Source organism: Tursiops truncatus, chromosome 6 (assembly GCF_011762595.2).
Source record: "Tursiops truncatus isolate mTurTru1 chromosome 6, mTurTru1.mat.Y, whole genome shotgun sequence".
In the NCBI taxonomy this organism is placed as follows: domain Eukaryota; kingdom Metazoa; phylum Chordata; class Mammalia; order Artiodactyla; family Delphinidae; genus Tursiops; species Tursiops truncatus.
In genome coordinates, this window is record NC_047039.1 from 109,072,689 (window position 1) to 109,631,938 (window position 559,250).

General features: G+C 48.6%; 11 protein-coding genes, 1 long non-coding RNA gene and 2 pseudogenes across 52 annotated transcripts; 8 read left to right on the forward strand and 6 right to left on the reverse strand.

The window, feature by feature from the left end:
* Window positions 1-227: 227 nt before the first annotated feature.
* On the forward strand, window positions 228-11,336 carry NTMT1 (N-terminal Xaa-Pro-Lys N-methyltransferase 1). Of its 5 annotated transcripts, XM_073806701.1 has the most exons (5): window positions 2,117-2,269; window positions 7,279-7,836; window positions 8,274-8,486; window positions 9,292-9,544; window positions 10,389-11,336. In XM_073806701.1, the coding sequence occupies exons 3-5, from the start codon at window positions 8,325-8,327 to the stop codon at window positions 10,643-10,645; spliced, it is 672 nt and encodes a 223-aa protein (XP_073662802.1). In that variant the 5' UTR covers window positions 2,117-2,269; window positions 7,279-7,836; window positions 8,274-8,324; the 3' UTR covers window positions 10,646-11,336. The 5 variants fall into 5 exon arrangements, with proteins under 5 accessions (XP_073662803.1, XP_033714706.1, XP_073662802.1 ...); XM_073806702.1 differs by lacking the exons at window positions 2,117-2,269; window positions 7,279-7,836 and adding an exon at window positions 228-360; XM_033858815.2 differs by lacking the exon at window positions 7,279-7,836 and having other exon boundaries at window positions 2,111-2,269.
* A 180-nt stretch (window positions 11,337-11,516) lies between these two features.
* On the reverse strand, window positions 11,517-16,789 carry ASB6 (ankyrin repeat and SOCS box containing 6). 2 transcript variants are annotated; one of them, XM_033858814.2, is made up of 6 exons: window positions 16,541-16,788; window positions 15,324-15,505; window positions 14,183-14,289; window positions 13,974-14,082; window positions 13,160-13,246; window positions 11,517-13,057 (listed from the first exon to the last, which is right to left on the reverse strand). In XM_033858814.2, the coding sequence occupies exons 1-6, from the start codon at window positions 16,651-16,653 to the stop codon at window positions 12,390-12,392; spliced, it is 1,266 nt and encodes a 421-aa protein (XP_033714705.1). In that variant the 5' UTR covers window positions 16,654-16,788; the 3' UTR covers window positions 11,517-12,389. The 2 variants fall into 2 exon arrangements, with proteins under 2 accessions (XP_033714705.1, XP_073662801.1); XM_073806700.1 differs by lacking the exon at window positions 13,974-14,082 and having other exon boundaries at window positions 12,812-13,057; window positions 16,541-16,789.
* A 17,214-nt stretch (window positions 16,790-34,003) lies between these two features.
* PRRX2 (paired related homeobox 2) lies at window positions 34,004-81,517 on the forward strand. The gene is made up of 4 exons (XM_033858821.2): window positions 34,004-34,485; window positions 78,060-78,247; window positions 79,098-79,276; window positions 80,269-81,517. The coding sequence occupies exons 1-4, from the start codon at window positions 34,212-34,214 to the stop codon at window positions 80,402-80,404; spliced, it is 777 nt and encodes a 258-aa protein (XP_033714712.1). The 5' UTR covers window positions 34,004-34,211; the 3' UTR covers window positions 80,405-81,517.
* Window positions 81,518-92,024: 10,507 nt separating this feature from the next.
* PTGES (prostaglandin E synthase) lies at window positions 92,025-104,119 on the reverse strand. The gene is made up of 3 exons (XM_033858822.2): window positions 103,835-104,119; window positions 100,378-100,460; window positions 92,025-92,600 (listed from the first exon to the last, which is right to left on the reverse strand). The coding sequence occupies exons 1-3, from the start codon at window positions 103,961-103,963 to the stop codon at window positions 92,351-92,353; spliced, it is 462 nt and encodes a 153-aa protein (XP_033714713.1). The 5' UTR covers window positions 103,964-104,119; the 3' UTR covers window positions 92,025-92,350.
* Window positions 104,120-118,729: 14,610 nt separating this feature from the next.
* On the forward strand, window positions 118,730-137,447 carry LOC141279015 (uncharacterized). 2 transcript variants are annotated; one of them, XR_012332738.1, is made up of 3 exons: window positions 118,730-118,891; window positions 122,913-123,053; window positions 137,197-137,447. It is a non-coding gene; the product is annotated as an uncharacterized lncRNA (long non-coding RNA). The 2 variants fall into 2 exon arrangements; XR_012332739.1 differs by lacking the exon at window positions 137,197-137,447 and adding an exon at window positions 125,332-125,780.
* Window positions 137,448-141,368: 3,921 nt separating this feature from the next.
* TOR1B (torsin family 1 member B) lies at window positions 141,369-148,017 on the forward strand. 2 transcript variants are annotated; one of them, XR_012332737.1, is made up of 5 exons: window positions 141,369-141,623; window positions 142,254-142,519; window positions 143,699-143,874; window positions 144,182-144,516; window positions 145,467-145,589. XR_012332737.1 is itself a non-coding variant. In XM_033858823.2 (5 exons), exons 1-5 carry the CDS (start codon window positions 141,428-141,430, stop codon window positions 146,141-146,143), a joined length of 1,008 nt encoding a protein of 335 aa, XP_033714714.1. In that variant the 5' UTR covers window positions 141,378-141,427; the 3' UTR covers window positions 146,144-148,017. The 2 variants fall into 2 exon arrangements, 1 of the variants encoding a protein (XP_033714714.1); XM_033858823.2 differs by lacking the exon at window positions 144,182-144,516 and adding an exon at window positions 145,902-148,017 and having other exon boundaries at window positions 141,378-141,623; window positions 145,467-145,594.
* Window positions 148,018-150,121: 2,104 nt separating this feature from the next.
* On the reverse strand, window positions 150,122-160,950 carry TOR1A (torsin family 1 member A). The gene is made up of 6 exons (XM_019920232.3): window positions 160,524-160,950; window positions 159,616-159,978; window positions 158,698-158,963; window positions 156,303-156,478; window positions 156,075-156,202; window positions 150,122-151,366 (listed from the first exon to the last, which is right to left on the reverse strand). Exons 1-6 carry the CDS (start codon window positions 160,588-160,590, stop codon window positions 151,116-151,118), a joined length of 1,251 nt encoding a protein of 416 aa, XP_019775791.1. The 5' UTR covers window positions 160,591-160,950; the 3' UTR covers window positions 150,122-151,115.
* Window positions 160,951-161,409: 459 nt separating this feature from the next.
* Window positions 161,410-168,167, reverse strand: C6H9orf78 (chromosome 6 C9orf78 homolog). Of its 2 annotated transcripts, none has more exons than XM_019920234.3 (9): window positions 168,011-168,167; window positions 167,595-167,654; window positions 166,256-166,307; window positions 166,043-166,113; window positions 165,067-165,144; window positions 164,290-164,487; window positions 163,419-163,555; window positions 163,216-163,314; window positions 161,410-161,759 (listed from the first exon to the last, which is right to left on the reverse strand). In XM_019920234.3, the coding sequence occupies exons 1-9, from the start codon at window positions 168,091-168,093 to the stop codon at window positions 161,668-161,670; spliced, it is 870 nt and encodes a 289-aa protein (XP_019775793.1). In that variant the 5' UTR covers window positions 168,094-168,167; the 3' UTR covers window positions 161,410-161,667. The 2 variants fall into 2 exon arrangements, with proteins under 2 accessions (XP_019775793.1, XP_019775794.1); XM_019920235.3 differs by having other exon boundaries at window positions 168,016-168,160.
* Window positions 168,168-168,288: 121 nt separating this feature from the next.
* USP20 (ubiquitin specific peptidase 20) lies at window positions 168,289-230,671 on the forward strand. 15 transcript variants are annotated; one of them, XM_073806710.1, is made up of 28 exons: window positions 168,291-168,412; window positions 183,148-183,259; window positions 183,393-183,509; window positions 185,661-185,757; window positions 190,408-190,461; window positions 192,149-192,211; window positions 192,536-192,667; window positions 194,023-194,119; window positions 194,483-194,552; window positions 195,980-196,093; window positions 197,453-197,531; window positions 200,076-200,265; window positions 200,400-200,523; window positions 200,946-201,040; window positions 201,376-201,491; window positions 201,751-201,923; window positions 202,583-202,677; window positions 208,774-208,807; window positions 208,998-209,043; window positions 210,075-210,255; window positions 210,334-210,460; window positions 210,795-210,964; window positions 211,059-211,140; window positions 212,162-212,270; window positions 213,182-213,284; window positions 214,516-214,587; window positions 215,064-215,240; window positions 215,366-216,678. In XM_073806710.1, exons 4-27 carry the CDS (start codon window positions 185,677-185,679, stop codon window positions 215,222-215,224), a joined length of 2,568 nt encoding a protein of 855 aa, XP_073662811.1. In that variant the 5' UTR covers window positions 168,291-168,412; window positions 183,148-183,259; window positions 183,393-183,509; window positions 185,661-185,676; the 3' UTR covers window positions 215,225-215,240; window positions 215,366-216,678. The 15 variants fall into 15 exon arrangements, 14 of the variants coding, with proteins under 14 accessions (XP_073662810.1, XP_073662811.1, XP_073662805.1 ...); XM_073806709.1 differs by lacking the exon at window positions 215,366-216,678 and adding an exon at window positions 228,154-230,671 and having other exon boundaries at window positions 168,290-168,412; window positions 200,076-200,523; window positions 200,900-201,040; XM_073806704.1 differs by having other exon boundaries at window positions 200,076-200,523; window positions 200,900-201,040.
* LOC101339872 (septin-7 pseudogene) lies at window positions 174,264-181,016 on the forward strand (annotated as a pseudogene).
* On the reverse strand, window positions 223,674-363,411 carry FNBP1 (formin binding protein 1). Of its 17 annotated transcripts, XM_019920177.3 has the most exons (17): window positions 363,148-363,409; window positions 320,314-320,429; window positions 300,162-300,218; window positions 299,317-299,464; window positions 284,318-284,380; window positions 283,784-283,888; window positions 257,643-257,771; window positions 256,198-256,344; window positions 254,055-254,252; window positions 252,923-253,105; window positions 247,352-247,366; window positions 243,387-243,496; window positions 235,317-235,449; window positions 233,064-233,185; window positions 232,610-232,749; window positions 230,673-230,831; window positions 223,674-226,696 (listed from the first exon to the last, which is right to left on the reverse strand). In XM_019920177.3, exons 1-17 carry the CDS (start codon window positions 363,169-363,171, stop codon window positions 226,689-226,691), a joined length of 1,857 nt encoding a protein of 618 aa, XP_019775736.1. In that variant the 5' UTR covers window positions 363,172-363,409; the 3' UTR covers window positions 223,674-226,688. The 17 variants fall into 17 exon arrangements, with proteins under 17 accessions (XP_019775736.1, XP_073662814.1, XP_033714732.1 ...); XM_073806713.1 differs by lacking the exon at window positions 223,674-226,696 and having other exon boundaries at window positions 227,389-230,831; window positions 363,148-363,410; XM_033858841.2 differs by lacking the exon at window positions 223,674-226,696 and having other exon boundaries at window positions 227,389-230,831; window positions 232,610-232,746; window positions 252,923-253,018.
* Window positions 363,412-369,157: 5,746 nt separating this feature from the next.
* Window positions 369,158-444,738, forward strand: GPR107 (G protein-coupled receptor 107). 3 transcript variants are annotated; one of them, XM_033858846.2, is made up of 19 exons: window positions 369,335-369,506; window positions 386,876-386,998; window positions 387,307-387,357; window positions 387,609-387,688; window positions 388,725-388,864; window positions 390,756-390,793; window positions 392,375-392,431; window positions 396,339-396,449; window positions 396,800-396,933; window positions 401,921-401,996; window positions 403,557-403,630; window positions 404,030-404,147; window positions 406,698-406,828; window positions 409,013-409,056; window positions 411,761-411,817; window positions 425,229-425,278; window positions 426,515-426,598; window positions 427,330-427,451; window positions 439,695-444,738. In XM_033858846.2, the coding sequence occupies exons 1-19, from the start codon at window positions 369,366-369,368 to the stop codon at window positions 439,789-439,791; spliced, it is 1,728 nt and encodes a 575-aa protein (XP_033714737.1). In that variant the 5' UTR covers window positions 369,335-369,365; the 3' UTR covers window positions 439,792-444,738. The 3 variants fall into 3 exon arrangements, 2 of the variants coding, with proteins under 2 accessions (XP_033714737.1, XP_033714736.1); XM_033858845.2 differs by lacking the exon at window positions 411,761-411,817 and having other exon boundaries at window positions 369,336-369,506; XR_012332740.1 differs by lacking the exons at window positions 411,761-411,817; window positions 425,229-425,278 and having other exon boundaries at window positions 369,158-369,506; window positions 439,695-439,721.
* Window positions 444,739-472,497: 27,759 nt separating this feature from the next.
* On the forward strand, window positions 472,498-533,645 carry NCS1 (neuronal calcium sensor 1). The gene is made up of 8 exons (XM_033858847.2): window positions 472,498-473,065; window positions 496,530-496,554; window positions 509,592-509,730; window positions 511,398-511,476; window positions 512,961-513,049; window positions 513,410-513,487; window positions 516,499-516,616; window positions 529,904-533,645. Exons 1-7 carry the CDS (start codon window positions 473,002-473,004, stop codon window positions 516,595-516,597), a joined length of 573 nt encoding a protein of 190 aa, XP_033714738.1. The 5' UTR covers window positions 472,498-473,001; the 3' UTR covers window positions 516,598-516,616; window positions 529,904-533,645.
* On the reverse strand, window positions 505,193-509,291 carry LOC117312748 (acireductone dioxygenase-like; annotated as a pseudogene).
* Window positions 533,646-559,250: the final 25,605 nt, after the last annotated feature.

Here is a 559,250-nt window from a genome sequence, read left to right on the forward strand (position 1 = left end):
GCTGGTTTCTAGTGTCACATTCACCCTAGTGGGGCTTTGGGGCGGGGCCGGAGACAGTCCCCTGAAGTTAGAGCCCCCTACCAGGTGGGCTGCTCCTTGGAAGAGCCCGTCTTCCCGGCTTGGTCCCTCTGCTGGCCCCTCCCTGCTGCCTCCATGGCCTCTTCAGGGTCATTATGATCCACCCCTCGCCCAAGGTGAAGTGGGCACTGAGGCTGGGGGGCAGAGGGCGGGGCTGTTGTGCTCAGGATGCCAAGGCTGCAGTCACAAGGGAGCGTGGGACTCCTGGCCAGGGCAGCCAGGCCCAAGCCAGGGATGGAGGGCCCTGGGTTCAGCTACCCTCTCTGGATCCGGGAGGCTCAGGTGGGTCATGTTTGGGCTGGGTGGGTTTGGAGGTGGAACTTCAACTAGAAGACTGGGTAGTAAGAATGCGGTGGGCCTGGAGACTATGAGGAACCAGTTGTGAGTCCATGCTCTGTTCCTGCTTGCTGTGTGGTGCTGGATAAATCTCTCCTTTCTCAGGGCTCCACGGTAAAATGGACTGTTGGCCTCCACCTGTGACTCTTGGCTGGGAGCGGGCAGGGAAAAAGCTCGTATTGTAAAACTTGAGTGGGGGACGAGTGTAGTTTGGACCAGTAATTTCACTGGCCTGGTAGGATTTTACAATTTGAAAATGAATAAAATGACTTTGGAATTCAAATGACAAGATGTCTGCCTGGAGGAGGCATCCCAGACAATGTAATACATTTCCGAAAATACTCCTCAACCAGGGATGGAAGGGCATACCTCCTTGGGAAGACGGAACATTGTGTGGGGAAGGTGAGAAATTTTTATATTTATTCTAAGTGTTTGTGAGTTTTTAAAAAATGGATGAGGAACACCAGACTACCTAGATGATTTCTAAGGAGGCCTCCAGCCCTTACATGCTGCAAACATTTATTGAGCATCTACTATGTGCGAGGCTTGGGAATTCAGAGATGCGAGAGGCTTTGAGGTTAGTGGACTGGCCAGACCTGGAAAGGCCTTGGAGTCCAGGTGTAGGGAAGGGAGTTTGTCTTCCATTGACAGGAAAAAAAGGTAGGGGTGGATTTTTAGGCACCCCTAAAAAAGCTAGGCTCAGAGCTGCCCCCCAAAGATTATAGAAACCTCCAGATTGAGATTGCCCAAGATTTACCCCCTTGCCATAGTGACATGGAAAATGAAGCTTGGGAGAGGAGCCCAGGCCAGGGGAACCAAGTCTGACCTGCAGTGCCCTAGCGAGGATGCTGCATAATACGGACAGATTTGGGGGACTCAAAAGCGGGTGGGGCTTTTCAGGGAACCCCCCCCCCCATAGCTTTCTCTTCATTAGAGCAAACACATTTTAAGCCCCTCCTTGGTGCGACGCCCAGAGGAAGGCACTGTAAATCTAAGCCAGGATGTCAGTTTAGGAAAAAAGAACTTATGACGAATATTGTGAATATGATGACATAGGTGAATATTATGACGAATATTATGAGTCAGCTTCTATTTACTGAGAGCCGGCTCCAAGCACAGGGCTGAAGTCTTGACGCATAATATCCCACAAATTTAACCCTCAGAGCATTCCATCTACCTGGCAGAAGTGGAGACTGAGGCTTGGAAAAGTTCACAAGGTCTACCTACCTGCAAACTCTCATTTCCATCAAGGCTGCTTCAGGGACCGCTCCAGAATTTCTGTGTATGGCAGGAGCCTAGGGGAGGGCAATCTTTTGGGAACAGAAATTTCATGGATTTGCTCTGCTTATTTGGAGTGGCAACCCCTTGGCACTGTCAAGGGTATTTTTCTTCCTTTTTTTTTCTTTTTGATCTGTATATTTTAAGATATTAATTGTTATGGGTGGGATTAAGGCTTGCATAAGGCTCCCCCTCCCCTTTTTACCCAGTGGAAACTCCACAGAACGCTCGTTTTTAAAAGTCCAGCCGTGCCGCCTCCTAATGAGCTGCAAGCTGGAGGCGGGACAGGGTCGGCGCTGCGGCTTTTTAGAGTTGGAAGCTCTTCCCGGGACAGTACTCGAGTTAGGTCCGAAGCCCACGGGGCGGAGCCCTATGCGGCCCCGCCCCCGGGAGCCCGGAAGTGACGTAAGCGGACAAAGGCGGCGCGCGCCGCGAGGTGTAGCGTCTGGTAGAGGTTACGTGGAGCTGCTTGGGGGCTGCTGGGGTCTTCGCCGCCGTCGCCGCCGTCGCCGCCGCCTCCTCCCTCCCTTCCTTTTCCCCGTCCTCTTCTCCCGGGTCCTAGGAGCCCCCGCGTGGGGTGAGTAGCGCGAGGCGGAGCGGGGGACGGCGGCCGCCGGGAGAGGGGAGGCCCCGGCCCCCAACGGCCTGGGCGCCCTGAGGCCCCGGCTCCTCACGTGACCCGGGCGCGAGCCGGCAGGGCCCCACGTGCGCACTCCGGGGAGGTCCGCCGGCAGGCCGGCCGGCCCTGGGCCCCAGGTGGGGTGGGAGGAGGAAGGCCGAGGCCCCCCAAGCCTGATCAGGGCACTCCCCCACGCCGGCCCCCGCCGCAGCAAGTTCTTTTCCCTCTCTGAGCCTCAGTTTCCCCTGTGAGAAACGGGTAAGGAGAGCACCCACTAGGAGGGTGGGTGTGAGGATTGAGTAAAATGCTCAGATCAGAGTCGGGCACAGGGTAGTGCCCGGTTACATAGGCGTTGCTATCATGTTTCACCTTGGACCCGACCCCAGTTAGGGGTCAACATAGGTGCCGCTCAAAAGACAGCCCGCCGCGAGGAGCCCTTGGAGCCAAGGTCAGCCTGTTGGCAGAGAGGCTGCCGTATCAGAAGGCCCAGGCTTTGCTGCCCGTCAACTGTGGGATCTCTCTCCGGACCGTGGTTTCTCTGTACAATAAGGGATAGAACCAGCTGGTGGCAGAGGCCTTACGGGTGGGGCTGGGCAGTACTGCACATGGTCTGGAGGTATGGAATCTGCCCAGTGAGATGGGATGCACCCCTGGGAGGACTAGGGCCTTGACCCAGTAAGAAGTCTGGATTCCGTCCTTGTTTTGTTCCTGGTTTTCTGTGTGTGTGCATTACTCCATGAGTGGAATGGTTTTTCTCTCTGTGAACTAGGGACTGTGGGAGGGTTGGAGTACACGCAGAATGCTTTGGTGGAGACTAGAAGCCCTAGAATCACAGACAGAGTCACCAAAACCAGCAGGGTTTCCGTGCTTCCGTGGATGGGAAGCTCACTCCCCTCTGCGGATTGGCAGAGCTGAGTCACTGGAACGACCACCCAGCAGTACCAGTCATGATCCCTTAGGTGTGGCCAGCACTCTGGTTTAGGGGGCCTTTCAGCACATTTTCTCATTAGGGCTTCACACTTGGCGGAGAGAATCGATGAGAATCTCATCTGACAGAGATTTTGGGGATTAATGCACACCCAGCAGTGCATGGACCACTTTACGCTTGTATATCCACGTTTAATCCTCACAGCCTTCCTAGAAAGTCAATGCTGCTGTTCCCATTTTATAGATAAAGACACGTAACTGAGGTTGTGTCTTATCTGCGCTTACACAGCCAGTGAGAAGTAGAGCCAGGATTCACACCTGGTTCATTCAACTCCTTCAGAGCCTTTGTTTTTAAATCCCGCTCCCCCCCCCCCTTTTTTTTTTTTTTTGGTCTTCTTTACTCCCTCCCTCCTTTCTTTTTCATAGAACACCCTGCCATTCTCAGAAGTCCAATGGCTGTCCACACAGAGCCAGGGAGAACAGGCCCTGTCCACGAGGGTGTGGGAAGGAAGAGGTAACATCAAGCAGGCTCGTGCCTCCCGATGCTTCCAGGCTTTTCCTTAGAGACTCGTAAATGAGGACGAGCCGAGCCTGCAGAGCCTGGTGGTGACAGTTCCAACCCCATTCTCTTCCATGGATCCTGGGAACAGAGTAATAGCTGGGGCGGCTGGCCGGGGTGGCCCTGAACACCTTGGAGGGGGGCATGGGTAGGTGGCCAGATGATCATGAAGTATTCACAGACACATTCCACTTGCTGAGGAGCAGAAGTTCCCTAGGAGCAAAGGGTCTCACTTCCCCTCCAAGCTAGCCCAGAGTGCAGGAAGCCAGACCGCCCAGGCCCCTCCCCTGTCCCTGCGGCCATGTGGCTCCTTCCTTGCTGTGATCCCAGCAGGGCAGAGTGCAGGAGGACCTCCTGCGGGTTGACTGACAGCCCCGCCGTTCCCTCTGACTCCTAGGGACCTCCTGCCCACCTCAGTCTGGACTCTGGGAGGCAAAGTGTAGACAGGGCCCCAGAAGTCATGTTTACTAATGAATCCAAGCTGTTAGGACAAATGTCAGAGTTACACTTGCCATTTCCCAGCCTAGATGTGCCTCCCCTGGCTTGTTCCTAGAATGTACCCATAAGTGGAATTCTTGTAAATTGGATTATTCGGGGGACCTTGACATTTAAAGGAATCATGTTGTAAGGCTTTTGGTAAAGCAAAAAATTGTATCGTCAGTAAAGGGCTTCAGTGATATCAGGTTTGAATGATTCGATTTTTGTCTGCAGGATTTTCTTAAAAGTGGAGAATGACTGGCCGCACAAAGGTCCTTCTGCGATTCATTCAGCAAAACCAGTTAGTAAACACCCACCTCGCAGCAGGTGTTAGGCTAATGGTGTAGACTTAGCGTCCCTGGGCCTCCTGGGAGGGAAGGCAGACAGACAGGCAGAGAGAGTACAGCCAGGGAAGCGTCTGGCCCTGGATTTATTCTGTTCATCTGATCGGAAGGGAACTTTGTTGAATACCTATGAGCTACATGAGACGCAGGAGAAATACAGTGATACATCTCAGGGTGTCGCCACTGCTTTCTAAGGAGTTCCCAGTCCAGTGGGGTGACAGACACAAATACAAAGCCAGCAGTTCGTGTGAGGGGGACAGGGCTGAACTCGCTCAGCTCGCCCGAGTGGGAGCACGGCTGCGTGGCCGGCTCTGGTGCTGTCCTTCCTGAGGGGGACGGGGCCGGACTCGCTCGGCTCGTCCGAGTGGGAGCACTGCTGCGTGGCCGGCTCTGGTGCTGTCCTTCCTGAGGGGGACGGGGCCGAACTCGCTCAGCTCGTCCGAGTGGGAGCACTGCTGCGTGGCCGGCTCTGGTGCTGTCCTTCCTGAGGGGGACGGGGCCGGACTCGCTGGGCTTGCCCGAGTGGGAGCACTGCTGCGTGGCCGGCTCTGGTGCTGTCCTTCCTGGTGACAGCGGAGGGGCTGGGAAAGTGTTGCTGTGGTGCCTGTCGGCGGGGGCTGGGGGGCCCACTTGGCCTTTCAGACCGCGTCCACATAAGCAGCCCCCAAACCCAGGAAGGTGGATGGTAACATTCAAGCTGCTGGCTCCCTCTCCTGTCAGTTCTCAGGGAGCTACAGTGACACTTGCTGTGCCACATCTGCGTTCTCGGGGACTGGCAGGTCTCCACGTGCTTTTGCTTGTCACGTTCCTCGAGGCTGGAACGAGAGGTCATTCTCACAAGCAGCGCGCCGCTTCCTCCTGTGGGCTGGGGCGCGGGTGTGGGACGCTGCCGTGAGCCAGGGCTGGGGGCAGTATTTAGAACTGAGGCCCCCCAGCCTGTCACCCCAAAGGGCTCTTGGGTTGGTGCCGTAACTGGAACCGTCCTCATTGGAGTCCCAAGCCCTGTACCTGAACAGAGAAGGGAGGGGATCCGTCTGAGAGCTGATTCGAGAACCTGAAGTGGGGGGGAGCCAGGGGTCTCTGGGGGCACAGTGGAAGGGGTCTACGGAGGGTGGAAACAGTGGCAAAGCCCAGGTCTAAGGGCAACCCTGGTGGGGCCTGTGGATGCTGTCGGCTCCCTCCTGTTCCGCAGAAGGCCCGCGTGTGACCCCTGTCCCCGGGGAACGCCCGGGTCCACAGAAGGAGCCGGGTCCGGGGACGAGGCGGCGGCCCCCTTCCCATCTGTTCCCAGCAGCCAGGCCAGGCCCTCCCCCGGTGCCCCCACTGGCTGGCTGGCGTCTCCGGAAAGGGCTGGCCGTGGCAGAAGTGGAATTGCGTCAGGGAGCAGCATTTCTGAGTTGTTTGGCTGGGGTGGTCCTGCTGCTTCTGGAAGGTTCCTTGTCTTCCAGGACAAGTTCAGAGTGCAGGTGTATGTCGGAGGCTAGCTACAGCCATGGCAGTGAAGATCCTCAGCGCTTCTTGTTTTGTTCCCCTGCGCTGCCTCTGGGCCCTAAGTTGTGTGTCGAAGGCCCGTGCTTGTCCTCAGGGCGCTTTTCTGTTACTTCTCTTGAAGCTCTTAAAGCACTTCTCGGTCTTACGGGGGTTTCAGCTGGTTTTGAGGACCATACCGGGAGGTCAGTGACTTAACTACAGCCCCGTGGAGTACTGTAAAGGGGGCGGAGTGAGCCCCCGGGAGCACAGACTTGCACAGCTTTCCTGGGGGACTGGGGGCTTTCACCCCTGCACTGAGGGACTCCTGTGGCTCAGTGCCGGGACGCAGTGGTGAAAAGGCAAGGTCCTACCTCGGGGCTTCCATTCTAGTGGAGGCCAGACGGTCAGTAAACTGTCATTTCAGCTAGAAATACGCACTCCGAAGGCAGGAACCACGGGCATCGGGTAAGCGTGTTGGAGGAAGGCACCTTAGACTGGTCAGGGAAGGCCTCTTTGAGGTGACACGTAAGTGAAACCCTGTGTTGAAAATCAGCTGCTCACGGGGGAAGGCCCAGGGCTCGGCAAACGCACGGGCCCCTTGACCTTGGGTAGGATGCCACCGTGTGCATCGCCTCCCTCCTCTACACGGGGCCCGTGGGGTGCCTGGGTCGCGGTGAGTCGTGAGGGTCCAGTGGCCAGCGAAGAGTGCGCAACGCGTGTGGGCAGAGGATGGGTGGCTGCTACCCCCGTTCTGTCTCCTGGCACGGCACCACCGTTCCTGCACCGTCGCCACTCAGCCCCCGCAGGCTGGGTCCCCGCACACCCCTGCCCTTCAGAAACTCAGCTGATCAGTTTCCTGTTGTTGACAGACTGGGCCCATGGCCCCAGGCTGCACTCAGGGTGCTGTACTCCAGGCCCCGTCTGCCAGGACGGGCTCACCTCCCACACTCTTCTCTGTCCACACTGCAGCCAGCCCGGCCGTCCGCAGCCCTCTGTGTGGCACGCGTGCCATGCCACCTCTGCTCTGTCCCTGTGCCCTTCCAGAGCATTCCTCGTCCTCCGGGCCCGCCATTCGGAAGGGACTCCTCTACCCCTCGAGTTCCCATAACACTTTGTGGCTCAACGAGAGTCCTCGTTTCTGCCTCGTGTTCTCATTGGCTCCATTTCTTCCCTGTCTCCCCTGCTGTAAGCCTCTGGGTGTTGAACCTTATCTGGACAAGCCTCACGGCGGCTGGAATGGCCCTGCGCACGGCGAGCATCTGTAGATGAGCGCGGTGCCTCGGGAGAGGTGTGACCCTCCACCCCCTACGTGGCGTGGCCCAGCTGGCTGAATGTGGCGCTGGCGGTGGGCCTCCGCTCTGCCATCAGGGCCCGGCCGTCTGCTTTCACTCTCCCCTGCAGCCCACGCGGCTGCCAACGCAGCCTTCCAGAAGCACACATCTCAGGCCACTCCCTGCTCAACCTAGAGTAGTTCCGGCTCGCTGTTCTTTGGTGTGAAGTCGAAACTAGTAAACATGACCCTTAGGACCCCGAGTTTCCCGTTGGAAGGGCAACGCACGCGCCTGTCTTCCTGGTTGCTGAGCGAACGCTTCCTCATCCTCGATGTTAGCTGGTGTGTCGCTTCTCCTGACACCTGTGCTCTGCCAGCACCTTGTACCTCTCCGCAGCCCTCACACATGCCTGATCGTGTATCCGCCTGGCCGTCTCCCTGTTCACAGACAGCACCTGGCACAGAGTCAGGCTCATGGGTAACCGTGGACTGGACCCCGCAGTGAGCTTATTTCTGCGCTCGCGACGGAGGAAGGGAGGCGTGGGGCCCCTCGGGCCCTGCTGGGATCACCCGGAATGTCTGCTATAGGAGGCTTGGGTTCCTTGCTTTGTTTTCATTTCTCTTAAGTGTAGATTGGGGTTCTCCGTACCTTGGGTTCAGAAGCCACTGAGTCAGGTGTCATGTAGGGTAAGGAAAGAACTAGAAGCCAGGACTCTGGGTGTCCTGCTCTGACATGAAGATAGCTTTGCAAAATGACTTGAATGCAAGAGACGGGGGGCAATGCCCTCTAATGGGTAGAAGCAGGTTGGGGGACACTGGCCACTCCTCTGCGTCAGGCAGGATCGTGTGACCAGCAGAAGCATGCGGGGAGCCCAGGGCCCTCAACCTGGCTGCTTCCCTCCTTTTTTTATTCAGGGACACCGCTGCTGAGTCTGGTGCCTGAGCAAAGACGTGGCTGGTGACAGCATGACGAGCGAGGTGATAGAGGACGAGAAACAATTCTATTCCAAGGCCAAGACATACTGGAAGGAGGTCCCGGCCACCGTGGACGGCATGCTCGGGGGGTATGGCCACATCTCCAGCATCGACATCACCAGCTCCCGGAAGTTCCTGCAGAGGTTTCTGAGGGTAGGCAGGGCTGCTGTGCTCTCCAGGAGGAGAGGCGGTGGCGCCGGTGGCACTGCCTGCTCTGCGTGGGGCGCCACCTTCCCACTCGCCGCCACAGGGTCACCTCATTGTGTCCACGACCCAGGCCTTGAAGAGCGGGTGGGGCGGGGTGACTCACAGGCTTTGCCCCAAGGTCACCCGACAGGAGGCAGCTGTTACGCTGGGGCCTCTCGGTGCCAGAACGGAGCAGGCTCCTCAAACTGTTCTATTTTTCCAGAGGCAAAACCTTTGCTCTCCTGCCGTGTTTGCAAGCATCTGGGCTGTGGGTGTTGGCCGTTCGGCCAGCACAGCTTCTCGTTCCTCGCCCCGCCACCCTCCTCTGTGCCAGGCTGGCATCGCCGTGGCCAGAGCCTCCCTGCCTGTCCCTCGGCAAACACCGAGGCTGCTGCCTGCCCCCTGCTCCACCCACGTTCCATCTTCCCAGATTTGTTCACTGAGTGCCCTCCTCCATCCTTTTACTGCTTGAATTCTTTATTCTCTCTCTGCTGCTGTCCTTTTAATGGGGTCTCAGGAGTGACAGGAGATGAACGCACCTACTTAACACCTTTAAGTGGAGGTTGGCTTTCACGTTAGAAACATGTGGCCCAGGAAAAGGCTGTGCTGTGCTTACGCCCACTGCTGGCCCCACCGGTGCCAGCTGCCGGTCTGTGCCCAGGCCTGATCTGAGTAGTTCCAGGGGCTCGTGAGGAAAGGCCCCTTCACAGTGACAGGGTCCCTGTGGCTTTCTAACCCTTCCTTATAGTCTGTGCCTTCTCTGCTCTTTCAGGAAGGCCCAAACAAGACGGGAACCTCGTACGCCCTGGACTGCGGAGCCGGCATCGGAAGGATCACCAAGAGGCTGCTCTTGCCTCTCTTCGGAGTGGTGGACATGGTGGACGTGACGGAGGACTTTCTGGTCAAGGCCAAGACCTACCTGGGTGAGGAAGGCAAGAGAGTGAGGAACTTCTTCTGCTGCGGCCTCCAGGACTTCAGCCCGGAGCCGCACTCTTACGACGTCATCTGGATCCAGTGGGTGATAGGTGAGCATCCCGCGCCCCTTCTCCGCCTGCCTGCACGTCTCTCACCGCAGAGGCTGGGCTTCCCGAGGCCGTGGGAGCTGAGGCTCTGGCGCTGCTGCAGAGGGCGGCCAGCGGGCATTCCTCGAATCCTCCCTGCACTCGCCAGGACTCCACCTACAAGGTTCACTTGCTTCCATGTTTTGTTTCAACTCAATACCTGCTGTGACCCATTTGGGGACAGATTTTGTTGTTGAAAAGTTTTAATTATCAGTAACTTACTACATTCAAAGAATGTGGAAATGAGTTTTCATAAGAAGGGCTTTCAGTAAGAGGAAGAGTTGGAGCCCTGGCCGCCCCTCTGGCGTTCGCGGTGACCGAGCCGTTTTACCACCCGGTCCTGCACCCACTTGGCCTGAAGGCGTACCCAGGGTGCTCTCCTCAGGCTGCCCACCTAGCAGCAGGCCACCTCCTCCAGGTGGGCGGCCCAGGCTGCTGGGAACACGCTGGATTTGCCCTGTGTTTTGTGGTCCTCAAAAGCCTGTTAGGAGTTGTGATGTAGGGAAGGAACTCTGTTTGGTACACTCCGCTGATCCAGGCCTAGGAGGGGCGGGTGGAGTGTAGGTGTTGGGCACGGCCTGGAAGTCACCCAGTCAGGGTGAAATCCCAGCAGCATACGTTGTGATTGCCCTTGGGTAGGTGACTTTTGAGCCCGTTTCCTCTTAAAATGGGCTTTGGCAAACCCCTCCGGGCTGTTGAAAGCCAGTGGCCCTGTGTGTTCAGCACTGAGTAAGTGCTCAGCAAGTGGACACGCAGTGGCATGGAGGGGCTGGCATCCTTCCCTCGTGACGGCCTCTGCCTCCCCCAGGCCACCTGACCGATCAGCACCTGGCCGAGTTCCTGCGGCGCTGCAAGCGGGGCCTCCGCCCCAACGGCATCATCGTCATCAAAGACAACATGGCCCAGGAGGGCGTGATCCTGGATGATGTGGACAGCAGCGTGTGCCGGGACCTCGACGTGGTCCACAGGATCGTCCGCAGCGCGGGCCTCAGCCTCCTGGCCCAGGAGCGGCAGGAGAACCTTCCGGACGAGATCTACCACGTGTACAGCTTAGCCCTGAGATGAGCGGGGCTGGCAGGAGAGAGGGACCAGTGTGGGTGGGGGAGGACTGGCAGCTGCACGCGGTCCACACGCTCAACCTCGATGGTTCGGGGGTGCTGAGCGGGGCCACGAAATATACCTGTCTGCCGTCCACTCACTATACGGACTCTTATTAAAAAGGCATAAGGGGGCCCAGTCGGGAGGGGCGCCACTGAATGGGGCAGCGAGGCCGGAGTGAGCGGCGGGGACTGGGCCCTGTGGGCCCATGCGACCCCTGGGCCTCCGATGCTCGCCTCGTGGGAATCCGGCGGTCCCATCAGAAGTGAGACTCCCTGCTCTCCAGTAACAGCACCTGGCCTTCCTGCCACAGGCCTGGCTGGCGTAAGAGGAAGAGAGTAACCCCTAAAGCGGTTGCCGAGGACCTTACACCTCCAGAGGGGAGGGGAGCGGAGCTGGGCCCGTGGAGCCTGCGGCCCTCAGCACCCTCCTGCCTGCGCTGAGCCTACGTGGTGCCTGCCGAGCGGTGCAGTTGATGGGATGTCCACGTTCCGGGTGCTATTTGGAGATGGGGCCCTGGGGCCCTTAACGTGATCGTCACCACAGCCTGCAGGGAGGGGAGAGGCCTGGAGCTTCCCTCTCGGCTGTGCCTTGTGGCTCCTCCTTAGGGGGCATTTTCAGTCAAAAATAAAAGGGTGAACCCCTGTACTGGAAAGGCCTTCGCCAGTGTGGAGTGGTGCTTTTCTTTACTGAGACAACAGTGCTGTGCTGCTTGAAAGCTGCTCTCCTGAGCGGGGCATCTCCTCGTGCCTCTGCCGCCTCTTCTTCGGCTGCCGTGGACCCTTTACCCTGAACTCGGGAAAGGGCGGGGCAGAAATGTTATACAAGGACCTTTAAGGCCAAGGGAAATTAGTTTAATTTTATAATATATCATTGGGTTGTCTCAGCTCATCTCCCAGGCATTTACACAATTCACAGTGACCCCCTGTGTGACTTGCAGACAGCCTGCTGAGGGCTCAGCCCAGGGCGGAGGCTAGCTTTCAGCCTCGGTGGCTTCCTCCATCAGATGATCCCGCACAAAGCGAGACACTTTGGAAGGACAGCCCCTGGCCATGCATGATTGCTTTGTAGAAGGCATGGTCCCCAGAACCCCAGGTTTGGCACAAACAGCTGCCACCAGAGCAGAGCCCTGCACCCTGGGGGGCGACCTGGGCCCAGAGCTGCAGACGCCGCAGGAGGCAGCTCAGCTTCCTCCCTGCCTGCCCAGAAGCACTTACTTTCTGACGGACTCTGGAGCGGAGGCGCATGTAAAGGGTCTCGGCTGGGCTGCACCCCGCAGGCCCCTCCCGCCTGCTCCGGCCTCAGCCGCGTCTCCACGCAGAACAGGCCAGCTTCCTGCAGCCCGCAGGAGGGCCCGGTCTCGGAGCTACCCTGCTTCTCTAAATGCCTGGCGCTTCCCTCAGACTGAGAGGGTACAAACGTGTCCCAAGTCTAAACCCTGTCCCTTGTTCCACTGTGGGGTGAGACTTGGGGGTGCTGCCAGAGGGAAGCGGGGGCGGTCTGCCTGGAAGACGGAAGCCTTTCCCCACTGGGGTGCTTGCAGCTGCCGGGTTCCACCTGGCTTTCTCTGTCCTCAGTAAGGATCCAGTCTCACCTCCAACATGCACCTTCTGACAGACGGGGCTGAAGGTTCTCCCCTAAGGCCGCCACAGGTACTTAAATCCACCAACAGGTTGAGCTGCCCAGACCCTGTTCCCTGCAGTCGCAGCTGTCAGATGTCGTCTTCGACGGTGCCACTGTGCTCACTGAGGAGGTACCACTTGAGCCTGTCGGGCAGAGGTAGGGCCTTGACCTTCGCGTCCACAGGCCACGGCTGAAGGTAGAGCCGGATGTAAACGCGACACAGGTGCTTGAGGGGTGGGGGGTAGCTCTCCAGCTGCCTCAAGGAGAAGTGAAGGGCCTGGATCTTGTCTGCCAGGCTGCCCACGGGATGGATATCGAAGTTTTCAGGCAGCTGGAGTTTGTGGGAATTAGTCACCATGAGATCCAGGACGGTCTCAGCTTTGCGCAGCAGGTCCACGTGACTCTCGTCCTCCGCGCAGCCTGGGTGGGAGCAGAGCCTCTCGAAGATGATGTGGAAGCCGGACCAGCAGGACGCGCCGTGGAGGGAACAGTTATAGGCGGCCCCGGACTCCAGCAGGAAGCGCAGGAGAGGGAAGTGCAGCTTAAAGCTCTTGAGGCAGATGTGCGTGAGGGACTCGTGGGCCGGGCACTCGCTGGGGTCGGCGCCGTGAGCCAGCAGCAGCTGCGTTACTTGGAAGCAGAAGCGGTTGATCAACTGGGCCTCCTCTTTGTCACCTCCCACCGTCTCGCCCAGCAGAAAGATGATGCAGGTGAACACCGTGTCCCCGTCTTTGGTGGTAGCCTTGACATCCGCCCCTAGAAGAACCAGGAGGGAGAAGAGACGGTGGGAGGAGGCCTTAAACCCTGGCAAAGCAATGCTTCGTGTTCCAGGGGGCAGCATGGAAGGACAAGGCTCACCTCCTTCCAGCAAGAGGCGGATGTTCTCAGTGTTGTGGATTTGCACCCCGTCACTGCTGGCCAGAGCATGGAGCAGAGCAGTCTTTCCTAGGGAGGGAGAGTGAGTGGGGGGCAGTGGGAGGCCGGGAAGCCGAGGTCAGACCAACCCCAGAGGTGGAAGGGAAACACAGACCCTCGGGACCAGAAAACGAACTTCAATAATGACTGACCTCTCTCACCTGGGGCTGAGGGTGACAGGTTTCTTTCTTTTGAATTTTTTGAATTTATTTGTTTTTTACATAGCAGGTTTCCACTAGCTATCTGTTTTACACATGGTAGTGTATACATGTCAATCCCAATCTCCCAATTCATCCCACCACCAGCCCCCCTGCCACTTTCCCCCCTTGGTGTCCATACGTTTGTTCTCTACATCTGTGTCTCTGTTTCTGCGCGGAGGATGACAGGTTTCTGGCCATTCTCACTCCACTCACACAAAAATGGGAACAGAAGGGCCAGGGAAAGCAGGACTTTTCTAGACCCTGAGATGCTACCTGAGACCCAGGCTGGGTCTCTCCCGACAGGGAGCCCTGTCCCTCAGAAGCTGAGCACACAGGTACCCCATTTCCTCCTACAGATGCCCTTACGGGACCGATGACGCACTGCCTCTCAAGCCTCGGCGAGTCAGCAAAATGCACCAGTGTGCGCCCGGCCGTGCTGTGCCATCAGAGGGGCCGCCTCCAGCCTGCCTGCCAAGCCATCGTCCCGGGTTACCCTGGGTAACCCCACAAGGCAATTCGGCCCAGGCCCACCCTGCTCCTCTACAGGAGGCACCCACCATGCTTGTCGGCCGCGTTGACATCTGCTCCAAGGTCCAGGAGGCGCTGCAGGCAGGGCAGGCGCTCCGGCTCCTCGCTGGCCAGGTCCAAGGGGCTGCTCTCGTGGATCTGAGTCAAGAAAGCACAGCCGCGTCGGCCCGGGGGCCTGTGAGCTGCTCAGGGCCCCGACCACATCCCCCCTTCAGAGCAGGCCGGACCTGGCTCTTACCCGGTCCCTGCGGTTAATGTCGGCCCCGTGGCGCACCAGCAGCTCCACCATGTCAGGCTGGTTTCGCAGGACGGCGATGTGCAGGGCCGTGTAGTAGGTGACCGGGTCTGAGGGCACAGACACAGCTTACGTCAGTCCTGCCTGTCGGCACATTCTCGCAGGGTCCCAGGACCAGCCTGGCAGCCCAGCCGCAGTGCTCCGACCTAAGGGCTCCCAGCACCACGAGGGGTCGGGACACAGCTGTCTTCGTCGGACAGTGCATGGAGTCAGGCCTAGGTTTGGATCCTGGGGCTGTTCTGATTAATGGACATCGTACTTAATCCGGGTCTTAGTTCCTTCTGTAAAATGGGACCTAAACAGGGCTGTTGGGAGGAATACGCAGAGTGACAGCTCCGTAAGTCTTGCAATAAAAGCCAAGTTCTCACAGCTGGGTCTCCCAGTGGCTGACTTCACAATGCCTCCCCCACCTCTCTCAGCTCTGTGACCCTCCAGGAGCCTAGAAGCCTCTGAGCCTGTCCTCAAATGGGGAGGGGAGACACGCCTGGCCACATCCTGTGTCAGCACAAAACCCCCAAGTCGGCCCCAAGTCAGCCCTGCATGTCTCCTGGCCGACTCTGCCTGCCCTCCCAGGGTGAAAGCGAAGAGGGAAGGAATAATGGCTCCATCACCACCCCCAGCACACAAGCTAGAAGCCAACAGCGTCCTGCTGTCATTTATGCCCAGTGAGTCTTATCTGTTTTCCCCTCTCCCTGTGGCAAGAACAAGAATGCAAGGTGGCTCAGAACGAGTGTCAGAAAATTACATTCCCTGAGCTCTGGGCACAGCGCCAGCAGCCACATTTTCACATTAATGGAGGCAGGGATTTAGCTGGGAGCTGGGGGAAAGTTTGCTAAAGCAATCACATGGTAGAAGCAGTGACAAACTCGCTCTTGATCAGAGGTGGTTAAGGGCCATTTGAAAGCCCGCAGGGGGATGGGAGGCCACCCAATGTGGGTGTCCTTAGTCATCACCCGTGACATAAATGAGGGAAGTATCTCCCAAGAGAACAGTAAAAGCAGACCCCGAAGGCTTGGCCGCCCACCCAAAGCAGGGCCAAACTTAAGCCACCTACCCACCCCGGCCCCTCTGGGCTCCAGCTGACCTTCGAAGTTGAGGTTGGCCCCATTCCGCAGGAGAACGTCAGCTGCGCGCGTCAGTCCCAGCTCAGCCATCTTCAGCAGGGCGTTGCTCACGCCTTCCTGGTAAAATGGAGAGTGGGCTTTTCTCTCCAGCAGCTCAGTGAGAACGAGGATCCGGCTCTCCTCACTGGCGACATAACTGGGCCTGGGGCAGGAGAGAGGCAGACCAGTTGAGGGTGGGAACAGCAGTGGGACCAGCTGGCTGGGTACCCTGTGGGCAGGTGGCCTTTAGTCTCCTGCTGTCACACAGAGGCAGGGCCCTGGCTCCGTGGGGCTGAAAGTCTCTTTAGAAAAGGTCGGTGGTAGAGAGGGCCAAGCTGGATCTGCTCACTGGAGCAGACTCCTCGGGTTTGCTGAGAAAGGACTGGGGCTGTCTTCAGCCTCCCTCCAAGCGGCCCAGAGAATCTAGCCCCTGGCTTGGGTACAAAGCCTCATACACCTGGGCTGTTGGCACTGAAGGGAACTCTTGTGGCCAAGATCAAGTACCAGACACTGACACCCTCCCACCGCAGACAGTGACTGTCCCTGAGCGGCAGAGGATGCCAGACCAGCCCAGGCAACCCCACAGCCAGGGCAGTCAGCAGACCTCCTCCCTCGCTCACACCCAGGGACGTCTGGTGTTCCGAAGGCTGAGCGCACACAAAGTCCCAACCCACCTACCTCCCTCGCCAATTCCAACGGGTCCCCAAAACGCACACCTGATCCCCCTTTCCTCTGCTCTTTTCTCTGTTCCACCTAATACACTATTTACTTAAGTTCACTTATGACTGTCGGTCTCTCTCCTCTGGAGCACAAGCATCATGAAGGCTGGGGGTTTAGCTCACTGACGTAGCCCTGAACGATGCGCTTTCTAACACCGTTCCCACCGGTTCACGGATAGACCCGCGCCTGTGCAAACTCGGCCATGGAAAGCGCATTTCGCACTGCTCACAGATTCCACCCTGCTCCTCTGCAACTCCAGGTGGAGGGCACAGGACAGGCAGGGCGCAGGGTGGGGCCCTGAGGCGGAGGCCCTACCGACACCCCACCCTCCGGCCCTGCCTGCGCTAGCTGGGAGTCCTCACCACCGCCGTCTGTCTTATCTGTCAGGTGGGGACACCGCCCGCCTCGCCCCGCCATGTTTGTAGTGACAATGAAAGGGATGCAGCTCCGGGTCGGAGGCGGGAAGGGAGCGAGTTACCCGTCCAGGGGCTCCTGCCGCTCGGGGTCCTGGATGCCCAAGGAGCCCAGAATCGCATCCACTAGCGGCTGGTACTCGAAGATAATCCTCCGGAAGCCGTGCAGGAACGGCATTGCGGCGGCCGCACCTTCCGCCGAGGCCGAGACGCCGATTGGGCACGTTCCGGGGGCCGCGGTCTCGGCCAAGCTTGGCCACTGCTGGTCCAGTCCCCTCGCCGGCCAACTGCACCGCCCAACCAACTGCTCCGCGCCGGAAGTAACACTGAAACTTCCGGCCCGCTCCGGCCCGGGAAAGAGAGCGGGGGACGACAGCGCCCTCTGCGGGCTGGGAGGACCGCGGCGCGACTGGGCGCGCCAACTGGGGGTGTCTGGGGGGCGGCCCTGGGGGACTGCAGGGCGCGGACCTGCAGCCCAGCCGGATCCCAGCCCTTGGAGGGCCCGTCCCTTGCCTGCCCGGCCCGGCTCCGCCCTGCGATCCCGCCCGCGGCCGCTGGGCGTCGTCCGAGCTCCGCCCATTGAGCGAGCACACCGGCTTGACCCCTGTCCAACTCCTTCCCGCGGTGGAGGTGACTCGAACCCCCGGCGCCCGCGAGCCGCCATGGACTCGGGTCGGACCACGGCTGGGCCTGGCTCTCGCCTCGCCCCACGCTGACTGGACCACACCCAACCCGACGGGCGATGGGGATGATTCCTGCGTCTCTGTCCCCTGGAGCTCCTGGCCCCGCAGGCTGCCGTCTCCTTCCACTTTCCGCCTTGATGGACTCAATGAACTTCAATTTCTTCATCTGTATAATGGGGATAATCAAACGCACGCGAGAACCTGGATCAAGAGCTCTGTCACTGTGGGTGGAAGTGAAGTCTAGCAGGAAGGAGCCCAAGCCTGGGGCCACTTTTCTGGGGTGTAGGCATCCGGCCTTGGGCCTCGCATTTGAACCTCCACAACCTTGAGGCCCACAGTGGAGCCCTGATGTCTTCGTGATTCTGGAAAGTCCGTTATGAAGAGGTGCGCCAGTCCCAGCTGTGCCCGTGGCAGCCCTGGTCTCCCATCTACCCCCACTTCCACCACATGGGCGTGGGAGCTCTCCCTCCTGGCACCTGTCAGAGGCAAGCGTTGTTGAGCGAAGTAGAAAACGTTTAGAGATGAATTTAAAGACAACCCCGTGTGTCTATGATTAAATGTAAAAAGATAGATAGAATAAGGCTCCCCTGCCAAGAGCAAAAACAGTCTTAGCAAGAAAACCCAGTCCAAGGTATTCCAGGTCCAGCTATGGGGACCCAGCAGCGTGGAGTACACAGCAGGGGCTGGAGAATTGCTCACTGTTATTATTGTTCAGTTTACAAGGTGGTTGTGCGTATCAAGTGATGAGCTATTAAAATCCCCATCAGGCCTCAGAAGGCCTCGTTTTGCCTGCCCCTCCGTTGCCTAAAGGAGCAAGAAAGAGGGGTGGGGTTTAAGCCCTGTTAGGACAGGCCAGCTTAGGGGGGCTCCAGACCAAAGGGTCCCTGGTTCCCAGCACACATCTGCCTTGGTTCTCACTCCAGGAAGAAGTATCTTCTCCTTAAGTGAAATTGGGACATTTTTTGCTCACGTCGCCGATTTCCAGCTTGTCTGGTAAAATCAGAACATCGGGCACCTGGGCCCAAATCCCTATCTGGCGACAAGGTGCATCCGGATGGGGGTTTGCTCTGAAGTGCCTCAGCCTCCCCAGACGTTACCCTGGGGGTTTGGGAATGTCTGCCCCTGTCTGAAGGATCCACACCCCACCCCTCAGTTGATCCCCAGGCCCTGAATGGTGCAGCAGCCCCCAGGTTTCACAGCCCTATTTGATCCCGGGTCACTTGCTCCACGGCGCAGGTGAGAGCCCCGAGGGGCCTGGAGAAGGCTAGAGCACGTGGAGGTAACTGGAGGAGGCCCACCTAGAATGGGGTCCAGGGCAGAACTGGGAGTGGTGGGCACAGCCCGGTCTGAGGCCAGCTTCTGCCCTGGCTTCATAAGGCCCTGGTAACAAAGCACCACAAACTGGATGGCTTCGAACAACAGAAGTGTATTCTCTCCCAGTTCTGGGGGCCGGAAATCTGACGTCAAAGTGTAGGCAGGGCCGTGCTCCCTCTGAAGACACTAGGGAAGGTTCTGGCAGCCCCGGGCATGGCTTGTGGCAGCGTCACCCCAATCCCTGCCTACCTTTGTGTTCACATGGCCTTCTTCCCTGTGTCTGTCTCTCTGTCCAAATCTCCCTGTCCTTCCTAAATGGCGCCAGTCACTGGATTTATGGCCCACCCTAATCCAGTGTGAATTCATTTTCACTTGATTACCTTTGCCAAAACCTTATTTCCTAATAGGATCACTGTCATAGTTTCCACAGGGTTAGGACTTGAAAATATCTCTTTGGAGGACACAACTAAAGGTGCTCCAATGGATGACCCCAGGCACGGCCCTTCTGGTCTCTGGGCCTCAGTTTCCCCACCTGTAACCTGAAGGCCCTTCAGCTCTGACAGTGTTGGAGCCAATGAAGAGGTCCTTGATGTCACCGATGGGCTCTACCACCAAGAAAACTATAACTGTCCTGTGATTAGGATGGTGACAATCATGAATTCACTTTTTTTTTTTTTTTTTTGGCTGCCTTGGGTCTTCGTTGCTGCGCGGTGGCTTTCTCTAGTTGCAGTGAGTGGAGTCTACTCTTCGTTGCGGTGCACGGGCTTCTCATTGCGGTGGCTTCTCTTGTTGCGGACCACGGACTATAGGCACGTGGGCTTCAGTAGTTGCAGCACATGGGCTCAGTAGTTGTGGCGCATGGGCTTAGTTGCTCCGCGGCATGTAGGATCTTCCCAGACCGGGGATCAAACCTGTGTCCCCTGCATTGGCAGGCGGATTCTTAACCACTGCGCCACCAGGGAAGTCCCAATCACAAGTTAACTTTTATTTACTGAGCGCTTTTGATGTGCCAAGCACTGAGCTAAACACTTGACATACTAATCTTAATACACACCCCCTAAGCAGGTGATGGTATTAAACCCGTTTTCAACAAGGAAACTGAGGCTCAGAGAGGTTTGGGTGCTTGCCCGATGTTAAACAGCTAGGTTGGGACTTTAACCCAAGGTTGGGGGAGCTCTTCCATATACCTGGCCTCAGGTGCCCTGCAGTTCCTCTGGTTCTGGGCCTGGGAGGGTCTGGATATGCTGGAGGGAGGGGCTGAGCCCTGCTCTGTCACAGTCCTTGGGCACCACACCATGGAGCAGGCCCTGTCGCCTGCCCGTCTCCCAGGCTCCTATCTTTAGAAAGCTCCATGACCCATGACCTCCTTCCTATCAGCAAGGGCAACCCTGTTTCCTCCATCTGCCTCCTATTAAGGCTCTGTCGCTCAGAGCCTCTCATTTCAGCTCTGAACCTTCTCTTTTTTCCCTGCCACTGCCTCTCACTGCCCTGTCAGCCCGGCTGCTTCCTGATGCCCAACTCCAGGGTTCTTAGCAGGCTGGGGTTGGGGGGCTGGGGCCAAGCACCCAGTGCTCAGACCCTGGCAGCGTCTGTCCCTGCCTCCTTCTCCTGGGGCAGTTTGGGAGTCACTCTGACTATCCAATGCACAGAGGGGGATAACCTTCATATATAAAGCACTGTTAAAATCAACAAGAAGAAGGCAAAAACACTAAGAGAAAAATGGGCAAAGGACATACACAGGCAAGTCAGAAAGGATGAAAAACTACTGTCAACAAACATAAGGAGAGAAGTTTGGCCTCTCTAGCCCAACACCAACAGTGATAATAGCTGACATATAAGACTTACCATGTGCTTGACTCTTCCCTATAGCAGCTCAGCAAAGCAAGTTACAGAACAGTAGGTACTCTCTGATCCCACTTAGGAAAAAGTGGTGTGTGTGTGTGTGTGCGCGCGCGTGTGTGTGTATGCATTTGCTCGTGGGCAGGAGTAATTCTTGACGACCCTGTGCTGAGATATGAGTGGTGGTTGTTTCTGGGTGCTGGGATCTGGAGAACTTTGATCTTCTTTGTGCTTCTCTGTGTCTTCTACCTTCTTACCAATGAATGTGTCTTACCTGAGACTGAATCAGCCAGAGGCAGGGGATCAGGCCCTGCACACTTTTACGCCTGGGGTTGAAGGTAAGGCCGTGAACACCAGGGCAAGGTCCGTCCACAAAACCTTTTCTCCTCCCAACTCCACCTAGTGACATCCTTCCCAGCACACAGGCCTTCCTGAATCCCCCGCCCCTGGGCACCCCCACCACTCCCCTCCCCAGTCCTTGGGTACCTCAGGGCCCAGCCTGATCGTATGAATGATACGTTGATGACAGCAGCAGCCTTTGGTGCAGTGAGTCCTGTGCCTTGGGAATCAGATTAGAAGCTCAGCACGGATGTCTCATCAGCTCGTCATAACGCTCCAGGAAGGAAGTGACAGCAGGATTCCCGTGTCGTAGTCTGGGCGACCGAGGCCCAGAGAGAGAACTGACCAGCTCCAGGGAAGCTGGCTAGTGAGGGGCCTCCGGGACTCGATCCTGAGCCTAGCCCTTAAGGGCTCCCTGGACCCCGGCTCAGGACACCTGGCCCTGCCCAGCCACGGTCCCCTGCACTCTCTCCTGCTTCCCTCCCTCACACACTCATGCTCACCGGTTCACACACTCACACAGATTCTCACACACAGGAGCCCTCACACACCCACATGTGCCTGTGACACCGCATTCACACTCAGAAGACATTCTCACACGCAAACACTCACTTGCTCAGACACACAATCATGCACACTCATTCACACACACACACACACACGCTCAGGGCAGGGGCTGCAGGAGGGGTGGTGTCACGGCCCCAGCCCGGCACTCCACCTTCCTGGTGCCCCCTGTCCAGGAGGGGCGGTCGGCAGCAAGGTCTGTCCCTTATAAGGCCCTGGAGAGAGAAATTGAGTAAAAGGCCCCCCTTTTATTTCTCTCTCTTTTTTTTTGATTTGGCAGAGATTCCATAAAGTGAGATATTTGGAAAACGCAGCAAATCTGCCACAAGGAATATGCTTCCCCCTCTCCTTGGTGGAACCTCCAGCTTCAGGCCTGGCAGCGGGAGCAGCAGGCGGCCTGGGTGGACTCCTCCAGTGCCGTCTTGGGGCCACCGCCCTGGGCTTCCTTCTGCCTGCGCCCCTCCTCCTCAGGCCGGCTTCCCTCCCTCTCCTTTCCCCTCCCCCACACCTGACCCCGCCCTGACCCCTGACCCTCAAGACCCCAGGAGGCCTGGCCTGCTTGGCCCTGTTTGGCCACCGTCCCCATGCTGAAGGGCCTGGTCCTCTGTGAGCTCAGGGAGGAGCTGAGGGACCAGGGGACCGGGATCCGGAGTGGGTGGCAGGGCCTCAGCTGGGCCAGGGAAAGACTTTCCTGTCCCCTCCCTCATTCCATTTGCTCTCCAGCACCCAGGAGCATTTTGGAGACCCCGACACCCAGGGACATCTCTGCTCCCAGTGGCCTCCCCTGCTCCTCCCCTGCCACCTGTGCCCTCCAGGAAATCCGGCCCTGCTGGCCAGAGTCCCCTGCTCTAAGGGCAGCCTCCTCCCTGACTTATCCCCCCACCCCATTCCACACCCAGACACTGCCAGGTGGTCCCGATGCCTGGCCAGGTGTGGGGCCTGTGAGAGCCAGTTATGGGCTGGGTCAGGCCCTGCTGAAGCCTCAGGTGGGTAGCCCAGAGCCTCAGAGGGGAAGATGAGGGATCCTCCCTTTCTCTGTCATCCTTGTGTGCCCACATCAGAGGCCCCACCTGACCCCCATCCTCTTCCAGATGAGGTGGGTCCTTAGGGATTCACCCAGGAGAACAGGGTGAGAAGGTGCTTACAGCCTGTCTTAGTCAGCTCGGGCTGCCGTACAAAGTACTGTAGGTTAGGTGGCTTCAACAACATATATTTATTTCTCACAGTTCTGGAGGCTGGGAAATTCAAGATCAAGATGCCAGTAAGGTAGGTTTCATTCCAAAACCTCTTCTCTGGGCTTGCAGGTGGCCACCATCTCCCCATGCACTCACATGACCACATCCTGGTCTTATAAGGGCACTAATCCCATCATGGGTGCTCCACCCTCATGACCTCATCTAACCTAACTCCTTTCAGTGGGCCCACCTCCTAATACCATCACATTGGCGGTTAGGGCTTCAACATATGAATTTGCAGGTTGGGGAATGCAAACATTCAATTCACACAGAGGCCCTCAGGCCCCTCGCCTCAAGACAGGAGGGAGTCTGGGGCCTGGGCTCTGGCCTGGCCCTCTCTCAGCCTCACTGCCTCACTGGCACAAGAAGATGGTGGTTGCAAGGCTCACCTAGATTCCTCCCCACTCCAGAAGTCAGGGAGGGGTCCTACTGAGAGTGACCCTTAGCTTCACGTGGGGGAACAATCCCAGGTCTCTCCCTGGCACAGCCTCTCCACCTAAATACTGATCAGCTTGCCTATGCCTTTCCTGTCCCTGGCAAGCAGGTATGTGTGATCTTGGACCTGGCCTTGCCCTCTCTGAGTCTTGGTCTATCTCCCTGCCAGATGGGTTCGGAAGGGTGCCCAGGAGATCCGAGCCTGCCCCATCTCTGGCTGGTCTGTGAGCCCAGAGTACTGATCCCAGACTCCCCATCTGACCCCTGCTGGCACCCACGTGGCATCAGTCCCCAGCAGGCCGGCCCAGAGGCGGAGCTCATGGGAGGGGACCACTGAGCCCCCTCCAGCCACTGCAGCTTGGCCCAGGCAGGCTCTGCTAAGGATAGGCTCGGGGGTGGGGGTCGGGGGGGCAAGGCTCAGAGCCCTTGGGGATGGAGGGGGGCAGAGGTGGGCGCAGGACGGGTCCTTTGTGCTCCGGGGAAGCCCCCTATTCCACCCCCCTGGCCCTGCTTGGCAAAGCTGACGGCAGGAAGAATCCCGTCGGCCATCCGTCAGGGAGACAGAGTGGGCCCGTTCAAGGAGGGGAGCCGGGAAATTTGATCATTAAGAAACCCTCCTGGCTGTCTGGGGGAATTTAATTAAATTGCTGGAGAGGGCTGTGAGAGAGAGCCACATCTGGAACCAATATGCAGGCTTTGATTTTTTTTCCCTCCTCTCTCTCTCTCTCTCTCTCTCTCTCTCATTCCCTCCCTCCCTCTTCCCATCTCACCGCTGTAAAAGGGAACACAGGAGAGCCCTAGAGTACTGGTTCCTCTGGGACACGATTCCTGGCAGACAGAGACAGAGGGAAACCAGAGGCAATGAAACCGTGGTGGAGGCCCAGACAGAGGCAGGAGAGGAGCTGGCTGAACGCTGAGACAGAGGCAGGGACGGGAGAGCCAGGAAAGAAGAGGTGGGGCGGGTGGCCGGGTGGTGCCCGGGGATGTGGCCTCAGAGGCGTCGGCAGTGACAGGAGGTAAAGGTCTACTTCACAGACCAAGACAGGAAGTCCCAGAAAATCCCAGAAAACAACAGGCCAGGCCAAGGGTCCCTCAGGTAGCCAGCATTTATCAAGCCCCTGCCCTGCTTGAAACGCATCGCGGCTGAAGCCTCCCGACACCCCTGAGGTGTAGCTACAGATGAGAGGGAAGTGACTTCCCCAAGGTCACAGAGCACTTGAGTGCCAGTGCCGTGGTTTGATCCCAGGCCTGTCTGATACTGTCTAGATGTGCTGCCTGGGTCACTGTGATGGTAATCGCTTCCCTGGGCAGTCAGTGCTGGGCCCAGGTATAGGCTCTGGGGAGAAACAGTCAGTCTCTCCGGGCCAGAGTTGGCTAAGAGAGGAGGTGTAGACAGAGGCCTGGGGGTCTCTCTCTTGCCCCTGTGGAACAGGACCCTCCAGGCCCCAGGCTGCAGCCCGGAGCTGGGTCAGAGCGGGTGCTCATGGGCACGGGGACGGGTGGGCAGCTTCCCAGCCTTGAGCCCCGTGGCTGAGCCATCTGACGCTGGCCTAGTCCCCTTTAAGCCAGACTCCTGCATGTTAGCAATCCTGCCCCTGGTCTCCAAGCTTACTGCCCCCCCCGCCGAGGTCCCAGAGTCCCCGGGCCCCAAAAGGCCCCCAAGGCTCCTGCCAGCCAGGGCTGTAGGGGAGGAAAAGGGTCTCCACTCTGGGGTGACCACTTCTGGGCTAATTCCCTTCCTCCCCTAAAACCCAACACCTGCCCTGCAGCCTGTGCAGCCTGGGGGCCCTTCTCTGATCCCTCTTCCCCCAGAGCCGCCCCCCACCCCAGGATGGCTGAAGTTTACCCCGAGTTCCGTATCCATCTTCACTCTTCCTCTGTAGGGCAGGAGCCAGCTCCAGCGTGGTCCGCAGCTTAACCCCGGGTCTAGCCCAGAGCAGGCAGAGGAAGGAGCATGGTGCCTATTTGTGGAATGGATATCTCATGACCTTGGTACCTGCGGAGCAGTTGAAAAATGTAATTCAAGCTCTTGGCTTGGAGAGGAAAGTGAGACACGGCAGGACCAAAGAGGATGCTTGGAACAGGTAAGGTTGGAGGCTCTGGGCATCCTTTGCTCATGCTGGGTCTCCTGCCTGGCTACCCCTAGACTCTGTCTCCTGTCACCTGCTAAATCCTGCTCAAGGCTGAAGAGTCAGCTTCCTTAGGGAAGCCCTCCCTGATGCCCCTCCCCCAGCCCTCTCCCCCGTGGAGCCCGGACCTGCTTACTTCTCTGTTGAGATTGGCTTATTGACTTCTCTGCAGGACTGGGCTGTCTGGGTCACCACTCTATCCCCAGTGCCCCAGCCGGCTCCCAGCACTGGAAGGCATTCAATTAAAAAACGTGTTGATAGAGGTACTAAGCCCTGCGTTTGGGTGAACCAGCCTGTGAGCTGGGGTGGGCTGGGGGAGGGGGGACAGGCCAGCTCCTGCTCTAGGTTTGGGGGAGCAGTAGTGGTGGTGACAGTGGCCGCTGCTCTAAGTGGATGTGCTCTGCGGACTGGACACCAGGCAGATGCTAGGGAGACCCAGCAGCACCTTCTTGCAGCCGCCAGGTGTGCAGGTAATTATCCTCCCAGTGAACAGATAAGTAAATGAAGCCTTAGGGAAACTGGGGAGATGGAGGAGGTTGGAAAGGGACCAAGTTGGGACCGGAACTCGGTTCTGTCTGGGGCGGTCATGTCATTTCTATCACTGACATAACCACAGAGCCATATTTCCTCATGGGCCAGGGAAAAAAGGACCCCGAGGGGCCAGCACTGAGCAGCAGAGGCAGCTGGGGTGGAGGCGGGACGGGAAAGCCGAGGACCGAGGACCAGAGGCCAAAGGGCTGTACTAAGATCTGGGTGATCAGACGGGGTGAGGGCGCGGGCACACAATGCAGCGATCGAGGCCCCGCTGGGGGGGGCAGCGGGAAGAGACGGTGGCCGCCAAAGCAGCCGGACTGCAGGGCCATCCACCAGCCCTGCTAATCCGAAACAAACCAAGAGGGAGACTCGGCGTCCCCCTTGGAGGCCCTGACAGGGTGATGATGTACAGAGTTTTAAATAAATGTATCTCATTAGGGACGTGTTGTCTGGCAAGAGAACAATGATGCTCTTCCCCCCTCCCTGCCTCCCGTCCCTCCCCCCATAAGAAAAAAAGGAGAAAAAGGAGAAAAAAAAAATCCAACACTATAGCTAAAAAGGAAATTGCATTAATACAGATTGTTTTATTTAAAAAACCTTGACCTCCACTTCAAAAAAAGTCATTAGACATTCTCCTTCTCAAAGGCCGCCGGAGCGATTACAGGGGGGCCTGTTCATTTCTCAATGACTTACTGTTCCTGGCTGCTTGGGGAAATGTGTGAGGAATGGGGAGTAATTTAAGGCTCCCTGCAGAAAGGTGTGTAAATCTTTGCATGTCTAAAGAAACTTTACCAGACCGCTAAGTCAGAGGAAAAGAAAACTGGAAGAGTCCCCCACCGCCCCTCCTTTTTTTCCGTTTCTTTCCTTTGGAACCCTGATCTCTTTGATCGTAAAAATGGTCATATTTCACCCCCAAAATATCAACAATCAACGAACTAAGGAAGTGGGGGCCCTTGGAGAGTTTCACCGCCGATTAGACCCTTGGTTTAATTATTTAACGCCTGCCCGGATAGTGCAGGCTGTGAACACACTCTCCTGGCGAGGGTTCAAGCGCGAGTTATAAATAATAACAACGATTAGATCCCCAATTAAGCTGGTGAGCGGAAAGCCTCAGGCCTGTCCTTCAGCCCCACCTTGTCCTCAGCCACCACGGGGGCCCCATCGTGCACAGGCCCTCACCCCCATGCTGAGTGCCGAGAAGAGCCTCGGGTAGTTCCACTCTGCTCTCTGCAGAATAATCACAGCAAGATGTTTCGGGGCCCGTGAGGGAGTGAGGGCAGGGCCCGAGGGCTCCGGAAGCCTTTGTGAAGGCTGGGGGCTGCCCTAGGCCTAGGCCTGTGCCCCTTGCCCTCGTATCCTTCCCTTGACTCTTGGGGAAGGCAGGGCGGGAGGGGGTAGGGGCAGTTCACCAAAAGAGAATTCTGGAGATCTGTGGGGTGGGGTGCGTCCCACGTTTGGTCCTTTCCCCTCTGAGCCTCAGTTTGTCCACCTGTAACAGAAAAGAATTCTCCAACAAGGGCCAGCCTGGGAGTCACGTTGGTCCCAAGAGCACAAAGCTCATGACTTGGAAGATGTCTTCGTTGGAACAGAGTGCCTGGCCCACCAGAGCTGAGCCTGTGGTGCTCCAGCTGCCGAGGTTGGACAGCAGCATGTCCTCGGAGAGTCCCACAAGGTCTATGGCCTGGTGCTCACTCAAAATGCCTCAGTATATAGTAGGTGCTCAATAAATCACTGTGGACAGTTCAGGACTGTTTCCCATTGGCCCATCTCCCTGTGAAGCCTACAGCAACCCCCCACCCAGGGCAGCAGAGGGGTTGTCATGGGTCCAGAGTGTAAGTCACATGGGCACCACACCGTACTGTACACTGGGAGCCCTGCACGCAGTAGGTCCTTAATAGGAGCTTGTCTTTGGCCCCAGACCCAGATCCAGGCCTGTCCCAGCCCTGGGGCACCCTCGGGCCCCCAAAACCATCTGAATGCCATTGTGGCACTGGCCCAGGCATAGTGCACCACGCCAGCCAGGTGTGTCCTGGGCTGTAGGGAATCTGACCACCAGCCATTCAACCAGCCGTTCACTTTTGAAATAACCATATGTGGAGCCCTACTGTGTGCTGGGTCAGGGCCTGCATCACTTCTCCTTTCTTCTCCTTTGCGGGCTCTGGGGACACAATGGTGAAAAAGATAAAGCAAGCAGTTTACAGACGGGAAGCTGAGGCTCAGAGAGGGAAGTACATGACCCAGAGTCACACAGCAAGTCCACAGCAGGCCGGCCTTGTATCCAGCCAAGTCTTCCCATTTAGGAGAGGTTCTCTCTGCTCTCTTGACTTTATCAAAGCCTTTTCTCACACTCATAGGTGCTGTTTATTGAATATTTTCCACATGCCGGGCTCGTGCTGGGATTTTTATTTACACAGATCATTTCATTTGATTCTCACAACAGCCCTGTGAGATAGGTGTCATTGTTACCTCCAATTTACAGATGAGGAAACTAAAACCCTGAGAGGTTAAGTGACCTAATCAATGTCACGCTGCTGGAAAATGTCCAACACAGGGCCACCGCATCAAAAAGATTTAAAATAAAACAGGAAAATGAAAAAGTCACGTGAAAGGAGAGGAAACGAGGAGTTAATACACTGACTTGCCACCTGGACAGATAGAGTTCTTGTGATTATGTCCTAACGTTAGCCCTGGGGTTCCTGGTGGCCAAGGCAGAAAGGGAAATGCAATGGGCTGTCCAAATCTCATTATTTGGTCTTTTTTTTTTTTTAGGAGAGACCATAATTCTTCAAGAGAAACAAACGAATTCCTAGCCCTAAATTCTCATGGGATAACTTGTTGTGATGGTTAGGAGCCTGACGAACTTACCAGGAGACAGCTTAAGCTCTCTGAGTCTCGGTTTCCCCCTCCTCTCACGGTAGTTGTAAGGATGCTACAAAACAATATGGTTCGGTACATCACCTGGTTTACAGTAAGCCTCATTGAATATTAGCCCCCGCTATTATGGAACACATCTTTATCTTCGGATTTGCAGGTAGAGCAGAAACATTTTTCTAAGGGGTATAATATTTCAACCCTTGCCAAGAGCTGAGACCCAGTCACTTCAGCAGGATATCCTGGCTAGGAGGTCCTCAGGAAGGAAACTGAGGCTGGGAAAAGTTTGGGCAGTGAGCTGAGGGAGAGAACCAGATGTTCTGCCCCGTTGGGCTTGACTCCACTTCCCACAGGGTGGACCGGGGTCTGGGGTGAGCAGGGAGCCCTGCTGTGATAGCAGCCTGACACAATATTTACAGAACCCTGTGATCTGTCACGGTCACGCCTGGTCACATCTGAGTCACATCGTCCTGCAGTGTTTATGATTCCGCAGACATGCAGCAGTGAACAGAATTTGGCCTGTGAGCCTCTGTGTGTTGTCCCTGCTAAACTATCTCTTTCAGAAGAGACTCTTGGGTTTGGGGCTAAGGCGGCTGATCAGGTGAAGAGAAAAGCTGCAGGATGCCATGTCATCCTTGGTCTTTGTTTTCCCATCCATGAAACGGGCTTGGTCCTTTAGTGACTGACAGTCAAGTGTCTTGCAGAGGTTGTTACAGCAAAAGAATGGCCTGATTATAACTCCATAAGAAACAGAACCATTCCACTAGAAAACTGGGTCGTGACTATAAACAGACATTTTGCAAATAAGAAATACTAGTAGCCATCAAAGTAATAACCTAGATGGGAAAAGAATCTGAAAAAGAATGGGTATGTATATGTATAACTGAATCACTTTGCTGTACACCTGAAACTAACATAACAGTGTAAATCAACTATGCTCCAATAGAAAATAAAAATTAAATTTTAAAAACTTAAAAATAAGTAAGCATTAAATATTCCCATTCAGTGATTAATTCAAGGTATGCAGATTAAAAGAAGGAAATTCCTTTAGAAATTTAAAGTAAGTTATTATTATTAACCCTCTTCCGCTGTCTGAGGGCAGTATGATGCTAAGGAGAAAATGGGCAGAAACCCAGAGACATTGACAACAGGATACAGAGAAGACTCAAGGGCCTGTTCTTCATGCCCAGCAGTGGTGATGGGAGCAGCAAGGAAATGAGTACATGCTACCCAGTGGCTTCCTGAAGTTCCTGGTCCAGGGCATCGAGGAGCTGGAAGTAACAGTGTTGCTGATGTGCAACAGATCTTACCGTGCTGAGAGTGTTCAGTGTTTCCTCCAACCACTACAAAGCTGTCCTGGAAGGGAAAGCCAGCTGGCCATCAGAGTCACCCATCCCAGCATGAGGCTGTGCAGCAAAGAAAGTGAAGAGACAGCTCACGTGCACATTTTATTCATGTTAAATAAAACCATAAAGACTGTGCCGTCAATAAAGAAAATTAATAAAATAGCTCATGCACTTCCGGGGTAGAAATTGATACAACTTTTTTGGAGGCTACATAGCAATATTATCAAAAGTCTTAAATCTTTTTCAGTATCTTTGACTCAGTCCATTAGTTGTCTATTTGCTGCTGTAACAAATGATCACAAACGTCGTGTTTATAACAGTACAAAGGCATTATCTTACCTTTGCGGAGAACAGAAGTCCTGGGCTAAAATCAAGATTCTGCAGGGCTGCATTTCTTTCTGGAGGCTCTAGGGAAGAATCTGTTTTCTTGCCTTTTCCAACGTCTAGAGGCTACACACATTCCTTAGTTCATGGCTGCTTTCCTCCACTTTCAAAGACAGCACTGCCCAGTCAAGTCTCTTATATTGCATTATTCCAGCACTGACTTTCCCATCTCTCTTCCAATTTGAAGAACCCTTGTGATTACATTGGGTCACTCAGATAATCTAAAATGTTCTCCCTGGGACTTCCCTGGTGGTCCAGTGGTAAAGAATCTGCCTCCCAATGCAGGGGACTCAGGTTGGATCTCTGGTCGGGGAACTAAGATCCCACATGCCGTGGGGCAACTAAGCCCATGCGCCACAACTACTGAGCTCACGCGCCTAAACCAGAGAGCCCTAGCGCTGCAAACTACAGAGCCCACACGCTCCGGAACCCTTGCGCCACAACTGGAGAAGAGAAAACCCGCACGCCACAACTAGAGAGAAGCCCATGGGCAGCAACGAAGTCCCGACGGAGCCAAAACTAGTAAATAAAATAAATATCTAAAAAAGTGTTCTCCCTATTTTAAGGTCACCTGATAGGTAACCTTAATTCCATCTGCTACCTTAATTCCACTTTGCCACATCCACAAGTTCCAGGGATTATAATATGAACATCTTTGGGAGGTTATCTGCCTACCACATCCAGATATCCTATTTCTAGGTATTTATTATCAAGAAAATAACTATGGGGAATTCCCTGGCAGGCCAGTGGTTAGGACTTGGTGCTTTCACTGCCGGTGCCCGGGTTCGATCCCCGGTTGGGGAACTAAGATCCCACAAGCTGTGTGGCATGGCTGAAAAAAAAAAAAAAAAGAAAGAAAGAAAAGAAAATGACTATGGATATATATTAATAGGGAATAATGTATCACTAGGCTTTCATTAAAAATAGTGGTGGACAAGGCTAATGACACAGTGTGCAAGTTATTAAAAAGTTAGTACAACATAGTTTGACTTTTATAACATATATAACTATCTCTCTCTATCTAGAATATAGATAAAAGCTAGAGAGATATACTCTAAATTTTTTTTAGCTCACTCTTTTTTCTTGTCTTATTGCTTCTTCTAGGTCTTCAATTCAATATTGAATAAATAGGATTATCATCAATCTCTTTCATTAAACCAACATATATGTATATAATACCTACTGTGTCTCAGAAATCTCTGGGAGTGGGATATATGTGTTTTTATTTTATTAATTTTATTTATGTTTCCTAAAATCTCCTAAGTATATTACTTCTGTAATAAGGGAAGTTAACTTTTTTTTTTTCTTTTAAGCATGCAAGTTTTTGAGACTGGGGCAAATGTGCAGTTGTACTCGTGGTCAGGCCCAGGATCCAACCTCCAACAGAGGCACCAATTAAGGATCAGCTACTTCCTCATGGACTCCTCTTTGCAGAGCAGGGGCCGTCTCGGTTCCCTTCCCCTCCTCCCCAGCCCCACTGCCTAGAGCAGGGCCTGGCTCAGTAACCACTCGTTGAACAGAGAAGTTCCAAGGGATCCTACACTCCCTTCATTCCTTGCTCTGGGTTAGCGTCGTAGGATTTATCTAAATCACCATGGAAGTTATTTATCGTTTAGCTGTATCCCTTTCAGGTAATGAGTTCCATCCTTCCCAGGTTAACTGGAGTTTCCTTGGGTGCGTTTCCAGGCTGCGTCAGTCCTGGAGCCCTTGCTCAAGGGCTGAGCTTTGGAACAGCCGTCTACGCCTCTTGCCCCACTCTGCCATCCCCGTACCACCCCGGCCACCAGCCCCAGGACTGGCAAGGGTAGTAACAACCTGACAACAACAGCATTGATAATGCCAAGTTCACAAGGATCCTTTTGAATTGGCCCTTTTATTATACAGATGATGGATCAGACTCAGAGAGGACCAGCACGTGACCTCCTCAGGGCCACACAGCTAGCAAATGGCAGTGAACAGATTCAAATTCATGTGTCCCCCGCCCACTCCCCCCAGCTCTAGAGTCTGAGTTTGCCATCACTGCCCTCCACTGCTTCTTGGAATAAATGTTTTAAAAATGGTAACTGTGAACACCAATTGAGTGCTCGCCAGGTATCAGGTGCCCCCCATATATCAACCTACGCAATCCTCCTTAGAGCCCATTTTACAGTTGAGGCAACTGAGAGGCAAGTGGATTGCTAAGGTCCACAGCTGGGAAGTGCAGGGTCTGCATCTGAACCCAGATGATGTCCAGGCCCTTCCCAGCTCTGCAAGCTGATGCTAACAGTGTTCTGTGTTCTAGGCCACAGGCCCAGGATTTCACCTGTGATGGAATCCCCACAGTGCCCAGGCGGTAGGTACTTCATTAGACCCCTTCTACAAGGAAGGAGCTGGGGCTCAGAAAGGGAAGGTGACAGGTTTGAGGTCACACAGCAGTGTATGGCAGACTGGACCTGGCACGTGGTCCTTGACACCAATGCTGTTCTGAACGCTGGGCTGTGTTTTTCCTGGGATAAGTACCCCCACCCTTGGCTGGCTGGGTGCTCCAGCAGGGGGGAGGCCCTTCTAGACAGTTCCAAGAGCCCAGTCACTGCCCCACCGTGCTCAGTCCCTTAGAAAGTCATTCAGCCACTTATATTGTGGGCAGTGCTGGGAACCCCCTGGTGCCACCACCTTTGCCAGTCTTTCTCACTGGACACTCGTTGGGGCAACATTCCAAAGAAGAAGGATCTCATCATCTTATCACCTCCAAATCCTCAACCTACCCACGCATGTGCCTCTCTGGATCGCTGTGGCTAATGCCACCTTGGGGGACATTCAGCCTCATCTTGGGGGTGATTCCTTTCTGGGAAGAACTCTCACTCATGCAGAACCTGGGCTGCTGGTCTGCAGGTTTTCAGGGGGTGCGTGCAGGGTGGGTTTGCTGTGCGTGAGTGGGGAACGGAGATTCTGAAGGCCTTCTCCCTGTGGGCTTATCTTTGTTGCTATAACATTACGGCTCTACAATGGTGGCAGGGACTTCAGAGGGCCAGGCCTCCAAGCAGCCTTCCTGGGGAAAGAACTGTAGCATCTGGAGGGCTTACAGTCTCAGCTTCACCACCGGGGGCATCTTTTCTGTGCTTTCCTTGCAAAACAAAAACAAGAGCAAAGACTCAGGCTGTCCTCTCTCTTTCCCTGTCACCCATCTGTCAGTCTGGCTGTCAGTCTGGCTGTCTATCTACCCTCTGGGTGTAAACTAGGAATTCTGGGGGGAAACTCTTTCCTCCCGGTTTGGTTTTCCTTGGGGAGGGCCTGGGGCATTCTGGAGCCGGGCTCCGAGGTGTATGTGTTGGTGGGGGGAATGCATACACCCCAGAAGCTTGAGGATGTGCTATCTGGGGGAGAGCACCTGGGGCCAGGCGGAGCGAACAAGGCGGACCCAGGACTCTCCTCCGTTAAATCAGGGACGGCGTTGGGGTGCATGGGGGGTGAGAATGGAGTCGGGAGTTCCAGACCTTCGCTGGCAACTGTCTCAGAGTCGCTCCCCCCTCCTCTGCGGAGGAATTTGTAAATGGAAGCGGGGCTGCTAATCCCTCCGCTATCACCTCCCCAGACACTTGTTGGGGGATTAAAAAAAAAAAAAAACAGACACACACACCCAAACACTGAACTTTCCCATTCCTCAAAATGTGGGTGGGGAGGGTGAAAGGAGGACACCCCTTGTTCTCCCCCTCCCCGCCGCCAGCCTCCAGCCTGGCTCAGGCGGGACCCCCTCCCTCCCCGCAGCCGGAGCGATGGGGGCGGGCGAGGCGAGGAGGAGGGAGGCAGGGGGCGAGGTCTGCTTCAAGAAGGGGCGTGTGGCCGGAGGAGCTCCCGTTTGAGCAACTTGGGAGCGAGCGAGGCGGCAGAGAAGGGGAGGGAAGAAAGTTGGTTTCCCCCGACGTCAGCGCCGGGCGGGCCGCGGCGGCCGCGGAGCCAGGAGGCGGCCGGGAGCGGGGCCGAGCGCGGGGCGGCCGGGGCGCGCTCGCTCCGACCCGCGCCTGCCACCCCCGCCTCGGACCCGCGCCCGCCACCGCCGCCGGCGACCCCGGGGCGGCCCGCGGGCATGGACAGCGCGGCCGGCGCCGCCTTCGCCCCGGACAAGCCGGCGCTGGGCCCGGGGCCGCCGCCGCCGCCGCCGCCGCCGCCGCCGGCGCTGGGGCCCGGCGACTGCGCCCAGGCGCGCAAGAACTTCACCGTCAGCCACCTCCTGGACCTGGAGGAGGTGGCGGCGGCCGGGCGGCTAGCGCCGCGCCCCGCGGCCAGGGCAGAGGCGCGGGAGGGCGCGGCGCGCGAGCCGTCCGGGGGCAGCAGCGGCAGCGAAGCGGCGCCGCAGGACGGTGAGTGCGCGGGGCCGGGCCGGGGCTTCGGGCGGGGCTGCCGAGGGCCGTGGGAACTGAAATACGGGGGTGCGGGGGCTGGAGGGGTGCGAGGCCAGAGGTTCGTGGGTCCAAAGGGATGAGCACGGGGCAGGCGACGGATGCGGGGCGCTGGCTCAGCCGCACCCCAGCCTGGGAAGGAGGCGCCGCGGCAGGACCTCCGGGGGTGCGGGCGCCGGGCACTGCAGCCCGAGTGATGGGTTGGCCCGGCGCCGCCGCCGCAGCCCTCGTTGAGGCTGTATGTCGCGATGGGGCGGGCTGCGGGACGGGAGCTCTCGACTGGCGGAGGGCACTGCCTTTTGGCCAGAGCCACCTCCAGTCGTTGGAAGCACGGGGAGCTGTGTGCCGTGTGTCCTACCCCGGAGGCAGCCCTGGAGGCCCCACTCCCAAAGAGCCTGAGACGCGGGTGCGATTACTGCTGGGGAAACCGAGGCTCCCGAGGGGCAAAGTGACCTGCTCGCACAGCTGAGTTTCAAGCTCTGTCCCCTTCTCTAGCTCCAGCATACCAATCCAGCGACTACTAGGCTTTTGTAAGATGGACTTCCTGGCTGGGGTACCGATGCCTGCCCCCCCTCTACCTCCAGTTTGCCCCACTAGCAGCTCCCTAGGGGGAATGGCCCAGCCCTGAAGAGCTAGCTAGGCCTCTCTTCCCCTGCCGAGGTTAAAGGTCATCAGGAAAGGGCTTTAAAAACAAACAACCCACCCAAGTGGCTTTTTTCAAAAAGTCACAGAGGATTGCTGGGCCCCAAGCCCTTGGTAGGAAGGGGGGTGTGGCTAGGGCAGGAGAAGATGGAGAGTTTCCTGGAGGGAGGGGAGGACGGGAGTCCCCATAGCTCACCCAAGCCCTGAAAAGGAGGTGGGGTCGTCGGAGACCACTGCCGGCTTGCTCCCCTAGCTCTGGGGAGCAGGCTGCCCTGCTGGAGGCTCTGGGCCCCTAAGAGTCACCCACCTGATTCCAGCAGCCTTCCCACCTGTCCCCAGGGGCCCCGCCCCCCACTGCCCGCACCAGCCCCTGGGTCTCAGGGGAGCTCTGGATGGCTGCGTGCCCCGCTTTTCAGATGAGAGGAGGTGCAGGGAAAACGGAGGTGACGGCATCCTCATCGGAAACCTTGTCCGGGAGCCTGTGCGGTCGTGAGGGACACCTGACACACACCTGCCTTTCACAGTGCACCTCAGAGAGCGCCCCGCTGGTGCCGTGTTTCCCAGTGGCATCCGCCTCCCGCCAGCCACAGGCTGGCATCTGTTCACCCGCCCAGGTGATCAGGAAGTGGGTAGACCCACTCCTGGGAGCTGGGGTTTCCCTAGTGGAAAAGTGGAAGGAAGGTGTCTGGTTTGGGCCAAGGGTAAAGTGGGGTGCCCTCTGGTGAGGGGGCGGGGCCGGCCACCCTGGGTCGTGTGAGCACCTCGGGTCTCTGCTGGCTCTGAGCTGGCCTCCCCACAGGGCAGAGGAGAGGTCTTTGGTTTTGCCCTGATGAATGGGGGGCCCTGAGGGTTGGGGAGAGAAGGAAGGAGGCAGGGCGTTTTGTACTCAAGTGCCGGCTGGGGTGGGTGCCCGCTCCGGTCCTAGCGCCTGGCTGTGGGGACGGACGGGGGAGGGGGGGGGGAGGTCTTGCTTCTCCTGGACACAGCATAAAAGGGGTCTGAATGGCGGGTTCTCCTGGGGAGCCCCAGAACAGCTGGGGTCACAAGTACCTGGACAGGGCCACTGGCAGCCCCCAGACAGCTGGGTGGGCAGCAGGCCTCTGCAGCAGCCCCCTGGGGTCAGGCCACCCTCACTGAGAGCCCAGGAGCCCTTTCTCTGAGGAGGGGCTTCTGCACACAGGGAATTCCCAGGTACCGGGGACAGAGGACACCCTGGGTGTGGCATCAGGTGGGATGGGGTTGGGGGCCGCTGATTCCCTCAGTTGGTCTGCTTCCAGAGGTGGGGAATCGCCTTTCTCATCTGTGAGGGGCAAGGGGCCGCAGGCAGAGTTGGGGCCGGGCTCAAGGGACGCCCCCACCCCCAAGCTTCTGGCCCTCAGCCCTTTGGGCGATTTGCTCCAGGCCTCTGCAAATGGAAAGCAACGTGGACAACATGGAGAGTTCCTGAAGCTCTAATATCCAGCTTAAAGGAGTCTCTTGTTTGGGATTATATCTTTCCTACTCATTTTTGGTGTTAAAACACCCTTTCTTTTATGAAATAGGGATAATAACTAGAGATTGTTTTATTTTAATGTCCTTACTTGGCAAAATTAAAAGGAGGTAACCCTATACTCATTCCTCAGACTGAAAACAAATCACTAGGCCATGAAATCCAAATGTTTTATGTCGAGTCAAGCAGCTCCCCAAGGCCAACTGGGCTCATTCCAGGGGTGCCCGCTGCCAGGCGGTGGGGGGCAGGGGTGGGGGCACTCTGAGGCAGCCCCCATGCCTGGGAGAATCCCTTGGCTTGCTCGCTGGGTCTCGGACTCTTCTTCCTTCCTTCCTTCCTTCCTCCCTCAAGCAGGTCCCCCCACCACTGCCGCTGGACTCCCAAGTCCTGAAGTCTCCAAAGCTGGGGGAGAGGGGACCTTTCATCCCCGCATCCTGGTGAGCCCAGCCTGCATCACTGGACCCCTTTACAAAGCAGGCAACCAAACCTCGGGATGCTAGGACTCTGGACCCCAGGCTGGCAGACTTGGGTCCTGGGCTGTGGCTTCGTCCTCCAGTCCTGGACCCACAGGGAACCCTGGCCCCTCAGTGAAGATTTGGACATACTCAGAAGTGGCTTTTCCTGTGGCTTCTGGAGCTGCTTCCAGGTCCAAAGAAAGCAACTGACACCAAACAGAGATGGGGTGCGCCTTATTAGAAAAATGAAGGTTAATGGGGAAACTGATGAGTTGGGAAATTGATATATTTTCAACGTGCCAGGTTAGCAGTCTCAAAGTTTTTTGAATATATTTTTCCATCTTTTGTTTTCACCAAGTCATCAGGAGATGTAGCCTATTTTTGCCAATGATTCCCCGGGACCAGGCTCCCCCTGGAACTGACCGGGAAGGCTGTGGCTTCGCCGGTGACTCAGAGCAAATCGGGGTCTCGGGTTCCTCCCAAATCAAACGCTGAGGTCTGGGCCGGGGCACTGAGCTATGCCAAGCACGTTAGGAAAATAAACTCTCATTTGCTGCCTCTGCACTGACTTACAACAAAAGAAACCGCATTAATAACTGAGATTTTCTTTAAAGCATTCCCTCCTGTGGGCAGGGCCGAAACAGGGATGTGGACACACTGAAAATAAACGAAACCCCTGGAGCCAGGCAGGGGTGAGGCCCCCAGCCTGGGGAGGCTGCCTGGCCTGGGTGGGGCTGGGACGTGTTACAGAAAATGCCAGGACCAAGTGGGTCCACTTCCCGGAGATTCAGGACAGTGGGGCGCCTGGAGACTGAGGGCACAGGCTGAGCCGGGGTGGGCTGTGACCCCGGCCAGGGGGTTTGCGCTCCCCTCGCGGAGCTGGTCCCTGAGCCACACCTGTTGATGGGTGACAGGAGGCCAAGGATGAGCCTGGTTTGGGTGGGGACCTCTACCTCCCCCTTGCCAGTGGTGGAAGGCAGGACTGAGTGTCTGAGTGGGGGGCCTGAAGGGACCACTGAATTTGAGAGACGGGCCGAACGGCCTTCAATTTTTGGATTTTTCTTGTGGTCAAATACCCCTAACATATGATTTACCATTTTAACCATTTTGTAAGTGTACAGTTCAGTGGTGTTAAGTACATTCACATCATTATATGACCATCCCCTCCATCCATCTCCAAAATTTTTTCATCTTCCCCAACTGAAACTTTGCCCGCATTAAACCCTAACTCCCTGTTTTCCCTCCCCCAGCCCTTGGCAATCACCATTCTATTGTCTGTCTCTATGAATTTGACTCCTCTAGGGACCTCATATATGTGGAATCACACAGTACTTATCCTTCTGTGTCTGGCTTACTTCACGTAGCATAATGTTCTCAAGATTCGTCCATGTCATAGAAGGTGTTAGAATTTCCTTCCTTTTTAAGGTTGAGTAATATTCTACTGTGTTGAGTCTATCCCACATTTTGTTTACCCGTTCATCTGTCGGTGGACCCTTGGGTTGCTTCTGCCATTTGGTGGTTGTGGGTAATACTGCTAGGGGCATGGGTGTGCAATATCTCTTCAAGTCCCTGCTTTCAGTTCTTTGGGGCCTATACACAGGAGTGGAATTGCTGGATCGCGTGGTAATTCTACGTTGAATTTTTTGAGAACTGCCATACTGTTTTCCGTATCTGACTTTAAAAAAAATATATATATATATTATTTATTTATTTGGCTGTGTCAGGTCTTACCTGCTGCACACGAGATCTTTGTTGCAGCACGCGGGGTCTTTCGTTGCAGCGTGCAGGCTTCTCTCTAGTTGTGGTACGCGGGCTCCAGAGCGCGCGGCTCAGTAGTTGCGGTGCACGGGCTTAGTTGCCCCGTGTCATGTAGGATCTTAGGCCCCCGACCAGGGATTGAACCTGTATCCCCTGCATTGGAAGGCAGCATCTCAAACACTGGACCACCAGGGAAGTCCCCCATATCTGACTTTTTAACTGGCCTCCTTCTAACTGGCTCTGAAAGGTGGCAGCCGCAGCCTCTGGGGCCTTGGAGGAAGGAGACGGAGGGGGCCGGCCTGTGAAACAGGAGCAGGGCTGGTGAGGGATGAAGACAAAAGGGTTTCTTCAGAACCAGGCCTTTTAAAGATAAGCCTGCTTTCCTTCCCTCCTCCCTTCTCCCCTCCCCTCCTTTCCCTACATCCATTTCCTTGGGGGAGGGGCGGCGAGGGGGGACAGAGCCATCTGCTGAGAATGAGCCTTGGATGGGGGGGTCAGGACACCCAGCATCGGGTCCTGGCTTTTGCTGCCATCTCCGTGTGTGACCTCGGGCCTGTCACATCCCTTCTCCGGGCCTCAGTTCCCCACCTGAACAATGGGAGGTGGCACACAGATGTCTGTGGGGCTGCTCCTGTCTCTCATCATGATGTCATTCGGGCTGAGAAATTGCCCCGTGATGGGCCCGTCTCCCCAGGAAGGTGGAGTCTCTGAGGACTGGGTCCTGGCTGGGCCTGGATCCCCAGACAGGTGAGGGCATCCCACAGCACATGCCCAGGAGCAGGGAGACAGGAGTGGTGAGAGCTGAGGAACCAGGCCTAGAAGCTGAGAGCCCAGGGGGTTCAGTCTGAGCATGGCTGGGTTTCCCAGGGTAGCTGGTGGGAGTGGGGGCAACGGTCTACATCTCTGGCTTTTTGTCTGAGGGAGCGCTCTTGCTATTTCGTTCATTGTCTGTGGTTGCAGGGTGGCCTTGCTCCTCTATAGATCATCTAGGTGGCGCTTGGGGGCCTGGCACAGGGGCCTCAGACCAGCTGGCGCCCCCATGAGCGCCCTTCCCTGTGAGCAGGAGCTCAGCAGGGCAGGAGCTGTCACTGTTCCCTTCCAGAAGACTCCAGAAAAGTGACTTTGGAGCAGAAGTGATAGTGCCTGCTGGCACGCCACCCTTGAGGCCTAGAAAGTACCCTGAGGCTCAGTGTTGCCATCTGTGAAATGGGAATGCTGGACAGCAATGTCCCTTACAGGGTGGACCCTCAGTGGCTGTGGGAGACCATGCCTGGCACATAGTAGGCGCTAAATAAAGGGCCTCCATTGCAGCTCATGGAGATGCTCACAGCAGCCCTGTGAGTCAGGCAGGGCTAGCGATTGCCTTTCCTGTTTTGGGGAGGCCCAGAGAGGCAAATCAACCTGCCTAAGGTCTCCCACCTGGGACCGGAGAGGTGGGATTTGTTTTTGGATTGCAAGTCCAAACTTCTGTCTCCTGCAGAGCTCAGCATCTGGGCTGGAGAAATGGGAGAGGGGCAGCCCCATCTAGTTGCTGGGGAGACGCAAGCTAAGGTTTGTTTGGGGATCTAACGGGGGCAGGGAGGCCTTGAGGGCTGGCACAGGGTGGAGCTATTGGGATGGACTCAGTGCTGTGTTAGGTTTCTAAGTGGATAGAGACAGGAAGGAAGGGTTTTCAGTGGCTTGTCCTGGGCAGGGATGCGAGGTCAACCTGGACAAGGCAAAGCTTGGGAGGCCTTCCTGGTTTGCCAGACCCAAAGGGCAGTGGCTAACCCCAAGTGGAAGAGAACCTTGGGAGTGATTTAAGGGGGAGCCAGTGCGCCCCTGAACACAGCCTCCAAATGGGGCATCAGTGTTGGAACCCGACCAGGGTACTGCCCTGGGGTTAGAGGCCACGGGAGTGGAGTTGAAGGGATGAGCCCTTGATGGGACGTGGTGAGAGTGACCAGTTGCTTCCTCTTTGCTGGTCGGGGCCCCATACCCCTTATACCACATTGTCTTCACACCAAACGTGGAAGTGGGTCCTTTTATTATCCCCATCTTTTTTTTTTTTTTTTGCGGTACGCGGGCCTCTCACTGTTGTGGCCTCTCCTGTTGCGGAGCACAGGCTCCGGATGCGCAGGCTCAGCGGCCATGGCTCACGGGCCCAGCCGCTCCGCGGCATGTGGGATCCTCCCGGACCGGGGCACGAACCCGTGTCCCCTGCATCGGCAGGCGGACTCTCAACTACTGCGCCACCAGAGAAGCCCTATTATCCCCATCCTATGGAGAGGGAAGGTGAGGCTCAGAGAAGCTGAGCAGTTACCAAGTTCACACGAATGAATATGGGCTTCCAGCCCAGGCCTGTCCCGAAGCCCCTGCTCTCTACTGCTGGCTGAAGCCATCCCTGGAGCCCCCAGAGTGCTGGGTGGTCTGGCCAGGGATGCCCACTCCCAGGCTGGTGTGGGCTGCATTCAGGGGGCCGTGAGGCAGCCAAGGCAGCCACGTCCTCAGCAGCCTGGCCTGGGTCACAGGTGTATGGGAGACAGGTCAGGCCTGGCAGCGTGGGGACTGTCTGGCTTGGGAGGTTTGGGAAGGAGTGAGAACAAGTGGAGGTCTTCTACCCGCTCCTGCCTAGAAACGTCCAGAATGGCCTCCTGGACACGGGAGAGCTGCGGAGGGTCCCTGACTCTGAGGAACAGCCACAGGACAGGCCCCCTTTCCCAGTCCACCCCTAGCTTCCATATTCATTCATTTATTCACTCACTCATTCAGCAGTCATTTTCTGAGCACCAACTATGTGTCAGGACTTGACCTGCAACCACCTGCCCAGACTTTCAGATTTCAAGCCCCAGTGAAAATTTCCAGGCACTTCGAAGAACTGGCCTAGAGTGGGCAGTTTTAAAAGGTGCCAAGAAAAGCCATTTACTCACGACAACTACCATCTTGTTGCCCCTATCCGTTTATCCAAGAAAGAACCTTTCAGCCTCTTTTTTTTCTTTCATCTTTTTTTAACAATACATTTGTTTATTTAATTTATGTATTATTTTTGGCTGCGTTGGATCTTCGTTCGTTGCTGTGCGCGGGCTTTCTCTAGTTGCAGCAAGCGGGGCTTCTCTAGTTGTGGAGCACGGGGTCTAGGCGTGCAGGCTTCAGTAGTTGTGGCACCCGTGCTCAGTAGTTGTGGTGCACGGGCTTACTTGCTGCAAGGCATGTGGGATCTTCCCGGACCAGGGCTCGAACCCGTGTCCCCTGCATTGGCATGCGGATTCTTAACCACTGTGCCACCAGGGAAGCCCAAAAGAACCTTTCAGCATCTTCATCTCGGAGTAAAGAATGTTCCTCAAAACGGACTTAACTTAGCTTAACAAAACTTGCGAATCACCCCTGTTTTTCTCATTTTGCGGTAGGTCGGTGAAAACGCTGTCATGGGCTGGCATTTGGGAACCACATGGTGGACTGGCTTTCCCAGGCTCACAGACACGGAGACATGCACAGCCCACCCCATCCCCCCATCCCCCCATCCTCCCCCCCCCCCACCAATACACACGATCCTGTGCTGCTCACTCACACACACACCTACCCTCACACCCCGGCCTGAGGGCTCCAGCCTGGCCCAGATGATCAGGTCCAGGCTGTTAATGGCCTCAGGTCGCTGGTGGATAGATGAGCAGCAGCCTGACCGCGCCGGGATGGGCCAAGGGTTAAGTGCCTTTTGCGAGGTGGTGAGTAGGAAAGCGCCGTGGGAGCTTCCTGTTTAGACAGAGTTGGGGAAAGTTATCTCGGCAAACGCCCATGCTGAGCCGACACAGGGAGACAGGGTGCCGGGCAGCCCCCAGGGGCCGGAGGCATGTGGCAGGGCACTCCCCGCCCTCCTCGCCCGGAGGGAGCAGAGCGGCTGCCAGAAAGAGGCCGTGCCTCCCTGGGATTCGGGGCGTCTCCAGATGTCCTGGGAATGAAGGTCGCTACCTCACTGACCCTGATGCTCGCGCTGCCCCCCAGTCAGGCCCCCTCGCCCTGTGTCCCTTCCACATCTGGGAAGCTGCTTGCTCCCAGCCCAGCTCCAAGGGGCCACCGTGATGACAGGATGCTGTCCACATGGGGCCCTTTACGGCTAATGATATCTTTTATTGCGTCCTAAAAATGAAGCAGGCTCTGGAAGACATTACTTTCGGTCGTTCTTTGTGATCCCTTCTGCTTTCCTGTGTGTGGGAGGGGCAGCCGGGACCTTCTGGTTTGGGGGCCAGTGGAGACCTTAGAAGGACGCTGGGGTGACGAGTTATAGAGAAGCCAAGAAGCTGGGACCTGGTGGCCCGAGAGGTGGACGGGGGCTGTTGGGGGGAGTGTGGTCTTTGGAGAAGGTCCTGGGGTGGGGGGCGGTGCGATCAGGAGGCCCAGGGGCTGCAAGACCTGGAAGCTTCTATAGAGGCTTTTCCTCCCAGAGCTGAGCAAACGCCTCTGTGCTTAAGAACTGACAAGGGAAGATGTGTCACCTCCTGTGACGCCGCTGCCCAGGAGGCACTAGGGCCCTGGACAAGGAGTTAGGACACTGGGGCTTGCCCAGCCCTACAGCTCGGGACACGCCCTGACCCTGGGCTGTGCCTTAGCGTCCCCATCTGAGGGGGTCGGACCATCTGTTTGTCAACAAACAGTGGTCCCAGGAATCACTGCATTCGAATCACCCTGGGAGCTGGTTAAATGCATGTTCCCAGGACCCAGCCCATGGAATGACACCCTCTGGAGCCTGGGTCTGGACCTCTGCATTTAGCAGGGCCCCAAGCGATTTTTATGTGCATTAAAAGGTGAGCACTGCCCTGCTCTCAGAGGCTCCTTCCAGGGCTAACGCTGCCCCTCGGTCGTCTTCCTCAGTTTGCCTGAGTGGAAAATGGTCCTCTTCTGGGAGGATGGAGAGGCCAGGTGGAGCTGCCAGGGAAGCCGGGCATCATTTGGAAGCACCTGAAAGGGTCCAGTATGTGGGGGGAGGGTGCTGTTCCCCAGAGCAGCGTCCCCAGAGACCTGACTACGCTGGAAGCCGCGCTGCTAGGTCTAGGAGAGCACAGTCACTGTTGACGGTCTGCCAGCACTCATGGGCACCTACTGGGTACCAGCCCAAGGCCACCCAAAGAGCTGGCATTGCCCCGGGGGAAGATCTGTCTCTCTCTCTCAAGCATCCTGACTCCTCTAGCTGCCAGGGTGACAGGGTGAGGTGGGGTGGTCGGAAGCCTCCCTGCTGAGCTGGGGGTCTCTGTCACTCATCACTGGAAAAGCCCCCTCCCATTGTCCTGCCCGCCTCCTACTCTTTCCTCCTCTCCGATCACCCTGCCTCTCACAACCCTGAAGGCTCCCCTAGCAGTGGTCCCCTGGGGTAGGACATCCACAGCCCCAGGAGGGCGGCCACCTTGCCCCAGGTTTTGTCCACAGTCCCCGATCCCGCCTCCCTGCCTGTCCTCCCCGACCAGTGGCCTCCCGCTCCTGGCTGCCCCCGTTGCCCCGGGCGCAGCCGTTTACACACCAGAGATGGCGTTATTAAAAATGACATTTAACCAGAGCTGGAATTACCACGCGGATGGCTGCAAACCTCGGAATCAAAGCCGGAGCCGCCAGGCGCGCCTGGCAGGGGCCTCGCGGCCTCCTTTCGCTGCCAGAGCTCTGCGCCGGCCTCCCGTATAAAGCCCCTGCAGAATGCCGAGGTCTTGAAAGCCGTGCACCTCCTTTCATTAGACTAACAAATAACACGTAACAGAAAACATCTGTGAACAGCAGCCCCTAATGCTCTCAAGATGGTGCCGCGGGCAGCTGGTCCAGCCAGTGGGCAGCCGGGCCGCCCGGGGTTCAGGTTCTGGCTGTCCCCACCCGAGACGGTGAGGACCCTCGGGAGAGCCTGGCACCCCTCCCCTTCTCTCCCGCACCTCCCCCTGGCACCCTGTGGACCTGGGGGCCTCCTTCTCCACCTCTCCATCTTCCTCCAGCTCAGTCTTCAGCCCTCTCTTCTTGCGGATGAGAACCAGTAATTCGAGGGTCTGTTTGCATGGAGACAGTGCCCTGGACAGGGCATCACAGCCGTCCACTCGACGGGGGGGGCCTTGACCAGTCGTGTGACCTTGGCAAATGTCTTCTTTTTTCTGAGCACCTCGTTTGTCATATGAGGAGAAGAATCGTGCCTCCTTGCAGGGTGGTTTTAAGAATTTAGGGGAGGGACTTCCCTGGTGGCGCAGTGGTTAGGAGTCCCCCTGCCAATGCAGGGGACACGGGTTTGATCCGTGGTCCGGGAGGATCCCACATGCCGTGGAGCAACTAGGCCCGTGCGCCACAACTACTGAGCCTGTGCTCTAGAGCCCACAAGCCACAGCTACTGAGCCCGCGAGCCACAACTCCTGAGCCCGCACACCTAGAGCCCGTGCTCCGCAACAAGAGAAGCCGCCGCAATGAGAAGCCCGCGCACCAGCAACTTAGAGTAGCCCTGGCTTGCCGCAACTAGAGAAAGCCAGCGCGCAGCAACGAAGACCCGATGCAGCCAAAAAACACTGAGGCCAGGCGCCCCCGCCCCAGCACTCCCGCCACGAACCCCGTGGGCTAGGAAGCCACAGGGGCCTCCAGATGTGACATCCTCCCTGTGTGGCAAGAGACTGGATGCCTCCCCAGGATCTAAAGCACCATCCCCACAGCTCAAACCGGGAGGAGGAAGGACTACATCCCAGACTAGGGAGGAAAATCCAGGAAAACATCCCAGAAGTGGGAGAAAAGACAAATTGGCCCTTTGTTCCCTGTTTCCCTCATGAAGAAGCTAGAGAAAACAGGCCTTTCCCCCTTCCCCCAAGAGACTGTATGTGAAACACCATGCCTCCCTGTCCCCCTCCAAGAGATGCCTTGCTACTTGGTTCCATTCATTCATTCACCCGTTCACTCGTCCATTCATTCATTCACCCATTCATTCATTCATTCATTTGGTGCACATGCGTGCTGTTTGAGGCATCAGTGGACAGGCAAGACGTGGTCCCTAACCAGGGAGCAGAGCACGGAGGCAGCTCCCCGACGCCCAGCTCTTCACCTCTGTCTGGCCCCGAGCTCAGTGTTTCACAAGCAGCCTCACGCTGAGTCCTCTCAGCAGCCTTTTGAGGCAGGTGCAGTATTATCCCCATCTTCCGGATGAGGAAACTGAGGCTCAGAAAGGCAAAGTGACTTGCCCAAGGTCACCCAGGAAATACGCTATGATCCCCAGAGCCCAGGTACAGCGCTGGGCTGCCAGATGGCCAAGCAGCCGCAGTGTCCTCTTGCTGGAAGCATCCCAGGCCCTGCCAAGGAGGGACTGTGCCACCCGTCTCCTTGGTTCTCACCCCAAACCTCCACAGTGCCTGAGCAAGGTGCCACTTTTCCAGGGATACCACTGTGCAGAGCCTGACCCATAGCTGACCCAGGCGGGAGGGCTCTGAGCTGTGCTGTGACTGGGGGGCTGGGGCTGGGGAGGGACCCCAGCCTTTGGGAATCTCGTATTTCCGAGAGACATCATGTTCTTATTGGAAGGCCAGCCTCTCCTGCAGAGCTGGCTGCCCTGCCACCTCACCCCGAGGCGAGGAGAGTGTCAGGGCTCGAAGTGGGAAATTGCTGGAGACAAGAAGTAAAAACGAACTACTCTGGTTTCACTGGGAAGGAAAAAAGAAAAGGCAAAGATCTAAAGCGGCTGAAAGTGGGATCGTTATTTGAGGAAAATTATTGCTGTTGCAGCGGATTCAAGGTGGGGGCAGATCAGAGCTCCAAGGGGGGGAAATGGGGAAGGCTTCCCTCCATCCTTCTTTCCACAAATATTAGTTGAGCATCTACTCCGTACCAGACCGAGGGCTGGATCCTGGGGTCCCGTCAGGAAATAAGGGGGTGTGGTCTCCCTACTATGAAGGAAGTAGGAACAGATAATGGGGCCCCCTACCTGGCCTGGAGGTTCAGGGGAGGCTTCCTGGAGGAAGTGGATTTTCAGAAGGGACCCAAAGGGATGAGTGAAGTTAGCCAGAAGAAGAGGTTGGGAAGGATGCTCCAGGTGGAGGGAACAGCAGATGCAGAGGTGAGGAGATTGGCTGTTCCAGGAGCAGAGGGGGTGGGAGGGAGCCCGGTGGAGAAGACCAACGAGCAAGGCCTACTTCAAGATTTGCAATTTTGGGGCTTCCCTGGTGGCGCAGTGGTTGAGAGTCCGCCTGCCGATGCAGGGGACACGGGTTCGTGCCCCGGTCCGGGAAGATCCCACATGCCGCGGAGCGGCTGGGCCCGTGAGCCATGGCCGCTGAGCCTGTGCGTCCGGAGCCTGTGCTCCGCAACGGGAGAGGCCACAACAGTGAGAGGCCCGTGTACCGCAAAAAAAAAAAAAAAAAGAAAGATTTGCAATTTTTGTGTTAGGCGGGGTGGGAATGCTTTCTGTGCGCCTGTGGGCGTTTGGAGTGTCCAGAGCACCCAGGCCCTCCCCGGTAGCGCTCTTGCTGAGTGGGTGTTCTGTGTCCCGTGGGAAGGGAATGGCTGACTTGGGAACAGCTCTTGTGTCCTGGCTGCTCAGAGCCTCCTGGGTGCCCCAACTCCAAAGGAGCAGATCAAAAGCCCGAACTGTCTGCTCCGGCCCAGCTGCTGTGAGATCTGACATCCCAAGTCAGAGAGGGTTGGGTCCAGGAGCCGCGCAGAGCCCGACGCAGGGCGGGTCCCCATGCCCAACACGGGGCTCACAGATCCGTCTGTGGGATGGCTCTACCCAAGACATGGACCCAACACTAGGGCTTTGCGCCGTAGGTGCACAAGGACTCTGACATGGCAGTTTCCTTAGCAGACCCATTAGCAAGATGAAGAAGGTCGCCCCGGCTGTCTGACGGCAAATCCTGCCTCCCAGGGGGAGTGGAGGGAGTTTGGGGTGCTTGTGGCTGAGTCGAGGGCTGGGTGACCGGGCTGTGCTGAGTGGCATCGGAGTGTGTTCATCTTCATCACTGTCACCATCCCCGAGATCCCAACAGTCAGGACCATTTATTGTGCACCTACTACGTGCTCAACCCTCTGTCTCATTAATTCTAATTAATCGTCTCATTAATTCCAGATACTCTAGGAGGTAGGCAGTCTTATGGCCCCATTTTCCAGATGAGGAAGCTGAGGCCCAGAAAAGTGGGCTATGTATGGAGGACACGGGGGCTCCAGGCCTTAGGCCCTTGTTTTTGGCATGTTCCCCACCCCTGCTGGCCCGGAGCCCCTGGCTGTGCTCACTCTGACCTCGCCCAGCCTCTCCGGATTTGTTTAGAAAGGGATGGGTGAGAGAGGTGATAACGCGGGGCACAGGGTTGCTGGACAGAAACCAGAGCTGCTCCTTGACCCAGGCAGGCAGGCCAGGACCCTGGGACAGGGACGGCCCCCATTTTTCCCATGCAGCTTGATGGTGACACAGGCATAGAAGTGGAGAGCTGGTTCCAGAGTCCCAGTGGGTCCCCCGCCTTCTCAGGGGCAGGATGTGCTGCCGGTGGGGACCCAGCTTAGCTGTGAGATTCCAGCTCCATCCACACCCCCACTTCCTGGATGATCTTGAGAAAGTGTCTTGTTTCTCTGAGCCTCGAATTTCTCATCTGCAAAATGGGCACATCGCTAGTACCTGAGGCCTGGGTTGTTCAGAAGAGTTGATAAAGTCAAGCAGGTAGGGCTCAGCTCTAGGCCCACCTGGCCTCAGGTAGGTGCACAGTAAACACCAATCTGTTTTCTCTTTCACTCTCCCTGACACTTGGGAGGAGGAGGCAGATGCACAGTTTAGGACTGTCAAGCCCCTTTCACAGATGGAAAAACCGAGGAGGGAAAGGTTTCCCATGGTCCCACAGGAAGAGGAGCTGAGATTAGGAACAGAGTTCTTGGCCCCAGAAGCTGACCCCAGTGGCCTTTGCTGGTTCCTAACTATGCTTTCCAGAAAGGAGACAAGTTATTCAACACACACACAGGACCAAGACCCCTCTGCCCCTGCCCAGCCCTGCCTGGTGACCGAGGGTGCCCTCTGTGGAAGGACGGTGAGTTTGCTGCAGCCCCAGCCTGGCTGGAACTGACCCCTGCTCCCGTGTGGCATGAGCATCTTGCTTTATTTTCCACATGTATAATTTCATGACAAATACCGTCTATAAAACACAACACAACTATTTTTATAATGTGGCGTTTGAGGTTAAAAATTCAAATTAGAGATTAATTGCAACTTCTAGAAGGTCTGTGGATAAGATGGCTTGGGGAAGAAGGCTGAGATATTCAGATACGCTCCCTCAGGCAGATGAGTTCTCATCACATGTCTAGAACATGCACACACACACACACACACACGCACGCACGCTTGCACTCAACTGATCTCTGGCTTGAGCAAAGCTGGTTTAGACACGGTGTTTGCACTCGTAGGAAAGCTGGTCTCGATGCTGGTTCCTTTCTCAGCCCAGGACTCTGATGTCCCAAGTGTCCATCAGAAGCAGGTTACAGGATAATCAAACAGCCCTGGGGTTTGTGGAGGCGGATGGCAGGGGGAAATTGACAGAACTTGGGGTGCCAAGAAAAGAAGCGAATGTATTGGGTTAACCTCCATTGGGTGCCAGCTCTCAGATTCTCCCTAAACCCTCCCCTTCCTCCACCCCGTAAAACCAAAACCAGATGGAAATCTCAGTGAATAGTGGGTCTGCGGACAGGGCAGACAGCGTGGGGTGGAGCCCTGATCAGAGAGGAGGGAGGCAAGCTGGGTGAGCCCCATTCCAAGGAGGCCAGGGGCAGGGTGTGTCCCCTTTGGCACCCACGGGCCAGATCTCAGCCTGCACAGAAGAACGTCGGGGCTCTGGAGAGCTCTGAGGCAGCTTCTTGGGCTCCGTGGGGATGGTGGCAAATGTTCGCTGCTTTCTTAAAACCAGAACAGCAGAGGTTGGGAGAGTGGGGCTGCCCTCTGCACTGCAGATTTTCCTCTCCCCACCTTCCCATGGGTCCTGGAAGAAGGGCAGCAGCTCCAGGGAGTCAGTAGCCAAGGGTGGGAGTCCAGTGGCCCACTAATGCTCCCAAGGGCCCCAGGGAGAGGGGGGCCAGAGTGAGGCCAGCAAGTCCGACCGACCCCAGCTGGCTCCCTGGGGCCAGGGGCTTCCCCCTTCTGAGCCTCAGTTTCTTCATCTGTAAAGTGGGGATAATGGCGAGTGAACTGTGAGGGTGCAGATAGGCAGCAGTACTTTCACATAGTGGTGGCACAGGGCCAGCCACTGCTGTTACCATTACTGCCATTGCTATTATTAGCAACTCACAGGTGGGTCCCTGCGAGAGGGCAGGCTGAGGACCCGGGCACACCTCTGGCAGCTGCTGGTCCCCAGGGTCCGTCATCTCCCCAGCATGAGGATGGGAACTGTCCCGACCCACACTAGCTCCATATTAAGGCAACAGCTCTCCTGCTGCCTCCACCCCCAGCCCCACCCTGGGGCGGGCAGTGTGAGTGGGGCTTGTTTATTCCCGTTGTCTGTTGGCACGTTCAGGGTGAGATGGAGGGGAGGGGTGCAGACAGTGTCTCCACCCCTCTCTCAGCAGCAGCTGTATCCATCCTGGAGGGCTGCTCGGGTGTCTTCAGCGCTACCCGGTCTTGGGCACAGCAGACAAAGAGAAGCCTCTGTCACTAGAGCAGGGTCAGGAACAGCCCAGGGGAGGGGCTTCCAGCTCTGTCGTGGAGACCTCAGACCATTGCCTCCCTCCCCCACCCCGCTCCCCCAGCTGTCCCAGTGCCTGCTGTGCCACCTTTATTGTCACTTCTTTGGTTGAAGTCACTGTCCACAGGGAGCCCTTGCCGGGACCCCCTTCATAGCAGTAACACATCATTTCACTGAAGAGGCCCCCACTAATCCCAGGGTGTACATGCTAGCCCCTCATCTTTACAAAAGGCTACCAAAATGTCCATTTTGGGGACTTCCCTGGCAGTCCAGTGATTAAGACTCCCCGCTTCCCCTGCAAGGGGCACAGGTTTGATCCCTGGTCGGGGAACTAAGATCCTGCATGCCACGTGGTGGGACCAAAAAAAAAAAAAATACATCTTACGGGTGAGAAACAGAGGCTCCTCCACTCCACATGTATTTCCTGAGCTCATACTATGTGGGGGCACTGGGCAGACATCCACCCATCACCCCTTAGGAGCTTCCAAGTAACAGGAGACAGGCAATTAACTGATAATTGCAGTACTGGTAAATTCCGAGTTGAGAAGCACAGGGCCTCTGGGGCTCAGAGACAGGAGTCACCCTCCCAAGGCTGCACAGCCGTCAGCACCTGGCAGAGGTGGGATCAGACCCCAGAGCCCTTCCATCCTAACTGTCCCCACGGCACAATGCTGTGGCTAATGGGAGCCCCTCTGAACAGGCTGCAAAGACCTTCATCCCAAATCATTTGGGAGAGGGACCCACGACCAGCCCAAGTGGCAGGGGCGAGGCTGGGAGCAGAGGAGAGATTATACACATCCCTCTGGTGCTGTATTCTCCGCAAACTTGGGCGTAGGGATTCCCCAGTGGGAGGCACAGTACTCTAGTTCTGCCAGGGTCCGTGTATACGTGGGGCTTGGGCAGTGTTCTAGTCGGGCTTGTTACCTACGACGCATAGAAAACCGGCCCCAAGTGGCTTAAGCAGAACTAAGATAATGTGTGCGAAACTGAAACATCCAGGGTGGGACTTCAGGCACCACTCGATCCAGGGCTTAAACAATCGAGCAGCCCTAGTCTCTCTACCGGAATCTTGCCGTACCACATCGGGTCCCTGCCCACCTCTGAACCAATTACAGCGGCCGCAGAGAAGCTCCGTGCTGATTGGCCAGAAGTGGACTGTGTGTTGGGGGGGGCGGTGCTTCACTCGAATCCGTTGGACCAGAAATAGAGGGAGGTTGCCTCCGAACGCTGCTTCTGGACACAGCAGAGCTCACATTTATAAGGAAGAGTTCCCTAAACAGGGCTAGCCCTGCTTTATTTGCTTCACATGTAGTATCCACTGAAAGTCTTGCTGCCCCCCATTAAGTAGCAGTGTCCCTCTCCCATTCCGTCAAGCACTCCATGGCTAATACTTTATCCACAGCCGAGAGCGTGGAGGACTTTCGGTGTCCAGTTGACGTGCCGTCATGTGCGGTCAACATGTCATTACCCTTCTGCTCGTAGTTTGGAGGCAATAAGAAATTGCACTTCAGGTGTCCCAAAGGTCAGCCTTTGAAAAGCTCCTGGGCCTTAGGCATTAGGGGCCTAAAGGCTAAACTGAGCTGGGCTGTGAGTCAGTCATTCATTCATCCAGTGCCGGGCACCACTGTCAACACAGAGAACCCTGGAGAGGGATGGAGGGAAACAGGCTGGTGCGGGCCAAGTGAGTTTAGTTCATGATAGTGCAGCAGCTGGGGAGGCAGATGAGCCCCTGAGCCTTGCTGGGGCTGTGAGGGGAGAGTTCCTACAGGGTGTGGTGCCTAAGGGGAGAGGTGAAGAGTAGGTTGGGCTTCGTGACAAGGTGGGAAAAGTATTCCAGCCAGAGGGAACAGCACGTGCAAAGACAGAAATGACAGAGTGCGGCTGGTGGGACATTTGTGGTGGGGTAGGGGACCCAGCTGAGCCCAGGGGAGGGGCGGTGGATCCTAAGTCTGGGATCTAGACTCCAGTCCAGCGTGTTGGCCCTTCTCTGGGTCAGGACTAGGGTGAAGGGGATGAGGCACTAACGGTGCGAACCGTAAGGAAGTGCTCACTGCTGGGGCCATGCAAGTGCTGGGGGGCGTCTGAGACAGCGCCTCCCTCCCTTTGGCTCCCTCGATGGCAGGGCCGGCTCAGAAAGCGGTCTCTGCTCATCAGGAGACTTGGAATTTGTCTTCACATCCAGCTGCCCCTCCTCCACCCTGGGCCCCCTCCCCTCCTCTCTGAAAAAACTCCACCATCCTGATTTTTTAAGTAGGGGGATTGGTGGGTCTGGTTGGGGGCCAGCGGTGGGGGGCCGGGGCAGAATGCTAATGAAATCAGAGGCACCCAGGTGGGGGCCAGGCCCCGGGTAGAGGAGAATTAAGCAAATACACCCAGCCTGCTGCAGGCTCTTTACCATATTTGATTGGTGCTGGCTGAGGGACAGCCCCCTGCGGTGCAGGCCCCGCCCCCCCGCAGAGGGGGATGGGGGGATATAATGGGGAGTGGGGGAGGGGTTGCTCCTTCAGTCCTCGGAGCCTGAGACATGGGCTACATTTGGCCTTCAGGGATGCTTCATGGAAGGGAAGGGGCAAAGATGGCCGGCAGGAGCTTGGCCTGTACAGCCTGTCCCCTCCCGCTAGGCGAGGTGTACAGAGGCCGAACGAGTGCATGTCAGCCGCAGCGACACTTGTGGGTTCTCTGTCTTGACCACTTTCCAGGTATCACCCCGTGGAATCCCCACACAATCCATGAGTGAAGTGCTATACAGACAGGGAAACTGAGGCACGAAGCAGCACAATGACTTGCCGGGGTCACAGAATCAGCAGCCTGACTCGCAGCCCCTTTTGGTCACTGTACCTGAGTCCACGCAGTCATGATAAGAACCCGGTGGGGATGGCTACTCTCATTATATGCACATGAGATTTGGGGAGCAGAAAGGTAGCATGGCCCAGGAAGTAAGAGCAGATAGACACGCTCTAGCTCAGATCCCAGCTGGGCAAAGCTTGGGCAAGGGCACCAAACCCTCTGCACCTGTTTCTCCTTCTGTAAAGCAGGTTAATGACAGAATCCCCTCTGCGTGGATGAGAAAGGCTTTGAGGACTGGAAGTGTCCCATGATGTGAAAGGGGGTTGTCTGAAGAGCCGCCCTGTACCCAGACTTTGTGGTATCGGCACTGACCATGAGCTGCCCACCTCAGTGTCTGCCCCTGTCTCTGGAGCTTCCTCCCCGCTCCCCAAACACGTTTAATAGCACGTCCATCTCACATTTTCTCCAAGAAGCACCATCAATGTCAGGACAAGGTCTATTTGATTCTGAAGGGGAAAGGCCAGGAGGATTCCCTGGGTCCACATTTCTGTCACTCTTTCTACCTCTGTTCAATTATACTACGTCCAGAGAGGCACCTGGGAGCTCACGGCCTAGTAGGGCTTGAGATAGAAGACCAAGCCCAGAAGCCAGTGTGAGGAGGTGGGATCAGACATGTGCACAAGGGGTTCTGGGCATCAGGGGAGGGCTTTTCAAGTGGGGTTTTGTAGGATGAGTACGGGTCCATTGTTTACCAGCTCATGCCACCCCACCCCACTGCCTGTGTGACTTTGGGCCTAGCATCCCTACCTTCTCATTCATAGGATGGAATGGAAAGTGTCTACTGTGCTAAGACTTCCCGTAAGTTACGGGTAAGTAGGGTTGCAGAGGAAAGAGGTGAAGTATGCATGAGGCCAGGAATGCTCCGTGTGTTGGTTTTTAAGATGCCCCTGGCTTAGGCGTGCTGGTCCCGTGGCACAAGGAGACACTCCTTTGCTCCTTAACACACTCCCATCTCCTTTCCAAAGCCCTCCTCTTTCCAGCTTTCCTGCCGTCTCCGCCCCCACCCCGCCACTCTTCTCTGAGCACCCAAGGCACTCACGTGCTGAGTGATGAGCCTGCCCCCCAGCTTGCTGGAGGAGCTCGGGCAAGTCCTCCTCCCTGACGCTTGGCTCCATCTGTAAAAGAGGTGTAAACAGTAGTGCTTATTGCCGGGGTGACGCATCCGGCTCCGTGCCCTGCGCACAGGCATCACTCAACACGTGCTTGCAGGATCCATCATTATTTCCCGTTCTCCCTCCTTGTACAGTTCACTGTGCTTGGTTACCTGAGTATCACCTGTGACAACTCTGGAGGTAGACCTCCATTTTGCAGATGAGGAAACTCCTTTTGGCTCATTTTGGCTAAGTGGCCTGTTGCCGGGACTTGACTCTAGGCCTGTCTAATAAACAAATATCACGCACTTGGCATTGTCAGTGGTTCTCAACCTTGACTACAGGGCAGCGTGACCTGGAGAGCGGTCAGTGAATGCGATGTCCAGGCCCCACCCAAAACCTGTTGAGTCAGACTCTGGAACATGGAAGGGTGGAGCTTGGCATTCTATTTTTAAAAGCTCCACCTACCCCCCCCACTCCCACCCAGTGATTGCACTGAGCAGCTAGGGCTGAGGACCCCGGTTCCACCTTGCCACCTCCATCCCTCCCACCTTACTCCCCATCTTTGGGGGGGTGGGAGGTGAGGCGGGGGGTGGGGAGGGGGACTGCTAATGGCCGTCACAATACTGGTTTCCAGATCCAAAACAGGCTGTACACCATGATGCCAGCTCTGACAAAAGACGCCTGCACATGGTTAAGGATGGGAGGAAATAGGCAAAACTGAGACCACTTCTAAGAATTTCCTGGTGGCCCAGTGGTTAGGACTCGGCACTTTCACGGAAGGGTCCTGGGTTCAACCCCTGGTTGGGGAACTAAGATCCCGCAAGCTGGGCTTTCCTGGTGTCGCAGTGGTTAAGAATCGGCCTGCCAATGCAGGGGACATGGGTTCGAGCCCTGGTCTGGGAAGATCCCACGTGCTGCGGAGCAACTAAGCCCGTGCGCCACAAGTACTGAGGCTGCGTGCCACAACTGCTGAAGCCCGCGCACCTAGAGCCCGCGCTCTGCAACGAGAGAAGGTGGAATGCTTCTCATTCCAACGCAATGAGAAGTCCACGCACCAATTAGAGAAAGCCCGCGTGCAGCAACGAAGACCCAACGCAGCCAAGAATAAATAAAATAAATAAATTTTTAAAAATAGAAGAAGAAGATCCTACAAGCTGTGTGGCACAGCCAAGAAAAACAAAACAAAAAACAGACCATTTCCCTTAGATGGGCTAGAAATCATAGTAGTGTTCTAGCACCGGCTGGTGCTGGCTCATGAGAACCGACTGTTAAATTTCCAGAATTTTTTTTGCGGTACGCAGGCCTCTCACTGTTGTGGCCTCTCCCGTTGCGGAGCACAGGCTCCGGACGCGCAGGCTCAGCGGCCATGGCTCACGGGCCCAGCCACTCCGCGGCATGTGGGATCTTCCCGGACCGGGGCACGAACCCGTGTCCCCTGCATCGGCAGGTGGACTCTCAACCACTGCGCCACCAGGGAAGCCCCCAGCAGTGTTTTTAAATGTTGAAGGAGGCTGGATAATTCTTCCTGCACCACCAAGTCCCTGGACAAGGGATTGCCTCTTGGCAACACCAGATTGCTACTCATTAATTTCCTTAAAGAGGCAGAACTAACTTAGCTCTCTTCAAATGTACTCTTGTGACCTATGTGGAACTTCCCGAAATGAACATGTTGGGGGCAAGGGGTGGTGAGATGGTGGCACATGTGACACTGTTTGCTGTGTCCCTTAAGGTGGAAAGAGCCCTGATCAGTGAGTGAAGCCCACGTCCCCTACCTGGCTCTAGCCAGAACTCTCTCTGTGCCCTTGAACAAGTCATGCCTCCTCTCTGGGCTCCATCTTCCAGATCTGTAGAATGAGCACATCAGAACCAGGGGCAGGATTGGCAAATAATTGCCTCCTTGTCAGAATCCCCTTCCTGAGCCCCTGGCAGACAATACTAATCAACCGGTGCCCCTCAGAATCCTCCTTAACACAGTGTTCCAAGCAGCTATTACCAGGCTATTATTCTGAGTGATGGGGGGGGCGGGGTGGAGCGGGGGTGGGGGTGGGGGGGATGACGCTGTGAGCCAGCTGTGGTCTAAGCACTCTCTAAAGTCCCTTGCGACTCTGACCCTGTACTGGGTGCTGCCTGGGAGGAGGTGAGCACAGACTTACCCATGCTTGGCAGAGAACTTCCCAACAGGAGGTAATATGTTTCAGTAGTTAGGAGCTCAGGTGCAGCAATCTGGTGCATCAGGGTGTGGGTGAGTCCCAGTTCTTCCGCCAGTAGGATGTGTGACCTTAGAGAAGTTACTAGACCTCTCAGACCCTGTGCCTTCCTCTGATGATACCTGCTTCCTAAGGTTGCAGGTGTGAGGATTCCACAAAGTCATGCGTGTAAAGTGCCTGGCCCATAGGGGGCTCCGTGGAGGGCAGCTGCGGGAGCCCCTTGCAGATTTTGATAACCCTTGTGGTGTCTGCACGTGGCTGTGTGGTCAAGCAAAGCCCTCCGGGCTGGGCCAGGCCTTTGGCCTGGAAGCTTCAGTGTCTCATGGGCCTCATGGAGATCAGGGCTGCTCTCGAAGTTCCAGGATTCCCTCCCCCACCGCCAGCCCTGGAGTGTGGACAGAGTGCCTGCCATCAGCACTCCCTGCAGAAGTTTCTGACTCGGGGGAGCGAGGGGGAAGGAAAGACAAGGAGACTGAGTTCTGTGACCAGAAATTGCCACAAGCCCTCTCTAGGAACAGAAGCAACTGCCTTTGTAGGGAGAAGGGATGCAGAAGGGACAGCTGCCTTGTAGAACCGGCTTCCCTCCAAATTCAGTCACTTGCTCCAGGCTCCACTTGAGCAGTGTGCTTCTTTGGTTTAGTTTTCACACATCAGAGCCAGTGTCAGTCCTGGCCAGTGGCCTGGCCTTCACCCCCTCCCGAGCCCCCCGGGGAAGGGGCCGGTCTCACCATGATCGGGGACTGAGAGCTGGGAGCTGAGTCAGGAGCCCCCAGTTGGCTTGAGCCGCCCCTTCCTGCACCGTGCTGCTCTTCCCCAGACCCCCACCTCCCAGTCGGCAACCTTTACTGTGCGACTCGGCTGGTAAGTAATAATACTCCTTTCCCCGTTGGTTTCCAGTGCCTGGGCATGTCCATAGAGGCCATTACAGAGCTTATTACCTTCGGCCTGGGAATTTTTAAAGTGTGGTTTTGTTCTAAAACCCAGGATTTCTGACAGCCCGAGTTAATAAGCCCCCCAAGTGAATTCAGAGGGTATGAATGGGAAAGTTCTGAACAGGACTCCTCCGCTGTAATATAAGCATCTCAGAAGAAGCCTCTTCTTCCGGTTTAAGGCTGAGTGTGGCACTTTTGATGTGGGCCCCTGTCCTTATAAAGTCCCCTCCGAGGAGGGGTAGGCTAAAACTTAACCTGGACCCAACACAGTACTTGCAATTTGCAAGTACACATGCTTAGCCCTTAGGGGCTAAAGGCTGTGGTTAAAATAAACAAAGAAAGTAACGAAAGAGAAAGAAAGAAAGAAAGGAAGGAAGGAAGGAAGGAAGGAAGGGAGGGAGGAAGAAAGGAAAGAAAGAAAGAAAGAAAGAAACAAGAAAGACAAAACCCACCTGGGCTCACCAACCCACTTTAGCTCCCTCAGACCAATAACCCTTTATTCTGGTATGCGGGCTGGTCCTAAAGATCATAGCCCCCTTCAGAAGTAGAGCACGTCCTATAGCCTTGAATAATAAAAAGGAGTTTCTACCACAGAGCAGCTCTCTCTGGATCAAGAGTAAACCTGGGGCTTCCCTGGTGGTGCAGTGGTTGAGAGTCCGCCTGCCGATGCAGGGGACACGGGTTCGTGCCCCGGTCCGGGAAGATCCCACATGCCTCGGAGCGGCTGGGCCCGTGAGCCATGGCCGCTGAGCCTGCGCGTCCGGAGCCTGTGCTCCGCAGCGGGAGAGGCCACAATACTGAGAGGCCCGCGTACCGCAAAAAAAAAAAAAAAAAAAAAAAAAGAGTAGGCCTGGAGTTTACCCTCTAGATTCAGGGTTTGATGTGGGGTGCGATTGGGAATAAGCAGCCATCTTGGAACCTTTTGAAGGGAAAGCATCCACCCAGATTCCTGGGAGTCCCTTGGAAGCCTCACTGCCCCCAAGTGCCTGGGTCGGAGGACCTCAGCTAAGGGGACCAGGGGTGCAGATGAGGAGAGGTTCTCCGAGAAAAGGAGGGGAGGGCGCCCCAGACGAAGGCGTGTGTTGCTGTCAGCTTTGGGAGGCCTTGGGTCCCAGGTGTGTGGAGCTGCCTGAGGGCTGAAGTCCAACAGTGCAGCTGAACGCCAGCTCTGCTGTTGCCTTTTCGCTGTGCGATCTTGGGCAAGGGACCTCTGCAGCCTCAGTTTCCCCGAGTGTGAAATGGGAACGGGAGATGGTAGCAGCCATCGCATAGGGTACCTGTCGCATAGGGTTATTATGCGGAGACGCGCCGGGCAGCGCCCAGCCCAACCCTGAGCCAGTGGTACGCGCCGGGTAAACAGGAACTGCCTCTGTTACTAACTGGCGTTGGATTTCCTAGAACTTGGCTTCCCAGTTTGGGAAAGGCCAGTGCTAGCTCCAGCCCGGGACCTAGCGGAGCCTGGGGGAGGGGTGGGCTGGGGAAGGAGGCAGCTGGAAGGGGGAATGGAGGGTGGGCACTGCGCCCCCGCCTCCACCCGCCGCGCGCCCACCCCTCCGACCGCGCCCACCCTCCCGCGCGGGCGGCCGCCTCTCACTCGCGCTGAGCGGCTTGGCGGCGGCGGGCGCGGGCCGCGCGGGGCTGGGCGCGCCGATCTATTAACGTCTGTGTGTCTGGGCCGCGGGTCTGCGGCGAGGCAGGCGCCAGAGGCTCGCCTGGAACCAGATGTGCCGCGGCGCCGCTCTGGCCGCCACCGGCGCGGCGCGCTCGCACGCACGGGCTGGAGCGCACATGGCCAGGCGGGGCGGGCGGCGGCTGGCGCGCCGCGCCGGGCACCCCCGGGGTTCCGGGGCCGACCCCAGACCCGCGGGTGTGGAAAAGCGCCCACCCCCGCCCACTAGCCAGCGCCGACAGTGCCCCGCCAGTATGGGAAAGTGGCCCCGGCATGCTGGGCTCCCGCGGGTGGGGTCCCCTAAGGGCAGGATCCCTCTCGGGAAGCCCAGCCCCTCCACGCCCCCTACAAGGGCCGGAGACTCTTCCAGCCTCGCCCCCAAGTTTGTTTTCTTAAGTTTGTGTGTAAGATTTTTTAAAGTTCTGAGTCAAAGCTTCCCCTAAGATGAGGAGCTCGGGCCATACCGAGAAATGCCAAAATGGGGGGAGGGGAGCAGGAAATAGGGCAAAGGAAATGTAGGGGTTGGCGGCTTCTTAACGCCTGGGTTCGGAAGGGGGCTTTTCACCCACGGCGGGTGAAATACAAGGATTTCATTGAGGCCTGTCCCAGCTTGGCCCCAGATCTGCGTCAACCACAGGACGGTCCCCAGCCGTGGTTGCGGGGCAGCCGCTCGCCCCACCTCACGCCGCGGCAGCCTTGGGGTGCTCTGCTTTCCCCTCTGGGCCTCCTCCGGGGTCCTGTAAAGGGAGCAACGGGAGCTGGGCCCCCAGAGCTCCCCGGTCTCAGTGCCTGGGCTCCCAGCAGGAGAGGTTAGGAAGAAGGGGGGTGGGGGCATGGAAAGGCGACGGTTTGGTACCACTAGATGGAGGCGGAATTGAGAGCAGAAAGCAGGCAGAGGGCAGGGCGGTGCTGTCAGGCTGGGCCAGCCCTTTCTGGCTGCAGCGGAGGGGGCCTCACGCAGGGCCTTTGCGTTGGGGGCGGTTCCCTCGGTTTGCAGCTCTGCCCCGTGTTTTCTAGAAGAGTGTCTCATAGAAAACCTCTGAAGATTTGTGGAAAGACTGGGTTTTCCCAGCCCTGCCAGCCTTCCTTGTTCTGGAAATGAGGAGCTGAGATGCAGAGTGGGGGCAGAGGAGGTCGGCCTCGTAAACATCAGACACTGAAAGGCTAGTCCCCCCTAGACGCCTGCGCCGTTCCCAGGGGCTCAGGATGGAGAGGGCTCAGCCCTGGCGGCCAGAGCTCTGGCCCTTTGTCAGTGCTGTGATGGACGCGCCCTCTGACATCGCTGGCATCCTGTGGGGACCATCACCCGCCCTCTTGAGGAGGAAACTGAGGCCCAGAGAGGAGCAGTGACAGGCTCGAGGTCACGGGGCTGGCAAGTGGAGGAGGTGGGATTCCAACCCAGGCTGTTGGGCTCTGGAGACAAAACTGGGCTTGGGATCAAATTGCCTCAGCGTTTGGGGGCTCAAGGAAGAGGGAGGGTGGTGGCCCCAGTTGGAGAGGGGATCAGGGTAGCCTGGCGCCTGCCCCTCCAGTCCAGTCCAGCCATCCCTTTCCTTCCAAGCAGTCTCAGCGGTTGTGACTCCAGCCCAGGCTCCCCCCACCCGCCTCTCCCCTCCCCGCCCCCCAGCGGTAGAATGATGCCCCCATTCCTCTGGCCTTGAGCACCAGGCTGAAGCCTTTCCCTTCCAGAGGAGATTTCTCTGGCTCGTGTTCTGACCCCTAAATTTAAAAAAAAAAAAAAAAAAGTAAATATATTTCTGCAGATAAGAGGGTCAGGGAAGTGGGAAAGCTTGTAACAGTTCACCCAGTCTATGGTGCATGGAAGTCTTCACATGTTTGGATGGACAGAGAATTGAAATTACCTCCCCATTGGGACCCAAGTTCCGTTCAGTCAACCATATATGTATTTGTTCAGTATTTATTGAACACCTACTATGTGCCAGGCACTGATACTAAAGAGGCGAGTTCAGTCTGTGACTGTGGCAGGGCTTCCTGCCTGATCCAGCCCAGCTTCAACAGAAGCACTCGTGAAGGACGGATTCCTCGGGCATATTTGGGACAGCTCTGGGGAAAGAGTGTCCTACAAGCTGTTGTTTAGGAGCAAGGCTTCAGTGCATCCCTGGTCCTCTTAACAGTCAGAGTGTCCGCTCAACAGATACAAACACGAGGTTTAGAGAGGTTAAGGAACTTGCCAGTAGACAGCACAGCCACTATATGGCAAGTCTGGGACTCAAACCTAGACCCATCTGACTCCAAGTAAATGTACCAATGGCTAAGGTGGTTCAGCACTTACCGTGTCCCAGGCACTGTTTTAAGAACCTTACCTATGGTAACTCATTTAATCCCCACAAAAACCCTATAAGGGAGATGTCATTAGCTCCATTTTCTAGATGGGAAAACAAGCACAGAAAAGGAGTAACTTTCTCAGGATCACACAGCAGTGACGCTGGGATATGAACCCGGGAAAGTTAACTCCGGAGTCTGGTTTGTAACACTGCTGGGTGAATCACCTTTTATGCTTTTGTTGGGGAGCCTGTTCTGACTGAGTTGGTGGCGAGAAAGAACCCAGAAAGTCCTGGCACAGGGGAGGGTGTGGCTGTAAGACCTTCCACTGAAGCAGCTGGGGTTTGGGTGGAGGTTAAGTGAGCATCCAACACACGCTCAGCCCTGGTCCATGCCACCCACAGCAAGAAACACTTTATCTGAACTGTCACATTGAATCTGCTCCGTGAAATGATGAGGGAATACCGGTCACCCACATAATAGCTCATGTTACTTGAGCACTTACTAGGTGCCAGACATTGTCTAAGCACTTTAGGTACTGCCAGCCCCATTTACAGTGAAGAAGCCCAGTCTCGGAAAGGTGAAGCCACTTGTCCAGAGAGCTCACGTAGCTGGTGTGTGGTGAAGCCAGGACTTGAATGCGGCTATTTCCAGGAGAGAGAGGCACAAATGAGCAGGTTATCCACTGCATAGCTATAGGGGGCACCAGTCACACTGTAGTCTATAGGGATGCTGCCATGGAATTGTGCAGTGCACAACCCGCTCAACCAAACATGCTGTCCCTGGGTGTGTCTGATCTTAATGGTGGCCTCTTAATGCCCCATCCAAAAAAGGAAATGATATTCATGCACACTGTAAGTGGACTCACGTGTGAACTGCATATGTGTGGACATGGGTCCAAAAGTCTGCCAAAAATTTAATAGATATGCTGGCATGGTGGGATTTGGGGATGATTTTTCTCCTTTCAAATGTCCTTCAGTAAGTCAGACAGAGAGAAACAAATATCGTATATTAACGCATATATGTGGAATCTAGAAAAATGGTACAGATGAACCGGTTTGCAAGGCAGAAATAGAGACGCAGTTGTAGAGGTCAAACGTATAGACACCAAGGGGGGAAAGTTGCGGGGGGGGGTGGGATGAATTGGGCGATTGGGATTGACATGTATACACTAATATGTATAAAATGGATGACTAATAAGAACCTGCTTCTTAAAAAAATAATAAATAAAAATTTTTAAAAGTCCTTCAGTGCTGGGCTTTGTTGTTCTTCCCTGTCCTTTAAAAGGAAAAAGAAGAAGAAAAATGAGAATATCTAGAGCAGCTCTATCTGATACAACTTTCTGTAATGAGGAAAATACTCCCTATCTGTGCTTTTCGGTCTGGCAGCCCCTGGCCACAGTGGCTGTTGAGTCCTTGAAGTGTGCCTGGTGTGACCAAGGAACAGGATTTATGTTTTTATTTCATTTTAATCAATGTAAATTTGACTTTAGATAGCTGCGTGGACCAGTGTAGAGCTAGCTGGTGGATCGGCACTTTTCATGTCGAGTCATGACATCCTCTGTTTGCTGCACTGAAACCCGTGGTTCATAACCTTGCAGGTGAGGGAGACTGGGCTGCAGACCCTCAGCTGACCCTGGGCCTGCTGGATCGGAATCCCTGGAGATGGGATGGGAACGTCCCTTTTTTTTTCTTTTTTTTTTTGGTGGCCGCGCTGCGTGGGATGTGGGATCTTAGCTCCTGACCAGGGATCGAACCCGTGCCCCCTGCAGTGGAAGTATGGAGTACTAACCACCGGACCGCCAGGAAAGTCCCACAATGTCCCTTTTTAATGAGCTTCCCAGGGAGTCTTGAAGCAAAGGGTCGGTGGTCACCCTTTGAGAAATCTGGAAGATCTGGTATCAGCCCCTCCCCTGGAGGCCACTGGAGTGGTGAGGGGGCAGGGCAGGGTCCCAGAATCACAGGAGAGGCATTGGAAAAGCTGCCTTCAAACGTTAGCAAGGTGGCCCTGGGGAAGAGTCCCCTGTGCTGTCCCTCGCTTGGAGCATAAACTGGGGGACCCACAGGGAAAGGGATTATGACTCACTGCAATAGAGAATTTTCTGGAGTCAGGGTTGACTGTCGTCTGAGGGTGTGACTGGAACCAGTTAGAGATGTCACAGATGGCTCTGTGCCCAAGCTCTGGGTGCACCCTGCCGGTGAGGCTGGTGGAGGCCGGGAACACAGACAGGCGCCCACCCGGCTGACACACAGCAGGGGATAGTCAGCCTTGAGGGCACCAGGGCCCATGAGCCTGTTGAGGGGGGGGAGTGTGGGCAGAACACCCAGATTTGCTCAAGTAGAACAGAGGGGCCAGCTAAGCCACAGGAAATTGGAGTGGTCTCTGCACCCAGCCACCAGCCCTCATCCTGACTCCCAGCAAGTGCTGGTTGTGGGCTGTGAGAGGTCCGGAGCTCTTAAGTGGAAGAAAGAAAACCCACAGTGGGTCCTTAGCAGCAACTTCATCCTGGTCTGGAAATGGTTAATGAGGGCAGCTTCCACTGCCAGATGCCAGCCACTTAGGGGACAGACAGACTGGACATAAGCTCCCGCTTCATCACTGCCTGGCTGTGTGACCTGAGTCAGCTACTTCACCTCTCTGAACCTCACTGGCCCCGACTGAGAACAAGGCTTAGTAACAGTGCCTTCTGCATTGGAGAAGGCAGGGCTTTGTAACCCAGTGCCAGGCACACAATAAAAGTTCAGTAAATGGAAGCCAAAAAAAAAGGGTGGGAAGTGGGGGTCCTGTCCTCACCACATGCCCACACTGTGGTGAGCAGGGCAGCAGAAACACTCAGGCAGCCTGGAGCTTCTCTGAGCTGAACCTCAAACTCACATCTTGCAGCGTGCCTGGAACTCAGATGGGTCATAAAAACCTGCGGTGACGCTTTAAAGGTCAGCCTCTCTGGGAGTTACAGCATCAGCCCAGAGCTGGGGTCAGGGGAGGTCCCGCCAACCTCGGAAGAGGAGCCGATGGGCACTGCCTTTATCTCAGCTGCTATCTGGGGGGAGCTGTGCAAGGGACCCCAAGGTGAAACAGGGGCAAAGGGACAGGTTCTCCTGGGGCACAAAGGCTGACTTTTTAGCGTGGCGGTCTGTGCGCACGATTCAGAAAGTCTGTGAACCACCCCCCGCTCCCCGCCAACAAAGTTACATGCAAACTTCTATGTGCACCTGTGTTTTTCTGGGGAAGGGTCCGTAGCATTCCTCAGATTCCTCAAGGGGTTCATGACTGAAATGGAGGGAGAACCAATGAGCCACGGCCTAGGTTTCATTTTGGAAAAGTAATAGTGAGGGGACTTCCCTGGCGGTCCAGTGGTTAAGACTCCACACTTCCACTGCAAGGGGCACGGGCTTGATCCCTGGTCGGGGAGCTAAGATCCCGCATGCCGTGCAGCGCGGCCACAAAAAAAAAAGAAAGAAAAGTAATAGGGTAGTGGGCATCTGTGTGGCCCACTGCGTTTAGCATGTTCTTGGGAAAGCCCTGGACTGTTCCATCCTCTGTGTCAGCTTGAGAAGGAGGCATGGATACTGTACTTGCCCCAGTGCACAGATGGTGAAACCGAGGGCCCAAGAAGGGAACTCTCTTGACCGAGGACACACAGGGTAACGTTTTCCTCAAGCTCAGGTGCTCAGGGGAGGCAACCATCGGCTCTCTTGCTGGGCTGCTGGTTTGCCCCGCCCCCTGCCAACCGTGCCCAATTGCTGGGTCAGGGAGGCGCTCCTGCACGCCCCTCCCCAGGGAACCCAGAAACAGAGAGAGAGCAGGAAGGAGAAAAATGTGTGTTCTCAAGGGGTTGGACGTCAGTGGACAGAACTTGGGGTCCCGCTGCCTTGCTGGGAGCCCTGGCTAAGCCGCTGCCCCTCCTCATGGCTCAGTTTCCCCATCGGCAAAAATGAGGGGCTTTGGGGACTTCCCTGGTGGTCCAGTGGTTAAGACTCTGCACTTCCACTGCAGGGGGCACGGCTCGATCCTTGGTTGGGGAAGTAAGATCCCCGCATGCCACGCAGCGTGGCCAAAAAAAAAAATAATAATAAAAAAAAATTTTTTTTTTAAGTGAGGGTCTTTGACAGATAATCTGTAAGGATCCTTCAGGACTGAGTCCTGGGAAGACAAGCGTAAGAGGCTTGAGATCCCCAGAGCCATCTGCAGCTTTGTTTCAGAACCAAGCCACACGAAATCGGACCTTCTCTGCGCCCGACCCCCAGCCCTCGCCCTGACTCCCAGCAGGTGCTGGCGGTGGGCTTGGAGAGGCCCAGGAGCTCAGAGCTGGGAGAGGAAACCCCACACTGAGCCCTGAGCAGCGACTTCCCCCTGGTCTGGAAATGGTTAATGAACTTTCCTCCAGATACCAGCCCCTTATTAAAATGTAGGTTTTACAATAAATCTGGCATTTGGCCACCAACCTTAGATTAAAACCAGACGGGACAGACGCTAGCCCCCTTCTTAGGCCAAATTTTAAGCAAAGGGCTGCTCTTCCTCCAGATTGGTTCCCGGGCTCCCAATCCCCTGTACCCCCATTCCAGCCCTGTGCCCCCACTTTCTGGAGCTCGGTTTGGGGGTGTCGGGAACAGAGAAGACAGGGCTGACCACAGATGTGAACTTCTGGGTCCTGGAATGCTGAGGTGGGAGGTGATCAGGCCCCGGACCCAGAGGTTTTGGGGGCAGCAGGGGAGGTTCCGGGGACCCCAGAGCCTTTGAGATGGTCAGGGGTATCTGGCTTTGGACCTCCCACCTTTCTCTGTGCCTAAGAATAGGACACACATGTTCTCTGCCTGGTAGCTTCATCCCTTTTTCCCTACTTGGGCCCAATGATCACATTTTTCAAAGGCTCCTGGGTCTCTGAAGAAGTTTTGGCCTCATGCATCCCCTGGTGGCAGCCCCCACGTGGAGATATTCTGTCCGGAGAACCGCCCCCGCCTTGTGGCAGCTGTCTTACTGAGCATTTTCCCAAAGACCCTGACCCAGAGTGGCTTTGGGGCTTTCCAGGCAGCACTGAGCCACTCTCTGGGCCTTAGAGACTCTGTCCTCCCCACTCCCGGTCACATCCCCACCAAGCATTCCCGGGATCTCCCTTCCTTGCTATTCTCAGCCAATCCCAGTATTTCTCTCTACCCCCTCCCTTTTTTTCTGTGTTCTTCTTGTATGACGACTTTGAGATTTAATTCACATCACATACAATTCACCCATTTAAAGCATACAATCCAGTGATTTCTGGTCTGTTCAGTCGTACGACCATCACCACAATCGATTTTAGAACATTTTCATCAGCCCAGAAGTAAACCCTGCACCCTTTAGTCCTCACCCCCTCACCCCACCCCCATCACCCTCCCCCGGTCCCTGGCAACCACTAATCTACTTTCTGTCTCTATAGATTTGCCTATTCCGGACAGTTCATATGAGTGGAATTGCACATCAGGTGCCCTTTTGTCAGTGGCACCGTCTTCTTACACTCGGCGTCATGTTTTCAGGGGTCATCCATGGTGTGGCATGGATTAGGACTTCGTTCCTGTTGACAGTCGAATAATATTCCATTGTACGGATATTTGGGGTACCCACTCATCAGCTGATGGGCATTTGGGTTGTTTCGACTTCTGGGCTCTTATGAGTATTGCTGCTATGAGCATTCATTCGTATCCAAGTGTTCGTGTGGACATATGTTTTCATTTCTCTTGAGGATACAACTGGGAGTGGAATTGCTGGGTCATATGCTAACTCTATTTTTAACATTTTGAGGAACTGCCAGGCTGTTTTCCAAAGTGGCTGCATCACTTTTCATTCCTATCAGCAGTGCCTGGGGGTTCTGATTTCTCCACATTCTTTCCACCACTTGTTATTATTTGCCTTTTGGTTCTAGACATCCTAGTAGGTGTGAAGTTGTATCTCACAGTGATTTTGCTTTGCATCTCCCTGATGGCTAATACTGTTGAGCATCTTTTCATGTGCTTATTGGTCATTTGTATATCTTCTTTGGAGAAATGTCTATTCAGATCATTTGCTCATTTTTAAATTGGACTATTTGTCTTTTTATTGTTGAGTTACAAGAGTTCTTGATATTTCCTAATACAAGTCTCTTATCAAATATATGATTTGTAAATAGGTTTCCCATTCTGTGGGCTGTCTTTTTACTTTCTTGATGGTGTTCACAAAAGTTTTAAATTTGAAGAAGTCCGATTTCTCTTTTTTTTGTTGTTTAATTGCTTGTGCTTTTTCTGTCATGTCTAAGAAACCATTGTCTGGCCCTTTTGAGGGTAAGGGGAACTGGATTTGGAAGTTGAGACTTTCATCCCTTTTTTGGAATGAGGGCTTCCTTCATCTATATAGTCATTCATTCAGAAATATTTCTGAAAACAAACTACTTGCCCAGTCCTGGGGATACAGCAGTGACAAGGCAAACCCAGCCCCCACCTTCCTAGAGCTTAGAATGGAATGGAAGAGACAAGCATGAAGCAGAAAACCAAAACAGAAGAATGACTTAATTACAGATGTACTGGGGAGGGAGGAGGGCCCGGGAGCCTGTAACAAGGAGATCTGTCCTGGTCTGAGGGCTGGGAAAGACCCCTCCAGGACAGGGCATTTAGTCTGAGATTAAAGGCCGGGAAACATTAACCAGGCAAAAGGGGTGCAGTGCTCTAGGCCAGGAACAGCATGTGCAAAGGCCCTGAGGTGGCAGGAACTCTTGCTCTCCGGTAAGGCAAGTCACCTTGGCACACTGGCCCCTCCACTGAGGTCTCTTGGGGGCGTCCAGTGGCCTGAGGGAAGTGTGTGCAGCATGCCACGTCCTTAGTGCGTGTACGGAAGAGGTTCTAGACCCCAGAGAGACCCAGATGCATTGCGGCTCCCTCCAGGACCCTGCTGAGGATTCGAGAGGACATGCAGGGGCCTCCCCCGGCCTCCTCCAGACTCCAGGGTTAGCCCAAGCCTGCAGAGGCCTCCTCATACCCATACTGGTTACTGGCCTTGGGCTGGGAGGGGGTGGGGGGCGCAGCAGTCCCAGGCTGAGGTGGCCCGTGACCCTGGGTTCTTACGTGCTGTCTGAGGCCTGTGAGATCATGGGGACATGGCTAGGGCCCCAGGGGACCCTCTCTGACTCCCTGGGCCCCGCTGTGTCTTCCTTCCTCACCTTCCTTCCTGAGATATTTTCTCCTTCTCTAGACTGGTAGCTATAAAAATGTATCAGCACCTTGGGTTTTTGTTCAAAATGAGTGAGATGAAACATCCTTGGAGGGGCAGCTGGACAGTGGGTGTTGGTGGCTGGCTCCCCTCCCCCACTGCCCCAAGCCCCTCCCTCCTGCCCTGTGACACATGCTGTCATGACTCAGCCCTGGCCAGGTCTCTATGGCTCCATAAGGAAGAACCTGGACCCTGGAGACAGGCCGGGACCGGGGCAGCCTCTGAAGTCTTCCCACGCTCTTTCAGGGCCTCCTCGTTTGTCTGTTCATCTCTTCATTCATTCACTCACTCAACACTCAGCAAATATTTGTGGAGAGTTTACCCTGGGCCAGGCCCTGTGACAGGTCCCAGAGAGACAGAAAACAGTAAGTTCCAGTCCCTGCCAGACAAATGACCCTACATATATGCTGCAACGTGACAGAGCTATGATGAGGGATCTGGGATGGCTTCCTGGAGGAAGCGGCATTCTGCTGAGACCTGAAGGTGAGCTAGGGAGGCAGAGAGAAGTCGCAAGCCCACGAAAGGAGCGGGCAGAGATCCTCAGGGGAGAGGATGTGCTTGTCCAATGTAAATCCTGACCTCAGGGAGGCTGCGAACCTGGGACAACAGCTCTGAGACCACCCCAGCCCCCCGACCTGCCACTGCCCACCCAGGGGGCCTGAGGGGCCCCATCCAGTGGACAGAGCCCCAAAACCCTCAAGACAAAGACCCCATCCTTCTGTCATGTTCACCATCAGTTTGTCCAGGGCTGGGCTGGAGGCTGGGGCTATCTCCTCCCTCCGTTCTCTCTGCCAAGTGGGGAGAGAAGAAAGGACCTGGGGTTGGCAGGGGGAGGATTCTCACTCGCTGTGTGACCCTGGGTAGGTCCTAGCCCCTCTCTGGGCCTCTCTCCCTCTTCTCCTCTGTGAGGCAGAGGCATCCCTGCCGCCCATCTTGAGGTTGCTGGGGGCCTCCAGGGAGGTGGTACTGGGAAGTCCACCTGCGTGATCTCACCCCGCTTTGTGCCTTAGCCCTGGTCCCTGAGTGTCCTGGACTGAGGCCAGCCTGTCCAAACATGAAAGCAGCTCTTAGCTCCTTGTTTGAGTTTCTGGCTGGGGCGGAGCTGGCCTCCTGGGGAAGCTCCCCGGAAGCCCAGGCGCCCTTCTCCAGATGGCTGCAGGCTCCATGCTGCTTCTCCTTCCTCCTGCCTTCTGTCCAGCCTTCCTTTCTTCCTTCCAATGTGGGTGACGCACTTGGGGCCAGGTGTGACCCTGGCTCTGCCCTCACAGGTCTCACATGCCCCACCCCCTCGACGCTACCCGACCCTGCATGCTGTTGACAGACCCCTGCCCTGTGTCCAGCACAGACCCCAGCTCTAGAGATGCTCCTGTTGCCTTAAGCCCCCCTCTTCTTGGCTGACCCATTCACCCTAAGCCCCTGGAGAGACCCCCAGAACCTCGCTGCATGAAGACCTGGGGGTACTCTTAGGGCCGGCCGCCCATGCCAAACTGGTTAAAAGCCTGGGCTCCATGCCAATCCGCAGGTTTAAGTCCCAGCTCCAGCCTTGACTGGCCACATGGATTTGGCAGGTTGCTTAAGCCCGTGCCTCAGTTTCCTCGTCTGTAAAATCAGGCTAGGAGCACGCAGGTCTGACGGTTGTGAGGGTTCGATGAGGTGGTTCCTGTTACTTCCATTTCTCAGCGCAATTCCCGAGGCTGGGACAGAATAAAGCCTTCATCCACCGCCACGCCGCTGGTGCGCCAGGGCCAACCTCAGGTCCTAAACCAGGACCCCGGCTCCTTTACCGCCTGTGCTGCCTCTCACTTCCTATCTGAGGAGGTGAGATTCTCCCCCAAGTCTCTCCTGGTGGCATTTGAGCCAGAGATGCTGCCTCGCAGAAGCTAGGGACACCGTTTCCAGAATCCCTGTCGGAGCCCTTCTCCCAGGGGTCTTTCAAAGGAACCCAAGTCTCTACCAAGAGACCCGGGTGTTTGGGGATGGGGGCAGCCTCTCTGTGCCCCCCACCTCCACCTCCTTCCTCAGACTTTTCTGGCTGTAAATATTTCTGCAGCTTCGAAGCTCCTTTGACCAAGGCCCAGTGTTAATTTGTTAAATCCACGTCAAGGTCCTGGGGACGCGTTGTTTATTTTTGTGAACGTGTTGGCAGAGATCACATTTGGGGTGGGGGGAGGCTGCTTATTCGGTCAGAATAAATGCTAATTAATAAAAGTTATTTATTTGGGTTGGAGCTTGCCGTGGCCCCAGGGTCAGGCACAAACTTGACTATTTGAAGCAAAAACAAACAGAGAGTGTCTCTCAACAGCTTGAGAAAGGCAGAAACGAAGAGGCCGGATTTATTTGTCTTAGGAAGAATTTGCAGTTAATTCCCTCCAGACTATTTAGACCCTTAAATTACACAGAATAAGAAAAACCATGGGTGCAGGAGAGGGAGCCAGGAACACTTGATCATTTGGCCGAGAGCAGAGTTTTTAAATGTCTTTGGCCTGAAGTCAGCCAAGTAAATTGTATGTGTGAAATAATTTAATGGCAGAAAACTGTGTGCCAGTCACTTCTTTTTCACTGTAATGTAATAAGGGAGAGAGCATGGCTGGCCTCCCCTACGTGAGGCTGTTTTGCTCTTCCCTGATCCCCGCCCCTCACAATAGCCCCTAAACAGCCCACGTAAGTGGAGGTGGTTTCAGGCTTTATTTTCAATCCCAGAGGAAAGCAGAATTTTTACGGAACAAAAGGAAATTTTGGGCACAGCCCTGACTTGGACGGAGCTGGCCCCAGTACTCGCCGGCCTGAGGCTTCAAGAGTATTTATTTTCCAAATGCTTTAAGCTCAAGCGTGGAACCCCCAGAGGACACACGCCTACCACCATCCACTTCTCAGGGGGTGATTCGGGAACTCATGGTAACGAGCATCCAGCACATCTGCTGGGAAGCAGAGTCCAGCCCGAGAGCCCTGGCTGAGTCCAAAGCTGTGGGTTCGAGTCCTGAGTCACCTCCAAGACGCTGCATGAACCTTCCTGAACCTCGGCTGCCTCTCCCCAGCCTCTGCCCACAGCAGGGACTGGAACCATCTTTCTACTGTGGGCGGGGCCGAGGGAGAAAGATCTTTGTCTTCAGGCGGGAAGAGGGTTGCACACAAGGAAGAATGCCAAGAGCAGCGAACATGTATCAAGCGATTACTATGCTCTTGGCACTGAGTTAAATTCAGCTCCTCCAGGAACTTTGTGTGACCTTGGGCAAGCCGCTGTCCCTCAGGGCTCCCAGAGGTGAGGTCTTCCTCCCAGGGGCTATAGGAAGGACACTCGGGGGCATTTCCGCACCAGTGAGATGACATGATCCATGGTGTCTCCCAGAGCTGGGGCGGAGAGTGTGACAGACCCCCGCATCACCTTCCCTGGGAACCGAGGGAGGCGGCCCCCTCGGAGACAGGCTCACAACCTGGGCCGCCTGAGCCTTCCCACAGACACGGACTCCAGTCCCCGCTGTGTGATCTTGGGTGAACCTCTCAGAGCCTCAGTTTCCCAGTGTGTGAAATGGGCCAGTGCCTCATAGGGCAGATGCCAGGATCCAGTGGATGGAAGCAGACAGAGCGCTTGGCATCCCTCCTGCCCAAACCAACTTTTTCTTTTTTTTTTTTGCGGTATGCGGGCCTCTCCCGCTGCGGAGCACAGGCTCCAGACGCGCAGGCTCGGCGGCCATGGCTCACGGGCCCAGTTGCTCCGTGGCATGTGGGATCTTCCCGGACCGGGGCACGAACCCGTGTCCCCTGCATCGGCAGGCGGACTCTCAACCACTGCGCCACCAGGGAAGCCCTTTTTTTTTTTTTTTTAAAGATTTAATTTTAATTTTTGGCTGCATTGGGTCTTCATTGCTGCGCATGGGCCTTCTCTAGTCGAGCGGGGGCTTCTCCTGTTGCGGAGCAACAGGCTCCAGGCGTGTGGGCTCAGTAGTTGTGGCACGCAGGCTCAGCAGTTGTGGCACGCAGCCTATAGAGCGCAGGCTCAGGAGTTGTGGCGCGCGGTTCCAGTTTCTCCGTGGCATGTGGGATCTTCCCGGACCAGGGATCAAACCCGTGTCCCCTGCGTTGGCAGGCAGACTCCTATCCACTGCGCCACCAGGGAAGCCCCCAAACCAACTTTTGTTGAGCGCATCCCATCATAGCTGCCTTGATGGGAACCCCCAGGGAGATGTGACTCCAGACCAGTGGAGACTAGCTGGTGTCAGGGGTGGAGAGAGTCTGGGGTTGTTGGGAGGGGTGGTAAGCGCCCTTGTGTGAGGGTTTCAGCTCCAAGGCACCACGCAGTTTGGCCAAAGAGCAGAGTTGTTTCTTCCGGCGCCCACTTGGAGGGGGCCGAGGCTGCAAAATGATTTTCATTTCAACACCCTCAGTTTTGAATTGCTAAATTTCCTGAAAAATTCTCCTTTTTTGGCTGAAATGCCTCCTGCGTTGGGTTTGTGCCCAAGAAGTGTTGCCTGAAGGGGGGCGGAAATCGGCTCGCGATGGCTGGTGTTCCAGAAGCTTCTGTCCGCTCTCAGGCTCTTGATCACACAGGTTTTCAGCGCTCAGCCCTTGTTATTTCAGTTTAAGGTTTCTTCCAGCTCGAGGGGGTGGGGAGCGGGGGGTGGAGAGACGTTCACTGGCACCAGACATTCTCATCCATCTTCACCTTTTCTTGGAGGAAAGGGGTGAGGAGTGAAGACTGAAGCGGGTCCAGGAGAAGAGGCCAGCTCGCCCGGGGCCGCTCCGTGTCCCCTGCCATTGCCTACCCCACCCCCAGATGTGTCCCACGTTTGCAGTACTTCTCAAAGGGGAAACGTACTGGCCCTCCCTCCAAACCAGGGCCTCTCTCTCTCTCAGCACTATGGACACGGTGAACCAGAGAATTCCCTGACGCGGGGCCTTCCTTGTGCATCGAAGTGTACTCAGCAGTATCCCCAGCTTCTGCCTCGATCCTAGGAGCACCCCCTCTCCCAGTCCATCAGAAACGTCTCCAGACATTGCCAGATGTCCCCTGGAGGCTCCATTGCCCTCTGTTGAGAACCACTGGTCCAAACCCAGTAAGGTCATCTTTTTCCGGGCATCCTGCCTGATTCCTGCCTGACAGCCCCCCACACTACCCCCGATGCAATTACTTACCAGGCTCATGGAACAAGTTAGCCTCCGATCAAATCAGCCGGTTGCTCAAGAGTCAGTAAACCCTGCTAACCTGGGAGCTCATTCAAAAGCCAGGATTGAGTGGTATCCGTGGCTGGGCCTGGAATGTTCCAGATGCTCAGCTGAACAACTTCTCAGCATCGTGTGAAGAACATAGCACGTATAAAGGGAATGTGTAACTGGGGAAGCAAAAATACAAGGTGTGGCCCCAAATCCAAAAGTTTCACAATGCATCCTGTTGGCCCAACTGTGGGCAAAACTGACCTTCCTGTCCACCGCTGCTGGGAAGCGTTATGGGGGATTTGGCCACATCTAGCATTTTACTCACTGGCCAAGCAATCCCACTTCTAGGAATGTGTCCCAAATATTCACTGGCAAAAATAGAAAATCATGTTTGCACGAGGTTATTAATTGTGGCATTCTTTAATTGCAAAAGATTGGAAACACACTACGTGCCCATCCACAGGGCTCTGGTTTTAGTTGACTAAACCACGGTACATTCGCACAACCGAGTGATACAGAGCTGTGAGAAGGTACATGCAGGACTTCTCTGCACTGGATGGAGGAATCCCTGGGATATATTGCTCAGTGGGAAAAAAGGGAGATACACAACAGTACATAGTCTGCTATCTTTCAATAGAAGAGGGGGAGAAAATATTATACTTGAAAAAAATATTTGCAAAAAGCAATGCTGGGGACTTCCCTCATGGTCCAGTGAGTAAGACTCCACGCTCCCAATGCTGGGGGCCTGGGTTCGATCCCTGCTCTGGGAACTAGACCCCGCATGCATGCCACAGCTAAGAGTCCACATGCTGCAACCTAGAAGTCCACATGCCATAACCAAAGATCCCGCATGCAGCAGCTAAGACCCGGCACAGCCAATGTGAATAATAAATAAATAAATAAATAATATATATATTTTTCTAAAAAGCAATGCTGGAAGGATAGAGCAAAGGCTAATTTAAAAATTGTTCTGATATGCGGAGGGAGAGAACAAGAGGGAAAATATAATATGGAAATTAATGCAAATAAAGAGGGCTGGGTTTGTTGGGCCAGGTGGAGTGATCTCTGGAGCAAATTAAATAGGAAGAGGCAAGCTTCAGTTTGGGGACTTCCCTGGTGGTCCAGCGGGTAAGAATGCAAGCTCCCAATGCAGGGGGCCTGGGTTCAATCCCTGGTCGGGGAACTAGATCCCGCATGCACGCAGCAACTAAGACCTGGTGCAGCCTAAATAAATAAATATTTAAAAAAGAGAGAGAGAGAGAGAGAGACAAGTTGCAGCACCAATGTGTTCAGCGTGATCTCATGCTTGTAAATTTTTTTAAATACACATTTGTAACTTTGTAAATCTTGGGGAGCAGAGTCGGGAGAAGGGAGTAGTTTGTTTTATTTTGTGCCTTTCTGTGTTGCTTGAATCTGTTACTGCGACAAGCAGTGACATTATTTGGTTATTAAAATATACTTTTTTTTTCCTTACATGAAATCTCCAGATTTTTAAAAAATTAAATTTAATATTTATTTATGTTCCTCTCTTACTTTTGAGGTAAAGTGTGCATACAATAGTGTAGAAATCTTAAGTGGACCCTTCACTGAGGGTTTTTTTCCTTCTTTTTTTTTGTTTTCTTTTTTTTTTATACAGCAGGTTCTTATTAGTTATCTATTTTATACATATTAGTGTATATATGTCAATCCCAATTTCCCAATTCATCCCGCCACCCCCCACCCCACTTTCCCCCCGTGGTGTCCATATGTTTGTTCTCTACATCTGTGTCTCTATTTCTGCCCTGCAAACCGGTTCATCTGTAACATTTTTCTAGGTTCCACATATATGCATTAATATACAATACTTGTTTTTCTCTTTCTGACTTACTTTACTCTGTATGACAGTCTCTAGGTCCATCCACATCTCTACAAGTGACCCAATTTAGTTCCTTTTTATGGCTGAGTAATATTCCATTGTATATATGTATCACATCTTCTTTATCCATTCGTCTGTCAGTGGACATTTAGGTTGCTTCCATCACCTGATATTGTAAATAGTCCTGCAGTGAACATTGGGGTGCGTGTGTCTTTCTGAATTACGGTTTTCTCTGGGTGTATGCCCAGAAGTGGGATTGCTGGGTCATATGGTAATTTTATTTTTAGTTTTTTAAGGAACCTCCATACTGTTCTCCATAGTGGCTGTATCAATTTACATTCCCACCAGCAGTGCAAGAGGGTTCCCTTTTCTCCACACCCTCTCCAGCCTTTGTTGTTTGTAGATTTTCTGATGATGCCCATTCTAACTGGTGTGAGGTGAGACCTCATTGTAGTTTTGATTTGCATTTCTCTAATCATTAATGATGTTGAGCATTCTTTCATGTGTTTGTTGGCAATCTGTATATCTTCTTTGGAGAGATGCCTATTTAGGTTTTCTGCCCATTTTTTGATTGTGTTGTTTGTTTTTTTAATATTGAGCTGCATGAGCTATTTATATATTTTGGAGATTAATCCTTTGTCCGTTGATTCATTTGCAAATATTTTCTCCCATTTGGAAACAACAAACAAGTCTTTTAGTCTTGTTTGTAGTTTCCTTTGCTTTGCAAAAGCTTTTAAATTTCATTAGGTCCCATTTGTTTATTTTTATTTTTATTTCCATTACTCTGGGAGGTGGATCAAAAAAGATCTTGCTGTGATTTATGTCAAACAGTGTTCTTCCTATGTTTTCCTCTAAGAGTTTTATAGTGTCTGGTCTTACATTTAGGTCTTTAATCCATTTTGAGTTTATTTTTGTGTATGGTGTTAGGGAGTGTTCTAATTTCATTCTTTTACACGTAGCTGTCCAGTTTTCCCATCACCACTTATTGAAGAGACTGTCGTTTCTCCATTGTATATCCTTGCCTCCTTTGTCATAGATTAGTTGACCATAGGTAAGTGGGTTTATCTCTGGGCTTTCTATCCTGTTCCATTGATCTATATTTCTGTTTTTGTGCCAGTACCATATTGTCTTGATTATTGTAGCTTTGTATTATAATCTGAAGCCAGGGAGTCTGATTCCTCCAGCTCCGTTTTTTTCACTCAAGACTGCTTTGGCTATTCGGGGTCTGTTGTGTCTCCGTACAAATTTTAAGGATCCAGATTTTTTAATGTTTGATTAAATATTCTTTTTTTTTTTGAAGTATAGTTGATTTACAATGTTGTGTTAATTTCTGGTGCACAGCAAAGTGATTCAGTTAAATATATATATTCTTTTTCATATTCTTTTCCATTATTGTTTATTACAAGATATTGAATATAGTTCCCTGTGCTATATAGTAAGACCTTGTTATTTATCCATAAAATATACATTTTTTTATTAAGGTACACCAGACCCTGAACCGGACAGGGTTGGTTCTAAGTGCTGGGTGAGTGCAGTGGAGGAGAGGGGATTCCGTGTGGACTCAGGTGGTCAGGGAGGGCTCCCTGGAGGAGTGAACAATGAGCTGGACCCTGCAGGAGGAAGGGTCAGCAGTTCAGCCCTTGGGTAAAATTGAAATGTGGAAATAAATAGTAGCTGAACATCCCCCCTCCCTTCTCCCTCTGTAAATGGGGCATGAAGAGCACCTGTCTATTCCTGTGAGCATCCGTTGACCTGTGGGTGCCTGCAGTGGACCCTTGGAACTGTGACTCTCACTGCTCTTTTTTAATATATTAATATAATTCAACAACAAATACCCGTGGAGGGTTTACCATGCCCCAGAGCCTGAGCTAGGAGCCGAGGACACGTAGATATCTCCAGCGGCCACGCCCCCCCCCCCACACACACACCAGGTCAGTTGTCCCTCATGGCGGTGGGTGCTTGTCCCCGGGCTCCACAGGATGGGGACCTGGCTGCTTCTGTTCACCATTATATCCCCAGGGTCCTAACCCTGTGCCTGCCACCCGGTAGGTGCTCAGTAAATGTGTTGCAGAATGGATGGATGGATGGATGGATGGGTGGGTGGATGAAGGATGGATGAAGGCGTGAATTAAAGGGAGCTGCTCCTGTTCTCGGGCTGCACCATCCATCAGCAGAGGGAGACACAGGGAAAGGGCTCAGAGCACATCGCTGAGCTGGTGCCTGAGTCGTGATCATCTCGGCAGCTCCGGGCTGGGGGCCCTGCGGGCACTCACTGCGCGCTGTCCGCCGCCCCGCTGACCCTCGGACCCCTCCGCAGGTGAGTGTCCCAGCCCCGGGCGCGGCGGCGCCGCCAAGCGGAAGAAGAAGCAGCGGCGGAACCGCACCACGTTCAACAGCAGCCAGCTGCAGGCGCTGGAGCGCGTGTTCGAGCGCACGCACTACCCCGACGCCTTCGTGCGGGAGGAGCTAGCCCGGCGCGTCAACCTCAGCGAGGCGCGTGTCCAGGTGAGTGCTGCCCATCCGTGGGCCCCCCGGGGGAGCGTGCAGCCACCACTCACCCAGGGTTAAGGAGTTGCCAAGGTGAGGTGTCTCAGAGCAGGACCATCTGAGGCCAGGAGGGCTGAGGTTCAAATCCAAGCCCTGCCACTGACCAGCTGTGTGACCTTGAGCAAGTTACTCAGCCTCTCTGTGCCTTAGGTACCTCCCTGTAAAATGAGGATCACGTGGGTCTGTTTTATAGGGTTCTTACGAGAATGAAAGAAGTTGATATCTTTGTAGCTTACAGCAGTGCCTGGCACATGGGGTTTGGATAAATAAAAGTCGTTTTAAAGTGTTCAGTGCTGGGCTTCCTTGGTGGCGCAGTGGTTGAGAGTCCGCCTGCCGATGCAGGGGACATGGGTTCGTGCCCCGGTCAGGGAAGATCCCACATGCCGCGGAGCAGCTGGGCCCGTGAGCCATGGCCACTGAGCCTGCGCATCCGGAGCCTGTGCTCCGCAACGGGAGAGGTCACAACACTGAGAGGCCCGCAAACCGAAAAAAAAAAAAAAAAAAAAGTGTTCAGTGCTTGTTCCGTGCCAGCCCTGAGCTGAGTGCCCAGCATGCACCTCTCTCATTACAACCTCACAGCAGCTAAATGCTCATCTATTCATTCTTTCATTCATCCACTTGCACATTCTCCAACACATACTTACCCAGCGGCAGGCACCGTTTATCACCCCCATTTTACAGATGAGAAAATTGAGGCTCAGAGAGGGGAAGCTGCCAGTGCAGGATGGGTGGCAGAGCAGGCACATGCTGGGTGCACAAGGACTTGGGTCCCCTCAGCAGCCTGCTCACCCCTCCTTCCTGCCCCCAGGTCTGGTTTCAGAACCGCCGGGCCAAGTTCCGCCGAAACGAGCGGGCCATGCTGGCCAACCGCTCAGCCTCGCTGCTCAAGTCCTACAGCCAGGAAGCCGCCATCGAGCAGCCCGTGGCTCCCCGGCCCACTGCCCTGAGCCCCGATTATCTCTCCTGGACGGCCTCGTCCCCCTACAGGTGAGAGCGGGAACCCTTTTGGGTCGGGAGGGCGCAAGCAACCAGGGGACCCCATGGGGTGTTTTAGGGCCCAGACTCCTTTGAGGATCTGAAGACAGCTAGGAAAGGTGCCCAGGTGCCCCGTGGACCTGGGGGGCACCAAGGGGTGTGTGGGCAAGCGTGTGAGCGTGTGGAGGGGCGAGAAAATGAGGCCTGTTGGGAAGGAGTGGAGAACCCACATCGTCCTGAGGAAGCTGAAAACCTGCAGATCCCTAGGCTGGCGCGAGCGCCCCAGCACCCTTCGGCCACCATCCCGGAGAGAGGCCGGGGGGCCGAGGGAGTGGTTCCCTGTCCCAGGGGCCTGGCTGGGCCCCAGAGTCAAAGTCTGGGGCAGTTTTGTCCCGGTCAAAGCTGGGGAAAGGTGGCAGGGCAGGAAGGGAGGGGAAGGAGGTGCTGGTGAGTTGGGTTTCTGCACCCCGCAACTCCAGGGAGTGCCATCCACCCCTGAGTCTGTGCGAGCAGCTCTGCTGGAGCCATGGTCTCGTGAGAGGCAAGAGCCGGTGGGTCGTGGGATCTGAGTCCTAGTGATGCCCACGCTAGCCTCACAGCTCTCACAGCTCCCCCCATGCCGTGCTCTTACCTGGGGCGGGAGAACCTCCAACAGGCCTCCTTCCATACAGGTGTGCGTTCATCCCAGCCCCATCCTGCTGTGTGCCAGGCCCAGGGCAGGCGCTAGGGGTGAACAGGAGCTTCCGCTCTCAGGAAGCTCCTGGTCCAGCGAGGAAGGACCACAAGCCTACGGGGGCGGCTCCATGTCCCAGGGCTGACTGTGGGCACTTCTGCCTCTTCCCCCCAGTCTTGTAGCCCCAGGGGAAGGCTTCCCAGCCGAGTGAGCTGGGGAGGGGAGGCAGGAAGACCAGAGGCTGGGATCCAAGACTGGCCGCCAGAGGTGGCCGGCCCCCGGCGGTCTTCCAGCCACCGCAATATGTCCTTGTGTCTTATGTCACCCCCAGCACGGTGCCGCCGTACAGCCCAGGAGGCTCAGGCCCTGCGACCCCGGGGGTCAACATGGCCAACAGCATCGCCAGCCTTCGTCTCAAGGCCAAGGAGTTCAGCCTGCATCATAGCCAGGTGCCCACGGTGAACTGACAGCCAGCCCCACCAGGCCCCCGCTGCCTCCCTGGCTGCCTCCCCGCTGCCTCCCTGGACAGGCTGGGTGGGCTCTCCTGGCCCCTCTCTTCAGCCCGGACTTCTGAGCCCAAGAGGCTGCTGAGATGCCCAGAGCCTGGCTCAGCCCTTCATCCACGGCCACTGGAGACTGCGGCCCCTGACCCTGGAGGTGCTGGGCTGGAAGGTTGGAGCAGCGGCTCACCAAGGACCTCACTTACTTTGTGTATTAAAGCCAAAAAGCTGTTGTCTTTAAGAAATAAAAAAAAAAATTTTTAAGCCCCAAAAGATTGCGGGAGGGCGGACAAGGGCAGCAAACCAATGAAGGGACGGCCTTTTGGGGCCAGCTGCCCTCGTCTGTGTGCCTCTTTCTGCAGGAAGTCCTCCATCACCCTGTAGAGCCCCAGGGGTGGGGAGCCGGGTAGGAAGACAGAGACCTGCCCTGGAACCCCGACACCCGGGTGTTTGGGAGAAACCCCGATGTGTGACCCTGGCCAGGACCCGAACCCTCTCTGTGCAGGGAGTGTCTCCCCTGCCCTATGGCAGGAGCAGAGGGTGTGTGGAAGCAGACGCTAAAATTAAATCCCTTGCTGCTGGGCATGCAGAAGCTGGGGGTCCCCTGGGCATTTGACTGTGGGGGACCCAGGCAGATGGCCCAGAATGTCGGGGTGCAGAGTGGAGGACCCAGGTGGGCTCACAGGACAGACAGGTGGTCCTAACAGACAGGGCCACCAGAGACCTTCCAAGTCCTCCAACCTACCATTTCAGAGATGGTCACTGGGGGTGACAGAAGACACATGTGCCACCAGGCACTGACATCACTTATGAGGAGTGTGCAGAAAACTGTGGGGTGAGGGGAATGGTCTGAAGCCAGCCCTCTCCACCTGGCCCCGTGCCACGCCTGCTGATGGGCGCACCCTCCAGGGAAGTTAAGAGATAATTTCTGGGAATTCCCTGGTGATCCATCCGGTGGTTAGGACTCGCTGCTTTCACTGCCAGGGCCCGGATTCCATCCCTGGTCGGGGAACTAAGATCCCAAAAGCCATGCGGCCGGAAAAAATAAAATAGAATAAAGTGATCATTTCTGCAACCAGCCCCCAGGAAGTAAGACAACACTTCCTGACCCCCAGAGGGCGCAAAGACGCTCGGCCCCTCCGGAGGGGCGGCCCTCACAGTGACACAGCCGTCACACCTCTGGACTCCATGGATGGACCCCCGTTTCTCTAGTCTGTCCCGCCCACACCACATCAAAGCCCCCCCAAAGGGCCAGTGTCCCCCCCCACCAGCCACAGGCTGCATCTTCTAGGTGACCTTGAATAGGTCAAAGCCACGTGACAATCCTAACACGAGGAATGGTCCCCATTTTTGTTTTAGAAGGTGTAACTAACCCCTGAGTGAGGTGAGGACCCTCCCCATCTCCCCCAATTTACCCCCAGAGATTCTTCCCCATCCTCCATCGGGAATTCCACCATGAAAACACAGTTCTGGGCTTCCCTGGTGGTGCAGTGGTTAAGAATCCGCCCGCCAATGCAGGGGACACGGGTTTGAGCCCTGGTCCAGGAAGATCCCACATGCCGCGGAGCAACTAAGCCCGTGTGCCACAACTACTGAGCATGTGCTCTAGAGTCCGCGAGCCACAACTACTGAGCCCGTGTGCTGCAACTTCTGAAGCCCGCGCCCCGCAACAAGAGAAGCCACTTCAATGAGAAGCCCGCGCACCGCAACGAAGAGTAGCCCCGGCTCGCCGCAACTAGAGAAAGCCCGCGTGCAGCAACGAAGACCCAATGCAGCCAATAAACAAATAAATAAGAAAACAAAACAAACAAAAAAGAAAACACGGTTCTTGTGGGGTGAGCTTTGTCCCCTTCAGATGGGCCAACAGGCCCTGGGGACCATCGCCGTGTGTCTTCCCTGTGGCTGGGCAGTTGGGACTCTGGTCCTTGGTGGGGGGGTGGGAAACGATGAGGTGAGGCACAGGCTCCAGCTGAAGGCGTGGGGAGGGGGCATTCTGCTGATATATGGAGCTGGCTCTGCCGGCCTGACTACGGCAGCCAGAGCAAAGGGTTGGCCTGTACCCTGTGCTGTGTGTGTGTATGGTGGGGGAAGGGGGAAGGTGGGTACAGCCAGAGCTGTGTTTTCTTGCTCAGTTTGGCCTCTGCCTTGGGTAAGTGATTTCTGGGCTTCTATTTGCCATTCATTCACTGAACAAATATTATGAAATACTATATGTGTGCAGGGCCCTACACTGGGCCCTGAGGAGAAAGCAGAGAATTGACACGGGGTCCCTGGCTTCAAAGGCCACACCAAGCCCAAGGAGCCCCAAACCTAGTCTAAGGCATCCAGGCAGGCTTCCTGGAGGAAGTGTCCTGGAAGGATGAAGAGTCCACCAGACAAAGAGGGGAGCGAGAACAGTGTTTCTGGCTAAGGGAACAGCATGTGTAAAGGCCCTGGGGTAGGCCAGAAGCTGCCTCTTTGGGCCAGTGGGGACAGTTCTGGGCCTGGATCTCCTGCAGGATGAAGATGGAGAGAAGCAGGGACAGCTCACGTGGGGCTTGTGTGGCCAGATCTAAAGTCTGGATGTCGGGACTTCCCTGGCGGTCCGGTGGTTGGGACTCTGTGCTTCCACTGCAGGGGACATGGGTTCTATCCCTGGTCGGGGAACATGATTCCACATGCTGCATGGCACAGTCAAAAAAATTGTTTTTTTAATTAAAAAATAAAGTTTGGATGTCACCCTGGCGGTGAGGAGCCATGGAGGGGATTTGCTGGGTGGAGGGACCCGCCCCTTGGACCCTGTTGGAAGCAGAGAGACCCCTGCAGAGGCTGGGCTGGATGTCCAGGCAGGAGAAGTGGCAGCCTGGACCAGATGGGGACAGAGTGGGCAATCTGGGAGGTGTCCCAGACACAGCAGGGACAGGGGTTGATGACTAGGTGTTGGGCTGGGGAACGAGGGGGTGCCCAGGGGGCCAGGAATTGGCTGAAGCATGTGGATGCCTGGGAGGAAGAGACCCTGGCAGTAGGACCCACCTGGTAGAGGGGTCGGGAAGATGCTGGCCTGCCCTTCCACCCAGGCAAGCACTGGGGCCGTCCTGGTCTGAGCAGGGTCCTCCCTCCCAAGGAGCTGACACCCACCCCAAGGATTTGCACCAGCGAAGGGCCGGCCCACAGGGCCCAGAGCTGTGCCCTCACGGGCAGCCAGGAAGAGCGGCCTTTTTGTGAGCACGTGGACGAGCCCAGCCAGGCCCTGGGCAGTGCCCCAGAACCCAGATGGAGGTGCATCTGGTCTTTCTATTTTCAGTCCAGAGGGAGGGCCATGAAGCATCGCCAGGTTGGGGCTGCCTGCAGCAGAGGTGGGGTCACACTGGCCGGGGGCTCCCACTAGGGCCTGGAAGGTGGGTCCCAAGAACACCAGCTTCAGAAAAAGCCATGGGCCCAGTTCCCATAGAGCCGCTGGCCCCGCCATGGGGCCACAAGGATGTCAATGTCACTTCCTCTCAAGCGCTCAAGGAAAAACAGACCGGCCTAATCGTTTACACATGCTGCTCTGGGGAGCTGAGGGAGGGGCCCCAGCGGCCCTCCTTGTGAAAGAAAATATATTCCAACATTGCTGTCACGATTGTAGCCCTAATTGCAGGGCTGTGTAGGCAGCTTCCTGGGCACCCGTCCCGGGATATAATTTTCCATGAGGATGAGGTACCCGAGGCCCCGTCCCGGGCTGGGAGAACTTGGAATCCTTCTCCCTCTGATTCCCTTTCCCCTTTTGGCCAAGCAAGCTTGGGACAGGGCACTGAATGTATCTGCTTCTGTTTTTTTGTTTGAAATAAAGAAACTTGAGTCAAGAGAAAGAGAGAGAAATTGAAGGAAAGGCAGTCTGGCTCTTGCAAAACCCAAAACCTGAGAAATTAAGACCAGAGTTTTACCTTGGGCAAGGCACTTCTCCGGGCCTCAGTTTCCTCCTCTGTAACATGGGGTGATAACAGAAGCCACCTCACAGGGTTGTTGGCAGAGTTACCCTCCACGAATGAGCGCTGTGGTGTATACGGTGGAAAAACACAGAGCAAGCAGTGGAGTTTAGGGAAGTCAAAATACTCCCTGTTTTGGGGTGAAATTGCACATTCTATCCTCAGAGAACCTGGCTCTTCCCTTTGTCCCTTCCAAGCCCACGCTCCTTGGGCACCAGCCGGGGACCAAAGCTCCTGCACCTCTGCTGCCTGCCACTGGAGGGCGCTGTGGGGTCCCCGCCAGGCACAGAGCCGGGAGAACAAGGGCCCTCTCCCACACAGATCGCCGGAGATGGCCGCAGGCTCCTGACCCAAAGACAAAGAAACAAGCAAATCCCAAATCACCAGCAGGGGTCACAGCATAAAAATCAGCACAAGCCTTTCGGGAAATGTACCAACAGCCACGAACACGTTGCATGCTTTCACCCAGTAATTCTACCTCTAAGCCGCACTTCAAAAAATAATCCACAGTGGGGTGGGGGGTGGAAGCAACGTGTGCCAAGATGGCTGTTTGTCGTATGTTTTCATAGATGCAGTGTAAAAATTCTGGGAAGACCCAAAGCAGGTTGTAAATACTTGAAATTTGATAAGGGCTCACAATCAGCTTGTCTCTCTGTTTTCTGTAATGAGACTAATAACCTCACAGGGAAGCAGAACAAGCAGGCCCATGTGATCGTCTCAACTACACGAGAAGCTCTTTGAAATGAAAAAAAGTGCTTTCTTCCCTTTTATGTCCCCCTGGGTGCCTCAGTCAGAGCTGGACTTGTCTTTTCCATACCTATTGGTAAGTGAGTGGCCCCCATCCAAAGCTCTCCTCTCTGCTCCTGTTATCCCACCATTAGTCCTTCAGGTCTTGAAGCTTTGTGGTCGTCAGGAATTCCCTTCTCTATTGCAAGTGCTGGAAAGAGCGTGTTTGAGAACTTCTTAAGCTCTTAGTTCACACCTTAGAAGAAGTGGGAATGGATCGAGCTTGGGATATGAGGAGTCAGGAGTGGGCACCTTGAAACTGGAAGGTGCACTTGATAAAGTGGTGTGGATGACGTAATTCTAAGATGGTCCCATGATTCCTTCCCCAGGGAGACACACACTTTGTAATCCCGTCTCCTTGGGTAGGGGTGGAACCTCTGACTTGCTTCTAACCAATAGAATATGGTGAAGATGAAGGGATTTAGCAGATGTGATTAAGGTCCCTAATCAGTCGACTTTGACTCATCCGAAGGGAGATTATCCTCGGTGGGCCTAACCTAACCAGGTGAAACCTTTGAAAGAGAGTCCAGGTCTTCCCTGAAAGAGATTCGGAGCAGAGAGATGCGTTCCCACCAGCCTTGAGAAACAAACAGATGTGCTGTGACCTGCCTGTGGAGGAGGTGGCCCCCAGCAGCCAAGGGCCTCATTCTTACCACCACAAGGAACCCAATCCTGCCTGCAATCTGAATGAGCTCAGAATAGGATACTGAGCTCCAGATGAGACCTCAGCTGAGGATTCCTTGACTGCAGCCTGTGAGACCCTGAGCAGAGAACCCAGTTAACCTGTGCCCAGACTCCTGACCTATAGGAACCGTAAGACCATAAATAGGTGTTGTTTTCTCTCTTCCTTTTTTTCTTTTTTGGCTGCACTGAGCAGCTTGCAGGATCTTAGTTCCCTGACCAGGAAACCAGGGATGGAACCCATGCCACCTGATGTGGAAGCACAGAGTCCTAACCACTGGACCACCAGGGAATTCCCTGGGTGTTGTTTTCCGCTGCTACGTTTGTGGCAACTTGTTATCCAGTGTAGAAAACCAATGCAGATGGAGATGGAGCTTGGAAGTCCTCCTGAGCTTGGCCTCCCTCTGCCCACAGCACACCCAAAGAACCCCGGGACCCATGACAGAGGAGACTTGACGCCGCTGCTCAAATTATCTGCCATCTTATCACTTTCCAGGCCATTCTGCATAAGCCGACAGATTAGTTGCCCTAAAACACAGCTTTGGGACTTCCATGGTGGCGCTGTGGTTAAGAATCTGCCTGTCAATGCAGGGGACACAGGTTCGAGCCCTGGTCTGGGAAGATCCCACAGGCTGCGGAGCAACTAAGCCAGTGTGCCACAACTACTGAGCCTGCGCTCTAGAGCCCGTGAGCCAAAACCACTGAGCCTGTGTGCCACAGCTACTGAAGCCCACGCACCTAGAGCCCGTGCTCTGCAACAAGAAAAGCCACTGCAATGAGAAGCCCGCGCACCGCAACGAAGAGCAGCCCCCTCTCGCCACAACTAGAGAAAGCCCGTGCGCAACAACGAAGGCCCAAGGCAGGCAAAAATAAAAATAAATTAAAAAACAAACAAAAAAACACAGCCCTGATCATGTCCCTCTCCTGCCTAAAGCCTTCTGGGGCTCCCCAAGGCCCTCCCCACAAAGTACCATCACCCAGGCCAGATGTTTGAGGTCCTAGCATCCACCCCTTAAACCCGACTTGTCCCCTACTCCAGGTTATTCAGACAGTCCTGACAACTCAGTCCCCTCCTCCTACTGTCCGCCTGCAGCAACATCCTGCCCACCCAGTCCCACTCTGCCAGTGAAAATGTATTCCCCAGAGGGTTACAAGGTAGTGTCAACTTTTTTAAAAAAGCAAGTTAAATTCTAGACAGAAGATGCATTGGCATGTCTGGGGAGATGTGTGTGGCTTGAAAAAGAATAAGTCAACGTTGTAATTTTATATTTGGAAAATGAAAAGAAAAACCCTATTATTTTCATAATTCAAACTCTAAAAAGTGAAGCTACTCAACATGTTCATGGCGGGCACAGATACCAAGAGGAGCAACCACCGTCTCATGAGTGGCCACACGGCAGGATCTCCAGGGAGGAGAGGTAATATATAAAATATAAATATTATATATTTAATATGCATAGATATATACATATTATGTATATTGCATATAATTTGTATGTGTATTTAATATGCATACTTTAAAAATCTGGAAAGTCATAAACCACAGCGTGAACAGTTGTTTTCTCAGGAACGTGGGATTGTGGGTGGTCTCTATTCTTTATATATACACTTGTAAATTTCCCTACTTGGGTTCTAAAAATTGACAAAACTTTTTAGAACTCTATCCAGATTGGAACCATCTTTTTGGAGAACAGTATATACCACAAGTCTTAAAAACAGGCATGCCTTTCGGACCAGTAATTTTACTTCTAGTAACGTACCTGAAAATAATAGATCTGCACTGAGATTTATGGACAAAGGTGCCCATGAAAGCATTGCTTATGCTGATGCAGCCTGGAAAATTAATTATCCAACAATAAGGGCAGATTAAATAAATGATGAGGGTATCCGGGATGATGGAGTGCCAGGGAGCTGTTAAAATTCATGGTATTGACCATCAAAAGCCCTGGGAGGAAGTGCAGATGTATTATTAGGGAAAATCTCAAGTGATGATGAAAAGGCCAGGCTGTGAGACCCTGAGCACAGATGCCACCCACATCTGTGACACACCGACGACATCTCCGCAAAGACTCGATCCATATTTTTTGTTGTGGAATTCCATCCTGGATAGAAACAGTTCAGAATCCCTATCTCTACCCTATGTGTACACACACACACACACACACACACACACACACACACATTTTACACATCATTCACTTAATAGAAACGCCTTAGAAGCCAGGTGCTCTTCCAAGACCTGGGGACACAGGCACGGCAAGAATAACACAGACCCAAATCCCTGTCCCCCTGGAGTGCACATTCTAGAGGGAGAGATGGAGAGTGAAGAAGGTGCAGGAAGATGGCGTGGGGCCTCGCCAGCCTCCTCTGGGTAGGGGGAAGCCACCGGAGGACTGGCACACAGAAGCCTCTGGCCCTGGGTGGGGAGTAGACGGTGGGGGCCAAGGGTGGATGGTGGATGCAGGTATCCAGTTGGGAGCTGTTGCAATGACCTGGAGCGTGACCATGACAACTGCGTGGTGAGAATACAGGAAGCTTTTATTTTCTTCTTTGAGCTTTTCTATAGTTTCTAAACCTCTGATAGTGACCATTACTTGTGGGTACCTGTAATTAACAGTTTAAAATCTCATCCACCTTTCAGCTTCCAACTCAAAGGATGCCTCTCAGGGAATCCTGCCTGGGTTCCCAGCCACCCGGACACACACCCCTCTTCTGTGACTGCCCAAGGCCCAGCACACCTGGAGTAAGAAGGAGTCCATCTTTCCGCCCTAGCCAGCCTGGAAGCCCATTCCTGAGGCCAATGGCCTCCCAGGGACACACACAGAAACCCCAGGAGCCCTTAATTCTGTGGGAATTAAGGGAGTCCCCAGGTTCTGTCCCCACCTCCAGGACTAAAACCAGGCCCCTTTGTCCTCTCATCTTTGCCTGTTCCTCCAAGTCTGTCACATACCAGGGAGGCTCTTGGAAGCCTGGAGACAAGGAATCCATTAAACGAGGGAGCCCCAGTGGTTCCCCAGAGGGGCCCTCACAGGAGACTGGGGAGCCCAGGTGGACAGGGCACACCAGCCATCACCTGTCTTGGCCTTCCTCCTTAGAAGGGTGTGTACTCAGGACTCCCTGATGGTGCAGTGGTTAAGAATCCACCTGCCAATGCAGTGGACAGGGGTTCGAGCTCTGGTCCGGGAAGATCCCACGTGCTGTGGAGCAACTAACCCCGTGCGCCACAGCTACTGAGCCTGTGCTCTAGAGCCCACGCGCCACAACTACTGAGCCCGCGTGCCACAACTACTGAAGCCCGCGCACCTAGAGCCCGTGCTCCGCAAAAAGAGAAGCCACCGCAATGAGAAGCCCGCGCACCACAACAAAGAATAGCTCCCACTCGCCGCAACTAGAGAAAGCCCGCGTGTAGCAAGGAAGACCCCACGCAGCCAAAAATAAATAAAGTTTATTAAAAAAAAAAAAAAAGAAGTGTGTGTACCCGGGTGGGGGTGAAAGGTTCTATAGCATTAGGACCAAACTGGCAACATTTTGAGGAGAGGGCCCCTAACTCACAGACCAGGGCCCTGACCCTGGGGTCTGTGTGATACCCCAGGCTGGCTCTGGGCTTTCCTGCTCACTCAGAGCCCAGAAGAAGTTGCCCCCAGCCACCAGGCTCCAGTCAGGGGCAGCTCCGGTTTCCCAAGCCTGGGCTGGGCCCCAAAGTCCTTGCCTGCCCCCAGGCTGCTGCTCAGCACTGCCCTGCCCCCAGCACTGCCCACACTTCGCACCACCCACAGTCCAGGGTCAGGAGGAGGCAGCCCAAGAGGGCGCCCCGCATCTGGATGGGGTGCGATGGAGGCGAAGTCAGAGGAATTCACCGCGCCCAGGATGGCCTGGGGCGGGGTGTGGGTGGGGCTTCTGGCCAGGCCAGCCCACCCGCATCGTCTCACCTGCAGTGCTCACTTTGCCGCTGCCCAAGAAAGGGGCGCTGTGGTTCAGCCCCAGGGGCAGCTGCTCCGGGAAGCCGCCCCCAGCCCTTCCCCATCCTGGAGGGTTCCGGGTCTACCCTGGAAACATCGCCCGGCTCCTGCCAGCTGCCCCTCCCTGCCGTCAGGCTGCGCCTGCCTCTTCCCGGCCCCTCCAGAAACTGGAGGGACAGCTGGGCACTGTCTGCGTCAGTTTGGGAACCAGAGCCAGTGCCCAGCTGTCAACCTCACCATGCTGCCTTCCATGTGGCTTCTCGGAAGTTCTCTTGGGACACAGAGCCACGTCACTAACCCCTCGCCCACTTCTCCTCACCCTGGCTCTGAACCCACCCCACAAGGCCCCAAGGCCTTGAATGAGCCCCTTTCCGCCCACCCCCGCTCCCACACGCCCCCCGCCACTTCCCAGGCACAAGACCCCGGGGGGCTGAGCTCTGCTCATCTTTCCTCAGCTGGATTGGACACGCCCCCAAAGCCGGTCTGACTTACGCCCATGGCAGGCGAGCTGTCATGTCCCCTAGGAAGCCCCTCCCCAGCAGGGGTTAGAGGCCCTCCCTGTGCTCCCACTGCCCACCCCCCCTTAGGGCACTGAGTACTTGGGTTGTCACTGTCTGATGTCCTGCCGTCCCCCCACCCTGTTTGCAGCTCAGCATCTGAGGGGTCCCGGGGGCCGGGGCAGGGAGCGAATGATGGGCCAGTGCACAAGGGGCTGCTGTCTCTGCAGTTCCGAGGAGCTGCCCCCTCCCTCGGTCCCAGGGTCACAGGGTCCCTGTGGGTATCGGATGCCCTCCTCACCCGGGTCTGAGCTGGGCACTTTGCCCTCTCAGTCCCTCTTTCCCTGGTCTGGGAAGGGAAAGTATTAAAACACAAGCACACATCCTGGGTCTACTCTTCTCTTATCACATCCCAGCTCAGGGATGTTGGGCAAGTTACAGCTCCTTCCTGAGCCTTACTTTCGTCATCAAAAAGCAGAAATACCTCCTTCCTGGGGTGGAGGATCAAGTGGAAAAAAAACTGTGAACACCGTGCTCAGCCGGTGCTTAGCAAACAGCAGACACTGAATACAGGGAGACGCGCTTTCTGCTTCCAGACGTGCGGCTGCAGCCCCAGAACAGAGACTCATCTCACCACCAGGAAGCAATGCTACCCATCCCACCTCCTAGCACGGCCGGGCAGCGGGGCCGACTCGGATTTCTAGTGAGGTCTGGGGAACCCCGGGTCCCCAGTGAGGCCCCCACTAGGCAGACCCATCAGTCCGCGGGGGCAGAAGCTCGGGGGCTGCAGCGCTGTGAGAGGAGGCCATGCCCAGGTGTGAGGGGGGCTTCCCTAGATCCTGGAGGAAAGGGGCAGCGCTGGGGAGGGGGGTCTGGGGAAAGGCAGGACCTCACAATGGTTAGAGCAGTTTGGGGGAGCCAGACAGGCGGGGTTCAGAGCTGATCCCACACTGCAGGGAGTCCACCTTGAGCCTTGGTTTCCTCATGTGTAAAAATGGGCTTGACTGACCATCTTACTGGCCCACGGCAGGAGGCGGGAGGGTGTCTCCCAGCAGCCTGCTCGCTTTCTGCATGATTCAGCACCCTCGTCTGGGTGGGTTTGTGTGTTTGCCAGAGACTGTGTCTTGTCAGTTTCGCCCCCAGACACAGACCCGCAAGAGTGTCGGGCGAGCCGGATCCCCAGCCAGCCTGGTTGGTGGTGGATGCCGGGAACCAGCCGCCAGGGGGCCAAGCTGGTCAGACACTTCATTAATGACTAAAGCCACATGCTCTTACTGCAAGAGTCCAGGAGAGACACACGATTCCCGGCAGGGGTGCACATTTGCGGCTTTCAAGCCTCGCAAATACCGAAGGAGTCAAAATTTCCTTTTAGCAGTTGGTCCTTCAAAGCCCGTTGTCCTTGAATGACAGCCTTTCGGAGCAACTAAAGCCTCGGGAAGAGAAAGCCGACCCTACTGTGGGCCCTTCCCATCGGCACCTGTGCCCAAGACAGAAGGATGCAGCAAAGGAATGTGGCACAGGGAAGTGTCAACAGGGCACAAAGGAGCACAACCCTTCTCCCACCGGGAAAGAAACTCCCACCTGCCGGTCCTGGGCCCTCCCCTAGAGGGGACTGGCAGTGGGCCCCAGGCCCGGCCATTGCTGGGACTCACAGGAACTTCCTAAAAATGCAGACGCCCAGGCTCCCCTCTAGACCAGCTAAATCAGCATCTCTGGGGTGGAGGTGAGAAGTCCTTATTTATTACAGCCCTGCATTCAGAGGGTCGTTAGGTTCAGAAACCTGAACTGAGTCTCTGCTCACCCTTCCCAGACTTGGGGAGGAAGAGGGAGGGATACTTTCCATGCTCTGTTCTTTAAGTGGAAGGATTTTCTATCAGTCGTGACAACCGGTCTCTAAACAGTTCTAATCGGTGGCTTCACCCAGGAATCCAGCTGGTTGCCAGGATACCAGGCGCCGGGGCCTATCACAATCTCAGAGGGGCACCTGGTCTCCCGGTGGCTCGTGGCCGGGGGTCCGGCGGCCGAGGAAGTGTCAGCGGCTGGTCACAGGTGGCGAGCTGCTTCCCAGACGATCTGCAGGGCCATGGAGGCGCAGGGGAGCTGGGCCAGGGTGTAGGCCAGAGAGCGGGTGGGCGCCCGCAGCTTCCCCAGGTAGGCCACGGTGTGCACCATGCGGCCCAGGAAGACGACCAGGAAGTGCACCCAGGCAACGAAGGGGTCAGGCCCCAAGAAGGAGTAGACGAAGCCCAGGAACAGGAAGGGGTAGATGGTCTCCATGTCATTCCGGTGGGCTCTGGGAAGGCAAGGGGGTGCAGTCAGCCAGGAGTCGGCTTTGAGAATGTCCTGGGAGCTGAGACCCTCTGCCCCGAAAGGCCCCACACCCCTGGGGACCACCTCGGGGGTGCCAGGCTCACGTCCGTCATGGCCAAGACAAGGAGATACCCCAGAGGCAGGGGCGACGGTGACTCCAAGCTCGTGCCGGTGAGCAGCTCAGAAAGTGAACCCTGTTAGCAGACCAGGAGCCACGAAGGGCTGCTGGTTGGTTTTCTTAGCAGCCCCTGCCATGGTCTCCCCTATCTTCCCCTCTGGCCTTGGACACCAGGCAGGAACAGTGGGGCTCAGTGGGGTTGAGTGAAAGCTGGGCTGGAGCCTCGGTCTGCCTCCAGCCGCTGCTCTTTTATTTATTTATTTTTTAATTTTGGCCACACCACGCAGCCTGCAGGATCTCAGTTCCCCGACCAGGAATTGAACCCGGGCCACAGTAGTGAAAGCGCCAAGTCCTAACCACTAGACCACCAGGAAGCTCCCCAGCCCGTGCTCTTTACCACCAAGGCAGGGCTTTTCTGAGGCCGTCCTCCTTCCAAATGCAGGTTCCTGGGCCCTCCCCAGAGGGATGGGCTAAGAACACGCATCTGAAATCCACGCCTGGCTCTGTCTTCTTCTGCCCCTAAATCTAAGCAAAGCCTTCCTCCTCTCAGGGATAATAAGGACAACTTGCACTCGCTGGAGCCAGCCAATCGCCGGACAGTGGCGAAGCTCTGTTTCATCCGCGCTATCCTGTTTCTTTCTTTGTTTAAAATATCAAGTGTGTGAGTATATGTGGTGGGGGGGGGAGGGGCGGCTGTGTGTAACGCTGCCATGAAAAAACGACCGACAAAGAAAACTCATCCACTTCTGCTCAAAGTTGGTTCACATTTTCCATGATTCCTACTAATGGGCAGCTTCCTCTGTGGAGGGTGGGGAGGTCAAGTCCCATAAATTAGACACTGAGCAAATGACCAAAGCCAGAGATGGCATGTTGGAAGCGCAAATAAACAGGAACGCGGTGCCTGGGCCGTGACCTCCCCCAAGGACAGGCCACGTGTGTGAGGCACGGGGACGCTTCTAGAACTGAAGCCCCTTCTCCAAGCCTTCCAGCTGGAGTGCATCTCACCAACACTGCACTAACGGGCCCAGCCCAGCCCAGCAGCCCCTGTGTGGGGACCTGCCGTGGAGTCCTCCGTTTCCCTGCCACTTGCAAGGACCTCAGGCAAGGGCCAGGGTGTGTGGACGCTAGGAATTGGGCAAGGCAGAGGGGAGAAGCACTCAGCAACCCAGGGCTGCAGGGGTCTCTGTGTCATGACTAGGGTGGGTGTAGTCAGGGAAGGAGACGTTGTACTGAAGCCTGAATGATGAGGGGCCATCTGTGCCGGGGAAGAACTCTCCAGGGAGAAGCATGGGCCTGTGCAAAGGCCCTGAGGTGGGAATGAGCATTGCGTGTTCAAGGCTCAGAAAAGTGACCCATGTGGCTGGAGTGTGGCACGTAAGAGGGAGGGAGACAGGGTAAGAGGGGGAGAGGGGCCTCATGAAGCAGGGTAAGGGGTCTGGAATTCAATCTGAGTGTACAAAAGCTCCCATAAACCCAGCAGGGCCTGGATCTTAGGTCAAACTCAGGACACCGCAGTTAGTGTCTCTGTCCCCATATCCTGGAGCCAACATGAGTCTTCCTTCTCCTTTATTCCCAAAGCTTGACCTTGGGACACAGCCCCAGGGAAAGCAAGTCTACAGCAGGGCAGGTCTCACCAGCTGAGGGAAATACTGCTGGATGCATGTGAGAGAAGCAGGCCGTGGCCAGATCTTGGCTACAGTGATGAAGAGGGGGAAGCTGAGGACTGGGGCCATTTCAATTCCTCAATCGAGCAAGTCCCTTACCTTACTGGGGAAGGGGCAGCAACTGTTGCTCTAAAATCACGCTATTTAACCCCATGCTATGGAGATCATCTGTGTACACCAACATCCCCTAACATGCTATGAGACAGACACCTTGGAAAACCTATTTTACGTTAAGTCAGGGTGTCCTAGAAGGTGGTCTTCCTCCCACAGGTTGACTCATGAGATGGTACCAGCTGGGAGTATTTTTGTCATGTTGTATATTTCTCGGAAAGTTTCAGGAAAAGCGTAACTAGCGCATGAAACCCATTCAATGAGACACTTCTCCTTAAAGCATGTATTTACATTCTGAGAGTGAGTCACTTTTTAGAGAGCTGTTGAGAGGATCGTCGGCCAAACCCCACAGCACAGGTGAGGGAAAGAAGTGGGGGGACACCAGGCACAGAAGAGGAATAAAGATGGGAGGGGCAGCCCTCCCTCCTGGCTCCAGCAACTGGGACTAGAGGATTCAGAGATCACCTTTGAGGGAGGAGAGGTGGCTGGGAGCTGAGAAAGGCCCTCAGCCCCTGGGGTGCCCAGTCCCCACGGAAACTGCCATGGGGCCCCCACGAAGCCACAAGTGGCGCCGAGGACAGGCGTGATGCCGAGAAAGCTCATTCCTCTCCTCCCCGCCGCCCCTACCCCGGGATCCGAATCGAGAGACATGGAGGGAGTCACGTACCAGAGAAATGCTTGGGCGAAATGTGTCATTCCACTAATGACCAGTTTTTTAAGGTAAAAACCACTCAGAGCAAATTCCCGCTAGACTGGACTTGCATGGCTCCCTGCAGCGTCAGGCCTGCCTCTCCCGTCAACAGACACTGCAACACCGGCTGCCTTTTATTGCATCCGGTGACAGGACTGCGGAGAGAGCCCTACAGTTCCCCCCAGGCTTCCTGGGCAGGGACAGCTGCTGGCAGCCCCGCTAGCTCTCTCCTCTTCCCTTCCCAGGCTCTCCATCTGCACGGGTGATTTCCTTGAATTCAGGTTTGATATGAGGTGACGCCTGCTTAGTTTTAAAGGCAGGTTATAAAATAGAGTTAAACCGCCTTCTTGAAAGGAGAGCAGAGCCCATATCAGATGGCCTGGGCTCACGAGCGATGCGGCCTTGGCAAACCTGCTTCTTCCTCTATTGATGCTAGTGCCGCCCTTGGAAGCCTACTGGGAGGCAGAGTGGGTTGGTTCCTATAAAGTGCTTAGAACACTGCCTGGCACGGAGTAGTTTTGCCCCAATTTAGCTGCCATCTTCTTTGGCACCGTCATCATCACCGCCAGCCCTGTCCCGGACATGATTGCTAAAGCTAATTTCAGCTCTTGGTTTTGCCAGAATCCCAGCGCCCTCAGACGCCCAGGCCAAATTCATAAACATTTTACGGTGCGAGGCTAGGAGCCTCGCACTTCCCCAAGGGTGCTCGTTAGACCCCTGGCCTCGGGCAGGTCTCTGTCTCTGGACCTCTGTTCACCATCCACAAAATAATGTGTTCGGATGGGGTCTTAAAGGACTTCTAGCGCTGAGATTCTGTGACCCAGTCTCCTGACAAACCAGTTCACTCAGATGAAGTCTCCGCACCACACTCCAAATAATCAGAAATATCTCAAAGTCTGGGTCAAGTGTTTGTCTTCCTTCCTCGGGACCGCGCAGAGACACACACCCCCGCCGGCCCCAATGAAGTTGCATATTCACATGAACTCAGAATCTGGCCCAAACCTACATGGCTGGGAGACTTCGATAGGAATCACTCAAAGGACGTGGCTGGGTTTCATCATTGTCCTTGAAACCTGGTTCCTGACCCCTCCCAGATCTGGTCTCACATTTGGGCTCCAGCCTGAGCTAATCTGCAAGGCAGATCTGTGCTCCAAGAACTGAGACCAAAGTGCTTTCCTGTTTGTGCAGAAGGCGGCCCTGGTTGCACTAAAACCTCTGGTCTAATATTTAACTCACTTCTGCTTCCAGGGCGTCTCCTGTCAGGTTCCAGCCAGTTCTCCGGTAGCGGATGGCAGGATGTGTGATCCCCTGCGCCCTCGAGGTTCCATGATGTTATGTAAAGTCAGCAGGAGCCCTGGGGCCCCAGGAACCCCCAGGTCCGGCATAGTAAGCCCCAGTAAATAACAGTACATGGAAGGTCACCAACAACACTCACCAAATGAATATGACATCATTAGCTAAGAGGTGCTCAAAGGGGGCTGCATTGGGCACTATTTACGAGAGCCGGGTTATAGAAGCAACCTAAATGCCCATCGACAGACGAATGGATAAAGAAGATGTGGCACATGTATACAATGGAATATTACTGAGCCATAAAAAGGAATGAAATTGGGTCATTTGTAGAGACGTGGATGGATAGAGACTGTCCTACAGAGTGAAGTAAGTCAGAAAGAGAAAAACAATATCGTATATTAACGCATATATGTGGAACCTAGAAAAATGGTACAGATGAACTGGTTGGCAAGGCAGAAATAGAGACACAGATGTAGAGAACAAACGTATGGATGCCAAGGGGGGAAAGCGGTGGGGGTGGCTGGTGGTGGTGGATGAATTGGGAGATAGAGATTGACATGTATACACTAATATGTATAAAATGGATAACTAATAAGAACCTGCTGTATAAAAAATAAATAAAATAGGGCTTCCCTGGTGGCGCAGTGGTTGAGAGTCCGCCTGCCGATGCAGGGGACACGGGTTCGTGCACCGGTCCGGGAGGATCCCACATGCCGCGGAGCGGCTGGGCCCGTGAGCCATGGCCGCTGAGCCTGCGCGTCTGGAGCCTGTGCTCCGCAATGGGAGAGGCCACAACAGTGAGAGGCCCGCATACCGCCAAAAAAATAAATAAATAATAAAGAAAGAAAATTCAGGGACTTCCCCGGTGGCACAGTGGTTAAGAATCTGCCTGCCAATGCAGGGGACACGGGTTTGAGCCCTGATCCGAGAAGATCCCACATGCTGTGGAGCAGCTAAGCCCGTGCGCCACAACTACTGAGCCCGCGCGCCTAGAGCCCATGCTCCGCAACAAGAGAAGCCACCGCAATGAGAAGCCCGCGCACCGCATCAAAGAGTAGCCCCCTCTCGCTGCAACTAGAGAAAGCCCGCGCGCAGCAATGAAGACCCAACGCGGCCATAAATAAATAAATAAATAGATGGATAGATAGATAGAATCCGCCTGCCAGTGCAGGGGACGCAGGTTCGAGCCCTGGTCCAGGAAGAGCCCACATGCTGCGGAGCAGCTAAGCCCATGCGCCACAACTACTGAGCCCGTGTGCCTACAGCCCGCGCTCCACAACAAGAGAAGCCACTGCAATGAGAAGCCCGCGCACCGCAACGAAAAGTAGCCCCTGCTCACCGCAACTAGAGAAAGCCCGCACGCAGCGAGGACCCAACACAGCCAAAAATAATAATAATAATTAATTAATTAAAAAAAGAAGAGAAAAGTGTTGAATTGGGGAATTCCCTGGTGGTCCAGTGGTTAAGACTGGGGTGTTTTCACTGCCGGGGGGCCCGGGTTTGATCCTTGGTTGGGGAACTAAGATCCCACAAGTTATGTGGTACAGCCAAAAAAAAAAAAAAGTGCTGAATTGAATTTCAGCTACTTGAGTATGAGCACTGTAGATGACGTGTCCTTTTGTTCAGAAATGAGAATCGTGTTGGGTGGGTGGAGACATCGTGGTGCCACACGGGTGTGTGGTCTCTCCCTGGCACGGTTGCAGCCAATATAAACAAAGTGTTCGTGACCCTGTGTAACCACCCCTGTGCCACAAGTAACGCAAGTTTTGCTGCACAGACCCCTCACCCCTTGGGAGAAGCCAAGCACTCTGGGTGGCTGCTCTGAGCTGGCCTGGCAACCGGCTGCCCCTGCTACTCATCACACGCTTCTCCACTGCCCCGGAGAGTCATGCCAACCAGGTGGCATGAGGGTCACCAGTATGGATTCATGTACGGGTGAGGCTTTTGTTCACCAAAGTACAACGAGTGCTTAGCACAGTAGCTAGCGCATGGTCAGTGCTCGTTGAATGTTGAATGAACGGATAGATGGATGGATGGATGGACCTCGTAGGAAGGACTATATACTGTAGTTACATTAGAAAGGATGAAATGGCAATGAATTTCACTTTCTACATTACACATTTCTGTAATTTTTAAAAACCACAAGTGCATGTTATTTTCAATGGCCAAGAAAAAGAAAAGAATCTCTATTATTTATACCACTTGGTCCCACCCATTTCTGCCGGTGATTCATGGGAATGTGACAAGAACTAGGTGAGGGCTTGTGTCTGTCTCACTCCTGTCCAGCTACCCATCCTCCCCACACCCATCCCACGCCTGCTGACAACCCCCATCCCCTGGGAGTGCTTCCTCCTGGCTCTCCAGCCCATTGGTGTAAAACTGCAGAGAGGAAACTGCTAAAATACCCACCACTGAGACTGGCTACGTGAAATTAACCTTTAGTCTCTGATGGAATTTTACGCAGCCTTTATTTATTTATTTATGTATTTATTTATTTATGGCCCCACATGTGGCTTGGGGATCTCAGTTCCCTGATGAGGGATTGAACCTGGGCCACGTCAGTGAAAGCACCGAGTCCCAGCCACTGCACTGCCAGGGAACTCCCTCTGCCTCCCTTTTTTAAGAATCACTTTTCCAGTAGTATTTACTGACATGGAAAGTGCTCATGAAATAATTAACTGAAAAAAAATCAGAACGCCCAGAAGGTGTACCATGTACACCTAGTGTTATGAAAAATATTTAGACGACAAAGAGGAGATCGATGAACACGTTAACAGTGACAAGAATTGTGAGTGGTTTTCCCCTTTTGGCTCTATGTATTTTCGATATTAACCAAATGGTCTGCAATGACTAGTTCTGAGTTTTATAATAAGAAAAATTGCTTTAGATTGACTGGGGGACGCTAAGCATATGAAAAAATGTTCAACTGCACTCAGAAATGCGAAGTAGGGAATTCCCCGGCAGTCCAGTGGTTTGGACTCCGTGCTCTCACTGCTGAGGGCCTGAGTTCGATCCCCGGTCAGGGAACTAAAATCCCATAAGCTGCACAGCACAGCCAAAAAAAAAAAAAAAAGAAAGAAATGCAAAGTAAAACTGAAATGTGACGTACATTTTCACCCATCATGTTGGCAAGAATCCACCCAAAAGTGGATACAGAGTTAGCAGGGTCGGAGACACGTCTCACACACCAGCTGTGGGACTAGACTTGTGTACCATTTGACAGTATTTCTTACCATTTGATCGCAGCCCGCAGTTTTGCTCACACTGACGCACAAAGGAAAATGAAAGAAGCTTTGATGCACTCTGTTCATAACACAGAGAGACTTAGAACAGCCTAAATGCCATCGGAGGGTAAGTGGTTGGACCAGCTACGGACCATCTATTTAATAGAGAAATGGCGTAAATGCTACAGTGCCGACGTAATGAACGAGGCCCCTCTATGGGCTGCTATGAAACCATTTCTGTTATGTGAAGAAAGGACAGTATGAATCAGTGGGTGAAGAGTGATCCTTTGGGGGTAAAAAGGAAAAAGCATAGCGCGTGTGTAGTAAATGCAGGAAAAGTGTCTCGGAGAAGATGCGTAAGACATTGGTAACAGCACTGGCCCCTGGGGAGCAGATCTGGGCAGGACCTGCAGGTCAGAGGTGGGAGAGAGACTGAAATTGCACTGAACATCCTATTCCAACTCTGTCATCCTGAGCCACGAGCACATATCACTTTTCCACGAGTCACTAGAACTTAAATTAATGAATAAATGAAAACAGTCTAAGAGGATCTGGAAGGCAGAAGACCTAGGCCCCCTGGGCATCCTCCAAGCCCCCGTGTTCAGAAGAGGGCCCGAAAGGACAGGCCATGATCAGGCTGAGGGGCCAGTGGTACTTGCCTGAGACAACGTTCCACATCTGGGTCGCTCCGGCAATACTGGAGGCCTCCGTGTCTCTGAGCATCCTCAGGGTTAGCAAAAGCCTGGAATACATCAGCAGAGAATTACCATTCATGAGATGGACGGCCCAGTCGACTAGGTCCGCGGCGATGCCGGCAGGCACATACGTGGCCATTCACCAGCACCCATGAACTCTTACTGCGTGCGAAGTGCTGGAGACTCACCGTGAACAAGGCTGCTACGGACTAAATGTTCGTGTCCCTGCAAATTTCCTATGTTGAAGCCTAACCCCGAGTGTGATGCCTTTAAGGAGGCAGTTAGGTCATAAGGGTGGGGCTCTCTTGAATGAGATTAGCACTCTTATAAGAGACCCCAGAGAGCTGCCTCACCCCTTTGCCAAGTGAGGACACAGCAAGAAGATAGCCATCTATGGACCAGAAAGTAGGCCCTCATCAGACACCACCTCTGCCGGTTCCTTGACCTCGGACTTCCCAGCTTCCAGAACTGTGAGAAATAAATTTTTGTGGCTGATAGGCCACCCAGTCTCTGGCATTTTGTTGTAGAGCAGCCGGAAAAGACTAAGGAAAAGGCCCTCCTATCTCTGCTCTCGTGAAGCCCACAGTGTAATGAGGGAATTGCCAATGAACCAGGGAAGACCAGGTGGTGAGTGTTGAGAAACAGAAGACTGGGTGTGCTTTGAGAATGTTCACAGGAGACCCAACCAAGGCTGGGGATCAGAGAAGGCTTCTCTGAGGCAGTGACAGTAAAGCTGAGGCTTGAAGGATGCATCAACCTTAACCAGAAGGAGGGAGGGGTATAGCAATAGCATACGGAACAGCCTGTGCAAAGGCCCTGGGGTCAGAAGAAGAGCATGTATGAAGAAGGAAAAACCAGCATGGCTGGAGCATAGACAGCAAGGGACAGAGTTCCAAGATAAAGTTGCAGGGGTCAGCAGGGGTCCTGGAGGCAGGAGCCTAAGAATTTAAACTTTGAACTAAGAGCAATGAGAGGGTCTTGACAGGTCCCGGTGAGAAACTCAGCTCCACACCGACTAACTGCAGGTTTCTGAACTTCTCTGGGTCTCAGCTTCCTCATCTGTGAATTCCAGATCAAATGAGGTTCATCTACTACATGAAGAGCAAAGGAGAGAAGTGGAGACGCCCCAGCACAGCGCCAGGAGGGCGCTCGCTCGGTGAATCGTCAGTGCAAAAGAGGGACTTGAGGTCACACTCAGGTCATTGGAGGTCACACCCGTCGCTCTTGCTGCACTGTTCCCTGCGGGCATCCAGCCAGCCAGCCCCACCAACCCCACAGCAAACCCGAATCTCTGTAGCACGTTTTCTAAATTGCATATCCTGCTGCTTCTGATTCATGAGCCCTTGAGATATCTGTTCCCAAGTGCTGGGGTTTTTTTTTTGTCCTGCCTGGTGGGTCTGCCCCTGCTCCAGCCCAGAGGTGAATGCAGGGCTTGTCACCATCAGGATTTCCCAACGCCCAGAATTCTTCTCTGCTGGCCCTTAAGTCATGGAATCACCAATTCTGATGGCCCTGCAGAGTCCGTGGGCCTGTGACACCTTTCTCAGGGTCTCGGCATTCAGTGGGCAGCTGTCTTGGGTGTTTGCTCACCCCTGAAGACAGCATGAATACAAGTTGGCCTGGCCAGGAGCCAGCGGCAGTGCAGACAGGGATAGAGCCCCAGCGTCAGAAGCATAAGCACTGCCTCTAGCTGGGGCCAGGGTCAGGCCTCGAGATACACTCCCACCAAGAGATCTCTGGCCTGTCGTGTCAATTCCAACTGTTAATAAGTAATGAAGACTTAGCGCTGGTGGGGCATTTGCTCCGTGCCAGGAGCTGTATTCTCCTGGCACTGCTGTGACCATCCTCAGTTTACAAATGAGGAAATCAAGCTCTCAGACTTGCCCCTGGTCCCGAGGCTAATGGGTGGAGGAGCCAGAGCCGGCATCCGTCACCTCCCCAGGCATCGTCACCTCCCCAGGCATCCGTCACCTCCCCACGGTGTGGCTTCCCCAGCTCCTCCCTGACTGACTGAATGAGAGGGAAATTTGTGGTGTAGGGAGAACCGGAGCCACCCCAAGGGGAGGTTTCCTTCTGCCACTCCCTACTGACCCGGTAGACAGGCACCCCAACAGGTTTGCCTCTTCCTTCCCTAATTCACATTAAAAGAAAAGCTCTGGGCCCCGCACGGCCCTGGTGAGAACCCCATCCCCGCCATGGCAGGGAGTGGGCTCCGGAGCTGGGCACCTGGGCTCCAACCCCGCTGTGTGGCCTTCACAAGAGATGTCTCCTCTCTGAGTTCAGGTTCCTCAACTGGATGAGAAGCTGAATATGCCCCCACGCCGACTCCCCCCGCCCCCCGGGCGGTGGTGGGGATTAAACGCTCCATGGAAGGACTCAATGGGTGAACGCGGCTGTCTCCGCTTGCTGCCTGTATCTTGCATCCCAGGATGGGCCGGGGCAGGGAGAAGTCAGCACGATGCGTGTGCCTCTGCTTTGGGAGTTCGTTCATCCGGGGAGCTGCCCTGCCTTCGGTCCTGCCCGTACCTGCTAAGCCCTGCTGCTGAGCAACCTTCCTCTCCCCAGTGTCCACCCCCGGCATGGCACGACGTGGGCGCCGGCCTTTCTCGCCTCGGAACTGGACGAAGGGGCACGGTCGGAAACAACGCCTCTCTGAAATACCTGGGGGGATGATCAGAGGTACCCCTGGGCTTCTCTTTGTCTAACAGGACGGCTGCTGCCACTTCCCTGGCCCTGGCTGCCCCGCGGGCTAGCGGCCGCCCTGGAACAGGTCCACCCGCCCCCTTGCTCCCCCCCCCCCCGCCCCGCCCGCCCCCACCGGCTCAGATCTTGGCGTCTTTATTGCTGTTTTGGCTCCAGGATTCGGATTGGCGGATCGGTGGGGGAAATTCCTCCCCGAGAACTTCAGCGCAGCCTGCCTGAGACCTGGCCTCTGGAGGGAGGCTGCGGTGGGTTTGGGAGCGACCTTGCCGGGAGAGCTGGGAATTTCCACTTAAAGGCTTCTCTGGCCTCCTGTTCTGCCGGTTCCCACCCCACCCAAACATCAGATCTCCGGTGCGGGAAGCCGCCAGGTCGGACGGAGGCTGAATGCTGCCTCACTCCACCCTCTGGGACCTGCTTCTCTCTGAGCCGCCGGCCTAGCTCAGCGGCACTCGTGGAGTCCTGCTGTGCCGAGAACTCACCTGGTGGCACGGCAAATGGCAAATGCTCTTAAAACAGAGGAAAAGGAGGTGCGGGCCCCGCTGAAACCAAGGGCCGCAGAGAAGCCATCCCAAAGGGCTGGGAGAGGCACCTGGTCCCGAGCCCGCCCGCTCAAACTCTGGCCCCGAAAACATCTGGGCCAAGGGTCCCGTCCCCAGCCTTCCCGGCGGTGAGAGAAGGGAGCGCACGCGGGGCTGGGGTCCCCGAGGGCGGCACGTACCTTCTTCCGAAGCCTCACTTGGCCCGTGATGATGGCCACCACGTACATCTTGATGACTAGCAGCGTGCTGCAGAGCAGGAAGGCCGGGAGCACCCGGCCGCTCATCAGCTCCAGGCCGGGGGGAGGCATCTCGGCGGTGGCAGCAGCGGCGGCAGCTCCGGGAGAGACAGCGAGCGGCTGCGAGCTCGGGCGCGTGGCTCTGTCTCCGAGAGCAGGGAGGGGCGGGGAGAGCACGCGGGAGGCTTGTCTGCACCCGCCCACCTCCCAGCAGCCGCAACTTCTGCCCCCAGATGCTGGGAGAAGCAGAGAGCCAGGGGGGCTCCCGATCGGGCCCCTGGCCCCTCCCCACCCCTCCCTGGCAAATCCTTAAACACTTTCTAATCAGTTTCCTCAATCTGTCAAGTGGTGGTGGTGGGGGGGGGGTGGATGGCAGTGCCTGTCTTCAGGGCGTGCAGCAAAGCCAGGAGCCTGGCAGGACTTCCACAGGTGGCAGAGTCACTGATCTGTGGCCACCGCCCTGAGGGTCAGGGTGTGAGAACCAAGCTATCTGTCCCCACGTTCAGCCTGGACACTTGAGCCACAGCCAGACCTACACTGATGTGACTTTGCTGAATTGTGCTCCTCCTACCCCTGCCCCCAAAGATGTCCACATCCCAGTCTCCAGAGCCTGTGACTATGTCACAGAACGTGGCAAAGGGCCTTTGCAAGGGCTGAGTAAATGTCTTCAAATGGAGAGATTATCCTGGATTCTCTGTGAATGCAGTTGAATCAGAAGGGTCCTCCTAAGAGAGAGGCAGTAGAATTAGGGGGAGAAAAGATGTGAAGACAGCAGAGGTCAGAGAGGAGAGAAGATGCTACACTGCTAGCCTTGAAGGTGAAAGGAAGGTGCACCATAAAACGCAGGTGGCCTCTAGGAGCTGGACAAGACAAGGAGACAAATTCTCCCCCGGAACCAGCCTTGTGGACACCTCGACTTTAGCCACCGAAATCGATTTTGGACTTCTGGCCTCCAGAGCTGTGAGATAGCAGATGTGTGTTGTTTTATGCCACTACATTTGTGTTCATTTGTTACAGCAACTGTAGGAAACTAGCACAGTGGTCTACTGTCTTTTTCAGTATCACTTTACTTTGCCAGGAGACTCCCGGGCAAATGGTTTCATTGTTCATCACAGGAACTTCCCAAAAGAGCCAGTTCTTCGGGAGAAAGCATCAACAGCTCGTGACCCCTTTGAATCCCCTGCTTCAAAATCCTCATCCTGTCGTGTCCTCCCCTCCCCTTGGCCCCCTTCCCCAGGTTTGGGGTGGGACCTCGGTAGAGGCAGGGATCTTATCCCTTTAGTTTTGCCAACACGGCTTGCTCCTGCTTGCAGGGGCACCCTGGGGAAGTGGGGAAGAGGGAAAACTCAGCTTCCGGTGCCCACTCCAAACTTGGACCTGCCCAGAGGGACAGCAGTGTCAGTCTTGTTACCTGAAAACTGGGTTCGCCCCTTGGTGGGTGTTGAGCCGAAAGACACACGAGCCAAAGATGGGGAGAAGGAAGGATTTATGACTTGCAGTAAGTAAGGCGGACACCGGGGAGCTTTCCCGAAGCCGTGTCTGTTAACAGCAAAAGCGGGGAAGTTTTAAGCTGAGGGTATATGCGTATGCATAGAGGGGCTCGAGTAGAGGAGAATTCAGCGCAGAATTGGGGCAGAGGTCAACCGCATCCAAGCTTTAGGTGATTGAAGTCAGGAGGGTCAGAAAATGTTAGAGTCACCGTCCCCTAGGTTTCAGTAGATCTGGTGGTCGGGCGCCTGAGGGGGGTGTTTAAATTCTGCAAAACATCTCGGGAAAGTGCTTCGGGCTATTGAAGCACCACTGAAACAGAACCAGGAGTTGTAACAACTGATAAATTATCTTTGTTATTGTTATTCCTCCTGCCTGATAACAGTTTGTTGTTTTGTTCCCTTAAGCTCCTTATTACTGAGATCTGTTCAAGGACTAGCACTGTGGCCACAGCTTAGATCACAAAATGGCTTAGGCCAAAACGGCTTCCCTTACGTCAAAAAACTATACCTGGTTCTTTTCCTGGTTCTGGTTCTGGCTTGTGCCCCAAAGCAGCAGAGACCAAGGAAAGACCTGGCCAGAGGGCAAAGACACTTGCTGTGAACTCTAGAGCCAGACTCCGCTGGCATCAAACCCCAGAGCCAGCCCTCAGTGGCAGCTGTGTGGCTTTGGGCAAGCAACGTTCCTCTCTGAACCCACTTCTTCAACTGTCAAATGCAGCCGACGGTCAGTCACTCCCCACAGCAGCTGTGGGAACTAGGAAGAATCATGTCTAATTATCAGGCACCTGGCACATAGTCGGCCCTCCATCTGCAGAAGCCTCTGAGCCTCAGTTTCCCCTTCCTCAAAACGGGAATAATGATGCCTACCTAGCAGGGTTGCCAGGAGGGAGACTCTTGGAAACCCCCCCGCCGCTGAGGCTGGGGGCAGTAGGTTGGGGGTGGGGGACGTGAGGTGAAGGATGGCTTCTTGTCCACTTACATGTGCCAAGCCTTCCTTTATCTGGACAAAAGATGAGCTTGTAAACCGACACCCATGTCTCTGCAGCATGGGGCTGCCGGGCTGGGTTGTCCCAGCCCCATGAGATAAATGGTAGGTCACGATCACGGACGAACATAGAAGGCATTGGATGTCCTGAAACGTGTTTTATCTCTGACACTAGATTGGGAGGGACTGTGCTGGCTTGCTCCTTGCCGATGTTTTTGTCTGAGAACAGAGGACTCCCGCTTCTCTTGCCCCCAACTCAGGGGAACCACTGCAGGGGGCTGTCTTCCTTGTCAAAAAGCTCAGTTGCGGGGCTGGGATCTCTGCACCACCCCCAGAATTGTGGACCAGAGACAACCGAGAGGGGACGCTTGTGTTCATCCCTCCTTGGACCAGGGGGCGTGCTCTGCTCTGTTTGGTCTTCTAAAACAGCAAGATAGAAACCTCACCAGCAGAGGCTGGGAAAACCAGTATGGGCAAGGAGCAGGTGATTACCTACTGTTACCCACAGCGGAAAATAAGAGGGACTTTGTCGGGAGGCCCTTCTGACCCGTGTGTGTGACTTTGTGATAGGAATCTTTTCTTCATCGTCTGCTGAAAATAACCAGCTAAGTCAGGGCCCAGTAAGGATAACAAGTCCTTCTCTGATCTTCCGCCAAGAATTTCCCTACAGCCTTCCTCAGTCAGCGGAGCTGCCCTTGTTGTTTTCGGTGGAGATGGTGACGGTGGTGTTACTTTTCTCTGAGCTCCAGTAACGTTCTTTGCATGTAAAATGGGATCGGTGCCCCCACCCCTGTGCCGCCTTGCAGGGTGGGGCGGGGACAGGGTCAGGGATGGGAGTGCTCACTGTGGGCCTGGCCCCAAGGCCCCCAGAAAATACACTGGCGCTTGCACAGAAATGACGGCAAGAGAGGGAATTCCCTGGTGGTCCAGTGGTTAGGACTCCGAGCTTTCACTACTTAGGGCTCTGGTTCAATCCCTGGTTAGGGAACTAAGGTCCAGCAAGCCAAGAGGTGTGGCCAAATTTAAAAAAAAATTTAAAAAAAGAAAGAGGACAAGAGAAGGCCCTGAGACCACCCCGGGAGGAGGCCTCCTGGACGTTGGAAATGTTTTATGTCTTGACCCGGGTGATAGTTACCCAGGTGGATATATACATAAAAATTCACCGAGCTGTATAATCAAAATGTGTTACTATACTGTATTAAAAAAACCCACAAATTTCTCCCGTCCCAGTTCTACCACCCTGAGCAGACAGCGGCAGCCATGCCTGAGCCTTCTTCCAGCTCACCCTCCTCGGCATTTCCTGAGGATCAGAGACCCGGCTCTGCACGCTGTTTAATTGTCTGTGACTTCAGAGGAGGCTTAGAGAGAGGAGGAAGTTGCTCCACCTCGCCACCGGTTCCTGACCTCAGTGAATACTGCTGGGGCTCTCTCCAGCCAGGGAGGAGGAAACGCGGTGATAAAAATCACTGTCACTGAAGTGACCTTTTAGGTCAGATTCGTGTTGTAGGCATCACCGCGGCATCAAGCCTCCTCAGAGAAGCAATGTTTGAGAAATGTGGTGTGTGGTCTATGGGAGAGGCAAATGGAGATGAGTGAGTGCTTTCTGATGGCTCTGCAGCCCGTCCTGGGTCAGAGGTCCACCAGGTGGGAACCCTGGGCTCCCCTTGGGATGAGCAATTCAAGGAAGGACTGTTGTTTTTGTCTGCCACCTCACCTCTCCTTTCTACCTTCCTGTGGGAAATCACAACATTCCTTTCCTTTCCTTGCACCCCGATTGCCTGTAACCCTGGTGGGGCAGCCAGACTACTGCATCTTCTTAGTGTGGGGCAGCCATGTGACACAGACCAGCCAATCACAATGTTCCTGGCATCTGGGCACTGCGATTGGTCCAAGCAGAGCCAATCAGAGACCTTCCCTGGGAGTTTATGTTCTGACACTGATGGAGAAATCCCTCTAGGCTCCGGGACAGGACCCTGGCCTGGTGTTGGCCTGAAGCAGTGTGCAGCCATTCCCTCTCCCCGCATAGAGGAGGTTGTATTCTCAAGGAAACAAAGAGGCCCCAATCTCTGACTCACCCAGGCCCAGGAGTCTAGGCATTTCCTTTTTAGCTTCAACAAAACATCAGTCAAATCACATTCCTCCTCTGCTCCAAACTCTGCAGTGGCTCCCATCTCACTCAGAGCAAAAGCCAAAGTTTGGCCCATGGCCCATGGCCCTATCCCATCTGGTCCCCATCTGGTTCTCTCGGAACTCCTCTTCTCCTTCCTCCCCTCATTCATTCAGCCCAGTCACACCGCCCTCCTTGCTGGTCCTCAAACATGCCAGACACTGTCCTTTCTCTGATCCCTCCGCCTGGAATTCTCTTCCCCCAGCCATCCACTGGGTTGACAACTCATCTTCAAGTCTTTACTCAAATCTCAGCTTCCTGATGCGGCCCAACCCTGAGCACCTTAAATCAGTTCTGCATCCTGTCCCCACCCCCAGCACTCCGGATGCCGCCTCCCCGCCTTCACTTTCTCTTTTCTTTCCATAGCACATATCACTCACTGACACATCATATAATTTATTTAGTATCCTTACTAATACCTGGCTTTCTGGGGCAGGGGTCTCTTTTGTTTACTGATGAACCACAAGCATTGGTCCCATGCCTGACATATAGACACAACTGTAATTTGTTGAATTGAACTGAATTAAGCTTATTTGACTTGGATTTCTTTTTTTGTAACCCAAAGAGTCTAGCCCAAGATGAGTAAAGAGCTCCAGAGTTTGGTTTTGTATTCTGACTGCCGCCTGCTTACTTCTTGGAATTCCCCTGGGGGAGCCTGGCTGTCTCTCCTGCCTGACGAGCGGAGAGCCAGGGAAGAGGACTCTGTGTCTCTGAGTGGCACTGGCTGCCAGGCAGGTTGGGACCAGAACAAGGTAATTGGGGCATTGTCCCAGGGTACCTGCCTTTGATAATCATTCAGTTAGGACTGGAAAAGAAGGCATGATTTTAAATTTGGTTAGTTTGCCCGTTAACAGCACAGACACTCACCCAACAGTGTAGCAACACAGAAGCTGACATTTATTGACAAGGATAAATGGGTAAGACTGGAAGCTGCCCACCAGTGAACCAGGCTGATGTGAGGCTTCTTGCCAAGCTGTCTGCCTGGGCTTCCGAGCCCAGCCTGACCCTGAAACCCATTCCTGAGGCAGCCAAGACTCCCTTCAGGGATGACGCCATCCCACTAAGGACAGCAGTCACGTGGGATGATGGCCCCAAGGTCGTTGGGGCATTGCCCTCACACCCAACACTGGCCTAATCACAGACGCCATGGTATTCAGTCCTGAGGAGAGATGACTGATAGACCCATTTTAGAGATGTGGAGCCTGGGGGGAACTCCCTGGCGGTCCAGTGGTTAGGTCTCCGCGCCTCCATTGCAGGGGCTGTGGGTTCGATCCCTGGTCGGGGAACTAAGATTCCACGTGCCGTGTGGCATGGGCAAAAAGAAAACAAACAAACAAACAAAAAGGAATGACATACTGATACCGGCTACATGTGGATGAACCTGAAAAACATCAAGCTAAGAGAGAGAAGTCACTCACAAAAATCCATCTATCGTCTGATTCTATTTATATGAAATGTCCGGGATAGGCAAATCCATAGAAACAGAAAGCAGACTGACGGTGGCCAGGGTGTAGGCGGAGGGGGGAATGGCAGCGATGGCTTGAGGCATACAGCGTTTCCTTTGGGGAAGATGAAAAGGTTTTAGAGAGGACTGGTGGTGACGTTTGCACAACAGTATGAATGTACTTGATGCCACTGAATTGTACATTTTAAGACGGCTAGTTTTACGTTAAAAAGAAAAAGAAAAGCCAGGGCAGCTGTCTCGTTCACGGCTATATTTACACACCTAACGTGGTATCTGCATAAAGCTGTGCTGGGTAAATATCTGTCAAAAGTTGGACCACCTGAATGTGCGCGTGAGATGCTGGTACATTCTGGGGCTAGCTGTGGTGCAGGAGAGAAACACCCTTCTGGCCATTCCAAGCTCTGACGCAGCGTGGCCCTTGATGGAACCCATCTGCTCGCTGCTCCTCGGCCTCTGGGTCTCAGATCCTGTTACTGATGAGCAGAGCTGCGGTCAGGCAGGAGTATTTCCTGGATACAGTTTGGGGACATGACACAAACAACAGGAGAGGCAGATGGGGGAGGAGGGAGAGGAGAAATGTCTGTCTCAGCACAAATCCTCGCCAAGGCATTTCCAGGGAAGCAGCTGTCACCCCAAGTGTGACTCTAGGCAGAGGCTCCGGGATCAGCGAGGGCAAGACCCTCACCTGCCCGGGCTGTCCGCGCATCAAGTGGCACAAGCGACCTCGCTCTCACACGCACGCCACCCACTGACGCTGTTTCCGGTGTCTGGCTCTCAGACACATCAGGAACCCATTTCCTAGGAGGCCCTTGGAGGGGAGCTCTTGCATTCCTGGGATCGTGTTCAGCGTGGGATGGCTCCGGGGACAGCTGGCTGAGGTTTTCAAAGTCAAGTACAACGGGAACCCCTCCCACTTCTTCAGCAGCCTCCAGGACCCAAACCTTCCTCTGCTCCACAAAAAAACACCACCCCCTTTCCCTTGCTGCCTTTGTCACCATGACAGTATTTTACGACTGCAGGTTTTTAAACTACTCATCCAAATACACCAGATGCCGAAAGGGGGCGAAGTGGGAACTTCTTCCTTTAGCTCTGATGCAAGGGTGGGCTCTGCAGCTCCCTGTCGATCCATCTCAGCTAGAACCCTGCCAGTCTGGGGAACTCACTACCTTCCAGTAATAATAACAATAGCAACAACAGCAATGGCAGCAGTTGTTATGCACTAGATAACCCCCTAGAAGCCGGGCTCCCTTTACATGCTGTACCTGTAAACTTGCCTTGTTTTATCTTTAGCATCTCACCCTGTTATCAGCCCATTTCCTAGGTGGGAAAATTGGCTCAGGGCTACAAATGACCTTCTCTATGGTCACAGATCTGGGCAGAGGTAGAGCTGCCCGAAGACAGAGCCCATGCCTTAGCCCCCAGGCAGAGCTGAGGTTTGAACTGAAGCCAGCCATTCCCTTCTTGCACAACTCTCCTTGTTTAACATTCCTACCTTATGCTAGATCTGCCCTCTGGGGCCACAGAGAATACTCGCGTTCCCTTCTTTTCCCCACTGCCTTTCAGAAATTGGAGGATACGCAGTGTCCACGCCAAATCCCCTCTTCCAGGTGAAACAACTGCTGTCCTGTCAGCTCATCCTTGGAGCCCATGTTTTCCAGCCGCCACGACCCAGTTCGGAAAGGTCCCTGTTAGAGGGGCCATCACCCCGTGTGTCGCTGAGCCAGCTCAGACCAGAGTGGGAAATTCACCCCTCACTGCTACAAACGCGGGAAGCGCTGTGACTCCAAGTAGGTCTGGCTGCACAGTTTGCGGGGGCCCAGTGCAAAATGACAACGCAAAGCCCCTTGATCAGAAGTTATTACAAATTTCAATACGGCCGTGAATGAGACAGCCACCCTTTTTAACGTACATGAGACGGCTTTTCTTTTTAACGTAAAACTAGCCATCTTAAAGTGTACAATTCAGTGGCATCAAGTACATTCATATTGTCGTGCAACCGTCACCACCAACCCTCTCTAAAACTTTTTCATCTTCCCCAAAGGAAACGCTGTATGCATCAGACTTTAAGAGCATTAAACTGAGCCTGTGTGACTGCATGAAGCTGGCCCTGGTTCTGAGCTCAGGGTGACTTAGCTGAGGGAAGAAGGCATGTCCTCATGAAAGCCAGAGAAAGGATAACATCAGAACTCGATAGGGCCTTTCAGGATGCAACATCTCATGATAAATAACGTGGACCATAATAGCAGCTAGCACTGTTTAGTACTTCCCCTGAGCCAGGCATCATGATTACTTTTTAATAATAGCATTATTAAATGCTATTATCTGACATTCACCGTGTGCCCGGGAAATATTAAACTTATTTAAAATTCATAACAACCAATTCATAACAACCCGTTGCGGTAGGTACTGTTATTCCCATTTTACAGATGAGAAAATTGAGGTATGGACCATCTGAGTAACTTACCCTAAGAGCTAATGAGAGGGACTTCTCTGGTGGTGCAGTGGATAAGACTCAGTGCTCCCAATGCAGGGGGCCCAGTTTCGATCCCTGGTCAGGGAACTAGATCCCACATGCATGCCGTAACTAAGAGTTCACAGGCCACAACTAAGGAGCCCTGGAGCCGCAACTAAGTAGCCCTCCTGTGGCAACTAAGACTCGGCACAACCAAAAATAAATAAATAAATAATGTAATTTTTTAAAAAGAGCTAATGAGAGGTCTCACAACAATCTTTTGGGGGTAATTACTCATAACACCATGACCTCCGATTATCATAGAAGATTCCTGAGGTTCAAGGGCCAAAAAACAACCATAGTAATGAGAACACAAGTGGAGGATTCAAATCCAGAACGACGCAGTTGCAGAGCTCCTGCTCTAATTCCCTTTGCAGTCCAGCCTCTATCAAAGACAGAGGTAACATGTCTGTCGTGTGTTGAATAGTGTCCCCACAAAAGATGTCCGAGTCCTAAACCACAGCACCTGTGAATGTGACCTTACTTGGAAATAGGGTCTGTATTAGCCAGGGTTTTCCAGAGAAAAACAAAATCAATCAAATCCTATTGATTTGATTGAGAGAGAGATTATATGACTATATAGATGTAGATATAACCTATCTATATATAATCTATATAGAGAGAGATTGTCTATCTATCTATCCATCTAGAGGGATTTTTCTTTATGAGAAATTAGTTCATATGATTATAGAGGCTGAGAAGTCCCACCACCTGCCATCTGCAAGCTTGAGACTTGGGAAAGCGGGTGGTGTAGTTCAGCCCAAGCCCAAAGGCCTGAGAACCAGGGAAGTCAATGGTGAAAATCTCAGTCCAAGGGCTGGGGGAGATTAGTGAGGCAGTGAGGCAGGAAACATGGGGTGAATTCCTCCTTCCTCTGTCTTTGATTCTATTCAAGCCCTGAGGATTGGATGAAGCCCACCTACGCTGGGGAGGGTGTCCTACGTTACTGAGTCCACTGATTCTAATGCTAATCTCATTCGGAAACAGTGTCACAGATCCACTCAGAAATAATGTTTAATCTGGGCACCCAGTGGCTAGCCATAAAATTAAGACATACAGCGTCTTTGCACATGTAATTAAGTCAATGGCTGGTGTCCTTGTAAGAAAACAGAGAGGGCGATTCAGACTCAGGGAAAGGCCAATCTCTGCGTCTCTGGTGGATGCAGAGATTGTAGTGGTGCGGCCACAAGCCAAGGAACGCCAAGGGCTGCCAGTGACACCAGAAGCTGGGAGAGAGGCCTGGAAGAGATTCCCCCAGAGGGAACCAACCCTGCCAACACCTGGATTTCAGACCTCTGGCTTCCAGAACTATGAGAGAATAGAATTCTGTTGTTTAAGCCACCCAGTTGGTGGTCATTTGTCACAGAAGCTCCAGGAAACTAATAAAATGCCTTTCTGTGTTTTTAAAAGTGTTTGCATGTCCACAGGACACGTGTAACTGCTGGTTGGATCTCATATAATCCAGCCCAAAACTAAAGATTTATTTAACTGGTACTGCCAACCTGAAAATACATCTACAGACACCTTCCTGGACCCCCAAAGACCCAAGGACTGTGGATGAGAAGTGCTGTCCCGGTTCAATGCCTTGTTTACAGACAAGGAGCCAGAGAGGGGAGGTGGCTTCCTCCCCTTATGGTTAAAGAAGAGTGAGAAAGGTCCAAGGTCACCACAAGTGCAAGCCACATACGTTAATTAAAATTTTTCTAGTAGCTGTGTTAAAAACCATAAAATGCAACAATGAAATTAATTTCAACAATTCTTTGAGTTCCCTGAGGACACTAGCAAATCACCAGAAACTTGGTGACTTAACAGAAATTTATTCTCTTACGGTCCTGGAGGCAAGAAATCTGAAACCAAGGTGTCAGCAGGGCTGCGCTCCCCACCACAGCCTCAAGGAGAGAATCTGCTCCTTGCGCCTTCCAGCTTCTGGTGGCTGCTGGCATTCCCTGGCTTGTGGCAGCATCGCTCCGGTCTCTGTCTTCATGACCACGACCGACCGCACTGCCTTCTCCTCCCCTTCTCTGTGTGTCTATGTCACACCTCCCTCTTTCTCCCACTTATGAGGATACATGTGATCACATTTAGGGTTTACCTGGATAATCCAGGATAATCTCGTCATCTCAAGATCTTTAACTGAATCACAATTGCAAAGAAAGACACCTTTTCCATTACGGTAACATTTACAGGTTCCAGGGGTTAGGACTTGATATCTTTGGGGGACATTGTTCAGTCTACTCTAATAATATATTTTACTTAACCCACTAGATCCAAAATATCATCATTTTAACGTCATTAATATTTTAAAATTATTAATTAGATATTTAACTTTTTTTCATATTAGGTCTTCAGAATTAGCTATGAATTCTACACCCATGGCACAACTAAGTTTGGAGCTCCACATTTCAGGAGCTCCAGGACCATATCTGGCTTGAGACGGCCATATGGACAGTGCATAAAGGAGATTCACTTTATCTCTACATAAAGTGTTCTAGAACTTGTCTTTCTGGTTTTTTATTTCTTTAAGGCACGTGGTACAAAGGTCACAGATGTGATTAGAATCTCGGGTGAAACTTGAGTCTTTCAGTTCAGACCCGAAGACCTGTGAATCAAGCTGTGAAAGCTGCCTGTGAGGTATGTGCCCAAATCTGGGGGTGATTTCAAGCAAGCTGGACTTAAAATTTAACTCTGCAAACCCCAATTTATTACCAAGAGAACAGCAAAAATCCCCTTCCTATCTGTGAAAATAATGCCAACCCACGGGTTGAGTTTTAGTTTGAAAAGCGCTGATTTTCTGGGACCACTTCGTATGTTAAATTCTCTTATCCTACTTTTGGAGAAAGTGAAACTGAGGCCTGGAGATGCCAAGTAACCTGCCACCAGGGCTCAGCGGCTGAGGATCAAGAAGGGGCACAGGTCTGAGCCAGTGCTGGTCACTGTTGGGCACCACTGCTTCCTCTCTGAGCAACATACTTCCCCTCTCCAAGCCTCGCTTTCCCCATCTCTAAAATGGGCGTGAGAACAGACCTTCCTCCGAGGATTACTGAGGTAATCCAGGTAGCATGTAGCATTGTGACTGGCATTAAATATAAACTGTCACTGCTGCTGGTGGTGTTCATATTGGTTTATTCAACGGAGCCAGTCTAATTCCAGAGGCAGAGCCCAGGGGCCAGGGATGTGTGTGTGAAGGGCCACCTGCTCTCCAGTTGTCAGTCCAGTGGGGGTCGAGACTGGTATTAAACGAATTACCTTACAACAGGATAAGAACCATGCATAATGATGTGTGTGTACCAGGTGAAGAAGAAAACAGGTGGTCGGGGTGGGGGAGCCTTGGGGGTTTGCTGGATTGCCCGGGAACCTGATTGACTGGTTGGAAGCCAGGGGGTGTACTTGACAAGCCCAGAATGCGGGCCTTCACTGAGCCCCTGAAAGGGGTCCTTCCCACCTCCCCTCCACACACACACAGGTAGAGACATCTCCCCCAGGGAGGCAGTTCCAGGCAATTCCTGAGGTAGGGCCACCATGGCCATAGCTGATTGGACGGCAGAGAGCACCTGACCACAGGCAGCCAATGGGAAGCTAGCCAACAGCCAATGAAATCCGCTGCTGGGGTAGCTCCGCTCAAACAGGTGCTTCACAGGTGTGAACAGAAGATACCGAGAGAGATGGAAAGGCGGGCATGGTGCAGGAGCCCAGACCACTGAGAGGAGTCTGAACTCAGCACCCGAGGAGTGGGATGCAAGCAGCAGGAACAGATCAAAGAACGTCGACAGCCAGGCCCCTCCATGAATCTGCTCCGGGTCCTATCCAGCCCTGGGATGCTGGGAAACCCGTGTTTCCCTGTCCCGCCTGAGAAGTTCCCCTTGTACCGCAGCATCCTCACCATAAGTCCCTCTATCCCAGAATCCTCAGTGCGGCTCTGCCCTAGCAACGAGAAAACAACCTACCACCAACCCAAGCTAGTTAGCACTGGTCGGCCACCTGCTCTACTGGGCGCCGGTGTCTACGGGAAGCCAAGGCCCCACAGAAGCCCATTTCAGATCCCGCTTGTCCTCTGGGTATAGTAGGGTAAGACGACACTTTCTATGTAAGCCTCTCACTGCTTCCCTGCCCACCACCCGACCCTAACTCCTCCACCGTGAAGGCCTCCCTGCTCTCACCTCATCCCAAGAGTCAGATCCTCCCTAACACGGAAGAGCACAGAATTGACCCAGACCAGCCTCTTGCAGCCGGCAGCCCCCTCCTCACTGCATTTTTCCTGCCAGGCCGTTCTCTGGGCAAGATTCTGGCCATGTGGACCCATCAAAGGCCACTAGGGCCACTAGGACTCAACAGTGTGTCACTGTTAAGCATGTTGGCGGCAGCAGCTGAGAGATGAGACCGACCAGCACTGTGGGAGGGGGTGAGACCCCGGGGATGAACAGACACGATTTGGCCCCGAGACAAGAGTAAGACCTGGCGAAGGGAACAGGCTCCTCCCTCCCGGGCAGGGCAGCTGAGAGAGACCTTCAGCTTGGGCTGGGAACACAAGCAGGGCAGTAAACTAAGTGACAAAATAATAATTATTATATAACAAGATGAACAATAATAAGAGCTAACTTTATTTTTATTTTTTTTTTAATTTTTAAATTTAATTTAATTAATTGTTTTATACAGCAGGTTCTTATTAGTCATCCATTTTATACACATCAGTGTATACATGTCAGTCCCAAGCGCCCAATTCAGCACACCACCATCCCCACCCCACGCGGCTTTCCCCCCTTGGTGTCCATACGTTTGTTCCCTACATCTGTGTCTCAGTTTCTGCCCTGCAAACCGGTTCATCTGGACCATTTTTCTAGGTTCCACATACATGCATTAATATACGATATTTGTTTTTCTCTTTCTGACTTACTTCACTCTGTAGGACAGTCTCTAGATCCATCCACGAATAAGAGCTAACTTTAGCTGCCAGATACGGTGCCCAATATTAGTCCACTGTCTTCCTTGTCCCCATTTTAGAGGTGAGGACGTTGAGGTTCAGAGGAGTGAAGTGACTTGATCAATTTCCATGCTAAACCACAGTGATATACACACATCACTGCACTGGTGTATGTGAAAAAGACTCTTCAGAGAGCCCGGGGGTGGGGAGGAAAGGACTTGGCCGAGAAGGGGCTGATACCCACACGAAGCTGATCTTCCACGGGCCCAGCTGGATCCTCTGACCTTCTCCCCCAATCTCCAGTTTCCAATCTGGACTGTGTGTCTCAGAACTGCGGGCACGTAGCACATGTGCTATTATCACTGAGGGGTGGTGTTCCAGAAGCTTCTGAGTTTGGAGCCAGGAAAGGACCAGAAATGTCCCTTGCTGCCTCCACTCCCATTGTCCCTGCACAACCTGCAGCCAGGGACCCAGGCTTCTCCGTTTTAACCACCTTGGGAGGCCCTGCCCCTCCTGTCTCATCATGAGCGATGCCCTCCAGCCCTGGGAATGACACAGTTTTGGCGCTAAGGGAAAAAGTGCAGCATCCTCCTGGCCAGAGGCCATTCTGCACCCGGTTGTCTGTCATTCCCCAGCTGTGTACGGAGCTGGTGAAAATGCTAGCCTGTGACCAGAATGCCAGACCAGCCATCATGGGAACCAGGGACACGTAAAGCCCAAGAACAGTCTTTTTTTTGGCTGTGCCATGTGGCTTGTGAGATCTTAGTTCCCCGACCCGGGATTGAACCTGGGCCCTCGGCAGTGAGAGCGTGGAGTCCTAACCACTGGAACCCCGGTGAATTCCCAAGAACAGTCATTTTTTTTTTTTTAATTTATATTTTTGGCTGTGCCACAAGGCTTGTGGGATCTAAGTTCCCTGAACAGGGATTGAACCCGTGTCCCCTGAATTGGAAGCACGGAGTCTTAACCACTGGGCCGCCAGGGAAGTCCGCCCAAGAACAGTCACTTCTGAAGTTTGCAGAATTAAAGTGGGAGACCAGGGTGCCCAGCAGAGGTTCCTTGCTCCCTCATTCATTCATTCATTCATTGATTTGTCCATTCAGCCCCTGAACCCTGAGTGCTTAAGTGTGCCAGGAACTGTGCTGGGTGCTGGGGACACAGGGGTCATGTCAGAGGCGCGCCAACATTGGGAGGGGTTTGGGGCTCTCTCCAAGGCCGACGCTCGACCCGGTGACCTCTCTCCAACCCAGGCCTGGAGTTCCTCTAAGCCAGCCTCAGCCTTTCGTCCTGCCTCTCACCCTGGCCCCAGACCCCTCTGCCTGAGCTCACAGGCGATGACTTGGGTGACGTCACACCGGAGGCCCTGGCCGGTCTGCAATCCCAGGGGCTTCCGGCTCCGGCTTTCTGGCTTTATCCTCCCCCTTCTCAAGCATGACTCAGGCGGGGACAGGACCTGGAATGTGGTAAGGCTCTCCATTTTTACGCAATTGTTTTCTTCACTCAAACCGCAGGCCTTGTAGGGGAGGCCCCCTCCCCTGCCTCACAACCCAGTGACTGTCAGGGTTCAGACACCGGGTAAATAGAGCCTCTCCTCTGCTGGGGGTCAAGGCCAGTCCTCAGGAAAGCACCACAGGGGAGGGAAGCCTCCACTCCAGAGACGCGCTCTGCCGGGCACTGCAGGGACCTCCTCCCTCCCTCCGTCCTCCTCCTCCTCTCTTCTCCCCCTCTCTTCTCCTCCTTTTCCTGTTCCGCAGCCAGCAAAGTGATCTCAAATCCAACCCGTTAACAGTGGGACATATGATTTTTCCTAAGGGTAGCTGTATTTGTGCAAAAGAAAACCTGAATAGATGAACAGATCATTCACTCATTCATTCTTCATTCATTCATGGAGTGGCAGTAGGACTGTTAACAGCGTGGGTTTGGGAGTCACCCTGCAGGTGTGTCCAGCTCCACCGCTTTCTGCCTTTGCAATCGCGGACCAGTGGCATCTCCATCGTGCCTCCATTCCCTTATCTGGGGTGTGGTGAGGACTCAGGGGATGGTGCAGGCAGGGTGCCGGTGCAAGGTGCTGATTAGTCTTGGTCACTTCCCTGAGGGCACTAGGAGCCTTTGGGAAGTCTCAGGCAGGTTGGCGACTGCTCAGGTCCCTGGCTGCTGGGGAGGAGGGGGTGCCAGAGGAGAGGGGACACGTGAGAAGGCAGGTGCTACTGCCCGGATGAGAGGTGACACGGCCTGAGAAAGATATGGCACAAGGACTGGCAGGCCTCAGCGATAGGCTGGCTGTTAGGTGTTAGAGACAGAATGTCAGCAGAAGTCAGAAGGGTGGTTACCTCTGTGTGCAGGGGGTGTATTGACTGTGATGGGACACAAGGGAATTCCCTGGGTGCTGAGAAATTTCCATGTCTCCATCTGGGTGGCAGTTAAAAATTTTTTTAACTTAGGGATGTCTACCTAGGTTAAATTTTTTTTTCTTTTTGAGCTGTTGCTTAAGATTTGTGTATTTTACTTAGGTAAATGGTACCTCAATAAAAAAAATAAAGGGAATCCCTTGGTGGTCCAGTGGTTAGGACTCAGCGCTTTCACTGCTGGGGCCCGGGTTCAATCCCTGGTTGGGGAACTAAGATCCCGCAAGCTGTATGGCGTGACCAAAAAAAAAAAAAATTTTTTTTTTTTAAATAAAAAAACAGAATAAAATCCCAATGCCCAGGTCTCTGACTTGAATAGCTGAGTAGATGGGGATGTCATTTACTGACATGGGAAGCCTGGAAGAAATGCTGACTTGAGAGAAAAGATCAAGAACCTGGTTTTGCATCTAAGTTGTTCTCAATGCTTTCCCTGGTATAAACAATGCCAAGATGAATGTCGGCGTCCATTCAGGTAAATTCCTACAAGTGGGATTTCTGGATCCAAGTGTACAAGCATGTCTTTAAGACTTGTGACTCACATTGTCAACAAGGCTTTATCAATCTGCGTTCCCTCCCACATTCATTCATTTGTACATTCATTCCATCGCTGAGCGCCATCTCTGTGCCAGGCCCTGTCCTGGGTACTAGGGACACAGTGGCAAACCAGACAGAGAGATTGCTGCCACCCGCTTCCTGGAGCGCCCAGTCTGGGGTGGGGGGCAATGTAGGAAGAGGGACCCTCTTGTTCAGAGAGGCCTATTCAACCCTAAAGGGGTGAAACACTTGCCCAGAATGCTGGCCCGAAACCAGCTATTTTTAGTGATATTCTTTTTCCTCTGTAGTCAGAGAAAGATATATTAGACAGCCAGAGCGACCAGAGCTCTAGAGGAAAAGCGCTCCAGAGGGGGAAAAGCATTCCAGAAAAGGGCACAGAATGTGCGACGGTCCTGCGCTGAGGAGTGCAGGACAGGGCTGCAGGGCCAGGCAGGAGGTTAGAGCTTCATCCCAAGAGCGATGGGAACCACAGGAGGATTGCTTTTTTTTTTGCGGTACACGGGCCTCTCACTGCTGTGGCCTTTCCTGTTGTGGAGCACAGGCTCCGGACACACAGGCTCAGCGGCCATGGCTCTCAGGCCCAGCTGCTCCGCGGCATGTGGGATCTTCCCTGACCAGGGCACGAACCCGTGTCCCCTGCATCGGCAGGCGGACTCTCAACCACTGTGCCACCAGGGATGCCCCGAGGATTGCTTTTCTTAATACATTTATTTATTTACTTTTAGCTACGTTGGGTCTTCGTTGCTGCGTGCGGGCTTTCTCTAGTTGCAGCGAGTGGGGGCTACTCTACGTTGCGGTGTGCGGGCTTCTTATTGCCGTGGCTTCTCTTGTTGCAGAGCACAGGCTCTAGGCATGCGGGCTTCAGTAGTTGTGGCACGTGGGCTCAGTAGTTGTGGCTCGCGGGCTCTAGAGCGCAGGCTCAGCAGTTGTGGCGCATGGGCTTAGTTGCTCCGCAGCATGTGGGATCTTCCCGGACCAGGGCTCGAACCCTTTTCCCCTGCATTGACAGAAGGATTCTTAACCACTGCACCACCAGGGAAGTCCCTGTGTTTATTTTTGATTGTTCGTGTTTTCTAATCTTCTTCATGCACATGTACTGTTTCTGTAATTTTAAAATATATTAATATATCTAAATAATATATACTTAGATATATAATATATTATATAATATATATTATATATTTTAAAATATATATTTAAATATACATGCACATATTACGGATGCTTTTTATTTTATTAAAAAAAAAACCCTCGGGCTTTCCTGGTGGCGCAGTGGTTAAGAATCCGCCTGGCAGTGCAGGGGACACGGGTTTGAGCCCTAGTCCGGGAAGATCCCACATGCTGCGGAGCAACTGTGCCCGTGCACCACAACTACTGAGCCTGAGCTCTAGAGCCCACGTGATACAACTACTGAAGCCCGCGTGCCTAGAGCCCGTGCTCTGCAACAAGAGAAGCCACTGCAATGAGAAGCCCGCGCTGCAACTAGAGAAAGCCTGCGTGCAGCAACGAAGACCCAAAGCAGCCAAAAATAAATAAATAAATTTATTAAAAAAAAAAAAACCTCTCCAGTCCAAAAAGTGCTGGGTGGCGGCCCTAGGCTCCCTACCCGCCTCGGTTAGACCCTTCACTCGGTTGCTCAGGGCCTTTCAAAGCCTATGCGAGGTCTGAGGTGGGGGAGAGGTGCCCACCAGAGAAATTAGAAACCCCGCAGGGAGGGCGCCCCGAGCCGTGCGTCCCCCTGGCCGTGAGCTCGGGTTTCGGCCCAGAGCCCCGTCTGGCCGGTTGTGCGTGTCCTTTTCTCTCCACTTTGGGGTCCCACCTGCGCTCCCCTTTCGATCTCCCCGACTGGGACCCCCTGGCGCGGCCAGATGCCGCCCATCGCATAGGTGTTGATGTGCGCTCACACCCGGAGCCTCTGGCGGCTGGGGTGAGTTCCCCACCCCGGGGGCCTCCCGCTGCAGCCGAGCCGGCTCAGCGGGAACTCGGAGCACGATTTGGAGCAAGGTGGGCGCCAGCACAGGGCCCGGGATGGGACGCGAGGGAGGCGCGGGGTCAGCAAAGCCAGCCGGAGAGCAGGTGCTTCAGCGTCTAGGCGCTCAGAGCCGGTCAGACGTGGGTTCAAATTCTGACTCCTCCAGGCTCAAGTAGGTGGACGCGGGCGAGGTGTGACATCACCTACCACCTCTCCTCTGGGAATGTGGGCAGTAGCCCCTGCCTGGCTGTTCTGAGGACCGGGTGTTTGCTGTTGGCATATACTTCCCTCAGGAGCCTGGCCCGTTCAACTGCTAAACATGGTTTAGCAATTTCCATTCATTTTGGTTCAATTCAAAGTCTGGCTTCCAATGACAACCAAAGGCAAGGCTTAATCCTTCATTAGCTCTTGAATTAAAAACAACAGATGGACAAACAAAAAACCCTGAAGGACATTATTGAGATAATTGGGGAAATTTGAATGTGGAAGAAATGACCCATAACGCTGTGTTGAAATTAAATTGAGTAAGAGGGTGGTATTGTGGTTTTACAGGCATCGTCCTTAACCTTAGGAGACACTTGGTGAAGAGTTTAGGGCTGGAGTTCAATGATGGCTGCAGAGTGCTTTCAGATGGGTCAGTAAAAGAAGAGAAAGAGGAGCCAATGGGAGAGCGTTCACACTTGCTGGATCCAGGTGAGAAACTTGGGCGTTCATCGTAGTATTCTTTCTACTTATCTGAAAGTTTAAAATAGTTTTTTTTTCCAAACTGAAATGCTATCCACTTTCTAAGAAAGAGGGTCTTGCTTTCTTGTTGCATTAGGAGAAGTGTTGGGAACTTTCTCCCTCTTCTCTCTCTTCCTCCGTGTCGCTCCAAGGGTCCCCGACTAAGGTGTGCTGTTGTGTGTCAAACAGATGTTTTGGGCCAGCCAGGGAGCCTCACCGCTCTTCTTCATGCTGTTCCCAGGGAGAAGCGCTACTAACACACTTTCAGAACCCCTGTCCCCATCCTTGCTGGGCTGGTACATCTTGGACATCAGTCCCGAATCATGTCAGTCTGGCCATTGCAGCCACACCCCCAAGCAAAGGCCCTTTGACCAGAACAATAAATAACTCCACCTAATTTGGACTTCACCAAACCAACTTCGTTTAGTCTAGAGTCACGCTTCTCAATATATGGGACAACGGTCACACACAACCTTTAAAAGAATGGCAGAGCCATAGGACATGACAAAAACTGGTTAGATCCCACATGCTGTGGAGCAACTAAGCCCGTGCGCCACAACTCCTGAGCCTGAGCTCTAGGCCCACGAGCCACAACTACTGAGCCCACGTGCCACAACTACTGAAGCCCGTGCACCTAAGAGCCTGTGCTCTGCAACAAGAGAAGCCATCGCAACGAAGAGTAGCCCCCGCTCAACGCAACTTAGAGAAAGCCCGTGCGCAGCAACGAAGACCCAATGCACCCAGAACAAAACAAAACAAAACAAAACTGGTTAGAACCAGCTAGATCCAAGATGGCGGAAGATTTGACTTCCAGTGGACCTTGAGCCGCGTTATATACTCATTGTAACACATCAGCATCTGCTAAGTGACACACCCACTAGCACCATGACAGTTCCAAGGCCAACCATCGATGATCAAAAGTGGGCGGTGGCCCATCCTGGAAATCTCCACCCCCTTCCCCAAAAGAATTGGAATAATCCTCCCATTCATTCGCCTATGAAATTACCCAGCCCATAAAAACTAACCACGCCATATTTCAGAGCCCCTCGCCTTCTGAGATGGCCCACACTCTGTCTGTGGAGAGCGCTTCTCTCTTAATAAGTCCACTTCTCACCTCTCACTTTGTCTCTCACTGAATTCTTTCTGTGAGGAGACATCAAGAACCTGAGCTTCATCAAGTCCTGAAACCAGGTGTGTGATCTCAATTTAGAGACTGTGGCTTCGAGTCCCAATCTGGGCTTAGACACTTGGCTTCAAGTCCCTATCTGAGGCACATGGTTTCACTTCGAGACTCTGAAAATGACAAAATTCCCCTAAAACACACACACATTTTAGATGTCATGTCAAGGAGCTGACAGAAGCTGGGATGTCCATCCACTGGCCCTAGAATTAAAATTTGAATGGGCTAGACAGAAACAGGAAACAACCTAAATGTCCATCAACTGGCAACTGGAGAGACAAGATGGGACATATCCTTATAATGGAACACTATTCAGCAATAAAAATGAGGTAGCAACAGATACATGCTATGACATGGGTGAACCTCCAAAGTATGCTCAGGAAAAGAACCCGGACACAAGAGACCACATATTGTATGGTCTATTTATATGAAATGTCCAGAAAAGGCAAAGCTACAGACAGAAAGGAGATTAGCGGTTTCCTGGGGCAACGACAGGCGCTAACATTCAACGTGCACAAGGGTTCCTAATGGGATGATGAAATGTTGGAAAACTGATTTATGGCGATGGTTGCATAACTTGGTAAATTTACTAAAAACCACTCAATTGCACACATGAAAAGTGTGAACAATCGGTATGCAAATATGCCTCAGTAATGCTGTTTTGGAATGTCACTGGGCTGGAACATACTGACAACGGTTTTGGGGTCCCAGACACACAGGGCCCCATCATTCTTACTTGTGTGATCTTATCCCTGCTTCCATCTCCTTTGCCCTCTAGTCCTTCCCACATATTGTTCTGCCCCAACTGGGCTGTGCACCCCCAGCGGAGGGAGGGGCAGCGTGTGTCTTGCGCACACTGCCTCCCAGGGCCTGCTCTAGGAAGCTGCTCTCTAAATATTTGTCTAATGAGTGAAAGAAGGAAGGGATGGTGTCATCCTCTCCTTGGGAAAGTGGCAGGGTTCCTAGAAGCTCCTTTTTTTTTTTTTTTAACTTTTAGGGTTTTTTAGTTTTTTTTTTTAAACAATTCAGTCTTGTTTCTTCTGCTGCTTCTTTTTTTTTAATTTTTAGTTTTTGACCACAGCATGCAACATGTGGGATCTTAGTTCCCTGACCAGGGATCGAACCTGCGCCCCCTGCATTGGAAGCAAGGAGTCTTAACCACTCGACCTCCAGGGAAGTCCCTCTAGCTGCTCCTTTTATAGGGTCATCAAATATCTCCCCATTATCCTTTCCCATGGCTGGGTACGTAGGAATATCTTTACCCCTCAGGAGAGCATTAAATTCTGTTCATCATGTTGCAGTTTTGTTTTTTTTTAAACTTAATTAATTTATTTATTTATGGCCGTGTTGGGTCTTTGTTTCTGTGCGAGGGCTTTCTCTAGTTGCGGCAAGTGGGGGCCACTCTTCATCGCGGTGCGTGGGCCTCTCACTATCACGGCCTCTCTTGCTGCGGAGCACAGGCTCCAGATGCGCAGGCTCACAGCTCCGCGGCATGTGGGATCTTCCCAGACCAGGGCTCGAACCCATGTCCCCTGCATCGGCAGGCAGATTCTCAACCACTGCGCCACCAGGAAAGCCCTCATGTTGCAGTTTGAAACCTTGTCCTTGTTCCCTGGAATTGCTTACTTTAGAGTGATTTGGGTGTTGCGGTCTAATGCTTCTAGCATTTACCAAAGGCTCACTATGTGCCCGGGGCTTCACGCGTGTAATCGCATCCAACCCTTGCAACAGTCCTGTGGGCCAGGTGTTATTATTTCCCCTAGTTTGCAGATCAGAAAACTGAGGCCCAGAAAGGTTAAGACAGTCACCCAAGGTTACACAGCTGGTCAGAAGCAGTGTCGGGATGTGAACTGAGGGCCTTCAAAGTCCAGGCACTTGAAACTAAACATACCTCTGGGTCGTTCAATGGAATGGTATCAGTCAGACCCGGGGGTGGGAACCGGAGTTTCCCTGAACCCCTTGTTGACATCTGTTTTAAGGCCTAAGAACTGCATCTCGGGTGATTTTAAGGACTAGAAAATAGATACTTTATCAACACCAGTGAATGGTTTGCTACTTCAAATAGGGGTCCTTTTGTTACTTGGATGCTGTTTTTTTTTTACCTCTACCCGTCTCTCATGTTCTCAAAGTCTCTGCCTCTGCTTCTCTCGCAAAATTTCTTCCTTGTTTCAAGTTGCTCTGGTGAGCCCGTTTCTCCCTTTCTAATCCTGCGTGCTCGCCCCATCTAGTGGTAAGACTTGGGAATTACACTATCCTTCTGAGAAGCCGCAGGGTGAGGCAAGGTTTGGGGGAATGAATGCCTTGAGCCCTTCTGTCCAGGACAAAAATAGCAACAGTCTTCAGGTTACCAGAGGCCAGGTTCTCCAGATGCGTTCTAGCTACCTCTCTGGAGGCCACCTTAACTCTTTTATTTAATTATAAACTATTTAATCAAAAGAAAGAATATAACATCCCAGATTTAATAGATGTTACATTTTGCTGTATTTCCTTCAGCTCTCTTTAATAAAAGTACCTTTAATAAAAGTAGAGCTCTAGGGCTTCCCTGGTGGCGCAGTGGTTGAGAGTCCGCCTGCCGATGCAGGGGACGCGGGTTCGTGCCCCGGTCCGGGAAGATCCCACGTGCCGCGGAGCGGCTGGGCCCGTGAGCCATGGCCGCTGAGCCTGTGCGTCCGGAGCCTGTGCTCCGCAACGGGAGAGGCCACAACAGCGAGAGGCCCGCGTACCGCAAAAAAAAAAAAATAGAGCTCTAATCCCATCCCTTTGGCCTTCCTCCCCAAAAGTCATCTCCATGCCAAAACTGAAGTGTATCAATTCCTTGTTATGTTTTGTTTTTATTTTAACTACACATGTTATGTATCCGCATAGAATGTGCATTTAAAAAAATATTTATTTATTTATTGTGGCTGCTCCAGGTCTTAGTTGTGGCACACGGGATCTTAGTTGTGGCATGCATGTGGGATCTAGTTCCCCGACCAGGGATCGAACCCAGGCCCCCTGCACTGGGAGCGAGGAGTCTTACCCACCGGACCACTAGGGAAGTCCCACAATGTGCATTTTAAATATGTGAACAGAAGGAATTCCCTGGCAGTCCAGTGGTTAGGACTCCGTGCTTTCACTGCCAGGGCTCAGGTCCAGGGAACCAAGATCCTGCAAGCTGTGTGGCATGGCCACAAAACAAAACAAAACAACAAAAAATATGTAAACACATAAATGGTATACTGTACATCTCCTTTGGCTACTTTTTCTTTTTCACTCAACTCTGGTTCATGAGACTTATTGACATTGATACACATAGTTCTAGTGAATCCATTTTTATCTTCTGTATAATATTCCACTTTAGGACTAAACAGTGGTTTGTTTATCCATTCCTCTGGTGATGGAAAATTAGCTTTGATTCCAATTTTTACTACTACAAATAGCACCTCAACAAACATCCTTGAATGTGTCTCCTTGTGTACATGGGTCCCTCTAGGAGTGGGCTTTGCCACGAGTGGGTTACAGGTGGGCAGACGGAAAGGGCCCAAGGCAGCCAGGGCCCTGGGCTCAGTCACCTTGTCCAGTAGCCCCTCCACTAACACCAGTGGGCTGTACCCATACTTTCATTTTCTTCATGCATCATAATGTGATAAAGGCTTGAAGATGGAATTTCTGGGTCACAGGGCATGTACATCTTCAACTTTGCCAGGTATTGCCAAATTGGTCTTGTCTTCAATGTCACTTTAAGTGACATCAGGGGGCCCTTGTTCACCCAAAAGATCTGGGTGATTGCCATTTCCTGGGTATGTAGCTTAGGACTGGAGCGCGTGCAACCATCTGCTTACGTCACAGATATGTATTGATATCTGTGCCACGAGTAATAACATCCCTGTCTCTGACCCAGGAAGCTCATGTCTTTGATAGCCTCTGTGAAACCGGCAGGCTAACTTGTGACTTGCAAGCCGGGCAAAACCTGAGACACTTCACCATTCTTCACGAGACGATCCCCTTTCCACCATGTACAAAGCACTATCACAAGCCTGAAGGGCTCAAAGAGAAGGGTCCCCTTGGCCTGTTTTGAAGGATATGATGGTTAATTGTATCCACCAGCTTGACTGGGTCATGGGGTGTCCATACATTTGGTTAAATGTTATATCTGGGTGTGTCTTCGAGGGTGTTTCTGGATGAGATCAACACTTTTTTTTTTTTTTTTTTTTTTGCGGTACACGGGCCTCTCACTGTTGTGGCCTCTCCCGTTGCGGAGCACAGGCTCCGGACGCGCAGGCTCAGCGGCCATGGCTCACGGGCCCAGCCGCTCCGCGGTATGTGGGATCCTCCCGGACCGGGGCACGAACCCGTGTCCCCTGCATCGGCAGGCGGACTTGCAACCACTGCGCCACCAGGGAAGCCCTTTTTTACATTTTTTATTTAGCCACACCGTGAAGCTTGAGGGGTCTTAGTCCCATGACCAGGGACCAAACTTGGGCCCTGGCAGTGAAAGAGCTGAGTCCTAACCACTGGACCGCCAGGGAATTCCCAAGATCAACATTTAAATTGGTAAACTGAGTAAAGCAGATTGCCCTTCCCAATATGAGTGGGTCTCATGCAATCCATTGAAGGTCTGAATAGAATAAAAGGCTGAGTAGGAAAGAAATCTCTCTGCCTCACTGATTTCAAGGTGTGACATTGGACTTCTCCTGTCCTAGAACTCAGACTCAGACTGGAGCTATACCTTTAGTTCTTCTGACTTCAGATGTCTCAGCCTCCATAATCATGGAAGCCAATTCCTTATAATAAATCTCTCTCTCTCTCTCTCTCTCTCTCTCTCTCTCTCTCTCTCTATATATATATATATATAAAATACATCCTATTGGTCCATTTCTCCGGAGAACCCTGACTACTACAAGGGGCTCACAGTTAAGAAAGGAACTTTGCAACACACCCTGTTTTTTTTTCTTAATAGCATTTATTACCATCTGGTGATCACAGCAGTGTTTTTTGTTTTTTGTGGGTTTTTTGGCTGTGTTGGGTCTTCCTTGTTGCGTGCAGGCTTTCTCTAGTTGCAATGAGCGGGGCTAACTCTTTGTTGTGGTATGTGGGCTTCTCATCGTGGTGGCTTTTCTTGTTGCGGAGCACAGGTTCTAGGCTCGCGGGCTTCAGTAGTTGTGGCATGCGGGCTCAGTAGTTGTGGCATGTGGACTCAGTAGTTGTGGCGCACGGGCTTAGTTGCTCCACGGCATGTGGGATCTTCCCAGACCAGGGATCGAACCTGTGTCCCCTGCATTGGCAGGCGGATTCTTAACCACTGCGCCACCCGGGAAGTCTTCACAGCAGAGCAGTGGTTTTGTTTCTTTGCTTATTATCCATCCACCACAGCCCCATGAGAGGAGGTCCCTGGTCTGTCTTGTTCACCCTTACACAGAGCCTGGCATATGGGTGATGCTCAAAGAATCCTGGTTGAGTGAATGAACAAATTTAGTTATTGGAACCAGGGCTGAGCAGGGTTGTTGGGCAGCGAGAATGGCGTAGCAGGCATGGAGACTTTGTGCTTTTTTGTTTGTTTCTGTTATTTTTGTTGTTTTTTGTTTGTTTTGTTTTGGCTGCACTGCGTGGCATGTGGGGTCTTAGTTCCCCGACCAGGGATCGAACCTGTGCCCCTGCATTGGGAGCATGGAGTCTTAGCCACTGGACCACCAGGGAAGTCCGTGGTGTTTTCTTTAGCTTGAAAGCCACAGTCCCTATGGATGCAATGCGTTAACTGCCTTCTCCAACCTTGGGTGTATGATCCATCTGGGAGGCAGATTTCTTTCCCCTTTGTGTTTTGCCTATGAAGTGGGTTGGCAGCCCTGAGCCCACGCCCATTGGGAGGTCAAAGAGGGTGGCTAGGTCCCGGGGGGAAAAGAAGCCAGCTTTGGGTTAAACACGTTCCTCAGAGAAGCCAGTTCAGTCATTCCTGAGCCCAGCTCCTGGCCATCCATTTGTGATTGACTTGGGGGCTGGAGGTGACATTTGTTTAAGGAACAACAGTGAGAGACCTGAGTGGTGTGTGAAAGTGCATAGAACAGGAGACCTTTTCAGGAGGTTTTTCAACAGTAACAACACCTTGGGATGTTTTCCAACAATAATGCATTTACAAAGAATTCTCCATGGGGCAGCTGGTCAGTCTCAGGTGATGTTGGTAGAACTTGGAGGGATTGTAAAAGTGAAATGGAAGAATATTAACCCCCCCCCGCAACACAGCTCTGATGACATTGGATGGTAATTGCTGAGACCCCTCCCCAGGCGCCACCCCCGGCCAGATGGGCGCCCTGTTGGGCGGCACCAAGTCTCTCTTACTCACTGTAAATCCCCAGGTGGACAGATACAGTGCCTGACACAGAGGAAGCCTTGGGCTGCTAGAAGATGGATGAGTGCATTTCCAACACAAGTAGAACAGACAAAGGTCATCCAGGAGTTCAAGGAGAGAACTTTCCAGAAGTCTTGCATCCCATACCAACTGCCCCCCTCCTACCTCCTAGGTTCCCAACGTGTCCTGAATGTCCGTCTCAGTGCACTCACCTCCCACACCGTGACCACATGTCTACTCATCCGTCTTCCCTGAGCCCTCCGCTAAGGTGCCCCTACACTCATCTCGTCAAGTGACCCTCAGGGCAACCTTATAAGGCAGGGACTATCGTTAGGGCCAGTCTACAAATGAGGAACCAGGGCCTAGAGAGCGTGAGTAACCTGCCCAGGGTCATATGCATGGTCACAGCAGAGGCAGAATTTGAACCCACGCAGTTTGTTTCCTGCCTGTTGGAGGAGAGAGGCAGGTCAGTGGGGGAAGAGGTCAGGTGGGGCCTCCGAAGGGCCCGAGTGCCCATCCTGACTCCACCACTTTCTACTCGTGTGACAAGTTCCTTGGGCACATTATTTAACCTCTCTGGGTATTAATCTGTAAAATAAAGATTGGCCACTTCACAGGGTTGCCTTAGAATTAAATGAGATAATGACGCTAGTGCACCCAGAACCTGACCCTTAGCAAGCACTTAATAAATAAAACAATAGGGCTTCCCTGGTGGCGCAGTGGTTGAGAGTCCGCCTGCTGATGCAGGGGACACCGGTTCGTGCCCCGGTCGGGGAAGATCCCACGTGCCACGGAGCGGCTGGGCCTGTGAGCCAAGGCCGCTGAGCCTGCACGTCCGGAGCCTGTGCTCCGCAACGGGAGAGGCCACAACAGTGAGAGGCCCGCGTACCGCAAAAAATAAATAAAACAATACATAATAATGTTATTTTAAAAACATATGCTAGTCTATAAAAAGTGTCCGAATCTGCAGTGATAGAAAGCAAATCTGTGGTCGATGGACAGGGGAGGGGGCATCAGGGGAGAGGTGAGGATTACAAGATGGCAAGAGGAATCTTCTGGGGGTGATGGCTATGTTCACTACCCTGATTGTGAAGATACTTTCGTGAGTGCATAAATATGTCAAAACTTAACAAATTGTACACTTTTTTAATCAATTAATTAATTAATTAATTGATGGCTGGGTTGGGTCTTCGTTGCTGCACGCGGGCTTTCTCTAGTTGCGGTGAGCAGGGGCTACTCTTTGTTGCAGTGCACGGGCTTCTCATTGTAGTGGCTTCTCTTTTTGCGGAGCACGGGCTCTAGGTGCACGGGCTTCAGTAGTTGTGGCACGTGGGCTCAGTAATTGTGGCTCGTGGGCTCAGTAGTTGTGACACACGGGCTTAGTTGCTCCACGGTATGTGGGATCTCCCCAGACCAGGGCTCGAACCCGTGTGCCCTGCATTGGCAGGCAGATTCTTAACCACTGTGACACCAGGGAAGCCCTGTACACTTTAAATGTGTGCATTTTGTTGTATGTCAAACTTACCTCAATAAAGCTGTTTGAAGGCATATGTAATATTCTATAGCCATTAGGATTTCATAGAAATAAAGTGTGTATCCCTGTATAAACGATAACAAGAAGAACACCAAATACCATGTGCCCCAGCAGAGCCCCTCTGTATAAAATAGACACTGATAAGACTTCGATGAGAACAGGTCTTCGGGCTGACAGTTGGCTTTTTATTTTTATTTATTTATTTTTGACTGTGTTGGGTCTTCATTGCTGTGCACAGGCTTTCTCTAGTTGCAGCAAGCAGGGGTTACTCTTCGTTGCAGTGTGCAGGCTTCTCAGTGCAGTGGCTTCTCTTGTTGCGGAGCACAGGCTCTAGGCGCACGGGCTTCAGTAGTTGCAGCACGTGGGCTCAGTAGTTGTGGTGCATGGGCTTAGTTGCTTCACGGCATGTGGGATCTTCCCAGACCAGGGACTAAACCCCTGTCCCCTGCATTGGCAGGCGGATTCTTAACCACTGTGCCACCAGGGAAGTCTGACAGTTGGTTTTTTATATAATCTAGGGGTTTGAACTTCTGTTGTCATTTTTTTCTGGAGGTCACAGAGGTAGTGAGAGCAGGATATGAACCCATGTCTCTGAGTCCTCAGACCAGCAGCTCACCAGTACCCTCTAGTGCTTCGCTCGGTGCGAGTAGGTCTCTCCAGCCTTGAGCAGTTTCCCATTCTATCAGCGTGGTCACACCTCTGGTTCCAGTCAACTCCGAAACTTCCCTGGAAACAGGTGTGGACCAGGGGGTGCTGTCTCTGGTCCTGAAAATCTCTGCCCACCTCGCACCAAAGGGCAGAGCCCTATCTGCAGCTCCCTTCCAAGACCTTCCTGGTTGGTCTTTCAAGTTATGACGGCCTTAAGGAGTCAAGTTGGTGGTTTTGAATGTTTTTAATTAACAATTTAAACACTGTAGGTGATGTTCCAAGAGAGAAATGATAGAAAGAGTAAAGGGGAAGGGGATAATGTAGGGACAAGAGGATGGGTGGGAGGTGAGGTGACCAGCCTCCCAGAGACAGTGATGCAAGACGGCAGCTACCATGGGCTTTGGACAATTTTTTTTTTTTTTTTTTTTTTTTTGCGGTACGCGGGCCTCTCACCGTTGGGGCCTCTCCCGTTGCGGAGCACAGGCTCCGGACGCGCAGGCTCAGCGGCCATGGCTCACGGGCCCAGCCGCTCCGCGGCATGTGGGATCTTCCCGGACCGGGGCACGAACCCGTGTCCCCTGCATCAGCAGGCGGACTCCCAACCACTGCGCCACCAGGGAAGCCCGGGCTTTGGACAATTTTTGAAAACAAAATGTGGATATAAATACCCAGAAGCACTCCCTTTTGTAAGATTTATAACAAAAATTAATATGAATGGAGTTAATAGTACTAATGGAGTGGTCACCCAGTAGCCAAATCAGCAGAATTCACGTAGCGTCAAACTTGTCCAAAGACAGCTTCAGCTCCTAACGTTGCCTAAAGAAAATATGAAACTCCCTCAGCTGCCGCAAGGACAGTATTACAGCAATTAATAAACAAGATAAACCACAGGCTCTCCACCACCCGCCTCCCAATCCGATTTCTTCATTGTCCACAGCAGCAAATTTTCTAGGTACGTCTTGCAGGTCTCAGAGTACTGGAAGTTCCCATTCAAAGGCAATTTCTCTTAAGATATGCTAAATGAACTAGTTTTTATCTTAAGATACTCACTGATACTGGAAATAGATAAGTTGTTTTACACTCTTTAAAACTTTCTTAAAAGAGGGGAGGGCTTCCCTGGTGGCTCAGTGGTTGAGAGTCTGCCTGCCGATGCGGGGGACACGGGTTCGTGCCCTGGTCCGGGAGGATCCCACATGCTGCGGAGCGGTTGGGCCCGTGAGCCATGGCCGCTGAGCCTGCGCGTCCGGAGCCTGTTCTCCGCAGCGGGAGAGGCCGCAACAGTGAGAGGCCCGCATACCGCAAAAAAAAAAAAAAAAAAAAAGAGGGGAAATGGGGCACAATGCAATGTCAGGATCATTATGTAGTTGGGGGCACTTGCGGGGGCCCATTTATATCCATTCCTGGGGCTCAGATATGTTTGGGTTGTCCAGAGAGCTCTTTGTGAGTGGTTTTGAGGACCTCTACTCTTGTGGTCATCTTCCCACCCTCCATAAATTCCAGTGGCCAACTTTAAGATAAGTGACCAAATGACAAATCAGGAAACAGTCACATTTTCAAGGAAACAAAATGTCATTTGAGTATGTACAACAGCGCAAACTGGGGGGGTTACCCAGGCACAACACCCTTGCCCATGGCTGGTTGATACAAGGCCAAGATACCAGACCCAGGTTGGGCCCATCAGCTTCTCTCTCCGAGGGCAGTGCCGGAGCAACAGGGCCCCAGAGCTCCTGCCACCGAGGCCTCCACACCCCACCTCTGGGATCCTCTCTCCCAAGTCGGGGTCACTCAGCGTTTTTTACATTTCCACGGGCCACCCTGGGTTCTTCTAAGAAGCCCAAGCCAGTCAGTGTCAGTCGATTGTTTGGAAGCAAAGAACCTCATCTGTTACCAAAACTGTTACCTCAACTGTTACCAAAACAGTTGGTAACAGAGAGGGGGAGACAGGCCGCAGAAGCTCAGGACTTGATTACTGAACCCACATGAAGGACGCTGCAGGAGGCACCTCCTTCCCCGATCTCCATCTTCCAGGAGAGGGGAGCCCCAGAGCCCGCAGTGACAAAACAGAGGAGCAAGTGTCACCCAGACTCCCCTCGGGACCACGCCCACCGAGGGGAAGAGCTCCAGGACCCTGAGAAGCTGAGGCCAAGACCCCTTCCACCACCAGCACCAGGATAGGGCTGAGTCCTGACAAAACTGGCAAGTCGAAAGCAGTTACAAATGTCAACATCTTGCCTCAGAGACTCCCAGGCCTTTCTGTGAGAACATACAGTCCATAGCAGCATCGCTGGCCCCCAGATCAAAGCCCACCCTCCTGAGAATGTTCTACACTTGAACATTAAATGCATATTTATGGAGTGCCTGTGGTGTATGTGGCACAGTTCTAGGAATTAGAGATACTGAACACAGTAGACAAGGCCCCGGTCCTCCTGAAGCTCTCAGGCCGGCAGAAGAGATGGACAATAGACAGGGAAACAAACAGGGTGACAACAGAGTAGGTGACCGGGTGGGAGGAAGAAGGGCTACTTTAGATAGGTTGGGTGGGCTTCAAGCTGCGGTCTGAACATTCTTAGCAAGAGTTCAGGCAGAGATGGAAGCGATCTAAATGTTCATTGACAGATGAATGGATAAAGAAGATGTGGTACACACACACACACACACACACACACACACACACACAATGGAATACTACTCAGCCATAAAAAAGAATGGAATAATGCCATTTGCAGCAACGTGGTTGGACCTAGAGATGATCATACTAAGTGAAGTAAGTCAAACAGAGAAAGACAAATGCCAAATGATATCACATATGTGTGGAACCTAAAAAAAACGTTACAAAATGAACTTATTTACAAAACAGAAATAGATTCACAGACATAGAAAACAAACTTATGGTTACCAAAGGGGAAAGAAGGGGGAGGGAGGGGAACGTTAGGAGTTTGGGATTAACATATACACACTACTATATATAAAATAAACAACGAGGACCTACTGTATAGCACAGGGAACCGTATTCAGTATCTTGTAATAACCTATAATGGAAAAGAATATGAAAAATTATATGTGTATCTGAATCACTTTGCTGTACACCTAAAAACTAATGCAACATTGTAAATCAACTATACTTCAATTAAAAAAAAAAGGAGGGGGCTTCCCTGGTGGCGCAGTGGTTGGGAGTCCACCTGCCGATGCAGGGGACACGGGTTCGTGCCCCAGTCCGGGAGGATCCCACATGCCGCGGAGCGGCTGGGCACGTGAGCCATGGCCGCTGAGCCTGCGCGTCCGGAGCCTGTGCTCCGCAATGGGAGAGGCCGCAACGGTGAGAGGCCCAAGTACCGCAAAAAAAAAAAAAAAAAAAAAAAAAAGGAGTCGAGGCAGGAGAATAGGATGGGAAAAAGTCCAAGAGGAAGGTAGGAGCACAGCACATAGGGCTTTGAGGTCAGAGTGAAAAGGGCAGATTTTTTCCTAAGGGCTTTAGGAGCCATTGACAGGTTCAAAGCAAGACCAACACGATCCAGTCTGCTGTGAAAAGACCACCTGTCTCTGTTGTGGGGAGAACGGATCAGGGAGGACCAGGGTGGATGCAGAGGACTCCCTGGGGGCTGCTGTGGTCATCCGTGTGATAGGTGATGGTGGCTTGGATGAGGGCGTGGCCAAGGAGAGGAAGACAGCTGAAGAGTTCTTGAGTGTGTTTTGGAGATGGGGCCGGCAGCCTGTTGATGGGTCAGAAGTGGAGGCTGAGGGAAAAAGGAATACAGGACAAGCAGCTGGTGGAGGATGGTTCCACTTCCTGAGATAGGGACCTTGGGGGAGGAACACATTTGGAGAAAACAGTCCAGACTTCGGCTTTGACCGTGTAGGTGCTGAGACGTCTGGTCAACAGCCAAGTGGAGATGTCCAATGTGGAGCCAGATGCAGGGGCTGGAGAGAGAAAGTCATCCGGGGCCAGAGAAAGTCATCCAGGGCCCTCTCACTCAGGGAGAGAGGACAGAGAGCGAGGGGGTCTAGAACGGAGACTTGGGGTCGATCAGGATTGCGGAGGGCGTGACAGGGAAGACGTGGCAACCAAAGAGGCTAACACTGGAGAGGTAGGAGGCCATCTAGCCAGGGGACTGAGCTCCAGGTCAATACACGAGGCCTTCCCCGGCAGCTGAGAATCCAGAAGGGAGGCGTCAACTCCTTACAGTAAATTCAGAGTGTGGACACGAAGGCTGAAGAATAAATGCTTACTGGGCAGGCTCTGCTTTGGGGTAAGGGGGGCTCACACTTTTTTTTTTAATTTTTGCTCACACATCCCTTTGCACGTTTTTAGATGAACATATATTAACATAGAAACCTCTCATTATAAGTTTAAGTGGTTGCAAAAGACGCAATTTCCTGTCTATTGTAAGCATGGACATTTTAGGGTAACATTGTTACTCTGTTCTTCTAGGTCTGCTCAATGGAATCTGAACGCCATAGCAGCCTTACCTGCCATCACCCATTTATAGAATGCATGAACAAGTCAGAGGTTTACAATCAGTTTTCGGTACTTCAACTCACACTGCCCCCATCAGATGTCATCCTAATGAAGTGTACTTTCTGCCTAAAAGTCGTTTATCAATCATTCTACCTTATTTCTCTGCAACAAAGGTATGTATATACTACAAATTAAAACTTCATATAAAATTTTTTCTGGTGACCACAAAGCTCTAAGTGTTAAAATATTTCTCTTGGGGCTTCCCTGGTGGCACAGTGGTTGCGAGTCCACCTGCCGATGCAGGGGACGCGGGTTCGTGCCCCGGTCTGGGAGGATCCCACATGCCGCGGAGCAGCTGGGCCCGTGAGCCATGGCTGCTGAGCCTGCGCGTCCGGAGCCTGTGCTCCGCGGCGGGAGACGCCGCGGCGGTGAGAGGCCCGCGCACCACAAAAATAAAAAAAAAATTTTTTAAAATAAAAAAAAAATTTCTTTTGGATTGCTGTGTATTAGTACACGGTCAATCAAACCAACATAAATGGGTTACAATTTTTTTCATAAATAATTATTAAACCAAGAATTAAGATTTTGTGGAAAATCTATCTATTAATGAGATGGATGGGGTTCCCTCTCTTTTCTTTTTCCATTTACTTTGTGTATCCACTGGGGAAAATTACTGAGTGATTTTTCTTCTTTCCAGGGGGCCAGAGGTAAGACAGGGGAGGTGAGAAAGGAAACCTGCAGGAAGCTGGGCCACTGGGGTCTTGCTCAGGGAGGAAAGAGGAAAGAGGCTACGTTTCCACTGTATAGCACAGGGAACCATATTCAATATCTGGTAATAACCTATAAGGAAAAAAATCTGAAAAACGGAATCGCTTTGCTGTACACCTGAAACTAACAAAACCTTGTAAGTCAACAATACTTTAATTAAAAAGAAAGAAAGAATGTAAGGAAGGAAGAAAGAAAGAATGGATGTAATGAAGTAATCTAGAAGAAGAAAGGAAAGAAAGAAAGAAAGAAAGAAAGAAAGAAAGGAAGAAAGAAAGAAAGGAAGGAGGGAAGGAAGGAAGAAAGAAGAAAGAAAGAAAGAAAGAAAAAGAAAGAAAGAAAGAACGAAAGAAGAAAAGAAAGAAAGAAAAGAAAGAGGCTGCGTTTCTAGGATTGGCACCCTTACAGGGATCTATCCCACGTGTCCTTGGGAAGTCTTCATCTACCTCCAGGTGTTCACATGCCCCAGGGTGAAGGTGGCCGGCTTAAGACAGGGTAAGGCCCACCACAAGGGCTGCCACCCTACCTCCAGAAAGTTGGGGCTCAAAGCACCTCTCCAGGGATGCCTGACAAGCTTTCTCCACCAGGGCTGGCGTGAGCAGGTGGCCTGGCTGCCAGGCCCTCGTTATCTGTTGAACCTAATCGGGTTTCCTGCTGGCTCTGGGACAGAGGCCGCCTCGGGCATGCAGTTGGTCAAGTCCAGCGCGTCCCCTGGGGTGCAGCTGTGAGGGATGGAGGAGCACCTCTGTGGCTTCCAGGGGATTTGCAACACGGGCTGGGGCGGGTGTGCGGAGAGCAGGAGGTTGAGACCATCAAAGTTACAGAAACTGGTTCATTCCTTCTGTTCCTAGTGGAGTGGTTCTGGACATGTGACCTCACTTCTCTGGGTCTCAGTTTCCCTATCTGTAAAGTGGGGATCACAACAGTCTCTTCCTCTTGAAGTTGGGCATACCAATGGGCTGACGCATATAGAGCCCTTACCGCTGCAGACAATAAGAGGTCAGGAAGATCTCTTACTGTGACTGTCACCGCTTTTGATTCTCTCAGCAAATTGTGTGAGGCTCACAAGTCAGGAGAGACTGTTTATTTTTTTTAAGATTTTGTTGATGTGGACCATTTTTAAAGTCTTCATTGAATTTGTTACAATATTGCTTCTGTTTTGCGTTTCGGTTTTTTGGCCGCGAGGCATGTGGGATCTTAGCTCCCCGACCAGGGATCGAACCCGCACTCCCTGCATTGGAAGGCAAAGTCTTTAACCACTGGACCGCCAGGGAAGTACCAGGAGAGATTGTTTAGACCACTAGTGTTTGAAAGGAAACGTCTGTGTCTTTAAGGATTGTACATGGTGCTGGAAGGAATCGATGGCATTGGATCTGGAATTACAAAAGCTCAGTAGCTGGTATTTATGACTCTAAAGATAACACAAGGCTTCCCTGGCGGCGCAGTGGTTGAGAGTCCGCCTGCCGATGCAGGGGACACGGGTTCGTGCCCCGGTCCGGGAAGATCCCACATGCCGCGGAGCAGCTGGGCCCGTGAGCCATGGTCGCTGAGCCTGCGCGTCCGGAGCCTGTGCTCCGCAGCGGGAGAGGCCACAACAGTGAGAGGCCCACGTACCGCAGAAAAAAAAAAGGTACCACAAAATACAATGTCCTGCAAGAAATGAGAAGGTTGGCACTGAACAATGGAAGCTCATCAGAGTCCTCACCACCCCCCACGGCCGCCCTCCTGTTCCTTCCCCGTCGGGCCCCTCGCCTCCCCAGACACAGTGGCACATCCACTCCCCCCACCCCATTCTCAGATTCCTTTTCCTCCCTCCTGCTGCCCCTGCTCCAGTTCAGGACACTGTCTTCTCTCCTGGAATACTGCCCAGCCTTGGACCCAGTCTCCCTGCCACAGTGCTGGCCTCTCCAACCCCAATACAGGGCCAGAGAGGTCTGAACAATCACTGCCCAAAGCCCCCCTGGGGCCTTCTGGCCCCAGGGTAAAGCATGGCGCAAAAGGCCTTGATGATTCGGCCCCTGGTCCCAGGTGCGTACTACCCCCTGCCTGGAGCGTTCATGCAGACCGCCTTCACCTCTCCCCTCCTCACTTGCCCCAATCCCCTTGGGTAATTTTTACCCATGCTTCAGGTCAAAACTGACACGTGGAGGAGGAGAGCCTTCCCCGACCCGCCCATTGGGTGAGGTGCCTCCTCTGTGCATCCCACATCACAGCACTGACCGTGCTGGTCATAAACTGTCCGTTTGCCCATTTGCCTCCCTCACTAGACTGACAGCTCTGTGAGGGCAGAGACTGTGCCTGTCCTATGCCCTGCTTTATTTATTTATTTATTTAAAAAAATGTTTTTGGCTGTGCTGTGGCATGCCGGATCTTAGTTCCCTGACCAGGGACGGAACCCATGCTCCAGCAGGGCAAGCGAGGAGCCCTCACCCTGGACCGCCAGGGAATTCCCCTGTGCCCTGCTTTATCCCCAGCACGCGGCACTGGATCTGACACAGCCAGTGTTTGTTAAATATTTGTGGATACACGGGCTGATGAGTGAACTCAACCAACTTCGGCAAAGCCTGGGCCAGCGTTACCTGGACAAACCCAGCAGCCATCGTGATCTTTGATCTGACCCTGTCATTCCCTGTGTGAAACCTTCTGTGGCTCCCTATTGCCCCCCAGACAGAGGCCTTCCCCTTCCAGTCTCTGCCTAGCTCTCCATCCTCATTCTCACCAGCCTCCACCATGTGAAATACTTTCAGTTCCCCAAACTGCACATCCTGCATATTCTGTTCTCTGCATAGAACATCCTACTAATCAATTTTTGCTTGTCTAACTCCTTGAATTCTCAGTTCAGACTGACAGCGTTCCCTGCTCCATGGCCTCGGTGCTTCTCTGACGGCTCACTATTGGCCCTTGCCCACTGACTGCCTCCCCCAGAGCCTAGAAGCTCGAGGCGGGGGCGGGCAACCCCGTCTCCTTCCCTGCTGTCTCCCAGCATCCAGCAAGGGGCCTGCCTTGCAGCATGCTCAGTGAAAGAACGCGCTTCTGGGTTTGATGTGCACACCAGGGCGCGTCTGCCTTGGTGTAGCCCCAGGGTTCAGCCCGGGGCCAGGCGCCCAGGGCACCCTGCAACTGTTTCAGGAAGGCACGCAGGGTGGGGAGACTTGAGGAACGCTCCCGATAGCTCCAGGGGAAGTGAAGGGAGGGATGACAAAGCCAAGTGTGAAGGATCTGAGAAGCTCTTAAGAAAAAGAAACCGTAAAAGGTAGCCGCCCCTTTCCGTGGCTCTCACAAAGATGGTGGCGCAGAGCCACGCCCCTCGCCAACAAGGCCTTCCCACGGTGTGGGGTGGGGGGCTGCGGGCGGAGGTGACGCACGGAGCGGAAGTCCGTCCCCAAGCTCGGCCGCCCGGGAGCCCTAGCAGCGTCTGTGGCTGGCCGCGAGCTGGGCGATGCATCCGGCTGGGCAGTTCTGGGTCGCCGCGGCGCTGCGGCTGCTGCTGGCGGCCCACGTGGCGGCGGCGTTCGAGCCTATCAGCTTGGGCATCGCCGTCGGGGCCGCGTCGGCCCTCACCGGCTACCTGTCGTACAGGGACCTGTACTGCCGCTTCGCCGAGTGCTGCCGAGAGCAGCCGCTCAACGCGTCGGGTATGGCGGGTCTGCCCCGGAGGGGCTCGAGGGGCGCGGGGTCAGCCCCGCGCGGGCGTCAGCGCCCGGCACCCCGCGCTTACCCTGAGGTGGGGTGGGAAGGAGGAGGGGTGGGGTCTCGGCCCGGACTGCAGCCTCGGAAGCCGTGTCTTCGGAGACAGATTCTCCGGATCGTGGGGCTCTGCCCAAGTTCCTTTCTAAAAGCTTGGATGCCTTGGGATGACAGTAAGAAGAAACTGAAAGCAGCAGCCCTTCGGCGCCATGTCACCCCTGTTAAGTAGTTTTCAGATGTGCGGCGTCTGCCCAGAAAGCCCACATTTGGCCCTCGGTTTTCTTACAAGCCGGAAGGGGTGGCTGGGGAAATAGCAAGCAGCTGAGTGAAGAGAGGGCCAGTCCTTGGATGAACGAACACGTTTAGTTTCCTTTTCTAGTCCATTTCCTTGGAAGTGGCGTCGTGTGGCTGCAGCCCGTGTGGTTCTGCCTCAGCGCTAACCCTGGGGTTTGGCAGAGACCCTGCTGGACCGCTTGCTAACCTGTGCCTCTCACTTTGGCCAGCTGGGGAGAGCGCTGCTTTCCTGGTGCACGTTTAATGTGTATTTTTCTCTCTTGTTCCCGGGCTGGCTCCTGCAGCCCTCAAGCTGAATTTGGAGGAGAAGCTCTTTGGGCAGCATCTGGCCACAGAGGTGATTCTCAAGGCGCTGACTGGCTTCAAGAACAACAAAAATCCCAAGAAACCACTGACTCTTTCCTTACACGGCTGGGCCGGCACAGGCAAGAATTTTGTCAGCCAAATTGTGGCTGAAAATCTTCACCCAAAAGGTCTCAAGAGTAACTTTGTCCACCTGTTTGTGTCGACCCTGCACTTCCCTCACGAGCAGCACATAAAACTGTACCAGGCAAGGAATTCTGTTATCCCATCCCCTGGCCTCTCGCACCCATCCGGGCGACCTGCTCCCTGACTCCGGCCTCTGCTTCTTTCCTTTGCACTCCGGTAGCCCCAGGCCCCTGCACACTTCCCCCACCCTGGCAACCCTTTGCCATTTGCAGAACTCTCCTGCAACTTTTTTTTTCTCGCTGATTCCAAAATAATACAGCTGGGTAGGTGATGTTATTTCCATTAAAAGATGGAGGCAAGAGCAGCAAGGCGACTCGCTCCTTAGAATTTTCGTGCAAATCAGAAACTGGGACCCAAATCTCCTGACTCCCAGTCCGCAGGGTAGCTGTGTTGCGCAGCGAGTATGTTCAGTATCCCCATCACAGCCCTTGGTTAAGTGGAGCAGGTCACACGATTCGCTTGGACATGACTTCATTTACAGCTGCTTCTGTGATGCAGCGTCAGCTTGGCCCACATTCTGGGCGTTGCTATGTTAAGTCGTCCAGTAGGGCTCTCATTTAAATGGACGTCCTTGTGAAAGTTCGCATTCCTACTGTTAGGTGAGGACTGAAATAAGGAATAGAAACTGAAAGAGGAAGTGAAAGTGGATATTTGCCCCATAAACTGTAAGACAGGGAAGACTACCGAAAAGAGAGAATGATTTTCTTATTTACCAAATTCTGTCATAAATCCCTAGAAATACAGGAACAAACGCTTTTCGTGAAATGTCATCTAGGTCAGCACGTTTGTTCACTGCACCAGTAAAAGGCACTGGTCTCGGGATGCTGTGCCGGTCTTAGCCTAGTTTCTTATGCCTCAGTATGTCTGGTAAAATTAACGTGAGATTCCCAGCCACAGGGAGATGAAAATTACGGGTTGGTTAACAGTGAAATGATCAATATTCATGTATCTTAGACCCCGATACCTTTAAGAAGTCACATTTGGCACGTCACTTGAGTTAGGAAAACACTTATTTGCATTTTAGCACCTATCTCTCTGCCGGTTTCCACTTCTTATAGATGAAGTTTTGGAAAAGCTCTCAGACAGTGAGTGGAGGTTAGGGTGCGATTTTTCTTTGTTAAACCCCAGAGAGCTCTGATTTTTCACCTTCCTGAGTATGAGGCACAGTGGAGCGCTTCTGCTCCCCTGGACATATCTTTTGAGTCCCTGCATCCTATTTCTTCTCTTATGGTTGGTCTAGGACCAGTTACAGAGGTGGATTCGGGGTAACGTGAGTGCATGTGCGAGCTCCGTGTTCATATTTGACGAGATGGATAAGTTGCACCCGGGGGTCATTGACGCAATCAAGCCGTTCCTAGATTACTACGAGCAGATTGACGGTGTGTCTTACCGGAAGGCCATCTTCATCTTCCTCAGGTCAGTGGGAGGTGTTTCTCCGAGGGCACACAGCCCTTCATTCTGCCAGGGCTAGAAGGAGGTCCCGGCAACCTCAGCAGGTCCCAGGGACAAAAGTGCCAGCCTGGCAAAAGTGACTTACGGACTTCTTTTACTTTGGGGTTGCTAGTGTCAGCACGGCACAGGACAGGGGAAGGGGGAAACGAATGAAGGAAATAGTAGATAACAGGTAATTTCATTACTTGCACATGTTGCCTCTGAGGGTTATAAAAAGTGGTAGTGGGCTTCCCTGGTGGCGCAGTGGTTAAGAATCCGCCTGCCAATGCAGGAGACACGGGTTCGAGCCCTGGTCCGGGAAGATCCCACATGCCACGGAGCAACTAAGCCCGTGCGCCACAACTACTGAGCCTGTGCCCTAGAGCCTTCGAACCACAGCTACTGAAGCCACAACTACTGAGCCTGTGCTCTAGAGCCTTCGAACCACAGCTACTGAAGCCCGCACGCCTAGAGCCCATGCTTCACAACAAGAGAAGCCACTGCAATGAGAAGCCCACGCACAGCAACGAAGACCCAACGCAACCAAAAATATATATTAAAAAAAAAAAGAAAAGTTGTAGCATGACACACCGAGTTCTGAAAAAGATTTTCAGTTCCTGAGGGCAGGTGCTGTTTTTTTTTGTCTAGTAGCACTTAGTAAATATTCCTTGGTTGAGAATAAACCTTAGAGAAATATCACAATCTGATTCCATATTAGAAAACTCATAGTGTTTCCTGATATGTGACATTTGTAAGAAGTCATTACAACCCTTTAATACATACAGACTGTCTTATATAGTTGACTTTTTTTTTTTTTTTTTTTTTTTGCGGTACGCAGGCCTTTCACTGCTGTGGCCTCTCCCGTTGCAGAGCACAGGCTCCGGACGTGCAGGCTCCGCGGCCGCGGCTCACGGGCCCAGCCGCTCCGCGGCATGTGGGATCTTCCCAGACTGGGGCACGAACCCGCGTCCCCTGCATTGGCAGGCGGACTCTCAACCACTGTGCCACCAGGGAAGCCCTATATTTGACTTTGAAACAAGCTGTATAGGGACCTCCCTGGCGGTCCAGTGGTTAAGACTTCGCCTTCCAGTGCACGGGGTGCGGGTTCGATCCCTGATTGGAGAGCTAAGATCCCACATGCCTCGTGGCCAAAAAACCAAAACATAAGAAAACAGAAGCAGTATTGTAACAAATTCAATAAAGACTTTAAAAATGGTCCACATTAAAAAAAAAAAGCTGCATAGAAACTGAAAAAAAAAAAGAATAAACTTAGAGCAGGTACGTTTCCTGATTAGAGAGAGAAGTCTTTTTTTTAGCTAATTTTCATTGGAGTATAGTTGATTTACAATGTTGTGTTAGTTTCTGCTGTACAGCAAAGTGAACCAGTTACGTATACATATATCCCCTCTTTTTTAGATTCTTTTCCCATATAGGTCATTACAGAGTATTGAGTAGAGCTCCTGTACTATACAGTAGGTTCTTATTAGTTATCTATTTCATGTATAGTCGTGTCTATATGTCATAGACAGAGAAGTCTTAACGTGTGATTTTAATCTTCGTTTCTTTGGCAAACTCAGCAATGCAGGCGGGGACCTCATAACTAAGACGGCCCTTGACTTTTGGCGGGCAGGGAAAAGGAGGGAAGGCATCCAGCTGAAGGATCTGGAGCCCGCGCTGTCTGTCGGAGTCTTCAATAACAAACACAGTGAGTGCCCCCGGCGAGGAGCCCTCACCCTGCCCGCAGTCACCGTGTGTCTCTTTAAGCCTTTCGCGAAACCACAGCATCCACTCGCCTCCGTGCCTTGGTTGAAGTAGGGACTTTTTCGGAGGGCATTCTGTTCTACAAGCTAGTTAGCAGGGGTAGCCAACCGATCCTTACATGAGGCTTGACCGAAAGAGCATCTTCGGGGCTAGAGCCGTGAAGAATGTGCTGGGCCCTGTTAGAGCAGCGAGCTTGGCCGGGTGACAGGGACAGTAACAGGCGAGAGACCCAGCTGTGCCTTGTTTCCCAGGTGGCCTGTGGCACAGCGGACTGATAGACAGAAACCTCATCGACTACTTCATCCCCTTCCTGCCCCTGGAGTATAGGCACGTGAAGATGTGCGTGCGGGCAGAAATGAAGGCCCGCGGCTCTGCCATCGACGAAGATGTCGTCACCAGAGTGGCCGAGGAAATGACGTTTTTCCCTAAAGACGAGAAAATCTACTCAGACAAGGGCTGCAAGACTGTGCAGTCACGGCTGGATTTTCACTGAACGCTTATCCAGATGGGGTGAGACGCGGCTGGGAGCCCAGGGAACTCGGGGCCTGGCCTTTCCAAGCACTTTGAAGACCTCTTCAGGGTTTGCACATTTGCACCTGTGGACTTGCGGGATCTGGAAGGTTCTAAGGGTTGATTTTTGAAATACTCATCTGTTAAGGGTACTTGTCATTTTGCAACAGCACAGCAACCCAGCTGTTCATTGTGGTTGAAGATGAACTTTTGAAGTCCCTCCCCTCCCCTGCCACTACCACTTAACTGACCTTGACAGAATGACAGAAGTGCCTTGAAAACAGCTGTGTGAGACCAAGGACTCTTTCTGACCCAACGGTACCCACACCTCAGAAGCTGAACTGAAGGAGTTCGAGGGCCCTGCTGCAGTCCAGGGAGCACTGGGTTTTCACCTGCCAGAAACATTCTTCTCCTCTAGTTCTTTTTCTTCACAGAGCGCGTTCACCGACTTGAAGTATTTTCAGGTAAAAATCGGTGGCACCTTCAGGCACAGTGTCGTGTGGGAGGACCTGGGCCCACAGGCCGAGCACGCAGCTGGGGGAACCGCCTGTGTGTGGCATGGGGGCTCCACGCCAGGGCCCTGCAGCCAGGCGGGACGGGCAGGACCTCTCCGTCTGTCCGTGGCTTTGCTGCTGACAGCCCTGGTCATGGAATTCCTTCTCCCAACTCTCACTTGGACTTATCGCAGCCTTCCTTGTATCACCTCTACTCCTTAACTTCAGCCTCGGCTAGATGTAGCCCCAGCCATAACATCCCTAGAGTCGGATCAGAACGCGACTGTTGGCTTTGAGTCCTTGGTTCCCACGGTGAGATGTTTGTCTGTTACAGTTTACACGTGGGTCAGTCTCTCACGTGACTGCACAGAACCATTTGAAATCCGTAGGACAGAGTCATTCTCCACGGATGACACGTGCCGACTGAACGGTCAGCTTGCAGGTTCTCGTTGCCAAAGTGGAAGTATTGGACACTACAAGTGCTCGAGTTTTCAAGGATATGTATATTTTTTATAATGTTCTTACTTCTGAATCTTAGATAATAGAAATATGCGACACTGCTCATTTTAAAACATGGGAAGGAGTAATTGCCTGTTCCTTTATCAGATACTCGTAAGGTTGCGCCTCATCCTGGTGTCATCTGAGAAGGATACCCTGCATGGCAGTGTCGGGCTGGGCTGCCCTGGCCACTGGGAAATACGACTTCCACTCCAGCCAGTGTGAACCGTTTTATCTTGTAGTTGCAATGCAACTGCAGACATGTAATGAGAACATGCAGCTTTTTTCTATGTAAGACGTGGCAGAATGAATGTTCCTCCCATATGGCAATGCCTTATAGAGGATCACACTTAGTCTTTAAAAAATGCCAAGGTGGGGCTTCCCTGGTGGCACAGTGGTTGAGAGTCCGCCTGCCGATGCAGGGGACACGGGTTCGTGCCCTGGTCCGGGAGGATCCCACATGCCGCGGAGCGGCTGGGCCCGTGAGCCATGGCCGCTGAGACTGCGCGTCCGGAGCCTGTGCTCCGCAGCGGGAGAGGCCACAACGGTGAAGCCCGCGTACCGAAAAAAAAAAAAAAAAAAAGCCAAGGTGAGGCTTAAAATTTTTAGTACATGTTCTCAAGTTGGAGCTAAGTTATGTTTCTTTTGTCAGCTTTTGGGTGTCTGGTCAGGAGGAGATAAGATTTTTTGTTATGATGCAATAAACTCAACACATGTTGGTTACCTTTGGACTGCTGTTACTGATTTGTAACTTGAAAAGGCCACAGTTGCTCATGGCCCAGTCTCCCCACCCCACGTAAGATGTAGACGAACTTAAATTGACCTACTGAATGTCAAATAATAAAGCCTAAATTTTATCACGTGAGACGCCACTTGCAGATTTTTTTCCTGGTTTATTTGGTAGCTCTGAAAAGTCTGAGCTTAGAATAAAGGCTCTTTGATAACTCAGGTGTCTTTAGGCTCACCGTACCCTGGGCACGCTGGTTGGCATTCTTTACCTCATAAAGAATCAGTATTTACCTTAGGGACTTCCCTGGTGGTCCAGTGGTGGAGAATCTGCCTTCTAGTGCAGGGGACGTGGGTTTGATCCTTAGTTGGGGAACTAAGATCCCACATGCCGCAGGACAACTAAGCCCACGTGCCACAATCAGAGAGAAGCCCGCACGCTGGAACTAAAGACCCGACGCAGCCAAAAATAAATAAATAAAATAAAATAAAATAAAAAGTATTAGACCTTAAAAAAAATTTTACCTTAAAGGCTGTTATCCCCAAACAAATACAAAGTTAAATTGGATTAGATGATGGGTTCTACTCCATCGAATTTTCATGGATGAAAATATCATCAGAAAGAGCTGGTCGTCTTCCTAACAAATATATTCTCCTAAAATTAACATAGGAAGGAAGCTGAGGCACTCAAACGTGACCCACGGCTGCCATTCTGAACCTGAGCAAGGCCGAGCTCAGACCAGGAAACCTACTTGCCTGGTCTTGCCTGCCCTGAAGCAGTAAATAATGAAATCCTTGTTATGTTAACCAGATTTCAGCTTAATCCCTTAACCTGGGCTCTTATTTTTGACAGTGATTTGTTAACACCAACTCTTCTCAGGACTGAGGATGGAGCCCTTTCTAGAAAGCTGAGACCCTCTTCTAAATCACGTCACCCACTCCTATAATTTCCCAGTTGGAGGTGTTCATCCCGTGAGGCTGCCCTTCTCCGTCTGGGTCTCAGGCTAATGTCTCTTCTGCTTCACCCCATGCTGCCTCATCTCAAAGACTGAACTTTCCAAGGGGCGTCAGGGGACCCCTGTGTTCCCTACTTAGGGACTCCCAGGTGCTGGGGCTGCCATTTTCAGATGAATGGTTAGCCCTAATCCCGGGCCGTGACAACAGGCCAGCTTCAGGTCAACATCAAGCACCTTCCTACGTTCAGTGCTGCCTTAGGGGGCCTGGGCGGGTGGGTAGCCATGAGGCAGAGGGGTCCAACCCGTCTTCTGTGCCTGCTAATAACTGCCCCTGCAAGCACTGTGCAGACGCTCATATCCCACAGCAGCCCTCGTAGGCACATAGGTGTGTTGCACAAAACAAGGCGTGTTTACGTTCCGACACTGCTCTGTACTCCTGCCCGGCTTCTCAGCGGGAGGTATGTCTGTAGACTTGAATGAACTCCACAGGTGAGTGTCGGGAGCTCCAGGGCCCCCCTTGACGGAGTGTGACCCCATGGGCAGCTGAGCAAGGAGCCGGAGCTGCCAAGGTCCTCGGAGTCCGTGTCACACTCCCCTCCATTCCAGCCTGGGCTGCACAGTTAGGTCTAAATTCACAGCTTAGGGACTTCCGTGGTGGTGCAGTGGTTAAGACTCCACCTGCCAACGCAGGGGACACGGGTTTGAGCCCTGGTCCGGGAAGATCCCACATGCTGCGGAGCAACTAAGCCCATGCGCCACAGCTACTAAGCCTGTGCTCTAGAGCCTGCGAGCCACAACTACTGAGCCTGCGTGCCACAACTACTGAAGCCCACACGCCTAGAGTCTGTGTTCCACAAGAAAAGCCACCGCAATGAGAAGCCCATGCACTGCAATGAAGACCCAATGCAGCCAAAAGTATAAAATAAAAAAAAATTTTAATTAAAAACAAAAGCAAGTCACATGAATGTTTAAAAATAAATAAATGAATAAATAAATAAATTTTATTTAAAAAGAATCTGCCTACCAACGTAGGGGATGCAGGCTCGAGCCCTGGTCCGGGAAGATCCCACATGTTGCAAAGCAACTAAGCCCGTGTGCCACAACTACTGAGCCTGCGAGCCACAACTTCTGAGCCCGAGTGCCACAACTACTGAAGCCCACATACCTAGAGCCCGTGCTTCACAACAAAGAGAACCCACAATGAGAAGCCTGCACACCGCAACGATGAGTAGCCCCCGCTCGCTGCAACTAGAGAAAGCCTGCACACAGCAACGAAGACCCAATGTGGCCAAAAAAAAAAATTTTTTTAATTAAAAAAAAATGTATTCACAAATCATACACAATTTTATTGTAAAATGGTAGCTGTTTGTATTAATAAATAAAAACACTGTTCTCAGCATCCTGGGGGGCAGCTGAGCTTTCCTAGAGGTTTGGGGAGTTCTGATAAAACAATGAAAATTAGTAATCAGTGAGGAAGGTTTTAAGAAGATATGGCAAAACCTGGTACAGAGCGTGTGGCTCATTTAGGAATGGAAAGCAGAGAAGGGCCTTTGCAAAGCTGACTGACCGGCCAGTGACAAGCTGCAGATGCTTTTCTTTCGAGGAAATTCCGTTTCTAACAAATTGTTCACGACGTTACTAAGATCATTCCCACAGTTCACAATGCTACTGTGATGAAAATTCTTGGGGAGGACATTTAGGTCTTGTCTGTGATGGGCCTGAGTGTGTCCCCTTACACACTTGTCCTTCTATAAACACTTACTGCCCTTGCGATGGTCATCCTGGGACAGATCGGCTCGCTGCTAGAGCCTCCGTCCCCAGTACAGTGACACCATCCTACAGAAGACAGGCTGAGGACTCAGGCTTTTTAGAAGTAAAGACATCACAGTGTACGTTGTAATGACAGGAACTTAAAAACACACACAAAGCCAACAACTTAAGAGTCTGAAAAGTTTCTTCATAATGTTAAAAACCATTTTAAATAAAATTATCACATTTTCAGTAAAACTGATTCATCCCTCCTTGAAACAGAAACACCTGAAATTAAAACATGATTTTTACAAAACCATGAGGCCTGGCACAGGTGGGCTGGGGGCTGGCTGCTCCCGCTTCTGCAGGCTCTGGGGCTGTTTCCACCTGTCATGCGTCACCGACGGCCCGCAGGCCCTGCTCGATGAAAATAACGCCCAGGAAAACGCCTGTCCTGTCACACCGGAATAATTCATTTTACTCCTCTTCCGGGACCAGAGCGGGGATGCGGGAAGCGACATCTCTGGTGCCGTCAGTCATCGTAGTAATAATCTAACTTGGTGAACACAGTTTTGCAGCCTTTGTCAGAGAAAACTCTCTCCTCTTTGGGGAAAAATGTCATCTCCTCAGCCACTCTGCTTACAATGTCCTCGTCAACTTCGTAGCCTCGGGTCTGCATTTCGACCCGGATGCACATTTTTAGGTGTTTATATTCCAGGGGGAGGAAGGGAACAAAATAATCAATGAGGTTTCGGTCAATTAAGCTGCTGTGCCAGAAGCCACCTGGGGAAAAGAAAAAGGTGCTGTTCATCCACTGTCCACCCACCCGTCCACCTGTCCGCACACATCTGCTGGGTGTCAGCCATGAGGTGGAGCCCCGCACCTGCTCTCATGGGGCTCACGGCCTAACGAGCAGACTAGCCAGTGAGCTCACCCAGGGCAACCACGAGGGGTGATGCTCCTGTGAGAGCCAAGGGCAGGGTGATGCTGCAGTGGGCAGCCTCTGCCCACTGAGGCAGAGGGAGGAAGTGGGAGGCCTCTCGAGGTGTGACCGCTAAGATCTCAGGCGGGTACCCTTCCTATGCATTTATTAAAATTTTTAGATATGAAAAAAAAAAAGGATCTGAAGTGGGAAAGGGGCTCACCACCCACCCTGGAACAAGCAAGCAGGCAGGCTGAGTAGGAAAGGGAGCAGGTTCACAGAAAGTGAAAGGTGAGAAGAGTCCCCAGGAAAGGACCAGCACTCTGGAATCTTGGAAATTTGCGACTGGCTGGGGTTCCGGCAGCTGGGATTAGCAACAGGGTAGAGACCCACTGCGGCTGCCGGCATGTCCCAACCCTCCAGAGTGTTTGCGGGACCAAAAGCTAGAATCCTCAGTAATGTGTGAAGACAGCGCTCTGTTATGGCCACAGGGCTCGCACTTTCCCTGGATGAGGCCTGCCTCTGCCCAGTCTCAGGTCCTCTGAGATTCCCGGCCTCTTGACCCTCCCACTTCCCCTTCGGAGACGACGCAGCACCCATTGGACCACACTCAGCGTTTCTTCATGAGGACGGTTTCCCTTCCGCCTTGCCGCTTCACCTCTGTGCCTTAACCCTGGTCTGCCTCTGACACCAAGTCCATCCTGTATTTTTCCCCCACACCACCAAGCGGTTCTCTGAGCCCACCTGCTTTCAGCTCAATTCTGACACTCTCTACCTGGAGACTCCGTCAGATCCCACAGGTTAAGGACGCAGCCCCACAAGACCGTCCCCTCCTTCAGCCACCAACCAAAAGTTCGGGTTGTCACCTGTGCTTCTGAGGTTCCAATGACCCCCTCCTTGGGTTCAATTAATTTGCTAGAGCAGCTCACAGAAACTCAGAGAAACATTTTCTTACTAGATTACCGGTTGATTATAAAAGGATATAACTCAGAAACAGCCAGCTGGAAGAGATGCACAGGGCAAAGTATGTGGGAAGGGGCGTGACCCGTCCATGACCTCTGAGCGCATCACTCGCCCCAGCTCTCCACGTGCTCACCAACCTGGAAGCTCTCCAAACCCTGTCCTTTAGGGGTTTTATGGAAAATTCTTTACATAGGCACAGTTGATTAAATCACTGGCCATTGGCGACTGATTCAACCTTCAGCCCCTCTTCCCTCCTGGGAGGGCTACAAGGGCTGGAGACTGCAAGTTCCAACCCTCCAATCAAGGGCTGGTTCCCCTGGAAGCCACCCCCCACCCTGGTATTTTCCAAAAGTCACCTCATTAACACAAACTCTGATGTGGTTGAAAGGGGTTTGTTAGGAATAGCAAAGACACCATTATGGCTCTCATCACTTTGAAACTCCACGGGTGTTAGGAGCTCTGTGCCAGAAAACGCGGATGAAGACCAAATATACTTTTCTTACCATCAATCACATCTGGGGTTCATTCTTTTCTTGCCCAACGGTGCTTTGCACACAACTGGTGCTCAGTAAACATCTGACTGCCTGGAGGCGGTGGGGTCTGAGGCCGTGGGAAAGCCACACACGGAGCGCCAAGCAGCAGCGGAGCAGCGGCGAGCCGGACAGCCCTGGCCAGCTCGTTGCCGGCAGGCCTGCCCTGTGCCGGGTGCGCCGGAGGCCCGAGGCAGGGGAGGGAGCAGAGCCAGGCAGACGTGGACTGGCCACCCAGTAAACAGACGATCCCGGGTAGTGCCGGGGCCTGTGAGCACTGAGCTGGGGCCATCAGGCAAGGAGAGCAGAAAGCTAATTGGCCAGGGAGTCAGGACGACAAGGACCCGCCACACAGAGGCCCCGAAGGGTGCTCAGGTGGACCGAGTGACTTTACAAACCACCAACCGACCAGCGACCGACCACTCCGCAGTCTGCATCCTCAGCCTGAACCCCCGCCCCGGAACTGCACTGGAACGTCAGCCGCCTGCTCTGCATCTCTGCCTTCAGACGAGTCATCCCTCGCCGGACGCACCCCTCTTCATCTCCCACGCTCTCTGCAAACCTCCTCCTCCTGCAGGTCGTCCCCTAAATGGCAGTGCCACCCTGCCAAGTGCTCAGGCCAGATTCTCGATTCGTCTCTCTCATTCCCACACACGGTCCCTTAGGAAATCTTATTGTTTCCACCTTCAAAATACATCCCAGTCAGACCCTGTCCCACCTCCCCCACGGCTGCCACGCTGGGCTGAGCCGCCAGCATCTCCCCCCAGGTTGTTGCAGCCACTCCTTGCTGGCCTCCCCGTCCCTGCTGCCTTCAGTCTGTTCTCCACCCGGCAGCCAGGTGGTCCTGTTAAAATTAGGTCCAATCAGGGAACTGTCTGCTCAAAACCCTCCAGGGGCTCTGTCTTCCAGTTAGAGCCAAGCCCAAGGCCCTCCTGTGGTTCCCCAGGCCTTCCACAATCTGCACCCCACCCCAAGCTCCACCTCTCATCTGACCTCCTGTCCCCTGCGTTCATCCTGGCCCAGGCACACTCCTGCCTCAGGGCTCTCGCGTGTGCTGTTCCCTCCCATGGAATGCTTTTCCCTCCTGTGTCCACATGGCTCCCTCACTCCTCAGGTCAGCCCAGATGTCACCGTCACAGTAAGCCTTCCCTGACCACTGTATTTAAAACTGCAGGGACTTCCGTGGTGGCGCAGTGGTTAAGAATCTGCCTGTCAGTGCAGGGGACACAGGTTCGACCCCTGGTCTGGGAAGATCCCACACGCCACGGAGCCACTAAGCCCATGCACTACAACTACTGAGCCTGCGCTCTAGAGCCCGCGAGCCACAACTACTGAAGCCCACGTGCCACAACTACTGAAGCCCACGCGCCACAACTTACTGAAGCCCACGCGCCTAGAGCCCATGCTCTGCAACAAGAGAAGCCACCGCAGTGAGAAGCCCGTGCACCACAACGAAGAGTAGCCCCCGCTCACCGCAACTAGAGAAAGCCTGTGCATAGCAACGAAGACCCAACACAGTCAAAGATTAATTAATTTTAAAAATTTAAAAGTAAATAAAACTGCAGCTCACCCCGTCCCACACCCCCCAACCCCTATTTATTGGTCTACTTTTTCCCTATTGTGGGAAAAGGGGAAGATAAATCTCTACCTCTACGTAGACGTGGGTCCCAGCATCTGACACGCTTCCTTACTTGTTATCATTAGGATAGAGAGTAAGGATTTCTGTTTTGGCTCACTGCTGTGTCCCCAGTTCTTGGACCAGTGCCTGACACCTAGTAGGTGCTCAACAAATACGTTGAGTGAACGAATGAAAGAGTTCAGCCACCTGCCTAAGGCCGGAGTCAGGACGTGGCTGAGCCAGGCCTGCCCAGATCCGAAGCTCATCCTCTGGAACCCTCTGGAACCTGCAGCGTGGGTTCTAGGCCAGAACCACTTGCTGTGGTATTCCGGGGCTGGGACTTCTACTGTATGTGTTCATACTTCTGGCATGCCAAGAATCTACTCAACATACTACAAAATATTTTGTCTTTCACCGTTAACATTCCACTTGCATGAATTGACATAAAATACCCCATTACTGTTCACGTAACTCGGAAGTGCTATGAATTTCTCGGCATGTCTGTTTCAGAGGAGACCTTCTGATTTACAATTTCAGGAACGAACCTGAGCAAATGGTAGCAATCAACCCACAGGGCTCACGGATCGGACCCAGTGAGTGAGTCTCCAACATGCTGTCTTTCCACATCCAAGGGTTCAAGGCCAAAAGTGAATGTGTCAGGTCATTGGCAAAGCAATGAGCTTGGTAGTAAAACTCACGCTCTGGAATAGAGACACCTAATAGGCTGTGTGTCCTTGGGCAAGGGGCTCTCTCTCTCTGAGCCTCAGTTTCCTCATCTATAAAATGAGGACAATAATGGTTTCTACCCCAGGAGGGTATTATGGAGATTAAAGGAAACATGCAGGTAGAGAGTTTCACACAGTGCCCAGTACAGAACAGGGGCCCAACCACTGCTTGGCTGTCACTCTCGGGCACAGACCCTCAGGGTTCTAGGTTGATGTGCAGAAAGAAAGGGACCTAACGGGCCCATCTCCTCCATCAGAGGCTCCCCAGCAGCCTTCCTTGTTCCACCACCCGCTTTTACAAGGGCAAATGATTTGGCTGAAAAAACCAGGAAACGAATTTTCAAGATCTTGATGATCAACAATGTCCCTATTTCTTTAAAACAGCATCTCCCAAACTTGTGTATGTGTAAAAGTCACCTGGAGTTTGTTAACACAGATTCCCTCAGGAATTTGGACTCAGTAGGCCTGGGGAAGGGACTGAGAATTGGTATTTCTAACCAGCCCCCAGGTGATGGTGAGGTCGTCAATTTAAAACTTAGGGGCGCGGGATCATGAAGCAGGGGGATGTTGTGCTGGGAATGGATGGCCTCGCTTACTGTTGTTTTTTTTTTTTTTGGCCGCACTGCACTGCATGTGGGGTCTTGGTTCCCCAACCAGGGATCGAACCCACGGCCTCTGCATTGGAAGTATGGAGTCTTAACCACTGGACCCCCAGGGAAGTCCCCCCACTTACTGTTCTTGTTATTGAAGGCCGACACAGACAAGGCATGCTCCATATCTCTGAGCTTGATCTCTTCCCTCTGCTTTCCACTTCTCCAGAAATCTAAAGCCACATCTGTGATCCTTTCTGCTCCAGCATTGCTGCAAAAGAATTCTAGTGAATAAGAACTGGTGTTTTTCCCCCGAAGCCCCCAGGCTGGGGCTCAGAGCTCTTCAAACCATGTCCCAGCCCCGACTTTACCTGAGAAATATGAAGATGGCTTTCTGATAGGAGACCCCATCCAAGTTGTCATAATAGTCTAGGTAAGGCTTGATGGCATCTATGAGGCCAGCATGCATCTTGTCCATCTCATCAAATATGAAGACGGACCTCGCACAGGCACTCACGTTGCCGCGAATCCACGACTGTAACTGGTCCTGAGTGACAAGGGGGAAGAGCCAATACAGATGCTCAGAAGTGCGAGTGACACCACCAAAGTGAGCATTATTAACGCTACAAATGCCTCTACGAAGGCTGCATTTACGGACTGCTTCCTGTGTGCTCCCCACTGTGCTAAGAACTTTATAGAAGCTCTTTTGTTTCTCACCACAACGCCACACGGTGGGTCTTATCATACCCATTGTACAGATGAGGAAACTGAAGCACAGAGAGCATAGTCAACTGAGATTACAACATTTGCCCAAGATTACAAAATTAGTATGAGACAGAGCTAAGATCTGAATCCCACCCTGCCTGATTCCAAGGCCCCACACTCTGATTGTAATTCTTGTCCTGTAACATGTCACGTCGACGCTGTGTCACTGAGTTGCTGGGCCTTTGTCATCAAAATGGCAATGTTAATCCGTATCCTGTGTACACCAGCCTTCTTGGAAGAAGGCAGAGACCAAGTAACCTCTTTTCTCATTCAGTTCTTAGATCAGCCTGGAGAAGGGGCTCTAACTTTCCAATGGGGGAAGTGAGGAGAACTCCAGAGCACACACACTTGGGGATGACTATGGTGAGGCAACACTCTTGAGTTTCTGGAACAATGCCTGGAGGTTGCTGAAATAAATTTGCTTAAGTGGAACACTCCCTAAGAACATATTTAGGTACTTCTTATATTAAACAATCAAGATAAGAAAGAGAAAGGACTCTTTACATCAGAAATTTGAACTATGGTTCTATACAGTTCTTTCCCAGATGTAAGGAGAAAGAATTAGCTATCTGTTTCTGAGGAAAAATCTGTAAGTTACAATGACTTGACTTCTTATGATTTGGCGTTTTGCTTGGCTACTCGGACCATGGTTACAATGTTCCATGGGTACATATTTAACTTAAGCAGTAACTCTGCTCTGTAGGTATGGACTAACCTCTATTTACAGAACGAGAACCTTAGGGGAGCTGAAGTGACTTGCCCGAGTCCACAAAGCGAACCACCTTTTTTTTTTTTTCTTGCGGTACGCGGGCCTCTCACTGTTGTGGTCTCTCCCGTTGCGGAGCACAGGCTCTGGACGCGCAGGCTCAGCGGCCATGGCTCACGGGCCCAGCTGCTCCGCGGCATGTGGGATCCTCCCGGACCGGGGCACAAACCCACGTCCTCCGCATCAGCAGGCGGACTCCCAACCACTGCGCCACCAGGGAAGCCCCGCGAACCATCTTTTAAACAAGGATTCCTTCATGTCTGGCAGGCTCCAGCAACCAAGGTCTTCCCATTCTGCTTCTCCCACTTACAGACAACAACAGAGAACATGTATCGAGCACTCACTACAGGTAAGATGCTTTGCTAGGCACTGTTCATACAGTGTTTTATTGTGACCTTCCAAAACCCATCAGAGTAGTTGCTACTGTGTTCCCTATTCCACAGATGAGGAAACTGAGGTGTAGAGAGGTTAAGTAACTTGCTCAAAGTCACACAGCTATTAAACAGTGAAGACAGAATGCTAACTAGGATGACTAACTCATCTCTATTTGCCTGGAACTCTCTCAGTTGTAGCACTGAAAGTCCCACATCCCAGAAACTCCTGCACAGTCGGTGACCCTGATGCTCTCCCAAGCCAAAGGGAAAAATGTGTTCGCACAAGTGAGGATTAAAAAAGGCAACAGTTAACATTGATTTGAACGCTTATGTGCCAGGCATCCCGTTACATACTTGACACACAGAGCTCAAGAAATCCTCACAACTGCCATTTGACAGACGAAGAACCTGAGTCTCAGGGAGGTCTTGTGACCTTCCCACGATTACACAGCTGTAAGGAGCCTTGGGGCTCAAATCCAGGCGTGCCTGTCAGCAAAGCCAGACTGTTAGACAGGGAGTTAAGCCGTAAAAGCAAGCTCAGGCCTCCCTGGAAACATTTCCTCTTTTCTAAAACATGTCAGATTTGACCATCTTTAAACTGGATTTGATTATGTCCATCTCTCAAATCCTATGACCCCACTTACTATCACACTGAGCCTGTTTTCAGAAACCACCATGAGCTTTGATGGTATAATTGCTTCCTGCATCTCCAACCCTCTGTAAGTTCCACACTTTTCAAAGGGGAACTGATGCATTTTCAGGGCTCACTCATTTCAACACGGAATTTCCAAATCCCGTTCCCCAGCAAAGAAACCCCAAACCCAGCATCACCCAGGAAGGATCCCGAAATCTGGCCCTTGCCTTATACAGGGTGATGTCGGAGATGTGAGGGAAGTGCAGTGTGGCCACAAACAGGTGGACGTAGTCACTGTTCAGACCACCCTCGTAAATATTCTCTGCGATGATCTTGCTGACAAAATTTTTGCCGGTGCCCGTCCACCCGTGTAGGGAGAGGGTTAGAGGTTTCTTGGGCTTCGGGTTGCTTATGAAGCCAGACACAGCATTTAAGATGACTTTCTTTGCAAGATGCTGTCCAAAGAGCTTGCTGTCCAGATCCTTCTGCAGCGCTGGGAAAAACAAAGCCAGTCAGGCGGGAAGGAGGGGGACACACGTGGCAAAATGCAGCCCAGTTTACAGGCCCATGTGAACGCCAGCAAAGCCCGCTAAGCTCTTCAAGCGTCTAGTGAGACGCGGATGTACGTAAGCACTTGGCTCAGGTGACCGGCGGGTCCAGCAGGCCCTCTGTCTGCTAGTCCTGCCCGTTCCCGAGCCCTCCTTCCCGAAGAGACCCTTGGCTCCAGTGCCTCCGCCACCAGCGTGAGCCCCTCATCCCCGCTCGGTCCCGCCCACCCCACGCCCGGCAGGAAAAGGGCGGCGGTTCGGCCCCTACTGCTCCGCGCCGGAAGAGTCCCCACCAGCCTTCCCGTCCCCGGCGAGGAAGGAGTAAAAACTCTCTGGAGTTAGTTTCCAATCGTCCACACTCCCAGTTTCTGAGCGAAGGTGCGCAAACAGCGGCTGGCCTCCGCAGCTCTCCGACCAAAGTCCGGTCTGCCTGTGGCCGTGGCCCAGGAGCCAGGCCCCATCCCGCACTCCGGTTCCGGGTCCAGCCCCCGCCGGCCTCAGCGCTGCCCGGGCTTCCGGGCCTCCTGGACCCCAGCCTCTGACCCCCGCCCCAGCCCTAGCACCAGCCCCCAGCCCCCAGCCCCTTCCCCATCCTACCGTCCCGGCTGAGGCTCTGCTTCTGGCTGCAGCACTCGGCGAACAGGCAGTAGAGGCGCGGGTAGGAGATGTAGCCGGTGAGGACGCCGGCCAGGGCCAGTCCCAGGCTGATGGGCTCCACCGCCCGCACCGCCAACGGCGCCAGCAGCACCAGGCCCAGTGCGGCCCGGCCCAGCTTCATGCCCGGACCCGCGCCGTCCCGCGCGTTCTCACGCCTACCGCAGACCGGCGCTACCGCCAGACTGCACTTCCGGTCCCTCCCGCCGGGGTCGCTATCTTTGCAGCGGGCGGACCTCCTCCGACGCCGGCGGCCGCCATCTTTGTGAGGGGCACGGCCCTTGCCTGCTTTGGGCGCTGGGGCCGCTGGAGGGGCCAATTTTGTTTTTAATAAAACGTTTTTGGGAACAGTTTTACATTGATAGAAAAGTTGACAGGACAGTACAGGGAGGTTCCATATTACCACACCTCCGCCCGCACAGTTTCCCCTATTATTAACATCTTACATTAGTATGTTACATTTGTTAAAATTAATGAACTTATATTGCTAGATTGTAACAAACTAAAGTTTCTTCATATTTCCTTAGGTTTTACCTAACGTCCTATTTGTGATCCGGGATCCCATCCAAGATAGCACATTATATTTAGTTGTCATGTCTCCTTAGCTCCCCTGGGCCGTGGCTGTTTCTCAAACTTTCCTTGGTTTTGATGACCTTAGAGTTTGGGGGGAGTACTGGTCAAATCTTCTGTAGGATCCCCAACTACTGGAATCTGTCTGATGCTTTCCTTATGATTAGACTGGAGTTACGGGTTTTGGGGAGGAATATACTTTACAGAGATAAAGTGCTATTTTTATAACCTCATACCAAAGGAACATACAGTCAACATGATTTATGACTGTTGATGCTGACCTTCATCACCTGGATAAGGTAGTGCTGGTCGGGTCTCTCCCAGGTAACGATACTTCCACTCATTCATTCATAATTTGGAGGATCGCCTATGGACTCGATCCTGGGGATTCAAGAAGAAAACGAGGCACACGTGATTCCTGCCTTCAGTGACCTTGCATTCATTCGAGTGAAGGGGAAAAAAAGCGAGAAGAAAATCTAGTTTACAGATGAGAAAACAGGCTCCGAGGCAAACGGATTTGTCCAACGATTTAAGGAAGCTGTGAGCAGGGCTCAGATCTGACTCCAAAGCCACACTTCTCTAATCACACAATACCTGCTTTAAATCAGCCCAGGAGTCAACCGACCTGTTCTTTCCTCGTCACAACCTGTGTAACTACCTCAGGGAAAATGTCACAGGTGGGCCATACCTGACAGCTCAGCGACTGGAGCCTGCCCACCTCTCTTAAACTAAATGAGAAAACCCCTCTCAGTGATTGAATTTTGCTTTTGAGCTGCCCAACCCCAGACTCTGAACACATTACCTGGCGTTGGTATAAGAAGATGCAATACAAACAATAAGGCTGGGTCCATTTCATATTTAATACTTAAGTGCTAAAAGTGATAGAAACTGTTTTTTCTTTCATAATGAAAAGAAACAGATAACTTTGTAAAAGTCAGAAAATACCAGTGTTCCTTTGATCTCAAGCTAGATTTTTCTGCTGTCAGCTGGATCCACTGTAAACAGTGACGGATGCATTTCTGAACCCCACTCCAGATACTTGAAAACAGGAGACATGATTGCATATATAATGATAATAAAACCACAATCGAAAGGGTATTATCTCACCCTGAAACACACAACTGTTTCCTCCTGACCCAGGGCAAATATTAGGAGAAAGTCAACATATTTACAAACGAGATTTAATAATGCTCTCAAGAATAGAGTTTGTCCCCAAAGAGGAAAACTACACATTGTTCCAAAAGGTTACAAATTCAGTGCCTGAAAAATCCAGCAGGTAAGCAGCAGGACGGATAGAGTCTGTTTTGGGAACTGTCTGCTAGCCAATGAGCAGGCTTCTGTCCAGGAAGCCTTTTATCAGGGGGAATAAAGGGAGTGAACGACACTGTTTATACCCCACTTTGCACCTCTCCCCTTTAGCCTCCCTCAGTACCGCCTGTTCATCTTCTTGAACTTCTCGTAGTGATAGTCATCTGTGGCCTTCTCGTTGGCAGGACGCTTGCGGTTGGGAGGGGACCCTGAGAAGGAAAAGAGGAAAAGCTGTTTGCCATGCTGGAAGCCAACAACAGGCGTAGCTCTACGTAGGCAAGGACGACCATGCCTGTCTCACTCCCTACAGGAGCCCCAGTGCCTACTCTGGTGAACAGGAACATAGTAGGGCCTCAGTAAGTATCTGTTTTTGGGTGAATAGCAATAAACATGGTGGAGTCAGGTGCCAACCAAAATATGCTGACTTCAGTGTCAGACCAGGTGAGCAGCAGTAGCTACGCTTCATTGAGAGCTTGACAACGTACCAGGCACGGCACTAAATCTGTTTAGACAAGACTTCCTTTCACCCACCCAGCAATCCTAGCAGGGGCATGTTACCATCTCTGCTCAGAGAGGTTAGCTGATTTGCTCAAGGTCACTCAGGAAGTGAAGGTAGGCTGAGGTGAACCCTTTGGTGCCTCCAAAGTCCCTGCTTCCTAGGTATTAATAATAGGAAGCTCTTTGGGAATCAAAGACTACACAGCTAAGGTGTTACAGAAAATAATTTCTCAAGTAGGAAGGAAGAAACAGAGCAACAGGCTGGATTTTCAGAAGCCTCAGCAAATTTAGCATTTCCTTAGAATCATCCCATTGCTGATGAGAAAGATGACACCGCCTGGTGCTGGTGAGCACGTGGGAAAGGGGCACTGCTGGATGTTGCTGGCGGGAGAACAAATTAGGATCATTTGGTGAGTTCTCACAAGGCAGCTTAAGGACATGACATAGGCAAGAATGATCATCATTAAATAGGGAAAACTGGGAAACAACCTAAGTGTCCCGCCAGAGGGAAATGGTTAGACTATAGGACATCTATCTATACAGCAGAACGTGATACGGCCATTGAAGGGGAAAATGTATTTACTGTCATGGAGAGACAGGCAGAGCACACTAAAAAGCTGTGAGATCCTACTAAGTGTGTATACAGAGTATGTATATTTTTTAAAAGTGGGCAAGGTTATACACAGTCAGCCCTTGGTATCCCTGGGTCCCGCATCCGTGGATACGGAAGGCTGACGGTGGGACTCGAGCATCCACAGATTTTGGTGTCTGCAGCGGGTCCGGGAACCAGTCCCCCACGGATACCCAGGGATAACAATATATAAAAATGTTAACACGGGCTGTCTTTGGGTGGTGAAATTATGATTAACTTTTAATTTACTTTTGCTTATTGAAATTTTCCAATTTTTTGAGTCTCTATTATGTTTGACAGCCCGGTGAATCCTTAGAGCAACCCCAAGTGGTAAGTTTCATTACTATCCCCATCTTAGAGGTAAAGAAACTGAGGCTTGGAAAGGGGAAGGCACGTGACCATGGTACAGAAAATGGACTAGAACCCAGATGCCCTGACCCCAAAGCCCAAGCGCCGCCCCTGCCGAGTCCCTCCCCACCTCCACGGGCCCCGGGCAACGGTCACGCCAGGCAGCCCGCGGCCTCTGCTGTACTCACGCTCAGGCTCCGGCTTCTCTGTGTCGCCCACCCTCAACGGTCGGGCTTTGGGCTCTTCTTTGTTTCTCCGTATGGGAGCGTTGAGCTCCTCGTGATAAACTGGACCAAAAGAGACCAGGGGACGGGTCAGACAGACTTTGGGAACCCAGGGACCTCAAGCCAATGGCGTGGGCCGCAGCTGCTTCCCCAGACGCGACACTTACATCGGTTGTGCTGCACGTAATTCACGGCCATGTTGGTGGGCACAAAGGAGGTCTCGCTGTCCTTCTTCTTGTTCTGCTGCTCTGCCAGCAGACGGGCCTTGGCATCCTCCGTGGAAATGATGTTTTTTATTTTAGCACTATGGGGAGAAAGGAGCCACACCACAGTGAGATCCTCACACCTCTGGCCTCAGGTGGAACTGACTAAAGGGGCTGGCAGCCCCCCCACTGCATAAGGACGTCATCTTTCTTGGGGCACAGCTCCCTACAATTTACCAACTCCCCTATGGCCAGACTGTCACGGAGCTCTCCCAGCATCAGAGATGCAGGAGTTACTCTCTTCTGATCAAGAGGAAACTGAGCTGGAGGTCAGGTGAACTGACTAAGGCTCAAAGCTAGTAAGGCCATAAAGGAAGCGAGAACCCAGAAGTCTCCCAACTTTCTACCACACCCGAAGATGATTATGACCACTGTGTTTCCTCCATAAAAATCCCCTTTTGGAGCAGATGCTTTGTAGTAAAAATGAAAGAAGGATCATGGGGTGGGTGAGCCTTTATCATTGCTCCTGCTAGAATAAAGCAGCAGAATACACGGACCTGAAGAGAAGAGCTGAAGAGCTGTGAACTAAGGCTAAATAAAAACATTCTTGTTTTCGGCAGTCAGAGTCCCTTGTCTCTTTAACTACTTCTGACCAACCCTTCAGAGAAACTCCTGGCAACAACCATGTCAGCCTGCCACAGAAGATAGTTTGTATCTGTGGGTTTCCAAGGAGACAGGTTAAGAAACAGTCCCTTAACTTTTAACTGGAAAGCAGAGAGCTCGTCTTTTCTGCCTAGGGGCGGGAGAGAGGCACGACCGTGGGTCTGAAACGCACTCGATGCCGAGGTCCACCTCCGGGATGCCGCTCAGCATCTGGTTGGACAGCATCTCCTCAGTCTTCTTTGCTGAGGAAACCCGGATGTTTTCCGGCAGTTCGTAAAGGCAGTCCTCTGCATTCTTTGGCTTAACTTTCTGTTCCTCGTGTTCCACGATCCCTTTCCGCTTCTTCAGCTCCGTCTCAATGTACTTCATCCTGAAATGAGATACCCAAAGGCCTCAAAAAGGGGCAGGAAAGCTCACAACTGGTGTCTTTTAAGTGAGTGGGGTCCCCAACTCTGGCTCACGGAGCCGTGACGGTTGATGATGAAGTTGCCATCGTTCCATGGAGAAGGAGAAAAATAACTTGAGTTTTTAAATCAAGCTAAAATTTTTCAACTTAAAGCACCAACATGTATTATGAGATTCTGTCCTACCACACCATGTGTAAGGTTCTTTGAAGACAAAAAGATAATGGGAGATGGTAGTTTGTTTAACAGCCTTGTTGGCAAAATGAAAAATAAGCAAGTCCATTGTTTATCCCTGCAATTTTGGGGGGATGGAACATTACTAGTCAAGGAATCTAAAATTCCAAGAACCACACTTTTAAAGAATTTTTGAGTTTTTCAAAGTTCTCAAGCCTCAGGCGGTGGGGAAAGGGGAGGCAGGGGCACGAGAGGGGCCAACTTGCTGTCTTTGGATAAGTCTAGAAATGTCATCTGTGACAAAATATCTTGGACTCTGTCTGGCTGGAGCCCTCCCCCAATCTCTTACTGATGAACAGACTGACACCTACATGTCAGCGTCCTCGTCCCTTCGGTTGGTTTCTGCAGAAAATGACGTCCCCAGATGGAGGTCTTCCTCTTCACTGATCCTAAAAAAAGAGAACAGTGAAGCAGAGCCTTAGAGTCACAGCTAAATGAGGCTGAGTGTGATGTTACATGAATAAAACATGTATGCAACGAAATGCACAACATCCTGTTTATGGTCAAGAAATATATACATATATATGATATGTAAATAGAAGGAACTCTAGGAATATATGCAAGCACCCTGACGGCCTCTGGAGATATCTCGGGGGAATGAGTAGATTCGTTTATATTTCACTTTTGTATTGTTTGTATTATTTTTGTAATTGTTTCTATGTTTTCCTCAAAAAAGAAAAACAACCTCCACATGGGTTTGAAAGACAATATATAGCGGCTTCCAAGGTGGCGCAGTGGTTGGGAGTCCGCCTGCCAGTGCAGGGGACATGGGTTCGAGGCCTGGTCCAGGAGGGTCCCACGTACCGCAGAGCAACTAAGCCCGTGTGCCACAGCTCCCGAGCCTGTGCTCTAGAGCCCGTGAGCCACAACTACTGAGCCCGTGTGCCACAACTACTGAAGCCCACGCGCCTGGAGCCTGTGCTCCGCAACGGGAGAGGCCACTGCAATGAGAAGCTTGCGCACCGCAACGAGGAGTGGCCCCCGCTCGCCGCAACTACAGAAAGCCCACGCGCAGCAGCGAAGACCCAACGCAACCAAGGATTAAAAAAAAAAAAAAAAAAGTTAATATACAATGCACCTTTACAAGAGGTGCCTGCCTGCATCACTCTAAGTTAACTTTTGAAGAGTTTTTGTTTTCTTTGTTTTTAAACAACATACCGTTTACAAAGCACAAAGGGTACTCCAAGATGTCTCATTAAAGCTGCCGCAGGACCCAGCTCCCTGGGGGAACACAGACCCAGGCAGGGGCTGCAGGTGAATTTGCCTCTCAGCCAGTTTTGCACTTACTTATCTTTGCCCCTTTCCTTTAGTTTCTTCATGTCTACCATCCCACCTGTCTTCATCTGAAAGGGATCATCCTGCAGAGAGCAAACACAGCCGAGAAGAAGCATTTATATAACTTGCAGTGGAATTTTTTCTTGTTTTCTTTTAAGAAAACACAATCATCCACTGCAGAGCAGCCACATCTTCCCACTGCCCAGGGAGGACCCCGCAACTCACCACTAGAGTGGTCTCTTCTTGTACCTTCTCTCCCACCAGCAGGGCTACAGCACTGAGAAAAGCCAAAAAGTGGGGGAGAGAGAGAAAGGGCACAATTCAGAGATAAGGAGAAACATTTAGGAAGTCTTTAGGTTGCAACATTAGGGCAAGGGTGAGATTTGCGGGGTGACCACTGAAGCTGGCTGGAAAAGCCTACAAGAATAACAGGGTCCAAGAAACACTCTAGATGCTGGAGGTGGGGGTAGTGGTGACGTCAGTGGTACATTTTCCTGCAAAGTCATTTAGCATTATCTTGGCTTAGAAATCTCATTTCTAAGATTATGCCTTCAGGGAAAATGAAGCTAAAGACAAATGCAGGAAAATACTATTGCAGCCTTATTTGATGGTGAAATTTTAAAAAATGATCTACAGGTCCCAAAATAAGGGGTAAGTTAAATTATGATATGTACATCTGATAGAATGTTATGCAGATACTAAAAAGGTTTTTGGAAAAATTACCCACAATGTGGTTGAATGCCCACAATATCGTAAGTTGAAAGTACAGTAGTCCCCCTATATCTGTGGTTTCACTTTCCACAGTGTCAGTTATCTGCGGTCCAAAAATATTAAATGGAAAATTCCAGAAATAAAAAATTCCTAAGTTTTAAATTACCAGCTGTTCTGAATGGTGTGATGAATCTCTGCCATCCTGCCCCGTCCCACAGAGGAGGTGAATCATCCTTTTGCCCTGAGTGTCCACACTGTATACACTACCCACCCATCAGTATAGGAAAAAATAATCTACATAAGGTTCAGTACTACCCAGTCTTCAGGTATCCACTGGGGGTCTCAGAACATAGCCCCCGTGGATAAGAGGGGACTACCGAAGAACAACAGAATAAAAGTAAAGCTGCTCATCGTCTTTACAAAAAAGAGAGAAAACAGACAGGAAAAGAACATTAAATGTTAACACTGATCACCTCTGTATGGGAGAATTATGGGTACTGTTTATTTCCATGATTATACTTTTCTAAATTTTCCCAAACTCCTAACAATCAGTGTGCATTTCACAGTTAATCACAGTGTGCATTTGACAATAAAAACACTGATCAATGACCTGTTTCTGTACCTCTGGAGTAAACTTCAAGATCACAAGGCTCGGGGCATGTCCTGATTAAACATCTGCAAAAAACGCTTGGACCCCACCCCAGACAGTACAAGGTGTAAAATGTGTCAAGAGAAGGGGCTATGCCTGAGGAGATATTTGTGACAGCGACCGGGTGGGGATGCGGGAGTCGGGGTAGGTGGTGTCTCGGTCATGCCCTCCTCCTCCGGGTCCTCTCCCCCACGCAGTACCCACCTCACCCCGTTGGGCCTCTTCCTCAAGTTCTGCACCTCTCGGGTCTCTTCCAGTTTTAATCTAAAAAAAAAAAAAAAAGGCAATGCACAGGCTGAGAGACCCTCCACGGAACTCAGAGTCAAAAGGCAGCTTCGAGGGACATCCCTGCCTCGCTGCCTGCCCGCAGTGGTCCAGAGGGTGACTCTGCGTCTGGACCCACCAACGGGAGTCAGAACCGCTGCGCATGCCAGGGGCACCTCTCCCAACCATGAGACCTTGGGGCGGCGGTCTCATCCCTAGGGGCCTCAATTTCTTCACAGAAGGGGATAACAACCGGCTCATAATTAGCAATGTTGTCAACAAGGTACCTGGCCGGTGGTGAGTCCCCCTAGGCTGCCTCTCTCTTCCTGCCCCGTGGAAGCCCGCCCCAAACGCACCGAACCTCCTCTGAGTCCTGCTCATCTTCCTCCGACTCCGAGTCGGCCCGGCGCCGGCGGAAAGTCTTCCCGGTGACCGGCATCGTCGCGCCAGCCCCGCGGTCTAGCCGCCGAGCCCCTGCGCTGAGATCTAGGATACTTCCGGCGCTCAGCAGTGAGATCAGAGCGCCGGCCCCTACCCGGCCCGGCCCGGCTCGGTCCGGCCCCAAGCCCTCAGGCCCCGCCCTCGGCCCACACCCTTCATCTGACCACGCCCCTACCCCTGGCGTCGGCCTCTCCCGATTGGGCAGCCGAGGGGGAGGAGGCGGGGCGCGGCCGGCCGGGCCTCCTGACCCTGCGCTGCGCCGAGCCGCGGAAGGCGCGCTTGACTGACAGGCGGAGGTGGCGCGGTTGCTACGGCAGGTGAGTTCCGGGCGGCAGCCAGCTGCTTCAGGGGCCCGGGTCTCTCCGAGAAGGGGCGAGCCCAGTCCAGCTACGGGCCGGCGGGGCCTGGCCCTGCCTGGTACGCAGAACGCCGCGGCCAGGTGAGCTGAGCCGGGGACCCCCCCCCCCGGCCGCCACCGCCCTGTCCCCTCCTCCAGCCGGCGCCCAGGGGATCCTCTCGGGCCCCAGCAGCCCACTTCGAGCCCCCAGGGGCTCGTTGCTTCTCCGGAACAGGGGCCGCTATCTCTTTTATTTCTGCCTGGGCCTGACCCAGCGTTTAAAGCACGTGTGTGGCGTCTCGGAGCGCTGACTTGTATTTCCCCGGGGTCTGGGCCCTGACGGGCACTTTTTTCTTTAGGGACAAAAGATGACCACTTCTTAGCGATGATGAATTAAAGCCCCAACCCCGACTGCCCCGCTAATGATCACTTCCAGCCACTTCTCCCCGAGGAGAGTCGCGTCTGGTGTTTTGAACCCACCCGGGAGGGTTTGAGGGTTGAGGGTGCTTGCTGGCCGCTTCCCGGGACCTTCGGGGGCCTTGTTTTCGTCCTTTGTCACGAGGACTGTCTCTCCGGCCTCCGCCCCTTCTACCCGAGGATGCTGTGAGGATTAAGTTTGTTTGAAAAAACAGGCATCAACAAACGCTTAGGATATACCTAAATGCATAAATAATGGCTTACGGGACGTCTAGAAAGCCCTTATTAGTTTTTCTTTTCTCAATATACTGTCTGTCCTTTCCTTTACAAGAACTACCTCTTATTAAGCACTTCTTATGTGGCAGGCACTGGACTCAGCATTATTTCATTGAACTCATCCAACAATCCTAGGAAGTAGATTCAGTTACTGTTTTTCATTTTGCAAACGAAGACACCAAGGCTCAGAGAGGCAGTATGTGCCTCAGGTAGCGCAGCTGGAAGGTGGAGCAGGAATCAGTCACAGGCCTACCTCTGCTGCACCTTGCGCACATAAGAGTTCAGTAAATGTTTACTGCAGGTTCCCTGTTCCGGAAGACCGTTCTGAAGCAGGGCAGCATTTCTGGAATGCCTTACTTTTCTCTGGAACAGTCTCCTTGGAGGTTGTTGTTCTCTTCCTTGGACTGAGACGAATAGTAGACTCAGGACTTGTTGGAACGGCCTTTTGGCTTTGATGAAAAGCCATAGTTTAAAAGCCTCCAAGTCTTGCCCTCTGCAGCCTGGTTCAGCCAAACCCAGATGCACATGGAATCACTGGGCACCTTGTCCGTGGTGGCCGAGGGAGAGGCTCCTTGGGAATTGCTGCAGGAACCCAGGGAGTCGACGTCTGCAGCTCTCACGCTCTCAGAGTTGGCTCCAATTTTGCCCTCGCAGCAGCGCTCCCACCGGGGGTACTGGACAGCACTAGGGAGACGGCCACAAGGGCAAGGACATTTCTAGATCCCCCTCATCTGACATCCCAGGGAGGACCATCTGGTACAGATGCACGGTCCCCACTGGCCAAGACCAGAGTGCCCACCGATAACCTCCTGGGCTGTGGCAGATCTAATTGAGACTTGTTTAGCGAAAGTAATGCTGAAAAGTGGCAGCTGTAAATCTGGCAGCGTGTGGCTGGGCTGAGGGGCTGCAGATCCTCTGAGTTTTGCTGGGCCTTCTTGGGGATGGGATGAAACTGGTTCTCAGAGGGAGCCTGTGGGAAATCTGGGTTCTCTTCAGTTCAGAGATAGACCATGTCTGCGTTTGGTTTGAGAGCTTGGTTCCTGAGGAAATGTCCAGGTTTGGCTTGAGTTTGGGTTAGTGTGCCGGCTCCTTTGTGGAGCCAGGTGAAACGTGGGCTTGTGTCAGTGAGCATTCATGTCTTTGGGATCCAGCAAAATGATTGCAGTTCACAGCCTGGCCATAGCACGTATTCAGTGAATGTTTGTTAGACGGGTTTACTTATTCAGCATCTATTTACTGAGCTTTCAGTATATGGAGCAGCCACTGTTTTAGGTGCTTGAAGAATATTAGGGAGCAGAAGAGACTAAAGACCCCTCAACTAGTGGACTTTATCTTCTGATAACATAAGTATGTAAGTATGTTAGAAGGTGATGTCATGGAAATAGAAAAAAATAGAGCAAGACAAGGGAATCAGGGGTGGCAGGGAGGGTTGACTTGCTAATTTCAGTTGGTGTTCTGGTTTGCGGTTTGGTGGGTAACATGACAAAGCAGCGGACTGAATTCTAGGCCCTGGGTTCAAGTCCCAGTTCTGCCAGCTTTGCTGTGTGAGTCTGGCCAGGAAACTTCCCTTCTCTGAGCCGGTTTCCCCACCAGAGCCCCTGCTGTGCCGTTTACTGGCTGTGTGACCTTGGCATGAACCTCTCTGATCCTTTCCTGCTTGGTGGTTTTAGGGGTCCTAGTCTGAGTTTCTGCTTAGACCTACTCCAGGGTTTGCAGCTTCCCAGTGACCGTGGCCAGTCACTGCCTCCCGCCTGTTAAGCCCCAGGGACTGCCAGCGTGGGGCAGCCACAAACCCCATTAACAGACTCTTTTGGACCCCGGAACAAAGTGCAGTACCAGGTTTCGGGCCATGAAGAGATGTTATCCTAAACTTAAGGAAGTTAAGTTGAGCAGAAAAATGCTGTGTGAAGAATGACTCAGAAGAGGTACTCGTGAGGGAGGCCAGGGGAAGCTACTCTGGGGGTGTGGGGGTGTGGGTTCAAGGATGTAAAGGTCATCCCCACTCCAGTCTGACCAGGGCTATTTGGGAGCTGGTAGAGCCGACAGTTCAGAGCACTGACTTTGGGGCAGGCCGTCCTGGGTTTGAATCCTGGCTCAGCTGCTCAGTAGCTGTGTGGCCTCCTGCCAGTCACTTCGCCTCTCTGAGCCTCCGTCTTTCCTCCTTTAGTGATGGAGGTGGAGATGGATTTAGTTCTCAATGTTGCCCGACCTCCAGAGTGGTTGTGAGGATTTAGTGAGGTGTAGTAGTACCCGTTCCAGTACACCGGGCCACTCTGGGCGGCGGCAGGCAGGGCTTGGCAGGGAAGGAGGTTTGAGGGTCCTGCTTTGAGAGTCGGAAAGATGGTTGACTCAGTGAATTAAGACTGGTTAAAGGAAGGGATGTATCTGGAATTTGGGGAAAATGGGGTTGCTTGGAAGTAGAATGGAGAGAAGGCATGAGGGAGGGAAGAGACACGTGTGCTGTGGGGCAGAGGGCAGCATGGAGGGGTGTGGGCACAGGTGTGTGGGGTGTGGGGTGGCCAGTGTGGTGGGGATCAGGGCAGGTGGGGTCCTTGTGTTGGGGGCGGGCTTGGTAGCATCACCTTCCCATCCTGAGGAACTGGGCTCTTAGGTGGCAGGAGGATGTAGCCAGAACCCCTAGGAAAGTGATGAGTAATGGGCACCTGAGGCCTGGTCGCAGCAGCTCTGCCAGGCCCAGGTGTGCTGCCTCACTGCCTGCGCTCCTGCGCGGCGATGAGGTGGGTCACTTTCCCCGTCACTCCGTGCAGGCCCCGGGGAGGGGGAACGTGCCTGCCCTTATTCAGGATGAAGCATCTTGGAAGTCTCATCCGGGGCCTGCAACGGGTGGGCTCAGTGCCAGACCTACCGGCCTGCCTCCTTTCTTCCTGCTTTCTTGTCCCCGAGAGAGGAGGTGGGTCTGGTGGGTCAGGAGGGACAGGTGCCCCGGCATCGCTGTAGTGGAGGCGCAACCCCTCTGGCTGGCATCTCGGGCGCTGGCTGTGAGGCGGTGATTTCCAGCAGCACAGCGGAGCTGCGGCTCTCAAGAGGGCCCATTCCCGCATCCAGGCCTCTCAGCAGCACAAGTATCGTTCCCTTTCAGTCTTTATTAAACGCCTGCCGTGTGCACTCCGTTTATTTGCACAGAGGGAAGGGTGGGAAGGGCTGTGAAGGCGGACCCCACCTGGCTCACTTCCCACTGCACCGCTTCCTTGCTCTCTGGTCTCAGGCAAGTGGCTTTCCATCTCGGAGCCTCCGTTCTTCCTCCGTAAGATGAGAAACAGCGGTCCTTACCCAAGAGTGTGTAGTGAAGTGCCGGGCATCGTGCCTAGCGCAGAGTAGGCACTCGAGCTGCTTCTGCTGTTGAGTTAGGGTTACCTTTTCCGAAAGACCCCTCCCTGCTCCCACCTTAAGTGAATTAAAGGGACTCTTTCAAAAGTGTCTATTTTGAAAAACATCAAACTTATAGAAAAGCGAAAAGAATAATAAAATGAAGTCCCATTTGTACCCTTCGCCTGTATTCACCGATTATTAATCTGTTTACCCTGTTTACTGTCTGTATATTTACACACTCATTATCACCAGAATCATTATTGCCGATCTGTTTAAGAGTAAGTTGCAGATATCATGACCCTTTGCCCCTAACTATTTCAGGAGGAGTTATCTAAGAACAAGGACACTGTAATACATAACCTGAAAATGGTTTTCATCTGCAGAAACTTTAACATTGATATAATACTATATCAGTTTCCCAGGGCTGCCATAAAGTCCACAGACTGGGTGGCTTAAACAACAGAAATTTATTTTCTCACAGTTCTGGAGGCTGGAGGTCCAAGATAAAGATGTCAGCAGATTTGGTTTCTTCTGAGGCCTCTCCTTGACTTGTAGACAGTGACCTCCTTGCTGTGTCCTCACATGGTCTTTTCTCTGGGTGCATCCCTGGTGCCTCCTTGTGTATCCAAATTTCCTCCTCTTATAAGGACACCAGTCAGGTTGGATTAAGGCCCACCCTAAAGACCTCACTGAACTTAATTACCTCTTTAAAGACCTTATCTCCCAATAAGATTATATTCTAAGGTACTGGAGGTTAGGACTTCAACATATGAATTGGTGGGGGGACACAACTGGGTCCATAACAAATACTGTTATCTAATATGTAGTCCATATTCAAATGTGTCAGTTGTTCCACTAATGTCCTTTTCCCCGTTGATCCAGGATCCAATTTTGTCAAGTCTTTTTAGTGCCTTTTCTCTGGAACAGTTTCTCAGCCTGTGTTGAGAAAGGGAATTGATTTGCCTAGAAGCAGAGGTGCCGACTGCCTTGGGACAGGAGCCCTATTTAAGGATTTGCACCATTCCCTTGGGTCTCTTTTCAGGGCTTTACTTTGATGTCAGAAGCACTAGGAGGTGAGCTTGGATCTTTAAAAGTGTCACCGAGAGCCAGAACTGCGTTAGTCACCTGCTGTGTGTCATACTTGGTGGACATTATACATTTCTCGACTGGGCTGCTTGGCCTGCACTGTCCTGGGCAATGGAGCCCTGAGTGAAAAGCTGATGCAGGACATGCGACTTATGTTCCTACCAATCTCAGTTTCCAGGTCTATAAAGCGTGGCCAGTAACACAATTTATAGTACTAAGCATTTTTTGAACTTTGTTGCTGTGCAGATAAATACAAACTCTGAGCCGCCCTGCAAGTCCAAGTGATCAGAAGTCATTAAATCCTTCCCATGGGGCTTCCCTGGTGGTGCAGTGGTTGAGAGTCCGCCTGCCGATGCAGGGGACACGGGTTCTTGTCCTGGTCTGGGAGGATCCCACATGCCGCGGGGCGGCTGGGCCCGCGAGCCATGGCCGCTGAGCCTGCGTGTCCGGAGCCTGTGCTCCGCAACGGGAGAGGCCACAACAGTGAGAGGCCCGCATACCGCAAAAAAAAAAAAAAAAAATCCTTCCCATGCATTGCCCCACTTCATCCTCTCAGTTACCCTAGTTGCTGTCTTTGTCCCCATTTTCCTAGATGAGGAAACTGAGGGTTGGGTGATTTAGCTAAAGATACACAGCTTGCAAGTGACAAGAGCAAGGAGCCGAACTCAGGGCTAGCTGTCTCCATAATTGCCTTGTGTGATTACAGACCACTCCGGGGGACGATGGGTGTGGAGCAACTGACATGTAGTAAGAGCGCAGTGGAAGGTGACTCCCGTTAGTAATTATAGCATCCTTTGTGGCTGCACACAGGTGCCCTGGTGTTGAAACAGGGAACTCTGTGCCCCATGAGGGCAGGGCCCGGGCCTGGCTTCTTTCGCATCACCCTAAGGAGGTCAGCGTTGGTTGGGGACCAAGATAAAACAAAATGAAAAATTTTAGACGGCTGGGATCAGTAAAGTATGATCCTTGCAGACTCATGCACTTCAGATGTTTCGTGTCCTGCGTGGACTATTAAGCACCCAAAGTTTTCGGTACTACCACTTGACGTTTCCCTGTATGTAAACTGATTTTTTTAAAACTTGAAGTATAGTTGATTTACAATGTCGTGTTAGTTTCAGGTGTATAGCACAGTGATTCAGTTATACATACATACATATATAGGTGTGCATAGGTATATATATGTGTGTATGTAGGTATATATAGGTGTATATATATATATATAGGTGTGTTTATATATATATATATATGTATTTTTTCAGATTCTTTTCCTTTATAGGTTACTACAAAATATTGAGTATAGTTCCCTGTGCTATACAGTAGGTCCTTGTTGGTTATCTATTTTATATAGTAGGGTGTGTATGTTAATCCTAGCCTCCTAATTTCCCCTTGGGTAACCACAAGTTTGTTTTCTATGTTTGTGGGTCTATTTGTATAAAATGATGTTTAACCATTAACTTTTTAACTAATGTTAGTAAACCTTAAACTTTCTATGTTGCTCATACACTGTTGGGAGGCAGATAAATTTATATAATCTTTCTGGAGGAAAATTTGTCAATATATATCTAGTGCCTTCAAAACAAACATTTTGACCCAGTAATTTTTCCTGTGGTCAAAGATTTATATTCTAAAATATTCCTCACTGCCATATATCTAATAACAAAACACACACACACACACACACACAAATATCCTAAGTGTCCAACAGTAGGAGAATGGTTAAGTAAGGTATTGTAGAGCTTAAATTGTATGTGGTGTCATGTTATTCAGCCATTAGAAATGAAGTTGTTAAAAAGAAGTCTAGTGATGTGGGAAACGTATATAATATAAACCAAAAAAATCTGTATGCAAACTATATCTGTCATAGTCTGGTTTAGTTTTAAAATTTATATATTCATACATATGAGTAAGACTTACCAAAGCAGTAACCAAATTTTTTTCTGTATAGAAGGATTACAGGTGATTTTTATTTCATTTTATGTTTGTCTGTGTTTTCCAGCTTCTATGGAGGTGAATATTAATTTCATTAAAACCAAACAAAGACGCCATTTTCTCTTTGCAGGGTAGGTAGGAGAAGATGAAAATTTTTAATCCAGCGCAGAAGTTAATGAGGCAAAAACAAAGGTGTTAAGAGCAAATCTTCTTCCGAACGAGTCACAAGGTGAAGAGTTGTACTTTTCAAGCCATCCAGGTAGTGTCTGAGGCAGTTCCTCTGTTGGGGCTTCCGGGACCACTCAGGTGCTGCTGCCCCTCTCTGAAATGGCCCTCAAGTGTCCTGTTCACACTCTGTGGGCCTGGAGAGCTCCAAGGGATGAGGTTCTCCTCCCCAGGGTGCTCTCAGGAGTCTGCAGAGAAGCACGGACAGACGCAAGAGGGGCAACCCCACATACCGAAGAGGCCGGACACGTGCTCCTCTTATTTTCGAAACTTTTTTTTTTTTTTTTGCAGTACGCGGGCCTCTCACTGTTGTGGCCTCTCCCGTTGCGGAGCACAGGCTCCGGACGCGCAGGTTCAGCGGCCATGGCTCACGGGCCCAGCTGCTCCGCGGCATGTGGGATCTTCCCGGACCAGGGCACGAACCTGTGTCCCCTGCATCAGCAGGCGGACTCTCAACCACTGCGCCACCAGGGAAGCCCTTATTTTCGAAACTTTAAAAATTATACTTAAAAGTAACCAATTAGGGTCTATGTTACAAAAGCAACACAAATTTGTTGCAGAAAATGCAGACACGCAAAAAAGGAGGAAAAGAAATCACTTGACTCCATCCTCCCAGAGATGAGGAGGGCACCCTTTCTGTAGGTGCAAAAACAAAATTATTTTACCAAAATGGAATTTTACTATAACAGCGTTTTATAACTTTTTGACTTTTTTTCCTTTTCCATTATGGTTTATTACAGGATATTGAATATCGTTTCTGTGCTATACAGTAGGACCTTATTTATCCATTCTATGTATAATAGTTTGCATCTGTATGGCTTTTTGACTTCCGATTCATTCAGCAAATATTTACTGAGAAGTTACTGTGTTCCAGGTGCTGTTTTAGGTATTTGGGATACAACAGTGCATAAAACAGATCCCTGCCCTTAGGGGACTCACATTCTTGAGGAAAGATAAGAATTAGACAAACAAAAAATCCCGGCAGTCTAGTGGTTAGGACTCTGCGCTTCCACTGCAGGGGACCTGGGTTCAATCCCTGGTGGGGAACTAAGATCCTGCCTGCTGTACAGCATGGCCAAAAAAAAAAAAAAAGGATAAATGACCAAAGTGATTATAGAGCATGCCAAGTATGGGCCAGGATGGACAGAGGGCCTTTCTCGAAAGAGAGTAGTGGGGTAGGGTGGGACTGCCTTCAGCAGGGTGGCCAGGGGACCTGGTCAGGGGACAGTGAAGCTGAGAACTGAGGGATGAGAGAGGGAGAGCTACATTGAGCAGCACGGCCGGGCACCAGTGGGGACCAGTGTCTTTCCTGGTCATTGAGTAGTTTACTTCATTATACCCCATCCCAGCTTTTTCAGATTTGTTTTAATGGTGTCATATTATATGTATTCTTATGCAACTTATTTAAAAGTTATTGTATTTTATTGTAGTTTTAAAACGTCAGTAGAATACATATAACGTAAAATGTACCATCTTAATCACCTTTTAGTGTACAGCTCGCTGGCGTTAAGTATATTCACAATGTTAGGCAACCATCACCACCGTCCATCTCCAGAGCTTTTCCATCTCCCCAAGCGGAAACTCTGCACCCACAAATCAACTCCCCATTCCCCCTACCCCTGACAGCCATCATGCTACTGTCTGTCTCTATGGATCTGACTCCTCTAGGGACCTCGTATAGGTAGAGTCGTACAGTATTTGTCCTTTAGTGTCCGGCTTATCTCATTTCGCATAATGTCATCTAAAACATTCCAAGACCATAGAAAGTTCTCTCTTGCCTCTTTGCAGTGTAGCCTTACCTTCTGCCCCAGGCAACTACTGATCCAGTTTCTATCGCTGCAGATTAGTTTCGTCTGTTTTGAAATTTCATAAAAGAATCATATAATGTGTACTTTTTTGTTTCTTTGACTTCTTTTCCTCAGCTTAATGTTTCTGGAATTGATTCATGTTGCTGTGGGTATCAGTAGGTCTTTCTAATGCCATGTATTATTCTATGATATGAAAATAGCAAGAGTTTGCTTCAGTCCCCTGTTTGTTGGACATTTAGGGTCTTTCCAATTTCTGGCTATGATGTATAAAGCTATTATGCGTGTCTGTGTACAAGTCTTTGTGTAGATGCATGTTTTCATTTCTCCTGGGACGATATCTAAGAGAGGAACTGCAGGATCCTATGATAAGTATAAGCTTAACTTTGTAGGAAACTGCTAAACTATTTTCCAAAGGTTTTTATACCACTTAACACTCCTATCAGAATCTATGAGAATTCCTTTACAAATTCAGCAACAGCTGGTAACGTATGTTACTAGTTTTAGATATTCTTGGGTGTGTGAGATGTTATCTCATGGTTTTAACTTGCATGTCTCTGATGGCAGGTGATGTCGAGCGTGTTTTCATGGGCTCGTTGGCCATTCTTACTTGGTGAAGTATCTGTTCAATCATTTGTCCGTTTAACGAAATTAGACCATTTACCCTTTTGGGAGTTGTAAGAGTTCTTTATATATTTTGGGTATTTGTCAGATACAGGTTTCGTGAACATTTTCTCCCAGCCTGTAGTTTGTCTTTTCATTTTCTTAACAGCATCTTTTGAAAAGAAAAAGTTTTAATTTTGAAAAAGTCCGGTTCATCAATGTTTCCTTTTATGATTAATGCCTTTTGTGCCCTGAGACCTTCGCCAGCTTCAAAGTCGCCAAGATTTTCTCTGTTTTTTCCTCTAGAAGTTTCAAAGCTGTAATTTGTTTGCTTAAAGTCTGTGATTCGGAGAACTGGTGGGCTGTTCCGTGCCCAGGCTGGTCCTGGAGGGGCTGTTGGTCAACGGGAGGGTCAGGGTGAGGTCCGGGGCTGCGGTGGTGGCTCAGCAGACGGACCTTGAGGGCTCCGTGGGGTTTGCAGATCTCCCACATCAAGTACACAGCAATCAGTGAAGAGAGCGGTTGGATTCACACTTAGGGTTCCACATTAACCAACTCGTTATTCCTCACAGATTTGTATTCTGCAGAGCATCCAGGTCCTTCCATAGAATAAAAAAGACCGTATAGGTGGAACAATCCAAAGTTTTCTTCAAAGAAGGTGGTGCTCAGTTGCTGCTCACGATAGTTGATGCCCTGGGGTTTGGAGATGCAGTTGGGCATAGAAACTGCTGACAGCCTGTTACTGACTGCATTGATAGCACATGCGAGGACCACCTAAGTGCAGAATCTCGAGTGAACAGACGTTAGACGCTGGACAACAAGATGCGGTGTTGTTTACACTTCGTTGCTTCTTCAAGACATGGACTTCAACCGTTGGATATCGAGTTTATGAAGTGTTTGCATGAAAAAGTGAGTATTATCCCACTTATTGCCAAAGCTCACACCAGAGAAGTGTCAACAGTTTAGAAAACAGATGATGAAAGAAACCCAAAACTATAAAATTAAAATACGTGAATTTCCAGAAACAGATGATGACGAAAAATAAAAACTTGTTAAAAACATGGAGGACCGTTTCCCTCTTGTGGAAGGTAGCAGTACTGTCATCAAGGTTAATGGCAAAAGGGTCAGAGGAAGGCGGTATCTTTGGGGTATTGCTGAAGTTAAAAGTGGTGAACATTGGAATTTGACAATTCTAAGAAATATGTTGCTAAGAACACACATGCAGGACTTGAAAGGTGTCATTGGTAACGTGCGCAATGAGAACTACAGAAGCAGAAAACCTGCAGCTGTGACTTACGCTGGAGTTGATAACAAAAAGAACAAAAGGCAGCTTCCTAAGAGCCCCCGGCACAAATGGAAGAAGAAAGAAGGGAGCGTGTAGCTAAGATGACGTTGGAGATGGAGCAGGTGTTGGAGATGAAGGCCAAAGAAAAAGTTCAAAAGCTGAAGGACTCTGAAGCTGAGCTCCAGCAGCGCCATGAGCAAATGAAAAAGAATTTGGAAGCGCTGCCCAAAGAATTGGAGGAAAAATGTCATCAATTTGAAGATGAGAAATCAAACTGGAAAAACTCAACAGTGTACTTTCGAACAACCAAACTCTGAGAACCATGGAAAAAAATGAGAAGAAAGGGAAGGTCTTTTAAACCCTCTACTGACCACCAATTACATAAAGTCTGTGATTCATTTCTAAATAATTTTTGTATATGATATGTAGGGTAGGGGTTAAAGTTCATTTTTTTTTACCATACGGATATCATTGTTCCAGTACCATTTGTTGAAAAGACCATCTTTTGCCCATTGAATTATATCAGTACCTTGGGATTTCCCTGGTGGTCCAGTGGGTAAGACTCCACGCTCCCAATGCAGGGGGAGCAGGTTCTATCCCTGGTCAGGGAACTACATCCCTCATGCCACAACTAAGAGTCTGCATGCCGCAGCTAAGTCCGCACACCACAACTAAGAGTCTGCATGCCGCGGCTAGGAAGTCTGCACGCCACAACTAAGACTTGGCACGGCCAAAATTAAAAAAAATAATAATAATGAATTATATCAGTACCTTTGTTGGAAATCAATTGACAACAAATGTGTGGGTCTAGACTCTCTACTCTGTTCCCTTGAGCTGTATGTCCGTGTTTGAGCCCATGCCACACTGACTTGATTACTGTAGCTTTATAGAAAGTCTTAAGTCAAGTGGTATAAGTCTTCCAACTTTGTTCTTTTCAAAAATTGTTTTGGCTATTCTAGGTCTTTTGCTTTTCCCTATAAATTTTATTTTATTTTTTTTAATGAAAAAAATTTTATTTATTTATTTAGACTGTGTTGGGTCTTCATTGCTGTGCACGGGCTTTCTCTTGTTGCGGCGAGCAGGGGCTACTCTTCATTGCAACGTGTGGGCTTCTCATTGCTGTGGCTTCTCCTGTGGAGCACAGGCTCTAGGCGTATGGGCTTCAGTAGTTGCGGCACGCAGACCCTAGGGTGCGGGGGCTTCAGTAGTGGCGGCACACGGGCTCTAGGGCACACGGGCTTCAGTAGTTGTGGCATACGGACTCAGTAGCTGTGGCTTGCGGGCTCTAGAGCGCAGGCTCAGTAGTTGTGGCACACAGGCTTAGTTGCTTCGTGGCATGTGGGATCTTCCTGGACCAGGGATTGAACCTGTGTCCCCTGCATTGGCAGGAGGATTCTTAACCACTGCACCACCAGGGAAGTCCCCTTATAAATTTTAGAATCAGCTCGGCAATTTCTACACACAAGGCTGCTGGGATTTTGATTGAGATTACATTGAATCTGTAGATCAATTTGGGGAGAACAGACATCTTAACAGTATTAAGTGTGCTAGTCCGTGAACATGGTATATCTCTCCACTTATTTAGATCTAATTTAATTTCATGGATAGGAAGATTCAACATTCATCATCATTTTCAATGGCAACGTAGTACAACAGTGTATGGTTGTGTTACTATTTAACCAATCGCCTGTTGTTGTTCACTTAGATTATGTCCAGTTTCCCCCCATTATAAACAGCGCTACAGTGGATGTCTTTGTCATTCTGTCTTTGCACACACCCTTGATGACTTACTTAGAGAAAATCTGGAGCCAGGTCAACCCTCTTGACTGTTCTTTGCTCTCTGCCTTACTTAAACTGGTGGGCATTTGTATGCGGTGGAATGTGGAATGCCAGTGATCGGGCTTGCTTTTGGTGAGGGCCAGTGCACACTGACTTAGAACAGGGGTTGGCTAACTGTGACAGCAGGCTGGGATTGTTTTGTCAGGCCCTCGAGCTAAGAATTTTTTTTTTAATTAATTTATTTTTGGCTGCATTGGGTCTTAGTTGCTGCACGCAGGCTTTCTCTAGTTGCGGTGAGCGGGGTCCACTCTTCGTTGCGATGTGCGGGCTTCTCAATGCGGTGGCTTCTCTTGTTGCAGAGCACGGGCTCCAGGCGTGTGGGCTTAAGTAGTTGTGGCACGTGGGCTCAGTAGTTGTGGCTTGCGGGCTCTAGAGTGCAGTCTCAGTAGTTGTGGGGCACGGGCTTAGTTGCTCCGTGGCATGTGGGATCTTCCCGGACCAGGGCTCGAACCCGTGCCCCCTGCACCGGCAGGAGGATTCTTTTTTTGCAGTACGCGGGCCTCTCACTGTTGTGGCCTCTCCCGTCATGGAGCACAGGCTCCGGACGCGCAGGCTCAGCAGCCATGGCTCACAGGCGCAGCCGCTCCACAGCATGTGGGATCTTCCCAGACCGGGGCACGAACCCGTGTCCCCTGCATCGGAAGGCGGACTCTCAACCACTGCGCCACCAGGGAAGCCCCTGGCAGGAGGATTCTTAACCACTGCGCCACCAGGGAAGTCCCGAGCTAAGAAGTTTTTTAAAATATATTTTTAATGGATTATAAAACAAAACAGAAACAAAGAAGAATATGTGATGAAGATCACTGTGGGCAGCAAAGCCTAAATACTTACTACCTGGGCCCTTATAGAAAAATTTTGCTGACCCCTGACTTAGAGCAAGGCTCTGCACTGGACAGATCTGATCAGGTCCCCGCCCACCACGTACCAGCCCAGGATCGACCGTGGCCAAGTTCCTAGCTCATTAGCTCCAGTTCTGTTTCTTCATCTGTGAAATGGGCAGTGAGAGTACACACAGGGTTGTCAGCCACAGGGCTTTTTTTCTGTCTGAAGTTGCAGGAACGTAAGTGGTCTGATTGCACGTGAGTCAGGAGGGGGCCTGTCACTGTCATCCTCGTCTGGGGCAGTGTTCACGGCGCTGGGCGTCAAGCTCATAACCTGGCTCAGCCATCTGGCTAGAGAGATGGGGCACATACCAAAGATACGCAAAAAACCCACGTACTGCAGCTTAAAATAGCGTGGAGCTGCCACTGACCCAGCGCCCTTGGCCTCAGTGGAAACGAAAAACTAAAAATCTGGGTTCAAAGGAGGAGGACTGGAATTTAGAACCCTGAACCCCGTCATTGGCATGTGACCGTTTTAAATGATAGCTTCTAACTGCCTCTCCCTCTATGAACTGCCCACACCTGGGAAACTGTGGCCCACCAAGGAAGGGGGCGCATTGGTGACATGCGGACGAACCCGATTGTGTCTATCGCCTAGGGTCGGGGGTTCTGAGCAGTACAAAGTTCTTGGGAGGCTCAAAGGATGATCTGAGGGTCTCAGTGGCACTCCTGGAAGGGGCAGATCCTTCTGTCCATGGGGAGCAATAGTTGGAGAGGCCCCGTGGCCCTCTCCTGCAGATCCCTCTCTCGGGGATCACAAAGGTAACGCCCAGCAGTGACTAGTGAAGGGTCCAACACCCCCCAGGAGGCCCTGTTTGCCAGCTCTACCCAAGCCTTCTTCACTGTCCCTTCAGTGGTGTGTTTTTATTGTCCCTGTGGATGGACTAGGGAGTGTGTCTAGCCTGTGGATACCCCAAATGTCCAGAAATTCACTTTCCTCTCCCAGGAGGAATTCTGGGCTGTTTTTAGCCCCTGATTGGTGCTAAGAGTGATTTTAAGGTAACGGCGCTACATGAGGTGTGCTGGTTTGTCCCTCTAGGTTCCCTGCCAGAGGCCTGCACTCACCCCGGCCCACTGCAGCCCAGCAGTGTCGGCCGTCACCGGAGAATGCGGACGCTGGCAGCTTCCTGGGGCTGTCGCTTTGCACAAAGGTAGGCCCACAGCCTGCTCCACTCAGGTGTAGCCCTTATGCATGGATCAAGGAGGAAGTTTGGAGTTTTCTTTTTAGGTGAAATAATGGAATTGTGGTTATGTTTGTTTGTTTTTACTTTTTCTTTTTTCAAGTCTCGTAGAAAAACATACACGGATGAAATGACGTGATATCTGGGATTTGGTGCAAAACAAGAGGAAGTGGGAGGTTGAGATGAAGCAAGGTTGGCCATGGATTAATTGTGAAGCCAGGTGATGGGTACATGGGGGTGTGTTACACACTTGCGTCTGCATCTGCATATGTTGACATTTTCCGTAAGTTCCAAAGAGAGAGCCTTAGGAGTCTGACCAGCTTGGGTTTCGGCCTTAGCCCTGGTGCTCCTGTTTGCAAGACCTGAGACCAGAAGTGTCCCATTTCCTCATCTACAAAATGGGGCAAAACACAGCTGCCTCAAAGATTGCCGGAGGAAGTTTTCAATGAAAGAATACACAGAAAGCACTTAGTCTGGGTCCTGGCCCCTAATCAGTCCCAGTCACTCCTGTTCTGGCTGGGAGTCTGGGCCAGTTCACCCCCGGCTGACCATCTGGAGTGAGGAGGGGGCTTACAGGAGAGTGCCTGGGGGTGTCCACCTCCCTCTGGTGGATGCACAGCCTCTGCCTCTGATTAAAGCACTTTTGGCTCCACCTACATCTTTGATTGGTTGGACCTTTCTTGGTAATAGTTTGGAGCTAGAATCAAAAGCCAGGTTCCTGGGTACAATTTCTGCTAAAATATTGGGTTGTGGAAGCACTTACTTAGTTATTTCTTTTTAAACATTTTCTTTTGAAATAATTATAGATTCACAGTAAGTTGCCAGAAATGTGCTGGGAGGTCCCATGTACCTTTCACCCAGTGTCCCCCAGTGGTCACACATCTCTGGTGTATCTGTAACACAGTGTCACGACCAGCAAAGTGACTGGTACAACCCAGGGAGCTTACTCAGATTTCACCAGTTTTACCTGCACCCATTTGTGTGTATGAGGGGTGTGTGTGTGTGTGTGTGTGTGTGTGTGTGTGTGTGTGTTCAGTTCTGAGCAGTTTTACACACATGTAGAGCCATGTAACTACCACCACAGTCAAAATACAGAACTACCTATCACCACCAAGGAGTTCCCTCAAAGGAAGCATTTGTTTTTCAAAACGGAAATAGCTTTTTTCCTTCTGATTGAAAAAAAGAGAGAAATTATACACAGAAGAGTGTCAGGAAGGAAGTTTGCCACAGTATCATCAGCAATTTTACTTTATACTTTGTACTTTTTTTTTAACATCATCTGAGTTTTGTTTTTATAATAAGCATGTACCATTGTAAAAAAACAACAAAGCTATTGTGAACTCTGTCACCCAGATACCCCACCACGTGGTTCTTTAGTGAACATCTCTCAGGCCTCTTCCTGGGTTGGTTTGCCCGCCCTTCTCTCTGATTTGCTCCTTCTCAGGAAACATTTTCTGGAGGAGCTGCTGCTCTGATGGCCTCCTCTAGTATCATGGTGTTGAAGGATTCTTCTCTAAGTGGGGTTTCTCATAGGAAGTGAGATAAGTGGCCTGTGGGGCACCTGGCTTCTCAGAAGCTCTTGAGAAGAGTGGTCTTGCTTGCTTAGAGAAGACTGAGGTCAACATCTGCTTCTTGCCTTTCTCCTTGGTTTTGAGATCCAGCCTCTCCACCCAGCCCTCTGCTGCCGCCTTGGGTAGAGTAGTCTCCCAGTCATGGGTCTGGTCTCTTTTAATAAAAGTACCACGGTTTTAGATTCCTTGACATGCAGCTTCCCCAGTGTAGGCAGGACCCTTGCATCTTCCCTGTCGACACTTTTTTTTTTTTTTGTGGTACGCGGGCCTCTCACCGTTGTGGCCTCTCCCGCTGCGGAACACAGGCTCCAGACGCGCAGGCTCGGCGGCCATGGCTCACGGGCCCAGCCGCTCCGCGGCATGTGGGATCTTCCCGGACCGGGGCACGAACCCGCGTCCCCTGCATCGGCAGGCGGACTCTCAACCACTGCGCCACCAGGGAAGCCCCGGAAGACACTTTTAATCATCACACCCAGCACTTGAATCCTAATCATCATCCCAGCACCTGCTTTCCCTGTGTCAGCCCTGTGCCAGCCCTGTGCCAGCCCTGTGCCAGGCGTTTGACGTGTATTATCTTCATGAGTCCTCTGAGCAACCCATCAGGGTGGGTGTTATCTCCCTCCCCAGTTCTCAGGCAAGGAGGGTGAGGCTCAGAGAAGTTAAGTAGCTTCCCTGGGTCGCCAGCTGGTATGTGGCAGCGCTGGGACTGCAGACCAAAGTGTGCTCTTCACCGCGAGCCTCCCCTGCCTCTGGCCAGCAGCGGCTGCCATTAACCCCGGATTCCTTGTGTTCTCTTGTAGGTAAGCCCAGGCCAGCATGGGGGACTCCAGGGACCTTTGCCCTCATCTTGACTCTATAGGGGAGGTGACCAAAGAGGACTTGCTGCTCAAATCCAAGGTAAAGGGTCAGATCTTACGGGACTGAGGCCCACAGCCAGGGCCACCACATTCCTGGGGTACAAACATTTCTGAAGCAGCGGAAGAACTGGCCCCTGACAGTCTCTGTCTGGCCTTTTCTGTAAATGGAAAAGCTGGCGACTGTTTAGGAGGCCTTCTGGGGTCTGTGTCCTAACAGCCATTAGTTACCATGTAGACCAATCCACGTGGGAACACTGATGCTCTGTCCATTAGTGGTTGGAGCAGGTGCAAGGCAGGGAATGAGTCAGACTCTGAGAGTCCACGGGCATTTTTGCACACGTGACCTGTGAAGGGCCCAGGGAGCCTCAAAGAGAGAAGGTGGGCCACTTTGAATAGGGAAGATGTGCTGTCTGTTTGTTAAGTTAAATTTTTTTAAATAGGTAACATGTGGTTCAAAAATGAAACAATGTAAGAAGAAAAGTGTCAGGAAGTACCCTCCCCCACACCTGCCCTGTGCCCATCTTCTCCATTCCACCCTCATGTAACCAGGGACATTAGTTGCTTTTGTATCTTTTCAGAGTTCCTTTATGGGAATACTTCTTTTCCATTTTCCCCTTTATTACATAAAAGGTAGTGTACCGTAGCTATTTTTGTAACGTACCTTATTCACAGGGCAGTATATCTTGGAGCTCTTTGGCCTCGGCACATAGATCTCATGGTTTATCTTGAAGTTGCATCATATTCGTTGTGTGGACTCCATAGCTGATCCTCTGTGGGTGGACATCTGGGCCCTTTGCAGCCTTCTGCCAATACAGTGTCGTTGTGTTCAGGGGAAGAGCCATGTGTAGGGGTCATTCCCAGAAGTGGGAGTGGGTCAGATTCCTAGACATATTTCCTTGTCTTCTTTCCAGACACCTAATGCTGGTCGTTCAGCCTCCCTGCACCAGCAGGTTCTGGGTGGCTTTTGGCCTGAGCTGGTTTAGTCTGGGCCCACATGAGGGCGCGATTCTTCAAAGTACCCATGGCTTCTTTCGAAGTAGTTTCACTGGCTGTTACTGAACCAAGTTTGTTTGCCCAGCATGCATCAAGCCAAACACTGAGACACCGAGGTTTGCAGCAGAGAAAGGATTTTTTCACAAGGCAGCCAAGCGAGGAGACGAGAGAACAAGTCTCAGGTCCACCTCCCCAAAGGCGAGGGGCTTGGGGTATTTATGGGTTAAAGAAGCAGGGTGGTCTTAGGCGTGGGGAAAGGTGAGGTAATCGGTGTTCTGCGCAGGTGTATCTGAGTTACATCCTTCTTCCTGGGATGTGTGTTCAGAAATGGAGGCGCCTAGCATGATCTGAGGGTGGAGTTTTTGGCCCTCTGATGACAAAAGGTCATTCACCAGACACCTCTGTAGGCCCAGTTTTAGGGTCAGTGGTCCCAACCAGTCTAAGCCAGCTCAAACTGGACAAGAGCTGACACCAAGTTTCTGAAAAACAGCTTAAGCCCCTATTCCTATAGTGACCCATACATCAGAGCTGTTAGAGCTGTTATCTACAGGGGTTGTTAAGGAGTCTTATGATACATAGGCTACACGAAGCTTGGAGGGTATGCAGTTTGAGAATAATTAAGACAAGCTTGCTCGGTGAAGGCAGGCTCAAAGCAGAGGGGCTTTTTAAGGAGCTGTTTCCTTAGCTGCTATTCCTGTAAGACAAGTTCAATTTCTGTTAATCACCAATTTCTGTTAACCCTAAGGGGCACGGTTTCAGTGTGGTCAGGAGGAGGGGCAGAGCGAGGCTCTGGTGCATTCGCACGGTCTAATGCTGGGTCTCTTCCTGAGTCTGCACAAAGGAATAAGTGAGACAAACTGAGACGATTTCTCAGGGAATCTGAGAGCAGGGAGGAGATAAACGAGGTGGGAAGAAGGAGGCAGAACGTGGAAAGACTGGGCTGGGACGTGGCAGCCTTTTGGAAATCTACAAAATGAAACCAATATTGTTTTAAAATACGCAGAAGGGGCTTCCCTGGTGGCGCAGTGGTTAAGAATCCGCCCGCCAACGCAGGGGACACGGGTTCGAGCCCTGATCCGGGAAGATCCCACGTGCCGCAGAGCAACTAAGCCCATGTGCCACAACTACTGACCCTGTGCTCTAGAGCCCGCGAGCCACAACTGCTGAGCCCACATGCCACAACTACTGAAGCCCGCATGCCCAACGCAGCCATAAATAAATAAATAATAAACAAACAAATAAATAAAATTTATAAAATAAAACAAAATACCCAGGAGGGACAAGGATTGAACAGGTAGCTCAAAATGGAGGAAATGCAAATGGCTGAGAAACTCTTGAAAAAACATGCCTGACTTCCCTGATGGTTAAGGATTTTGCCAGAGAAAGCAACATGACACCATCTTCAGATGGGCAAAGCAGAAGCTGCTCTCACTCAGAGCTGACAAAGGGAGGGAGGTAGACCAGGCGTGGTAGTGGGGGTAGGCATTACTGTGACTTTAGGGGTGCAATGCCACCTCTGGGAGTTTATCTAGTAGAAGTGTAGTAACAGTTACAAATACAGCAGTATTTATTGAGCATTATTTGTAAAAGGAAAATACTGGTGGCAGTCTGCATATTCATCAAGAAGGGAATGGGGTTTCCCTGGTGGCGCAGTGGTTGGGAGTCTGCCTGCCGATGCAGGGGACACGGGTTCGTGCCCCGGTCTGGGAAGATCCCACATGCCGCGGAGCGGCTGGGCCTGTGAGCCATGGCCGCTGAGCCTGCGCGTCTGGAGCCTGTTGCTCCGCAACGGGACAGGCCACGACAGTGAGAGGCCCGTGTACCGCAAAAAAAAAAAAAAAAAAAAAAAAAAGAAGGGAATGAGTGAACAGATTGTGGTGTCTGTGCCCACAGTGTGTGCCACCATGCACTTACTGCAAAGAATGAGACGTGGTCTCTGTGTACAGACTAGAAGGATGACCACAAATAGGTGACAAAAGCCTGTTACCGAAAAATTTGTATAGAGTGTGATCTTATTTTTACTAGAAATCACCCCCCATCTATGCATATATGTTTATATAAGAAGAAGATATGGAGGGATATACTTCAAATTATTACAGCATATATGTATTGCATATAATATACTACACGTTATATACAGTGTATGTGTATCATTTAAATTGTTAAACATACAATACTTTTATCATTCAAATGACTGACATGAAAAAAAAAAACTTGGGAAGATGGGAGTGAACTGTGAAATCAGAAAATCACAAAAGAGATGACAGATTTGGAAAGGTCAAGAGCTGTGACTTTGAGTCCACTAAGCAGACTGATCTCTAGCCAGCCGTAGCATCCTTAGCAAGAGACCCTAAATCACAGGTTGCAAACCTCTGCCCTGTTGTATGGGATGAGCTGTGTCACCTCCACCCTAGTGAGAGTCCCACATTCAGGCTCTTTACAAACAGCCAAAATCTGGGCTTAGTGAGACGAAGAAGTTCCCATGGAGGCCTGGGGGTCGACGTGGTCACCCTTGGGAGGAAACTGGGAAGTTTGATGACCGCGGCTCCTCAGCTTCCGCTTCCGACTCTGCTCTGTAGGGTCATGACCTCTCTGAGCCTCAGTTTCTCATCTTATGAAGGGGATCTTGATGGGACCTGCTGCACAGACTGTGGTGGGGATTACATGAGCAAGGTGTAAAAAACTTAGCTGGTTGCTTGGACTGTTGTGATCCGTCACCAGAGGTCAGCTCTCACTCTGATGAAGTACTCTGTAACTGCTACCAGCGCTTAGAGTTCATCTCACAACTGGCAGAGACACGCTGAGTATTGTGGAGGCTCAGTTGGGAATTGCGGTTCTAGACAGGCACAGACAAAATTACTTAGGACAGTTTAAATTATAACAAAGAGACCCTGAGATACGGTGGCTTAAATGAGATAGAAGTTTACTTTTCTCTCACTGAACAGTCCAGACGTAGGTAGCACTGGTAGAGTGGCTCTGCCATTCTCAACACATGGCTTTCATCTCCAGGTCCAAAGTGGTTGCTTCACTTCCTGCCATCACATCTGCATTCCAGCCAATGGAAAAAGGAGAAAGAGCAAGGGTTATGCAAAACTCAGAAGTGGCACATGTCGCTTTTTGCTGTCCTACTGTTGACTAGAACAGAGCCCCATGATCCCGGCGGGGGCTGGGACACATAGTCTGCAGCTGGCTGGCCATGTGCTCAGCCTGAATTCATGGATTCTTTTATTAAAGCAGGGAGGAGAGAGATTGGTAGACAAGAAGCAGGCTTTGTCATCCAGACCACCAGAAACCTAGGTGTTTTCTGTGGTCAACAAATATATTATCTCCTGATTTGTACCAGGCTGTCTGTGAAGTCGCAGGGGTAGGTAAAACAGACCATCCTTTCGTGGAGCCCATAGCCGAGGTGGGGGGAAAGGCTTAAATAAATAAATGCGACGCAGGAAGAGTAGAAGGTGTGTGGAGGGAGCATATTATGGCGTCAGTTTACTTAGGCTTTAAATGATTGTATTGAAAATGTTTGCACAGGCACATGATAAAGCAAAATTCAAACATTAAAATGTAAAGGGCCCCTGTGGGCCAGCGAGGGCCTTTCTGAGGCAAAGCCTCTAAGCTGAGACCTTCAGGTGCGTCCGTCAGTGCACATCCAACAGGCCGCTCACACCCTTCTCCTCCTCTCTCTCCTCACCTCACACAGGGCACCTGTCAGTCATGCGGTGTTTCCGGACCCAACCTGTGGGCCTGTCTCCAGGTATAGTATCCTTGCAGATGTCTGGGGTGGGGAGCTGGGTCCAGACTCTGGGGTGGGAACATCCGTCCCCCATGGGCACGGCTGGGAACCTTGGGCAGGGACACAGGGCATGGATGTCTCGGGTGTGGTGCCCAAGCCCAAGCCAAGAGGGCCCCAGAGTGTGTGAGCCCCCGGCCTGGCTGCGCTGGCAGCCATTAAAGATGCCAAGAGGAGAAAGCAAGTTGGAGAAGACTCTGGACTGAATGATCCCATCAGCATTAAAGGCAAAGTTCTGTCCTTGTGTGCGTGTGTGCGCGCGCGCGCGCGCGCGTGTGTGTGTGTGTGTGTGTGTGTGAGAGAGAGAGAGAGAGAGAGAGAGAGAGATGCTGTAGCATCTTGGCTCTGAGCCCTGGCCCAGGCCTTTGTTTCCCCGTCTGTAAAGTAGAGGCCACAACACTGATAACTGCCCCCTCCTTGCAGACCCACCTTACGGTAGAATTTGAAGAGATGATGCCTGTGATGGTCTTAACAGGGTGTGTGGCCGGTAGACAGTGTCCAGGAAAATCTGGTCATGATTATTACTGCTTACCAAAAAGAGTAACGGTAGATGTATCAACACCTGACAGTTTTCTCTGGGGGGTAGAATTATGGGAAATTCATTTTTCTTTGTAACTTTGTAGTGTTTTCCAATTTTTCTACAAGTATGTATTGCATTTTATAGTCATACTGAAAATGGCTGTTCCTTAAAATTTCTTTGAAAACAAATACAAGGAGGAACAAAAAAGCCCACAGGGGTGGAAATACCATAGTTCAAGTCTGTCTTTTCAGAAGACTTAGGACCCCCCACGGGGCTTTGGCCTCCTCCTTTGGGACCTATTGCTCAGTGTAAAACACACTGCAAGACACCGTCTGGGCCCCCAGGGGACAGCAAGAAGTGCGAGGCGTGGTCTTACCTCCTGGGAGCCCACAGGCCCCCCAGAGAGATAGAGACGGACCTGATGCAGAAATTGGCACATCCTTTATGATGCAGCCCAAAGGTCGTTTCCTTGAAAGGTCCTCACCAGCCTGTGCAGTGTTGACCACAGCTGGAAATGACACCAAAGCACTCCTACGGAGAAGCAGGCCGATCGCTGGGGCAGAGGCCCGCAGAGGAGAGACACTTGAGCTGGACCTTGGGCGCTGGGTGGATTTGGGAGAGGAGAGCACAAGGCCAGAGGCAGGTCACCGGGGACACTGAGGGGCATGGGGTCCGCACCGGGCCCCATCCGCCTCTGCCCGATTCAGTGTTCCCCGTTAGAAAGTGGCCGTGAGGCCCAGTCTCCCCACCCAAAGTGTGAGTCCCGATAACTGGCCCCTCAGGAGGTGGGGTTTCGGTGAAAAAGGGACGAGTGGAGGGGGAGAGGGTCTGGGCGCCAAGCAGCCGGGCCTCAGCTTTGCCCAGATCTGGCTGCGAGCCTGCCTGCCTTCTTGCAGGAGAGCAGCAGCGGGGCACACTGCCCGTCTCGCTCAGAGGCGGGGGCGGCTGTGTGGTGGCCATCGCTGCCCAGCGCGGACCCTGGCTGTGCAAACCTGTGTTCCTGCAGGGCGGCAGGGCCTCAGTGCCTGCGGATCCTGCTGGGTGGAGACGGGCACTGGCTCGCTGTGCTGGCAGCATCCTCTTAGCCGCCCCATCCTTCCGCGCTCCTTTCCTCTCCTCCCCCCTCCCCAGGTCGCCTGCTCCTACGTCGGCTGCGGAGAATCCTTTGCTGACCACAGCACCATCCATGCGCAGGTGAGCGTGGTGGCCGGGAGCATGCGCGCTGCGGTCCGACAGCCCAGAGTTCAAAGCCCAGCTTCGCCGCCCCCAGCGCCATCTACCGCTCTGGGCGTCAGTGGTTATATGTGTAAAATGGGAAGAATCACGGCGAAGAAGCAAGAGAGAATGCCGCTGCAGCCCCTGGCGCTCCTGGCCTGCGGGGGGAGCGGATCCTGAGCTTCTAGGCCTCCGACCCGATGGGGCCTTTTCCTGAGGCCGGAGAGCTCACGCAGCCCTGAGGCAGGCCTGGGGCACCCATCAGGCCACTGTATCCTTCTGATTTTGCACCTTGCCCTCTAGGCCAAAAAGCACAACCTGACAGTGAACCTGACCACGTTCCGGGTGTGGTGCTACGCCTGTGAGAAGGAGGTGTTCCTGGAGCCTCGGCTGGCGGCCCAGCCGCCAGGCCCCTCACCCAAGTTCTCAGAGCAGGTGAGCGGGTGCGGGCGCCAGCCGAGGAGACGCCCAGGAGGGCAGGGCGGTGGGTCCCCGACGGCGTCTGTTCCTGCTCAGCATTGCCAGCTGGCTTTGAGGAGCTCGTGTCAGCGAACGCCCGCTGAGCCCCAGCCCTGTGTCAGGGCCCGGCAACACGGAGGTGCCTGGAACGAGGGCGGCCCTCCCGCAGGGAGTTTGTAGGCCTCGGGTGAGTCCAGGGCCGTGGGGCGGGGCACACCCTCCCTGGCCTGTGGAGAGCCCCTGGTGATGGTCCTGCACCCACCTCTCTGGGGGAAACGCCCGGAAACCTCCCGCCCCCCAACCAGGCAAGGCACACGCAGGGCGCCGAGCAGCCCTTAAAGGAGGCAGGCAGGTGAGCCCAGCCTGGAGCTGGCCTCAGGGAGCAGTCAGAGAGCTGGCCCTGGAGCCCCGGGAGGCCAGGCGCGTGTGCGTGTGTGCGTGTGCGTGTGTAGGCCAGGCGTGTGTGTGTGTGTGTGTGTAGGCCAGGCATGTCTGTGTGTGTGTGTATGTAGGCCAGGCGTGTCTGCGTGTGTGTGTAGGCCAGGCATGTCTGCATGCATGCGTGTGTGTGTGTGTGTGTAGGCCAGGCGTGTCTCTGTGTGTGCATGCATGTGTGTGTGTATGTAGGCCAGGCGTGTTTGTGTGTGTGTAGACCAGGCATGTCTCTGTGTGTGCATGCATGTGTGTGTGTGTGTGTGTGGGCTAGGCGTTGTCTGCGTGCGTGTGTATATAGGCCAGGCGTGTCTTTGTGTGTGCATGCATGTGTGTGTGTGTGTGGAGGCCAGGCGTGTCTGCGTGTGTGTGTGTGTGCGTGCAGTGCTGTCTTCTCCACGTTGGACAGCGACCATCACATAATGGGTGCTTGATGAGTGTATATAGAATACGTTTGTGGACATGGTAGATATTTATGATTTTTTACAAAAAAGGCTCTGAAGAAGTATATACAAATCCTGTTTTGAGGGTGTATGTGTATTAACAGTTAAAACGCTACATAAATAAGATAGACTATCAACAGTGGTTGTCTCAGGAAAGTTGGATTGCCTGTTGTTTTTTCTGTGTTTCTGTTTTTTCCCAAATTTATATAAATAAATTAAACTATTACTACTCATTATTGTAAGTAAAACACAAGTCACGGAGTTCCCAGGGCAAGGCCACCAATGCCCTCTCCTTCCACGGCGTCCTCTGCTCAGATGGGCTGGCTCAGTGCAGGCTGGGGGCCTGGGCTTCTCCCCCTACCCTGAACCCCAGCAGGGGAGGCACACGGGCCCCTGACCCCAACCCCTCTCCCTCCTCAGCCCCCTAGTTTTCCTCACTCTGGTTCTCGAACACAGGACTCTGCGCCGCCCTCCCACCCTCTGAAAGCTGTCCCCATTGCTGTGGCTGACGAAGGAGAGTCCGAGTCGGAGGACGATGACCTCAAACCGCGAGGTAACGGCCCCACGCGCTGCGCTGCCTGGGCAGGGCGGGGTGGCCTGTGGGGCATGAGGGCTTCCCTGGGGCGCCAGCCACCGCCCTCAGCCCTGTACAGCCATGTATCCCTGGACGGGCCGGCCCGTCTGCACCCAGGCCACTGCCCCTGCTCGGTGCTGACGGTGGGCTGGGCTGGGTGGACGGCGGAGGGGTCCGTAGGTTCCGTACACTGCGGTAACCAGAGCTGCTGGGAGTGGGACCACGTCAGCAGACTCAGCAGGTTTCCGGGGTGGGTCCTGGGGACTCAGAACCATCCTCTATGGGTTCCTGCCGTGTCGAGATGCTCACCTTCCCCTTCCTCTGTGTGCGCTGGTCTCCCAGGCCTCACGGGCATGAAGAACCTTGGCAACTCCTGCTACATGAACGCGGCCCTGCAGGCCCTGTCCAATTGGTAGGTTGCGCCTCATCTGGGAGTTGGGGCCCCCAGGCCGGGTTCTATGTTGCCCACAGAAGCCTGTGTGTGGATACACATGAAAGTGCCCCAAGCCACACATGCCCTCTGACCCAGCAATCCCTCCTGTTGGAATTGATCCTAAGGAGGTACCCTGAGATGTTGAGAAAGCTGTCTGTGCAGTGAGGTTCAGCATTCTGCCATTTACTGGAAACAACTTAAAGGTCGATAAAATCGTAAATTTATTGTAGGGCAGCCTTACAGTGAGTTCAGGAAAAAATGGTGCAGGACAATGTTTATTAAAAAGAGGAGGAGTTCAGAATATGCTAAGTAGGAAAAAGGAGGTTATAAACCTTTGTTTGGTGCAATCCCATTTTGGAGAGAAAATATTATTTTCCATCTAGGATAGGGTGTCCACTCCCTGAGGCTGGGACATCTCCTATTCCTGGCACTCAGGGTCTCCCACCTAGCAGGGGTTCAATGTGTGTGTGTGTGTGTGTGTGTGTGTGTGTGTGTGTGTGTGTGTGTGTGTACGTGTGAGAGAGAAGGAGGGAGGGATGGGGGATACGCATACATAGAAAAGTCTAGAAGGACATGCCCCCAGATCTACAGAGTAGCTATCCTCACGTAGTAGGATTAAGGTCAGTTATTATTGTTTGCTTAGTATTTTTAAGTTTTTCTACAGTAAATGAGTATTTCTTATGTAATAAGATAACAAAAACAAAGAAAAGGGGAGTGGGGGAGATGCTTTTGGGCTCAGGAAGGTTTCCAGGAAGGGGCTGACGGGAGGACAGGCAGTGGTTCCTCTCGTTCACACAACAGTCTTTAAAGAAAGACCCTATTTCCAAACACAATCACATTCTAAGGTACGGGGGTTAGGACTTCAGTGTATGAATTTCTTTTTGTTTTTAATTTTTTTTTTATTTATTTTTGGCTGCTTTGGGGTCTTCGTGGCTGCATGCGGGCTTTCTCTAGTTGCGGTGAGCGGGGGCCGCTCTTGGTTGTGGTGCGCGGGCTCCTCATTGCGGTGGCCTCTCGTTGTGGAGCACGGGCTCTAGGCGCGTGGGCTTCAGGAGTTGTGGCACGTGGGCTCTAGAGCGCAGGCTCGGTAGTTGTGGTGCACGGGCTTAGTTGCTCCACGGCATGTGGGATCTTCCCTCACCAGGGCTCGAACCCATCTCCCCTGCATTGGCAGGCGGATTCTCAACCACTGCGCCATCAGGAAGCCCTCAGTGTATGAATTTGGGGGGATACAATTCAGCCCACAATAGGTGGTGTCCTTCAATGCCTTCTGCGGGCATTTCTGGCTCCAGGGGCCACAGTGCATCCCACATAAGATGCTTTTGCTTCTCCACCCGGCTCTTTGTAAACAATGCCACGCTCCCCTTCTTTTCTCTTCTGACCTGGCTCCCTGCCCCGTCCCCCAGCCCCCCACTGACGCAGTTCTTCTTGGAGTGTGGAGGCCTGGTGCGTACAGACAAGAAGCCAGCCCTGTGCAAAAGTTACCAGAAGCTGGTCTCTGAGGTCTGGCACCGGAAACGGTGAGTTGACCAAGTCCCTAACCTGGGGCAGGGGTGTGGGGGTGGGTTTTCTGTCGGCCCCTTGAGAGAGCACTTCCTGTGCCTTCAGCCTCTCACCATCACTTGCTGTGTTTTACCCTGTGCAATGCTTACATCGGCCCTTCGAGCTGTAGGTCATAGCCAACTCTGTTTCACAAATTGGGGAACTGAGGTTCAGAAGATTTAAGGATCTCGCTCAAGATAGCACGTCTTGTGAAAGGTGGAGCTAGAATTTGAGCCTGGTGCGGATTGAAGATGGCAGCATTTTGCAGCGTGTGTGCTGAGGTCCAGAGTTGTGTGGTGACCACTCCTAGGTCTCAGCCACATCTGTACATGTAGGAAAGGATTTCAGAAGTGGCTGGCACTGACGTTCAGGGGCTTTAGCTCAGTGAAAAAGGACTTTAAAGACCAGAAGCCTGGGTTAGATCTGTTTCTCCAGGAAAAGTTAAAATTGGGACTAATTTCAAGTGAGTGCTGGGAATTCCCTGGCAGTCCAGTGGTTAGGACTTTCACTGCTGTGATCCGGGTTCAATCCCTGGTCGGGGAACTAAGATCCTGCAAGCTGCGTGGTGCGGCCAAAAAAACCCAAAACAAAACAAAACAACAACAAAACAAACTGTGAGTGCATAGAAACATGTTAAGTGTAAAAGCAGATTATTAAACAGTGTGATGCAGCATAATTCCAATTTTAAGAAGCCACATTTAAGTGTTTACCTGCATGTAATTTTGTATATGCATCTGTATTTTCATGGAAAAATCTGGAAATCTTAATGGTAGTTATCTCTGGGTGGGGCTGTTAGTGTTGATGATTCTTTGTTGTACTTTTCTGAGATTTTCTGTTTTTCAATCATGCACATGTATTTTTTTTTTAAAGCAGCTGTCATTTTTATTTATTTTTATTTATTTATTTAGCCACGCCACGCCACGTGCGGGATCTTAGTTCCCCGACCAGGGTTTAGACCCACGCGCCCTGCAGTGGAAGCGCACAGTCTTAACCACTGGACCACCAGGGAAGTCCCCATGTATTACTTTTGAAATTAGAAAACCACGATAAATATTTTATAATGAGAACAGTTTTAGGGTAGCTTGTCGTGGGCTGGTGGGACACGATGCCCTCCCAGTCAGGAGCCTTCTGCCTCACTGAACCATGACTTGACGTTTTCCTTCTTGACCTTAGAGATGTGCAAACCTGCTGGGGCTGCCGGCCGGGTTAGCACCTCCCAAAGTTGTAGTAAACGCATCCCTGAGTCTGATCTGGCTGTACTGGCTGCCTGGCTGCCCTCATGGGCTTGAGCAGCTCAGAGCAGGCCACCTGTACTAACGGGTCTGGTCTTCCTACAGCCCCAGCTACGTGGTTCCCACCAGCCTGTCCCATGGGATCAAGTTGGTCAACCCGATGTTCCGAGGCTATGCCCAGCAGGTAGGCCGTCCGGCCCCCCGGGGGACACACCCAGGGCTGTAACTTACCAGGCCTGGCTTTGAAGCCAAGACCAGTGTGGAAATCGGCAGCAGCAGCTCTGCTTTGCCAGGCAGGGCTCCTGGATCAGACCTGCTGCCTGAGCCCTTCACCTGTGTGGGGACGTGGGGGCCTCCCGGCAACCTGGTGTTCTCCCCACTCAACAGACGGGGAGGCTGAGGCTCAGCGGCCAAGTCCTCACCCACTTACCACGTGCCAGTTACACAGCTGGTACGTGGCAGAGGGGAAAGTTGACCTCGGACAGCCTTATCTCCAGGCGTGTGGCACCTCAGCACTCACCCAAATCGGCACGTGGCCTCTTGTTCCCCAAGTCGCAGGCAGAATTGCACTTTTATTAAAGTAAACATCTTGATGACAAGTTTTTGTAAATCTAGAGAACCCCTCTGAACCCAGTGATATCTTTCTATGCCGTAAAATCATGGGCCCAAGATGAAGCAGAATGCAGCCACACGCCTCCCCCTGCCCCAGGCGGACGGTCAAGTGGTCCAAGTCCTGCCCCAGAGTGGGGTTTCGCTGCTGGCCTGAACCTGTTTGCACTGCCGATGCTGTTGCCTGCGTGGGGGGCCCAGGAACAGAGCAGCGGTCACTGAGGGATGCCCTTGGCCCCCCTCCTTCGGCCCCCACTCTCCCCAGGGTGAGGGCTGCTGGGCCTTTCTCTGCTCACACCCTCAGTTGGTTGAACACTTGGCCTCTGCCTGAGAAGCCCAGCGTTGCCTCCACACCGCCCTTTCTGGGGGGTGATAATACCCACGGTGATCAGAATCCACCATGCACCATTTATTAAGTGGTCACTACCTGCCACATAAGGTCAGCCCTGTTTCTACTCACAGAGCTCTCATGAAGTGGGCCCCGTCATCACCTTCACCTTATAGGTAAGGAGCTGAGGCTCAGAGAGGTTCTACAAGTGGCTCAGGTCACACAGCGCACAGCGGCAGGGACGGGATTTAGGCTTACCTGAGCCGTCCCTCACCGCAGCGCTGCCCTCCCTGTACAAGGACCCCTGCTGGCCCTCAGGCTCTCGGTGAGGACACCAGGGAGGAGGGCTGCTCGGCTGCCCTCCCTGTACAAGGACCCCTGCTGGCCCTCAGGCTCTCGGTGAGGACACCGGAGAGCAGGGCTGCTCGGCTGCCCTCCCTGTACAAGGACCCCTGCTGGCCCTCAGGCTCTCGGTGAGGACACCGGGGAGCAGGGCTGCTCGGCTGCTGCCCAACATCCACTTGACCCCAAAGCATCCCTTTCTGTGGATCTTGGACGTAGCACAGGGGACGTGTCTGAGTCTGAAACATACAGGTAGCTGTAGGCCTCTCTTAATGGCCAGAGGATGCTGTCATGCTTCCACATGGCTTGAGATTTTAGCAATGAACACAGGGTACTTTTGTTAAAAGGAAGAAGCAGAAAGAAAAGTAGATGACGTATTGAGGGCCTGTTTCTTAAAAGGACCTTTCAGTGTCCCTGACACACAGGACGCACGTCTCCTGCCCCCTCCCTGATGCTCGATGGAATCCAACCAGAGCCCTCTCCTCCCTCTGCTAGAACTGAGAAAACGAGGCCCTTCTCTCCATATCGGTGACCTGAGGCTTTGGGTGCTTGGCTGGGTCTGGCCACTGTGTGGTCCCCACCTCGCTGGGCAGGAGTTGGGCTCGGGAGCTGCTTCTGACATCCAGGGCAGGTACCGTGAGGGACAGGACTGGACTTTGAACCCAGTGGCCCCACACAGCACCAAGTGTCCCAAGCTGTCAGAGGCCGGCCACCATCATCTTCTGACCTTTTAAAGCACCTCCTGTGTGCACTGCTCACGGCTGGGCCAGTGGGCAGGCTGGGCCAGAGGCCTTGCTGCCCTGGCCTCCTCCGGGTTATGACGTAGTCACAGTGTAGTCAGAATAACAGCGTCACTGCTGGGATTTGAGACCCGGCCAACCCGAAGATGCACCTTAGTCTGAGTCATGCCCAGGCCTGCGGGAAGCCTGTTCTCCTGCACCAGTCACAATGGCAGGGGAAGGCGTGGGCACGGGGGCTGGTGAAGGACTGGAAGGGCAGAGAGAACCAGAGGCAGGTCAAGGATGCAGGCAGCCTGGCCTGCTGGGTGGCATTGCTCCCTCCCTGTGGAACTCAGCGGAGCGCTCACCTGCAGACGCACTCACAGTGTCACCTTTGTCCTACTCGGGCTCCCTGCCCACCATCACTGTCCCCTCCTTTAGGGAGCAAGGCGACTTTAATGGCTGAACGCAATATGTCCACTCTCTCCCGTGCTGAGTTGGGAGCAGGGCTGCAGGTGATGGAGAGCAGGAGCTGGGTCAGGTGGACCTGGCTCACCACCTCTGCTCTGCCGCTTCACAGCGTGAGGCCTGGGAGGGGTCGGCCAGCCTCTCGAGGCTCAGCGTCCTCCTCAGTAGGAGGGGGCTTAGGACAGTCATGTTGAGGAGGCCACTGTGAAGGGTGCCCGTATGGGCCCCCCAGCATCCGTGTCGACGCCGCCCCTGGTTCCAGGACACCCAAGAGTTCCTGCGCTGCCTGATGGACCAGCTGCACGAGGAGCTCAAGGAGCCCGTGGTGGCCGCGGCGGCAGCGCTGACCGAGGCTCGGGACTCAGACTCGAGCGACACGGATGAGAAGCGGGAGGGCGACCGGAGCCCATCAGAGGACGAGTTCCTGTCCTGCGACTCCAGCAGCGACCGCGGTGAGGGCGACGGGCAGGGGCGCGGCGGGGGCGGCCCCCAGGCTGAGACGGAGCTGCTGGTCGCGGACGAGGCGGGCCGCGCCATCTCTGAGAAGGAGCGCATGAAGGACCGCAAGTTCTCGTGGGGCCAGCAGCGCACCAACTCGGAGCAGGTGGACGAGGACGCCGACGTGGACACTGCCATGGCCGCCCTGAACCAGCAGCCCACGGACACGCAGCCGCCGTCACCGCGGTCCACCAGCCCCTGCCGGACACCAGGTACCAGCCAAGCTCCTCGGGGCATCGCGGCCCCGTTTGTCCAGCTCCTGCTGGGGGGCAGAGCACCCACAGCCTGCTCAGCTCTGCCCCACCCTGGGGGGCTCTCCCATGAGACCCGACTTACCGGTGAGAAATCGTCTAAATGATGTGTCCAGACTCACTTGGACTCAGAGCCCGCCTGAGCCCTCCGCTGGGAACGGGAAGGGTGTGGACAGCACGTTCTGCGTGGGGCTGGGGGGCTGGGGTGGGCCCAGGACAGAGGAGGTGTGGTGGGTTCAGGCCTCAGTCCCCTTAGGAGGCGCTGGCAGGTCTTCCTGACCAGGCCCGGGGCTGGCTCGGCTGCCCTGCCCCAGCACGGTCCCCCCTTTGCCCCCAGAGCCGGACAACGAGGCCCACATGCGCAGCGCCTCTCGCCCCTGCAGCCCTGTCCACCTCCACGAGGGCCACGCCAAGCTGGCCAGCAGCCCTCCTCGTGCGAGCCCCGTGAGGATGGGGCCGTCCTACGTGCTCAAGAAAGGTTCGGGGGAGCGGGCGGGCAGGGAAGGTGGGCAGGGCATCCCCGCGTGGAGTCGGGGCTGGGGTGGAAGCCGCACCCCTGGCTACCGGTTTTGGGTTTGGAGCGCTCTTTACCAGGGGCTGGGCTGCCGCACTCCTCACGCAGTGTCTCTGAACCCTCTAACACGGCTGGGACACGAGTGGGGCCCCATCCCACAGACGCTGAGTGAGGCACCGGGAGGTGAAGAGACAGCCGGTCACATGACTCATACAGATTTGACTCCCAAGTCCTAGCACCCACCCCTTGCCCCAGACAGGCCCGTGGGGGCTGGGCCTAGCCCTGTGCTGTGCCCCCAGCCCAGGTACTGAGCTCCGGCAGCCGGCGGCGGAAGGAGCAGCGCTACCGCAGCGTCATCTCAGACATCTTCGACGGCTCCATCCTCAGCCTCGTGCAGTGTCTCACCTGTGACCGGGTGGGCGCCCTGGGGGAGGGGAGGGACGCACCGGGGCCCTCACGCAGCTTGGGGGTTGGGCGCTGGTTCTCTGCCTGCTGCCCCCTGCCTTTCTCTGGGGCTGGGCCCCGGCTGTGGGCCTCCCGTGTCCCGGGCTCGGGAGCAGGCTCTCTGCCCCACGCCTGCCCTCTGGTGGCTGGTGTTTGGGTGCAAACTCTGGTTGGTCTGGGCAGGGCGGAACCCTGGGAAGTGGAGACCCAGGCTGACCTTCGACCCACAGGTGTCCACCACGGTGGAGACATTCCAGGACCTGTCGCTGCCCATTCCTGGCAAGGAGGACCTGGCCAAGCTCCACTCGGCCATCTACCAGAATGTGCCAGCCAAGCCGGGTTCCTGTGGGGACAGCTCCACCGCCCAGGGCTGGCTGGCCTTTATCGTGGAGTATATCCGACGGTACGCCACCTTCCCGCCCGCTGGAGACACAAGACCACCCAGGCCTGGCCTTTCTGGAACTCGCAGGCTGACAGGCGACAGACCTTTAACAGCACAGTACAAGCTTTTGCAGGGCTGAGGCTGGAGTTCGGAAGGGAGCTTGAGGCTGAAGGGGGCTCAGGGGTTTGCCAAGTGGGGTGGGAGTGCTCCTCAGCCGTCCTGGGGTGGCCTGGTTCGGGTGGGCCTCTGGATCAGAAGGCAGGTGACGATGGAGAGTGTGACCAAGTGGCAGCCGGAAAGGGGGGCGGCGGCTGGAGTGCAGGCCTGGCCCTGTGGGGAGCGCCGTGGTGGCCTTCCGGAGTCCCCACTGTGTGCCCCAAGGCCGGCTTTACCTGCCTGATGTCAAGAACCTGTACTCTGCCCAGAAGACAGGCCAGCGTGGTTGGGGCCCCTTCACAGATAAGGAAGGCGAGACTCAGGGGGAAGTGATGTCGCCCTCCCAAGGACACGGAGCTGCTGGCTGGCGGTCCCAGGCTTCCGGCTCCAGACTTCCGCCCATTCCACCCACTGGGGCCAAGCTGCCCGTCTGGGCCCAAACGGACCCCAGCCCAAAGGCCCCCACGTCTTACTCTCGCCGAGGCCCCAGCAGCACCCCCGCCAACCCCTTTCTGTCTCTGTAGGTTCGTGGTATCCTGTACCCCCAGCTGGTTTTGGGGTCCGGTGGTCACCCTGGAAGACTGCCTCGCCGCCTTCTTCGCCGCTGATGAGCTGAAGGGTGAGTGGGCCCGGCTGGCTGGGTCAGCACACAGTGCAGGGTTTCTGGGGCTCACTGTCAGAGCCCCACCCCTGCCTGCCAGGCTGGGCCTGGGACTGCACACTCTCGCAGCCCCGCCGCCTGTAGCTCTTAGGGGTTCACCTGTTCTCCTTCCTTTACCTGCTCGGTGGACAAAAAGGAGAACAGTCTTTAACTTTGCATTTCCTTGATTATTGATGAGCTTGAACTTTTTTTTTTAAGTGTATTGGCTGTACTTCTTATTTTAAAATTTCCCATTCCTGTCCTTTTCCTGTTTTTCTGTTCAGTGATTGGCATCGCACTAACCTTTGGGAAAACTCTTTTTGTTTAATTTTTAATTGTGGTAAGATATACATAACATAAAATGAACCATCATAACCATTTTTAAGTGTTCATTTCAGTAGTATTAACTATATTCATATTGTTGTGCAACCAATCTCCAGAACGTTCTCATCTTGCAGAACTGAAACTATCCCTTAAATAGCAACTCCCTATTCCCCCTTCCACCCACCCCCGGGCACCCACCATCCTACTTTCTGTCGCTATGAATTTGACTATTCTAGGTTCCTCATCTAAGTCAAATCATACGGTGATTGTCCTTTTGTGACTAGTCTACGTCTATTAGCGTAATGTCCTCAAGGCTCATCCATGTTGTAGCAAGTGTAGGATTTCCTTACTTTTTTTTTTTTTTTAATAAATTTATTTATTTATTTTTGGCTGCGTTGGGGCTTGGTTGCTATGCACAGCCTTTCTCTAGTTGCGGCGAGCGGGGGCTACTCTTTGTTGCGGTGCGCGGGCTTCTCATTGCGGTGGCTTCTCTTGTGGCGGAGCACGGGCTTTAGGCACGTGGGCTTCAGTAGTTGTGGCGTGCGGGCTCAGTAGTTGTGGCACACAGGCTTAGTTGCTCCACGGCATGTGGGATCTTTCCGGACCAGTGATCGAACCCGTGTGGCCTGCATTGGCAGGCAGATTCCCAACCACTGCACCACCAGGGGAAGTCCCTCCTTCCTTTTTTAAGGCTGAATAATATTCCATTGTGTAAATGGGCCACATTTTGTTTATTCATCATCTGTCAATGGACACTTGGGTTGCTCCCACCTTTTGGTTCTTGTGAATAATGCTGTGATGAACCATGGATGCACAGATATCTCTGCAAGACAGTGATTTCATTTCCTTTGTTTATATACCCAGAAGTGGCATTGCTGGATTATATGATCGATCTATTTTTAATTTTTTGAGGAACCGCCATACTGTTTTCCTTGATAGCTGTACCAATTTACATTCCCACTAATAGTGCACAAGGGTTCCCTTTTCTCTACATCTTTACCAACTTGTACTCTCTTGTCTTTTAAAAATATCTCTTTCTGAAAAAAAAAAAAAAAATCTCTTTCTGGGAATTCCCTGGCGGTCCGGTGTTAGGACTCCGCGCTTTCACTGCCAAGGGCCCGGGTTCAGTGCCTGGTAGGGGAACTAAGATCCCACAAGCCACGTGGCACAGCCAAAAATAAATAAACAAACAAATAAATAATTTTTTAAAAATCTCTTTCTTTTTGACAATAGCTATTCTGACAGGTGTGAGGTGGTGTCTCACTGTGGTTTTGATTTGCATTTCCTTGATGATTAGCGATGTTGAGCATCTTTTCATGTACCTGTTGGCCATCTGTACATCTTCTTTGGAGAAATACCTATTTAGATTCTCGGCCCATTTTTAAATTGTACTATTTGTGTTTTGCTATTGGCTTGTATGAATTCTTTATATATTTTGGATGTTAACCCCTAATCTGATATATGGTTTCTAAACTATTTCCTACCATGCTGTAGGTTGCCTCCTCATTTTGTTGTTTCTTTTGCTGTGCAGAAGCTTTTTAGTTTGCTGTAGTCCCACTTGTTTAATTTTGCTTTTGTTGCTTGTGCTTTTGGTGTCATATCCAAAGAATCATTGCCAAGACCAATGTCAAGGAGTTTTTCCCTATGTTTTCTTCTAAGTGTTATGGTGTCAGGTCTTACATTTAAGTCTTTAACTGATTTCAAGTCGATATTTGTGAGTGATGTGCGATAGGGGTAAAATTTCATTCTTTTGCATGTGAACATCCAGTTTTCCCAACACTGTTTATTGAAAAGATTATCTTTTCCCTATTGAGGATTCTTGGCTCCCTTGCCAAATATTAGTGGACCATATATGCATGGGTTTATCTCTGGTCTCTCAATTCTGTTCATTTTTCTATGTGTCTGTTTTTATGCCAGTACCATACTGTTTTGTTTTGTTTTTAATTTGGTCATACCGCATGCAGGATCTTATTTCCCCGACCAGGAATCAAACCTGTGTCCCCTGCAGTGGGAGGGCAGAGTCTTAACTACTGGACCGCCAGGGAAGTCCCAGTACCATACTCTTCTGATAACTGTAGTTTTGTAGGAGAGTTTGAAATCAGGAAATGTGATGCCTCCAGCTTTGTTCTTCTTTCTCAAGATTGTTTTGGTTATTTGGGATCTTCTGTAGTTACATATGAATTTCAGGATTTTTTTTTTCTATATCTATGAAAACATCATTGGATTGCTTTGAATCTATAGATGACTTTGGGTAAGATGGACATTTTAACAATATTTCTTCTGCTCCATGACCACAGGCTATCTCTTTATTTGTGTCATTGTGTGGGAACAACTCAGTCTTCCTCCTGTGTGTCTCTCCTCTACTCTCACACTACTACCACACAGCGCTTTGGACACCAGGTGTCTGGTGGTTTTCCCACGCCAAGCAATTATGCAACACCAGCCAGGGATCCTACAGTTTCACTGGATTCCGACACTATCTACCTGGAGATAGCGTCAGATCCCACAGGTTAAGGACTCAGTCCTACAAGACCTCCCCCTCCCCAACTTCAGACACCAGTGCAGGTTGTCACCTGGGCTTCTGACTGGCTGGCTATAGACGGGAGGTTCCAGCGGCCCCCTCCTTGGCTTCCATTAGAGCAGCTAGAGCGGCTCGGCTCGCAGAACTCAGAGAAACATTTTGTTACTAGGTGACTGGTTTACGATAAAAGGATATAACTCAGGAAGAGCCAGATGGAAGGGGCGCATTGGGCAAGGCATGTGGGAAGGGGCCTGGAGCTTTCATTTGCTCTGGGCATGACCCTCTCCCCAACTTCCCCATGTTCACCAGCCCAGAAGCTTTCCAAAGCCCATACTGTTGGTATTTAATGGAGGCTTCTTCATGTAGGTATGATCAATTATTAGCTCCATCTCTAGCCCCTCTCCCCTCTCTGAAGAATGCCAGGTGGTGCTGAAAATTCCAAACTTCCAGTTATGCCTTGGTCTTCCGGGTGGCCAGCCCCAATCCAGAAGCCCACCCAGAGTCGCCTCGTCAGAACAAAAGACCCTGCCATCACTCAGGAAATTGTAAGGGATTTAGGAGCTCTGTATTAGAAACCCTGGTCAAAGACCAAATATTAGAACAAAAGATGCTCCCAGTGCTCTTATCACTTGGGAAATTGCAAGGACTTTAAGAGCTCTGCGCCAGGAGCCCCGGGGGGCCACTATGTATACTTTCTACTATCTCACATCCACCTGCAATTTCTTTCATCAACGTCTCGTAGTTTTCAGTGTACAAATCTTTCACTTCCTTGGTTAAGTTTACTCCTATATGTTCTATTGTTTCTGATGCTTTTGTAAATGGGATTGTTTATTTCTCCTTCAGACATTTGATCATGAGTGTATAGAAATGCAGCTGATTTTCGTATGCTGATTTTGTGTCTTGCAACTTTACCGAATTAGTTTGTCAGTTCTAACAGGTTTTGTGGCGTCTTAAGGTTTTTTATGTAAAAGATCGTGTCATCTACAAACAGACAGTTTTACTTCCTCTTTTCCTATTTGGATGCCTTTTACTTCTTTTTCTTGCCTTTCTCTGACTTCCAGTACTGTGTTCAATAGAAGTGGTGAGATTGGGCATCTTTGCCTCGTTCCTGATTTTAGAGGAAAAGCTTTTATCTTTTCACTGTTGAGTATGATATTAGCTATGGGTTTATCATATATGGCCTTGATGATGTTGACTGCATTCCTTCTGCACCCAGTTTGTTGAGACCTTTTATCATGAAAGGGTAATTGAAATTTGTCAGATGCTTTTTCTGTATCTATTGAGAGGATCATATGATTTTTATCCTTCATTCTATTAATGTAGTGTATCATGTTCATTGATTTGCATATGATAAACCATCCTTACAACCCAGAGATAAATTCCACTTGATCATGGTGTATGATCCTTTTAATATGCTGTTGAAGTCAGTTTGCTAGTATTTTTTTTTTTTTTTTTTTTTTTGGCGGTACGCGGGCCTCTCACTGTTGTGGTCTCTCCCGTTGCGGAGCACAGGCTCTGGACGCGCAGGCTCAGTGGCCATGGCTCGCGGGCCCAGCCGCTCCACGGCATGTGGGATCTTCCCGGACTGGGGCACGAACCTGCGTCCCCTGCATCGGCAGGTGGACTCCCAACCACTGCGCCACCAGGGAAGCCCAGTTTGCTAGTATTTGTTGAGAATTTTCCCGTCTATATTCATCAGGGATATTGGCCTGTAGTTTCCTTTTCTTGTAGTGTCCTTATCTGGCTTTGCCATCAGTATAAAATGAGTTTGGGAGTCCTCCTTCCTCTTCAATTTTTTGGAAGAGTTTGAGAAGAATTGTTAATTCTTCTTTAAATGTTTGGGAGAATTCACTGGTGAAACCATCTGGTCCTGGGCTTCTCTTTGTTAGGAGGTTTTTTTATTACTGCTTCAATCTCCTTAGTCATTGGTGTTTTCAGATTTTCCATTTCTTCATAATTCAGTCTGGGTAGGTTGTATGTTTCTAAGTATTTATCCGTTTCTTCTAGGTTATCCAATTTGTTGTGTTGGTGTATATTGGTCATGGGAGTGTCCTTTGATCCTTTATACTTATGTAGTGTCTGTTGTATGTCTCTTCTTTCACTTATAATTTTGTTTGAGTCCTCTTTTTTTCTTGGTTAATCTAGCTAAAGATTTGTTAATTTTTTTTCTCTTTCCAAAAAAACAACTCTTAGTTTCATTGATCTTTTTTCCCTGTGGTCTTTCTAGTCTGTTTTATTTCTGCTCTAATCTTTATTATCTCCTTCCTCCTGTTAACTTTGGATTTAGTTTGTTCTTCTTCTGATTCCTTGAGGTGTAAAATCAGATTGTTTGAGAGCTTTCTTTTTTCTAGATGTAGGCATTTATTGCTATAAAATTCCCTCTTAGAACTGCTTTTGCTGTATCCCATAGGTGCTAGTGTGTTGTATTTTCAGTTTTGTCTCAGGATACTTTGATTTCCTTTTGATTCCTTCTTTGACCCAACAGTTGTTCAGGAATGTGTTGTTTAACTTCCACATATTTGTGAATTTTTTAGGTTTCCTCGTGTTATTGGTTTCTAGTTTCATACCACTGTGTTTGGAAAAGATATGAGATATGATTTCAGTCTTCTTAAATTTGTTAAGGCTTGCTTGGTGGGCCAACATACCATCTGTTCTGGAGAATGTGTGTGTGCACTTCTGAAGAACGTGTATTTTGGTGCTGTTGGATGGAATGTTCTGTTCATGTCTGTTAGGTTCATTGGGGCCACGGTGTTATTCAGGTCTGCTGTTCCCTTGTTAATTTTCTGTCTGGATGATCTATCCAGTATTGAGGGTGGACTATTGAAGTTTCCCACTATTACTGTATTGCTGTTCATTTCTCCCTTCAGTTGCGCTTTAATTATTCAGGTGCTCCAATGTCGGCTGCCTGTATATTCACAATGGTTACATCCTCTTGATGAATTGATCCCTTTATCACTGTAGGGGACCCTCTTTGTCTCTTGTAACTGATCTTGGCTGACAGTGTACTTTATCTGATGTAAGTACAGCCACTCCTGCTCTCTTTTGGTCACCACTGCGTGGAATATATTTTTCCATCCCTTCACTTTCAGCCTCTGTGTGTCCTTGAAGCTAAAGTGAGTCTCTTGTAGTCAGCATGTTGTGGTTTTACTTCTAAAGCCTAAGTCACTATGTGCCGTTCTCCCCCATTTTCCATCCTTGCTAACCTTCGTCTCTGTATTTTACTGCCCTAGGTGACAACATGTATAGCTGTGAACGGTGTAAAAAGTAAGTGTGTGTGTTCTAGAGGCTTCTCCCCGACTTCCTGTTTCCATCTGTGGTCCATCTGTGTTCCACGTCCTTCCCCCGGGCTCCCCCAGATAGCCTGACCTCACAGAGTGAGCTGGGTGGGAGGGGTGCTCCCCAGCCTGCCGGCCCCCTCCCTGGGACGCTCACGTCCCCCACTCTCTGCTCCCAGGCTGCGCAATGGCGTGAAGTACTGTAAGGTCCTGCGGTTGCCAGAGGTGAGTGGGCAGCCTCCCGCCACCTCTGCCTGCCGGGCCTTCTCCACCCCGAGCGGTGCCGTGCAGGGCAGAGGCCGACCCCCTCCCGGACTCAGGAGGCCCATGGAGACTGCTGCTCTGGCTGGGCGCCCCCCCGGGAGGGTGTGGCCGGTGGGGAGGCTTGCTGCTCGGTGTCTAGCTTGGAGCCCGGCTCCTTCATCCCTCAGCACGTCTCGTGCGGGCGGGAGGCAGGTGTGGGGCGCCGAGGGCACCATCAGTGGGGCTGTTGGGAAGGCCTTTCCGAGGAAGTGGCATCTGAGTGGGGCCTGAGGACATAGGCGGGGGTCGGCCTGGCGGAAGGAGAGTGGGGAAAGGACAGGTGGGCAAAACCCCAAAGCAGAAGCGGGCTTGGCCGAGGCTTGCGGCTGCGACGAGAGGACCATGGCCCAACGCGGGTGCCAGGCCAGGCTGAGCAGGTCTGGGGAGCCAACGAGAGGAGCGTGGCCCGCCGCGGGTGCCAGGCCGGGCTGAGCAGGTCTGGGGAGCCAACGAGAGGAGCATGGCCCGCCGCGGGTGCCAGGCCGGGCTGAGCAGGTCTGGGGAGCCTGGGTGGAGAAGCCTTTTACAAGTCGGCACCCACAGAACTGGTGGCCAGAGTTCTTCGGGTGGTCAACTCGACGGGCCAGTGACAGCTTCCTGTGCAGACCAGCCCAGTGCTCGGGAACAGCCCATCCTGACCGCCAGTGCTGTTAGTGCAGCTCAGCTCTGCTGTCACATCTGCCTTTATCCCTGAAAGCTGGCCTGGCCCGGCTCCCACGCATGGTTCTTAAGTGTATTCGGAGTCAAGGGCGGGGCCATCAGTTCGCCTGGGTCTCTGGAAGGCTCTAGCCACTACGTTTCTTGTTTTCCCCTGGGTGACGGGGCCTGAGTGGATCAAACAGCGGACTAGTGGGTGCCCCAGAGCCCTGCTCCGAGGCCCCCGTCAGGTTGCCAGTGGTCCCAGGGCCCTGGCCAGCCCCGGGGTGACTGGCGCCTCCCCTCCTTCCCCCCAGATCCTGTGCATTCACCTGAAGCGCTTTCGACACGAGGTGATGTACTCGTTCAAAATCAGCAGCCACGTCTCCTTCCCCCTGGAGGGACTTGACTTGCGCCCCTTCCTCGCCAAGGAGTGCACGTCCCAGATCACCACCTATGACCTCCTCTCCGTCATCTGCCACCACGGCACGGCAGGCAGTGAGTCCAGCCACCTGGCCCCACCCTGGCCCCACCGCGGCCCTAGGGCGTTTGTCACCCCTGCCTCTCCCGCCGCAGGTGGCCACTACATCGCCTACTGCCAGAACGTGATCAACGGGCAGTGGTATGAGTTCGACGACCAGTACGTCACCGAGGTGCACGAGACAGTGGTGCAGAACGCCGAGGCCTACGTGCTCTTCTACAGGTGGGGCCCGGGCAGCGCGTGGGGGGCTGAGGGACTGCGCCTGCGCCCGAGGACTTCAGCCGGTGCATGTCGGGGTGGTGGCGCCTGCGAGGGCTTTAGGCCAGGGAGGAGTGAGGATTTGGGTTTTTAAGAAAGAGCCCGCTGGCTGCTGGTGGGAAAGCTGGAAACCCAAGTAGTCGAGTTGGGTTTTCTCCGGTGGTCCCGGTGGGAGGTGATGGCGGCCGCAACTCCGGCAGGGGCGGTGGAGAGATGCTGCGGGGTCCGGGAGGCGGGGCTTTCCTGCATGGGGCGTGGCTGCGGCTCCTGATCTGACCCCACCCCGCCGCCACCCCAGGAAGAGCAGCGAGGAGGCCGTGCGGGAGCGGCAGCAGGTGGTGTCCCTGGCCGCCATGCGGGAGCCCAGCCTGCTGCGGTTCTACGTGTCCCGGGAATGGCTCAACAAGTTCAACACCTTCGCCGAGCCGGGGCCCATCACCAACCATACCTTCCTCTGCTCCCACGGAGGTGAGGTCACCTTCTCTGCGATGGGCCGCGGGGCGGGTGGGCCGCGGGGCGGGTGGGCCGAGCCCTGCTCTCCATCCTGTGCCTTCCTCCGCAGGCATCCCGCCCAACAAATACCACTACATCGACGACCTGGTGGTGATCCTGCCCCAGAACGTCTGGGAGCACCTCTACAACAGGTACCGGTGGCCGCGGCCAGCCTCTGCCGTGCAGGCCGGGCACTCAGCTGGGCGGGAGCGGGGGCAGGCGCGGGCATGCCTCAGTGACCCCACGCCGCGCTCACTCAGGCAGCAGGAGAGCACGACAGCACGCAAGCAGTTGTGGGGCGCCCCTGGCAGCCTTGTCTGCATCGAAAAAGATGCCCGCCTTTGGGGGCATCCAGCCGGACCCTCCCAGTCACAGGGCACGGAAAACTGGTCAAGCCAAAGTGTGGTATTGGCCCCTCTCGCAGACAGTCGTGGGGCAGCCGGGCCGGTGTCTCCTCAACCCCGTGCCTGGCTCAGGGGCCCGGGGGCGTGTGCTGCCTGGGGCCTTCCAGGTTCAAGTCCGTCAAGACCCAGAGTGTGTGACTCTGTCGTTGAGGGGAGAGCCCCTGGCCGGGCTCGGGTCACTCTGGATCCGGGAGGCCAGCTGTGCCACGGCCGAGGGGGTGGTCAGACGGGCGGGGAAGGAGAGGCCGGGGAGACTCGCTGGACTGGCTTTGCTTCACCCACTCACAGCTCAGGCACGGCCCGTGCCCTGCGGTTGGTGGGTGGGTCAGAACCCCACAGGGAGCGGCATCCCCAGGTCCTGTGGGGGGATCCCCCCCGCAGAAGGATGTGCAGCCACCCTTTGATGTCGTCCTTAGAGTCAGGCCAGGCGGGCTTTGGCCGCCATGGCTCCTGCCCAGTGGCCAGGAGAGGAAGCGAAAGCATTCAGCTGTCCTTCGGCCGTTAGGCACGTATTTGTGAGGTGCCTGCCCTGTGGCGGGCGCTCTCCTGGGTGCTGTGGGCTCTCGGGTGCGCAGGTAGCCGTGCCAGTCGAGTGGGGAAGATGAGACAAGTAAACAGGCCGCGCACAGGGTGCCCAGGGGCCCAGTGGCTGGGCCAGGGCGGCATCAGGAAGCCTCGCTCTCCAGCAGGTTCTCTGCTGCCTTCCCCATAGGGCCTCCCCTCAGGGTTCATGACTCCCTCTCTCTCTGCACCTCCCGCCCTGGTGCAGGTTTGGGGGCGGCCCTGCCGTGAACCATCTGTACGTGTGCTCCATCTGCCAGGTGGAGATCGAGGCGCTGGCCAAGCGCAGGCGGATTGAGATCGACACCTTCATCAAGGTGCCTGGGGAAGGGGGTGGGGCGCGGGAGAGCCGGGCCCCTGAGCCGGGGGAGCTGAGTGCAGTCAGGCTCTGTTTGGAAGACCTGTTCTGTGGGAGACCAGGGTGGCCAGAGGCCTGGCCTGACATTGAAGATTTTCACCGGCGGAAGGGGGGTGGGTTTAGCGAGTTCAGGTCCCTCTGCCGGGAGGCTGCCAAGCAGCTGGTAGAGGAACAAGTGCTGCCGTTAGGGGCCGCACGGTTCTTTATTGTGCGGGTTGCAGGTGTTCAGCAGCATCCCTGACCTCTACCCACTCGATGCCCGTGACAACAAAAAGTACCTCCAGACACGGGCGGGTGCCCCCTGGGGGCAGAGTCCCCTCCCCTGCCTCCCTTTGGGAACCACTGGGCTCTACAAACTGACACGGAAAGGTGCATTAAGTGAAAAAAGCAAGTCGCAAGGCAGGACCCAGCATGATCCCATTTTAAGGAAGGGGACTTCTGCGGGGGACACGGAGGTGTGTGAGGACTGAGGCCCCTCGTGCTGCTCAAAGCAGGGGGACTCGGGGACCCTCCATCGTTCAACAGTCCAGGGTTGGGCTGTTAGATACCCTGCTTTGTGGTCATTATATGTGAGACATCAGACCGGTGAGGAGTGAGCAGGGGACACGTTCTATTAAGTGGTGGGGGAACAACATCTACCGTCTGATGTCAAGCGGCTTTTTGAAAAGTTATTAACAAGAGATTCACCCAAATGCTAGCAGCAGTCATCTGAGTGGTGGGATCGTGGGAGATGTTTCTTTTCTTTGAACTTGTCTGGGCGTTCGAAACTTTCTCTGCGTATCTAGTGTTTGGTAAGAGTCCGGGGTGGGGACTGACCAGTGGGGTGTTGGATATTCACGCCAACCTTCCCCTCGGCCCCGCCCCACCCAGCTGAACAAGGCGTTCCAGGCCGAGGAGTCGCCCAGTGTCATCTACTGCATCAGCATGCAGTGGTTCCGGGAGTGGGAGGCCTTCGTCAAGGGCAAGGACAACGGTGAGTGAGTCAGATGGCACGTGCCCGCCACGCCCCACACCAGGAGGGGCCTGGGGCTGCTGACCTGCTGGGAGCGTCCCAGGAGGCGGAGGGCGCCTGCCCAGAGGGCACGTGCCTGAAGGGGTAACACCAAAAACCTGCCGGGCAGGCACAGATCCTGGGCGCCCCCCTGCCCCGCCCCTCCCCACCGAGTGCCGGGATCGCCGTCCTCACCCTGGCCAGGCCTTCTCACTGCAGCAGGACAGAAGCCATCTGGCTCTGCCCCTTCCCTCCCTTACCCTCTGTCTGCAGGTGCCCGGGGGTGGCTGCTTTTCCCTCCTGCCAGGCCTTTTCCCTTGGGGACTCTGTTGGCCTAAATAATAGATTTTAGTTGACAGATGGCTTCAGACTCTTAGGAAAGGACTTGGACGCCATGTCCTCTGATCGCTCGATTTACAGAGGTGGAAACAGGCCCCAGCAGAGGGCCGCTCCCAGAGTCCCTCACGGTCCCCGGCAGGGAACAGCTGAGCCCGAGCTGCGGCCTGCACGCGGCCACCCTCACGGCCCCTGAGTCCCACACTCGGCTCCCAGGCCAGGCTTCGGAGCCTGGCGGGGTCAGCAGAGCCAGGAGCTTCCGTGCCCTGGACATCTGCCCTTTGCAGCATAAGCACCAGGACGCGGGAAGGGGGAGGGTCCTGCCTAGTGGCTGCGTCGGTCCAGAACCCGGCTCTGTCCAGAGTCGCAGCCCCACCTCGGGCCCTGGCTCTGCCTCCTGCCAGTGCTGAGCTGGGCGGTCACGTCGCTGCTCACCTCACCCAGTTGTTGAGGGTTGAGCTGGTGGGGTGCGTGGGAAGGGTGCTCAGCAAACACAGCTGCCATCGGATTAGGACAATGCCTACCCGGCACCGGACGTCTACCCTACCCCCCGCCCCCCCACTCCATGCTAAGGTCTGAAACTAGGGGCGAGTCCTCAAAACTCCCTCCGCTGGGTCCAGGGATGCCACAGTCTCTTCTGGCTCTCAGGCTCGTGGAGATGAGCATTTGGTGCCCTAAGCACCTCGGCCCGTAAGGGCTTCACGCTGACCCCCTGGGCCCGGGACAGCCTCTCCGGGATCGCAGGTGTCGGTGGCGCACTCTGAGAATGGCTCGTATCTGCTGAGGGGTGGAAGGCTGTGGCGGAGGAGGGGACCGGGCTTTCTTCCCATTGCTGCGGAGGACCAGAGGCACTGAGCCTGAGCCCTGTCTGTTCCAGAGCCCCCCGGGCCCATTGACAACAGCAGGATCGCACAGGTCAAAGGAAGCGGCCACATCCAACTGAAGCAGGGTGAGAGTCTCGCCAGCCCCAGCCCGGCTCCCCTCTGCCCCTCCTGGCTTGCAGGTCTCACCAGGCGCCCCCTTGCCACCTGTCTGAGTCGGGCTGTGACATCTGTCCGTGTCCAGGTCCAAGACTCGAGCGGATGGGCCAAGGTGCCTGGCCTCTGTGTGGTTCCCACGGCCCCTCTGCCCCTACCCACGCCCTCTCGCCACTCCGCCACCTCACCTGCCTGCCCTTTTGCGTGAACCCCACGCCCTGGGAAATGAGGGGCTGCAGCCATCGTAGTGCCCTCTCGGGTCCTCAGAGAATGGACATTCCCCTGGAAAATCCCAAGATTCCCATTTACAGCTGTGCACGGAAGCCCATGGTTGCCCTCCGTCCCCATTGGGGCCTGGCCCTCCCAGACCCCCCACTGCCAAGACGGTGGCTCCAGCGAGGGGGCGAGGGCGAGCCCAGCCTGACCGGTAGCCTCTCGGGCCCTGCAGGAGCTGACTACGGGCAGATCTCAGAGGAGACCTGGGTGTACCTGAATAACCTGTATGGCGGCGGCCCCGAGATCGCCCTCCGCCAGAGTGTGGCCCAGCTCCAGGACCCGGACAGCTTGCACGGGGAGCAGAAAATCGAAGCCGAGACCCGGGCCGTGTGACTCAGTGGTCCAGTCTGTAAGTCCTCTCCTCCCTCCGCGGAGACCCTCTCGTGTCCCTCACGTGTTGGAAGAGCGCCCTGAGGCTGCTTGGAAGGACCTTCACGAGGCCCCCACCGGCTGATGACCCGGGTGTCCCCACAGGCCCCGCCTTTGCCCTCCTCCCTGCGGAGGGGGCGTCTGTACCCGGAAGAGAGGCCGGCTGCTCTGGAAACTCAGATGTGTTAAGAGGCAGAAAAGTTGTTTTGGTTCACAGTGAGTAATGCTGCAACTAGGAAATATATCCACTTCAGGCTTGTTAAACGACCAAGGCTCTGCGACGTTAACTCGGGTCTTTGTCTCGGCAGTGCCCTCGTGTCACTGCTGTCGTTGTGTCCCCAAACCTGCCCTCTCGCTAGCTCGGGCCCAGCTTTTGTCCCTGGACCCTCAGTCAGGGGCCATGGCCTTGGCACAGAGGGTCGGGGAGCGGCTGCCGCTCCGCAGGCGTTTCCCACTGGCTGCTGGTCCAGCGCCTGAGTCATGGGTCGACGGTCAGAGCCGCGAGCAGGTGCCGAGCCCTCGGCAGTGAGGGCGCTGCCGCTGGTCCCTGGGCCAGGTCCTCCCGAGGCCCTGCTCCACCCCCGCACCTCCCGTCGTCACGGAAGTCTCCTGAATGCTGGGCGGCTCTCAATGTTTTTCATGCAGACTAATGACGCCCGACACGTTTGCGATTGGGACCCGAGGGCGGGGTTGGCTCTGTCAGTGGGGCTCGTTTCTGAAGGCAGCGGTGCTGCTGAGCTGGCCCTGTGGATTGGCTGTCATTTGCCCCTGCCGGGGACCCAGGTGATGAAACAGAAATACCTCGCGTTGCTATGTTCGCTGCTGCTGCAGCTTCCCCGGGGGGCTGACATCTCTCCCTGACACCGAGCTGCGCGGGTCCCGGAAGTGCGCCTTCTGGGTGCTGAGCGAGGCCACTGCTGGGGGGCTGGGACCTCCGAGCACAGCGAGGTGGCGCTGAAGCCCCTGGACGAAACGGCCGTGGCCAGTGCTCAGCCCGTCAGGGTCAAAGCGCATGGAGGGTGGGAAAGGGGTCCCGGGACCAAACCCCCCAGATCCCGTGGGCCTCAGCCTCCATAGAAGCAGATGTCAGTGGAACTTGCAGCAGGCGGTTCTGGCGGAGCCCCTGAAGCTCTCACGTGTCACTCACTTCTGTGATCTCATTTCACCCGGATCTGTTTCCTTCTCCACCGAGGCAGCATAAGATCAAAGAACAAGCCACTGTTGGAATTTCTGGACATTTGCCACAGTCCTTTGGAAGTTGCTGCTGCCGCCAGTGGCGACCCCCCTGCAGAGCCCGGCGGTTGCATGTTGCACTGTTCGTGACGTAGACTCCGCTGTGCAGGTTGTAATCTCGCCCCACGTCTGCGCCGTCTAGTTTGTGCTCAGAATGTCATAATAAATATGTAACGTTCCCCACAGCCCGTGCTCTCGTCTCTGCACCCGCCGCAGTTAATTCTGTTACTGGAGGGAGAGGGAAGCTGGCTGCCATGGGGGAGGGTCGTGGGGGAGGGCGGTGGAGCCACGGTGATTAATGTTTGACCTTTCGAAGAAAAAAGGATTCTTACTCTAAGCTGTTGCTTTTTCGTTTTGTAACATACAAAAAGAATCTGCCAGAAAAACTTAACGTGCATTAGATTTTTTAAAATGTAGATAGAAACCATATTGCTAATGCTCAAATGAGCACGCTCCCTTTTGGCTTTCAGAGTGATAGAGATCCTTGCAAGTGTGCAGGCCCTGGAGTTGAAGGTGATTGGCTTCCTTTACAGACCCCTTATTCCAGAAGGGCTTTTTACTTGAATAAAACAATGCAACTTAGCAAACCAGTTCATGGACTTAGAGAAACATGTTTGCATGAATTCTTACAAACTGCTTCTTACATTTTCTGGAATGAAAAGTGAGAATTTATTTTAAAAGATGTGCTTTTTTTTATATATATAAATTTATTTATTTATTTATCTTTGGCTGCATTGTGTCTTCGTTGCTGCACACGGACTCTCTAGTTGTGGCGAGTGGGGGCTACTCTTCGTTGCAGTGCACAGGCTTCTCATTGCAGTGGCTTCTCTTGTTGCAGAGCATGGGCTCTAGGAGCGAGGGCTCAGTAGTTGTGGCTTGCTGGCTCTAGAGCGCAGGCTCAGTAGTTGTGGCACATGGGCTTGGTTGTTCCGCGGCATGTGGGATCTTCCCGGACCAGGGCTCAAACCTGTGTCCCCTGCACTGGCAGGCAGATTCTGTTTTGTTTGTTTTTTTTATAAATGTATTTATGTATTTTTGGCTGTGTTGGGTCTTCGTTTCTGTGCGAGGGCTTTCTCCACTTGCCGCGAGCGGGGGCCCCTCTTCATCGCGGTGCGCGGGCCTTTCACTGTCGTGGCCTCTCTTGCTGCAGAGCACAGGCTCCAGATGTGCAGGCTCAGTAGTTGTGGCTCACGGGCTTAGTTGCTCCGCGGCATGTGGGATCTTCCCAGACCAGGGCTCGAACCCGTGTCCCCTGCATCGGCAGGCGGACTCTCAACCGCTGCGCCACCAGGGAAGCCCCAAAAGATGTGCTATTAAAAAAACCTGATAAAACAGCTTTTTGAGCCTATATATTTAAAAAACAAACAGGAGTGTGTGCTGTAACTCCTTTGAATTCCTGTGTGCAGCTCTCTCCACATGGAGCTTATCTACTCCGTGCCTACGTTTCCCAGTGATTCACTCTACTGTGAGATGGTTCACGTTTGGTTCAGAAACCAGTTTTTATTTCTCCCATTTCCTGTTTTATCAAGATTTTGTTGTTGTCGTTCAGCTTGAATTATAACGCCATCATTTGAATATACGTAATTCAGAAAAACGCCTTGACGTGTTCTAGCCTTAAAGGTCCTGCATACATTTTAAACACATCTTAACTATTAGCTAGGTTGCTGTACTGGAGACTGTTTAGTGCTTTGCTTTTAGGGAAACAGATGTTGAACCTCACATTTTTATAAGGTAACAGTATAATTAAAAGGTGTAAATGCCTTCATCTCTTAGGCTTGCTTTCTCCTAAGGTTGCCCAAGCAGTGGTTGGATTTTATTCACATTACTACAGAAATAATACTGAAGTTGGATAAGACCTCTCTATGTTCATGTCTTTCTTGGGGCTAGCAGCCCTGATACAGTATAAACCACTTGTGTTTAAGAGTAAAAACAGTATATTCAGTTTTCACTGAACTTAAAAATGAAAATCATGTCACCCTATTGTAACCTGTTGGTGCCTTTTTAGAATGTAGCTTAATCATGACAGACCTTGATGTTTATTTCTTATTTAAACCCTCCTCTTTACACGTAAGCATTTTTAGAAGGGTCAGATTTCTTGTTTAACTTACATGGAACTATGTAGAGTACAACCCAGTGATATCAGACAAGAATTAATATTTCACTCTATTTCAAATGCTTATAAAGCTTTTATTGAGTTAGATTTTGCTGATGCAAAGTTTACAGCCTTCTGGTACTGAAAACTAGATACACAAAACAATGTTACAGACGATGAAGATAAAGAGTATGTTTTCTTTCCAGGGCTTTGAAAAAAAATCACTTAAACTCTTACTACGGAATAGAGTAAGCCTAGAACCCTGTTTATATTCCAGGGGAAAGAAAGTCTGCATTTGTTTCATGGCTTAAAGCATCTGGTTTATGCATATTACATTGCAGTAGTGATACTGAAAAATTGTCTCTTGCCTAACGTTTTTACTGCCCTATGACCAGGAATTAAGTTTTAAAATGCTGCTTGAAGATGGCTGTGCTAACTAATGTCAGTGCAGGAGCAATATTCTTTTTTTTTTTTTTTTTTTTGCGGTACGCGGGCCCCTGCCTGCTGTGGCCTCTCCCGCTGCGGAGCACAGGCTCCGGACGCGCAGGCTCGGCGGCCATGGCTCACGGGCCCAGCCGCTCCGCGGCATGTGGGATCCTCCCGGACTGGGGCACGAACCCGCGTCCCCTGCATCGGCAGGCGGACTCTCAACCACTGCGCCACCAGGGAAGCCCAGGAGCAATATTTTTACCTGTTTCTAGATGACAGTGTTACTAAAATTTCTAAAATGAAGGCATTTGTTTAGTCTCAGTTACTTAAGAAAACTATAAATTTTAAAAAGGACTCAGATAAATCATGAACTCAGAGGAACTTTCAGATCGTCATTGTTCAGAAGCCAAATAAATAAAATGGACCAAAAAAAAAAATTAACGTGACAAATGACCAGACACCCCGGGGGCTTTGCATGGCTCCCCGAGAGCCAGCGCATCCAGAGGCTTCAGGAGGAAGTGGAGGCCGAGCTGCTTTAAACACCCATCGGCCTGTGTCTTTCCTTTCCTGGAACCAGCCCCGGCCCCAGAGAAGGGGGCCCGATGCGCTCGGGGGATGAGGCCAGCACAGCCCGCAGGCCGCTCCCCTCCTGGCATCACACCACGGACCTGGTGCCTCCCGGCTGCTCAGAGCAGCCTCGGGGCAGGGGTTCCCCTCCCTGGACCCTACGAGGGCTGCACTGGGGACACCCTTTCCCCTTCCTCCCCGACGGCTGGTGTTGGCACCTCCGCCACAGCATCGTGGTTGCTGGTGGCTGGCATCGGGCTGGTGGCTGGCATCTCTCACATTTAGTGATGCTATAGTGGTTTATAGTCTCTCTGGTTTTGGTTGGTTCTGTTTATGCTTTGGGGGTTTGGAGGGGAGAGGAGAACTTGAGATTTTATGTATGACTTTAAACATTCGCTTGTGAAATCCCATCAGACATGCATGTGCAGAAACAGGTTCAACACAGAGTGATAAAACAGGTGACAGACACCCGCCCCCAGGTAGGACTGCTAGCAGTTCCACTGAAGCCCCTTCGGGGCCTCCTGATCACTGACCCCCCGCCCACCCCAGAGGAAGCTCCTTCCCTGCGTTTCTTTCAGCCCTCACTTTTCTTTATAGTTTCACCACATACGTGTGTGTCTGAGCATCATTTTAGCTTTGCTCACATTCGAATGTTGGATTCCATGGTACACATTTTGTGATTGGCTTTTCCTGTTAAACCTGGAAGATGGGATTGGGAAAGTTTTGTCTGGAGGGTTGCTTGATCCGGAGGTTTGGAGACATTCATTTGTTGTATGTACTGCAGGAAGGTGAGAGAGAGAGGTAGGCACCAGTTGGCCTTAAGATGTTTCCTCTATACTTTCCCTTGAAATACCAGGCTTTTCAGTGGCTCGGCCGAGATGCTGGCACGTGAAGACAGGACAGGAGCGTGTGGTTGTTCACCTCCATTTACAGACGAGCGGAGACAGGCAGTGCTGGGCGGCAGGGGAGGCTGTCTCTGTGTCCTGTCTCCCACGTGCCATCCCGTGGTCGGGCTTCTCCTCCAGGCTGGCCCGGGCCTCGCTCCAGCGACACCTTTTAGAGTCACAAGCCAGCCGGCAGACTGGGGAGTTTGTAGGCCAACTGCCACCTGTGTCTGCAGGCCTTTCCACCTGTCTGTGCTTCTGCTGACAAAGCTGCATCAGAAAGTACATTCCCTGGTGGTCCAGTGGATAAGACTCCACGCTTCCAAGGCAGGGGGCACGGGTTCAATCCCTGGTGGGGGAACTAGGATCCCCCATGCTGCGTGGTGCGGCGGGGAGAAAACAAAACAAAAAACATTTGCAAGGTGCAGCCACCCCAGAAGTATAGCTTCCTACCTTTGTTCTAGTTGGAATTATGTGCAAACGTAAATTATCCTGCGAGTCCTTCACGACCTGAGTTTGAGCCCCAGAGAGCCTCTGGGGAAGCAAATGGTGTTTTGGAATCATACCTCCCTCTGGCTCTCTTCCCTACGACACCTTTACCTACAGCAGAGAGAGGCCCCGTTGGTCGTAGCAAAGGCACAGGGTGCAGAAGAAATTGATGCCCTTGGGAAGAGCTGTGAAAAAGAGCTGTCCTCATTTTGGACAAAGTGTGTCCTGGAAGGCTGCCCTAGGGACGTGCTGGGATACCGCCTCCAGGCGTTGCTTGGACCTGACACCAGCGAGCAGCCCAGCTGAGGGCTGTTTGGAGAGCCCGAACTGCGGGCAGGGCTCTTGGCCTGGCGTGTGGGAGGATGTGCACCCCGTGAGGGGCACGAGGCCCCCGGGGCAGAACGCCGCAGCACCCAGGGGAATCCTCCCCGCCCCTGCTGCTTCCGGGGACCAACAGAGGAAAATGAGGAAATCCCTGTTTCCTCCTGCGGCTTTTGGTCCCTTAGCTCTGAGGACAGAGCGACGTTGGGGGCCGTTCTCAGTTTATGCTGTACCTTCTGTGGCCCAGCGACGTCTCCAGCTAATGGGAGGTCATTTAAGTAAATGGCACTCACTGTACCGTCTGGACAGAGACAGCGTTTAAGTCAGGGCCTAATGCACGCAGCTCCGGAGAAACGGCCCCTGGCACTCAAAGAGGCTGCGAGGTGCCATTTGCAGCGTTTGCGCGTTAACCTCCGGTCTCAGAGGGCGCTGGCAACAAGGCTTATGCCTCCCCTTCTCAGAAAAGGCCGGCAGAGGCCAGGGAAGAGGAAGAGAGGCGCCCTCCAGGCCAGGTGGGCCCTCACTCAGCCCCGCACCATCCATCTCTTGCTGTCCCGTGGGTCGCACAATTCCAGAGATCTCTTTTGCTTTAGTTAAAAAAGTGACGGCATACTCGAATCCCCCCGCCTCTGCCCACTTCCATTTCCTACCTGGTCACCCTGCTGGGGACCCTCGTCCTTCCTTCCTCGCCCGCCGGCTTCTCTCCCACTAGGGGTCGCCAGCGCCTGTGCGCGGCGGCGGCGGCGGCGGGGGGCGTGGCCTGGGCGTGGCCGGCAGGTGGGGAGCGGGGAGAGGCGGGGAGAGGCGGGGCCGAGCAGGGCGGATGCTGAGATTCCCAGACCCACCGGAGGAGCCTGACCGACGGGTCTGAGTCAGGGGTTTCTGCGCTTGCAGAGCTACCTTCGGGAGCACACCGGGAAACCAACTAACTGCCCGCAGCACATACTGCGCTGCCGCCGCTGGTTTCCGTGTGCGATGGGGTGAGGCGTCACCTCCCCAAACGCTTGAACCAAGTAGGTGCGTAAAGACGGCCCAAGCTGGGAGGCGGTTCAGTGTTTCAGACCCGCGAGCGCAGTGTAAGGTCACAGAGCTGCCAGCCGTGAACTCTGTCGCCGAATCAGAATAACACAGGCTCCATCACGGAGCCGGGAGGGAGCTCGGAATCAGAGCTGACAGCTAAGAACGGCTGTGGAGGTGGCGTCCACCAAGTGTTTTCCCCACTACAGGGGAAACTGAGGCCCAGGGAGGTGGGGACACGCGCCCCATTCAGACCCGGCTCCCAGCCCCTCACGATGGTGGGGTCCTGCAGGGGAGAAGGTTCTACGTGAGACAGAGGGAGACATTCTGTCTCTTACCGACCGTTAGAGACTAGTCCCCAACTATGATAAAAGCCCAGAAAGAACATGCTGGAGACATTCTTCCCAGATTGACCTTTTGCTGACCTGGACAAGGGGGCCTCAGTAGGACAGTCGTGGAGCCACCCAGTTCCCTTGACCATCCCGTCTCTTGCTGAGAACCCCGACTTGATGGTTTGGAGGCCTTGGCTCCGGACACCATCCTCCCCAGGACCGACGGCAGCAGACTTGGCTGAGAACTTGGCGAAGCTCTTGCTTGAAAGGCCAGTCACACGCGTCTGTGGGAGGAGGCCGCGGCCGCAGCGAGGCCTGGCCTCGTACGGGTGGCCTCACCTCCCACCCCTCGGCAAGCGAGTGACACTTGGCATTAGGCCGCCCTGCTCACTTAATATTTCACTCCCTCAACAACTGTCTTCCTAAATCGGCTCTAAAGAGCCTTAGGAAACAGAGGTGTGGGCACGAGCCAGTCTTCCCCCCAAAGCCCGGGGTGAGATTTTCAACGCAGGGTATGGAAAGGGCCTCCCTCCGGCGGCACATGCAGCCGCTTGGCGCAGGCACGAGGCCCTCACCCTTAAACGCTGCACACTGTCCGCGGCGTCCCAGAAACCAGTGAGTATTCCAGCCAAGCTCCCAAGGAGAGGGTCGGCTTGAGCACTCGTGACGCCAGACCGCCAATGATACGCAAACCCGCTGCGATTTCCCGGCCCCTCGGTCCCCACAGTAGGGTCCCCGAAACCCCAGAGTAGCTGCCAGCTGAATTTGCATAAAATGGCCTGGACCTAAGGAGCCCCCCCAAATCCCTGCACTGAATCAACGGGACCCCACATCACTGAGGTCTCTGACGGCTTCCCCCAGTGGGCGGGGCTGGAATTTGGAGCTCCCTGGGTCTCAGGCCCCTCCCCAAGCAGATGGCACCTCGACTGGTGTTGGGTTGACACCAGTAAATCAGTGACATGCAGATCGGAGCCCAGCCTCCAGCCCAGGGGACTCTTGACTGCTTCTGTGACCAGGGTCTCCTCTTTGCGCAACAAACAGCCCCGCGATACCGTGCCAGAAGTTACACTTTTATTTAACATTTAGAGGATTAACATATAGTTACAAGGTCAATATAAGCCTTCCAGTGGAAGCACTTTATTTGGTTTAATTCCATCTCCAGAGACAAATGGGCAATTCCATAACCTTTACAATGGCAACGGGCCATTTACAACACTGAAATGCCTCCAAAGTTTAGAATTAGTGCAACACACAGATAAACCAAGAAGTTTAAAGGTGCTCGACACCAGGTTAAAATAAAAGTTTGGATCACTTTTTAAAGTTTTTTTGATATAAGCACAGGAGGCAGAGCCATTAGGAAGTATGAAATCGACATTTCTGCAAAAATACTTAGCATCAACATAACTTTTTCATGTTCAGTAAACTTTTCCCCAGTAATTACAGATGTTACCAAAAGGCATAAGAGGCCTCTGCGCTACTGCTGGAGAGACAGGCTGCTGGCGCCCAAAAGCTTCAGGAAGATCGTGATATAAACCCAAAGGGCAATCCCCTTACAGCTTTCCATGCCTTTTTATTCTTTCCTATCCTGCAAAGGAAAAACTGGGTAAACGACAGGTTCCTCTCTTCCATTTTAAGTTATTTTCAGGGTAGCTTCTTTAAAAATGAGTTATTCTTACGGCACAGCAATATCCTAGCATTGGTGGAGAAGTGACGGGCAGTGGATACGAGGGAAGGCTGAGAAAAGCACATGGGAAATTCCACGTTTCTACTCTATGTGAACTGCTCTATAGTAATATATAGACGATTTCACAGTAGGATTCCCAGAGTAAGTGATATATCTCAACTATCCTATAATAACTTACTTCCTTTACTAAGCCCAGCTGGTACAGCTCTTCCCTTTCCCCATAGCCACACAGACTGTCAGAGAAGCAAACACCAAGGTTAACATTGAAAAGCACTCATTTATCCATTCTCTTTTGGACACAGGTGGTACAGAGAAAAAAAAAAGGCACAGGGGCTACAAGAGGATACCAGCATATTCTCTTTTGGGTTTAACAGACACTAAAAGAACAAATTACTGCACTTTATGCCTTTTCCCCTAGGTTGTAAGAAATTAATCTATCCTAACCCCTAATATGAAAGATGCAATGCACATGCGTTCCCAAGGCTCTAAAATCAGATTTTAAAAACATGTGTAGCATCCTTGCAGAGTGAAGAGTGGGCAGCTTGACTTGGTGAGATTCAGAAGTTGCTGGAGACACCCGGCCACCCTGCCACTGGGACTGTCCACAGGAACCACGCACCTGCTGGTTTGCAGGGACACGGGTGAGGCCCTGACCCTTCTCGCCCTTTGGCATCCTGGCTTTACCGTCATCTGTCAAGACAGTCCTCTCATGAGACTGAGGAGTGTGTGACAGTGGGGCCGCCCCCTGGGTGTTAACGGAGCGGCCCCCAGATGCCCACAGCTGCAGAGGCTCCCTCTGGGGAAGAAAGGGCGAGGGGGTGACTCACGCTTGCTCAAACCTGAAGCCACTTCCTCTTCCCCTGCTTTTTGCCCTTGGTATTTGCTCCCTCTTGGTTTCTTGTCACCAAGGGTTGCCTGAGCCACTCTCAGAGGCTGGTGTGTGGTCAACCCTGGTTTGCCGAGAGGAACCGTTTTCCTACCACTGAACAAAGGCCCAACCCTCAGGACCTGTCCTTCCTGTCCTTGTCCCTTCGGCTCCTGTAAGATTTCCTTGTCTTGATTCATAAGGGTTGAGAAGCAATGAGGATGCTCAAGGTGACCTCCTGGTTACCAAAAGCAAAACAAGAGAGGAAAGATGCCTGGTGGCATCCTTGGGCTTCTGACGGCATCCTCGCTCACAGAAACTGACAGCCAATGATTTCTCTGGGCTTTTTCTGCACCGAATAAGTAGAGAAGCTATGCTGCTCTAAGGCATGAGTGACCACAGGGTACATGACCTCATGTCTTCCTCAAAGACCCATAAGAGGAAGGAAATTTAGCTCAAAAAACAAACTTGATTAATTCCACTTGGCCTGGAGAGCAGGTGGGGAAATGTGGAAGCTGTAGCCACGGGATCACTTGATGCACCACAAGAAGCACAGGGTCTTTGGTGATGAGAGCACTAGAATCCTAAGATGCGGGTCTCGGACTTCACGGAAAGGGGAGAGTCTTCCCTTGGCAATGAGCTAATGCAGAGGTGAGACCCTCGTTCACGATCTGCAGTTCTCATTAACAGGCGGCCAACGGGGAGAAGGTGGGCTGGGGCCTTCCTGGACCCCATGAAAGGTGGGCACGGGCAGGACAGCAGGGCTGGCCCCAGAGCTGGAATTTGACTTTTGCTGTGGACTTTTCCAGGCCACTGAAGACAGGGCCCCAAACAAAAATGTGTGTACGTGTGTGTATGTGAGTGTGCGTGTACATGCCCCAGTGCCCGCCACGGACACTCTGAGGCTGTGAAACGTTTCAAGGGCCAATTGTTTAGTATGAGGTGAGACGCACAGTCAGGAAAGGACCACCGAATACCCAATGGACTTGGGAAAAGATGAGTATTTGCTAACGTAAAGGACACAGGGACACATGAGTGACATTCGGGCGCCCAGTCCACCTGGTGCAGGCCTGACCCTCCTTGTTCAGATGCGGTTCGTCTCCCCAGGAGACCAGTGGCAAAGTTTTCACGAAAGGCACAGTGTGAATTGTGGACGGGCTGGGATGCGCCAGATGGACTGAGGGCCGAGGCCCGGGAAGGAGGGACCACGCGTCAAGCCGCCTTCTGTGGCCCCGAGTTGGACGGGGACCAAGACAGGGACAGACCTCCCCGCAAGAGGCAGCCAGGCTGGGCCAGGGGAGGAACCAGGCTACGAGGAACATGCTGTAAAAAGAAAAGAAAGAAAAAGGCAAGCCGCTGCACGTGGGGATGGATGTCGCTTCAGGCTTAGGTTCCGAGGGCCACACACCAGCAGAGCCCCAAGGCGCTGGCGGGCACCCAGGCCTGTGGAGACAAGCAGACCGAAGGGTTTCTCCTGGGAAGGCTCTCCCGAGGCTCTGGCTCCCGGAACCATCTTTAGGAATCTACAACACAAAAGACAGAGAAAGGAAAAGGCTGTTAGAGTGGCGGGCAGCAGGTCAGGGGCGGCGCTCTGCAGCTCAGTGCAAACTGCACCGCCCTGGGGAGGGGGGAGGGGAGGGAGCACATTTAGAGCGATGGGTTACCACAGGGCGAGTCTGAGATAAGGAACTTTCACGGTTTTATCTGCAATCAGAGCAGCTAGTCTTTCCTTCAGGGGTAAGAGAAGCCGCCCAGGAGATGATGCACCCATGCACCCGAACTCATCTTTCTCATAAATTGAGTTCTGAGACAGAGAAAGAACCAGCCTCCCAGAATGATGCCGGGAGCCCAAAGGCCTGGTTCCCTCTCCGACTGACACTCTCAGTTCCTTGGCAGTAAAAGGCAATATCTTTGGTGAAAAGGAAAACCTGTCACTCAGCGTTTACTCAGCAATAAACAGTGAAAGTTCTTCATCTTGAGGGGACAGAAGAGGAAACAGGAGACAGACTCCTCAAGCCCGGAGGTGAACACAGGGTGAGAAACAGAGAAGGTGTCATCATATAATAGGGGGAAAGGGCAGGAATTTTTTTTTTTTTTTTTTGAAAAGCATTTGGCTAGAAAATTCCCCATTATTGAAGACGAAAGAGTTAAATTACTCGGATTACACAGAATAATTTTCTCGGAGAGGGGAAAAATCATTTAAAATACACAACACTGAGAAAAATGTAACGTTTATTAGAGAGGCAGATACGAGGGTACAACTAAAAGGAGCCAGACAGATTCTTTTCTTGTAAGATAAGGAGAGAGAGAAACAGTCATGTTGGCCATATTCAAACAGAACTTACTCAGAACCCAAGTGTCTACAATAAACTCAAGTGTGGATCAGCTGGCAGGGGACCTAGCTACCACTGTAACCGTCCTTCCGGCTCCCCCAGCGGTTACAAAAACAAAAAGGTCATTAGGCATCAGAATCACCAATAAAACAAACACAAAGAAGAGTAAAACATTAAGACAACGAATTCAAGTAATCCTTTTAGTTTTTCTATTGCAGTATATACAAATCTATTGGGGCAGGGGGCGGTTATGGATATATTTCACAGAGAGCAATTTAAAAAAACAAAAACAAAACCATAAAAGAGGACAGTCACAATTCAGTTGACCAGTTGGAACTTACTCTAGTCTAACTACTTTGGCAATTATTAAATAGTCACATGGTAGACACCACACACACACAAAAGTGCTCTGGCATTACTGACAATAAAACAACTCCTTTTGAGTTACGGGCATCGGAAAGCAGCAGCCCCGCCCACCTGGGACGGGCTTAAGGAGAGGGCAGCGTTTATGGAGCAGGCGGAGTGGATTTATAAACAAGGCAGGGAAGGAAGGCTTCGACATACATTATTAACCTCTAAGTGTATCTCTAAACAAAAGGAGAAAACTTTATACACAAGCTGAGACTCTGCTACTTTTATTTTAACAGATAACTGTTGGAAGAACACAAAGTATACTTCGGGTGGAAATGGAAATTTGTGATTCTCTGGGAATCAAGACTTCTGCTAATCCTCTGCGCACTGACTAGATGGACCTGAAACTACAAGATATCTTTCACCGTTGAGTCGCTAGTACATAGATTCATCCGGTAAAGGTATTGAGGCATACAGCCTAAAATAATGATCATCATTTATGTGCCCAAATCGCCCCTCCCATCCCCGAAAGCCAGCTGAGCGCTTTCCTGAGTCAGATTTGCACAACTCTAAGGAGGAGGGGAAAACAAAAGAAACACCACCAGCCAACTTCGTGGAATGCCGTACTTTTCAAGTCAGGCTTTTAGAAGACTAATGTTATCCTGCCTCATTTTTCAGTGCTTGGTTTGCTGTCTCCAATAATTCACAGTCTGGAAATGAGTTCATCGCAGGATAGAAAGGTTAGGTTTTAATATCTTAGGGATTCACTTGGTTACCTGCCCAAAGCTGTGACCACCTACTGCCCGTTCAATCCCCACGGTCAGCTGATTTTCTTGCTGCGGTAGTTAAAAGGAAGAACTGAAATGACTCTCCTGAGAGGTCTGGGGTCAGGGTCAGTGGCTTTATCAATATTACGGCAGCAAAGGTATAATAAAGCAAAAGAAATCTGAATTACAAAATTATATTTAAAAAAAAAAATCAGGCTGGCCAGGGCCGGTTTCCCGCTTTTGATATTGGACCACAGTTGTGTCAGATGCAACCACTGGGGGAAGCTGGATGTAGGGGATCTCTCTGCTTTATCTTTGCAACTTCCTGAGAATCTATAATTATTTCAAAATAAAAAATGTTTTAAAAATCAGACAGTCACGGCTTCCCCGGTGGCGCAGTGGTTGGGAGTCCGCCTGCCGATGCAGGGGACACGGGTTCGTGCCCTGGTCCGGGAAGATCCCACATGCCGCGGAGCGGCTGGGCCCGTGAGCCACGGCCGCTGAGCCTGCGCGTCCGGAGCCTGTGCTCCGCAACGGGAGAGGCCACAGCAGTGAGAGGCCCGCGTACCTCAAAAAAACAAAACAAAACAAAAATCAGACAGTCATTAAGTAAAGGTTACTAAATTCCATCTTGGCGGCCGTCGGGAAATGTAAGAGAGCTCTCTGCTAGACTCTGCGGCAGTCGCCCATAGCTCCTGCCAGCTCCTAGACCCCTGATATGCTGCTGTCAGTTTTAAAATCAGCTTTAAATTGATCTGACATTCTAAAAGGAGCCCACAGTGTCGAAGCAAGGAGCTAATATCCTGTTTAAGAGTAGGAAGGACATGAAAAAATAATTTTCAAAGCCAAATAAAAAGAGAATCTCAACCCCATACCTTTATTCTGACTCACTTTTAGCTGGTTCTCTGTGATCTCAGGGAAGATTCTAGAAATGAGCACAGCCATTGGGCATGTCACCAATTTCACTACCTATCCTGCCAATTTAAAAATGCAAATCCCCAAGTGACCCAGATTCTTTGAAGATGGTGAACCATAAAACGAGCTAGAAATTCTAAAACAGTTTTCAGTGAATTCACACTTTGGGTCTTAAAGATGCCAGTGATTAAAAAACAAACCAAAAAACCCTTGAAAAGTGACGTGCTGGGGTCTGTGTGTAGACGCAGTTGCTTACAAGGGTCTATTCACAGCCCCACCTGGGCAAGTATGAACGGAATACAGCTCCACCTCCCACAAAACCTCCAAAAGAACAGAATGAAGTGAGCTGTTTTTATGTAAGTTTATCTAAACAGCACTAGCACATCTGATCAGCTCTGTCAACTGGCAGGAGGAAGGAAGATCAGTAGTCATATGTAAAAATCAACTGGTTGATCGACCAAAGTTTTCCATATTTCAGTTGGTTGCGTAGGATCATATAGACATAACCTGAAAACACGGTGATCTAACAATTATCTTAAACATGTTTAAGGAAATATACACACTTTTGGTACCAATCTTATTCTTTACTTATTCTATACTTCATTGATGACTTCCTTCGAAGTGAATGACTGTAAAATTGAACAAACTAGCGTAGTTCGGTTTATGAAGTTACAAAATGTAACATTCTAAGGTAGTTCAATTTCTGGCAGACACTACATATAAATAAGAGAACTGAAGTCTTCTGCACCCCTAGGATGTGCATGGACTTTTAGATTCAGAAATACGGATTAGAAGCTAGAAGGCAACTTTTTGGTTATCTACAGATGCTGCCCAAGAAGAAATGTTTATCAGATTTCAAAGGACACAGTTGTACATTGGCAGCTGGCAGCTTTCCAAGTAAAATGTCATTAGCAAGTGAAACTTGATTATCGTCAAAACCAGCCCAGGAAATTCAGGTGTAAGATGCCTGAAAGTCCACCTCGTCCCTAAAAGAAACTGCGACGCTCCCCATCCAGTCTTTTGAAGAACTGCCTGTTAACAGTCATGGTTGTGGGGAGAAACAACTCCAATGTTTTAAAGTTTTTTGTGTTTTTGGTTTTTTTTTAAGTTGTATTAAATATAAGTCTTAGCACCTTTGGCATTTTTGTCCAAATAGACTTCGACGTATGAAGTGGGGACATAACCCTCTTCATCTTCACTTCTCCGGATGCGGGTCCACCCGTCACCTTTGTCTTCCTCTATAACGTACAGTGTTTCTCCTTCAGCTACTGAAATGGTTCCTTCGTTCTGACCTGAAAAAGCAATATCAGAGTATTTTAGGTTTCTTGTCAAATCCGGGTTGAGAGCACAGCTTTGCAACGACGAAGCAAGTGTAGGGAAAGATGGACGCACTGACCCTTCTGCTCTCCTCCCACACAGAAGCTTCCAGGTCCTCACCTGGCGTCTCTCTAGGACCCTCTTCTAACTCCTCCTGGGAGCCCTCTCATTCCTCCCTCCCAGAACAGGAGGTATTTTCCGCAGAGGAAATCCTGGGTCCGCTTCTCTACTCTTCCCTGAAGGTACTCCTACGGCGTCAATTGGTTCTGGTTCTCGTCTGAGGCAAGGTTCCACTTCGCCTTCTGCCTGAAGCCCGTTTCCACCTTGATGGTACCCGGGCACCTGGAACGCGATAGGGGTGAACCCGGACTCCCTGTTTTTCCTCCCACTTTCCCATTTCAGTGGACATCTCCACCATCCCAGGGATGCAACTTCAGGGATCATCTGTGATTTCCTCCCCTCTTTGTATACTGGCTGCAGCATCTCTGCGTCCATTCCTTAATCAAGGCCCCGAACACCATTTGCTAAGATAATTTCAAAAGACTAGCCATCATCGCCCAAGCAGTGTCCTGAAAGGCAGACTGTTTAGGGGGCTGTTAATAGCGGTACTGTGGGCGCGGGGGGGAGAGGGATGGTGTGGCCGGGAAGTAAAACCGGGAACATTTAACCTGGTACTTCCCTTTCTTATTTTGTCATAATGAATATTTAGTTTATTAAAGGCTCTAAAAGTCCTAGAGTAAAGGGAATTCCCTGGTGGTCCAGTGGTTAGGACTCCGTACTTCCACTGCAGGGGCCCCAGGTTCAATCCCTGGTCAGAGAACTAAGATCCTGCAAGCTGTGAGGTGTGGCCAAAAGAAAAAAAAAACAAAAAGTCCTCCAGTAAAGAGATTCATTTATCCCAGGGCTTCTGAAGATGATCTGAGCTCTGATTGCTTCTTTCACAACATCCTTATCAGCATCCTGCAAGGTGCCGTTTCAAGGCTCACAGTTTAGGAAACACTAGGCTAGTCTTTCTAACCAATTTCCCTGTCTTCTAACCGATCCGACACATACAGTAAATGTCTCAAGGTACAGCTCTGCTCGTGTCAGCAACCTGCTCAAATACTTTCAGTAGCTTCTCGACGTTTGCCAAATAAAATCCAGATGTTTCTGTTACCCATACCCCCCACTGGCACCGCCTACCCCCTCATCTCACCACCTAAGACATCTGAGCGCCAGCCATATGAACCCCATACCTTCCTCGCTCCACGCTTGGCCGTGCCCGTGCCTCTGACATACTTCAGCACGGAGAGTTCTCCAATCCCCCTTAAGGAAGTGATCTCATCCTCGCGTGAATCCCCCGTCACTCTGTACCCCTCCTCTGGTGAATATTGCAGGCGGCCCTCTCTCTACGTGTGTCTGCTTTATTTCCTCCAAAGGTGGAAGCCAGAACATACCATCTGCCTGCCACCCTTTCAGGGGCCTTTACAAGACAGAAGTTCTGTAAGTATTGAATGAATGGATGAAATAATCATTATTCCATACTATCTGCTTCAGTTAAGCTCACTGAAAGTTGTTCGAATGTACAGACCCAAAGGTAAAACATACAGCCATCGACCAGATCATAATCATAAACACAGATACCACGAGCAGAGCAAAAGAGCAATGAGGGAAAGTTCTGGATGACTTCAAAAGAAAGCCTGATCACAGAAAGAGAAGAGTGACTCAGACAGTTCACGAGAAGTGGGGGGAATTAGGTGAGACGCGGTGTTACCTTCGAACGTGTAGAGAGCTTTACACGTCCCTATGGCGGGGAGGGATTCCTCATCATCAAACTCATCGTCGAAATCCGTGGCCAGCACCTTGACCTCACTCTCCTGACTCTGGTCCTCCGTGTAACTGCCATCCGGGCTGCTCAAGAAAGCAAAACACACAGCAACTATAGCCACTGACCCCAGCGAGGGCTTGAATTCAGCCCCCGCGAGAGCAAAGTGCTTGCAACCCGCCCCCGTCCCCATCCCCCGATTGTTGTAACTAGGACCATCTTCAGTCACCCCGCAGGCTCGGGCACCATCCACGGGGACTTAGACACCTGCACCGTGGGAAACATCACAGGCCAATCGTCACAGACGCTTGGGATCTAACAAGTACCTTGTGCTCGTCTCTGATTCCAGAATTGAGAAATAAATACAAAGTCAGAAAGAGCAGGCTCCGTACAGATACTGTACCTCTCCCGATCCTGTGCACAGTTGTTGACGGCTGGGGGGTTCTGCACATCGTACATGCCGCTGTGCCGACGGGCCTGTTCGCTGCGTGCTGGGAGTCTGCCTTCAACCTCGGCCAGCCAGGCCTGCAAACAGAAGGCAGGAAAGAATGGTCTGAGCTCAGCTGAGGGCCTGACCGTGCAGGCTTCAGGCCCCAGATCGGGGCTGCTCGTTGGTCATTGAAGCAGACTGGAGAAGGACCCCGTGGGGGCAGAGTCTCCAGTCTGTGTGCCCTGACTGTATAAATGTACTCAAAGGCAAAGTTGGAGAAGTACAGGCAAACATATTTAGCCACTGCTCATAATGTGGCAGAAAGACACTGGCCTCCGTTATACTCCTGGGCTTTTTAAGCAGCTGTGTGATTTTGGTTAAGTCATTTCTAGTTCCTTCTGGTTCCAGAAATTCTGTGACCATGAGGTCACACTGGGAAACATGAGGGTCCCTGCCACACACTTAAGCCATGACTCAGTTAGAAAGCCACACTTCCCATTTTTGTTAAGGAGTGTAACGTTTTTCTTTTTTTAAATAGTGAAGAAAACTCATACGTAGGAAATCAAAGTAGATCAAAGTATCTTCAGCAACATTGGAAATAGTGTAAAAGAGGCAAAAGAATCAAAATGATCAGAAAAGGACATTTCTAGGTTCTAAAACCTCAAATGCTAATACCTTATTGACAGATTCTAGAAAGAATGAAAAAAGCCATATTTGACCTTTTATTGCTAGAAATAATCTATTCTGGTTGGAACGCTCAGTTACTGATATATTTTTACAGGCTTTGTAGTCTTTACATTTCGAGGGGAAAAAGAAGCCTTCTGCCCACAGCTTTTTTTTTTTTTTTTTTTGCGGTACCTGGGCCTCTCACTGTTGTGGCCTCTCCCCTTGCGGAGCGCAGGCTCCAGTCGCGCAGGCTCAGCGGCCATGGCTCACGGGCCCAGCCACTGCGCGGCACGTGGGATCTTCCCGGACCGCGGCACGAACCCATGTCCCCTGCATCAGCAGGCGGACTCTCAACCACTGCGCCACCAGGGAAGCCCTGCCCACAGCTTTTGAGTGCCCCACTCCCTCCTTAAAAGATTTATTATTTGTGTTTCTTCCTCATTTCTTCTTTGTGTTTCCTATTGGTTTTCACATATATCATCTTTTGATAATGGATCCTTTGAAGGAACAGTAACATATTTCAATGGTTCCCCCCCCCCAGAAGTAAACCCTTGTATTTATGATCAATTGATTTGCGACAAAGGGGCCAAGACAATTCAAGGAGGAAAAGGCCTTTTCAACAAATGGTGCCGGGACAACATAAAAAAGAATGAAGGTGGACCTCTACCTTTAACCATATACAAAAATTAACTCAATAGACCTAATGTAAAAGCTAAAACTATAAAACTTAGAAGAAAACATAAGCATAAATGTTTGTGATCTTGGATTAGGCACTGGTAACTTAGCTATGACCCCAAAAGCACAAGTGACAGAAGAAAAAAAAAATTGATTCCATCAAAATTAAGACTTTTGGGGACTTCCCTGGCGGTCCAGTGGTTAGGGCTCGGTGCTTTAATTGCCGTGGCCCGGGTTCAATCCCTGGTCGGGGAACCGAGACCCTGCAAGCCACGTGGCATGGCCAAAAAAACAAAAGCATAAATAAAACTTCCGTGTTTCAAAGGACACCTTGAAGAGAGTAAAACAACAGTCCACAGAATGGGAGAAAATATTTGTAAATCCTAGATCTGAAAAGGAATTTGCATCCAGAGTATATTTTGAAAACTTTTACACCGATACCAAAGCCAGGCAAGGACATTACAAGAAAATTACAAATATCAATGGCTTTTTAAAAACTGTCTTTTGGATTCACTGAGATGATGGCCGACCGTATATTCCCAATTATACCCACTGTCAACAGGAGATGAAGTAGAACAACTTAAGTGAAACACTTAGATAAAAAAAAAACAACGAACACTGTATACAAATATAACCTTAAATAGCGTCCCTTTTAAGGGACACCATTAAAATAGGATATGCTGAAAAGCTGAACACCCAGTGGATGACAGTGTCTTTTTCCTTTTATCATAACTCGTGAGACACCTGATTTTTCCAGCTCCATCTCTCGCGGGGAAAGAAACAATGGCGATTTACAACCATATGCGTATGCGTCTCGTGACCCCCTACACCCACTTCTATTTCTTTTTTTTCCAACAAAGCTTTTCCACAACAGCTTCTTCCTACCTCAAATTTCTGGGCCTCCAGTCTCAGTTTTTCTATATTTTGGCTGACTTCTGCTAATTTGTGATCCAAACTGGCGGGGTCTCCCATTTGCGGATTCTTTAGGTAGACATCTTTCATTTTTGTGATGGCATCTCTGAAAAGAAGGGGCAGAACGTGGTAAAGGTTAATGCTGTCGTCAGCCAGTCATATTTTCCCACCGCCATGAAAACTACGGGAATGAGGGCGTGGCGAGACTGCACCGCGGTGTGGATTGGAGGGGGATACTGGGTCAGCCTCCCTTCTAAAACGTCTCTATAAGGATTCTGCTACCAAGGTCTGTATGATCCAGAGACCCATATTTAAATTCCAGTTGCCTTTTCGGAACGAAATCTCCCTCGTCTTTAGCGAGTGAGAAACGTAAATTAATCCTGCACATCACTTTGCCCTACGTAACAAGAGACAAAACCCCAATATTTCCATGTACGTGTTTTGCATGCAAACCATGGGTCTCGTGGGCTGCAATGTTTACCTCATGAAGAAGCGCAGGTCATTGCTTTGGGAATTCTAAGGATTAAGTTAAACAGTTCGATTTCAACGATTTCAACTATTTAAGAAACGGAACCCACAGTCGGGATCCGTGACAGGTGGGCAACAGAGCCTTAAAGCTACACACGGCAAGATTCCACACCCCTCCTGCAATCCTGTCCGGAAGGCCGCCCATAGCAGCCCTCTGAAGGTTGTTTCTAGGACCAGAGAGCTCTGCTAACTGGAACCCTGGCTTCAGGGCACTTCAGGAGCATTCGAGTTAAATTTAGAGCAAATGGCTTCCTGCCGAGGGTGAGGGGCTAACTTTAATGAGCTTCAGCAAAAGAAACTCTGCACCAATCACCCAGCATAAGACCAACAACACAAACTGTATTTTGAGTCACGGGAAATAGTTTAATCAAAAATACAGAAATAAGTGGAAGAGAATTTCCACAAGTCCTCACCACCCCTCCACCTGCCCCCTTGCCTCTGAGCCCGTATTGCCCCTTGGTGGGCACAATGAACCCTCTGTTCTTCCCTAAGACCAGGTGTCCACGGGAGCCCTCCACCCACTTGCCCTCCCAGCCCACCTACCTCGCTCTACTTTCTTTTATTTCCACTGCATGTATCTCTTCCCAACATTATATGACTTGTTATGATGCTTGTTTATCGTCTGTCTCTCCCGCCTAGAACAGCAGCTCTCCGAGGAGCTCTCTGGGTTCAAGCCCTTTATGACCATGATAAACCCCCAGTGACCGGACCACGCCTGGTGCACTAGAGATCTCACTACGTATTTGTTACATGAATAGATGTCCCTACAACAAACAAACTGCAAGGTCATCCACATGTACACAAGTCTTCTCTCGACTTCATGGCCTATACCTCCAGGACCCTATTTCTCAGCAAAACTTCTCAAAAGAGTTGTTTAAAATCACTATCTCCCATTCCTCTCATCCAGGTCTCTCCTCATCAATCTCTGCAGGTTTTTCAATTTTGTTGATCATTTCAAGGAACCAGCTTTTGGCTCTGTTCATCCTCTCTGTTGAATGTGTACTTCTGTTTCATTAATTGATAGTTTCCTTTATCGTTCTGTTTCTTCGGTTCAATTTGCTACTCTTTTTCTAACTTCTTAAGAGGGATGCTTAGCTCACTGATTTGCAGCCTTCTTTGTTTCTCATATGTATTGGAAGCGTTAAATTTCCTCGTATAAGCATGGCTTTAGTGACATCCCCAAAATGGAGATGGAGAATGTACGTGAAGGGTAAGGTTCAGCTCTGTTTCATATATTTTCTAGCGTCTATGAGGACTTCCTCCTCAATCTATGCGCTACTTAGAGCCACATTTCTTTCTTTTTTTTTTTAAGCAGTAAAAACAGATTTTATTTTAAAAAATCAAAAAACAATTGCAATCGGGGAAAAGACACCTCAGGTTAGAGCTGGGCTCGATTCCTAATACAGTGAAGACAGCTGGGGATTTTTAGCCAATAAGCAGAATGAGGGACTCAGTGGATGGAAAATCAAAGGTGAATGGAACGATTCCTGCTAAACCAACTTAACAGGATTCTTCCTGACTCCATGCCAGAATGATAAGAAGGGTGGGGAGCCTTTCTAACTTGACTGAGCAGGCTTCTTGCTGTAACTGAGCCCTGCGGAGAGCCACATTTTATTTTATTTTATTTTTTAAGGGGGTGTAGTTGTTTCACAATGTTGTTAGTTGAGAGCCACATTTCTTTCTTTTTTTTTTTTTCGGTATGCGGGCCTCTCACTGCTGTGGCCTCTCCGGTTGCGGAGCACAGGCTCCGGACACGCGCACTCAGCGGCCATGGCTCACGGGCCCAGCTGCTCCGCGGCATGTGGGATCTTCCCGGACCGGGGCACGAACCTGTGTCCCCTGCATTGGCAGGCAGACTCTCAACCACTGCGCCACCAGGGAAGCCCCACATTTCTTAACTTCTAAATTTTTGTTATTGATATCCAGCTTAATTGCAGCCTTCAGAGAACGTACTTTGAATGATGTCTATCCTTTGATGTTTGTTGAGATTCATTTTATAAAACCAGGATATGCCCAATTTTTGGAAATGTTCTATGTGTGCTTGAAAAGAATGTGTAGTATGCAGTTACTGAATATCTGTGTATTAGGTCAATTTTGTTAATTATTTTGTTCAAATCCTCTATCCTGACTCTCTGCTAATCTATTCTATCAATTACCGAGAAAAGTGCGTGAACAATATCCCACTGTAATGACGTGCTTGTATTTCTTGTACTTATGCCAGAAGGTCAACAGCATAACCTTTTCTATATTTTGAGGTGATGCTAGTATGGTTCTACAGACTTAAAATTGTATCTCTTCTTGGTGAATTGAGCCATTTGTTATTTGAATCATTTATTTTATGAAGTTGATCCTTTTGAGCTGAATAGTTTGGGGTGTTTTTTGGCCTGAAAGTCAGTGTTCTCACACCAGTTTTCCTTCTGGTTGGTACCTGCATGGTCTGTCTTTTTCCATTCTTTTTTTAAAAATAATTAATTAATTTTTGGCTGCATTGGGTCTTGGTCGTTGCGCGCAGGCTTCTCATTGCGGTGGCTCCTCTTGTTGCGGAGCACGGACTATAGGCATGCGGGCTTCAGTTGTTGTGGCACGCGGGCTCAGTAGTTGCGGCTCATGGGCTTAGTTGCTCTGCGGCATGTGGGACCTTCCCAGACCAGGGCTCGAACCCCTGACCCCTGCATTGGCAGGCGGATTCTTAACCACTGCGCCACCAGGGAAGCCCCATCTTTTTCCAGTCTTTGCTTTCAACCTTTCTGCACTTTATGAGTTGGACGTGTCTTTTGTAACTAGCATACATGTGGGTTTTAGTTTTTTGTCCAGTCTGAAAATCTCTTAGTTGGAACATGTAGTCTGTTCACATTTAACATACTGATTCATTTTATTTTACAAACACAATATGCCAGGCACTGTCCTCAGCACGTGACATACCCTGACACACTTAATCCTCATAGACAGGCATATTAACTCCCTTTTCAAGGTGAGGAAACCGAGGTGCTAAGAGGTTAAGAATCTTGTCCAAAGTTTGCAAAAGAAATAGGTGGAACCAGATTGGAATCTGGGGTGTCTAGTGTGCTTGGTATTTTATATCTTCCACTCTATTTTGTGCTTTTGATTTGTCCTGCCTATTCTATATATTAATATTTTTTTCTCTCCTTTCTTGCCTTTTTGGATTATTAAAAAAAAACAAAACTGAAAACAAACAAAAATCCAGCCTTTTCCAGATCATGCCATCTCTGCTCAAAACCTTTTATTTTCTGTTCCTCCTGCACAAAATGTAAGTTGCATGAGAACAGATGTTTTTGATGTTTTGTTCATCGCTTTATCCTCATTGCTATACCTAGAATATTTCCTTGTACACTGTAAATGCTCGATAAACAGAGGTGAAGTGAATGGTTGAACGTGATTGGCCTTATTACCAGCAAGCACTGCTCTGGGGTTTCAAACGTTAACCAAGTTCCACAGCCACAACCCAAGTGACAGAGAAACTTTTCTGAATGATATCAAACAATTAGAGAGAGTCTGTCAACAACCTATAAAATGTCATTTCAGATATTTGAGTCACAACTTGTTACTCCTGTGCAAAATATAAGTGCTCACTTAGTAAACAGCAGGAGGTTTATAATACATTTAGAAACCCTTTTATATTTGGTCCCAGATGTTATAAAACATACAAAGACTTCTATTTATAAAAAGTACAAAAAATTTTTATTTCATAAAGTCTATTTTTAATATAAAACTAGAACAAAGTTCATCATCTGTGTTCCTCTTTTTAACATACTGCAACAATATTTATAAAACGATCTAGTTTTCAGGAGTTGCTCTCCCAGAGATTAAAAAAAAATCAAAACCCACTTTTCTTTTGCATGTACTTAAACTGACTGCCTTACCAAGTTTGTTTATTTTTTGCACAACCAAGTTTTAACCCCAGCTTCAATATAACTATATTTATGTAGGACTACAATTTGGCCTACTTATATAGAGCACAAAATCTCAAGTTATCTTTTAAGTTCAAATCGCCATTAACGATGATTCACTTAATTCCGTCAGTGAGAATATAGAAGGTGAGAGAATAAAAAGTGGCTGTTCTTTTCCTTTTTCTTTTTTTTAACTGGAGTACAGTTGATTTACAATGTTGTGTTAGTTTCAGGTGTACAGCAAAGTGATTCAGTTATACATACACATATCTTTTTCTTTCCAGATTCTTTTCCCTTATAGGTTATTATAAAATATTGAGTATAGTTCCCTAAAGTGGCTTTTCAATTAGGATTATTAGCAAGTATCCTGTAAATGATGTGAAGGTATTATTCGTTATAAATGTGGGAAGGAAGTGCAAATGGGAAGAGATATTGAATCTTTTCCTAATTTTTTCTTTTCTTTTTTTGCATATGTACCAACCTACCATCCCTAGGATCAAACTTATAGAACAGCTCAGAAACCAGGGGACTCTCACAGTGGGAGCCGGGGCAGATGGGCAGGTGCTTGTCAAGAACAAGCAAATATTTACACCTCTAATGGCTGGTGATGTGTATAAGACATACTGTGACTTGTTTTCTAGATACCATCAACACACTCTATAAAAAGACAAGAAGACATGAGAATCTATAGGAAGGCTGATTTTTACTTACCCTCAAATAGAAAGACAAGTACATTTTGTATCCAAAGCTCCGACATGGGGCAAGGGATAGGGTGGGGGTCATGCCACTTTGCTCTTCCTCATTTGTACAAAAACTTCACCTCTACACTCATGATAGAGAGAAAACAGGAGTTCCCTGGTGGCCTAGTGGTTAGGATTCCGGGCTTTCACTGCCACAGCCCGGGTTCAATCCCTGGTCAGGGAACTAAGATCCTACAAGCCACGTGGTACGGCCAAACTAAACAAAAACAAACAAACAAAAACCACCAGAAAATCTTTTTGAAGCCAGTTGGAGCCTGAGATGTCTTGTCATTGTCTGAAGATTCTTCAATCACTACATGTGCCTCTCTATCCAGAAAGCTAGAGAGGCACCATTTGTCCCCACTGGAATGGCAGGTTTTTGCAGCAATCGTTGCATATGGATTATATAGATTGAAGAGCAGGGGAGATACTAAAATGTCTGTTTATTTGCCACGTGCGCGTGGCAGCCCAAGGCTTTGTTATGGGAGCAATGGCTCTTGGTGTGGGCTATTCCACGTACCGAGAATTCTGGGCGAAACCTAAACCTTGGAACAGGAGAAGCTGTCTTGGTCTTGTTGGCGGTGCTAGCTTTAGTTAGACATCTCGTATTGAGATTGTATGTTTATGTTGAAAATAAACTGGGTCAGATGATAACATGGTAATTTGAACACTGGCGTCCTTTCTTGCAGGCTTGGTTTGCCTGGTGACCAAGTTACCGTGACTAGTTCCCTAGCTAGGTCATTCAGGGGTGTCAAATTAGCACAGAGGAAACATGTCACTTTTAAATGCACTTGGTAGTGGTACAATGTCCACCTTATTTTTTTCTTAAGATTTATTTATCATTAATTTATTTATTTTATTTATTTTTGACTGTGTCAGGTCTTAGTTGCGGCCTGGGGGATCTTCGTTGTGACGTGCGGGCTTCTCTCTAGTTGTGGCGCGTGGGTTTTCTCTTCTCTAGTTGTGGAGTGCGTGGGCTCTGTAGTTTGTGGCATGCAGGCTCTCTCGCTGAGGCGCGCAAGCTCAGTAGTTGTGGTGCGTAGGCTTAGTTGCCCCGCGGCATGTGGGATCTTAGTTCCCCGGCCAGGGATCGAACCCGCGGTCCCCTGCATTGTAAGGTGGATTCTTTACCACTGGACCACCAGGGAAGTCCCCAATGTCCACCTTCTTAAACTCTTCTGATGAAATTAGTTCTAAAGAGGACAACACGCCAGTCAACCCTGAACTGCTCCCAGTTAGTTGCTGCAGAATATCATATGCTTTTGATGTAATGTAGGACTCTTATTTACCCCAGTTAATTTAACTCTTTCTGACTGCCTTGTGGACTGAGTACTGTTTTGAGGGCTGGTTGGCTTTTGAGGAACGCTTTCAGGAACGGAATACATTATAAGCCTCCTAGCAATTATGTGTATGGTTTTAAACCAAACCTAAAAAGCTGATAACAGAGCTGCTTAGGAATAGTATTTACTTCAGAATCATAGTTGTAAATATGAAAATAACTTAAGGGACTTCCCTGGTGGTGCAGTGGTTAAGAATCTGCCTGCCAATGCAGGGGACATGGGTTCGATCCCCGGTCTGGGAAGATCCCACATGCCGCAGAGCAACTAAGCCCGTGAGCCACAACTACTGAAGCCCGTGTGCCTAGAGCCCGTGCTCCACAACAAAGAGAAGCCACCGCAATGAGAAGCCCGCACACAGTGACGAAGAGTAGCCCCCGCTCGCCGCAACTAGAGAAAAACCACACGCAGCAATGAAGACCCAACGCAGCCATAAAGAAATTAATTAATTAATTTTAAAAAAGGAAAATAATTGTAGATCCCCGTTTAGCACTTTTGTAATTGCAGGGCTATATTTTGCTGCTGTTATATTAGAATATTTTTTTTATTGGAGTAAAATTGCTTTACAGTGTTGTGTTAGTTTCTACTGTACAATGAAGTGAATCAGCTATATGTGTACATATATCCCCTCCCTCGTGGACCTCCCCCCTGACCCCGCATCTAGGTCATCACAGAGCACCAAGCTGAGCTCCCTGTGCTACACAGCAGGTTCCCACTAGCTATCTAGTTTACACATGGTAGTGTATTTATGTCAAACCTAATCTTCCAATTCGTCCCATCCTCCCGTTCCCCCCCCGTGTCCACATGGCTGTTCTCTATATCTACGTCTCTATTCCTGCCCTACAGATGGGTTCATCTGTACCATTTTTCTAGATTCCATACATATGCGTTAATATACGATATTTGTTTTTCTCTTTCTGGCTTACTTCACTCTGTATGACAGTCTCTAGGTCCATCCACGTCTCTACAAATGAGATGTTGTTCCTGTTGTTCCTGTTGTTCCTTTTTATGGCTAATATGCATTTTGAAACAGAAATGTGTTTTTTAAGTGCTAATGCAAAGGTAAATGAAAAGCACTTTTTAAAATGTGTATAGTATGTTTATTTTCTCTATAAGAATCATAAATATTAAACTAAATAGATCACCTATAATGGAAGTGATTTATGAGCAAACTGGTTTGGTCAGACATTATACAAACTTCGGTATGCTACAGAATGCTCTGCTGTACTTGTGAAATTTTCTTGTCTAACCTGAATTTACATTCCATGGTGCTAGCATGGTGAATGTGGCATTACTAAAGTAAGTGAACACATACAAAAATGAAGAAGATAGTCATGTGTATTTTGTTGCCCAAACTCAGAATAATACCTATTTGTTAAAAGAACCCTCCCTGTCTTTACTAAAGCAATCCAGTAGACTACAACCAAACACACGGCTGAAATAATCACTTGGATTAAAATCTGATGTAGGGCCTCCCATCTTTCCAAACCGAACTCAAATGTCTTAATAAGTCATATTGAGCCACTCTACCTTTGATCCATCTCCTTTTGAATTTCTTTATTTAATTCATCGACTTTCTGTTGTAGCTTTTTCCTTCTCTGTTCAGGTGGGAGGTTGCTGAAATCTTCTGGAGTCGCACCCTGCAGATGCAAAAAGAAATAGAAACCTCACGGCACTCCTTGACAAAAAGACACCGAGGGAAGCCTGCGGGAAAGAGTCCCCAGACAACAGGGCAATGCAGACGTCTGCATGTGTTTTCATGAACTAAATTAAGCTCTTTCCCACGACACCCAGCTGAGATGCAAAAATCAGTGCATGCAAACTGCAAAAGGCCCGCACACCGTTTTCATGCCGGCCCAGACACCTCTGACAAGGCAGGGAGCACCGAGACAGGAAGATATACTTTTGACTCCAGAGAGGATCAATGAAAAACAAATTTGGAGACTGATTCTGCACTTTAGTGTCAGTGTCGGTGGCAACACTGAAGCTTTAGGTTTGTTTCTTCACATAAAACAGTGATAAGTGCCCCCGCCAACTGCTGCATTTCGATGGCATTGCTTCCCCCACCCCACCCAGCCTGAGTATTCCTTCCCGTCTCCTCACACAGGCTGAGGCCGAAAAGTGAAGTGACAGATGGGACGTCTAGTTCCTCAGAGAATGTGGGTAAAAGGGACATTAAAAAAAAACACCCCCCCCCCACCTCCCTCCCATGTACTCTTCTTGCCTCTGCTGCCTCTAAACATCTGGTCGGTTCTTTTTCATCATCTTTAGGATCATCTCAGAGAATTCATAGAGAACACCGCCCCCAGCCCCAAATTCAAACCCAACAACCCACAGTGTATGAAATCAGCCTCAGCTGTTTCTAATTCATCAGAAGTAGTGTACTTTGATATCTTGATTCCCTTTCAAAAAATTTGCTCTCTCTCCTCTGTGCATGTGATTTAAGTAGAAAATATCAACCGTGAGTTTCTAGACTCCTACCTACGCTTACATGTCAGAAGCTGTAGCTAAGTTGTGGCCATCAAGTGCTTTTCCTTAAATGAGGCTATTTTCATAAAGAAAGAGAAATTTATCAATAGCCAGGGATAAGCCAGGGAATTTAGAAAAGAGATTTTGCTTTAGAACCAATTAAACAAAGGCAAGACAGGCTTGCCTGGGAGTGGGTGGACAAGAAGGGACCCGGATAATGTAATTGCAAAATTAGCTTGAGTTTGCCAAGCAGCTTACACGGGGGCTTGTGACTGAAGTTCCTAGGCTGCTTATGAGAAAATGCCAGGCTGCTGGGCTGGAAGTTTGTGATTCAGCAAATAGTTCACCACTAAGGCCACCAAAGACCTTTCAGCTAATAGTCTCAAAGACTTGTGTGCGTGTGTGTGTGTGTGTGTGTGTGTGTGTGTGAGTGAAAAGCAAAACAGAAGTGATTATTCCCTAATGCCAAACCAAGGAAGTTCAACTTGCTTCTAAAACTAAGATGAAGCCAAGTAATCTTCAATATAAAAATAAAGCAGACTTGTTTTTCCTTTTCCATAAACTATTGTGCTGTAACACTTGAAACCTTAATTGAGTGCTTTTCAATTTTCTCAACTCAATCACTGAGCCTGAAAGCTTAGTACTTTGTTCTCATGCTGAATTGACTTAAAAGAGATCAGCATGTTTTCTAGAACAGAGATTTTGGTTTTGTTTTCATTTTTGTTTTAATGCTAGAATGCGACAAAACACAGCGTGAGATACACTGCTGCAGAGGTCAGCAAACCTAGTAAGCAGTCAGTGTTCACTCATACATATTTATTGAGCCTCGCTATGTGCTATGAGACCCAAAAGAACTTTCTCAGTGATGGAAATGTTCTCACATCTGCACCGTCCAATATAGTAGCCGCATATGGCTGTTGAGCCCTTGAAGTGTGCCCAGTACAACTGTGGAACCGAATTTTAAAATTTTAGTTACTTTTCATTTAAATTAAGTTAAATTTAATTAAGTTACCTGTGGTGAGTGGATACCACATTGTACCACATAGGTCTAGACTGTGAACAGGTGTAAGGTTTGCACTGGATAAACAGGTGCAAAGAAATCTGTAGTAAACGACACTCTAACTTATGACTTATAAATAGATGGCCCAAACAACAACAACAACAAACGCAACCCTGATCATCTACAGAAACGAAAGCAATTAAATAATAAATGATCCCTTTCACTTGATCAGGAGTTAGTCTAACTGACCAGTTAGGTCCCTTTCAATAGATAGTCTATATTTCTGTGTTGTTATTTAAAAACCAATCCCAGTAACTATGCCTCAAACAAACTTCATGTGACCATTGGCGATTCAGGTCAACAGCTTCTTCTAGATCCAAAGAAACTCGAGGTTTCTGGAAAGTACCTTCAAAGGTTCATTTTGTCCTATTCACCTTTTGAAGCTTGAATTCTTTCGAACAATACTCTCACCTATGATTCATTTTGCCACAGAGGAATTTTTATTTCTACCTTCGAGGCAGAATAGATTTTCTGAACTCTCTGCAGGGGCCCCTAGGATACTGGCTGTACCAGGGTTTGGAAAAGGGGCCAAAATACGTATATTTTCAATGGCTGTGGCTCTAAGAGGATCTCGTTTTACCTGCTACTGGAATCAAACACTTGCTCCTGGGCAATGGCACGAGCTGCTTCTTGAGTTTTATTATTTTTACACCCAAGCCATCTGTGTGTAACTTCTCTATTAGCTTCAAAGTAAGGGCATCGAGCAGCAGTTCAGTACAAGGTTGGTAAAATGATTTATCTCAAACAGAAAGACTGCCCGATAATGTTATCTTTAGCTGTTAGCACGTGAGCAAAAGAACAAATAAAGGGCAAAAAAGAAACCCTGGCATCCGAGAGACTCCCAGTTTATGGATCCGATTTCTCCCAAATTCATACTGCTGCTAATGACTGATGTTCATTTAAGATCTTTCCTTCTTGTAGAACTCTTCTCGGGATTTTATTTTGCCGTCTAAGAAATGTTTAATTTAATAAAATATTCCTTTTCCTTAGGGCTGGAACAGTCGCCAAATACTGAGTCAGGTTGAAAAATTATGTATATATATGTTTATGTATGTACTGAAACATGTATAAAAGTATGTATAAGGATAACCATAAAATATTGTCATACTTTCTCAACAGCAGCGCATAAAATGCTGGTCTTATCCCTGGTTGAAGTGTCACAGTTCATCACTGTCCGTAATTTTAGGATATTCTCAGCTGTGGTGTTGGAGACTATTACGTAACTTACACATATTTGAAGTACAGTAATGGGTTATGTGGTTAAGAGATTCTTTTAATAGATTTAATGATTAGTTTGACTATTTACTAGGGCTATGGAATTAAAAGTAGAAACAACACCGAACACTAAAGAAATCATTTTAGAAAGGCTTAGGAGGCTCTTTTCATTGTCCATAAAATCGTCTTTGATTTCTTAAATCAGCCATGCACAAGGCACCCATGTATTTATGTAGCAACTTAAAGATTTCGTGACCTCCAATTCTCGAAGGTGCCTGAGACCTGAGTTGGAGCCCGGCATCATTCCTGCATGTCTCCCTCAGGTCCCCAGCATTTTTCATCTGCTTCTGTGGCTCCGGGGGAGGAGCAATTTTCAACGATTATATTTGCATTTATTCCGAATGATCCAATACATAAACTCCCTCATAGCTAATATTCATGTTTATGTTCACATTTAAATAAAGTTTATCAACATCTGTCATCCTCTTAAGACTCCAGTGGTAAAGAAAACCAAATCATGAGTTAAGCGTTAATTTTCTTAGCAACTTGAAAAGATTACAGTCATCTCTGTTAGACTCTGGACCTTTGTATTCCAGAGGTCTAATAAAGAAACACCAACAAAAGCACACACAAGAGAAACACAAATCAACAGTTGACTCTGAAGATTTGTTGCACAATGGCACGGCACCCACAAAACATACACCAAAAAACCTGATTAGATTCAGGACATGCATGGAGGAATTGTGCTTACCAGCTTGAGAGAAAGCTTCGTGTAAAAATTGAAGGGGTAACAGGGAAAAAAAGAGAGCGCGAGAGAGAGAGAGAGAGAGAGAGAGAGAAACAACACATGAGAAGAAGAGGAACTTGTCCATTACACTGAATTAACATACATCAATTCACCTGGCGCTTCGTGAAAATGATTTGCAGCGGTTCTGTGCCAAAGTTCCCAAGAGGGGCTGATCGACCAAAACCTTTCTTTAGCTGCCACGTTGCCAGAGCAAAGTATAAAGATAGAAAAGGAGGGTTTCCGTTTACTGTTCTGGATTGGTCACATCAGCCTGAGTATAAACCAATATAAGTTTGCGGTCGGTGAAATAGCATGATTATAAAAGATGGAAATAATCACATAGCCTTTTGTTCACCAAATTTCCCATGGAAAGTTCCACACAGACTAAAAGCGTTGGGAAAGCAATTAGTTCCACAACGTCCCAGTAATATTTTTATCTTAAGGAGATCTAATAAATACGAACAGTGGCATTTCCTAAAGGTATTAAGGCAAAGTCTCAAACTGGTAAATGGGAACACAGGACTGGAAGATGCTCTAAGAACCAACCTCCAGGGAGCCTTTCAGCGCCTGGCTGGAGGTGGAAGCATGATGCTCTCTCCCACCTGTGGACTGCATGCACCTCTTGCTCTGCAGAAGGTGTCTTCTGGGGCTTTCTATCGAACTCAGAGCCCTACCCACAGGGGTTCTATAGCATCTGGGGAGTCAACAGAAGCTGCTGCTCTTACAAGTTACCTTTAGGAAATAGATAGCCAACTGTCTCAACTACTGAGGTGTACTTACTCCTTGCTATGGATTTCCTGTTCATTATCAGGACACAGCAGCTGCAATTCTGCTAGGCCCGGAGACTGGCAAAACTATACTAATTACTGGATCCAAAACCAGATTAAAAGGCATCTCAAAATTAGGAAAAGAAACATTGGTTCTTCAGAAACAGGTGAAACATGCTTTTTGGCTATAAAGCAGTATTTTGAGAGCTCGGTGCACACGTACTTAGCTGTTATCAACCCTAAAGTTTAGGCAATTGGTAGTAGGATCCAAAAATATGTCAGAGACAAAGTACCAAAGAAAGTGTCCTTTGATTTGAAATTGGGAGGGGAGAGGGTGTTAAAAATTCCTTAACTAGATTTAAAAAATCTTACTCTTCAGATTAACTCAAAGTTGATACTTCTTTGTGAACAAGCATTAATTAAGCTTTTAAAGAAATTGTCCCTACGGGGAAAAAGACTTTTAAGGAAAGAAGTAGCAAGACAAAACTCTGGGGGAAACAGGTACAGTCATATTCATGACCGCTCTCACGTAGGCAACCTACATGAATGCCTTGAGCCCCTCCTGTAAACTTTAGCACAGATCTGTTCATCACAATTTGAGTTCTTTACAGACAACACTTATGGTGCACAGCAGAAAACTTTGCAAATATCTTCCCTGCGAAGCATACGACCATATACAAATGTTTCTCAGACGTTACTGTGGAAATGTCGCTGATTTGAACACGGCACTCTATCTGCTTTCTATGTGCTACTTCCTTTGCTTAAAGTAATATATTCTTTCTTAAGCATTCCAAAAACAGAATTCTAACATCAAAACTAAGGGCATAGGAATATAACCACTTCATAATAAAAGCAAGTCATTAGGATTGAGAACAAATCCCAATAGAGAGAGGCAATATCGAATTCTCAGACAAATTCACTTTTCTGAAGTGGACAGTGATGGATAATCTACAAGAAGCACCATCCCAGTATATGGGATCCTTTTTAACAATTATAAACTGGTGTTTGGTCTTAAGCTGTAAGCCAGCCAGTTAGATCATTTCAAATTAGAAACTGAATCGTCTGCCAACAGAATACTTTCAAAGGTTGCATTAAGTGCATTGCAAGACACCTGAAGAACTAAAAAGCTGTCAGTTTCAGGCAACAATTACGGAGCCTGGGGAGCCACGAGTGTCAATAACACATGAGGGCACACAGAGCTGGCGGATCCATGTGTTATTGGGCCGTCACAGGTACTAACCTCAAGTACAAAGAAAGGGGACAGTGAACACGAATATATAAGTATCTGGTTTAAGGTCCACGGAAAGTCATTTCACTGCTCTATGACCTTGCTCAGGCTTCGCTGATTTTTTTGGTTGTCCCTTACGGATCCACGGATCCATCTGTTTCAGACGTGGGTGTGGGTAAGCGTGCTACACGCTGCCGTCTGCGAGAGTGTCATTCTCCCGTGACCAGCTGCCTTTTAGGGGTGAAATTCTGCCGTAAAATCATACCCAGTGACAACAGCTCAGACGGCAATCCCAATCAATGAAAAGGGGAAAAACACAAGATCAGCTCACTGACATTTTTAGGAAGTTTGATAGTTTGGTTCCTTTTTCCATGTAACTTTTCCGGAAGAAGAAGCCTGTGTGGTTGGATCGATACAGTGAGGCTTTTCCCAGTGTCCGGGTCAGAGAGCATCTGGGTCCCCAGTCTTGGTGCTGTCACAGGGGTTAGTGCCTGTGCCGTGACCGTATGACCTAGCCGTCACAGGTTAACTTACAACATAATCCCTAGCTTCAAAAGCATACGTGGGTTTCCCTATCGTCCTCTTCATGAGTTCTTTGTGAAAACAGAGAGACTGAGTCTGCCAATAATCAGCAAGAGAACAAGGTAAAATCAATAAAATGAAAGTAATCAGAAGATAGTTACATCTGACAAACAATTGGTAGGGATTTTCAAAATCTTTTGATCAACGATGATGGTATTTTTCCGTACAATTAACTCTAAAACGTGGGGAAAATATGTCCATATTGTAGATTCAGAAGCCCCTTGCTCACACCAGAAAAAGAAATGTTAAGACGATAAAGTTACTTTGTAGACTGCAAATTGAGAACACACAATCTAGCTTCATTTTTCTTTGACTTCAGTAAAGGTGAAATAATGGTTGATCATGGTGGCATGCCAGTCTTTAAAGATGTTCAATGAGACATTTGCTTACAAATGTGAATGACTTACAACAAAAAAGATTTATCCTACTTAGCTCTTCAGAAACGAAATTATTTATGCGAAGAAACGTTTGCATAGGATTTATACATTCCGATAATAGAAACAAAGGATTAAAATCGGGATCTGAAACAGATGTTATTCTCCGAGAATCCTTTTCCTATCTTCGGTGCAACAGTCTTAAAGTTAACAAGGAGAATAAATGAAATAGCAAGGACTGCAGCATTTTAGTCACGGCTCCTGTTAAACATGTACCTTCAGTTTTGAAATTGCTTTAAAATCACATTTATTTCCCCAAACTTCAGATTTTTAAAAATTTCCTCATTCACTTCTATGATGTATTTCCTTTCCTTTTTTTTTTTTTCTGCACTGCTACTTCCTGAAGAAAAGTACGTCAAATCTGATCCTAAAAACAGATCAACGAAAAAGGAGGGAAGCAAAAATATGTTTCTATTTATTTACTGATGCTTCTAGTGTGTGTGTGTGTGTGTGTGTGTGTGTGTTTATTCTTGAAAACACACTCACCGTTTAGGAAATTTTTTTTAAAAAATAGAAGTTTGCTGAGCACAGATTTGAGGTGTAAGAAATAAAATTTATTTTTGCTAATTATTTTTTTTAAAAATGGGATAGGGTTCCCTTAATTAATCAGAATAACCTGTTTCTCATTTCACTGTTTTTGTTTTCAAGTGTTAATTTTTTCCTAGCCATCTTTTCTTACACTTATTGATTACTGACATTCTTGGTCTCTTCCTAAACATTTAGAGAACGCCATGAAACATGATTCAGAAACCATTTGCAACCAACAGACTGTGATGTTGAGAGAAGAGTGGAACAGATACATACACAAATGGTAAACAGTCATGAATATTCAACATCCTTCATTATGAGATTCCAAGAGACAATGCAGAGATATTTTTATAAATATAATAAGTGAGTGCTGTGTGAAGGTTTTGGAAGCAGCAGAGATGGGGTAACTGATTTACAGTTAATGTCAAATTTTATAGTCTATAGTCTAGTATAGCGACACACAGTCATATGTTGAAAATTCTTCGATGAGCAAGGAGCAGAGATGGATGGAGAATTCTAAAAGCCAGCATAATGGAGACCTAATTATAGAACTCAACACCATTCATCATCCACTTTTGAAGCTATATTCTGCCTTCCAACAAGGCCTCTCTTGAAATCTTTAGGAAATTAAATTCGAATTCTTAACCTGGATGTGCTGGGTAACCTTAAAACAGGATAATTCCACCAACTGCATTCTTTGCAAAAAACGTTGAGATTCCATTATTAAAGGAACTCTGCATATAAAGAAATGAGGTTTTTGTCCCTTATTTTAAAAGGTAACAATGTAGCTATCTACTATATTTACAACTTTTTTACACAGAGGAAGGGAAAAGTAAAAATTATATTTGTACAAGAACACATCCCACTACAACTATATTTCAACTCCCACAGGACAGGACAAAAGAAAACCTTACTGGATATGTTAATGCACTTAATGTTTGTTTACTCATGATTCATTATAAAGAATATCTGGGGATGGCTTAGACTAGACTGACCATTTAGGTTTATTCAGGAGGCTAGGAATGACCTTGTTCCAATCTTTTTCTAAAAAACTGAACTGGTGTCTACTTTGGATTGCTGATCAATTCCATAAGACCTTGTGACTTAAGCACATGCGATCTTAGTTAGGATGGCAAACCTGAGTCTGAGTAACAACCACTTATGAGTCAATCATGGTATAATAGATTCTCCCTGAGTATGGACTCACAGAATCTCAGATCATAACAGGCTCCCTGGCTTTAAATCCTGGCTCTGTATCTTCCTAACTCCATCTTTGTATGCACCAGTTTTCTTATCAGTAAAATAAAGAACTCTTAGTACCTAGGTTCATAGGGTGGTTGAAAAAAGTAAATGAGCGCATAGAACAGAGTCTGGCAAACGACAAGCACTCAGTGAATGTGAGCCGCTAGCATTTCCCCCTTAAGATAAATACTGCATTAGGCCTTTTTGCAGTCAGTCTGTTACCAGATATTTAATCAACACCTTGTACATCACCAAAATAGCTAAAGAAACCGCTGTAACCCATATACCATTTCACCTCAAACCCTGAGGCATAGCTCAGAGAAAAGTACCCTCACTACACATTGTTTCAGTAATTATTAAGCAAATATTTTCTGACTATACAGTGATTTCCAACGCCTCAAATGTTGCTAGCTTTAGAAACGAAATCTAAGTTTCCTTTTTTGGTAAAATCAAGGTAAAATGTTAATGACTTAGATGTTTCAAAAGGGAAACGGAGAAAGGTCCATCCAAAATGTGCTACAGACAAAAAGAACTCTGGGGTGGCTGGCTCCCCACCCCTCCCCCACCCATCCTGCTTCCTTCCTTCTTTCCTCTCTGTGGCGCTTCTTCTTTCCGGCTATAATGAATCATAGGTTCTTATTGTTTTACGTTATGGGAAAACACAATGGAGTCATTCACAAACAAAATAAGTTATGCAGAACAAAACATGCAACCAAAGCGCACAAGAGAGACAGGATTCCAGAGCAGAACTTACCCCACGCTTTAGACTCCTGAAGCAGTGGATTTTGGGTTTGGAGGTCATGAACTCGTTGAAGCGATGGGAGAGGGGTTCCTTTTGCTGCTTGGGAGACTGGGGGCCGTTGGGAACAGCAGAGGGTGAGGCAGAGGCAGGGGGAGGTGGGGGAGGCTGATGGGGGGATGTTAAAAGGGACATAAGCTACATGTAAGAGACGGAGCAGTGACAGAGTAAAAAATCAGAAACAAGAAGATAAGACACAAAACAAAAATAAGCATCAAATAATATTTGAAAACCCAAAGCAAGTCAAACACAAACAATTAAATATTTAGGCCATGGTCCAAAAGAAAATATGTAAGGATATGTTAAATGGAAATATGATGAAAGTGGGAGTTTTAGTAAGTAAAGCAACAGAAGAATAGCAAGAAATGTCTGACAAGAAGCTCATGCAGACTTTCACATGCAAACTACCGTTCTAATTAGTTACTCTAAACCAGTGTAAGCCAGAAGGGTAAATATTTCTAAACCACCTAAACTAACACAGCTTGATGGGAGAAAATGAAAGTCCTTCAATGCTAAGGTTGTGAAAACAGCAAAGACAGTCTTGAAATATTAAATTATTCTAAGGTTACAGCAGTCACATCGCCTTGATCATACTTTATGCCTATGTTAATGCTGTCATGCACTTACGTATCACACTATAAAAAGAAAACGAAAAATGTTCATGGATACATATGTTAACATGAGTTGGAAACCAAGTTATTAACCCATGGAAACAATTTCAGTTAGATATGCTGATACATGGTTATAGAAATGTTGTACAATCTCCCTTCTCCCAGCCCAGGTAACCAGCAATCTAGGAGACTTAGGAGTGAAAGGCATGATGCAAAAGCCAGAGGTCAGTAATCTGTTAGTGTGGGTGACACGGTGCAGGTGATAACGCATCTGAAATAAGACACATGGCCATGGCCAAGGTACCATCACCAAAGAGAGATACTGTCTTAAAATAAAATAGCACATTAGCTTTTTTTTTTCTTTTTTTTGCATTCTGAAACAAGCTTAAAATCTTCCTTCCTTTAAGACTAAAAGATAAAGTGAACGTCTCCACACTTTGTAACACTCATTTCACACTGGGTCCAGCCATCAGTACCTTATTTTTTTTGATGAACGGCCATAACTTTCCTTTGGATTTGCCACCAAATTTGAGCTCTGATTTGCCTTCTCCTCTGGAATTCGAAAGGCTGTTATCTGACACAGTGCGCTTCATCGGCTGGGTGTAATCCTCAAATTCAATGTCTCCAGGCGGCTCAAAACCGGACTTATAAGCTTCTATGGCCAGCTGTGAATCCTGAAATTACACCCATCACACACAAATACGTTCAAATGCATGCAAATACCTTCTACACAATGAACTATGATGACCTCATACAGGTGATATTCTAAATAAGTTATATTGATTAATAATAGATTTTCTAGTAATATTTTTTTTCTAGTAATATTTTTATCATTAGAAAGAATAATTTGTAAAGCTACATGTCTAGCTGAGATTTGAAGATGCTTTTAATAATTAACCATTTTTCTACATTTACAGAAACAAATATTAATTAAGAATGACTTTGCTAAAAGCAGAAAAATTGGGCTATTTATTATGTGATTCCCTTGAAAAATACAGTAGTACAAAAACCGGTTCTCATCAGAAGGTCTTAAAGCAATTTGGCATACACAAAGTCAAAGCAAAGAGTAGATAATCTCTCTGATTTCTTTGGTTAATTGTGGTTCAAAGATATGAATTTACTGAATAATTTTTCTTTATGTATATATTTGTTCACAGTCTCTCCTCTACTAGAATGTAGGCTCCCTTCTGTTCTTCCTCCACTGTGTCCCTAGTACCTAGATGGTGTCCGGTGATAATGGTGCAATAAATGTTTGCTGAATAAATCAGTGAACTGATTGCCTACTCTGTGGTGTGCACCCTGCTAGGAACTTTGAGTTCAGAATCTTCTTGGGGTCAGGTGGTGAAGACCAATGTGTAAAGAAATGGCAACTATCGTGCCAAAGATAGATAGATAGATGTATAGTTAAACTGTTACAAAAGCACATGTGATTTGTAATAACTTTCTAACTCAATGATCATCTGATTTAAAAAATCTACTAGATGGGACTTCCCTTGTGGCGCAGTGGCTAAGAATCCGCCTGCCAAGGCAGGGGACATGGGTTCGAGCCTTGGTCCAGGAAGATCCCACATGCCGTGAAACAACTAAGCCCATGCACCACAACTACTGAGCCTGTGCTCTAGAGCCTGCGAGCCACAACTACCGAGCCCACGTGCCTAGAGCCCGTGTTCTGCAACAAGAAAAGCCGCCGCAATGAGAAGCCCACGCACTGCAATAAAGAGCAGCCCCCGCTTGCCGCAACTAGAGAAAGCCCACGTGCAGCAACAAAGACCCAATGCAGCCAAAAATAAATACAAAATAAATAAATCTTAAAAAAATAAAAAACTACTAGAGAAGACAATTTGGAAAAATCTCAGCTTCCTACAGTGAGCCCACATTTTAATTTGCCGTAGCTATTTCAGTTGACACCGATTTTGTAGGTGTGCCATAGGCGTCAATTGTCTTGCAATAGCCAATCACCCTTCCTTCTTAGTAACAAGAACCCTGATTTTAAGTCAGGCACATGGCCACCCAGCAAAAAGGCTTCACTCCCCAGTCTTCTGTACAGCAGGAGGTGGCCCCTAAGTTTTGACCTCTGAGATCTCTTGAGATGTAGACAGAAGTACAGGGAGCAATTTTTGGAAGCCTCTTTAAAGAGATGGCATGGGCCCTTCTCTATATAACGTTTTCTGGAATTTGGATGTGATGGTTGGAGCTACAGAAGCCACATTGAGTTTGAAAGCCATATCATCAAAAGCTGTGAACCAGGAGAAGCCTGGGTCACTGAGAACTTGTGGACCATCTGCCCATACCATGGTTGGACCCTCTTGCCTCTAGACATCTTTACATGGAAGGAAAAATAAACCACCTTAAGACATTATTGCCATTGTTATATGAACCTAAACCTATACTAGCAGATTCAGCTCTACAATCCTAAGTGTGCCAGTGACTATACTAATCCAAAACACAGAAGGCTGAATTAAAAAACTCTAAAATGGTGCTGCTACTGTGGAAAAGTATTTGTGACCACTGAAAGCAACTACTTTCAGGTGATTAAATATGGTCACTGTGGAAAGGGGCAGGGAAATAATGAGACCACAAACTCTTAGTTATAAATTAAGTCCAAACTACAGTACTTACATTTTTCGGATCAATTGACTCGGCTGCCTTTACTATTCCATCCAAGCACTTCCCGATGATTGGAATCACCTGCCGATCCAGCTCTGCATACGTCTTCACTGATTCTCCGATTCTCACTATCCTCCTCTCCTCCATCTCTTGTATTTTCTGAAACATTAGAATTTGCATAAAATTAATTTGGTCCACTGTTTTCTGGGTTTTTAAAAAATTAATTAATTTAATTTTGGCTGCGTTGGGTCTTTGTTGCTGCGCGCGGGCTTTCTCTAGTTGTGGCGAGTGGGGGCTACTCTTCGTTGTGATGCGCGGGCTTCTCATTGCGGTGGCTTCTTTTGTTGTGGAGCACGGGCTCTAGGCACACAGGCTTCAGGAGTTGTGGCTTGTGGGCTCTAGAGTGCAGGCTCAGTAGTTGTAGCACTCGGGCTTAGTTACTCTGCGACATGTGGGATCTTCCGAGAGCAGGGCTCGAACCCGTGTCCCCTGCATCGGCAGGCAGATTCTTAACCACTACACCACCACGGAAGCCCCAGTTTGGTCCACTGTTACTTACGGAAGTTGTTTTTTGGCAGCACTGTTACCTCTAAAAAATTCTCTAGGCGGGAAATAGGCCTATAAAAAGGTTAGAGTTACAGCAACCGTAAATTTCTTGTGCCTCTACCTTAGCCAGCTGGACACCTATTTTACGAATTGCCGGGCTGCCTAAATGTACACTTTACCCAATTCCATTCCACTTTCAGTAAGAACCCGAAACTCAAGTAGCTTTACAATTAGCACCATTTGGTATTAGAGTTTAAACATCTCCTCCATCTTTGAGGCACTGCTTTGTCCTTTACCAAAAGTATGGTATTTGGTTAACTGCCTTGACCCAACACAGACTTACATTAACTAGTATACCTGCCTTCTACAAGCTGGAGGTTCTTATCTGCTATGTAGACGCTATGACACAAACATTTATTATTTTTTCTACAGTTGGACTTTAAGTTGTAAAAAATTCCCAGAGTGGGAATGTATGTATCTTTTCTCATACGATTTTTGACAACCTAAAGTAGCCAAAAGAAAAACAATCCAAAGGAAAGAACTGTCATCTATTCAAATCCTACACCTGTCTCAATGCTGCTTAGATTCCTAAAGGTTAAGTTGGAATTTTTGTAACCAGAATGGTCCTTTTAGCGAGAAGAGTGTTCATCTGAGAATCACAGTTCTAAGACTGACCAAGAATGGCTGCAGGGGCAAGCCAAGGAAGTTTGCAAAGGCTATCGATTAATCTTGAGATTCATGTTATATTTCATCTTAATGTCAGTCAGTGCTTGATCTGAATGTTTTAAAAAATGATTTGAATTAGAGGAAATTTAGAATTATAGAAATACTTAGAATATAAGCCCAGAAATCATGATTCCAAGGCAACATTTTTCTAAGCAAAGCAAATCTGAGAGATCTGAACTCCTTACCTGAAAGATATTGGGAATATGAGTATGGTAATATTCATGCTGCTCGTGGTTGAATTTCTGAAGAATTGATGAGTAATCTGCTTTGCTGTCCTCTGCCATTTGGTGACGCATTTGAGCTTGTTGTCGTGCCTTAGGGCAAAAAATGAGAATACCCCCATGTTTACACATAATAAGTAAAAACCTAGGATTGCAAACTGGAGGAACTGGGGGATCAAATTTACCTCCCATTTGTTGTATTTAGCAGATGCTGTTTTAAAAAGAAATTGTTTAAACAATCCAATCCAAAAATGGGCAGAAGACCTGAAAAGACATTACTCCAAAGAAGACACATAGATGGCCAACAGGCACATGAAAAGATGCTCGACATCACTAATTATTACAGAAGTGTAAGTCAAAACAACAGTGAAATATCACCTCGCACCTGTCAAAATGGCTGTCAGGAAAATGTCTACAAATAACAAATGTTGGTTAGAATGTAGAGAAAAGTGAACGCTTGTACACTATTGGTGGAAATTGGTGCAGCCCCTATGGAAAACAATATAGAGGTTCCTCAAAAAACTAAAAATAAAACTACCATATGATCCAGCAATTCCACTCTTGGGTATATATCCAGAAAAAAAATGAAAACATTAATTCGAAAAGATACATGCACCCCAATGTTCATAGCAGCACTATTTACAATAGCCAAGACATGGAAGCAACCCAGGTGTCTATCAACAGATGACTGGATTAGGAAGATGTGACACACACACACACACACACACACACACACACACACACACATATACACACACAATGGAATATTACTAAGATATAAAAAAGAATGAAATATTGACATTTGTGGCAACACGGATGACCCTAGAAAATAGTATGCTTAGTGAAATAAGCCAGACGGAGAAAGACAAATACTGTATGAGATCACTTACACGTGGAATCTAAAAAAAATAGTACAAATGAATATCAGACTCACAGCTGGAAAACAAACTTGTGGTTACCAAAGGGGAAAGGGACAAATTAGGGGTATGGGATTAACGATACCAGCTACTATATTTATAATAGATAAGCAACAAGGATATACTGTATAGCACAGGGAATTATGGCCATTATCTTGTAATAACCTATAGTGGAGTACAGTCTGCAAAAATACTGAATCACTATGCTGTACACCTGAAACTAACATAATATTATAAATCAACTGCAATTCAATTTAAAAAAAAAGAAAAAGGAGAAAGAGATTATTTAGAATTTGAATTTACTTTAGGCAAGGATGTGCACCCTAATTTTTCACAAACACCAACATTCTCTATTTTCTTAAATTGGTATTACTTTCTAGTTTGACACATGTGCCAACATTCTTTATTGTCTGCACTTGGCCCAATTCGCACATTTATGTTACCTAGATTTAGGTTCCCTTATGGGAACCGCTGATCATATTTTTTATATCCTGAGGAGGGGACAGGCGATCTATAAATTTTTTAATCCAATTCTCAACGGAGTTCATGAATTAAAAAGGCATATCGGGGGCTTCCCTGGTGATGCAGTGGTTAAGAATCCGCCTGCCAATGCAGGGGACACGAGTGTGATCCCTGGTCCAGGAAGATCCCACATATTGCGCAGCAACTAAGCCCATGAGCCACAACTACTGAAGCCCGCGTGCCTAGAGCCCGTGCTCTGCAACAAGAGAAGCCCGCCGCAATGAGAAGCCCACGCACCGCAATGAAGAGTAGCCCCCGCTCGCCACAACTAGAGAAAGCCTGTGCACAGCAGTGAAGACCCAAAGCAGCTAAAAATAAATAAATAAATATTTTTAAAAAAGGTACGTGAACCACTGATCTAAAGGGACCTTTCTAAAACTCTCCACTATGTTTATTTTCAGAATATACTTTAAAGAAGCAGTAAGTACGGTGCTCTCTTTGTGCTTTTTATATGTGTGTGTGTGTGTGTGTGTGTGTGTGTGTGTGCGCGCGCGCGCACGTGCTATTTTGTGTTTTACTTCATTGCTTTTCTCCTAAATAATAATAGAATTCATACATTTGTTTCTCTCTTCTCATTCACTTTTTGGCTAATTACACACAGGCAAGAAAGGGGCTCTTAGTGACAAGTTGCAGAATCGATTTGAAAGTTCAAACAAGAATGTCTGTAAAGTCGAAAGTCCTCCACAAATAGCAGAGATTGTTATGCTGGTAACAGCTCCTCAGATTCCTCCAGCACCTTGGAGGCGCCTTGATAAATACAATCTCATGAATCTTTAAGACAATCTGAGGTCCGTGCAGGGCAACAACTACCCCCTGCCAGATGAAGAGATGGCTGGGCCTGTATACTGGGCAAACTTACCACACTGAACCAAGAACACAACAGGAAAAGGGCCTTGTTCCAACATACCCAAGGCAACTTTTGTTTGTTGTTTTGTCTTGTTTTACTGAACCTAACTGCTTAAAAAAAGAAAAAGAAAAAACAAAGAACCGTTCAAATGCCAACACGAAGAAGAAAGGCTGGAGTCGTTTGTCCCACTCTCTGTCTGATCACTGGTACCAGATCGGTTTCTTCACACCTCCATGTCCTTCGTTGGTTTCCTGCCTCTGTGACTTGAAGGCTTAACCTGATTTCACTTCCTTGATATGCTTCGCTCATCTGTGTATCCGTGAAAGCCCGAGGTAGTCATTCAGAGCTGCTTCCTTTATTTTCTTCTCTGTTCATACGTAAACACTTCCCAAATGCAGGGAACAATATTAATATTTCCAAACTGATTTCCTTATTACCTGAGGCTTCTTAGTTTCTTAAGACCTTTAGGTACCTCAAAACCAATTTACCAACTTCTCACCTCCCCTCAGTTAGTTCAGCTGCCTCATTCTTCCTCTTTGTCAGCGGACTGTTAACTAACTCCCTTCCTGACCATACGCTTTGGCTTCCGCTTTACTGTGTTCACTAGCAGATACATAAGCTAGTCCCCAGCATGTTGAGTCCCCAGCTACCCCGCAAAATCCATGCCTTTCCAACACACGGTAACCCTCCTCCACTTTAATAGTAGCCTCCCCACCTACGTGCACTCCATCTGTTCCCCTGATGCAACCAACTCAAAAATCCTTTTAACTCTTTCAATTACCTAGAATTTTATCATTTCTCATTCTATTATGACGATGGGGACAAAAAAAATAACATACAAGGAAATTCCCAGGTAACCTCCCACTTCTAAAAAATTCTCTCTTTCATTTACAAAACCTCCTCAGAAAACAAGTCTCAGAAAAATCCCAGGGGAGGGAGGTTCTGTCATCTCTCTTGTAAGGAGAGTAGCAAGATGGACAGTCTCCTTATTTATTTTGCAGAAATGATTCTAATTTGGTGAAAACTTAAAATAGCTTAGTTCTGAAACAGAGATCAGAATGTCATCATTAAATATGCACTTATGTGTGTACACACACACACACACACACACACAGCCCACATAAGCAGATTAATGTTTCCTGACAGTCAAGCCATCATAACGACCATGGAATATTTTACTCATGAGAACTGGAGGTGAGCCTGCCAGAGGTACCCCAGCACCGTCTGACTGGAAGTGGTCGTCATCCTCTAACCTCTGAACTCCCCAGAATCTCTAATCATGTTCTTGCTTTGGCTATATAATTGCTTTTATTAATATAAATTCATAATAGTTTAATATTAATTAAACTATTAATATTAATTCATAATAATTAAACTATTAATAATTAATTCATAATTAATATTAATTCATAATAGTGTCACAGTGCCCTGCACAATGCATTCCTGAAATGTAACTAGGTGACCAGTAAACTATGGAAGAAACTGAGATAAGGAAGAACATGGATAAAATCCAGCCTGGAAAGTGAGCTGAGTAGAAGAAAACAAACAGACTCCAGAGGGAATGGGTCTACCTTTTGTAAAGGAAGCATGATCTCTCTGGGAGTTTTCTTGAAAGGAAAAGTTTGGACCTGAGGTTGCAAAAGCCTCTGTACCTCTGCAGATTCTCTCTGACTCACTAAAAGGATAAAGCAACATTTAAAAGCAGCAAAATATTGTCGCACATCAGATTCTGCAAGGCCACCGCAGGAAGACGGGACTATCTTACTCTCAATCCCAGCATCCAGCTGCTTTGAATTAATACCCACTGTTGAATCCAGGCCCAGGAATGTGCCATTGTTCTGACCAAGATTTACTGTGCAAATCTATTTTTGTTTCGTAAGCTGCTGTGTTTATTTTGCGATGGAACTTCAAGAGTCTCTCTCTAAAACTAGTGCTGAGTCAGTTACTCATTACTACGAATATGTTTTTAAAAATATCTTTAAAAGTATTTTCAAAAACTTATTTGGAGTAACCGCTAAGTAACTAGATATTTTCGAGAGTGTATCTCCTAATGACTAAGGCTACATGAAGATTAGAAGCATCACTTCTCCTCCCTTTTTAAGTCCATCTGAAAATAGCAACTATTATCTTAAAGAGGTATAGTATTTCTACTGTCAGCCAGACCATTAGCTATTTCTTTTCATTCATGTTCTCATTCTAAGAATAAAAGACACTGCATCTTATAGCAATATTACTGTAGGGCAGAGAGAAGGTCAGAGGCTTTTTTTTTTTTTAATGACTCAGAGTTACAGAATTTAGAGATAGCATTCTAAAAAAGTCCAGAATGACCACAACTGCCTGAGGCTGTAATTCACAGACATCTTTAAATAAGAACTACACCAGTTTCACTGTCAATCAGAAAGACTGAACTTAAATTTCAGAATTTCTTTGACAAATCCTTGGGACTCTCCCCAAATAAATCCAAATAGGCCTAAGTATGTATTGCTTAAGCGCTACTTCACTGCTTAGTAATTCTTAACACCTCTAACTCAACATCCTATGGAAATAAAGCTGTGCTGCCTAAAAGGTCAGAGTTACAGTTTCTAAATAAAGAAAACAAGATTTTAGAAACTGAGCTGCAGCCCAATGCTTCTAAATCCTCACAGGTTTAAAGACAAAAATACTAAAATCCATTTAGTTAGTTAAATTTAGATGATGAGCATGGCCAAACTGTGTAGCTATTTCCTGTTCAATTCGCTATTACTTTTTCCTTAATATTTCAAATATTAAGAAGAAAACACCGCTGGCTGAGTCTCAATTGTCATAAACGGAGAAAATGAGCTATACTAAGGAATGTTTACTTTCACACACGGAATAGGGTTATACCCTCACATCTTTTATGAGGGCTGCTTATAGCTTTTGACCTTTTAACAAAATGACCAAATATGGACTGGTTCTATTTATATATTTATTGTTAAATACATAATGAGATGTATTATTATTATTTTTTTTTTTTGCGGTACGCGGGCCTCTCACTGTTGTGGCCTCTCCCGTCGCGCGCGCAGGCTCAGTGGCCATGGCTCACGGGCCCAGCCACTCCGTGGTACGTGGGATCCTCCCGGACCGGGGCACGAACCCGCGTCCCCTGCATCGGCAGGCGGACTCTCAACCACTGCACCACCTGGGAAGCCCGAGATGTATTAATTTTTGAACACGACCTCAGACTTCTCAGGACTGTATACACTGCTGTTCCTTAAATGATAAACTATTTATTGCAGCAGCATTCCTAGCTTTTGGAAAGTCAAATTTTTTCTTGATTACAAGTATGTGAATATAACAACTTAGAAAGGCCCCACTTGATTACCAAAAATTTGGGGAGCACAGTGAAAAATGTTTCATCACTGGTAGTTCCAACAGCAGTAAATGTTCTCTGGAGTAGCTGGACTTTCAATATTTTATTTCATCACTATCATAAGAAGAGATCAATTGTCTTTTAGGCCAGAGGGGAAAGGAGGGCTAAATTGAGATTTTATTCTGAATTTACTATTCTGAACCACAGCTAGGCTGTCCATATTTATTATCCAATAGCCCGTGACCTGCAACAGCTCCACTTAGGGGGCAGATGGCCTGACCACCAGCCCCGAAATCCAGCCAAAAGGGCACAGAGCCTGGGCTGGAGACACAGCAAGAATCCAGCAGGGCACCTGGCTCTCGATTCACCCCTCTGCAACTACCTGAGCTGCTGACTTAATATTGTGCATAAAATCAAACTTACGAATTTAATAACCTGGGTTATCGGCCTCTCTCCATCTTAGTTCTTTTTTCACCCAATTACAAAAATATGCTTGCTGTAAATAATTCAAATTTACAGAATTGTAAGGTTTAGAAAGTAAAAGTCCCTGCACATTCCACCCTCTGGTAAACATTGGTAATAGTGAAAACCTAGTGTCCTTCCCTGGTGGAGTGGGATCTGAGATAACACTGAGAGGAGGTAGAGCAGCCTTGGGAAATTCACCGGAAAGTTCCAAGAACACAGCTGCAAGGACATCATTAAATGACACCACCACATTACAATGATCCCCAATCAACAGCTGGCAAAGATGGTGAGTCTCAGAGTCACCAGTAGCTCCAACGATTGGAGCACCTTTCCTTTTGGACGTGGCCAGGTTAAAGAGAAGAAATGCACACATCTTCACAGCATACAAGAGAGGTAGGGGCCACTGGATATTGTGACCTGTTCTCTAGGTGTGTCGTCCCCCCCACCCCCCATGCAGCAGCACACAGCATGTGGGATCTTAGTTCCCCGACCAGGGATCAAACCCACACCCCCTGCAGTAGAAGCATGAAATCTTAACCACTGGACCACCAGGGAAGTCCCTCTAGGTTTGTTTGTTTTTTTTTAAATAAAGGATGTACTTTTTTTTAAGTTATTTATTTATTTATGGCTGCGTTGGGTCTTCGTCGCTGCGCGCGGGCTTTCTCCAGTTGCAGTGAGCAGGGGCTACTCTTCATTGCCGTGCACAGGCTTCTCATTGTGGTGGCTTCTCTTGTTGCAGAGCACGGGCTCTAGGTGCGCAGGCTCAGTAGTTGTGGTGGAAGGGTTAAGGTGCTCTGCGGCACGTGGGATCTCCCCGGACCAGGGATCGAACCCGTGTCCCTGCATTGGCAGGCGGATTCTTAACCACTGCGCCACCAGGTCCTCCTCTACGTATTTTTGAGACCAGAAAAACAGCAATCTATTGAGAATCCCTGAACTTCTAACTGGTAAACTGAATTTCTCTATGATTTGTCAATGATTAGGAGTAAAACTGATTTCACCCTAGTCTTTGACCCAGCAATTCTACTTCTGGGAATTTATCCTAATGAAATAATTTTCAGTGTTCACAAAAGATATCCACACAGTATTGTTTATAATAGCTAATAATTTGAGACAATGTCCAGTAATGTGATTGGTTAATTATATGTCATACCCTTGATGGACTATTGTGTAGCCTGGAAGAAAAATAATGTGAAAGAGTATTTAATAAGGGAAAGTGAAAGCTATATATAATTTAATTTTTTTCAAGTTTCTAAAACAGTGTTTACAGTATAATCTCATTATTATAAAAATAAAACATTAATAATGATCACTTCTGAAAAGAGTGACAAAGTTAGTTTATTTTGCCAAAAAGCTTAGTGAAAGAGGCAAATTGTAACGCAGAATTCCAGAAACAACAGTGAAAGATTGAAGAGGTATGGCTTGCCTTTGAGGTACACACACACACACACACACACACACACACACACACACACACACAGCTCTGAAAGATATAGTAGGAGGGATAGTAACAAAGGAAGAGATGGAAAAGCTCTCTGTCTGGAGTAATGTTGTTGTATGATAAATGGCATCGTTTCAATTTCCCAGCAAACTGTTGCATCTAGAATACATTTTCAAGTTTAAGACTAAAATGCATCTAAAAATTCCTATTCAGACAGAGGAGCACCGTGAGTTTTTGTTGGCGACTTCCAGGCCGGGACTTGCCAAAACAATGAGTCTGTCTTTGATAAATTATAAGGGCAGCTAAAATACAGAACACAGAAAAACTTCAAAATAAGTTAACCAAAGAAATATGCTTGAAATATTCCAGCCATTTCCTGATTTCTTTTTTTTTTTTGAAACAGGCTTACAACTTCTAGCCCCAGCATTGTAGGTTACTTTAGTGCTGAAATAGAAGGAGAGAATATGGAAAGATAGCAAATGAGACCAGCATCTCAATCCCTCAGGGGCCATTCACTTGCTAAACAGTTTTAAGAAAAGGCCTTCTGTTTCCCTATACCCCAGTTGCCTTATTTAAAAAGTAGAATTAGAAGGTGAGTGACAATTTCTGCTGAAACAGAAGCCACTGCTGATATGGCTGCTCTTAAGGCTGGCATACCTCCAAGTTAAGCTGGTGAAAACGAACTTGGTATGAGCTCAGAGATCTTGATAAAATATAAATCGTGGTCTCCAAGACTTGCCCCCTCCTCCTCCCTGGCTTCTAACACATTACTCTTGGCGAGGGTCTTGAGTTTTCTGTTATAGTAGGTTGAGATTGATGATCTCTTTCTCTTCCCTTTCTCCCCTTAAAAAGTAACGTCACCCCAAAATATGACATGCACAAGGTTAATACCACAAGGTTCCATATATGCACAGTTGAAGAGAACAGCCTGGATTCTGGAAAGTTGATGCCCATATGATCACCATTCTCTATGGCTGTGGCATTATTGTGAAGAGCAAAAATACTGAAAGCACTCTGGAATGCAGTTCTACAAGACATATATATTCCTTAGAAGAGTAAAAAAATTAATCATGTTATATACCCCAGAGAAAGAAATGAAATACCATGAAATCTGAGGTATATATATGTACACACACACACACACACACACACACACACACACACACACAATGGAATATTACTCAGCCATTAAAAATAATGAAAGAATGCCGTTTGCAGCAACATGGAGGGACCTAGATATTATCACATTAAATGAAGTAAGTCAGAGAAAGACAAATACCATATGATATCACTTACATGTGGAATCTAAAAAAAAATGAGACATGTGAACTTATCTACAAAACAGAAATAGACTCACAAAACAAACTTATGGTTACAAAAGGGGAAAGGGGATGGGGATAAATTAGGAATTTGGGGTTAACAGATACACACTACTATATATAAAATAAACAACAAGTACCTACTAGATAGCACAGGGAACTATATTCAATATCTTGTAATAACCTATAATGGAAAAGAATCTGTAAAAGTATATATATATATATATTTTTATGGCTGAATCACTTTGCTGTACACATGAAACATTATTAAAAAAACTACACTTCAGTTTAAAAAAAAAAAGAGAAATCTGAGGTGTTTGGTGAGCAGCTGTTCATCCTTAGTACCCAAGTCACAATAGATGTTTAATCAGGAATGTTTAATACTAAAAATCTTACAGAAGTTATTTTCAGTAATATATTCTTAATAGGTCAAGATAAAAGATTACAGGCCCTTCCTGAATTTTGACCACAGTACTACTTTTCTCTGCATTCTTTCAGCTGGGCAACACCTAGCAAAACTTCTAGTGGTCAAAGAAGACAGCAAAGAAGTTTGATTAGGTATCAGGCTATGGGATGAAGTGGGGTAAGAGTGTCCTCTGAGAAACAAAACCTTAAGCCTGTGTATACCATAAAGGTGTTGCAAGAATCTCCACCACAAGAAATTAACACAAAAATCGGCCCCAGGTTGTCTGGCCAAAATAAATACAAAACCCTAATGGGAGTGGGGATACACCCACAATCCTGCTTTTAAGCGATTCCCAGAGGAAAAACCCATCCCTGTTGAAGGTATGCTCATACAAAAAATAATAATATAACAATCATAAATGCACAAGGAAATAAACTACTGTGAGAGCTGACACAGTAGAGAGAAAAACTATCACCATAAAAACTTGAGCTAGGGACTTCCCTGGTGGTGCAGTGGTTGAGAATCCGCCTGCCAATGCAGGCGACATGGGTTCGAGCCCTGGTCCGGGAAGATCCCACATGCCGCAGAGCAAGTAAGCCCGTGCACCACAGCTACTGAAGCCCACGTGCCTAGAGCCCGCGAGCCACAGCTACTGAAGCCCGCGTGCCTAGGGCCCGTGCTCCGCAACAAGAGAAACCACTGCAATGAGAAGGACGCACACCGCAATGAGGAGCAGCCCCCCTCGCCACAACTAAAGAAAGCCCGTGTGCAACAACGGAGACGCAACGCAGCCATAAACTAACTAACTAATTAATTAATTATTTAAAAACCTGAGCTAAAAGAAAAATTTAAAGAACATATAAAACAAGAACATTTAAAAGGGTTACAGAAATAAAAGAAGCAACAGAAATCACAAGAAAATGAAAGACATTATAAAGATGAAGTGTATCTGAGAAAGAAGCAAATGGAACTTCCAGAAATAAAAAATGCACTCATTGAAATTTAAAAACTTAATAAATCAGTTAAATAATAGAATAATTGAAGAGAACTCATGAAGTAGCTGAGAAGGTTACACAAAGTGTAATATATAGAGATAAAGAAACGAAATGAAGGAAAAAGAAGTTAAGAAGCGTGGGGAATAGAATGAGAAGTTTCAGACGTATCTGAGCCCCAGAACCAACAATTCAAGAGAATGAAAGAAAGGCATATTTGAAGAGTTAACACCTGAGAGTTTTCCTACATTTATGAAAGGAACAAATCCCCAGTGAACCCTAAGCAGAGTAAATAAGAAACAAAAAGTCTGTACTTGGAAATATCACAGTGATGCCACGGAACACCAAAGGCAATGATAAGGTCTTAAGAGCTAGGGAGGACAGTCAAATACCCACAAAAGGAACACAGTTAAGTAGTTAGCCAATTTCCCAAAGGAACAATCAATGATAAAAGACAATGGAATGAGGTTTTCAAAATGTTTAGAGAAAATCATTGTCAGCTTAGAATTCTATACCTAGCTAAACGATCACATTCGAGTGAGGACAAAATAAAAACATTTCAGACAAATAAAGAACTTACTACTCACAAACCCTTATGGAAGAAAATGAAAACAACCTATCATTCAGAAAGGAGGGAATTTAACCCAGAAAGGAGGAATATGCAAGAAGTAACAACACTTGGCCTGCCTTAGTACATACATGTCTCTGGCTGTGTGGATAGATGGTGAAGACATGGCTGCCCACTTTAGATGGTCCCTGGGCCCACCTCTCCTTATTGGGCCCCTAGTATATACTGAGGCTTCATGTCAATTGCTCTTTATCACCTTATCCCAACCCATTATCACCAGCCTAGCTCTGCAGGCAAGAGCAGTGGCTAACAATAAAGAGCTCATTTAACATAAACCAGGAGGGAAATCATTCGGTACACTGGCAAGGACACTGAATTCACAAAGAATTCATAGAAATGTGCTTCAGTCTTAGCTCTCCCACATCCAGCACGGCCATTTTAACTTAATGGTAATTTTTAAAATTTTTTTAAATTTTATTTTTTATGGCTGTGTCAAGCCTTAGTTGTGGCACGTGGGATCTTCTTTCAGGTGTGCAAGCTCTTCGTTGTGGCATGCAGGCTTCTTTCTAGTTGTGAAATGCAGGCTTTTCTCAAGTTGTGGTGTGCGGGTTTTCTCTTCTCTAGTTGTGGCACACAGGCTCCAGAGAGCGTGGGCTCCGCAGTTTGGGGCACGCGGGCTCTCTAGTTGCGGTGCGCGAGCTCAGTAGTTGCGGTGCGCGGGCTTAGTTGCCCCGCGGCATGTGGGACCTTAGTTCCCGGCCCAGGGGTGGAACCCGCATCCCCTGCAGTGGAAAGTGGATTCTTTACCACTGGACCACCAGGGAAGTCCCAGGTTAATGGAAATTTAACACTGTATAGCCTTACCTTTTTTTATCTATAAAGGGATAAAAGAATTATGGCAAGGACTGAAACCCTCTTCGAAAAAAATAAAACACGTTCCCAGTGTAAGTTTTTTGAGAAGTAGGTTCAATACCATTTCATGCAGATCACATTCATTTCACTCTTAATATCCTTCACAATCCGTTCTCATGTCACCTCTCTGGGAGATCCTGCTCAACTCCCCGTTCTGTCAACATCAGCAGCAGGCTTCCCGCAATGCCTGGGACGAAGTTCTCTCCATCTCAGATGCTCCCTCGCTGCTCTATCCACTCAATTTCTACCCATCCATCATACTCAAGTCCTGATTCTTCCTTCAGCCCTATCCCAACAACCTGTAATCCACATGGAGCTTTTTCAGCTGCAGAATCTATGAGCAACTCTTAAGCGCCTAGTATTTGCTGGTCATAAGACCAGGTGATTTCACATATGATGTACCTCATTAATCATTTTTAAACTACTGCTGCTCTGAATATCTTCACCCTGCAGCTTAGCATGTTATACACATTATCTGATTCTGCAATTGACTCGAGTTTTCCTTGTCTCTCTATCTCTTTGTTATCTGCTAACCAAGGCCCTCGAGAAAGGTATTCATTATAATCTTACTGATGCTCTGAACTATTTGTTCAATAAATACTCTAATAGAATGTCTAGGATGTTTAAAATATACTTAATTGGGGACTTCCCTGGCGGTCCAGTGGTTAAGACTCTGGGCTTCCACTGCAGGGGGCACGCGATTCTAGCCCGCACACCTAGAGCCCGTGCTCCACAACAAGAGAAGCCACCGCCATGAGAAGCCTGTGCACTGCAACAAAGAGTAGCCCCTGCTCGCTGCAACTAGAGAAAGCCCACGCGCAGCAACGAAGACCCACTGCAGCCAAAAAATAAAACGAATTAATTAAAAAAATATATTAAGAACCGGCTCCTGGCCGAGATAGACCATTTGCTATCAGTAAAAATTAAAATATTTTATTAAATGAGTTGCTGTACAAAAGCCTTTAGAACAATGAGGGGCACAAAGGAAATGCCAAGTATTGAAGCCACACACACACACAAACACAAACACACACACTCAAATAAGTAAATATCATTTATTTATTTTATTTTATATTCAAGTTCATATATTCATATAATATGAATATTTGTATTCATGTTTTATTCAGTTCACTTTTATTTTCAGATCTAGGGTATGGGAATGACCTATCATCTTATTTCATTCTGTTGCTATCTTGAACATTCACTTAGAGGCTTGTTGTAGGAGTATTAAAGCAAAGCTAAGATAGATTCTCGCGTTAGCATTTTCATGCAAGTAACATAATGCGTACTGGAACTAGTTCACTGAAGAGGCTTTTAAAAGTATTTGGTCTTTATATACATTCACTTTGGGGAGCACCCCACCCCCCAACATTTCTGATGCTCTGAGATTTTGACATTCCTGTTACTTTTTTTTTTTTTTTTTTTTTTTTTTGCGGTACGCGGGCCTCTCACCATTGCGGCTTCTCCCGTTGCGGAGCACAGGCTCTGGACGCGCAGGCTCAGCGGCCATGGCTCACGGGCCCAGCCGCTCCGCGGCATGTGGGATCTTCCCGGACCGGGGCACGAACCCGTGTCCCCTGCATCGGCAGACGGACTCTCAACCACTGCGCCACCAGGGAAGCCCCCTTGTTACTTTTTAAATGTTTGTTTACCCAAACTCCATTTGCTGTGTAAAAACCACTTATTTCCAAAGCAAAGAAGCGAAAATTAAGGTCAACAACATAGAGGCTGTAGTAATTGCTAGCAAATGAACTGAAACTGGGAGCTGAATGCAACGTTAAGAATACGTGTATGTGAAACATCTAACCAGAGTAAATAATTTTATGTTTCAACATTCCTATCACAAATTCATTTTTTAAATATCGAGGGTCACAGCCTTAAAAAAAAAAAAAGCATCCTACTAATATTCAAAGTTGTGTCCTGTTTCCAAATACAAATACATTTATCCCACATTTGATAATTGGGAAAAATTTCCATTAAATTCCATTTCCCATATGAAGCATCGAAAAAGAAGAAAACATCCGTATTACTCAGGACAAACATTAAGCATCAAAACGACTGAAACCATTCACGACGTTCACTTAATACAGGCACACTGAGGAGCAAAATAAACAAAACATAAAGTCTACAGATGTGACTGCTTACAGGACAGATATAAACAAGAGGATAACAAAGATGACTTTTCTAGAAGCTTTGATTTGAACACTGATCCACTTTTAAAGAACAGTCGCAGCAACGATATCCATTATTCTATACATTTTTCTCTTGTTGCAAACGAAAGCAATTTTAAACTAAAAGATCAAGCTGCCGTTGAGAAATTTACTTCCTGCATTCATACAAACCACTTCCTCTTTTGAAAAAAAATATTGTTTTCTAAATTGTTACAGTGAACAATTCCTTCAGATAACCAGTCAGACATTTGATATGAAACAAATTTGGGGAAAGCCCCAAAGATATTAACATGTTTAATAAAGATGTCAACCTCGTGGTTACAGCAAGGGCAGAGAAAAAAAACTTAATAGTACAATTCCTTATACGTACAATAACTAAAGTAGTCATCTTGCTAGAGAACGTTTCCCCAAATGGTAAAAAAATTTAACACTCTGCTATTCAGCTGGCTTCAGTTAGAACAGAACCAACTTTGTCCTGCCTGTGCTTCACAGAGCAGGCATCCCTGATTCCAACTGAGGACAACCTCCTAAACTAGTAAATTTCATTTGTTTTATCAAGATAATTATCAAACTGATAATCGTTCAAAGTAAATTCCTTCATTCTTGCTTAACGCTGACATAGATTCTTTACTAAAATTGTATTTTTCTCTTTAAAAGATTCTATTATGTAATATAGGACACATAAAAAGAGTGCATGCATATTTTATTGTCATTAGAAACGTGAAGTTTTATCACATACTTCTTAGAATTCTACCTTAATTCATAAATGACTCAGAATGTCCTAGTCTACTTCACGATAGGGGCATCTATGTAGAATTTAAAAGCTAATAATGCTCAAAGCCAAATATGTTTGGAAGCCGTAATATCACACAAAAATGGAATGCAAACTCCCTAAGAAATGGATACACTGTTCTAAGGGCTCATGGTCAGCATTTTACATTAATTTAACTTTTAAAACATTTCCTTAAATCGGGTTGTACAGTAAAACTCATGATTAGGCCAAATAGGGCAACTTCTCACATTGTACAGAGAATTCTTCTGGTTAGTCAACACTCAGAACTGCACTGAATTTGAATTAAGAATCCAAGTTAACTGTTTGATGGCAAACAACTGCCCAGAAAATGAAGACGTTAGCAGTCAAAGAATCACACAAGTTAAATGAAACTAGACCTGTAAGAAAAGGAGAAATGGATGCCAGAGTTTAAAAACCATAACTTGAGCTCACTAACAATTTCTGCAGCTACTTGTAACCAGGAACTGCAGTTTCTGTTAAACAATATCCTATTTTGCATTTAGAAATTATGTAAGAGCCAACAGTCACAAGGCAAGGGCGAATTAGAGAAAGGGAATTATTCATTGCCTGACATGGATGAACTCAGTTTAATGCATGCATTTAGAAAACACTGTTCTCTCTGTTCGGAAATATTAGTTCACATTCCATTCATTTTGATAACCTTTTCCTTTTTCATCCCAGCACCGCACTAGCCAGCTGCAGCGTTATCAGAAAAAGCAGAGATTAGGCACTGCCTCTCACCCATCTGTCTAGCATGTTATTATTCCAAAGCACAGCGACAGATAAAACCCCACTTTAAAGTGTTTGTCACCAAAATGGCATTCAAGAAGTATGTAGGGAGCACATGGGAAAATTCACCATACAGTCACTAAGTATTAGGAAGAAAATGAAAGGCAAATTCCTTGAAGTCAAGGATTGTGTGATTCCACGACGGTATCTATGCCACCACCACACCTCACCAGCACACAGGCAACAAATAATGGGCGAGGGAATGAATGGACGGGAACACTTCACAACTCAGGAATTCTGTCAACAAGTTAGATGCTTTTGAAAAATGATAATAAGGCCATGAAATCATGATTCCATTAGAATTCCCTTAAATTAAAAAATATATATATACGGTAACTCATTTGGGGGCCCATGTTTAAATAGAAAAAGACAAATTTGGAATTCAGTTGGATGAAAAGCTATATACCAAGCAGAAGCAAACTGCAAGAAAAAAATTACTAGAAACATTTTAATAAAATAAATTAATGGCTACTTAGCATTCTGATTCTTCACAAGTAATCTCCAAACTCTATAAAGCTTGAAATACCGACTCCATTAAAAAGTAGTCTCTGGCTCACCTCTTTACACACTATACTCCACCCCCGGCCCCCCGGATCGAGAATACATCAAGAGTTTAAATGGTCCTTTGGCACCATGTCCAATCTGATGGCACTGGTCTTCTGAGAGATGGGGCCACGGAGAGCTGGGTTCTCTGTATTTCTAAGCCTGATCCTTAAACATGTGTAACTTGGAAATGATAATATTCTGGTTGTCTAGGCTTTTCCCATCACACAACAATATTTTAATAGCAATGATGAAAATTTTTAAACAAAAGATGACCCACATATCGATTAAAGGCATAGAGAAGGCTTTATTGGGGGTAAGTAAAGATAACTGTATTAGTATATACATACATACACATGTATATATGTACACACTCACACACACACACACACACATATATACATACACACTCATATACCAAGTGTATCAAGAGCACCTGTATGCCAGAAAGAAGAAAATCTATTTTTAAAATGAGCTAAAGGGACTTTCCTGGCGGTCCAGCAGTTAAGACTCCACATTCCCAATGCAAGGGGCCCGGGTTCGATACCTGGGCAGGGAACTAGATCCCGCATGCCACAACTAAAGATCCCCCACGCCGCAACTAAAAATCACACATACCGCAACTAAGACCTGACACAGCCAAATAAATAAATGTTAATGTTGACCTTGAATGCAGTTAAATCAGTGCACTTTATTTTTTCTTTTCTTTTTTTTAAATGTTTTATTATTTTATTTTTATTTATTTATTTTTGGCTGCATTGCTGTACACGGGCTTTCTTCTAGTTGCCACGAGCGGGAGCTGCTATTCGATGTGGTGCGTGGGCTTCTCATTGCAGGGTCTTCTCGGGTAAAATAAAAGGACTGAGAATACCAACCGTCCATGAGGGCGAGGAGCAGCTGCCGCTCTGTGTCGGTTGGTACAGCCACTTTGTCAAAGCTCTGACAGTGCACTGCGCCAAATTCGCACCTGTGACCCAGGGTTCCACCTCACCTCAGGTACACGCCCATGGCGGAGAGACCATGGCCACCAACTGACATGTATAAAAATGTTCACAGGAGCTTTTATTCTTTTTTAGGAGCTTTATTCTTAATTTAGTCTCAATATGGAAACAGTCCAAACATCTACCAACCTGAGAATGGCTAAATTGTGGTACGTCCACACAATGGGCACCACACGGCAACACAAACCACCCCCGCACGACAAAAATATGCATCTCACAGACATCATATTGAGTTAGATGGCCACGTTATGGTATGTAAATTACACCTCAATAAAAACCTATTTTAAAAGGTCTATAAGGACACATACCAATGGCGAGAGTGACCCCCTCTGAGGAGGGTCTGGGAGGTGGAGGGCTGGACAGCAGAGAATACTTCCACCTTATCCTCAGTGCTTTAATTTTTTTACAAGAGACTCCTATATTTGAGTAAGACATAATATGGTTTGATTTTTCCATGTTCCCTTGCAGTCCTTCGACTGCTCAATATTACAAGACAGATAGTAAGGACTATCTTTTCCATCTCCTTAAAAAGGAGGAAAAAAGTCTGGTTTTACCTTCAACTTGAGCGTATGGGTCACGAGCCATGAGATGACCTATTCCAACCTCTACTGGTTCTTTGACATAGCCAGCTTCACCAATTTCAAATCACTACAACTCATTCCAAGTCTTCAAATCCAAAGCTTCCTGACAGTGGCATAAAAACCATTCCATTGAACTTATTTTCTTTCCCCATCGTTCTTCTAAGGCACACGGCATCCTCACAACATCCAAATACGTTCACTGGCCCAGAGGTAAAACTGTCAGGTTTTTTTCTTATGCCTACTTTCAACGTATAAATTTACATTTAGTTAAACTGGGTGCCTCAAGGCTAACAAATACCCTCTTGTAAGCAAATGACTAAACGTCTGGCCACACACTGATGCTGAACACAAAGCAAAAACGTGGACTCGAGCAGATTTAGGCAATTTGAACACAGAGCCAATCCCTCTGCGGAACATTTAACTTCCCAAAAGGAGAAGAAGAAAATCAGGCTCCTACCCAGATCCTACGCAGCTTAGAAGATGCATATGCACATATAGTTCCCATGAGCTGTGTCATCAAACACAAGCGTAGTTTAGGAAAGTCCATCCTACTCATGGTGGGAGCAGCTACAATGTCTTTGTAAACACAGGCATGGCATTCCAAGTGTCGTGGGGCTGACTGCTGGAAAAAGGAGGGGGAGTGATCTTGAATACAATTGGATAATTTAATCATGGGCAGAAACTGGAGGAAAAGACATTTATATTAGATCTGAAGGCTATTAGAAGTCAAAATGGGAAATTACATTAAGTATCCACAAGAACTGAAACACTGCATCCTTTCAGCTTGTTACTGACAAGAGGCTTCACGGCTGATAATGCAAAAACTGATACAACAGTCAAATCACAGTTTGTTTTGGGGAAATTACAGTGCTTCAAGTGATACTCATAAGCAAAATAACTTAAGAATTCCAATGTTTAGACATTGCTCTATGAGCTTCAACATTTGTGATGCTAAAATCCAGTAATTTATCACATCCTTAGGGAGGAGGTAAATAGTACTTCCATAAAAATAACAAAATGACTCTCTACGTATAAGAAATAATAATACATCCTTGGAAATATTAAAATAGTTGAGGAGAGCGGTTCAATTTGGTAGTACCTTCCAAAAGTCCTAAAGCTGCAACTGGACCCAGCAATTGCACGTTTGTTAAGTTAACTACCTTGGATCTGACCTGAGGGAGGAAAATTAAAAAGTCATCCTGGAAGTTTTTCAGTCACAAAGGACTAGAACTCACACAGCGTGTGTGGATCCCCAACCCCAAGCTGGAAATTCAGACTGATGCAGTCCTGGCCTGGTAGTGACCCCAGGTAATGCCAGCTCCCTGGAGAACCCACTTTAAATGTAGGCCAGAGAGGAAATTCCAAGAAACGCACATTTATAATCACACACACTCTGTTTTGAATCTCACATGTTTTTCTGCTGTGACATACTTTCTTCTGTGACTGAAATATAAGGCAATGATGTTGGTATAACATAGAAGCCTTGCCAGTCTGTATGCAATTTTTCACAGTAAATTAATGTTTGGAAGCAATCACAGGTAAGCCTTAGCAACGTCATGCAGATTTTAAGAAAAAGGCTAAAAACGTCTGAAACTAATATCATATTGTACATCAATTATACTTCAAATTAAAAAAAAAAAGAAAGAAAAAGGCTAAAAATCTACAGACTTGCAACTAGTGGCTGCTTCAGTGGCTTCAAGAACTGCTACAATACTCATTCTGTTGAACTACCTGGTAAAGCTACGTATGCAAAATCTGGAAAGATATTTCCACCTGTGGCAGAACAACAGATAAGTGCAGGAAGCATTTATCCAGGATCAGATTTTTCATTTTGCTGAAAGTGAATGCTTCCAAGGACCTACGTGTCTTAAGGCCCAAATACTCAGAAGGACCTACATCTTAAAGGACAAGGGCTGTGATACTCAATTCAAACGCTAGTTGTTTTACTAGGATTGTTGTTTTGTTGGTTCTCTGGTTACAAAGTTCTGTGAGTACTGAGTGATCAATTTCTAAGCCTATTTTCCCCTAAGTCCTGTTCATTATCTTTAGCAGCTTTCTTTTTTTTTTTGCAGAACATAAAGTTTTTCAGCAATGCATTTATGGCATTATCGAAGAAAGGACAAAAATATAGGAGGAAACAAGTCAGCCGATACAACAAACTGAAGAAACAGGCCCACATAAATTGTAGATACTGAAATTAATCAAATAGAGAATATAAAGTCAATGTGTTTAGTATGTTTAAAGAAGTAAAATATGGTACAAGGGTGTGACAAAGCAACAAGAAAATAACAAATGACTCTATAGATTTTAAAGAGAGCTATAAAGAACTTGTAGAAATGAAAATGTAACAACTGAAATTAGAAACTCAATGGATATGTTAAACCACAGATCAGACACAGCTTAAGAGAGAATTACTGAAATGGAAGTTATATCTAAAGGAATTACATGGAACACAGCAGAGAAAGAGAGAGACAAAGAGATGAAAAATACAAATATAGTTTAATAGGCATGGAGGATAGAGTAGATATTTTAACTAATGCCTTATAATCAGAGTTCCAATGGAAACAATAGAATGAGGAATAGGCAGGCATCAGAAAATTCCAATCTGGAGGCAATAAGCCCAATGAATCAAAAGGAAGATAAAGAAAGTCACCCCTATTTTAAAGACAAAAAGACAAGAAAATAGATCTTTATAGTTATTAAAAAGAAGAGACATTATCTTCAAAGGATTAACAATTATACTGGCTTCTCACACACTGTGACTTCTCACCTACAAACGGGAGTCAAAATATGGCAGCATAAGACCCTCCAGGTGCAATACACTCACCCTAGGGCCGTACACATGGAGAAATCATGTTTCAAGAATGATAGTGAAAAAAAGACAGTTCCAGTCAAACAAAAACTGAGATTTTACTGTAATAAATCTCTGCTAAGGGAAATTCTAAAGGTGTCCTTTGGGAAGAAGGAATAAGACCCCAGGTACAAAAAGAAATGGTGAACAAAGAAAATAGAAAGTATACTTACAGAACTATATAAAAAAAAATTAATGCAGTTGAACCAAAAATATTCACAAATACATTGCAATGTTAAGAGGGAGCTGGTTTTAGTTAAAGTTGTTTGGGTGGACATTAGTAAAGACCCTAATTTACTTTATAGTTAGGCTGAACATATATGTTAAAATGTCTAGGACTTCCCTGGTGGCGCAGTGGTTAAGAATCCGCCTGCCAATGCAGGAGACACGGGTTCGAGTCCTGCTCCAGGAAGATCCCACATGCCGCAGAGCAACTAAGCCCGTGCGCCACAACTACTGAGCCTGCGTTCTAGAGCCCATGAGACACAACTACTGAGCCCACTTGCCACAGCTACTGAAGCCCGCATGCCTAGAGCCCGTGCTCTGCAACAAGAGAAGCTACCACAATGAGAAGCCCACACACCGCAACAAAGAGTAGCCCCCACTTGCCACAACTAGAGAAAGCCCACGCACAGCAACAAAGACCCAATGCAGCCAAAAAAAAAAAAAAAAAAAAGTCTAGGTTTACCAAATAAAGCACAGAAATAGAATACATAATGTCCAAAGCAGTAGAGGAGAAAACGGAATGAGGAAAACAAAACACAATTTTCAAAAATCCAAGAAGGCAAGAAACAGAGAGTATCAGGGAAAGGGGGAAGGAAACAGAAAAAGTGAAACAAATAGAAATAAAATGAGATGGTATACATCCATCCAAACTCTCCAGGTGAAAGGTAAAGGCCATCAGACTGTATTAAAAAGAAATCCAGCTATATGCCATTTACTAATGACACATCTAAATATGGGAACAAAGAAACATGTAGACTAAAACTATGGGAAAGACTTGCCAGGCAAATGCTGACCCAAAGAAAAGGCTGGTTTATGTTGGGTAAAATAGACTTCAAGCCATAAAGCATGACTGTGGAAATCAGTGAAAAATTAAATCACATTGAAGACATTACAATTCTAAACTTTATTCTTTAATAAAACAGCTTTACAATGGAAGAGCAAAATGGACAGAAAATGACAAATCTTCCATCGTTATCATCGCAATAGTTAATGTAATGATCACTGGCCACTGCCATAAATGGCTTTGAGTATCTTGTACATATTATCTCAACCAACACTCGCACCAATCGTTTCCTTCTGTGTTCCCATTTTACAGACAAGGAAAGTGAGGCACAAAGAAGTGATATATCTCTATCAAAATACATTACAACAAGCAGACAAAAAATCCTTAATGATGGGAAGATGTGGGTAATCAGCAAGTTTGCTCTAATGAAAAAATGTAGAACTCTGCAACCAAGAAATGGAAAATACACATTCTTTTCAATTACTTAGAGAACACTTATAAAAACTGACCCTGTACTAGGCTATAAGACAAGTCTCAACAAACGTAAAAGTCTCAAACTCAGACTTTCTATAACCACAATGCAATTAAATTAGAAATCATTAACAAAAAGATAAGTTTAAAAACGTCATACAATTGGAAATTTAAAAATATGCTTCCAAATAAATTACTGGAGAGACTAAATAGTAAAAGAAATGAAAAATATCAGGAAATGAACAATAATAATACTACTGCATACCAAAATCCGTGGGTTGCAAATAAAACAGTAGTTAAATGGGAACTTTGTTCATTAAATGCTTATATTAGAAAAGAAGAAAAGTTGAAATGAGGAAAGCATCTGAAGAAAGAAATTTTTAAAAGGGCAATAAAATAAATCCAAAGATATTGACAGAAGAGGAAGAGGAAGAAGAAGAAGAAAAAGAAAATAAATAAAATAGAAAGTAAAAAGAAGTTCCATAAAGATAATTTTGGTTTTTGTAAAATACTAATAAAAAATGATTTTAAAAAACAGACCCTCGAGACTTCCCCGGCGGTCCAATGGTTAAGACTCTGCGCTTCCACTGAAGGGAGCACGGTTTGATACCTGGTCGGGGAAGTAAGATCCCACATGTTGCACGGCGTGGCCAAAAACAAACAAACAAATAAATAAAAGATGAAGACCATTAATGTCCTTTAACAAAAAACAAACAGACCCTCGGACTTCCCTGGTGGCACAGTGTTTGGGAGTCTGCCTGCTGGTGCAGAGGACACGGGTTCAAGCCCTGGTCGGGGAAGATCCCACATGCCATGGAGTGACTAGGCCCGTGCACCACAGCTACTGAGCCTGTGCTCTGGAGCCCGTGAGCCACAGTTGCTGAGCCCATGTGCCGCAACTACTGAAGCCCGTGCGCCTAGAGCCCGTGCTCTGCAACTAAGAGAAGCCACCGCACCACAGAGGAGTATCCCTCACTCACTGCAGCTAGAGAAGGACCGCGCGCAGCAGCAAATATCCAACACAGCCAAAAATAAATAAGTAAATAAAAATTAAAATATATATACATTATTAAAACAAAACAAAACAAAACAGACCCTTCCCAGTACTTCGCTGGTGGTTCAGTGGTTAAGAATCGCCTTCCAATTCAGGGGACGTGGGTTTGATCCCTGGTCAGGGAATTAAGATCCCACATGCCGTGGGGCAACTAATCCTGCACGCCACAACTACTGAGCCTGTGCACTCTGGAGCCCACGTGCCACAACTAGAGAGAAGCCCACGCCGCATTGAAAGATCCCGCATGCCACAACGATGATGCCAGATGCCACATTTAAGACCAAATGCAGCCAAGTAAATCAATCAATAAATAAGAATTGATTAAAAAAAAAAGGCCCTCCCCCAAAAGTATAAATAAATAATAATAGGAATAAATAAGGGGGACACACAATATATGCAGCAAAAAATTAAGGTGAGAGAATATTATGGGCAACTTTTGGCCACTAAATTTGAAAACCCGGGATGAGATGGATATATTTCTAGAAAAATATAACATACCAGGATCAACCAAAGAAAAAGACAATAAAGGAATTGGATCAGTAGTTAGAAACTCTCCCACAATAAAGGATTACAAAATATTTAAGGAACAGTTAATTTCGTCTCACATATATTATCCAGAGAATAAAGAGCAACACTCCACAACTAAAAAGATGTAAAGCAGGGCTTCCCTGGTGGCGCAGTGGTTGAGAGTCCGCCTGCCGAGGCAGGGGACGCGGGTTCGTGCCCCGGTCCGGGAAGATCCCACATGCCGTGGAGCAGCTGGGGCCGGTGGTCGTGAGCTGTGGCTGCTGAGCCTGCACGTCCGGAGCCTGTGCTCCGCAACGGGAGAGGCCACAACAGTGAGAGGCCCGCATACCGCAAAAAAAAAACCAAAAAACTTGTTGGCAAAATAGAAAAAGAAGGGAAATCCCTTAGCCTGATAAAGGGTATATTATAATCATGCTTAATGGGGAAACATCTGAAGCACCCTCTTTATAATCTAGAACGAGATAAGGAAGTCCACAATAACTGCTACTGCCAGCATAATAGAGGTCGTAACCAGAAGAGCAAGATAAGAGAAATAAATAAAAGACATAAAGATTGAAACAGAAGATATAAGACGGCCACTATTTGCTGGTGTTATGACTGTCCCTACGGAAAACCCCAAAAGAGAAATAAAAAGAGAGTTTAGCAAGCATCTGGCTCTAAAATTAATATATAAAAGTTAGGTGTTCTATAGTCCACATGAATTAAGTAAAAAACATAATATCAAATGAAAAACAGTCAAGTCACAAGAAAAGAAATGAAAGTATGATTTTCTTTCTATAAAGGTGAAAAGTGCACAAAATTATGAAATAAACTCTTTGGAGATACAGACACCTAAGGTAAAGCTATGAAGAAGCGAGGAGATGATTAACACCAAATTAAGGATAAAGTTTACCTCTAGAGTGAAGAGAAGGATGAAGTTAGGAAGGGAGACTTGAAAGGCAACAATAAGATTTTTATTTCTTAAGATAGGTTGTGGATTAGCAGCTGTTCCCTTTGTTACTATTCTTTACACTGTACATGTGTAGTATACATAATCTTTTTTAAAGAAAAGGCTCTGAGGGAATTCCCTGGCAGTCTAGTGGTTAGGACTCTGTGCTTCCACTTCAGGGGACACAGGTTCGATCCCTGGTCAGGGAACTAAGATCTCGCAAGCCACGCGGCACGGCCAAAAAAAAAAAAAAAAAAGTCAAGTACCTTTGTTTAGAGACCAGGAAGGAATGGTGGAGGCTCTGAAAGGTATTTTATTAACCATAGTTGGATGTTTTAATTTTTTTCTCCCACTTCATTTGGTTGTATTTTCAGGTATTTCTACAATGAGCAAGGATAGATAGCTTTTTTTCTAAGACAAGGTCATAATAGTAATGGTTTTTAAAAAGTCTTTCAATAAATAAAAATCATTCCAATTTTACATTTAGAGTAATAAAATATTTGCTACAGAATGCATACCTTTGTGCCAGGCATGTTTCTGGGACACATATACTGATTTTACCTCCTTTAACCCCAAATGTTTTTTTGATAAACTTTGGGTCAATCTACTTTAATGGAATAACATATTAAATACTTCAGGGAATTAATATTTTATGAGAACTTATAACAAATTTACGGTAATTTATGGGTAACTTTACCAGCAAATTAATATATCTTTTGGTAAAGTAAATGTCTCCACTCAAGATCAAATATAGACATTAAGAATGTGTTTTCTAATATATTAGATAATTTTAGAGGAAGGCATGCCTAGGCTTTAAGCAAGGAATCTGGCAGAATTGGGCAATGAATAACTAATTCACACTATTTTCTGAGCAAATTCAACTCCAAATAATCTGGCAAAAGTGAAAGAAATCTGCAAAAATCAGGGTTTCTCCCCACTTAAAGCATGAGTCTGTGAATGCCAAAGTAGCCCTGGGCAGTCACGAATGAATACTGTTATTTAATAGCCCAGTTTTGTTTACACTAACACTGATGACTTTTATAAAAAGAAACTTTAACTTCCAGGGAAAAAACACAGAGGGAACCACAGGAAGACACAGTACAAGCTTTATAATAATATTCCTAATTGCCAATACAAGTCCATTTCGGGAAAAGCTTTTGGGAGGACTTTCCAATGCAAGCCTTCAAGTACAACCTGTTATCAACCTGAATGAATCCATTAGAACACAGGCCACTCGTGTGAATCTCTTTACCTTTTTAACAGAAGCACTGTAAGCGGCCGAGCTCTTCCAGATGGCACTGGACAGTCTGCTCCAGCTTTTAAGAGGTTGACTTTTTCTTTGAAAAGCCATTAAGAGAGAACCACGGTCTGCGGAAACCACCCCCTAAGGTATGTTCATGGTCTAAGTCTCCGTGTTATCATCCTGATGACTAAATAAATCAACAAACTGCTCAAATCATAACACCGAAGACTCCCCAAATTTTAGATTCTCCCTCTGCCACCCCACCGCCAACATCCCTCCGTTGACACAAAACGAAAATGATCCCAAGTAAAGTGGCCTTTTGTGGTTGCAGCAGAAAGGAGAACTTGGGGACCAGCAGTCTGGGAGGATACGTGATGAACGTTAAAAAGGGAAATGAAAGAAAGACCCTCACTTTCACCTTACCTTTTCAACATCTGCTTTTGTAACATTTATGTCAGCATCCATTTTCTCAAAGTACTGCTGGGCTCGGTCAGCCTCTTTGCAATCCCGCTCAAAACGTCTTTTACTCTAAAAGCAGAGGAAGATGGTGGCGGGGAAAGTAATTTTTAATGAAACCATGAGATTCTTATGAGAAGATGTAATTTTATCGACATCCGCCTGCCCCCCCTCCACCGAAAGCTTTCTTCTCCAAACTGATTTGTTCCGTGTCATCATTTCAGGAAGTTATTTTAAAATCCACATTTATTTCCATCCAAACCGTCTAATCTTTGTTCTTTCCATATGATTTTTAGAAAAAGACTCTGCTTGGACTCTTTTGGGCTTAACATTTTACTTTCAGCAATGATTTCTAGAAACCAGTTAAATTCAAATTATAAAAATCTCTAAAGACAATAAATAGTGTCTCTGTTTTGTACCTGCTGGTTGATTCAAGCTTAAGTTAAATTCAAACGAGAAAATCTCTAAAGACATTTCTTGAGAGGTTGGGTTTTCACTTACTGATTCTAGTTGCTTCCAGCAAGTCTCTATGTGCTGCTGTGCCTTCCGTCCGTCATGAAAGTGCTGGAGGGGGGACACACCCATAATTAGTACCCCCTCTTTCTCATATTAACACTTGAGAAAAGAAAAAGTCATCCACTTCAATGATATTTATTTATTTATTTTTATTTTTATTATTTTTTTTGCGGTACGCGGGCCTCTCACTGCTGTGTCCTTTCCCGCTGCAGAGCACAGGCCCCAGACGCGCAGGCTCAGCGGCCATGGCTCACGGGCCCAGCCGCTCCGCGGCATGTGGGATCTTCCCGGACCGGGGCACGAACCCGTGTCCCCTGCATCGGCAGGCGGACTCTCAACCACTGCGCCACAAGGGAAGCCCAACTTCAATGATATTTAAATATTGACTATCTAGCATGTGCATGCCAGAGAAATTTAAGAGTTAAAAAATAAACGGGAAATGAAAACAGTAAGAGTCAAGAGTTGACTTTCAAACTTTAGCTATAATAATACTGAATGCTAAGACTTACATACACCACTTGTAAAAATGACACGAATGCTTTAAGACAGCAATCACTTTGATCTTTATTTTTAATTGCTTTGAGATGTAATTCATATACCAAAAGGTTCACCCATTGACATTGTTCAATTCAATGGATTTTCGTATAGTCACAAAATAGGCAACCCTCACCAATTTTAGAACATTTTTATCACCCCCCAAAAAAACGCCGTACCTCTTAGCTGTCACCCGCCATCCTCCCCAGCCCTAGGCAACCACACCACTTCCTGTCTATATAGATTTGCTTATTCTGGAAGTTTCATATGAATGTAATTGTACTATATGATGTCTTTTGTGACTGACATCATGCCTTCATTATTTCATGATGTTCACTTAGCCTAATGTTTTCAAGGTTTATCCACGTGATCACATGTATCAGTACTTTATTCTTTTTTATTGCGGCGTGATATCTCTTTGGGTGACTATACCACATTTTGTTGGTCCATTCACCAGCTAATGGGCATTTGGTTGTTCCCAGTTTGGGGCTATTATGAATAATGCAGCTGCAAACATCTGTATAAGTTTTGTGTGGATAGATGTTTCCATTACTTAGATTTTCTTAAAACTTAAAATTCATCTCCCTGCCATCTGCAAAGGCCCTGAGGCAGGTATGCGCTTGGTGTTGACCATCAAGGACACCAGAGGGCCAGACCAAAGTGAACCTCAAGAATATGAGGAGATGGGGTCAGAGAAGAAAGGGGCAGCCTGTGCAGGGTCTCGTAGGGTTTTTGTATGAATGAGCGGGGGATCTGTAAATGCCGTAAAGGAAGGTTCCAGGTGGGAGTCTCTCTCCAACCCTGGAAATGATGGAGATTTGGACCATGGCGTAGCAGTGCAGGTGGTGACAGAGGCTCAGATTCTGGCTGTCCTTTGATCAGGAGAACGACTAGGATTTGCTGGCGAATCAGATCAGAGGTGGGCTGTGAGATACGGAGGGGTCCGAGTGATTCCAAGGTTGTTCAGACTTGCACGGACTACGTGAACAGAAGCCCTTGCCCTCTGGTTCTGTTAGATTTGCCACGGAGAGGGTTCTGGCATATCAGAGGGCGTGAATTTCTATCTGCAGCTTTCCCTCGCTAGGATGCCAGGGGCTGGCCAGGTCCTTTGACCAAAGGCCACAGCTCCTGTCAGGCAGCAGCACCTCTGCAGCTGATCTCTGAAGTTCCTTCAAGGCTGCCTTGCCCTTTGAGACCCAGGGCCACGGCAGCTCCCCACCAATGATTAGCCTGGGGGTACCGCTCCATCCCTCACTGCTTTTCCTGAGCCCTTTCCACAAGTGGTAAATGCTCCTTTTAATAAATGGCCTTCCCTCAATGACTAGGCTTGAATGTGCTGTCTGTTTTCTGGCCGCCGAGGTAAGCGCGGCTGGGAAGGGTGTGCTGTAGAGAAGGCACGGTGACAGGGGGACAGGCACAGACAGGTCCCCTCGGTACAGCCTCAGAGCCTTCTCTCTCAGTCGTCAGCGCCTATGGCTTAGCCAAGTCACAAAAGGTAGCTGACTCCTGGGAAGCCAGGGAGGAGGAGACAAAATCAGATTTTTTTTTTTTTTAAGAACAGTGCTCCTTTATAAGGGAATGTTTTCTTGTCTCTCTTCTGAGGTCACGTTTCACCATGTTAAGCACCTCTTGACAGCAAGGTTTATCCATCTAGCAATTTTTTGGTCTAGAGTAGCCCCGTGGGGCTTCATTTTTCAAGTCTCATAATAGACACAGGGATAGGACCGAAAAGAAATGGAGTCGAAGGTAGGAATAAACAAGCAAGAAAGGATTGGGCTTCGGGAGGAGTAAGGTGAGCTGAGAGCAGAGTTAGGGAGCTTTGGAGGAAGTACAGGTTTTCTGAAAGCCACATGTATCATTTTAAAGAAGGATGGAAGGAAGGAGGGAGGGAGGGCCTGGGGAGGTAGGGGGGCAGGAGGCTCCGGAGGGAGACCAAGGCTCAGCTGTGCCCCTCGGCCCTGAGAGTCCCTCGTCATTGTCCCAAACAGTCCAGAGGACCAGCCCCATTTCCTAAGCAGGTCCCCTGTGTTCTGCAGTTTGCAGAAAAGATACCTCCATTCCCCCAAATCTTACTTCGAGATTCAAAGACAGACACAAAAAGAAAAAGGAAAGCTCGGCACCCAATTCAGAGCTGGGCTCTAAGCTTCCGCTCCAACTCGACAGCAACTCTGAAATGAATGTTTTCACAAAACGAAAGCTCCCTCACAGCCCAGGCCGTGCTGATGGAGAGGAAACGCACACAAAGAACGTGGAGAAGTGACGGACGCGGCACAGGAAAGGTGGACTGCGCTTTACTAGCAAAGGAATCTTCCCTGAAGACAATAGTGTTCCAAAAAAGGTCATGTTTTTGGAAGCATGAAGGATGATTTTTATTGAAAATCTACTGCATAGTAAACTCTCTTGTCACTTCTTCATTCCAAGGTTCAAAAATAAATATGAATTTATTTTTCAAGCACGGTGTGGACCTTGCTTGACGTTACTGGTGAGCTTTTTGGCCAGGACGGACTCCTGTCACAACACACCCCGTGACACCACAATTCGGTGGAACCGAAACAATTATCTGAGAACTACACCTGTGATTGCATTTCATGTAGCTTAAGAAAAAAAATCTATATGTCACTGATTTTCCTTCCAGTCTTTCTTGCCTAGTATGTGTTCCTCCAAAATGGATTTGCCTACAACACACAAAAACAACCTTGTGCTGCCTGATCCCTTAGGAAACTAATGGATGGAACAAAAGCCCTTCTGACAGTTCTGAGCATCCCATGACCTAAATAGCAGCGGCCCTTTGTAACCAGCTCCATCTTCCCTCCTTTAATCGGAGAAGCTATCTTAACAGTTACCAAGTTAAACAAACCAACCAGCTTGCCAGATGTGTTTGTTGTTTATTAACAAACAATGGTCAAACATTTCTTCGCTGGGCAGATAGCAAGTGTGGATCTAAAAAGTGCGTCTCCAAGCTCTAAATAAAGAGGAATTGTTCTCTAGAAAAAGATAATAAGCACTTCTTTTGGAGGCACGGAGTGAAGTCATCACAGCTCTTTTCTCCTATCAGAGGAGAGACAGGAAATGCCATCTCTAGAGACCCAGAAAAATGCTCTTTGCTTTCTCCTGTAATAAGATACTTTAGTTTCTCTTCAAACATAATAATAGACCTTTTAAAAATGCCTGATGGTATCTGGGGTGACAGTTAAACTTACTTTCATTTCAACTTTTTGGTTGAACCTTAAAAATATACAGGTAAAATCTATACAAATAAAATCAGCCTTGAAAAATTTTTTAGAAATTTCCCCTGGGGACCAGGGGTAGCTGAAATAAAAAATCACAGGGAACCTAAAATAGGCAAGCATTAACTTAAAGTAAAATGACAATGACAAAGCTTCCAAGGAGATTTTTCTGCACTGCAAGAAATCATATTTAGGCTGAATAGACAAACGGTGAGAATGTTTATTATTCACCTGTTACAATTAGGTACAACAGCTGCTCATTTTACTATATACATATAATCTATCATTAATTTTTAAAACTACATTTACAAAAGCAAAATATGGCATTGATGTTGAGAACAGCCACTTCAAAAAAGAAAGTGGAAAAAAAAAACAATAAACACTCAACTACGGACAGTCAGCCATCTGGAATTTTAAATAAAACTCAGATTCCACAGATGAAAACAAAGGAACACAAAAACTTGAAAAGGCCAAGAGAAAAGGAGCTACCAGAAAATATGTCTGTGACAAATATTAGAATTTCCTCAAAACCTACGATGTGGTGAGTTTGAGTACTAGCAGCTTCTAAGCCTGACTCAGGATTAATTAACGTAGCGATAAATCTGTGTGTGTAGATCTTTATGTGGACCGTGTAGGAAAGCTGTGAAGCATCTTCAGACCTCCTCAAGGGAGCATTCTGTCACCTCACTGAAGTCCCAAACCATAAACCCAGAAACGTTCCTGACGGGAGTTGCATTCTGCTTTTCTTCAGTAAGGCCTGTTTCCCCCAAATTCATTTATAATAAAAATATCTTCTCAATGAACTTGTTTAAAGTTCCTAAAACTGCCTGCCTCCCCATGCCATGTTTTCAGTTATTTAACTTCCCCCGTAACACTGACCATCCAGGCACTGGGCAACCCCCCCCAACGCCCCCCCCCAACGCCCCCCCCCCTGCCCCCGCCGAGTCCAGGTCCAGGTCCAGCAGCCCCGGCCAGGTTTCCTTCATCCCCTCTCCTGCTGTGCCCTTACCCCACCGACCCTCTTATTCTCATGCTGGCTTTTACTCCCCAGAACTCTCCCCACATCCACACTTTTTTTTTCTTCTTGGCTTTGCCGTGCAGCTTGTGGGATCTTAGTTCCCTGACCAGGGACAAAACCCCAGGCCTCGGCAGTGCGAGCACTGAGTCCTAACCACTGGACCGCCAGGGAATTCCCCACATCCACACTTTTTACCTAGACTCCAGTAGTCTTTTTTAAACTGTTCTTCAAAAGGATCCCTTCTTTCACATCCCTTAAAATTCTAATTCCTCTGAGGAATCCCGATTAACTCAGGATGAAAGGATCTTCAAATGATCAGTATTAAGCAGCAAATGACTCAGATTCCTCACTTGATCTCTTCCAAGGGTATGAAACTGTTCTTCCAAACCAAAACAAGGAAAATCGCCCTTAATAAGGATTTTAGGTAGAGTGCGAGGTTGATGGGTGAAACTTTCGGGACAGTAATCCTTCCTTGGGCTGAAAGATCTTAAAATCTAACTCAAATCGTTCACTCAACAGGTGTTAATTCCACACCCACATGTGCAGGGTGTTGCTTTACTTGTGAATAAAACAAAGCCCCTTTCCTAGTGAAATAGTGGACACAGCAGTAAGAGAAAGAGGGTAAGGAACTAAAGAGGACTGGGTGTGGGTGCAGGCAGCATTTAGATAGGGCGGTCTGGGAGGATGCTTGAGCAGAGACTTGAATAAAGTGTAGGAGTGAAATTGCAAAGTTCTCGGAAACACCCTTCCAAGCAGCAGGAACAGCTAATGCAGATGCTTTGAAGTGGGAAAGGGCTTGGTGTATCCAAGGAACAGCAAGAAGCCAGTGCAATTAGACTGAAAGGAAGGATAAGGCAGAAGAAGGCAAGGGCTAGACCGTGGACAGCTTCCCAAGCCACATGAGCACAATGGAAAGCTACTGGAAATTTTAAGAAGGGAAGGGACATGGTCTGATTTGCACGATCACAAGGTTGCGCTGGCTGCTGTATGGAGAATGGACTGAATGGGGGCAGGAGGTGCAGGGGGACCAGGCAGGAGGATGGGGACCACCTGCCTAAGGATGAGCTGGTGGTGGAGATGGAGATGGGGGGCTGGATCATGGACCATGGGGCAAGCCTGGAAGCAGAGATGAGTTAAAAATAAAAGGCTTAGGACAGTCCTCCAGATGAGAGATGATGAGAGACTAGATGTGGTGAGAAGTGTTTGGATTCAGAACAATTACTGAAGGGGGAGCCGACAGGACTTGACATTAGACAGAAGATGGGGCATAAGGGAAAAGTAAGTCCTGGGTGCCCCACGTTTTTGGCCAGACCAACTGGGTTAAAAAGGACTGCCATTCACAGATGGCAGGAATTGCAGTTTGGAATGGGGCATGATAAAGGATATACTTGGGGAATCCAAAGTTTGTTTTGGACAGGTTGACAGGGCCACCGCATTGCACTTTCACACTATTGCCGGGCTCCAGGGCCTCTGCTGACAGCAGTGTAGACATGGGTGATGGGTGATGCTATACCGGACATTTAAGGGGAGATGACTGGATATAGGAGAGTCAGGTGAGATACACCACAGTAGTCAAGAAATTCTCATACTTTTTAGAAGAAAAAGAAGGTCTCATTCTAACTTACAACGGGGAAATACAAAACCCAAAGTCACATTTCAAATCCAGGAAATCAAGGACAGAATTTAAGGATCCTGATAATTAAGTATGTTACCCCATAAATGAGAAAATAAAATTTCTTTGGTTCACCAGGCCAATGGTTTTGCAGTGACAGAACCACAGTGGGGACAGGGTGTTAATTAATTGATTGCCGCTATCACATGTTCTTTGAAAACAAAGAGAACAGAACAAAACAAATACACCTTCTAGACATACATTAAACCAGGGGATATTAGTGGGTGCTGTATAAGCGTGACACACAGAAGGCCAACAACTTTTATAGGGTTTCCCGCTTTTTGATTTATTTAAATAAATGCAGTAACACCAGTAAGGAAGAACAGCTCTTTAGACCCGCTGCTTCTTTTCCAGATCATGAAATCTAAGATCTGCCTTGCTTTTCTGTGTTTTCTTCCTACAGGTTCTGGCTTTGTAACAGAGTATCCACAGTTGAATCTCAATAGGACTGAATAAATCAAAAACAGATTTGCAATTAGCTTGGTCATATAGATAAGCTCCTTTTCCTTTTTGCTTTCCTTCATGCTAAGTTTTGTCTCTTCGCTATCATCTCTTATAAAAACATGTTCTAGGGAGTGCCCTGGCGGTCCAGTAGTTAGGATTCAACACTTTCACTGCCGTGGCCCAGGTCAGGAAACTGAGATCCCACAAGCTGCATGGCACAGTGCAGCCAAAAAACAAACCAACCAACAAAGACCAACCAAAAAACCAAAACATGTTCTAAACATATTAGAGTCAGTCTGGGCTGCAGAACTGCCTTGTAGGAAATTAAGCCCCTTCGTAAGTTTCATAAATAGGATATAGCCAATACCTAAACTTTTAAATGTGTGGCTTTTACTTTATTTATTTATTTTAAAATTTTATTTATTTATTTATTTGTGGCTGAGTTGGGTCTTTGTTGCTGCACATGGGCCTTCTCTAGTTGCAGCAAGCAGGGGCTACTCTTCGTTGCGATGCGCGGACTTCTCATTGCAGTGGCTTCTCTTGTTGTGGAGCACGGGCTCTAGGCACACGGGCTTCAGTAGTTGTGGCTCACGGGCTCAGTAGCTGTGGCGCACGGGCTTAGTTGCTCCGCGGCACGTGGGATCTTCCCGGACTAGGGCTTGAACTCGTGTCCCCTGCATTGGCAGGCAGATTCTTAACCACTGTGTAAATGTGTGGCTTTTAGTATCCACTTTTAAACATTTCCAAAACCTTGGGGGAAATTTTCATATTGTCAATTCTCAGTAATGTGGGGTCTTGCAAGCATTATCTGAGATTTATAAAAATTTTTAGTGAGTCACTGAAGGTATAATTATTTCCTCCAGAACTCTTCAGATAACCATTGCCAAAAAGTGATTCTGCTCCTGGCCAACATTTCGTAATCAAGCGTTCCTTCCACCTGCCAGGAGAAATGTAGTTGGAGGTTCCAGTAAATGTTGGCTGGAACCTCCGCATTCCCCTCCTGGAGCTATAAATCCCCATAAATCCCTCATATGTGGTTAGTGGTGACCACGGCAGATAACCCTACACAGACTCAAAGGTTGGAGCTGAACCTCTCTCTCTAAAATTCTTTAATAACTTGATTCAGAGTGTAAAAATTGCTCGTAAGAGCATATCTATAATAGTTCTTTCAGAGGCATCTATCTGATAGCAACTCTGAATTACCCACATCTCAGATAAGCCAATTCACACCCACGTTGATCCTTTCAGCAATTTGGGAATCTCATCTTTTCTTCTTTTAAAGACCATCAATCTCACAAATGGCCAAAGTTCAACCAAGAACCATGAATCTGGTCTGCTTTGACCTCATAGTCTCATTTCTGGGAATTTAGCTTGCAGAAATAGTCCCCACCCCACACACAAAGAAAACAGCTACAGAAGTAAAGAATTCATGGCAGTATGATTTATATAACCAGCTAAATAACTAAATAAATAATCAGAAACCACTAATAGGCTATGATCAAACAATAATTAGTTAAGTGAATAATGTGTTAGAATAATACATAGCCACTAAAATTCTAATTATGAAAACTATATATTTTCATGTAGAAACGTATAAAGTGTTTATGATATTGAATGGGGAATAAAGAAAAACAAATTATACCTATACTAGGACTAATACTCTTAAATATTATATGTGTATTATATCCATATATAGAGGATATCAGTACTTCTCTATATAAATAACTATCTATATATCTATAAATGACATCCGGAAGGAAACTTGGAAAAATGATGCTTTTGACTGATAAGGATTGTGAGTTTTTGTTCTTTAATTCAGAGTTTTAGTAACATTCTTTAAAAACTTTGGTAGCTAATCAATGAATCACAGCAACTCCCCTTAAAAAGGGAAAGTAAATAAAAGAAACAGACGTTCTTATTGTATGTGGTCAGCTTAAAGAGATGAGGAATCTTGTAATTCCTGTAAGAACGGTCACTGTGTACTTTGACTTATATTCACCCCAAGGACTGGCCACTGAGTCCATTACCTCTAAAGAGAAGGTGAGCATCTTGCCAAAAATACAGTTGCCTTAAGTGGAGCCCATGAGGTGAAGAAATTAAGAGCCCCCCTCCTCTCAGGCTTCCAGGAGTGTTGGTGTTTCCTAATGAGAACTGCTGCTGGCTTGAACACCAGGCTTTGGAAAGAACTTCAACGGCTGTGCTCTTGCAAATGGCAAGTCAGAGCTCTCTTTTAAAGAACTTCCTTTTACAAAATCAACATATTCTCATCAAAACGAGCAAACGGATTTTTGTGTGTCAGGACCAACACTGGTTATTTATAATATTATGTGAGTGAGCTGCATTGTAATAGGAGAACATAGCATATGTGGAAACTGCTGTATAAAACTCATATTTTCTCAAGTCTACAAATAACAAATGCTGGAGAGGGTGTGGAGAAAAGGGAACCCTCCTACTCTGCTGGTGGGAATGTAAGCTGGTGCAGCCATCATGGAAAACAGCATGGAAGTTCCTCAGAAAACGAAAAATAGAACTACCATATGATCCAGCAATTCCACTCCTGGGCATATACCGGGACAAAACTGTAATTCAAACAGATACACGCACCCCTATGTTCACAGCAACACTCTTCACAATAGCCAAAACATGGAAACAACCTAAATGTCCATCAACAGATGAATGGATAAAGAAGATGTGATACATATATACAATGGAATACTACTCAGCCATAAAAAAGAACGAAATAATGCCATCTGCAGCAGCATGGATGGACCTAGAGATTATCCTACTAAGTGAAGTAAGTCAGACAGAGAAAAACAAATACCATATGAAATCGCTTATATGAGGAATCTAAAATACGGCACAAATGAACCTATCTACAAAACAGAAACAGACTCACAGACATAGAGAATGAAGCCAGGGATGGGGGGGCAGGGGTGGTGTGGTGGGGAGGGAGAGGGATGGACTGGGAGTTTGGAGTTTAGTAGATGCAAACTATTACATTTAGAATGGATAAACAACAAGGTCCTACTGTATAGCACAGGGAACTGTATCCAATCTCCTGGGATAAACCATAATGGAAAAGAATTTTTTTTTTACGTTGACAAAGTCTTTTCACGCTGTTTTTTTTTGGCCTCACCACGCGGCATGTGGGATCTTAGTTCCCCGACCAGGGGTCAAACCTGTGCCCCCTGATGCGGAAGCGCAGAGTCTTAACCACTGGACCACCAGGGAAGTCCCAAAAGAAACGTATATATACGTGTGTGTAACTGAGTCACTTTGTTGTACAGCAGAGACTGGCATAACATTGTAAATCAACTATACTTCAATAAAAAATAAAATAAATTTAAAAAAATCATCCTTTCTCCCAAAAACATGAACAACAAGTACTATCCTATTTTACTTTTAAGACTTCAAGAGTTTTTAAAATTAATTTTTATTGGAGTATAGTTGATTTACAATGTTGTGTTAGCTTCTGCTGTACTGCAAAGTGAATCAGTTATACCTTTAAGACTTTAAGCTTTTGTTTACGATCAAACAGCTGGCCCAGGAGCATGATATGGCCTCAGAGGCAAGGAGAATATCCATCTCTCCCACTATGTTACTGTCTTCTACTTCCTTTCAAATCCATTCAAAAAAGGAAGGAAACCTCATCTTTTGCTTGGTGAGCTATTTCTCACCAGGCACTCTTGTTAGAGATTCATCTATCGAAATATCGCAAAATCTATATGAAAAATAATTTTCTACTAGTATTCTGAACTGAACTTGGAAATCCTCTCTATATGCAGTAACAAGATCCAGCAGTAATCCTGTAAATTCTAAATCGTCCCTTTGGGCAGGGAGGATTTCGCCACTGTATCAAATGGCCCAAAATGTATTAGGCTGATGGTTAAGAATGGTACTTAAGCAAGACACTATTTCTAGTCAGCCATGAGAAACAGTAACTCGACCTAAAATTTTAAAAGCGGCTTGTTTTCAATGCCGTCAGCCAATTCAACATTTTTTAGACTGGTCCTGTTATGGACAATATTGTTAGGACATATGGTCACAAGGAGACCTGTATCTGCTCCTGTTTTCTGTAATAAACCCTGATCAAACCCTTTCTGGAGTAGAAAGGAGATTCTGTATTAAGAAACAGAACGACCTGATGGAAGGTACCAGGTATGCAGTGCCTATACATCAATACGCAGAATGTGGTGCTAGGTGGTTTGTACCTGTCTTCTGCGATCCTCCCCTGAACTCGGGAAGGTGGTTTATAATAATCAGCTTCACTTACAGATGCAGAACTGGCTGCTCAGAGAGTTATATAACCTGCCTACGGTTTCCTAGCTGGTGGGGCTACCAGAGTCCTGAGTGGGTTTGTTGACTGCAGAGCCTGGGTCCTTTCCTCTCCTCCCTGACGGCCGGGAGCTGCGGCTCTCTGGACATACTGCTGATTGAGGCTCTCCTCTCCTCTGAAGAAGATCTGAAGTTCACTGTCAGCCCTTCATGGTCCCGCATCGAAGCAGCAACTGGATTTGACCCCAGAAGAGCTGGATTTGGGCTCTCGCTCTGTTGTGGCCCTTCTGCTGATAATTACCATCACCAGAAAGTGGAAACCATCACATTCTACTGTGGTTTTGACAGTCATCCTTATGAAAATTAGATCACTTACTAAGAAAAGTCAGGGTAGCCAAAGGTGAAAGGTTGCAAGGAGAAACACTGCATAGTATGAAATGATCTCAAGGAGCCCTTTCTACAGCTGACTGCTGATGGAGACCTTCACACCAGTCAGCCCAGCATCCTGGGGTGTAAGATCCAGAAAATAACTCAGTGGGAACCAGAGCATGTGTGTGAATGTGCGCTGCCCTGAGACGTGGGCTGCCTGGTAGCAAAATGTAAGATAATGAGCACAATGTATAAGATAACGGCCCTCCCCCTCCCCCAGGGATGCTGTAAGGATAGAAGTCAGTTATTATAACCTGTAAAAACAAGGGGCTTGAGGGGCTTCTCTGTGGCACAGTGGTTGAGAGGCCGCCTGCCGATGCAGGGGACACGGGTTCGTGCCCTGGTCCGGGAAGATCCCACATGCCGCGGAGCGGCTGGGCCCGTGAGCCACGGCCGCTGAGCCTGCGCGTCCGGAGCCTGTGCTCCGCAACGGGAGAGGCCACAACAGTGAGAGGCCCGCGTACCGCAAAAAAAAAAAAAAAAAAAAACAAAAACGAACACTTGAGGCCAAACAGTTAAATATCCAATATTATGAGAGTAATTTTAGAAATCAGAGAACATCAACACAATGCCACATCATGCAGTCATTCAAAATAACGGTAGCTATTACCCACATAATAAGCAAAGCAGAAATGCTCATGATGCGTGATATTAAAACACCACAAATGTACTTACTGATATTCTTTCTAGAATTTTAAAAGGTTTCACAATTTCTTAAACTTTCATCTCAACAGAATTACAAAAGGCTTTAAGACAGCATACTGTTTACAGTTCCTCTCAACAGAACATCTGACTCAGAGAAGTGTACGTGTAATTCCCCTTAAAATAAAAGGAACGCTATGTATCGCAAGATATTATTTAACCTGTGTCTGCACCACCTATAATTTACTCATTAAATTTCTATAATTTTTTATTAAAAAAGAAAAAGAATTCAAAGTACAGACATGACAGACTGTAAAAAAGACATGATTACCAGTGAGTAAATAAAACAGAAGGACACAATCATAACATAGCAAAGAAATACAAGGATCTGCAACTAGTAAAACAAAGTCTAACTGAGAACTAAGCTATGTCGAAGAAGGCTGCTTCTACTTCTCAATTCTTTCTTTCACTCCAAGAGTATTGATCGAGAGCCTGCTTTGTGCCACACTGGGCACCGTTCCAGGGACTGAGAATACAACAGTGGACAAGAAAATTCTTGCCCTAGTGGAGCTTACAGCGTGGGGTGAAAGAAAAACAAACAAGTAAATACATAAAATGTTAGATGCTGGTTAAGTACGAAAGAAAAATAAAGCAGGGGGACGTGGTAGAAATGGGGTGGAGAAGGTGGGGGGACTTCGTAATTTTAAATAAGGTAAACAAGATAGACCTCCATGAGATGATATTCCTGAGAAAGAAGTCAGGAAGTGAGTTCTGCAGATACCTGGGGGAAAAGCTTACCAAGGCGAGAAAGGCCAGTGCAAAGGCCCTGGGGCGGGATCGCACAGGGTAAGAAGGCCACGTGGTTGGAGGGGGAGAATTCAAAAAAAGTAGGAGGAGGCCAAGTTATGTGGGCTTCACATTTCATGATTCACTCCAGAAATACAATTAATGATTGCTACTAGGGTAAATACACAGAGTTTTTGTTTAGGGTGTTGGCTAAGATGCTAAACTGTATGAGGGAAGGAAGGCCAGCAAGAGACACAAGCCGCTGACCAAAGTAACAAATAAGAAGAAGGTATAAACTTGGCAAGGTCAAGGGAAAGTCAGGAACCAGGGAAGTAGTCCAGCATCGTGTTCAGATTTACTGTGTTTACTTTATGATTATATTAGGTATTTTGCTTAATTCCAAACCTTAATATTCTGTTTCACTTCTTCCTTTCCATCATATAAAAGAAAAGCTCTCCTTTTCTTATAAAAGACCAGTCTCCATGGTCTATAGATAGTGTCACCGAATTGGAGCTCTGGTGCAGGGTTTCTCAGCCCCTATGGACATTTTGGACCAGGTAATTCTTTGTCGTGGAGGCTGTTCTTTGTGTTATAGGATGTTTAGCAGCACCTTTGGGTTCTACCCACTAGATGCCAGTAGCAACCCCCCAGCTATAATGCCCCTCACAACCAAAAATGTCTCCAGACATTGACAAATGTTTGCTGGGGCGGGGAGCAAAATTGTGCCTGCTTGGTAATCACTGCTTTAATGTGAATAGATAAAAACATCGGCTCAGTGTATTAACTCTTTTTGTAATTCAATGGGTTGATCCTAAGGCATATATCTCTTCCTAACTTCTAAACATACCCAAAGCTATTTGCTACATATTTATAGTTCAGAAAGAACTAAACTCCTCAGATGTTCCAAACACCTTCCTGTCTCAGGGCCTTTGCACAGCTGCTCCCTCTATTGAATGTTTGTCCCATGCAACTCCTACTTGTCCCTCAAGTCCTGTTAAAGCCTTAACTGTCAAGCCCCCCAGGAAGCTTTCCCATGATCCAGGGCATAAGCATGTTAGCTGTTCCCATTTTTTATATGTTCTCACATATGTACTCATACTTTGTTGAAACTATCACAACTGCAATTAAATAATTATTTTGGTCATTATTATTTAATATCTCCACCATTTCAGCAAGAACCCTATCAATCTTGTTGTCTCATGTATCTCCAGAGCACTAAAAGAATTACTGTGGACTCAAATTTATATAGAAAAGCATATCACTGGCCAACTTTGGTACTTTATTACTAACAAATTATTATGCACCTCACAGGCGATCAAAGTACAATGATACAGACCACCATGGCTTAATGATAAATCTCTTAGGGCAAAATCTTGACTATGAATATATTTTACTTGCGGGTACATTTTTCCCTTTTGTTAACAACAAAAGCTATGAAAAGACTGTAATGATGACAAGAGGAACAAAAAGGCCCTCTTCATTAGATGACAATGAATGAGCCACGGAACGGAGTGGCTGTAACTGAGGTCATCCTTCTGGCTCTTTTGAACTCCTTATAACATTTGTTTTAACACAGTTTATTCCACACAGCATACATCATATTGTATTGCTTACTCTTGTATATCTGATAGCCGCAAATATATTTAAATTCCTCAAAGGGGTTAGTATTCTGGGATCCACAAATGAGTTTCAGAATGTCCGAGGGATGCTTGAAATCGGATGTAAAGACTAGTAATTTACTCATTAAATTACTATATAATTTACTCATTAAATTACTCCAGTGTTCGTAGAAACGCTTTCTACGAACAGGGTCAGGAATGTTTATACATGTCTCAAAGGTGGCAATTTAAGACCCACCATCTCATATGATTCCATTTATTGATAATTTTAAAACTTGTAGGGATATTCCCATCATCTTTGGTCCATCTCGTAGGAAGAAAACACAAATTTTAGTTACCGATTTCCTCTCCTGCTTCAATTCCTGGACGTAGCGTGCTAACTCCACGGTGATCTGGGAGGTCATATTCTCGGAGATGACTTCATGCTGTCCAGCATAATCGTTCGTCTCATTCAGGGTGGAAAGGAAGGCTTTACATGCTGTATACCTACAGAACAGAACGCACACCACTCCTTTTCAAACAAGGCACCTCCTCTCTCATGTTGCTTCTCACCAGCGAAATAGTAATTAAAATCAGGTTAATTTGCATACAGCTCCCGTAGGGTCTTGACAATTCATTACACGTAAGAGGGTTCTCATCAAAATGGTGCAGAATAAATTACAACTGAATCATTTTTCATTGTGTAAAGCCAAACTGCCCTACATAAGGCAATATTTGGCTTTGTTAATAGCCCACATATAACCCAAAATACATATACGTACTATAGGTGCTAATATCATGGATATTTAGATCTAAATTATAGATAATACTTTTGGACTTAAGATGTCTTAATTGCTGTCCGAAACAGACATATTTCTTGGATGAATGAGACGCCTGTATTACAAAACCAAATCAAGATGTAGAGTGTATAATCCACACTTCCTGTATTTGCTTAGATTATATTCTAAGCTTTTCCTAATTACCTTAACTGAAACGACCTGGAATAGGTCTAGTGACTCAGTGTAAGTTATTTGAGTAGGTTTTTATTGTCTTTCCCCCAATTTAAAAACTGGCACAGATATGAATGAGGAAGGCAACTTGTTTTTGTAGATATATTATATCTACAAAATATATGTAGATGTCCTTTATAATCATCACCAATGCCATATAGATATTACCACATAACAATCAATGATAAACACACCTGTATTCTTCTTCCTCCTTCGAGTTCTTTTTAGGTTGGTATTTCTTCGAAAGATTCCTAAAACAAAAAGGCAGACATGTCACCTTACACAGAAAGATAACTGAGAAATCAGGAATGAAAGAAGTCAGTGCTTTTGTTTACAAGTTAAAAAAAGAAAAGCCACAAAATGTCCACAGCTGAAATCCATGTTTCCTTCCATCTTCCAGCGTGAAAGACTTGCACAGCTTTGACTCTTTTACCTAAAGGTAGAGCAAATAAGAACAGAAATGGTCGCCAACCGGTCGTTTACCTGGATGTTAAGACTTGACATTATTTAACCGGAGAGGGCAGACCATGTGTTTCTATGCAACCATTATTGCTCTAAATCCAAGGCAAGCATATGGACTGAGTCCAGATGTTTAAATGAAAAATCAAAGTGTCAAGGGCAGGTTTTCAAGGCTGTGTGCCGCTCTCCCAAAACCTAATGAAAACTACTTGTGAATAAGTCTTCTTGAAGGAGGTAGAGACAATATTTGGGGGGATGCTTGTGCTAAGACATTTAGCAAGGAGAACTTTTAACCTGCCTAGCAGGCTTGCACTGAACACACTCAGATTAGTCAAAATTGCTCTAATCTATCTTCCTAATCCCATCTCCAGGTCAAGAATCCAGATACTCCCCTCTACATTCTGCATGCTTCAAATTACACAAAAACTAAGAGGTAATCTTGAAAAAAGAAAACTCATTAACATTTGTTCCACTGATTGATTTCTTTTGGGTCCTGATTTTGGCTTCTGTAGTTAGAAGAACAGCCATAAAGGGACTTCCCTGGTGGTCCAGTGGTTAAGAATCCATCTTGCAATGCAGGGGACACCAGTTCGAACCCTGGTCGGGGAACTAAGATCCCACATGCGGGAGGGCAACTAAGCCCATGCGCCACAACTAGACAGAAGCCTGTGCGATGCAACAAAAGATCCCATGTGCTGCAACTAAGACCTGATGCGGCCAATAAATAAATAAATAAATATTGAAAGAAAAAAAAGGAAGAAGAACAGCCATAGATAAAGAGGATGTGGTACATATATACAATGGAATACTACTCAGCCATTAAAAAGAATGAAATAATGCCATTTGCAGCAACATGGATGGACCTGGAGTAAGGATGGACCTTACTAAGTGAAGTAAGTCAGAAAGAGAAAGACAAATACCATATGATATCACTTATATGTAGAATCTAAAATATGGCACAAATAAACCTATCTACGAAACAGAAACAGACTCACAGACATAGAGAACAGACTTGTGGTTGCCAAGAGGGAGAGGGCTGGAGGAGGGGTGGACTGAGAGTTTGGGGTTAGTAGATGCAAACTATTACATATAGAATGGATGGACAACAAGGTCCTACTATATAGCATAGGGAACTATATTCAATGTCCTGGGATAAACCATAATCGAAAAGAATATGAAAAAGAATGTGTGTGTGTGTGTGTGTGTGTATATATATATATATATATATATATGTAGAGAGAGAGAGAGAGCGCTGAGTCACTTTGCAGTACAGCAGAAATTAACATCCACTATACTTCAGTTTTAAAAAAAAGAGGGCTTCCCTGGTGGCACAGTGGTTGAGAGTCCGCCTGCCGATGCAGGGGACACGGGTTCGTGCCCCGGTCCGGGAGGATCCCACATGCCACGGAGCGGCTGGGCCCGTGAGCCATGGCCGCTGAGCCTGCGCGTCCAGAGCCTGTGCTCCGCAGCGGGAAAGGCCACAACAGTGAGAGGCCCGCGTACCGGAAAAAAAAAAAAAAAAAGAAGCAGAACAACAGCCCTAGGAGTGGACTAGTGGTCCACAGTGGGACTCCATATGACAGCATTCAGTATTCACTTCCCTGTTTATTCCATGTTGCTATTCCTCTTTCATAGTAGCTACTTTCATTATTTCACATTCTATTTCTTTCATTTCCTCTGAATCTACAGATATACCTAGAAAAGTGTGCAATAATAAGTTTACAATTTTGATCACGGTACGTTTTACAGACAAAGCGAAATGTGAGTTCACCTCTAACAGGTGTTACTAGGTGACATGAGAGGCAGAGGACTTTAGTAAAAAGGACATTGCTCTGGGAACCCAGAGGCCACGTGACTAGATGGTGTAACCTCAGACAAAGCAATGGGCAAGCCTGTGCTTCCAGTTCCTCATCTGTAAGCCTGAGTCAGGTGGATGAAATGACCTCTATTGTCCCTTAAAGTTTGGAAATTCCCAGGGAATATATATCACCCAATAGAACAGTGATTGTTGCAATTACTTTAAAAAGAAGTCATGGGGTTTCCCTAGTGGCACAGTGGTTGAGAGTCTGCCTGCCGATGCAAGGGGACGCGGGTTCGTGTCCCAGTCTGGGAAGATCCCACATGCCGTGGAGCGGCTGGGCCTGTGAGCCATGGCCGCTGAGGCTGCGCGTCCAGAGCCTGTGCTCCACAACGGGAGAGGCCACAACAGAGAGAGGCCCGTGTACCACAAAAGCAAAAAAAAAAAGAAGTCATGGGTATACAACAATTTAAAAATTATAATTAGACAAACTGATGAAAGAAAAATCTACTGACTTGGAGGTTGCTATCACGTGAGCTATGCTTAAACAAACTACATTGTGTTTTCTCTACTGATACTCTGGATACACAGTAAAGATTATCTAATAGATCTAGATTTGAAAGAATGTGAAAAAGCAGTATTTCCTTGAAGCAGGTGCCTTAGAGAAAAATTAATGCAAAAGAGAGAAATTTTTGTTTTTAATTTAATTTTTTAACATCTTTATTGGAGTATAATTGCTTTACAATGGTGTGTTAGTTTCTGCTTTATAACAAAGTGAATCAGCTATACATAGCTGATTCACTTTGTTAAAAGAGATAAATCTTATATATTGAAAGCATGGTAGAATTCTTTGAGTTGCCTACCACATTTAGTCCTTAAAAAGGTAGATTTAATAAAAACAATAGCTCCGACTTACATGTACCAGGAATAAAAGGGGAGCCATGGAAAGCAGATGACTAATCAATAGGTTATTTTCCAAATATATTTAAAGCAGCATATATGGGACCTGCAGTATTGAAAAGCCTAGAGGTTGCATGTGAGATGTTTTTAGTGCATGGTTTTAAATACTGACCATTTCTTCTGCTAACTATAAATTACAAATGGAAAATGTCACTTCTAAATTCACATCTTATATAAAAACTCATTCAAAACTGTTATTTTAGAGGTTGATTTAAATCCACATTTTCTTTTTAGCTTTCAGTCATTAGCAGATGTAAAAATAACTTAAACTTTATATCTAGTTGAAGGGACCATAGCTTGAAGAGATCCAGGTGAAACCAGTACTTTTTATAGTTCCGTTTTACCAGTCAAATCCTAACCAGGATTAAAGACCTGCTGTGGGTGATCTCCAGTAAAGACGGTCCAGTACTGAAGAATGATTATCACTTTGACGATGTTAGCATATATAGCATTCAAAATGCTTCTTAAAAGCATCAGTGGGGCTTCCCTGGTGGCGCAGTGGTTGAGAGTCCGCCTGCCGATGCTGCCGATGCAGGGGACACGGGTTCGTGCCCCGGTCCGGGGCACAATCCCACATGCCGCGGAGCGGCTGGGCCCGTGGGCCGTGGCCGCTGGGTCTGCGCATCCGGAGCCTGTGCTCCGCAACGGGAGAGGCCACGGCAGTGAGAGGCCCGCGTACCGCAAAACAAACAAACAAAAAGCATCAATGAATAATTCACTCTATAGACACCAGCAGAAAACTAAAGGCTTAAGAGGTCTAGAAGGGATAAGGATATTTCTCTCAGGGACCACTACAAAAAAAAGAGCAACTTGCATTTCCATTCTCTGGAGGTGGGCTTTCTCGCCCTATGTGTATGAGGTTATTTTAAAAATAAGCAGGCAAATAAACACCAAAAGCACCTTTAAATTTATGGCGTCTTTCTGAGAAATTTAAATTGTTTTATACACTTGCTCTTCAGATAGGCTAATTAAAAGGTAAAAGGAAAATATACATCTTTTAATAAAGATACTGGATTTAAGCTTGGTTGGTCCTAAGAACTGCGGTGAGACTTCTAAAATGGAAAAACTTGGGCCTCATTCCAGACCCTCTGAAATGGAAGGTCCAAGGCTGGACACAGGAATGTTTTGTGTTGTTGGTTTTTTTTTTAATCTGTCTTTTATATTTTAAAAGCTCACCACAGATTGCCAGATAAAGATGGCACAATAAAATCTGATCAGAGAACTGCGCTTTTCCAACGAGAGGCGAAACAAAAGCCAGGAAATTTTCAACAGCAGAAAATAAACCCGTGAAGAAAGGCACGTCACCTCAGTCTACACACTCTGAGGAGTGGTGACCAGCGTGAGGGACAGAAAATTCTGGAACGGTGTAGAACAGATGCTTGACCCCACCCTCACAGTCACAGGGAGGGAAACAAGTCCACAGAACCCTGAAAACCGATTCAGACAGAAGTAAACTGAGGGGTGAGTAAGCACTCAGGGGACAGTGACAGAAAAGATCTGAGAGGAAGACATGCAGGCTGGCCACCCGGATGCCAGGACTTGGCAGGAGCTGGGGCTGGCCACCTGGGTCTCTACTTCCCAGGGCTGCAGGCTGAATGCCTGGGGAAGATTACCACAAAACCTAGGGATTCCCAAGGAATAGGGGTGAACGCCTTTGACCTAATGGAGTGAATGCTAAAACAGAACCTCTAACGAAGTTTCAGAAGAGACAACAAAACTCAGAGCCTCAAAGACAAGATGTACAGAAACAAGTGCTTTTGAGACCATGCCCCATGGGGTTAATAAAAACTGGTGACGAACAGAAATTCTTGAGCTTGCCTTCCAGTTTATTAAAAACCCCTTCACGTGTAACCTGCCTTCACCGATCGAGCTGATGCTGTAACTGTTGCTACAAAAGGCTTAGCTGTCCTCCAAGCATCACACAGCCGACACAGTAAGATGTTTGCCTGGGTTGTTTTCCAGGAACTCAGAGCTAGCTGTGTCTAGCTCAAGCTCAAGCCAGCTAAGACTGGTCGGGACTCCCTAAAACAGGGCCTGCACAGGTGTCTGGTAAATGACATTTTGACACCAGAGGGCCAAAAACCCCACCGTCAGATCATGCTAGGCGCCTCCATTTTTGAACATGCATCCCAAGAAGAAGCAAGTAACTCAGATACGCCTGCACAGAACACTAATTACCTCACCTTTTCCCTACCTGCAATCACCTTTCCCCACGCCTAAGACCACCCTGCTTCTTTATCCCATAAATATCCCAAGCCTCTCACCTTCAGGGAGGTGGATCTGAGACTTGTTCTCCTACCTCCTCGCTTGGCTGCCTTGTGAATAAACCCTTTCCCTCCTGCAAACCTCGGCGTCTCAGTGTTTGGCTTGTTGCATGTTGGCAAACGAACCTGGTTTGGTAACACTTTCCTCCACGCTTACCCTATAAGGGAGCTCAGAGGGAAAGACCAATGGCACCGGAAGCACAGCAGTGATTATTCACATTCTATCAGATCAAAGAGGGGCACTGGTGTTGTTTGTGTTAATAACAAAAACGTGCTTAGGCATCAACCTAAGACGTTTACATGCTTTATCTCATTAAGTCCCCTCAAGAGCCTTATAAGGTGAGAATTATCATCATTATTATTATTCACATATTACAGTTGAAAAAGACAAAGCACAGAGAGTAATTTGTCCCAAATCATATTACTATTAAGCGGAAGAACATCCCAGGCATTGGGACTCTTAGAGTCTGTTACTTGTAACCACTTCACTAAACTGCCTGTATTAAATATAAGCAAGGTGAAGGGATGTAGTATGTAATACAGAAGAAAAGGAAGGGACTTCCCCGGTGGCGCAGTGCTTAAGAATCCGCCTGTTAATGCAGGGGACACAGGTTCGATCCCTGGTCCGAGAAGATCCCACATGCCGCGGAGCAACAAAACCCGCGCGCCACAACTACCGAGCCCGCGCTCTGCAACAAGAGAAGCCACCGCAATGAGAAGCCCACGCACCGCAACGAAGAGTAGCCCCCACCCACTGCAACTAGAGAAAGCCTGCGCACAGCAACGAAGACCCAACGTGGCCAAAAATTAAAAAAAATAAAAACGAAAAGGAAGGAAGAAAATGACAGAGAAAAACCCAATCTGGAAGAAAACATACAAGGAAATGAAGCAAATCCTAACTCCTCCAGAATATTTGACACGATAAACAAATTTAATAAAACCACAAAGCCAATAAAGCAAGAATCCCCAGCCTACAGGACAAAACAGAATGGGATGAAACTGGGAGGCTGCAAAGCTAAGGAAATGAACTAGGAACGAAAACACACAACTCCAGAGCTAATAAATAAATTAGGCTGGATATCAAATTTAAGAGAGGAAAGTTTTAAGACAATCATAACGTGGAAAGTAACTCTCATAATCAGAAAAAGAAAAAAGATCTGAAGAACAAGATGCTGTAACATAAGGAAAATGGATCTCTGAAGCATATGACCCAATAAGTAGAATAGAAAAAAATTCAGATATAATTGAAGAAAGTTCCCCTGAAATAAATTATTGACTTTTTATATGAAAGGGAAATTGACAAAGAGTGATCAACCACAAGGCATTGCTTGGTAAGGTTATCAAACTGCTAAAGTGGAACAAAAAATTCTTCACATACAGAGTCAAAAAAGCAAGTCACCTACAAAGAATAAAAATTTGGCTGGCCCCAGACTTTTCAACCAGAAGACAACGCAGCAGCAAAGTTTGGAGAGAAAAGTATGACCAGAGAATAATCAAGTCAAATTGTTGTTAAGTGCAGTCGACCCTCCACATCTGTGGGGTCTACATCCACAGAGTCAACCAACTGTGATCAAAAATATTGGGGGAAAAATTCCAGAAAGTTCCAAAAAGCAACACGTGAATTACTTCATGATGGCAACTGTTTACACAGCATTTACATTGTATTAGGTATTATAAGTAATCAAGAGATGCTTTAAAGTATACAGAAGGATGTGTGTAGATTATACACAAATACTATGCCATGTTATATAAGGGACCTGAGCATCTTCAGATTTTGGTATCCGAGGCGGGCGGGGGCAGGGGGTGGTATTCCTGGAACCAATCCCCCACGGATTCTGAGGGATGACTGGATAGAGGCATTCTCAAACAAGAAAGAACTGAAGGATTATGCCACAGGCTCCTATAGGGGGAAGATAACCCTGTTTTTCTTGAGGCCAACAAACAAGTAGAGAGGCTGTGGTAGAAGGAATGGTGATGAGCATAAATCTATAATTAAGACAAATTAACTGTGAGACTCATGTTACAGACTAAATTATATAACTCAATTAGGAGAGGAAGTAAAACAGGTAGATACTATTTTCTTTATGTTTCCTAGCAGTGAGTCAGTTGAGCCTGTTTAAAATTACAACATGAGTTAAAGCAAAAACAAGAACAAACAAAAAACAGGAATGACACCCCACACATTTTTCATAATCTTTTTGCTAAATCTTATAAGAATTTGTTTAATATTTCAAGTTTGCTAAATCCTTCAGTTTCACTTTAATAAAATCTTTTTAATTGTTCAAGTAAATTTAAATTTAATACCTTGCATATACAATATGCAACATATTTTATAAAATGACTTTTACACAGTTACCTTTCATTTACAATGAGATCCAATTTAAAAAAAAAAAAAATTGACCAGGACAAGAATGGTTCATCAAGAAGAAAGTACAAACGGCTCAAATGTATAAAAACATACTCAACCTCATTCATGCTAAGAGACAAATTACCTTTCAGACGTAGCAATTTTTACTTATCAAATCGGCAAAGATAAAAAAGATGGGTAGCAAGAAGCATTGAGGGTCAAGGCGAGTAGCACCGCCACGAACTCTGAAGTGGTGATAAGGGTCACAGCCTCCGAGAAGGGCAACTTGGCAAATTCTACCAGAACCAAAGTGCTACTTTTAGGAACTTATTCTCTAGATATGCTTGCCCAAGTGTATCATGCAAGGTTATCCAGTGCAACTTTGTTCAGAGTTGCAAACAACTGGAAACAACATATCCACCAATTCAATGCAACACTGTATAGTTGTAAATAGTAAAAATGAACTCTCGGAATAATTTCCAGGATGCAGAAAGGCAAGGGCACACTGACCTGCTGGGGAAGCAAGGAAGAAAACACACTTCCTTGCCTGTGTATCCATAATATCTCTCCGGAAGGATACGTAAGAGACAGATAACATTTATTGTCCCTGGGAACAGGGGTAAGAGAAGGGACACTCCACTGTAAACCTTTTTGTACCTTTAGAAGTTTTAATCATATGAATTCATTACCTGGTCATAACAAATAATTTAGTTTGTTTTGGCTGCGTTGGGTCTTTGTTGCTGAGGGCAGGCTTTCTGTAGTTGCAGTGAGCGGGGGCTACTGTTCCTTGCAGTGTGCGGGCTTCTCATTGCGGTGGCTTCTCTTGTTGCAGAGCACAGGCTCTAGGGTGCATGGCCTTCAGCAGTTGTGGTGAGTGGGCTCAGTAGTTGTGGTGCACGGGCTTAGCTGCCCTGAGGCATGTGGGATCTTCCCGGACCAGGGATCGAACTCATGTCCCCTGCATTGGCAGGCATATTTTTAGCCACTGTGCCACCAGGGAAGTCCTTTTTGTTTATTTTTAAAGAAACAGTTGCTAAGGGGCAATCAATAGTTGGTTCTCTTATATAGGTCATGTAAGATGTTTTAAGATTCTATTAAGGGGACTTCCCTGGTGGCACAGTGGTTAAGAAGCCACCTGCCAATGTAGGGGACATGGGTTCAAGCCCTGGTCCGGGAAGATCCCACATGCCATGGAGCAATTAAGCCCGTGCGCCACAACTACTGAGCTTGCGCTCTAGAGCCCGTGAGCCACAACTACTGAAGCCCGCGAACCTAGAGCCCATGCTCCACAACAAGAGAAGCCACCGCAATGAGAAGCCCATGCACCGCAATGAAGAGTAGCCCCCACTCACCACAACTAGAGAAAGCCCGCACGCAGCAACGAAGACCCAATGCAGCCATAAATAGAAAATAAAAATTTTTTAAAAGATTATATTAAGAACTTGGGACTTTCCTGGTGGTCCAGTGGTAAAGAATCTGCCTTCCAATGCAGGGAACGTGGGTTCAATCCCTGGTCAGGGAACTAAGATCCCACAGGCCACGGGGCAACTAAGCTCCGGTGCCACAACTACTGAGCTCATGCACCTCAGCTAGAGCCCGTGAGCCCAAACTACAGAGCCCACGTGCTCTAGAACCTGCGCACCACAACTACAGATTACACGCGCCCTGGAGCCTGAGCGCCACAACTAGAGAAGAGAAAACCCACACGTCACAACTAGAGAGAAGCCCACACACCACAATGAAAGATCCCGCGTGCCTCAACGAAGATCCTGCGTGCTGCAACTAAGACCCAATGCAGCCAAAAATAAATAAAATAAATAAATGTTTTTATAAAAAAAAAAGATTATATTAAGAATTTGACCCTATGCTGCCTTGAACGGATAATAACTATAGCAGGGGTCAGCAAACTTATATATAAGCACGTATATATGTATATGCTTATACATAAAAGCAAATTTATAAAGGGCCAGACAGTAAATATATTAGACCTGCAGCCCCAGGGTCACGGGGCTGCAAAAGCAGCCACGGACAATACACAGATGAACGGACGCACCTGTATTCCAGTAAAGCTTTGTGTACAAAACCAGGCAGTGATGGGTTTGGCCATGGCTATGGCCAGTAGTTTGTTAACCACTGACCTACAGAAATCAAAGCCCTAATTATCATCTTCCATGTCTAAAATAAGTTAGAGTCTTTTTTCCTCTAATGCAGAAAAGAAATTATTTAACGACAGACAACTCCCCAAAGAGACCATGATGGTTTTTCAACATCATATTGATGTTTTAAGCAAGTCTTTGTTGAATATGCTCCAGTCACACTGGTCTTTCCATTCCTTGAACATGTCCCCACCTCAGGACCTTTGCACTCGCTGATTCCTTGGCCTGGAAGAACTGCTCTCAGATCTTTGCATGCCTGCTTTCTCCTTGTCTGTCAGTTCTCAAGCAATGGATTTCCCTGGCCAGTCAGGCTAAGTAAGCCTTGCCCCCCCCATCATCTTCTAATGCATCACTGGTTTTACTTATTCGCTATCTTTATTAAACTTTATTTATTACTTAAACGCTATCTTTAAATGATTTACTGCCTTGCTTATTTGCATGCAGTCTTTTTTCCATAGTGAGAAGGTGAGTCCCTCAGGCTCAGGCACTTCCTGTGTCTCATTCACTAGAGTCTCCCCCACCCCCAACTCTGTTGACACATTATTAGTTGTTCTGTTTGTTTTTAAACCTTCATCAGCTCCCATAGGCCTGTGCAGGCACATAATTCTCCTTGAAGCAGTGCTGACCAAATGTTGTAGACCTGTTCCCTGTTGATTCACTCTTTCTACAGCTATTTACTAAGCACCTATTTTATGCACTGTTCCATACTACAGGGATTCATTAGTGAACACAACGCAAAGAGCCCTCTGCCCTTGGGAGGCTTATATTCTAGCAGGGAGGGAGCAGAAGACAATGAACAACACAATATGTAAGAAAATTACATAATGTTAGAAAGTTATCAGCGCTTTGGAAAAACCAAAAAGTCCAGCAGGGAGGCAGGGAGGCCCTTACTGAGGAGGTGACATCTGAGCAAAGACTTGAAGGAGGTGAGGGAGTTGGCCACGTGGACCCTGGAGGATGGACCTCTAGGTGACAACATCTATATGAAAGGCCAATGCAGCATCCCTGGGGTGACAGCATGTCTGGCATGTACAAGATACAGCACGGAGGCCAATTCTGTTAGAGCAGAGATACGAAGGGAGAGAGAGAAAGAGGTAATGTCTGAGAGGTAGAGAGACCCGTTCACGAAGGGCTTTATAGGACATCCACTGTAAGGATATTCGATTTACTTCGAGGGAAATGGGGAGACGTTGGTGTTTTGAATGAGGAGTGCTGTGATCTGCCTGTCTTGTGGAAAAGACGGACAGTAGGAAATAAGGGAGGAATAAGAAACCAGTTAGAAGATTCATAGTAAGCCAGGTAAGAGGTGATGGGGGCTTGGACCACAGTGCCAGCAGTGGAGGTGCTGAGAAGGGCAGGGATCCTGGATCAATCTGGAAAGCAGAGGTACCAGGACTTCCCGATGGGGGCGGGGGAGTGTGGGAGAAAGACAAAAGCCAAAGATGACTCTGGAGTTTTTGACCCAAGCAAGGAAGGATGCAGCTGCCCTCGAGCCGAGCCGGGGAGCTGCGGGGAGCCGGGCTGCAGAGATGCAGATTTTGTTGGGATTTTTGTGTTTGTTTTTTGGCTGCGTGGGGTCTTCGTTGCTGCATGCAGGCTTTCTCTAGCTGCGGCGAGTGGGGGCTACTCTTCGTTGCCGTGCACGGGCTTCTTATTGCGGTGGCTTCTCTTGTTGTGGAGCACGGGCTCTAGGCACGCAGGCTTCAGTAATTGTAGCATGCAGGCTCAGTAGTCGTGGCGCACAGGCTCAACTGCTCCACGGCATGTGGGATCTTCCTGGACCAGGGCTTGAACCCATGTCCCCTGCATTGGCAGGTGGACTCACAACCACTGCGCCACCAGGAAAGCCCCGGAAATGCAGACTTTGAGTGGATATTCTGTTTCAGACATCCAAATGGAGATTCTGAGTAACCTGTTTCTGGAGTTCAGGACAGAGATCAAGCTTGGAGACATCTGTTGCCGTAGAGATCGTACTTAAAGCCATCACCAGGAGAGTATAAATAGAGAAGGGAAGATGACGGAGGACTGGGCGCCAGGGCACATCGGGGTGAAGTGGCAGAAGGAAAGGAGGAACTGCGAAGGGGGTTGAGCAGGGCTTCTGAAGAGCTTCTGGTGAGATAGGAATGAAGCCAAGAGACTGGGGTTTCAGAGGCCAAGCAAGAAAAGTGTTTCGAGGAGGGAGCACCCACCCCTTCAAAGACGCTGAGGGGTCAAGGGTGGTGAGGACTGAGGACAGGCGACTGGGTGGGACAGGATGAAGGTCACTGGTGCCCCGAGGAGCTGTTCTGGTGCACAGGTGCAGGTGAGCTAAATAGGGAGAGGAGGGGAACTGGAGAGACATTGTTGGGAAGGTTTGCTGCAAAGGAAGGCAAAGAAATGGTGGCAGCTGGTGGGGGAAGTGAGCTCAAGAGAAGTTTTGTTTTCTTGTTTGTTTTTTAATGATGGGAGACAGTGGTACATTTTTGTGACCATGGGAATAAGCCAGTAGAAAGTAAAGCCTTGATAACATAGGAGACAGAGGAAAACTAGTGGGGACAGAGCTCCAGAGTCGGAGAGATGGGGGAAGATCTAGTGTGCAAGAGGAGGGCTTGGATTCAGCCAGGAGCATCAGAGGGAGGGGGCATCCAGGTGTGGGAACAGATGCCAACAGATGGGTTACAGGGCCTGAGAGCCTGAGGGTGTTTTCCTCTATCTGCTTCAATTTTCTCAGTGAAGTAGGAAGCAAGTGGTGAGGATGGGAAGGGAGATGTTGGGGTTTGTGGAAAGAGAAGCTATGAAAGACGCAGGCAGGTGGGAAAGCAAACCAACAAAGGGCAGGTAGTATGATTACTCATCAGCCTCAAGGGACCGGCCCAGATCTCAGTCCAAAGGATTAGAAAACACCTCCAAAGGATTAGCAATTGTCTTGAATTGTCTTGAATTACTCATAATCTTTTTTTATCAACTTCTCCCAATAAGCACAAATTTAGATACTTTGCAGGGATGTGATGAAACAAATGTTAACATTTAAATCTCAGGAAAAGGACTTCCTAAGAGATTACCATCATAGCAGTAATACTCTATTTCAAGTCTATTTCTCTATAGACGCTACTCTATTTCAAGTCATGAAACATGATCCAGAACAGGGTGAAACGGTCGATGGAGAGCTATTAAATGTTATCCCAAACCTATTATTGGGATTTGGAGTCTTTTCCAATAGCCTCCAATTTTGTTACCTAAATCAGCACTTCCCTCACAGAGGGGGATGAGAAAGGGCAGGGAGCCAGGTGCTTCCCAGAGGGAAAAAGAAAGCACTTTCCCTTCATGACATAGAACTGATGGAGAAATTTGCTGAGAACTGACTTAATGACATCCCATGACAAACCTCCAAAGCAAAACAAGACAGTGGATAAGGCACCAGGAAAGAAGAGAATAGGCTAAGAGAAAAAGAATACAACAAATGTAGGGAAATCCATTAGATGAGACCTTACTTCGCCTAAAGCTGTTAGGTAACCCATTTCCACATGAGAGACAACATTTTATGACAGCGCAACAGTCTCAGTAATCAACACAAAGCAGCTCATTCTCCATTCACACTTTCAGTTTTAAAAGCCTTAAAGCGCTAATGAGGCTGATACACATACAGGGCGCCAGAAATTCATCTGGAATAAAATTTATTTATAAAAATAAATTTACTTATTAAATTCTTATTAAGTAAATTTAAGAATAATTTATTATTAAATTATTCTTAAATAAATTTATTTATTATTAAATACATTAAATAAATTATTTATAAAAATTATTTCATTGAGCAATCTGTTTTACATTTTATTTACTCAGTGGAAACAAAACTTATCCATAAAAGTATACCACATGTGCTACCACTTAGGTGCTTATTTACAAACAACAACAGCCCTCTGAGAAGTCACGTTCTTTCAAAGATACATGACATACACCTTATCCAGATACTCTTTGGATTAAAATGAAATATTTCTAAACCAAAAGTCATCTAGACCTTTCACAATCTGTGCAAACCAGCCAAACAAGAAATCATTAAAGGGACTTCCCTGGTGGTACAGTGGTTAAGAATCCACCTGCCAATGCAGGGGACACAGGTTCGAGCCCTGGTCCGGGCAGATCCCACATGCCTCAGAGCAACTGCACTCTAGAGCCCGTGTGCCTATAGCCTGTGTTCCTCAACAAGAGAAGACACTACAATGAGAAGCCCACGCACTGCAACGAAGACCCAATGCAGCCAAAAATGAATAAATACACAAATAAATTAAAAAAAAGGAAATCATTAAAGATTTTGCCACTTCAAGTTCAAGCTTACCAGCCACTTTTAAACATTTTACATAAAAACACAACTTTCTTGGATAATTTCATCATTGTTAAATTGTTATAAGAAGGGTCTCCACAGGACCTCTCACGTGCTGCTGGAGGGATCGTGAATCAGACAAAGTGTCTGGAAAATTGTTTGACTCCATCTACTAAAGCTAAACATACACAAAGCCTATGACCCAGGAAGTCCACTCCTGGGTATATACTTTATATCCCCAAATTGGAAACAAGCAATAGCCTAGTGACAGTAGACTGGACAAACGGTGATACACCCATATACCAAAATACTAAACACCAATCAAAAGAAAAGCACCACCACATGCAACAACACAAATGAATCTCATAGACATAATGAGGAACAAAGGAAGCCAAATACAAACAGTGTATAATAAATGATTACATCTACATAAGGTTCAAAAATAAGCATGACTAATCCAAGCTGTCAGAGATCAGGAAAGTGGTCAACCATGCGGGCGAGGGGGATGAACCAGAAAGGGCTGGGGCGATGGGGGGCCTCTGAGGCTGGGAATTCCCTGTTTCTTGACCTGGGTGCTGGTCACATAGTGGTATTCACTCTGAAAATTTCCGGGGCTTTACATTTATGATCTGTGCACTTTTCTGTATATATATTATATTTCAAAACAGTTTTCTGGGGAAAAAAAAAATGGTGCTCCAAAATTCAGCAGAATCCTTTTAAGAAACAGAGCCTAGAGGGCAGACAGCAGAAGCAAGAAGAACTACATCCTGCAGCCTGTGGAATAAAAACCACATTCACAGAAAGACAGACAAGATGAAAAGGCAGAGGGCTATGTACCAGATGAAGGAACAAGATAAAACCTCAGAAAAACAACTAAATGAAGTGGAGATAGGCAACCCTCCAGAAAAAGAATTCAGAATAATGATAGTGAAGATGATCCAGGACCTCGGAAAAAGAATGGAGGTAAAGATCGAGAAGATGCAAGAAATGTATAACAACAACAACAAAAAAAGAAATGTATAACAAAGACCTAGAAGAATTAAAGAACAAACAGAGATGAACAATACAATAACTGAAATGAAAACTACACTAGAAGGAATCAATAGCAGAATAACTGAGGCAGAAGAACGGAGAAGTGACCTGGAAGACAGAATGGTGGAATTCACTGCTGCAGAACAGAATAAAGAAAATAGAATGAAAAGAAATGAAGACAGCCTAAGAGACCTCTGGGACAACATTAAACGCAACAACATTCGCATTACAGGGGTCCCAGAAGAAGAGAGAGAGAAAGGACCAGAGAAAATATTTGAAGAGATTATAGTCTAAAACTTCCCTAACATGGGAAAGGAAATAGCCACCCAAGTCCAGGAAACACAGCGAGTCCCATACAGGATAAACCCAAGGAGAAACACGCCGAGACACAGAGTAATCAAATTGGAAAAAATTAAAGACAAAGAAAAATTATTGAAAGCAGCAAGGGAAAAACGACAAATAACATACAAGGGAACTCCCATAAGGTTAACAGCTGATTTCTCAGCAGAAACTCTACAAGCCAGAAGGGAGTGGCATGATATACTTCAAGTGATGAAAGGGAAGAACCTACAACCAAGATTACTCTACCCAGCAAGGATCTCATTCAGATTCAAAGGAGAAATCAAAAGCTTTACAGACAAGCAAAAGCTAAGAGAATTCAGCACCACCAAACCAGCTCTACAACAAATGCTAAAGGAACTTCTCTAAGTGGGAAACACAAGAGAAGAAAAGGACCTATAAAAACAAACCCAAAACAATTAAGAAAATGGTCATAGGAACATACATATCGATAATTACCTCAAATGTGAATGGATTAAATGCTCCAGCCAAAAGACACTGGCTTGCTGAATGGATACAAAAACAAGACCCATATATATGCTGTCTACAACAGACCCACTTCAGACCTAGGGACACATACAGACTGAAAGTGAGGGGATGGAAAAAGGTATTCCATGCAAATGGAAATCAAAAGAAAGCTGGAGTAGCAATACTCGTATCAGATAAAATAGACTTTAAAATAAAGAATATTACAAGAGACAAGGAAGGACACTACATAATGATCAAGGGATCAATCCAAGAAGAAGATATAACAATTATAAATATATATGCACCCAACATAGGAGCACCTCAATACATAAGGCAACTGCTAACAGCTATAAAAGAGGAAATCGACAGAAACACAATAATAGTGGGGGACTTTAACACCTCACTTACACCAATGGACAGATCATCCAAAATGAAAATAAATAGGGAAACAGAAGCTTTAAATGACACAACAGACCAGATAGATTTAATTGATATTTATAGGACATTCCATCCAAAACCAGCAGATTACACTTTCTTCTCAAGTGCACATGGAACATTCTCCAGGATAGATCACATCTTGGGTCACAAATCAAGCCTCGGTAAATTTAAGAAAATTGAAATCATATCAAGCATCTTTTCTGATCACAATGCTATGAGATTAGAAATGAATTGTAGGGAAAAAAACATAAAAAACACAAACACATGGAGGCTAAACAATACGTTACTAAATAACCAAGAGATCATTGAAGAAATCAAAGAGGATATCAAAAAATACCTAGAGACAAATGACAATGAAAACATGATGATCCAAAACCTGTGGGATGCAGCAAAAGCAGTTCTAAGAGGGAAGTTTATAGCTATACAAGCCTACCTCAAGAAACAAGAAAAATCTCAAATAAACAATCTAACCTTGCACTAAAGGAACTAGAGAAAGAAGAACAAACAAAACCCAAAGTTAGCAGAAGGAAAGAAATCATAAAGATCAGAGAAGAAATAAATGAAATAGAAACAAAGAAAACAACAGCAAAGATCAATAAAACTAAAAACTGGTTCTTTGAGAAGATAAACAAAATTGATAAACCATTAGCCAGACTCATCAAGAAAAAGAGGGAGAGGACTCAAATCAATACAATTAGAAATGAAAAAGGAGAAGTTACAACAGACACTGCAGAAATACAAAGGATTATAAGAGACTACTACAAGCAACTCTATGCCAACAAAACGGACAACCTGGAAGAAATGGACAAATTCTTAGAAATGCACAACCTTCCGAGACTGAACCAGGAAGAAATAGAAAATATAAACAGACCTATCACAAGCACTGAAATTGAGACTGTCATTAAAAATCTCCCAACAAACAAAAGTCCAGGACCAGATGGCTTCACAAGTGAATTCTATCAAACATTTAGAGAAGAGCTAACAGCTATCCTTCTCAAGCTCTTCCAAAAAATTGCAGAGGAAGAACACTCCCAAACTCATTCTATGAGGTCACCATCACCCTGATACCAAAACCAGACAAAGATACTACAAAACAAGAAAATTACAGACCAATATCACTTATGAATATAGATGCAAAAATCCTCAACAAAATACTAGCAAACAGAATCCAACAACACATTAAAAGGATCATACACCATGATCAAGTGGGACTTATCCCAAGGATGCAAGGATTCTTCAATATAGGCAAATCAATCAATGTGATAAACCATATTAACAAATTGAAGGAGAAAAACGATATAATCATCTCAATAGATGAAGAAAAAGCTTCTGACAAAACTCAACACCCATTTATGATAGAAACTCTCAAGAAAGTGGGCATAGAGGGAACCTACCTCAACATAATAAAGGCCATATACGACGAACCCACAGCAAACATCATTCTCAATGGTGAAAAACTGAAAGCATTTCCTCTAAGATCAGGAAGGAGACAAGAATGTCCACTCTTACCACTCTTACTCAACATAGCTTTGGAAGTCCTAGCCACGGCAATCAGAGAAGAAAAAGAAATAAAAGGAATACAAATTGGAAAATAAGAAGTAAAACTGTCACTGTTTGCAGATGACATGATACCATACATAGAGAATCCTAAAGATGCTACCAGAAAACTACTAGAGCTAATCAATGAATTTGGTAAAGTTGCAGGATACAAAATTAATGCACAGAAATCTCTTGCATTCCTATCCACTAATGATGAAAAATCTGCAAGAGAAATTAAGGAAACACTCCCGTTTACCACTGCAACAAAAAGAATAAAATACCTAGGAATAAACCTACTTAGGGAGACAAAAGACCTGTATGCAGAAAACTGTAAGACACTGATGAAAGAAATTAAAGATGATACTAACAGATGGAGAGATATACCATGTTCTTGGCTTGGAAGAATCAATATTGTGAAAATGACTATACTACCCAAAGCAATCTACAGATTCAATTCAATCCCTATCAAATTACCAATGGCATTTTTTATGGAACTAGAACAAAAAATCTTAAAACTTGTATGGAGACACAAAAGATTCCGAATAGCCAAAACAGTCTTGAGGGAAAAAAACAGAACTGGAGGAATCAGACTCCCTGACTTCAGACTATACTACAAAGCTACAGTAATCAAGACAATATGGTACTGGCACAAAAACAGAAATATAGATCAATGGAACAAGATAGAAAGCCCAGAGATAAACCCACGCACCTGTGGTCAACTAATCTATGACAAAGGAGGCAAGGATATACAATGGAGACAAGACAGTCTCTTCAATAAGTGGTGCTGGGAAAACTGGACAGCTACATGTAAAAGAATGAAATTAGAACACTCCCTAACACCATACACAAAGATAAACTCAAAATGGATTTGAGACCTAAATGTAAGACCAGACACTATAAAACTCTTACAGGAAAACATAGGAGGAACACTCTTTGACATAAATCACAGCAAGATCTTTTTTGATTCACCTCTTAGAATAATGGAAATAAAAACAAAAATAAACAATGAGACCTAATGAAACTTAAAAGCTTTTGCACAGCAAAGGAAACCATAAACAAGATGCAAAGACAACCCTCAGAATGGGAGAAAATATTTGCAAATGAATCAACGGACAAAGGATTAATCTCCGAAATATATAAGCAGCTCATGCAGCTCAATATTAAAAAAACAAACAACCCAATCCAAAAATGGGCAGAAGACCTAAACAGACATTTCTCCAAAGAAGACATAGAGATGGCCAAGAAGCACATGAAAAGCTGCTCAACATCACTAATTACTAGAGAAATGCAAATCAAAACTACAATGAGGTATCACCTCACACCAGTTAGAATGGGCATCATCAGAAAATCTACAAACAACAAATGCTGGAGAGGGTGTGGAGAAAAGGGAACCTTCTTGCACTGTTGGTGGGAATGTAAATTGATACAGCCACTATGGAGAATAGTACGGAGGTTCCTTAAAAAAATAAAAATAGAATTACCATATGATCCAGCAATCCCACTACTGGGCATATGCCCTGAGAAAACCATAATTCAAAAAGACACATGCACCCCAATGTTCATTGCAGCACTATTTACAATAGCCAGGTCATGGAAGCAACCTAAATGCCCATCGACAGACGAATGGATAAAGAAGTTGTGGTACATACATACAATGGAATATTACTCAGCCATAAAAAGGAATGAAATTGAGTCATTTGTTGAGACGTGGATGGATCTAGAGACTGTCATACAGAGTGAAGTAAGTCAGAAAGAGAAAAACAAATATCGTATATTAACGCATGTATGTGGAACCTAGAAAAGTGGTACAGATGAACCGGTCTGCAGGGTAGAAGTTGAGACACAGATGTAGAGAACAAATGTATGGACACCAAGGGGGGAAAGCCACGGGGGGGTGGGGATGGTGGTGTGCTGAATTGGGCGACTGGGATTGACATGTATACACTGATGTGTATAAAATTGATGACCAATAAGAACCTACTGTATAAAAAAATAAATAAAATTAAATTTAAAAATTAAAAAAAAAGAAACAGAGCCTAAAAGCAATAACTTGGTTTTTATGTTTACTGTCCTCTAAAAAATAATTTTCAATATTAAAAAAAACAACTGCTTCTACTGAAATATAAGCTTACATGAAAAGGGAAAATAAATATTTAAAGGATTATACATTTATAGTATAAAATGAGGATATAAATTATCTTTATATCCATTCTGCAGTTAACCAACAACCTTTCTCAATATCAACTTACCTGAGTTGCTTTGCATAGCTGAGTTCAATCTCTGTCCTTTCCTTTACAAATTTGATGTATTTCTCAAGAATATCAATTCCCCACTGTGTGTGTTTTTCTAAGTTGTCAAATTGATCCTGTTAATAAAAAACAAAGGGAGAGCTTGTAATCTTTCTCTGTGATTAACGTAACTTCAGTGAACAATTCTCTCAACAATAAATCAGTACGTAGAAAGCAGTTCTAACATTTTCCATGATTGTACTTGGGTGTTTTTTCGCTGAGCAAATTTTAAATCAACATTACCAAATTTGGTTTGAAAACTGCCTGAGATATTGAACTCTGACCCCTCTGTTCACGTCCCCTATTCCTGTTAGAAACATGGTGTTTGGATGTATTTAATGTCCTAGTGCAAAGCAAAGTGTCTTCTGCAGATACCAAAAGCTGAGAGATGAAACACACTCCCGTGTCAACTCAGTCACACTATTAGCACCTTAACTGTTATCTCTGAGTTAGCATTCAGGATAAGCTCACTGAAATTTGAGGCAAGGAAATGGCAGGGAGAAGAGTTACAAAATACTTGCTTTCTTCAAACAAATGACTCATGCGGACTTCATTCCAACATTCAACCATGCATCAAGCCTACACTATTTGCCAGGAATGGTGACTGGGGCTGGGGAACAAGAAAGAAGAGAATTATAGCCACGATGTACAGGCTGCCTCAAGATTCCTAGTCTGGAAGGGAGCGGGTAGGTATTCCAGCCACCCCTAATGCAAAGGCAGGGAGAGGCCCAGGAATCAGGGGGACCGGTCCTGCTGGAGCTCAAGGTGGGGGTAGGGCACAAGGGAATGAGTGGTGGTGGGTGACGGGACTAGAGGGTCCGGGCCTGATCACCCAGGGCCTTGAATGCCGAGTTAAGGTGTCTAGACTCTCTGGTGGGCACAAGTGAGCCACTGAAGGGTTCGCAAAGGGAGTGGCACACCTAAGACATGTTTAGCATCACCAGGAGCTGGATGTCAGGGGACTGTTCAATATCCTAAGCAGAGAAACTGGGAGCAGAGGGGAGGATTTTATAGACCATGAACAAAGAATCAGCTAGTCTTAGTGACTGGATGAGGAGGCTGGAAGGGATATGCAGGATAGGGGAGGATTCTAAGGCGACTCCTTGGTTCTGTTTCCTGTGAGTACACAGGCGGAGGGGCAGCAGTTTGGGGTGAAGTGACATGTGGAGTCAGGGACTGACATGTCCAGAAGAGAGTTGGAAACACAGATGTATTCAGGGCTCAAGGACGGAGGCCAGGGAGCTGGTAGATCTGAAACAATAACCAAGGATCAGAACCCCAGAGTCGGCTGCAGCTCTGCACTGAATTCATAAAGAGGGCCAAACCCAGGGAGGAGAGCCCAGAAGGACCTACGAAGGTGGGGTGTTAGCACAACATTGGGGAAGAGAGAAGTTGCAAAGGTGAAAGTCTGCTCATGAGAGGTAACAGTAACAGAGGATGAGGTTCTAGTCCCAGCTCTGGGACTTCGCAGAGAAAGGCCATGGAACATCTCAAGGTTTTAGTCATCCACCTACAAGATGAAGATAGAATCCCTGCCTAATTTGAGAAATCGGTCGTGAGGATCATGTAAGACGGAAAAATGCCAAGCCAAGTACAAAAACACAAAGCCACCATGTAACCCTATCCCAGGCGTGTGCAATCTTACAATATACATTTGGCATCGTCCTTCAGCTTATTTTTTAGACCCAGCATCTTCAATTTTAAATCTATCATTGTGCTTTGATTCTATTTTCCATTCAAAGCAGTGCAAACTGTAACATGAGAAAATGTTCCATATACTTGACTTAGAGCAGGAGGGTAGCAGAGTCAAGACACTTTTTTTCTCAAACTTGAGAAACCCTGGGAATTCCCTGGCAGTCCACTGCTTAGGATTCTGCACTTCCACTGCAGGGGGCATGGGTTCCATCCCTGGTCGGGGAACTAAGATCCTGCAAGCTACACAAGAGAAACCCTCTTCTGAAGAAAAATAATTTCCTCAACCTTACTCCCGCCCAGGCCCACAGAACAGTTTGAGAAACCTCAACTTAAGAAATTCAGGGGCTTCCCTGGTGGCGCAGTGGTTGAGAGTCTGCCTGCCGATGCAGGCGACACGGGTTCGTGCCCCCGTCCGAGAAGATCCCACATGCTGCAGAGCGGCTGGGTCCCTGAGCCATGACCGCTGAGCCTGCACGTCCGGAGCCTGTTGCTCCACGACGGGAGAGGCCACAACAGTGAGAGGCCCGCGTACCGCAAAAAAAAAAAAAAAAGAAAAAGAAAAAGAAAAGAAATTCAGGCTTTCTTTTACAAGAATATTTTCTAATTGAAAGTAATCACTGTACAATGTTTACCTTTATACCTAATAATTTCTAATATTATCATAAAAAATCAGAGACCATTTAAGATTTTCATTGATTCTTGGTCCTCAATAACATATTCCACAAACTCTGAGATTTCATTTCAAGAAACACTGCTGAAGAATGTTATTTATTTATGTTACCTATAAGGTCAAGGGTTGTCAGGCAAATTTATAGCGTAAACAAGACTGTAGATCTCTTTAAACTACTTGAGAGAGCAAATATACAAACAGTTCAAGTATGATTACAATCATTCCTAGTTAATTAGAGCAAGTCTTCTTTAAAGCTCTCTGCTAATCAGTAACCCTTTGTTAATATGGTTTCATATTGACCTTATTTATTTAAAATTCCTTTTCACACACTTCCCTCCATTTGAGAGCCCTCTCTCTGTATAATTTCCTATCTCCAGAGCCTTACTATTTTTAGCAGTTACAGATGTTTATAGATGTTATAAACATCTATAGATGTTTATAGGTGTTTCCTTGAAGACTTACTAAGATAGTCTGCTCTTAGATTTCACCCTTGTCCTGCTAATAACCTAAGTTCATATTTTTCCTTATTATATTACTTTGCAATTCTTTTTAGCCCTAATATGTATAATATAAAGCAACAGCTTTTGAGATCAAAACACTTTTTTAAAAAAATCTACATTTGAATTGAGTCCACCTTAAAAATTACAGGCCTCAAACCAACAATATGTTTCCAATAAAGTTATCTGTATTCAAGAACATTCTGCAAGCTATAATAAAGCACTTACTAAAATAACAGGGTCCAAGTGAGATAGAAGATATTAATAATAAAAAACCTGACTCAGTAACACATAAACTAGTACTTGCTTGTGAATATAGCATAGTTCTTTTTTATGCTACATTAAAACATCTCCAATGACGCCAGACTCTACTGCTGCTGTCACATGGATGGCCACAACATGGACTTTCTTGACAGCAGCTACAAGAAAATTCAAAACAGATGAAAAACTAATCATCAACCCACTTACATTCTTGACTAAAATGTGGAAAACTTAATGGAAAAAAACCTCCAAATCTTAAAAAGCCTCCTTTGTAAGCAAATATTTTAAGTGGTGTTTTTAAAAATAGCCTTTGCTACTTCGGGGATGGTACCATTATCAAAAATGAGTCCTATCCATTATCTGTGAATTATACCTCAATTAAAGACAGGGAGGGAGGGAGGAATGGAGAGGGAGAGAAAGAGAGAGAGAAATGCATCCCTTCCTGTTTAATGTCACATGATGACACTTTTGAAGACTCCTTTGCCCTCTTAAAAATCATTGAGGAGGGCTTCCCTGGTGGCGCAGTGGTTAAGAATTCACCTGCCAATGCAGGGGACACAGGTTCGAGCCCTGGTCCGGGAAGATCCCACATGCCGCGGAGCAACTAAGCCTGTGTGCCACAACTACTGAGCCTGTGCTCTAGAGCCCACGCGCTACAACTCCTGAGCCCACAAGCCACAACTACTGAAGCCCGCGTGCCTAGAGCCCGTGCTCCGCAACAAGAAAAGCCACCACAATGAGAAGCCCGCGCAACACAACAAAGAGTAGCCCTCACTCGCCGCAACTAGAGACCGCGCACAGCAACGAAGACTCAACGCAGCCATAAATAAATAAATAAATTTTAAAAGAATCGTTGAGGACCCCAAAGAGCTTTTGTTTACATGGTTTATAGCTATCAATATTTACTCTATCAGAAATTAAAAACTAAAAGATGTTTTAAATACCTATCAATTCATTTAAAAAGACAATAGTAAATCCATTATATATTAATGTAACTAGCATATATATATTTTTTTAATTTTTTGTTTATTTTTAGGAACTTTACTTTCCAAAACAAAACAAAAAGAAAATGAGAAGAATGGCACTGTTTTACATTTCTGTAAATCTCTTTAATGTCTGGTTTAATAGAAGACAGCTGGATTCTCATATTCTTTTACATTTAGTCTGTTATGAGTCTTTACTTTGGTGGAAGTACATCAAAAAAATACAACTTCACGCAGATATGTAGTTAGAAAACGGAGGAGTATTTCAATGCCTTTTCTAGGTAATTGCAGATGTTCTTATTTGACACCACACCCAAACTTAACAAATAGTAGTTTCTTAAAGGCTAGCTGCAATGTGAAATCTGAAACCATGGCAATGAATTTTTCATACTGGTTACAAGAAAATGCACTAGTCTGTCTTGCACTTTGAATGGATCTTTCACCTATGCGTGAATGCATTATGCATTGGTCATTTGGAAAATATTATTTCACTGATATATGCAGATCTTCCAAGTGTTGACACATTTCCGTATAAAATATTTTAAAATTCCATGTTTATTTCACTACCTATCTTATCTGATGAGTCTTTAAATATTTGGAAACTGTCAAGCTCACAATGCCATGTACACATTTTCCAAAATTCTAATTTCCACTTAACAGCTGGAATTTTATCGTTGGCAACAAACGTTGTCAGTTGTTTCCTTGAGGTGACAGGCTCACTTCATTTTTGAGAAAATGTTTGACAAATGCTCAAGTGTTTGTCTGTCGATCGTTCTTTGAAGTAAAAACGGTGTCCTATGATAAAAGCAGCTAGATCAGCTCAAAACAATCACTTAAGTATTTTGGTTTCAGCATACTTCCTGTCTGTCTTGTCACACACACTATTAAAAAGATGTATGATGTATATTCAAAGGTAGAGATTTAATAAAATTAATAATCTTTACTGTTTCATCAAGGACATTTCAAAATAAAACTGATTTTTTTTTTTAAACAACTAATGGTGAAGAATTCAGTAACTTCTACTGCAGGTTGGAGCCACCACCCTGATTCCTGCTAAGGCACCAGCCATCTTACCCACCACTGCTTTTGCACCATCAGTAAAAATGCCAACACAGTGAAAAAGACAATGTCTTAACTATCATTATGAAAATAGGTTTGACCTCATGGACTCCATGAGAGGGTTTCTGGAACCTCCAGAGGTCCAGGAACCACACTTTAGGAACCACTGTCATATGACACATACTCTAAAATTTCTACTTGAAAGCTTCATATTGCCAAAGATGAAGAAAGTCAGATAATGTATGAGCTAATGGAAAATGTTTAATTTATAAGAGCATACTATATATACACGCAACAAGTAACTCCAAAATTGCCAAAAGGACTGCAAATGGATGTGTCCAAGTAGCTGGTTACAACCTGACAGGTACCTTTCCAGAATCTCCCCCCTCCCCCACAGTCTCCTCTTGAATTCTCATTGCTCCCTGAATTCCAACCAACCAAAGGCTCCTGCCAGGAGCTTTCAGCTGTAAGGGGCTGAGTAAGCTGAAGAGACAAATGAGTTGCAATTGTATTAATCAGCATACAATTGCTGTATTATTTTTCAGGTGTGGTTTTCTGTCCTAGACTGTGACTAAGCTCCTTTATACACTGAAGATTGAACCGAAATAAGCATGAACTCTGGCATTTGTTTGGCTCATTATATCTTCATCAGGTTCTAAAAAATCATGAAGCTGGGACCTCCCTGGTGGCCCAGTGGTTAAGAATCCGCCTGCCAGTGCAGGGGACACTGGTTAGATCCCTGGTCCAGGAAGATCCCACATGCCACGGAGCAACTAAGCCCGTGCACCACAACTACTGAGCCCGCGTGCCACAACTACTGAAGCCCATGCGCCTAGAGTCCGTGCTCAGCAACAAGAGAAGCCACCGCAAAGAGAAGCCCTTGCACTACAATGAAGAGTAGCCCCTGCTCACTGCAACTAGAGAAAGCCCACACGCAGCAACAAAGACCCAATGAAGCCAAAATAAAATAATAAATAAATTTATTTTTTAAAAAAATCATGAAGCTGAATACAAACAAATTTTGCATTCCTATATATCTACAATATAAACCCATCAGTCAGGGTTGAGACTGGTCTCTGTAGGTCAGCATACAATGATTATTCTTGCTTATTTAGGAAGACTTCTGAAATCTGATTTTTTTTTTTCAAATGATGCAAAAGAACTAACACAGGAACTACATGCACAAAAGCTATTTACTTTAAGATGAGGAGACCAAATCAGCCACAAGGAAGTTTTCTCCAAAGTGTAGGTCAATTTTTAACACAATACTTCCTGTAATCAAAAAGTATTCTAGGGACTTCCCTGGTGGCACAGTGGTTAATACTCTGTGCTCCCAATGCAGGGGGCCTGGGTTCGATCCCTGGTCAGGGAACTAGATCCCACATGCATGCCACAACTGAGAGCCCGCCTGCCACAACTAAGGAGCCCGCCTGCTGCAACTAAGACCCAGCACAACCAAATAAATAAAGTATGCTAAACAGATACATTCAAAATCCCTGGAAAAAGCCAATCTAGTAAGAAACTAAGTTGCTAAAGTTACCTCTGTGTAAATGGCTCAGACTCAGAGGAAGGGTATACTGAGGGTAGCTCTCCATTTAAATCCGTCCCTCTGCAGCAAGTTACTCAGGGAAGGGAATTATCCCCACCATATCACTGGGGCACTTCCATCTGTGCTATCAAACCACCATGTTAGGATACTCTAATTCTGTAAAAATCCACCTCCCTAAGGACTTGGGCACTTTATAAAGTGGCAGACCTTAAATGGCTCCATTTCAACAGAATCGCTTGGAATGTAATTACCGGTGTTGGCTTCCTCTTTTCTTTGAGGGAAGAGTGTCAGAAGGAATTTGAAAAAGAATAGATACAGGTATGTGTATAACTGAATAACTTTACTGTACACCTGAAACTAACACAACATTGTTAATCAACTATACTTCAATATAAAATAAAAATTAAAAAATAAGAGTGTCAGAAGGCATAGATTTATCCTCAGTAAATGTAACAAAACCTCCATTTAAAGTGTTTTTAGGGACGTCCCTGGTGGTGCAGTCAGTGGGTAAGACTCCACACTCCCAATGCAGGGGCCTCAGGTTCAATCCCTGGTCAGGGAACGAGATCCCATATGCATGCCGCAACTAAGAGTTCGCATGCCACAACTAAGGAGCCCACGTGCTGCAACTAAGACCCGGTGCAACCAAATAAATTTTAAAAAAAATGTTTTAAGGGCTTCCCTCGTGGCGCAGTGGTAGAGAGTCCGCCTGCCGATGCAGGGGACACGGGTTCGTGCCCCAGGCCGGGAGGATCCCACATGCCGTGGAGCGGCTGGGCCCGTGAGCCATGGCCGCTGAGCCTGCGCGTCCGGAGCCTGTGATCCACAACGGGAGAGGCCGCAACAGTGAGGCCCGCGTACCGCCAAAAAAAAAAAAAAAAAAGTTTTAAAAAATCCATTTGAGTCTGAATAGTCAAGTGACTGCATCTACAGGAACAAAAAAAGTTTTATAAAACTTTATAAACAAGGGACCTCCCTGGTGGTCCAGTGGTTAAGAATCCACCTTCCGATGAAGGGGACACGGTCCGATCCCTGGTCAGGGAATGAAGATTCCCACATGCCGCAGGGCAACTAAGCCCTCACACCGCAACTACTGAGCCCGCGCACCACAACTAGCAAGACGCCCGTGCGCCGCAGTGAAGATCCCATGTGCTGCAACTAAGACCCGACGCAGCCAAATTAATTAATTTTTAAAAACTTAATAAACAAAAATGTGTCATCCCAAATAGCACCTGCAATTCTATTTCTTGAATGTTTAACAAAGACTTCAATTCATTTTCATGGACAAAAGAAGACTTGTCCTCATACATTACATTAAAAGCAGAAATACCCCCAAATATAGGTTCAACATAAAAGTTGTCAAACCTTAAAAGTGACGAAAAACCATTACCCAAAGTGACTTCAATGTTTGACCAAAGTAGATAAAATGTGAAAGGCCGCATTAGAGTGTTTCTTTCAAGCAGCCAGAAATCCTTGTGTTTTGGCAATACAAGTAGAGGCAGATTCTGTCAAACCATATACACAATACATCTACTGATTCTGAAACGGGTCCTGTGAATTAGTGTGGTGTGCGCCTTGGGTTGAAAATGCCTACTCAAGCAAGAGCCTGTGACATAATTGACAAAATAGGGGCTCTGATATCATAGGGTCATGGCTGGACAGTCAAGTTAGTACAATGGATTTTAATTAGGAAGGGAATGCACGCAAAATGAAAGGTTTTCCTGAACTCAGAATCTCTTTAAAAAGCAAGTCTACAACATGTCATAAAAATGGGTATACAAATTCAGGTATATTTGCTGTAACGAGTCACCATCGAACACTCTTTCTGTTGTGAAAATGAAAATACTAAAGAATTAGTCCATGTTCATGGTTCTTTCCAGCCATTGCATTGGAAACATGAGAGGTAAGGACATATACAAACACAAGATGAAAATACATGTATGAGTCAAAAAAAAAAACAACTTTCGCTGAAGTCTGAGGCAACAGCATATGGATGAAGTTAGCGACATGAAGAATGTGGAAAGGCGCACAGAACATGAAAAGCTGCATTTTGGAATTTTTCTAACGATAATTATATTGTGTAAAAAGGGCAGTAAAGAGGCTAATGTTGGATGTACAACAAATGAGAGGCCCCAGAAAGCAGAAGACTTGGGGCTAATGAATGTGGGGTGCGCTCAGCCAAACGTGATGCGATTTTACGTTGCATCCTGAAATGAAAAGAGAAGGTAACAACTATAACATGGAGAAAAAGCACCAGAATTTTGACTCTCCCAGAGTCCAAGCAGATGAGATTTGGAGGGGAAATTGCTATGGAACGTATTCCTTTAAGAAGCCACAATGGGGACTTCCCTGGTGGCGCAGTGGTTAAGAATCTGCCTGTCAATACAGGGGACACGGGTTTGAGCCCTGGTCCAGGAAGATCCCACATGCTGCGGAGCAACTAAGCCCGTGTGTCACAACTACTGAGCCTGCGCTCTAGAGTCCGTGAGCCACAACTACGGAGCCCGAGTGCCACAACTACTGAAGCCCGCGTGCCTAGAGCCCGTGCTCCACAACAAGAGAAGCCACCGCAATGAGAAGCCCACACACTGCAACAAAGAGTAGCCCCCGCTTGCTGCAACTAGAGAAAGCCTGCGCACAGCAACGAAGACCCAACGCAGCCAAAAATCGATAAAGTAAAATTAAAAAAAAAAAAAAAAGAAGCCACAATGAGCTTCTGGTCTATTTCAATGTTCTTAGAACACCTTAGTCACTTTCCACCCCCATCTCTGCTCCTTTGGATACAGTAAAAGCAACAAACAAACATCTGTAACTGCCCCAAACAGACTGAGTGAAAGAGACTGCAAAGGATAAGATTTTCAAGGAAAAAATATTTCAAAGAGCGCTTACTTTCTTTCATTAAAACAAACAAACAAACAAACCCACTAACTTTGTAAATGATATTTTTAACAGTATTTTTCCAGATAGGCATTATCAAATATCTTAAGCAGAGGAGGCAAAGAATTAAGGATGATGGGGTCAGGGGGGAGGGATAAAGTAGGGAGTTCTGGATTAACAGATACACACTACTGTATATAAAGTAGATAAACAACAAGGACCTACTGTATAGCACAGGGAACTCTACTCAGTACTCCATAATGATGTATATGGGAAAAGAATCTAAAAAAGAGTGGATATATGTACACGTACAACTGATTCACTTTGCTGTACACCTGAAACACAACATTGTAAATCAACTATACTTCAAAGAAAGAAAGAAAGGAAGGAAGAAAGAAAGAAAGAAAAAAGGATGATGAAGCTATAAAAACTAGTTTCAGAAAGCTGGGTCTAGCTTGTAAGTAGTGGGCTGAATCAATGCTAATTGAAGATAGAAACTAGTCAGAGAACAAGGTCTTGCTCTTTATAAGAAAAAACGCTCTGTCTCATTGTGACGGCACACAAGAGGGGCTTTGCTTAGTCAACTCACGACTGTAAGATGAACATCTGTAACACAAACACCCAGAATCGTTACTGTCTGGCTTCAACCTGGCACGGAATCTCCTCATTCATTTCCTGGTTTCTGTGCATCAGCTTGGAACATTGAAGTTTGTCTACATATGAACTGGTTCCTTTCCCGAGCCTGCTCCATCAGCAGGTGCAAGAGTTCAGTTCCCTTCCCCTCCTCCAGCTGTCCAGCATTCCTCTGAGCCCTGGAGAACTCACTGTACCTCTCAAACAGCCCACACTGGCCTCCATGGGTGATTCTCTCCTCCAGGAAGCATGTTCAAGACCAACCCAAGGGCAGAAGAAAAGAAGGAGAGGAAGAGGAGGAAACCACACTCTAAATACCAGGAAGAACTTTGAAGGCAGTCCAAAGACTAATGAAGGCAAATTAATTAATGAAGAGCAAGTAAATTTTTAATGAAAAGGAAAAGCCAGATTTTAGAAGTCTGACTTATTTCTAAACTCTATAAAAATATTTCCAGGTGTGTGTGGGGCATTGGGCAAAATATTATAGAAATATCACAGGGAAAAATTTTTTTAAGCCCTGGCACCTGAAACTTAGTTAACGTCGATGAAAAAGATTATCTAAACACTTAGCAATTTACTCACTTCCAATTTTAAGTGAAGAAGGTTAAGCAAATACAGGCTGTCCCTTTCCAAGACAGGGGATACCAAGTCTCAGTCCCGCTGCCACAACCCAGCATCTGACCCAAAGTACCCACATGACAGGCTAGCTTGGACCCATCAGAAAGTCTCTGGAAATAGGTGCTGGAGGTAAGAGGTGAAAATTGTTCCTGTGAGAAGTTAGAGAAAAAAACGTGAGTCTGCAGAGACGGAGAATAAAGCAGAGATGCCAGACAACATTACTCTGGGCATTCAAAATGGGTGTATGGCGAGCTTTCCACTGGCTGACTCAAGTCCTTTGGGAGACTGGCCTGGCCTGTTCTTCCAGCCCCTGGTTCTGTAAGATATCCCTTGGAACAGACCCTCTTGGCTGGCAACGAAGCAGTTGCCTGCTCCCCGTTCTGTGGGTCGAGCAGCTCTCCTGATACAAGATCACTTCTCCCATCTCCCTTGCAGCTAGGACATGAACATGTGACATCACCCTGGCTAGTGAGGCGTATGGGATATCTACAGGTGGCTTCTGAGAAAGACTATCCTCCCTATTAAACTCCTCCCCTTCTTAACTTGACTTGGTCATAGCTGCCTGTGGTGCTTGGAACTGCACCCTCCCCGATTTGCCCAGCTGCCTTTTACTGATCCTTCTTGTTTCAGTTTAAACATCACTTCCTCTGAAAGGCTTTCTCTAATCCCACATCTAGATGGAGTCCCATACTTCCAGGCTCCCACTGCCTTTTTATTTTAACCCCCACTACAACTCTAGTGTTTCCACCAGAATTCCAGTGCCTATGGTCAGCGCACAGTAAGAAATGGTTGAATGTTTGCAATTTTGGAAAAGAAACAAGGGGTGTGGGTTAGATTGAAAGTAACAAAAGACACAAAGCAAAGAGGCTTAGATGATAAGGACACGTACTATCTCACATTACAAAGAGTCCAGAGGCAGGGATGTTCCAGGATTGGTGTTGATGGTCAGTAATTTCATTAAAGAGCCAGACGCTTTTCATCTCTCGTTTCTGCCATTCCCAGCACATCAGGGATGCTTCCTCCTCCTAGTTACAGGAAGTCCCCTTTCTAAATTCTAAAAAAGCTGAAATTCCAAACACATCTGGCTCCAAAGGTTTTGGATAATATCAATAGATGTTGAAAGTAATTTGGGGAAATAAGTTGCTCAATAAGACAAGATAGGAAAAATAAAAGGTACAAGGATTGGAAAGGAAGAAATACGTCATTCACGGATTATATGACTAACTATGTAGCATAGACAAAAGAATCCAGTGATAATTTTTTAGAATTAAGAGTTTAACATGATTGCTGGATATAAAATCAACATACAGGACACAATTGCTTTTCTATAAACCAGCAACAAACGGAACATGAAATTTTAGAAACAATTTCATTTACAATAGCATGAAAAGTTGCAAGTAGATAGAAATGAACTTAATAGAAAATGTGTGAGATCGTCATGGAGAAAATGATAAAACTTTCTTAAGAGACATTAAAGAAAACCAGAATAAGTGGAGAGATACAAGCCATGTTCATGGATTGGAAGGTTCTATACTGTAAATGTATCAAATCTCCCCCAAATTATCTATAGATCCAACGCAGTTTCAATTAAAATCTCAACAAGTTTTTGGAGAATATAATTCAAAGATTAAAAGGAGTTGAGGGACTTCCCTGGGGGCGCAGTGGTTAAGAATCCTCCTGCCAATGCAGGGGACATGCGTTCGAGCCCTGGTCCGGGAAGATCCCACATGTCACGGAGCTACTAAGCCCGTGTGCCACAACTACTGAGCCTGCGCTCTAGAGCCCACAAGCCACAACTACGGAGCCCAAGTGCCACAACTACTGAAGCCTGCGCGCCTAGAGCCTGTGTTCCACAACAAAGAGAAGCTACTGCAGTGAGAAGCCCGCGCACCGCAACAAAAAGTAGACCCCGCTTGCCCGCAACTAGAGAAAGCCCACGTGCAGCAACGAAGACCCAATGCAGCCAAAGGTAAAAAATAAATAAATTTTAAAAAAAGGAGTTGAAAAGCTAAATCAATAGCCAAAAACACTCTTGAAGAACAAGGCAGGGGTGGGTACTAGCCACACCGGATATTGACTTATTATGAAGTTAATTAAGAGGCTGTGTGGTATTGGCCAGGGACAGAAAAATAGGTGAATGCAAAGAACAGAAAGGCCAGGAACAGACCCATGCCAAAAAAGACTTTGTATAGAAAACAGGTAGCCGTATAGAAAAGACAGAGAACCTGATGGCAGGACCTGGGGTCTGGAGCTAGAATGAATTGGTTTGAACTCTGGCTCTTTGACATATCAGCTATGTCACACAGAGCAAGTTACTTAACTTCTCTGTGTTTCTGCTTCTTGTCTAAAAAAAATGGGCATAATAGCAGGATCTATTTGTAGGGTTACTGTAAGGTTTCAATAAGTTATCTCATGCTTAGAACACTGCTTGGTACACGGTAAGCCTCAGTAAGTGTGAATACTGGCATCATCATCACCAACATCACCACCACCACCATCATCACCATCATCATCAAAGGCCAATGGGGAAAAAACAAGCTGTTCAATAAAAGGTGCTGGAAGCGGTGGGGGGTGGGGGTGGGGGTGGGATGAACTGGGAGATTGGAATTGACATATATACACTGATATATATAAAATGGATAACTAATAAGAACCTGCTGTATAAAAAAATAAAATTCAAAACTTCAAATAAAATAAAAGGTGCTGGGATAATTGTACATCTATTGAAAAAAATGAAATCAAAACTCTATCTCTTACAATACATACACAAACTAATTCCAGGTAGATTAAAGACCTAAATGGAAAGGGCAAGACTATAACATTCTCAGGAGACAATATAGGAGAATGCTTTTCTGACCTTGTAGGAAAGGATTTTTTAAAAAGATACAAAAAAGCATTCACTGTAAAGAAAAATAGATTGATAAACCTGACTGTACAGAAACTAAAAACTTCTAGGGGACTTCCCTGGTGGCGCAGTGGTTGAGAATCCGCCTGCCAATGCAGGGGACACGGGTTCGAGCCCTGGTCCGGGAAGATCCACGTGCCGCGGAGCAACTGAGCCCGTGCGCCACAACTACTGAGCCTGCGCTCTAGAGCCCGCGAGCCACGACTGCTGAAGCCCGCGTGCCTGGAGCCCGTGTTCCGCAACAAAGAGAGGCCACTGCAATGAAAAGCCCGCTCACCGCAGTGAAGACCCAACACTGCCAAAAATAAATAAATAAATAACGACACAAATAAATAAATAAATTAAAAAAAACAAAACTAAACTAAAAACTTCTGTTCATGAAAAGATACCACGAGGAAAGTGAAACGATACAGGACAAACTGGGAGAAGATATTTGTAACACATGATCAACAAAGGGTTAGTAAGTATCTAGAATATAGAAGGAACTCCTTCAAATCAATTTTCTTTTTTTAACTGAGGTATAACTGACATATAACATTATATTAGTTTCACGTGTACAAAATAATTATTTGATATTTATATTGTGAAATGGTTGCCACAGTAAGTCTATTTAACATCAGTCACCATACACAGTTACAAAAAGATGTTTTTCTTGTGATGAGAACTAAATCATTTCTCAAAAAGAGGAAATAACCCAATAGGAAAGGGGGCAAAAATCATAATAATTTTAAGAATGAAATGATATTTAGCTTTATAAGTAATCAAGAAAATGCATATTAAAATTATACCCACCCGCCTGGCAAAATTTTAACTCAGAAAACACCAAGCGTTAACAAGGATGTGTTGCTAGGTGAATGCTCATATACCGCTGGGGACCTTGGCACACAGATTGGTTTACCTAGTAAAGGTGAGCATTTGCCCCTGTATGACCCAGCAATTCTTCTGCTGGAGACGTATCTTAAGGTCTAGGACCAAAACAATAAACTCTTGCTCATGTGCACCAAGGGACATGCAAAGGAATGTTTATAGCAGCATAATTCACAGCAGCAAAATACAAACAACCCAACTGTCCATCTGATTCCATTTATATAAAGTCTATATAAAAAGAGACAAAACTAAACCATGTATTGTTTATCGATATATTCATAAGTGACGAAAAACTACAAAGAAAAACAAAATAATATGTTTCATACAAAATTTTGAATAGTACTCAATTAGGGCAGGAGAGTATGAAGGTGGAGATGTGATCAGGCTCATAGGGGGCTTCTGGAGTGGAGTAAAGTTCTATTTCTGTCCCTGGGTGAAATGCACATGGATGTTCATCTCACTGCTATTTCTGTACACGTCATTCTATCTATACAGTTTCATACATTCATTTGTAATATACCACAATTAATATTTAACTGCTAGTTTACAGTTGGATTGATAGGGAAATCTTCAGTATAAGAGGGACTTAAGATCACTTGAACCTCTGCCAACTGGAGATCAAAAATAAAGATACATTTATGAAAGAAAAGAAATGAAGTCAATAGAAACATTACATAAAGTATTGAACTATTACATTTCCCCTTGATTGATGTGCTTATTTTTTTCCCATAAAAAATATAAAACGTTCTTCAGAAGATGGGCACCATTTAATACCCAAGTATGGACTGATTATTGATTGCAAAAAAAGACTTCACACTTAGAAAGAAAAAGCTTTTAAAAAATCCAAGACTATTGAATATTACCATTTGTAAAACAAAGAACAAATGAACAGAAACAAAACCAAAAAACCCATTTTGCTTATTTGGTAAGGAAAGTGCTTTATTATGAATTTCTTTAATTATTCGTGGAATTAACCTTTTTTAGACATGTTCGTTAGCATTTGGAATTTCCTCTTATAATGGTTCTCTTCTTAATCCTTATTCACTTCTCTGTTAGAAATTTTGAAATTATCTTATTGTTCTGCATAAGCTCATCATATCTTAGAGTGTCATATTTGGTATAAATGTTGGATTTAAAATTTGATATGTATTTTTGACACAGAGAAATATAAATGTACGTTTATCTAGGGGGTTAGAACTGTGACTATTTTCCACTTCTCTGCGCGTTCCAAATTTTCTCCAATGAGCATTTTTCCTGATTATCAATATAGTACAATGCTAATTTAGTTAACAAGTTATTATTTTAAAGACACCCAAGGAAATAACATCAGGAAGTATCTATTCTGGAAGTAACTTTTACCTTCACTTTATTGTATTACCATTTCCTTCCAGGTAGTAATTCATGATAAAATAACATAAATGTTGCCATTTTACTCAAGTCTGATGCTTTTACTAAAAGGAAAAACATCTCTACTGACATATCATGTAACATTAAATAGAAATCCAGGGTTCACTTTCAAATGTCTTTTCCTCTAAATTTCTAAATCTACTGCCAAGTGCTGCCACCTTCATACTAATCAGTTTACCGAAGGTGCACCAGGCACTCTTACCTGTAATCCCAACACTAGTTACCTCTTTCACTGAGCACGACCTCATCTGAGCCTGACTCACTACATCTTGCACCATCAGTCAAGACTAACATGGCACATACCACCTGGGGGCCCTTGTTAAATATTTGTGGAATGAATGAATGAGTCAATGGAAACTCCTTCAGCCATCACTGTAATTCTTCTGCTATTTAATTCCTTCAAGCCCATTATCAGAGTCAGTTTAGTTCACATATGTCGTTTATTTTCCTGGATTTCAGGATAATGTGAGCCAGCCTCTCTGCCAAGAGCTAGGGATGCAACTGTGAACACAAAAGTACCCTGCTCTCATGAAGCTATTAAAAATGTTACTTTTGAAGAGCCTGCAGTAACCTGAGATTTTACATATATAGGGTTGCTTTCTTTTTTTTTGCCTTGTTTCTTAAACCTCCAATCATACCATTAGGAGCACTTAAGTCCCTGAGCTCGGGTGCAAAAAAAAAAGCTTAAAAAAAAAATTCTAGTACATGGCTGCTTTCCCTAAGCTGTTGCCAAAGAATGTGAGACAGCTAAATGTTTAGATACCTATAATCCTGGCACAAGTGTTTTCTTTTCATTAATTATACACGGATAGTCAGTTTTCTTAATAACTAAAAGCTATTCAAGTTTTAAAAATAAACATGAATAGATAGTTCAAAGAAAACCCGCATGTTTGGCTCTGTTTTTGAGTGGTTGTAAATTATTTCTAGCTGCATCTTATTTCATTCTTTTGAGCTATTTCTGTGTTACAGATTTCTTTTGGGCAAATGCTAATATAACGAATACACTATAGTAATGCTTTAAAAACAAACTAAAATGAGTAAACTAAAAACATACAGCGCTGTTGGTCAGGCTAAGTGTTTCCGTTTTTGTTTTGTTTTGTTTTTTTGAGGTACGCGGGCCTCTCACTGTTGTGGCCTCCCCCGCTGCGGAGCACAGGCTCCAAACGCGCAGGCTCAGCGGCCATGGCTCACGGGCCCAGCCGCTCCGCGGCACGTGGGATCTTCCCGGACCAGGGCACGAACCCGCGTCCCCTGCATCGGCAGGCGGACTCTCAACCACTGCGCCACCAGGGAAGCCCAGGCAAAGTTTTTTATTGCAGGACAGGGGGAAGGTTTGTGGACTATGCGGCATGAGACTCCAGTCTCGGCGCCTCACTGCACTAGCAGTGTGAAGTTGCATAACTTCTGTGTTACAGTTTCCTCATCTGTAAGTGAAAATAATAATACCACACTTAAAGCCATTGAACTGTATACTTAAAAGTGTCTAAAATGGCAAATTTTATATTATGTATATTTTACAATAAAAAAAGTTTATGAAAAAGACTATTAAGAGAAGTCAGAAAGATCACATTAGACTAGACAACATAGGGCCACATTGGCCATTCGAAGGAATTTTAGAGTAGGTTGGGGAGTCACTGAAATACTTTGAGAATAGTGAATTTCTTCTGATATTGCTTATTGACTTTCAGTATTCATTTTTCACCCCTTCGAAGTTTCTACTTTACCATAAAGACTAGAAGGCTAAAAACTACATTTCTCAGACTCTCTTGTACGTAGGGATCTGTGTTTAGGTTTCACAAGCGAGATAATGCTCGTGAGATCTGAAAAGCGAAAATGAGGCAGTGTGGAAAAAAAGTACCAACCTGGTAAAGTGGTTGGGACATAAAATGAGTGAATATGGAGTAAAGTGCTGAGAATTGGCACCAAGTAATTAAGTAGCTAAATAATAGCTTACTGACAAATTAAACATCATAGCGATATCATAACACAGGTCAAATGGTTAAATTCTGTGCCCTAAAAGACAGGTAAGGGACTTCCCTGGCCATCCAGTGGTTAAGAATCCATGCTTCCACTGCAGGGGGCACGGGTTCGATCCCCGGTCAGGGAACTAAGATACTGCATGCCAAGTAGTGTGGCCAAAAAATAAAAAATTAAAATAAAAAATTAAAAGACTAGGTAAAACTATCTTTAACACTAGATTCCATTCCCACTTTCTGCACATGGGTTACTCACAGTGTGAGCTAGTAAGGAATCCAACATTGCTAGTGGTTATGACCGTAATCCTGAATCTAAGAGCAGAAATCCCAGTGTTCCAGGGATTTGGGGTAGGACCATAGGAAGCCTCTAATTCAGTGGGAAGTGCCCATATTTCAGGAATTCTTCAAAGAATTATGCAAACACAAAGGTGCAGAAGATGTTAACAACTCAAGTTAATCTGCATGGTCATCCATCGACCGATGAATGGATAAAGAAGACGTGATACATATATACGATGGAATACCATTCAGCCATAAAAAAGAATGAAATAACGCCATTTGCAGCAACGCGGATGGACCTAGAGATTATCACACTAATTGAAGTCAGTCAGAAAGAGAAAGACAAATACCATATAATATCACTTATGTGTGGAATCTAAAATATGACACAACTGAACTTATCTACGAAATAGAAACACACTCACAGACACAGAGAACAGACTTGTGGTTGCCAAGGGGTAGGGAGGTGGGGGAGGGGTGGATTGGGAGTTTGGGACTAGCAGATGCAAACTACTATATGTAAGATGGATAAACAACAAGATCCTACTGCATAGCACAGGGAACTATATTCAGTATACTGTGATAAACCATAATGGAAAAGAGTATGAAAAAGAATATATATATGTATATATATGTACATATACATGTATGTATATATGTACGTATATACATATATGTACATACATATATAAAACTGAATCACTTTTCTGTACAGCAGAAATTAACACAACTTTGTAAATCAACTATACTTCAATAAAATAATTTTTTTAAAAAAATGGAATCTTCAGAAACATCTTATTCTATGAAATCATACATCAATAAAACATTAGGGGACTTCCCTGGTGGTGCAGTGGTTAAGAATCTGCCTGCCAATGCAGGGGACACAGGTTTGATCCGTGGTCTGGGAAGATCCCACATGCCGTGGAGCAACTAAGCCCATGAGCCACAACAACTAAACCCGTGTGCCACAACTACTGAGCCCGCATGCCACAACTACTGAAGCCCGTACTCCTAGAGCCTGTGCTCCACAACAAGAGAAGTCTCCACAATGAGAAGCCAGCGCACCACAACGAAGAGTAGCCCTCTCTCGCTGCAACTAGAGAGAAAGCCCGCGCGCAGCAACAAAGACCCAACATAGCCGAAAATAAATAAATAAATAAATTTTTTTTTTTTAATTAAAACATTAGCCTCTGGGGGTGGAAAATGTCTTTTTAAAAGAAAGGAACAACATTGTAAAGCAACCATACTCCAATAAAAATTAATTTAAAGAAAAGGAAAGGAAAGAACCAATGCAGATGCTTTTAAGTTTAAAATAAAAATCGACAATTTTTTTCCTTCACAAGAGCTAATAGGTTAATAGGTTATTTAATGATCTTGGTTTACTGCACTGATTTTTTTTTTACTTTTTAATTAATAGACTTTTTTTTCCCCAGCAGTTTCAGGTTTACAGGAAAATTGGGCAGAATGTACAGAGTTCCCATATACTGCTCTCCCCATCCCAGTTTCTGCTATTATTAATATCTTGCATCAGAGTGGTACACTTGCTATGAATCATTAGCCAATATTGATACATTATTATTAACTAAAGTCCATAGTTTACATTAGCGTTCACTCTTGGTATTGTACATTTTACGGGTTTTGCCAAATGAATAATGGCACGTATCCACCATTACAGTATCATACAGAATCGTTTCACTGTCCAAAGAACCCCCTATGCTCCACCTATTCATCCCTCCCTCCATCCTAAACCCTGGCAACCTGTGATTTTTTTACTATCTGCATAGTTTTGCCTTTTCCAGAATGTAATACAGTTGGAATCAGACAGTGGGTAGCTTTTTCAGACCGGCTCTTTCACTTAGCAATGTGCATTTAAAGTTTCTCCATGTCTTACAAGGACCTACTGTATAGCACAGGGAACTATACTCAATATTATATAATAACCTATAAGAGAAAAGAATCTGAAAAAGGATATATATATATATATGGGATATGTATAACTGAATCCCTGTGCTGTACACCTGAAACTTACACAATTTTGTAAATCAACTATACTTCAATTAAAAGATTTTTTTTAAAAAGTTCCTCCATGTCTTTCTGTGACTTGATAGTTCATTTCTCTTTATTGCTGAATAATATTCCATTGTCTGGATGTACCAGTTTGCTTCACCATTCACCTACTGAAAGACATCACAGTTGTTTCTGAGTTTTGGCAATTATGAAGAAAGCTATAAACATCAGTGTGCCGGTCTGACTGATATTTTCCCTTCCAAAAACATTCTTTTTTGTTCTGGAGTTGTTCTCTTTATTTCTTTATTTTAAAAAGCGACATGGATAACAAAAGAATGACAGTATTATTTAAAAAGCCCACTGCACAGAAAAGTCAGGATTTCCTCAAATTAAGAAAACTTTCTCTTGGATGGTTCTCTCAGCACTATTAGGCATTTATAAGAAATTCTAAAAAAAAATAATAAACAAAAATAAACTAAAATAAAAAAGAAATTCTAATGAACAAAAACGGACATGGCGCCTTTAAGAATTATGAATAATTTAAGGTGGGGCAAATTGTAAGAATGCTGTGCAATTTCTTTTTTCAGGCAGTATTTGTAAAGATAGCATAAACTAGCAAGACAATATTTACTTCTCCAGGGAAGCCTCTTGAAATTACCTGGACTTAGCTGGCTCCCCAGTCATAGTCTCATAATATTATGTACCTTTCTCTTGCGACATTGATCAGAGTATAAATCCACATCTACCTGGGAAGTTATTTAATTAGTAAGCTCTATGAGGGCAGACACCCTCTGGGTGCTCACCCCTGTATTCCCGCAGGACATAACAGAATGAATATCTTGGCAAAAGTACTTTTTTTTTTTTTTTGGCGGTACGCGGGCCTCTCCCGTTGCGGAGCACAGGCTCCGGACGCGCAGGCTCAGCGGCCATGGCTCACGGGCCCAGCCGCTCCGCCGCATGTGGGATCTTCCCGGGCCGGGGCACGAACCCGTGTCCCCTGCATCAGCAGGCGGACTCTCAACCACTGCGCCACCAGGGAAGCCCCAAAAGTACTATTTTAATAATATCAAAAGAACCAGTGTTAGTGAGAAATTTCTTAAACTTAGAAACATATTTCTGGTTTTGAGAAGATTTAAATGGCATCACATTCATGGCTAATTAAAAATTATTGTAGAAAGAAAAAACAAAAGAATTACTAAGGTTCACTGCAATTTTCACTATCTCAAAATTTTGTTTTTAGACCTGCCATATAGCATATAGAGAATACCTGGATTATTTCAAATGCAGTCAAAAGAGTCCACTTTTATATACAGTTACCACTTAGTAAAATAAGAATATATGAATAAAGAAATGTGGTCTACATAAACAATGGAATACTATTCATCAAGAGAAAGAAGGAAACACCACCATTTGTGACACATGGATAGACTTGGAGGGTATTATGCTAAGTGAAAGAAGTCAGACAGAGAAAGACAAATTCTGTATGGTATCACTTATATGTGGGATCTAAAAAAGCCAAACCCAGAGAAACAGAGAGTAGAATGGTGGTTAACAAGCACCAGGGGAGAATATGGAAATGGGAAGATGTTGGTGAAAGGGTACAACCTTCCAGTTAGAAGATGAACAAGTTCTAATGTACAGCATGGTGATTATAGTTAATAATGCTATATTATATACTTAAAAGTCGCTAAGAGAGTAGATCTTAAATGTTCTCACCACAAAAAAAGAGATGGTAATTATGCGACAGGATGGAGGTGTTAGGTAACACTAAGGTGGTAATCACTCTGTAATATATGTGTATCAAATCAACAAGTTGTACATCTTAAACATATACAATGTTATATATCAATTATATTTCAATAAAGCTCAGGTAAAGAAGAATATAATGTAGCTGAATTGTACCAGAAGAATTTCTACTAACTCTGAAAATTCTGCCCCCTGAAAATCTGAAGTACGGACTTTATTTCAAGCAAGTAAGAATCATCTTTTGCTAGCTAGAAATAGTAAAATAATACATTAAAAAAGACAATCAAATCATCATATTTTTCCCCAGACAAAAGCCAACATACACCAGCCAAGCTGATTTTTTGGATTGAACTAACAATCAGATTGCACTGGTTTCATAAAAAGTCTTTATGAGTTTAACAGTGATTTTGGATGAAAGATACACCCATGGAGTGATTTAAGAAAATATTTTGGAATACCAATTTTGTAATTTGCTCTGATGTTTACTAAAATCAATGAGTAAAGTTCCAAAAGAGATCATTATGACTGCGCCATCTGGAGCCCAAACTGCCACACAAATTCAAATCTGACAGTAATTAACTGGAAAGAAAGAAACAATACCATCCCTGCTTGTTTTGTTGTTTGTTTTGGTTTTCTGAATGATGGCTGGCCAGGAAGGAACCTCAAATTTTTCAAGTGGTCAAATGCACAATGCTGATTTTATCTCTATAAACACTGAACTATTTTAACAGGACCCCACTAGATTAAAAACAAAACAAAAAAGTCTACAGAACTTGAAAGTAACTACTACAAGTCCCTTATAAAGCTGTTCTGATGATTTGCCATTTAGGCAACAGAACTATGTTTTAATCATATTTCTCCATGTGGATACTAAAGGGGAAATCCCCGTTGGCTGTCAAAACCCTAGCATGACACACATGCCACGAACAGCAGTGATTCTGCCTAGGAGACAATGTCATATGTGCTTATTTTCACATCAGCAACATACATGAACACAGATTTTCTCATTTAATCGGGGGTACTTTAGAAATGCCCTCTAACTTTTCTTGTGTTAGGCATTTCTCCCCCTTTTTCGTTTACTAGGTGTTGTCTATTTGAGACTATTAGTGCAATAATAACTTTAAAACGACTGTTTCTGTAACACAAACTACCTCACGTCAACATAAAACCAAAGGGTACTAAGAATTTAGTAACAACACCAAACATTACCAATAGGAAGAGAGCATTACTATGCTATGCCAACTCAGCAGAGATAGAGTCCAATTCAAACCTTAAGTTTCTTGTACTCTGCTCTGAATGCCTTAACAGATTCAAGGGAGGTTAGCACTCCAGAACTTTGAAAAGCTGCCATTTTCTCAAGTGGCAGGCAGCCTTCAGCCCTTCATTCCCACTGCAGGAACAACAGAGAATATAAAACCCACTGGCCCCTGTAGATCGTGGGTGTCAGCATACAGCCAGAGTTAGTTCTAACATCCTCTATTACTGAGATGAATTAAAATCACTGTTAAATAGATTCCCATAGATTCCCACCTCTGTTTAAAAAAAAAAAAGACTTCTCCAAAATAATCTCAAATTGCCGGCTACTTTTCCAAAGTGCTTCTGACCTAGCATAAAACTGGTCATTCAGAACAGATGGGTTTTTAGGTGTTGAAAAATTATGATAGCAATTTCTAGATATCTCATACCTATTCAACTTAAGGACAGCTGTCAGGTCTTTTCATACCCACCCCCTCGGCACCTCGCTCGGTGCCTTGCACAATGCATGTTTGTGGAAGTGAGTTATAACACAGGTAAACTGAATGATGTTTACGGTCAATCTAGCTATAGTGGCTTTAGAAAAAGAGAGAACCAAATAGTTATTTTCGGTCCCATGATGCAATTACAGTAAGGTGTGAAAAAGTCAACCTTGACAGCTCACTCTCAGTTCTATTCTCTTCTACTTCAGAACACTATCATTAGCCAATTTAACTGAAAGCCACTAAATACTGGTTTGGGTAGATAGCTTAACAACTGATTTGGTGAAAAATTAATTTTGCAGAGAGAACAGTTACCAGTTAATTTTTTGAGTTCAGTCTGATGTTGTGGGTGTATTTTTAAATAGCACCTAATATACCCTTAGAACCTTTTTTGCAACAAGAGTTCTTAGTCACTAAGGAGACTTCAAACATGACACAGCAATCCTTTAATTATTTGGAAAACATTTCTAGAACCCTTCTGAGAAGCCTAACTCAATTGTTTTATACGGTGTTTACAATGGATTTTAAAGACCAAGGAGCTTCCCAGATGAGCTGTTTGCCATCTTAGAGATAACAAATATGCCCAGTACCAGTCTGTTTTTTTATCTTTTTTTCTTTTAAATTGAGGTGAAATTCACATAACATAAAATTAACAGCACTCGATTGTTGAGTGGATATCAAAACGTTTGATTACACACAGTTAGGGAAAACTCTTAATACGTGGCTGGTGAGAGCACAATTGTTAGACCCTCTTTGGAGGGTGGTTTGGTGATACTTATCTAAGTTCTTGGTATTTATCCTCCAAATATACTTACACGGATGTAAAATAACACATATAAGACTATTAATCTGTACTATGTTTAATAGGAAAATGTATTGAAGACAATTTAGTGACTATAGCAAATTTCAATATATCCATAGGATAGAATTTTATTTATTAAACAAGAATTAAGTTACATTAAGAAGAATGAGGAAAAAAAAAAAAAGAAGAATGAGGCATGTATAGCACGGGAAATTATACTCAATATTTTGTAATAACCTATAAGGGAAAAGAATCTGAAAAAATATATATTATATACATATATGTATAACTACATCACTTTGCTGTACCCCTGAAACTAACACAACATTGTAAATCAACTATACTTGAATTTTTTTAAAAAAAGGAAAAAAGGGGGAAAAAAGAAGAAGAATGAGGCAGCTAAGGAAAACAAAACAAAACAAAACACCAAGATATTATAAGCGATAAAAGTAAGGTTAAAAAAAAGTGCGAATAGTATACTAACATTTGTATGGGGGGAGGGGCATCTGTTTATAAATGCTTGATAGCTCTCTGGAAGAATTCACAAAAAATTGGTAGCAGTGGTTGCCCCCAGGGAGGAAAAGAGGTATATGGTCTATTCAAATACATAAATAAATTCAAGACGTAAATAAGAAAGAAATCGTGCTTTTGAAATCATGACTTCTCCCCAGTTTGGCTGCTTTAACAGAGTCTTCTCTCATGGCTGAGCTCTCAGAGTTCATTTAAGCGTGGAAATGCGTGAAGTATATTACGGGGACAAAACGACACACAAGTAGGGTTGGCGGGAGGAGGTGAAGGGGCACGAAGCTACCCCGCGCAAGGGTATTCCTTGTGGAGGGCAAAGCTGGAACAAAGCAGTACAGAGCCCTGGGGGAGAAGCAGGCTGGTGCGCAGGATGGACTGAAAAGGCAGATGTGGCTGGAAGAGAGTGTCTAGGGGCACCGGGTAGGCAGACAAGGTAAAGGACTGTCTAAATTCAGCTTTTACTCTAAGATGGTAAAGGCCTCCTTAGGTTTGGGCTCAGGTCCGCCCCTCACCCACTGCATAGGAGGTAACCCAGGTTCCTACATGTTCTCCCCACAGTACCCTTTGGAGTTGCCTACAGGATCCAAAGGATGGGTCATCTTTTTAAATCTGGGCATTTAGCATTTACTCAGTTTCTCTGAGCTCAACCTTCTATTGACATCAGCAAATCTTACATTCCCCCTAGCTAGTCTCTCTTTTCTCCCTTTCTTTCTTTATTTTCATCCCATATGAGATTGCCTGGTCCCTAGGACGGGCCCACAATTCAAAGATGACCAAGCAAATAGTGTAGAAAATCCTTTAATCTCCCTTTGAGATACTCTAGTCTCTGCCACATTGAAAAACCAAGTTAAGTATAATCTTCAGCTTGGCCTACATTTGCAATCATTTAACAGCCAGCCCCACACTCCAAGCAGGTGACCTGAGTGTGGTCTATACCTCAAACAAACACGATTTATTTGTAAACAAACAGATCTTTTTACAGACTACCAGACATGGGTAACACCTAACTGAGCACTGCTGATAGAAATTCTGCAACTGACTCTGCAATTGATTAAAGTTTTTAATCTTCTTCTTCTTTGGTCATAATCAAAGAATGTATAGATCTGCTTGAAATTATCAGAAACATTCTTTATCCCAGCCAACTCTTTCCAATGTCTTTCATCTAGCTGAGGGTTTCCTTCTCATCTAATTAGCTTTTCCTTCCACTTTCTCAATTACCAGCACTTCATAATCCAAAAATAATCCAGAAAGTAAAGAAAGAAGTCATCAACCTGCATTTCATTTCCATCAGGTGCCTGAATATTTTTATCTAGAAATGAAGCACGTGCCTAAAGTTTTTCTGGAATGGTCTTATTTATCTACCTTATTTACCTACTGATCTACCAAAGTGACAAAATAAATTAAACATCAAGCCTTTCAGGTTTCTCAGCCAAAAAGCTTTTGTTCAGCAAAACAGTCCCTGATATTTCTGCTTATAGTGTCATACCCAAGACATTCAATCCATGTACTGAGTGCCTGACAACTTAAGGAATGTGCCTAATGATTCTATTTCTGTGTCACTTTTTGAATTGTTGAAACTTCTACAAACCTCCTATTAACATTATTGGCATTTCTTTGGGCTACAGTGTGGGAACTATACATAAAATTTCTAAATAGAGTTTCTAGCCCTGGAAGTAGTTACTCTACCATAATTGACCTTGATGTAGTCTCCGTGTATTATGAATCAGTACTCCCGGGACAACCACTTCCAGTGTCAGTTGATCCTGGAACTCGGATTACCCTAGAACACTTGAGTTGAAGAGACTTGAGGTCATGCAGTCTAATTTACACCCAATTCACTGGTCATGTCTACAAAACCCCCAACAAAGAAGTATTCATTCAGTTTCTTCTCAACATGGAACCCAAGACGTGAACCCAAATATCACCACAACCAGCAACATACGAAGGTGAGTAACAATAGCCAATGCTCATAAAGCTTATTGGGTCGGACATTTAGTGCTCTAAGTATTCATTAACTCATTTAATGTTCTCAATAATCCCATAAAGCAGGCACTATTATTATCCCCATTTTACAGATGAAGGAACTGAGGTTAGATGACTTGTCCCAAATTACTCAGCTAGGTTCATCAGACTATGAACCAAGCAGTCGGCATCCAAACCCATGCTCTTGAACAATATGGCACTGACTAAACTGTAGAAATCTTCTAAGAATAAAACAAAAGAATTAAAAAATAAGCAGCCATTAGAGACTAGCAGCCCAAGTGTTCCACTCAGAGAGTGAAGACAGAGTTAGTAGCAGAGAGACAATGAGACCCGTATGCTTAGCTTTAGTCTGACAGATTCTCTGCCTCCAGAATATTGATTCTATTTCACAACTAAAGCTACAGAAATCATTGTGTTTTATTTGATATTTCTTAAAAAACACTTCTTTAGTGGATCAGCATGGCTTACATTTCAAAGGAGAGAAGATGAATTTTAGGGGGAAAAAACTAGAAAAACTATTTCTTACAAAAAGGATGGGCAATGAAATGTCCTCTTCTGTGGGTCAATGGCTATGACAATAATGTAGAAATTCTTGAGATTTTGTAAAGAATGACACAGCATCATCATAGTCAAAGTGTACAATCTTGTGACAAGAACCTTAGGACAAACTTAGTTTGAGGAGTTTACTTTCTCCTATAAGTCTTCATGTCAGAGCTTCTCACTTTCCTATTCCATCATCTTCAGAGAAAGTAAACATAGATACTTCTTGAATGTTCCCCAACTTTTCAATTTCTTATTTGAAGGGATTTCTTCAGAGAGAAAGTGATTTGATTTTATTTTTAAGAAAAGGACACATGGTAGCCCTATTCTTAAATAACTAAACAAGGATAGTAGTAGTATTACCTAATCTGACATCCAAAGATATTGTTCTGGTTGTTATTGTATAAGAAATCAGCCCCAAAACTCAGCTGGACAGAACCATTTAATTATAGGTCAGCGATTTGACAGGGACAATTTGTCTCTGCTCTCCGTGGCTGGGGCCCCAGCTGGAAAGGCTTGAAGGCTGTGGGGACTTGATTACGAGGGGGTACGATCATCTGGACACCCTTCACTCAGGCTGGCCGCTGATTACATCTGTTCGGCGAAACCTCAATTGGGTTGTCAGCTGGAACCCCTACAGTTGACTTCTCCACATGGATTCTCTATATGGGCTGCTTGGGCTTCCTAACAATATGGTGCTTGAGTTCTAAGCGGAAGCATCCCAAAAGAGCAAGGCAAAAGTGCATGGCATATTTATGATCCTGCTTCAGAAAGGATCACATGGCATCATATGGCACCATTTCACCATATTCTACCCGTCAAGGAAGTCACAGAGATTTGCCTAGGATCAAGGGGAAGGGATGTAAGCCCTCCCCTTCCCCTCAGTGGGAGGAGTCTCAACGTCACACTAGAAGAGCACGTGGAATTGGAGATACTGCTGTGGCCATCCTTGCAAAACAGAATCTGTCACACATATGAAGTAGAGCTCCCCCCCAAATCAGGTCAATTTGGTGATCTAGTATTGCCGATTTTAAACTATCTCCGAGAAATGTAAAGAGGAAAAGTAAGCAATATATCAGGTACGACAGAGATCTAAGTCAACGCAGTGTAAACTGAATAATTCTAAACATTTGCTAATCATCTCCAAAGCAAATAGGCAGCTTTCAAAGAAGTAAAATTGAAAATCTTAGACCGTCTGCAAAAACCTATTAAAATGATGCATGTGTGACATTAATTTCTAATTATTACCCAAAACTCACTACCCATCAGTGGCCATTTATTTTTATTTTTTCATTTACAAGTTGGTACATTAGTGTTATTTCTACACCTCTCGAAGCTTCAGGATCTGTTGATTATGCTCATATCACAATTTACAAAACCAATCAACTCTTAATAGTCTATGCCCCTCCTAACCTAAACCAAGTTTCCCATCATGATTCTCAGTAAGGCAAACAGTTCAGCAAACAGGGAGCACAGCCACTGTCCAAAAGGGCAACATATTATGACAGTTTTTCCAAGTGACAGAGTTCTAAAGTTAAATAAGAGTGCTTGCAGGAATATAACTATGGCAAGAGCTTAGAACTTTACCATTATAATTCTAGCTTTTCCTACTTACATTGGGTAATCAGATCCAAACAGACCCAAACAGCTTGGATCTGTTCCCGGAGCTCCAGATGCATACATTTAACCAGCTACTAGATACAAGATACTTAGATAGCTAATAGGCATCTTGCAAAATGTCCAGCACTAAAATTCTGTTCTTTTCCCCATCAACCCTAATCCTACTGTTTTCAGTCTCTCAAAGCCTTATTTTTCTCCATAGCATTTATCATTATTGGATACATTAGCTATACCCTTATACTTGCCTTTAGATCACATATATTAAGGCAAAATTTTTTTTTTCTGTGGTTTACTGCCATTTTCCCTTCGCCTAGAGCAAAGGGAAATATGCCTGGCATATAGCAGGTGGTCAATAATATTGTTGAATGAATTATGACTTATCTGGGTCCCTGAGTAAATCACAAGAAGAGAACCAAGGAATGAAGGGATAAAGGAATAAAGGGTACCTTAGAACGATTATGCTTGTAAGTGGTTGACAGGGTAAGAAAGTAGCTCCAAAATATTGCTAGATTTTAAATTTTTTGTAAAGAATAAAAATGAGCAAAAGCTGAGAATGTATGCATAGGAATCTCAGTGTTAAATCATGCTACCTAAGCCACATCAGAATTACCGAGGAGAGCTTTTAAATTTCTTGATGCTCATTCTTGCCAGTTTGGGAAATGTTGGATGGAATCTCAGGGATGCAAGATGGAATAGAGATTAGAATTTAGAAGGTCTAAACATAACCAAAGGGACCTCCCTGGTGGCGCAGTGGTTAAGAATCCGCCTGCAGGGGACACGGGTTTGATCCCTGGTCTGAGAAGATCCCACATGCCAGCAGAGCAACGAAGTCCGTGCACCACGACTACTGAGCCTGCACTCTAGAGCCTGCGAGCCACAACTACAGAGCCCGTGTGCCGCAACTACTGAAGCCTGTGCACCTAGAGCCCATGTTCCACAACAAGAGAAGCCACCACAGTGAGAAGCTCCGCACCGCAAGGAAAGTAGCCCCCACTCGCCTCAACTAGAGAAAGCCTGTCCGCAGCAACGAAGACCCAGTGCAGCCAAACTATCTGTCTGTCTGTCTATCTAGCTGTATAACCAAATACCCTGTAGTCTGTCTAAAGAAAGGATAGATTAAAAGGAAAGGGAGGGCTTCCCTGGTGGCACAGTGGTTGAGAGTCTGCCTGCCAATGCAGGGGACATGGGTTCGTGCCCCGGTCCCGGAGGATCCCACTATGCTGCGGAGCGGCTGGGCCCGTGAGCCACGTGGCCGCTGAGCCTGTGCGTCCGGAGCCTGTGCTCCGCAGCGGGAGAGGCCACAACAGTGAGAGGCCCGTGTACAGAAAAAAAAAAAAAAAAGGAAAGGGAATCACTACATAGCATCTGTAAAAACAGACTCTATTCTATCCTTAATGTAGATCTATCCCTCTAGAAGAGATAGATGCCTCAGGCTTCCATAGCTTGGTGTCACAAGCCATTAAATTCCTCCAACTCGATTTTCATTTTATGCTCTCCAAGTAACTGTGTATAGAATTTAGCCTTCCACATAGATTAGCCTTCAGGGAAAAAATGTGCACTTCAGCAAATATGAATAGCTAGTCTCCTTATGGATATACTTCTCATTATAAATTTGAAACTTGCATTCTGGTTTGTGCATCAGTCTTGGGAGTTCGGTTAATGTGAGTCACCTCCAAGGCATACTGAAAATACCAACTCTGTTAGCTTAAAAGAGCTGAGGAACAGACACTGGTAGCCCTATCAAGGTTGTACTGAGCAGAAACAAAGAGAGGGCAAGAAAGAAAGAAGTGACTGTAGGTTTTGGTTTTGCATCCAACTGGAGAAAAAAAACCAAAAAAACCCGAGGCTGATATACTTACTACTTAACCCACTAGCCAGAGCAGTGAATTGACCTCATCCTGCCGTTGCCCTGGCTCACCACTCACGATGTACACTGCCAGGTCTTCTCTCGGCATCCAAGACTCCTTAGCAATTCATTTTCATCAATTCTACCCTTATAAAAATGTGGAGGGGTACTCTCTGCTCTAACTCACAGGATTAATCCAATCAGCCAATTAGCCTAGTCTAGCCCGAAGCTATCTCCCTCCTTTCCAGTCCTGTCCACACGGCAGTAAGGAGACTGACAATCTAGCCCCATAGCAACTGCTTTCAGCAGTTCAAGCGTGGGTGCCTTGTATGCCCTCAAGGTAAAGCCACAGTCACCTGGTTTCAGCTACAGTCTACCTTTCCAGGCTCCTCTTCATGTGCTCGGCTCATTCTGGAGCTCTGTGTCCTGTTACACTTATAAGCCTTTGGACATGGCATCTACTCCCTCCTCCAGAAAGACTGTCTAGATCACCCTCCCAACCTGACTGCCTCCCTTCACCTGTGTAACTTATCAGTCCTTCAGGACACCATAGAGATGTCATTTCTTCCCCAACTGAGTTATACTCCTGTGTACAAGTTTCCACGTAGTTACCCTACCTTAGTCCTTGTCGCACTGTACTGCAACTTCCTATCTATGTTTCTGCCCCCCCGCCCAACTAGACTATAAGCTACTTGTAGGCAAGAACCATGTCTGGGCACTTAGTAGATGCTCAAAGAACAAATAGATACTTTGGACAAAAATATGGACATCTCAGTCATTCTCACCTCTCTTGTCTGATATAATTTTTATAATTTTGGTCTCTTCTTTTATGTACTAAAGTCACATTACTTGCCACCAACATCACCTATCCCTCTGCCAAAAACGGTAATGGCAACTAAGAATTACATGTATCCTGGGAATTCCCTGCAGTCCAGTGGTTAGGACTCTATGCTTTCACTGCCGTGGCTGGGGTTCAGTTCCTGGTCGGGGAACTAATAAGATCCCACAAGCTGAGCAGAGCAGCCAAAAAACAAAACAAAACAAAAAATTACATCTATCCTAAGATGATAGGGAGACTTTTCATGTACACTCTAGCATTGTTTGAAAATTGAACAATGCAAACAGATTGCTTTGCTAGTTTTAAAAATAAGTAAATTTTATTTTATTTTTAAAAATTTATTTATTTATTAATTTATTTTGGGTTGCACTGCGTCTTTGCTGCTGTGCCTGGGCTTTTCTCTAGTTGTGGCGAGCTAGGGCTACTCTTCGTTGTGGTGTGTGGGCTTCTCATTGTGGTGGCTTCTCTTTGTTGCGGAGCACGGGCTCTAGGCGCGTGGGCTCAGTAGTTGTGGCACACGGGCTTAGTTGCTCCGTGGCATGTGGGATCTTCCCGGACCAGGGCTCGAACCCGTGTCTCCTGCATTGGCAGGCGGATTCTTAACCACTGCACCACCAAAGATAAGTAAATTTTAAATTTAAAAATACAGTCATGCTGGGCTTCCCTGGTGGCGCAGTGGTTCGAGCCCTGGTCCGGGAGGATCCCACATGCCGCGGAGCAAATAGCCCCGTGAGCCACAACTACTGAGCCCGTGTGCCACAACTACTGAAGCCCACGTGCCTAGAGGCCGTGCTCCACAACAAGAGAAGCCACCGCAATGAGAAGCCTGCACACCTCAATGAAGAGTGAGGACTCACCGCAACTAGAGGAAGCCCGTGCGCAGCAATGAAGACCCAACGCAGCCAAAAATAAAATAAATAAAATAAAATTTTTTTAAAAATTCAGTCATGCTGAAAAATACAGTTTACATACATATACACACTCATGAAATACAAATGTCTTTGCCCAAACAACCATTGCCAGGCATTTCCATATATATCTGTCCTAACACAAATATTTTAAAACTTCTTAGTTCTCTTTGCTAAGAAGAAAACAATCTCAAACTAAGCTGATATGTAGAATAATTCATTAGCTGTCTCAAGCAGCAAATATCCAGCATTTGGGGGGAAATAATGTGACTTCGGTAGATTTTTTTTTTTTTTTAATGGTATTAATAGTCAAAGAGAACTATCTCCCTCTGAGGGATAACATTTAAATTATCCCTTAAGTAGACCCAAGTATATTGCTAAAAAATTAGTATGGTTAGAGTTTTGCAGTGCATTTTATATTTTTTAAAAAAGGAAAAAGAAAAGAGATAAACATGCATAGTCTCCTATAATCCAGATTTCCTTTCCAAAGCACTGATTTCCAGGCACTTTCCTACTATTAAGTTATTTTATTTTATGGTTAACATGAAAACAGAATTTTAAATCAAAGGACAGACTGCACTGTGCAAACTAGAATTGCTCATTTTTCACAAGTCCCAGTTCCAGCAGGAGAGCTCTGCAATTTGTTCTCAAGGAACAGGATTTTTTTTTTTCCTTTAACCCTCCCCTAGACTCTCCTAAGTACTTCCCCATCACCTCTCATCCAACAGTCTCAAAGCACTTCACAGACAAGCACTGATCTTTATGCTTTCTGTGGAGCCGAAGGCGAGCATCACCACACCACTTTATAGATCGGGAAAAAGGAGGAGCAGAGATGAAGACTTGCGGGACACTAATAAATGCTGGATGAGGCAAGCCACACGGCCCCGGCTTAGCCCTTCCAGGCTGTCTCGTCCACCTGCGTGGGCCCACGCCATTTCTCCCAAGGACCGGTCGGGTATTTTAATGCATTCCAGGAACCCACTCTCAGTTTGGGTTGTGCAAATAGAAATACGAGGGGAATAGCTTCCTGTAAAGGTGCCAAGTTTTCTTTTGCTATTGATATGAAAGGAAATATTTAGTTTCCTGTTTCTCAAGAACCAAAACTTTGAAGCCCTGCATGGGACAGCCAGAGCACCCCCAAAGTGGTCAATATCTAATTCTCTTTGTTTCGTCTCAATTTCATTAAAAATACTTTTCACCAAGACATAATTTTGTTAGACTCCCAAATCAGAAAATTGATATTACTCTTACTATTTAATACCTTTACAAATTAATTTATTTAAATTAAAAAGAAAAAAAAACTCCGGACTTAAAGGAATGGGGGGAAATCACTAGACATATATGAAACACCTGCTAGAACAGATGCTTCATTCATAATAGTTTCTGTTGCGTTTACAGCACGGTACTGTGAGTCATTGGCTCTTAATGATTCTCGGTGTGAGTAACATGAAATGTTTTAGAAAGCAAAACCTCCGTCAGTGGTAGGGGAAATATGAGTAATGGGGAAAAGAGGGGTTACGAGCTACTAACACAGAAGACGAATTTTTTTAAAACAACATTTGTTTAGTGTTGGGAAAAAAATATTTAAATTCTAGCACTAGCATTCACTGTTTGGGTGGGTCTGGTCTATAAAATGGAAATAAACTCACAGGGTCCTTGTTAGGTTATGAAAGGATGCATTTAAATACCCCAATCAAGGTGTGTCAAGCACTTAACAAGTTGGTTCTCTTCCGTTTTCATACTTTAAAAGATGGAGGGAGAATTTGGGTTCTATGCATGATTCCTCAGAAAGGGAGGGGGCAGAACAGTATTTATTACAGTGTGTGGCGGGGGAGACTGAGGGCTCTAAAAAACCATGTGGCGGCAAAAAGATGAAACAAGAATGCCAAAGATATTGATAATATTGAAGTTGGGTGATGAGTACGTAGGGGTTCATCATATTCTAAGTATGTGTGAATATTCCTATAATAAAAACTGCAAACAATAAAAATACATTCTGATGGTATTAACTGAAAAAAAAAGGACGAGAAGGAGAGCTCTAGAGTCCCAGACATGGGATTGAATCTCTGCTTTCTACTCTGTGAACTTGATAAGTTATTTTACCGTTCTGTGCTTCAATTTCCTCTCTTGTAAAAGGGGATAATGAGGATGTGGCCATTGCAGAGATGTGCCGCTCAGATCCTTCTTCCAGAAAGGACTCCCTGCCCAGCTGGTTAGCGGACAGCCTCCTTTAGGGTACGGTCTGCTATTTATCTTATTTATTTATTTTTGGCTGCATTGGGTTTTCATTGCTGCGCGCGGGCTTTCTCTAGTTGCGGCGAGCAGGGGCTACTCTTCATTGTGGTGCGTGGGCTTCTCACTGCAGTGGCTTCTCTTGTTGCGGAGCACGGGTTCTAGGGTGCGCGGGTTTCATAGTTGTGTCACGCAGACTCAGTAGTTGTGGTGCACGGGCTCAGTTGCTCCACAGCATGTGGGATCTTCCCAGACCAGGGATCGAACCCATGTCCCCTGCACTGGAGGGCAGATTCTTAATCACTGTGCCACCAGGGAAGTCCTAAGAAATAATTCTTATTAAAAACGTCATGCCAATGATTAGAATGGTGTGTTCAAAGTTTTAAAAAGAAATCACAATATAGCTAATGTGATATTATAGTTTAAATGTGAACAGGTTTTAATAACTTTTGCAGGAAGAAATTGGAAGTTTCATCTATTTTGCTGTTGGCAGTGGTGGTATGAATACAGTGCTAGTATTAAGCAATTGAAGTTGTTAAGATTTACATAGCCCATCGACAGACGAATGGATAAAGAAGATGTGGTACATATATACAATGGAATATTACTGAGCCATAAAAAGGAATGAAATTGGGTCATTGGTAGAGACATGGATGGACCTAGAGACTGTCATACAGAATGAAGTAAGTCAGAAAGAGAAAAACAAATATTGTATATTAACGCATATATGTGGAATCTAGAAAAATGGTACAGACGAACCGGTTTGCAAGGCAGAAATAGAGACACAGATGTAGAGAACAAATGTATAGACACCAAGCGGGGGAAGGCGGGGGGCTGGTGGTGGGATGAATTGGGAGATTGGGATTGACATATATACACTAATATGTATAAAATAGATAACTAATAAGAACCTGCTGCATAAAAATAAATAAATTTAAAAAATTAAAATTAAAAAAAGAATTACATAATTTTTTTTTTCTTTTTTTTTTGGCTGTGTTGGGTCTTCATTGCTGTGCATGGGTTTCCCATTGCGGTGGCTTCTCTTGTTGTGGAGCACGGGCTCTAGGCACAAGGGTTTCAGTAGTTGTGGCACACAGGCTCTAGAGCACAGGCTCAGTAGTTTTGGCACACAGGCTTAGCTGCTCCATGGCATGTGGGATCTTCCCGGACCAGGGCTCAAACCCGTGTCTCCTGCATTGATAAGCAGATTCTTAACCACTGCGCCACCATGGAAGTCCTGAGTTACATAAATTTAGCATAAACTTTACAGATGAGGCTTATGAGTTAAAAGAATCAATATTAAAAAAAAAAGAATCAATATTAAAATCTTTTATATTCCCAACTAACTCTTTAATACAATATACATATTTGGCCCTTTATGACTTTTTAATTTTTTTTACCTAGACACATCACCAGGCTCAAGCTAGTATGACTATGTATTACTAAATCAGGAAACAAATATTGCATTACAGACACTAATTCCAGAAGACTTCACACCCACATTCCAAAATCTAATTAATTTCCCAGGGCATACGTGTATGCTTGGTAGCTTGCAATTTTTAAGTGTCAAAATAAAGCCTTATTTTTAAATGTGGGTGGTGTTGATGAAACAAGTATGAGTAATACTTGCAGGAAACACAATATTAGCTTTAGCAAGGAAGTGGGTGATATTTGAATAGTCCTTCAAAGAGGCACTTTCCATGTCGCACCAATGTAAAGCAAGAGTTCTAATGTGGTCACATGGTAAGCACAGACAAAACCCCTTACCGTGCTTGACACACAGTTTTACCTACCAAAAATGCAATGTTCAGGATGATATCTAAGTATAAAGTGAAGGCAACAAGCTGATGGGTAAATTTCCAACCATAGAATCGCCTGACCACCCCTGTTTTGTTTAATATCTACTAACCAGAGAGACAAATATCATATCACTTACATGTGGAATCTAAAAAAATGATACAGATGAACTTATTTACAAAACAGAAATAGACTGGGGGTTCCCTGGTGGTCCAGTGGTTAGGACTTGGTACTTTCAATACTGTGGGCCCGGGTTCAATCCCTGGTCGGGGAACGAAGATCACGCATGTCCCGAGCTGCACGGCACAATAAATAAATAAAGACAAACAAAAACAGACTCACAGACATAGAAGACAAACTTCTGGTTACCAAAAGGGAAAGGGGGGGGCGGGGAGGGATAAATTAGGAGTTTGGGATTAGCAGATACAAACTACTATATATCAGCAAAAAAGATAAACAAGAAGGGCCTACTGTATAGCACAGAGAACTATATTCAATATCTTGTAATAACTTATAATGAAAAAAATGTGAAAAACAATATATATATATCACTGAATCACTTTGCTGTACACCTGAAACATTATTTTTTGTTTGTTTGTTTTTGGGTTTGTTTTTTTTTTTGGCGGTACGCGGGCCTCTCACTGTTGTGGCCTCTCCCGCTGCAGAGCACAGGCTCCGGACGCGCAGGCTCAGCTGCCATGGCTCACGGGGCCCAGCCGCTCCGCGGCATGTGGGATCTTCCCAGACCGGGGCACGAACCCGCGTCCCCTGCATCGGCAGGCGGACTCTCAACCACTGCGCCACCAGGGAAGCCCCTGAAACATTATAAATCAACTACACTTCGATTACAGAAAATAAAGATTAAAAAATAAACTAATTTTAAAAAATCTACTAACCAGAAAAGACTGTGCAAACCCTGTTTTAATAGAGAGGCAGGGACGACAGAATTAAACTTGATTTGGTCTATTTTTTGAGGCAGTTCTGCTCTGCTCACCGAAGTGCCAAGAGTGATGTCTCCCCTGTTGGTCTTGCCATGTTTATCCCAAACAGAAATCTCCAAAGGATTAAAGAAGAAGGAGCAGGAGAAGAGCTATGAACTGTTGTCAGTACTCTACTCCATTTAGTACTGGGCAGTAAGAAGAGGTACTAATTCTCCAAATCCTGCAACTATTAACAGTCCATTAGGGCTTCCCTGGTGGCGCACTGGTTAAGAATCCGCCTGCTAATGTAGGGGACACAGGCTCGAGCCCTGGTCCAGGAAGATCCCACATGCTGTGGAGCAACTAAGCCCGTGTGCCACAACTACTGAGCCTGTGCTCTAAAGCCCACGGGACACAACTACTGAAGCCTGAGAGCCACAACTAGTGAAGCCTGCACGCCTAGAGCCCGCGCTCCGCAACAAGAGAAGCCACCACAATGAGAAGCCCGCACACCGCAACTGGGCAATGAAGACCCAACACAGCCAAAAATAAATAGATTAATTAATTAATTTAAAAAATTATTTTAAAAAAAGGTCTTGAGGGACTTCCCTGGCGGTCCAGTGGTTACGACTCCTCACTTCTGAACTAAGATCCCACAGGCCGTGCAGTGTGCCCCCTGCCCCCCAAACAGAGATCTAGACTGTGTATTTGTGAGGAAGCAGCATAAATCTCTGGACCTTCTGCTCAATTTTGCTGTGAAACTATAACTGCTCTAAAAAATAGTCTATTTAAAAAAAAACGGTGCCTAGAATTATTTTTTAAAAAATGTTTACAACTGCCAAAGTGCAGAAAGGCATTAAAACTACGCTCCCATTACTTTAAAACAGCAAATGTTAAAACAAAATGAAAAAAAGGATTCATTCATTTATTCAATAAATATTTCTTTCTTTCCTTTTTTTTAATATATATTTTTATTTTTGGTTGCACTGGGTCTTCGTTGCTGCCCGTGGGCTTTCTCTAGCTGCAGTGAGCGGGGGCTACTCTTTGTTGTGGTGCACGGGCTTCTCATTGCGGTGGCTTTTCTTATTGCGGAGCATGGGCTCTAGGCGCATAGGCTTCAGTAGTTGTGGCAGGCGGGCTTCAGTAGTTGTGGCACACGGGCTCAGTAGTTGTGGCTTGCAGGCTCAGTAGTTGTGGCGCACGGGCTTAGTTGCTCCAGTCCCTCAATTGGTCCAGTCCCTTAGTTGCTCCAGTCCCTCAATAAATATTTCTTGAACTCCCGACTGTGAGGCAGGCATTGTTCCTGGTCCAGTTGGTAGACAACTCTTTCACTGCTGCCTCTTAAAGGTGCACACCACAATCAATGTCATTATATTCAACAAATTGTGGAATGCACATTATATGCCTGACACTGTCCTAAAAACATAGGTTTAAGAAAAACAATTCAGTACAATCAACACAGGTGGCTTAACATAGTAATATGTTAACCAATATGTATTATTCGGGTCTCTCTGTTTGCTTTCTTGCTGTTATTATTTTGAGCTACTCCATTTCTTATTAGCACCAAAAGAAAGATGGCAGAGAGGACACTAGGAGATAAAGGTAGATTCTATCACTGAGTAAATTTTTAGCCACAAAGAGTAGAACAGTTATAAGGAACGCTAAAATTTCCAATGGACTTTTTCTTACTTCACATTAATGATCAAGCTTACAAAAAGTTGAGCTGACACTTCAGTAACTTCTCACTTCTTTCTAACATGTAGGTACAAAACCAAAAAAAAAAAAAAATTCAAATGTAAGAAATTCTTGCTTTGCCATTTCTCCAATGACCAGTCACAATTTCAACAAGTCAGTGAAAACTATTCAGCCCATTAACATGACTTTTTAAACAAAGTCTTGAGTAAATGCATTTTGGTTAATTTTGGTACAGAAACAATTTTACCCTAATCACTTTAAACCAGCCGTTTATACTTCGTTATAACTTCTGATGTAAAATAGAAAGCCCCTATTTTAATACAATCTAATCCAATAAAGTTATTACAAATTATGGGTTTTGAGTCCATTTTTATGATTGCCTGATAACTTCCTGACATTTCATGATTTCTCAGAAATGTCCGATATCAAAGTTTATGCCTATGGAGAGGTTAAAAAAAAAAAAAAAGGAGAAAAGAGAACGGTTTTACTCTGTCTACAAAGCAGGATGTGGCTAAGAACAGGCCTTTAATGTAAAATGCATGTTAGAAACCTGTCGTTTTGAAAAGCCTGCATGCACATTGGCTGGCATCCTAAAATGTGTGCGAAACTTGATGGCATTTGTGAAGGTCTATGAAAGCTGCAAACACCTATTACAAAGAACTCGTGGCTACGGAACCAGAGCTCCTTCTCTCTCCATATGGAAGCATCATTCTGCCAAGTTAGGCCTGAGCGCCCCATCATTATCTCATTACCTATGTGTATGATCCCCACAGCCACCGTTCAAGGAAAACCCTCAATCACAGCCCTGCCAGGCTGCCCATTGCTGCCCAACACACCACACAACACTGAGTCTCTCACCACCAGAGAACTGGAGGTTTATTTTTCAGAATCCTTCATTATTCTAATTTTTTAAAAATCTCAAATATTAATAAAACAAGGCAACTGGAAACAGACATTTCGTTCCCCTTCTACTTCTTGGAATTTAAACTCAGATTTTGCACTTCACTTAGCACAAATTATGTGATCATTCTTTTCCCTCTATTAACCTCCAAGCCACTCAAGGGCAAAGGGCAATACTCTACTGGAATGCCTTTTTCTTTTTTTTAACTCTTCGCTGACATATACTTGTATAGAGACAACGGATGAGTCATTCTTCCTCATAAACTTAAACACAAGTGAAAAAAATTCTCAATTAGTTTACACACCTTCTCCCTTAAAAGTCTTTTCCAATTATTTTCACTGTAGAAAATTTCAAGCATAGACAGTAGAAAGCATGGTATCACAAGTCCTCCTGTACCCATCACCCAGCTTCAACAATGACCAACTCCCAAGCACGTTCCCTTCATTGACATCCCCATCCACTACCACCCCAAATTCTTTTGAAGCAAGTCCAAGATTTCCTTTCATTCATATATATTCCAGTTCCGACTGATTTTTAACAACTTCCTGTCTTTGCCTTCCTTCCCACCCTCTACCTCCAAAAAGAAGTGTACAGAATACAGGTGATTGTAGCTATTTAACTGGTTTTCTTCTCTTAGTTACCCCCCCCTTCTGGATCACCTTCTATAACGTTCACCAACATCACCGTGAAGTGCCCACCATTGTGTTCAGTTCCTTTAACTACAGCCTATTTCACTCAGAAATATATTGTATTCCCTCCACCCCAATAATTCCTTTCTCTAGTTTGAACAAGTGAAAAAAAAATCGTGCCAAATTTTCTATTCTCTTGATGAAAAATTACTTCTGATTTGTTCCCCTCATCCCAGAAAAGGTAAAAAGAGCCAAAGGAAGTGGAGAAGGAATAGAAGAAGACAGAAATTCAACACTTAAAATGGTAGATTCCGCCTAATTGGCCGTGTGTAAATACTTAAAACCATGTGTTACTTTATTTTTTAAATGAATATTTGTAAACATCAGTCGAAAATTGGAGTCCCTTTTGATAGAGGATGTTTATAAAATGAGTTATCTTCATGTAAGGGAGCTATTGCCTTCAGGATTTTGGTTTTAATACCAGTGGCTGTTTCTGAGCCTAAGAAATGGTTATGTAAAAACAATTAAAGCAAAAAAAAAAAAATTAAGGGAGGATGCGCTGTTTCTATAGCTGCTCTAACCTTGTTTTATTTTGACGTGAGATTTCCTCGCCTCAGCTCAGAGAGCAGCCACCACCCCACGCTTTCTCCTCCACGCCCTTTACAAATGGGATTCCGATGGGAGGCACTTTCGAGTTCATCATGGGAAACGTCTCATCTTGAGAATACTTCAGGGCGATAATTGAGATTTCATCTACTCCTCTCTCTGGACTCTGCTCTGCCCATCCCTTGCCTAGTGATTGCCTCAGGAATCCAGAGGAAGGCAGGGAAACAAGCTCCAGTCCACAAGCCTCTGCCTCTCCTCCCCGAGGACGGCCTGTGCACCGCCTTGGCATCCTCCTGTCGCCTTGGTCCGGGGAGAGGAGCTTCCAGACGGCACGCTACTTGTTTATCCATCCGCGCCCCAGGTTAAGAATCCCGGCGGGGCGCTCCCTACCCCAGTTTAGACTCTTTCCTCTGAGCAGTTAAAAAATATAAAATCTACCCCGCGAATGCCTCTTCCTGAAGGTGATAACACCAGATCTCCCTCTAACTCCGACTACTTTCCTCTCCAGGCCAAACGCCGCAGTCCCCACATCAAATCGAGGATCTGAGCTGCCCCTCAAAAAATCACAAGTGCACCCCTAGACCACCACAGTGCAAACGTCCTCGCCACTAGGAGGAAGACACCAGTTCTCGCCCCTGCGCCCCAAAACCCAAGACCCGGGACCGGCCCCGCCTGGGCCGCCCCGCCCCCCGGAGGAGCGCCCGACCCTCCCGCACCTCCACGAAGAGAAAGCAGTCGAGGACCTCGGGTCTGGGCGCCGAACACCGAACGCAGCCCTGAAAATCCCCGGGCCTCCACGCCCCCATTGGGTCGGCCCGCGACGCATCGGTTACTCGCTCCGGGGGATTAAGGTTCTTCCCAACACACACCGCTGGCCTCGGGGCGCCGAGGAGAGGGAGTCCCGCCCGCGCCTCCGGCTCAGGCCGCGGGGGGACCCTGATCCGAACCCCCTGCTCGGGCCGCCGGGGACCCACCCCAGCGCCCCTCACCTCCGAAGGGCGAATCTGGCTCGCACCTCCTGCTCAAGCCAAGGCCGACGAGAGGCTCCCGTACCAGCGCCTACCCCCAGGCCGCCGGGACCCCGACTAGCGCGCGGTCGCCTCCACCCGGGCAGCCCGGCCCGCGCCCCGCGCCCAGGCGCGCCAGGCACCTTCCCCAGCATCCCGGCGGGCCCAGCCCCTCACTCACCCAGAGCTCGGTGCCCCAGCTCATGGTGCAGGGGGCGGGAAGGGGCGCGCCGCGCGGCAGGCGCGGCTCTCCAGTCCCCCTCCCAGGCGATCCCTTCGCCCCTCGAGATCCCCGCGATCGAGGAAAGCCCGTGCCCGCGCGGTCGCCGCCTCCTCCGGCTCGCCGCTCCTCGCCTTGAGTCTCCTCGGCGGCTCCTCCTCCCCTTCGCTCCTCAGCAAAATGGCCCGAGGAAGCAGCAGCCGCGGTCGCCGCAGCGCCCGCCAGCCCGCCCGCCCCACAGCCGGAGAGCAAGGGGCGGGGGAGGGGCGGGAGGGGCGGGGGAGGGGCGGGAGGGGGCGGGACTGCACGCCGGGGGCGGGGTCGGCCTGACAGCTCGCGCACGCGCGCGCCCCGCCCCCGGCCCCACCTCCCCCTAGGGGCCCTCCGCCCCGCCCACGTGGCCCGGGGGTCCGGAAGGACCCGGAGGGAGGAGGGGGGACCGCCGGGACTTGGAGGCCCGGACCTTCCCCCCCAACCCCCCCGATTTTTTTTATTACTTATTAGCAACCACACTCTCTGCTCTTAGGACAACCACTCGCCTTTGAACATAGCCGGCCCCTGTTATTACGGGTGCTCTGCAGAGGCCTGAGGTTGCTCCCCTGCGCCGACCGCCGCTTTGAATTTCAGGACCATACTTTTCCCTGGCAGCCATTCACACCGACAGGAGTTCGCTCGCATGGTGTTTCCCCACCGCTCGGGAACCGTGGAGGCCCGAGGAGCCTTGCAGCCTTGCGCGGTGGGAGTGGGGCCTGGTACGGTGCTGTCTGTGTACTGCACACAGAGGGACGTCGAGGCAAAGAGCGGCCAAACAGCTTAGAGTTTGATTCCTGGGGAAGGAATCCAGGGGCGCACAACCAGTGATTTCTAATCTCTGAAACCAGTGATTTCCAACTTGTTCGGCCAAGAAACTCTCAGACGTGAAATCACGTTGCCGCTTAGTGGGTAAAAGGAAAGTCGCTGGGTCCACAGATAACGCGTTTGGTTCCAATCCAGCCTCCCGCACTTACTAGCTGGGTGGCCTCCGACAATGCCTCCACCTCTAGAAGCTCAGAGCCCTCGCCTGACAAATGGAGTTATTTAATAACGTAGCCATCTTGCCATGTGCTGGCGAGGATCAAGGAAATGAGCACCTGTTACCTGGCCTGTTGTTGGTAAACTGAGCTCATTTTTCAGTAGATACGGACTCCTTTTTCTCTGTATTTGGAGGGTCTACACAAATAACATTCCAGGAATGGAGAATTGCTTGAGTTCCAACTCCTTCCTCTGAATCAGTAGGCCTTTTCTCCCCAACTTTTCTTTCTTCCTCAGCTAATGCTACTGACTTTTCTGAATAACTGTGGACTCCTAAAATGGGCTCCATTTTAGAAATATTTCACAGTGGTGCATCTCTCCAGTCCCACTACACCCAGCCTCAACCAGCTTATTCTCCACGAGAGGGTGGAGCAAGGGTGGTGTTTTACTCTTGCAGATAAACCAAGTTCTACTTCCTTTGTTGGACAGAATTACAATAAATTTAAACTGTCAAAACTGTTTTGGTCTTTTTTCAGTTACAAGTTCCCTCCATCCCCTTGTTTTTAGTGTGTGTATTTAAATATTTTGTTCTCAGTTACCAGGTCTGGGAACTCTTTACCCAAGCCTGCTAGATGTGTAACAATCAGAACTGCCATCCACTTATCTCCCAAGGTAGATTAATAGCCAGAGTGAGTTGGAGGGGTTAGAAATGCAAACAATACTGCACAGTTTAGTTGGCTATTTGGAAATGGTAAGTGAAATGCAGATCATCTAACAAGACCCTGCCTCAGTATTCACCTCAATTTCCCTTCCTACCAAGGTTTAATATTTTTTCAAGTACACTTGACTGCCTTCTAGAAGACTTCTCAAAACCAGAGTGACCACTTGTGAAAAGATGCTAATCAGGAGGAAAAGCAACCTGCTGCTCTAAAGAAGTGAAAGAAGGGGGACAAAGAGGAAGGGACGGCAGAAAAAAAAAGAGAGAGACCATATTAAAAGGAAACCTTTGGGGCTTCCCTGGTGGCCCAGTGGTTGAGAGTCCGCCTGCCGATGCAGGGGACACGTGTTCATGCCCCGGTCCGGGAGGATCCCACATGCCGCGGAGCGGCTGGGCCAGTGAACCATGGCCGCTGAGCCTGCGCGTCCGGAGCCTGTGCTCCTTAACTGGAGGGGCCCCAGCAGTGAGAGGCCCGCGTACCGCAAAAAAAAAAAAAAAGAATACATGTAAAATGCTTAGCACGTGAGGGCACAAGTATTGGTTCCCTTTCCTTTCCTCTTGTTTTCTGGAGGATTTTTACTTCCTCTATCAAGTAAAGCAATCCTTTAAAGCACTTCTGATGCAGCAAGACAGACTGCCTGAACTACAATTGATTGGCGGTTGTCTATTGGTGAAGTACTCTTCCTAATGAAATTCTGAAGATTTTTTTTTTCCGTTAAAATAGCTTCCATCAGTTTCTAGCTTTAAATTCTCCATTTACTTATCATTCAAACTCTAGTGGAAAAAGCTAAAGTGGGATAAAAGTAGGAACTCTGTGGTGAGTAGAATCTTAAAACTGAAACCAATTTTTGTACCTGATAGTGGAATTCCCCTGAAGTTCTATAAAGATGTGCATAAAATCAGGAAAAACCAGCTGTATGTGGCTGAGCAAGTTACACACTGTGCCACCAAACTGAGGAGTAGTGAATTGGAAATTTTTCTGCAGCCTGCAGGATTCAAGATGGGTCAGGGCCTAGCTTTTCCAAGATCACTCTCTGCAAGGAGAGGCCGTGGGCTTCCCCCATGCCCCAAGAAATGACATTTCAAGCTGAAGAACAAAAGTGACATTTGACTTCTGAATGTGTTGCCAGACCCCAATTTGACTTTTGGTTCGCTATACTGTGTTTATAGAGGGTTTTGGTCTGAAATGTCATCTCTTTTGATAAGAAAGACAAATGGCAATCATAACTGGAGAATATTAACGCAATAATTACATTAAACATCTCTGGAAATTTCTAAACTGATGCTAAACATTATGAATCACACTAGGTTCAAACTACCAATTCTGCTACTAGTGGCAAACTTCAGTGGACCTTGCAAGGTTAGAGGAAATAGAAAAATAAAATCCACTTGACTAAGAGGATAAGGCTGAAAGTCAGATTTAGGAGACAGTATTTCCAGCCCCTCCAGGCCTTTTCAGTCAGTACCTCAAAGTTTAATGCCCCTTTGAAAATGTTGCCAGGGAGAGGCAGGCCTAACTTGTTCTGTTACTCAACAGGTCTGTTCCCAGTTACAGTACCATGATTATGCAAATAATCTGTTCTTGAAACTCTGAAATCATGTGTTTAAATATAAAAATATATAAATAAATATAAAATTGCCAAGATAGCAGTTTTCACAGAATTTGAGAAGTTACTGTCTAATCAATACTTCACTTAAGTCTTTGTAATTTGTGTTCCCTTTCTTACTTCTCTCAATTCCAAGCTAATGACTGGCACAATATAGTTCTCAAATACCTGAAGAAACTATTCCTCATAAACGTCTGGACAGATGCCATTGGTATGTGACCCTGTGAAGGTCACATAATAATTCCCAAGTGAAAAGAAGCAAGGAATAAGAACCCAGCTTTGAGCCCTCGTAAAACTGTTTTCCAGAGACTAAAAGACAAACGTCTTCTACTTTATAAACTAGTTATTATAATATTAAATAAAATTAATATTCTTCCTGATCAATCCGTTTTTAGAAGCCTATTATATTCAAATTTAAAACCAGAGATTCTCAAAAATGGTACCTCACTTTAAAAAGTAAACTATAATAATACTCCAACACTGTAAATTGCCCTTAAAAATGAAACTGCACTTGAAAATCCCCATTTCTTTTAACGATTAGTTTCATACTGAAGTGAGAATCAGCTAACTGCCTTTGGTATTTCCTCTAGATACCTAAAAGAAAGTATCAACTATTTTACATTTCTTCTATGTTCTTTCATACTGCTGATTGTTAAAATACTTTCTGAAAATTTCTCTTGCATTTCACTTGATAACACACTGGTTACTCAGATTCTGGGATTTTATTTTTTGAAAATTTAAAATTATAAGAATTAAAAATAATAATAATAAAATTATAAGAATTAGAAAGCCATGTACGGTATAGTGCAAGAAGCGCAGACCCTGTTCTGAAGCAGATGAGGCTCCAGTCCTGGTTCTAAAGATGCTTGTCAAAAATTACCCAACTCATTGTGTGATCTTGAGCAAATCACTTGAGTTCCTTGGATTTGTTTTCACATCTGTTAAATAAGGTGAAAGGATCTGTTGATTATCTAAGGACCCTTCCAGCCTCATATGAAATGAAATTTTTGAAACAATTGCAGGACAGGGATTAAGTGCTGGGCTTTATGGGAGAGGCCTGAATGAGAGTCATTTATAAATGATCAGACCATCCTGAATAAATTAATTTATCTAACCAAGTCTTATCTTTAAAAAAGGAAAAAAAATATAGATCTTATAAAGATTTTGGTCTTAAATTATAAAATGTACATATAAAGTACTTAGCAGAATATTTGGCAAACTTAATTGCTCAATAAATAGATTAACTATTATCTCCTTTGTGGATTTCTAAAACAATAAAGTTTCTTCTTCTCAGTTTCCTGTAAGATGGGGTAAGATCAGATGAGAATTCTGTTCAAAGAAGTAAGGTTGCATATTCACAATAGATGGCTAAGGATATGAGGTTGGAGAAAGAAGTAAACCACCAAACAGTAAACATTGCCTTTCTAGCTTCTCGGCTACACCTCAGTACCCTGTTTTTGTTCTTGCAGAGGGTGTGACAGAACCTGTACTGGTTTTTGACTCAAGGGAAGAATTCATAGATTCATGACTTTTACTACTATGATTGCACAGCTAAAAGATCTAGGACCCTCCCTCCTCTCTTCTGTACTTTCCCAACTGATTCTTTCTAACCTGAGTGCAGCACTTTAGCTCCATTTAAATATATCATGTTAATTTCAGTTTCTAGGTCCAGTTAAAAACAAAGAATCTGATTCTGTCATAAAACACATTAGTACACTGATAGTCACTCAGTATTGGGATTCCTGGTGGTTTTTATTTTCTCCTCTTTTGCTTAAATGATTGCACACAAGGAGCATGCATTATTTGTGTGGCAAGAAAAACAAAACAAAAACAATGAAAAAAAACTCAAAAAACTAAAAACTAAATAAACCTAGCTAGTCTATTGGCAATTTTAATAAGCACGTTCCTCTACAACTCCTTGATAAAAAATAGTGAGTTGAAGGATTCCTTCCCTTAAAGATCTCCTTACATAAATTTAAAAAATAATAATAAAAAAAGGTCTCCCTACAAATTCCAAAGATAAGAGGCAAAGGAAGTTTCCACACAGAATTAAAAGATTCATACTCTAGTGGTCGGATAAACTAGCATGAAGCAATATAACACAGTATTTAGTAGTTTCCACGTGATTCCCAGTTCAACCTGGAACAAATGACTTGATTTCTTAGAGCTTCAGTTTGCTTACCGGTAAAGGGGGATAATGCTTATACCTACCTCCTATCTCATCAGATTGTTCCAAGGATTAAATTTAAAAATGCACACAAAAGGTCTAACGAAGTGCCTGATAAGGGCTCAATAAATTCCTATCACTACAACCACTTCGTCAAAAATTTCAGTGTGAAGAGCCTCAAAAAAACCAAAGGACTAAAAGACAAGCCACGAACTTGGCATTTTCCACCGAGTCAACGCTGCTCGGGAAATCAGTCCCATCAACGGCCAGGCACCCTGGCGGTACCCCCACCCTTTGGAAAGCGGGGTGACTCGGTGGGCCGAGTCGCGCAGGCCCAAGGTCGCTTTCCAAGCTCCGCCGGGCTGAGGCGACGACCGGGCTGGTCCTGCCCAGCGACTGCTGCCATGGCAACCGCCACAGGGTCCCCACTGGAGGCGCCACCTCTTCTGGCTAAACCTAAAGTCCTCACAGCGGAAGCCAACTGAACGGCCTCGAAGTAGCCAGCTTAGGCCTCTCGGCGACTTCCCGGGCCCCACACTCCAAGAAAAAAGCCACAGTCCCCGCGCCGCTGGCCGCGGAGCCCCTGACCCCACCTTCCAGGCCCTTCCGGCGGCCGCCGCCCTTTAACCCCCGGAAGTGGGCGGGAGAGGAAGCGGCTGGTGATGCTGGAACAAATATGGCCGCCCCGGCGCCCGTCGGCTCTTCGGGCTCCCGCAGTCCTCGGCTGATCGCCGGCCTTCGGCTGTTCCCACTACTGGGGCTGCTGCAGCTGCTGGTCGAGCCTGGCCTGGGCCGCGTCCACCACCTGGCGCTCAAGGTAAGGCCGACCGGGGCCGGGTAGGAGCGGGCCGGGGGCCGGAGGCCGCGGCCGCTCCCGGGAGCTGGGGGCAACTTTGGCCCAGAGGAGGGGGGGATTGTCTGTGAGTGTTTGGGTTCCCGCCCTTTTTCCCGGGCGCAGCCTCTCTCCGAGAAGGGTCTGTTGGGAACTCTGGGGATGGCGGGAGTCCCCTGTCTGTCTGGAAAGGGCAGGAAGATTCGAGCTGAGAGAGGGGAAGGGGCTGAACTGCGGCGTAACCCCGAAGGACTCCGGAGGCCGCGCTTGCAGTCCCTGCTGGTTTCCCTAGCTTCCTTGCCGACAGCAACCTGCTTTTCCTCCTCCCTTCTCACCTCCAACTTTCATGCCCCACTTCGCTTGTCCGCGGTCTCCACTTGTCCATGCCCTTGTACTTGGCAGAACCTTTGCCTCAATTTCCCGGTTCGGCTTCGGGCGCACTCTGGACTGATCAAAGCGGGAATCTCCAGGAGGAATTTCAAATCTCGCTTGAAATACGTGACCGGAAATTTAGACCCAACATTTAAAATATGTTTCTAATTAGAGGGCCTGCCTTTTTATCTCTCGATCCTGTCATTGTCTGCCTAGGGAAGGGATTTATGATAGGCCTAGAATGATCCCTTGGATCTTGCTTTATAACTCAAAACATGCCTCCAGGCGATTCAGCAGGTTAATGTATCTGGAAAGTAGAAAACTAAATCGTTATGACTCAAAGCCTTGTGCATTGTTTTCATAATATACAATTTTCTTCGAAGTGTGGGATTGTAGAAAGTTTGCCTTGTTAAAACAGTACCTTAACAAAGCATTGTATTTTGTGAATGTACAGTTTAAAGAGTACAGAATCTGGATTAAAAAACCTGGCCAGACCCATACTCCATACCTTGGCTACCAGTTGTTCGTAAATAAAATGTATCCTGATTAAAATGGTTCTCAACCGCAGGAAGCCAAGTGAGTCTTGGCTCCTTTTGAGAATCTGCTGAAAGGTATTGAATCTCTCCCCAGAAAATGCAGGTAGAAATGTAGGCAAAACTTTCTTGGAATTTCTAGGGCTTTTATAATCCTGCGGAAACTTATCCATAGGCCCTAGTCCCCAGGTTTACGACTCCAAGAGATGAACTCCTAAAATTCTTTCACTTTATAGTTTGGGATCATGAGTCTTAGATGAAGTCATGCAACTGAGCTTATGTAGTTTATAAATTAGAGACAAAGCTAATACTAGGACACACTGGATCATGTCTCTTGGCTTTGGGCATTTCTAAAATTAAAGTGTCGGATGGCCAGCATCAGTAGGTAAATAAATACTGACCTTAATGGTATAGAGGAAAAAGTATACTATCCTCAGTGGTAGAAGCAACCCGAGTTGGTGTAATTCTGGTGATTGATTTCTCCATATTGTGCTAAATTAATGAATATTTTTCATCTTTGTAATTGTTTCTCAAGTACTGTGGTGCCCTTTCCATAGTCAGTACTGTAGTTGCTCCTTTTCTCTTAAACAGTATGGTGTTTTGCCCAAGGAAATGGAAATCACCTGAAGAGAGCCTGTCAGAGCAGCAACATTAGATTATCTTTTTTTGCTTGAGACTGAGAGAAATAGGAGAATTTCAACCATACACCAAATAGAATAGTATAGTGAACTCCCATGTAGCTGTCACCCAGCCTCAGTAACGATTAACCAGTGGCTAATTCTGCCCCTTCCCCACACAAATCACTTCTCACTTGCATTCTTTATTTTTTAATTAGAAACAAGTCTTTTCATTTTTTATTCAGTTTTCTCATCACATGCTACATTTTCCATCATTCTTCTGGTTTTCTCAGTCTTCTCAAATTTCTTCTCTTTTGTTCTTTCTTTAGATTCCTTAACTTTTTGAAACAACTTTATTGAGGCATAGTTTATATACATTAAAATTCACCCATTTTAAGTGTACAGTTCAGTGATTTGTTAGTAAATTTACTGAGTTGTGCATCTATCACCACTGTTCAGCCATGGAACATTTCCATCATCTCTGTGTGTTGGTTTACAGTTAACTCCTATTCCCACCTCCAGCCCCAGACAACCACTAATCTACTTTCTGTCTCCGTTGATTTGCCCTTTCTGGATATTTCATGTAAATGGAATCACACAGTATGTGATCTTTTGTGTGTGGCTTCTTTTATTTATGTCGTTGAGGTTCATACATGTTGTACTGTGTATTAGTAATTCATTCCTTTCAATGGCTGACTACTATTCCATTGTATGCATATACCACCTTATGCTCAGCCAGTCACCAGTGATGGACATTTGGGTTTCCTTTTTTGGCTATTGTGAATAATATTGCTGCAGACATTCACATGCAGGTCTTTGTGGGGACATATGTTTTCATTTTGCGGGGTGATAGCTAGGAGTGGAGTAGAATTGCTGGGTCATATGGAAGATATGTATTTAACTTCTAAAGAAACTGCCAAAGCACTTTCAAAGTGACTGTACCATTTTCCAGTCCCACCAGAAACTGTGAGGGCTCTCCTTTCCACATATTGTGCCAGCATTAGTACTTCTTATGTTATTTTAGAGTGAATCAAAGTCATCATGTTGTTTGATCCATAAATATTTCAGTATGTACCTATAAGAAACAGGGACTCTTTCAAAAACATAACTACAATGCCATTATAACAAAGAAAAAAGTTAATCTTTAATATCATGAAATACCAAATCAGGTTCAAATTTCCATTGGTCATAAATGGATTTAAACTTTTTAAAAATCAGAATCTAAATATTGTCCTTACATTATGATTGGTTAATATGTCTCTTCCTTTTTTTTTTTTTGCGGTACACGGGCCCCTCACTGTTGTGGCCTCCCCGTTGCGGAGCACAGGCTCCGGACGCGCAGGCTCAGCAACCATGGCTCCCCAGCCCAGCCGCTCCGTGGCATGTGGGATCTTCCCGGACCGGGGCACAAACCCGTGTCCCCTGCATCGGCAGGCGGACTCTCAACCACTGCGCCACCAGGGAAGCCCAATATGTCTCTTTAAGTCTCTCTTGATCTAGGGGATCTCATTCCTCCAAGCACCCCCGTACTGGATTTTGCTGATTATTTCCTTGTGGTGTAATTTAGTATGTTCATCTATCCTTCATCCTATGTGGCCTGGATATGCTGGATCGTGTGTGTGTGTGTGTGTGTGTGTGTGTGTGTGTGTGTGTGTGTGTGTGTGTGTGTGTGTGTTTAAGAAAAGCTAGAAATTCAGGCTTTTATGTGAAATTAGCTAGCAACTAACTCAAATTTAAAAACGAAAACAAAACACGGTGTTGGCCAAGTATAACACATTTGTGGGCCAGTCTAGTCAGCGGACTGCCAGTTGGAGAACTGTTTAAAACATAGAAGTGGCTAGGTAAGTGATCATCAGCTAGCTCAGTTAAATGTTACTGTATTTATTTTCTAAATTCAGTTTGTGAGAAAAACTAAATTGAAGTATCGTTACTCCACTTGCTTTATATTTGAAAACAGTTCAAAATATGAAGTTATTGAGGAATATAAAACACTTCTTGTGTTCTAATATTTAGTGAAAAGAGCAGAATTGTATTCTAGTATTTAGTGAAAAGTTTAAAACTTTTTAAAAAAAGGAGAAAGTACACCGAAATGGTAGCTGTCTTTAGGAATTATGGGAATTTTTTTTCTTATTTCATCTCCAGATCTGACCTTTCTTCTGAGCTCTGGACAAGTATATCGGATTTCTTAACCCCTGTTTCCACTCAGATGGCTCATAAGCACCTCTGTATGTTAGAAACCAACCTGTCCTCCCACTCCCTTCACCCTCAGCCTGTATGTACTCCTTCTCTAGTTTTTCTTTTCTTAGTATCTGGGACCACCAGCTGCTCATTTTCTCAAGTCAGAAATCTTTTATTCTTATCTTCTCATCATCAAGTTCCATAGATGTGTGTTCTAAATAAATAGATCTCCATTCCATTCACTGCTCTGTCATCACCACTGTGACTGTTGGGTCTAGGCCATCCTTATATCTCTTGGAACAGGGCGGTCTCCTCATACCTGGTGTCCTAGCATTACTCCAGTTTGTATTTTGTTTTGTAGCTGGAATGATCTTCCTAAAAGCCAAAGCCAGTCGTGTCACTCCCCTTTTAAGCCCATCAGTAGCACCCTGTTCCCCTTAGGGGGAACTCACAACTCTTAGACTGCCAGTCTTTCTGTTAGCCAGCCTCCTCTCTAGTCTCATTGCCCTTCCTTTCTTTAGTTTCTTAGTTCATGTGTGTGCAGCTTGGTGAATTTTTTTTCCCCCCCCGGTACATGGGCCTCTCACTGTTGTTATTTTAGAGTGAATCAGAGTCATCATGTTGTTTGATCCATAAATATTTCAGTATGTACCTATAAGAAACAGGGACTCTTTCAAAAACATAACTACAATGCTATTATAACAAAGAAAAAAGTTAACCTTTAATATCATGAAATACCAAATCAGGTTCAAATTTCCATTGGTCATAAATGGATTTAAACTTGTGAAAAATCAGAGTGGGGGCTACTCTTCATTGTGGTGCGCGGGCTTCTCATTGCGGTGGCTCCTCTTGTTGCAGAGCACAGGCTCTAGGCACGCGGGCTTCAGTAGTTGTGGCACGCGGGCTCAGTAGTTGTGGCTCGCGGGCTCTAGAGCGCAGGCTCAGTAGTTGTGGCACATGGGCTTAGTTGCATGTGGGATCTCCCCGGACCAGGGCTCAAACCCTTGTCCCCTGCATTAGCAGGCGGATTCTTAACCACTGTGCCACCAGGGAAGCCCGGACATATGATATTTTAAAAAAAGCATTTCACAGAGGAAAAACCCAAATGGCTGATAAACCTAGATGAGGTGCTCAAACTCATGAAGTACCAGGAAATGCAAATTCAGTCAACATCAGCCTTGATTTTCCCAAAAACTGGGAAAAATGAAATGTTTGATGACATCAAGTTTCAGTAAGGATGTAAGGAAACGTTCATATACTTTGGGGATCCATTTGGCAATTTCTAGTAAAACTGAAAATGTGCCATCTAGATATATATACCCTCAGTCCCCACACACATAATGCATAAGACATGTACAGGGAATGTTCATAACAGCACTGTCACAGCAGAAGGTTGGGAATTAACCTGAATGCACAAGTAATGCTTTAGGGAAATGGATATACTGTGATGTACATAATGATGGAACACAAGCAGACAAAGTGAGGAACTAGAGCATATTCAATGTATCAACACAGTTAGGTGCTCAAAGAATACAGTGTTGTCTGAAAATGCAAGTTGCCAGACATACACATACATCATGACACAGTTTATCCAAATTTTAAAAACATAGCAATGCTATATGATGTTTATGGTTATGGATACGTCCAGTGAAAAATAGAAGCGCACTTAACCAATTTATGAGCTTGGGAAGCGATGGTGGAGGGGAATAGGATTCAGTAGAGGTACAAAGGCGCTTAACTTTGTCAATGAAGTTTTGTTCTTTTCCTCCTTCCCGCCCTCCCTTCCTGTGGTTCTGAAGCAACTACAATACAGACATTTGGTAATTGTGGGGAGTGGGGATTTGGATATTTGTCGCTATTCCTTTTACTGTTCTACAGCGAGGGGTATTGTGAGTCTTCTGAGGGCAAGGGCTCACTTGTCTCGCTGACCATTGAATGCGCAGGGCCTGACACAGATAAGGATTCAGGAAGAGTATGTTGAATGAGGAAATGAATGTGTGTCTGTGTTCCAGATTTTCTAGGATGAGCGCTTACTACTGGAAAAAGTATGGTTGCCAATGTTTATAAAAATAGAAATTCTTTGCACCTGGGTGGTGGGCTTGTGAGTGCTTAGTACGTGGCTGATCTTGTTATAGATGCCACCAAACAGCAAGATTATAAATTATGGCTCTGTACCTTTCTGTTTTGTTTGGTTAGTACCACTGAAAAGCTACAATGACTGAAAAATGTGTTTTAAATATTCTTACATGTAAAAGGAAAACACCAACCTATTATTATTAGTTTATACCTGAGTGGTAAGGTTGCAGCTACTTTTCTGTACTTTTTCAATTACATTTTCTGTGAGCATGTGCAAGTTTTATAATTGAAAATAAATGATATTAAAATAAAACAGAGATTAGAGGGAAATCTCCAAATTCTGAATAGTTTTCGCAAGGTGGTGAAATAGTAGTGACTCGGGGGCAGGGGAGAGCTTTGATTCTTTTTTCCCTAATATAGTTGTCTTTTTTTTTTTTTTTTTGGCCACAGCATGTGGAATCTTAGTTCCCTGACCAGGGATCTAACCCGTGCCCCCTGTGGTGGAAGCACAGAGTCCTATCCACTGGACCGCCAGGAAATTCCCCATTTGTAATTTTTAAAAATTAAATTTGATTACAAAAACTATCCTATTCACTCTTAAAGTCAAATAAAAATGATGTTTTTGAATACAGTACTTCATTTTGAGAGGCATAGTTTACAGACAACCAAAAATGTTTTTGCTTGGATAAAGTGTAGATTAGAACAACAGAAGTTATAATTACCTTTCGTAAAACATTTGAAGGAGTCAAATAGTATTTGTTATATGACAAGTAAGTTTGCTTTTTGGTGACCTAAGAGCTTTTCTATTATGAGTCCGGTCCTTCCTGTTGCCCATCCCCTTAAGTTGGATTCTTCCGAGTTGACCACTGGTACCATTTGGTGTGTCCCTTCCACGTTTAAGGTCTTCGTATACACATTCCCCACACGTATGTTTCTTTCTTTCCTTTTTTTGGTGTAATCACTTTATAACATCTAAGTCAGGTCAGGGTGTGTGCAGAGCTCTTCGATGACTTCTAAGCCAATGTCCAGCCATCCTGGCCTCTTGCAGTCCTCCGTCCACAAAGCAGAGGTTCACCTGAGGGTGGCACTCCTGGATGCCGAGGCCCAAGTGCCCTTCCTCTTTACGCCTGCAGGCTGATGTCCAGCTCCTCTCAGTCCCTGCTCAAAGATGCCTTCCCAGTGAAGCTTTCTCTGACCAGCCTCGCGTGGCTGGCAGTGCTGCACGCCCTCCTCCTCTCCCTTCCCTGCTGTGTTTCTCTGTCGCGCGCGCTCATCACCGTTGAGCAGACGATGGCTCATACTGTTTATTTGTTCTTATCTGTCTGTCTCTACTAGAATGTAAGCTCAGTGAGAGAGGCCTTTTTGTTCATTTTTTCAGTGTTTTGTTCTCAAAACCTAGAGCAGTGCCCGTAGGTACGCAATAAATACTTGTCAAATGAATGAACTTTTTCATTTATTAGTTGTGGACATTTAAAAAATGTTAGTGTATATATGGGTCTACTTCCTTCTGTTTAACTACTGCAATAATACTTCATTGTAAGAGGGACTCACCATTTCTAAAAATCATTCTTTTGTTGATGGAAATTTATAGTGTATTTTTATTCCTTGATTTTAGCTATTATAAACAAAGCTGCTATGAATATTCTTGTCATATAGCTTTGTGTATTTCTGTGGAGTAGATTCCTAGGAAAGGTACCAAATAGCCCTCTATAAAGGTTTTATCGATTGACACTCCACCAGTAGAGTATGAGCATGTTCAGAGTGTTCATTTACCCACATACTCCCCAACACATTATGTCTTAGCTTATGCCAACCTGATAGGGAAAAGGTGACATCTTATTTTAAGTTAACTGTTGGTGAGGTTCAGGATCTCAGCATGTTTATTAACCCCCTGCTGGCCTTTAATTTCAGATCTTCTCTGTAGACCAGAAATTTTAGGAAAACTTATTTCAGTAAGGGTATACTTTTCGGTGTATATATGTTCTTAAATGCTGGTAAAGCATTTGTGGTGGGAAAAATAAAGTTGCATGCAAACAGAAAACATGAAAAAGAGAAAAAAAATTGCACCCATAATTAAGAACCAAAATTTCACTTTTTAAAAAATAAATTTATTAATTTAATTTATTTTTATTTTTGGCTGTGTTGTGTCTTCATTACTGTGCATGGGCTTTCTCTAGTTGCGGCGAGCGGGAGCTACTCTTAGTTGCAGTGCGCGGGCTTCTCGTTGCGGTGGCTTCTCTTGTTGCAGAGCACGGGCTCTAGGCGCATGGACTTCAATAGTTGTGGCACGCGGGCTCAGTAGTTGTGGCTTGCGGGCTCTAGAGCGCAGGCTCAGTAGTTGTGGCACACGGGCTTAGTTGCTCCGCAGCATGTGGGATCTTCCCGGACCAGGGCTCAAACCCATGTCCCCTGCATTGGCAGGTGGATTCTTAACCACTGCACCACTAGGGAAGCCCCAAAACTTCACATTTTAAATAAACTTTTTGGGTAAAATTTTGGCTTAGAATTTCAATAATATTAAAGTTTTAATTTTACAAAGTAGTTTATTGCAAATAAGAACAAACCTTTCAGGGGACTTCCTTGGTGGTCCAGTGGATAAGACTCTGCACTCCCAATGCAAGGGGCCCAGGTTGGATCCCTGGTCGGGGAACTAAATCCTGCATGCATGCTGCAACTAGGATCTGGCGTGTTGCAACTAAGACCCGGCACAGCATGCATGCATAAATGAATAAATAAATTTATTTATTTGTTTACCAGAAAACCTTTCAGAATAGTCTGAAATAATCCAGAATGATCTGATGCTGCCTTTTTTCTGAGATCCTCTATGATAAATTACGTGTACATTAATTCAGATGGCTTCATCATCATCGTCAAACTAATGCTTATGTCTTTGTTTGAACTAGTACTTTTGAGATTATAACTGTGGGCCAGTTATGTTTCCACCAACTTCAGATAATATAAATCTACTAAGGAAGGCCACGAAAAAATATAAGTTTTTACAATCAACCATATAAATATGTACCTGGGAACAGTCCTGTATTTTGTTTATGTTCTGGTAGCCTTGACTTCTCATGAGTGAACAAATTCATTTAATTAACTTGATAAGCAGTTTACTGTGATTAGGAATATAACTTGTTTTTATGGTTATTTTTTTATTCCTCCCCTATATGGGGAGGAATGTAAGGGAACAAAATTGATCACAAGTTGATGGCTTGAAATTTTCTATAATAAAAAAAAATTTAAAACAAGCAAAGCATATACCATTTATTTGGTTGTAAAAAGTATTAATTTTCTATTTTGGCTGCACCATGTGGCATGTGGGATCTTAGTTCCCCGACTAGGGATTGAACCCGCATCTCCTGCATTGGAAGACAGATTCTTTACCACTGGACCACCAGGGGAGTCCCTGTAAAAAGTATGAGATGGATAAGAGCACAGGTTTGGGTTTTAAACAAACCTGAGTTAGAATACTGGCTTTGCCACCTACTAACATTACGATTTTAAGCAAGTTTTACCACTCTGAGCCTCATCTGTAAAATGGGCATAACAACATCTGTCTCACAGTGTTGTAATAAGAGTGAATGGTGATAGAGTTCTTCCTAGCACAGTACTGGGTACAAGGTCAAATGTTTGCGATCTCTGTGATCCTTGGAGAAACAGGCAAACCTTACTGCTCATTCAGTGCTAATGGAAATGATTTGAGTGGGCTTTGAAAATGTAATTAAATCTTCATTGCTTGTGTCAGATATTGTCATCTTCACCCCACTTTGGCAACTCCTTGCCTTGCCTCCTTTTACTCTGTCACTCTGCCAAGACACTGACATTGCTGCCTCTTACCTGGGAGAGTATCTGGAGGGACAGATGTGAGTGCTAAGGCTTCTCTCTTCCCCTCTCACACCCCATCCCCAGATGTTGCCTGTAGCACTCTGGCTGTAGCACTTACAGTGGGCGGGATGTTCATCCCAGGGCCCCCAGATCTCTGGCTTCCTTGTGGTAGAAGGAGAGGTTTCCTTGTTCCTGGACAGTGAGGCCTGGCTGTTGGAGATTTTTTTTGAGACTGAGTGTTTATCACTTCTTGGGCCTCAGCCCTTAGGGGTGTTTTGTAAATATTGGTTTATTTACATTGAATTAAATCAAAGTTGAATGAGTGGTTAGAATGTTTGACCTTCCTGTTTACTTTCAATCTCAAAGTTTGTGTCTCTATGATTTGTATAGTGAAATACAGTTTACAGAGTCACTTCCATACGTATCTTATTTGATATGGTGACATAATAGCTTAAAATGGAGTGTCAGAGGTTAGGTTAGGCGAGGGTCCTGCAGTTATTACTGGCAAATGGTAATACTTAGAAATAACGATTGATTTTTTTTTTTTGTAATTACAGATTAACACACGGTCTTTGTTAGAAATTTAGAAAATATAGAGAAGTATAAAGAAAAAATTGCTACCCACCATCCCACTGGTACTAACCTTTTCATGGTTTGATGAATTTCTTTCAAATCCTTTATAAATAATTGTAAATATGTATACCTTTTAATTTTTAAAAACAAATTTAGCTCTTAACTGTATATAGTTTGTTTCTGTTCTTTGCATTTAATATTTTTTCTAGCTTTATTGAGATATAATTGACAAATAAAAATTGTATGTGTATGGGCTTCCCTGGTGGCGCAGTGGTTAAGAGTCCGCCTGCCGATGCAGGGGACATGGGTTCGTGCCCCAGTCCAGGAAGATCCCACATGGCGCGGAGCGGCTAGGCCCGTGAGCCATGGCCGCTGAGCCTGCGCGTCTGGAGCCTATGCTCCGCAACGGGAGAGGCCACAACAGTGAGAGGCCCGTGTAAGGCAAAAAAAAAAAAAATTGATTGTATGTTTGTGAATAGTTAAGATTTACTCTCTTAGCAGATTTCAAGTATACAGTATTGGTTTTTTTTAATAAATAAATTTATTTATTTTGGCTGCGTTGGGTCTTTGTTGCTGCGCGCGGGCTTTCTCTAGTTGCGGTGAGCGGGGGCTACTCTTCGTCGTGGTGCATGGGCCTCTCATTGCAGTGGCTTTTCTTGTTGTGGAGCACAGGCCCTAGAGTGTGTGGACTTCAGTAATTGTGGCACATGGGCTCAGTAGTTGTGGCTCGCGGGCTTAGTTCCTCCGTGGCACGTGGGATCTTCCCGGACCAGGGCTTGAACCCATGTCCTCTGCATTGGCAGGCGGATTCTTAACCACTGTGTCACCAGGGAAGCCCCAGGTATACAGTATTGTTAACTGTAGTCACCACGTTGTACATTAAATCTGCAGAATTTACTCATCCTGCGTATCTGAAACTTTGTACCCTTTGACCAACATCTTTCCATTTCCCTCTACCCCCAGCCTTGGTAACCACCATTCCGCTCTTTGCTTCTTAGAATTCAACTTTTTTAGGTTCCACGTATAAGTGAGACTGTGCAGTATTTGTCTTTGTGTGTCTGGCTTATTTAACTTAGCGTAATATCTTCCAGGTTCATCTGTGTTGTTGCAGATGACAAGGTTTCCTTCTTTTTTAAGGCTGAAAAATAGTCCATACATAAACACACATTTTCTTTATCCATTTATCTGCTGACAGCTACTCAGATTGTTTCCATATCTTGGCTATTGTGAATAATGTTACAGCTATCTCTTCAAGATAGTGATTTTACTTCCTTTGGATTTATTCCCAGAAGTGGGATTGCTGGATCATATAGAGGTTTTTTTTTTGGCCGCGCCCTCATCTTATGGGATCTTAGTTCCCTGACCAGGGATTGAACCCGGGCCACGGCATTGAAAGCAGTGAGTCCTAACCCCTGGACTGCCAGGGAATTCCCTAGAGTTCTAATTTTAATTTTTTGAGGAACCTTCATACTGTTTTCCATAATGACTCTTCTAATTTACATTCCCACCAACAGTGTACAAGAGTTCCCTTGTTTCCACTCCCTCATCAACACTTGTCCTTTGACTTTTTGATAATAGCCATTCTAACATGTGTGAGGTGATATTTCATTGTGGCTTTAATTTACATTTCCCTGATGATTAGTGATATTGAGCACCTTTTATGTCTTCTTTTGAGAAATGTCTATTCAGATCCTTTATCCTTTTTTAAAAAAATTATTTATTTATTTTTGGCTGTGTTGTGTCTTGTTACTGCGCGCGGACTTTCTCTGGTTGCAGTGAGCGGGCTTCTCATTGTCGTGGCTTCTCTTGTTGCGGAGCACAGGCTCTAGGCGCACAGGCTTCAGTGGTTGTGGCATGCAGGCTTCAGTGGTTGTGGCACGCGGGCTTCAGTAGTTGTGGCTCACGGGCTCTAGAGCTCAGGCTCAGTAGTTGTGGAGCATGGGCTTAGTTGCTCCACGGCATATGGGATCTTCCCGGGCCAGGGCTTGAACCCGTGTCCCCTGCCTTGACAGGCAGATTCTTAAGCACTGTGCCACCAGGGAAGCCCCTTTATCCATTTTTAAATCAGGATATTTGTTTTCTTGCTATTGAGTTGTTTTAGTTCCCTGTATATTTTGGATATTAACTAACCCCTTATCAGATACATGGTTTGCAAATATTTTTCTTAATTCTGTAGGTTGTCTCTTCACTCTGTTGATTGTTTTCTTTGCTGTGCAGAAGTTTTTTGTTTGATGCAGTCACATTTGTCTATTTTTCTTTTGTTGCCTGTGCTTTTGGTTACTATCCAAAAAGTTATTGCCCAGACCATTGTTAAGAAGCTGTTTTCCTATGTTTTCTTGTAGTAGTTTTACAGTTTCAGGTCTCACATTTAAGTCATTAATCCATTTTGAGCTGATTTTTGTATATGGTGTGAGAAAAGGATCCAGTTTCATTCTTCTGCATGTGGATATACAGTTTTCCCAACACCATTTATTGAAGAGACTATCCTTTCCCCACTGTGTGTTCTTGGCACCTTTGTCAAAGATCAGTTGAACATAAATCAGTGGATTTATTTCTGGGCTCTATATTCTGTTCCATTGGTCTATATGTCTTTATGCTAGTACCATACTATTTTGATTACTATAACTTTGTAATACATTTTGAAATCAGTCAGTGTGATGCCTTCAGCATTGTTCTTGTTACTCAAGATTGCTTTAAGGTCTTTGTGGTACCATGTGAATTTAGGATTGTTCTAGTTCTGTGAAAAATGCCACTGGAATTTTGATAGGGATTACACTGAATGATATGGATAGAATGGACATTTTAACAATGTTAATTCTTCTAATCCATGAATACAGCTTATCTCTCCATTTATTTGTGTCTTCTTTAATTTCTTTCATCAGTGTTTTTGTCGTTTTCATTGTATAGTTCTTCCTTCTCCTTGGTAAAATTTATTCCAAAGTTTTAAAAATATTTATTTATTTATTTTGGCTGCACTGGGTCTTAGTTGCAGCATGCGGGATCTTCGTTGTGGCATGCAGGATCTTTAGTTGTGGCGCGTGGACTTCTTAGTTGCAGCATGTGAACTTTTAGTTGCGGCATGCATGCGGGATCTAGTTCCCTGACCAGGGATCAGACCTGGGCCCCCTGCATTGGGAGTGCAGAGTCTTATCTGCTGGACCACCAGGGAGGTTCCTGTTGTTTTTTTTATGCTATTGAAAATAGAATTGTTTTCTTTATTTCTCTTTCAGATATTTTGTTATTGTATAAGAAATGCCACTAATTTTTGTATGTTGATTTTGTCTTGCAACTTTACTGAATTTGTTTATTAGGTTTTAAAAAATATTTTTTTAATTTATTTATTTGGTTGTACCAGGTCTTAGTTGCGGCTGGTGGGCTCCTTAGTTGTGGCATGGGAACTCTTAGTTGCGGCATGCTTGTGGGGTCTAGTTCCCTGACCACGGTTTGAACCCAGGCCTCCTGCATTGAAAGTGTGGAGTCTTAACCACTGCACCACCAGGGAAGTCCCATGAATTTATTAGTTTTAATAGTTTCTTGGAGGAGTCTTTAGTGTTTTCTATATATAACATCATGTCATCTCTGAACAGAGACAATTTTACTTTTCCCTTTCCAATTTGGATACCTGTTATTTCTCTTTCTTGTCTGATTGCTCGGGCTAGAACTTCTAGTACTGTGTTGAATAGTGAGAGTAGGCATCCTTGCCTTGTTCCTGATCTTAGGGGGAAAGTTTACACCTTTTCACTGTTGAGTATGATGTTAGCTGTGGACTTGTCATATTACAGCCTGTATCATGCTGAGGTACATTCCTTCCATACCTGATCTGTTGAGCGTCTTTATCATGAAAGGATGTTGTATTTGTCAAATGCCTTTTCTGCATTTACTGAGATAATCATAGGATTTTTTCCTTCACTTTGTTAATGTGGTGTATCACATTTATTGATTTACGTATGTTGAACCATCCTTGCATCCCAGGGATAAATTTTACTTGATCATGGTGTATGAGCCTTTTAATGTGCTGTTGAATTTGGTTTGCTAGTATTTTGTTGAGGATTTTTGCATCTTTGTTCATCAGGGATATTGGCTTGTAATTTTCTTTTCTTGTAGTGTCCTTATAGGCTTGGTATCAGGATGATTCTGGCCTTGTAGAATAAGTTTGGAAGTGTTCCCTCCTCTTCAATTTTTTGGAAGAGTTTGAGAAACACTGGTGTTAATTTTTCCTTAACTGTTTGAATACTGATTCAGTCTCCTTATTCAGATTTTCTGTTTCTTCAGATTGAGTCTTGGTAAGTTATATGTTTCTAGGAATTTGTCCATTTCTTCTAGGTACTCCAACCTGCATTTAATGTTATATTGTTATTACTTTGCAGTATTAGGGGATAGTGGTGTGAAAATGGCTTTCACCTCAGATCTGTGTTGAAATCCCAGCTTTACCACTTAGAGTGTCCATAGTCTTGGGTAGCGTTTCATCTCTGAACTTGTGTCTTCATCCCTGTCATGGGGATACTGCTTTTAACCACACTGGGCTGAGTAAGGATTAGACATCATAGGAAAGCCCTTGGCACATAACCCAGTTCTTGGTAAGTGCTGAAAACAGGGAGTTGTGATGCTGTTGTGATTGTTTAAAATATTCAAAAACATGTTTTTAATAGCATTGTATTATCAAGTGAAATGCTATACAAAAGTGAAAAAAAAAACAATAAAGGAATAGAGTTTGTATGGAAAAAAATCACTGTTATAAGGTTACAATTGAAACATTTTCCCCCCCAAACCTAGAAAATAGACATTGTGGTGGACTATGTGATATAAAAATCGATTACCAGGCTTCCATTTTTGCTACACAGCATCTAAATGCGTGATAAATTAGAACAAACATACTTTTCAAAATTTAAACTTATTGAAGTATAATATACATGCTAAAGAAAATTGTAAGCACACAACTCAATGAATTTCCACTGTGTAAGAATACTTGTGCAACCAGCAACAATGTTACCAAGCGTTTCCAGAAGCTCCTAAAGGCCGCATCCCCCAAGTGACTGGAAAGTCTCTCCCTACCAAGAATAACCAGCCACCATCCTGAGCTCTATTGCCTTTAGCGTGTTTCCCCCAACGTTTGAATTTGAATTCGTTATACCTATGGGGAATATGGCTTGTTTTGCTTAGTGTTATGTCTGTGAGATCCATCCACGTTGCGTGGGGCAGGAATTCTTTCATTTTCCTTCATTGTCCCTCTGTAGCCCTTCTCATCTATGGATTTTGCCGGAGTATTAAGCCCTAAAGTCCAAAGTGATCCATCATATGTAGCTGAATTAATTTCTGTCCTGTGAGTCTAGGATGGTAGTAGCCTTGTAATACCTTCGGGAGAACTGAGAAGATGCCCACTCAAATCATGTTCCGTGGAGGTTCATCTCTCGTAGAGTCCCAGGAAAGACTGGGAGCTTTAGCTTTTCTGGTTTTTTGTCCCCCCCACCCCCCCCGTACAGTGAGGTCAGGCCTCCCACTGTTGTGGCCTCTCCTGTTGCGGACGTGCAGGCTCAGCGGCCATGGCTCACGGGCCCAGCCGCTCCGTGGCATGTGGGATCTTCCCAGACCGGGGCATGAACCGGCAGAGTCTCAACCACTGCACCACCAGGGAAGCCCAGCTTTTCTGGTTTTTGTGGTCTAGCAGCTCTCCAGTGTCTTCTAGCAGATGACTTCTGGAAGATAACAGTTAAGTTATCTTATCTGGCTTTTTTTTTTTTCTCCCGGGGAGTGCTGGTTTGCTGCAAGCTCCTCCATCCCACCTGGAGGTGGAAGGAAGTCTAGCAAATGCATAGCTGGGCTCCTAGAAAGAGGAGGGAAAGTCCCAGGGCCAGATAAAGGGGAGAGGGAGAGAAGGAGCTGAAACCCCAGAGGCAAAATAACACAAGCCAGGGCTGCCCCAAGGCGTAGAAATCTGGACCCAGAGCCTTGGATTTTGAGCAGCCGGTGAGGGAGAGCAGGAGCCAAAGCCCCAGACCCAGGCCGGGAGGGCCGCCGGGACTGTGTCCCTCTGCTCGGCTCGTAACAGCAGCCTCTCCAGAGCTCTGTTCCTCGAGTGAAAGAGTGGGCTAGGAAATAGAGCCCTCCTAACGGCAGTAAAACGTGTCTTAGCTATGGGAGGAGTCAGTTTGATTTTTCTGCTGAAGATCTGATCCTTAGCCTCTCATCACAGGCGTTTGGTGTTTGCAATTAGACTACCTCTTGAAGTCCAGAAGCTCCACGTCTAGAAATAAAAAGTTACCCCTCACACAAAGAAACAAACTGCTAGGAAAGTCAGCAGAGATGACCAAGAACAGAATTAGGGGTTTCAGAGCTCCTCAGTATGTTGTAAGAGAGCTATATTTAAAATGAAAGAAACAGCGGATAGAGTTCTAAAACATGAGCAAGAAACAAACACTACCATTAATGGCTCTGCGGATTTGAGGAAGAACCAAATCCGAGTTTTAGAAAAGTGCTTAGCATAATGCCTTGCATTCAGGAGCTGCTTAATAACTGTGCACATTTGGGCAAATAATTCTCAATATAAAACTCATGACTTTGCACAATGTGAAGCGTCTTTGTGGAACCTCAACTTTAGAAGTACTCACTAATATCATTGTTCCATTGGCCCTAAAATTTGTTGACTGAGTTGACATTGGAATCACCATTTTGAGATAGGTTCAAGTAACGTTCAGATAGTCCTGTTGTCCTGCAGTGGGAGGAGCCGCTTACACTAAAGCGCCTCAGAAGGTTTATATAAATGAGCGCATTCTTGGAGCAGCTTTGGCCTCTTCCCCCCGCCTCCATGTTTTGAGTGCCTACTGGATGCCAGGCCTTGTACTTGAAGGAAGCATGGGAGGATGACTAAAACACTGTTCCTCCTTTCCTGGAATCCACATTCCGCAGGCCATCGAGTCTGCCCCCGGGACCCTTACAAATACACTGGAATGAATCGAATCTATTGTGTGTTTCCTTCTGCAAAATTGTTGCTATATTATGAGTATCTGTTGAGTCTTCTTCAGCTTTTGGAGCAAGAACACAGCTGTCTGTATTACTGAATATATAGAAACGTTGGTTAGGTAGCAGGGAACTAGGTAACCATAGTTTTCCAAGCAAATGAATATGTTAACTAATCAAGTTAACTTCTCCATGTTACTAATTCCACCACTGCAAATCCTTTTAGGATGATGTGAGACATAAGGTTCATCTGAACACCTTTGGATTCTTCAAGAATGGGTACATGATGGTGAATGTCAGTAGCCTTTCAGTGAGTGAGCCTCAAGGAGCCACAGACAAGGACGCAACTGTAAGTGCCTTTCCAGGAGCTCTTTTCTGTTGCTTAGGTGAAAGCTTCACCCCATACTTAAATATGAAGTATCAGAATGTAGAGAAAATTAAACTTGTGAGCGGGCGTCAGATAGTTTTATTCTTAGCAGTTAAGTTGTAATTCTTGAATAATTTTAGTAACAACTGATCCTTCTTACAAAATGAATGCTAAGGAAACTAAGAGGTGGCCAGACCAAAAGAGTCACCTTTCTGCTCTTGGAGTAATGAAGGTAAGGGCGCCCGGGCATCATGTGGTTATTTACTTCCATTGTTTTTACCTCCTCTTAGATTGGATTCAGCCTAGACCGCACAAAGAATGATGGATTTTCTTCTTATCTGGTGAGCGTCAAATGCGTGACCTGATCACTCCCTTCACTCGAACCCAAGACACTGGGTGGAAACACCCTGCTTCCGTCAGTGCTGTTTTCTTGAGGTGGTAGCAGCTTTGACTTGCAAGCATCTCTGAGCACCCACAGTTGTGTTATTTGAATGGAGTCTGGGCCACTTATTTGCTTAGTTCCTGAAAACGTTTTGTTCTTACTCTAGTGTGAATGAATAAGGTGGTGTGTAATTGGGTCTTCCTTTCTCAGGATGAAGATGTGAATTACTGTATTTTAAAGAAACAGTCTGCCTCTGTCACCCTTCTAATCCTAGACATCTCCAGAAGTGAGTAAGTAATTCTACTAATCCTTCAGTTCAATCCTGGAGTAAAGTTAGGGGGAATTTGGTAGTTAAGTTACCATTTATTGTCTGCCACATGCCAAATATTTTGCTGAGTGCTGGAGATTAAAAACAAGATGAGGAAGACAGAGGTCCAGTCCTGGAGGAGCTTCTTGATGGATGAGGGAGACAGAAGAGCAATACAAACGATCACAGCAAACTAGAGAAGTAGTAGAGCAGAGAGACTGAGGATTGCAGAAGAGAAGGGAAAGCTTCAGAGAAGTGTTGGTGCGACCACGCTTCTCATGAATAGCCTTTACAGATGAGTAAGAAAGGGAAGAGCATTTTAGGCAAAGGGAACGTGATATACAAAGGCAGAGTGGTGTGAAATAGCATGGTGTGTTCAGTGAAGTGAGTGCGTTGTCTGCATCCAGCTGAGGGGAAGAGAGGAAGGCTCCTCCCCGTTCAGTGCTAGACACGTGCCCCTTGGTACGAGTGATGGTGCCAGCTGAGGTTGCGTGTCCACTCAGGCATGGAAACTTGCTGGTTCCTCCTCAGGCGGGATGGGGCAAACAAAATTGCGGTCTGGTAAGCAGGGAGAAGGGAGGAAATGCATATTAGGCGGGCTACTAATAATGCTCACTGCCCCTCGCGTGCTCCCCACGGCTTCACTTTAACATCTTACTGGGGTTTTTACCGCTTGTTCCTTTTCCCTTGTACACCAATTTGTTGAACACATTGCACATACTTAGGGGGGAATGTGTACCTCAGAATTGTATGGTTGCTACGAACTTAAGCTTTAGAGTGAGACTGCCCAGGTCCTCGCCCAGCTGCTCACTGGCTTACTACTCTTGGGCAGGTTCTTTAACCTTTCTGAGCTTTCATTTCAACATCTGTAAAATGCGGATAATAGAATCTGCATCATAGGACATCATGGGACTGCATGAGATGATGGATTTAGAGCTGGAAACAACACCTAACTTAGAACACTTACTGGCCATAAGCATTACTTTGAACTCTTTTTCTTCTGTCTTGTTTGAATATAGAGTGCGAATAAGATCTCCACCAGAAGCTGGTACCCAGTTACCAAAGATCATCTTCAGCAAGGATGAGAAAGTCCTTGGTCAGAGCCAGGAGCCTGGTGTTAACGCTGTTTCAGCAGGGAGCCAGACTCAGAAAAAACAAGGTAAACTGTGAGGCAGAAGCGAGCATTTTCTTCACTACCCTGATCTGAAGATTCTGTTTTGTTCCTGAGTAAAAACACATACAATCTTAGCATTATTTTATTTTTGAGGTGATATAAAAATATGTAACAAAGAAAAATGTGGAAAATATGGGAGAAGAAATGTCATTTCTCCTTACTCCCTGTGTTAGAATTTTAGTAATTTATATTTCCTTCTAAACTTGTTTCCTAAGTCTAGAATATTTGATTTTTAAAACTCATACACGTTTATAATTTTATAAGCATCCCTGTTCACTCAACTTTAAGTTATTTCATACTTATCAGATATCCCATTAAATGGATACTGTAATTTGCTCAGCCTTTCCCCTTAAAGAGACATATTTCAACCTTGATGCTATTATATTAAAACATTGCTACATCAGACATTGTTATTTGTAGATTTTTTTTCATATGTAGAACTTTCTTTAGGCTGGGTTCCCAGAATTGGAATTTCTGGTTCAAAGGATATGAATACTTTTGAGAATATTGATACATATTTTCATTCCTCTCCACATGAGTGGTGTGAATTTATACTCCTATTGGGAAATATATAAGAATAGTGCCCACGTCACCATGTCCTAGACAATACTGGGTTTTTGGCTTTGTTTTGTTTTTTAAATTCTAAAGTGAAAGGCAAAAAGGTAGTCTTGATTTTGAAGTCACTTTTTTTTTTTAAATTAATTAATTTATTTTTGGCTGTGTTGGGTCTTCGTTTCTGTGCGAGGGCTTTCTCTAGTTGTGGCAAGCGGGGGCCATTCTTCATCGCGGTGCACAGGCCTCTCACTGTTGCGGCCTCTCTTGTTGCAGAGCACAGGCCCCAGACGCGCAGGCTCAGTAGTTGTGGCTCACGGGCCTAGTTGCTCCGCGGCATGTGGGATCCTCCCAGACCAGGGCTCGACCCCGTGGCCCCTGCATTGGCAGGCAGATTCTCAACCACTGCGCTCCCAGGGAAGCCCTGAAGTCACTCTTATTACTGAGGCTGCTCTTTTCCTCCGTATGTTGATTAACCAATTTATATTTGTCACCTCTTTCATTAACCGTTAGGTTTATCTAATAATTTATATGAGTGCTTTAAAGATAACTATTTATTGTATTATTTATGTGTCTTTTTCTCGGTTTGTCAAAATTCTAACCCAGATTAAAAGATGTGCAGAAATGTTACATTTGTGTGATGATGCAGTTTCACGTATGTGCACCATCTCCTCCTCGTCTAGGTTCCTCAGGCTCACATAACCATTCCCTGGGCAGAAAATCTTCTTTTCCTTATTTTTTTTCTGAAACTCTCTCCCTTCCTGCAGGGAATTTGAGATGCTGTCTTCCTCACGAAGAGGGTCTTAAGTAAAAATAAGACACAGCTGCCCTCTCTGTTCATTGAAAGAAGTCATTAGCAATTTCTACACTCCTTGCTGTGGAAATAAAAATAGTATGCTTTATGCTAATATTATTTCCTATTTTTCCATGTATATAAATAAATCTCATATATTAGATATATATGTATTTTAAACAATGATCTGTTTTCAAATGTAATTACTTAGAAGATAAGGAAGTCATTCCACGTGGTATCTCTGACAGTAACATGCACTAGGTTATTTAGAGATGATTTCCCTCGTCTGTACTGAATATTATCATTTATTAGATTGCATTTATAATAGAACAGGTTGCCATTTGCGGCTTCTACAGCTCAGGAGTGTTTGGGCTTCTAAGCAGATGGCATTCACAAGATGGCACGTGGCCTCACCGTTTTGATTGTTTCAATTATTTGATATTAGACGAGCTAGAGTCTCATAAAATGATACTGTAATATACATATGAGCTGAGTCATGCAATAATAACTCTTAAATGGTTCTGCTTCTAGACAGTGGAAAGTCTGAAAGAAGTACAGTGGATTCAAAGGTAAGAAATAACCTGACTTAAGCTCTCAGCTTTCCTGGGTGTAATATGTTTGTCTGTGTATGTGTGTGCGTATAGGAGTGTATATACATGTGTATATATGTGCGCACACATACATCTGCATGCCTGATCTACAGGGGGTTGCCTTCTGTTTGGGGAGATAACTTAGGCACTCGGAAACAATTTCAAAGTGAGACTGAGTGCTGAGCTATACAGCACTTACATGATAGAGGCTCAGATAGTGAGAGGAGAGGGAAGTGGGCTCTCGGAGAGCCCTCTGGAGAGAGGCGTCACCAGGGCTTGAAGTTTGGTAGATTGGGGAAGAAGAGAGCGAAGGAGGTGAAGGCCATCATGAGCAAAGACCGGAAGTGGAGATGAGCATGGCAGGTGCTGGGCACTGGCCTATTGGAAGTAAAAGCTACCTATTTGGGAGCAGAGAGAGGTGTCTTAGTTAACAGAGGGCTGGAAAGTTGAAGGCATCGATGCACAGAAAACAGGAAGTCATCGTGTGTTCTTGACAAGGATGGAATGTGATGCAGAAGGTGTTAAGGGAAGGTCATAGTTCTGAAGGAACGTGCAGGGTAGCTAGCCTTGGAGAGGGAGACAGTGAAACTAGAGGGACCAGGAGGAATGCTGTTGTGATAATACAGGTTTAGGGTGATGAGGATCTGAACTAGAGCAGAGCTTTGCAATCAGTCTGGGAGGTCATTTGGGGCTGGTGGGAGGGTAGGAGAAGAGGTAGATTCCCCCGCCCCCCCCCCCCCCAGAGGTGTAGGAAGTAGAAATAGCAGAAGGAAAAACGGGAGAGTTTTGGTTTGGGATATATTGATTTTTCAGTGATGGGACATCCAAATGGCGGTATTTTATTTTGTTTTAACAGCTTTATTGAAGCATAATTGATATATAATAAACTGCACATATTTAAAGTGACAATTGGATAAGTTTTGGCTTGTGTGTATACCTATGAAACCACCACCACAACAAGAGAGTGAACATGTCCATCACCCCAAAGGTTTCTCCTGTCCCTTTGTCACCTTCCTGTCCCTAAGTAACAACTGATCTGTAACTATAGATTAGTTTTACAGGAGCTGCTATAAATGAATTATGCAATACCTACTCTTTTTTGTCTTCTCTCATTTAGCGTAATTATTTTAGGTTCGCCCATGTTGTTCCATGGGTCAGTAGTTCCTTCTTTTTGTTACTTACCTTCAGTCTGTCGTACTGGTGGCAGTTTGTAGATCATTTGAAGTCGGGGATAGAGCCCAGGTGCTGTGTCAGGGTGTGACCTGAGTTGGCATCCGTTGTCTAGCGGAAGCTTTAAGACTAGAGAGGTGTTCAGTAGTGAATATGGGGTATTGAAGAGACAAGAGGTAGGTGAGAAAAGGAAATGGGTAAAGAATTACCATTCTCTGTGAAAGGTGATTTCATACATCTTGAAAAAATGGTGAATTTCTTTTTCAGTGAGCTTTTGAAGAAAGCTTGGGTTTAAGAAAAGCATGTTCTGGAGTTTTAAAATTTTTATTTTTATTAGCATGCTTTTTCCACCAGTCTCATTCTAAAATAGGTCGTTAATGTCTTTTTTAGGCAACAGGAGAGAAATCCTTTTCTGTTCGTAATAATGATGGGGCAGTTTCATTTCAGGTATGTATTCTCTTTCAGTCAAGCTTCGTAGAATTTCTCTCTACCATGTAAAAGGGTGAATTTTAATAGAAATTTTGAATTGAAGAGTAGAAATGTAGGTATGCTATGTGTCAGTCACTTGAATACAGTAGCTCTCTCCATAACAAACCTACAAGGTGGGTATTGTTACCCACCACTTAGCAAATCATAAATCTCTGAGAGAGAATAACTCAGAGTGTTATGTTCAGTGTGAGTGAGAAGGCCCATATTCCAACCCAGTTCTCCCTGGCTGTCCCCACACCTCTGCCTCTCCAATCCCATGCTGCCTCCCACTCAGAGTGTGTCAGAAACACAAACTTCTGTACCTGAAAGGACCATTGTGATCTTCTAGGGTGATGTTGTCATTTCAGAGATGAGGTCACTGAGCCTCAGAGGCCTGACTGACCTGCTCAGCTGCCACCATTGTTAACTGCACGTGAGTGTCTGTGGCAGCATCACGGCCCATGTGTGGGGTCTGGGGGAGGACACTGGACTGGATCTCAGAGCACATGTGCTAGCTGGTGACCTTGGACAGCTCACTCAGCTTCTGAACCTCGCTCTTGAATGATCTGAAAATGGAAAATGAGGGCACGTGTCTCACAGGGTTGTTAGGTGTATCATTCTTCAAAAATAAAAGTGCTTTGTAAAGCACTATACAAATAATCTTTTATCATTAATTTGTAAGGATCACTGTCTCTTTCCTAACCAGTTTTCATTAATTGAGGTATAATTTGCTTAGAGGGAAATGCCCAGGTCTTACGTGTATGGTTCAGTCAATTCTGACAACTGCATGCACCCACATAACCCACTCTCAAGATTCTCTGTATTTTTACCATCTCCGAAAGTCCCCCACCCCTGCCTCTGCTATTCTGATTTCTTTCACCATAGATTCTTTTGCCTATCTAACAATTTTTATATGTTCTTTTAAGTTTAGTGACCATCGGTATTAACAGCTAACTGAGAGCTTTTGGGGTGCTCATCTGCTCTGAATCCTCAACAGCTTCCCTTCTGTCTCCGAGTAAAAGCCCAAGTCCTTCCACGTGGTCTGCAAACCTGCATGGTCCAGCTGCTGTCAGCTTTTTCACCTCAGCTCCTGTTTCCTCCCCACCCCCTGCTTATTACTCTCTTCCAGCTACACAGGCCACCTTGCTGCTGCTAGAAAAGATCAGGCCTTGGGCTCTGCTCTAGCTGTACCTGCTGGAGGGACATTCATCCCTCAGAATCTGTGTGATCAATTTCTTCCTCCTTCAAGTCTCTGATCAAATGTCACCTTTTCAACAAAGCTTCCTCCAATCGCCCTGTTTTAAATGCAGCACCCCCCGCCCCACCCCTGGCTCTGTTTTTTCCCTTAGTGCTTCTTTCCAACATACGGTATACTTGTACTTATTTATTGTATTTATTATCTGTCTCTCCCTTTAGAAGGTAGCCATAAGGGCAAGGATTTCTATCTGCTTTTTTTTTTTTTTTTTTTTTTGCATTATGCGGGCCTCTCACTGTTGTGGCCTCTCCCATTGCGGAGCACAGGCCCCAGACGCGCAGGCTCAGCGGCCATGGCTCACGGGCCCAGCCGCTCCGCGGCATGTGGGATCTTCCCGGACCGGGGCACAAACCCACGTCCCCTGCATCGGCAGGCGGACTCTCAACCACTGCGCCACCAGGGAAGCCCTCTATCTGCTTTATTGCTGCTGTATATGAAATTCCTCATCTTGGGCCTGGCCCATAACAGGCTGCCCATCAGTCATTATGGAGATGAATGAGTGAGTCAGACATCGTGCTAAGTACTTACATGTCATCATTATCTCAGTTCATCCTCCCAACAGTCTGTGAATTAGGTACTATTATTATTCTCCTTTTACAGATGAGGAAACTGAGACTCAGAGAGGTTAAGTAACTTGCCCAAGGGGAGGGTTCAAACCCAGGTTTGTCTGACTCCAAGGCCCATGTGTTTAATCACTTTGCTTTACTACCTTCTTAAGAAAATACAAAAGGTACTTTTCTGTCTTCTTTCCCTCACTTTAAAATGTTTGTTAATAAAATAAGTATTTTGAATGTTTCTTTTTTAAGTCACAAAAGGAAAGCATTTATAGGATACACATTTGTCAGTTACTAGTGCTTTGTGTCAAGGTGAGTACTGAGGGGAAAGCAGCATTTGTGGTGATTCAGAACAATTGCTTCAAACAGCCAGTTCATAGGGTTCTTGGGATGCATAGAACAGGCAGCACACAGAATGGGCAGCTCGCTTTCTCCCTGGCTTCCCCTCTCCTTGTAAAGAAGCCGGCAGGTGGCTCCTTAGTGTTCTGCTACCCAGTGTCCTCCCAGTTTTGGACAGTACGGTCATTCTGAGCTTTTCTGCTCCATCCACAGAGGAGGTCTGATAGTTTATCTACCTAGAGCTGGAAAGGGACTGTCAGGGCTTACCCCAACCCTAAAATTTTCATTTTTGCTTTATTTTGTTTTGTTTTTTTTCCTTCAAGTGTCAGGTGTCTACTCTGATCCACCATGATGGTTCTATTGATTTTTTTTTTTTTTTTTTTTTTTTGCGGTTCGCGGGCCTCTCTCTGTTGTGGCCTCTCCCGTTGCGGAGCACAGGCTCTGGACGTGCAGGTTCAGCGGCCATGGCTCACGGGCCCAGCCGCTCTGCGGCCTGTGGGATCTTCCCGGACCGGGGCACGAACTCGTGTCCCCTGCATCGGCAGGTGGACTCTCAACCACTGTGCCACCAGGGAAGCCCCCTATTGATTTTTTAAAAAAATATTTTTTAGAAATTTCATGAGAGTCTTACTTTTGTAATTAAAATTACATGTTTAGAAAAGTTTTCTTTTTGTGGCTACCTTGGGTGGACGGGAATACATGCTCTCACTTTACAGTGAAGAGTTTGGGACATGGTTTAATGCTAATAATTTCAGCTTGAATAATTCTTGGTCTTTTCTTTTCGTCTTCTTGTCAGATGTCTCTTTTTTCCCCCCATTCTTTTAAATTTTGAGATATAGTACCTATAGAAGAGTGTATAGTACTTACGTTGAGTACACGTAATTATAAATAATCACCTTTGTAACCATCACTTGGGACGAGAACTAGAACAGTGCCAACACCCCAGAGCCCCCTTGTGGCCCTCATGCTCCTCTCAACTCTAGAGTAGCCCCTATCGTGAAAGATGTTATCATAACCATTTCCTCCCTTTTCTTCATAGTTTACCACCTATATATGTAACCCTAATCAGTATATTTTAGGCTTTTAGTAAAATGTTCTCTGGAATTGATTAAAGTGTCACATTCTGTGATCTTTTTATATATATACATTTTTAAATTTGCATTAAACTTCATTTGAATACGTGAAATACTGTTGAAAACAAAGAAAAATATCTAAATGTAGAAAATGTAGCCTCTGTTACTGTTGTTTAAAATCATAGGGGTAAATTTTGATGAGGGAATACTGGTCCTTTACCTTTTCAAGTATCAGATGAACCTCCTTTCTTTCTCAGACGTATTTTTTACCAAAGAGCAAAACAACAATATGTGGGCTTGAAAACTAGAAAACTGGATCTTAGGTTAGCTCTGCAGACTTCTGCAAAAACCCATCACTGATGGATAGATATGTGGTAAAGCAAGTGTAGTAAACTGTTAATTGTAGAATCTAGGTAGTGGGTACATAGGTATTCACTGTATAATTCTGGTAACCTTTCTGTTAGCTTGAAAATTGTTATAACAGAATATTAGGAGGGTATCACAGAATAAGAAGCCGTCTGCTTAGACTCTGCTCTGGGAGAGTTTGATTATCTGAGTAAGCAGTCTGCTTTCTTCTGTTCATGGTATTCACGATTTATTTCTAAGATTTAAAATTTTAGCCGAGGATTTGGGTACCCTTAAATTTTTTCCTTCTTCACTTTCAGTTTTTCTTTAACATCAGCACTGAAGACCAAGAAGGCCTCTACAGTCTTTATTTTCATAAATGCCCTGGAAGTGAAGTACGGTCTAACGACAAGTTTTCATTCAGCCTCGATGTGAGTACCATACAGAAACTCACATGTGGGTGTTGTCAGCCGTGTAAAATGGGAGACAGTTATTTCTTTAGGAGAGTAGTTTTAAGAACACTTAAGCCAGAGTAAGAGAAACATGTGGCCAAAATAACATTTATGCCAGTGGGCAGGATACTTCAGCAGAGGGTTCATAAATAAGAAAATATAAAGCAATTTAGGGTGTGTTTACGCTCTCAGCCTATGCATTAAGAATGTGGTTGTTATCTGCTGGTACTCACTTTCTTGAACTTCCATGAAACAGCTAAGATTCCAGATTGCTGAATATGGGATGATCTGTTTCTGAAAAGTAAAAATTAATGTCATGTTGGTTTCAGATCGAGATCACAGAGAAGAATCCTGACAGCTACCTCTCAGCGGGAGAAATTCCTCTCCCCAAATTATACATTTCTATGGCCTTTTTCTTTTTGCTCTCTGGGACAATCTGGATTCACATCCTTCGAAAACGACGGTAAATTATCACCTCCTTGAGCCCTTCATCCAAGAGCGTTCGGGGATTTATATAATTTCACCTTTTGCTGTCTTCTGAACCTGGAGGACTTGGCACTAGCGATCCTGTTCTCTCCAAAGGGCATGTTCCCCGAAACAAAGGGAGACCGTGCAGGAGCCTTGCCGCGTGGGAGGCCTTTGCATGCCTTGGTGTTTGTTCACTTCCCATTGCTTTGTTTAAAAAGCAAATCCAAATATTTCAGTAATACACAAGCAAAATAAAATGTATAAGCAAAACATTTCCATAGCGAGGACACTGGAGTCCAGGACTCAGAGTGAACACATTGGTCCCATTCAGGGGCTCTTTGTTCTTAAGAGATGAGTGACGACAGCCCAGTGCCTGGTGGGAGCATGGAGTTGCTGCTGAGCGCTGAAGGCCCCAGCACAGAGCCTGGACAGGGTAGAAACTGACCTCCAGGGGATCATCACTCGAGAAAAGCTCTTCAGAGCCCACCTGCCTGACTCTTGGCCTTTCTTCTGAAATCCCTGAGGCTTTAACTTCTTGTTCTTGGTACTTGAGGGGAGCAACAGTGTGTGTGTGCAGGGAGTGTTTGTGTCCCTCCCCCTAAATGGAAAACAATACTAATTTTCAGTTAAAAAATAGTGTGAAGTGTTTGTTATAGTATAAGGCCCATGAACTGTGTAAATGATGGTATGTGAATATGGTATTATAATATGGATTTAAATTCAGACAATAATTAAGCACCCCCAAGTACCAGATACCTCTTTCTCTGGAGCGGTGGGACAGAGTGAGATCTCTAACCTCTGGTGGCCAGATTGCCTTCTAGTGGACATGTTCAGCTCGGGTACTGGGCTCTGCTGGGTGTGGTTGCTGGTTCCTGTCTGTTATAAATCTTTTACATCCGCTGGATGGAACTGTGTCTTGTTTACTTGTGAAGAACCCTACATAATCATGTTTGGACTGGAGATCAGGCAGCCATTAATAAGAAAAAAAGAATCCTACAAATTCAGGCCATAAAAGGTGGTTGGGGGGCGGCGTTTGGTTTTTTGTTTGTTTTGTTTGTTTGTTTTTGCGGTACGCGGGCCTCTCGCTGTTGTGGCCTCTCCCGTTGCGGAGCACAGGCTCCGGAGGCGCAGGCTCAGCAGCCATGGCTCACGGGCCCAGCCACTCCGCGGCATGTGGGATCTTCCCGGACCAGGGCAGGAACCCGCGTCCCCTGCATCGGCAGGCAGACTCTCAACCACTGCGCCACCAGGGAAGCCCTGGTTTGTTTTTTTTTTAAGAAAGTTTTGCTTTTGCCGTTATTAGAAAAGTAAGAACTAGGAGTCGGAGACCTGATTTCAGGTGTAAATGCTGTGACTCTTACTGCCTGTGTGCCTTCCTTCGCTCTAAGCCTCTTTCTCCTCGGCTACAGAACCGGGACAGTCATAACTGCCCTGCCTTCCCCTCAAAGTCTTAGATCCTTAGTTTTCTTATGTGATTCCCCCTGAAATGATGTGTACGAGAGTGTTTTGCAGATCAGGGTGCTATGCAAAGATGAGGGACATACAAAATAGTTTAGCCAGATGTTCAGTGGTATTTTAATTTCCTTTTAGTTAGCGATGCAACAGTCATTGTCGTTGGTTCACTTATATAAAATCATGGCAGCAGTTTAAAACCTGTGATTAAACGAGGCTGACCTACTTTGTACAACGTATTTTAAACTTCTTGTTGAAGTATAGCTTATATACAGAAACGTATCATTTCAGCCCTCTGCCCCATCCCCGTGTTTTTTTTTTTCTTTTTGCGGTATGCAGGCCTCCCACTGCCATGGCCTCTTCCTTTGCGGAGCACAGGCTCCGGACGCACAGGCCCAGCGGCCATGGCCCATGGGCCCAGCCGGTCCGCGGCACGTGGGATCCTCCCAGACTGGGGCACGAACTTGTGTCCCCTGCGTCAGGAGGCGGACTCCTAACCGCTGCGCCACCAGGGAAGCCCCCATCCCCGTGTTTTTCCAGGAGTCTCACAGCCAGCCATGTGAGTCACGTCACAGATGTGACTCCAGGGCTGCCAGCGCATTTCAGAGACTTGTAGCCCCTTAGTGCTGGAGGGAACTGAGAGATTTTTTGCCTTGTCTTATTGAGGCCTTGAGCGGGGAAGTGAGAGACATGGCTAGCATCCCCCGACAGAGCTGGCCCTGGGACCCAGAGTGGCTTGCTGTGCCTTTGTGGTTCTGTTGTGGGCCCCAGAGCACGGGGAAGTGGGAAGGGAACGCGGGCAGCTGATCGGTTTGGTACCTGCTCTCTGCCCAGCCAGGCACTGGATGTCATGGCTCCTTGAGGCCATTGTTGGCCCATTTTCAGCAGAGGTTTCTGAGGCCTAGAGAAATGAAGGTCGTCAGGGTGGAACCCGCATGTGAGCCAGGTCGATGTGGCTCCCGAGATCTTTCCTTCATTCACATAACGGCCCAGCCATCAATGCTGTAACTTGGACTAAGAGTCTTGGTGGCCAGGGTGTGTGGTGAGCACAGCCCTTGACGGTTCTGCTCTCTGGGTAAATCTCATTACTATTCAGGAGGGACAGACTACTCTGGCCTTGACTTCCCTTTCGACCTTCAAGTAGGTAGGCACTGGAGCAGGAAAGTACCAGGGAGGAAACCAGTCCGGAAACTGGGTGTGCGTCAGCTCACGACACGCCCTCCTTATCGTTCTGTGCAAGGCCCTCTCCTGTTTTATTTCCTGTCCCCTCTCCTGTTCCTTCCCCGCACGGCCAGCCACTCAGATGCGTTTAGTATGTGTTTTGGGGATATTTGTGTATTCTTGTAAACAAATAATGTTTATTGGTATTGCATGTATTTTTTTATATAAATTTATTTATTTAATTTATTTATTATTTTTGGCTGTGTTGGGTCTTCGTTGCAGCACATGGGCTTTCTCTAGTTGCACCGAGCAGGGGCTACTCTTTGTTGCAGTGTGCGGGCTTCTCATTGCGGTAGCTTCTCTCGTTGCAGAGCATAGGCTCTAGGCGCGCGGGCTTCAGTAGTTGTGGTGCACGGGCTTCAGTAGTTATGGCGCGCAGGCTCTAGAGCGCAGGCTCAGTAGTTGTGGCACACGGGCTTAGTTGCTCCGTGGTATGTGGGATCTTCCTGGACCAGGGCTCGAACTTGCGTCCCCTGCATTGGCAGGCGGATTCTTAACCACTGTCCCACCAGGGAAGCCCTGCATGTATTTTTAATTTATATAAACTGTTCCATCTGTAGGTATTGTTTTTGTACATTTTTCACTCAGAATATCCTCTTTAAGATCTAGTCACATGGCTGCGTGCACATCCAGTTCATTACTGTCCAGCTACTCCATGTCATCCACAGTGAGCGTCCCCATTGCACTCACCCACCCCCTTAATGGTGGACCCCTAGGTTGTCTTCATTTCCCTGCTTCCCCATACTGTCATGATCCACCCTTCCTCCCTGTCCCCGGAGGGGTCTGCAGCCTCTGAAGTACATTCTCGGAAGGAGGTGCCCTGGGTGTCGGGGAGCTCTCCTTTAATTTCGCTAAGTGCCACCGGTTGCCCGCCAGGATGCGTGCCTGTGCCGGCTTATGCTCCTACGACACGTGTGCCAACACTGACACCTTATGTTTTGCCAGTGTGACGGGTATAAACTGGTACCTCATTTTCTTCTGCATTTCTCTGAATATCAGTGATATGAATTATCTTAGCAGAGACATGTTAACCTTCTGGGTTTTCCCTCTGTGACTGCCTGTACTTGCATATTTTTCTGTGGGATTTTCTGTGTTTTTCTTGTTGCTTTGCATAAGTTCCTCACACATTCGGATCTCAATCCCTTGCATGTCTTAGACATTGCAAATTTCTTCTCCCAGTTGAATTGTTGAGTAAAAATCTTTCATACTAATGGAGTCACAGCTCTCTAATTTTAGTCTTCTGGGCAGTGCTCCTTGGATCTTAAGAGGCCCGTTCCTACTCCAAGGTTACAAAATGTGTATTTTATGCTTAGCGGCAGACTCCACCTGGGTTGTAAGTAAGTGTGAAGCAGAGATCCAGCTTTCCTTATTTCTTATATAGGTTTGAGCTGATTTTTTCCCAATGTCAGTCATTAAGCAGGCTGTTCTTTTCCCACTGACTTGGTATCACCTTAACTATCAAGCTTCTGTACACACACGAATCTATTTATAAGCCTTCTGGTCTGTTGTGTTGGTTTACTTGTCTGATGCGACACCCATTTCCCATTTTTTACTGCTGTGGCTTTGCAGAATGTCTTGATATCCGAGAGTGGGAGTCCCCACTGTAGCTCTTACTCAAGCCTTTGTTTGCTTTCTTTAATAGAGTTTAAGACTTTTCTCCATCATGGTTTTGTTTGTCTTATTAGGTTAATTCCTAGGATGAGGCGAGAAGGGGTAGAGAGGAGTTGAATGCCTGGCAGACTGAAGGTGGACTCGTGCCCGTAGGGGGAGGTGGGGCAGTGGGTGCTTTGCGCCACTGTCCTGGTGTGTATGGCAGGTTCCAGCTGTGAGGGGGAAGAGGGGGCACAACCCCAGCGCTTTCTCTTTGACCAACCCTGCTGCCTGGCTCCAAATCCTCCTCTCCTGGCTACAGATTTCCCCTGTAGCTGTACCTAATCACCTCTGCCTTCTTGGGGATTTCACGCCATTTTCATAGATCCGTCTGCCTCATTCTTGCCTCTGCGGGCTTTCCGAGGTGGTTTCTGGAGAAGAAGCTGGCAGCCTGTTTAGATTTCCATTTTATCAGGCCTGGAAACCCATTGTGCATAACTCGGCTCCATTCACAGCATTGAATTATATAGTAGAGGTGACTTGGGCTCCATTCCAGGCCTTTTCTGCTGGCAGCAACCACTTGTTTAAAAAGCTTTGTGTTTGTGGTTTGCTTAGATTATATTTACTGCCTCCTTATAAGTATATGATGCCTGGAGCTTCACCTGTTCTTTGGGAGTATGAAATATTCCTTTAATTCTTTTCTCTCTGTTTTTACATAGGAATGATGTATTTAAAATTCACTGGTTGATGGCCGCCCTTCCTTTCACCAAGTCTCTTTCCTTGGTGTTCCACGCAGTACGTATTAGTATTTTGGGGTCATTTACGAAATGATGTACAATGCCTATACTGTCTGGAAAAATAAAGTAGAAGACAGGATACATCAAATAAGAGATGAAAGAATACCTTTGTCATGAAGCCTCCTTTGGTCTGGGAGGGACTGGTCACGGAGATAAATCATCACAATCTCCCTAATACTAGACTTGAGATCTTCAGACGTTACCTTCAGACTCAGTTTTCTCAGAACACTTGTTGGTGGTTTTTTTTTGTTTTTTGTTTTCCCAGTCATTTCCTGAGATTAGTGTGCCACCTGCTGAATTGTTTCCATGACTTCCTTTATTTTTCCAAATATTCCCTCCGGTTCCCGTTTGATATGAAGTTCAGTGTTAGGATACTTATTTGAGAGAAAACTGATGCTCTAAAGATTGAGGCATAAGAATTGAGCTTAAGCTTTGAATATTTAGTACTGATGCAGATTGCAATGAGCCTGCCCATGGGAGTCAGATCACAGCTTCCCTGATTTGTAGGCCTACGAGGTATCCATGGGTTATGCGTGAGGGTGACAGTCTCCAGACACGTGCACAAGATCCTACTGCTCTTAAAAATATTGTCACGGAAAAAGTAATAATATAGCCAGTTACAATCTCAAGAAATGACCATTATTTGGATAATTTCCCATTTGGGTGTAAGGTAAGAGATTCTTTCTGGAACCATGTAGATAACGAATGATAAGATTCTCAAGTCACTTTCATATCTAGACAGCCACGTGTGGGAGAATGAAAGATGTATAAAGAAACTGATGTCAGCTTTGGGAGTCCTGCCTGGAAGCATATGGGCCACTACTGAAACTGGTCACTTTAGTTAAAATGCACTGGTGATTTCAGGTAGCTCTAAATTTACAGATTTTTTTCCAAAGATAACATAGTTGAAGCTAGGTGATCCCACGTAGATTTTTTTACTGACTTTACTGACTGATTTATTATGTAAGCAGCAAGGCTATGAAAGGTAAAGCTCTTGACTGGGGCATTGAAAAGACCTGTGGCATTTGGAGGTCTTTTTTTTTATTTGTTTTTTGGTGGTTTTATACGTCATTTTATTTTATTTTATTTTACCTGGGCTACGGCAGCGAAAACCTGGAATCCTAACCACCAGGGAACTCCCTTGGAGATATTAAAGAATAGGCATCCATTTGCCAGAGTGAATCACCTGCCTCAAGAGAGGGGCCCTGGGACTTCCCTGGTGGCCCAGTGCTTAAGACTCTGAGCTTCAAGTGCTGGGGGTGCAGGTTCGATCTCTGGTCGGGGACTAAGATCCCACATGCCGCGTGGCGCGGCCAGAAAGAGAGGGACCCAGACTAGGTGTTAGTGACATGGAACCCTTGCGTCAAGTTCCTTGTCAGGACGCAGGTTTCCTGACATTTGTAGTGCGCTTACAGGCTTCACTGTGCATCAGCAAGCTCAGTATTACGGATTGGGAGCGGGTGTCCCCCGTCATGAGGGCGCTGGTGGCATTTCCTGTTCTGCTGTGTGTAAGGCTTGTCGTAGATGATCTTCCTGAAATGCACTTGTTTGATTGCAGATCGACTACCACTATATCTCCTCCCAGGGCTTCCCGATCGAAGGGTGGGCTGTGGTGTACTACATCACTCACCTGTAAGTATGCAGAGTGACCAGGAAGCACCCATCCTGCCAGGTGGCTTGCCAGACAAGATGGGGCAGCCGTGGTAGGACGAGACCTGCCCCACGTTGACTGGCCCTGCCCTCGCAGGGCAGCCTGCCGGATTCCTGCCAGGCCTGAGGCGTGTGGCGTGCAGTGGCTGTCCCGACCTGAGAGCTCGGGGCTGTCGATGTGCTCCTGCCGATCAGATAGTGGGGCGCATAGCTAGCTAGCGTGTGCCTGAAAGTGCTCCTCACTTACGGTGAATTGCCTGAGTCTGGCCACCTGTCTGTTGCCGGCAGTGCGTGAAATCATAGAACGAGCTGTACACTCCAACTCCCAGAGTGAGATGCTAAAGAGACCCATTGGTGTCTGTTCATTTTTTTCCCTTGCAGCTTGAAAGGGGCCCTGCTGTTCATCACCATCGCACTCATTGGCACCGGCTGGGCTTTCATTAAGCACATCCTTTCTGATAAAGACAAAAAGATCTTCATGATTGTCATCCCGCTTCAGGTAAAGGAACCCTAGTCCTGCTTGTCCTCGTTCTCTCTTGACACTTAGCTGGGCTCAGCTCCAGGCCTGCCTGGGAAGAGGGAGTCACTTCTGGAAACCCCCGCTTCTGCCTCTGGGGTTGGAGACTGGGCCTCTCTTTCTGAATTCTGACAGACCTGGACCTCAGGTCATTGCACTGGGGGTTGCTCCACCATCTACCGTCTTTAAGCCAGCATGTGAATAGGGAGCTGCTGAGAAATTAGGGAATCTGTTTGCCTTGTAACAAGATGGTCCTGTTAGCAAAGAAGCTTGGGTACACGGTGGCTCGACCAACAAATTTTTTTTCCCCCCGGCATGCCACATGACTTGCAGGATCTTAGTTCCCCACCCATGGCAGTGAAAGTGCAAAGTCCTAACCACTGGACCGCCAGGGAATTCCCAACAAATTATTTTAAAACTGAATGACATCAGTGAGTTTCCACACGGTAGAATATGAGACATTGGGGCAAACATTTATTAAATGCTTTATATGTTTGGGGCCCCGGACTGAGGCCAACTTTATAAAATTGTGAGCCCCTCAGGAGAGGAACCTTGTCTTATGTATAACAGTCTTATTGGATATAGAACCTGGACATAAGGGACGCATAATAAACAGAGAGGTCCTAGCAGAGATGCACAGCTCCTCAGCTCTGCTTGACCAGGGAGCTTCTATCTGATAAAGTTGTTCTCGTCAGCCAATCATTTTGGAGCACAGTGTAAGTGTGGCAGGTGAGGGTGGGAGAGGGACAACTTTCTGGGCACCCAGGTCGGCCTGCTCCACTCTGGTGATTAGCGGTTTGGCAATGCTTGTGGCAAAACCATCTTCACGGTCAATAATAAGGGGCACACACTAGTGCCAAGTGAATGGTACAGACCATTTGCTGTAGGTTTCCAACGAGAGAGTATTCACCCCAGTTCGAATGATCTGGAAGAGCTCTGTGGTGGAGATGAGCCTTGCCTAGGTTTTAAGGTAAGACACATGACGGAGGCAAACATGACACGACTGTCTGGTGTACAGGAGGTGCTGAGGCGCTGGGCAGGTCTTGGCTGTTGAGCCACTGGGGCCACTTCTCTGCCGGGCTGAGTTCTCCAGCCTGCCAAGGTCTCAGAGCTCGGAGGCGGTGGGCCGGGGTGCTCCTCCCCTGCCGTCCTGCCCCGCCTCGCCTTCCCTCTAGGAGCCGCTGCCTTCCCCTCCAGTTTGACTCTTCCTCACATAGCCTAAACTGTGATATAAGGGACACATCTTCCCAGCTTCCCCCCTTTTGTTCCCCACAAGGTTACGTTGCAGGTCACTCGGAGGAAAGAAGGCCATTTAAAAAACTAAATGTAAGGAAGTTACGAGTCCTTTAAATGTAAGGACTCGTCTGGGAAGTCCTTGAGCATCAGCCTTGAATAGTTGAAACTGTTTCCTTTTGGTCACGGGGAGCCACTGTGCATTTCTGAGTAGGGAGTGATGATGTAAAAATGGAGTTTCGAGAACATTATTGGCGCTTGGTTCCACACCAGCACCTCTGGGAACATTTCGTGTCTGGTGTCAAGAGTGTGAACTAAGGACAAAATGGGATTAAGCATTTAAGCTGTTAGTTTCCCACTTTGTCTTCATGGACAGAGCCACAAATGCAGATGTTTAGGATGGACTGGGCTGCAGGAGGAACCCAGAGGCTGGGTGTCGGTGGGAGACTGAAATTTCAAGCTAATTTTTGCATTTGTATTAAGTGAATTATGGCTTCAGTAATGATTTAACTGATAAGTCCTAGATGGAAAGAGAAACTACCCTTCCCAAGTCATTGCACGACAGGTTTCACATTTTTGTAGAAGTGTGGAGAATTCCCTTTAGAGTAGTGAAGCAGAGTATTTGGGACCATGGACTTCGCGTGGAGTACAGAGGTGGGATTCTGATCTTTGCTTTCATACCTAGTGATAATCTTCGAAAGAATATCTCATAAATTATGTCTCCCTTATGCTCAGTAGTGTCACAGTTTGTAAAATATTGCTCTCTCTGTTTAGCCAGCTGAGGGACTTTTCATAACAGGCTAAGAGCTTAATGACAGGACCGAATGTACAAGGCACGTCCTTCACTTTGGAGATTGAAGCAGGCCGTGGACGCAGACGCACCTCAGTGTGGAGAACCAAGCCGTGTCCACTGTGGGGACTCCTCGGGCATCTTCTCTCTCTCTGCCTGGGTTCTCCGGCAGGGCCGCTTCAGGGTAGCCAGACTTCGTATAAGACCGGAGCTCCAAAGGTGTGTGAGAGCCAGGCAGGGGCAGTGTCCTTTGTGTGACCTGCCTTGGAAGTGACATGTGTCAGTCATGGCCACCCTCTCTTGGTCAGAGCAGTCGCAAGCTCGAGGAGGCACGGAGACTACTTCTTGATTGGAGGGAAGCAATGTTCTGCAAGAGCACATGGACCTGGAAACCGTGCTGTGGTCCTAGGTTGGGGCCTCTAGGTCCTGGTGCCCCCCCCCCGCATCGGGGCTGCTCTTGTAAAGATCTGTCCATGCTTTGGGGCCTCAGCAACTTCTGTGTCCTGCAGGTCCTGGCAAACGTGGCCTATATCATCATAGAGTCCACCGAGGAGGGGACGACTGAGTATGGCTTGTGGAAGGATTCTCTGTTTCTGGTGGACCTGCTGTGCTGTGGAGCCATCCTCTTCCCGGTGGTATGGTGAGTGCCTGCGGGGAGGGAGGCCGCGTGTGCACCGTGGGCTTGTCTGTCCAGCCCGATGGCTGAACCCGCCGTTCCCAAACTGGTCAGAATCACACGGGGCATCTGTTTAAAAATGACAACTTCCTGGGCCCCAGACTCACCTGAATTAGTCTCCAGGGGCAGGACCTTGGAATTTGTATCTCTTTCAGGTTCCCGGGTAGATTGTGATAGCGCTCATCTGGCACAGGCTTTTAGCAGTTCAGACACTAGAGAAGATTCTTGAGATGAGAACTTAGTAGCAACATAAAATAGCAGAATGAATTTAAAGGGAAGGGAGTTGAAGAAAGCCCATGCACAGCCTCATCTTGCCGGATTGGGTAGAAAGTGCGGAAGTTTACTAACATAAAACCAGAGATAGTTCTCAGCTCATAAACATTGCAGGTACCTTCAGGATGGTTTGCTTCACTCCTGGAAGTGGCAGGCTTTAGATGCGTGTATGTGTCGTGCTTTGGTTGTGTGTGAAGACACGTTAGTGCCAAGTCAGTGGTTGATGAGAAAGAATGTCCTCCTGAGATCTCATCAAAGGGAAGGAAATTCTTGCTTCAATAGGAAGCACTGAGAGGAAGAAGGGCTAACAAAAGTCAGACACTCGCCTTCATAATGACCTAGTTCTGTGGCCACTTGAAAGCAATCAGTTCTTTTAGAATAAAGTTTAAAAATACAGATTTACCTGCCTTTTATTAGAAGTGAGGTGTTCCACTCTGCAGTGCCCCATGCAGTGAATTAATATTTTTAGACTCCTGGGGTCGATCAGGTCATTCAGTTATTCTGATTATTTAGAACATGGTGCCAGTGGAGTGTAATCCTCATTCGGGCCAGTTATTTAGATTCACTCTTAACCCTAACTCTGTCATGCATCGCATGTGTACATGCAGCAGTTCAGTAGATTGAGCAGACAGCTGCCCGCATAGGAGAGAGAGCACGAGTGAGTTTCTTAATCTCCACAACCTCCCCGCATCCTGCCCAGGCTTCTGTAACAGGATGGCCAGCATTGTCTTCAGGTAGAAAGAGCATCTTATTAGGGAATAGAGCCTCAGTCCCCACTGCCACATTTGCACAGTAACATAGGAAGGACCTGGGGGATTGGGGAAGCCCCAGATACACTCTGGAGCTACAAGCGGCCATCTCCTGCCCTTTGTTAATTACAGCACTAAGGAGCAGATGCCAGATGGCAAGATTCTTCAAGGTAACCACTCTGAAAATTGCTGTAAAATGAAAAAGTCAAGTACTAGAGAGGTAATTTAAGAAACAGTATCAAAGTTTTTTTTAAACATTCAGCTTCAGCCAGCTTTGGTTCAGTGTCAGCTTTGTGCCACTTAATTTCACACGTTGCGCCATTCAGTTCTCACAGGCGGGCAAACTGCAGAGGTTTTAGGAGAAATGACTGACTTACAGCTGAGGAGAGAGTGGGCAGCTGTGCCAGGACTGCAGCCTGGGTCTGTGAGATCCCAACCCTCCTCCCCCTGTGCCATGTCTGCTTGTGCTGTGCCCTTCCTCCCACACAGTCCTTCCCTCGGTGCCTGTGAACTCTGCCTAGAACGCTGGTCTACAGCTTCTTTAAGAACGTTCACGTTCCCCTGTCTGACTGGTAATTAGTTACCAGCACCTCACAGCCAGAAAAGATTCCCTGGAGGTTGGCATTTTTTCAGCAAAGTTAGAAATCTCAGGTCGATGAAGTATCGCGTTTGCATGAAGCCTTGTGCTCGCAGCTCCTAGACCTAGACTTCAGAAGTCGGCCTGTGACCTTCTTATGGGGTCCATTCTCTCCAGGTAGCAGGTGAACTCATTGAGGCTCCGTTGTCCTAGCTGTGTTGCGGCGGGGGCGTGGCTGTGGGACTGAGAGATTAGGTAGAAGAAGATGAGGAGTGTTATTGTGTTTTGATCTTTCCCCTCACACCCAGGTCTCTGCCAGGCTTTTTTGAGCCAGCAGAGGGCATCTTTAACCCTCAGGCTCGGGCACCATACGTGCTGAAGGGTTGATTATCGACAGTCATGTTGTCTAGGGAGGGTGCTCTAAAATCATCTAGTCCAGCCTTTGAAGTTTATAATCGAGAAATTCAAGGCCTCAAGTTACTAGTGCTGAAAATAGAGGAATGCAAATTTGTTAGCTAACTTTTTTGTTCTCCGAATGTTTATTTTTAGGTCAATCAGACATTTACAAGAAGCATCAGCAACAGATGGAAAAGGCAAGTTCCTTTTGGTGCTGGACAGCGTTCCCTAAAGCCACATGCCTGGGCACTGCTGAGGGTGGAGCAGGAAGGCCGGTGCTCAAGGGAGAGCCCTAGGGGCTTTGTAAGAGTAGCCCCGGGTTGTTTGCCGGTGAGGCAGGTGGGGAGCATTACTGAGAGCAGTTGTGTAAGGCCTGGAGGTGACTGCTTGTCACCACTCGCGAGTGTGATCTTCACCTTCTCAGAACTGAGTCAGGAGGAGAAAATGTTGTCTTGGAAGGACCAGATAACACTTCACTGTGAGAACAGGGGCTGTGATGGATTGGGAATGGCTATGTGTAAAGCATCCCTTCCTGCTGATTTAACACGCTTTCAAAATAGTTGTGTCAGTATTAATTCAAAAAGAGACTCATGCCAGAAAGAACCTCTGAAACTCTCTGATTTTTAAGTGGTTGTGCCATTATAACCCTTTCGCATCTTCTTGATTTTCGAACCATGCCTCCTGAGTCTGAAAAGAAACCACAGAGAAAATGTTCTGCATTTCTGGGCTTATTTGAATAATGTCCATGACGACAGGCTGCCGTGGGCCACGCGGGGATTTCAGGCCACAGCTGGTTGAGGAGGCACGCTCTCTCAAAGGTCCCGTCTGCCTCTGGCTCCATGAAATCCCACACCCAGTGCTGGTAGTAATGTTCTTTAAGCCAGATTATTCATTTGTTCTTGTTAAATAAAATTTTGTTGCTGACCTGTTTTCTGACTGTAAAAGTAATGTAGGTTCATTTTGGAAATTTTGGAAAATGGATAGTAGGCACAAAGCTTCCTTCACATTTGCTATACAGTTAATATCACATGATTTTCTTTAAATTGAATTAACCTGACTTCAAGGCTTCATACCAGTGTCAGGCACGATCCCAGCGTTCTTATTGAGAGCACAGTACTCGCTGGGGTATCTCCAGTTTGGGGTCCACAGTAGTTGCTGTCGGGATTCCTGCTGTCTGGGTCCGTGAAGTGCTCTTGCTGTGAGAAGCCTGGTGTGTGAGGGTCATGCCAGGCTGGGAGCCCTGGTACTCAGATTCCAGGCTCCCAAGGTGCCCCCAGCTTCCCAGGTGGCCATAAGGCCCCACTTGCAGAATGTGCCAACTCTCTTTCTAGTCCCAGGAAATAGCTTTTTTTTTCTCTCTCTCTCTCTTCCTTCAAAGGCCCTGGATTCCCTTCTCCCTCTGGAATGCCCTCTGGGATAGATTCTTTTTTACTTTTTTTTAAAATTTATTTATTATTTATTTTTGGCTGCGTTGGGTCTTCATTGCTGCACGCAGGCTTTCTCTAGTTGCGGCGAGCCGGGGCTGCTCTTCGTTGCGGTGTGCGGGCTCTATTGCTGTGGCTTCTCTTATTGCGGAGCACAGGCTCTAGGCGCTGCGCCTTCAGTAGTTGTGGCTCATGGGCCCTAGAGCACAGGTTCAGTAGTTGTGGTGCACGAGCTTAGTTTCTCCACGGCATATGGGATCTTCCCGGACCAGGGCTCGAACCCATGTCCCCTGCATTGGCAGGCGGATTCTTAACCACTGTGCCACCAGGGAACTCCTGGGATAGATTCTTTTCAGTGAGTTTAAGCTGGAACGTGGTCTGCAGAAATCTTTTGCTTTTAGCCTGGCTTTCTGAGTCACGGATCTCAGAGAGCCGTTCTGCCTTCTTGGAGCGTGGGGTAAAGGAAAGCTGCAAAAAATAAACCATGAATTCGAATCTTGATAAAGCACGCTGCCACGAACAGAAAGTAAAAACCCACCTTCTGGGAACTTATCGTTTGGGCATGTTCTTGCCTTTTTTTTTTTCCTTCTTCTATGCATGTTATATAAAAAGTTGGTTTTATTATTTCTGTAACTTAATGAATAGGTCTTTCTCTTACTTTAATATATTGAAATGAGACATTTTAACTTTTTCATCTTTTTACACTTCAGTAGTTCTGGGTTCATTTTACTGACTGTTTGACTGAAAATGTTCAAAAATCCCAAGGGTAACGTTTTCCAGTTGATAAGTTTTATCTGTACTTTTCTTTTTTTTATTAATTAGTTTATTTGGCTGCGTCAGGTCTTTGTTGCGGCGCATGGGTTTCTCTCTAGCTGTGGTGCGTGGGCTCCAGAGCACGCAGGCTCAGTAGTAGTGGTGTGCAGGCTTAGTTGTCCCACGGTAGTTGCGGCACATGGGCTCTCTAGTTGTGTCGTGCGGGCTCAGTAGTTGCGGTGTGAGGGCTTAGTTGCCCTGCAGCATATGAGATCTTAGTTCCCTGACCAGGGGTCGAACCCGCGTACGCTGCATTGGAAGGTGGATTCTTAACCACTGGACTGCCAGAGAAGTCCTATCTGTACTTTTCTTCTTGGCTTCATCCTTACCCCTTTGTGAATTCCTCTATTCCTTCCTCACCACTCCCTTCTCCTCTTCTCCATTGTTCTGATCCTCTGAGACCTCTCTGCCTTCTCCACTTTGCTTTTAGAGGGCTTGGGGGTGACTGCGATAATTAACTGTCTCTGTGACCATTTATTCCATGAGACATTGATTGTTGTTTAGTAAAGTGTCCTGCCTGCGGTGGACAGCACAGCAAGTGAAGCCCAAGATGGGGGGGTCACAGTTGTCCCCCAGCATCTGTAGTAAAGAGAAACTTTATGGAACAGGAACGCTTTTGTCATCCCCTGGGGCATACAAGGCAGTTTCTTGTTTTTTCCACCAGGTGACAGCATGGGACCTCTTCAGCAGAGAGCGAATATGAAAACCGGAAGTCCTGCAGGCACACCAGGACTTTCGTTCCACCGTTCTCGGGGACATACCATTAAGAAAGCACCCATGTCTCGTCAGCAGATATCACAAGCCTCTGAAAGAGGGACAGAGTTGATTAGAATAGGGTGTCTTCTCGATTCGTCCTCCTTCACTGACCTGGTTTAGGCTGTGGGGTGCTTGGGAGCCAATCCACAACGCGTATTTCACTCTGAACTTGGAAGAGTGGTTATGCTTGTGACCCTTCCAGAAACAGGGCAGCCACGTCCCCACGTTTGAAGTCTCCCCTGCGGAGAACGCAGGGGCAGCACGCTGTGCTGGCACAGCATCCTCGGGCACCTGCTCGGCTACCCCAGGACAGAGGTGAGGCGGCACGGGAGAGCTTGAGTGAGCGCACTGCCCACCGCCTGCTGGTCCTGGAATGCTGCGGGTGACCCTCTCTGCTCCTCAGTTCGCCCGGCCTGAGATCTAGGTCCTGGAGGCAGCTGACAGAGCAGAGGCCGTGGGCAGCAAAGTCTCCTGCGGGATTTGGAAGCTTTTGGCCGGATGGAGCCTGACACTTTGGTTCTTCTTCTTAGTCTCATGATTCCACTGACTCATTACATGACCTTGACCGCGACTTGGGCTTAAGAATGTCAGTTTAAGTGCAGTCTAGGCTGACTGATTGCAGGTGGGGGAAAGGCTGTTTGTAGTTGTTCTCCCTGCACTTGGGATTCCTATTGCTTTCTTTTCTTTTCTTTTTTTCTTTTTTCTTTTTTGATAGGTAAGAAGTGGATTTATTTAGAGAGAAACACACTCCACAGAGTGTGGGCCATCTCAGAAGGCGAGAGTGGCACCAGGGTACGGGGTTGTCAGTTTTTATAGGAGCGGATAATTTCATAGGTAATGAGTGGGAGGTGTGTTCCAGCTATCTGGGGGCAGGTAGCTTTCAAAGAATGTGGGTGTGGATTTGTTTACTTCTTTGTGTCTAGATTCCTTTCGACAGAAGCTGAGAAAGTATAAAGGAAAACATTAAGGGCGAAGCTGCCCACTGTCCTTAAGTCGTGTCTTTGTCTCTCCTGTCACACGTGGTGGCTTCTCTCAGGTGCTCTGTCATTTAGTGTCACTGCCGTGCCACATCCTCTGAGAGGAGGCTTCGTTGAGTCTTCACAGGCACGCCCAGCTCTGCTGCGCTGTGTTTTGCCTTCCAGGAGTCACTGGCTGTTTCTGCCTTTGAGCCTGCACCCTTGTTCCCTTCTCTTCCTCCAGTGTCATTACCTCAGAGGACTGGATTGGGGAGACACACCATACACCTAATTAACAATCTCTGCTTCTGAGCATCTTCTTTTTTCCCCTTTTGTTTCTGAGGAAATTTCAGCGGAAGCCTTCCTCGAAATTTTAGCTTTCACGTGAGCGTCAAAAGCACTTAAACAAATGGTGATTGGCTGGTTGAAGAGGGTATGGAGGAAAGGCTTCATTCCCAGCTGCCGCTGTGTTCTGAAAGTAGCTGTGGCCTTGAGAGGGCAGCCGTGCTCAGGAGGGTCCTCAGGATCAGAACTTTTTTCATAATAAGACTTTCGCAGCCTTCTTTGCTGTTGATGTTCGCACTGATGGTGCAGAAGCAGAGGTGGGTAAAACAGCTGGCGCCTTGGCATGATTCAGGACGGTGGCACCGAACTGTCAGTGGCCGCTGCATCCTTCATTACCATCTACTTCCTGGGGGTGAAAAAGGCTCACTTCACTTAAGAATGCCTTGATGAGTTAGGAGAAAGTACTAATGTTATTCAGTCTGGACCCTTGGATATTTGTCTTTACCATCCTGTGTGGAATGGGACATACCCAGGAAGCACTTGTGCATTGTCCCGGGCTGTGGTGGTCATCTTGAGGAAAAGCGTGTGTGCAGTTGTTTGAGTTGTGAGCCAAACTGGCTGCTTTCTCTCGGGACACTGTTCTTATTTGAAAGAATGATGACAGTCCAACTGTGTTTACTCAGACCTGGGCTTTTGACAAACATTTTCCTGAAAATGAACGAAGTGAATGTGTCACTTCATGAAAACAATTTAAAATATTTGCTGTCAGTGATCTAATTTTCACTTGAAAGCACAGATTTTAGTTTAGGAAAACTTATAATCTACCACTGTAAGCTTGACGGCTTCCCAGTTCTTAACAGACATCTGGTGTGAGCAGGGGTGATATTAAACAAATGTGACTTTAAAAATATTTTATGATACAAGTTTCAGTATTTCAGAGATCTGCTTAACTCAGTGAAACAATATTTCCTACCTGATCACTGCATGTTACGCAGTCATGCGTGAATAAAAGATCCATTCAGAGTCTAAGATGGACCGGTGGATTTTACTGTGACAGAGTGCGAAAGTTCATTGCTACAGGGACTTACCAGGTGGTGGAGTGGTTAAGAATCTGCCTGCCAATGCAGGGGACATGGGTCCGATCCCTGGTCCACGAAGATCCCACGTGCCACGGAGCAACTAAGCCCGTGTGCAACAACTACCAAGCCTGCGCTCTGGAGCCGGCAAGCCACAACTGCTGAAGCCCACATGCCACAACTACTGAGCCCACGTGCCGCAACTACTGAGCCCGTGTGCTGCAGCTGCTGAAGCCTGTGCACCTAGAGCCCATGCTCCACAGCAGGAGAGGCCACCGCAATGAGAAGCCCACGACCCTGCTCACCACAGCTAGAGAAAGCCCGTGTGCAGCAACGAAGACCCAACACAGCCAAAAATTAAAAAACAAATTTTTTTAAATTAAAAAAACCCAGTAATCTAAAAAAGAAAAGAAAGTTCATTGCTACAGTTTCAGATTCCCTACCTCACCTATCTTTAAGAAGCTACCATTTGTCAAGCTTTAATGCAGAATCAAAGACGACTGTTCACAGTTCTCTGAGAAGGCCGACGTCTGATTAGGCCCTATTTTCTTTATAGACTTCAACCAAAACACTCCCTCACTCCAGATTTGAAGGCAGAAGCAGATACAAGAATCCAGTTGTGTTCTATTAAGCCAGACGTTACAGGAATTTACAAAAATGGAAAACAGTTTCACTCTTCTCATGAAATTTTTTTGAAAGTTAGTTTTTAATAAGGAAAACATTGTTTATATTAACGTGTAATGGATTATTTATTTTTGTTACTTTTAAATGAATTATTAAATGTTTCTGAAATTTGTTTCAATTTCTAACATGGTAAGTATTGGTAGACTCTACCCACATCAACACAAGCTCTTTGTGGTCCTCAGTAATGTTTTAAAAGTGTGAAGGGGTCCTGGGCTTCCCTGGTGGCGCAGTGGTTGAGAGTCCGCCTGCCGATGCAGGGCACACGGGTTTGTACCCCGCTCCGGGAAGATCCCACATGCCGCGGAACGGCTGGGCCCGTGAGCCATGGCCGCATCCGGAGCCTGTGCTCCGCAACGGGAGAGGCCACAACAGTGAGAGGCCCGCGTACCGCCAAAAAAAAAAAAAAAAAAAGTGTGAAGGGGTCCTGACACTGAAAGTTTGAGAAACGTGTGTTAGGGACAAGGCTTCTTGAGTCTGGTGGTCAGGATGACCATGAAGGGGAGTGAAAAGCCTGCCTGGTTCTCTTCTCCTGTGCCTACTGAGCCCGTTTCAGACTTACTTGGCCAAATTCTATGACTATTTAAGATGTCTCTTCATTCTGGGCAACTCATGGGGGGGAAAATGTTTCACTTGGATGTATTCATATAAACAGGCCTAATGAAAAACCCACTGATGAGAAAGGAAGAGAAATAGCCCTGTCTGTTTTTATAGATAAAGCCTTATTGGAACACAGCTGTGCGGTGTGTATGCCTGTGGCTTGTGGCTGCTTTTGCGCTGAGGTGGCAGAGATCCCCGGCCCGCAAGGCCAGACGCCTACTCTCCAGGCCTGTATAGAAACAGTTTGCCGGCTCCTGGCTGTTGTGCTGTTGTAGACATTTAAGAGATACCATTTTAAAAACCGTACCTACAGTGTAGTGCTGTTGACTGACTTCATTCTATACTGAGCACTGTGAAAGCTATTAAGCTCACATAGATGTAAGAAATCACTGCTTCTAAGTATTTGCCAAACTCCACCTTTTGTATCCAGAACTGTGTTCTTTGTTGTTTGATTGGAACAATAGCTTTTGCATCTTCATCTGCTCTGGTGTTTTACCTGACCTGTTTACTCTCATGGGAATTGGTACTTTTCTTTAACTAGCAAGATGGCTTTTCGCATGGATCTCCTCTGTTTACCAGCAGGGCTTTGGGTTGTACCCTTCCGCCTGGCCCATGTGAATAAGCACCTCTTCCTCAGTTCCTGGTTATAATTCCAGGTTTGTCCAAGTGGAAACTAAGGTAGCCCCAGATGCACTGATGCTCTAGGCACTGGGGACTGTGATTAGGTTAAACTTGGAGACTCAGGGTCAAAAGCCTGGAGGGGAAGAAGGAGGGCAGGAGAAGGGGGAGCCTCCCGGCTGCACATCTGGCGTGATTCCATCTCCTCGGCATGGGGCTGGGGCTGGAGGTGAGGGTTGAGGGCGGTGCTCTAGGACGGGGTGCGGCCTGGGCAAGGCTGATTTCCTCCAGAACTGCCTGCCGTCTGCTAGTGTCTGCCCCGCCGTGGAGTGTAGTCTGTTGGGCTCCTGGCTCTGGAGCGCTGTTTCCTGATGATAGGAGAGAAGAGGCAGAAGAAATGAGATTCCCTTTATCCGGTCCCTCAGAAGATGTTCATGCTTCCTTTTGTCCGTGGGTAGCTGGAGCATGTACTTGTAAATCCACCTCTGTGCCAGCAGTCTGACGCATACCACGGGAGCACTGTAACAGTCCTCGGCTCCAGAAGGGTGGAGTGTTAGGCAGACCACTTTCTCTCCGGCAGTGTGATAGAAGTACTCATAAAACCTCCTACCTCTCTTAAGGCACGAGGTGAGGGGGCATATGTCGAGCTCTCAGAAGGATTCTGTCCTGTGCTCAGGGCCACTTCACTGAAGTGTGTGGCGACCCTCTGACTCTGATGTTCTTCCCATGGCATCCGGGAGTGCCTTACCCTGGCGTGTGCCACCAGGCACTTCAGGCGCGGGTAGGGGATGCATGGCCTTCAGCAAATTTTCAAACAAGTCTGTGACCCTAGGAAGGGTGAAAACCATAGCTAAGTAGACTGTCATGAAGAGAGAATGAGAGAAAAAAGTGTATTTTATAAGACTGGCTTAATACAGTAATTTTTAATTTTTAAAAAAATTTTATTTATTTTTGGCTGCGTTGGGTCTTCATTGCTGAGCGGGGGCTACTCTTCGCTGCAGTGCGCAGGCTTCTCACCACGGTGTCTTCTCTTGTTGCAGAGCATGGGCTCTAGGCGCGTGGGCTTCAGTAGTTGTGGCACGTGGGCTCAGTAGTTGTGGCGGCTTGCGGGCTTAGTTGCTCTGCGGCATGTGGGATCTTCCTGGACCAGGGCTTGGACCCATGTCCCCTGCATTGGCAGGCGGATTCTTAAGCACTGAGCCACCAGGGAAGCCCAGTGATTTTTAATTTCTTTAAACACCAAAACCTTCTCATTACTTGCCCTCCGCAGATCACACAAAATTCCCTCAGTGTCGTGAACCTAATCACAGCTTCTAATCAACATTTTGAAGTAATCATTTAGCCAGTGATACCGCCCTGAGTTCATATAATCTACAACCAAAAGCAAAGGGGCCCGTCATGTCCTCAGACTGAGAACCAGCCTCATCATGGTCACATTACCAGTTTTTTATTAGGCCTTTAAAACATTGGGAACCTAACTGCCTGAGGGGTCCCTCCCTCGGCCACCCAGCGGGCCTGGTCAGTAATCTGGGTTGGCGGCCCACCTTGGCTCCGGGCGTGGTTCTCTGTCTAGGGGTGTCAGCACGCATTTGACTCTGAGAGTCTCGAGACAGACACAGTTGAAACCAGCTCTTCTCCATCACTGCAGTACTCAGGGAGGTCCGGTTCTCTTATTGAGAAGGTGCTGTCCGCTGTTAACCAGCTGTGTCTTTAAGCAGTGGGATGTCTGACTTGAATCTGTGCAGTGGGCGGCCCTGGGGCTGGGGGAGTCCCAGACACTCTATTCAGCTCAGCTCATTGTGGACTTCCAGAGACGGGACGTGATGGGAGGGGCTGACAGGAGCCGAGTCTGAGATCAGCTTGGCCCTGAGGACCCCTCCTCTAGCGGGGCCTTTGGTGTGGTTCTGGAGTATAAGGGAAGCGAAAGGCAGAAATTTGCTTGACTTGACAGTGCAAGTCTTCATAGAATTACTTTCCTTGTGTGGGATGGCCATCAGCCGCTCTCTTGGGCCATTCTTGTTTCTTTCTTTTTATTAGTAATTTAAGATAAAATTTTGCTTACAGTAAGATGCACAGTCATGAACTGTTCAGTTCATGACTTTTGACCACTCCTGGGTCATTGATTTAAGTATATATTGGAAATGTATTTTGAACCACTTTTCACACAACCCTCAACAGTTTGAAGGTCAAAGAGTTTCCTTCTCTAAGTAGTTCTTCTTGTATTAGCACACCCTTCCCCGTACTTGCTGATACCTTCTCTGTGAGATGCGTTAGTGGAATCTCTTCTTAATGGAGGCCAGAGGGCACCCCATGGGCTGATCACTCCCCAGAAAGGACCCTTTCAGAACAGTGGGGTCCCAGGTCAGTGTGTGGCCTGGCTTTCAGGTCTGTGCTTGACCATGAACAGGGGAAGCAGCCCTGTCACCCGTACAGAGTGGGCCTGAGCCCGATGCTGAAGCAGGTTGTGGAAATGGTACTACTGAGAGTGAGTCAGAGTGAGTCTCCTGCCGTCCAGGCTTTGCCGTCACACTCATTTCTTTAATTTTTGTGCTTGACTCAAAATTCCCTCTGAAGCGTGGCAGGGAGGAAGCAGGAGAAAAAGGTGATGGGTAGGTGAGGGTGTTTTTAAGCCCCGAGGCTTTCCTTACTCCCGGGGAAGGATTTTCACCCTTTAAGTGGCTGTCGTGGGCCTTTGCCTCTGTGTGTCCCATGGACCATCCAGTATTGACTCCTCAGTACTGGATTGCTGGCAGCTCCTGGGCATTGCCCACACTCTGAGCCGCCACCACATCCCTGAGCTGCCAGTGGATTACAAAGCTATGAATTGCTTTTCTCTTAGCACAAAGTGTAGGTGTTAAAAGCTTGGTCCTTGGAGGGAGGGACTTGGGTTTGAGCGCTGGCCTCCCCACTTACAAGCTATGTGACCTTGGTAATTTACAAAACTTCTTCAGGCCTGAGTCCTTCATCTGTGAGGCAGTGGTAACAATGCCTCTTCCCTCATAGAGGATGTTGTGAGGATTACATGAGATGAAGCATGAGGGGTGCCCAGGCAGATGCCTGGTGCGTGGTTACCACTCAATAGATGTGACCACCAGCACTATTGTTCTTTTCATTGTCACAGTTCCGAGACCACCCAGGGAAGACCACTGGGGAGGAAGGGGACGACCTGCCTTCTTGCCAGCCTGTTTAGTTACCCATTGGTGTAAAGAGGAAAGGTGAAAGTCTAGGGAAGGTGTGGTGTTTCCTCTAGGCCGGGCGCGTTCGCTCTTTTGCTACTGCGTCAGAGAACTGACTTGTTAAGTATATGAGAACCTGGGTTCTTCCTGCCTCGTGGGCACTTGTTCTGTGCTCATCAGTAAAAAGCACTTGCCAAAACCCAGAGTCATGGCTGTTTTCCTGAGAGTGAGTGGGAGGAAGAGGAATCCACCAGAGGCCAGCCTTGTAGGAGCTCCTGAAGCAGGTGGACCTGCTCCCTCCCTGCCCCGAATCCCTGCCCTTCCCCATTCCCTGGGAGGCTTTTCAGAATCCTTATAGCCAGGCCCAATTGCAGAAGAATCAGGGGCAACCTGGGCATCTGTCCTGAACTAAAGCTCTCCAGATGATTCTGGTGCTCACCGGTTAAGAGCCATTGCCATAAAGAAATTCTAACCCACCACTAAGACATTCTCCTCTAAAGGAGACCAATGCCCAGAGAAGGAAGTGGCAGGCCAGGCTAGGGCACACTGAGTTACGATGGTGCGGTGACTAGAATTCGGGTCTCCTGGCTCCTCCCGAGGTATTTTTCCTCTCATCTTGCTCATTCTTTTACCATATTTGCTGTTCCTCGTGGTGGGATCAAAAATAGCCAGCCCAGACGTGGTGAGCCTCACTCCCATGGGAGGCCAGCCCTGCCGCGGCCCAGTAAGCCGCACGCCTTCGGCGCTCTTAGCTGCAGGGAAGAAAAAGCAAGGGGAGGCTTGGGATTCCAGGCTTGGGATTCCAGGCTGCGACGTGCTGCATCACTGCCCATTGCAGCACACCGGTGAGGTTGCGCCCTCGGAGCTGGTCCTCCTCTGCTCAGCGTGCTGACTCAGCATGTGCACATGGCAGCCCTGCTTCCAGGAGAGCCCAGGGCCACCACTTGTTCCCGTTTCACTTACTAGAGCCTGGACTCCTGCCAGATGTGGCAGCCACCACAACGCATTTGGTATTGGAAAACTATAAACAGTTGACCCTTGAACAGCGCGGGGCTTGGGGCAGTCGAACCCTCTGCGCAGTCGAAAATCGGTGAGTATAACAGTCACCGCTGTTCTTCCGTATCTGCGTTCCACAAAGCACGGGTCCCCTAGTACTGTAGTATTTACAGTTGGGGAAAAAAATCCACGTAAGGGTGGACCTGAGCAGTTCAAATCCGTGTTGTTCAAGGATCAGCTGTAATCCTAATACAGTCCTGATGCTGTAACCTCAGACGTTCGTCTAGTGCTTACTGTGTGCTGTTTGTCTTCCACGTACCGTGTCAGTCAATTCCTCCAACCAACCCTAGTGGTAGGTGGTGTTATTCTTGTTTTACAGATGAAGGAACTGAGGCTCAGAGAAGTTAGGTGAATTATCTGAGGTCACACAGCTAGTAAACAGCACAGTTGGAATTAGAACCCAAGATGTTCAGATGTGCAGGGCCTACGCTGTTACTCACAACAATAAGTGAGCTTGCTTCCTGCCTTCACAGCCATGGCTGTGACTGGAACACCCATGTGGGACCCGGGAGCCTGATCCCACGAGCAGCAGACTTGCAAACGGATGTCTTTCTTGTGACTGGAAATGATGTCTGTCGTGACTGGTGGGTTTCGGGATCAACCCTGAGCCCTGCGTATTGTGGCTGCATTTCTTAAGAGTCAACACCGGTTGTTCCCGAGGTCCGTTTATCTGTTCCAGCACGTGTCCTGGGATGGCGTGGCATCGGTGCCCGTGCTGACGTTTCCTCGTGTTGCCTGGACGTCATGTGCAGGCTCATTTTTTGACTGCTTCCTGGCCTGCCTGACTTCTCGGAGTGTCTGACAGGCAGCCGTGTGGTGCAGATCGCAGGGGGATGGGAGAGGCAGTGCCTCCCCGCCTTCCTCTGATCCCATGGAGACCTGCGGTGGCCTGACCCCTCTGCTTCCTCTCAGTCAGCCCTCCCTCTGCCCCTGATTTGCTTTCCTGTGATGGCGGGGGGCTCAGACTTCACCTGAAGAATTCTCTCTGGTACTCTCAACTTCATCCCACCCCTCCCTCAGCCACTAAGACAGGATCCACCTTGTTCCCTGGCCCGCCACTGCTCTGCCCTGTCAGACAGATCCCTTGTCACTTCGAGGAACCTCTACAAATTCAAGGTTTTTTTTTTTTTTACATCTTTATTGGAGTATAATTGCTTTACAATGGTGTGTTAGTTTCTGCTTTATAACAAATTATACATATGTTCCCATATCTCTTCCCTCTTGTGTCTCCCTCCCTCCCACCCTCCCTATCCCACCCCTCCAGGCGGTCACAAAGCACCAAGCTGATCTCCCTGTGCTATGCGGCTGCTTCCCACTAGCTATCCACCTTACGTTTGGTAGTGTATATATGTCCATGCCTCTCTCTCGCTTTGTCACAACTTACCCTTCCCCCTCCCCATATCCTCAAGTCCATTCTCTAGTAGGTCTGTGTCTTTATTCCTGTCTTACCCCTAGGTTCTTCATGACATTTTTTTCCCTTAAATTCCATATATATGTGTTAGCATACGGTATTTGTCTTTCTCTTTCTGACTTACTTTACTCTGTATGACAGACTCTAGGTCTATCCACCTCATTACAAATAGCTCAGTTTCGTTTCTTTTTGTGGCTGAGTAATATTCCATTGTATATATGTGCCACATCTTCTTTATCCATTCATCTGATGCTGGACACGTAGGTTTTTTCCATCTCCGGGCTATTGTAAATAGAGCTGCAATGAACATTTTGGTTCATGACTCTTTTTGAATTATGGTTTTCTCAGGGTATATGCCCAGTAGTGGGATTGCTGGGTCATGTGGTAGTTCTATTTGTAGTTTTTTAAGGAACCTCCATACTGTTCTCCATAGTGGCTGTACCAATTCACATTCCCACCAGCAGTGCAAGAGTGTTCCCTTTTCTCCACACCCTCTCCAGCGTTTATTGTTTCTAGATTTTTTGATGATGGCCATTCAGGCAGGAATGTACAGTGGAGAAAGGACAGCCTCTTCAGTAAGTGGTGCTGGGAAAACTGGACAGGTACATGTAAAAGTATGAGATTAGATCACTCCCTAACACCATACACAAAAATAAGCTCAAGATGGATTAAAGACCTAAATGTAAGGCCAGACACTATCAAACTCTTAGAGGAAAACATAGGCAGAACACTCTATGACATACATCACAGCAAGATCCTTTTTGACCCACCTCCTAGAGAAATGGAAATAAAAACAAAAATAAACAAATGGGACCTAATGAAACTTCAAAGCTTTTGCACAGCAAAGGAAACCATAAACAAGACCGAAAGACAACCCTCAGAATGGGAGAAAATATTTGCAGATGAAGCAACTGACAAAGGATTAATCTCCAAAATTTACAAGCAGCTCATGCAGCTCAATAACAAAGAAACAAACAACCCGATCCAAAAATGGGCAGAAGACCTAAATAGACATTTCTCCAAAGAAGATACACAGACTGGCAACAAATACATGAAAGGATGCTCAACATGACTAATCATTAGAGAAATGCAAATCAAAACTACAATGAGGTGTCAAATTCAGGGTTTTTGACCTTAGTGGGGCTCTCATTCTTCTTTTTTTTTTTTTGTGGCCACACTGCACAGCTTGTGGGATCTTAGTTCCGCGACCAGGGATTGGGCCCTGGCCCTCGGCAGTGGAAGTGCCGAGTCCTAACCACTGGACCGCCAGGGAAGCCCCTGGGCTCTTATTCTTGACTCTTCCATCTTTTCCCCAGAGAGATTATTCCAAAATGTAGATGTGATTCAGGCTTTGCCCTGCTTGAGATGCTTCAGAGGCTCCCTGGGGCCTTGGCATCAACGAGGAGAGCAGCTCGTGGTCTGCGTCTGACTGAGTTTGGGGCTTTGTCCTCAGCCCAGCCGTGTCCCTAGCCTCTCCGCAGTCCAGCTGCGCTGAGCTGCTTTCTCTGCACCGAGACGTGATACCAGCATCTCCAAACCTTGGTATCTGCTCTTCCCCAACGTTCTCTCTGCTCGGCCTCTCCACTCTCGCTCCCTCCTGAGCCCCCGTCAGGCCTCTGCTTGGACACCACTTCCTTTGGGAATCCTGTCTTTCCTCCCTATCCCCTTAGTCTGAGTTGGGAGCCCTTCAGTTGGGCGTGGCCATGGCAACCATGCATATCCCAGCACAGCACCATGAAATCCAGGAATAGAAACATGCTGCTTCTCTCTGTTGGGCTGATGTTCCTTGTTGAAGCAAAGGCAGGAGATTCATTTGCCAGGATTTATTTCAGCAAGCAAAATTCAGAAGAGACTTGGAAAGCATTTTTATTGTCTAAATGGTCTGGTTGTTGGTGCTGTTTTTTGTCAGTTATTCACAAAGAAGAGGATTGAACGTCCAAATTCAAGACCGATTTGCTTGTTTGGAAGGGGCCCAGTTCTCGTAGGCCACCTGGTTTTATGGGGCAGAGTGCAGGAGCAGCTGGCCATGTCGCTGACTGCCGCCAGTGTGGGCAGAGACTCGCACGCAGAGAGGAACACAGAAGGAACGCTGGTTCATGCAAACGTGCAGAGTTTGAAATCTGGTGACGTAGTTATCCGACACTTCTGTTTTAACATCTTGACCTCGTGAAGCCTCTCCTGTCCCCCAGGCGGGGAGGAGAACCTGACCCCACACCCGCACCGCCCAGTACTCTGTGCGCTTAGCATTGTGAGTGGATGGCCAGTGATCCAGTGCCTCTCCTTCCCTAAGGGATGGCAGCCACCCCTGGGGCAGGCGCCGTGGTCACTGCTGCATCCAGGGGCCTGGCCCAGAGTCAGAGTAGATGAAGAAGGACGGAGAACCAGAGAGATTTAATTTAAAAAATAGCAAGACTGCCAGAGGGGTTGCTAGATAAGAAAGCTGTTGCCGATCTGCCTGCTTCATTTAGCTTCTTCAGGTGTTACCTGAGTGCACGAGTCCATCACAGCTCTGTATGTGGGTATTATAGCCTCTCGATTTGGGGAGTTAGAATTTCTCAGATTTTCTGAACCTCCTCTCATTGACACACTCGGTTTCTCAGAGCGGATTCTTGCAGATACTGTTAGTTGATAATCACCTTGAAGATTAATTCAGGATTCCAGGAATCCTAAGCTTGACTGCCCCCCGACTAATCATGAGCCAGAGGAGGGAGACAGAAGGAAGTCGCTCCTTCACCACCCACAATTCCATTCCTAAAGGGAACCACTAATTAAATGTTACTGAGCAAAATTAATTTGCCTCCTGCAGGGAGGTTTATGATGAATGAAAGGATTGCCAGTCGGGGAGGGAGCCAGGCTACCCTCTGTGGTCATCAATATTTCATGGCCATTGGCGGTGGCAGGAAGCTAGCTGTCCTGGCTCCCTGACCTTGAGCAATCTTGAAGGTAGGGCAAAGCTGGGGAGGTTGTATTTCAAGGGCTCTGTTACAAGACACTTAGTGAAAACCTAAGTGAAATTTGCAAGACGCACCCATGGGTTAATTGAATTTATACCCTCAGTTAGCTGGAGGCTCCCCTGGATGGGGCTCAGGGACCCACCTGGGACTGGTCCTATTGGGGGGTGCAGCCCTGTAGCCACAGTGGCAGAGCTGAAATGTTTAATGATGGCTTTGGGGGTGGCGGGGGAAGAGTCCTGATTGGTAGTGTCTGCTGATTTCTGTGGTGTCACTGTATTCTCAGCGTGGCTGTTTAAAGCTTCGGAACGTGGAGTGGGGAGGTGCACTGGTTTACTGGAGCTGGGAGTCCCAGCATGTTGCCGCCACAGCTCCCAAATTCTTCCTGGTGACTGGGGGAGACCCTGCCAAACTGCATTTCCAGAAATACAGATGTGCCCCCGACCCCTTGGGCGGTACCCATGTGCATTAGACTTGGCCTCTTGACTGAGAGGGTACCTGAATATGATGGGCTTTAAGAATGAGAAAAGAAGTAGCCTCTCATTTTGTTCCTTTCTTCTCCCCAGCTGCCATTAACTTGGCAAAGCTGAAACTTTTCAGACATTACTACGTCTTGGTGAGTAAAAAATTCCTAAATTTGTAGGTAAGGTCAATTCATGGAGTAGAGCTAGTGAACTTCCAAAACACTGGTAAAAGCACAGGAAGTGCTGCCTGGAGCTGCGTGTGGGCTTCGTTTACAAAGCCAGATGGGGGCCGTGGACGTGGGAAATTAAATATCTGAGTTACTTCTTAAATTTTAGTTTTAAATTTGGCTTCAAATACTCAGAAAATTAATACATGCTTGATATTTTTAAAATGCAGGATTATAGGAACACAGCAAAAGCCCCTTATGACCCCGACCTTCTATACCCCTTCCCCTTTTCTTCCTCCTCCCCCAGGTATTATGGTTAACAGTTCAGTGGTTATTTTGCTAGATTCCTTTCTAGGCATATGCCACGCATAGCTGTTCCTTTGACTTGCTTTTTAAAAAATTCATTTACAAAAATGGGATCATATCTACAAACAGGACTGGAATGAACATGAAAAGTCCATATAAACGTAGCACCAAAGGCAGGACTTACTATAAGTTATTAGAGTCATAATTTCCTGGACTATATAAGGTATAGATTTCTTCTAGAATTTGCTTCCGTACTACTAAACGAAAGCTTCTGAGTCATCTTCATCTGTGGTTTTGGCATTGACTGTCACTTTGCACAGTCCCCTGCAAGCCTGTCTGCCCTGGGTGCGGTCCCAGTGAGCCGTCCACTCTCGAGGGGTCAGCATGTTGAATCCTTTTCACGTCCTCTCTTACTAGAATGCTTAGGATTATTGGTACTTCCTCTGAGCGTGGACCTCAAACATTTGCAGCATCTGCTGAAGAGACTAAAAATCAGTATTTTCCCTGTGTGGCTTTATTTCGCTATTACTGCTGGAAAATATTTCTCAAATCCTGGGAATAAAAAACTATTACCCTTTGGGGCTTGAAATCAGTGGGTTATGTATGAGAATTAGGCGACGAAGGGGTTACTCAGGAATTAAGAGCAACTACAGCAAAGTGTCCTCCCAGTGGGTGTGACTGTGATCAGTCAATATCTTGGTCACCTAGAGAAAAAGAAGAAATCCTTTCTAGTGTAACTAGCAGAGCATCTGTCTCTCTGCCATGTTTATTAATTAGCACTGTAAGTGTCAAATGATCTTCAGGTAATTCTGTTTTCTCTTTTATAGTTAATTTGTGAAAGCAGGTCATTGGAAGAAAGGGGTGCCATAATTTCTATGTTGATTTTATTTCTTGTTTTCTTTGCTCCTCATATAGATCGTATGTTACATATACTTCACCAGGATTATTGCATTTCTCCTCAAACTTGCTGTTCCGTTCCAGTGGAAGTGGCTCTACCAGGTATGCTGCTCACAGGGGACAGTGCCAGAGAATTTGTGTCTGAGGATGAAGTCTTAGGGTGTAACTTAGGATCGTTACTAATTTATTTGGCAGTGGCCACTAAGACCTTTTGTCTCTTCCGGTCTGCAATTAAGACGATATGTTTGTCCAGGAAAGCTGCTGGATTACATGAGAAACCTGGAAGTAATTGCATTATTGATTTTAGTTTTCAATTTTAAAAGTTTTTGCAGAGAAAAGCCTCAGGCCGAGAAAGACTTGCCCTGTATAATTAAAATCTAGATGAAGCCAGTTATAGGGCTTAGAATAGCTTGGAATCCAGACCTCCCTTTTTCTTGCCCATTATTACTATTTCAATAATGAAGTATCTTTGCAATATACTAGAACTAGTTTAACTACTAGGGTAGCCACCATATGATTTCGAGACTTTTTTCTGGAGGCTCTCACTTGGTGCTTTAGACACTGTAGGAAAATGTATGTATGTAATGAGCTCTTAAAAGATGCCAATGAAGACACTTAAAGCAAGGAGTCTCAAATATCATCTCTGGGCAGAATGCTCCTAGCTAAGGCTTCAGCAAATCCTCTAAGGAAAATGCTCCCCAGCGGTCAGCTCTGGCATTTGAGTGACTGATCGGCGAGTGGTCGGGGGGAGGGGGTCAGTTTGTTTAGTTCCACTGCTTTCTGAAGAACAATATTCTAATCCCTTTATTTGGGGGTGGTTTTAAAATTTGCAGCTCCTGGATGAAATGGCCACGCTGGTGTTCTTTGTTCTAACGGGGTATAAGTTCCGTCCAGCTTCAGATAACCCCTACCTACAACTTTCTCAGGAAGAAGATGACTTGGAAATGGAATCTGTGTAAGAATCTCCTTTTTTCCCTTCCCTCCCTCGCCCCTCACGTAACTAAGAGCAGCGTGGTATGAACTGGAGCAGCTACTCTCCGCAGTTTGTTGCTCCAGAGGTTGTCCCTCTATTTTTTTTTTTTTTTTTTTTTCGGTACGCGGGCCTCTCACTGTTGCAGCCTCTCCCATTGCGGAGCACATGCTCCGGACGCGCAGGCTCAGCGGCCATGGCTCACAGGCCCAGCCGCTCCACGGCATGTGGGATCTTCCCAGACCGGGGCACGAACCCGTTGTTCCCTTCATTGGCATGCAGACTTTCAACCACTGCGCCCGCCAGGGAAGCCCCTCATTGTAGTTTTGATTTGCATTTCTCTAATGATTAGTCATGTTGAGCATCCTTTCATGTGTTTCTTGGCAATCTGTATATCTTCTTTGGAGAAATGTCTATTTAGGTCTTCTGCCCAGTTTTGGATTGGGCTGTTTGTTTTATTGATATTGAGCTGCATGAGCTGCTTGTAAATTTTGGAGATTAATCCTTTGTCAGTTGCTTCATTTGCAAATATTTTCTCCCATTCTGAGGGTTGTCTTTTGGTCTTGTTTATGGTTTCCTTTGCGCTGCAAAAGCTTTTAAGTTTCATTAGGTCCCATTTGTTTATTTTTGTTTTTATTTCCATTTCTCTAGGAGGTGGGTCAAAAAGGATCTTGCTGTGATTTATGTCATGGAGTGTTCTCCCTATATTTCCCTCTAAGAGTTTGATAGTTTCTGGCATTACATTTGGGTCTTTAATCCATTTTGAGTTTATTTTTGTGTATGGTGTTAGAGAGTGCTCCAATTTCATTCTTTTACATGTAGCTGTCCAGTTTTCCCAGCACCACTTATTGAAGAGGCTGTCTTTTCTCCATTGTATATTTTTGCCTCCTTTATCAAAAATAAGATGACCATATGTGCATGGGTTTATCTCTGGGCTTTCTATCCTGTTTGATTGATCTATGTTTCTGTTTTTGTGCCAGTACCATACTGTCTTGATTACTGTAGCTTTGTAGTATAGTCTGAAGTCAGGGAGCCTGATTCCTCCTGCTCCGTTTTTCTTTCTCAAGATTGCTTTGGCTCTTTGGGCTCTTTTGTGTTTCCATACAAATTGTGAAACTTTTTGTTCTATTTCTGTGAAAAATGCCGTTGGTAGTTTGATAGGAATTGCATTGAATCTGTAGATTGCTTTGGGTAATATAGTCATTTTCACAATGTAGATTCTTCCGGTCCAAGAACATGGTATATCTCTCCATCTGTTTGTATAATCTTTCATTTCTTTTTTTTTTTTTACATATGGTGTTTTTTTTGAATTTTATTTATTTTTTTATACAGCAGGTTCTTATTAGTTATCCATTTTATACATATTAGTGTATATATATCAATCCCAATCTCCCAATTTAATTTCTTTCATCGGTGTATTACAGTTTTCTGCATACAGGTCTTTTGTCTCCTTAGGTAGGCTTATTCCTAGGTATTTTATTCTTTTTGTTGCAGTGGTAAATGGGAGTGTTTTCTTAATTTCTCTTTCAGATTTTTCATCATTAGTGGATAGGAATGCAAGAGATTTTCTGTGCATTAATTTTGTATCCTGCTACTTTACCAAATTCATTGATTAGCTCTAGTAGTTTTCTGGTAGCATCTTTAGGATGCTCTATGTATAGTATCATGTCATCTACAAACAGTGACAGTTTTACTTCTTTTCCGATTGGGATTCCTTTTACTTCTTTTTATTTTCTGATTGCTGTGACTAAAACTTCCAAAACTATGTTGAGTAATAGTGGTGAGAGTGGACAACCTTGTCTTGTTCCTGATCTTAGTGGAAATGGTTTCAGTTTTTCACCATTGAGACCAATGTTGGCTGTGGGTTTGTCATATATGGCCTTTATTATGTTGAGGTAAGTTCCCTCTATGCCTGCTTTCTGGAGGGTTTTTATCATAAATGGGGTTGAATTTTGTTGAAAGCTTTCTCTGCATCTATTGAGATGATCATATGGTTTTTCTCCTTCAGTTTGTTAATATAGTGTATCACGTTGATTTGCCTATATTGAAGAATCCCTGCATTCCTGGGATAAACCCCACTTGATCATGAGGATCGAGTGTATGATCCTTTTAATGTGCTGTTGGATTCTGTTTCCTAGTATTTTGTTGAGTATTTCTGCATCTATGTTCATCAGTGATATTGGCCTGTAGTTTTCTTTCTTTGTGACATCTTTGTCTGGTTTTGGTGTCAGGGTGATGGTGGCCTCATAGAATGAGTTTGGGAGTGTTCCTCCCTCTGCTATATTTTGGAAGAGTTTGAGAAGGATAGGTGTTAGCTCTTGTCTAAATGTTTGATAGAATTCGCCTGTGAAGCCTTCTGGTCCTGGACTTTTGTTTGTTGGAAGATTTTTAATGACAGTCCCAATTTCATTGCTAGTGATAGGTCTGTTTATATTTTCTATTTCTTCCTGGTTCAGTCTCGGAAGGTTGTGCATTTCTAAGAATTTGTCCATTTCTTCCAGGTTGTCCATTTTATTGACATATAGTTGCTTGCAGTAATCTCTCATGATCATTTGTATTTCTGCAGTGTCAGTTGTTACTTCTTTTTCATTTCTATTTCTTTTGATTTGAGTCTTCTCTCTTTTTTTCTTGATGAGTCTGGCTAATGGTTTATCAATTTTGTTTATCTTCTCAAAGAACCAGCTTTTAGTTTTATTGATCTTTGCTATTGTTTCCTTCATTTCTTTTTCATTTATTTCTGATCTGATCTTTATGATTTCTCTCCTTCTGCTTACTTTGGGGTTTTTTGGTTCTTCTTTCTGTAATTGCTTTAGGTGTAAGGTTTGGTTGTGTATTTGAGATGTTTCTTGTTTCTTGAGGTAGGATTGTATTGCTAACTTCCCTCTTAGAACTGCTTTTGCTGCATCCCATAGGTTTTGGGTTGTCGTGTTTTCATTGTCATTTGTTTCTAGGTATTTTTTCATTTCCTCTTTGATTTCTTCAGTGATCTCTTGGTTATTTAACCTCCATGTGTTTCTGATTTTTACAGATCTTTTCCTGTAATTGATATCTTGTCTCATAGCAGTGTGGTTGGAAAAGCTGCTTGATAAGATTTCAGTTTTCTTAAATTTACCAAGGCTTGATTTGTGACCCAAGATATGATCTGTCCTGGAGAGTGTCCCATGAGCACTTGGGAAGAAAGTGTATTCTGTTGTTTTTCGTTGGAATGTCCTATTAATATCAATTAAGTCTATCTTGTTTAATGTATCTTTTAAAGCTTGTGTTTCCTTATTTTCATTTTGGATAATCTGTCCCTTGGTGAAAGTGGGGTGTTAAAGTCCCCTACTATTGTATTACTGTCAATTTCCCCTTTTATGGCTGTTAGCATTTGCCTTATGTGTTGCGGTGCTCCATTGTTAGGTGCATAAATATTTACAGTTGTTACATCTTCTTCTTGGTTTGATCCCTTGATCATTATGTAGTGTCCTTCTTTGTCTCTTGTAATAGTCTTTATTTTATTTTTATTTTTTTGCGGTACGCGGACCTCTCAATGTTGTGGCCTCTCCCGTTGCGGAGCACAGGCTCTGGATGCGCAGGCTCAGCGGCCATGGCTCACGGGCCCAGCCGCTCCGCGGCATGTGGGATCTTCCCGGACCAGGGCACAAACCTGTGTCCCCTGCATCAGCAGGCAGACTCTCAACCACTGCGCCACCAGGAAGCCCATAGTCTATTTTAAAGTCTATTCTGTCTGATATAAGAATTGCTACTCTAGCTTTCTTTTGATTTCCATTTGCATGGATTATCTTTTTCCATCTCCTCACTTTCAGTCTGTATGTGTCCCTAGGTCTGAAGTGGGTCTCTTGTAGACAGCACATATACGGGTCTTGTTTTTGTCTCCATTCAGCCAGTCTGTGTCTTTTGGTTGGAGCAATTAATCCATTTACATTTCAGGTAGTTATCGATATGTATGTTCCTATTACCATTTTCTTAATTGTTTTGGGTTTGTTATTGTAGGTCTTTTCCTTCTCTTGTGTTTCCTGCCTAGAGAAGTTCCTTTAGCATTCATTGTAAAGCTTGTTTGGTGGTGCTGAATTCTCTTAGCTTTTGCTTGTCTGTATAGGTTTTAATTTCTCTATTGAATCTGAATGAGATCCTTGCTTGGTAGAGTAATATTGGTTGTAGGTTTTTCCCTTTCATCACTTTAGATATGTCCTGCCACTCCCTTCTGGCTTGCAGAGTTTCTGCTGAAAGATCAGCTGTTAACCTTATGGGGATTCCCTTGTATATTATTTGTTGTTTTTCCCTTGCTGCTTTTAATATTTTTTCTTTGTATTTAATTTTTGATAGTGTGATTAAAATGTGTCTTGGCCTGTTTCTCCTTGGATTTATCCTGTATGGGACTCTCTGTGCTTCCTGGACTTGATTGACCATTTCCTTTCCCATATTAGGGAAGTTTTCAACTATAATCTCTTCAAATATTTTCTCAGTCCCTTTTTTTTTCTCTTCTTCTGCAACCCCTGTAATTCGAATGTTGGTGCGTTTAGTGTTGTCCCAGAGGTCTCTGAGATTGTTCTCAATTCTCTTCATTCCTTTTTCTTTATTCTACTCTGCAGTAGTTATTTCCACTATTTTATCTTCCAGGTCACTTATCCGTTCTTCTGTCTCAGTTATTCTGCTATTGATTCCTTCTAGAGAATTTTTAATTTCATTTATTGTGTTGTTCATCATTGTTTGTTTGCTCTTTAGTTCTTCTAGGTCATTGTTAAACGTTTCTTGTATTTTCTCCATTCTGTTTCCAAGATTTTGGATCATCTTTACTATCATTACTCTGAATTCTTTTTCAGGTAGACTGCCTACTTCTTGTTCATTTGTTAGGTCTGGTGGGTTTTTGCCTTGCTCCTTCATCTGCTGTGTGTTTCTCTGTCTTCTCATTTTCCTTAACTTACTGTGTTTGGGGTCTCTTTTTCGCAGGCTGCAGGTTCATAGTTCCTGTTGTTTTTGGTGTCTCCTCCCAATGGCTAAGGGGTTGGTTCAGGGGTTTGTGTAGGCTTCATGGTAGAGGGGACTGGTGCCTGTGTTCTGGTGGATGAGGCTGGATCTTGTCTTTCTGGTGTGCAGGTCTGCGTCCAGTGGTGTGTTTTGGGGTGTCTGACCTTATTATGATTTTAGGCAGCCTCTCTGCTAATGGGTGGGGTTGTGTTCCTGTCTTGCTAGTTGTTTGGCATAGGGTGTCCAGCACTGTAGCTTGCTGGTCGTTGAGTGGAGCTGGGTCTTAGCATTGAGATGGAGATCTCTGGGAGAGCTTTTCCTGTTTGATATTACATGGAGCCAGGAGGTCTCTGGTGGACCAATGTCTTGAACTCGGCTCTCCCACCTCAGAGGCACAGGCCTGACACCCAGCTGGAGCACCAAGACCCTGTCAGCCACGTGGCCTCTTAATAAATGTTTAAGTGTATAATACAATGTTGCTAATTATAGCCACAGTGTTTTACAGCATATATATGGAACTTAATCATCTTGCATAACTGCTTTTTAAGACATGCTCCCAGGCTGCCTTAAATCAAGGTAGCCATTCCTTCCTTTAGGGCTCTCATTTGTGTAAATTTGTTTTCATGCTTCACGTTCATATACAAGTTGTTTAAACTAGTCATTTTAGTTTTCAGAAAAGCTTTCTAGTCAATTCTCCATTTCATTAGGGGCTTTTTCTGAGGTTCTGTCTTTTCTTTTGTTTGGAACATAGTCTTCGATTTCTTCATTTTGCTCGACTCTGTGTTGGTGTCTATGCATTAGATAAACAGCCCCCTCTCCCAATCTTGAAGGAGGGGCCTCATGGAGGAGATGAGCCTCCTCCTTCAACCCTGCCCTGACTCTTGGTTGTCTCTCAAACCTTTGTGATCATCCAAGTGGCCTATTTTATTTTTAGTGGCTCCTGGTAGTTGAGGGTTTTCCTAGAACTATCAGTGTCCCGAAGGGAAGGATCTCAGGCAGCACTGAGATTCAGGCAGATTGGAAGCCAGACGCTCAGGCCAGAATAGTTTTTTTAAATTAAGGTTTATTTTGAAGAAGTCTGAGTTCAATTTAAATGTCCGCCAATACCTTCCAAAGTAAGGTAATATTCAGAGACAATTTCCTCATCAGATGGCTTAGAGAAATTTCTGGAATATTCACATCCGAAGATTCCTTATTGATGAATGCCTTTGACTTAACTCTAACCAAAAAGTGCAACGTTATTCTTTGTACATTTTTATTATATATTTATAATGAACAAGCTTAGTTGGAAACAATTAAAATACTTAAGCTGTTGGTAAAAAAATTAAAAAATAGAGTCCATCTGGTAAGCAGCAGCTTTGGGAAGTAACCTGAGACGTGGTGTATTTTTCCTTTCCCCTGCGGGGAGCCCTGTAGCTCAGCATTCTGTAACCGTTTGAAGCAGGGTTGCTCTGGGGTCATAGCGAGAAGCTGAATGGCTGGGTCCTAGCATCTTCCGCTTGACTGAAGTGTGGTCAGTTGACGTTCTCCCCAGCAAGGCAGGCATTCCTGTTCCCCACATCCTTTCCATCAGCCATTGCATCTAGAAGTGCAGATGCTTTGTTAAGGTATGTTTGTCTCATTGGCAAAATTTTAAAAATTTGTTTTGGTTTTTATTTCTCTCTGACAGTATTTGGTGGTAGTGGTAACGAAAACGCAAGAGGGCCTGTGTGTGTGTTAAAATCAGGGGAGGAAAAGGGAAGAAGACAGACCAGCAGTCCGCTGGAGACTAGGGGGAGTGTGTTTCTTTCTTCTGGCAAGATTTGGGGAGGGTGGGCAGTTTGAGCCAAGGTTGACCCTTGGGTTGCCTCAGCTTCTTCTCCTGTTACCGGGGAAGAGCGCTCTGTGCTCTGTTCTCCAGGGTTGGCTGAGTGTGGGCCCTCCCGTAATGGTGAAGTGAGCATCTCTTCCGTGACGGGAGGGCTGCACATGTACCAGCCTAGAGAGGGAGTCGGCCCAAATGAAGGTTTGCTTACAGGAGTGGTGGTGGTGTTTCCCGGGAGCACCAGCCCCGATGAGCCTGTGAAAGACAAGTTGAGGAGCCAGCTGAGGCCAGGTGCCTTTCAGTCAGCAAGGCAGTTGTACTGGGGTTTCTCTTTAGCTGAGAACTCGACTGTTGGGAAAGTTCTGTGAAGTTATAAGATGTGACAGCAGAAGAGGCCTGAGGGGGAGGCTTCAGCCGCAGGTGAGGGTCAAGGCTCAGCAGCTTCTGGGACCGCCGAGCCCGGACTGTCACCTCCCTCTTCTGCTCGGAAGTTCTGTTCCTGGAGGGCCCTTCTTAAATCCTCCAGAAATAACCCAAACCAGAGACCAGCACAGCCTTGCCTGTATTTTCTAGAAGGTCTTGAGTGCTCTGTCATGCACACTGGAGGGTGTTTCCTGAAGGAGGGCACTAGGTCTGATCCCCACCCAGGACATTAAGCACCTCTTTGTGCAAAGTATCAGTAATAATGTTTATGCCTCGCACACCTAAGACAAATTCACACCCTTCCTAATATGCCCTCTGCACCAGAACTCTGACCTGGGCCGCGCAGTGACCTTGCTGACTGAGGTTCTGGGTAGCTTCTCATTCACCTCTTCTTACCTCCTCTGTCTGAAGCTGAGCTGCGGGAGGGCGGTGCCTTGGGAAGTGAGTCTGGCCCAGGGTAGTGCGTCCTCCCCGCCTCCAGCCTAGGCCTGCATGCAGTCCGGGCAGCTGCGCCCCCTGGGCCTGGGGGAATGAGGGCGCCTTCGGAAGTAATGCTGACTTTCCATCTTTTTCTCTTTCTGTTCCTTTTGACATCTCTCTTTGGACTCAAGCTCAAAGTGGCTTACTGATTTTGGTAACAGAATTTATCATAACAAAATCAGCAAGTTAAGTATTGGATGTAATTTCAGTTATCAGACTTTTAGCCACCGCACGTGCTATGCGTATCCTTGATGGTCTGAATTATTTCTGCCATCTTGAGAAGCGGGAGTGAGAAGAGATCTGGTTTGGGTTCCAGAAGCTGTGTCTCTGGAGCTCCCCTTCCCGAGTGCCGGTAACCTTTTACTACTTCCTGCACTCGTGCAAGTGGGTAACCAGCAAATGTAGAAACAGAGCTTGGAGACTAATAGAATTGTCTCTTAACCAAGCCTCTCCACATTTCAAGTCCAGAGATGGTTAGCATTTAGATTTAGTTTGGTTACAGAAACAGATGCATCCGTGTGCCACTTCGGCCACAGTTGACGGCAGTCTCGTGTGGCAGAAGGAGCAGTGGGGACCTGAAGCCCCCTTTCTCGTCTTTCCCCGTATTCATTAGGGCCCTGTTGGTTGCAAACACGAGACTCAGGCCTCTACAAGGAAAAGAGAGGTCACCACATAGGGGTAGAAGGAAAGCGGGAGGCAGCTGGGTCCGTCCGCTCCCCCCGTCTCCGCTGGAGCCCCCCTCCTCTGGGCACCTCTCTGCTCCACTGTCTTCTCTATCCTCCATGCTCCCCTGGACCCATCCCCCTGGGAGCCCCTCTGTCGGCTTAGCACTGTGGCGCCTTGCCTCAGACCGGCTCAGGAGCTGCTGACCCTTGGGCCAGTGTCCTCTTGAAGTCAAGAGTGGCCACCTCGGCTCAGAAAAGTTGAGCAGGCCCTGAGGGCAGGACAGCTTCTGCTGGAAGCAGCGTGGGACTTGGCAGCCAGAGAGGCTGGCTTGGCCCGGGCACCGAGTCTACTCGCGCTGGTATGAGCGCTCTGTCAGCCCTACAGGTGGTTCCGGACAGCAGCCGGTGCCGAATCCCCCAGTCTCCTGCGGGACCAGCATGACAGAGTGTAGACGGCGCTGCGATAGAGGTGTGTGTCTGGAGCCACAGAAAGGCATCTCAGCAGAGGGCGAGAGGTCAGGCAGGGCTGGGATGGGCAGAGGCAGGAAGGGCAGGCCTTGCCCTCTGGGGACCGGGCTCTCCCCGCCTGGGCGGCTCCAGGGGCTGCGCCTGCATTCGCATCCCTGGGGTTTGAGTTTAGACTGAACGTCACCGCTGCTCGGTGCTCGACCTGAGCTTTGTCCGGTGTCTTTCTGCGCCACACGGAGGGCCTCTGCGCAGGTTGTGTGTAGTGCGGGGCGCTGCTCCGAGGACGGCTCTGCGGCTCTTTGTCCCCATTCAGTGTTTGTACTGAAACCAGGGCGTGCAGGGGGGTGTGCGTGGAGCTGTGAAGTTGCCAAAGCGCCGCCTCCTGCCCGGGAGGCTCCTGGGCGTCAGTCTGACCACGGTCTCCTCCTCCGTCTCCTCCAGCTGGCACCCCTCTCACTTCCCAGAGGCTTCACTGGGGAGCCAGGGCACAGCGCCCGTCCAGCCTCACACCACATCCCATCATCGCTGGCTCCGCCCGTGCCGCCCTTCTGTGCCCACGCACCCCTCACCCCGCAGCCGGGGCGCCTCCACTCCGCTCACTCACTGCTCCGCAGTCTCCAGCCCCCTTGCCTGTCCTGAGCTTCGGGCCCCTCTGTCCACCTGTCACCCCAAGCTTGCCTCTCCCCTGCATACCCTGTGGGCTTCGGCATCCACCCAGTCGCTGTCAGGAGAATATGGGTCTTGGCCTAAATGCCTCCCTCTCCCTCGGCCTGTGTGGGGTGAGTGACCGCTTCTTGGAGGCTTAACGTCGTGTCTCCCGCCCTCTCCCCACTTTATCCTGGTGCCCTGCCCTCGCGTGGCCGATGTCCTCACCTCCCATCTTCTTCCCTTCCCGTCCATTCTCCTCAGCTACCTGAATCACCTGTAGACTGTTTTTTAAGAAGATACCCTGGCTCCTCCCCGGAGACTAGATTCTGAATGTTGGGGGTTCAGGTGTCTCTGTGCTTTTTTGACTCCCCTGGATCCTGCTGGAGCCAGGCCCGAGAACCCAGGTATAAGTGTCACGCCCACCCCGGTGACACGGCACGGAAGGCCGTCCACAGCCCCCCACGTGCCCATCCTCGACTCTCCTGCCACGTGCCTTCACCAGCAGCTTCTTAGCACTCCCTGACTGTCGGGGAGCTTTCTTGTGTTTCCTCCAAGCCTTTTCTTGTTAGATTTCTTTTCAGAAACTCCCCTGCCCTCCCCCCTCTCCTCCATCTCGCTGCTGCTCCTGTCTTTTCAACACAGGACGTGACTCTTCTCACCCCAAGCCGTCGTCACACCTGCACCCTGGCACCCCCATCCTGTCTGTGTGAAGTGGCTCTGCGTGTCCGTCTGGAAGACCGTCCCTTCTGCTGGGCAGTGGGCTCCCTGGGAGCACCAGTTCCAGCTCTCTGTCCTTGCCCCAGGCCCGGCCTGACAGAGTGAATGTTGTTTTCTCAGTTGGGCCACCATCTGGCAAGGAGTGTTTCCTTAGGGAAGGAAAGGGAGCAGAGGTTTTCCCAGGCCCGCTCTCCGAGCCGCCCTTGGGTCGCGGCGCCTGTGCTCTGCCCTCCGCGTCCGCGCGGGTTGGCCGCCTCCTTGTCCTTTTCAACCTGGGGCAGTAGCCACACGATCCGCCGGCTGTTGCCAGGAGTGTTTCTGGAAGACTCGAGGTTGTACTTCTTCCCTTACATCAACAGGTTTGGAGGCGCATAGGGGTTGCTCTGCTGGGGCTGGAAAGGCTTGTGGTGCCCGTGTCCTAGTCTGGAGAAGGTCCCTTTAAAAGCTGCCCTGGGTGCATGGATTTCTCCTGGGAGAAGTGTGAGCGCTTCCCGGTGAGGTCAGGCCCGAGACGGGCACCGGCTGGCAGGAAGTGATGCTAGGTTCTCTCAGTTGGTGTTCCCTTTGTCTGGGGGCTGCGTTTATACTCAGCCACAGCCTCTGCAGGGATCCCTCAGTTCCCACAAGAACCACCTACCTGCAGCATACTTTGTCCTGGCTTTACCAGAAGTACAGATAACGCATGAGTCCAGAGGACTCTTGTTTGAGAAAAGCCCCAACTCTGGGGAGGACTGGATGGCTTTGGGGCTTGGTCACAGCAGCAGCTGGTGGCAGGAAAGAAGGGAGAAGAAATTTTCTTTCCTTACTCAAATAAAATAATTTATCTACTGTTAGGTCCAGCTGGACAAACTCTAGATGTCACATGTAGGGCCACTGAGTCGCCATTTGTAAGTAGCAGGATTTGGGAATTGGTGCGGGGGATAGTTACGGTCCTTGGAGAGAGTCTGTTGGAATGATTGATTGAATTTATTTTACTGATTAGGAAATTCCTGTTGGTCCGCGATGGAGGAACATAGGTGCCTCCTTGCTTCCTAGAGTCCTTAGGGAGATGCTGGGCCAGGGGTGTTTGTTTCTAACACTTTATTTTGTAGAACAGTTTTAGGTTCATAACATTGAACAAAATTGAACAGAGGGTACAGATACTTCGCATATGCCCCCGCCCCACACACGCATAGCTGCCTCCATTATCAGCATCCCCTGTCCACAGTAGTACGTTCCTTACAACTGATGAGCCTGTATGGACGTATTATCATCCAGAGCCCGTAGTTTACAGTCGGCTCACTCCTGGTGCTGTACACTGTGTGGGTTTGGACAGATGTGTGCCCACCATTATATAATAGAATCATACAGAGTCGTTTTGCTGCCCTGAAAATCCCCTGTGCTCCGCCTAGCAGGTGGAGTTCAGTATTGGCTTGGTGTTTCCTGCTACGGAGCCGCTCAGTTGTGTCATGGATACCCAGATCCTTAGAATCTGTCTAGCTCACATTTTGTGAGGCAAGAGGCTGTCTTCTCATAGACCCCCACCTTCTCAGGAGATGTCGTGAGTCACTCTCTGTCTCTAACGGTCAAAGAATCTTTGGGCCCAGAAAGTTCTTCTAAACCTGTGGTTCTGTCCCAGGACTCAGAAATGATCCACTGTGGCTGGTTAGTGTAAACATCTACAGCTGATTAGCTTTTTTTCAGAATGTTAATTATGATACAGATACTGGTGTCATAATTGTGACTAGTGTATATACGTAACAAAAATTTGTGACAAAAAGAAAGAGATGAATGCTGGTTGTGATAACAGCTGGTATGTAGTGACTGGGCAGGACAGAGAATCTCGTTTCTCCCTCACGACAGTTCTGGAAAGTGGGGACTGTGTTTCTCCTGCAGCACAGGGAGGTCACGTGACTTGGGCAAGCTTACACAGCTAGTAAAGGGCGGGTCAGGATTTGAACCCACGTGTGTCTGATTCCAGAGCCAACACCCTTTACCCCTGGCTGCTACTGTGCTGTGGTGAAGACGGCCTTTTACTTTAAGACTGAGGTTTTCCTCGTTTTTTCCCTCATTCAGAGTGACCACGTCAGGGGTGATGGAGAATATGAAGAAAGTCAAGAAGGTGACCAACGGCTCGGTGGAGCCGCAGGGTGAGTGGGAAGGCAGCGCGTGATGGAGGAGCTCCGAGGCGGCACTGTCAAAGGAAACGGTTTATTCGTAGTCCTGTTGGTCGGCGAGAGAGGTCGGCCCTCCCGACGGTGACACCGCAGAGCACGTGGCTGGGAGCAGTTGCCACGGAAGCCTAACTTTTCACTCTTTTCTGGAGCCGGATCTGTGGCTGGTGATAGGCAGCTAGAATTCTCCTTCAGGTGGGAGTGCTGGGTAGGGGGTGTGAGAGGAGGAGGGTAAAAGGATGACCTTGTTTTTAATCTCTATATTTTAAATTGGGAACTCTTCAGGTAGGTGCAGTGTGACCCAGTGTGTAGCAGCGGAGTGTTGGTGGATGGGGCATGGTAGGTGGTGGTGTGTCTGCAGCCGTTCAGGGCACGGGAAGGGGCTTTAGGAAACGAGCAGATGTCGAGTGGGGCACGGGGGCTCACAAAGAAGGGAGAGGTGAGCATCACTGCGTCTTGGGGACAAAAAACGAGTGAGATCAGGTTATTTTAGAAAGCAAAGTCAAAACCCAATTTAGTATTAAGAGAGTGCCCCAGGATTTCAGACCCTGAATGTCGCCCCAGACCTTCATCCCGGATTCTGAAAGTGACCAGGAGCGACAGTCGTCCGAGGGCTACGGTGTCAGAGTCAAGGCCCTGGTGGTGGCAAATGGTTCTCTTGACTGAAGTGTGTTCTGTGTTACCTAATGGATGGACGGAAGTGTGTTTTTAAGCTCGAAAAGCCGCCTCCTGTAGGATTTCCCTGAACGTCTGGTCCCCCCGACGACGCAGAGCAGCACCGTCTCTGGCGGCCCTCTCTTCCCTCTCTTCTCGCAGCTGCATCTATTTTGTGTGATCAGAATACGGGGAAATGGGAAGGACTTGTCCTTAAGGAGCAGCTGGGGGCAGAAAGGATCATGTCGAAGCAGATCCTTAAGGCACGTCGTCATCATGACAAAGCTTTCCCTGTAGCCAGGTAGGACTTCTAAAGGGAGGAATGCAGCAGACCTTGTCCCTGTATTCCAAGAGTAAGTATGTGAAGAACGTGAGGGTGATTAGCAGGTTTACTCTGGGGTGTGGGGATGATGAGATCTTTCACAGAAGCTCAGTGAGGTTCCCTTCCAAACTTTCAGAGCTTGGAGAGGAACACGGATAGATTGCCTGAGGTGAGCAGTACTGCAGCTCGTAGCCAAGTCATCCGAGTATTGGGACAAGCTCAGAAGGTTCCCTGTGACGGAGGGCATAGCAGGGCTTTCCGCTCATTTCCTACTAAGGCTTTGGCTGCCGGAGCCTGAGATGGGGACTGAAACACTGCATCAGGCAAGCTCCCTGGAGCGTGGGGTCCCAGCCGGGCGGGGTAGCTCCCAGTGCCCACGCGCGTCAGGAGCCCGAGCCCCCCCCCCCCCCGACCTCCTGGCCTGCCTCCTGGGTGCTGGATGGTGACGGTGGCCGGTGGTTATTCTCTTACCTCTGGCTTGGAAGGGTCGATCAGAAGCCACAAGATTTAGGGGTGCCGCTCAGTATGCCCGGTTTGGGAACCTGAAGTGTCTTTACTCAGAAAACAGTTATTTTCCCTCTCCTGTACCATTGTCACTTCCTAAATGACCAGTGAGGAAGCAAGTGTCCTTTCTATGCGCTTCGATGAGCCCTCTGTGCTCTGCCCAGTGCCACCTCCACAGGGGCTCGGTCCTGGCTGAGTGAGGAGGAAGACCAGCGTCTTCCAAGGCTGCTGCTGCCCACCTCTCCGCAGATATTTTAGGGAAGGGTTCGTGTGTCTTCCCATCTTCAGGAGCGAGGAAATAGGCCCCAAGTATTCATCTAAGGGCCTTTTTTTGTCTTTTAAGTAATCTGGGAGCTGTGTGACAGGAGAAGGAAGTGGCAGGGAGGACGGGAGTATTTTTCAGACTTTGTTTTCCTGACGTGAACACCATCCCAGTGATTAAGAGATGTGTCGCATACTGTGGCCAAAACTTCCTTTGGTGCTTCCCTCCGAGGGACGTGTTTGCTGTTTGTCCTGCAAGCAGATGTTCTCGACTAGGCCGTAGACCTCTTGGCAAGAACCAAAGGTTTGAGGAAACACACACACACACAGACACACACAGACACACACACACACACACACACACACAGACACACACACACACACGAAAGGGTCTCCACGGAGGTGTCCTCACTTCATGTGCTGGAAGCGGGGAAGCGAGTAAATGAAGATGAGGGTGTGCATGTGGGCTGGCACCGGCCCCTGCTCAGCCTTCCTGCTCTGAGGTCCCCGGGCCCCAGCGGTCACAGGAGGGCATGAGCCAGAGGGCTGGGCTTCTCTGTGGTACCGGGTGGTCTTCAAATCCCACGCGGCACCTCTAGGCTCGCAGAATGGCTGAGGGGCTGCAGTTTTACAGTGCTGACCCTTCTGGAACCGGAAGGTACAGATGAGATAAGGTAGTGGATTAGAAATAAAGGCAGGCCGCAGGCTTCCTAGCAAACGGGTCGTCTGCCCACGTCCTGTATTTTAACTGGCAGAAGGTTTAAAGGCAGGCCGCTGATCAAGAGAAATCAAACCCCCAGCCCAAGATTGGGAAAATAGGTGGTGGTTCAAGTTTTTCCAAAATTATTTAAGCTCTTCATCCTGTTCTCTTTCTCTATGACTTGATGGCAGTAAGCAGCATTCAGCTCTACTCTTGCGTAAAGATGACTGACTGGGGGCTAAAGCCAAGGTGCTTCCCCAGCTGACAGCCCGCTTCCTGCAGCCTGATTTTCACAGTCCCCTTGGGCTCACGGTGATGCAGTGTTTGAATGGTTAAGCCCTCTCAGTATTTCAGGGATTGGGCAGAAAGGATCGGTGGTATTTATAGGTTCGCTTTGTGCTGCTCCCCGTTTCTGCCTACGCGAAATATACGTACTTCCTCTGAGAATCCGGCCGTGGACTGGAGGTGCCGCTGGCTGTGAAACTTTAGCAAGTAAAGGATCTGTTTTCCTTTGATAGAGTGTGTGTGTTTTGCTAGAAAATTACTTCTCGGACCACAAGAACAATCGCTGATCTCTTAATCCTGGCTCTTAACAGTGGCCAAAGACTCCATCAGCCTGTTTCTTGGTCCCGCAATACTTTAACTTTTTAGCAGCAGTGCCTCCGCTGAATACTCCTGCTGGCTCCTCTTGTAAAGAGAAGCTTGCTCTGGTGTAAAAGATGGTTTCTCAGATCATAGCCTGAGTCTGTTCAGTTTTCTTTCAAGAAACCACTTTAGAGTAAAATTTCCAGTTTTTTTTTCCCCTGGACATGTCCAGCCAGCCAAGGCAGCACCAGTCTCTTCATAAGTGCACTCCACGGGGCTGCCTCGGCCAGGCGTCCAGTCCCTCATTGTGATCTCGCCACAGGATGCTCTCCTCCCCCCTCCCTCTTCCCCCCTTCCTCCCCCTCCTCCCCCCCTCCTTCCCCTTCCCCCCCCATCTCCTTCTCTTTCCTTGCCTTGGCCCTCGCCCATCAGTTCCACATGGGCTCAGTCTGGGAATACGGGCTGAAGCCTGTGGTGCATTGCAGCATTTTCTCCCAGCAGCTGTGTGAAGGATGTATTTTCCAAGCTAAGAATTTTATCCCAAGAGCACATATTACTGCTTTGGACCGTATATGATCTTCTGCCCCTGCACGGAGATGTATGTCTTATTTTAGTCTGTACCGACCAAGGAACAGTGTCAAAGATGCCAGTTTTAATTGTGAGTGGCTCTGGCCATCTCTGCCATCCTGGAGCATTTCCTTCGAGGGAGGCTTCTAGGACCGAGACAGTCTGGTGGGTTATTGGCCCTGCTCTGTACACCCCGTAGAGCAGTGGGACTGTTGGTGCTTCCTGCTGCCGAGCAGCTCGTTCAGAGGACACGGGTCCTCGCCCCCTCCTCCTCCTGCTCTGCACTCCACACCTCACCCTCGCTTCCCTGACCCACGCCTGACCTTCAGCAGATTCCCAACACGCTGAGCCCAGGACGCCTGTGGCCTGCTGCTTTCTTTTCTCTTCAGAATTCCCCGCGGAAGAAGTTAAGTTAGACTTTAACTTGATACCTCTTGGTGTATCAAAAACCATACCAGACGTTCTAGGAGATCTGCCCTTTACTCCAGTTTTCTCTAGGGTGTTTCTGGCAGGAGGTCGTACAAGAGCTCCACCTGAGTTGATGCTAATACTTGTCACTACGACCTGGAATGTAGTTACTGATTGGCAAGCCGGACATTCCCCCCAGGGCCCTTCTGTCGCCTGGCGATGCATCTGCCCTCTCTGCACGGCTTATGCTTGAAATATAATGTTTTTCAGTGGCTCGTTGCTAGGACATGGACACGCACATCCTCCGAGAGACTGTGTGCAGAAAGCACTCGGTGGGGCGGGGCGGGGAGGTGCAGGAGCAAGGATTTGGTTGTGTTGTGTCAAGGACCTTTGGGACCTACTGGCAGGAAGTCTGCAGGCGGGCCGTTTGGGAAGGAGTGCGGATAAAGTCAGTAAAGGTCAAGGTGAGACAGAAGAGATAGCTCGCCCCCAGACAGCAAGCTTATCTTGGGGCGGGGTTTGAGACTTCGGGGTGGGCAGCCAAACCAGTCAGGGGGCCAGGCAGTCAGCCTTCTTAGTGTTTAAGACACTTATTACAAAAGGGTCCAAAAATCCTGTCCACACAAGGGGGCTTCTTGACGCCTTAAGCAGCCTTTGCGGATGGTAAATTGGATTTGCCTAGTCATGTGACCTCAGAAGAACTCAGACACATCCAATCCAGAAATAAGTTTCATTTGGGGGAGAAAATGTCTGTAAATATTCTTTGCTTTCCAGGTTAGATTGGGATGCAGCAGGAGTTTTCAGTACTTTTTTTTTAAACACTGATGGTCACTGAAGAGTGTTTATATGAACATCTGCCGGGTGGAGGTTCCGATCCGGGTGATGTAGGGGACGGGTTCTCCTGCTGTGATGCAAACATGTAAAATAAAGATTCTGTGACAGGAACGTATGTTTGTAATCCGAGGGCGTTGCCAACTGCTGCCTGCTGTCTCTCCGCCCCCCTCCCCCCTTATAATTCTTTCCTTTGTGATTTTTGTTCATTAAATTAGTTAATTGCCTCCCACTCGCTCCCACTGGCAAGAGTGACACCTACTAGAGAAGCTCCCTGTGTCTCAGCTGCCATTGAAACTCAGACGTGACTTCAACTCCAGAGGCTTTGTTTTGGAACAAACTGAAGATCAGTTGTAGTTGACTGGTGTCCTGCCTCCACTGGGGACAGGGGTTGCTCTCTGAGTCAGGGCCTGGGCACTGCTGCCATTTGAGGGGAGATGACGGCAGAGACTTGGGGTAAAGCCTACCCTGTGACAGGCTCGGGTTCACCCTCTTACGATGTTGGTCATCAGATAACCCTGCTGGTGTTCCCACATCAGAATCAGAGAAATCCAAGATTTCAGACTCAAAGCATTTTTGGAAGTCCTCCAATCCCAAACCCCTTATTTTACTAGGAATGTTTTAAATTGAGGTGTAACTCACATACAGTAGAATTTACCCTTTAAGCGTATAGTTGGATGAGTTTTGACAAGTGTATATACAGTTCTGAAGCCTCTGCAATAAGTGAGATGGAACATTTCCATCACCCCATAAAGTCCCCTGTGCCCCTTCTCAGTCAAAACCACCCCCTGTCCAGAACTACCACAGCCGCTGCTCTGATTTCTACGCTGTAGGTTAGTTTATTCTAGAACTTCACGTGAGTGGAATCACACTTCCTTGTATGGCTTCTTCCACTCAGGAGACTGTCTGTGATTTGTCCATCCAAAGCCCTGGCTTTAAAGCTGCAAAAAATGGGGGCGTAGAGAGGGTTGTGCCCCCCCCTCCCCCAGCCAGTAGGTATCAGAGCTGAGGTGAGAACCCAGGTCTCCTGACTCCAGCCTTGGTGTGGTGATGAGGATTAAGTTAGGGGCCTGGCCTGGAGCTCTATCGGGTACTGTTGCTGTGTTTACAGTAACGTTAGAATGATCCTCAGTTCACAGCATCCCAGAAGCTCGGAATGAAGGGCCTCAGAGTCCATGTCGTTTCCCCTGGGCTTTCCAGTTACCGGCCATGCCTCACCCGCAGCTCCTTCCTGACTCTGCAGAGGCCTTGGGTTACCCAGGGTGTCCATGGAGAGAAGCCTCAGGAGCGGGGACAGGGCATTCCAAGAGTAGAGCCCAGGAATCGGGTGAGACTCTCAAGGGTGAGAGATGCTGAGGCCACCCAGGAAGGGGACAGCTGAGGAAAGGTGTGGGAAGGACCTGGGGACCGTCTAATCCAGTACTTCACAAACTGGAGCAAGCATCAGAGTCCCCGGAGGGCCCAGGGCTTCTGATTCAATAGGTCTCTTGCGGGGCCTGAGACGTTGCATTGCTAACAAGCTCCCAGGTGATGCCACCTCGGCTGGTCCCAGGTCACACCTTGAGAACCGCTGGTGTAACCCAGCTCCCTTCTTGAGACTTGCCCCAGTCATTCAGGGGGTGCGTCGAGCACCCACCCGTGCAGACTCCTGCTGGTCACACAGCAGCGAGACGGCGTCCTGACTCCGGGCCTGCCTGGCAGGGTTGCAGTGGTAATCCGGTGAGGGGTGCCAGCGGGCCAGCTGAGCTGCTCCCCTCCATCAGCCTTGGCTTCCTCCTCCCCCGTTAGAAATGCAGCCATCCGGGCTGACAACCTGTGAACTTCGCGGGCCGAGGACCCTGCACCTCCAGTGCCGCTCAGGGTCAGGAAGGCCTGTGCCAGTGGGTCCGACCACAGCTCACTCGCCTTCTGGTTTCTCTAATGAGCCGGAAGAGCAGACCAAGTGGGCAGCAGACAGCTGACCCAGATCTACCTGCTGAGAGCGGCCGACGGCCCTTGGGACCCTGTGGAGTCCTCCCGACGCCCACGTGGGCTCCTTCCCTGTGGCAGCCGCCTTCGGGCGCCCTGCCCTTCCCCAGGGATCTGTCAGGTCGGCAGGTTGAGAGCTGCGCGGTCCCTCAGGCTACTCGACAGTGAGGCTGGTAAGTGGGGTGAGAAAGTGCTGGACTTTCTTCCCGCAGACCTGCGCCCGAGCTGCGTGCACAACAGGCGTTTCCGAGCATCCATCCAGCCCTAGAGCTGGCCTGGCCCCACCACGTGGGGAGAAGCTGCCTCAGCGGTTTGGGGGCTGGATTTTAGGGGGTCAGTGTGCCCCTTGCAGGAGCTGCACCCTGCACTGCTCCTTCCCAGTTTGCCAGGGTTGCTGACTTTCATAAAAAACAAGGAATCTGGGCTTCCCTGGTGGCGCAGTGGTTGAGAGTCCGCCTGCCGATGCAGGGCACACGGGTTCGTGCCCCGGTCCGGGAAGATCCCACATGCTGCGGAGCGGCTGGGCCCGTGAGCCACGGCCGCTGAGCCTGCGCGTCCGGAGCCTGTGCTCTGCAGTGGGAGAGGCCACGACAGTGAGAGGCCCGCGTACCGCAGGAAAAAAAAAACAAAAAAAAAAAAACAAGGAATCTGCTCATGGAAACATCTGCAGAACCAACCGAGCTTAAGTCTTGTTTATGCACTCAGCACGCGTCTCATTCAGGGCCCGGGCTCTAGGCTGCAAGCCTCACCGAGGGCTGCACTCTTCAACGCACTAGTGTTTGCAGGACCACAGCGCAAAATGATGCGAGCCTGGTTTCCACCGCGTGATGGGAGAGCAATGAGGGGGGGTGCGTGGGGGAGGGTTGAGCGCATGACTGCTGCCCCTGCTTCCTCCCACACTTTCCATTTTAACTGGCCCCTTCGCATCAGCAGTACTGCTTGGCCAAGTTTTCTTCCCATTAAAAAAAAAAATCTCCCCAGGCCAAGCTGCAGCCCCCGCCCCCCACTTACAGGGCGAACTTCTCTGGTCTGCCTCTTTCCCCTCCAGTACCCCCAACTCACTGCGGTCGGGTTCCACCGGCCAAAGTCTCCTGCAGCCTCTGGGGCTTGGTTATTACCTGCCGTGACTGTAGCAGCCTGTGGCACAGTGGGACCCCTCCCCTTTCACCCTTGGCCACATCACCTTGCACCCACTGCCTCCCTCCTCGGAATTCCACGCCAGCCAGGTTAGACTTCCGGTAGTTTTCCTTCTCTCTCCAGCTGCTTGGCCACAGTCGGCTTCCTGCGCCCAGCCCTTCGGTGTTGGGCTCCTCGGCACTGCCCCAGCTCTCTTCTGCTCTCTGACACGCAGGATCGTATTCCCAGCCTAGAACTGTCCTGAGCTACTTACGGTTTATCCAGCTGCCTCCTGGACTGTTTGGTTTTTGTTTTTTTGGCTGCGCCGCGTGGCACGCGGGATCTTAATTCCCTGACCAGGGATCGAACCCGTGCCCCCTGCAGTGGAAGCATGGAGTCTTAACCACTGGCCCGCCAGGGAAGTCCCTGGACTGTTTTAAAGGCACTTCAAAGCTACACTCTCAGAATGAAATGACCACGTTCCCTCCCCAATCCTAGTAAATGTGATCCAGGCCAAAAACTTGGGCCTTATCCTTGACAGTCCCTTTCCCTCACCCCATCCCAGTCCTGTGGCTCAAGCCTACCCACTTCTCTCTCCCCACTGCCACTAGCCAGGCCAGCCATACTCACCCGTAACCCGGATTACAGCATCAGCTGCTGCCTTGCAGCTGGTGGCCTGACCTCCAGTCTTGCCCCACTCCCAGCCTTTGCCATGCCTTGGCCGAGTGCCTGCCTGCTGTGTTAAGCATAGAGGTGCAAAAGCAAGCAAGGAGGATGCATGGTCAATATACAGAAATCAACTATTTCTATGTACTTGCAACGAACAGTCCAAAAAATGAAATTAAAGCATTTCCATTTACAATAGCATCAAAAAGAATAAAACATTTAACAGTAGAAGTGTAAAATTAATATTCTGAAAACAAAAACACTGAAAGAAAGACGATCTAAATAAATAGCCATCTCATATTCATGGATCAGGAAACAATATTGTTAAAGATGACAATACTCCCCAAATCGATCTCCAAATTCAGTGTGATCCCTACCCAAATCCCAGCTGGTTTCTTTGCAGAAATTCACAAGCTGATCTTAAAATTCATATGCAAATGCAAGGGATCCGGAGTAGCCAGAACAGTCTTGAAAAAGAGGGACAAAGCTGATGGATTCCCCTTCTCAGTTTCAGAACTTATTAAAAAACTGTAGTGATCGAGAGAATGTGGTAGTGATAGAAGTATAAATGTAGAGCTCAATGAGATAAAATAGAAAGTCCTGAAATAAACCCATATATCTGTGGTCAGTTGATTTTCGGCAAGTGTTCCAAAACCATTCAATCTGGAAAGAATTTTTTTTCCCAACCAATGCTGCTAAGGACAACTGGACATCCACATGCAAAAAGTAAATTTGTAGCCCTACCTCACACCATATACCAAAACTACCTCAAAATGAACCATACACTTAAAGCTATAAAACTCTTAGAAGAAAACACAGGAGTAAATCTTTGTGACCTTGTATTATTAGGCAGTGGTTTCTTAGATAAGACACCAAAGACAAGCAATAAAGAAAAAAGATAAACTGGAGTTGATGAAAATTAAAACTTTCGTGCTTCAAAGGACATCATCAGGAAAGTGAAAAGACAACCCAAATACTTGCAAACTGTATATCCGAGAATATCTCCAGGATATATGAAGAATTCTTACAACTCAATAAAAAGATAACCCATTTTTTAAATGGGCAAAGGATCTGAATAGGTGTTTCACTTAGCATAATAATTTCAAGGTTCATCTGTGATATGTATCAGAATTTCATTCCTTTTTAAGGCTGAACAATATTCCATTTCATGTATATATACATGAATATATAGACATACCATATTTTGTTTATCCATTCATCCATTGATGAATACTTGGATTGCTTCCACTTTTTGGTTATTGTGAGTAGTGCTGCTGTGAACGTGGGTGTACAAATATCTATTCAAGTCTCTGTTTTCAACTCTTTTGAGTACATACCCAGAAGTGGATTGCTGGATCATATGGTAGTTTTGTATTTAAATTTTGGAGGAACTGCCGTACCATTTTCCACAGCAGGTGTACCATTGTACATTCCCACTAGCAGTGCACAAGGATTCTAGTTTCTCCACAGGTGTTCTTTGCCAACACTTGTTATTTTGTAGGTTATTTTGGTTTTATCATAGCCATCATAGTGGCTGTGATTTGGTATCTCATTGTGGTCTTGATTTCCATGTCCCTCATGAATAGTGATGTTGAGCATCTTTTCTGTGCTTCTTGGCCATTTGTTTATCTTCTTCAGAGAAATGTCCATTCAAGTCCTTAGCTCATTTTAGTTTTAGTTTTAATTATGGTAAAATATACATAAATTTATCATCTTAACCATTTTTAAGTGTACGGTTCAGTCGCGTTAAATACATTCACATTGTTCTGCAACCAATCTCCAGAACTCTCTCCATCTTGCAAAACTGAAACTCTACACCCACTAAACCACAACTCCTTATTCTCCCCTACCCCACACATCCCTGGCACCGCCCCCATTCTACTTTGTCTATGAATCTGACTACTCTAGACACCTCGTATAAATGGAATCACACAGTACTTGTCTATTGTGACTGGCCTATTTCACTTAGCGTTGTGTCCTCAAAGTTCTCTTTGCCCATTTTTGGATTGGGTTTTTTTGTTGTTGAGTTGTAGGCATTCTTTATATACCCTGGATACTAATCTTTTATCAGATATATGGTTTGCAGTATTTTCTCCCATTCTGTGGGTTGAATTTTCACTCTTTTTTTTTTTATTCAGCAAACATTTATTAAATACCTAGTAAATATTAGCCACTATGTCAGGCACAGGAATAATAATGATAATAAAGTGTGGTCCCTGCTCTGAAGTTGCTGACAATCTAGGAGACTGACAAGTAAACTGGTGATTACATACACAGTAACAAAGGTTATGATACTAGAACACACATGGGACTATGTGATGGGAGTATGGCTTTCACCAGTTCCTCTTGGATTTATCTCTTCTTCTTTGGCTCCAGAACCAAGGAATTAGCCCTATTTTTGTCTCTTTTTTTTTTAACATCTTTATTGGGGTATAATTGCTTTACAATGGTGTGTTAGTTTCTGCTTTATAACAAATGAATTTTCACTCTTGTTAGTGTCCTTTGCTGCACAAAATTTAAAAATTTTGATTAAGTCCAATTTATTTATTTTGTTGTTGCCAAGAAATCACTGCCAAATCCAATGCCATGAAGCTTTTATTTTTTTTTCTAAGAGTTTTTAGGTCTTAGGTTTAGTTTGATCCATTTTGAGTTCATTTTTGTGTATAGCGTAAGGATGAGGGTCCAGCTTCATTCTCTTGCGTGTGGATACCCAGTTTTCCCAGTACCGTTAGTTGATAAGACTGTCCTTACCCCATTGAAATGGTCTTGGCATCTGAGTAGCCATTTCTATAAAGAAGATAGACAGATGGCCAGCAAGCACCTGAAAAGACTCTCAACATCCAGAGAAAAGTGAATCAAAATTAGTGAGATACTACTTCGCACTACTAGGGTGGCTATAATAAAAAATATATAACAACAAGTGTTGCTGAAGATGTGGAGAAATTGAAATCCTTACACACTTGCTGATGGGAATGTATAAAATGCTGCAGCTGCTTTAGAAAAGTTTGGCGGTTCCTCCAAAGACGACGTGTAGAGTTACCATGTGACTCAGCAATTCCGCTCTTAGGTACACAGCCAAGAGAAATGAAGACACAGGTCCACATAAAAACTTGGATACAAATACCCATAGAAACATTACTCCTGATAGCCTAAAGTTGGAAATAACCCAAATGTCCATCACTGATGAATGGATAAATAAAAGGGGTCTATCTGTATACAAAGGAATATTATTCAGCAATAAAAAAAGCATGAAGTACTGGTACATGTTACGACATGGATGAAACTTGACAACATTTTGCTAAATGAAAGAAAACACAAAGGCCGCATATTGTACGATTCCATGTATATAATATGTCCAGAATAGGTAAGTCTGTAGAGACTGAAAGTAGATTAGTGGTTGCCAGGGGCCGGGGGAGGGGGCTCACAAGGGGTGACTGCTAAAGGGTGAGTTTTGCTGCTGCCGTTTTTAATTCTTATTGGAGTCTAGTTGATTTGCAGTGTTGTGTTAGTTTCAGGTGTACAGCAAAGTGAATCAGTTATACATATATCCACTTTTTTTTTTTAGAAGAGGTGTTTTTTGTTTGAACTGATGAAAATGTTCTAAAATGTTGATGATGGTTGTACAACACTACGAATATACTAAAAACCATTAAATGTACAGTTTCCATGTGTGAATTGTATGGTATGTGAATCATAGCTGACAAAAGCTGTTAAAAAAATAGTGATCCAAACTGAGAGGTGTCTGTGGGAACACAGAGCCTGTGCACCCAACCCTGGGTAGGTCAAGGAGGGCTTCATGGAGGAAGTACCATTTTGTATGGATTAGCTCAATGAAGCAGGCAGCGATGGAAAGGTGTTTGGGTGGGGGGAATGGCATGTGCTAAGGCCAGTGATGAGATCCTGGCACGTTGGGACGGATCCAGTAGAGCTGGAATCATGAGTGGGAAGTTGGGAGCAGAGAGGGATGAGACTAGAAAAGCAGATGTGGGCTGTGTCAGGAGGCCCTCTGCTAAGGAGGCTGGCCTTTACCATGAAGGCAGTGGGAAGGCACTGGCAAGTTTTAACAGGGAAGTGATGTGGTCAGACTGCACCCTGATCATCCAGCACGCTGGTAATTACAGCACAAAGGAGTGATGTGGGGGACATGGCCTGGCTGCCTCTCGCACTTTTATCTCTTCTTCTCCATCCCAAACTGGACCTCAGATTTCTCAGGCTTGTGTTTTGGAGGAGACTGACCCCATACTCCTAGCTCTAGGCTTGAACCTCAAGAGATTGAAACTGATCAGCACATCCCTTGTCTCCCCACCCCACTACATTGATGGTTGGCAGGATGAGGGTGGGGAGGAAGTGGGTCACTTTCAGCAAGATGTGTACACCAGGTGGGACGCCTAAACTGCCGCCTGCAGCAAGTTGGAGAGCCTTCCTGAGAATGGCCCTAACACTAAGGATGCAGAGCCAGAAATGGAGAGAGGAAACCCAGATCCTCTCATAACCTATAAGCCGGGATCAAGCCCTGCCTGAAGATACTGCTGGACTCCTGATTTACATGCGTCAAATTGCCCTTTATGCTCTAGCCAGTTTAGGTCAGGTTTTCTGTTACTCTGAAGTGTTCCAGCAGGTAGACACTCTGACAGAAGGGATGCACAAGGGATCAGGAAGCCCTGAGGAACCTTTGCAGTCTCCTTGGAGGGTTCTGGAAGGCTCCCTGGAAAATGTTGGGGCAGAATTCTGAGACGAGAAGGGGTTAGTTAGCAGAGGTGGAAGGGCTGTCATGGGAAGGGAGGGGATGGTTTATACAGTGTCCTTCCTGAAAATCTGCTAATGACATTCATTCATCACCGATGCCCTGAGGGCAGGCAGCCAGGTGGGATTTCAGGAACCCTGACCCCAGACCCAACACTGAGCACGAAAGGGGGCCCGCCCAGTTCCATAGACCAGGCAGCCAAGGTGAGGTCCCAGGGGGCAACTGACCTGCGCACGGCCACACAGCAAGTGCAGGACTTGGAGCCCAGCTGTGCTGTATCCTGGGGCGAGTCCTTCCTACCCACCACTCTGTGTTTTGACTGGAAGCAACAAGCCTTCCCGAGCTGAGCCTGGGATAAAAGCTGATTTTGTTGGTTTTGAGAGAAAACTTGTTTAACCCTTCTGAAATTCGCATGCGGGCTCCTTTGCCCGCCCTGCATATTGGTGGCCCCGACTATTGTGGCGTCTGCCTTTTCCTGGTTCCGGCCTCATAAAACCCATTAGAGGGTGGCCTCATTGATTTTCAGTCGTGTTTAACCTCCCCGTTACGAGTCTCTCCAGGCCCCTATGAACCACTCTTAGCACAGAGCAGCCAGAGGGCGGGTGATTCAGACAGAATTATTAACAAGGCTGTATTTACTTCTCCGGAGGGAACTGCCGGGAAACCTGGCCATGCAGCAGAACAGGGGAGAACCTAGGGTCACACGGGCAATAAGGGGCCAAGTCATCACAGGGCCTCCCCCACCCCACAGCCTGCACTGGCTCCCACGGCCTTCCAGGCTCAGGGCCCATCCTCACCCCTGGAGACAAGCTGGCCCTTAAATCACCCCTGAGCCACCAGCCTGTTTGGAAGGAGCCAAAAGCTATGCCTGTCTCTCCCTCTGGTTTGTTGTTTTCAGTCTGGCCCCAGGCCCCGAGGGGCACTCTGTCACCTGCAGGGCCCTGTTGTCAGCTTGCTGTTGGCAGATGTCCTTCAGATGGAGTGGGGCAGAGAGCCACGAGGAGCAGGAACTGGTGGGCTGGGCAGGAAGGTGAGAGAGGCCAAGTTCCACGGACCCGTCAGGTCTTATCTGCCCTTCCCTCCCCCAGCCTGGGAGCGACCTGGGACTTGGGTCAGGTGTGCTGCTGGATGGGCTCTCAGAGTGGGAGCGAGGGGGGGAAGGACGTCCCCTCTCCAGCCCCCAGCCCATACTTAACCTGTTGTGGGGCGAGAGGGGGCCTGTGGCCGTGCTAGCATTTCACAGTCAGGAGGAGCAGAGGCCATTCTTTTATAGATGAAGGGGCAGAGAGATGGGGGCTGGGGAGTCCAGGAAAGACACTTCTAGAACTCCTCCTCCGAACTCTCAGCCCTGTGCCCTCCCCTACCAGAGGAGCTTTTCCTACATCCTGCTTTGCGGCATTCTGCCTCTTTATTCCCAGAATCTACACGAAGACCCCGTCTGAGTCCCCTGCAGGGGGTTGGGCTTTGTAGGGCGGGCAGGGATCCCACACTGGGCATGGAGCCCTGGGTCAGGCATCCTTGGCCAGCAGTCAGTGAGGGAGCGTGAATTTCCCTGGGCTGGGGGAGTGGGTGTGAGGTCTGCACATCAGTAGGTTAGTGATGGCCCAGCGGCCGTTGAGAATGAGGGCTTTATTTTATTTTTTAATATTTATCTATTTATTTGGCTGCACCGGGTCTTCATTGCGGCATGTGGGATCTAGTTCCCTGACCGGGGGTCGAACCCGGGCCCCCTGCATTGGGAGTTCGGAGTCTTAACCACTGGACCACCAGGGAAGTCCCGACAGTGAGGGCTTTAAAGATGCACAGTTGATGGCTGTCCACTGTTTGCTGGACCCAGGGGGTGCTGTCAGGCTCCCTCCGCAAAACTTCAGGGGCTGAGCAGGTACAGCCCTTCAGGCTCTCCAGAGCTGTTAGGAGGAAGGGGCTTTGCAGACTTATCCATGCAGCAGTAAGTAGCCCCAGATCATGTGGATACCCTGCCTTCTGCCAGCGTTGGTGAGCTGTGAAACCAAGCGATTACATGAAGATGGGTCTTAGCAGACCACACATCTCTTTGTGCTCAGATATCAGGATGCTTTTGCGCCATATAGTGAACTCACGGGCTGGGGATCAGGCAAGCCTGACTTGAATCCCTATGGCTGGTCAGCAGCTGTGTGACCCAGGCCCAGCTCCTCAACCTCTCTGGGCCTGGCTGCCTAATTCATAGCATCCTGCAAAGACTCAGTGAGCTGGTGCTCAGGAAGCACTTGGCGCACTGCCTGGCACACAGCAAGGGCGCAGAGAGTGGTAGCTGCTGCTCTTACTGTGGACTTGCTCTTTACTAAGTTCAAGTCTGAAAGCAAGAGAAGCTGAAGGACTCCAAGAGAAGGCAAGGCGTCCTACCTGAATGCTGGTCAGCTCTGACTGCTTCAAGACTGAACCCCAGCTTGGAACTGTTACAGCACACAATGTCCCAACTGGAAGGAACCTTGAAGCCCCTCATTGTACAGACGGGGAAACTGAGGTCCAGAGGGTGAGAGCAGTTGTCCAGGTCTGTACCAGAGGGAGGTTAGTGGGCCTGGAGCCCAGGACAGTGGCCTGGACATTATTGTATTCATTGCATGGCTGACCTCAAGGAGACAGACAGACTTAATGTCATGGTCAGAGAGGAGTCAAGGGGCTGAAGGGTCACCACCAATATTCATCGGTGTTGTCTGAGCTGCCACTCTGGGTTGGGCCCTGGCCAGGCGGCAGTGACAAGACACATGGAGTCCTGCCCTCATGAGGCTGCTGGGTTGGCTCAGAGGTAACAGACATATGGGGCCCGGGAGCCTGGGAGAGCTGGACTGGGCCCCAGCAGCCGTCAGGGACCAACCTAGGAACCAACCCTTGCATCTGCCCAGAAGAGACTGTATTCTGGCCCCTAACTCTGGTTCTGGCACTCCCTGGGATGAGGAGGGGCTGGGCCTGGCTTGGAAACCAACAGACATCTCTGTGAGGAGCTGGGGGGCAGGTGGTGTGCGGCTTCCCAGCACCCAGGGTGGTCATGGGCTCCAGGGCTTGGGCCTCCAAGAAAGCTGCTCGTTTTCCCCACCCCTGAGCATGTCTGAGCTTGACCCTGGGAGAGCCCACTGGCCCCTAGGGAGGGGGTCCAGCACTCGCCCCTCAGAGAGAAGCAATCCTCTGTCTTCCTTTCTCCTGTCTGCAAGTTGGGCACGTTGGACTTGGGGCCTTCAAATACTGGCTACCAGCTTTGAGGATTCTCAAATTGTGTGGTCATCGGTATTCGGGGTGTCTGTCCAGCTCCCGTTTCCAGAGGGTGGACCTCTGAAGCTGGCATTGTGTGACCTAACCTCGTTGGCCAGGGCTGATTGGACCAGGCAAACACCTGACTCATGTGAGCCAATCAGATCCTCTTCCCCAGGATTGGGCTTTGTGACTCGCCGGCCGGTCTGGTGGGCAGGTGACCTGGAGGGACTGTAAGGCCAAGCTGGGGCAGGAGGCACAGGGGAAGCTGTCTGCAAAGGCAGAAACTGCCCCCAAGAAGCAGGGTCCTGGGATCATGTACTAGATTTTGCCCCGCTGCACCCCATTCCTCCCCAGCATTCATTCCCCATTCTTCTGGAAAAAAACACCCAGTTAACTTTGGAGGGAGACTCCCCCGACTCCTCCACTGGGATCAACCTTGGGGAAGCTGTCCACCGAGCTGCCCTGTCCGCCCCCATCCAGTGTAGTCCCCAGACCCCAGTGTGGCGTGGCCCATCACACAGTCTCTCTCGGGACTGGATTTTGGACAAAGGGCTGCAGAGAAGGAGGAAGAGGCCAGAGCCCATCTCATCCTGAAGACACTGTCTCCTTGCCTCTGCCAGTAGATTCCACATTCCAGAGATTCCTGGGTCCTGCCCCTCCTCAGCCCGTCCTCCGCCGTTCCATCAGTCCCCTGAGCAGTTCTGTGCGTACAAACATTGCCAGTTCTGCTGCTGTTAGCCGGCTGTGGTCTCTCTTTTGCGGGCCACCGGGAGCCGGGATGTCAGGGAGGAACCGGCACTGTCCCAGGGCTGCCCCCTGGCTCCTCCTGACCTTCTAATAAATCCCCCTTTCGCTTCAGCTGGGCCAGGGGCAAGCATGGGTTCCCTGACCCTTCCCCAGACCCAGAGAATAAGCCTTAGTGGGGTTGGCAAGGACAGGGGAACACTAGCCGACAGCCCGTTCCCCTTTGCTTCTGTGCGGGGCTTGGGGCAGCAGGAGTGTGTGTGTGTGTGTGTGTGTGTGGCCAGCTCCAGCTCACTCAGGACCCTCGCGAAAGGCTTTTTGGGAAGGTGAGGTTCAGAGAAGGTACATCTCGCAAGCGCGCCGGGCAGAGAGACTTTGAGGACCAGAACACTGCCTGTTAATGGTGGGTGGGCGTGATGGTCATGGACTCAGGAGCAAAGAGATCCCTTCTCACTTCCCCAGGCGCCCGAGAGAACGGAGGAGGGAAGCGTGTGTCCCCAGGCCAATGGGTTTTGCACCTGCTTCTCGTTCACAGACCCACTCGCTCAGCTGCTCCCTGGGATATCCGCTCCTTCTGCGATGGAGAAGCCCCACTGTCAAGGCCCATAAGCAGCCCTGTGAGGCAGCAGGCTCCCCAGGGCACCACAATCCCAACTTACAAGTGAGGAATCCGAGGCTCAGGAGGCCCCATGCCTGACCCTAGGACCAGCCCTCACAATATTGGTTCAGGATCCTTTCCACAGATGATGTCATTTTTTTTTTTTTTTAGAGTATAATTGTTTTACAATGGTGTGTTAGTTTCTGCTGTATAAAAAAATGAATCAGGGCTTCCCTGGTGGCGCAGTGATTGAGAGTCCGCCTGCCGATGCAGGGGACATGGATTTGTGACCCGGTCCGGAAAGATCCCACATGCCGCGGAGTGGCTGGGCCCGTGAGCCATGGCCACTGAGCCTGCGCTCTGCAACGGGAAAGGCCACAACAGTGAGAGGCCTGCGTACCGCAAAAAAAAAAAAAAAAAAAAAAAGAATCAGCTATACATGTACATATATCCCCAGATCTCCTCCCTCTTGCATCTCCTTCCCACCCTCCCTATCCCACCCCTCTAGGTGGTCACAAAGCACCGAGCTGATCTCCCTGTGCTATGCGGCTGCTTCCCACTAGCTAGCTTCCCACTATCTATATATGTCCATGCCACTCTCTCGCTTAGTCCCAGCTTACCCTTCCCCCTCTCTGTGTCTTCAAGTCCATTCTCTATGTCTGAATCTTTATTCCCGTCCTGCCCCTATGTTCTTCCATGTATATGTGTTAGCGTACGGTATTTGTTTTTCTCCTTCTGACTTACGTCACTCTGTATGACAGAGTCTAGGTCCATGCACCTCACTACAAATAACTCAATTTCGTTTCTTTTTATGGCTGAGTAATATTCCATTGTATATATGTGCCACATCTTCTTTGTCCATTCATCTGTTGATGGACACTTAGGTTGCTTCCATGTCCTGGTTATTGTAAATAGAGCTGCAGTGAACATTGTGGTACATGACTCTTTTTGAATTATGGTTTTCTCAGGGTATATGCCCAGTAGTGGGGTTGCTGGGTCGTATGGTAGATCTATTTTTAGTTTTTTAAGGAACCTCTATACTGTTCTCCATAGTGGCTGTATCAATTTACATTCCCACCAGCAGTGCAAGGGGGTTCTTTTCTCCACACCCTCTCCAGCATTTATTGTTCGTAGATTTTTTGATGATGGCCATTCTGACTGGTGTGAGGTGAAACCTCACTGTAGTTTTGATTTGCATTTCTCTAGTGATTAGTGATGTTGAGCATCCTTTCATGTGTTTGTTGGCAGTCTGTGTATCTTCTTTGGAGAAATGTCTATTTAGGTCTTCTGCCCAGTTTTGGATCCGGTTGTTTGTTTGTTTTTTTGATATTGAGCTGCATGAGCTGCTTGTATATTTTGGAGATTAATCCTTTGTCAGTTGCTTCGTTTGCAAATATCTTTTCCCATTCTGAGGGTTATCTTTTCATCTTGTTTATGGTTTCCTTTGCGCTGCAAAAGCTTTTAAGTTTCATTAGGTCCCATTTGTTTATTTTTGTTTTTATTTCCATTTCTCTAAGAGGTGGGTCAAAAAGGATCTTGCTGTGATTTATGTCATGGAGTGTTCTGCCTATGTTTCCCTCTAAGAGTTTTATAGTGTCTGGCCTTACATTTAGGTCTTTAATCCATTTTGAGTTTATTTTTGTGTATGGTGTTGAGTTTATTATGTGTATTCTTTTACATGTAGCTGTCCAGTTTTCCCATCACCATTTATTGAAGAGGCTGTCTTTTCTCCATTGTATATTCTTGCCTCCTTTATCAAAGATAAGTTGACCATATGTGCGTGGATTTATCTCTGGGCTTTCTATCCTGTTCCATTGATCTGTATTTCTGTTTTTGTACCAGTACCATACTGTCTTGATGATGGTAGCTTTGTAGTATAGTCTGAAGTCAGGGAGCCTGATTCCTCCGGCTCTGTTTTTCTTTCTCAAGATTGAAGATTGCTTTGGCTATTTGGGATCTTTTGTGTTTCCATACAGATTGTGAAACTTTTGTTCTAGTTCTGTGAAAAATGCCATTGGTAGTTTGATAGGGATTGCATTGAATCTGTAGATTGCTTTGGGTAGTATAGTCATTTTCACAATGTTGATTATTCCAAGCCAGGAACATGGTATATCTCTCCATCTGTTTGTATCATCTTTAATTTCTTTCATCAGAGTCTTATAGTTTTCGGTATACAGGTCTTTTGTCTCCTTAGGTAGGTTTATTCCTAGGTATTTTATTCTTTTTGTTGCAGTGGTAAATGTGAATGTTTCCTTAATTTCTCTTTCAGGTTTTTCATCATTAGTGGATAGGAATGCAAGAGATTTTCTGTGCATTAATTTTGTATCCTGCTACTTTACCAAATTCATTGATTAGCTCTAGTAGTTTTCTGGTAGCATCTTTAGGATTCTCTATGTATAGTATCATGTCATCTGCAAACAGTGACAGTTTTACTTCTTCTTTTCCGATTTGGATTCCTTTTATTTCTTTTCCTTTTCTGATTGCTGTGACTAAAATTTCCAAAACTATGTTGAATAATAGTGGTGAGAGTGGTGAGAGTCTTGTTCCTGATCTTAGAGGAAATGGTTTCAGTTTTTCACCATTGAGAATGATGTTGGCTGTGGGTTTGTCATATATGACCTTTATTATGTTGAGGTAAGTTCCCTCTATTCCTACTTTCTGGAGGGTTTTTATCATAAATGGGTGTTGAATTTTGTCGAAAACTTTTTCTGCATTTATTGAGATGATCATCTGGTTTTTCTCCTCCAGTTTGTTAATATGGTTTATCACATTGATTGATTTGCATATATTGAAGAATCCTTGCATTCCTGGGATAAACCCCACTTGATCATGGTGTATGATGCTTTTAATGTGCTGTTGGATTCTGTTTGCTAGTATTCTTCCCTCTTAGAACTGCTTTTGCTGCATCCCATAGGTTTTGGGTTGTCATGTTTACATTGTCATTTGTTTCTAGGTATTTTTTGATTTCCTCTTTGATTTCTTCAGTGATATCTTAGTTATTTAGTAGTGTTTCGTTTAGCCTCCGTGTGTTTGTAGTTTTTACAGATTTTGTTCTGTAATTGATATCTAGTCTCATAGCATTGTGGTCGGAAAAGATACTTGATACGATTTCAATTTTCTTAAATTTACCAAGGCTTGACTTATGACCCAAGATATGATCTATCCTGGAGAATGTTCCATGAGCACTTGAGAAGAAAGTGTATTCTGTAGTTTTTTGTTGGAATGTCCTATAAATATCAATTAAGTCTATCTTGTTTAATGTATCATTTAAAGTTTGTGTTTCCTTATTTATTTTCATTTTGGATGATCTGTCCATTGGTGAAAGTGGGGTGTTAAAGTCCCCCACTATGATGTGTTACTGTCGATTTCCCCTTTTATGGCTGTTAGCATTTGCCTTATGTACTGAGGTGCTCCTATGTTGGGTGCATAAATATTCACAATTGTTATATCTTCTTGGATTGATCCCTTGATCATTATGCAGTGTCCTTCTTTGTCTCTTGTAATAGTCTTTATTTTAATCGTCTGATATAAGAATTGCTACTCCAGCTTTCTTTTGGTTTCCATTGCATGGAATATCTTTTTCCATCCCCTCACTTTTGGCCTGTATGTGTCCCTAGGTCTGAAGTGGGTCTCTTGTAGACAGCATATATACAGGTCTTGTTTTGGTATCCATTCAGCCAGTGTTTGTGCTTTGGTTGGAGCATTTAATCCATTTACATTTAAGGTTGTTATCGATATGTATGTTCCTATTACCATTTTCTTAATTGCTTGGGATTTGTTATTGTAAGTCTTTTCCTTCTCTTGTGTTTCCTGCCTACAGAAGTTCCTTTAGCATTTGTTGTAAAGCTGGTTTGGTGGTATTGAATTCTCTTAGCTTTTGCTTGTCTGTAAAGGTTTTAATTTCTCCCTCGAATCTGAATGAGATCCTTGCTGGGTAGAGTAATCTTGGTTGTCAGTTTTTTCCCTTTCATCACTTTAAATATGTCCTGCCACTCCCTTCTGGCTTGCAGAGTTTCTGCTGAAAGATCAGCTGTTAACCTTATGGGGATTCCCTTGTATGTTAATTGTTGCTTTTCCCTTGCTGCTTTTAATATTTTTTCTTTGTATTTAATTTTTGATAGTTTGATTAATATGTGTCTTGGCATGTTTATCCTTCAATTTATCCTGTATGGGACTCTCTGCGCTTCCTGGACTTGAATGACCATTTCCTTTCCCATATTAGGGAAGTTTTCAACTATAATCTCTTCAAATATTTTCTCAGTCCCTTTTTTTTCTCTTCTTCTTCTGGGACCCCTATAATTCGAATGCTGGTGCATTTAGTGTTGTCCCAGAGGTCTCTGAGACTGTCCTCAATTCTTTTCATTCTTTTTTCTTTATTCTACTCTGTGGTAGTTATTTCCACTATTGTATCTTCCAGGTCACTTATCCATTCTTCTGCCTCAGTTATTCTGCTATTGATTCCTTCTAGAGAATTTTTAATTTCATTTATTGTGTTGTTCATCATTGTTTGTTTGCTCTTTAGTTCTTCTAGTTCGTTGTTAAACATTTCTTGTATTTTCTTCATTCTGTTTCCAAGATTTTGGATCATCTTTACTATCATTACTCTGAATTCTTTTTCAGGTAAACTGCCTATTTCCTCTGCATTTGTTTGGTCTGGTGGGTTTTTACCTCCTTCATCTGCTGTGTATTTCTCTGTCTTCTCATTTTGCTTAACTTACTGTGTTTGGGGTCCCCTTTTCACAAGCTACAGGTTCGTAGTTCCCATTTTTTTTGGTGTCTGCTCCCAATGGGTAAGTTTGGTTCAGTGGGTTATGTAGGATTCCTGGTGGAGGTTCTGGTGGATGAGGCTGGATCTTGTCTTTCTGGTTTGCAGGACCACGTCCGGTGGTGTGCTTTGGGGTGTCTGACCTTATTATGATTTTAGGCAGCCTCTCTGCTAATGGGTGGGGTTGTGTTCCTGTCTTGCTAGTTGTTTGGCATAGGGTGTCCTTCACTGTAGCTTGCTGGTCGTTGAGTGGAGCTGGGTCTTAGCGTTGAGATGGAGATCTCTGGGAGAGCTTTTGCCGTTTGATATTACGTGGGGCCGGGAGGTCTCTGGTGGACCAATGTCCTGAACTTGGCTCTCCCACCTCAGAGGCTCAGGCCTGACACCCAGCTGGAGCACCAAGACCCTGTCTTCCACACAGCTCAGAAGAAAAGGGAAGGAAAGAAAGAGAGAGAGAGAGAGAGAGAGAGAGAGAGGGAGAGAAGGAGAGAGAGAGGGGGAGGGAGGGGGGGGGGAGAGAGAGAGAGAAAGAAAGAAAGAAAAAAATAAAGTTATTAAAATAGGCAAAAATTATGAAAAATAAAAAAATTTAAAGGTAATAAAGAAAAAAGAAAGAGAGAAAGAAAGAAGAGAGCAACGAAACCAAACAACAAATCCACTAATGATAACCAGCACTAAAAACTATACTAAAAAAAACCAGAAAAAACAGAAACGGACAGTCAGAACCCTAGAACAAATGGCAAAAGCAAAGCTATACGGACAAAATCACACAAAAAAGCATACGCATACACACTCCCAAAAAGAGAAGAAGGAAAAATAAACACCACATACACACACACACACACACACACACACACACACACACATATATATATAAAAGGAAGAGAGCAACCAAATCGATAAATGAATCTACCAATGATAATAAGCTCTAAATACTAAACTAAGATAAACATTGAACCAGAAACAAATTCGATGCAGAAAGCAAACCCGAAGTCTCGAGTTGCTCCCAAAGTCCACCGCCTCAATTTTGCGATGATTTGTCGTCTAATCAGGTATTCCACAGATGCAGGTACATCAGGTTGATCGTGGAGATTTAATCCGCTGCTCCTGAGGCTGCTGGGAGAGGTTTCCCTTTCCCTTCTTTGTTCGCACAGCTCCCGGGGCTCAGCTTCGGATTTGGCCCCGCCTCTGCCTGTAGGTCACCTGAAGGCATCTTTTGGGAAGTCTGAGGTCTGCCAGTGTTCAGTAGGTGTTCTGTAGGAGTTGTTCCACATGTAGCTGTAGTTTGGATGTATTTGTGGGGAGGAAGGTGATCTCCACGTCTTACTCCTCCGCCGTCTTGAAGACCTGCCCAGCTGTTTTTCTTTTCGTTCTTCTTTTCTCCCATGAGGATCTCGGCGCTGACCACATCACGTGCTCGGGTCGTCACATGCCTGGGCGCCCCCCCAGATGATGTCATTAAATGATCTCTTTTCCTTTGTCAATAACAATAATATTATTAAAACCTATGTTATTATTCATCAATAATAATAACAGCCAGCCTTTACTAAGGAGTGCTGCGTATTTCCATATATCACTTAATTCTCATAACGATTCTGTGGGGAGGTAGTATTTTTATTATGCCCACTTTCCAGATATGGAAACTGAGGCTTAAGGAGTTTAAGTAACTTACCTAAGGCCACACAACCACTAAGCACAGTCTGGCTCCAGGGCCTGTGCTAACCACTGTCCCACTGGCCACTTCCACAGGCCCCTATAACACAAGGCTGCTGGCCAGAGGGCCTAGTGAGGATGTGACTGTGGTGGGCAGTTCTGACATCACGGATGGAGGACCAGCCCCTGGTCCTCTCTGACCCCAGAGCCCCTGGTCCTCTCCAATCGCCATTTGCCCTGACTGGGTGGTAATTCACTCGGGGTGAATGATGTAGCCTGCCCCGCAGGAAAGAAGGATGGGAAAGACCACAGAATTCTTCCCAAGGGAACACGGAGATACACAGTGCTGCCTCTTCCTCCGTGATGACCACGACCCACAGCGCAGTGGTTCATGCCGCTCTCGCCAGCCAAGCCCCTGCCCAACACAACGCTACGGCAGCCACTGCCCACGGGCTGGAGTCGGCAGCCCACTGCAGCATGTTTTGGGGACAGGGTGAATCAGCTCAACTGGACCCAACCTATGGTCATGCAGCTCCCACTTTGGGCCAGGTACCTGCGGGACATCTGAGATGGGGAGGCAGCTGGCTGCTGGGTGGGCTCTCTCTAGCAGTGCCGACCCTGTGAATATGACAACTAAAGACTCAGTGCTTCACCTCCATCCATTTCACCTCTTCATTACATCATTTCTGCCACGGGAGAACCCATAAAACAGTGGGTTCCTCATGTCTGTGTATTCCACAGGACATCAGTTCTTCAAATGCTATCTGGAGCTAAGGAAAAAGTAAGAGTAGAAATACTGAAATAAAACCAATTTCTTTCCCGCAGGATTTCTCAGAGCCTTTAGTATGGGAATGTGCCTGACTCTTAGATGGGATATCCCCCCAAAGCATTTGCCCAGGGAACCCTTTTCCCCACAGGACATGTGTACCACTGAGACTGGTTTTTCTTCAGGAGATACTGGGTTATATACTTTTGATAATCTTTTTATAACTTGGAGAAAAAATATGATTAAAAACTACTTAATTAAAAACCACAGGGACTTCCCTGGCGGTCCAGTGGTTAAGACTCTGCGCCTCCACCGCAGGGGGCATGGGTTCTATCCCTGGTCTGGGAACTAAGATCCTGCATGCCGCCTGGTGTGGCCAAAAAAACCCCCCACACACTCACAATGAAGAGCACAGATTTCTTTTTCATCCCACAGTTGGCATCGTCCTAGGATTTTTGAAACTTTTTTGTGCTGTTAACGGATCTGTGTCATGTAAGTAGATTTCTGTCCATGCTGTAATTTAATACTGTTGGATAGGATTCCATGGTATGGATAATGGAATCCCTCGGTTTTGGATACGTAGGTTGTTTCCACTTTTGTTGTTGTTGTTATAAGTGCCGCTACAGTAACATCCTTGAAGCTAAACACTTGTATAGAGCCCCAGTGGTTGGCTTCGGAGAATTTCCTAGAAGTGGAATTGCTGAGTCAGAGAATATGGGTACTTACTGCCAAAATGTTCTTCAGAAAGGTTGTACCAACTCAACCTGCCTGGCAGTGGCTGGTTGCCCATTTTCTCACTTCTTTGCCAACCCTGGGTTATGGTCACTGACTCTTTCTCTTTCCAGTTTGTTTTGTGCTCCTCTGATGAGTTGTCAGGGACAGCTTTTGTGCTGACGGGAGGCTTGCATTTGCTCCAGTATCACCTCCTTGAGTCCTTTCCCCATTTTCTATTGAGGGCTCACCGTTTGCTTCTTAGCTTAGAAAGTTCTTAATAGGTTAAAGATGTTAACTGTTTGGCGTGCGTTTGTGCCCAGCCTCTTTGATGCTTATAAACCTTCCCCTCATGAGAAGATCAGCTTCGTCCGTGAGATGGGAAATGATTTGCCCAAAGCCACACAGGGCATGAGGAACAGAGCCAGGTCTGAACCTGGGCCTCAGGATGCATGCTCCACGCTGGGGATTCAGTGGGTCCCCTCCTCCCCCTCCCCGACTGGGCCAAATTCCAGCACACCCCTCCCCCCACTCCTAGCAGCTGGCTGTACCTGGGCAGCCCCCATTCGCACCCACCTGACCGATGGAACGACGGAATGGAAAGGTCTTCCTCGGGACACACCTCCTTAAATCACATAAAGTGCTGCAAACCCCAGGACCAGGTGCCGTTGGGCGTAGGTGCACACTACGGGGGCATGAGGTCACCTGTGGGACCCCGGGAAGGCTCTGTGGAGATGATGCTTAAATGGTGACTAGAAGGGACGTCCAAGACAGCACTGTCTGTTAGGAATAGAATGTGGCCACCGGTGGAAGTTTATATTTTCTAGTAGGTTCATTTAAAAAAAACTAAAAGAAACAGATGGAATTAATTTTAATAATATATTTCACCCATTATAGCCAAAATATTATCGGTTCAATGTGTAATCAAATTTTTAAAATATATGAATGAGATAGTTTTCATTCTTTTTATTTTGTATGACCCTGCGAAATCCAGTGTGTACTTTGTGCAGAGAGCACGTCTCCATTGGATGGGCCACATCTCAGGTGCTCAGTGGCTGTAGGTGTGGGAGGGGTTTCCTGTTGGAGCTTGAAGGTCTAGGCAGTCACTGCAATATGGGAGGGGGCGGAAGGGCAGCCCCCGCGGGGTAACAACTTGTTAGGGGGACCAAGAGATAAGGCAGGAGACGGTGGCTTTGAGAAAGGGCAGTGGCTGGCTTAGACCTGTTGTGGGCTGGGGAGGAGTGGAGAAAAGCCTTATGCCTTGAGGGCTATTTAGGCAGGGAAATCCCATGGACCAGGTTGATGGATCTAGAGAGGGGGTTCCTGGGGAGAGGGAGGAGCCTAAGATGTTTCAGATTTCTGGCTGGAGCCACTGAGTATGGGGGGGCGCCATGTGCCCAAGGGGAGAAGATTCTTTTGGGGAGGGAGGGGATAAGTTACGTTTCTGTCGTGATGGGTCTGAGATGCTAGCGAGACGTCCAAATGGACACACCCTATAAGGCACTGGATATGTGGACTGAGACCTGGAAGAGATCGGAATGGAGCTGTTGATCAGGCAGAAGAGGTAACCGACACCCAGGATGCAGTGACCTGGGGGAATCTTTAATCCTGACTCTGCCCACCACATGTGTGTCATTTCTCCCTCCCCCCCCCGCAAAGCTTTCTGAAAGAACTACAGAGCAAGCATCTGGGGTCACTCTCCCAGGTGAGCTTATAACACAAGGGATGGGACTCTCAGCTGAAAGGCGAGAGAGGGAGACCAGATGCTGGGTTAAAATGCAGATTCCCAGGCCTGATGCCACCTCCTTCAGATTCACCACGTCTGGAAGGGGGCTGGGCATCCAGGTCATCCACCAGCCCTAGCAGCTGACTCAGGAAGGCGTGTTCCTGGGGCTACCGGCAGCTGAGCAAAATGATCTGTCAAATACTTTTCTTATTCAAAAGCAAAGCATTTAGTTGTAGAAAACAGTCTATATAAGACACAGAGGAGATTCTCAAGTTAGGTAGTGATAATGGCTGCAGAACCTAGTGAATATACTAAAACTACTGAATTATATACTTTAAAATGGTCAATTTATATTATGTGAATTACATCCCCTTTTTTTTTTTTTTTTTCCCCGCTGAGTGGCTTGACCAGGGATTGAACCCGGGGCCATGGCAGTGAAAGCACTGAGTCCTAACCATAGGACCACCAAGGAAGTCCCATCCCAATTTTTTAAAACACAAGGAAAAATACAGATGAGAGAAGAAAATAAAATGACCTATAATCCCACATATACTGGTAGCAATTGCTGTAACACCCTGGAGGTGTACCCTTCGGACTGCTTTCTACATAGGTATATGGAGCTAATTCGATTATTCTGTGCGCACTGGTTTATGACCTGCTCCTTGCCGGGCTCTCCCTCCCCCTCCACCCCCTCCACCAGGGATCCATTCCGTCCCTTCCTCTCTCTCATCCCCCCAACCCCCATCTAATCAGTTGCCACTCAAACTCCCTGGCTCTTCACCGGCCTCTGGGCTTTGACTCTGTCCCCTCCAATCCACAGCAGCCAGAAGGGGCCTCTGAAAGTGGGAATCTGGTCGTGAAACCCTGGCTTGAAGCCTGGCTGCACATTTTTCTTCACCTTAAAACACCAAATTCTTGTGGCAGAAAGACCCAGAACCAGTGCTCTCAGAACGACCCCGGGCATCAGAGAGTGGATCTGAGCGCTTAGTCTGGGGTGGCACGGGATAAGGTATTTGGATGTTGGCAGGGACCCTTTGGGCTGAAATCCAGGTCAGGAAAGAGGGTAAGGCTGGCCCCAAGGCCCAGCACCTTCCCACATGCTCTCCCCACGTCATGGGGGCCCGGAACACTCTGCCCAGCCTTGCCCGACCAGCTCCTATATATCTATACGCTCCCTTAGTGACCTTATCCCGTCGCAGGGCTTTAAATTCCATCTCTGCCAGGATGACGCACCAGCTGATCCCTGCAGCCTGGACCTGTCCACAAACTCCAGGCGCCTGTGTCACCTGCCTCTTCGGCATCTCCACTTGGATGTCTAATAAGCCTCCCATACCTCACACGTCCAGAACCGGACTCCTGCTCTTTCCATCTGCAAACCTGGCCGCTCCCCACAGTAGCAAATGGAAACCATTCTCCCAGTGGCTCAGGTCAAAATCCTTGGCCTTGATTCCCTTCTTTCTTTGTCTCACACCCTTACCCAATCCATTCAGGTATCCTGCCGTCTCTGCCTTCAAAATATAATCGAGTCTAACCAGTTCTCTCTACGTCCTCGCTGCCACGCTGGACCCGGCCACCACCGCCCCAGCTGATGATGCTGTGACCTCCCAAGGGTCCCTGTTTCCACCGCACCTGCCTGGAGTCAGTGTGCAGCAGCCCAGGGATCCGGCTAAGTACCAACAGATCCCTGAGTCTGACCTCATCTCCCATCTCTGCCTCACTCTCTAAGCCCCACCTTGCTGCGCCCCTGCCAGGCCACACACAGGCCACCAGGCTCTACTGCAGGGCATCCCCCTCCTTCAGGTCCTTGTTCAGATAGCACCTCTTCATTGAGGGCTCCCTGCCAGTAAACATCTCACAGCTCCCACCCCAGCACTTGCCATCCGCCTTCCCTGCCTTATTATATTTCACCTCTGACATTATATATTTTACTCATGAATTTTGTTTATGTTTATATCACTGTGCCCTCATTAACTGCACACTCCACAACAGTAGGAGTTTTGTCTCTATCCTGCAGGCCCGGCACATAGTAGGTGCTCAGTAAATACTTGCTGAATGACAGAGGAATCTGTGAAGCCCGCAGGAAGCTCCCTGCCCCCACAGGAGTTTCTGTGTATGGTTCACATCTTTTCGTGGAGTTTGTCACCAGTGTGATTTGGGGACCCATGTGGGGCAGACAGGGGAGGGGGAGGTCCCTGAGCTCCCTGAGGAAATGGACCACGTTGGTCACGGTGGTGTCCCCAGTGCTCAGCACAGTGCCTGGCATGTAGACGGTGGGCAAGAAATACAGGAGGAGCACGTGGCTTTAGGGCTTTAATTGCTACTGCTGTCACTGCCGTCCCAACTAGGCCTTGGTCCCCTTGCTGGCTCCCCCTCCTCCCAGGCAGGATGCTCAGGCTGGGCTGGCCAGCGCTAAACCCCTCACCGCGGGTCCCTCCCTACTGTCCATTCCTAGCCAGTCCTCATGGTTGGGACATCCTGTTCCCAAGTTTAAACCGGGTCCCTCCAACTGTGGGCCCAGCTCTTGGGGTCCGTACCCTCCTCACTTCCTTGACAGAATGAGCTCTAGCAGGCCAGCAAGTGTACCCCTCTCTGAAGGCTTCCTGGGGCCAGGGCCTCGACCAGGCAAGGCCTTCAGGAGAAAGGCTGGAATGGGGCGTGTCTGGAGGAGGAGGCATCTGGGGTTGAGAGGCAGGGTTTCTGTCTCCCCCGTTCCTTCGGGCTTCCCGGATCCCCTGAGGTCTGAACACTGTGCCAAAGTGGGGATAAAAAGACACCCTGCCCACCACCTCATCCCTGCGGCCCTGAGGAGGGCGGCCTCTTCCTGCCATGCTCTGTCCACCCCCAGGCCCCCAGCACCGGTGTCCTTCCGCCCTCAGCCCTTCACTCATTTACAGAGGTTTGCTGAGTGGCCACTGCAGAGTCAGGTGCCTTCTAGGTGCTGGAAATAAAACTACAAATAAGAAAGAATTCCTGCCCTCGGGAGGCTCATACTCTAGCTGAGGAGACAGCAAAACACAATGAAAAAAATCTGCTAATGAAATCTGTGATATTGTTTGTTCCTCTTTCTCTAGTTCATTTAGGTGTAAGGTTAGATTGTTTATTTGAGATTTTTCTTGTTTCTTGAGGTAGGCTTGTATAGCTATAAACTTCCCTCTTAGAACTGCTTTTGCTGCATCCCATGGGTTTTGGATGTAGTGTTTTCACTGTCATTTGTCTCTAGGTATTTTTTGATTTCCTCTTTGATTTCTTCAGTGACCTCTTGGTTATTTAGTAGTGTTTTGTTTAGCCTCCATGTGTTTGTGTTTTTTACGGTTTTTTCCCTGCAATTCATTTCTAATCTCATAGCGCTGTGGTCTGAAAAGATGCTTGATATGATTTCAATTTTCTTAAATTTACTGAGGCTTGATTTGTGACCCAAGATGTGATCTATCCTGGAGAATGTTCAGTGCGCACTTGAGAAGAAAGTGTAATCTGCTGTTTTTGGATGGAATGTCCTGTAAATATCAATTAAATCTATCTGGTCTCTTGTGTCACTTAATGCTTCTGTTTCCTTATTTGTTTTCACTTTGGATGATCTGTCCATTGGCGTAAGTGAGGTGTTAAAGTCCCCCACTATTATTGTGTTACTGTCGATTTCCTCTTTTATAGCTGTTAGCAGTTGCCTTATGTATTGAGGTGCTCCTATGTTGGGTGTATATATATTTATAATTGTTATATCTTCTTCTTGGATTGATCCCTTGATCATTATGTAGTGTCCTTCCTTGTCTCTTGTAACATTCTTTATTTTAAAGTCTATTTTATCTGATATGAGTATTGCTACTCCAGCTTCCTTTTGATTTCCATTTGCATGGAATACCTTTTTCCATCCCCTCACTTTCAGTCTGTATGTGTCCCTAGGTCTGAAGTGGGTGGAAACCATAATTCAAAAAGACACATGCACCCCAGTGTTCATTGCAGCACTATTTACAGTAGCCAGGTCATGGAAGCAACTTAAATGCCCATCGACAGATGAATGGATAAAGAAGTTGTGGTACATATATACAATGGAATATTACTCAGCCATAAAAAGGAACGAAATTGGGTCATTTGTTGAGACGTGGTTGGATCTAGAGACTGTCATACAGAGTGAAGTAAGTCAGAAAGAGAAAAACAAATATCGTTTATTAACGCATGTATGTGGAACCTAGAAAAATGGTACAGATGAACCGGTTTGCAGGGCACAAGTTGAGACACAGATGTAGAGAACAAACGTATGGACACCAAGGGGGGGAAGCCGCAGGGGGGTGGGGATGGTGCTGTGATGAATTGGGCGATTGGGATTGACATGTATACACTGATGTGTATAAAATGGATGACTAATAAGAACCTGCTGTATAAAAAAATAAATAAAATTAAATTAAAAAAAAAGAGATCTGTGATAGTTGCTAAAGAGAAAACAGATAAAGCTGGGGAAGGGGACAGAAGAGGTCCCAACATGTTCACATTGTAGATGGGGTGGCCCTGGAAGCCCACGTAGACTCTCTCCCTCACCATAAACTTACCCCACCCCCCATCCCTTGCCTCTGTCCATCCAGGTGGAGCCCTGGCCACTGGTCTGGGCCACAGCTCCTGACCAGAGCGCCCCTCCACACTGAGGCCAGAGAAGCAGAGAAAGCGTATCTGACCCTGTTACCTCCTTGCTTAAATCGCAGAGGCCCAGCTCCTTGGGGCGAGCGCAGGCCTGTCCCCACTGGTCCTTGCCCTTCTCTCTGGCCTCACATCATACCCCGGACTGTGCGTGGAGTCCCGTGCACGGAGAGGAGCTCTCCCTGGCGTTCAGGCCTCCTTCCCTCCTCCAGGTTTTCTGGGCCTTGAACACGTTCCCAACCACCCTCCCTCCCTCCCCCGGGCTTGGAGGTCACCTTCCCCAGGCCGCGGTAGGTGCCCCCCCCACCCGCCACCACATGTGACATCCTGCAGAGACGTGTCCTCCCCTCCCGCCCCCGCCCCGTCAGGGCTGGGACCGCGCCTGGCCTGCTCCCAGGCTTCCCCAGCGCCCAACAAATCAGTGTCGAATGAATGAATTTCGCCAAGCCGAGCCTCAGCCTCATTCACGTCAGATCTTCCGGGCCCTCCCCCGCCCGGCTCCGCCCTACGGGGGGGCCGGATCGCCGCGAGGGAGGTGGCGGGGGTGACCTCGCCCTCCCGCCCGGGGACCGATGAGGCCGGGGGCGCCCCTCTGCGAGCTTGGCTTGGCGCTCGCGGGGTCGTCGTTCCGCGGGCGCAGGCCCGGCCGGGCGGGTGCGGGGCGGGAGGTGGCGCCGGGCGCTGAGTGGCGGCTCCGGGTCCACCCCTGGCGCGCCGGTGCGGGCGGGAGGCGGGAGGCGGGGAGCGCAGGGGCGGCGGCGAGAGGGAGCGCAGCAGCGAGCATGTGCCGCGGAGCTCAGTAACCAGGGACGACCGCGGCAACACCGCGGCCGCGTCGGCGCCCAGCCCAGCGCAGCTCCGCGCCGCGGCGCCCGGAGAGGGCGGCGGCCGGACGGCCCGGGCCTGCCAAGCGGCTGCCCCGCGCCCCGGGCACCGCGCCGCGAGCCGCAAACAAAGGCGCGGCCCCGGCCCGCCGGCCCCCCGCGCACCCCGCCCCGGCCCAGCCACTCCCGCTGGGCGCCCCGACGGGGTCCGGCCCGGGGCGCGGGGGCCGCGGCCGCCGAGGATGGGGAAATCCAACAGCAAGTTGAAGCCTGAAGTCGTGGAGGAGCTGACCAGGAAAACCTACTGTGAGTGCGCGCGCCGGGACCCCCGCCCTGCGCTGCCGGGCGCTGCCTCCGCCCCCTCGCGCCCCTCCCCCCACGCGCGGTCACCACCCCCACCCCCCGCCCAGCGTCCGCTCCGGGCCTGCTCTCCGCTCCCCACGACGCCGCCACCCTGCCTTGGCCATCCCCTGCCCTGCACCCGCCCCGGGCCCCTCGGGAGCTCCCGGCCGCGCCCCCAGCCCCACACCTGGCCCTATTGTTCTAGGACACCCCCCAACCACGCGCTCCCGGGACGTGTGCCGCCTGTCCGCGAGCGCGGGGCCACCCCCGGGCTCGGAGGGAAGCCCCCAGCCCCCCCGCGGTCCCCCCCAGCAGAACTGTCCAAAAGGACAGGGGTGTGCAAGGGCGAGGGGCGGAGAGGGGGCGCCTGCTTGCGAGGTGGCTCCGGCTGCGCGGAGCCGACTGGCACGAGCGCAGCGGGGCGGGTGATTCATGCATCACGGTGCCGCCGCTACTGCCGCTGCCGCTGCCGCCGCCGCTGCTGCCGCCGCTACTGCGAGGTTGGCCTGTCGCCCCCTCCCTGGCCCTGATCGTGTGTGGTGCGGTGGTGAGACTTGTCAGAGAGCTCATGGCAGCGGCAGCGGTGAAGGGTCCTGGGCATCCTCTTGGCTGCAGGGTTTATAGGCTGAATTCTCCTCTGGCCCAGATTGCACCTTCCCAGCTTCTATCTGTATCTGCCAGGCTGGGAAATGGGTTTCTACAGCCCTGGGTGATCTGGTCCATCTCATCTTTTAACCGTCTGGGGCACCCCTGAGAGGAGGGTCTGTCAATTTCGGATTTCTCTAGATCTGTCCCAGTGGGTCTCTCTCCACGTGCCCAACTTCGCAACTCTCCGGTCGCCTCACCTCTCCAGTTTCTCTGTACCAGACTTCTCCCTTCCCTGCAAGCCTCTTGGAGATGTCCCAGCGTGCCAAGGGTTAATGGCACTGGGTCCTGACCACACGGTCTTTCTTTTAGGGTCTTTCTTTTGGGGGATCGGAGGAGGACTGCTGAGTGGTCTGGAAGGGCTTCTGCCTGGGGATCTGACTTGGAACGGGGCAGGGGCTCTGGCTTGGGTTGGGATTCTGAGCCCGTACCTGGGCGGCTGCGTGGGTCCAGTCGCTCTGTGCCCTCCCTAGACGGAGGCAGATTGACCGCCACCTCCACGCGTTGATGGAGGCTTGGGAGGCAGCTTGTGATGGTGCATTGCACAACCTCTGCTCGCCCCTCCCCCCACTCCATTGGTCTTCTGGGCACGTTTGCAGGTCTGTCCAAGCCCACACTTCAGCTCCATGCCCCTCACCCCCATGTGCTTGGATTGAAGGGGTCTTTCCTGAGTGGGTGCTAGGCCACTGGGAGGTACTGGCCCCTCTCCAGTGGAATTCTGCAGCAAGGCGCTCACATCCCAGTAGCTGCTCCTTGAAGGGCTGAGGCTCTGAGGACCAGGGACTCCGTCCTTGCTGCTCTTACCTTCTTTCCAAGGTGGGTAGGTGGCCCTTCCCAGTTTGGCTGCTGTCTTGTGACATTTGCTGGGCCTTCCTTCAGGCTCTGTCCAGCTGCGGCCTGTAGCTGTCAGCAGGCAGGCTGCACACGGGGCTTCCCAGGCCCCTGGGCTTGGGGAGGCAGAGGGTCCAGTGGGTTTCAAAGGAGGAGTGAGCTTGGGCTGCGCCAGGGTGTCTCCATCACCTGCGAGCTGAGTGGAGCCAGGTTTCCTGCTTCTGGAGCACATCGCGCACCAAGCTCCTTGCCTCCCTAACGCGTTCAATCCTCACCGTAGTTCCGGGACCCAAGATCCCAGGGCCCGTCAGCAGGCAGTGTCAGGACTCGAACTCAGGCCTGTCTGGCCCCCAAGTTAATCCCCTTGAGAGACCTCAGAGCTCACGCTGAGAAATCTGGAGGGGCTTTTTTTTCTGTGTGTCCCTTTCTGATTTCTAAGCCCGTGATGGCGGCCTCTGGGTTGGGAAGGCACCTGGGGCGGTCATTTTGTCCATCGCCCTCTCTCTGGGCAGATCTGTCAACTTTGGGAGAAGATGAGTCAACAAGGCCTTGTTAGGAATCAGGCCCATGGTGCTGGGCTGGGCCGGGCTATTTTAAAAGGCCTTTGGAGAGCTGGAACAGTTTCGATGAGGGAGAGAGTGAGCCGGGTACTTTTCCTCTAGGGCTCTTATTGGGTTTGGGCTGAGGGAGGTCGTGGTGGGCTCGTGGGACTTCTGTCTATCTCCCTTGCTGATGTCGGCTCCCTCAGGGCAGGCCCTTCCCTGTCGGGTTGCATTGGCAGTTAGTAGGGCCACAGGTATCTGTTGAATGAAAAGTCTCCCGGCAGGAACAGCAGGAAAAGCCTCCAGCCTGTTCTAAGGCCCCAGATGGGCCTCCTTTGGCCGGGGCGTGAAGCCGTCTGCTCTTTTTGTTCAAGGGGTTCTGTGTGTTATACGGGGTCAAGAGAGGAGCGCTTAGGAAGGACTCTCAAATGTCAGAATCTCCTGGAGGGTCCGTCAAACACCAAGGTGCCTGGGTCTGGTCGCCCTCCCAGATTTCCGATTCTTAGAGCCTGGGCCAGGCCCAGGAATTTGTACCCTTAACGAGTGTTTGTCATGCAGACCTTGGTTCTGAGGAGTCCCAGTTGAAGACCCGCAACTGGTTCTAGGAGTCCTGGCATGTGTAAGCATCACCTGGTGTCTTAGGCCACCTCGGCATCCCACAGCCAGCCACAACGCCAAGGGGGGCCCAGAGGGGAGCCCCAGATGTTCATGCCCAAGTCAGTGCTGGCTGCCATCCTTGGTGGTGAGTCTCCTGCTCTCTGGAAAAGACTGTCTTGGTGATCTGTGTGTGTGAGGACGCAGGAGGAGTTCTGAGAGCTCCAACCGTGTGGCCCTCCCTCGGCACATCTGGAGTCAGCCTAGCTAAACCTCTCTGTCATTCAGCTTTAACACTGCAGAGCAGATTTTTTTCCCTCCGCTGCGGAAGAGATTTTGTAAGTCATCAGCGCCCCGTAACCCAATCCTCACCCTCCCCGGCACAGTTCACATCCAGGGGCAGCAGGAGGTTTGCGAGAGACGGAGGCCCCACCCAGCCGGGACTCATCAAACAGTGCTCGGTGTGGCCAGCAGCCCGGTTTCTGTGAGGTCTGGCCCACTTTTGTGCAGTTTGTTGGTAAGGATATTGTCATCCCTGTGTGCCCAGGCTGTGGGACAGGCCAGTCCTTCACCTAACTGAGCCTCAGTTTTCTCATCTGCAAAATGGGTGTGCTCATGGTCCCTGACTCCAAGGGCATGTAAGGAGGCAACAAGATGATTCACATACAGCAGAGCATAAGGCGTATGGTAAGAGGTCCCTGATGCGTGACGCACACTTGTCAAGGATGCGAGGATGCATGTTAGTGATCGTTACTAACACGTTGTTTTGACTACACAATTGGGCTTCATCCTGAACCGGTCGTAAATACATCTTGTGAGCAAAGTTCATCTCTCCATGAAGGAACCTCCCTACGGCCCTGGTCTTTGTGCCTGGCACTCAGGAGGCGTGGAAAGATGGGACTTTGGGTTTGCCCGAACCTTAGCAGGTTCTTGTTTTACCTGCTGCAGTGTCTCCCCCACCCCCATCCCACTTGTTAATTTTGAGGCTGCCCTGACCTGCCCTTCACTGAGTGCTCACTCTGTCCTGGGCACAGAGATGGAGATGTGAACGAGAAAGATGTAATTCCTGCCCTCGGGTGGAAACTAGCCAGGTCGTCCGGTAAACCGAGCTTGTGGGGCTCAAGCCGTCTGTCGTGGTCTGAGCTGCATCCGTTTAAAGACTTCTGGGCCAAGCCAGCCAGCTTGGACTTCTGGGCCAAGCCAGCCAGCCTCCTGGGGAAGGCAGAACCCTCCACCCTCTCTCCCCCTTATTCTCTCCCTGTGGTGCTCGCGGCTCTCCCCACACCTCCTTCCAAAACTCAGAGGAGGTCCCCTCCTCCCTCTGCTCTTGTTGCCAATCTTGGGTCTCTTCGGCCTTTCCCCTGATGCCAGAATGGTGGGAGGGGCATCTGGATGCGGGGGTGGTCAGGGTAAGCCAGCAGCTGAAGTGTCTGCAGCCCAGAGCAGAGAAGGGGACCCCCAGGAGTCTGGTGGGGAGATGCTGGATGTCACCAGCCTCTCTGGCTTTGGGAAGGGCCGCATGAGGGTCCCTTCCTGTAGAATAAGGAATACTCTTTGATTGGTGCTTCTCCCACCCAACTCTGCTCGACCAGGGAGGGCAAGACATTGCCTTGCGGGGAGGCAGTATCTGGCACCCATCTTAAGATAACTGAGCGAGTTGGGGCGTGGAGGGCCCCACAGCCGAGAAAGGGATAAGTCACCCAGAACAGGGAAGGCCCTGAGGGAGGGAGGCGGCTTCTGCGATCCCTCTGCCTCCTGTGTGCATGCGGGTAAGACCAAGGAGGCCGCTCCCCGACTCCACTGAAGGCTAAACAGCAGCAGCAGGAGGAATCGAGGTTAGACTCTTACAGCCGGGCTGGGCAAGAAATATCAAGCCTGTTGTAAACTCAGTAACCTGGAGAATGGGCTGGGTCCTCACTCGGGCTCTGTGACCTTGGGCAAGTTGCTTACCCTCTCTGAGCACCAGTTTGCTCATCTGCAGTACCTGGTTGACTCTGTGGATCTAAAGGGGCGAGGGCTTGGAGGTCCGAGCGTGAGCCAGAAGGGGAGGGGGCGCCGTTTAGCCACAGAGTCTCAGGGAGGGAAGTCGACCCCGGGGACCAGATGCGCCGGGGTTCCGGCCCTTTCCTTGGGCAAGCCCCGTCTCACGGAGCTTCACTTTCCTCCTCTGGAAAACAGGCATCAGGGGGGCCCCAGAGGTGGGAGGAATCTGCGCACTTGAAGGGTTCAGCATGGTGCCTGGTTCTGGGGGGACCCTTTAAACCTCTCCTGGTGGCAACTGATCCTCAGAGGCAAGTCCTCTGTCCTCCAGCGCAGGACGGGCCCACTGGCTTACAGCCACCCCTTGCCGAGAGAAGCAGAGGTCAGAGAGGGGCAGGGACTCCCCCGGGGCCCAGAGCCCAGGCCTCCCCCAAACACCTCTTCCGGCTCTTTCTGCATCCCCCAGCTCCATCCACCCCCATCCCCACCCTAGAGAGTTCTGGCGTGTCATATCTCACAGTGTCAGGTGAGAGCCCTTCCTCCTGGCCGCGGCCTTGGGATTGGGCCCAGATTCCTCTGCTCCCAAGGCCAGGCCTGAGCCCCTCTGGGGCAGATGCAGCCGGCCAGTGCACTGGGCTCACGCCATCCCTCACCAAGGGCCCCAAAGGCCGTAGGAAGGGTTTTGGACACTTTCCCAGATGGGCGGGGCCGGGGGTGGCCGTCTATGGATGGAGGTGGTGGAGACGTTAGATTTGGGTTTGGATATCCTTTTAGCATGTAGTCCCTAGTATGGAGGGGGTTGGAATCAAGGCCGGGTGATCATGGTGATAAATTGGGGGTATCACTGGGGGTGACGTCAAGGACACATCCTACATATATTTAGGAGGAAGACTCCAATAGGACTTGGTACATAGGTTTCATTACCTTGTAAATTCGGGATTATATACTTTTTAACTTCTCAAAATCTGACAACTCTGAATGTTTGCCCATGATTTTTTAACAGTACCTCATATGAATGTAACATATTTTATTTAATCCCTGGCCATTGGACATTTAGGTTTTTTTTTTTCTCTCTAATATAAACAGTGCTTGAGAATCATCTCTGTACTAAATCTCGGCATGAACATCTTTGTAGTAAATCTTTGCACATGTCTCTTCTTGAAGATAAATTTCCCCAGATGAAGTTGTCGTATTAAAGGCTGGGAACATCTTAAAAGACTTTTGATTGAAAAATTGTTCAATTGCTCTCCACAAAGTACGTTCCCATTTATATTTTCAGCAAAAGGGGATGGGAGAGTGCCTGTTTCCCCGCATCCTTGCCAGCACTGAGTGTTATTGTTTTTCTTAATAATTGCCAACTTGATGAGGAAGAAAAGAGTAGCTCACTGTTTCAATATTCATTTCTTTGATTAGTATAAAATAAAATCCTGGAATCTTTGAGCTAGAGGAGACTTTGGGGTCATGTAGTCCAAAGTCCTTGTTTTACTAATGGACCAGTCGAGTGCCAGAGAGGTGAAATATCTCTTGCAGGGTCACATGGCAAATACCCGGGGCAGGTTGACTCCTGTCGGGTGCCTCCCATGGTGCCGTGATGGGTTGCCTGCTGGGGTGGAGATGAAGATGTCTTGCTTTCTTCATTGAAGCTGGTGGGGTTCATCTTGTCCTAAATCTCTCTTGCTCTCCAGTAAGGAAAAGAAAAACCAGTATAAATTAAAAAGAGGTTCCTCCTTACTGTCATCATGAGACGAAACACTTTGCACAAGTGGTCTGTCTACCACGGCAGAGATCGTCATAAATTAACACGCCAGGTTTCCAGGTAATGTGAAATTGGGGCCAGGTTCCCGGCCGGGGTGGGACAGCAGAGTGGTGAGGGCTTGCCGGCCATGTGACCCTGGGGAGCCCCTCACCCTGCCGAGCTCTGGGTGCCAGGTGTGTGCCGTTGGCAGGCACAGGGACCGACACCTAGTAAGTGCTCAGTAAATGTCCTCGCAGGAATGGGGCTGCTTGGCCATCAGAGGCAGGGGACGGTTCGCGGGCACCCCCCTGGGAGGTAACAGCGTGAGCTGTCACAGGCCCTTGGCTGGATTGGGAGTGAATGGTAAATTCACACGGCTTCTGTGTTTGGCCTGGCTGGTAGCTGGATCGTTCTGGGAGCTGGGGAGGGCGGGCCGGCTCCAGAGTGCTGGGTTTTAGGATCCTGCGTGGACGCGGGCCTGGAGGACTGGAGACACACCTGCTTGGGGTTCTGTCCCAGAAGCCCTGCAGCCTGGACAGTGACTTTCGAATCACTAGCCCCCCCCGGGCCTCGGTTTCCCGCTCTGTGCAATATTCAGATTGCCAGATGGTGAGACTTCCGTGGGGCGGCTCCTCCGGGGCCCCAGGGACGGAACGTGCTCGGGCTCCGGTGTCTGATGACGTGGACTCTCTGGCTGGCTCAGCCACGGGCAAGTCTTTTATCTGCTGATGCCTCAGTTTTCTCATCTGTGAGTTGGAGAGTATAATGCCCTCATAACACAGGGCTGTTGCGTGCGGGGTTAGAAACAGCAAAGACACTGAGTTTGGTGGCTTGGGTGCTCCCCGTAGCTCATCAGTGGTCATGGAGACCCCGTAACCGGCAACGAGTAAGGATCAGAGGCTGTCGCCTCGGCCGGAGTCTGGCATTAAGCATGCCAGCCCAGCTCAGCGTTGATGTGTTCGTCACCCACTCCTCCCAGGAGCCGTGCATGGTCCCCACTTTACAGGTGGGGAAACTGAGTCTCAGAGGGGACCGGCGCTGGCCCAGGGCCACACGTCTGGTGAGTGGTGCGGGGGAAATTGACCCTGGGCTGTGATGAGGGGCCCCGTGCAGTTGGGGGGCGTCAAGAAGCTTCGGTGCAGGTGTGCGGGTGAGCATGAGTGAGTGTGGGTGTGCAGCCCTGGCTCACGTGGGCATGCTCCGAGTGTGAGTGACGGGGTCGTGGCATGTGTCAGGAGTGAGTGAGCGGCACGTTGGTGTGTGTGACGGCAGGTCTGAGCAGGTTGTAATGTAGGTGTGCAAGGGGGGTGGGGGCACTCAGGTGGGAGGCACAGACAGGCTGGGCCCTGGATCAGAAGCTGATTGCTCAGCTGCCTGCCCTGGGGCCAGGTGACGTGGCTGCCACGTCTCTCCCCTTCTGCCCTGGCCTCGATGGTCTCTGGGAGCCCCTCTGCCCTCGAGCAGTGGGGAAATGTCATTGGTAGGAGCGACAGTGATGATGACTCTTGTTTACCAAGTGGGCACTTGGTGCCAGGAGTGTTGAGTACAGATTTTCCCTCCTGTGTTCTCACCACAGCCCTTGGAGGAGGAACTATTATGCCCATTTTACAGATGAAGAAAAGGAGGCCCGGGCAGGTTCAGGGACATGTCCAAGGCCTCCCAGCCAGTCAGTGGCCAAGCTGGGGCTCAGGCTTAGACCTTTGTCTTGCCAAAGCCATGCCCTTCCCACCCTGTGCCCGCCTCCCATGTCCTCTGTGAGCTTGTAACCTTAGAGCTGCTGCCAAGAGTAGTGAGTGTCCCATCACTGGAGGCATTCAAGCAACTGCTGGAGTGTCAGACACTACCAGGCGTCCTGGATTCCTGGGCAGGATGTGAGGTTGGGTGGTGGGGTGGTAGGATCCTTCCAGCTGGGAACACACAGCCCTACTGGTCTTTTTTTTTTTTTTTCCCTCTCTTTTTTTGGCCGCACCGCGCAGCTTGCAGGATCTTAGTTCCCCAACCAGGAATTGAACCCGAGTCCTCGGCAGTGAAAGTGCGGAGTCCTAGCCACTGGACCGCCAGGGAATCCCCAGCTCTACTGGTCTTGCTGTTCTGCTTCCTGCAGGGGACTGGGGCAGCCTCACTTGGCTTCCTGTGGGATGGAGGCAGAGTCGAGGCCTTCAGTACGGTGACAGGAGGAGGGTCGTGACAAGTCCAGGGAGCATCACTAAGCGTGTACGGCGGGCTGGGCCGCACCCAGGCCTCTGAGGCTTTCTTAGCCTTTGCCCCATCTGGGTGGGGCCTTGGGTGCTAAGGCGCAGCCCGAGGATGAAGCCGTGGAGGCCCAGAGTGCCCCGGCCATCCTGCCCTGCCCGTACCTGGCGTGGCCTGGGGGCCTCAGGAAGTGTCTGTTGGTCAAGGGAGAGACCAAGTCCTCACGGGTGCCATGCGGGGCTCAGAGGCATGGTGACAGAGAGGACCTTGGGGTCTGGAGGTCTGGTAGCAGTATCCTGGGGGATTGTAAGCACCTTGAGGGTAGGGACGCATCTGGTGGATTTGGGCGTTTGTTCAGTGCCCAGCCGGGAGCTGTGCACGGTGCAGGCCTGTGAGTGCCTCTGGGTAAGGCTTGGGCTATCCAAAGTGCTTGCCATGTGTTGCTTCGTTCTGCTTCTCTGCTGACCGGGGCGGGGCCCACCTGTGTCCCTGACCTGCAATCTGATGGGGGTGGGGAATTGCCAGGGAGCTAAGAGTCTGGGGTCCTGGTTCCAGCCCAGTTTGCTGTGGCTGCGCCTCTCAGGGTCTCAGTGTCCCCATCTGTCCCACTCTCAGTGATATGGATGTCACCTTTTCTCAGCCCCAGGGAACCCTGACGGTACCATCTAGGAGGCCGTGCTCCCCACCAAGGGAGTCTGGGTTGGGGTTGCCCAGGATGGGCTCAGGGCAGCTGTTGGCCCTGGCACTCCTGGTCTCAGGAGGTGGCCCCAGGAAGCTGGCGGCGCATCCAGGCCACCGTGCTCTGGATTCCCTGGCAGGGGAGAAGGAGGAGAGCGGAGGAATGTGGCTTTGAGGAATGTTTAACCCAGGGCAGAAATAGCACTCTGCATTTTTTATTTCAGGCTTGGGTTTTCAGCTAGGAAGTGGGCTCAGAGCGCCATTCTCTCTTTCTCTAGGCTCCACCGGCTCCCCCACTGCTCTGGCCTTTTGGGGACAGGAAGTGGCCTCTTTTTTTTTTTTTTTTTTTTTTTTAGAAGTAAGAAACTGCTGTGGGAACCAGAAAGGACCGTGGATTTGGAGGCAGACAGAGCTAGGTTCAAATCCCCTGTTCTCCACTTCCCAGCCCTGTGATCACTTCCTACCATGAACCCCTGCTTTTTCTTCTAGGGAACTGCGGGGAGGGGGACGGCAGCTGAGTTCCTCCTCAGGGACCAGCCGGGCCCGGGTACAGAGCCCAGCTCCTCTCATCAGCTCTGGGATCTTGGCCGAGCCCTTTCCTATTGAGCTTCCTCACTTCATCTGTAAAATGGGCAGCTGATGCTAACCCTGCCTCCCAGTGTGGTGGATGGAATGAGTGTGAAACTATTGGCAAAAGGGCCTGGCACACGCTAGGCTCTTGAAATCCCTCCTCTGAGTCCTGGTGGCCTCATACATAAAATGGGAAAATGCCTCCTGCGGGAGAAATGAGGGTCCTCACCTGGGCGAGGGGCGGCTGAGACCGCCTTCCATCTGACCGGTCGTCTGTTTGCCTCGTTCCTCTGAGCCTGAGCAGGACCCACCCCCGCCCACACTCAGCTTGCATCAGTGCCCAACGTCCCCTTCCATGGAGGTGCCCTGGGCCCAGCCAGTGCCCGCCCCAGACCTGGCGGTGAGGACCTGTTTAACCCACCTTCTTGCCGTTCAGCTGTGAGCGCCGTGAGGGTGGGACGCGTCTGGTTTCACAGTTCACTGCTGCATCCCTGCTCCTAGGACAGAGCCTGGAGCACATTTGTTGGAATGAAGGAAAAAACAAATCCATAAACAGACAAGCTAATGAATGAACGACATTCCTTTTCTTTTCTTTCTTTTTTTTTTTTTTTTTGGCCACATGGCATGTGGGATCTTAGTTCCCCGACCAGGGATCGGACCTGGGTCCCTGGCAGTGGAAGCGTAGAGTCTTAACGGCTGGACCACCAGGGAAGTCCCTAAACGACGTTTCTTCTCATCCATCTCGGGTCTTTGCTTTCCATTTGTCTGGCCTCCTCCTACCTCCTGGCCTGGGTGACGAGGGGCTTAACACATCTCGGGGGGGCGGGGCGGTCCTCAGAAGCCAGGTGCTGGGAGGCTGGGCCTCAGCAGGTGAGGCTTAGCAAAGACCCCAGCCCCTCTCACCGTCTGGGGCTGGGGAGCCGGGGAGGGGTCCAGCCGGCCAGCTTGGCCCCTCCTCCCGGGCCCCTCCTTCTCCTTTCTCTTTGTAGGAACCAAAAGATTCCTGTTCAAAGGCAGGAGATGGGGCTATTTTTGGCACTGTGGGGGAAAAAGCCAACGCTTCCCTTCTGTTCAAAAATATATGGTGTATGTGCTGGGCAGGCAAGGAGCTAGACGAGCTCAAAGCCTGTGCTGGCGGGGCTCCTGTCTCCCGGCACCCGTCGCCCTGCCACCCTCCGTGGCTCGGTAGCCTACAGGGCCACGTTGGGTGATTATTGTTTCCAGGCTGCCTGTGATGAGGCCCTTGCTGGGCCTGAGCAGGACGGGATCTTAATTAAAACCAGCAGTGGCCAAAATACAGGAGAGGAGCCTGCTAGCTGCTCTCACCTTCATTCGTGTTTCCTCCGCTCTGGCTTCGTGGAGGTGGGTGAGTGGTCATGAGAAGCATTCTGGACGCAGCTTGGGGAAGGAGGCCCATTCTCTCACAGCTGGAGGCCCTGTGTACCCGTGTGGGCAAGTCTGGCCGAGGGCATCCCCGGGCCGCTCTGCCACCCCTCACTGCCTAATGTAGAAACTGTTTGTGGAACAGCTGTTTCCTGCCAGGTCCCGTGGGTGCCAGGACATGAGGCACATTGGATGGATGGATTTCTGGCCCTCGTGGCATTCACAGCTTGGTGAGGAAACAAGACAGAGCGTTGCACAACGCTATGGGAGCCCACCGGTTCTGTGGTGCACCTGGGAGGGCTTCTCGGAAGAGGCAGCATTTCAGCGGAGACCCAAGGGTAGGGCTGCCAGACATAACTAAACAGTTATTCATTGTTTATGTGAAATTCGAATTTCACTGGACATCCTGTATTTTTATTTGCTAAATTTGGCAGCCCTACCTGAGGGAGAAGTAGGAGTTGAGAAGGCACAGAGAGGTTTTGGGGGCGGGGGAGGGCTTATGCGAGATGTTGAGAGCGTTTCAGACAGAAGGAACAGTGTGTTCCGGGTCTGGAGGCCTCGAGGCTGCAACTCTGAGGCCCTGGAAACCCGGAGCGGGGGCGGGAGTGTAGAGGGGATGCACGGTGAGCCAGAGGCCTAGCGGGGTAGCCCCTCGGAGGGGCCGGCTGACCAGCAGGGCGGGCCCCACCCGGAGGGCACACTGATGGAGCTAGTCTTGGGAAACAGGCAAGGACACAGGGCACACTAGGGGAGACAGGGCCCTCCTTGGGCGAAGGGGGCACCAGTGGGCGTTTTGGGTCAGGGTCAGGGTCCAGCCTCTGGGGGGCTCTGGCCAGGCTGATGCGTGTGCGGCACTCTAGTGGTTGTGACCTTAAGGACGGTGGCCAATCCGGCTCATGTCAGAGCTGTGATGAAGACCAGCCCGGCGTGTCCCACCCCCTCCCAGGGCTGGGGATGAAGCAAGGAAGTGGGGGCTATGGCTGGGGGGACAGGGTAGATAGGAGGAGTGGCAACTGTCCACGGCTTCCTGTAGCCCCCTCCCCTCCCAGCTGCTCACGTTATTGGCCCTGGTCATCCTGCCTCGTCTTTGGGTGCTGTGACACCTTTGTTAATAATAGTAGCAATTGTTAGTATCCTGGAGCCCTTTGCTGTGCTCTGTCCCCGTAGCCCGAGGAAGCTCCACATTGTGGCAGATGTGGCTTCCGGTGGTCCCCTGGCCTCACCATTCTCTGTGTCGTCTCTGGGTTTTGGACATCGCGCCCCACCCCCCTTGCTGGAAAGCCCTTTCTCTTTGCCTGCTGAAGTCTGATCGTCCTTTATGTGTCAGCTCCCTGTCCCCAGGGAGCACGCCCTGACCCCCCCTGCTTGGGTCGGGTTCCAGCTTTACACTTTCCCTTCTTATCACGGCAGATAATTAGACAGCTGTGTGGTCGTGTGCTGTAGGTCCGCATCTACGGTTCCATCAGGGCCTCGGAGGACAGGGGTCGGGGTCTGGGTCACTGCTGTGTCCCCTGGCCCATTTGAGTGCTCAGAAATTAATTGTTGGATGAATGAAGGGGTGAAAAATCCCATTTGTTCCTTCTAACCACCCTGCAAGGAAGGTATTTGTCACCACCACCATCCCCATTTTACAGGTGATGAAACTGAGGCTCAAAGAGGTGAACTCAGTGTCTCCAGGTCACACAGGGGCTAAAGAATGACTCAATTCAGAAAAAGACCTTTCCTGTTGACCAGGTGCCTCAGGGCCTCCCACAGCCTCTGACCTTGGCAGGTGCTTGGAAAATGTTCATGAAATTGGGCCGAACCAAACCCCTGAGCACTCGTCTTGGCTCGGCTCTGAAATGTTTGAGAGGTTCTCCACCAGGAGTCCTGAGAAAATCCCACATGCCGACCGTTTCCCACGGTCTCAAAGGAAGCAGAAGGTGTGGTTCACTTCCTTCAGGACTTACCACTCTTCTGGAAGATTCAGAGTCTGGCAGTAGAGATGGCTTGAACCAGGGAGTAGTTGGAGTCTTACCTTGGTGTGTGTGTGTGTGTGTGTGTGTGTGTGTGTGTGTGTGTGTGTGTGTGTGTGTGTGTGTGTGTGTGAGAGAGAGAGAGAGAGAAAGAGAGAGAGAGAGAGAGAGAGCCCATGTGTAGCCACCAGGGCAAGTCCATTTATTAGCCAGGAATAACTGAGTTTTAGAAAACTAAAGTAGGCATGTTTTAGAAAACTAAAGTAGGCATGTTTCCAACTTACCCACCTAAATCAAGCATAACACGTGCATTCTACAAGAACGAGTACACGCTGAGTGCCTACTGTGTACCAGACGCTGTTCTGTGGCTGTGATGTAGGCAGACCCAGATCCTGCCCACGGAGCCCCCAATGATTGGGGAAGGACAGAATTGGAAAATACGGGCCATCACAAAGATGAGAACAAAACCACTCCTTGTACTGTCTCTCTGACATCACTGTCGTTAACATTTTCACCTGTTCCTTCTAGTCTTTTCTCTGTGTACACAGCTATGGTAGGCTTTATCATCCTCAGTTTCCTGACGAGGTTCAGAGAGGTTAACTGATTTGTCCAAGGTCACACAGCCAGGACATGGGAGAGCTGGAATTTGAACCCCCACTTAGTCAAAGCAAGTTGTTAATAGATCAGCAAATATTGAGGACCTTTGCTTCGGAGCCCCGGTGGCCCTTTGTTGGGGATTCAGAGAAACCAAAGATTCAGTGGGACCAGACAGCGAAGTTCAGGAAGCAGTCAGGACGTTAAAGAAGGTTATTCTCAGAATGTTTTTGTGTGACGTTTTAAACACTGCACTTCTGCACAAGCTCTGAAGTCACCCAGACCCTGGTTCTGGTCCCAGCTCCACTGCAGACTGACTTTGGTCCTTGGGCAAGTGGCTTCAGCTCTAAGGGCCTCAGTTTCCTGATCTGTATAATGGGATAATCAAAACCATGCCGAACCACAGCATGGTTCGGGCACTGAATGCGATTCAGGCCTGTGGAGTGCCTAGTCTGGGACACAAACAGTCGTGCCGAGTGAATGGCAGCTCTTCGTCTTGCTATTCCTGGAAACCACAAGACGAATGACATCTTCCTGCAGTTTTACTTGAGAACATTTTGGCAAAAGTTATTTAACTTACATAGAAATGAAAATCAATGCACTTTGTAACTTTAAAGTAAAACAAACATCTATAAATGATGGAACAGAATGCAAAATCTGCAGAAATATTTGAGCTAAAACACAAGATTTGAACTACACCCTGTTTCTGTGGTTGCCTAGGCTCTGCCTCTCACTCCCGGGGGCAGGGGCACTGGCCTTCTCCCTTCAGGGGGTCTGGGGAGGGCACCTTTGGGGAGCCCTTGGACTCTTCTACCACATGGCCCTGCTCCAGGGACCAAGCAATTTCACCTACCTGTGAACTTGTCAGAGTGAACATTCTTTTTTTTTTTTTTTTTTTTTGCGGTACGCGGGCCTCTCACTGCTGTGGCCTCTCCCGTTGTGGAGCATAGGCTCACGCGCAGGCTCAGCGGCCATGGCTCTCGGGCCCAGCTGCTCCGCGGCATGTGGGATCTTCCCGGACTGGGGCACGAACCCGCGTTCCCTGCATCGGCAGGCGGACTCTCAACCACTGCGCCACCAGGGAAGCCCTTTTTTTTTTTTTTTTTTAATTTATTTTTGGCCGCGTTGGGTCTTCGTTGCTGCGCGCGGGCTTTCTCTAGTTGTGGCGAGCGGGGGCTACTCTTCATTGCGGTGCGCGGGCTTCTCATTGCGGTGGCTTCTCTTGTTGCGGAGCACGGGCTCTAGGCGCGTGGGCTTCCGTAGTTGCAGCACGCGGACTCAGTAGTTGCGGCTCGTGGGCTCTGGAGCGCAGGCTCAGTAGTTGTGACACACGGGCTTAGTTGTTCCGTGGCATGTGGGATCTTCCCAGACCAGGGCTTGAAAATGTGTCCCCTGCATTGGCAGGTGGGTTCTTAACCACTCTGCCACCGGGGAAGCCCCAAAGTGAACATTCTTACCCCATTTGTCAGATGAGAAAACCGAGGCTTGGAGTGGGAAATGAATCACAAAGATTCAAGCTCTGTTTGGTAAATCTGAAAGCGAGAAGCGTCACAGCATCCAGGAGAAAGATGGAGCCCAGGGGCCTGGCTCTCCAGTGGAGGTACCGCCAAGGGGCACTTGGCTGGGCAGGAGCCGCTGCTCCCCAAGTCTCATGCACCCCAGTGCCTGGCCCGCAGCAGGTGCTTGGCGAGGGCTTGCCATGGCTTAGGGGTGCTTGGTGTGCGGCCCCCTTCTTGGGGATGACCATCGCCGGGCTAAAGCCTTCCTGAGTTTGGGCTCCAGAGTCAGATGGACCTGAGCTCCCACCTCCACTCCTCTGCCACTGACCCTGTGACCTGGGACGAGTGCCTTTACCTCTCGGTGAAGCCTCAGTTTCTTCATCAGTGAAGTGGGCTGTTGGGGACCCCCTACCTCTCAGCAGAAGGGCTGATGCAGCCCAAAAGCTCAGCCAATGGAGTCGTCTGGGGCTCAGGGAGGATCCTGAGGGGCCGAGCGGGACACAGGAGATTCGAGCTGGGAATTGAGTGGCTCTGAGCAGCTTCTCACACCCGTGTTCCCTTGAGGGCTTGGCTCCTTTCTGTGTCCTGGAAAGTTTCCTAACTTAGCACGGGTCCCACAGCCTGATGCCACCAGCCACTTGTCCCGCTGCTGCCCCAGTGGCGGTGAGACCCCTGCCATTTAATTCTAATGCCGTAACTGTCATCATGATAGCCCATGTCTCCATGTGGAGCACTTGTCACATGCTGACGACGCTTTCAACCTCCTCTTGTTGGCTCTGATGGCAGCCCTGTGATGGAGGAGGAAACCATGGCTCAGAGAGGGGAGTGCATTGACCGGGGTCACACAGCAACCACGTGGTGGGTGGACCCTTCTCTGCAAAGGCCAACGGCGCGAGAGAGCCCAGGTTCTTTGGGCCACGGTCAGGTCCACCAGGCCTGAGCTCAGGGTGGCGAAGAGCAGGCCCCAGGAGCGGGGGGCTCAGCTGGCCCAGTCCCAGCCCGAACCCACCCTCTGTGGTCAGGGATCCACCATCCACTCCAGGTTCCTGAAGTCAGGCCTTACGGGCCTGAAGCTCCCCCCAGACCCCCAGGGGGCTCTTCTGCAGATGAAATAGCCCCAGAACTGCTCAGCCATCCTCCTGCCACCCCAGCGCCCTGGCCTCTCTTAGTGCGGGGGCTGGGGGCACCGGGAGGGTGTAAGGAGCGAGGCCCGGGAGGCGGTCAGAGCCTGGTCAGCTGGGTGATCGTGGACACGGTTCCCTCTGCACCCCGGGACACTGGGCGCTTTGCGAGGGTCTCCGGAATCTTGTGTATGAAGGGCTGGGTGCAGGGCTGGCAGCTGTAGTGGTGGCTCACAGGTCCGGTCCTTACCTACCCGTGGATGGCAGTCTGGTGTCCTGGGTCCTGGTGGGCGAGCCTGCACAGAAGGGTGCGGGGTGAGCGAGGCAGGCGGGGCCCCTACCAGCTGGCGCTCAGCCAATGAGGGTGGAAATAGTGAGCCAGGGAGGCTGGGCCACTGCCACCGCAAGGGGAGGGCTGTAGGGTTTGGGGCTCTGGGCACCTCGCTTCTTCCGGGTCAGGGCGCCCAGCGCAGCCCAGACTGCCCGGGATTCTGGGCAGGAGGCCAGGCCTCCTTTCTGATGCAACTCAGGCCGGTCCTGGGGCCCAGCTCCCCTGCAGCTGGGCATTTATGGAGAGCAGGCAGGGGGCGGGGTGGAGGGCGCTGGGTCCGCTCTCTTCCCTCCCCGGCAGAGGCGCGGGGTGCTCATCCCAGCGACAGTGACCGTGGCACTCGGGCTCCCGTGCGTGTTACCACGTTACGCCTGGTCTGCGGCAGCTCTGCTGGAGGACTCCGCTTTACATATGAGCCTGCCAGCCCCCCGCCCAAGGTCACCCGTCGCGTTAGTGCATCTGGGACCCAGCCCAGGTTATCTGGCCCGGGGGGGGGGGGTGCCCACCCTCCAGTCTCCATTCCGCCCCTCATGGTGTCCCTGGGCTGCTCCCTGGGCTCGGGGCCTGTGGGTCTCCATCGTCACTGACTTGCTGCCCGCAGGTCACTTCGTGGGAGCCCGGAGGTCTCAGGAGCCTCCAGAGAGGGGAAGCAGCGTGGCCACGGCAGGCAGCCCGAAGTCCCCCTGCCCCTCCCGGGGCACCAGTGCATTTCCACAGGCTGCTGGAAGCTGCTCCGGCAGTGCTGGCTGACCTCCGGGGCTGTGGGGGTGGGGAGTGATTTGGGGCTGGGGAGCTTGTGGCTCCCGGGGGGTTAGAGGGGGCAGCTCTCTTCTCCCCCAGCCCTCGGTGTGGCAGGCCCCTGCGGGTGGGAAACCCCACGGGCATTCAGTGCTCTTTTCTGCCCTCCCCGGTGCAGCCCTTCGCACTGGTACAGCCGGGTAGCGTCGCTGAGAGCGGCGGGAGGAGTCCTCTCCCCCTTCGGGAACAGGGCCGCTGAGGCCCAGACTGGGGAAGTGACAGGTCACGCAGGAGGGGGGCGGCAGACCCCTGGAATCCACGCCCCACAAGACCACCATGCTCTGCCATCTTGGCTACAGACAGCTGCCCCTCCTTGGGGATGCTGGGGTCACTGCCCCTGGAGTGGGGGAGTCAGGCTGCTGTGGGGCAGGGGGCCGCATCCTGGCCCACCAGCGTGTTCTCTCCCTTCTCTGGAGAAGCTCTGCTGAGGGGGGGGACATGCCCAAATTAGGGGTGCTGGCGGCTGCTGGGTGGGGGCCAGATGGGAGGGAGGAATGGAGGTGGGAGGCTGAGAAGAGGCCGGCACGGCCCTGGGCTGGGGTGGGGACTCCGGGCCGGCCCTGGACAGTGTTCTCGTGCTCTCCAGGGAGCCAGGATGGGTGGGACTGCCGGTAGGGCACAGAATGGGGATCCAGGAGGGGAGTTCTGGGATGGGGGCCCCTTTTTTGGAGAATGAGGGGTCCCTGGGCTGTCAAGAGGAGGCAGAAGCCTGGGGGGAGGGGTGCAGGGTGCACATGCCGCCGCCCAGAGAGCACATGAGGAGGCCACTGAGGCAGGGGCTTGGAGAACCCCAATATTTGGAGGCTGAGCAAAGACGGAGAGGCCTAGGGCCTGGGGAGGAGCTGTCTGAGGGGGGCTGCACTTCTGGAAGGTGTACAGTCAGTGGTGTCAGGACTGATGGGAGGGTGGGATTCAGTGACAAGGGGGTGCTGGCGGCCAGGTCCCAACAGCCCCCAGTTCTCTTTTTGTGTGAATCAAACCGGAGGCCCCTTTGCTAACAGTTTTCCTGCAGTGGGGGTGGCGGAGGCACGGCCAACACGCAGCCTTTGCCCCTGGAGATGGAAAGGGCCCGCAGGACAGCGGCTGGGGAGGGGGGCAAGGGCTCGCACGCAGGGTGCCCTCCACCCCTCCTGCTGCCGCCAGCGCCTCTGTGGGCTGCAGCCCCTGCTTTCTGTGCCCACCGTGTTTGAGCTGAGCTTCAATCAGGAGAGAGGTATTTTGCTTTAGGGAAATCAAAATCAGACTCAACATTTATCCTGGGCTCCAGGGACCGGCTCTCGTGTTCGCTCCTGGCAGACAAGAGCTGCGGGGAAAGGAGGGCGGCCCGGGAACGCGGCTCTGTGGGTGGAGGGGAGCAGGGGGCCCTGGGGGCACCCCTGCCACAGCAGGGGGAGGTGAAGGCTGGGCCGGGGGCAGGGGCTGGGTCCCTCTCTCCACGCCGAGCCCCCAGAAGGCTCCCTCCCGCTCTGCTGCCCCCAGCTCTCTGGGGAAGTCAGCAGGAGGGGAGTAGAGCTCAGCCCCCTGCTAAGCTGGGAATTTTCTATCCACCTCTCAAGAAACCCTCCCGGTGACTCTGCCAGGTCGGAGCTTGGACCCCATCCTTCAGATGAGCACTCTGAGGTTCAGAGAGGTTAAGTAACTTGTTTGGAGCAACCCAGTCTACAAGTGATCAAGACAGGTCTTAAATACTGGTTTCCTAATGAGCCTGGGCACCCCAGGCCTGGAGGCGGGGGCGAGCTGGAGAGAGGCAGCTTGTTTTTAAAATTGGCCGAAGCCAGTTGTAATTGTGAAGGTAAACATGTTGTGAGAAACATGCTTCAGGATGTGTTCCCAATCCAGCCAAGTGGCTTGGTGTTGATGTGGGAATCAACAGGACACTGGGCTGGGCTCTGAGGGTGATGCTAGGAGAAGCGCCTTGACCTCCTGGGGGCTTAGCGTCCAGCTGGGAAGGTGAGAGGGAAACAAGGGCTTCTACTGAGCGCTCGCTGGGCGCCAGACATCACACCAAGCACTTCAAGCCCATCCTCCTCATCTAAGAGACAGTCTGTCTGTCCCATTTTACAGATGAACAAACCGAGGCTCAGAGGTGTGGGGTCGTTCACCCGAGACCACACAACCAGAGCCCTCCCTGTGGCCCGCCCCACTTTACCGGTGTCCTGTTACCCCCTTTCCCTGGCTTGGCCCCGGCAGGCAGTGCCCCGCCTGATCCTCTGTGGTACACTTGATGAGAAGACAGACTACATGTAAAACAGTGAGTCCCACATATGAGGGGAGTTCCCAAACGGGGCTTCCTAGACAAGGGCCATCCCAGCTGGGACTTGAAATGTGTGTAGGGGTTACAGGTAGCAGAGGTGAGGGCGTGTGTTCTGGGCAGAAGGAACAGAGGTACAAAGGCCTGGAGGTGGGACCAGTGAGAGGAGCTTGAGGGGGTCACAGGGTTGGGGGAAGGCAGGAGAGCAGGGGCCAGTAGCACTGAAAGTGACCTTCATTCGTGCTGAGCCTGGACCCACCCAGTGCCTGGTAGATGCTTGTTAATTGCACACTCGCGTGTCGGCTCTGGGAGGCGGGGCGATGGGACCAAGCTGGGAACCTGAGCCTGTCGCTCTAGTATCTGGGTGGAGGGCGGAAGCAGAGGGACCCCAGAACGGTCCCTCAGTCCCCTCCTCCCTCCTAGTGCCTGTGGTGGTCGGAGCTGCTAGGGGTGTGCTCCTGGGCAGGACGCTTGGCCCTTCCGGTGCTGTGAGGGGGGCACACGGGTGGTGGGCTGATGAGGACAAACATTTCCCCCCGGCTTTTTATTTTGAAAGATCAAGAGCAACACAAGTGCCGTGAGCACCTGTGTGTCCACGTCTAGATTCACCAGCTGTCAGCATTTTGCCACATTTGCTTCCTGTCTCTTTCTAAATATGTGTGTGTGTATTTCTGAACCTTTCCCAAGAGGCTGCAGGCATCCTGGTCGTCACCCCTAAATGCTTCAGGGCACATCCCAAGGAAAAGAACATTCTCCCACATAACCTCCCTACCGTTGCTGCTCCTAAACAAACCAACAGTGCGTCCGTCAGGGCATCCAGCTGCCCGCCTGTAGGCAGCTTCCCCCAGCAGCCCCGTCGTAGCTGGTCTTTAACTCCAGATCCAGGACCCAAGCCAGCCATTGCGAGTTGCATTTGATGGCCTTGTCTCTTCAGGTTTTTTTCTGGAACAATCCCCTGCCTTTTATACCTTTCGCACCCTGACTTATAAAAGTATCCTGGCCACTTGTCTTATGGAATGCCCCCCATTCTGCATTTGCCTGGTTATATCCTCGTGATTAGACGCGGGGGGCTGGGGTTTGGATGCAGGCCTGCCTGACCTTTGGGGAGGGGCTGGGGGCAGGTGACCAGCCCCCCCGAGACCTGCCTGCTGCCTGCCCCCCCTCCAAGACCCTCCCAGATCCTCCAGGGCTCCAGGCAGTCAAGCAGTGGCAGCTACCGGGCCTGGGACGGTGCCAGGGGATACCTGTTTCCTAAAGGTTAATTCGCTTAAAGCACGAGGCAGGGCCTGTCTGCCCCTCCCCAGCTCACAGCTTGGCTGCCTGCTGACCACACAGTGTTCTGCGATGGGACCATTCTAATGCGGCAGGGGCTGGTGAGGGGCCCAGGGGAGCCTGGAGGCTGAGAGGCCCTGGGGGGAGGCTGCTGGGGGACGGGGCGGGGGTGTGTGGTCAGGGGAGGGTTGGGACTTCTGAGCTGGGGGACTCCAGGGCAGCCTTCTCTGACCCTGGGAGGCCTCCCCTAGAGTCAGCAGTGGGCCGGCCGCCTGAGCCCTTGCTGCCCGGCTCCTGCCGTTTACATCACATGACGCCAAGGTCATACAAGGTCATGCAGCTCATTGGCTTACTCAAGGTGGGCGGGGGGGGGGGCATCCACTGGGACATCCATCCTGGGTTCTGGAGGCACCGTCCTGGCCCCTGGCCCCACCCAGTCACCTTGGGTGACTTCGGGCAAGTAAGCAGCCCTGCCTGAGCCTCAGTCTCCTCATTGGGAAAATGGGGTCCCACCTACCTGGGGGAGTCCTATGCCCGTGAAGAGCACCAAGCACTTTCATCTTCACAGCAAGCCCATTTGACAGGTGAGGAAACTGAGGCTCAGAGAAGGGAAGTCCTTAGGCCAAGGACACGCGGCTAGGAAGCTGTGGTGCTAGGCTTAAGCTGAGGCCGTCCAGTCTGGCTCCAGAGCATGAGCCCCTAAGCTCCCAGCTGTGCTATGGTGGGACTCCTGTGTCTCCAGCTTGGGTTTTTAAGCGTCAGCCCCTCAGCCCCTGCTGCCCTTCACTGCCAGGTGTGGGTGGCGGGTGTAGGGCAGCCCACCCTGAGTTAGACCACGGACACTTCCCTCTCCGCCCCCCTGCTGGACTCCCTTCCCACCCCCTACCCTCTGCCGAAACTCTCTTGGAAAATTGTATTGTTTTACACCAGGTCTGGCTGTTCCCAGTAACCTACACTCTCACTGTTGCCTCGCTCTTTCTGTCAGCATCCTGCTGATGGACGGGGCTCTTCCTTAGCCTCTGATGGGGCTCGTGGGAGGACAGCGCCGACGAGAAGGGGACTGGTAGGAGCTTGCGGAGGGCCGAGCCACAGACCTGAGCTCAGACCCTCGCACTACCACTTCACGTCCTGCCCGCTTTGTAACCCGGTTTCCCCACTTGCAGCCAGGGCAGAGTCACAGCTTCCGTGCGAGCACTGTCCGGGCAGCTGAGTCGAAGCGCGGAGGCCCGCCCCGGTACAGATCGAGGCTCGCAGCGGGCGCTCAGGACCTGGCAGCCGTTACGAGCTGGCTTTGAACAGTTTTTGAAAAGTGGCCTCCAGTGTGATCAGGCACAAATGGTGAGGTGGACCCCCTTGGGCCTCCCTCCTCACTTCTCTGGGAAGGGATGCCAGTTCCTTTATTCACCTGACCTGCACCCAACACCCACCTTCCTGTCCACTCGTTCTTTTATTCATTCATTCATTCTACAGGCCTGTGTTGAGCACCTCCGAGTGCCAGGCCCTGTGCTGGGGATTCAGGAGTTGTCACACCTGTCCTGATTGAATTCCCAGGACAGCTCGTGTGGAAGGTACTATAACTATCATTCCCACTTTACAAACGAGGAAACTGAGGCATGGGGAGCTGGAGGTGCTCTCTCAGTCACTCCCCGCCCCCTCTGCCCCGAGAATGAGTGAGGCCCTAGAGGTGGTTAGATATTCTTGTTCAGTGATTTGAGCGAAATGACTGGTTTTGTTCCAACCTGAACCGATTCAGTCCTTTTCATAAAACAACATTTTGTCGTTTGTTTCCTGATTCAGTAAAGAATGACTGTTTGGGCTTGGCTGGAGGTTCAGCTACTTTATACGGTTCATTCTAGCTTGCGGTGCACCGCTCTGTTCTCGTCTTGCCTATAAAAGGAACCCGGGACTGATGGCTCTGAGGGGCAGGAGGGATGGGTGGAGGAGGGGAAGGTGCTGGGTGCTGCCAGGGCCGAGGAGGGCGCTCAGCCTTTCTGCCCTGGCCCCCCCATGTGCAGGCAGGGCAGCTGAGAGCCTGGGGAAGCCAGTGACTCCTGTGACCGTCCTGTCCCCAGGGATGCGAGACGGGGAAGAATTATGTCCAGTGTTGGCCTGGGCACAATAATCCTGCCTGCCCAGCCCAGGACTGCAGGGAGAGGCCAGCCTCTGCCCGCAAGAGGCTGATCTCGGCCGTCCTCCAGGCAGTGCGGTGGGCATCTGGAGGGGATGGGCCAGTGTTGTCCTCTGGGGGGTTAGACACAGAGCTCCTGACTGGGACGATTCACCGGGCGGGGTGGGAGTTGCAGACGCCTTCTTGTTCGGAGCTGGCTGGTGTCCAGACTTGGGCAGACTGGCTGTGGGCCGGGGTGGGGAGGGCAGGAAGGAGGCTCCCCTGTGTCTGTCTGTCCCCTAGGACACCTTCCTGAGCTAAAAGGCCACTTTTCTGTTTTCTTTTGCAGTTACCGAGAAGGAGGTCCAGCAGTGGTGAGTAGCTGCTTTTCCCCAAACTGTTGGGTGGGAGAGGGTGTGTTGGCTTTGTGCTGATGAGATGGCAGTCCAGCTGCCCAGGACAGCGGCACGTGGAGGACCCTCTGAGAGCGGCTTATCTACAAACCAGTCCAGGCAGCCTTTGTTCAGATTCCTTTGTTCACAGGAGACTGACATAGATCCAGTTGAACTGGGATGGGGGTGGGGTGGTGGTGACTCCTTGCCTTGTGTGGCATCTCTAAGGACCACCAGTGTTAATTGCAGACTCTGCTCATCCAAGGGAGGGTTTTGGACCAGAAACAAGTCAGGAGACTGGATCCCAGGCCCAGCTTTTTCCCTAAATCATCCCGTGGCCTTGAGAAGTCTCTTCTCTAGAGTTCAGCCACCCTGTCTATAAAGTGATTGATCAAAGTGGATCAAGGATGGCAGATAGGTTTCTTTTTGGATGCCAGCTCTAATCAATGCATAGTAGCTGCCTGGAGTGCTGTGTTAAGAAGGACTCTGAGGCTGTATATCATGGAGCAAACCGAAAGTATAGCACCATTAATGCCTGGAAGGTCTGGAATGGATTAGTTATGCCTGCCCTGGGGCAGAGAGGTGAGAGTGGTATACTGTCTGTCATTGTGGAATGTGGAGCAGACAGGGGAGACTCACACATGGTAAGGTGAACCTGAGTTGGGAGTAGGTGAGCGAGGAGGAGAGCTTGGAGACCTTCCAGAAAGTTTGGTGGCTTAGAAATGGACTCTGCTCCTACCTCTTCCTATCCAAGTGACCTCAAGTCATCCAACCCCCCTCAGCCTCCGTTTCCCCACGTGTGTGACAAGAATGATGAGGCATCAGGGCGACATTCCCTGTAAAGGTCCCAAGAGATGACAGCCTTGGCAGTGGTCTTCCGTCGACTGTTCAGATGGGGAGCTGAGGCCTACAGATGTGCCCTCCATCACAGCAGGCCTCAGCAGGGCCCAGGCCACGAGATGCCTGGTGGAGCCCTGCTGGGGGCAGGGCCAGGCTCCCCAGGGGCCACTGCTTACACCTCCCTGTCCTTGAGTCCAGGTGGCAGAGGGGGAGAGCTGTGGCTGCCCTGCTTGGCTCTGCTGACCCCTTGCTGGAGACCCCGGCTAGGTGGGCAGGACCTGGGTGGCGAGCTGGCTGTGCCCCACGGGGGGAGTGGATGCAAAGGGAGCAGCTGCCACTCCCTTCTTCCTCCCCCACATCCTGGGACCCAACAGGTGGGCCTGACCTGCCTCTGACCTCATTTTCCACTTCCGCACTTCCCCAGGTGAGCGTTCCAGAAATACTGCTGCTTCTAGGTTTTTTTTTTTTTTTTTTTGGCTGCGTTGGGTCGTCGTTGCTGTGCGCAGGCTTTCTCTAGTTGCGGCGAGTGGGGGCTACTCTTCGTTGCCGTGCACGGGCTTCTCATTGTGGTGGCTTCTCTTTGTTGTGGAGCACAGGCGCTAGGCGCGCGGGTTTCAGTCGTTGCAGCACGCAGGCTCAGTAGTTGTGGCTCACGGGCTCTAGAGCGCAGGCTCAGTAGTTGTGGCATACGGGCTTGGTTGTTCCGTGGCCTGTGGGATCTTCCTGGACCAGGGATCAGACCCGTGTGCCCTGTGTTGGCAGGCAGATTCTTAACCACTGTGCCACCAAGGAAGTCCCTGTTTCTAGGTCTTTTATCTGTGAGGCTCTCCCTCCTGGATTGCCGTACCCGGCCTTCCCGAGCCTCTGTCACTCACTTTTCCCACCCTTCCTTTCGGGGCCATCTGAACTCCACTCTCCCAAGGCTTACCTAAGTCACCTCCTCCAGGAAGCCTTCCTGGATTCCCCATCTGTACATAATCCCCCTCCTTCCCACATGGCAGCCAGAGGGGTCTTTGTTGAGCGAATATTCAACGATGCCAGGCTTCTGCTTAAACTCTCCCTGGACTCAGGTGAAGTCTGCACCTCTGGCATGGTCACGTGGTTACGAGGCCCGGCTCAGGCCAGCCTTGCTGTGCCGACCCCTCCAGTCTCACTGCCGTTTCCTCCTCTCCTCTGCCCTCTGCCCTCTGGCCTGCCCAAATTGCTATCCGTTCCCGAATTCACCTTACTTTCTGGGGCTTCCTGACCTTTGCCTGGGCTGTTCCCCCTTCTGGGAACACCCCTCCTCGTCTTTGCTTGGCCACCACCTCCTCACCCTCAGGCCTCCTTCCCTGAAACCTCCTGAGCCCCCAGCTTGAGTCAGGGGCCTCCACTGACCTCCCACAGCCCAGTGTCACAGCTGGGGACACACCAGGCACAAACAGGACACACCTGGGACAAACAGCAGGTACAGGTCTGCGTCCCCCTCCGCCTCCCCTCCTGGCCTCGAGGCCGGCTCTGCCCTGTTCACTGCTGTGTCCCCAGGGCCCGGCCACAGCAGGTGCTCAGCACCCATCCGTCGCCCCGAGGTGCTTCACGTACACATTGTCATCGACTCCTGGGCGCTGTCCCGGGGGCCGACATGGTTTATCGTCTCCATGGCGATGGGAGAACTAAGCTGAGGCTCAGAGGTCAGAGCAGGGACGAGGACGAGGTCTGTCCTTGCGACGTGGCAGATGCCTCCCCAGTGCTGCTGTGTGCTGGGTGCGCTCTCAGATGTGGCCTTGTTCATTTTGTCCTCGTAGTCGCCCAGAGCGGGGTCCCACCATGGCTAGACGAGGCTCCTGAGCCCCAGGAGGTGCAGGGCACGCCTGAGCCCTGGCATCCTCCCCCGCTCCCCTGGCTCGTCCCCAGGAGAGACAGGAGGCAAAGTGGCCAGAAGGGATCCGGAACCAGGGCTTGAGCTGAACAACCTTGGACAAGTTACTGGACTGCTCGGTGCCTCAGTTTCCCCATCTGGAAAGTGAGGGTGATAATCGTCAAGCTTTATAGGAACACCGTGAAGAATGAATGAGCTAATTCATACACAGCGTCTGGAACAGAGCCGAGTAATAAGTTCTCTGTTTTGTTAATAATGCTAACACTACGAATAACACTGATCAGGATAACCATGGAGGGATCCTGAGGTTGAGGGTCCTCCCCTCATTATGTTGATGGGGAAACTGAATCCCAAACAGGTGGAGGGATTTTTGGTCCTTCATCAAGCTGACATCTGAGCCGTGACCTGGACAACAGGACTCAACCACAGAACGGTGTTCCAGGCACAGGGAACGGCAAGGACAGAGGCTCAGCAGTGGGAAGGGGCTTGGTGTGTTTGAAGAACAGCAGGGAGGCCAAGGAGGCCGGCCTGGAGGGGACAGTTGAGGCTTGTACAACAAAACCAGGGCCCTTGTGATGCCCAGTCCTTGCTGTAGGGGAACTCTCTCTAAAGAGCTTATAAAGAAAAATATAGATCTTTTCTTTGCCACAAAGTTCCGTGGACCTCAAGTAAATGCCCTTTGACTCATTTTGGTGGTGCCTTTCTCTAACCCTCTTGGGTCAGCCCACCACCCACCTCACTGTTGTATCCTAGAATGGTTATACCCCACAGGGTGAAGGTAGACTAGGGATGGTTAAACAGCGACACTCATACCGCCACTCTCCCCACCTGTGTCCACAGCAGACATCAGTAATGGATCACAGATTATGGCACTCTGGATCAGTCTCCTCCAGTGCTGTGGGCAGACCGTGTAATTATTCTTAGCACACGAAATGAACCAATTTGTAATCCCATGATGGGCCTACACCTCCCTGGTTCACTGGGACCATAACACAAGACTGCTGGGTTAGAGGCCAGATCCAATCAGCCCGCTATCCCCTCTGTCCTTTGCACAGGAAACAAATGGGACAAGCACCTGCATCCCAAGTGCCCGGGCCCATTTCAGAGGACCCTTTCTCACCACGGCCTCCAGCCATGCCCTTTCATGTCCTAAATGGCTCTCTGGCACCTGATAGCTGGGGAATGCCTGCCCTTCCTTGGGAAAACTGAGGTTCCTGAGCCCAGACTACCAGGGCAGCAAACAATTTAGCACCAAACCATCTGGGGTGGGATTGGGAAATGGGAGGGAGGGGCACACGGAGAGCAGCGGGGTCGCAATGGACAGAGTTTTCCTGTCCCACCTGTGACATGTGTGGGTGGATTCAGCCAGGGCGGCTTCAGTTTCCTCCTGTGTTTCTCTCTCTCTCTTGCTTAAAACCCTTCGTGGCTTCTTACTGCACTTAGAATAAAGATCCAGCCTTTATTGCCTGGTCCTCGGGGCTCCCCAAGGTCTCTGGCCTCACTGTCTCCCCGGCTTACCAGGCACCAGCCACACTTACTGTCCCTCAGCCATGCCACGCTCCTTCCTACCTTAGGGCCTCCATCCTTGCTGTTCCCTCTGCTGTTCCCTCTGCCCCAGATCTTGGCATCTTCGCTGCAATGTCACCTCCTGGGAGAGGTCTGCACTGACCACCCTGCCCCTGTTTCTCCAGCCTGGTACAGGATCGTCTTGTTTGGTGCTGACTTTCAGTAGCTGCTCCCCAGAATAGGAACCAGACCCAGGGGTCTTCTGTGACTCTGTTACTTGTCCTGGGCCACCCAGTGAGCAGAAGCAGAGCTGGGCACATCCCAGGTCCTCCAGGAGAGCTGAGGCCCCAGGTGGTCAGGACTGCAGACCAGGCCACAGGGATGTGATGCCTGAGCCGGGCCAGCTGGGCGCTCACCTCACACCCGGCTTCATGCTGGACACCCATGGTGTCATCTCTGCTGCTCCTAGCTCTGTATTTGGCAGAGACGGGAGGAGGCTGGGGCGTCAGGAGGTGGGGCCGGTGTCAGGTCCACAGCCAGCCCGAGGCCCCTGCCCACCGGATCCCTTGTTCTTGACCAAGCTCCATTCACCACAATGGAAGGTCGGGAACCTCGGTGGGGACTGACTAGGAAACTGTAGCAGGTCCCAGGCCCTTAAAGGCGACCGTGAAATTGTGATCACCTGGAGGGTGAAGGGAACGCCATCCCAAGGGGGAACAGCAGGGCACAAATAGTGCCCCAACACAGTTCCATGATGAAGATAGTGGAGGGAAAAGAAGATGGAAAGGAGACTGGCCAGAGGCTAGAAGTGGGTGTGCTGGGGGTGGTGGCATCATGGGTATTCTTTTTTCTCTTATATTTTCTATTTTACAAGTTGTCTGTAATGCTTTTGTTACATTTATAATAACCAAATAACCCGATGGTATTGTAACAAAAAGTGGGCGGAAGCAGGAGGAATTCTGCAGCCGCCTCCACGGGGCCAGCTGTCAATCCTGGACCCTCCTCCGCAGTCACAGCTGTGGGTAAGGAGGCCGCCGCCAATGCCGTGGGGTCAGTCCAGGAACAGCCCGTTTTACAGATGAAGAAACTGAGGCTCTGAGGGGCAGAGACACTTGCCTGGGTCTCACAGCTCTGTGTGTGTGTGTGTGTGGAGTCTAGGTCCAGCTTGCTGGCCTCCACGGCCTGGGCTACGGAGGCTCAGCTCTGCTGGCTCTGGCTTTGGGAAACCCCACAGAGCTGAAGGCGGTGGAGGATGGGGGGACGTGGTGAGGAGAGAGATGGGGGAGGGGAGAGGAGCGGGGAAGAGGCCTCATCCTCATGGATGTGTTCGAGCCCCTCCTCCAGGATCATCTGAAGGCAGGTCTCCAGGGAGCTGGGAGGGGAATGCCAGGGGAAGGGAGGTGTTTGAAGAGATAATGGGAGAACAGTTTACCAGGGCCGCTGCGGCAGTCCCTCATTGCAGCTGGGGGTTACGCTTTATTATCTATCCATCTACTTACTTCCCACTTTCCACACTGCGGAGAGCAGCATCTGCCGCACTTAACCCTGGCGGGGAGGGAGGTGGGCCTGGAGGGCTATGCGAGGCTTGCTTCAAGCTGGGTCCCAGAGGACGAGGCTCTGTGGGAACTGCAAGCAGTGAATTCCAGAAAGTCCTAGCAGGCTGGTGCCTTTGGGGACCCAAGGCCCTGGCGGCGTTGGGGATGCTGGGGGCCACAGAGAACGGGGATGCTGAGCTGGAGTTGGGCCCGTGCCTCATGGCCAGCGTGCATTCATGCATTCACTCATCACTCATTCATTCATTAATTCACTCCCTCATTGCTCCCTCATGCCTTCATTCACTCATTCATTCATTCATCCGGTCACTTATTCACTCCCTCATTCATTCAGTCACTCATTTGCTCCTCATTCATTCAGTCAGTCACTCCTTCATTCATTTATTCACTCCCTCATTCACTCCCTTACTCCTTCATTCATTCACTCACTCCCTCATTTGCTCACTCCTTCATTCATTCTCTCACTCTTTTACTAATTCATTCATCCGCTCACTCATTCCTTCATTCATTTGTTGGTTCATTCATTCCGTAAGTCTTTACTGAGCACCTATTATGTGCCAGGCCCATGGCCAGCACTGGGGGCAGCAGGGACTGGGGGAGACGAGGTGCTGGAGTCCCCTGGGGCACACAGGCTGGCGCAGTGGCGGTTAGAGGCGGGGTGGGAAGCTTACAGGGAGGAAGCCCAGCGTTGAGTCGGGAGTGTTTTCTAAGTGGCATTCAGCCTTCAGTGTTTTTATGAAGTGACAGATTTCTTTTTTTTCCCCCTTTCCCTCTTAAAGAGGCTTAAGAATGCAGTTGTCAAATCTGGGATTTTTTTCTCTCGTCTCCACCCCATCGTGGAGAGCTGGTTCCCAAGCACAGTCAACCGTGCCGAAAACCTGTGCTCTGGTGGCTGGAAACTGGGTGTGTGGAGCTCAGGAGCCGTGCCACGTCCCAGGCTCGGTTCCACAGCTTCTCCTCCCATCCCCAAAGAGAGTTGAGACCCCTGCTCTTGAACACGGTTGTGGGAGGGGTGGTCTCCATATAAATTCCTCAGAAGGCTGTTTGTGCCTCACTCCCCCTCCCCGGCCTAACCTGCACCAGCGACAGTGCCAGGATTACTGCTGCTTCCACCCTTGGTCTGGAGTCAGGCTGAAGGCACTGAGGAAAGCAGGCCACGGAGGCTTCGGGCCTCGCTGCTGACTGGCCGCACACAGAGGCGGCGGCAGGGTCCAGTTGTGGCTCCCCATTTGCTAGCTGTGCAGCTCCAGTAGGTATTTACTGAGCACCTGCAGTGGGCCCTGCAGATTCGGGGTGAGCTATAAGACGGGGTCCCTGCCCTGACGGACCCTGTGGTGCACTCACTGGCCCAGGCATCATACAGGCTACAGGCACAGCTGCGAGGCCCAGGCCAGGGACAGGGTGCTGTGAGTGTGTCAACCGGTGTGTATACTGGGGTCTTGGGTGGCCAGAGCGGGCTTCTCTAGGGGAGATGCACTGAGGCCAAGAAAAAAAGGGGGAAGGAGGAGGGGAAGGAGTGGGCCGGGCAAAAGAAATGCCGTGTGAAGGCCCTGAGCCAGGAGATTTAACAGCCCCCAGCCTCAGTTTCCCCATCTGTACAATGGGCATAATAATCCTCCCCTCCTGGGGCTGTTGAGACGATTTGGTGAAATGGTGCCTGGAAATCGCATAGCTCTGTGCCGGCTCTCAGTAGGTCCCTATTATTCAAAATTGCAGGTCACTGGAAGGCAGACACTGGGGAAGACCCTTTCCCCCGTTTTGTGGGGGTCCCCAGAGACCATCTAGCCCCGTGGTTCTCCACTGGAGTGATTCTGCTCTGGGGGGATATTTGGCACTGTCTGGAGACACTTCGGGTTGTCATAACCTGGGGCGGGGGTGCTCCTGGCATCTAGCAGGTAGAGGCCAGGGATGCCGGTAAACCACCGGACAGACCCCCATGACCAAGAATCATCTGACCCCAAATGTCAGTGGCGTGGGTGGAAAAACCCTGATCTAGTCTAAGTCACTTATTTTACCAGCAGGGAAACTGGGGGGCATTGCAGGGAAGGGGTTTGCTCGGGCCCCTCTCACAGTGAGACAGGATGGGCCAGGACTGGAGCACAGGGCAGGCCCCAGAGCAGGTTTCCAGGCAGCAGCGTGTCTGAAGGAGAGAGGGGGTGAGGGCGGGGAGAGGGAGAGGCCCAGGCCTGTTGGAACCTGAGCCTGGGTCAGGGATGGGGCTGCAGTCACGTACATCTCTCAGTCATCCTGGGATAGAATTCTTGGGCAGGAACTCTGTTATTTTTAAAATTTTTATTTGTTTTCTTTTAACGTTAAGGCAGCTACTATATTTTGAGCAAGAAAGTGGCATAAGCAAGCGAGTGTCCCCCTAACATGCCAGCTCGTCCCCCACGGCACCCCACCACCCCCAGCTTCCCCCGTGCTTTGGGAGAAAAGCATCTTTTCTCTGCCCAGTCCTGTCATCCACTGTCACCCCTCTGCACAAGGCAGGCATGGCCTCGCCTGGTATCTGCTTAAAGTCCAAAAATTGTCCAGATGGCGCAGCTAAACGGCTGCATCTGGGGAGATGAAATTCATTCGGTCAGAGCTGAAGGCACCAGCTGACACAGGGCCACTGACCCCTGATCCTGAATCAGAGAAAATGAACGCGTTTGCCCAGCTTTCCACAGGTGCTTCCATGTACGAACAAGTTCTGTAGCCCCTTCCATTAAAACGTTTTCTGATCAAACGATCTTGCAGACGAAAGCTCACCTAGCCTCAAGTCTACAACACAAAAGCAAGGAGAAAATGACAGATTTTCTGCTGCCATCACATCCGGAACCTTCACAAGGGGGGCCGGGGTGCACGAGGCCCCAGGGCACCGCTAGGCTGTCTGCGCCAGCGATTCCAGGTTCTGCCTCCGGGCCTCGAAGTTTGTCAGCCGGCCGGTTGTATGCCGTCCACACCGGGTCTCCCACAGACAGCCGCGTGGCCTTCTCGTATTTCTTCTCGTCCGGTGTGAAACGGTGGTAAATCCCGGCAGGGAGAATGATCGTGTCTCCTTTCTCCATGATGGTCCGGATCCACCCGTCCTCTTTATCTCTCACGTCAAAGTACCCACCGCCGACCAAGGTGACGCGAATCTTGTCGTCCAGGAGTAAATGCTCCTTGTAAATCATCTTGGTCTTTTCTTCGTAATTTGGTACTTTGTCTCCGCCTGTGGTTATTATGTCCATCCAGGAGTAGATTCTCTCTTTTCGGATCTTCTCTAATTCTGGGTCATTCTCATATTTGTAAAGGACCCCGCGCCCGCGCAGCTGCTCCAGGCCGACCGGGCGCACAGGCTCCGCGTGGTGGAGCCACGGCGGTTGTCAGCGAGTCGTCCACGTTCCAGGCCTGCGCCGTGGCGGGGCCGGGGTCACTGCTGCCTTGCCCCAGACCCGTGCTGTGACCTGCTCAGGCTGGTCTCAAGAGCTCTGTTATTAAGCCGCAGGTCCCTTGGGTGCCTGCCGTGGGGTGGGGTGTGGGTGGGGGTGTGTGCCTGGGTGAGTGTCCTGGCTCGGCCCACCACGGGGGCTGGGCTGCACCTCGGAATCGGACCATGGCAGGAAGTCTTGGCCTCAGAGCTGTGAGGACTTGAAGAGCAAATTTGGGGCCTGGGGCAAGTGGGGCGTCTGGGACAGACCTCCTCCCCTCTGCTCCAGCGAGACAGTGTGCCCCCCATCTTCTGATGATGAACGATGGATGGGGTTATGCAATGTTTGGGGAGCAGGCTCTTGGCTTTCCATGGGGCTGGGGCCAGTGCAGCCTGGCAAAGAGGGAGCCTGGGAGGCAGGAGTCCCGGGTGTGAGCCCTGTATCTGCTGCTAACTTGCTGTGTGACCTTGGGCCAGTCTCTCTCCCTCTCTGGGCCCCCAGTTCCCCATCAATCCACAGAGGGGTGGGCGTATATCTGTGGTGCTCTAACCATCTGCATGGAGTTCTCAGGTTCTGACCACGGTGCCCAGGGCTTAGGAAGAAGACGCCTGACACCTGGCCTCTCCCTCTCTCTGTGTGTTCATTCGTTCATTCATTCATTCATTCATTCAACTCATTCATTGAGCTCACTGGACATTTACTGAGCCCCCGTTATGTACAAGGCGTCGGGGCACTGGGAGTTCACTGTTGGGTGGAGGACACAGCCTGGTGGCAAACATGACACAGCGTGGTTCACGCTGCGCTGGGGTCGTTCAAGGGATGGGGGAGCAGATGAGCAGGCACAGGGACCTGCAGGCCCAAAGGCCTGGCGGCTGGATGGCATGGCAAGCTCTGGAAAGTGCGGCAGGGTGTGGAATATGGGTGGCGTGGGGCGGTGAGGGTGTGTGGCCAGAGGAGGCGGGGCCGTCAGGCTGGAGCAAACCCTCATCGACTGGGCCCCTGAGGGGGTGGGCCTGCTGCTAATGGCAGCAAGGGAGCTGGGGCCCCACAGTGACAGTCTCTGCAGGGGAAACCAGATAGTCCCCTGGAGGCTCCCCACCGAGGCCAGCCTGCCTGTACCCACCTGCCCCCAATAAAGCTTCAGGGCCCCCCGCAGGTGCTCACAGTACTGACAGCTCCCGCTGCTGCGGCACCTGCACTGTCTTCCCTCCTAGGAGCCAGGCACCCGCAGGGGCCGGGCCTCGAGACGCCTCTGGGCACCTTTTGTTCTCCCTTTATTGTTTTTAATAATCTTTTCAAATTACTCAAGTGACACACAGCCATTGTGGGGAAATGGGAGGCTCTGGGGGACACAAGGGGAAGCGATGGCCCCCCTCTGGCCTCCAGAGCCGGCTGTGCCCCACTGTGGTCATCACGGCCTGGCGCCGGGCCTGTTCCCTCCTCCTGTCCAGGGACCCGTCCTGCCCAGGGGCCTGGGGTCATGGACCAGAATAGGCTCTGAAACGCTCCTCTCTGGCTCTGCGTCCTGGCCCAGATGTGAAGGTTTGAGTCTGGAACACCCAGCTGGGAAGGAGGCTTCAAGGGGAGGGACCCGGAGGGGCCGAGTTCCTTTCTGGTACCTGCTGTGGGAGGGGCCCTGACCTCTGTGCCTCAGTGCCTTCATCTGTGAAATGGGGATCACTGAACCCACTGAGCAGGGCTGAGTGGCGACTGCAGGAGGAACCGCCCACGAAGGCTTAGGCCAGTGCCCCGCACGGGGCTGTCGTCAGAGGTGCAGGTGGTGGCGAGATGGGGCAGCGATCCTGGTTACTGGGCCGGGACCGCCTCCCTGGGCCTCTGGCCCCTCGAGGTGCCCCAGGGGGTGGGTGGGGAGGCGCGCACAGGCCCAGCCGTTTCTTACAGCCTCATGCTTGCTGGGGAGCTCTGCGGGAGAGTGGGTGCCTACGGCAGCGCAACGCCACGCCCCACTCCATCTCCCAGCCTCGCCCTCGCCCCTAAGGAACCGCTGACATGTTAGCAAGAGTCTTGTCTTGCTTTCTTTCTGACATCTGACCTTGATCACTTAGGCCTCAGAATTCCCAAGGCTCCCTACTTCCGGTGCCCTGCGTGTCCCTTCACCCAGCCTGGGCCCCTTAGCTTGTTCTCTGATGGGTGGAGGGACAGTGGCTTCTCCACATGCTCTCTGTGTATACGGCCCTCAGTCACGGCGCCACCAGCAACTTTCCCGGGACGTGACGGGAGAGTGGCCCTGGGTAGACCAGAGAACAGGGGGGCTGGAAGGAGGGGACATCTTCAGCGAGCCCGTGTCTCTGAGCATCTGGCCCCATCAGTGGTTACTCTGAACCCCACCTCGGCTCCAGTCTGGGCTGCAAGGACTTGCAGATCTCCCCGTCTCGAAGCCTCAGTTTCCTCATCTTTAAAATGGGCTTGGGACTTCCCTGGCGGTCCAGTGGTTAGGACTCCGCACTTTCACTGCTGGGGCCCAGGTTCAATCCCTGGTCGGGGAACTAAGATCCCACAAGCCACGTGGCCAAAAAAAAAAAAAAAGGGGGGGGACTTCATCATAGGGCTCATAGGGCTGTTATGGGCGTTCCAGGAGAATCAGGTTTGCAAAGTTCCCAGCAGACAGTGGTCCAGCAGAGGTAGCAGCTGGTAGCTGATAATAGCTGACCCCTCTCTCTAGCCCCCCTTTGTGCTGGGAATCCTCCTCAGGGGAATGTATGTCCTGGTTGGAGTTGCCAAGCTACACGCAGGAGCCAACTTATGAATTGATTTAAAAGAACACATTGGGGCTTCCCTGGTGGCGCAGTGGTTGAGAGTCCGCCTGCCGATGCAGGGGACACGGGTTCGTGTCCCGGTCCGGGAGGATCCCACATGCCGCGGAGCGGCTAGGCCCGTGAGCCATGGCCGCTGAGCCTGCGCGTCCGGAGCCTGTGCTCCGCAGCGGGAGAAGCCACAACAGTGAGAGGCCCGTGTACAGAAAAGAAAATAAAAAATAAAAAAATAAAAGAACACATTGAGGTCATGATACTAAAGGTCATGCCATTGCTTATTTTTTACGTCCAGCCCTGTGCCAAGTATGCTGCATCATCATCTCACGCAGTCCCCGCAGGATGGATGTGAAAGCTGTCCCTGTTTATAGATGAGGAGAGTCAGGCTCAGAGAGGTGAAGGCACCTGCCTGAGGATGCAGCTAGCAAATGGCAGGACTGGGGTTTGGGCTGCAAAGCCATGTTGCCATCAGCTGGCCGGGTATCTGGAGGGTCCCTGGGCACTGGGAATGCAGGGTGGACAGGTCCAGTTGGAAACCACCAGGATGCCCTCCGAGCTTGCTGGGCGGCTCCCGCGTCGTTTACACAGTTCTCTGGGAACAGAGGCAGGGGAGCGGGTGTGTGCACACTGCGGGGTAGGCATGTGGGAGGAGCCAGCTGCCGGCCCCATATGGTGCCTCTGCCCACCAGCGCCACCAGCACCACCAGCCTGCCTGGCTCCGGGAGGGGCTCAGTGGAGAGGGTCGGGAAGCGGGGAGTACCTTGTGCGAGTGTGGGACTTCCGGGAGGTCGTTCATGCAAGTTTTGTTTTAGTCACCTGTGTGGAGCAGGGGGCCGAGTGGCCAAGTGACTCTTATCCCTCTGGGACAGATGAGGCTAAGAGAGGTGTGACCACCTGTCCCAGGTCACACAGCTAGCAAGAGGCAGAGGTGGGATGAGTCCATGCCTGTGGAGTCCAGGTCTGTGCTCACAACCCCGTGTGGCACTGTCTCCCTGGACAGGGACTCACAGGCTTTCAGGACGCTGGGCAGGAGCTCCCAGCAGGTGGGTGATGCTGGAGTCTCCTTTACCCTCTCTCACCTGGCCTCTACCTCCAGGTACAAAGGCTTCATCAAGGACTGCCCCAGCGGGCAGCTGGATGCAGCGGGCTTCCAGAAGATCTACAAGCAGTTCTTCCCGTTTGGAGACCCCACCAAGTTCGCCACATTTGTTTTCAACGTCTTTGATGAAAACAAGGTGAGCTGGGAATTGACAGGGCCTGTGCCAGCCTGGAGTCCCCTCCCTCCTGCGGCAGCCTGCGCGGCTCCACACCCACGCTGTCCTGCTGATGTTGCATTCCAGAGAAGGAACACAGACGTGTGCGCTCACACACGCACATATACACACAAACGCACGCACGTGTGTGCACACCCACACGTGCTTATACACAGATGCACACAAATGCACGCACGTATACACATTGCAGGAGCTCACCCACACACAAGGAAGCCACAGAGATCCGTGTATGCACACACATACCATGCACACAGACATACACGTGTACACACATGCACACATATGTATACCTTGACCCTTTCCTTACAAGCACAAAATGCAGATGCCGCCAGGGATAATAACAGGATTTATAATCACAACTGACATTTACTGAACATTTACTACGTACTACGCTCTTTATGTGGATTTTTTTTAAAAATAAATTTATTTATTTATTTTATTCTTGGCTGCATCGGGTCTTCGTTGCTGCGCACGGGCTTTCTCTAGTTGTGGCGAGCGGGGGCTCCTCTTCGTTGCGGTGCGCGGGCTTCTCACTGCGGTGGCTTCTCTTATTGCACAGCATGGGCTCTAGGTGCGCGGGCTTGGTAGTTGCAGCACGCGGGCTCGGTAGCTGTGGCTCGTGGGTGCAGGCTGAGTGCAGGCTGAGTAGTTGTGGTACATGGGCTTAGTTGCTCCGTGGATTATTTTTAGTGAGACCTTACAACCAACTACCTGTAGGGATGCCTTTGAATTGCCCCCATTTTGCAGATGAGGAAACTGAGAATCATATAATACGGGATCTTTTGTGCCTGGCTTCTTTCACTGAGCATCGTGTTTTCAAGGCTTATCCGTGTTGCAGCGTGTCCCTTCCTGGTGACGGCCACCCTGACAGTTGGCACATCCGCCACTGGGGCATCTGCGGTCCTCCAGACTCTGTGCCACGCTGGCATCTTTCCTGGCTCACTTGTATTCAAGGTGGACGTACTGTAACTTGTCTCCCCGCTCCGTGCTGTAGGACACTCGGATTTTTTCTGCTCTGTCACGCCCTGGCTTTCTCCGCAGGTGGCCTCAGCGGACGATCACACTGCCTGGCCCTGGGAAGAGCTCTGGCCTCTCCGGACCTCAGTTTCCTTATTTGCAAAATAAACAGGATTGAACAGTCCAGAGCCCCACCTTTTTCTAAAGTCTCTGAGCCTGTGGTTCAAGGCCGAGGAGGAAGGGGTTTCTGGGCAGGAGAAAGGGACTCCTGCCCAGAGGGTCCCTCTTCCTCCCACCAGATGTGGAGTGTCAGGCTCTCCCTTTGGTCTCACCCGTTTCCCTGTCCCTCCTGCCTGGATTTTCCCTCTTTTTTTTTTTTTTTGGCCACACCATGCAGCACGTGAGATCTTTGTTCCCCAACCAGGGATCAAACCCGTGCCCCCTGCATTGGGAGCGCGGAGTCTTAACCACTGGACTGCCAGGGAAGTCCTCTTTTCCCATTTCTAATCCTACCCTCTCCCCATCCCCTTCCTTCTCATCACCCTCATTCCCGTACTCTCCACTTGGGTGTCTGGTACCTGCTGCCGCCCATCACCACCTGCCCAAGGTGCAGCCTGACCAGGTGACTCAGCGCTAACTGAGGCCCACCCCCACTCCCCTCTCTCCTGCAGGATGGGCGGATTGAGTTCTCTGAGTTCATCCAGGCGCTGTCGGTGACCTCGAGGGGAACCCTGGATGAGAAGCTGCGGTGTAAGTCCTGCCCCCTGGGCTCTATGGGGCGGCCACTGGGCGGTCCCAGGCGGGAGGGAGGCCAACTACCTGGGCCAGGTCATCTGTCTGGGGCTGAGAGTGGCACAGATGTCCTGCCCTTCCAGGTCAGAGGCAGTTTCTTGGAGGAGGCCAGGCAGGAGGAACGTGTCTTCCTTAGATGCGTGGACAGATGGGGCGGAAGCAAAGGGGCGTCCGAGCAGGTGCAGACATGGGACCTCGGGCAGGACAGCGTGGAGTTAAAAGACCTGGTTCCAGGGCTGGACCCACTACTTAGGAGGCTGTTTTGATGACTGATCTCATTCATTCACTTATTTACTGGTTCACCCAACAGATGTTGACCAAATATGGCCGCGTGTCAGTGCTGAGCAGAGGCCAGGACCCACGGGTGCATCGGATAGACGGGCACCTGCCCTCGCGGCTGTCAGTCTAGCTCAGGGACCTTATCCAAAAGATCCCAGAAAACTGCAGGCGAGGCAGGAAGAGGGAAGTGTGAACCGACAGGAGAGGAACTGACCCTGTTATGAGTCGGGAGCTGAGCTGGGAAGGGTGAAGGTGCCAGGGAGGGAGGAGGGAAGAGGGTTCCAGGCAAGGGAAACAGCATGTGCGAGGCCCTGAGGAGGGATGAGAGAAGGATTCAGAGGGGAGAGTGTGCAGGCTCCTGCTGCTGCGAGAGGGGATCTGGAGAGAAGATGAAAGCAGCTGGGCCAGAGCTCACTTCCCACTGAGACACTTCCACTGCTTTGCATCAGCACCGAGAAAACGCGACAGTTTCTTTTTCTTTCTCTTTTTAGGAATAAAAGAGGATTTTATTTATGCAGAAGCTCCTGCCCTCCCCCCCAGGCATATTATTTTATTTTCTAAGTTGATCCCAGCAGGATACAGTGTAATTGTGGAAAGGAAGTGGGCTGAAAGGAGGCAGAGGCGGGGGCATGGGGAAGGAGAGGGGGGCCTTTAGGGCTCCTCCTGGGGTCCCCTCCCTCCCACAGCTCCAGCTCCAGCCTCAGCTCTCGCAGATTCAGTGCCCCCTCCTTTTTTTTTTTTTTTTTTGCGGTACGCGGGCCCCTCACCGCCATGGCCTCTCCCGTTGCGGAGCACAGACTCCGGACACGCAGGCTCAGCGGCCATGGCTCACGGTCCCAGCCGCCCCGCGGCATGTGGGATCCTCCCGGACGGGGGCAGGAACCTGCATCCCTTGCATTGGCAGGCGGACTCTCAGCCACTGCGCCACCAGGGAAGCCCCCCCACCCCGCTCCTTTTTATATTTAGTTTTTTTTTTAATAACCCTAGTTGAAACGGCCCGTGTGTTCCTGTCGTGCGTGCGCGTGCGCGTGTCCCGTCTGTTTTGATGTAAATATTCATTGATTGGATGAGTAATGGGGCTGTGGTGCAGTGCGGGGGGCGGTGGGGAGCAGCACCCCCTTCCCCGGGCCGGGGGTCACTCTGCCCTGGCTGGTTGACCGCAGGGGCCTTCAAGCTCTACGACTTGGATAACGATGGCTACATCACCAGGAACGAGATGCTGGATATAGTGGACGCCATTTACCAGATGGTGGTGAGAGGCCCGGGTCCTATGGGGTAGGAGGAGGCAGTAGGGGCATCAAATTTAGTGACTGGGCCTGTCCCAGAGGAGGCACCCCCGTGGGACTGCTCTCCTGACCGGGGCAAGCGTTGGTCAGGTAAGGGTCACTGCCTGGGGCCGCTCAGCACATCTCCAGCTGGGCTGGCAGATGGGGGCTCGGGTGGGTGCGAGGTTCTGGAGCAGAATTACAGATGGCGGGGGACATTGCGGGGAGTGGGAGGCAGAGGGGGTCCTCATCTGGAACCTGCCCAGGTCTGGGGAGCATATTTTTGGGAAAAGGGCCCAAAGCCCAGAGTGCCAGGAGCCAGCCCCCACCTTGTCTGTCCCTGGCAGGGGAACACCGTGGAACTCCCCGAGGAGGAGAACACCCCCGAGAAGCGGGTGGACCGAATCTTCGCCATGATGGACAAGGTGAGGCCCCTCCCGTAGGTGCCACTGACCACCTACAGGCCTGGCTCGAGGCAGGCAGCACACCTGGTGTGACGTCCGCTGGTCCGGTTGGCAGCCGTCCCCTTCAGACATCCAGGGTTTTAAGTAAATTTGTCCAGCACTTTCTCTTTGATCAACTAAGATTCTTTATTTATTTTTTAAAATTAATTAATTAATTTATTTATCTATTTTTGGCTGAGTTGGGTCTTTGTTGCTGCGCGCGGGCTTTTCTCTAGTTGTGGCTAGAGCGGAGGCTGTTCTTCGTTGCGGTGCGTGGGCCTCTCATTGCGGTGGCTTCTCTTGTTGCGGAGCATGGGCTCTAGGCACGCGGGCTTCAGTAGTTGTGGCACGCGGGCTCAGTAGTTGTGGCTCGCGGGCTCTAGAGCGCAGGCTCAGTCGTTGTGGCACACGGGCTTAGTTACTCTGTAGCATGTGGGATCTTCCCAGACCAGGGCTCGAACCCATGTCCCCTGCATTGGCAGGCGGATTCTTTTTTTTTTTTTGCGGTACGCGGGCCTCTCACTGCTGTGGCCCCTCCCGTTGCGGAGCACAGGCTCTGGACGCGCAGGCTCAGCGGCCATGGCTCAGGGGCCCAGCCGCTCTGTGGCATGTGAGATCTTCCCAGACCGGGGCACGAACCCACGTCCCCTGTATCGGCAGGCGGACTCTGAACCACTGCGCCACCAGGGAAGCCCTGGCAGGCGGATTCTCAATCACTGCGCCACCAGGGAAGTCCCAAGATTCTTAACCTTTTAAATTCTTTGCCATGGACAAGAAATTTGGGCATTCTGGAGAAGTTGTCTGTGGACTTTTCAGAGTAATGGTTTTAAGGCATCAGATAAAATCCACAGGATTAAAAAGGAAGCTATTTTGGAATGCAGCTATCAAAATTTTTTTTTAAAGAATTTGTGATGTGGTATATGAGCTTCTTTCTGAACACATCGGATGATGAGTTACAGTGGTTTAGCCACCCCACAATTTCGAACCGATGATATGTACAGGTGATGCCTACAGCAACCGTGGAGTATTATAAAAATGCCTCGATCCCCACAGTTGACAAAGCCACAGGTACTGCTGGTTCTTGGGAGATCGTTACCTAGATTCATTATGGAAGGAAGAGCTAAATTTCAGTTATAAGTTAGCGAAAACAAAGACCTCATTTTTTCCCATTTTAGTTCACAGGCCTGCTGAATTCTGTTCTCAGACCCCAGGTTAAGAAACCCTTCTTTAGGGCTTCCCTGGTGGCGCAGTGGTTGAGAGTCCGCCTGCTGATGCAGGGGACACGGGTTCGTGCCCCGGTCTGGGAAGATCCCACATGCCGCGGAGCGGCTGGGCCCGTGAGCCATGGCTGCTGGGCCTGCGCATCTGGAGCCTGTGCTCCGCAACGGGAGAGGCCACAACAGTGAGAGGCCTGCGTACCGCAAAAAAAAAAAAAAAAAAGAAAGAAACCCTTCTTTATACCAGACTTTTTTTTAAACTGGAAATAACTTTGTTTTAAACTGGAATTTGATATCAAGATGGTAAGGAAACCCACTATTGCTTGCCTTCAATAAAAGAATTCAAATGAACAGTGACCTTGGGCTTATTATTACATTCCGGCTAGGTACAGGTGCCTGCCCTGAAAGCTTTGAGCCTGAGGCCTTACTTCCTTAATTTAAAAAAGTGAGATCGTATGTCAGAGAGGCAGTAAAGAGACAGAGGCTCAGACCACGCTGCGCTGCTGATAATAATCAGAAGATGTGTCCATAGAGTGCGGCAGAGAATACTAACTTCTCGCAGGGCGGTTCCATGTTATTTAACACCAAGGTGTTAAATCCCCCCCACCCCCAATTCAGACAGCCCTTATTTTGGGAAGCAAAGTCCACGCTGTAGTCAGGCTGGGTGTAAATCTGGCTTCCGCAGTTAGCAGCCAGGGGGCCCTGGACAGCTGACTGAACCTCAGCATCCTCACCGGTGAAGTGGTGATAAGAGCAGCCCCTCTTTGGCTAAACGATACGCTGCTAAATAACCAAGAGATCCCTGAAGAAATCAACGAGGGAATAAAAAAATACCTAGAGACACATGGCAATGAAAACACGACGACCCAAAACCTATGGGATGCAGCAAAAGCACTTCTAAGAGGGAAGCTTATAGCAATACAATCCTACCTCAAGAAACAAGAAACATCTCAGATAAACAATCTAACCTTACACCTAAAGGATCTAGAGAAAGCAGAGCAGCCCCTCTTCTTAGAGCGGCTGTGAGGACCCCGTGAGACCAAGCGCACGCATAGCATGAACGGGGCCCACGGTGGACGACCCTCAAGGTCTGCCTGCGGAGCTTGTGGAAACCTCGTCACCATCTCTCTCTCTGGGTGCAGGCTGTGGGTGGCTTCCAAGGCCTTTTTCTTTTGCTCTCACGGGTTTCCTTGCAAAAGATGCTCCAGGGGAAGGGATTCTGGCCCAAACCATTTCCTTCTGCAAGAGACCCACTAAAGCCCCTTTACGTGGGCTCCATCCAGCCTCCTTGTAGGTCTCCCGGGGGATGGCTTAAATGCCCTCCCAAGGGTGACCCCAGAGAAATGCATCAGGCTCTCAGCCCTGTGGGATTAACACCCTCTGTGGGGATGAAGAGCAGCGAGGATGCTAACTGTGGAGTTATCGGGTGCTTCCGGTCTGCGGAACACTTTACACAGCTTGAGCTCAAGGAGTGCTCACCTCAGTGCCCTGAAGAAGCCGTTCAATTCCCTCCAGTCTCCAGATGAGGAAACAAGGGCCCAGAGAGGTGGGTCGCGTGCCCAAGGTCACCCAGCCAGGAAGTGCCCAGGTCTGTCTATGCCTGACCCCTCCCACCTAACGAGCTGCCTTGCCTCCCTCCTGACTTAACTGTGGAAGCTCTTTTGGAAGCAGCCCTGGGCTAGGCTTGGGGAGGGAGTGTCCAGGGCCCAGGGCAGAGGCCCCTGTCCTGGGAGGTTGGTTGTCCCCTCACCTTCACCCTCCTCTCTCTGCTTGCAGAATGCTGACGGGAAGCTGACGCTGCAGGAGTTCCAGGAAGGATCCAAGGCGGACCCGTCCATCGTGCAGGCGCTGTCCCTCTACGACGGGCTGGTATAGTCCAAGGCCCAGAGCTGAGGTGAGTGGAGGGGGACTTGGGGCCTGGGGTGGGGGAAAGGGGGCAAACCCAGCCTCAGGACACTTGGGGTTGGCAGATAAGTACTTGAGTTTCCGGGGGGGGGAATCAGGGTCTGCCCAGTTGGCGCATAGCTAGTAAGGGAGGGCCTTCACGTCAGCCAGGGCTCCTCTATTTTTGTCATTTTTATATACCCAGATTCAGCCTGAGAGTTTACTTGAATAGAAGTTTCCCTGGGTTGAAAACACTTTGAAAATACCAGTTCTCAGCCAGAGCCAGGGGCCTGGGAGAACGGGAGTCTCTCATCTTTTCTCCGTTGGGGTGGCTGAAGACCTCAGCTTCCGCTCTCTTGATCAATAGCTCCAACGTGGTTTCTTTTTTTGCCCAGATTTCCGTTAAGTGCAGGATGATGGCCCACAGAGGCCTCTGTTGCTGGCAGAGAACTGATCCCCATGGTCCTGTCCAGCTACGAACACTCTTTTTTTTTTTCCTGGCTCTTTTTTTTTTTTTAACATCTTTATTAGAGTATAATTGCTTTACAATGGTGTGTTAGTTTCTGCTGTATAACAAAGTGAATCAGCTATACATATGTCCCCATATCTCTTCCCTCTTGCATCTCCCTCCCTCCCACCCTCCCTATCCCATCCCTCTAGGTGGTCACAAAGCACTGAGCTGATCTCCCTGTGCTATGCGGCTGCTTCCCACTAGCTGTCCACCTTACGTTTGGTAGTGCATATATGTCCATGCCGCTCTCTCACTCTGTCACAGCTTACCCTTCCCCCTCCCCATATCCTCAAGTCCATTCTCTAGTAGGTCTGCATCTTTATTCCCGTCTTGCCCCTAGGTTCTCCTGACCATTGTTTTAAAAACACTCTTGTATGTGTCTCCTGGTGGACGGATGATGCATCCTCTTGATATAGATCTAAGAGTAGAATTGCTGGGACTTAGAATGTGTGTATATTTTTAGCTTTAGTAGATACTTCCAGAAGTTTTCCAACATGGCTGTACCATCTCCGACTCCCACTTGCGGTGTATGAGAGCTCCCATTGCCCCACATCCTTGCCAGCACTGGATGTTCTCTGTCTTTTAAAATTTCAGCCGTTTTGGTGGGCGTGTCATGATAGCTTGCTGTAATCTGAATTTGCGTCTCACTGATGAGCACTGAAGTTGGGCACCTTGTCGTATGTGCATCCTCCATTATACCATCACATTTTGTGCAGTGCTGTCTTAGTTACCTCGCTGCACACTGCAGTCCCGCAAAACAGCATCTGAAAAGAACAAACATCAGGAATTTGGGTACAGCTTTGTTGGGTGCCTTCGGCCCAAGGTCTCTCATGAGGATGCAGACAAGCTGTCAGGAGGGTGGCCAACCATCCCAGTTTGCCCGGGACTGTCCCGGATTTAGTGGCAAAAGTCCCATGTCCTGGGAAACCCCTCTGTAGTAGGTAAACTGGAATGATCATCAGCTGTTGGCCAGGACTGCGGTCTCATCTGAAGGCTTGGCCAGGGGTGACCCATTTCTAAGCTCACTCATTTGGTTTGGCGGCCTCAACATGTGGCCCTCTGCACAGGGCTGCCTAACAAGATGGTGGCTGGCTTCCCCCAGGGTAAGCTTTCTGGGAGGGAGGGAGAGGGAGAACCCAAGATGAAAGCGCAGTCTTTTTATAACTCGATCTTGAGAAGCAAGATCCCATCACTTCTTTTTTAAGAACGCCTTGGCTACTTTAGGCTATTTCTATACAAATTTTAGAATCAACTTATAAATGTCTACACACACACACATGCACACACACGCTGGGATTTTGAATGGGATTGAGTTGAGTCTGCTGTTCAGTTTGGGGGAGAATTGGCATCTTTATAATGTTGAGTCTTCCAGTCCATGAAGATGGTATATCTCTCTCTGTGTTTAGGTCTTTAATTTTTTTTTCTCTATAACATTTTGCTGTTTTTAGCTAAAAGGTCTTTCACATCTTTTAGTAGATTTATTCCTAAGTTTTTGATGGTGTTTTAAACAGTAATTTTAAAATTGTATTTTCTGTTTGTTTCTGATTTATAGAAATTCAGTTGATCTTTGTTTATTGATCATATATCCATGGTCCTGCTAACTTCATTTATTAAATCTAGGAGTCTGCCTTAGATTCTTTTGGATTGCCTACATTCTATTTCTTCCTTTCCTATCCCTCTGCCTTTTGTTCCTTTTTCCTGCTTCCTTGCACTGGTTGGGCCCTCCAGTCACATAGGAGTAGTGATGGTGAACATTCTTGTCTCATTCTCAGTCTTGGGAGAAAGCATTCAATAATTCACCATTAGTTACGATGCTTGTTATAGGTCCTTTGTAGATAGATTTTAGCAGATTTAGAAAGTTTCCCTCTTTTCTAGTTTGGTAGGAGTTACTTGTTTTTTTAAAACATCATGAGTGATATTGAACTTTATCAAAATTGTCTGCATTTATCAAGATGCTCATATGACTTTTCTCTCTTTTTTGTTGTCAGTATGATGAATTACACTGATTGATTGTGTGTGTGTGTGTGTGTGTGTGTGTGTGAATACATTTTATGGATCATCAGTGGATTCCTGTCCACTTAAATACACTACCTTTTTTTTTTCTATTCTTTTTCAAATTACTTTTCCCATTTAGGTTGTTACATAATATTGAGCAGAGTTCCCTGTGCTATACAGTAGGTCCTTGTTGCTTATCCATTTTTTAAAAAAAGTTTTTAATCTTTATTGGAGTATAATTGCTTCACAATACTGTGTTAGTTGATGTTGCACAACAAAGTGAATCAGTCATATGCATACACACGTCCCCATATCCCCTCCCTCTTGAACCTGCCTCCCATCCTCCCTATCCCACCCCTCTAGGTCATCGCAAAGCACCGAGCCAATCTCCCTGTGCTATGCTGCTGCTTCCCACCAGCCAACGGTTTTACATTCTGTAGTATATATATGTTGATGGTACTTCACCCCAGCTTCGCGTTCCAATCCCATGTCCTCAAGTCCATTTTCTATGTCTACCTCTTTATTCCTGCCCTGCAACTAGGTTCATCAGTACCTTTTTTTTTTTTTTTTTAGATTTCATATATATATGTTAGCATACGGTATTTGTTTTTCTTCTTCTCACTTACTTCACTCTGTATGACAGACTCTAGATCCATCCACCTCACTATAACTCAATTTCGTTTCTTTTTATGGCTGAGTAATAGTCCATTGTATATATGTGCCACATCTTCTTATCCATTCATCTGTCAGTGGACATTTAGGTTGGTTCCATGTCCTGACTATTGTAAATAGTGCTGCAATGAACATTGTGGTACATGTCTCTTTTTGAATTATGGTTTTCTCAGGGTATATGCCCAGTAGTGGGATTGCTGGGTCATATGGTAGTTCTATTTTAGTTTTTTAAGGAACCTCCATACTGTTTTCCATAGTGGTTGTATCAGTTTTCATTCCCACCAACAGTGCAGGAGGGTTCCCTTTCACCACACCCTTTCCAGCATTTATTTGTTTCTAGATTTTTTGAAAATGGCCATTCTGACCAGTGTGAGGTGATACCTCATTGTAGTTTTGATTTTCATTTCTCTAATAATTAGTGATGGTGAGCATCTTTTCATGTGCCTCTTGGCCATCTGTATGTCTTCCTTGGTGAAATGTCTATTTAGGTCTTCTGCCCATTTTTTAACTGGATTGTTTGTTTTTTGATATTGAGCTCCATGAGCTGTTTGTATATTTTGGAGAGTAATCCTTTGTCTGTTCTTTCATTTGCAAATATTTTCTCCCATTCTCAGGGTTGTCTTTTCGTCTTATTTATCGTTTCCTTTGTTGTGCAAAAGCTTTTAAGTTTAATTAAGTCCCATTTGTTTATTTTTGTTTTTATTTCCGCTACTCTAGGAGGTGGGTCAAAAAAAGATCTTCTTGTGGTTTATGTCAGAGTGTTTTTTCCTATGTTTTCCTCTAAGAGTTTTATAGTGTCTCGTCTTACATTTAAGTCTTTAATACATTTGGAGTTTATTTTTGTGTATGGTGTTAGATAGTGTTCTAATTTCATTCTTTTACATGTAACTGTCCAGTTTTCCCAGCACCACTTATTGAAGAGGCTGTCTTTTCCCACTGAATGTTCTTGCCTCCTTTGTCATAAATTAGGTGTCCATATGTGCAGGGCGTATCTCTGGGCATTCTATCCTCTACCATTGATCTATATTTCTGTTTTTGTGCCAGTACCATACTGTCTTGATTACTGTAGCTTTGTGGTATAGTTTGAAGTCAGGGAGCTTGATTCCTCCAGCTCCATTTTTCTTTCTCAAGATTGCTTTGGCTATTTGGGATCTTTTGTGTTTCCATACGAATTGTAAAATTTTTTGTTCTAATTCTATGAAGAATGCCATTGGTAGTTTGATAGGGATTTCATTGAATCTGTAGATTGCTTTGGGTAGTAAAGTCGTTTTCACAATATTGATTCTTCCAATCCAAGAACATGGTATATCTCTCCATCTGTTTATGTCACCTTTGATTTCTTTCATCAGTGTCTTATAGTTTTCTGGGTACAAGTCTTTCGCCTCCTTAGGCAGGTTTATTCCTAGGTATTTTATTCTTTTTGTTGCAGTGGTAAATGGGAGTGTTTCCTTAATTTCTCTTTCTGATTTTTCGTTGTTGGTGTATACGAATGCCAGAGATTTCTGTGCATTAATTTTGTATCCTGCCACTTTACCAAATTCATTGATTAGCTCTAGTAGTTTTCTGGTGGCATCTTTAGGATTTTCTATGTATAGTATCATGTCATTGGCAAACAGTGACAGTTTTACTTCTTCTTTTCCAACTTGTATTCCTTTTATTTCTTTTTCTTCTCTGATTGCTGTGGCTAGGACTTCCAAAACTACGTTGAATAAGAGTGGCAAGAGTGGACATCCTTGTCTTGTTCCTGATCTTAGTGGATATACTTTCAGTTTTTCACCATTGAGTATGATGCTTGCTGTGGGTTTGTCATATATGGCCTTTATTGTGTTGAGGTAGGTTCCCCCTATTCCCATTTTCTGGAGAGTTTTTATCATAAATGGGTGTTGAATTTTGATAAAAGCTTTTTCTGCATCTATTGAGATGATCATATGGTTTTTATTCCTTAATTTGTTAATGTGGTATATCACATTGATTGATTTGCATATATTGAAGAATCCTTGCATCCTGGGATAAATCCCACTTGATCATGGTGTATGATCCTTTTAATTTGCTATTGGATTCTGTTTGCTAGTATTTTGTTCAGGAATTTTGCATCTAGGTTCATCAGTGATCTTGGTCTATAATTTTCTTTTTTTATTATATCTTTTTCTGGTTTTGGTATCAGGGTGATGGTGGCTTCATAGAATGAATTTGGGAGTGTTTCTCCCTCTGCCATTTTTTGGAAGAGTTTGAGAAGGATGGGTGTTAGCTCTTCTCTAAATGTCTGATAGAATTCACCTGTGAAGCCACCTGGTCCTGGACTTTCGTTTGTTGGAAGATTTTTAATTACGGTTTCAATTTCATTACTTGTGATAGTTCTGTTTATATTTTCTAATTCTTCCTGGTTCAGTGTTGGAAAGTTGTACCTTCCCAAGAATTTGTCCATTTCTTCGTGGTTGTCCATTTTATTGGCATATAGTTGTTTGTAGTAGTCTCTTATAATCCTTTGTATTTCTGCGGTGTCAGTTGTGATTTCTCCCTTTTCATTTCTAATTTTATTGATTTGCATCTTCTTTTTTTCTTGATGAGTCTGGCTAAGGGTTTATCAATTTTTTTTTTTTTTTTTGGCTGCATTGAGTCTTCATAGCTGTGTGTGGGCTTTCTCTAGTTGCGGCGAGCGGGGGCTACTCTTTGTTGTGGTGTGCGGGCTTCTCATTGCAGTGGCTTCTCTTGTTGTGGAGCACAGGCTCTAGGCACATGGGCTTCAGTAGTTATGGCTCGCTGGCTTCCGTAGTTGTGGCTCGTGGGCTCTAAAGTGCAGGCTCAGTAGTTGTGGTGCACGGGCTTAGTTGTTCTGCGGCATGTGGGATTTTCCCGGACCAGGGCTCGAACCCATGTCCCCTGCATTGGCAGCCGGATTCTTAACCAGTGCGCCACCAGGGAAGCCCCTCCAGCTTTCGTTTGTATGTGTTCCTAGGTCTGAAGTGGGTCTCTTGTAGACCGCATATATACGGGTCTTGTTTTTGTATCCATTCAGCGAGCCTGTGTCTTTTGATTATGGCATTTAATCCATTTACATTCAAGGTTATTATCGATATGTATGTTCTTATTACCATTTTCTTAATTGTTTTGGGTCTGTTTTTGTGGGTCTTTTTCTTCTCTTGTGTTTCCCGCTTAGAGAAGTTTCTTCAGCATTTGTTGTAGAGCTGGTTTGGTGATGCTGAATTCTCTTAGCTTTTGCTTGTCTGAAAAGCTTTTGACTTCTCCATCGAATCTGAATGAGATCCTTGCTGGGTAGAGTAATCTTGGTTGTAGGTTTTTATCTTTCATCACTTTAAGTATATCCTGCCACTCCCTTCTGGCCTGCAGAGTTTCCCCTGAAAAATCAGCTGATAACCTTATGGGGATTCCTTTGTATGTTATTCTTTTGTTTTTCCCTTGCTGCTTTTAATAATTTTTCTTTGAATTTAATTTTTGTTAGTTTGATTAATATGTGTCTTGGTGTGTTTTTCCTAGATTTTATCCTGTATGGGACTCTCTGTGCTTCCTGGACTTGGGTGACTGTTTCCTTTCCCCTCTTAGGGAATTTTTCAACTATAATCTCTTCAAATATTTTCTCAGACCCTTTCTTTTTCTCTTCTTCTTTTGGGATCCCTATAACTCGAATGTTGGTGCGTTTAGTGTTGTCCCAGTGGTCTCTGAGATTGTCTTCCATTCTTTTCATTCTTTTTTCTGTATTCTGCTCCTCAGCAGTTATTTCCACCATTCTGTCTTCCAGCTCACTTATTCGTTCTTCTGCCTCAGTTATTCTGCTATTGATTCCTTCTAGTGTATTTTTCATTTCAGTTATTGTGTTGTTCATCTCTGTTTGTTCTTTAGTTCTTCTCGATCTCTGTTAAACATATCTTGTATTTTCTGAATCTGTGCCTCCATTCTATTTCCGAGATTCTGGATCATCTTTACGATCATTACTCTGAATTCTTTTTCAGGTAGATTGCCTATTTCCTCTTCATTTATTTGGTCTTGTAGGTTTTTACCTTGCTCCTCCATCTGTGACATATTTTTTTGCCATCTCTTTTTTTTTTTTTTTTTTTTTATGAGTGGGATTGTGTTCCTGTCTTACTGGTTGTTTGACCTGAGGCTTTTAACACTGGGGTTTATGGCTATTGGGTAGAGCTGGGTCTTGGTGCTGAGATGAGGTACTCTGGGAGACCTCACTCCGATGAATAGTCCCTGGGGTCTGAGGTTCTCTGTTAGTCTAGTGGTTCGGACTTGGAGCTCCTACCGCAGGAGCTTCAGCCGACCTGGGCTTGTGAACCAAGGTCCTGCAAGCTGCCTGGGGCGGCAAAAAAACCCCCACAACAATAACAAAGTAAAAAATAAAATTAGACTAGGAAACTAACAGGTATGTTAGGAAGAATATGAAAATAAAAATATAGATGAATCAACAATTGGAAGGTACATTAGTACCACAATAGTAAGAAAGAGGAGGAGGGAAAAGAAAAAAAAAAAAGCAAAAAGGGGGGGGAAGGCCTTAGCTGTGGAGGGCGGGGCCTAAGCAAGGGCGAGGTTTGGGTGGTGGGCGGGGCCAATGCTTAGGATCTGGAAAAGGTCCTGGGGGCTGTAGGGGGGTGGAACGTAGGCTCAAGGAACAGAAGGGGCCCAGGCGTTCCCCCCACCCCTAGTCTCAGAGGGCAGAGGACCTCACCTGGGAGCCCAGCAGGCTTCCTGGGCTTGAGTGGGTGGGGCAGTCACCCTCTGCTCCTCTCCCTCTCCTCCTGGAAGACCCCTCCAACGTGCCTCTCCTATTCTCCCCCCAGCCTCCTTCCTATGCCCCCAAGGACCTACGTGGCCTGGAGGGGGCCTTGGAGGGCAGGGGACCGGCCTGGGATCTCAGCAGCCTCCTCGGCCTGAGTGGGCAGGGCAGTCGCCCTCTGCTCCTCTCCCACTCCTCCTGGAGGGCCCCTCCCACCTGCCTCTCCTGATCTCCCCAGCCTCCCTCCTATGACTCTTTCATTCTTGTTAAAGGCTGAGTAATATTCCACTGTATATATGTACCACATCCTCTTTACCCATTCTCTGTCGATGGACATTTAGGTGGTTTCCATGTCTTGGCTATCGTAAACAAAGATGCAATGAACACTGGGGTACATGATCTTTTCGAACCATGTTTTTCTCTGGATATATGCTCAGGAATGGGATTGCAGCGTCATATGGTAGCTCTATTTTTAGTTTTTTAAAGGAACCTTCATACTGTTCTCCGTAGTGGCTGCAGCAGTTTACATTCCCACCAGCAGTGTAGGAGGGTTCTCATCTCTTCACACCCTCTCCAGCGTTCGCTGTTTGTGGAGTTTTTGATGATGGCCACTCTGACTTACACCGAGTGATTTTTGAATGCTCAGCCACCCATTATGTGCTTTGATGTATCATCAGATTTGACTTGCTGACATTTTGTTTAGGAAGCCTATTTTGAAGCTTCTAATATTCTTATGTTTTTGCACAAGAAATCCTTTTTCATTGAAGAGACATTAGAAAATATGTTTAAAAGGAAAACCTCCATAAAAAAGTTTATTGAAAAAAACCCTTCACATATAACCCAGAAATAACCACTGTGAACATTTTGTGTCCAGAATGATTCAGAAAGAAAGAATGATTCAGAAAGAATTGAACACTTACAAAAACTTAATACTCAGTAACTAGGTCGCATAGGAACATATAATCAAACCAATTTATAAAGGAACTGTGACAGTTATTTCTATAATCTTAAAAATGTTCAGTATGCAGCTCTGGGTCCCACAGTGCATACTGATCTGTTGTCTGATTTTTCAGAGTCCCCCTTTTGTGAATTACCACCAGTGACCTCATTGGCGTATATATATATATACAGTTATATATATATATATATAACAGCCGCATATTTCCTCCAGGCCGTGGAAGAATGGTGCAAACATAAGTTCTTGCTGTATCCCCCCAAGGAAACGTTGTACAGTGTAATTAATTTCTTTAAAGTGTGTGATTCTTTCTGAATTACCCTATTTGTTTTTGTCTTACAGTTTTCTATGAATATATATGTATATATATTTCTTCAACAACGAGTTCATAACCGTACGCTGTTGGCTGTGTCTTTTGGTTTTTGGTTTGTTTGTTTTTTAAAGGAACAACTTGTAGGAGCCATTTTTTTTCTTTTGGAGACTCAACACTAAGAAAAGAGATTTTTAATGTGTTTTACCCAGCTTGGCTTCACATCCTGTCATGTCTACACTGGCTTTCCATAACACAATTTACGTAGACATATATCTTACCCTCACCAGCAACGTGTCGGCCAACACAATGTAACTTTATTTCCATGACAAGTTTTTCAGGGTGACAAGATCCACTTTTCTATAGCTCCTCCCGGAAATTGCCGTACCATTTTTCTCAGGCCTTCCTAGATCCTGCCTGAGAGTAATTATATCCAATTTGTGTTCCATTGTTTTTGCGATTTATTTGCCTTCTCAGATTCCTGATGGATCATAATTCTTAGATAAATTACGGTTATATAATTCACTGAATTATTCAGGAACTGAGATCATGCATATTTTTTGCGTCACTACATGTTGTTTGAGATCATCCTTTTTAATAGCTGCATAGTATACCGTTTATGGTTGGACCATACCTTAACCAGTCTTATGGTGTGGGGCACTCAGGTTGTTGGAAATTTGAGAGTGGATGAAAACAATTTTTATTATGGGAACAGTCTCATGCAATAGTAGAGAGAATATGTAACTCCGTGTACCCATCTCCCAGCTTCAGAATCACCGATTCACAGCAATCTTGTGCCGTCTATACCCTCCCCCACACACCCCCGACACTGGGTTGTTTTGAAGCAAATTCAAGACATCGTATCATTTCATACGTAAATATTTCAAAATGTATTTCTAAAAGATAACGATTCTTTAAAAAAAATCCATAATACCCCAAACATCAGTAATTCCTTAATACGCTCTCACCAACACTTACATTCCACTTTCCTGTTGTCTCACAATTTTTTTCACTTCGTTTATTGGAATCTGAATCTGAATGAAGTCCATAGATAGCAAGTGGTTGATAGGCCTACGTTTATTTTAATCTCTTAAGTTTTCCCCCTTCCCTTTTCCTTCTTGGTGTTTGCTGAGAAGAGCATTGGGTACAGTGCCCCGTGGTGCTGTTAACAGGCTCCTCTTTCTTGTTCTTCCTGGAAATGGCAGTTAGATCTGCAGGCTGGCTTGGCATTGGGTTTGGTCCACTTCGGGTGAGAACGCCTCATGAGCGGGGTTGTGTGTGTGTGTCTGGCAGGTGCACGTGACCTCGGTGACATCAGCAGCTGTTTCTGATCGCCACCTCTGTCCATTCATTCATTACATGGTGCCAAATGGTGACGTCCTAAAGTTGTCTTTCCTTCTTCGTCATTGGCTAGATTACTTTTACAAAGGGAAACTTCCCCTCATCCACTCGGTGGTTACCCTGAGGCTTGGTTTTCATAGGGAAGGCATGATGGATACTTGATTCTTTATCAGTTTTCAAAACAAGTTGGGGGCTTCCCTGGTGGCGCAGTGGTTGAGAGTCCGCCTGCCGCTACAGGGGACGCGGGTTCGTGCCCCGGTCCGGGAAGATCCCACATGCCGCAGAGCGGCTGGGCCCGTGAGCCATGGTCGCTGAGCCTGCGCGTCCGGAGCCTGTGCTCCGCAGCGGGAGAGGCCACAGCAGTGAGAGGCCCGTGTACCGCAAAAAAAAAAAAAAAAAAAAAAAAAATCCTTAGAGGTGACCAATGACGTTTTTACAAAATATATGTGTAACTGTGAATTTAAGGATTTAAATGCATTTGGTGAGTTTCATCATATTTGCAGTTCTTTTCTTTTTCTTTTTTTAACATTTTTTTTGGCCACGCCGCACAGCTTATGGGATTTTAGTTCTCCAACCATGGATCGAACCCCAGGCCTTGGCAGTGAGAGCTTGGAGTCCTAACCACTGGACCACCAGGGAATTCCCTTAACTAGCAGATACAATAGTGCAAGTCACAGGGGTTCACAGATCACCGCGGAAAGCAGAGCATGTGATTGGAGACCCAGCTGAACCTCCAGGGTCTGGCAGGGGACCTGGAAGGCTGAGAGGACCCAGGCCTCTCCCTTGGGTGCTCTGGCCTTCCTCTGGGTGGTTACTCCATACTCTCTCTCCCTTGGCACCTGCACCATAATGGCCCCCCCAATTCTGGTCCTGCAGGGCCTTCCTACTCCCCCAGGGCCACCTCCACATAGATTCGGATTGGCCCAGATAATGTTTTTAAGTCATCTCCCCAAATCAGGAAAGTGACCCCTTTGTATCAGACACCTACACCTGTCCAGTGGGGAGTGGGGACGTGAGATTTAAACACAGGGTTGGAGCAGGTTATGGGAAGGGTCTTTGGATGGCACGGACAGTAACAGACATAACTGTCCCCCAGGCTGCTGCTTTTTTAAAAAAATGTATTGAGGTGAAATTCACGTAACATAAAATTAACTATCTTAAAGTGAACAATTCAGTGGCATTTAGTACATTCTAGAACCTTTGCCTCATTCCAAGATAAAACTCCATATCCCTTAAGCAGTTTCTCCCCCACCCCCACCCCTCAGTGAGCCTCTGGCAACCATACTTTGCTTTCTGTCTCTATTCTGGATGTTTCATATAAATGGAATCATTTACTCTGTGACTTTTATCTTTTTATTTATTTTTTATTTTTTTAAAATTTAATTTATTTATTTTTGGCTGCGTTGGGTCTTTGTTGCTGCACGCGGGCTTTCTCTAGTTGCGGCGAGCAGGGGCTACTCTTCGTTGCGGTGCGCAGGCTTCTCATTGCGGTGGCTTCTCTTTTTGCAGAGCATGGGCTTCAGTAGTTGTGGCTCGTGGACTCTAGAGCGCAGGCTCAGTAGTTGTGGCTCACGGGCCTAGTTGCTCCGCGGCATGTGGGATCTTCCCAGACCAGGGCTTGAACCCGTGTCCCCTGCATTGGCAGGTGGATTCTTAAGCACTGTGCCACCAGGGAAGCCCTATGTGACCTTTGATGTCTGGTTCTTTCACTTAGCATCATGTGGTCAAGTTTCATCTGTGTTGGGACACGTACCAGTACTTCATTCATTTGTATGGCTGAATAGTATTCCATTGTGTGGTTAGATCACATTTGTTTATCCATTCATCCATTGATGGACATCTGGGTCATTTCCACCTTTTGGCAATTGGGAATCATGGTGCTATGAACATTGGTGTACATGGATTTGAGTACCTATTTTCCAGTTTTTAGAGTACATCCCTGGGGTGCAATTGCTGGGTCATATAGTAACTATGTTTAATTTTCTGAGGAACTGCCAAACTTTTCCACAGTAGCTGTGTCATTTTATATTCCTCCCAGCCGTGGTTGAGGGTTCCAATTTCTTCACACCCTCGCCAACACTTGTTAGTTTCAGGTTTTATCCTAGTGGGTGCGAAGTGGTGTCTCATCGTGGTTTTGATTTGTGTTTCCGTGATGACTAATTCTGTTGAGCATCTTTTCACGTGATTATTGGCCATTGCACACATTGTTCTTAATGGTTGCAAACTTTTTTATCCTATGGTTCTGTCCTTATTTATCCAACCTGTCCCCTGATAGTGGACACTGAGTTTGCTCCCTCCCTTTTAATTTTGCTATTACAGATGATACTGTCATAAACATTTATTTCTGTCTTTTTAACTTATTTTTTACTGAAGTATAGTTGATTTACAATGTCATGTTAATTTCTGCTGTACAGCAAAGTGATTCAGATACGTATTTCTTTTTATATACATTCTTTTTCATATTCTTTTCCATTATGGTTTATCCCAGGATATTGAATACATTTTCCTGGGCTATACAGTAGGACCTTGTTGTTTATCCATTCTATATGTAATAATTTGCATCTACTAACCCCAAACTCCCAGTCCCTCCCTCCCTCACCCCCCATAAACATTTATTTCTTAAGGATAAATACTGAGCACCAAATGTGTGGACCGGAGGGCATGCACATTTTTAGGACTTGTGACATATGATGCCACCTGGTCCTTTAGTTGACTGTCGCCTGCTCTGTGTCCCTGGCAGCCAGCTCTGAACCCGCCCCGCCTCCCTGTGTCTTCCAGATGCCTGGGAGCCACTCACCTCCTCCCGTGCCCTGAGGCCACCTCTGCCCCGACACCACCACCCTCGTGTGTCCACCCAGCCTTTCTCCGCATCCACGCCCCACCGGGCTGCCCTGGAACCGTGAGGCCCGGCTCTCCTCCACCCGCCCCGCACCCACCCGTCGCCTGAAGCCACCGGCTCCAATTGCCACCAACTTCTGCTTGTCCAGAAAACGACAGTACGGATGGGCAAAGGCTCCAGTCCTCTGCAAAACCAAGGACTCGGCTGCTTCGCAGGCGGCCTCTCGGTCCCTCCTGCTCTCCTGCGTGTGTGCTTTCGTTCTTTATTTCAAACAGACATTGAAAAAGAAAAAAAAAACAGAACTACCTTCTGTCCTAGAAGATTCAGACTGACAGATGGGGAGAAGGCCTCGGGGACGTCAAAGAACTCTGCCTCCTGCCTTGACCTTGGCAGCGGGAGAGGCCACGGGAGTCACGGCCTCGGCCACGGGGGGTCGGGGCGTGGGGGGCCTGCCTGCCCCTCGTGATTTGGCGCCCCATCCTCGAGCAGCAAGACCACCTGCGCGGCTAGGATGATTAATTACAACGTTGATGATTTTTTTTTGTGATAACAGTATTGTGCTTTTTGTGGGGAAAGTGAGGTTTTTTTTTTATATACATATATAATTGATACCTTTTATTTATTGGTTGGTAACTGTTGCTGCTGCCTCGTGTGTCTGATGCTCCCAGGGATGCGGGGCCCACCGTTTACACGTGCACGCCCTCGCCCACCTGCCCAGGCGCTTGGGAGGATGGTGGCCTGCAGCGGCCAGGAAGCCAAAAATCTTTTTTTTTTTTTTTTTTTTTCAGATACTGTGCTCGATGTTTGGAGAGGGGAAAGGCGGGCTTCTTAAATGGCTAATGCACTGTTCCCTCCAGCTCGAATGCCTCCCTCCTGGATCTCTTTTCTCTGCTCCCGGTTCACACACCTCTCGGTCCTGTATCCTCCTCTGGGTCCATAACCTCTTTTCTGAGGACAAACAGGGGACATCTTCCGGTGTCTCGGTTCTTGCTTTGGTGTTCGCAGCGCCGTGGGGAGTGGCAAGGCTTGTGCTGAGACTGGGATCCAGGAAGGGCCGGGGGTGGACCGAGAATCTAAGGAGAGAAGGAGGAGGGAGTGAGCAGATGTGAAGTCTGCCTCCCTCCTTGGTGGGTTTTGAGAATAGCTGCTCACCCTGCTTTCCTGCCTTGTCCAGCGGACCACAGTAGCTTTCCCTCTTTTAGCTGAAAGGCCGGAAGGGAGCGGGGGAGAGAGAAGGGCCGCAGGCAATCCCATTCAGGTGGCTTCTTGGGCTGTGGCCCACATGTGCTCACAGGAAGCTTCTAGCTCTGCCTGCCACTGAGACAGGGCAGGCCCACAACTGTCACCAGGAAAGTCAGATGACCTTGGACCGGAAGGCAGGATCCTGAGGCTGGCCCTTGCTCCGTGACTGTGGGCCCCCCTGCCCTCTGTGGGCCCCAGCTCCCCCTGCTGCGGATCCGGGAGGCCTGGGCTGGGGGATCCGGAGGCTTCCCTTCGTGCTGATGCTGTCTAATTCTAAGCTTGGGTTTCCTGCAGCTGGTGATTGTGCGGTCTGTGTCTATGTTTACAGACCCCAGCAGACACGGGGACTGCCTGAGTCACTCTCTGTCTCTTAGCACAGTCTTCAGGGACGCAGCAGCCACTGTTCGTGGTGTGTGGGTTCGGATGACACACCCTGTCCCTCCCCGCAGAGCTTCCTGGTCCCTCCTGGACTCCTGAGCTGTCTTTCAGGCCCAGAACTAGTCCTCGCCCAGGGAAGGCTTCTGGGTGAGAAGCAGCCCCCCAGACTGCTTAGGGCCAGGCCGGAATCGAGAATCCCTGCTTCTTCTTTGCGAAGTCAGCAGCCTATCACCTCCTGACTTATCCCGGCCAGCGGAGGGGAGGAGCTGACCCTCGGCCCCCGCTTTAAATGGCCCTTGGCGCCCACTTTGCACTTTCCCAGGAGGCCAGAGCTTCTCCTGCTCTTTAACTCTCACAGCAGACCCCCGCCAGAGAGCGGCTCCGCCAGCGTGGGACTTGCGTGTCCGCTCCTGCAGGCTGGACCGCTCGGCCAGCCCCTGTCTCTCCCTCCTTGCATCAGCCAGCCCTCTGGCTGCCCTCTCCCTCCGCTGGAAGCCCCCCAGATCCTGCGGGGATAGGAGCAGTAGTTCCATTTTCACGGGTGACTTTGAAGCTTGGGCTCTTTGAGGCCCCTGCGGTCACCTTCCTGCTCAGGCCACGGGCCTAGGAGGCCCAGTACTCACCACCAAATCCTGCAGTTCCTCAGCCTGGCTCTGACCTAGGACCCTAGGGCAGCAGGTGAGCTTGGTGGCTTGGGGCTGGAGATGGGGGGAGCGGGGCCTTTCCCCAGGTCAAATGATTTCTCTGGCCTCCACCTGAGCCTCGATTTACCTCTCTGGTCCAGTGGGCCAGAGCTTTTGTGCAGCCTGTCCTGGAGCATCACGGGAAAGGGCTTGTGGCTAAGAATTATCCAAGGTTAAGCATAGGGGCCCCGCCCGCTGAGACATTGACTCCTAGGAGTCTAGGGAGATCCGTGTGCAAGGCTTTCCTCCCACCTCCTCACCGTTAGGCCTTTTGGTTTGGAGCTACGCGTGTGGCTTTTGACCTTAGCAGGCGATACCGTGGACCCATGGGCCAAGGCACACCTTGGGTCCTTGCCCAGAGAAGTCCAGAGCTGCTGGAAGGGCCACGCCTCTTCCTGGCAGGGTGCTGGACACTGGCCATTTTTGCCCGAGGTTGCGGGCAGGGACAGTTCCGTCCCCTCCTCTCACCAGGCCTCTAGCTGCAGCACCCTTGGAACCCTGAGCAGCCCATGGGCCTCTCTCCCCAGCACCGTTTCCCACCCGAGGCCCAGCCCTGTCAACTGCTGCTCTGGGGCTTCCGGACCAGCCAGAAGCCAGGTTCTTAGCCCTCGCTCCCCAGCCCAGGAGCAGGGGCCAGCCTCCGGCAGTCCGTCTGCAGCAGCCCTGGCCTCTTCCTCATAGAATCCGCTCCCCACTCTGCGTTGATGGTACTTAGGAGAACGTCATGAGTTTCCAGTATTTAACCAGGCAACGTTTAGAATAACGTCATTTAGAATAATGTCGTTTAGAATAACGTCAAGGCAGATGTGTGTCCTCCTCTTCCCCTGAAATGCTTTTCATTTTGACAGCCAACTTCCTAGATGACAGATGCATCTGGGCTTTCGGGGACCCTGTCTCTTCTCTAGAGGGTTGGGGTGTGGGGTTCCTGGGCCCCCTGGGAAGATGCAGCCTCTCCCTGGGGAAAGCCCCACTGCTCACCTAGTGGAAAAGCTACCGGGTTCCCAGTGGTTTCGGCTTCTAAGGGATTGAGGGGAACGCGGGAGCGCCCCCTCGTGGCGATGATCAATAAAGGCATTTGGGGGACCGGACCAGACAAATAGGTGATTTGAGAGCGAGGCCGCAGATGGGGAGGCGAGCGGGGGGGGGGGGGGGGGGGGGGGGGGGCGGCGCTATGATCTCACCCAGACCCTGAGCTTCCAGCCCCACCTTACTGGCAGCATGTCTCCCAGACGCCCTTCTTCTAGGTCTACCCCAGAGATAGCAAGTGAATCAGCATAAGGGCACTGTAATGGGAAGCCTTGCCCCCCGACCTTTTTTAATATCTGCGGAATAAACCCAATGGTTGATTTTTGGATGAATAAAAGGCTTTTGTCGAATACACAGCTGGTCCCATCTTCTGTCTTGGCATCTAGGCCTCTCAGGCTTTGTCTGCTCCCCGTGATTGGGACAAACGCAGAATCCCCTCCACCTCCACCCTGACTGCCCCCTGCCCAGGCTGTACATTTCTGTTCCCCGTGTGTCTTTGCCTTGACCCATGGCCCCAGGGAGGGCCACAGGCTCCCAGTCTGACTCAGTGACCAGCTTTCTCCGGGACTCTGGGCGAGTCACTTCTCACTGGGACTCAGTTTCTCCATCCGTCAGATGGGAGTGAGTCTCTGCTCAGCCCATGTCCCAGGGCCATTGTGGGGAGCAGCCATGAACGGAATCATCAGAGCCTTGGCCGAGGTGAAAGGCCAGTGGAGTCTGAATCGTCATGGTGCCCCCCCGCCCAGAGCCTGCAGCTTTGGAAAGGAATTTGGGCAACTCTTACCAAAAAAAAAAAACAAAAACAAAAACAATGTTTCCTGGGTGGTGATTTTCTGTTTGCCTTCCCAGTCCCTCTGAGCCTCCTTTGGGGTGTTGTTCTGTCTGAATCTGCTGGTGTGTGTCTCTGAGGGAGGGGCAGGCCCCGGGGTGGACAGGGGCCACGTAGCACGCCCAGGCCTCCTCTCGTGCTCTCGTTGTATGTTGTCCTTGTCACGCCAATTAAACACGCTTCCTCACTTGTCTTTGCCTTCCTTGTGTGGACCTGTTGCTTTGTCTGTTTCTTTTTTGTTTCATTTTAGGTTTCTTCTTCCTCCTGTGACACCCTTTCTCTTGCTTTGGGTGTTGTCTGCCCAGTTTCCCCAAGAGAAAGAATGGGCAGAGTGAGAACCTTGGGTGTAATGATTAAACCAGAACATTTTCAGGAGTGTTTCTGGGAAGCCAAGAGTTCAGCAGAGTGAATCCCCACGCCACCCCATGTATCACTCCCAGCATTTCCATTCCTTCCTGTTTCATCTCTTGGGGTTCTCTAAAGGTTTAATAATGTTTGAAAACATGGGCCTAGACTAGTGCTTCTCAGAACTGAGCATTATAGAATCACCTGGGGGCTTGTTAAAACCCAGACTGCCACCTGCAGAGTTTCTCATTAGCTAGGTTTGGGCCGGGGCCTAGGAATGTTCATTTCTAACAAGTTACCAGGCCACGCCGATGCTGCTGGTCTGGGACCACACTTTGGAAGGCCTGGGGAGCTGCTGACACTGAGGGACATCCAGCTGGGTTCTAATTTGTTTTGTTTTGTTCTGTTTTGTTTTGCCACAGCACGTGGCTTGCAGGATCTTAGTTCCAGGGGTCGAACCTGGGCCCTGGCAGTGAAAGAGCAGAGTCCTAACCACTGGACCGCCAGGGAGTTCCCCAGCTGGGTTCTAAAGAGGAGTCCACCCTCCACTTGCCGGGGATTCAGGCTAATTATTCACCTGTGCGTAACTTTTGCACCTGCCACGTGTCAGGCACTGAGGGCCCAGAGACTTGTCACTTACCAAGCGGAGGGGTGTTTCGGGAGGGGAGGTGGGTAGGTGAGTAGCTCCCATGGGGGCTCTCAGGAAGGCACCCCATGGTTTGGCCGTTGGAGTGGCTGCCCTCTGCCATGGTCCCCCTCGGCTTGGAACCTGGGATCTTGGAGGGACCTCCTCTTTCCCCTCTAGTTAAGTGACCAAATGTTTGCTCAACACGCATGGCGTGGGCCCCCCACGTGCCAGGTGTTTGGGGGAGGGGGATCAGAGGAGGTGACAGTCTTTGCCTTCTAGGAGCTTTTGCTGAGGAAACGTTAATTAGGAGAACAATAAAAGGCAACGTCGCGTCAAGAGCGTAACTGCTGGCTAGAAATGTGTTACTGCTCTGGGCCAAGGGCCCTTGAAAGACACGTGAATGTGTCCGTTGATGAGATCAAGCAGCCAACGTTAGAATGAGCCGCCACCTGCAAAAACAGGTTGCGTTTCACAGTTGGTTTTGTGAAAGGGAGCGTCGGACCGACGCCACCTGGGAGACAAAGCTGGAGGGCCCGCTTCGGGGCTGAAGCAGCCACAGAGAAGGGGGTGCAAAGGTGGCGCCTTCCATGGCCACGCCGGGCACCCAGCCTGCTGCCTCGCTCCGGCAGGGTCTGGAGCGAAGACGCTAGAACTCTGCCAGACACACGGGAGCGAATCAAAGGCAATGTGGGAAGGCAGTGTGGGACAGTGGTTACGGCTATAGGTTCTAGAATTAGACCTGGTTCTCAGCAGCCTCCACCACTTGACATTGGGCACGGGTTGTAACTGACAGGGTTTTCTGGTAAAAACGTGGCCTCCAGTTAGAGGCAGGTGATGACTCCACAGCCCTCCCCACCAGATGGAAAGTTACAACAAAAGCAGGTCTTAGGTCAAATTCTGCCAAATATCCAAATATTTACTAGGAAGCAAGTGCAAAGGTACAAAAGACTTGTCTGCCCAGCGAGTGGGGAGGGACCCCAGAGCACAGCCTCTGGCTGTGGGCTCTCTTCCCAGCTGGTACAAAGACGCGAGTTCCCGGGAATTAGCCATCATTTATCTCCGTCACCTCACACTTCTCCTATGAAAAATGACTTCTACCGTCCTTTTGTAAATGAATCAACTCTGTGGTATAGGTTTTCATAACAATACGTATTTAAAATGCTAATGTGACCCCTTCCGGAGAGCGGATTCCTGACCGGGGTATTTCGTGTACTAAGGGAGGTGGGGACTGGAGGTAATTGACACGCACGCCCACATTCTCTAATTCCACGATTCCCCCGAAGCACTGAAAGGCAGTGCGTGCGCGGCAGCACACCCTTTCTGGGAAGCCTAGGATGTGGCTCAAAGGGCTGATGTGAAGGTAGCTGGGGCAATGATTCCAGAGTATGGTGGGCTCTCAGTGGGTGTTAACTGTCACTGGAGGTGGCTCTGGTCTTTCCCAGGCAGTCTTGGGAGGTGTCTACAAGGACGTGGTTCAGAGCCCCTGCTTCTGTGGGCGCATCATGGGTCATAGTCTCTCGTTCTGGGTAAGGTTGCAGTCCGCACTGACCTCTCCCTGGCCCAGCCTACCTTGGGCAGCTTACTGTGGGATGAGGCCCTAACGAAGGCACAGATCTGGCCACTTCCTTCCTCTCTGGGCCTCCTGACTTACCAGGATGGCTCAGACTGGCTGCCGTTCTCTGGGTGTGTTATTAGCGTGGCTGAACCCCCCAAGATGGGCCCATTTTTCCCCACTGCAAGCCTGCCACCCTGTCCCCCCTGCCCTCCCGAAACCCCAAACTCATGTCTGCATGATAGAAAGCATCTCCCTAAATCACACTCCCCAGTGCCCGGATCAGGGCATCACCAGGCATGGAGAGGAGAGAAGAGTGGGTGGTGGGAGGGAGGGTGGGGAATGCAGTGGGGGGACCCCTGCCCTGATGTGGCTGCCCCCTCCCTGCCATCTTCCTGGTGGGCCCCCTGTAGCCTGCCCTGCCACTGGGGCACATCCCACTGTGATAGTGCCTGCCTCACGTCCAGGGACAGAAACGTTATATCCTCTGGTCCCCTGGGCTGGGGGAGCCTGGCCAGGGCAGTGGCAGGAAAAGGGCTTTGAAGGTCTCCTGAGTTTAGGAAAAGTGAGCTCGCATAGGTATGGTAGACTCCTCTGCTTATCCCATACCCTTTACCCCGCTTTAGCTGTGCTCCAGGCTGCATGGACGAAAGGACTACATTTCCCAGCATCCTTTGGAGCTGAGTGTGGCCACATGACTCAGTTCCTACCAATGGGATGAGAGTGATGAACACAACTTCCCTTCCACTTCCCCCTTCCGGCTGGCTGGACCTTGGGTTCCAAAACAGCTTCCCGGGAACCTGGGCCCCCGCCCCCACAAAGCGCCACACCAGCCCTGGACCGTTTACACTGGGATTGTTAGGAGGGAGTCAAATACCCTCCTAACACGGTTAAGCCATCTGGGGTCTCTGTGTCAACAGCCACATTTTTATTCCACCTAATATACTGAGTGATCCCACTGGGTCATTTTAAATGAGCTGATGTCACCTACAAATGTTTGCATCTGAACTCTCAATGTTTGCCAAAGTGATTTAGTAAAAAAACCGTACAGTGCAACGTGCTCCCCATGTGGGCTCTTCTCACTCACACCTTCCCATCCCCCTCTTCCTTTTTCCTCTTCCTTTCCTGCTGTGCCCTCCTCTATGGGCTCAGGGAACTGGGGGTCCCAGTGGGAAGGACTCTTGGGGGAAGGGCTTTCTTTTGCTGAAGGACTAGGGATGCAGGGGGCGGGGCAGAGGCTCTCCTTGAGCCAGGAGGCCCTGTAAGACTTGGCTAGTTGGGTTTTCCCTGGGAAACCTCAGTGAGGGTGGATACTGTGAAGGCTGGCCTCGAATTGGGCACAGGAAGGACCTTGCCAGGGGTTTTAAGATGGGGGGATGGGGACCAGACCTCCACACAGTCTATTCAAACTCCCACCTCAGAAACTGAGCCCTTTCCCCAGAGAGATAGTCATCACAGAAGCAGATCTTAGAGGTGACAGATGTGATGAAAACAGCTTTCAGGAATTTCCTGGCAGTCCAGTGGTTAGGACTTGGTGCTTTCACTGCCGGGGCCTGGGTTCGATCGCTGGTGGGGGAACTAAGATCCCGCAAGCCGCAAGGCATGGCAAAAAGACCCCACCCCAAAACAAACAAAGAAACCCACAACAGCAACAAAAAAAAGCAACCAGTAAAACGGCTTTGTTTAGAGACCAGGGAGGAATGGTGGAGAATTGCCATCTGACCGAGGGGGTCTCATTTTAGTCTCTGGACTGTTGGATGCCCCCGAGGGGAGGGGAAGTCTGTGATATCGTGGAGGGCCCACTTTAATTTTTGAAGACTCTAAAGACCCAATTAATATGCTATGTATCCAAAGGCCTTCTTGCTTTAGAAGATTTGTGCAACGGCAGAGGCCAGAGCCAGGCCCTGGGGTGAGGGTGCAATGGGCCGGCCTGGGAGCGGAAGGGAGGGGCTCCCCGTCGCTGGGAGGGAATCATCATCGTCGTCAGGGGAAACCTCCAGCCTACTCTGAAATCCGAATTCTACGCCAAAGCGCATGCCTCAAACCAACTAACCCAGTGCTGGCTGTTTCCTCGGTGATTTCCAGGCAGCAGCCTAAGGCTAACTGGAGTCCTTCCTGGCTCCTGCAGGGATGAACCAGAGCCCAGTATGTGTACACTGTGTGGCCACAACGTCAGGCCATGGCCTTTGATGAACGCGCTGGCGGCTCAAGAAGCAGGGCACACCCCAGAAGATCACGAACCCCAGCCACAGGTGGGCAATGCCAAACAAGAGCCCCGCGATGGGGGGGTGTTGAGCCTTTTTCCCCACGTGCAGCCACCAGAGGGCCTCCTGCAGGAGAAGGAATGTCAGGATCTAGATGGGGAGGAGTTGGGGGCAGGGCACCACGGGCAGGAAAGAGCAGGTGCAAAGGTGCGGAGGTAGGATGATAGGAGAGAGCCACGTGGGGGAAGGGAGGAATGCACGTGGAGCTAGTGGCCACTGCCTCCGTATCAGTGAAGCATCAGAGTTTTGCAGAATGCGTATCTCCCCGGAAAGAGGGGACTCAGGCCACGTTCCAGGAGTCGGTATCAGCACAGGCCCGGGCAGTCTGAGCTTATCACCCTCTTTCTGTGCTCCTAGGGAAGGCTGGCTTCAGGGCTCTTCTCTGGAACTTGCCCATTCTGGTAGCAAAGTAATCCTAACACTGTAGAGCATGATAAAGATAACAGCAACCCTGAACTGTTTGCTAGGGTCTCAGGCATCATCTCATTTACTCCTTACGGCAGTGCCCCCTTGAGGCCAATACTAGTATTACACCCCACATTTTTACACACAAGGCTATGGAGGCCCAGTGAGGAAGTGGCAGGTCCCATCTTCCAGTCTGTAAGGGGCTTCCAGGCTCCAATACAACTGTCTTGGCCAGAGGCAGGGTGTGGCGGGAGTAGCTTCTGTTAAATCCAGATGTGGGCAGTGGCTGGTTGCCTCTGGTCTCTCCCAGATGCTGCTGCTTGGGGAGGTGAGGTCTTCGGGGAAGGGGGCCTGCCCAGCTGGGGCACATCAGCGGCGGGGGCCTTGCATCTGGAGGGAGAAGCAGCTCAGAGGCAGGCTGGGGGAGATGAGGGGAGGGGGGCAGGGGCTGGGCCCAGGGAGGAGAGTCCCACAAACAACCTGCTGGGTGCTGGGGGCACCAGACCCTGAGAGTGCCCAAGCCTTAGAGCCCCTCTCTGGGCAGGAAAGCCAATCAGGCATAACCTACAAGAGCAGGTGGGAGGGGGCGGGAGGGGGGCAGGAATGGAGGTGGCCAGCGGGGCAGGGTCCCAGGGTGCCTCCTGGGCGGGCCTGGAGCTGTCAAGTGGGGTTGATCAAGGGACTCACCTTGCAGGGTGTTGTCACCTTGCAGGAGAGCTTGGCTCTCCCTGCTGGGCTGGGCCACACGCAGCTGCTGCCCCCCTTTAGCTCTGCCACCACTGCACCTGTGTGCTGTCCTCTTATACCCAATGGGGTAGCTACTGTCCTCATCCCCATTTTCAGATGAGGAAACTGAGTCCCAGAGAGGTTCAGTGGCTTCCCCAGAGTCACACAGCTAATACATAGAAGGGCAGGGATTTGAGGCGAGGTCTGCTGGACACAAAGCCATAGCCGTCACTGTGATCCATCACTTCTGGCCTGACGCCCTCTCGGGACGCCTGGAACTGGCACTTCCCAGAGCCTGGAATCTTCCACCAGGCCATAGGCTGAGTCCTCATGTGGAGAGATGTCACTTTCTTGATGCAAAGACGAGTCTGACCCTTGGCTCCCTGGTGCTGCTGGCCCCCAGCTGGGCGTCCCTGGCAGGCTACTCCCTGCCCTGGATGCTGCAGGAAGAAATAGATGCGACAAGCCAGCCACTCCCATGACCCCCACCCTCACCCTCCTGGCCGGTCTTGGGACAGGGCAGGGAAGGGATTCTTCCACAAGGAGGGGTCAGATGGACCATCGTGGCCCGGGGAGGCCTGGAGTTCCAGGGGCAGGGTGGGGCCTGGGAAAGCCCGCTCTCTTCGGTATTTTTTGGCTGGCTTCAAGATATCTCCAAGCCACCTCCAAGCCACTCCACTTGCTGTACCAGCTGGCTATAAATTAAACACTGCAGAGGAGGCGAGGGGTGAGGAAGGATTTTCCTCTTCTCCCAAAGTTTTCCGTCCCATAATGTAGTTATGTTTTTTCCCTGGGTTCCAGTCCTGGCTACACCCCTACCAGCTGTGGGATCTGGGCTAATATTGACTGTGAACCTGACTGAGCCTCAGTTTTCTCATCTGTCAAGTGGGGATGAGAGAAGCCAGAAGCCCATTTCTCATAGGACCTTCGGTGAGAATCAATCAAATGATGTGTCTGAAGCCCTTCTGTAAATGGAAGCAGTTAATATTATTGTTATTATCCAGTTCTCCCCGCCCCAAAGTTGCTGCCCTTTCGTTTGGTCCAATTTTGGTCCAGCAATATGGCTCCTCGCTTCTGTTTCTCACTGCCCCAGCCACTGGAGAAACTGCACTCTAGATCCTGATCCGGGTCCGAGTCCGAGAGGAAAACACCCTTGAGTCAGGAGCTCACGCTGAACCAGTCAGTAGCAGAGGCAGGCTCCCTCTGTGCTAACACTGCATCTGCCCTGCCTACAGATGCCCCTATAACCGCCCGGGGAGCTGTCTCTAGAGCATCTTAGAGCCCGAAATTCCTCGAGGTGGGAAAGGGACGTCTTGTGCAAACAGCAGGAGAAAGCCCCTGCCTCCCACGCAGGTGGGGCCCAGGTGTTCATGATCAAAGCTGCCAAGCGCATCTAAGGAGGGGTTTAGACCTGCCCTTGCCCTTGCTGCTCCTCGCCCCCCACTATTCTGGAGCCGGGAGGATTCACAGGGAAGCTGGCCCCAGGGCCTGTGTTGAGTTTGCATCAGATTCAACCCTGCTCTTTGGCGGCCTCTGTTATGAGAATCGATTCTTGGAAATTCCCCAGATCGATACCCAGTGCAAAGTGGGCTGAGCTCCACTCGGGCCAGAGGAAAATTGAGAGGTTAGAAAGACACAGGGGATGGAGAAGGATGATGAAATGCTCCCCATAAAGTGAAATGAAATGATTTATAACGTGTCTCTATAACTTTACAAGTGGAAGGAGCTTCTCCAGGCAGCGCCAGCCAGGAGGGCACACAGCCACTTGCAGGGTGTCACCATAACAACGCCCTGGCCTCACGTCAACCGGACGAGGTTCAAATCCAGTGGAAGCACTGGCTGGTGACTCTGACCAGCTTCTGTCCCACATCTCTGTGTGTGCGTGTGTTTACAATTGAAAAAAGAATATATTTAACACCCTGGTGCTGTGAGTGCACTATAAAATGAAAGACCAAACCAGATTATACCAGTGGAACGGGTTCAACTATTTAACAGATCCATCCCAAAAACACAGGGGAAAAAAGATTTTTTGATTCCCATGAAGTCTGAGCATTACTTTCTGATACTATGTGTTACTGACTACACATCAGCAGTTATTAACTGAGAGTGTAAACACTCTACGTTAATTGTTTAGACATTAGGCAGCAAAGTTGTTCCTCTCCTGAGTCATTTTTTTTAAATCGAGGTAAATTTCATGTCACATAAAGTTGACCATGAATCATTTTAATGTGTACAATTCAACGGCATTTAGTACATTCACGATGTCGTGCGGCCATCCCCTCTGTCTAGTTCCAAGATACTTTCATCACCTTAAGAAGAAGCCCTGTTCCTATTAAGCAGTCACTCCCATTGTCCCCCGTCTCCAGTCCTTGGCAGCCACGAGTCTGTTTTCTGTCTCTACGGCTTTGTCTCTTCTGTATGTTTCATGTAAATGGAATCATGCGGTATCTGTCCCTTTAGGTCTGGCTTCTTCCACTTAGCATGATGTTTTTGAGGTTCGTCCACGTTGTAGCAGGTATCGGGACATCCTTCCTTTTTATGTGCTCCCTACCCTTTAAGATGGGGGTCACCAAGCCCATATAGATCCCTGGGAGAGAGGGAAGCTCCACTCCATAGTGGGTTTGATTAAGGACAGACCCTCCAAGGGGCTCCCGGGATCTGCCTCCCGGGGTCAGTGTGAGACTCATACAGTCATGCACAGAAACTTTGTACATAGAAAACACTCAACATTCCTTAATTTTGTATCTATGTGAGATGATGGATGTTCACTAAGCTTATCGTGGTAATCATTTCAGGATGTATGTAAGTCAAGTCGTTATGCTATGTACCTTAAACTTATACAGTCCAGGGCTTCCCTGGTGGTGCAGTGGTTGAGAGTCCGCCTTCCGATGCAGGGGACACGGGTTCGTGCCGCGGTCCGGGAGGATCCCACAAGCCGCGGAGCGGCGAGGCCCGTGAGCCATGGCCGCTGAGCCTGCGCGTCCGGAGCCTGTGCTCCGCAGCGGGAGAGGCCACAACAGTGAGAGGCCCGCGTACCGCAAAAAAAAAAACCCCAAAACAAAAAACTTATACAGTCCTGTATGTCAATTATATCTCAATAAAACTGGAAGAAAAAAAAAGAAAGAAAACCTCAACAAATGATACGATGATCCTCATTGCTATTCCTCCTCCAGGCAGACCTCCACAGGAAGCCCCACTGGTCAGAGGGTCTTTGACACGGTAAACTCTAGGGGCCAGAGGCTCAAGTCCCATCCTAGGAATTCTCCAGATCTAAAGGCTGAAGTTTTCTCTCTCTGGACTGTGCTGGATGTCACTGTTCACTTGTGCTTTAGTCCCTGTCTTCATTTCAGATCCCCCAGAAAAGGTTGTGAGTTAAGGATTCGAAGGCAGGAGGTTTTTTGGGAGGTGATCCTTGGGAACTGAGGGCAACAACCTTGGAGGTGGGTATTATTATCCCCATTTTACAGACGAGAAAATAGAGGCTCAGAGAGGCTGAGTAAATGGATATTAATATTATAAATGGACTCGATAGATTTTAAAATTGTATTTTTCTTTTTTGTTTTTTAAAAAAATTTTATTGAAGTATAGTTGATTTACAATGTTGTGTTAATTTCTGCTGTACAGCAAAGTGACTCAGTTATACATATATATTCTTTCCCTTATGGTTTATCACAGGATATTGAACAGAGTTCCCTGTGCTATACAGTAGGACCCTGTTGTTTATCCATCCTATTTATACTAGTTTGCATTTGCTAATCCCAAGCTCCCAATCCTTCCCTTCCCCACCCTTCTCCCCCTTGGCAACCACAAGTCTGTTCTCTATGTCTGTGAGTCTGTTTCTGTCTCGTAAGTATGTTCCCTTGTGTCGTATTTTAGATTCTACATATAAATGATATCATATGGTATTTGTCTTTCTCTTTCTGACTTATCTTAGTATGATAATCTCTAGGTCCATCCATGTTGCTGCAGATGGCATTGTTTCATTCTTTTTAATGGCTGAGTAGTATTCCATTGTATATATGCACCACATCTTCTTTATCCATTCACCTATTGATGGACATTTAGGTGGTTTCCATGTCTTGGCTACTACGAATAGTGCTGCTATGAACATAAGTAAATTGTATTTTCTTAAAAACACCATTTTCATGGCCAGAAAGCATGTTGAAAATGTTCAACTTTATTAGTAAACCAAGAAATGTAGACAAAAATAAGTATGAGACATTTTCATCTCCCATCTTGGTACAGATTTTCAAAACAACATTCAATAGTGGGGAGGGTAGAGGAGAGTAAAGACTTCCACCCGCTGCAGACGGAAGGATATATCGGTACAGACTTTTTGAGGGTAATTTACAATACGTATCAAAAGCCATAAATACACGCTCTCTTCAACTCAGAAACCTGCTTGTGGAAAATTTTCCGTTGAAAATGATTATGGAGATGTGCAAAAATTCGGCTACAATGTGCTCCCTGAGTGTGAATGAAAGTAATAGCCACGATCACCATTGCTTTGCTTGTGTTGAGAAAAACAACGCAAAAAATGGACATAAGGCAAAAATAGGGCTCGGCATCCTTTTAATGTCGTGGTAGAGCATTTTCTAACAAGCCCACGTGAGGCTCAACTGATTCTCTCAGGAGTCGTAACTTCCTTTGACTTTCTAATCACCATCAATTAAGGATCAGACCTTTTACAACTCTGTGAAGTTAGAGGATAGTTTGTAGAGAACTGAGTAGGTGCAAAGGTTTTCTTCTCTGCCAGGTTAGAAAATAACCTCAAAGATGATCCCAGTGCTGTATCTAATTTAGGAATCTATAGCCACATTCTTTCTCGCAGCAGCTATACACAACCCCAATCTGTTTCACCCTGCCGATTCCCTTGCTCATGGACTTGGCCACGCAGCACTATTTATTTGTACAAGACGTTTCATCATTTTGAAAAATGTGCCTTCACATATGTAATAGTAAGGACAGGACACAACATACATATCTAATTATAGGGCATTGGCTAATGGTTATGGGATACTCATGGTCCAATGGATTACAAAGCAGCCACTAAACATCCGGTTGTAGAAGACCCTTTCATGACATACTGTTAGCTAAAAAGAAGATTCCAGAACTATAGACACAGGATGATGTCATTCTTGTTAAAAACAAGGTGCTATGGACAGAATGTTTGTGTCCCCCACTCCCCGAATTCGTATGTCGAAATGCTAACCCCCAAGGTGATGGTATTAGGAGGTAGGGCCTTTCGGGGGTGATTAGGTCATGAGGGTAGAGCCTTCATGAATGGGATTTGTGCCTTCAAAGAGGCCCCAGAGAGCTCCCTTGCCCTTTCTGCCATGTGAGGACACAGAGAGAAAAAGGCTGTCCATGAACCAGAACGCGGCCCTCACCAGACATGGATCTGGTGTCCGTGATCTCGGACTCCCCAGCCTCCAGAACTGTAAGAAATAGATTGTTGTTGTTTATAAGCTGCCCAGTCTGTGGTGTTTCTGTTATAGCAGCCCAAATGGACGAGGACACAAGGCAGACAGCGGTCGGAAGTTGTATCCACCAAGGTAATAACAGTGGGGTATCACTGGGCAACTGGTTCAAGGAATGGTGAAAATTTCATCGTGTTTCTAAATTTCTGTAATGAACATGTCTTGTTTTCATGATAAGATAAATATTTTTATTTAAAAATTCATATACATTAAGTTCTTTTCAGAACTATATGTTGATAGCTCTTACTAATCTACATTAACTTTTTAGGCTTCTGTATTTTTAAATTTTACCTTTTAATTTAATTTCATCATTTCTTTCTTTCTTTATTGGCTGTACCATGCGACATGCGGGATCTTAGTTCCTGGACCAGGGATTGAACCCGCGCCCCCTGCAGTGGCAGCATGGTGTCTTAACCACTGCACCACCACGGAAGTCCCTATTTTGTTTTTTGAATTGAAATACAGTAAAACTGGTTTTATTTTTTGGTGTAAAGTTCTGTGAATTTTTTAACATATGTATACATTTGCATAACTACTACCACCACCAGGATTCAGAGCAGTTCCATGACCTCAAACAAATTCCTTTATGCTGCCCTTGTAGTCACACCCACCCCTCCCCTAACCCACAGCAACCACTGACCTGTTCTCATCACTGTATCACTATAATAGTTTTGTCTTTTTGAGAAGATCATATAAACGGAAGTACGCAGGGTTGGAGAAGGTCATCACGAGGACGTGATGGCTGGTCCACCCAAGAGCTGGATCCAGGCAGTGAGAGGCTCCTCACTCCCTCCCTGTTCTTGGAGTGGAGTTCTGCCCACATTTCCCACAGTGGGAGCCGTTCTCAGGGACACAGCCTTGAGCGAGTATGGTGTAGTTGAGACCATCTGGACGACAGATGTGACTGCACCCAGGTAAGGCCTCTATAGAAACTTGAAGCTTCTGGCTGGTAGGTGTGGAGATCTTCTTGTCCAGCAGCCACCCAAGACAAGCCCCGTAAGTCAGTCCCTTTGCTTATTAACCCTGCCACCTACCAATCTGGAGTGACCTGCCTCTTTCTTTGGTCTCTCCTCCCCTCCATGTACAGAGGCCAGTTTCAGATTTCACCTGGGAAGCTCCAGAGGGTGTGAACCAAGATGCAGTGTGTAACCTTCTGAGGCCGCCTTCTTTCTCTCAGCCTAATGTCTTAAGATCCGTGCAAGTTGTTGCTTGTTTGTGTCAACAGTTCATCGCAGAATATTATGTTGCAGAATATTATGCATGTAGCATGAGGCTTGTTTATCCATTCGCCCATTGAAGGATATTTGGGTCATTTCCCAGCTTTGGTGATTATGAATGGAGCTGCTATAAGCATTCACGTATAAGTTTTTGTATGAACATAAATTTTCATTTCTCTAGTGTAAATACCTAGGAGTGGGACAGTTGGGTCCCACAGCAAGTGGATGTTTAACTTTAAAACTGACAAACTGTTTTCCGGAGTGGAGGAACCATTTTGCTTTTTCCGGAGTGGAGGAACCATTTTGCTTTTCCACCTGCAATGAATGAGAGTTCTGGTTCCTCTACCTCCTCACTAGCATTTGGTATCGTTGGTCTTTTTTAAATCTTGTTTTTCTGCTAGGTATGTAGTGCATGTCACAATGGCTTTAATGTGCATATCCCTGATGGCTAATAATATTGAACATTTGCCTTCTATATGTCTTCTTGGGGTTGTTTTCTTACGGTTGGGTTTTCAGAGTTCTTTATACATTCTGGATACAAGTTCTTTATTGGGCGTGTGATCTCACAGTCTGTAGCTTGTCTTTTCATTCTCTTAACAGTCTTTCACAGAATGAACGTTTTTGATTTTGATGGAGTTCGTCAGTATTTTCTTTTCTGGATTGTACTTTTGGTGGTATGTTTAAGAACTCATTGCCTAGCCCTGGATCGTGACTATCTTATCCTCTTTTTTTTAAGTTTTATAGTTCCATGTTTTTTCATATTTAGATCTATGACCCATTTGAGTCAATCTTTGTATAAGATGTGAAGTTTAGGGCAAGGTGTTTTTTTTTTTGTCATTGTTGAGTTTTTGCATATGGATATCCAATGGTTCCAAGACCGTTCATTGAAATGATTATCCTTTCTCCATTGAATTGCCTTTGCACCTTTGTCAAAAATCAACCGGCCATAATTATGTGTGTCCATATCTGGACTTCCTGTACTGTTCCATTGATCTATGTAGCTCTTCCTTCACCAGTACCACACTGACGTGATTGATAACGTCTGCCGTATAGTAACTCTTAAAACTGAGTTTTGTGAGTCTGTCCACGTTAGCCCTCTTTTCCAAAATAGTTTTGGTTATTCTAGTTTCTTTGTCTTTCAGTATAAATTTTAGAACTGGTTTCTTTATGTTTTAGAGACTGCTAGGATTTGTATCAGAATTGCATTAAGTCTATAGATCAGTGTGTGGAGGATTGACATCTTTACTCTATTGAGTCTCCAATCCATAAACACAGTATGTCTTTTCATTCCTTTAGGTTTTCTTTGCTTCCTTTCATCAACACTTTGTAGTTTTCAGCATATGGATCCTATAGATGTTTTGTTAGATTTTTACCTAATTATCTCATTTTGGGGAGATATTGTAAAGCAGTATTAAAAAAATATTTTTTTGATTTCCAGTTGTTCACTACTATTGATAGAAAAATAAGATGAATTTTTGTGTGTTGACCCTGCCACCTGGGTAAACTCACTTATTAGTTCTGGGATTTTTTTGGCAGGGGGTAAATTCATTGGAATTTTCTATTCTGACAATCATGTCATATGAAAAGAAAGACAGTTTTCTTTCTTTCCAGTCTATAGCCAGCTCTCTCCCCACCCCCACCCACTTTTTTCTTGCCTTGTTATACTGACTAGGACTTCCAGGATGATGTCGAAAAGGAGTGGTGAGAGTGGACATTGTTTCCTTGCTCCCAGTCTTGGGGGAGGGTGTTCAGTCTCTCAGCAATAAGTCTGATGTTAGCTGTGTGTTTTTGTTTTTGTTTTGTAGTTGCCATTTATCAGGGTGAGTCAGTTCACTTCTATTCCTGTGGCTGAGAATTTTTTCAAGAATGGATATTGCATTTTGTCAAAGTCTTTCTCTGAATTGATCATGTGGTTTATCTCCTTTTTTTTTTAACATCTTTATTGGAGCATAATTGTTTTACAATGGTGTGTTAGTTTCTGCTTTATAACAAAGTGAATCAGCTATACATATACATATATCCCCATAACTCCTCTCTCTTGCATCTCCCTCCACCCTCCCTATCCCACCCCTCTAGGTGGTCACAAAGCACGGAGCTGAGGGGCTTCCCTGGTGGCGCAGTGGTTAAGAATCCTCCTCCAATGCAAGGGACATGGGTTTGAGCCCTGGCTCGGGAAGATCCCACATGCTGTGGAGCAACTAAGCCCGTGCACCACAACTACTGAGCCTGAACTCAAGAGCCCACAAGCCACAACTATTGAGTCCACACGCCACAACTACTGAAACCTGCATGCCTAGAGCCCGTGCTCCGCAACAAGAATTAGTCCCCGCTCACCGCAACTAGAGAAAGCCCATGCATAGCAACGAAGACCCAACACAGCCAAAAATAAATAAATAAAAACACAAAAAAACAAACAAAGCACGGAGCTGATCTCCCTGTGTTATGCGGCTGCTTCCTACTAGCTATCTATTTTACATTTGGTAGTAAGACAACCCTCAGAATGCCAGAAAATATTTGCAAATGAAGCAACTGACAAAAGATTAATCTCCAAAATTTACAAGCAGCTCATGCAGCTCAATATCAAACAAACAGACAACCCAATCCAAAACTGGGCAGAAGACCTAAATAGACATTTCTCCAAAGAAGATACACAGATTGCAAACACACACATGAAAGAATGCTCCACATCATTAATCATTAGAGAAATGCAAATCAAAACTACGATGAGGTTTTTCTTCTTTAGGCTGACCATATGGTGGGTTACACTGACTGCTTTTGAACAGTGAGCTAGTCTTAAATTCCTGGGATAAACCAACTTGGTCTTGGTGTATTATTCTTCTTATCTATTTCTGAATTTGGTTTGCTGATGGTTTGTTGATGAGTTTTGCATCTTTGTTCAGGAGAAATATTGGTCTGTAGTTTTCTTTGATTGTTTGTCTTTATCTGGTTTTGATATCAGGTTGTGTCATAAAATGAGTTACAAAGTGTTCCCTTCCCTTTTATTGGGTAGGATTTTCTCCTCTCTTTAAATATTTGGTACAATTCACCAGTAAGTTATTCGGGCAAGAAACCTTCCTTTTTGGAAGGCTTTTAAACTATAAATTCTATTTCTTTATGAGTTATAGGATGAGTCAGGTTATCTATTTCACCTTGGGTGAGTTTTGGTACTTTGTTGTTTCGGAAGAATTTCGCCATTTCATCTGAATTTTTGAGCTTATGTGCACAGAATTGTTCTATTCCTTGCTATTCTTTTCATGTCTGTGTGCCTGTAGTGACCTCTTTTCTTTCATTCCTGATGTTGATAATTTTTTTGTTTTCCTTTGTCAGTTTGTTGGCAGTTTATCCATTTTATTGATCTTTTCAAAGAACAAGTTTTTGGTTTCACTGATTTTCTCTGTCATTTTCCTGATTTCAACTTCATTGATTTCAGCTCTTATCTATTTCCTTCCTTATGCTTTGAATTTATTTTAAGTCTCTTTTTCTAGTTTCTTAAAATGGAAGCCTCGATGATTGATTTGAGACCTTTCTTTTCTAATATGAACATTTAATGCTATAAACTTTCCCCTAAACACTGCTTTACCTGCACCCCAAATATTTTGATACATTGTCTTTTTCATTTTTCTTATTGATTTCTAGTTTAATTCCACTATGGTCAGAGAACATACTTTGTATATTTTAATTCTTTTAAATTTGTTAAGTTTGTTATGACCCAGGATCTGGTCTATCTTGGTCTCCTAGTTGCAATCAAAAAGAATGTGAATTCTGAAATTGTTGGGTGGAGTGTTCTATAATGTGGCACAAATGAACCTAACTACAAAACAGAAACAGACTCATAGACATAGAGAATACACTTGTGGTTGCCAAGGGTGTGGGAGAGGAAAAGGGATGGACTGGGAGTTTGGGGTTGGTGGATACAAATTCTTACATTTAGAATGGATAAACAACAAGGTCCTAATGTATAGCACAGGAAACTATATTCAATATCCTGTGATAAACTGTAATGGAAAAGCATATAAAAAAAGAATGTATATATGTGTATGACTGAGTCACCTTGCTGTACAGCAGAGATTGGCACAACATTGTGAATCAAATATGCTTCAATTAAAAAAATGAAACGAACAAAAAAAAGAGTTTGAAATGTCAGTTAGATACAGGTGGTTGATGGTGGTGCTCAGTTATTCTGTATCATTGCTGGTTCTATCAATTACTAAGAGAAGCTGAGTCACCACACGTAGCAGTTGCTCAAGTAGGGGTCAAAATGGCACTTTTGAAGGACAAGATGCCTGAGTCCTCACGGCTGCACTGGGTTGTTCATTGCGCCATCTTGGGAGGCAGACACACATGGGTTTGAATCTCCACAGTCCCCCTGCTTCCTAAGGGAGAATTCATGGTTAACAGCTGAGTTTCAGACGTCACCTATGTACATCCAAACACACATATGCCTAGAACTAACTTTTCATTTCTTATGACATTGTTGAGGAGGGAAGTTTGATGGAGTCTGGGTATTCACTGCCTTTCCCCCTCTCTGACCTCCTAATAAACGTTTTGTTGTTTTCTCTGAGACTTTGTGGACTGATAAGGAGTGATGGTTAGAGAAGTTGGGATAAGTCAAAAGGGGCTAAGTTAAGTTGCATTTAAAAAAGAGCTCATTGCTATGAAGGAGAAAATACTTGATTTGGAAGGGAGTGAAGAGGAGAAATTTAGAGGCGCAGCTGTGAGGATGAGAGGGCTTCAGGGGAGACGTGTTGAAGGGGGACTTTTAGGGAGCTGAGCAAAATATCATGAGGTGTAATTTCCCCTCTGCCAGTACTCCAAGAGTCTTCGGTAAAGACTGACTTGACTCTTTGATGCCTTTGAGCCGCACTTGTGTTTCTTCGGGCTATGACGTCTTGCCGAGTTGGGCCTGAAGGTCAGACAGAGGCCAAGCTGTCATTCAACGCATTAATTTGTGGGACACCCTAAAGGAGCTTGGGGGAGTAGGGTTTCTTTCTTTCCAGGCACAGGAGGCACGGAACTATGCTCCCTACGCCAGCAGGGGAGAATTGGCCAGAAGTTTACACGTTGGAATTCAGTGAACTCCTTAATTTTGAAAGAACTGTATTTAAAGTGGATCACTTCCTCCAAGAGCAGGTCATCAACTCCCTCTGAGCACAGTGGTCTGGTTACTTCAAAAAATATATTTTTCCCTTTGTCAAGTTCACAGAACTAGGAGGAACTACTTGGTGGTGGTGGTAGTGGTGGTGGGGCTTTAATTAGAAATGTTTGGGGGAAAGAAAGGGGAAACAACCCATCCCAGACGTTGAACCCGCTCCCTCCAGTCACTTGCCCCCAACTCTCTGAGTGTTAAATGGGAAGGAGATAATTAGAACCAATGATAATAATAGCTTGTTGTACCCAGCAATTATTGAGTGCTTGCTGGATGCCAGACATTTCACACGCTGAGAAAGTGCCTAGGCCGGGACCTGACATTAGGAAGATGCTCAACAAGTATCTGCTGACTGACTGATATTGGCCTATTCTGCCAATGATGTTTCAGTGCTCGGGGATTTTGTTCCTTTTAACTGTAAGTCAGCCGCCATCTCAAGAGAAAGGCCCATGAGGCCATCTCCTGAATAAAGCAACACTTCTCCACCTTCAATATTTCAGACTTTTGTTATAAATGGCAGAAACGCAACCCAAAAAGCCTAAACAAGAAAAGGGAACTTATCAGTTCATATGATCACACCACAGAAAGCAGGGGGTGGGGAGCAGGGACTTCTCTCTCTTCCTCCTTCTGCTTCTTGTCTGTGCTGACTTCATTCTCTCCTAATGCAGATGGTCTCCCCCCTGGGGGTGGGGAACATGGCTGCTGGCATCTCCCCAGCTCACAGCCTCTGAGTCTTGTTAGCCTGGAAACATGAAAGATTCTTCCCCAGTAGAAATATCCCAGGGAAGGATGTTGATTGGCTCCACTTGGGTCACGTGCCCATCTCTAGACCAATCACTGTAGCTGGAGAGATGGGACAGTATGATTAGGGTCACGTGACCCTCTTTGCTGGGGGAAGTCTGTTGGTATCCGTTACCTGAAGGAACGCAGCAGTGTTCTTCATTGTAGGCAACAGAAGCTAACTTTTGCTGATTTAAGCAGTGCACCTGGGTGCTCACACGTGAGCTAGGGATTCATGCTTGGTGCTAACCAGGTGGAAACCAGCCCCCAAAGCCATCGCAGGCCCAGTCTGATAACTATAGGCTGTGGCTAGCACCACTGCCCCACCACGCCGGGAACGTGATCTTGTTGTCACTGCCACCAAGGGGCCAGCAGCTTCTTTGTCTGGCTCTGGACCCAAAGGCCAGCATGAGTGTATATGATGGGTGCAGCCCATGGCACCCACGCTTCAGCTGCAAGGGAGGATAGGAAGTCACGTAGCTGTATTTTAGTATTGTGGGTGGCCAAAACTCGAAACAAACGTACACCACAGGGTATATATTGTACATTTGTGCGCGGCCACTAACCACTTTGTTCCGGGGGATTTTGTTCCTCCAATGTAGACCTGTTTCTACTAAATGTCAAATGAGAGGTAACCAGATCTCCTTTTGCAGTGGAGTCCCCACCGCATTAAATCTTGGCACTTGCAAGCGGCTCCTCTTCATGCTAAGAAGGTCACGACTTGATGTCTGGGCTGGCGAGCATCATTTCTCTCTTTCAGATTTTCCAAACGGGCTTTCTTGGGAAGCAGCTCCAGGCATCATTAATTTAAACATCTTTAATCTGATTGCTTTTGCAATTCTCTGCCTTAATCAGAGGTCAGCTGTCACAGCTCAGTTGTTAAGATGGGTCAGTTTCCTTGATGGACATCATTTCCGTGACACCTTGGATCCTCTGCTGGAGGTTTCCTGAGGGCAAACTGAATTGGCAGGAAGTGAAAGGAGACACGGGGGCAGGGGTCCAGGGTGGTGGGAGAACTCATTATCCTCACTGCAGCGGCTGAGCTCAGCTTCACTCAGAGGCAGAGGGAGGCCCTGGCTGCCCTCCCCAGATCTCCTGGTCACTGGGAACGCCTTACTCTGCTTTTCCATCCACCCTCCTCAGGCAGCCAGGCCCTGCCTTAAGAAAAAATCTTTTTATTGTGGTGAAAGACACATACCATAAAGGTCGCCATTTAAATTACTTAAAAACATACAGTTCGGTGACAATTTGTACATTTACAATGTCGTGCAACACCACTACTGTCCAGTTGCAGAACATTTTCATCACCCCAAAAGGAAACCCCATACCCACGAAGCAGGGGCTCCCCCCCTCCCCTCCCCCAAGCTCTGGGCAACCACAGACCTGCTTTCTGTCCCCATGGGTTTGCCTATGGTACTTTCTGGATATTTCCAGATTTGATGCATGTGATTCCACATACGTGGACTCACACATACGTGGCCTTTTGTGTCTAGCTTCTTCCGTAATGTTTTTGAGGTTCATTCATATTGTAGCAGGAGTCAGTACTCCATTCCTTCTTCTTATTGAATCATATGACATATTTTGTTTATCCATTTATCTGTGATGGACATTTGGGTTGTGTCCACCTTTTGGCTAGTGCGAATAATGCTGCTGTGTTGGTGTACAAGGTTTTGTTTGAACACCTGTTTTCTATTCTTTGGAGTATACACCTAGGAGGGGAATTGCTGAACCACATGGGAATTCTGTGCTTAATTTTTTGAGGACCTGCCAAGCTGTTTTCACCGTGGCTGCCCCATCTTACATTCCCACTGCCCTGCTCTTCCTGACCTGGCGTCTTTAGATGCTTTGCAGTGACTTTTCTTGGCTGTCACGCTCCCCTTCCATTACCCTGGAGACAGGCTTTCAGAATCTTCTGGTTGACAAGAGCCAGTCTGCTGAACAGTCCAAGCTAATGTACTGGGAGAGGGTTAGGGATGTCTTGTCTGAGCCAAGTGCTGCATCACGGGGTCTTCTGGAGTGTATCCCTTCATCCGTGCCACTTAACACAGAGGAACTTGTGCTGACAGTGGGCATTTAGTCCTGGTAGGAGGGGAACTGTGGCTGTGACAGGAGTGTGGGGGGGTCCCGATTTGGGGGCAGGTGGGGTTTTATAGAATCGCTGGCTTTAATGACCCTGTCCCCAGTACAAAGACTGTCCAATTCTGACCTTGTTCTACAACCACCTGGGGGAAATTATTCAAATAATGGGAGAGTATAAATTAAGGGGAATTACTAAAGAAACCTGGCTACAGCTCATGGTGTTTTAAATGTACTGATTAAGCTCGTGAGTTTATCAAACAATGAATGAAAGGGCTTGGACTCTTCTTGTTCTATCCATCCATTCACACGAGACTTATTTATTGAGCTCCTACTATATGCCCGTGTGTGCTAGGGTTTGGGGACATGAGTCAAATGTGGTCCTTGTCCTTTGGGGGACACTTTCTCGTGGGTCACTTTCTACAGTGGACAATCACAGCTCTTTCCTCAGGACGCCTCAGCACCTCCTCCAGGGGCTGGATTCCAAAGGCAAAACGTAAGAAGTCTAGGTATAGAAAAATTGTTTGTTGATTCCTTTAACTACTCATGAAGATCACTGTACATGGGTTTTTTGTGTGCTGCTTGAGTAGAAGTAGTTGGGTAAAGCTGTGCACCATATGAGGGGAAACAGAAGGACAGGCACGTCACAGTGAGAATGCTTTTGGCTGCAAGTAACAGAGAATGCAATGCAATTGGCTTAACTCTGAAGGAAAATGCGTCATCACACGTGACAAGAAAGGCATACATAGGGCAGCTCCAAAGTTGTCTTCTCTTTGCTCTTTTCTTCTCCCCAGGCTGGCTTTCCTCATGGTTTCAGGCTGCAAAGTTCCAGGGGTCCTATGCAGACACGACATCACTGAGTGGAAGAAGAGGGGCTCTTTCTTCCTTGTGCCTCTTTTTCTAGAAGCTTTATAGCTTAGCTTTTACACTTTAGCCTATGAGTCATCTCAACTTAATTTTAGTGTATGGTGTGCGGTTGGGATCCAGGTTCATTTTTTTCCATACAGATATCCAACACCATTAGCTCAAAAAGACTTCCCTTTCCCATTGGCACCTCTGTCAAAACTCAATTGCCCAGGGATGTGCAGATCTATTTCAGGACTCTTTTCTGTTCTATTGGCTGGTACATCTTTCTTTTTGCCTATGTTACTCTGTCTTAATTACTGCTGCTTTAGAGTAAGCCTTCAAATCAGGCAGTGTAAGACCTCTGACTTTGTTCTTTTGCGTCTCTTCCGGAGACACACTAGCAGGGTTCCTTCATGTCCCATTGGCCCGGACAGCCTCAAATGCCCATTCCCAGCTCAACCACTGGCCAAGGGACTGGGACCACACGGGTGACCTAGCCCATCAGAATTTCCCTTGGAGAGGGGAAATTCTTCTTCAAATCATGTGGAAGGATAGTAGACACCTGAACCCGAAAGTCAGGGGGGAAAGCCAGGCTTTCCAGGGAGAAGTGGGGAAAACTTTAGGGTAAGAAGCCAACAGTGCCTGCCGAAATGCACAAAGCGGTTCAGTGGAATTTTTAATTATAGGAGAGAGAGAGAGAGAGAGAGAGAGAGAGAGAGAGAGAGAGAGAGGGAGGGAGGGAGGGAGGGAGGGAGAGAAAGAGAGAGGGAGAGAGAGAGGGAGAGAGAGAGGGAGAGAGAGGGAACAAAAGAATAAAAGGGACATACAGTAAACCTCAACTCAGTCTGGGTGTTCTTCCCAGCCACTGACGACAATGACAAAGGTGACATCGTGGCCATAAGTGACAACAAGGCTTAGCATACAGCACAGTGAGCAACGACCCCTGCCAACGAGGCCAACGAGGCGGGCTCCTTCTCCCCCGACGACAGAATCAGGGGCTTGGCGACACAGGAGCTCCATCCCGGGGATGACAGGCCAGGTCTGGGTGGTGGAGAGCGAAGTCTTTGAGCTCTTGGCTCTGCCTTAGCTCTTGTCATTGTTCGTTCTTTTTTTTTTTTTTTTTTTTGCGGTACGCGGGCCTCTCACTGCTGTGGCCTCTCCCATTGCAGAGCACAGGCTCCGGACGCGCAGGCTCAGCGGCCATGGCTCACGGGCCCAGCCGCTCCATGGCATGTGGGATCTTCCCGGACCAGGACACGAACCTATGTCCCCTGCATCGGCAGGCGGACTCTCGACCACTGCGCCACCAGGGAAGCCCTCATTGTTCGTTCTTGAAGGCATGGGGATGAGTAACAGCTCCTGTGACTCTGGAGCTACTCCAATATCTCTTGGGACCATCTCAAACCATTCCTTATGGTACATGGAGGGTGGTCCCGCGGAGGGATGGCTTCAGCAGTCAGTCACTCAAGTGTCTGCACACAGTTATGCCGAGTCCCCCCTCCTTATCCTCAGTAGCTCCATCTTCCCAACTTATTTGTCAGCTCCTTCGACTCGTCGCTAGTCCTGTCCCCCGGGGCCCTCATTTAATTCTTCAATTCCTTCCAGAAGAGAGAAACAAGGCTTTGAGGCTGTTCCTACTTCTCAGGCCCTGGGCGTGTGACCACAGAAGGACGGGCAGACTTAGCTACACCATTGCTTCTCTCCTTTCGTTTTCCCCAGGCACTTTGGTGAGACATGGTAGGATACGACTTTACGGCATTTCAAAGGTGCTGAGGGTCTGAAACTTGAGTCCAAGTCCAGCCCAAGGAGCTGCCCAGCCAGGTCCACGTTAGCTCTAGAACTGCTGCTTGCTGGGAATCCTGTACAAATCATCCCCCCATGTTTCTGAGGCAGCTGATCATGGGTCCTGTAGAAAGGCAGGCGTGGATGCCAAGTCCAGCCTGGACACAGGACTTCACCTCTCTGAGCCTCAATTTCCCCACCTGTCCCACGAAGGGTAAACACTGACCTCAGCGGAGATCTAAGGGGGCGTTTGGCAGAGTGTTTGGCGCTCGATAAGCACCTGGCAGCCGCTATCCATCATTAGTCTTCTTACTCTTTCAGAGGAATAAAGCAGTTTTCTTCAGGGAGAGGGCTAGGGTGGGATGAGGTGAGAGGTGGGTGTTAGAATCACAGAGGCTCTGATATGACCGAGAATAGGACGCCTTTAGGGAGTGGGACGTGAGGAAGTGAAAGGCCCGTTGGTTGGGAGGGGCCGCTTTTCTGGGACCAGCCAAGTATCTAGAGCCCTGGGTTCTGATCCAGACGCCCAGCTGGTCTTGGATCCCAGTGTAGACACAGTAGACAGGCCTGGATTTCCAAGCCAAGGCTGAGAGCAGGTGACGGGTGGGGGAAGCCATAACAATGCATGCCTCCTTTAAGCTGATGGGCCAGACCCACGGTGCTCTCCATAGCAAACACGTGGTATGCTAGGAAACAACTCCGCTGAGACTACTCCTTCTGGAAACAGGCGGAAAATGTGGATGATCTCGAGTTCAAAAATGTGGGCTCCCAGGAGGTCTGTAAAGTCGAGGTGGTGGGATGGAAGTTGGTTGATGAGGTTCGGTTGTGTTTTCTCTGGCCTCCCGGGCCTCCTGTGCTCAGGCTTGGCACTGTGGGCCTTGTCACTTGGGTGACTATGTTTACGTTCTTGGGAGCATTGAGCGCCGGGAAAGGCTCAGCTAGGCCATCCTGGACGACAGGTGCCTGCCCAAGGCTCTCTTCCATGGCAACTGGGGGAGGCTTTGCTACCATGAGCGCAGACGTTCCCTTGCATCCTTCTTGTGTCTCCAAGGGACCCTGGAGATGGTTCTAGAGTGGGGGAGTTGCAAGAACCACTGGGGGCCGTCTTGTCAGCCCCCTTCCATCTCCCAGATTCTACAAATGAGGAACCAAGACAAAGAGGGCGAGGACCTCGCTCAAGGTCACAAGGCTATTTGGGGACACAAATCCATGGTCCAGCTTGTTCTTGTGATCAGCCTGAGGAGAAGCATCTTGCTTTCCCTGGGACCAGTTCTGCCCTCAGCTCCTCAGGAAGAAGGTTTATGGCTTCGTGGCATCTACAGGTTGGACCCTCTGAACTTCGACCTTTTCTGAAATGCAAATTGGGACAGGTTGCTTCCTGAGGGACGGTCTTCAGTAGCTCCGCAGGGCCTCTGCAGAAACCCCAGGCCCTCTGTAAGACCCGTGGGGCCCCTCATGATCTGGCCTCTGTCCTCTTGTCTGCCATCAGCCTCCAGTCGCACGGGCTAGCAGTGGGTCTCTCGTGTCCTCCTGCCTTTGCACATCCTGTTCCCTCTCCTCGAATGCCCTTCCCCTCTTGTTCTTGAAGGCTTCTCAGGCTCACTCCGTGGCCTCTTCTGGCTCCTGGGCTCAGCCACTCCTTCCTCTGAGCTCCCAGAGCTCTTGGTAATTCCTCTATTAGCACTTAGCTCATTGACTTAGAATTATTTGTTTACATGTCTCTTCTCCCCTGGGTAGGAAGCATGTCTTACACATCTGTATGTCCCCCCTCCCCCAGCAGGGCCTGGCAGAGTGCTGGACACCCAGCTTAGGCTCAGCCAATGTATGTATGCAGAGTGAATGACCAAAGGACTCATTTGTCCTCAAAGGTCCCCTGCACGC

Excerpts from the sequence above, each read along its gene's own strand:
- ASB6 (XM_033858814.2), bottom strand. The coding sequence starts at position 16,653 with ATGCCGTTCCTGCACGGCTTCCGGAGGATTATCTTCGAGTACCAGCCG. Across the intron at positions 13,247-13,973 it reads CAACGCGGCCGACAAGCATG|GAAAGACTGCTCTGCTCCAT; the intron begins GTGGGTGCCTCC and ends CTCCCTCCCTAG. Across the intron at positions 13,058-13,159 it reads CCGCCTCTTGCTGGAAGGAG|GGGCGGATGTCAAGGCTACC; the intron begins GTGAGCCTTGTC and ends TGGTTCTTCTAG.
- TOR1A (XM_019920232.3), bottom strand. The coding sequence starts at position 160,590 with ATGAATGAGTGGAAGTATCGTTACCTGGGAGAGACCCGACCAGCACTA. Across the intron at positions 158,964-159,615 it reads GCAGAGCCTCAGCCGGGACG|CGCTGCAGAAGGATCTGGAC; the intron begins GTAGGATGGGGA and ends TGTTTTTCCCAG. Across the intron at positions 156,479-158,697 it reads CCGACATCACCCTGTATAAG|GACCAGTTACAGTCGTGGAT; the intron begins GCAAGGGCCAGA and ends CTTGTCACTCAG.
- GPR107 (XM_033858846.2), top strand. The coding sequence starts at position 369,366 with ATGGCCGCCCCGGCGCCCGTCGGCTCTTCGGGCTCCCGCAGTCCTCGG. Across the intron at positions 388,865-390,755 it reads CCAGACTCAGAAAAAACAAG|ACAGTGGAAAGTCTGAAAGA; the intron begins GTAAACTGTGAG and ends TTCTGCTTCTAG. Across the intron at positions 390,794-392,374 it reads GAAGTACAGTGGATTCAAAG|GCAACAGGAGAGAAATCCTT; the intron begins GTAAGAAATAAC and ends TGTCTTTTTTAG.
- PRRX2 (XM_033858821.2), top strand. The coding sequence starts at position 34,212 with ATGGACAGCGCGGCCGGCGCCGCCTTCGCCCCGGACAAGCCGGCGCTG. Across the intron at positions 34,486-78,059 it reads CGAAGCGGCGCCGCAGGACG|GTGAGTGTCCCAGCCCCGGG; the intron begins GTGAGTGCGCGG and ends ACCCCTCCGCAG. Across the intron at positions 79,277-80,268 it reads ACGGCCTCGTCCCCCTACAG|CACGGTGCCGCCGTACAGCC; the intron begins GTGAGAGCGGGA and ends TGTCACCCCCAG.
- NCS1 (XM_033858847.2), top strand. The coding sequence starts at position 473,002 with ATGGGGAAATCCAACAGCAAGTTGAAGCCTGAAGTCGTGGAGGAGCTG. Across the intron at positions 511,477-512,960 it reads CCTGGATGAGAAGCTGCGGT|GGGCCTTCAAGCTCTACGAC; the intron begins GTAAGTCCTGCC and ends GGTTGACCGCAG. Across the intron at positions 513,050-513,409 it reads ACGCCATTTACCAGATGGTG|GGGAACACCGTGGAACTCCC; the intron begins GTGAGAGGCCCG and ends TGTCCCTGGCAG.
- C6H9orf78 (XM_019920234.3), bottom strand. The coding sequence starts at position 168,093 with ATGCCGGTCACCGGGAAGACTTTCCGCCGGCGCCGGGCCGACTCGGAG. Across the intron at positions 163,556-164,289 it reads GAGGTGGACCTCGGCATCGA|TGCTAAAATAAAAAACATCA; the intron begins GTGCGTTTCAGA and ends TTCTCCCCATAG. Across the intron at positions 161,760-163,215 it reads AGAGAAGCCGGAGCCTGAGC|GGTCCCCTCCCAACCGCAAG; the intron begins GTGAGTACAGCA and ends TTTCCTTCTCAG.
- USP20 (XM_073806709.1), top strand. The coding sequence starts at position 185,677 with ATGGGGGACTCCAGGGACCTTTGCCCTCATCTTGACTCTATAGGGGAG. Across the intron at positions 192,668-194,022 it reads CACCCAAGTTCTCAGAGCAG|GACTCTGCGCCGCCCTCCCA; the intron begins GTGAGCGGGTGC and ends TCTCGAACACAG. Across the intron at positions 200,524-200,899 it reads CAGCCCCTGCCGGACACCAG|AGCCGGACAACGAGGCCCAC; the intron begins GTACCAGCCAAG and ends CTTTGCCCCCAG.
- PTGES (XM_033858822.2), bottom strand. The coding sequence starts at position 103,963 with ATGCCTCCCCCCGGCCTGGAGCTGATGAGCGGCCGGGTGCTCCCGGCC. Across the intron at positions 100,461-103,834 it reads AAGTGAGGCTTCGGAAGAAG|GCTTTTGCTAACCCTGAGGA; the intron begins GTACGTGCCGCC and ends GATGTATTCCAG. Across the intron at positions 92,601-100,377 it reads GATGTGGAACGTTGTCTCAG|AGCCCACCGGAATGACATGG; the intron begins GCAAGTACCACT and ends TTGCCTTCCCAG.
- FNBP1 (XM_073806713.1), bottom strand. The coding sequence starts at position 363,171 with ATGAGCTGGGGCACCGAGCTCTGG. Across the intron at positions 256,345-257,642 it reads ATATTCCCAATATCTTTCAG|AAAATACAAGAGATGGAGGA; the intron begins GTAAGGAGTTCA and ends CTAATGTTTCAG. Across the intron at positions 254,253-256,197 it reads AGTCAATTGATCCGAAAAAT|GATTCACAGCTGGCCATAGA; the intron begins GTAAGTACTGTA and ends GTGTAATTTCAG.
- NTMT1 (XM_073806702.1), top strand. The coding sequence starts at position 8,325 with ATGACGAGCGAGGTGATAGAGGACGAGAAACAATTCTATTCCAAGGCC. Across the intron at positions 8,487-9,291 it reads TCCTGCAGAGGTTTCTGAGG|GAAGGCCCAAACAAGACGGG; the intron begins GTAGGCAGGGCT and ends CTGCTCTTTCAG. Across the intron at positions 9,545-10,388 it reads CTGGATCCAGTGGGTGATAG|GCCACCTGACCGATCAGCAC; the intron begins GTGAGCATCCCG and ends TGCCTCCCCCAG.
- TOR1B (XM_033858823.2), top strand. The coding sequence starts at position 141,428 with ATGCATCCGGCTGGGCAGTTCTGGGTCGCCGCGGCGCTGCGGCTGCTG. Across the intron at positions 141,624-142,253 it reads GCAGCCGCTCAACGCGTCGG|CCCTCAAGCTGAATTTGGAG; the intron begins GTATGGCGGGTC and ends TGGCTCCTGCAG. Across the intron at positions 142,520-143,698 it reads AGCACATAAAACTGTACCAG|GACCAGTTACAGAGGTGGAT; the intron begins GCAAGGAATTCT and ends TGGTTGGTCTAG.